At 42.5% G+C, this 569,536-nt stretch overlaps 2 protein-coding genes and 4 long non-coding RNA genes across 6 annotated transcripts in view; 2 read left to right on the forward strand and 4 right to left on the reverse strand.

The window, feature by feature from the left end:
- The first annotated feature begins 69,256 nt into the window (after positions 1-69,256).
- Positions 69,257-77,365, forward strand: LOC117518779. The gene is made up of 4 exons (XR_004563075.1): positions 69,257-69,506; positions 70,380-70,391; positions 71,213-71,224; positions 77,353-77,365. It is a non-coding gene; the product is annotated as an uncharacterized LOC117518779 (long non-coding RNA).
- An 80,498-nt stretch (positions 77,366-157,863) lies between these two features.
- LOC117518778 lies at positions 157,864-158,193 on the reverse strand. Its single transcript, XR_004563074.1, has 2 exons — positions 158,137-158,193; positions 157,864-158,038 (listed from the first exon to the last, which is right to left on the reverse strand). It is a non-coding gene; the product is annotated as an uncharacterized LOC117518778 (long non-coding RNA).
- Positions 158,194-183,303: 25,110 nt separating this feature from the next.
- Positions 183,304-183,633, reverse strand: LOC117519518. Its single transcript, XR_004563321.1, has 2 exons — positions 183,577-183,633; positions 183,304-183,478 (listed from the first exon to the last, which is right to left on the reverse strand). It is a non-coding gene; the product is annotated as an uncharacterized LOC117519518 (long non-coding RNA).
- A 15,385-nt stretch (positions 183,634-199,018) lies between these two features.
- On the reverse strand, positions 199,019-481,554 carry LOC117518106 (adhesion G-protein coupled receptor D2). The gene is given in 29 exon segments (XM_034179168.1): positions 199,019-199,044; positions 199,241-199,463; positions 225,819-225,872; positions 281,764-281,805; positions 386,620-386,740; positions 389,027-389,142; positions 390,049-390,182; positions 390,357-390,510; positions 391,501-391,603; positions 396,535-396,638; positions 397,002-397,128; positions 400,314-400,366; positions 407,012-407,123; positions 409,955-410,048; positions 415,834-415,974; positions 423,818-423,929; positions 424,027-424,326; positions 430,524-430,597; positions 432,334-432,534; positions 443,432-443,651; positions 460,984-461,123; positions 463,036-463,145; positions 463,264-463,336; positions 464,943-464,978; positions 464,981-465,218; positions 467,778-467,986; positions 469,007-469,037; positions 481,223-481,259; positions 481,366-481,554. Coding segments are annotated over 28 exon segments (3,384 nt in total). The 5' UTR covers position 481,259; positions 481,366-481,554.
- A 24,912-nt stretch (positions 481,555-506,466) lies between these two features.
- kif14 (kinesin family member 14) overlaps positions 506,467-569,536 on the reverse strand; it is an 83,769-nt gene continuing 20,699 nt past the window's right edge. Inside the window, exons 9-29 of the mRNA XM_034180008.1 lie at positions 559,835-559,953; positions 559,299-559,471; positions 556,877-557,024; positions 553,941-554,004; positions 551,754-551,938; positions 543,809-543,911; positions 543,203-543,360; positions 542,873-543,020; positions 540,358-540,504; positions 538,278-538,410; positions 537,308-537,401; positions 536,025-536,166; positions 535,238-535,341; positions 531,844-531,944; positions 529,630-529,860; positions 528,274-528,458; positions 523,832-523,981; positions 520,975-521,097; positions 520,742-520,816; positions 509,776-509,929; positions 506,467-507,509 (exon numbers count right to left, since the gene is read on the reverse strand). Coding sequence (XP_034035899.1) covers positions 507,142-507,509; positions 509,776-509,929; positions 520,742-520,816; positions 520,975-521,097; positions 523,832-523,981; positions 528,274-528,458; positions 529,630-529,860; positions 531,844-531,944; positions 535,238-535,341; positions 536,025-536,166; positions 537,308-537,401; positions 538,278-538,410; positions 540,358-540,504; positions 542,873-543,020; positions 543,203-543,360; positions 543,809-543,911; positions 551,754-551,938; positions 553,941-554,004; positions 556,877-557,024; positions 559,299-559,471; positions 559,835-559,953 — 3,105 coding nt within the window. The 3' untranslated portion in view covers positions 506,467-507,141. The remainder of the gene's footprint in view (positions 507,510-509,775; positions 509,930-520,741; positions 520,817-520,974; positions 521,098-523,831; positions 523,982-528,273; positions 528,459-529,629; positions 529,861-531,843; positions 531,945-535,237; positions 535,342-536,024; positions 536,167-537,307; positions 537,402-538,277; positions 538,411-540,357; positions 540,505-542,872; positions 543,021-543,202; positions 543,361-543,808; positions 543,912-551,753; positions 551,939-553,940; positions 554,005-556,876; positions 557,025-559,298; positions 559,472-559,834; positions 559,954-569,536) is intronic.
- LOC117518781 lies at positions 528,604-542,361 on the forward strand. The gene is made up of 3 exons (XR_004563076.1): positions 528,604-528,615; positions 534,767-534,771; positions 542,288-542,361. It is a non-coding gene; the product is annotated as an uncharacterized LOC117518781 (long non-coding RNA).

Consider the following 569,536-nt stretch of genomic DNA (forward strand, 5'->3'; position numbering starts at 1 on the left):
TTACTCCATCAAAGGGCCCCTCCCTATTAAACACCCCTGATTTTTTTTCGGCACATTGCATGCAGTGAAATTGTGAATTCCTGAGAGAATAGAGTAAAATGAAACAAAATAGCCCTACCTCCTTACCAAGACAAAACATAAGCAATTACGAAGTTCGCAATTCGTGTCCAGGACTCATAGTCCTCCTCTGCCGAAGTCTCTTCATCATCTTCTCTTTCCTCCACAACAGACTCAGGGAGGACGATGTCTGATTCAGGTATTGCAATACTTGGGTCTTCTTGCAGGTTTGCCATGAATTCCTCATCCACTGCGATGCCATCCATGGCAAATCCCTCAAATGGGTCACCATCAGAATCAGACTGAGCCCCAAACACATCATCCTTTAAGCCATCCACAGCACTTGAGATGCCACACCTAGAATGATTTGCGTATCACCTCAGAGGTTATTGCTTGCCATGACTCCTTGATCCATTTGAATACATCCTTCGATGGGCACTTGCTATTCCCATAGGAAGTTTTGTCAATTGGTCTGCTGAACAGCCATTCATCATACAACTCTTGCATGCGGGTTTTGAATGGACGGTTCTAACTCACATCAGCGAATTGCATGTTATGGTTTAGAACCCTGGAACAGTAGGAACTGGACCCCAGAATGCAGATAGCCAGACGAGGAGGAATACAGTGCGAAACAAGGTGTTTATTTACAGAAGTCAGAAAGAAAACAAGGTGATATTAAACAATACCAAAAAAAATCCAAAATCCTTCCCAGACAAAAAGGGGGGTGATGTTTTTTCACATCACCTCCCATTTGACACCAAGGTGAACAAAAACTCAATAGTTATGTGAAAGACAGAGAGACCAACAAACATGATTACAAAAAACAACTGACAGTGAGGGAAAGGAATTAGAAGGATATGACTTCAGTGAAGCTGGAACCAGTGGAGGACAAAGTGATCAGAAAGGGTGACCAATAGAGCTTCTTCTTTCAGACAGATGGGTGGAAAAACGATCGACCAGCAACCAGCCACAATCAAAAGTGACGCTTAAGTAACAAACGGAATTAATGACTAACAGGGTGTGACTGGAACACAGGAGGCACTTGGGAAACAAATCAATCAGTATACAAGATAACAAATAAGGAGAACTTATAGCGGCTGTAGGAGAACTTTTTCCCCAGCGCTCAGTGCGGGGCACACTGCAGGAGAACTTTAGGCGGCTTGGTTCTGTCGGCTATGCTGTGTGGAAGCACTTTAAAATTAAAATGGCCATATAAGTTCTGTGCCTTTCTCCATGTCCGCGGCAGCAGTCAGTGACAGACTTGCAAAAACAAAACAAACAAACAAACAAAAAAACGTGTTAACGTGCGATAAAAAAGTTGTTCAGTTTTATCAAGTCAAACTCAGGTCTGGGATGCACTTTTGCAGTGCATCACCCCATGTACCACACCACAGAACTGCATCTGCATGCTGCATCATGCACATAAAAACATATCACATGGCCACAATGTCGTAGCTGAGGCTCCCTCACAATGCAAGTGATGAACCACAGCTAAGTCTCCCAAACTAACTGCTCATTTGACACAAAGTCAACGCACACGCACAGAAAAATTCAAATCAGTTTTGACTGGTTTATGAGATATGTGACATTTTGGTTGTATGCGATTTTCTATGTGTAAATGTAATAACTCGTTGAGTTTTGGTCCAATCTGAGCCAAAATTGGTGGAATGTTTGACTGTTATCCATGGAAAAAGTAATTGCATTTTGAGAAAAACAAATTAAAAGCAAGATCACAGGCCAAGGTCAAATTTTGGGTCCAAAGATGGCATTTTTAGAATAGCTACTGCTTAAAGATAGATCTATGATTTCTACTAAAACTAATACGAAGTCATATAGTATGCCCTTTCTCTTGCTCACAGAATCTTTGACCTTTGGTTACCGTGAAAGGTTAAACTTGAGGTTGTAACTGTTTAACTCAAACCATTTGGAGCCAATATGGATCACAAATGGTGGAAGGATTGTGTGTCAGTCAAGAATAAAGTTGCTCAGATGTCAAATGTCAAGGCCACACGGAACCATATATTACAGTAACAATGAGAGTTCATTTGCGTGACTCATTATGAATCATGAGGCGCAGCTGTTACACTCTCTGAGTGTACTTGTTTAAACTGTATCTACAAGTTAAGAGTGAAATCAGAATGTGTAAATACAGCAAAACTCGCCTAAACCGTCATCCTATAAACCGGATATTCACACTCACTGGACTAAAGCAAAAGTCCCAATGCAGTATGGTTTTATATGTAATAAACACTGTATAGAACAGATTTTCACTCACATTGGACAAAACGTCCTGTCTGATCGCAATGCATTTTCATTAACAACCTCTTGCATATATCGGACAAAGCAGTCTAGATGTGCCCAGCAACAGAGCTATGAAACGAAGTCCAGCACTGACACTCGCTGACTCAAGGAAAAGCGAATTTGACTGAGAATTTGACTGAGAATGCAAGGGCTGTGATTCGTTACCTTTATGTTTTCACTCCTTCCTCTCCCGTCATATTTTAAAAGTTTTTTCAGTGTGCCCGCCAATTACATTTGATCATGGATCAAATGCGTTTGGCAGAAAAGTCCGCAAGTATGACCAACTTTATAACACGGAGTCAGAAAAAGACACTCAACTGACCCGCAATTCATGGAGGAAAATTCTACGTACCATATCGTTGGTTTGGAGGTTGGGGATGATATAAAGAAGTGGAGCTTGTTGAGGGACAAATCAGTTCAGAAAAAGCCACTGTTCCTGTGGCAAATTGCATAAAGACGTGACGGAGTACTTTAAAGGGGTCCACACACGTCAACGTCATTGCATGGCCACAGAGTTACAGAAGCATAAATCAGGCTTTAGGATTTTAAGGTACCACTCCGCAGCAGACTTAGAAAAATCATTTTGTCCATTTTATACATATAACGGATTTTGTCTGTTTTATACATATAATGGCCCAGTCACACGGCACACGACGATTCCAGAACGAAGGGAAAAAAAAAAAGTCACAATTCGTTGAGAAAAGGTGGACGAAAGAGCTTTATCACTGAACAGCCTGCGAAGCAAGAGTGCAAAAGGGACGAAAGAGGAACTTAAAAAAACCGAAGCTAACGATCTTGACGCTTTAAATGAAACATGCCTGGAGCCACAGCTGGAGCAGTGTGTGTCTGCATCTCTGAGTTCCAGGACTCGGCGCTGGGACAGAGCTCATAGCGCCTGAGTCCTGGAGAACTGCAAACAGAAGCTGTGGAGATCTGTGTGCACGTCAGTGGACCACCTCTCTGGTTCCTCGTCCAGAACAAAAAGGGATCAACAACATCATCATCAGAATCCACACAAAGCCTGGAGTGTTTCAGTGCTGTAACACTACAGTCGGCTTATTTGTGCTGAGAAAAGAAGCTCTGTAAGACTGGCCATCTTTCACAGCAGTTTTGCAACAATATCACATGCTCTCTGCACCAAAGCCAGCTTTCAGCCACTGGTGGTACTGTAAAAAAAAAAAAAGTTCAGGCTGGAAACCAGGCTGGAAACTCTTATCATGTCATCTTTTTGGAACTCATTCAAGATCTGTCACAAGGAAGGACTGAGGCTTAAAACAATTAAGGTCTGAAAAGGAACCTCCATCAGTGAGAACAAAATGATAAATAGGCAGATAAGAAGAAAAATAAGTTTTTTTCCCACATTTAAATTGAAGTCGCTCGCTCTTCATAGTCAACCTGCAGATCCATGTTTTTATTTCACTTCCCAGAATCATTTTAAACTATGTACCTCAGCAAAACCAGTGTTAAACTCTGCAAAATAAATTAAATGAATAATATAAATGAATCATTTGTATTTATAGCAGGTTTTTTTTTTCCTATTGAAGAAAAAGAAAAACATCTTTCATTAAAAGTGGAACAAAGTGTGATTCTGGACATGGAAAAAAGGATTGAGACCCCATCTTTATTCAGAATGACCAAAGCCTGCTGCCGAACAGAAGGATTTTTTTTAAAATCAGTATTACAAGGAAAAAAAAATCTGTGTGATGTCACAGTTACGTGAGTCTTGCCTTATTTCATTTACCATGCTAGCTAACTGTGCAGATGTGAATGAAAATGTGTACAAATTACATATATATAGATATATAAAGTTTAATGTTGTAAAAAAAAAATAAATAAAAAAATAAATTCAACAGGTGTTTACATTCATGTGGTCATATGGGCAAGAACTGTGACAAAGCATAAATTGCAAAGCAATGATTTCCTAAAAATGGAATTGAGAAAATGAAAAAAAATCCCTCTGGTTTGCTTTGGTGTGTGTACAGTGTTTTATTTTCATTTCTTCTCAGCAGTACTTAGATGATGTCGTGAGACACTAAAATCAGAAAGGAATCACATAATTAAATTTCTATTTGTCTGCTGGGATTCAAGCGATTGTTTCTAATGCATTGCTGTATAGGGGTTGTGTTTCGTTTTTTGTAGAATGTTTTTATTTTTTACAGTGCTCTTATCTTTTTGATGTACAGTATGTCACTGGTTACGCTTAATAATGAAGATTTTATTGCATCTCTGGGTGTCCATCTTTGTGTTACATGACGTGAGGTGTCTGCGCCACAATAAATTTGGTTACTGTAGCACATTTTTTGTTTTGTTTCTACAGCGCTTCTACGGTGCCAATTTGGAGCAAATACTCTTTTAAAGATCACAAATTTTATTTATTTATTTATTTTTTTGGGAATGATAACTAAGAAATTGTTGAAACAACTAATTCAAATTTGGTGAACTCTGATGCACAAGACCTGTACCAAAAACAGTGTTTTGCTTATGAAATGCACCATCGACCTGCTGCACGTCTAGGCTTGTTGCAGGGAACAATAATCTTACCATCACACAATAGAAATTAGGAGCAGGTGTGGTGACATTGCCTGCAGTATGAAATTAGCTTGTTAATTTCTTTCATTTCCAAAGTTGTGCTCTGTTTGTGTAAACATTAAGAATATATACACTGACCTGCGACCCTTAATTGGAGTAAGTGGTTGAAGATGAGTGAGTGTGATATACACTGACACAAACATTCTATTTACCCTATAGCTGGCATGATTTTTTTCTTTTTTGGGGGGGGGGGGTGCATTCTTCTCAGCAGTTATAAAATCATGCATATGTGTGGTCATCTATTATGAATCTGTCATCGGGACATTGTACACATGTGCACACAGCTTTCCACCCCCATCGTTAGCCATGAATAGATGACAGACACTCTCAAATGATGATTTATCAAAACAAACAAACAAAAAAGCTCAATTTTACAGGTATAGTAAAATTGAAGGAGTCATTGGAGTGGTGAAGAAGACAACTCAGTTCTCAGTTCTGGAATCAAAAGCAATCACTGAATGAGGAAAAGTAACAGAGGTGATCGAGCAACTTGTGCAAAATCACAGCTGCAATTATTTACAGCATCCAAAAGAAAATATTTGTATACATGTCATTAACAAAAGGGCAGATAAACTGTATTACACACTGAATTATTTACAATGGTTACTGAATGGAAATGTGTACATATTAATATGATATGTGTGAACATAAATGTGATTTAATGATACTAAGAAACACAAGTTATGTGACGCCAGCTGCTTTGTTTTACTTTAAATTCTGTCCTACCTTATTTTTCATTTCCACTGTCAACACATCAGGTCTGACCTGCTCTGAAAAATGTGTTTGAAGATTGCGTGTGGTATGTACGAGTATATTGTCACTGCACTTTCTTCATTCACAAATTTCATCTTATGCATGGGAAAAGGCGTAGGCATGGTTTTTGTGCATACACATCATTTATAAATACACAAGCACAGAGTCTGCACTATTCAACGGTGCCCTGGACAAACACTGATGAGCATACCATTGACAAGTGAGGCTTTCTGCAGAACCTTTACAAAGTATAGTTCTGTTATTCTGAACTTTGACCCATAAAACAATGGGATTCTTTGAGACAATATGCTTAACACACACAGGAAGGTTGGCAACAATCAGGCAATGAGGAAAGGAATTATTGTGCTCACAAGATTTTTACAAAATATGTTTCAGTGACCTTGACTTTTTGCCTGACCCCAAAGTCAATAGGCCTCTTGGGTTCAATATGTCCAGTGATGGGCAAAGTTCTGCTAATCCACTAACCGCTAAATAGCAAAGCTAACTTTTTGTTAGCTGATTAGCTTTTTAGCTAACGTGAAAAACATCAGTGGACCACTTAACTTCCGCTAAATGTAAAAAGATCAATACGCAAGCTTGTTCCTCTCCCGCCGCACTGACTGGCTGCAACATGCAGATTCATCAAAGTCTACTCTCTGTCTGCAAGAGCAGCGCTGCGCTGTGTCACACAATATGTAGCAGTGCACCCTCCCCCCTCTGGTCTTTTGTTGTTGCGCCATCATGTGGCTGCAGCGGCGCCAGCCAACAGCCATGCAGGTAGGCTCAGCCTGGCCCGCCCACTCAGCGCTCTCACTCGAGTCAGCCCTCGGACGTCAGGAGATTTTGTTTTAAGTTGTGTTGAGTGATATTTTTTAAACAAAAATTGGTTGATTGTGATAAAGTATTTTGTTGTCACGTACAATGTTTGTCAAAATTCTATCCTGGGTCTTTTGGATACCTTTGGATCTATGAAGCTTAAATATGAAAAAGTATCGGTGTCGGTATCGATTATCGGCAATACGGGCCTGTATGTTACTTGGTATCGGATCAATACCAAACTTCCCGGTATCGCTCACCTCTACTGTCAGCAGAGAAGACCTGCCTACCAGAGAGAAAGGAAGAGAAGGAAAAAATATCATTTATTTTCACAGCCATACAGTCTTGCAGAGGTGTCACAGGAGTCATACTCTCAAAATTTAACTTTTATACCACCTTGGATTTGGCTGTGGCGACCCCAAGTGCAAACAAGGGAGCAGCCGAAGGGACTTACTTACTATACTACTTGGAATAACACTTGTTTGAACTGTGTCTGTGACACATGAATATTAGCTGTGCTAAGTCATCTTTTACGGTTCTATTTATTCATTTATTTTTTGTATTATAGATAAATAATGCACTGAGCTTTCAGTTAACAATATAGCACATTTCCTCACCATTATTGTGTTTTGAGAGACACAAGAAGCAGTTTACATGTTTTACCTTGTACAATAACTTAATTAGATTTTTAGCTTCTGCTTGCTAATGCCATATTGTGTAAAAAAATGTAACAAATAAAATTTGCTTTTTGCTTCAAAAAGTGGGTAACACCACATTCCAAAAGTAAATGTGAACAAAAGCAATCAGAGATTTCTGACGTCCGCCAATCCGGATCCGGATCACCTCAAAAATTCAGTGGAGTCTTCCATGCCATAATATCTATCTGTGGTACAAATTTTGAGAGAAACCGGAAGTCGATTTGACGTAATCCGGCTAACAGACAGACAGACAAATAAATAAATAAACACCAATGATTTTATTATGTCCTTGGCAGACAAAGTTATTGACCGTGTGACTTAGAAATGTTTTTTTCCACTTTAGAAATATTTTCAACAGAACTAAAGATTCAGTGCAATTTACAGTCTGGAAAATATGGTAATTTACAGAAAGATAAAAATGAAATTATGTCTGTCAATGTTGTATGACAAAAGGGAAATGAATGGTAATGTTTTGAAAGCTGCGCTGACTAGCTACTACAATTGCCAAGAAAGTTTCCTCAAAATTTTGTAAAAATTCATTTACCACTTTTTGTGAAATAGGTTTGTGTTCTATTTACCCTGGAAGATTACATTGTGACTGTAAATGTAAATGTGTTCCAGTTCCCACACACCACCACATGTTGGTGTCTGGGAACCTCTTCTATGCTAAAAGAGACCTCATAGAAGAGGGACACATGGGACAGATGTTACATTAGTGTTTAAATTACCCTTGGTTAGTTGTGTGGTGTAGTCAGTCATTTATATTCGCAACATCTACTGAGTTAGTTATATTAGCTGCATCAGTTGATAACATATTACTTGTATTTCACTCATGAAAATACTTGCACCATAGCAACATCGCCACAGACAGCAGCAGAACAGTACTGTGTGTGCAACTTATTAAAATGGACACAAAAAGACAGAAGTTGTAAAAACAACAGATTACAGCTTTCATTAGTGCTGTTGATGCTCACAGCAGCCAGCTTGAATTCTCAATTTGGGATATGTCGCGATCAAATGAGTTGGAATTCTGACTTCATGGACATTCCATTTCAGCATAACTGCAAAAGTCCAACCTCCAGATGAAATGGAGCACAACAATAGTCTCTACAGACAAACAAACACACAAACTAAGCTCCAAAAAACTCTCAGTATTAAATGGCAAACAGGTTAACAAATACACAATAGAGAAAAATTACACATAATGTTTCTGCTGATTTAAAAGGAAAACTACATTTTATTTGTTTAATTCCAAAATTAAGTGTAAAAAAACAGAGTATGTATTTCATTATTCAACAAAGTCCCAAACTTTTTTTCCTATGTTCAGCATCAGCTCATCAAAATTGACTTTTGAAGGGTTTTGGTTGTATTTTTGCTGCAAGTGTCCTTATTTAGACAATGCACAGAATCAGAAGCCATCGCAGAAATCATATTACTTCAGATAATATATTTCAGGTTGTTGATCACAAGCAAATATTCAGTAAATTATATAAAAAGAAAGGTACAACAAATGGAAACTGTCACATATGTATTAATTAAACAACACATTATTTTGGAAACTTAAATTTGACATTTATATTTGAACTTTGCCACCATCACTGAAATCACCTATAGAAAAGCACAGCTCACTGACCACTACATTTTCCTGATTGCCACAGATGAACTACAAAATGAAGCACACACACACACATATATGAATATACATGATGTCAAAGGATTGTCACAGCTTTTTTCTCAGTCAAAGCAGAGGAGTCCGTAGGTTTTCTGAGGTGCAGGGCTGTGAGGAAAACAGGAAGTTGTGAATTCGAGCTCCACAGGAATATGAAGACTACAACCAACAGGTAAGACAGCCACGTCAGTGGAGGAGCATCCTGGATGGAAGAAAGGAGGAGGAAGTGATGAGGGTTACGTTGGTGGAAGATACGTAATCGCAGCAGATCAAAAGATACCAAAGAAGATGTGACAACACAATGGGGCATCAAAGACTCACAACTGGACGAAGTTGAAATTACAACAATTTCCTTCTTAAAAACAAAAGCTTGTTGTGATCTTTACTACCGCATAGATAGTTTGCTCCAACAGCAGTCTTAAATTTTATTTCACTTCATTACAAAAATATCACTCAGCTAGTAGAAAAAGGTACTTACAAGGCAATTTTGTAAAATGTATCCGTAAGAGATCTTGACATTTCTAAGAGGAGATGTTCCCACCAAGTGTCAATGTTTGATTTGTCACTAACAACACAGACATGGCAACACATATACGAAATAAACCTGTAAAGTCTTGGTGAGACATTCAGCCATTCAGGTGCCTCTTCTTCAATACCAGAATCTTGAGCAGTATAACAAAGATTTGTCAAAAAAAAGGTGATGTTGGATCTTTAAGTGTCAAAATCAAATCCAAATCTTCCTTGAGCCAAGCACCCAACCTGCTACTTTAGCTTCTGCATTGTGTTTTTCCCACACCCAAGGGCACAAACTCACAATCTCTGAAATGGGAGGCAGACACTCTAAACACGAGGCTAAAACACTCTGGTGTCTGTGGCCAGAGTGTCTTTTGGCGTTGGGGAGTGAGGCTTGCTGACTCATATGCAGTGACTCCTGCTGGCCTCCATCACACTACTGCATCAATCTTCTTGACAAACATAATAAAATGAGATACCAACTGCTCATCATCAGTATCATAAAATGTGTGTGAGAAATCATTTGGCTTCTCTCCACCTTCACCTGACTCCGCAGTGACAAAGCTGGACATAATTTTGGATGAGTGGTGGGCACAGCTAACCTACATGTTAACTTGGGTAACTGCTTCAATAACTACTAATCCGCTAACAGAAAGGGTTAAAAGAGGTCATCTGCTTTTTATTGCATGAATTAAGTTTGGTATGGATTTGATTTTTTTTCTTTCTTGCATTAATACCCTGAAAAAAAACAGATCTAAATAGCCAAAATTTTAATATGTTGAAGTTCTTTATTGGGAACATGGAGGTTCCCAATAAAGTTTAGCATAGCAAGCTCAGACGGTAATCGTACATTAATATTAAATGAACAAATTAAATAAACAGTAGTTTACAAACAACCTACAGTTTAATCACAGCAAATAAAGTATTAAACAAATGAGAATATTAAGAAACAGAAATAAACATGGAAAATAATTTTAATAATCTAATGAATGCATTCACCTCCTGCTCCTTCATCTCTTCAATATCTGTTGCCTTCGTGTGGTGTTTCACGTTAGTTTATTTTATTCATGTACAAACTCCAACAGGAACAACATGTTTGATTTTAGGGTTTACAACATTTTTACTGTTAAGCTTTATTAAAAAATAGCTGACAAACTTCACATAACTAAATATAGTGGAAGCTAATTGCAAATGGCTTTTAAAATTATGCCTAATGGTTTTGAAAATCAGCTGAAAAGCTAATTTGCTAAAGGAAGAAGAACTTAGTTTCGCCAAGTAGCTGTTAGCTGATTAGCTGAACTGTGCCACCCTGCTCAGAGTGCCGCTCTCATTGGACCGACATCTCTGCTATTTTGGCAATGTGGGATAGCTGCTCGCCCACAGATTGAGCTCGCCGGACTACTTTCACCACCATGCTAAGCGTGCCGCTCTCGTTGGAGCGACAACATACAGAATGTGTCTCTTCCCAGATAGATCTTTTTCAGTGCAGCTTCTTGTTCTGACTTTAACATGAAGTTAACCCTCAAGTCTTTCATCGCGAACTGTAAATGGTCATCAAAACATTCCAATCGTATCTTTCTAAACTCTTCCACATCAAACGCCATCATTTCAATGTTTACAATGTGCTTGAGCATTAACAGGTGAAGTTGCTCATAAACATTAAGCTTCTTAAATATTTATTACGGCCACTCTTAAAACTTCAGTTATCTTTATAATTTTATTATTGGTAAATTTCAGAATTGATTTAGAGGAGATATACTCATTATCTCATAGGAATATATCACAGTTATCTGGGAACTAGATTTTGCACAGGAATTCATCAAGATCATCGGCTGTGGGTGCGTACTAACACAGAATACCCAGAAACTAGACAGCTGTTCGGCCATAACAAGAGCGTCCAGCTGTTAGCTTGCCATAAGCTAAGTTAGTGGTGCTCGTGAGAGTGTGGAACTGTGCCCACCATTGTTTTGGACATTGCTTCTGGGAGACAGCCTGCACAGCTGGTTTTAATTGTGTGTAGGGTTGGGTATCGAGAACTGGTTCTTTTCGGGTATCGTTAAGAAATGATTCGATCCACTGATATCAATAGTCTTTTTGCTTAACGACTTCCTTATCGGTCCTTCAGAGCGGCCGTTGTTTTTGAGGGTGTTTGTCAGGAAAATGATCATTTTTCTACATTGATTACAGACCCTGCAGCGGGGCTGTAATCAGCCAGTTCTGCAGCGAGACTCCACTTTGAAGCATGAACCAATGAAGCAGTGCTTCAATACGCTGGCTCGTTGGTTCTTTGATTCGCTGCTCTTCAGAAACATTAAGTCCGCTTCTTAACCCCTCTCAAACCCATTCAAATACACACAAAAGTCACTTTTGTGTGTATTAAAGTCACTAACTGGGACTCTTGTCTTGTTGCAGTCAACAAACGAGAATTGTCCTCCGTTCAGTTGGCACAGCTCCAAACGCTGCGAGGCTCTCTGCTGAGACAGAGTCCGCTCAGAATTAATAACTTCAAAAAGAATTGTCGCTTTAAATAAAATGACACCTCTTTACAAACGTTTCAATACAGACAAAAAACTACAATCGACTAAAACGTTTTTTCCTCCCAAAATGAGACATCCTGCATTCTTTATGAATCTGACATGAAGCTGCAAGAGCTCAGCTCATAGGTATGTAAATACATTCATGCCAATAATAATGTGTGAAAGGAAATGCTGTTGACAAAAACTAACAGATTTTATTTCTGTTCATGTCCAGAGATCAAGGATCCACCATGTAGAGTTTATTATGTCCAGAGTTTAAGGATCCAGTAACCAATTTCATATTTATTTACTTTAAGACTCAATAAAATGTTGTTCAATTTCAATTTAATCAGCTTATAAAGCACCAAATTACAACAAAAGCTGTCTCAAGGTGCCTCACACAGAACAGTTCAACATAAAAAAAATAGAAGCTTGAATGTTCGACTGGACTGGGTTGTTTGATGCAAGGACGTTTTGCTTCAAATCGCAGAAGCTTCCTCAGCTAAAATTCTTGCTCTGGTGGTCTGACTTCTGTCTTGACTCTTGTAGAGAAGAATAATCAAGAAGTCACAAAAGCTGGAGTTTTAAACCTAACCAGACCCCTCCTACGGAGAGGCAGACTGCTATAGACTAGTGACTAAACAATAGCTCTAATTAGCACCTATTGTGCTCTAGTTAGCACCCTCCTAATGACAGGGCAGCTGTCCCTCCTAATGATGGGACGGACCCTCTCCTGATGGCTCCCTTGACAACTCTGCTGATGACGTGAATGACTCATTACCATGAACAAAAGACTGAAACTGCTTTGACCTGAGTACCCCATTGTAAACAGGGGATAAAGCATGTCTCAGACCCCCTCCCCGGTTAAGGCTGGGTTTCTTTTTCAATTTAAAGCGAAACGTCCTCACGTCAAGCAACCCAGTCCAGTCAAAGATTCAAGCTTCTCTACTATGGAAACCACCTGGACAACTGAGAGACTACACAGAAATAAAAAATAAAAAAATAAAACAAAAAATTCAAATACCTAATTAAAAACAGAAGTAAAAGAATAAACATAACAAAATAAAAACTATTCATAAGAAAGAGAATAAAAATAGGTTTTAAGTTTTGACTTAAATATGTCCACAGACTCTGACTGCCTCACTGAGGGCCATGTATTGGCCAACCCAGAATGAGATTGCCCACTCAACAACTTCCCCAGCCTTCTGGACATGATGAAGGGACTTGGGCTGTTGTACATGTTTTTCCCCCTTGGGTACCCCTAGAATGGCCAATTTTTAGCTTAAATTTCAAAAGCTACGCTCCCTCGACATTACCACTACACTACAATTTTATCCTAGCTAGAATACAGGCATGTCCCTTGAGACTTGATGCCTCATTTGCAAGAGAGACCTGTGTCACATATACAAATTACTACAGTTCCAAAAACAGTAATTATAACAATGGATAAAATACCACAAATACAACAACATTAAATAAAATATCTAACTAAAACAACAACAGTTTCCTATAGACACCTTCTCTAATTGTTTTAATAAAACTCTAAATTCTCCCAATGTGACCAGACTGGACAACTTCATGTCCTGCTGAAGTGTATTACAGGTGGAAGGGCCTGAGAAGGAAAAAGCCTTTTTCTCCAGCTCTGTGCGCACTGCAGGGGCATTAAAAGAAACAAAGTCCTGGGAGCGAAGGCTGCGATACCTTGTCCTGCGTATAAAATAACATGACAAGTAAAATGGCACCAGATGGAGTATGGAATGGATTTATAAATAAATAACTAAATAAATACCAGTGTGAAAGTATATACAGTGAGGAAAATAAGTATTTGAACACCCTGCGATTTTGCAAGTTCTCCCACTTAGAAATCATGGAGGGGTCTGAAATTTTCATCTTAGGTGCATGTCCACTGTGAGAGACATAATCTAAAAAAAAAATTCCAGAAATCACAATGTATGAATTTTAAATAATTTATTTGTATGTTACTGCTACAAATAAGTATTTGAACACTTGTGAAAATCAGTGTTAATATTTGGTACAGTAGCCTTTGTTTGCAAATACAGAGGTCAAACGTTTCCTGTAGTTCTTGACCATATTTTCACACACTGCAGCAGGGATTTTGGTCCACTCCTCCATACAGATCTTCTCTAAATCGTTCAGGTTTGGGGTTTCAGCTCCCTCCAAAGATGTTCTATTGAGTTCATGTCTGGAGACTGGCCAGGCCACTCCAGGACCTTGAAATGCTTCTTACGGAGCCCCTCCTTAGTTGCCCTGGCTGTGTGTTTGGGGTCACTGTCATGCTGGAAAACCCAGCCATGACCCATCTTCAATGCACTTACTGAGGGAAGGAGGTTGTTTGCCAAAATCTTGCAATACATGACCCCATCCATCTTCCCTTCAATACTGTGCAGTTGTCCTGTCCCCTTTGCAGAAGAGCACCCCCAGAGTATGATGTTTCCACCCCCATGCTTCACGGTTGGGATGGTTTTCTTGGGGTTGTTCTCATCCTTTAAACATGGTAAGTGGAGTTGATTCCAAAAAGCTCTATTCTGGTCTCATCTGACCACATGACCTTCTCCCAGGCCTCCTCTGGATCATCCAGATGGTCACTGGTGAACTTCAAACGGGCCTGGACATGTGCTGGCTTGAGCAGGGGGACCTTACTGCCCTACAGGATTTTAAACCATGACAGCATCATGTGTTACTAATGTAATCTTTGTGAATGTGGTCCCAGCTCTCTTCAGGGCATTGACCAGGTCCTCCTGTGTAGTTCTGAGCTTTCTCAGAATCATCCTTACCCCACAAAGTGAGATCTTGCATGGAATCCCAGACTGAAGGAGATTGACAGTTATCTTGTGTTTCTTCCACTTTTCATAATAAATAATCATAACAGTTGTTGTCTTCTACCAAGCTGCTTGCCTGGTGTCCTGTAGTCCATCCCAGCCTTGTGCAGGTTTACAGTTTTGTCCCTGGTGTCCTTAGACAGCTCTTTGGTCTTGGCTATGGTGGACAGGTTGGAGTGTGATTGATTCAGTGTGTGAACAGGTGTCTTTTATACAGGTAACAAGTTCAAACAGGTGCAATTAATACAAGTAAAGAGTGCAGAATAAGAGGGCTTCTTAAAGAAAAATTAACAGGTCTGTGTGAGCCAGAATTCTTGCTGGTTGGTAGGTGTTCAAATACTTTTTTGCAGCAGTAACATACAAATGAATTATTAAAAAAATCATACGTTGTGATTTCCGGATTTTTTTTTTTTTTAGATTATGTCTCACACAGTGGACATGCACCTAAGATGAAAATTTCAGACCCCTCCATGATTTCTAAGTGGGAGAACTTGCAAAACCATATATATATATATATATATATATATATATATATATATATATATATATATATATATATATATATATATATATATATATATATATATATATATATATATATATATATATCCATCCAGCCTCACAACCGCAGACCACGTGTAACCACACCAGCCCAGGACCTCCACATCCAGCATGTTCACCTCCAAGATCGTCTGAGACCAGCCACTCAGACAGCTGCTGAAACAATCGGTTTGCATAACCAAAGAATTTCTGCACAAACTGTCAGAAACCATCTCAGGGAAGCTCATCTGCATGCCCGTCGTCCTCATCGGGGTCTCGACCTGACTCCAGTTCGTCATCGTAACTGACTTGAGTGGGCAAATGCTCACATTCGCTGGCGTTTGGCACGTTGGAGAGGTGTTCTCTTCACGGATGAATCCGGGTTCACACTGTTCAGGTCAGATGGCAGACAGCGTGTGTGGCGTCGTGTGGGTGAGCGGTTTTCTGATGTCAATGTTGTGGATCGAGTGGCCCATGGTGGCGGTGGAGTTATGGTATGGGCAGGCGTCTGTTATGGATGAAGAACACAGGTGCATTTTATTGATGGCATTTTGAATGCACAGAGATACCGTGACAAGATCCTGAGGCCCATTGTTGTGCCATCCAAGAACATCACCTCATGTTGCAGCAGGATAATGCACGGCCCCATGTTGCAAGGATCTGTACACAATTCTTGGAAGCTGAAAATGTCCCAGTTCTTGCATGGCCGGCATACTCGCTGGACATGTCACCCATTGAGCATGCTTGGGATGCTCTGGACCGGCGTATACGACAGCGTGTACCAGTTCCTGCCAATATCCAGCAACTTCGCACAGCCATTGAAGAGGAGTGGACCAACATTCCACAGGCCACAATTGATGTGTTGCACTGCATGAGGCAAATGGTGGTCACACCAGATACTGACTGGTATCCCCCCCAATAAAACAAAACTGCACCTTTCAGAGTGGCCTTTTATTGTGGGCAGTCTAAGGCACACCTGTGCACTAATCATGGTGTCTAATCAGCATCTTGAGTATGGCACACCTGTGAGGTGGGATGGATTATCTCAGCAAATGAGAAGTGCTCACTATCACAGATTTAGACTGGTTTGTGAACAATATTTGAGGGAAATGGTGGATATTGTGTATGTGGAAAACATTTTAGATCTTTGAGTTCATCTCATACAAAATGGGAGCAAAACCAAAAGTGTTGCGTTTATATTTTGTTGAGTGTATATAGCTAGATATAGATATATAACATATCTTTATTGTTATTTAAACCTTCATTGTGTCACATATTACACTGGGGTGTTTTTTTTTTTTGTTTTTTTTTTGGTCATTTGTACCCACCACCAGCACCACCGACTCCAGAAGAGATCCCACAGCACAGTCTTATCTTACAAATATAGTGGTATTCAGAAAAATAAAAATAGATACATATAATGTTCTCCAAAACACACAAAAAAACAGAGACAGAAAAAGGAAAAGCAGCCAACCAAGGCTTCCATACAAATTCAGGCATCATTCCATGGTTTAAGAAGTGTCTTCCAGAATACATTAGATATCCCATTAGGTCCCACATAATCAAAGAATGGAGTCCATATATCATAATATATACCAATTTTTCATTTCGCCCAGTATGTCAGGTATTCTGAGGGTAACAGATCAAATCTAATCTTATGCCAATCTGGCGGCTTATTTGAGACTGATTTTAATAATATGCTTTGCATGCAACGTATGTTAACATGTACAACAATTTCCTTCTGTAAGTCCCTTTGATTTGTGCGTGTAGCATTTCTAGAAGAAGGCATACCTATTCAAACTCATTGTCTTTATTGAAAACTACATTTAACTTGGAAACTACTTTTACCCAAAAATCCTGAATATAAGCACAGGTCCATATAATGTGTATAACTACAAACCTCCTTATTACACTTAGTAGAGAAGCTTGAATCTTCGACTGGACTGGGTTGCTTGACGCGAGGACGTTTCGCTTCAAATCGCAGAAGCTTCCTCAGCTAAAATTCTTGCTCTGGAAGTCTGACTTCTGTCTGACTCTTGTAGAGAAGAATAAAACAGAAGCCAACAAAAGCTGGAGTTTTAAACCTCATTACACTTAGCACACATACGTATCTGACATTTTTGGGGTCCATTTTAACTTTATAGATTTCACGATATTTGTAAATTAGCACCCCACAATCCCAGCTATAGGGTACTGCAGATACAATAAACTGCTGAAGCGTTGATCACCTAATGACATGAGCTATTGTGCAACTGCTGAGGCGGTGGTGCTAGGTTTTCTCGTGAAGCATTAAGAATGCTGGTCACAGCCGTGTGAACGGCCAACTTGATCCCAGCCGTGCATCGTTGCAATCCTCACTCGGAGCTTGGCTTGCAGTGCCTGGCCTCCTCTCTGTAAATGTGATAAACCTGCTTTCACTCGCCCTGAATTTGTATAAATAATGTATATAGGTTTATCCACAGACTCTAACAAGTGCAGCCTCAAGTGAAAACACTCAGAAATGCATGCTGTGCGCATCCCTGAAGGTGGACATCAGCTCCAAATCAACCAACTAAAAAAAAAAAAGAAAGAAAGAAAATCCACACAGCAAGAAAAAAAAAAACCCCACACACAAATGAATATCTTGCCAACAGCAATGCAAGCACACGTACGCACAGTGTTTTCAATTTCTAAACAACTTTTCCTCTCCGTCACACAAACAGCCTCAAGTTGTGTCTGCCAGTGTTATCTGAAGCTTTTAAACTCTGGATCCACATCACTCGTGTTTACTGAGAGACACTTGTATGTTTCTGGCGTTGTCAAAGAGAAAGACACTGAGGGGAGAAGAAAGGGGGAGGGGAGCTTTTGGAAGTCAATCAATCAATCAATCAACTTTTTTCTTATATAGCGCCAAATCACAACAAACAGTTGTCCCAAGGCACTCCATATTGTAAGGCAAGGCCATACAATAATTATGAAAAACCCCAACGGTCAAAATGACCCCCTATGTGCAAGCACTTGGCCACAGTGGGAAGGAAAAACCCCCCTTTAACAGGAAGAAACCTCCAGCAGAACCAGGCTCAGGGAGGGGCAGTCTTCTGCTGAGACTGGTTGGGGCTGAGGGAAAGAACCAGGAAAAAGACATGCCGAGAAGGGGGGCAGAGATCGATCACTAATGATTAAATGCAGAGTGATGCATACGGAGCAAAAAGAGAAAGAAACAGTGCATCATGGGAACCCCCCCACAGTCTACGTCTAAAGCAACATAACCAAGGGATGGTCCAGGGTCACCCGATCCAGCCCTAACTATAAGCCTTAGCGAAAAGGAAAGTTTTAAGCCTAATCTTAAAAGTAGAGAGGGTATCTGTCTCCCTGATCTGAATTGGGAGCTGGTTCCACAGGAGAGGAGCCTGAAAGCTGAAGGCTCTGCCTCCCATTCTACTCTTACAAACCCTAGGAACCACAAGTAAGCCCGCAGTCTGAGAGCGAAGCGCTCTAATGGGGTAATATGGTACTACGAGGTCCCTAAGATAAGATGGGACCTGACCATTCAAAACCTTATAAGTAAGAAGAAGAATTTTAAATTCTATTCTAGAATTAACAGGAAGCCAATGAAGAGAGGCCAACACGGGTGAGATATGCTCTCTCCTGCTAGTCCCCGTCAGTACTCTAGCTGCAGCATTCTGAACCAACTGAAGGCTTTTTAGGGAACTTTTAGGACAACCTGATAATAATGAATTACAATAGTCCAGCCTAGAGGAAATAAATGCATGAATTAGTTTTTCAGCATCACTCTGAGACAAGACCTTTCTGATTTAGAGATATTGCGTAAATGCAAAAAGGCAGTCCTACATATTTGTTTAATATGCGCTTTGAATGACATATCCTGATCAAAAATGACTCCAAGATTTCTCACAGTATTACTACAGATCAGGGAAATGCCATCCAGAGTAACGATCTGGTTAGACACCATGCTTCTAAGATTTGTGGGGCCAAGTACAATAACTTCAGTTTTATCTGAGTTTAAAAGCAGGAAATTAGAGGTCATCCATGTCTTTATGTCTGTAAGACAATCCTGCAGTTTAGCTAATTGGTGTGTATCCTCTGGCTTCATGGATAGATAAAGCTGGGTATCATCTGCGTAACAATGAAATTTAAGCAATACCGTCTAATAATACTGCCTAAGGGAAGCATGTATAAAGTGAATAAAATTGGTCCCATCTTGGAAGTCCTCCAAGATGGCAAGAAACATGGGACTGAATAAAGGAATATGTGAGTTTGGCATTTAGTCTAGTTTGTGGCAGATCTGCGGGCCAAAGAGGCCCAGCAACAACATGACGGGGCTCAATAAAACAAATACCAACAAAGCATCACATGGTGGTAAAAATCAGTTACGCAGATTATACGAGGTCTGTGAGAGAAGTATCCGACCTTTTTATTTTATGCAAAAATATATGGATTTGATTAATATCTTTTTACATCAGCCAAGCTTGAACCTTCGTGCGCATGCATGAGTTTTCCGCGCCTGTCGGTTGCGTCATCACCTGTGGGCAGGCTTTGAGTGAGCACTGCTCCACCCCTCTCGTTGTTGTTTCATTGTGAGGAAATGGCGGAATGATTTGGGCTTTTTTTCCATCAGAATTTTTTCAGAACTGTTAGAGACAGGCAGCTGGAAACCATTCGAAAAATTTATCTGGCTTTCGGTGAAAAATTTACGGGCTTCACAGAGAATAAGGAGTGTTACTACAGCTTTAAGGACGGCCCACAATGGCGCACGGCCCGCCGCGCTCCAAGCCGCCATCGAGAGGCAGAAACCACCACATCATTTCTAAATGGATCGCTGTGTGGAGCCGGGACCGTCATGTGCAATTTCTCTGGTTATCACAAGAGCTGGACATCAGCCATTTTCCGGCAGATTTCACTTTTAACAAGAGATTTTGTCATGGAAAGCCGCGCGGAGGCTTCGCGCGTCATGACCGATTCGCTGATGAAGCGAGACAAAGGAATATCATATGAACTACATGAGAATTGAGACAATGACTCAAAAACAATAAATGCTATCATCTTGTAACTCATCACATTAAAAGAACATATAATGAAACAAATTCTGTTGCATCTGATGAACTTTGAGCCACCAGATTGCTTGAGAGAGTAACTCTGGTTTGGCTTTATAATATCTTTATAATATCACATCGGTGTGTCTGCCACGTGCTGAGTGGATAGTGAAACCTTAATAAATTACTAAAAATTCAGAATATCTGTGGCTGATGCTCATGTAGTTTGCCTGTCCTCTGAACACTGGACACACTGGACAGACTGGACAGACTGGACAGACTGCGCAATAATATACAATGAAGGTAAAACCAGAATTAAATAACAGATAGAGCGTGTGGCTTGGGATGATGCCAAAACCTTTGATTTTACTGCAAATTAGTCACAACGAACTCAAAGCACTGCTCTGTTATATTTCATAAACCTGTTTTGAGCATTATTCTGGAGTCCAGTTCAAAAGAAAGGCTGTGCTAAATGGGGTCTCAATGTGTCACCAACCAATTTAAAACAGAGGCTTTGAAATATTAAGGATTATTTGCCACCTCTGGTGGAGAAAACATATTAAAACAAAAGTGAATGAATTGTGGACAGCACAGACTCACTGCAGAAATGCTCACACACTGGCACTTTGTTTCGATTTTGTTTTAAAGCGTCCAAGGTTGCTGTTTGGTTAATTTTTCTTTTGTTAGTTTCGGTTTGTTTCGGGTCTTTTATGCGCTCTGCACTCGCAGGCTTTTTCAGTGATGGGAAAAGTCCAGGCTCATTCGTCCACTTTTCTTGATGATTTGTGACTTTGGGACTTCGTTCAGCTAATGCCAGGTGCTGTGTGACCGGGCCCTAAAACAAGATTCGCTTGTTGTTATTTTAGCAGATTATTCTGTCAGCATGTCAAAAATTTGCTGAAGTTGCGGATGACTGGTTTACAAGACGGAAATACAAAACAAACGTTAATTTGAAAAACATTTGAAAACATTCTTAGAATTTTTTGTTTGTTTTTTTACTGTTATTGAAGGGCAACAGTATAACTTGTGGTGGTAATGGCACCAAAGACAGGCTCCTGTCTGTGGAATCAGACTTGCATCAATCAAATGGAACAAAATGTGTAAATGTCAAAGACAAGTAAGAAATAAGAAATTGATACAAAGCAGTATTTTTTGGTGATGGAAGAACAAACTGTTTATGGTGATGTCACGTAAAATGTTAAGGCACACCTTGCCCTCAGATTTTAAGTGAGCCCAACAAGTTATATTTTGCAGTGTGGACTAAAGTTCTGTCATTTGTTGTTTCGCAGTTGTGAATCTTGCGCCGTCTCACGGTCCGTGACTCAGAGAGGTCAGTTTCAGCAGAGTTCCGGTTCAGGGCACAATGTAAACAAACATTGTGAAGTATGGACAACAAAACAACGTCAGGGCACGATAGAAGTTCATCACAGGTGCTACACCTCCTCTAATCGCCCACAAATTCACTGGTAAACGCCATCCACGTCCTCATTAGTCATTGTTTTACATGCGCTGTGAGACGCAGTGCATTCTGGGAAGCGCAGGGGGCCACCAGGGGGATTATGGAACATTAATGTACCGAATTGGTGTTTTGATGAAATAGCTTTCTTTCAGGAGAATGCTGACCTCCTGGTCCACCACGTCGTCCGTCTGCATGGATACCAACTGAGGTAGTCTCGGATCGTGGTCCCCAGTTTTCCTCTCAAGTCTGGAGGAGTTTCTGTAGAGAACTGGGGTCCACCGTGAGCCTCTCGTCCGGGTACCACCCACAGATGAACGGAACAGGCAGAACGGGCCAACCAAGAGTTGGAACAGACCCTCCACTGTGTGACATCCGCACACCCGACGGCCTGGAGTGACCATCTGGCCTGGATTGAGTATGCACATAACAGTCAGGTGTCTTCTGCCACCGGCCTCTCCCCGTTTGAGGTGTGTCTGGGGTAACAGCCCCCATTATTTCCCGTGGTGGAGGGAGAGGTCGGTGTGCCCTCGGTCCAGGCCCACCTGCGGAGGTGCCGTCGGGTGTGGCGCACCGCCCGTTCTGCCTTGTTGAAGGCCCGGACGAGGGCTAAGACCATGCAGACCGCCGGCGGTCCCTGGCCCCTGCATACCAGCCCAGGGCAGGAGGTGTGGTTATCAACCAAGGACATTCCCCTGCAGGTGGACTCCCCCAAACTGATGGACAGGTTCATTGGACCATTCAAGATCGTCAAAATCCTCAGGCCTGCTGCCGTGAAGCTCCAGCTCCTGGCTTCACTGCGGATCACCCTGCTTTCATGTCTCCCGGATTAAACCACACCTCACCTCACCCCTCTGTGCTCCCGGTCCGGCGCCGCCTCCTGCCCGGATCATCGACGGGGAGCCCGCTTGGACTGTGCGCCGGCTCCTGGACGTCCGCCGAATGGGCCGGGGTTCCAGTATTGGTGGACTGGGAGGGGTATGGACCCGAAGAACGCTCCTGGGTAAAGAGGAGCTTCATCCTGGACCCGGCCCTCCTGGCCGATTTCTACCGCCGTCACCCGGACAAGCCTGGTTGGGCGCCAGGAGGCGCCCGTTGGGGGGGGGGGGGGGGGGTCCTGTTGTGTGGGCCGCCAGAAGAGGAGGTACTGCTGGCCCACCACCAGAGGGCGCCCTGCCTGAAGTGCGGGCTTCAGGCACGAGAGGGCGCTGCCGCCACGGACACAGCCGGGGGTGACAGCTGTCACTCATTATCTCATGACAGCTGTCATCCATCTTCACTTCATCATTCCACTCCATAAAAACCGGACGTCATCTCCACCTCGTTGCCGAGATATCTTCTATCTGTGAATGTAATACCTCAGCCGTGATTGTGCGGTGCGCACGTTACTTTTCTATTGTGTGTTGTTCTATTGTGTGCTTCAACATGTTTCAGCGTGCTTCAATGTGCTCTTAACCTACACAAAACTTACCCCTAACTTATTTGACATATGCCCACATATGCCAGCATTTTTTAATACGGCCAGCGTACTCTGGTTAAATCGTCAAGGTGTGACAGGGCCATAAGCCTGTATGACATATGTATCCAGCCAGCATCTATTCAATGTGTTTAAAAACAGGCTATATTTCACTATATCACTAATGCTGCAATTAACAAGCTCAGCTATGCTAGGCACACTGTTCAGCCTAACTACAGCAAGCTAGCTTTTCATCTCCTCTGGTTGGAAATAGGGAAAACACACTACATTCTAATCTAATGACATTTTTCCACAAGTCTGATTGGTTAATCATGTGAGATTTCAGACTGTATAATATCGGGGTAAATATTCAACCGTTTCACGCCGCCTGCTGACCGGTGTTTTGATGAGATGTCATTTCAGTCGACAGGCCAGCTCTCCAAGCAACTGCGCATGCGCAATATTATCGGGACGCGGACCTGTCCATTTATGCTAGGAGACACACAATTCATCAGAACACCAGCTGCGCACGCTGCAACGCAGACAGCGCTGTTATAATGCCGCTGTTAGCTTAGAGCGAGCGAAAGTCGCATATCACCGCAGCCACCGAAATGGGTGAATTTAACCTACCATACGAAGTATTGTTGTAGATTCTGACACAGAATTACCGTTTCACATTTGATGGATTTTCACATTTGATGAATTACTCTGCACCCTGACTGCTGTTGGAGTGATGCTGCCTCACGGTAAGCCTCGCTGACTGAATTACCTACAGAAAAATTAACTGTGCAAATGATGGAATTGGTTTAGAACGGGAATAACCCCTTGTGTCTGATGATTTGTGGCCATTCAGTGCTGTTATAACGGTTGCAAATATCCACTAACGCGTCTCCGGTAAAGCTCAATTTGCGACTGTAAAACCAGCATGAACGTCCGCAAATCATCAGACACAACAAGGTTATTCCCTAATTTTACTTTAATCTCCTACTTTAACGCCTGTGAAGTGGTTGATGCTGGCCAACAACAACACAGGAGAAGATTCCCTCCAACACTCCCAGTTTCATGTCTTCAGCGTAGCTCAGCAGAGGGTGATGTTGTACTGATGGAGCTCAGTGTTGGCAACAGTCTTATGACTTACCATAGGATGTAGCTCAACGTTCGCCATCGGACGGCAACACATTGGTAGCGCAAAGCAGTAGTGTAGCTTCACAAAGCTGACCATCAACTCAACATGTGAGCTGTAATGTGTCACAGCCTATATAAACTTCATGTCTGTGATTTTGTCACTTGCTACTGGTGCATCATGGAGACTGGTTCTACATATTCCTTCATGTTTAATCATATTTCTTCATGCCCAGGGGTCCAGAGGAGGTTGTGCCACCCAGTCAAGCCTCCAACTCTGGCCAGCTGAGGTGAACGAGGCAGTAAGAGGTAGGCGCAGAGGTGACATAGTAGTAGTGGAGCTAACCTTTGCTGGCATTTTAGCATGAACATCAAAGATTTTAAGGATGTTAAAAATTTTTCCATGAACATGACAAACGTCAGCGTTGCTCAGCTGACGTCAACGTAGCTCCCGAAGAGTCTGGCGGACCTCTGTTCTGGTCAACAATCAAATTTTCATTCTCTGTCAGCAAACGCCGAGCTAATTGTCAGAGTGTGAACACAACATTAATGCTGAAGCTGGTGGAAGCTCACTGACACACCCTGGAATTACAAAGAAACACAACTCTTGACAGAGCTAATTAGCCAACTTTATAATCACTTACACCAAATAGTTACTGAGGCACCCACTATTTGGCAGTCTGATGCACAAACTTTAAAAATATAAAGATCAAATTAATGGGAAATTATTGTTCATGGGAACACTCACAATAGTGACACAAAAGCCAGACTATGACATGCAGGTTTGGAGACAGAATGGTCTCAAAGGCCGCTGCTGTTTGAGCTCAAAGCATGCATTATACATCATTGTGCATAAAGAGGAAGCCTACAACATTATGGGGTTTTTTCTGACGATGATTATCCTTTATTAGTCATTTTAAAAAGCGAGTGAGAGAGAGAGAGAGAGAAAAATACAACTTTTAAGCACCTGAACCTCGCTGCCGGCATTCCATTAATTGCCTGCACAATGGCAAGAGCCTTTGAGAGATTTTTCAATTTCAATAAATAAGGAGCATGCATTCAGTCGCGCTCATGTTATAAACCGGCATTTAAATCCTACGAAGCTCACATAAAAAAGGACTCAAGGTTGCATCCGATTGAAAGCCTCCAACTACAGCCACTTCAGAAATCCATTTAGCAAGCGTAAGCGGTTGGGGTGGGAGGGGGGTGGTTAGAACATCTAATTCAAACAGAGTCACCCTGTTAAAACGGTTGCACCAATGTCTTTTAAAAACACACACAAACACATCACTTTCAGGCGCACACATTCGCCTGTGTTTTCCAGACTCCATTGTGAGAAAAACGAACCTGGCACAGACAGAAACAGCGCAATACAAAGAATTAATTTAGCCAGACCTCAGCCAAGTGGCGAAGGTGAATGCTTGACTTCACATGGAACCTGACCTTTGCTTCGACGGTGTCAAAACAAGTTCGTTGCAAGGACAATAATCAAAGGATTCTGTGGCGTTTGCAAAAAACATCGCAACGTGAATATCACCACACTGATTTCAGCGGCAGCAAAAGTACCTGGGGCAACTATAAAATTGACAAAATACAAAACAAACTATTTCAAAAGAATACAAAGGTATAACTATATTCCAGATATGGTATGGAAATACAACAAAAAAGTTGTTCCGTTTTCGTAATTTATTAATTTAACCATCTCTGCTAGTCCATTATTTTAGGTGCCACTAGTCAGCACAACCAAATGTACAGTTTGGCCACAACCAGTAAGTCAAGCCACGTCAGATCTGGGAGCATGTGTTGATATTGCACATTGTTGCATCCACCACACTACAGAAATGCTTTGGGTCATGGACTGCAACTGCCCGGGCAGACAACCGGTCCATCCCCACCTCTCGAAAGTAGCCATCTATCTGCTGCAGCCAGGTAAAATGTGGGTGTACTCTTGTCCTTCTCCAGCCACTGGGGTCTTCAAGAGTGAGGCATCTGTGTACTGGATTACTGAACAGATATATTACTTTGATATTATTATTATAATCTGTGTACTGGATTACTGAACAGATATATTACTTTGATATTATTATTATAATCGGGGTCTCCCTAAGTAACCACTCATTTGACACAAATTCATTCCAGCAGTACCCAAGGATCCTCCAAAGAATCCGGGTACCAAAGACATCCAATTGTGGCCTTAGGTCACTGGTTACCATCCAAGTCTCACAACCATACAGTAAGATATCATAGGTATTAAAGGCACTGCGCTGCGGTGGTTTGAATCATATTTGTCTATAGATTACAGTTTGTTCATGTAAATGGGGAATCTTCTTCACAGACTAAAGTTAATTATGGAGTTCCACAAGGTTCTGTGCTAGGACCAATTTTATTCACTTTATACATGCTTCCCTTAGGCAGTATTATTAGACGGTATTGCTTAAATTTTCATTGTTACGCAGATGATACCCAGCTTTATCTATCCATGAAGCCAGAGGATACACACCAATTAGCTAAACTGCAGGATTGTCTTACAGACATAAAGACATGGATGACCTCTAATTTCCTGCTTTTAAACTCAGATAAAACTGAAGTTATTGTACTTGGCCCCACAAATCTTAGAAGCATGGTGTCCTAACCAGATCGTTACTCTGGATGGCATTTCCCTGATCTCTAGTAATACTGTGAGAAATCTTGGAGTCATTTTTGATCAGGATATGTCATTCAAAGCGCATATTAAACAAATATGTAGGACTGCCTTTTTGCATTTACGCAATATCTCTAAAATCAGAAAGGTCTTGTCTCAGAGTGATGCTGAAAAACTAATTCATGCATTTATTTCCTCTAGGCTGGACTATTGTAATTCATTATTATCAGGTTGTCCTAAAAGTTCCCTAAAAAGCCTTCAGTTGGTTCAGAATGCTGCAGCTAGAGTACTGACGGGGACTAGCAGGAGAGAGCATATCTCACCCGTGTTGGCCTCTCTTCATTGGCTTCCTGTTAATTCTAGAATAGAATTTAAAATTCTTCTTCTTACTTATAAGGTTTTGAATAATCAGGTCCCATCTTATCTTAGGGACCTCGTAGTACCATATTACCCCATTAGAGCGCTTCGCTCTCAGACTGCGGGCTTACTTGTAGTTCCTAGGGTTTGTAAGAGTAGAATGGGAGGCAGAGCCTTCAGCTTTCAGGCTCCTCTCCTGTGGAACCAGCTCCCAATTCAGATCAGGGAGACAGATACCCTCTCTACTTTAAGATTAGGCTTAAAACTTTCCTTTTCGCTAAGGCTTATAGTTACGGCTGGATCGGGTGACCCTGGACCATCCCTTGGTTATGTTGCTTTAGACGTAGACTGGTGGGGGGTTCCCATGATGCACTGTTTCTTTCTCTTTTTGCCTCCGTATGCATCACTCTGCATTTAATCATTAGTGATCGATCTCTGCCCCCCTTCTCGGCATGTCTTTTTCCCTGGTTCTTTCCCTCAGCCCCAACCAGTCTCAGCAGAAGACTGCCCCTCCCTGAGCCTGGTTCTGCTGGAGGTTTCTTCCTGTTAAAAGGGAGTTTTTCCTTCCCACTGTGGCCAAGTGCTTGCTCATAGGGGGTCGTTTTGACCGTTGGGGTTTTTCATAATTATTGTATGGCCTTGCCTTAGCAATATGGAGCGCCTTGGGGCAACTGTTTGTTGTGATTTGGCGCTATATAAGAAAAAAAAAGTTAGTTAAGACAGGAATCATCGGAAGCACTCTGAAGACTTAGACCTTCATCGTCCTGCAAATATTTTGGCATTGCCAAACACTTCTGCCCAGTGACCTCATGATGCGAGAAGTTCTTCTCAGGTATCTCACAGTTTCAAAGACCGAGGAATATGAATGTAACTTCCATTTCATCTCTACAAGTTCAACACTTTTACAACATACACATACAGCTTTGATCCAGGACAATCGCAAACCCAGACTCTCCGATCCCTCACTCAGGTTTTCAAGCAATGCAATCAGGGTACTACTGATTCTGCAAAGATCACAGCATTGTCCTTCAAGTCAAATTCAGTAAACAAAGGCACCTAAACCACTGGTTAACACAACTCTATCCAACAAGTTCTACTTTTGTGAGCATGAACAAATTCTACATCAATCCAGGGGTGCACCCGAAAATGCCTCAAATGGATTTGTGCCCTCTGTGCCACCCATTTTGCACCCACTGTTGCTCCAGTCTGTCATCAGATTTGTCTTTGTTACTATGGTAAAAAAAATTTTAATGGCTTAGCAACAGCTGTGCGTGTGTTCATTCCATCCTGTTCTAATCTACAAAAACCCGTGACTTCTGGGTCATTAAAAATACCTCTGGTAATCACACATGAACGCGTCTCTCTCCACATTCACACATACAATGCACACATGCACACTACCTTACGCAAGAATAAATCACTACAACTATGACTGTTACTTCAAATCTGTAGGACAACAAAATGAAGAAACAATAAAGGATTCAGAATTTTTATTTCAGGTCCCTATTACTTGGGGAGATATGTGAAACAATGGTGTGTTTCATGGTAAAAGCACCAAATTTTGCCCAGACATTGTTACCTCCGCCAAGGAGGTTATGTTTTCGGTCGCGTTTGTTTGTCTGTCTGTCTGTCTGTCAGCAGGATAACTCAAACGTTTTGAACGGATTTTGATGAAATTTTGTGGAGTGGTTGGAAATGACAAGAGGAACAAGTGATTAAATTTTAGTGGTGATCCGGATCACGATCCGGATCCAGTAATTTTTTAAATGATTCTTCACATTGCGGGATAGGGGGAATTTTGACATTCAAGTTTCTAACTCCACAAAAACAAGGCAGAAAGGCTTGAAAAAAATTAGGGTGTAACATAGTCAAATGTTCTATCAAACAACAAAGTTTGGTGATGATCGGATCCGGATTCCAGATCTGGTGATCCAGAATATGCAAAAATATAGGGAAAATAGAAAATGTGTCAGTGTGAGGTGACAAATGAAGCTAGAGATGCACAACTAACACCAAATTGTAGCTGAATCTGTACTGATTCAGGAAGGTGTCATCAGATTTGATGTAGCTTCAAATGTTATGGAGCTAGATCCAGAAGAAAACCGCCATTACCGAAAAATCGTTTTTATACAATAACTTTTGAACTAATAAAGACATAAACGTGATTCCAAGTTCTAGTGGTATGTTTTCATGGTCAAGGATGTCAAATATAAGGAAAGAAAAGTGTATGTATCATAGTTTTGGTTGTAACACTGAATTGTTGAATAGATCACTGTGCCAAGGAGGGAACCTCTTTAGGGTCAGTGACCCTATGGCCTTGTTTAGAGAAGTGTTTCATAAATGTTAAAAAATTCATATATTTGCAGTTTAGTTGAATAATAAATTTAATTTTGTCTAATTTGTTTTTGTCTATAAGCACATGTAATATCAGTATCAGTGCTCAGATGACAGAAGCTTCTGGGAAAGGTGCAAGTTGCAATAAACTGTGATGGCAAGCGCTAAGAATACATGCTATCCAGTCACAGCAGATGAAACTTTTTACTACTGAGCAAACATCATGTTAGACTTTTTCAGAAATACAAACAGTGTGGTACTTTATAGTAAATCTGTGTCAGATAGGCAGTTCTCAAAAACTAAATGTCCATGCTGGAAGGAGACAAGTGAGGGAAGCCACCAAGACACAACTCTGGAAGAACGTTTGGCTTCTGTGAGTGGAAAAACTGGGAATAGTGCAACATTTTTAATTTCATCTTCATTACCTATGCCAAGGAGGTTATGTTTTCGCTCGCGTTTGTTTGTTTGTCTGTCTGTCAGCAGGATAACTCAAAAAGTTTTGAATGGATTTTGATGAAATTTTGTGGAGTGGTTGGAAATGACAAGCGGAACAAGTGATTAAATTTTAGTGGTGATCCGGATGACGAGCCGGATCCAGGAATTTTTTAAAGGATTCTTCACCATTGCGGGATAGAGGGAATTTTGACATTCTAGTTTCTAACTCTACAAAAACAAGGCAGAAAGGCTTGAAAAAAAAAAGGGTGTAACATAGTCAAATGTTCTATCAAACAACAAAGTTTGGTTATGATCGGATCCGGATTCCAGATCTGGTGATCCAGAATATGCAAAAAATATAGGGAAAATAGAAAATGTGTCAGTGTGAGGTGACAAATGAAGCTAGAGATGCACAACTAACACCAAATTGTAGCTGAATCTGTACTGATTCAGTAAGGTGTCATCAGATTTGATGTAGCTTCAAATGTTAAATATCAATATCAGTGCTCAGATGACAGTAGCTTCTGGGAAAGGTGCAACTTGCAATAAACTGTGATGCCAAGCGCTAAGAATCCATGCTATCCAGTCACAGCAGATGAAACTTTTTTTTACTACTGAGCAAACATCGTTAGATTTTTTCAGAAATACAAACTGTGGTACTTTATAGTAAATCTGTGTCAGATAGGCAGTTCTCAAAAACTAAATGTCCATGCTAGAAGGAGAAAGTGAGGGAAGCCACCAAGACACAACTCTGGAAGAACGTTTGGCTTCTGTGAGTGGAAAAACTGGAAATAGTGCAACATTTTTAATTTTCCACGGCGTGTAGATGTTATAGCGTCAGTGACCCCATGGCCTTGGCAGAGGTTTGCACTCTCTGAGTGCTTCTAGTTTGAAACAGACTAAAATATGTTGATGTCATACCAAGCTCTTGTTTTAAATCTTCAGTGGATAACATATTATATATATATATATATATATATATATGAATGACTCTTCATTTGTGTTTGCATGATATATAGTAATAACAACTCGGTCTCATGGCAAGTCGTGATTCAACAGCATGAAATACAAAATATACATGAATCTATTGGTTCGTGAAATTGTGACGAAAAGTGCCTCAAGCACGAATTAATTCTAATTCATTCCGTGATGGCTGCAGGAAATCAAAAGTGAAGCGGGGGGCGGGGGTGGTTACAGTTAGGGTGGGGGGAAGGAGAAGGATTAGGTTATGGTTAAGGTTAGGGTTGGGGGTAGGAGTAGGGTTAGTAATAGTGAGTTAAAAAATACCCCGTCATGAAAATTTGACTAATTTCATGACAGGAGGACGAAAAAAAAACATGAGACAGAGCAATTTTTTTTCCATTTATTATCCTCAGGGGAACATCAATCATGGCATCAAAATCATGAAAAAAATGAATTTTTTTAATGACATTGGAGCTTCCGCAGCTCACCTCCCCACCTCGCAACACATGGCGTGCCTGTGTCTCGCATGCGCCCCCCCCCCCCCAACACATGGCGGGGGAGCACACTTACATGGAATGCTGATATGTTTGTACAGATGGGCAGCGGCCAGCCAGAGCACACACAGCACAGCGAGGCACCTCTCAGCTGATCGCTGGCCAGAGACTCACTGACTTATATCACTTTTGTGACTGGCTGGAGCACAGCCACAGCACACACTGACAGGCTGTCCCAGGTGAAACGGACCATCAGATCATGTGGTCACGCAGCAGGCGATCTGAATGTCAATCAATCAATCAATCAACTTTTTTTTTTATATAGCGCCAGATCACAACAGACAGTTGCCCCAAGGCGCTCTATATTGTAAGGCAAGGCCATACAATAATTATGAAAAACCCCAACGGTCAAAACGACCCCCTGTGAGCAAGCACTTGGCTACAGTGGGAAGGAAAAACTCCCCTTTAACAGGAAGAAACCTCCAGCAGAACCAGGCTCAGGGAGGGGCAGTCTTCTGCTGAGACTGGTTGGGGCTGAGGGAGAGAACCAGGAAAAAAGACATGCTGTGGAGGGGGGCAGAGATCGATCACTAATGATTAAATGCAGAGTGATGCATACAAAGCAAAAAGAGAAAGAAACAGTGCATCATGGGAACCCCCCCACAGTCTACGTCTAAAGCAGCATAACCAAGGGATGGTCCAGGGTCACCTGATCCAGCCCTAACTATAAGCCTTAGCAAAAAGGAAAGTTTTAAGCCTAATCTTAAAAGTAGAGAGGGTATCTGTCTCCCTGATCTGAATTGGGAGCTGGTTCCACAGGAGAGGAGCGTCTGTATGTATGTCCTGTCACGTCTATCTGACAGGACATACGTGTCCTCTAAGCAGTGCATAGCAGGACTGTGACAAGCCGACAGTGCGACAAATATGCCACTTTCAGTCACGTATCACCAAAAATACGCAGTAATAAATGCTGTTTAGTCAGTTATTATGGCGCTTTTTCACCATAATTAAAGACAACAAAAACTTCCTGTACATCTACATCGTCTAATTTCTCTTTTTTTCTGAATATGTTTATCTCCTTGTTTATTTTAGGCATTTAACGCTCTTGTTATAAGACAGTGATTGTAGCACAGTGGTAAAGTTTCTGTCTGTTAATCAGAGCTTTTGGAAATTGCAGATTCGAATCCCGCAAGTTGCATTTATTTTTTATTTAACCAAGGTTATTTAACCGCAGGGTTCTGTATTGGGTCCTCTTTTATTTACTATTTATATCAACCCAGTGATTTTCACAAATTATACACCAATATCTAATCTATCAGTGTCTGGTGATTACAGTAATTATTTATACACCCGGCTGGACATAATAAGATATAATGAGAGCGCACTGTTTCATTCATGTCATTTCATGACTGTACATCTGTGACCATGGGTCATATACGGAGGCACAGAGGGATCATACTTGTATTGTCCACTCGATAAGAGGGATTAAATATTGGACACTGTGGTGTTTTTTTATGGTGTGTAGTTTTTATTTTCTGTTTCTCCACAGCAGCGCACGATGTGGTTCTGCATGATCCAGCTGTTCGCACTGTGTTCCCGCTGCGACGGTTTGCATGCACGCGCACGAACATGCACAAAACCGTCACAATGGGATCGTTCATGCCTGCCCACACCGTGAATCCCTCCCGACGTCAGCTGGATGTTTTCGGGGTTTGCTTATTCAGGCTGTTTCACCATGATTCGCCTACTTATTCATGCTATGTGGGAAGGGGCCTTAAATGGTAAATGGACAGCATTTATACGAGGTCTGTCAATAAAGTATAGGTCCTTTTTATTTTTTTCAAAAACTATATGGATTTCATTCATATGTTTTCACGTCAGACATGCTTCAACCCTCGTGCGCATGCGTGAGTTTATCCACGCCTGTCGGTGACGTCATTCGCCTGTGAGCACGCCTTGTGGGAGGAGTCGTCCAGCCCCTCGTCAGAATTCCTTTGTCTGAGAAGTTGCTGAGAGACTGGCGCTTGGTTTGATCAAAATTTTTTCTAAACCTGTGAGGCACATCGAAGTGGACACGGTTCGAAAAATTAAGCTGGTTTTCAGTGAAAAACAGAGGAAAAACACCTCTGTTGGAAGCCTTAAGGACAAGTTGGAACATGTCCAGCTGTTTAACAATGTCTCAGATACTCACTCCACTGAAAGCCATCAAAAGCCGCCTGGATTTTACAAATGGTTATCAACACAGAGGTGTTTTTCCTGTGCCGCCGCACTGCGCCGGCTGCGTCCCGACGTGCGGACGGGTCCACACGTCTTTCATTAAAAAAATCTCCTTTAACAGTGGAATATCCGGATAAAATACTGAAACCGACTTCTTCTGAAACTTCTCTGTTCTCTCACGACGTCCTGGATCAATAGAGCCTGAAATGTGGAGGTTTTCAGCTTGAAACAGGCTGACGACGGCGCCTGGGAGCGCTGCGCGACGTCCCGCTCCATGGGAAGTCCTTAAAGCGACAGTATCACCTCAAAATCTCTCATCAGCCGTTACAATTTTCACCGAAAACCAGCTTAATTTTTCGAACCGTGTCCACTTCGATGTGCCCCACAGGTTTAGAAAAAATTTTGATCAAACAAAGCGCCAGTCTCTCAGCAACTTCTCAGACAAAGGAATTCCGACGAGGGGCTGGACGGCTCCTCCCACAAGGAGTGCTCACAGGCGAATGACGTCACCGACAGGCGTGGAAAAACTCACGCATGCGCACGAGGGTTCAAGCATGTCTGACGTAAAAACATATGAATGAAATCCATATAGTTTTGAAAAAAATAAAAAGGACCTATACTTTATTGACAGCCCTCGTATAGTGCTTTTCCATCTGCATCAGATGCTCAAAGCGATTTACAAATAATGCCTCACATTCACCCCAATGTGAGGGTGCTGCCATACAAGGTAACTCACTACACACCGGGAGCAACTAGGGGATTAAAGTGTGGTTTTCCAGTCACGCTGGGATTTGAACCGAGGATCTTCTGGTTTCAAGCCCAATGCCTTACCCACTAGACCAACATGAACAAAATACGAACATGAACAAAAATAAAAATTGGTACAAGTAAAACTGCACTTATTGTTCATTAAGTTAATAAAAGCACTTTTAGTTCTCAGGAACACAGATTTGGGTTTAAATCTGATTATTATTCACTTCTATAACTGGGAAATGCAATAACACAGATTTTTACATCCATTGATGGCGTCAGCATTTCTAGGACACTGACAATTTATGTATTGCGCAAAACAATGCACAAACGTTCTTCCCTTCAATATTTGACTTTTAGGCATGTTAAATATTTATCATAGTTTCCTCCAGTTGGATATTTAACACCCATGTAACAGAAGAACCATAACATGCAGATTTAGCAGGCTAATATATTGAGTTTGCATGAAGATAATTTGAAGTAAATTCTTCCCAAAGATCTAAGACTTACCGAGAGTGTTAGCTTTGTGATATAAATGATGATTAAAAAAGATGGTTTGTTGTTTTCAGTCTTTAGTCTCGGATCCAGACATTAAAACATGAAACTTAATATCCACTGTGGCGTCTCAGAGATGTTTCCAAATGATTTTACAAATACACATCAAAACATCATCAATACAAAACATCATGAAATCAGACCACAGACCAAATCTGACGCGGGCCAGGAAAACAAAAATAACTCGGACACGTTCACCATAAGTCACATGACACAACCAACCAATGGGAGGCCAGCATTACACTGCTTTGTCCCAAGCCTTGTGACTGGCTGCCAGGTCCAGTAAACATCAAAACAGCGGACAGGAACAACCCTGACAACATTTTGCTTCAATCGATGTCTGATTTTGCTGAAAATTTCCACATTTCCTCCCAAAAACCAGAATTCCGGAAATTTCTGGGAAACTTTCATAACTGCATATCTGTCCCACTATACAGTTGTATGTAAAAGTTTGGGCACCCCTGATGATTTCCATGATTTTCCTTTATAAATCATTGGTTGTCTGGATCAGCAATTTCAGTTAAATATATCATACAGCAGACAAACACAGTGATATTTGAGAAGTGAAATTAAGTTTATAGGATTTACAGAAAATGTGCAGTAATTCTTTAAACAAAATTAGGCAGGTGCATAAATTTGGGCACCCCAACAGAAAAAAAATGCATCAATATTTAGTAGATCCTCTTTTTTCAGAAATAACAGCCTCTAAACGCTTCCTATAGCTTCCAATGAGAGTCTGGATTCTGGTTGAAGGTATTTTTGAACCATTCTTCTTTACAAAACATCTCAGGTTTGTTGGTTTCTGTGCACAGGCAGCCTGCTTAAAATCACACCACAGATTTTCAATAATATTCAGGTCTGGGGACTGAGATGGCCATTCCAGAACATTGTACTTGTTCCTCTGCATGAATGCCTTAGTAGATTATGAGCAGTGTTTAGGGTCGTTGTCTTGTTGAAAGATCCAGCCCTGGCGCAACTTCAACTTTGTCACTGATTCATGAACATTGTTCTTAAGAATCTGCTGATATTAGCAAGCGTTTTTCTTGGAATGTTGTGTTCTTTTGCAGCCATGCATACCGTTCCTCGTTATGTCCAAATAACTCAATTTTAGTTTCGTCAGTCCACAGCACCTTATTCCACAATGAAGCTGGCTTGTACAAATGTGCTTTAGCATACCTCAAGTGACTCTCTTTGTGGTGTGTACACAGAAAAGACTTCCTCTGCATTACAGCATCATACAACATGTCTTTGTGCAAAGTGCGCTGTATAGTTGAACGATGCACAGAGACACTATCTGCAGTAAGATCATGTTGTAGGTCTTTGGAGCAGGTCTGTGTGTTGACTATGACTGTTCTCACCATCCTTCACTTCAGATTATCTGAGATTTTTCTTGGCCTAGTACTGTGCTTGTGGTCTTCCATTTCCTCACTATGTTCCTCACAGTGGAAACTGACAGCTGAAATCTCTGAGATAGCTTTTTGTATCCTTCCCCTAAACCATGATGTTGAACAATCTTTGTTTTCAGGTCATTTGAGAGTTGTTTAGAGGGTCCCTCATTGCCACTCATTAGAAGAGATGCAAAGAGGGGAAACATTTGCAAATGATCACCTTAAATACCCTTTCTCATAATTGGATTCACCTGTGTAAGGAGGTCAAGGGTCAATGAGCTTACCAAACCAATTTTGTGTTCCAATAATTACTGCTAAATGTATTCAAATCAATATAATGACAAGGGTGCCCAAATTTATGCACCTGCCTAATTTTGTTTAAATAATTATTGCACACTTTCTGTAAATACTAGAAACTTAATTTCACTTCTCAAATAACAGTGTGTTCATCTGCTATATGATATATTTAACTAAAATTTCTGATCTAGACAACAAATGATTTATAAAGAAAAATCATGAAAATTATCAGGGGTGCCCAAACTTTTGCATACAACTGTAAATACTGTATATCATACAGACACAAATGCAGTGTTGTTGTCTATGTTTTCTTTCACACTTAACCCACTCTCACTCATCCTCAACCGCTTATCCGGGACTAGGTCACAGGGCAATACTGAATCCATTCCAAACACAAATACATTGATAAAAACAAACAACAAAGCCTTGGTGTGATGTCTATTTTTTTTAAATAAAACACAGGCTGTACAAAAGTTGGAGGTTTTACCATAAAACACACAATCGTAGTGATATTTTACACATATCTGCCTGCTATATATCATTCACACTAAACTAGACTGATGTAAAGTGGAATATAAATCCACTGACAGCATGAAACTGGACTCTGTAATGGCTACAGATCTCATCATACACAACCAGAACAGGTTTAGTCTCGCGGGTCCTGTAGCAGCCTTGAGCTTTGACCTACTGATGGGGAGCTGAGAAACCAACACAGAACAGAGGAGCTGGACCTGATTACAACACCAGTCCCCCACTCTGACATACACACATACACCGTCACACTTTAATCATGATGCACCTTAATATATGGACATACCTATTGAGGGAAATAAAATTGAGGATAGACATATTGATACATCTGTAAACACTGACATATACATCTGACAGGCAAGTCCATTTTCCCAGACAGTCAATGACTTGAGCAACACAATTTTTTTAAACCAAACACTGAATGATTTGAATCAAGGCCCTGCCTGAGGAGGTGATGTGCAAGCACACTTTACATTCTGGACTTAATATAAATTTTTTACTGCACTGTCTTTAATGTCAGTCTTTGTTACAATGCTTAAATTGTTTGCCAGCAAATTGGTACATAAATACTGCAAAACAAATATACATTTGCATCATAAAACAATGCTGTAACCTTGGGCATCCTGCATTCCTGTACACATGAAAATGAAAAAACAAAACAAACAAACAAACAAAAAATCTTCTATTTCACTTTTGTGTGAATTAATGATTGTTTTAGGGGAATGTAATAACTTGTGTGTGTGTCCACACATATACAGTACATACGAGGGCTGTCAATAAAGTATAGGTCCTTTTTATTTTTTTCAAAAATTATATGGATTTCATTCATATGTTTTTACGTCAGACATGCTTGAACCCTCGTGCGCATGCGTGAGTTTTTCCACGCCTGTCGGTGACGTCATTCGCCTGTGAGCACTCCTTGTGGGAGGAGTCGTCCAGCCCCTCGTCGGAATTCCTTTGTCTGAAAAGTTGCTGAGAGACTGGCGCTTTGTTTGATCAAACTTTTTTCTAAACCTGTGAGACACATCGAAGTGGACATGGTTCGAAAAATTAAGCTGGTTTTCAGTGAAAATTTTAACAGCTGATGAGAGATTTTGAGGTGATACTGTCGCTTTAAGGACTTCCCACGGTGCGAGACGTCGCGCAGCGCTCTCAGGCGCCATCGTCAGCCTGTTTCTAGCTGAAAACCTCCACATTTCAGGCTCTATTGATCCAGGACGTCGTGAGAGAACAGAGAAGTTTCAGAAGAAGTCGGTTTCAGCATTTTATCCAGATATTCCACTGTTAAAGGAGATTTTTTTAATGAAAGACGTGCGGACGGGTCGGCGCGTCGGGACGCAGCCGGCGCGGTGCGGCGGCACAGGAAAAACACCTCCGTGTTGATAACCATTTGTAAAATCCAGGCGGCTTTTGATGGCTTTCAGTGGAGTGAGTATATGAGAAATTGTTTAACAGCTGGACATGTTCCAAATTGTCCTTAAGGCTTCCAACAGAGGTGTTTTTCCTGTGGCGGAGCGTCGCGGCAGCTGCGAGCCGACGCTGTAATCCGCCCGCACGTCTTTCATTAAAAAAATCTCCTTTAACAGTGGAATATCCGGATAAAATGCTGAAACCGACTTCTTCTGAAACTTCTCTGTTCTCTCACGACGTCCTGGATCAATAGAGCCTGAAATGTGGAGGTTTTCAGCTTGAAACAGGCTGACGACGGCGCCTGAGAGTGCTGCGCGACGTCTCGCACCGTGGGAAGTCCTTAAAGCGACAGTATCACCTCAAAATCTCTCATCAGCCGTTAAAATTTTCACTGAAAACCAGCTTAATTTTTCGAACCGTGTCCACTTCGATGTGTCTCACAGGTTTAGAAAAAATTTTGATCAAACAAAGCGCCAGTCTCTCAGCAACTTCTCAGACAAAGGAATTCCGACGAGGGGCTGGATGACTCCTCACACAAGGAGTGCTCACAGGCGAATGACGTCACCGACAGGCGTGGAAAAACTCACGCATGCGCACGAGGGTTCAAGCATGTCTGACGTAAAAACATATGAATGAAATCCATATAGTTTTTGAAAAAAATAAAAAGGACCGTTACTTTATTGACAGACCTCGTATATCTGTAGCTCTGTCAGTCAGTGAGATCAAAATCAAACATCTTAAAACTGAATAAAGAAATTGGAAAGTTTTGTTTCTTTTACTTTTCCTCAGTGCATCCTCCCCCCACCCCCTTTGCCTGTCAGAGGATCACAGACAGTTGCTTGCAGGCCTTCAGATGCAAACAGCTGCAGTCAGAGTGACACTTTGATGGGAAACTGGTTATTTAGTCTGCGTGGCCTCTCTGGGGACAGCAGTACTTTCTATAAGCTACTGATGAGGCTTGAGAGCAGCAGTACTTTGGAAAACGCTGCAGAGTCGAGAAGTGAAAATCATATACTGAAAGAAAAAAAAACATATGATGTCCAGGAATGTTGCTTGAAGAACAATTGAGGTGAAAGCTTTGTCTGTTGGAAGTCAGGTCGGGTCACGTCTAGTAGCATTCATGACTAGCCGCATCAAGAAACCCCCCAAAACCACCCTTGGTTTCAACTTGCAGACACCTGACAGATAGTCAGTCCATCACTATCTCCCTAAAGTCGTCACCTCTCTGCCTTGGGTTCATCCAGGTGCTGGGCACCTCAGTTCTGAGGTACTTGTGTGCTGGATCATGCTCAGGGAAATTATTCAAGTAGCATGTTTCATCTTGGTCTTGGTCATTTCAACAGTACCCAAGGTTCTCCAGAAAGGCTCAATACAAAAGATATCCAGTCATCAACAGCGGGCACGAGTTAGGGTCCAGGACTCACAACCATGCAGCAAGACCAGATGCAACAGCCACCCTATCTCACAAGTGTCAATGCTAGTTTCCACCTGGCACTGTTGTCATGTTTGGCCCAGTGACCACGTCCTTGAAATCATGATGCCACTTGCACCATGTGGGCATGTTGGTGTGGTCAACCTTAGAGCTGGTATGTTGATATTGTCCATTACCAGAAAGTGTTTGCACCTGAGACCACCAAAAACCAGGTCTCAAGACCAGCACTGCCTTGCACTTTACGAGAGCGCAACAGTCAGGCATGTTGTACATAAATGGGTTCACAAAGCAGATGCGCTCTGTTTGCCTGCACATATTGTCACCAATCACCTGCAAGAGTGTAATATTAATATGATGGCATATTATGACCACTGTAGGGAAATAAAAAAGGAGCAGGAGGAAGAAAAAAATAATCATATTTTATGGGATATCTCTCTCTCACTGTATCTCTGTCTCACTGTCACACACACACACACACACACACACACACACACACGCAACAATATATGTGTAATGTAAATGATGTAAGTTAATTCACAACAGCCATTAAACAGTAAAATAGTGAACATTCATGGTCAAAAAAAAAAAAAAAAACCCTAACCTTGCACAGAGTACTTTGATATTTGCTGTCCGGTTGGATCAAATCTGTTAACTTACAGAAATCCTTTCACTTGTATCTTGCTTTCTCAGTACCACAGCATTGTGTGCCTGGCACAGTCCAGCTGAAAGGGAAGGATAGGCACCATCTGATTGGTTGATATGTTTAGACCACAATACACCCATGGTTTATGTAGACCAGTGGTGTCCAAAGTATTCCAGAAAGGGCCAAGAGGGTGCAGGTTTTCTTTGCAGCCAGTGACTCCAGCAGGTGATTTCAGTAATCAACTCATCCCATCTGCTCAAAGTGATGGTAATCACTTTTGGAATATTTTGGACACCACTGATGTAGACAGTAAATCCAACCCTTTTGCAGCCATCACTTGGATTTGCACTCAAACACAATGCAGATGGACTTCTGGCCTCTGCTAACTTGTGTTTGCATTCATCATCAAATTAGGACCTCATGCATGCACACCTTCAGCTGGACACGCTACGCACTATGTACACTCAGTGGTCTCAATCACTGCGACGTTACTCTTGGAAAACCATTTAGAAATTTAAACTACCACATTATCAAAGGCGCTACTCCATGCAAATGTGGAAGAGGCTACTGGTGGGAAACTGAATGTGACATCAGTCACTTTTCCCACATTTTTGCTTATCTGTCCATGTTACATAACAGTATTACACGGATGTGAGTGCAAGTCTAAGAATGGGTAAACAAATCAAAGGTAGAAGGAAAGCAAATGTGTTCACATATATAATCAATGTCTATATACAAACAATTCACATTTCTCCAAATACAACTCTAAGCAGAAACAAAATCAAGATTGGACTATTATGTCTCCAGCACCTGACACAAAACTGTCAGCAATTTGGAGGTATTCTGATAAAGCTCATGTTAACTACCAGTTGACAAGCTCTCTCTCTCTGGGAATGTACCAAAAAATAATCACAGCACAGCTCATCAAACTGAGTGCCTAATGTGAGGTGAGCGATGTAAGGTGAGGTGAGGCCGACTACAGCCTGAGGCTGAACACCAGAGCACCGTGTTGGATCAATACTGGCTCAGCCTCAGACAAGCAAGATTAGGGTGGTAAGTAGCAGAGAGCCTCTTCCTGATAAACCTGGGCTGTCATCTATGAAGTCTGTCTTCAGTGCACTTTTCCCATGCACTAATATTTACAAAGAAACAAATAATTTTTGTACACCATTCCTCTAAAAGATTGAGTAAACTCACATTTATTTTCCACCTCTTACTCAGTGAGGCAGCAGACTGTCATTAGACCAGGCGGGCTCCTTTGCAATATCATCCATCTTCTTCTGGGAATATCCCAACATATTCCCAGGATAGACAACATATGTAAACCCTTCAGGGTGTCCTGGCACTATTCAAGCATCTTCTCTCAACTGGTTGTGCCTTCAAAGTTCAACCTCTAAAGGTAATCTTCCAAGAAACACCTACAATATATCATTGGATCAAACCCCCTCAAGTAGTAACTTTCAATTCTAAGTTCCTCACCCAGCACATAATAGTGAGCCCTGATGTAGATACACTCATTTGTTGGTTGTATCTACAGTTCTTTAGTCGCCACCCAAAGGCCATTACTTAGCATCAGGACTCATCCAGTAATTTAATCGGGCATATCTGTTTACAGGCTTTGCAGCAAGACTGCAATGGCAGTCTGCAGCAATACATACTAGTAGTTTGGCGTTAGTACTTAAGTAGTCACAACCAGTGTGACCAAATCAGAAACACCACTGTAAGTGATAAAAATGTCAGCTGGAATTCAGGAATGAAAGTGGTGAAAAACAAAATGAACTGAAACCCAAAATTACTAGGGGGTCTGGGGTCCCCCCAACACACACGCAGAAAATGTTTGAATTCTAGAAGCTCTGAGATGTAATCTGGGGCCATTCCAGACAATAATTTGCAGTGAGTGCAGCACCCATTTTGGTGAGGAAAAAAACAATATTCCTTATTCAAAATCACTCCTTTAGTAGTATTCTCACAAGAATTTACAAATATATCTTTTTAACATAAAGTAACAGAAACTAATCATACCTGTAAAGTAATGCACAACCACTTTACTTCACCTGTACCACATAAATATACTTCATGCTACTTATTTCTAAATTTTCAGACCCCTCATCTACAGATACGATTGATTTGGCCACCTCTGGTCTTGGCTTTACATCTTTGTAAAGCGGATGGACACCATATGATGGTGTCAAGGATTTGCTAGAACTGGCCAACGTGCAGTTCATCCGTCTGGGCTTTATAACATCCCAATATTTACTGCTAGTGACATGACTTTCCAATGCTTTTACACCACGTGAAGCGTAACTAATGAAATCCTGGCAGAAAATGCACAACACTTTTCCAGGCACATCGATCTTGTGAAAACACTTGCCAAGGACGCAACTGACAGTCTCCTCGCTTCCCGCTAGCTTGGTTTGCTCAACACGATCAAGCCAATCCCACCTGAAATGATTCTTCACTGTAGAGTCAATTTCTCTAAGCTGCGAGTCATCTTTACGGTCCAAAATCCTGTTAGCCATTTTGCTGTATTGCTATTTGGTGTGAAAAACAACAGAGACGACCAATTTACGGCTGGTCATTAACAGCCTGCGGCACAAAGACGCTTGCAACAACGCCATTCATACGTAGTATAAAACCAAGAGTGTGACAGACCCAAATTTTGTGACATCAGAGTCTGGTAACGACCCGAAAGTAATGCAGACATCAGTCTATAATACAGAACTGTGGACACGTCACACGTCGGATTCACAACACATTATAAATATATATATACCCTCTGCATTTTTTCTCAATGGATTGGCACTGATCGCATCTCCCTACAATGTAATATGAATAATGACGGCACAACCACCCTGTAAGTCTACTGTTTAGGGGTTCATTCCCAACCATGAGAACTGTTGACAAAAAACATAAAGGACCAATATAGCGGAGAGTTAGGAATGCATGTTGTTTAAGGGGGGATTCACCGGAACACCTCATCCACACAGATACTCCGATTAGAGAGCGAGGCCGGCCACAATAAGATAATCAATGTGGCTTTAATGATGAACCACACTCCAGTTTCCATATAGCTTCATATTTTATAGATTTGCTACTTACAGTTTGTCTTATGCATTAATTAGCCTGCCTGTCAGTTCACAATTTGCCTGATTGACTTGGTCTGTAATGGCATCTGCAATAAACAAAACACAATATAACTGAGAAGGTGCACTAGTTTAATAAGCACGTTAACCTGAACTAGAAGTAACAGTTAGCAAGTCAGTCAGCATGTTAAACACCAGACAGACACTGCTACACAAACAACGTTAGCTTATATTAGTGGCAAAATTAGCTATTCCATTTGCATATTGAAATAACAAATTAATGATCGTTAAAGGGGCATTATAACTCACCTTTATCACAAACAATCATCACTGTAAAGGGGAACAAGAATGGCGTTCAATATTATAATCCCGAGGACCCCTTAGTTGCCCAACAAGGTGCTTGATGTAAAAAAAACACTAAATTCAGCATTGAACGGTTGCTGCAGGACAACACTGATCTAAAAAATGGCCCAAGTGATTGGTATAAAAGCATAAATCCACCAAAGAGTGGAGATTTTTCATCCCTGTGGAATTTGTAAAAACTCAAATAATGGATGGTCACAGGAGGCTAAAACCCCATCTCTAATGATCCTACTGTGCCACGTATGCTTTCTCATCTCTAACCAGGGAAGACATCTTAATTTTCTGCCAATCCCACCACTGGAGCTACTTCATCAAGATATTTCATACCTCCAACCAACTCATACTGTGCAGAGGTGAACACTCTGGGCATTGGCCAGAGGAATTTTAAGTAAATCACCATAAAACAGGGCAGGTAGATCAGTGGGATCAGTGGGGAAGACCTGGGTTTCATTCCTGATCAGACTACTTGTCTGTGGTCCTTGGACACTTGGACACTTCCTCTGCATTGTCTCAATTCAACCAGCTGTAAATGGGTATCAGCCTTGGCTGTCGAAGTAACCTGCACTGGACTCGTGGTCACAAAGGGACAGATCAAGGAAACGTATGAGGAACTGATTCTATATGTTCATGTTTGTTTTGTCAGGGAAAAGTAATATTCCCATTTGCAAAATGCACACCTTGTCAGCTGATGTCCGCCAAGTCTGTCTGAACATTTTGGCGCGTTCAAAACTTTGAGCGGATATCAGGCGGAGAACTTTGCCGGTGCTTGCAACTTTTTTTTGCTGTTTTGTCCTCTGCATGTCATATATTTTTCCTGCTGTTGTTCTCGGATGAAAGCTGGAAAAGGGGTGAGCTGTGGGTATTCTCTGTGAGAACTGACTGGGGTATGAGCTCACCTCTAGGGAAGGATGACTGGATCGGGCAGAGACAACTGTCCCCGTCTTCTGACCTGCATTCAGACATAAACAGGAAATCGCCTGCAGGAAGGAAATCATAATTTTTATGGCTGTGCCCTGGACAGAGACAGCACTGTGTAAGAACTGTAGATTCAATGTATGCATGAGATTTACTCAAGATGTTTGTGCAGTGAGCTCCAATAACTCATCATGACAGTATCAAACACAACCTGAAATGAATGACAAGGCAGCACAGGAATCACGGAGATGTTGTGTTTAGGATTAAAACTGCGGCCACTGTCTTTTCCTGTCACCAGTGAAAAGCCGTGTTCCTGTTCCAACCCCAGATAAACCCTTTTTGCCCCTGTTTATGTTCTCGGATGAGGATCAAAGCTCTGTGTGCCGGCCTGGAGCTTGTGATCTGTCAGGGTACAGGGATTTATATGGTGCATGCATCCTAAGATACTCATCACATCTGCAAGTCACAGCAATAAATCAGACTGACAGGCTGTGTAGCATTGCATATGTATGCATTGGCTATAAGGCAAAATATTATACTTTTGAATCAAAGGTATTTTGTGTTGTTAAAAGATGAAAGTTGCCCAACACAGACTCTGAAGCCTTGGCTCTCAGTTATTGATGAGTTACGTATTTCATTCATCAGTGCAATACCTTTGAGACGCACACAGAAACACACAGACTTTCACAGATAAAGGGTCTTGATCAATTTTTCTGCTTGCAAAGAAGTTAGTTAAACTGATCTGAGGGGTAGAGGCTGAGAATGGTAGGGGACGCACCCCAGAGCTCTCCAGGAAGTGATTTAATGTCCAAAAAGACATGCTCTTGTTTTTACTCCATCTCTTTCCTGTTGTGTTCTGATAGGGACTTCCTGTCCCCAGTGGGGGTAGATACGGGTGTCATCCATCACTCCCTCCCAGCCATTCCTCACGGAAATGTCATTCTGCTGTCGTGCAATCCCCGCAACCAACTCAGCAAACTCTTTGGACATCACTGCAAATGTCACAGAGTGTGCATGTGCATGCATCCGGGCAGGCTGATGGGGACACATTTTTGACATTCATCTGCAGCTAAAGAGTTAAAAGATGTTATATTGTTAAAAGCAGCAAATATATTAAAAAAGAAAGAAAAGCTCAGAGGTCATGAATGACTTGTTATAGTTATATTTTTATGAATATCTTTATGGGCACTTGGTGTATTTGTGTTCCTGTAAGTAAATGAGAAATCATATGTGCAAAGACATGCTGTGACTGTGGTCAGCCGGCTACAGCCATGGTAACACAAGAATGTTCTCTTCCTGCCCACCTCAGTATCTCTGTGACCACCTCTCTTCCTATCTGCTGAAATACACAGAAAATTTCATTCACTGATAGATTTGTGTTACTATATTTATAACCATGTCTTCATGACCACACTGTCTGAGTAACTTTAAGTTTTACACCTTACCCCATAGGGGTGTGTATCTGTCCCCTATAAAATGATACAACACATACCGTATTTACTCCATCAAAGGGCCCCTCCCTATTAAACACCCCTGATTTTTTTTCGGCACATTGCATGCAGTGAAATTGTGAATTCCTGAGAGAATAGAGTAAAATGAAACAAAATAGCCCTACCTCCTTACCAAGACAAAACATAAGCAATTACGAAGTTCGCAATTCGTGTCCAGGACTCATAGTCCTCCTCTGCCGAAGTCTCTTCATCATCTTCTCTTTCCTCCACAACAGACTCAGGGAGGACGATGTCTGATTCAGGTATTGCAATACTTGGGTCTTCTTGCAGGTTTGCCATGAATTCCTCATCCACTGCGATGCCATCCATGGCAAATCCCTCAAATGGGTCACCATCAGAATCAGACTGAGCCCCAAACACATCATCCTTTAAGCCATCCACAGCACTTGAGATGCCACACCTAGAATGATTTGCGTATCACCTCAGAGGTTATTGCTTGCCATGACTCCTTGATCCATTTGAATACATCCTTCGATGGGCACTTGCTATTCCCATAGGAAGTTTTGTCAATTGGTCTGCTGAACAGCCATTCATCATACAACTCTTGCATGCGGGTTTTGAATGGACGGTTCTAACTCACATCAGCGAATTGCATGTTATGGTTTAGAACCCTGGAACAGTAGGAACTGGACCCCAGAATGCAGATAGCCAGACGAGGAGGAATACAGTGCGAAACAAGGTGTTTATTTACAGAAGTCAGAAAGAAAACAAGGTGATATTAAACAATACCAAAAAAAATCCAAAATCCTTCCCAGACAAAAAGGGGGGTGATGTTTTTTCACATCACCTCCCATTTGACACCAAGGTGAACAAAAACTCAATAGTTATGTGAAAGACAGAGAGACCAACAAACATGATTACAAAAAACAACTGACAGTGAGGGAAAGGAATTAGAAGGATATGACCTTCAGTGAAGCTGGAACCAGTGGAGTGACAAAGTGATCAGAAAGGTGACCAAATAGAGCTTCTTCTTTCAGACAGATGGGTGGAAAAACGATCGACCAGCAACCAGCCACAATCAAAGTGACGCTTAAGTAACAAACGGAATTAATGACTAACAGGTGTGACTGGAACACAGGAGGCACGTGGGAAACAAATCAATCAGTATACAAAGATAACAAATAAGGAGAACTTTAGCGGCTGTAGGAGAACTTTTCCCCAGCGCTCAGTGCGGGGCACACTGCAGGAGAACTTTAGCGGCTTTGGTTCTGTCGGCTATGCTGTGTGGAAGCACTTTAAAATTAAAATGGCCATATAAGTTCTGTGCCTTTCTCCATGTCCGCGGCAGCAGTCAGTGACAGACTTGCAAAAACAAAACAAACAAACAAACAAAAAAACGTGTTAACGTGCGATAAAAAAGTTGTTCATGTTTTATCAAGTCAAATCAGGTCTGGGATGCACTTTTGCAGTGCATCACCCCATGTACCACACCACAGAACTGCATCTGCATGCTGCATCATGCACATAAAAACATATCACATGGCCACAATGTCGTAGCTGAGGCTCCCTCACAATGCAAGTGATGAACCACAGCTAAGTCTCCCAAACTAACTGCTCATTTGACACAAAGTCAACGCACACGCACAGAAAAATTCAAATCAGTTTTGACTGGTTTATGAGATATGTGACATTTTGGTTGTATGCGATTTTCTATGTGTAAATGTAATAACTCGTTGAGTTTTGGTCCAATCTGAGCCAAAATTGGTGGAATGTTTGACTGTTATCCATGGAAAAAGTAATTGCATTTTGAGAAAAACAAATTAAAAGACAAGATCACAGGCCAAGGTCAAATTTTGGGTCCAAAGATGGCATTTTTAGAATAGCTACTGCTTAAAGATAGATCTATGATTTCTACTAAAACTAATACGAAGTCATATAGTATGCCCTTTCTCTTGCTCACAGAATCTTTGACCTTTGGTTACCGTGAAAGGTTAAACTTGAGGTTGTAACTGTTTAACTCAAACCATTTGGAGCCAATATGGATCACAAATGGTGGAAGGATTGTGTGTCAGTCAAGAATAAAGTTGCTCAGATGTCAAATGTCAAGGCCACACGGAACCATATATTACAGTAACAATGAGAGTTCATTTGCGTGACTCATTATGAATCATGAGGCGCAGCTGTTACACTCTCTGAGTGTACTTGTTTAAACTGTATCTACAAGTTAAGAGTGAAATCAGAATGTGTAAATACAGCAAAACTCGCCTAAACCGTCATCCTATAAACCGGATATTCACACTCACTGGACTAAAGCAAAAGTCCCAATGCAGTATGGTTTTATATGTAATAAACACTGTATAGAACAGATTTTCACTCACATTGGACAAAACGTCCTGTCTGATCGCAATGCATTTTCATTAACAACCTCTTGCATATATCGGACAAAGCAGTCTAGATGTGCCCAGCAACAGAGCTATGAAACGAAGTCCAGCACTGACACTCGCTGACTCAAGGAAAAGCGAATTTGACTGAGAATTTGACTGAGAATGCAAGGGCTGTGATTCGTTACCTTTATGTTTTCACTCCTTCCTCTCCCGTCATATTTTAAAAGTTTTTTCAGTGTGCCCGCCAATTACATTTTGATCATGGATCAAATGCGTTTGGCAGAAAAGTCCGCAAGTATGACCAACTTTATAACACGGAGTCAGAAAAAGACACTCAACTGACCCGCAATTCATGGAGGAAAATTCTACGTACCATATCGTTGGTTTGGAGGTTGGGGATGATATAAAGAAGTGGAGCTTGTTGAGGGACAAATCAGTTCAGAAAAAGCCACTGTTCCTGTGGCAAATTGCATAAAGACGTGACGGAGTACTTTAAAGGGGTCACACACACGTCAACGTCATTGCATGGCCACAGAGTTACAGAAGCATAAATCAGGCTTTAGGATTTTAAGGTACCACTCCGCAGCAGACTTAGAAAAATCAGATTTTGTCCATTTTATACATATAACGGATTTTGTCTGTTTTATACATATAATGGCCCAGTCACACGGCACACGACGATTCCAGAACGAAGGGAAAAAGTAAAAAAAGTCACAATTCGTTGAGAAAAGGTGGACGAAAGAGCTTTATCACTGAACAGCCTGCGAAGCAAGAGTGCAAAAGGGACGAAAGAGGAACTTAAAAAAACCGAAGCTAACGATCTTGACGCTTTAAATGAAACATGCCTGGAGCCACAGCTGGAGCAGTGTGTGTCTGCATCTCTGAGTTCCAGGACTCGGCGCTGGGACAGAGCTCATAGCGCCTGAGTCCTGGAGAAACTGCAAACAGAAGCTGTGGAGATCTGTGTGCACGTCAGTGGACCACCTGCTCTGGTTCCTCGTCCAGAACAAAAGAGGGATCAACAACATCATCATCAGAATCCACACTGCCTGATGACACGCTGCGCACTACGTCTTCCTCCAATTTAAAAAAAAGTCCGCTGTGGTCACTGCTGTATCACTGTATTATGTTCTGAGCCATATATATTGATTTATAACAGAAATCTGTCAAAAGGGAGAATAAATATAAATATGTGTAAAGATGACTGAATATATCAGCGCAGAAAATTAGTGCATGTGAACGCGCATTGACGCACGTGCGGTTATTCCACCAGCTGATCACTGATCCACAACGTGAATTCTTCCTTCCAGAACAGCTCTTTATATCATCATTTTGATTCATCTACCTGTTGCCACATGTACAGAAGGACTGGATTGTCATTCCTACACTCATATAAAGCATGTACTTTGTTCATGGGCGATGGACCTTGTGACGTTCGTTTGAGAGGAACAGAGGAAGTTGATACGTGTTCAGATACGTGTTGGCATCAGAATTTTGGCTCTCTGTTGGGACTGTTTACACAGAGACTGCTACCTGCTGCTTTGGACTTGAATTAACAGTCTTTTTCAAGACTTTTTTACTTTTTTACCTTTTTACTTTTTTTTTACTTTTTTACTGTGCTCCAACGCCTAAGGAAGACCTCTAACGGTCAAAACATCGAGACGGAGCACTTTTATCAGCTAACTTTCATCAGCGTTGGCAAGCTAACTAGCTTGCTAACGCTTTCGTTTTTATTTATTTATTTATTTATTTTTTATTGTATTTTTATTTTATTTTATTTTTTTTTCTCTTTTAGCACTGTTGTCGTGCGTTATCTGTGCTGCTCCACAGCGTGTTTCGTTGATTTTTATTTTATTTTAGCACCGTTGTCGTGCGTTGACTGTGCTGCTTCATGGCCTGTTTGGTGCCTTGATTGGGGCACTCCTTCTGCTGAATCACCTTTAAATTATTTACACATTATTCACTTTGTGTGTTTTTAGGAATCCGCAAGGTTGCGTAGCTACTAGCTCTTAGCCGATTTAGCATGGCGGCTTCTCCTGTCTCTCCCGTACTTTTCTGCTCTGGGTGTGAAATGTTTAGTTATTCCTCGGCCTCCTTTAGCAGTAACGGTACTTGTAATAAGTGCAGCTTATTCGTAGCTTTGGAGGCCAGGCTGGGCGAATTGGAGACTCGGCTCCGCACCGTGGAAAATTCTACAGCTAGCCAGGCCCCTGTAGTCGGTGCGGACCAAGGTAGCTTAGCCGCCGCTAGTTCCCCCCTGGCAGATCCCGGGCAGTCGGGAAAGCAGGCTGACTGGGTGACTGTGAGGAGGAAGCGTAGCCCTAAACAGAAACAGAAGCCCCGTGTACACCGTCAACCCGTTCACATCTCTAACCGTTTTTCCCCACTCGACGATACACTCGCCGAGGATCAAACTCTGGTTATTGGCGACTCTGTTTTGAGAAATGTGAAGTTAGCGACACCAGCAACCATTGTCAATTGTCTTCCGGGGGCCAGAGCAGGCGACATCGAAGGACATTTGAAATTGCTGGCTAAGGCTAAGCGTAAATTTGGTAAGATTGTAATTCATGTCGGCAGTAATGACACTCGGTTACGCCAATCGGAGGTCACTAAAATTAACATTGAATCGGTGTGTAACTTTGCAAAAACAATGTCGGACTCTGTTGTTTTCTCTGGGCCCCTCCCCAATCAGACCGGGAGTGACATGTTTAGCCGCATGTTCTCCTTGAATTGCTGGCTGTCTGAGTGGTGTCCAAAAAATGAGGTGGGCTTCATTGATAATTGGCAAAGCTTCTGGGGAAAACCTGGTCTTGTTAGGAGAGACGGCATCCATCCCACTTTAGATGGAGCAGCTCTCATTTCTAGAAATCTGGCCGATTTTCTTGGATCCTCCAAACTGTGACTGTCCAGCGTTGGGACCAGGAGGCAGAGCTGTGGTCTTACACACCTCTCTGCAGCTTCTCTCCCCCTGCCATCCCCTCATTACCCCATCCCCGTAGAGACGGTGCCTGCTCCCAGACTACCAATAACCAGCAAAAATCTATTTAAGCATAAAAATTCAAAGAGAAAAAATAATATAGCACCTTCAATTGCACCACAGACTAAAACAGTTAAATGTGGTCTATTAAACATTAGGTCTCTCTCTTCTAAGTCCCTGTTGGTAAATGATATAATAATTGATCAACGTATTGATTTATTCTGCCTAACAGAAACCTGGTTACAGCAGGATGAATATGTTAGTTTAAATGAGTCAACACCCCCGAGTCACACTAACTGTCAGAATGCTCGTAGCACGGGCCGTGGCGGAGGATTAGCAGCAATCTTCCATTTCAGTTTATTAATTAATCAAAAACCTAGACAGAGCTTTAATTCATTTGAAAGCTTGTCTCTTAGTCTTGTCCATCCAAATTGGAAGTCCCAAAAACCAGTTTTATTTGTTATTATCTATCATCTACCTGGTCGTTACTGTGAGTTTCTCTGTGAATTTTCAGACCTTTTGTCTGACTTAGTGCTTAGCTCAGATAATTATAGCGGCCGATTTTAATATCCACACAGATGCTGAGAATGACAGCCTCAACACTGCATTTAATCTATTATTAGACTCTATCGGCTTTGCTCAAAAAGTAAATGAGTCCACCCACCACTTTAATCATATCTTAGATCTTGTTCTGACTTATGGTATGGAAATAGAAGACTTAACAGTATTCCCTGAAAACTCCCTTCTGTCTGATCATTTTTTTAATAACATTTACATTTACCCTGATGGACTACCCTGCAGTGGGGAATAAGTTTCATTACACTAGAAGTCTTTCAGAAAGCGCTGTAACTAGGTTTAAGGATATGATTCCTTCGTTATGTTCTCTAATGTCATATACCAACACAGAGCAGAGTAGCTACCTAAACTCTGTAAGGGAGTTAGAGTATCTCGTCAATAGTTTTACATCCTCTTTGAAGACAACTTTGGATGCTGTAGCTCCTCTGAAAAAGAGAGCTTTAAATCAGAAGTGTCTGACTCCGTGGTATAACTCACAAACTCGTAGCTTAAAGCAGATAACCCGTAAGTTGGAGAGGAAATGGCGTCTCACTAATTTAGAAGATCTTCACTTAGCCTGGAAAAAGAGTTTGTTGCTCTATAAAAAAGCCCTCCGTAAAGCTAGGACATCTTTCTACTCATCACTAATTGAAGAAAATAAGAATAACCTCAGTTTTCTTTTCAGCACTGTAGCTAGGCTGACAAAGAGTCAGAGCTCTATTGAGCTGAGTATTCCATTAACTTTAACTAGTAATGACTTCATGACTTTCTTTGCTAACAAAATTTTGACTATTAGAGAAAAAATTACTCATAACCATCCCAAAGATGTATCGTTATCTTTGGCTGCTTTCAGTGATGCCGGTATTTGGTTAGACTCTTTCTCTCCGGTTGTTCTGTCTGAGTTATTTTCATTGGTTGCTTCGTCCAAACCATCGGCATGTTTATTGGACCCCATTCCTGCCAGGCTGCTCAAGGAAGTCCTACCATTATTTAATGCTTCAATCTTAAATATGATCAGTCTATCTTTGTTAGTTGGTTATGTACCACAGGCCTTTAAGGTGGCAGTAATTAAACCATTACTTAAAAAGCCATCACTTGACCCAGCTATCTTAGCTAATTATAGGCCAATTTCCAACCTTCCTTTTCTCTCAAAGATTCTTGAGAGGGTAGTTGTAAAACAGTTAACTGATCACCTGCAGAGGAATGGTCTATTTGAAGAGTTTCAGTCAGGTTTTAGAATTCATCATAGTACAGAAACAGCATTAGTGAAGGTTACAAATGATCTTCTTATGGCTTCGGACAGTGGACTTATCTCTGTGCTTGTTCTGTTGGACCTCAGTGCTGCTTTTGATACTGTTGACCATAAAATTTTATTACAGAGATTAGAGCATGTCATAGGTATTAAAGGCACTGCGCTGCGGTGGTTTGAATCATATTTGTCTAATAGATTACAGTTTGTTCATGTAAATGGGGAATCTTCTTCACAGACTAAAGTTAATTATGGAGTTCCACAAGGTTCTGTGCTAGGACCAATTTTATTCACTTTATACATGCTTCCCTTAGGCAGTATTATTAGACGGTATTGCTTAAATTTTCATTGTTACGCAGATGATACCCAGCTTTATCTATCCATGAAGCCAGAGGATACACACCAATTAGCTAAACTGCAGGATTGTCTTACAGACATAAAGACATGGATGACCTCTAATTTCCTGCTTTTAAACTCAGATAAAACTGAAGTTATTGTACTTGGCCCCACAAATCTTAGAAGCATGGTGTCTAACCAGATCGTTACTCTGGATGGCATTTCCCTGATCTCTAGTAATACTGTGAGAAATCTTGGAGTCATTTTTGATCAGGATATGTCATTCAAAGCGCATATCAAACAAATATGTAGGACTGCCTTTTTGCATTTACGCAATATCTCTAAAATCAGAAAGGTCTTGTCTCAGAGTGATGCTGAAAAACTAATTCATGCATTTATTTCCTCTAGGCTGGACTATTGTAATTCATTATTATCAGGTTGTCCTAAAAGTTCCCTAAAAAGCCTTCAGTTGGTTCAGAATGGTGCAGCTAGAGTATTGACGGGGACTAGCAGGAGAGAGCATATCTCACCCGTGTTGGCCTCTCTTCATTGGCTTCCTGTTAATTCTAGAATAGAATTTAAAATTCTTCTTCTTACTTATAAGGTTTTGAATAATCAGGTCCCATTTTATCTTAGGGACCTCGTAGTACCATATTACCCCATTAGAGCGCTTCGTTCTCAGACTGCAGGCTTACTTGTAGTTCCTAGGGTTTGTAAGAGTAGAATGGGAGGCAGAGCCTTCAGCTTTCAGGCTCCTCTCCTGTGGAACCAGCTCCCAATTCAGATCAGGGAGACAGATACCCTCTCTACTTTTAAGATTAGGCTTAAAACTTTCCTTTTCGCTAAGGCTTATAGTTAGGGCTGGATCGGGTGACCCTGGACCATCCCTTGGTTATGCTGCTTTAGACGTAGATTGTGGGGGGGTTCCCATGATGCACTGTTTCTTTCTCTTTTTGCTCCGTATGCATCACTCTGCATTTAATCATTAGTGATCGATCTCTGCCCCCCTTCACGGCATGTCTTTTTCCTGGTTTTTTCCCTCAGCCCCAACCAGTCTCAGCAGAAGACTGCCCCTCCCTGAGCCTGGTTCTGCTGGAGGTTTCTTCCTGTTAAAAGGGAGTTTTTCCTTCCCACTGTTGCCAAGTGCTTGCTCATAGGGGGTCGTTTTGACCGTTGGGGTTTTTCATAATTATTGTATGGCCTTGCCTTACAATATGGAGCACCTTGGGGCAACTGTTTGTTGTGATTTGGCGCTATATAAGAAAAAAGTTGATTGATTGATTGATATTGTTATATTTAATACAAAATAATAAGCGAACGCAGGACCTGCTGCTAATGCTGCATTCAAGTACCGTCGGAAATTACACAACGTTTTTGTTGTTTCAAATTCAGCAGTTGCCTGTGGCAAAATAATTAATTATATCCACACAAAAGATTAATTCTGGCCTATGTAAGGTGCCTGAGCCCATTGAAGCTGCTCCCCACACAGATTAAAAAAAAAAAATCCAAGCAAGCAGGCTGAGTTTGTCCTGTAATTTCCAACAGTACATGAAGCAGCAGCAGCCTCAGCGCTCACAAAACCGGCTTCTGCGCTGTGTGAAAACATTCAGCTGATCCAACGAAGTCAAATTAAACAATAACGTTACAAAAACTAAACAGATTAAAAAAACGTCAAGAACGACAGCAAAACGAAACACAGACGAATTGAGGTTTTCGTTGCCCTTCATTCAAATTTTTCAACAGTTTAAAAATCCTGACGAAGCGCCAGCTGCAGGAACGAAGCTGCACGAAGGTTAAACGATGCCAACGAAAGTCCAGATTTCTTGTTTCGTCAGGGCTTCGTTGCCCTTCGTTGAGTGCCGTATGACTGGGCCATAACAGATGTAACGGACAAAATTTGCTAGTCTACCTGAGTTATATATATTATATGCAAGTTTTACTGTATTTGTAAAAATGGCAGAATGCTCTGTCAAATCTTTATTGTGGATTAAGGCACTATGAGGATAAAAACTTTTTTTAAAACACGGCTTGCGTGTCACTATTTGGTGGTTTCACCAGTGACCCAAACACTTCCTGAAACAGCTGTGATCCTGGTCTCCTTTTAGTGAGAGATTTTATGCTGAGTACATACACACACACACACACACACACACACACACACACACACGCACGCACATTACTCATTCACCTACAGATGGAGGAAATAAGCTGGGCGCTGCCTGTGTCTGCTGAGGATGTGAGGGGCAGTGATGGCACATTAACGATTGGACCCCTGACAGCAGTCGGTATCGGTCTCACTGAACTAAGCCTGCAGCCAATTTTTAATTCAATGAGGATTGTTTCAGAGAAACAATGGCTTTCAGACCCACTGAGGTTTAGGAAAGAGTGAGAAAGGTATGTTAGTCAGCAGTCGGCAGCCGGTGTTTTTATGTTTTGGCCTACAGATGATTCCATGAGTTGAAGGGGGTCGTGGATCAGAAATATCACAGTAGCACAGCTACATCCGCATTTGTTCAGGTAAAAGACAAGACAGGAGAGAAAAGGAAACCCAGGCTTTTTGCAATCATACATCATACATATCTTGGTGACAGGCCGCTGCAAGGCATTTGGGTCCAGACCCAATAGCTACAAGTGCATCCTCTTTTGATACAAATAAATCCATATATTTCACTGTTAATGTTTCAAAGAAGAAAACCACATACAAAGGCAATACCTAAAACACAGTATATTTAAATATTATGCAACAAAAACAGGCAAACACACTCACTCACATACACATAAATCCGTAGAAGTACATAACACATTTACTGTATATTTTCATTTGTAGCTGTATTGTAACTTTTCATTTGGTTTAGTTTTGAACTGAGTGTTGAATAATGGGCCATTGAGTTTAGAATGGTCACTTCATTATCTGGGGTAAATTCATGGATGTTGATGGTACTTCTGCAACATATGTCAGAGATGTCCAAAATCAGCATCTCAGGCCTTACTGTGGATCAATGTGAGCACACCCATAGAATTGTAGGACTTTGGAGATGTTTGAGACGAAACCTTTAAAACTAAAAACTGGTTTTGCACAAAATATGACCCCTTCAGTAATGGTTGTTTGCCTGGGGGTTCCCATCCAGAGCCTAAGGCAGTTGCATGATGTCATGGATGGGGTGAAGCGTGGCACCAGTAATGGTAAAATGGTAAATGGACTGCATTTATATCGTGCTTTTCCATCTGCATCAGACGCTCAAAGCACTTTACAAATAATGCCTCACATTCACCCCGATGTGAGGGTGCTGCCATACAAGGCGCTCACTACACACCGGGAGCAATAAGGGATTAAAGACTTTGCCCAAGGGCCCTTAGTGATTTTCCTGTCAGGCTGGGATTTGAACCGAGGATCTTCTGGTCTCAAACCCAACGCCTTAACCACTAGACCATCACCTCCCCCGCAGTACATGCTCTCAGACTTAGTCAAGAGTGTAATATGAATAATATGAACTATATGAATATGAAATTAATTTTCACATCTACTCCTTGAAATTTAAATCCTGAATAAAAATCCCATGGAACATATCAATGAAAACTATTTTATAACTTATATCATCTTTGAAACAATCAACTTGGAAAAAATGTAAAGTCGTATGAACTGCTGTTGTTAACTATGTAACTTGTTAATGCATCATGTGACATGGGAATTGTTGTGAAAGTGTAGGTACACGGACCCACAACAGGGGGCGTAATGAACGGACAATGGAGAAAGGTGAATAACAAGTTTTACTGTTGTGAAACGAGCACAACTAATACAACAATCAATAATTTGGGGTTTAGGTCGAAATCCGCTGGTGTCGTGTGGGCAGGCTCGAAGGTAGGAGACGTCTGTCCCAGTCGAACCGGAACCACCCAGATCTCCTCTGCCACCGAACCCTGGGAGTACTGGAACCGCCAAGTCCCGAATTCCCAGGTGGCCACTGCCTCCGCTCGTCGGATCCGGTACTGCTGGCGGGAGAGAGCAACAAACACACAGGTGTGGATGCGACAGCACCCAGTAAACGGAGAGGGGAGAAGCCGCCTCCACCTCTTGTCACTATACAGCAGGAAGGTGAGTACTTATCCAAGTAATTAGCTTTCAGTAGTCAGCTGTCCTGAAAAGGTTTAACAAGTTTTATCTGGTTATGCAGAATATGCGTGCAGAGAACGTTACCTCAATCTTAAGGCGATATCTCGGCACTGAGGTGGAGACGCCGTCCTGATGATATACCTCCGTGCTGAGTGGAGTCAGCTGTGTCCAGTAATGGGTGACAGCTGTCACCCTGACTGCTCTCGTAAGGCGGCAGCGCCCTCTGGTGCCTGGAGCCCGCACTCCAGGCAGGGCGCCCTCTGGTGGTGGTGGGCCAGCAGTACCTCCTCTTCAGCGGCCCACACAACAGGAATGTTACTTTAGGGCCCCTTCACACATTGTGTGAATTTGGTCGAATTGCGCATGAAGTGCACATGAAGCGTGCATGAAGCAGGAATGTATGCAATATGTGCAAAATCGTAGCTGCCTCGAACGCCTTGTACACCTGTTGCTACAACTATTTGCGCACACCAGCAACTGAAAGACAGAGTATGCCCTCTGAGAGCCCATCGAACACTCTTGCGCCAGATGTCGGCCAAATTCCAGGTGACACGCACGAACGTCTAACGCCACTCGCATGGCACAGAAAATGTGTGGCCATTCGCACTGTTAACACTACAACAGTCAGCAGACAATCACTGTTGAGCTGGATCTGTAATTTGTCTAAGTGCCCCTCTGGTGCCTGGAGCCCGCACTCCAGGCAGGGCGCCCTCTGGTGGTGGTGGGCCAGCAGTACCTCCTCTTCAGCGGCCCACACAACAGGACCCCCCCCTCAACGGGCGCCTCCTGGCGCACGACCGGGCTTGTCCGGATGGCGACGGTAGAAGTCGGCCAGGAGGGCCGGGTCCAGGATGAAGCCCTTCTTCACCCAGGAGCGTTCTTCGGGGCCGTACCCCTCCCAGTCCACCAGGTACTGAAAACCCCGGCCCATTCGACGGACGTCGAGGAGCCGGCGCACGGTCCAAGCCGGTTCCCCGTCGATGATCCGGGCAGGAGGTGGTGCTGGACCCGGGGTGCAGAGGGGTGAGGTGTGATGGGGTTTTATCCGGGAGACATGAAACACTGGATGAATCCGCAGCGAGGCCGGAAGCTGGAGCCTCACTGCGGCGGGATTGATGACTTTGAGGACTTTGAAGGGACCGATGTATCGTTCTTGGAGTTTGGGGGAGTCCACTTGAAGGGGAATGTCCTTGGTGGACAACCACACTTCCTGCCCAGGACGATACTTGGGGGCCGGGGCCCACCGCCGGTCTGCATGTTTCTTCGCCCTCGTCCGGGCCTTCAACAAAGCAGAGCGGGCGGCACGCCACACCCGACGGCACTTCCGTAGGTGGGCCTGGACCGAGGGCACACCGACCTCTCCCTCGACCACCGGAAACAAGGGGGGCTGATACCCCAAGCACACCTCAAACGGGGAGAGGCCGGTGGCTGATGACACTTGGCTGTTGTGGGCGTACTCGATCCAGGCCAGGTGGGTACTCCAGGCCGTCGGGTGCGCGGCTGTCACACAGCGTAGTGTCTGCTCCAATTCTTGGTTGGCCCGCTCTGCTTGCCCGTTGGTCTGGGGGTGATACCCGGACGAAAGGCTGACCGTGGCCCCCAGTTCCCGGCAGAAGCTCCTCCAAACGTGTGAGGTAAACTGGGGACCGCGATCGGAGACGATGTCTGATGGTATTCCATGCAGACGGACGACGTGGTGGACCAGGAGGTCCGCTGTCTCCTGGGCCGTTGGGAGCTTCGGGAGGGCCACGAAGTGGGCCGCCTTGGAGAAACGGTCCACTATCGTGAAGACGACGGTGTTTCCCTGGGACGGCGGGAGACCCGTGACAAAGTCCAGGCCGATGTGGGACCAGGGGCGATGAGGCACGGGCAGTGGCTGAAGCAGCCCTGAGGTCTTTCTGTGGTCGGCCTTGCCCCTGGCGCAGGTGGTACAGGCCTGGACGTAGTCCCGGACGTCGGCCTCCAGGGATGCCCACCAGAAGCATTGCCGGACGGCTGTCACGGTCCTTTGCACCCCAGGGTGACAGGAGAGCTTAGAACCGTGACAGAAGTCCAGGACTGCAGCCCTAGCTTCTGGTGGGACGTATAGTCTGTTCTTTGGTCCGTTTCCGGGGTCCGGGTCACGGGTCAGGGCCTCCCGGACGGTCTTCTCCACGTCCCAGGTGAGGGCGGCCACGATAGCGGACTCCGGGATGATGGGATCCGGGGGATCCGACGGTTCCGTTTTGACTTCGTCTTCGTGCACCCGGGACAATGCATCCGATCGTTGATTCTTGGTCCCGGGACGGTAGGTAATCCGGAAGTCAAAACGGCCAAAGAACAGTGACCAGCGGGCTTGCCTGGGGTTCAGCCGCTTGGCGGTCCTGATGTACTCCAGGTTCCGATGGTCAGTGAAAACCGTGAATGGCACAGCTGTTCCCTCCAACAGATGTCTCCACTCTTCGAGGGCCTCTTTCACAGCAAGGAGTTCCCGATTGCCGACGTCATAGTTCCGTTCAGCGGGGGTCAACCTGCGGGAAAAATAGGCACACGGGTGAAGGACCTTATCGGTCTTCCCGCTCTGGGAGAGCACCGCTCCTATCCCTGAGTCCGAGGCATCCACTTCAACCACTAACTGGCGGCTAGGATCGGGCTGCACCAGAACTGGTGCAGACGAAAAGCGCCGTTTCAACTCCTTGAACGCGGCTTCGCACCGATCCGACCAGGTGAAGGGGACTTTTGGAGAGGTCAGGGCTGTCAGGGGGCTAACTACCTGACTGTAGCCCTTAATGAACCTCCTGTAGAAATTAGCAAAGCCGAGGAACTGTTGCAGCTTCCTACGGCTTGTGGGTTGGGGCCAATCTCTCACCGCCACAACCTTGGCTGGATCAGGGGCGACGGAGTTGGAGGAGATGATAAACCCCAGGAAGGACAAAGAAGTGCGGTGGAATTCACACTTCTCGCCCTTCACAAACAGGCGGTTCTCCAACAACCGCTGCAGGACCTGACGGACATGCCGGACATGAGTCTCAGGATCCGGGGAAAAGATGAGTATATCGTCCAGATACACGAAGACGAACCGGTGCAGGAAGTCCCGCAAGACATCGTTTACCAACGCTTGGAAAGTCGCGGGAGCATTAGTGAGACCGACCGGCATGACCAGGTACTCAAAATGACCTAACGGGGTGTTAAATGCCGTCTTCCATTCGTCTCCCTTCCGGATCCAAACCAAATGATACGCATTCCTAAGATCAAGCTTGGTGAAGATTTTGGCTCCATGCAAGGGGGTGAACACTGAATCCAACAAGGGCAACGGGTATCGATTGCGAACCGTGATTTCGTTCAACCCCCTATAATCAATGCATGGACGAAGCCCGCCATCCTTTTTACCCACAAAAAAGAAACCAGCACCCATCGGAGAGGTGGAATTCCGGATCAACCCGGCAGCTAATGAGTCCCGGATGTAGGTCTCCATTGATTCACGCTCCGGCCGTGAGAGGTTGTACAGCCTACTGGACGGGAACTCACTGCCTGGAACCAAATCAATGGCACAATCATACGGGCGGTGGGGAGGAAGCGTGACAGCCAGATCCTTGCTGAACACGTCAGCGAGGTCATGGTACTCCGCCGGCACCGCCTTCAGATTGGGCGGGACTCGGACCTCCTCCTTAGCTTGGGAGCCGGGAGGAACCGAGGAACCTAGACACTCCCGATGGCAGGTTTCGCTCCACTGAACCACTACCCCGGACGGCCAATCGATCCGGGGATTGTGCTTTAGCATCCAGGGAAAACCTAAAACCACACGGGAGGTGGCCTGAGTCACAAAGAACTCGATCACCTCCCGGTGGTTACCTGACACCACCAGAGTTACAGGTGGTGTCTTATGCGTGATTGGTGGGAGTAGGGAGCCATCTAGTGCCCGAACCTGCACAGGCGAGGTAAGAGCCACCAGAGGGAGCCCTATCTCCCTGGCCCATCTACTGTCTAGCAGATTCCCCTCAGAGCCCGTGTCCACCAGTGCTGGGGCCTTCAGGGTTGAATCCTCAAACAGGATCGTGAGTGGGAGTCGTGTAGCAATGTGGGTGTGTCCCACGTGAATGTTTCGGCCCACCCCTGGCCCAGTCTCTAGGGGCGGGCGTTGGAGTTTAACCGCTCGGGGCAGTCGCTTGCGAGATGCTCACTCGAGCCACAAACATAACAAACTCCGTAGGCCCGCCTCCTTTGTGCTCCAGGTGCCCTAAATGTTGCCCTGCTCGTGTCCATAGCTTCGTCAGCAGGGGGAGCCATAGGTGCACGGAGCGCAGGAACAGAGGAGCGTGGGGAGGGCGGAGCTCGGTCGGAACCGGAAGGGAGAGGGACGACGCGTGCCTGGCCACGCCCTTCGCCTCGTTCCGGACGGCGTTCCTCTAGCCGGTTGTCGAGTCGTATGACTAGATCGATGAGCCCATCTAAATCCCGCGGTTCGTCCTTCGCCACCAGGTGCTCTTTTAGGACCAGTGACAGTCCATTTACAAAGGCGGCGCGGAGGGCAGTGCTATTCCAGCCGGATCTCGCCGCCGCGATGCGGAAGGCGACTGCATAGGCAGCTGCGCTCCAACGCCCCTGTCTTATTGACAGTAGCGCGGTTGAAGCGGTCTCTCCTCTGTTGGGATGATCGAACACCGTTCTGAGCTCCCGCACAAACCCATCGTATGTATGAAGGAGCCGTGAGTTCTGCTCCCAGAGCGCTGTAGCCCAAGCGCGTGCCTCCCCGCGAAGCAGGTTTATTACATAAGCTACTTTGCTAGCGTCAGTCGCGTACATCACGGGACGCTGTGCGAAGACGAGCGAACACTGCATCAAAAAATCCGCGCACGTCTCCACACAGCCTCCGTACGGTTCTGGAGGGCTTATGTAAGCTTCTGGGGACGGAGGAAGGGACCGTTGAACGACCAGTGGAACGTCGCTATCACGCGCAGGGTCCTCGGGAGGGAGAGCCGCAGCGGCGCCCGGAGGGCGCGCTTCCACTTGTGCGGCGAGAGCCTCCACCCTGCGGTTTAGGAGAACGTGCTGCTCGGTCATTAAATCGATCCGAGTGGTGAAAGCGGTGAGGATCCGCTGCAACTCACCGATTACCCCTCCCGAAGACGCCGACGCGCCCTGTTCTTCCATTGGCCGTTCAACAGCCGGTTGACGCCCCTCGGGATCCATGACGCTGGCCGAGATATCCTGTTGTGAAAGTGTAGGTACACGGACCCACAACAGGGGGCGTAATGAACGGACAATGGAGAAAGGTGAATAACAAGTTTTACTGTTGTGAAACGAGCACAACTAATACAACAATCAATAATTTGGGGTTTAGGTCGAAATCCGCTGGTGTCGTGTGGGCAGGCTCGAAGGTAGGAGACGTCTGTCCCAGTCGAACCGGAACCACCCAGATCTCCTCTGCCACCGAACCCTGGGAGTACTGGAACCGCCAAGTCCCGAATTCCCAGGTGGCCACTGCCTCCGCTCGTCGGATCCGGTACTGCTGGCGGGAGAGAGCAACAAACACACAGGTGTGGATGCGACAGCACCCAGTAAACGGAGAGGGGAGAAGCCGCCTCCACCTCTTGTCACTATACAGCAGGAAGGTGAGTACTTATCCAAGTAATTAGCTTTCAGTAGTCAGCTGTCCTGAAAAGGTTTAACAAGTTTTATCTGGTTATGCAGAATATGCGTGCAGAGAACGTTACCTCAATCTTAAGGCGATATCTCGGCACTGAGGTGGAGACGCCGTCCTGATGATATACCTCCGTGCTGAGTGGAGTCAGCTGTGTCCAGTAATGGGTGACAGCTGTCACCCTGACTGCTCTCGTAAGGCGGCAGCGCCCTCTGGTGCCTGGAGCCCGCACTCCAGGCAGGGCGCCCTCTGGTGGTGGTGGGCCAGCAGTACCTCCTCTTCAGCGGCCCACACAACAGGAATGTTACTTTAGGGCCCCTTCACACATTGTGTGAATTTGGTCGAATTGCGCATGAAGTGCACATGAAGCGTGCATGAAGCAGGAATGTATGCAATATGTGCAAAATCGTAGCTGCCTCGAACGCCTTGTACACCTGTTGCTACAACTATTTGCGCACACCAGCAACTGAAAGACAGAGTATGCCCTCTGAGAGCCCATCGAACACTCTTGCGCCAGATGTCGGCCAAATTCCAGGTGACACGCACGAACGTCTAACGCCACTCGCATGGCACAGAAAATGTGTGGCCATTCGCACTGTTAACACTACAACAGTCAGCAGACAATCACTGTTGAGCTGGATCTGTAATTTGTCTAAGTGCCCCACGAGTGTGGCTTCGCAAACAGACACAGTGACACGTTGGTGTGTGCGCTGAACTGACAGGGGGTGTGGCCACCAACAGGAGTGGCTGTGGAGATCTGTGGTTCTGGACGTCACGGCTGGGGAACACGTACCGTGTTTGCACAGACATGAACTAACAACTGTCCAATGTGACGTGCGTGTGTCTGCTTGCTGTCATTGCGTGGACACACATAAAAACATATATCGCTGTTGCAATGGGCTGCAGCTTGTGCGTGCACGCTGTGCACATTGAGAGACTGCCCCAGGTGATCCAGACTGTCAGATCATAACACGCAATGGGCGATCTGAATGTCACGCCACCCACATGAGCTCTGTTCCACATGATGCAGTGTCTGTCATGTGTGTCGGGCAGGATGCACGCGCGGGGCTGGCTGGACATGCCGCCAGCAGATGTTGACATGATAAGAGCACCCTGCTTCTCATTTCATGACTGTATGTCTGTGACCATGGGTCATCTACAGAAAAACAGACGGATTATATTTGTATTGCCCGCTTGATAAGAGGGATTCAATAAAATGCAGTGTTTTTATATTGTGTGTGGTTTTATTTTTTTTAAATGCGTCCATGTTCTTCTTGATATCAGGCATTTTCCCGCACCTTTCACAGGACAGCAATGGTAGCTCAGTGGTAAAGTTTCTGACTGGCAATCAGAGCTCTTGGAAAGTGCAGGTTTGAATCCCATGAGTGACATGTATTTTTTATTTTTAATTATTTTCACAGCAGCTGCGCGATGTGGTTACACATACTGCAGCTGCTCACACTGTGTTCCCGCATGCACGAACCATCGTAGCGACATCGTGCATGGCTGCCCGTTTGCTCGATGCTTTTCTTGGTTCGCTCATACGAGCTGTTCCACCGTGAGTCACAGGTGGACTGGCAGTAGATTAAAATATCACAAACAACATTTCCTTCAACTTTTAAAAATGTATTCAGTTCCCAATATGCAACAAAACTGTTCTCATTCTGCTGAATCTTTAGGGCTCATCTTAAAACACAATCATTTTGTATCTATATATCAATAGCCAACATGGCCTCTATGTGTGTGTATGCATGCATGTATGCATACACACATACGAGGGCTGTCAATAAAGTATAGGTCCTTCTTATTTTTTTCAAAAACTATATGGATTTCATTCATATGTTTTTACGTCAGACATGCTTGAACCCTCGTGCGCATGCGTGAGTTTTTCCACGCCTGTCGGTGACGTCATTCGCCTGTGAGCACTCCTTGTGGGAGGAGTCGTCCAGCCCCTTGTCGGAATTCCTTTGTCTGAGAAGTTGCTGAGAGACTGGCGCTTTGTTTGATCAAAATTTTTTCTAAACCTGTGAGACACATCGAAGTGGACATGGTTCGAAAAATTAAGCTGGTTTTCAGTGAAAATTTTAACGGCTGATGAGAGATTTTGAGGTGATACTGTCGCTTTAAGGACTTCCCATGGAGCGAGACGTCGCACATCGCTCCCAGGCGCCGTCGTCAGCCTGTTTCTAGCTGAAAACCTCCACATTTCAGGCTCTATTGATCCAGGACGTCGTGAGAGAACAGAGAAGTTTCAGAAGAAGTCGGTTTCAGCATTTTATCCAGATATTCCACTGTTAAAGGAGATTTTTTTTAATGAAAGACGTGCGGACGGGTCGGCACGTCGGGACGCAGCCGGCGCGGTGTGGCGGCACAGGAAAAACACCTCCGTGTTGATAACCATTTGTAAAATCCAGGCGGCTTTTGATGGCTTTCAGTGGAGTGAGTATATGAGAAATTGTTTAACAACAGCAAAAAATAAAAAAAACATGATCCAAATATATACTACATGAATTAGAATAAGTTCCATTATAGTTGAATAAGTCAAATGGCAATGAAAATATAAGTTATTAATATCAACTAGCGCGTTGTCTGTGGGGATCCACGGGCTCTAGATTGGATAGTGTTTATAAAATAAGTAGCTGGCATTTTTCAAGGGTGGTAATAAATTATGCAAAGTTTCTATATTGAGTTAGAATGTTGTGTGAGTCCAGAATGTTTTTAGACCTCAACAGCTTTTAGAGGAAGAACCTAACCCTTTGATTTCCTGTTAATTACATATTTTTTACATTAATTTACTGTCTTAATGCATTTATAAATTGTTTAGGTTCTTGTTATCATCTACACACTATTATTATTATCATTACTATTAACATTAACATTATTAGTATTATTATCAGTATTATTGTTATTCTTATTTTGTTATTACTTCTATTTTTTCATTTGATTTTTAAATGGACAATGTATTTTTAATATATTTACAATTATATTATGTACTTACATTGAAATTACTGAATAAAATCACGAACGCATGCACGAATACACATAGAGTACACAGACAGTACTTGGCTATTATAATATAGATTAACAAGTCTGCTTTAAAAAAACACCTGTTGTGTAAGGTTTGACGCATTTATATTGCAAACAAAGTAGTCCATGATACTAGAAAAGAAGTTATAAATATAACTGTTATACAGGGTGAACACAAAAACATTCCTTGGTTTCAAATATTTAGAATATCAAAAGTCACATGAATAATTGTACAATTTTGAAGAAGAAGAATCTGCAAAACTTGATGATTTTCTGCAACTGTTGATACCAAAATTGTAAAATTATTATTAATTATTTAATTTTCACTGATGCTGCACTTTGTGTCAAATCATAGTCATATTGTATATCATATTGATATGAAAATTCAGTAAGGTATATCTTCTTGTCATGGTTTGGCCCTGTTCAAGGCTTTGATTCCTTCTTTCTTTACATCCCCTTCGGCTCCTGCTTTGTTTTATTAGTGGATTATTTTCATCATGTGTTTATTCTGTGTTCCATTTTGCTTTATTACTTGATCTCTTTGTCACTTTGTATTTCTTTGCCAGTTTGTTTTCATCATGAGTTTATCACATTTATTGTATATGCTTAGTCACATGTTATTTTTTTTAACTTTGGTGTTGAACAGAAAATGCCATGAATAACAAATGGAACATAATCTGATGAGCAGTTATCAGTTATCTTGTATTATTTATTGCATTATTCTGTATTTTCTGGGTTTTGGTTATTTGCAGTTCAATCCATAGTCGTTGTGCCTTCATCAGTTGTTGTATTCTCTTGTCTGCCAGTATCTGTTTCATCCTAGTTTGGTTTAATTCAAAGGTCCTTGTTTTTTCTCTCTTTAGACTTGCCACCATATTTCTTATTTCTGCCCCTTTTGGTTTCACTCACGCATTATTGTTTGTCTAGAACGCATCAGATTATTCAGTTAGTTTTTCTGTCACCTACTTATCTTGCTTAGTACCGGCTTGTTTTGCCCTCCTGCACTTTCTTGCCTTTCTTCCCTCTTCTTTGTTCACTAAACCGCACCTCCTTCCACACACCTGCTCCACATCAACCTGATTAGTTTGCTCCTCTTTAAAACCCTCACAGTTCCACAGCTCACTGCCTGATTGTTGACTTTGTTCACTTTCTAGCCTCTCGTTCTTGTCCAGTTTGTTCGTGTGTGTTTTGACCTTGCTTTGTTGCTCCGACCTCAGCCTTGCCGTATCCTGAACTCTGCCTGTATTTTGACTCTGCCTTTGTTTTGCCTGCTATATACCTCGACGCTGTGTGAATGAACCCTGCCTGGTTTATGGACCACGTCCCAGCCTGTACCATGTCTGATACATCTGCTTCCATGTCTGACTACCTGTGTACTGAACCCAATGCCTGGTTTCAAGATAAAGCCTATTATTCAACTAAACCAACCATGCCTGTGAGTCTGCATTGGTCTCCCACTGCTTCCGGTTTCAGCCCACCACCAGCCCTGATACTTCTATTATACATTCCAGATCTAAGGTGGAACTCTACTAGTGTTTACTAAGGTACACCTAAATATCTTTAAAGAAAAAAAAGAGAGAGAGAGTAAAGCCACTTAGGTGCCTGGTCTTGAGAACCAGGAATGGTAGGTTGAAAAGCTTTTTTATCCCATGGGAACTCTCCCTACCCACCTAAGCAGCTCAAGAATATGGACAGCATGTATATAAGTGACATTTACATGACAATTTATATGACAATATTGAAATACGATAATTTGGCCATATTGTACAGCCCTACTGTCAACTAGCTGAAAACTTTGAATATTAATTTACATCTACATTTAAAAAAATGCTTAAAGTGGCAGGGGGTTAAGAGGGCTGTAATTGGGGGGTCAGCTGAAAAGCAAAAAAATAAAAATGCCTAAAAGGTGGGGAGTATGGAGGGCAGAGCTCCCCCAGAAGCTGAAAGGTTTTAGTCATGGTCATGCTCCCAAGAACAATTTTACTGAAAAAAGTCTGAAGGACCTAAAGGACATGGTTAGATGGTGAGCAGCTTTTGCAGGCATGTGAGAGGCAAATAAAGAAAAATGCTTAAAAAGACAGGAGGTCTGGGGAAAGGTTTTTGCCATGCTAATGTTCCCCTGAAGCATTTACTCAAAATAAAGTCTGAAGGACCTAAATGACATGGTGAGATGTTGACGAGCTTTGCTCGTTCATGTCAGCGACATATGCATATTACTTTATTGTCAGATCAGAGAGCCGAAATTTGTCTTACATACTGTATTCAGTAGCTCCATTACAACACAATACATACACAATACAAAACAACACAAATAAGACAGATATTTCACAAACAAACAATCCATACAACAAAAATTTCCTCGCATTGTGGTTTTGATAATGTTGTTATGGATTAAGCTCCTTATTTAATTTAAGTATCGACTGATGCACAAAAGAATGTTTCAGTCTGACCTTATTATACCATGGAACACTGTATCAACGTCCAGATGGAAAAAGGACATATTCACTGCTTGGAACATGGTTAGTCTCAGAGATGATGTTTTTGCCAGCCTTATTGTGTTGTTGTGATAAGAGGTCTCATACAGACCCTCTAAAGGCTGACCAACAATTTTTGAACAGATTTTTAACAAGTGTTTCAGTCCAGATTTTACAGAAGCAGACAGGCAGCTGTACCACACAACATTACAATACTACAGTACACTGAGAATAACAGAAGTATAAAACAGTAGGAGTATCTGTCATGTAGCTCCAAACGATCTTAAACGGCGGAGAAAATACATCCTCTGTTTGGTTTTCTTACAGATGTAGGCAATATGATGTTTGCAAAATAGAGTGGCATCTATCATTAGGCCAAGATATTTATATGACTCCATTAGATGATTATGGGGTTTACCCTTATTGGTCATGTGACTTTTGATATTATACATATTTCAAACCAAGGAGTGGTTTTGTGTTCACCCTATATTTAATAAAAAAAATTCCTTGTGACTCAATAAATCATTATGTAAACTGTGTTATAAACAGGAGTTGTGTTTGGGTCAGTTTGCATATTGAACAGGCTGTGGCACTGAAAATGCTGTGGCCACTTTGGTTCATATCATCACAAAACATCTTGATAAACCACATAACTATGCAAGAGCACTCTTTCTAGACTATTCTTCTGCTTTCAACACAATACAACCCAATATTCTACTTTCTACTACTGTCACAAGGAATTTTTTTTATTAAATATAGGGTGAACACAAAACCACTCCTTGGTTTGAAATATGTATAATATCAAAAGTCACATGACCAATAAGGGTAAACCCCATAATCATCTAATGGAGTCATATAAATATCTTGGCCTAATGATAGATGCCACTCTATTTTGCAAACATCATATTGCCTACATCTGTAAGAAAACCAAACAGAGGATGTATTTTCTCCGCCGTTTAAGATCGTTTGGAACTACATGACAGATACTCCTACTGTTTTATACTTCTGTTATTCTCAGTGTACTGTAGTATTATAATGTTGTGTGGTACAGCTGCCTGTCTGCTTCTGTAAAATCTGGACTGAAACACTTGTTAAAAATCTGTTCAAAAATTGTTGGTCAGCCTTTAGAGGGTCTGTATGAGACCTCTTATCACAACAACACAATAAGGCTGGCAAAAACATCATCTCTGAGACTAACCATGTTCCAAGCAGTGAATATGTCCTTTTTCCATCTGGACGTTGATACAGTGTTCCATGGTATAATAAGGTCAGACTGAAACATTCTTTTGTGCATCAGTCGATACTTAAATTAAATAAGGAGCTTAATCCATAACAACATTATCAAAACCACAATGCGAGGAAATTTTGTTGTATGGATTGTTTGTTTGTGAAATATCTGTCTTATTTGTGTTGTTTTGTATTGTGTATGTATTGTGTTGTAATGGAGCTACTGAATACAGTATGTAAGACAAATTTCAGATCTCTGATCTGACAATAAAGTAATATGCATATGTCGCTGACATGAACGAGCAAAGCTCGTCAACATCTCACCATGTCATTTAGGTCCTTCAGACTTTATTTTAGCATGGCAAAAACCTTTCCCCAGACCTCCTGTCTTTTTAAGCATTTTTCTTTATTTGCCTCTCACATGCCTGCAAAAGCTGCTCACCATCTAACCATGTCCTTTAGGTCCTTCAGACTTTTTTCAGTAAAATTGTTCTTGGGAGCATGACCATGACTAAAACCTTTCAGCTTCTGGGGGAGCTCTGCCCCCCATACTCCCCACCTTTTAGGCATTTTTATTTTTTGCTTTTCAGCTGACCCCCCAATTACAGCCTTCTTAACCCCCTGCCACTTTAAGCATTTTTTAAATGTAGATGTAAATTAATATTCAAAGTTTTCAGCTAGTTGACAGTAGGGCTGTACAATATGGCCAAATTATCGTATTTCAATATTGTCATATAAATTGTCATGTAAATGTCACTTATATACATGCTGTCCATATTCTTGAGCTGCTTAGGTGGGTAGGGAGAGTTCCCATGGGATAAAAAAGCTTTTCAACCTACCATCCCTGGTTCTCAAGACCAGGCACCTAAATGGCTTTTACTCTCTCTCTTTTTTTTTTCTTTAAAGATATTTAGGTGTACCTTAGTAAACACTAGTAGAGTTCCACCTTAGATCTGGAATGTATAATAGAAGTATCAGGGCTGGTGGTGGGCTGAAACCGGAAGCAGTGGGAGACCAATGCAGACTCACAGGCATGGTTGGTTTAGTTGAATAATAGGCTTTATCTTGAAACCAGGCATTGGGTTCAGTACACAGGTAGTCAGACATGGAAGCAGATGTATCAGACATGGTACAGGTTGGGACATGGTCCATAAACCAGGCAGGGTTCATTCACACAGCGTCGAGGTATATGGCAGACAAAACAAAGGCAGAGTCAAAATACAGGCAGAGTTCAGGATACGGCAAGGCTGAGGTCGGAGCAACAAAGCAAGGTCAAAACACACACGAACAAACTGGACAAGAACGAGAGGCTAGAAAGTGAACAAAGTCAACAATCAGGCAGTGAGCTGTGGAACTGTGAGGGTTTTAAAGAGGAGCAAACTAATCAGGTTGATGTGGAGCAGGTGTGTGGAAGGAGGTGCGGTTTAGTGAACAAAGAAGAGGGAAGAAAGGCAAGAAAGTGCAGGAGGGCAAAACAAGCCGGTGCTAAGCAAGATAAGTAGGTGACAGAAAAACTAACTGAATAATCTGATGTGTTCTAGACAAACAATAATGCGTGAGTGAAACCAAAAGGGGCAGAAGTAAGAAGTACGGTGGCAAGTCTAAAGAGAGAAAAAACAAGGACCTTTGAATTAAACCAAACTAGGATGAAACAGATACTGGCAGACAAGAGAATACAACAACTGATGAAGGCACAACGACTATGGATTGAACTGCAAATAACCAAAACCCAGAAAATACAGAATAATGCAATAAATAATACAAGATAACTGATAACTGCTCATCAGATTATGTTCCATTTGTTATTCATGGCATTTTCTGTTCAACACCAAAGTTAAAAAAAATAATAACATGTGACTAAGCATATACAATAAATGTGATAAACTCATGATGAAAACAAACTGGCAGGACAACACTAGAATGGAACTGAATCATGACAAAGAAATACAAAGTGACAAAGACATCAAGTAATAACGCAAAATGGAACACAGAATAAACACATGATGAAAATAATCCACTAATAAAACAAAGCAGGAGCCGAAGGGGATGTAAAGAAAGAAGGAATCAAAGCCTTGAACAGGGCCAAACCATGACAAGAAGATATACCTTACTGAATTTTCATATCAATATGATATACAATATGACTATGATTTGACACAAAGTGCAGCATCAGTGAAAATTAAACATTCTTAAACAAAACAGTAATAATACCCACTCATTTTGCACTGATCATGAGGTTAGGATACTGTGCCCTCCAAAAGTATTGGAACACTTGGAATTTCACACATTTTAATTTGTTTATGCCATTTTAAATACAAGAAACACAAAAAAATAAAGAATAAAAATTTCTAAATTATCTTCCTCAAACTCAAACTGAAAGCAAATCACTAAAACTTGATAAAACCTGTAAATAATTATCAGTTTTACTGCCAGTTTTCTTTAGACAAGTCAGGGGATGGAAACATGAACATTTCCAAGTCAGTGAATATGTCTTGGACTTTAAAGTCTTTTTCACTTCCTGATGAAGGCTTCTCGCCACACCCAACGGCACCTCCTCAGATGGGCCTGGACCGAGGGCACCCCGACCTCTCCCTCCACAAGCGGAAACAATGGGGGCTGGTACCCCAAACATACTTCAAACGGGGAGAGGCCGGTGGCAGATGAAACCTGGCTGTTGTGTGCGTACTCGATCCAGGCCAGATGGTTGCTCCAGGCCGTCGGGTGCGCTGAGGTCACGCAGCGAAGGGCCTGTTCCAGTTCCTGGTTGGCCCGCTCTACCTGTCCGTTAGTCTGGGGATGGTACCCGGACGAGAGGCTCACGGTGGCCCCCAGTTCCCTACAGAAACTCCTCCAGACTTGCGAGGAGAACTGGGGACCACGGTCAGAGACGACATCGGATGGAATCCCATGCAGACGTACGACGTGGTGGACCAGGAGGTCTGCAGTCTCCTGGGCTGTCGGGAGCTTCGGGAGGGCCACGAAGTGGGCCGCCTTGGAGAACTGGTCCACTATCGTGAGGATGGTTGTCATGCCCTGGGACGGCGGTAGGCCCGTGACGAAGTCCAGGCCGATGTGGGACCAGGGGCAGTGTGGCACAGGTAACGGCTGGAGGTGTCCCTGTGCCCGTTGGAGGTCTGCCTTTCCCCTGGCGCAGGTGGTGCAGGCCTGGACGTACTGCCGGATGTCGGTTTCCATAGACGCCCACCAGAAGCGCTGCCGGATCACTGCCATGGTTCTTCGCACCCCAGGATGACAGGAGAGCTTGGACCCGTGACAGAAGTCCAGGAGTGCAGCTCTGGCTTCTGGTGGGACGTAAAGTCTGTTCTTTGGGCCGGTCCCCGGGTCCGGGTTCCGTGCCAGGGCCTCCCGGACGGTCTTCTCCACGTCCCAGGTGAGGGCTGCCACGATAGTGGACTCGTGGATGATGGGTTCTGACAGGGCGTCAGATCGCTGGTTTTTGGTTCCCGGGCGGTAGGTAATCCGGAAGTCAAAACGCCCGAAGAACAGTGACCAGCGGGCTTGCCTGGGGTTCAGACTCTTCGCGGTCCGGATGTACTCCAGGTACCGATGGTCTGTGAAAACCGTGAAGGGCACCGTAGCTCCCTCCAACAGGTGTCTCCACTCCTCAAGAGCCTCTTTCACCGCTAGGAGTTCCCGATTGCCGACGTCATAGTTCCGCTCTGCCGGGGTCAACCTACAGGAAAAATAGGCACAAGGATGGAGAACCTTATCGGACTCTCCGCTCTGGGACAACACAGCTCCTATCCTTGAGTCAGAGGCATCCACTTTGACAACAAACTGGCGATTGGGATCGGGCTGCACCAGAACGGGTGCAGACGAGAACCGACGTTTCAACTCCTTAAACGCGGCTTCGCACCGATCCGACCAGGTGAAGGGGACTTTAGTTGAGGTCAGGGCCGTCAGGGGGCTAACTACCTGGCTATAGCGCTTAATAAACTTCCTGTAGAAATTTGCAAAGCTGAGGAACTGTTGCAGCTTCCTACGGCTTGTCGGTTGGGGCCAATCTCTCACCGCCGCTACCTTGGCCGGATCGGGTGCGACGGAGTTGGAGGAGATGATGAACCCCAGGAAGGACAAAGAAGTACGGTGGAACTCGCACTTCTCACCCTTCACAAACAGCCGGTTCTCCAACAACCGCTGCAGGACCTGACGTACATGCTACACATGAGTCTCAGGATCCGGGGAGAAGATGAGGATGTCGTCCAGATATACGAAGACAAACCGGCGCAGGAAGTCCCACAAGACGTCATTAACCAATGCCTGGAACGTCGCTGGCGCATTGGTGAGGCCGAACGGCATGACCAGGTACTCAAAGTGACCTAACGGGGTGTTAAATGCCGTCTTCCACTCGTCTCCCTTCCGGATCCGAACCAGGCGATACGCATTCCTAAGATCTAGTTTAGTGAAGATTTGGGCTCCATGCAAGGGCGTGAACACAGAATCTAGCAGAGGCAGTGGGTATCGATTGCGAACCGTGACTTCGTTCAGCCCTCTGTAGTCTATGCATGGATAGAGTCCGCCGTCCTTTTTGCCCACGAAAAAGAAACCTGCACCCATCGGGGAGGTGGAGTTCCGGATCAACCCGGCAGCTAAGGAGTCCCGGATGTAGGTCTCCAGTGATTCGCACTCAGGACGACAGAGGTTGTACAACCTGCTGGACAGGTACTCAGCGCCTGGGATCAAATCAATGGCACAATCATAGGGACGGTGCGGGGGAAGAGTGAGTGCCAGATCTTTGCTGAAGACGTCAGCAAGATCATGGTACTCCTCAGGCACCGCCGACAGATTGGGGGGGACTTTAACCTCCTCATTAGCTGTCACACCGGGTGGAACCAAGGATCCTAAACATTCCCGGTGGCAGGTGTCGCTCCACTGCGTCACTACCCCAGACGGCGAATCAATCCGGGGATTGTGCTTTAACATCCATGGAAATCCCAAAATCACTCGGGAGGTAGAAGGTGTTACATAGAACACAATCTCCTCCCTGTGATTTCCAGACACCACCAAAGTCACAGGTGGTGTCTGGTGTGTGATTAATGGGAGAAGGGTGCCATCTAGTGCCCGTACTTTCATTGGGGAAGGTAGAGCCACTAGAGGGAGCCCTACCTCCCTGGCCCATCTGCTGTCCAGCAAATTCCCTTCAGACCCCGTGTCCACCAGTGCTGGAGCGTGAAGGGTAAGATCCCCACAAAGGATCGTCACTGGGATGCGTGCGGATCTACGGGCTCTCCCCGCGTGGATGTTATGGCCCACCCTTAACCCAGTCTCTAAGGGCGGGCGTTGAAGTTTAACCGCTTGGGGCAGTTTCTTTGTATGTGCTCATTAGAGCCACAGAAAAAACATTCTCCGCGAGCCAGCCTCCGTTGCCTGTCATGTGATTTTACTTTAGCCCTGCTCGTGTCCATAGCTTCGTCAGCAGGGGGAGCTGTTGCTCCACGGAGCTCTCCAACTGTGGAGCGTGGGGACGGCGGCACCCTTTCAGACCCGGAAGGAAGAGGGACGGCTCGCGCCCGGCCACGCCCTTCGCCCCGCTCCCAACGGTGTTCTTCTAACCGGTTGTCTAATCGTATGACCAGGTCGACAAGCCCGTCAAAATCCCGCGGCTCATCCTTAGCCAGCAGGTGCTCCTTCAGGACCGGAGACAGTCCGTTTACGAAGGCGGCGCGGAGTGCAACGTTATTCCAGCCGGACCTCGCAGCCGCAATGCGGAAGTCGACTGCATACTCGGCTGCACTCCGACATCCCTGTCTCATTGACAGCAGCACGGTCGAAGCAGTCTCGCCTCTATTGGGATTATCAAACACCTGTTTAAACTCCCTCACAAACCCAGTATATGTTGTTAGGAGCTGTGAATTTTGCTCCCAGAGCACCGTAGCCCAGGCGCGTGCCTCTCCTCAAAGCAAATTAATGACATAAGCCACCCGGCTGGCATCTGATGCGTACATGACGGGACATTGTGCAAAGACGAGCGAACACTGCATTAAGAAGCCCACGTACGTCTCGACGCAACCTCCGTACGGTTCCGGAGGGCTTATGTATGCTTCAGGGTACGGGGGGGTTCGTTGAATCACCACTGGAATGTCTGTATCTAGTGCTCGGTCAGCTGGAGGAGGTGCTGCAGCAGCGCCCTGAGTGCGCGCTTCCACCTGGGCGGTGAGAGCCTCCATCCTCCGATTGAGTATGACGTTCTGCTCGGTTACTAAGTCCAACCGAGCAGTGAAGGCAGTTAAGATGTGCTGCAGTTCACTCAACACGCCTCCTGCCGACGCCTGTGCACCCTGTGTTTCCATTGGCGGTTCAATCAATGGTTGACGCCCCTCGGGATCCATGACGCTGGCCGAGAAATCCTGTTGTGAAAGTGTAGGGACACGGACCCACAACAGGGGGCGCAAATGAACGGACAATGGAATAAGCCAAAATATAACAATTTAATGTTGTGAATGTGCACAACAGAGCAACAGACAACACAATTGAGATCAACAGTCAATAAGTCACGGTGACGTGTGGGCAGGCTCGAGGATAGAAGACGCCCGTCCAGAAAAGAGCCGGATCCCACACGCTTTCCACTGCTACTGGATCTGAAGCACCCCGGAGCCACCAAGCGCTGGGTCCCCAGGTGGCCACTGCCTCCGGCTGTCAGATCGGGGTACTGCTGGCAGGAAGAACAGACAGGTGATGGTGGGTGCGGTGAACACCCAGCAAACAGTCAGAAAGGGTGGGAAACACCTCCACCTCTCAATCACAGTCACACAGGAACAAAAACGTGCAGCGCCTGAAGGACTACTTATCCGAGGAGCGAAGACGTCATCTCCTCCCAGCTTCCAGCTGCTGACCAGTCAAACAGGTATGTCTGCAAATGTTCAGAAAGTTGTATGACACCAAAACCACAGCTGAGTGTTTACCTGATCGGTAGACGGTTTCTCGGCAGTGAGGTGAAGATGCTGCCCGGCTTTTATGGAGATGTGGTTGATGATGATGAGTGACAGCTGGTGCTTGTTGATGAGTGACGGCTGTCACTCCTGGTTGCTCCGGCGCCCTCTCATGCCTGAAGCCCACACTTCAGGCAGGGCGCCCTCTGGTGGTGGGCCAGCAGTACCTCCTCTTCAGCGGCCCACACAACAAAAGCAGCAAGAATGGTGACAAAGGTCAGTTTCAGTTTGTACAGGGGTCAAAAGTTAAAGATGTTCCATTAATTTTGGTCCAACTGTATTTGTGCTGAATTTGATGTTTGTATCGCCATTTGAAGGATTGTTTCAGTTATCTGCTGCATTAATAAGCCACAGAGCATGAACCAGCTGCTGTCTTTCTACACGCTTTACTTTTTCTTGTTCCCCCTTTTTAATATTATTATATTTAAATAAATATTGGAGGAGTGGGGTATAATTAGTTATACCTAACAGCTAACGCTAGCTTATCTAGCCGGCTGTAGCAACGTTCATCATAGCTTACAAAATAGTTGGTTCTTTTGTGTTTGATAACCCACATTAATTCATACTTTTGCCCACATTTATTTTATATGTATTTGTTAATACCGTTATTGTAGGTTTAACTACACTATTATACTTTATACAATAATTACCGTTTTTGTTTATCGTGTTACCTTGCTGGGTACAGTTGGCTTATTAAATCGTAAATGGTAAATGGACTGCATTTATATAGCGCTTTTCCATCTGTATCAGATGCTCAAAGCGCTTTACAATTATGCCTCACATTCACCCCGATGTCAGGGTGCTGCCATACAAGGTGCTCACTACACACCGGGAGCAATAGGGGATTAAAGGCCTTGCCCAAGGGCCCTTAGTTATTTTCCAGTCAGGCGGGGATTTGAACCCATGATCTTCTGGACTCAAGCACCTTAACCACTAGACTATCACCTCCCCCAGCCTTATTAATGGCTAATTTAGCTCTTCTACTATAACTAGCTTATTTTCGCTATTTACAATTTTATTTTACATGGTGTAGATTTTTAATGATTCATCAGTTTATGTGTTCCTTTAAAGATATCAACATATAGTACCTAAGTTCTTAGGTTTCCATTTGATAGCATAATGATTATACTTTTTATTTTCCTATAGTATGCAAACAGAGTTACTTTAGGTAGATAGCAGTACACTCACACACTCATAGCTTCTGCTTCTATAACAAAATACCAGATTTATAGCTTAGCCTACTAACTATATTTAATTTTACTACTAGTCTACATACTAAATTACTTATACTACAATCTTCTCCTGTGATGTCTTATCCTTCTTATGTCTTATTATTTATTATATACCTTTTTCTTGAACTGCTTGGGTGGGTAGGGAGAGTTCCCATGGGATAAAAAACCTTTTTAACCTACCATCCCTGGTTCTCAAGACCAGGCACCTAAGTGGCTCTACTCTACTCTTTTCTACTCTCCTATTTACTCTTCCTTTTTAGATATATAGATATACCTTTATATACTAGCATAGTTCCACCTTAGAATTGGAATATAATATATAGCATATACCTTACTGAATTTGCATGTGTACATAAGGCAACCCGAATTAAAGAAGAAATGCTGCTTTTAAAACCTGGACCTCATTTCTGGCATAAAACACAGTTGTTTCCTCACCAATATAAGTTTGGTGTGATTAGAAGTCTATAGTTCAAACGAGGGGTGTTGAGGCAAACATTTTTCTTCTTCTACTAAGGTGGATTAAAACTTTTTGTGGTACACAGCACAAACTACTAGACAGGAGGAACCTAGCAGTCAATGTGACTCACTGATTTCAAAATGCAGCTCTTTCAACCAGACGTGTGGTGCCGTGACATGTCAATTATCTGTGTCCAATCAGATTTCAGCGGAGTCCAGTGAAACCCCGGCCTCCGCTCTAGCTCCACCCATGCCAGGAAGTGTTCAACATTGGACATTTCCTGTTTCACTGTGACTGAGAATTCAGCACTTCCTGTTTGAGTGTGAGCTTGCCACTGAGTTCCCGCGAGATTCCATGGGATCTCGCCTGTCGCTCCAGGAACTGTTTGACATTTGAACATTTCCTGTTTTACTGTGGATTTGAATTTTGGCACTTCCTGTTTAGGATGCCCAGTACCACGAGTCAGCTTTGCGCCGCTGCGTGACACTTCGCTCATATTATCTTATCTTATATCAAGAATCTAGCATCCAGTATAAAATTTAGTGCTGTGCAAACAGTGCCATTATTGAGATAAAAAATGGACAATTTTTTAGACTGTCTGAGAGGTTGACTTCTTTGTGCTGAAGCTCCATCAGACTGCACAATCTATATTTCTGTTACGATAGAGTATGAGTAGATTGTGTTGAGACAAATAGGTATGTCTGACACTTATGTAGTCATAAAAAATGCAATGCACATATTTTATATAGCATTGCATATGCATTTCCATTTCTACCACTACATGACCAAACTCATTCTCAAAATGATGTACATCTATTCATGTGTGTTTGCACACAATCATTTGCATTCCTCACAGCTGAGTACATCTGTGCTAATGGAGTCAATTCATGCAGAACAGCAGGTCTTAATGAAAATCCTTTGGCTGGTGATCAGTGCTATTGATCAGCTTGAGCTCCAGCTCTAAACTGGGCTAATTGATCAAATACCACTGGTTGCTACAGATTAATCCAACATGACTTGTTTGCCCTCCCCAATATACCCTCCACATGCTGTGGCTGCTTGCTTGAAAGGTTTAATGTTTGAACTGGTTACAAACTTCATATGACAGTCTGTTTAGATTGCTGAAAAGAGAGGGGAGCTGGCAATTCTACAGTGTGTGTGTGTGTGTGTGTGTGTGTGTGTGTGTGTGTGTGTGTGTGTGTGTGTGTGTGTGTGGTGTGTGTGTGTGTGTGGGGGGGGGGGGGGGCTGCACCCAACAACCTTGACAGGTGCACCACTCTCACGTAGTGATTAGCCACCTGTGCATCACTTTTTACCAAAATTGGAGCAACTTAACTTTTGACCCCTGTACAAATCGAAATGACCTTTGTCACTGTTCTTTGCTGTTTTTACCCCATAACTCCGGAACATTCATTCACAGATAGTCCAAACTATAGCTTTTGGAATCTTTGTGATCAAACAAATATATGGAATACCTTTCAATATGATTGGAGCATTTTTAAATTTTGACCCCTGTGTAATGCTTTCAATTGAACCCCTTCTTGGCCGCCTATTGAAAGTTTATTGGGTCCCCGGCATTTTTAAAAGAGTAATGTCTAAGGAGTATGTGTGCCAAATTTGGTGGTTGCATCACCATTTGAAGGATCCCTCAGTAAATATTCACTTATCTGCTGCACTAACAGACGTGAGGGAGGATGCCGTTTATTGTGATACAGATTGTAGAGAAAGCCAAGAAGCTGAAGCCAAGGTACAGGGTGAGCGTTCCCCCTTAGGCGACCGTGAGCGATAATTACAGCCAGTATGCATGTGATATGCTGAACAACAGAGGACATTTGGACACTAAATACAAGGTGAGTTTTTCCTTGTTTGCTTCTTTTTATGGTGACTCATTAGTGCCAAAAAGCACTCATGCTCTGTAGTTCCAGCCGCTTGATCCGGCCCTCGAGGTTTTTTTTTTCTGGAGGATACTTCTGGCATTATGTACATATTTTTTGTGGATTTTAATCAAATACTATTGCAGAGATGTGAGGCTGGTTTTGTCATAGTTCTAAATGACATGTAAATGTTTCTGGGAAATGTACAATTCCCCTTTACATTTCCCAACCTCAAAATGTTGCTGTATTGTTCAGAAAAAACAAATCTGCTCACCCTCATCACATTTTTCTGACGTCAAGGATGATAAACTAATGTTTTTTGTTGTTTTTTATGGGGCCTAATTGATGTAAATAAAGTCCAAGACATATTCAGTGCCAGTTTTACCATCAGAGAGCCTCGTCCACAACGACCACAAAAAACCCCAAGCTGTCACTGATGTTAAAGGGGGCAAAACACTGTATTAAGAACGGGAGTACGTAAACTTTTGATCAGGGTCATTTGTATAGTTTCTGTTGTCATTATGATTTAAAAAGTGTAAACACAGTTATCTGACAATAAATGGCTTCACCCAATCACTAACCATGAGTGAAAACAAAGGTTTTGTGTTATCATTCATATTCTCTGAAAAATGGTCAAAAAAAAAAACAGATTCTGCCGGGGTATGTTGGCGATAGAGCACAAGTGTAGTATATTTATCAGAGAAATTCTGAATAAAGTTACAGGAAATGTTTCATTACATATTTTTTTTCTTCAAACCAGCTAATCCATCCTGACATCACATGTGTGACTGTTACTTTTATGATGGCAAAGATTACATTTTAAATATACCTTAAGAAATTGTGATCATTACTACTTACAGTATAATAACATTTATTAAATTTCAGTTACAAAGTGCTTGTGTTCTATATTCTATATGTACATCTGGCGAGTCCCAAAAGGAACACAGTGATGACACCCAGAGTACCCATGTCAGGAAGCACTGAAGTACAAGAGTCAAAACAGGAAGCGTGACACACATTCACATATGCCCATTACCCTCTAAGGTAATGACTGACAGATCGGATAACCAATGATAGCTTGTGGGCCATATTTGTCTTTTTGTGTGGATGGAGTAGGTGGGATGAATTGTCCAGCTGGCCTGCATGTTAGACCTCCCTATCACGTGTGAATGGTTCTCCAAAGAGAGCTTTAGCTAACACTGAAATATCAACGGGGTAAAAGGGTCAAATGAGGTGACTTTACCAAAGCATGGCTTGGATTTATTTTCTTTTTAACAAAAAGCAGCAGTGATGTTGGTGGCCAACAGACCTATAATGAAACTGACAAACAGGCCCATTTCAATCTACAACTTTAAAACCTCACACATGGTGAGTGAGATATAGCGAGAAGGAAGAAGTATGCTTCAGCTACATTCATACAAAATCCTTTCTGCAGGGTTGTGTGGTGGTACGATTGTTAATTGAGTTTTCTGAGTCTTTTTCTTTGACTTCATATACTTCTGTGCAGAATCGGTGTCCGATTCACTGGCCCTATTCACTCTGCTGCCCACGTTCAACAACCAGACTAGCTTTAGTTTGCAAACAAATCATATTTGCTACATTTCTATGCAGAAATCATGTATCTCTCATCGCAATTGCGCCTGCTCATAATTACCATCAGCCACCCAGCATCCACTCAGCATGCTGCAGGTGGCAGACATTTATACATAAGCAAAACAAAACTGCTTTTTCCTGACATGGTAAAGATTTTAATGTGTTTATAATCATTATATGCCTTTTTTAATTTTGAAAGAAACAAGATTATAGTATTTACTCTATGTTTTTGAGTTATTTTGTTCGCAAAACTAGAGGAGTTGGAACGTCACGATCCCTATCTGTCTGTCCTTGTCCTCTGGCTCCCCCTTGTGAATGTTCCTAGTGTTGATATTGTCTGGGATCCCTGTGGGCTTTCATATCTGTGTGCTGTCTTTATACCCCCCTCACACTAGAGGCCTGAATGAGCCCAGGAACCGTTCACTGCGCAGCTCTTGCGTGAGTCTGTATCATGTGATCGCTGCATTGCTTATGCTTGAGGCTTTATCATCTGATCGCTGCGCTGCTCGTAGCTTGAGGCTGTATCATCTTGATTACTGTGTCCGCTTTCTGCTACAGAGCTGATTTCCTGGAGAGAGTAAAACAAAGAGAGAGAGAGAGAGAGAGAGAGAGAGAGAGAGAGAAGAGAGAGAGAGAGAGAGAGAGAGAGAGAGAGAGAGACACTGAATGTCTGTCCCTCTAGACTGCGCCTGAAAGTTTGGCTTTTTTCGCATTCGGCCTGATTCAGCTTCATTCATGCTCAGTGTGATGGGGGCTTTGCTTGTACGTCTTTGGTGTTTATTTAAATGTTCTGCAGTTTAGTTCCTGAGTTATTGTTGTCTGTTTTGTTTCTGTGTTTCATTCCTGTGTTTATTTTATCATGGTTTTGTTTCTGTATTTATTGTAGTTAGTTCTTCCTGTTCTATTATGATGGTCATGGTTTCCTTGTGTGTTTTGTTGACTTGCTTCCTGTCTCTCCCCAGTTGTTGTCAGTTAATGTTTACCCTCACCTGTGTCTCGTGTGTGATTTACCTCAGTGTGTATTTATACCCCTTGTGTTCCTCCTGTTTATTGTCTAAATATTGTGTACTTTGTGTTGTGGGCTGGGGTGTTTGGCTGGCTTGGTTTTTGTTTTCTGTTTCTCCCACCAGGTGGTATGCATTCAGGACTGAGTGGCTGAGCATCAGGACCTCACCCTGAACACCTGAGGCTTGTTATCACGTGCAGGTCATCAGGACTCACAGCTGTGGTGTATTTTGTCTTGATCAGAGATTGCTGCATTTAAACCTTGAATGCACAGTGTGTGATTGCCAGAGACTCGACCTTGTGAGCAGACGTGTGAGATCGACGTCAGGAGAACAATCTCACCATCATGGACGCAGAGACTGCTCCAGGTTTGACGCCACAGTCTGTGAAGGAGGATTGGGTGAGGTCTCACGCTCTTCAGCACACTTCCTGAGGTAATTCGGTTTTTTGGTGACTTTTGTGAAGTAATGACAGTGGATTTGGTGTCCCTCACACCTTGTGTTAGTGAGCTGTCACGTTATGCTAATTGTCTAATCAGCTTCTGCTGCAGTGGAGATTTGAACTGAGTTGTTCCGTGCCTGCAGGGTAAGAAGCTGATGTATAGATTTAAGCCAGGAAGTGTTTGCTGATTGCGTGCACCTTTGAGTTGTGTCTCTCTGTGTGGAGTTGGACTCACCTCATGTTTTCTTTCTTCACAGACTCGGTTTGTCGCGGCCACCTGGGGGGTGTCGGCAGGGTCCCTGGGTCCGAACTGCTGTTAAGAGCGCGCTGTGTTTCCACCTCACCAGACCGCGGACTTTTTTGGTTGTTTAGCACTGTATCACCCCACTGTTATGTTTATTAAATTCTGTTACCTTTTGAACCGTGCTCTGCTTATTTTTTTGCTGGCTCCTTTCAAACGCTGGGTCGGTGTTCCGACAGCGTCCGAAACATAACAGTAGTCTCTGGCCATTTAACAATGGACCAGCGGAAGCAGAGACGGTATTTTTGCCGGGAAGGCTGCAGCAGATGTTGGAGCTGATCCGGGATCAGTTGTGGGTGTGCTCCGCCCGGGTTGTGCGCGTTGGTGCGCACATGGCGGAGTTTACAGCTTGGGTCGCGTCGCACCCCGCTGTTACGCCGACGCCTGTTGTAGCAGCCCCCGGTGGTATTTAGTTTTGCACATTAAGCTGTTTGGTATAACCTGCTGTCGTTTGCAGCAGTGTGTATTGGTTTTTACTCTTGTTACCACAGGGATTTTCTTATTTGGCACTTTGGCTCCCTCTGTTGGTGACAGAGTCACATTACCGTCTAGGTTCAAAGGATGGAAAAGACGTTTTTCCATTCTTTGCACTTGACGATGTAGGCCAATGTTAGTTTTTTTAATTGGTCTATTATCCGTTTCTTGTTTTAGTATGAAGTGTTTTTATCAGGGGTTAATTGTTGTTTTTGGTGGGTTTTTAAGCACTGTCAGTGGTCTGGTGGCGTGAAAATACAGGCTGTCTGGAGCATAGTTGACCCAGGTGACTTTATGTTAGTCTGTTAGTCTTTCTTTTTTTATTTCTTTTGGTTTCACCTCCCAGGGTTTGATGGGACGGTCCCTCTAGGGGGTGATGGGGGGTAATTGGGTTGTTTTTTGTTTTTTCTTTTTTTTGTTTTTGTTGTTCCCTCTCTTCTCCTCTGGCTCCAGCCGTGTGAGCCGTACGTTGTCGGCGTTGCTGGAGTGGTGCAGTTTGGTTATGCTGGGCGTTTCCCAGGTAACCTCTGCACCCGGGAGAGGGGGGGGGGGGGGGTTTGGGGTGTTTTTTTTTTTGTTAGTTCCCTTTGCAACCTCCAGCCTTGGCGCGCCTCTGTGACGTTTGCCATTGGCGTTGCTGGGGTGGTGCAGTTCGGTTATGCTGGGCGTTTCCCAGGTAACCTCTGCACCCGGGTGGGGGGGGTTTAGGGTTTTTTTTGTTACTTCCCTGTTCCACCTCCGGCTTCAGCGCGCCTTTGAGCCATACGCCATCGGCGTGGCTGAGGTTTGGGGCAGTGGAATGTACCCGCACCTGGTGGCTGGTTTAAAAGTCGGAGGGGTGGCGACGTCTTGTGCCGTATGCCATTACTGCTGTTCCACTCCTCCCAGTTGACTTTTGGGGTATAGTCGTGGTTGGTGACACTGGACGTACTTCCAGTTTCCACTGCACCGAGGGGGTGGGGTTGGGATTGTTGTTTTGTTTTTTTGTTTTTTTTTTTCCCCCCAGTTTCCACCCTCAGGGTGTGACTGTGGTGTCCTCTGGGGAGGAAAGGACTGTGGGTCCATCTAGCCGTAGACGGCCGGGGCTGGGTCTGTTAGTCATGAGGGGGGGCGTCTCCTGGGGTTTGATGGAACGGTCCTCTGGGAGGCGCTGGGAGTCCCCGTGGGTGACTTTGGATCCCAGAGGGACCTCGGCTGTGGTTATTACTCCTGGAGCTGGCGGGATGTCCGCTGGGGGGTGTTGGTCCCTACATGTCGTCCGGGGGGTGTTAGCATTCTTTTTTGTTTGTAAGCTTAAGTTTGGGTTGTGTTTTTTCTTTTCTCCTCTTCCCGGGGTTTGATGGGACGGTTCTCTGGGGAGGGGGGGTTGGTATGGTTGTTTGTGGTTTGTCTTTTTTTGTTTATGACTAAGCAGACTTAACACATAGTCGGAAGAAGGCTGAGTGCACAGGTTTAAAGAACTCCTGGCCAAACTTATGCAAAGTGAACAACGAAAGCAAGAGTCGACAGGAATGAACGCAAAGGTGGAGACTCTAACAGGTTTGCTAAACGAAACAGAGGGCAAGGACCATTCAGAGTCAACAAGGATGTCTCTGCACTGGAGTGTCAGCTGCGGAGCAGTCTGCTGTAGACAGGCTCAGGATGGGAAAGGATGGGCTCCAGGATGAGAGTGATGGTCTCGGCACAGAGTTCCCTGTTGACAGAGAAGAGGCGGCTGGGGAGCGTGCGTTATCCAGCTGAGGGAAGAGCTGGAGAGGCTCAACATTGAGATGATCAATGACTGCATGAAGAAATTAACATTGCAGGTGGAGCAGCTGATGATGGAGCTGTCATCAGAGCACAGTACGCACAGCTCCTGGAGACGGGCCTTTCCCAGCTGGATCGTCAGCACAAGGAGCCGAAACTGAAGCTGCAGGAGGGTGTTTTTGTTCCCAGCCAACAGTCCAGCCATGGTCCCTGGAGGGGGGCTTTGTTTTTCTGTCCCAGGTTCCGTGTGGTCGCCGGGAGGCTTCCTGTGAGGGTGGGGTACTGTTGTGGGCTGGGGTGTTTGGCTGGCTTGGTTTTTGTTTTCTGTTTCTCCCACCAGGTGGTATGCATTCAGGACTGAGGGCTGAGCATCAGGACCTCACCCTGAACACCTGAGGCTTGTTATCACGTGCAGGTCATCAGGACTCACAGCTGTGGTGTATTTTGTCTTGATCAGAGATTGCTGCATTTAAACCTTGAATGCACAGCGTGTGATTGCCAGAGACTCGACCTTGTGAGCACACGTGTGAGATCGACGTCAGAGAACAATCTCACCATCACGGACGAAGAGACCACTCCAGGTTTGATGCCACAGTCCTGTGAAGGAGGATTGGGTGAGGTCTCACGCTCTTCAGCACACTTCCTGAGGTAATTCGTTTTTTTTGGTGACTTTTGTGAAGTAATGACAGTGGATTTGGTGTCCCTCACACCTTGTGTTAGTGAGCTGTCACGTTATGCTAATTGTCTAATCAGCTTCTGCTGCAGTGGAGATTTGAACTGAGTTGTTCCATGCCTGCAGGGTAAGAAGCTGATGTATAGATTTAAGCCAGGAAGTGTTTGCTGATTGCGTGCACCTTTGAGTTGTGTCTCTCTGTGTGGAGTTGGACTCACCTCATGTTTTCTTTCTTCACAGACTCGGTTTTTTCGCGGCCACCTGGGGGGTGCCGGCGGGGTCCCTGCGTCCGAACTGCTGTGGCTCCGGACCGTTTGCGCTGTTAAGAGTGCGCCGTGTTTCCACCTCACCAGACCGCGGACTTTTTTGGTTGTTTAGCACTGTATCACCCCACTGTTATGTTTATTAAATTCTGTTACCTTTTGAACCATGCTCTGCTTATTTTTTTGCTGGCTCCTTTCAAACGCTGGGTCGGTGTTCCGACCGCGTCCGAAACATAACACTTTGTTCATTTCTTTTTGCTGATGTTTCTAGTGTTTTCTCGCGTTTGACTTGTTCCCAAACATGTTCTGTTCAGCGATGGCGGCCATGCCCCTTCAGTCTCCAGCGCCTTCTCCAGAGTTGGCAGTGGAGACCACAACTTCAGGGTCTGCATGGCTGTCTCCTCTTCCAAAGACTGCCTCCTGTGTCACTGCATCTTGGACAGTTATTCTTTTGTGTCATTTCTCATGCTGATGTGTTGTTGTTTTCCATGCCTTTTGTGCCTTTCTGGTAAGTGGTGTGGTTCCATGTGTCTTTGTCCTTGTCACGCTCCTTGTGATCTTTTTGTTGGGTTATCTGTCCCTTGTTGCCATCACTGTTGTTGTTGTTCAATTGCTCCATTTGTTTTATTTCCCCAAGCTCCTTTCTCTTATGTCTGTCTACTGTCCCCAGTTCTGCTGTCCTCTCAGTCCTCTCTGTTTCCTCTGTAGTTTCCTGGTTGTTTTTCCATTGTCAGTGTCCCACGTAAAAGTCTGTTAGTGTATGTCCATTGGTTTCCCCGCAGTCAGTCCTCTGTTTTGTCTGTCCTGTGTCACCGTCACTGTTGCTCCTCTGACCTCCTGTCTCCCTGCTGTTGTCTGTGTTGTAATTCACCCTGTCATCTCTGTTGTAGGTCAAATGTTTGTCTGTCCCCTGTTGGCCTCATGGGCACCCTCCTGAGGCCAACAGGGGACAGCCATGATGCCGACATGCGTGTGCCCCATGTCGGCATCATGGCTAGCCCCCGGATGTTGTGCTCCCCCCCCCATTTCCTTGCCTGTCCTGCTTGTTTTGGTGTGTGTTGGTGGTCCTTTTGTTTTCCTGTGTGTCCTGGTTGTCCTAGGGATGGGTATCGATAAGATTTTATCGATATCGATACCATTATCGATTCCACTTATCGAGCCAATTCCTTACTGATTCCCTTATCGATACCTCTTGTGAATTTTTTTGTGTACTAAAAGTAGGCTTTACAGGTTTTCTATGTCAGCAGGTCAAAGAGCTTTTTCTTATCGTGCACCCGCTCTGTGGAACAGTCTTCCTGCGACCGTGAAGGCAGTCGGAGTCCGTAGACATTTCTAAGTCAAGACTTAAAGCCTATTTTATTCTCTTTCTTATGAATGGTTTTTATTTTTTATCTGTTTTATTCTTTTACTTCTATTTTATTATGTATTTGAATTTTTACATTTTATTTATTTAATTTTTTATGTTGAACTGTTCTATGTGAGGCGCCTTGAAAACAGCTTTGTTGTGATTAGGCGCTTTATAAGGCGATTAAACTGAAATTGAATTGAAATTGAACAACATTTTATTGAGTCTTAAAGTAAATAAATATGAAATTGGTCACTGAATCCTTAAACTTTGGACATAATAAACTCTACATGGTGGATCCTTGATGTCTGGACATAAATAGAAATAAACAAAATCTGTAGTTATTGTCAAAAGCATTTCCTTCCAGACATTATTGTCATGGCTGTCTTTCCATACATCTGAGCTGAGCTCTTGTAGCTGACTGTGCTGCACATCAGGATGTAATTTATAAAGAATGCAGAATGTCTCATTTTGGGAGGAAGAAAAAAAAGTTTTAGTCGATTGCAGTTTCTTGTCTGTATTACAACATTTGTAAGAGTTGTCATTTTATTTAAAGTGGCAATTCGTGTTGAAGTTATTAATTCCGACCAGACTCTGTCTTGGCAGAGAGTGACGCAGCATTTGAAGCTGTGCCAACGGAACGGAGGACGATTCTCGTTTCTTGAATGCAACAAGAGACCCAGTTAGTGACTTTAATCCACACAAAAATGACTCATGGTTGACATATTTTAATGGCTTTGAGAGGGGTTAAGAAACAGACTTGCCATTTTTGAAGAGCAGCGAATCAAAGAACCAACGAGTTAGTGGATCTAAGCATTGCTTCATTAGTTCACGCTTCAAAGTCGTGTCGCGCTGCAGAACTGGTAGATTACAGAGCTGCTGCAGGGTCTGTAATCAATGTAGAGGAATGATCATTTTCCCGACAAAACCCTCAAAAACAACGGCTGTTCTGAAGGACCGATAAGGGAATCATTAAGCAAAACGGTTATTGATATCGGTGGATTGAATCATTTCTTAACGGTACTCAAAAAGAACCGGTTCTTGATACCCAACCCTAGTGTTGTCTGATTTCCTTATGTTTCATTCCTGTTCTGTCAGGTTTTTTTTTTATGTATTTATTATAGGTAGCTCATTTTAAGTTGGTGTCTCTCTCCCCAGCTGTTGTCAATTAGTGTTTACCTTCACCTGTGTCTCATGTGTGTGATTATACCCTCAGTGCCTAAATGTTGTGTACTTTGTTGCTTTCTTCTCACTGATGTTTCTAGTCTTTCCTCACGTGTGACTTGTTACCAAACCTGTTCTTCCCTTGTGTATATTTGAGACTGCCTGCATCTTATTGGACACTGTTGTTCATTACTGATTTGCTTTTGTGCCTTGAACTCTTGCTCTGTTTATAGATCACCCGCCTGCCTATGCTCTCTTGGATACTGTCACTTGTTTTGACTGATAGCCTGTGTACTGACTTTTGACCTCTCCCACGTAAGTCATTAATGACTGATTTTGAACTTGCTGGTGTTATCTTTGCGTTGGGGTCTGACTCATCATCCACCCATGACAATGCATTTGTTCTTTTATCTATCTAGCCTCCCTCACCTCCCAACAGTTCACTAACAATGAGAAACTACTGGTCACACACACACACACACACACACACACACACACACACACACACACACACACACACACACACACACACACAACACACCTTCAAGTATTTTGCAGGTTCACATTTATGGACTAAAAACATGCTTCCGCTCAATATCCTTTGGTGTGAACTTAAATGCATACACTCAGGTATTGAGTTTTCAGGCTGTGCTGAGGTTCCACAGAGCTGAAAGAGAAACAGATGCTGTGAACTTGACAATGAGAGAGAGGGTCAATAAGACAGTGAGAGAACGAAAGAGACGGACCACCCAACAGCCAAGGGAACCAAATCCTGGTGACGTCATCTTAAATCACGTTGGAGGTAGGACAGTTGGAGGTTGTTGAGCAGTAACTGTTCATCAAGGAGGAAAGAAGGAAGGGGGGAGTGGTAGGCAAAAAAAAATTCCACTTCTCAACTCACTGAATTTAGACTAAATTATTTTCCCAATTTTCCCAAATTATTTTTGATTTAGCTCCTTATATTAAGCTACAGCATCTTATATATTTAATTATGAATTATGGATGGGAATATGCTAGTTCTCTTCCGCTGCTCTGCTACATACATGTGCCATAACCTCACTTTCCATATCATTTACCAAACTCCTTCTTCCTTCTCGGTAGTCTATTGGAGCCGATGATAACTTTGTATCGAAGTGTCGGCAATGGGAGCGCATGTGGCTCTGCAGTCCAAAACCTGAAGCGCAGAGTCGCCCACGGGGTTGGACATTAGTGGTCAGTTGTCCAAGGATTGGGTGGGATGATGCAGACCTTGTGACGTCTCTCGCTTGCAGCCTCGAATCGGTGTTGTCTCTCTTCTTAAAAGACTTTCACTCCACTGTAGATCAGTGATCTCCAGGTTCCTCTGTCTGCAGCTGGTGTTTCGTGGTCACAAGGTTCAAGTTCGCACCACTTGAGGTTGAGGTTCCAGGGTGTCTTTGAACCTCAGCTTTGGGTCTTCCAGTCTTCTTATGCTCTCTCTCAGTTCAATGACAACAGTAGTTTTGGTATGCAATGGTCTTGCATTCTGATGACGTGCCGGTCCAGCATAGTTGGGCTTGGCTCAGCATTGCCTCAATGCTCTTTGACTCTGTGCCCAAGAACCTCCAGCTTGGAAACTCTGTCGACTCTATGCTCTCAAGAACTCCAGCTTGGAAACTCTGTTCCTGCCAGAGGAGGCACATGCTTGCATGGGGCAACCTTGTGTGGTATAAAGTCCATGTTTCGCATCCATACAGGAGTGTCAACAGGATGACAGGCTTGTAGATCTTCAGCTTGCTGGTCAGCCAAACACCCTTCTGCTGGAGTGCCTTTAATCTGAGATAACCTAGTGCTTGACTTGCTTTCTCAATGTTGGAGGTGATTTCTTTGTACAGTGAACCATCTGAAGAGATTGTGCTGTCCAAGTTCCTAAAGTTCTCAACACATTTCAGTTCTACTCTGTCGAAGGTGATGGCTGGTTTGGGCTTGGTGGTGTCTGGGGCTGGTTGAAGCAAGACCCCTGTCTTCTCCGTGCTGATGGTCAGGCCGAAGAGTCTGGACACCTTGGAAAAGCGGTCAACGAGATGGTTGGTGATGGTTTTCCTTGTGTGTGTGCCTTGTGTGTGTTCTATGAATGTTGGGTCAAAATCCATACAACACTGCCATCTACTGGATGCTAACAAAAAACATTAATTAGCGGTTAGCGGATTAGCAAAACTGTGCCCACCACTGTACTATGGTTACATCACGCAAGTCTGCCGGTATGTTTTCCTAATCCCATGTGTTCATGAGGATATTGTGGAAGGTGTTGAAGGCGTTGGTCCCAAGTGACTTGAACATCTCAGCAGGTATGCCATCCCGTCCTGGTTCTTTGCTGCAGCTCATTTGTTTGATGGCAGGCCACACCTCATCTTCACTGGGCGGGAGGTCGAGAATCTTCCTGTGTGGGTTGTTCATGGATCTGGGGTAGTGATGTTTGATCAACAGTTGATGAGCGGTTGAAGAGTTGGCTGATTTTTTCCTGCCATCCTGCATTGAGTCCTTCCTTGTCTTTGATGATAGTGGAACCAGCTGCATAGAACAGAGAAGCAGAGGCTCTTTTTGAGGGCCCATAGGTGGTCTTGATGGTGTCGTACATCTGCTTGGTTCTCTTTGTGTCGGTGTATCTTTGTATGTCCGTCTGCCTTCTCTTCCCACCAGGGTCTGGCATAGTGCAAAGTTCTCACTGTGCTTTGGCCTGGTATTCCTTGAATCTATCATGTTGTGAGATGTAGTTGGGGTGATTCTGCCAATCAATGTAGGCAGCTCTCTTCTCATTCAAAACGCTTGGATGGCTTTGTTGTTTTCATCAAACCAGTCTTGATGGGTCTTTTCTTGGGGCCAAGAACTGACCTGACTGACTCAGTGACTGCCTCTTTGAATATGGTCTATTTTCTTCATGTTCTCCAGTGAGAGGCCCAGTTACTTAAAGTCTTTCATCGAGGTGGTCCTGGAATTCCTGTTGGTGTGTGCTGAGCTTTGTAATGTTCAAAGGCCTGTCTGATGATCTTAGGACACTTATGGTGGTGAGGCACAAAGGGGATGTTGAGTTTGGCTCATACAAGACGGTGTGTCTCTCCAGCAGTCCACTCTGTGCATTGCTTTGGTGAAAAGGACATCCTTGCTATCTTTCTGGTGGGTGATGGACAAAGTCGATGAGACGCCATTGTTGGCTCGAGAGTGTATCTATATATTGTTCTATTATTTGCTAGTCTGAAGGCAGTGCCGGTGATGAAACAGTTCATGTTCTGTACATTTACTCAGAAGAAGGAGTCCATTATTGTTCATCTTGCCTACACCATGCTTCCTGATCACTCCCCTCCACTGGTCACTTGGGACAATGAAATCGCCCGACAGATTGAGCTTGTCCGGGCAGGTGTAGTGCATAGAAGAGGTGTCCAGGTCGGCGTAGAACTGCTCCTTCACATCTCTGTGGATGTCAGGGTGGGGGCGTAGGCGTCAATGATGGTCATGAAGCACTTGTTGCTGATGGGAAGGCAGATCTTCATCAGTTGTTCATTGACACCAGTCTGGAGGTCCTGATGGCAAGTCCAATGCCATGAATACGATTTCATTTTGAAGCTTTCTTTCCAGAAGAAGGTGTAACCGCTGGATTCGGTTACTGAACCTACATCTACCAGTCTTATCTCGTTTAAGGCAGCAATGTTGATGTTGTAATTAAACATTTCATTAGCTACAAGGGCTGTTCTTCTCTGTGGTCTCAAGACATTGTCGTTATCTCGAAGGGTAATGTATATTCCATGTCCCTAGAATGAGTTTCTTCTTTTGAACACAGTGGGCAAGTCTGCCAGCCAGGGTATGCTGGTCAAACAATATAGGGCAAGCAATTTTAGGCCACCTTTTCTTGACCCAATCCCTTACTATGGTAAGCACTGCTACTCTAAAGAGGCTGCTCAGTTGCCAGAGATGTTTGCCAAAGTCCTTCTTTGCACCATTCAAAGGACAGCGTCCAAAGGTCCAAGTTCTTGACTATGAGTTCCAGGGGCTACCTGTCACTTTCCGCCCTTCACCTATCACTATAGGCCTTTTTGTAGGGGGGAAATGGTGGAATTGGGACAAGGGGGATGGCACTTCACAGACAACCTGTGTGTGAAGTTGATTTAAGTGGGAGAATCATTGCATGCATACTTGAATATCTTAAGTCTCTCAACAGAAGAGACCTTGATCCAGCGGCACGGAGAACCATTATGACTGGAGACCTCCCTGCTGCAGTGGATGACCAGAAAGCCTTCTGTGTTCCACAATGCTTGCTGTAACCACCTTCCCTGCCATTGGACCCACAATTGGTCTCTTCTGCCTAGTCCACCGGAGCCAGTCTTCGCATGACCCTCCAAATTGGGCAGTGTATTTAAGCTCTAAATTTTCCAGTTCTCTCTGCTTGTCAGCTTCAAGCCCTAACCTGATATTCAACTGTGAACACTTTTTTTTAAGAACAGTAAATTATCTTTTAAAGACTTGTAGTTATTGAACAAAGTTTCTTATACGAGACTGGAACAAATCTGATTTAACCTTTACAAGCAGGAGGGTGTGTGTTCTTATCCTCACAAGACAGTATTAGATCTTCTGGCTACTTGCACAATCACAGGTCAGGTGTGGAAGCATATGGAATTACCTTGGGTCCTGGATGACAACCACCCAGGCAGACAACCGGCCCATGCCCACTACTAGAAAGTGATCATCTATCTGCTGCACCCAGATGAAGTATGGGCATCCCCTTGCCCTTCTCCAGCCACTGGGGTCCTCAATTCCGAGACACCTGCATGCTGGGTCATACCCAAAGACGTACACCGCATGGCCAAAATTCTGGAGCCGACGTTCCATCACAATGGAAGTGATACTCCTCATCTGAGTGTTTCTAACTAACCATTCATTTGGTCCGAAGTGAATCCAACTGTACCCAAGCATTCTTCAAAGAGGTGAAGTACCAAAGACATCTAGTTGTTGCCTTAGGTCCAAGTCTCACAACTATACTATAAAACAGGAAGCACCAGGACCCAAAACTATTAGACCTTCATCACACACATATGATCCTAATATCAGCAACAGAAAGCCACAGGAGTAGAGAGTAAATAAACTTGTGGATCACTTTGAATAAGCAGGTAAAATGGAAAAACCTTGAAAGACAAAGTGATTACTAACATTTTCGCTTTCAATTACAATCCCAACACTGATGCACCTTTGTGCAAGGTATTTCCATTTGTGTTTCACCCTGTGGACTCTGAAGCAAATAGAAAAGATATTTACTTATACTGAACTATTTAAAACGGCCAAAAATCACAAAGGAAAACTATCAGCTAATTGAACCATTTAAAGTTGTCCTGCTCAGTTTAAAAATCATCTTTTTCAAAAATATTCTTGCAATAACACAGTTAATCCTTATCACAGTACCTTATAAAGACAGATGTTTTTCCACATTTTATATAACAAATTTTTTAATGTTATCAGTGATTATGCCTGAATTCAGTGTGACGTTATACAGATGTTAGCCACCAGGGGGACAAGCGCATACTAATCAGACAGAGTCAGATGACAAAGTGGGGTTAGTGAACGTGAGAGTGAACAGAGAGAGGCTGTATTTTGTTTTGTTTGATGTATGATGTTTATATTAAAATGACAGGTCTCTACTAATAGAGTAATTACATATTTTAAATGATGTCTTAACCTGTTTTAATTTGAATGGTACAAAGGCCTTCATTATTTGGTCATATAATCCATTTTCCTTGAAAAAAGGGTTATAGTATCAAACACAATCAAACTGGACACATATTAAGTGTTATGAACCACAAGACAAATAGATTTGCTTCAGACGACTGTGTTAAGATGACAGTCAGCCTCCAGAACCCTGATGTCAATCTGTTTTTGTCAAAGGTCAAATGCTGCTGGTTGACCCCCTGAACCATTACCAAAAACTCAATGTCCCCCTGGAGCAGATCACACACCGGTCGAGAGCATTTGAAAGGCATCGGTTACCTTTCTGTGCTGATGAATGCCTTTACTAGAAGTTGGCTCAAAGGATTTCTGGTCTTTCTGGAGCACAAGAATTGGGCAGCTGGCCTGAAGAAACACACACACACAGGTTTGCCAGTATTACTGACAATAACCGTTCAGGTCCAACGAAACAGTAACCAAAAACAGACATTATCAAGTATCAAGTGAGCCTAAAGATCATTTACTCATATTATATAATTAAACGTGTACTCATACAAGTGCATATTTTTTTCAAATGCAACTTAAACCATGTTAAACGAAAACGCTTCAACCTCCAAACTAAGTGAAAAAACTATAGACACCTGACTTCAACACTACATGTGTTTATGGACATTAAAATTCTGTGTATGTATGTTTTTAAATTGGGATCCCAGCATTATTTCATGAGAAACTGACAACAACTAAAGACCAAAAAAAAAAAAAAAAAGCTTCATCAAAATATTGCTGTGTGTGCGTGGGGGATAAGGGGTGGGTGCACGCGCACAAAATTTAACAGCTTCTTTCTTGGCCCATTCGGGGTTTTCACGTATCCCATAATCCCTTATGTGCGAGAGAGTCGCTGCAGTCAGAACAACATAGAGAATCTACACGATGACAGTTGTAAATGAATATTATTGTTGTGAAAGTGTCGTGACACGGACCCACAACAGGGGGCGTTAATGAACGGACAATGGATAAGCCAAAAAGTAACAATTTAATGTTGTGAATCACACAACGAGGTACAGACAATAACAATACAGTGACGGTCAATCATACACCAGGTGACGTGTGGGCAGGCTCGACGATAGAAGACGCCTGGCGAGAGAAAAGCCGGATCCATACAGCTTCCACCGCCAACGGAGCTGAAGAACACCGGAGCCGCCAAGCCCTGCGCCCCAGGTGGCCGCTGTCTTCAGCAGTCAGACCCGGTACTGCTGGCAGAGAACAGAGACAGTCCAGATGAGTGTGAGGTCGCACACTCAGTAATCCCACAGTCTGTATTCAGTAAGGAGGGAGAACCTCCACCTCCAATCACACACTCGTGCAGCTCCTGTCTAACCACTTATCTGGATGGGGTGTGAAGCGAAGCCGTCGCTGATCACACCAAACGCCAATCCCACAGATAAGGACACACCACAGGAAAACGGCTGCAAAGAAGTTCAGATTATTACTCAATGTTTTGAGTCAGCAGAGAAAATTACTGATTGGTAGTTGATTTCTCGGCGGGTGAGGTGGAGTTGCAGTCCGGCCTTTATGGTGGTGGTGATGAGTAGTGGATGGAGTGACAGCTGGTACGGATGATGAGTGACAGCTGTCACTCCTGGTCGCTCCGACGCCCTCTCGGGCTTGAAGCCCGCACTTCAAGCAGGGCGCCATCTTGTGGTGGTGGGCCAGCAGTACCTCCTCTTCAGCGGCCCACACAACAGGACCCCCCCTCAACGGGCGCATCCTGGCTCCCGACCAGGCTTGTCCGGGTGACGGGTGTAGAAGTCGGCCAGGAGGGCCGGGTCCAGGATGAAGCTCCTCTTCACCCAGGAGCGCTCTTCGGGGCCATAACCCTCCCAGTCCACCAGATACTGGAACCCCGGCCCTTTCGACGGACGTCCAGGAGCCGGCGTACCGTCCACGCGGGCTCCCCGTCAATGATCCGGGCAGGAGGCGGCGCTGGTCCCGGGGCACACAGTGGTGAGGTATGGCAGGGCTTGAGTCTTGACACATGAAACACGGGGTGTATCCGCAGTGAAGCTGCCAGCTTCGGACTGAGGACTTTGAGTATGGGAAATGGTCCGATATACCTGTCCTTTAGTTTGTGGGATTCCACCTGCAGGGGGATGTCCTTAGTGGATAGCCAGACCTCCTGCCCGGGCTGGTATGCAGGGGCCGGGGAACGCCGGCGGTCGGCATGGGCCTTAGCCCTCGTCCAGGCTCTGAGCAGGGCAGAGCAGGCGGTACGCCACACCCGACGGCACTTCCTCAGATGGGCCTGGACCGAGGGCACCCCGACCTCTTCCCTCCACCAGTGGAAAACAATGGGGGCTGGTACCCCAAACACACCTCAAACGGGAGAGGCTGGTGGCAGATGAGACTTGGCTATTGTGAGCGTACTCGATCCAGGCCAGATGGTCACTCCAGGCCGTCGGGTGCGTGGAGGTCACGCAGCGGAGGGCCTGCTCCAGTTCCTGGTTAGTCCGCTCTGCCTGCCCGTTCGTCTGGGGGTGGTACCCAGACGAGAGACTGACGGTGGCCCCCAGTTCCCTGCAGAAACTCCTCCAAACCTGGGAGGAGAACTGAGGACCACGATACGAGACAATGTCTGATGGAATCCCATGCAGACTCACGACGTGGTGGACCAGGAGGTCTGCAGTCTCCTGGGCCGTCGGGAGCTTCGGGAGGGCCACAAAGTGGGCCGCCTTGGAGAACCGGTCCACTATCGTTAAGATGGTGGTGTTGCCCTGGGACGGCGGGAGGCCCGTGACAAAGTCCAGGCCGATATGAGACCAGGGGCGACGAGGCACAGGCAGAGGCTGGAGGAGGCCTTGGGCCTTGTGATGGTCAGCTTTGCCCCTGGCACAGGTGGTGCAGGACTGGACATACTCCCGGACGTCGGCTTCCATAGACGCCCACCAGAAGCGCTGCCGGACCACTGCCACGGTCCTTCACACCCCTGGGTGACAGGAGAGCTTGGAACCGTGACAGAAGTCAAGGACCACAGCCCTGGCCTGTGGTGGGACGTACAGTTTGTTCTTCGGACCTGTCCCCGGGTCCGGGCTCCGTGTCAGGGCCTCCCGGACGGTCTTCTCCACGACCCAGGTAAGGGCGGCCACGACAGTGGACTCAGGGATGATGGTTTCAGGGGGGTCTGACAGCTCGGTCTTGACCTCCTCTTCGTGCACCCGGGACAGGGCGTCAGATCGTTGGTTCTTTGTCCCGGGGCGGTAGGTGATCCGGAAGTCAAAACGCCCGAAGAACAGCGACCAGCGGGCTTGCCTGGGGTTCAGACGCTTTGCGGTCCGGATGTACTCCAGGTTCGATGGTCCGTGAAAACCATAAATGGTACCGATGCTCCCTCCAACAGGTGTCTCCACTCCTCAAGAGCCTCCTTCACCGCAAGAAGTTTCCGATTGCCGACGTCATAGTTCCGTTCAGCTGGGGTCAACCTGCGGGAAAAGTAGGCACATGGATGGAGAACCTTGTCGGACTCCTCCCCGCTCTGGGACAGCACGGCTCCTATCCCTGAGTCAGAGGGCATCCACTTCAACAACAAACTGGCGCTTGGGATCTGGCTGCACCAGAACCGGTGCAGTCGAGAACCAGCGTTTCAACACTCCCTAAACGTGGCTTCGCACCGATCCGACCAGGTGAAGGGTGTCTTTGTGGAGTCAGGGCTGTCAGGGGGCTAACTACCTGACTGTAGCCCTTGATGAACCTCCGGTAGAAATTGCAAAACCGAGGAACTGTTGTAGTTTCCTACGGTTCGTTGGTTGGGGCCAATCTCTCACCGCCGCAACCTTGGCCGGCTCAGGGGCGACGGCACGGTTGAGGAGATGATGAACCCCAAGAAGGACAAAGAAGTGCGGTGGAACTCACTCTTCTCGCCCTTCACAAACAGCCGGTTCTCCAACAACCACTGTGGACCTGACGTACATGCTTGACATGGGTCTCAGGATCCAGAGGAAAAGATGAGTATCGTCTAGATATACGACGACAAACCGATGCAGGAAGTCCCGCAAGACGTCCTTAACCAATGCTTGGAACGTCGCGGGCGCATTGGTGAGGCCGAACGGCATGACCAGGTACTCAAATGACCCTAACCGGGGGTGTTAAATGCAGTCTTCCACGTCTCCCTCCCGGATCCGAACCAGGTGATAAGCATTCCTAATATCCAATTCGTTGAAAATTTGGGCTCCATGCAGGGGCGTGAACACTGAATCCAACAGAGGTAACGGGTACGGTTGCGAACCGTGATCTCGTTCAGGCCCTCTGTAATCAATGTATGGACGGAGTCCGCCGTCCTTCTTGCCCACAAAAAAGAAACCAGCACCCCATCGGGGAGGTGGGAGTTCCGGATCAACCCGGCAGCTAACGAGTCCCGGATGTAGGTCTCCATTGATTCGCGCTCCGGACGTGAGAGGTTGTACAGCCTGCTGGACGGGTACTCCAGCGCCCGGTATCAAATCAATGGCACAATCGTACGACGGTGCGGGGGGCAGCGTGAGTGCCAGATCCTTGCTGAAGACGTCAGCAAGGTCGTGGTACTCAGCCGGCACCGACGTCAGATTGGGGGGGGACTGAAACCTCCTCCTTAGCAGTCACACCGGGTGGAACCGAGGATACTAAACACTCCCGGTGGCAGGTTTCGCTCCACTGAACCACAACCCCAGACGCCCAATCAATCCGGGGATTGTGTTTTAACACCCATGGAAAACCCAAAATCACTCGGGAGGTAGAAGGTGTTACATAAAACACAATCTCCTCCCTATGATTCCCAGACACCACCAATGTCACTGGCTGTGTCTGGTGTGTGATTAGTGGAAGAAGGGTGCCATCTAGCGCCCGCACCGACAATGGTGACGGTAAGGCCACTAGAGGGAGCCCAACCTCCTTTGCCCATCTGCTATCCAGCAGATTCCCCTCCGACCCCGTGTCCACCAGTGCTGGGGCGTGAAGGTTAGATCCCCACTCAGGATCGTGACTGGGATTCGTGCAGATCGTCGGGGTTTCCCCACGTGGGTGTTGTGACCCACCCTTAGCCCAGTCTCTAAGGACGAGTGCTGCTGTTTTGACCGTTTGGGGCATTCTCTCTGTATGTGCTCAGTAGAGCTGCAGAGAAAACACTCTCCACGGATCAGCCTCCTTTGTCTCTGATCTGATCGTTTTTTGGCCCTGCTCGTTTCCATAGCAACGTCAGCAGGGGGAGCTGTTGTCACGTGGAGAGCCCTGGCAGTGGAGCGTGGGGACGTCGGCTTCCTTTCGGACCCGGGAGGAAGAGGGACGGCTTGTGCCTGGCCACGCCCCTCGTCTCGTTCCCGTCGGTGTTCCGTTAATCGGTTGTCTAACCGTATAACCAGGTCGATAAGCCCATCTAAATCCCGCGGCTCGTCCTTCGCCACCAGGTGCTCCTTAAGGACCAGAGACAGTCCGTTTACAAGGCGGCACAGAGCGCAACAGCATTCCAGCCGGCTCGCCCTGCCGCGATGCGGAAGTCGACTGCATACTTCGCTGCGCTCCGACGCCCCTGCCGTATCGACAGCAGCACACTTGAAGCGGTCTCGCCTCTATGAGGGTGGTCGAACACCTGTCGGAACTCCCTCACAAACTCAGTATAAACCATTAGGAGCCGTGAATTCTGCTCCCAAAGCGCCGTAGCCCAGGCGCGTGCCTCTCCCTCGAAGCAAATTGATCACATAAGCACCCGGCTGGCGTCTGATGCGTACATGACGGGACGCTGTGAAAAGACGAGCGAGCACTGCATCAAGAAGTCCGCGCACGTCTCCACACAGCCTCCGTACGGTTTCCGGAGGATTTATGTATGCTTCAGGGGAAGGTGGGGGGGTTCGTTGAATGACCAGCGGAATGTCTGTTTCTGGCACACGGTCAGCAGGAGGAGGTGCTGCAGCAGCGCCCTGAGCACGCGCTTCCACCTGGGCGGTGAGAGCCTCCATCCTACGATTGAGAACACTGCTCTGCTCGGTAACTAAGTCCAACCGAGCGTAAAGGCGGTTAAGATGTGCTGCAGCTCACCCAACACGCCTCCTGCTGGCACCTGTGCACCTCGCTCTTCCATGGCTGTTCAAGCGATGGTTGACGCCCCTCAAGGATCCATGACGCTGGGCCGAGAAATCCTGTTGTGAAAGTGTCGTGACATGGACCCACAACAGGGGGCGTTAATGAACGGACAATGGATAAGCCAAAAAGTAACAATTTAATGTTGTGAATCACACAACGAGGTACAGACAATAACAATACAGTGACTGTCAATCATACACCAGGTGACGTGTGGGCAGGCTCGACGATAGAAGACGCCTGGCGAGAGAAAAGCCGGATCCACACAGCTTCCACCGCCAACGGAGCTGAAGAACACCGGAGCCGCCAAGTCCTGCGCCCCAGGTGGCCGCTGTCTTCAGCAGTCAGACCCAGTACTGCTGGCAGAGAACAGAGACAGTCCAGATGAGTGAGAGGTCGCACACTCAGTAATCCCACAGTCTGTATTCAGTAAGGAGGGAGAACCTCCACCTCCAATCACACACTCATGCAGCTCCTGTCTAACCACTTATCTGGATGGGGTGTGAAGCGAAGCCGTCGCTGATCACACCAAATGCCAATCCCACAGATAAGGACACACCACAGGAAAACGGCTGCAAAGAAGTTCAGATTATTACTCAATATTTTGAGTCAGCAGAGAAAATTACCTGATTGGTAGTTGATTTCTCGGCGGTGAGGTGGAGTTGCAGTCCGGCCTTTATGGTGGTGGTGATGAGTAGTGGATGAGTGACAGCTGGTACGGATGATGAGTGACAGCTGTCACTCCTGGTCGCTCCGACGCCCTCTCGTGCTTGAAGCTTGCACTTCAAGCAGGGCGCCATCTTGTGGTGGTGGGCCAGCAGTACCTCCTCTTCAGCGGCCCACACAACAATTATACTACAAAAATGTAATTTTTTATGCTTTTCGTCACGTAAATAAGAGACTGCTGCATGATACCCTGAAAACTGCTAAAACAATTATAACAAATAATCTGTGTCTGTTACGTTTAATCTGCGTGGACTTTAATAAGCGCAAACCAAATTTCAGACATATTATATATATTAGTCTGGAACAAAGAGGACAAACAGTGTTGTAAAGAACAATAATCAAGACGTTAAAGAGCAAACTTAACTTTCTCCCAGAACGACATGATTGTAGCTCACAGCAGCTCCCATTGAAAATAACAGAGAGACAGCCTGTGATTCTCGCATGTTTACATAAAACAAACGCAATAACGTCTATAAACCCAGAGAATATATTCACAAGAGGTTTTAGGCACAATATAAAAATAGTTTTATGTTGCGATGTTAATGGTGTTGTCCGTGTGCAGCGGTTTAAAATACAGCGTGATCAGAGCGTCTCAGTGCAGTTCTCAATGTTACTGAGATCTCGCAGCGTGGTGACCTGTCCGAGATTTTGCAGGATTTGAAACCTGAAAAGCCTCAATGGCCCACCATGACTAGTGTCCTGTAAACTGATCCATATGTAGTTGGGCTGTCATAACAACAACAAACAAACAACGCAAGTAGAGGTACAACCCCAATTCCAATGAATTTGGGACGTTGTGTAAAATGTAAATAATAACAGAATACAATGATTTGCAAATCCTCATCAACCTATATTCAATTGAATACATCACAAACACAAGATATTTAATGTTCAAACTGATAAACTTTATTGTTTTTGTGCAAATATTTGCTCATTTTGAAATGGATGCCTGCAACATGTTTCAAAAAAGTTGGGACAGTGATATGTTTACCATCACATACCATCTCATACCATACATCACCTTTCCTTCTAACAACACTCAATAAGCTTTTGGGAACTGAGGAAACTAACTGTGAATGTCATGATTGGGTATAAAAAAAACATCCCCAAAAGGCTCAGCCGTTCACAGGAAAAGATGGGGTGAGGATCACCACTTTGTGAACAACTGTGTGAAAAAATTAGTCCAACTGTTTAAGAACAATGTTTCTCATTGTTCAATTGCAAGGAATTTAGGGATTCCATCATCTACAGTCCATAATATAATCAGAAGATTCAGAGAATCTGGAGAACTTTCTACATGTAAGCGGCAAGGCCAAAAACCAACAATGAATACCCGTGATCTTCAATCCCTCAGGCAGCACTGCATTAAAAACCAACATCATTGTGTAAAGGATCTTACTGCGTGGACTCAGGAACACTTCAGAAAACCATTGTCAGTGAACACAGTTTGTCGCTACATCTACATGTGCAAAGCAAAGCCATACATCAACACATCCAAAATGGTGCCAACTTCTCTGGGCCCAAGCTCATTTGAAATTAATAGAAGCAAAGTGGAAAAGTGTGATGTGGTCTGATGAGTCCACATTTCAAATTATTTTTGGAAATCATGAATGTCGTGTCCTCCGGACAAAAGAGAAAAAAAAACCCATCCAGAATGTTACCAGCTCAAAGCTCAAAAGCCAGCATCTGTGATGGTATGGGGGTGTGTTCATGTCCATGGCATGGACAACTTACACATCTGTGATGGCAACATCAATGCTGAAAGGTACATCCAGGTTTTGGAGCAACACATGCTGCCATCCAAGCAACGTCTTTTTCAGGGACGTCCGTCCCTGCTTATTCAGCAAGACAATGCATTTATGCACATGTTACAACAGCGTGGCTTCACAGTAAAAGGACTGGCCTGCCTGCAGTCCAGACCTGTCGCTCACTGAAAATGTGTGGCGCATTATGAAACGCAAAATACGACAATGGAGACCCTGGACTGTAGAACAACTGAAGTCAGGGTTGTAGCTAGGATAAAATTTTAGCGTAGTGGTAATGTCGAGGGAGGATGGTGAGGAAGGGGGGCAGCTTTTGAAAATTTAAGCTAAAAATTGGCCATTCTAGGGGTACCCAAAGGGTAAAAGTCAGGTACGACAGCCCAGGTCCCTTCATCGTTTCCAGAAGGCTGGGGAAGTTTGTTGAGTGGGCAATCTCATTCTGGGTTTGCCAGTACATGGCTCTCAGTGAGGCAGTCCGAGTCCGTGGACATTTTTAAGTCAAGACCTAAAACCTACTTTTATTCTCTTTCTTATGAGTAGTTTTTATTTTATGTTTTATTCTTTTACTTCTGTTTTTTAATTAGGTATTTAAAATTTTTTATGTTGAACTGTTCTGTGTGAGGCACCTTGAGACGGCGTTTTGTTGTAATTTGGTGCTTTATAAGCTGATTAAATTGAAATTGAACAACATTTTATTGTCTTAAAGTAAATAAATATGAAATTGGTTACTGGATCTTTAAACTCTGGAAATAATAACTCTACATGGTGGATCCTTGATCTCTGGACATAAATAGAAATAAAATCTGTTAGTTTTTGTCAAAGCATTTCCTTTCAGGCATTATTATTGGCATGAATGTCTTTCCATATCTGAGCTGAGCTCTTACAGCTCGCTGCGCTGCACATCAGGTTCCTAACGAATGCAGGACGTCTCATTTTGGGGGAAAAAACATTTTTAGTCGATTGTAGGTTATTGTCTGTATTGCAATGTTTGTAGTCATTTTATTTAAAGCGGCAATTCGTTTTGAAGTTATTAATTCTGACCGGACTCTGTCTCAGCAGAGAGTCGCGCAGTGTTTGAAGCTGTGCCAACGGAACGGAGGATGATGCTTGTTTGTTGACTGCAACAAGACAAGCGTCCCAGTTAGTGATTTTAATCCACGCAAAAGTGACTCATGATATTTTAATGGCTTTGAGAGGGATTAAGAAGCGAACTTACCGCTTTTGAAGAGCAGCGAATCAAAGAGCCATGAGCCATTGAATCGAAGCATTGCTTCATTGATTCACGCTTCAAACTGGAGTCGCACTGCAGAAACGGTTGATTACAGACCCGTTACGCTGTACTGAAAATAAGCATAACAGTCCAAAATTATAGCGTAATGGGCCTTAACGCAAGTTTGTACTAGCTAGAACCCTGTGAAGTCATACATCAAGCAAGAATGGGAAAGAATTCCATCTACAAAGCCTCAACAATTAGTGTCCTCATTTCCCAAATGCTTATTGAGTGTTGTTAGAAGGAAAGGTGATGTAACACAGTGGTAAACATACCACTGTCCCAGCTTTTTTGAAACGTGTTGCAGACATCCATTTCAAAATGAGCAAATATTTGCACAAAAACAATAAAGTTTATCAGTTTGAACATTAAATATCTTGTCTTTGTGGCGTATTCAACTGAATATAGGTTGAAGAGGATTTGCAAATCATATTCTGTTTTTATTTACATTTTACACAACATCCCAACTTCATTGGAATTGGGGCTGTAATATGAAACGTATATATTTGAAATAAATAAGATATGACAACATTTATCAAGCCAAACATTTCATCTGAAAACTCACATCAGCTTTGAGTATATGGTTTCCTGTTTATTTGCACAGATTAGAGGTGACTTTAAGTGTGAAGCAGGTGCTTCACCAACCAAAGTGTCTATGAGTTCAAACCCTGATTCTGATAGAATGATGATGTGTCTTTAAAGCAATAGTTTGTAGGATTTGGTGTCATCTAGTGGTGAACTTGCAGACTGTATTACACCACTGCTAGTTATGATACTGTTTCCTTTCACATTTTTACCTGAGGCCATCAAATATGGTCATCGGGCATTGCGAAAGCTTTGAGACCGTCTGTCTGTGCTCAGCATAAGTTCTGTCTTGTTATTGCCACAGTTTTCAAATTTACAGGGGACATTCTTGTGACACAGACCTTGGAAAAGTTCAAAGATGGCTAACCTTGATCTATTTTAAGAGACATTTTAAGAGGTTAAAAAGTCACATTCTGTTTCAGTCTGTTCAGTTTTGTTTTTGAGTGGCAGGTGTGACAGCCAATCGGAGTAGAGCTGCACCGTGATGTCAGTGGCCGTTGTCTCCAAAATTGCTTCAGTTTGTGTGTTTATATACATGTTTGTAATTTTATTTATGTATTTATGTAAAAGCTAGCTTGAAACTAGAAGCACTCAGAGAGTGCAAACCTCTGCCAAGGCCATGGGGTCACTGATGCCATAACATCTACACGCCATGGAATCACTGAACCTAAAAAAGTCTAACATGATGTTTGCTCAGTAGTAAAAAAAAGTTTCATCTGCTGTGACTGGATAGCATTGTATCTTTAGTGCTTGGCATCACAGTTTATTGCAACTTGCACCTTTCCCAGAAGCTACTGTCATCTGAGCACTGATATTGATATTGCATGTGCTTATAGACAAAAACAAATGAGACAAAATTCAATTTGTTATTCAACTAAACTGCAAAGATATGAATTTTTTAATATTTATGATGAAACACTTTTCTAAATAAATAAATAACAGTAAATTCGCCCTATTGATGTATCCCATAATCCCTTGCGTGCCAGAGAGTTGCTGCAGTCAAACAACATATAGAGAATCAACACAATGACAGTTGCAGCGATTAAAGTGCAGCGTCATCGGAGCGTCTCAATGCAGTTCTCAATGTTACTGAAATCTCGCAGCGCGGCAACCTCTCTGAGGCTTTGCGGGATTTGAAATGTCAATAGGGTGAATTCTGAAATAGAACTATTTTTTGTGTTGCATGTGCTACATAATGAAGTGCACCTTCTATATATTCTGTGAAGTTCACCGAAGCAGAATATATGCGACAGTAAGGTGCTGATGTCAGCCTCTGGGTTTTCTGGATCCTAGGCGTGATTCATCAACACCTGGGAGTGGGTTTTGCACCTTGTGTACTTGGTTCAGTGATGTGCACTGAACCAGAACTTAACCACTGCTGAGTATACTGCTGACTCATCACTTTGCTTTTGCTAAGTGAAGTAATCTGGATAGTGATATTCATTGCCACTAAATATAATAATGCCAAATGATAGTCCTTCATCTAATAAATTCATTGTGCTCCCCAGCCCTGTATAGTTTGTCATGAGGGATTTCCTCTTTGCAGTGTGTTGTATTTGACATCGTTTACTAACAAGGTCATAGGGTCACTGACCCTAAAGAGATTCCCTCCTTGGCACAGTGATCTATTCAACAATTCAGTGTTACAACCAAAACTATGATACATACACTTTTCTTTCCTTTATATTTGACATCCTTGACCATGAAAACATACCACTAGAACTTGGAATCACTTTTATGTCTTTATTAGTTCAAAAGTTATTGTATAAAAACGATTTTTCGATTTTTCTTCTGGATCTAGCTCCATAACATTTGAAGCTACATCAAATCTGATGACACCTTCCTGAATCAGTACAGATTCAGCTACAATTTGGTGTTAGTTGTGCATCTCTAGCTTCATTTGTCACCTCACACTGACACATTTTCTATTTTCCCTATATTTTTGCATATTCTGGATCACCAGATCCGGAATCCGGAGCTGATCATCACCAAACTTTGTTGTTTGATAGAACATTTGACTATGTTACACTCAGTGGTGTCAAAAGTACACACATTTGTTACTTAAGTAGAAGTATAGATACTGCAGTTTAAAAACACTCTGGTAAAAGTTGAAGTATCAACTTGACCTCTTTACTCAAGTAAAAGTGAAAAAGTATGTGCTCCAAAACCTACTTAAAGTATAAAAGTATAAAGTAACCTTAAAAAAAAAAAAAAAAAAAAAAAAAAAAAGGTAGATGCCACTATATGAATTGAAAGCTTCATTTAAAAACTGATTCGTTCTACATGTGGCACAAGACCCAAAACCCAAAATTACCCCCCAACACCACCTGCACGAAAATGTTTTGATTCTAGAAGCTCTGAAATGCAATCTGGGACTATTCCAGACAATAAACTGCAGTGAGTGCAGCATCCATTTAGTGAGGAAAAAAAAAACTTTCCTTATTCAGATTCATTCCAGTAGTATTCTCCTCTTACTAGGATGCAGCAGTTTTCTAGTTTGGCAGAAAGTTCTGGAGTAAATCACTGAAGAAATTAACACATTGAAAATACGGTTTGACCGAAACAAACTGTCATTAATTAAGCAAAAGAAAGAAAGAATAAACGAAACAATAGGTCGAAGCATTGCTTCAATCTGTGAACCACTGCTTCGATTGGTTCAAAATCCATTCCTTTATCTTCATTGATCCATGTTTCTGATATAGCAATTATGTTAAATATTTTTTTTAAATTGACTTAAATATTCTTTAATGTTGTTAAAGTTTGCATACAGACTTCTGCTGTTGAAATGGATTATTGATAATTTGTTATCTGTTTTAATGATCCGATTAAACTGTTCATCTGTATAATAGCAACAACTGTCATTAATATTTGAGAAGAAATTATTGTCCGGGTCTATATCGTGCTCCAAGTCCAGTACATTGTGGTCTGTGTATTTAAATGTTCTCAGTTCTAGTTTCCATGATCAGCAATCCTGTGAGTTATATCCTTCTTGTCTCCAGATGTAGATGATGTAGTAGATGAATAGGTTCCTCTGGTCTGTGTCATGGTGTTGTGATGTGTTTGTGTCCTCATACCTTATTGGTCGTATTTGTCCAGTTCCTCGATGTTCCTGATTACCATAACCTTCGCTTGTTCTGGTGTTCCATTCAATTTGATGAATGTTTTGCAGTTGGATGTCCATGTCTGTTGAATTTTTCCCTGCTTTTTTAAGAGACGAGCTTTCCTGGCGATGTCTGCGTTTCTTTGGTCAGATGTTCATTGATGAATACGTTTGTTCCTTTGAGTTTCCGTCCCTGTTTTAACAATGCCATTTTATGTTTTCTGTTGACAAACCTCATTATAACTGCTCGCTTGTCTTCATCCTCTCTCCTGGGCAGGGGGTGGCACGCTTCAATGTTATTACAGTCCATTTGAATACCTTTAGATTGCAGGAAGTCAGCCACCTGTTGTTCCACTGAGCTGGCCTCCTGCTCACTGGCCTCCCCTCCGCAGTCTTCTGACACCGCCCGTGCGTAGGATCGAGGTTTAATATGAATTCCTGTAATAACGTCGTTCATCCTTGTGTACTGTTCCAACTCCGCAACATGGTTCTCCAGGTACACCAGATGCCGGTCTTTCTCGGCATTCTGGATCCGGAGAGCCTTCACTTCTTCCACCAGCTCCATAATGGATTTCTGCTGCATTTTAACAACAGAGATTTCCTCAGACAAAAAGTCCAGGGACTTCTTAATATCGTCTCCCTCCTCCGCCGTCAGTGCCTTCTTCGGACCCATGGTCAGATAACTCCGCGCTGGCACCTCGGTAAAGCCGCGCCGGTGGATGTGCGCTGGCACCTCGAGCTTCCGGTGGATGTGCGCTGACGCCTCAGCGCACATCCACCGGCGCTGAAGCCAAGAGTAACGAGGCTGTTTGTTTTAAAAATGTAAGGAATAGAAAGTACAGATACTTGTGTGAAAATGTAATAAGTAGAAGTCAGAAGTAGGCAGAAAAATAAGTAATGGAGTAAAGTATAGATACCTAAAAAGTGTACTTAAGTACAGTAACGAAGTATTTGTACTTCGTTACTTGACACCTCTGGTTACACTCTAACTTTTTCAAGCCTTTCTGCCTTGTTTTTGTGGAGTTAGAAACTAGAATGTCAAAATTCCCCCTATCCCGCAATGGTGAAGAATCCTTTAAAAAATTCCTGGATCCAGATCGTGATCCGGATCACAACTAAAATTTAATCACTTGTTCCTCTTGTCATTTCCAACCACTCCACAAAATTTCAGCAAAATCCGTTCACTTTTTGAATTATCCTGCTGACAAACTACACAGACAAACAAACAAACACGACCGAAAACATAACGTCCTTGGCGGAGGTAATAAACACTTCTAAAGCTGAAAATGGCCTTTTTGAAACTAATAACATCTCTGAACTTCTTGTCAAGACATTTCGCGGACATTAGCATGGTGACATCACAGGTTGGTAGCCAGCTGCAAAACTCTATTTCATTTGTGTGTAACTATACACTCTTTGTCATATATTATGTAAAAGCTAGCAGTAAATAAACACTTCTAAAACTAAGACATTTTGCAGATGTTAAAATGCATGCTATCTTCCGCTAACTCAAAGCCAGCTTCCTATGGAGCTAAATTTGTCTCACTAATACCTGCAAATCCACAGAGGGTGATTTACAAATATTTCTTGATATGCACAACTTCCCCTCTTAAAACATAAATATTGTTTTTGATTGATTGATTGATTGATTTATAGAGGGGCTTTATTGAATATTTACAAATTGTATAGGATCTTAATTAATTAAACAACTGCTAATTTTAAAGTACACAATGCTCATACAGCCAAAGGTATTTTAGCATTGCATTATATTTACTTCTATGTTGACAAGGATTCATAATCCCTTGCCTTCTCTTGTGATAAGCAAAATGTATGATCCCACAGTATATTTCATAAAAATGAAGGTTTCACCATATGAAATATTCCTTCCATTGAAAAAATGTAATTATATTCATTATTATCACTTTACCGGGGCGTTGCTGGGCCGATATCATAGATTTACGTCGATGGTATCTGGCTATACCCGCCCGCTGTGTGTAAACAAATGAGGTCATAGCGAGCGCGCAGCCCAAGAACTGTACGCAGAGGGGAAAAAAAAAACTCCACAGAGGAAAAGATGAAAAGGCGAGAAGTGTGTTTTGGTCCCAATATGGATATTCCAGATGATTTTCTCATGGATAGTACGAGCAGCTAAAGCAGCCAGCTTGATGAGGACGCACTGCTGAATTTGAACAGCAGCGCCAGGCGACAAGGCAGAAGTTAAGTGAGCCCTCGTCTAACTGGGGCGAATAGCTGTCATTTTGGGCAACTGGGCATGGATGGGGGCCTCTGAAAATGCATACCACCCTCCAAAAGCATGTTATTGTATTATTATTTGTTTTATATAATGGCTAAAATAGATCCATGCCATTAGATATTATATTAATTTATACAACAGAAAAGGAACTTACATTTTGGTGTCACTGCACCAAAATACGTGCAATATACGAGGTCTTTTAGAAAAGTATCTGACCTTTTTATTTTTTTCAAAAACCATATGGATTTGAATCACGTGTGATTGCATCAGCCAAGCTTGAACCTTCGTGCGCATTTTTTTGGCACATTGAGACAGACGTGCGGAGGAATTCCGCGCATCGCGGTGGAGCCGCATGGCGCAAAGCAACGCCATGATGAAGCCTTCCAGGACATGTTGGGGCATGTCCAGCTCATGCACAATCACAATCAGATAATCACACGACTGAAAAGCAACCGACAGCCGTCTGAAATCCACCTTTAAGCCGTCCTGTGAGACTAACACCGAGGTGGTTTTGTGCCGCGCCATGAGCGGCACGGTGGCGCGTCCCTCCGCTTCTTTTTCCATGAAAAAAACTCCTGTAACGGTGGAATGTGCCAATAAAGTGCTGATGTCCACATCTTCTGTCTTTTTGTGAAAGTCAGACGAGGTCCCGGATCAACAAAGCCTTCACGTTGGAAATTATCTGGTTGTTCCAGTGGGGTGTCAGCCTGTCGATGGGGGCTGGGAGCGCGCCATGCTCTCAACAGTTGTGGGCGGTCTTTAAACCGTCTGGATCACTCCTTAATCTGTATAATCCCCATAAAATCGTCCCTGAAAGCCATATTAATTTTCCGAATGGTGTCCACCTGGAGGTCTCTCACAGTTTCTGGAAAAAAATTGATGCAGCAAAGCTCCAAATCATTCAGACATTTATTGGCAATAAAAAAATGACGAGAGGGGTGGACCACTGCTTACACAAAGCCTACTCACAGGCGAATGACGCAACCCACAGGCGTGAAAAAACTCACGCATGCGCACGAAGGTTCAAGCTTGGCTGATGCAATCACACGTGATTCAAATCCATATGGTTTTTCAAAAAAATAAAAAGGTCGGATACTTTTCTAACAGACCTTGTATATATATATACACTCAACAAAATATAAATGCAACACTTTTGGTTTTGCTCCCATTTTGTATGAGATGAACTCAAAGATCTAAAACTTTTTCCACATACATAATATCACCATTTCCCTCAAATATTATTCACAAATCAGTCTAAATCTGTGATAGTGAGCACTTCTCCTTTGCTGAGATAATCCATCCCACCTCACAGGTGTGCCATATCAAGATGCTGATTAGACACCATGATTAGTGCACAGGTGTGCCTTAGACTGCCCACAATAAAAGGCCACTCTGAAAGGTGCAGTTTTGTCACACAGCACAATGCCACAGATGTCGCAAGATCTGAGGGAGCGTGCAATTGGCATGCTGACAGCAGGAATGTCAACCAGAGCTGTTGCTCGTGTATTGAATGTTCATGTCTCTACCATAAACCGTCTCCAAAGTCGTTTCAGAGAATTTGGCAGTACATCCAACCAGCCTCACAACTGCAGACCACGTGTAGCCCAGGACCTCCACATCCAGCATGTTCACCTCCAAGATCGTCTGAGACCAGCCACTCGGACAGCTGCTGAAACAATCGGTTTGCATAACCAAAGAATTTCTGCACAAACTGTCAGAAACCGTCTCAGGGAAGCTCATCTGCATGCTCTACGTCCTCATCGGGGTCTCGACCTGACTCCAGTTCGTCGTCGTAACCGACTTGAGTGGGCAAATGCTCATATTTGCTGGCGTTTGGCACGTTGGAGAGGTGTTCTCTTCACGGATGATGCGAAGGAGATGTGTTGCACTGCATGAGGCAAATGGTGGTCACACAAGATACTGACTGGTATCTCCCCCCAATAAAACAAAACTGCACCTTTCAGAGTGGCCTTTTATTGTGGGCAGTCTAAGGCACACCTGTGCACTAATCATGGTGTCTAATCAGCATCTTGGTATGGCACACCTGTGAGGTGGGATGGATTATATCAGCAAAGGAGAAGTGCTCACTATCACAGATTTCGACTGGTTTGTGAACAATATTTGAGGGAAATGGTGATATCGTGTATGTGGAAAAAGTTTTAGATCTTTGAGTTCATCTCATACAAAATGGGAGCAAAACCAAAAGTGTTGCATTTATATTTTTGTTGAGTATATATATAGTCTCAACTAAATTAAATTATCTTGCACAGATGTGCTTTGAGTTGGGGGAACATTTATTTATTAGTTGGAAAGCCTGCTCATAATTGAACTGAGTTATTTTTTTAGTGTAGTTGGGAATCAAACTAACAACCCTTTGTAAAAGGGCACTATGCTCCGGAACCTGATTTACAGTCCCTACATACTCATCAAACCACAAAATTAAACCATAAATATGTTGCTATTTGTAGGTGTTAGTTACTCTGAAAGGTAAGAACCCTGGTTCAGAGCAAAAAATAATAAACTCAAATACAGAACAAGGAGAGAACATACGTGTCTGCCACAAGTAAAGAAACAGCAACAAATAGAATAAAAAAAGACCTGGGTAAGTTTTTTTTTTTATCTGGCCTGTGAGATGCAATAATTCTTTACCAATTATACACACAAAATTAGGACAGAATTACAAAGGATGGCCCAAACGTGGAGGATTATTAACTGTAGCCAATTATGGCAGAAATGAACATGGAAAGATAAGTGTAGCTAATGATACCTTATTCATCTCCTCCTCACATGCTTTCTACATTTAACTGCCACTGTCATCTGGAGCTACTTGCAGTGAGTGAGCAGGTACTGAGCAGGTGGAGTGTTCTTCAAGGACACTTCAAAAGGCCAGGGGCTTCATTTTAATCATGTGGCCACATGATTAAAGAAGCATATGCCACCAAGAAGAACAGCTTTATGAAAACAAACATGATAGCAGCCACATGCTCAAATTTAATATAAAAACCCTTGCAATAGGTTATATTCTGTATTTACTGTACATTTTAGATGTCAGTTGAGGTCACTTTTTCAGGAAATAGGATGGAATGAACTGATTTAAAGCACAGACAAAACATTTAAACTGAGCATACACTGCATAAAGGCAGTACGGTGGCTTAGTGGTGACAGCACTGTAGACTCACAGTGAGAGGTTTCAGGTTTGCTTCTGACCTGCTCCTGCGTGGAGTTTGCATGTTCTCCCATGCTTCTTCCACCCACAAAAAACACATGCAGGTTACCTGAACTGGTGACTGTAAATTGACAGTGACGTGAGTGAGAATGTGCATGAGTGTGTCTGTCGATGTGTGTCATCCCTGCGATAGACTGGAAGCTCGTCCAGGATGTACATCACATCTCGCCCAATGACACACATACTAGCATTTGATTCCCCACACCCCCACCCCTTTTACTGGTCTGTCAACACAAAATCAGTTCCCACAAAGGTGAACATGTGAGCGATATTTTTTATTTAATAGTGATAATAATTTCTTTGTAATACCACGTTCACACCGGGCGCGACGAGATGCCACGCGATGGACACGCCACCATCGTCCGGTGTGTCGCTCTGCTTTCGCTGCAAAAATTCGCCCCAGTTCGTCATCAAATAGGAAGAGATTCCATTCCGCTCGCCGGCTCCAACTGTCAGTCAAGTTAACATGACGGACTTTGATCACACGGAGCGAGTTGCTGTGCTCTTAATTGTTGTGGAAAGCTGACAAACGTCGCCAGTGGTGCCGTCCCTGGGTTCACAACATCCTCATGAGACGTTCCCAAGTCGGGGAGTATCATTATTTGCAGCAGGAGCTGTGTCTGGATGATGGCCGCTTTCAGCGGTCCTTCCGCCTCTGCAGGACCCAGTTTGAGGACCTCCTGTCCTGTTCACGCACGCACATGTAAACAATTAAAACAACAAAAAAAAAACTCCGCTCTTCCCCCCAAAACTCTGTCATAATTGTGTTTATAAACCAGTCACCATTTGTTTTATTATACATCTGTGTAGTTAATAGATAAAATAATCTTCACAGACGATTCGCTCACGCGCGCACTTGAAGAAAAAAACTGTCCGTTGCCGCTGCTGCGGGGCTGCTGCGGGACTGCTGCTCGCTCTTCCCCCAAAAACTGTCATAATTGTGTTTATAAACCAGTCACCATTTGTTTTATGATACATCTGTGTAGTTAACAAATAAAATAATCTTCACAGACGATTCGCTTGCGCGCACGTAAAAAGAAAAAAAAAAACTGTCCGCTGCCTGCTGCAGGGCTGCTGCTCGCTCTTCCCCCAAAAACTCTGTCATAATTGTGAAATAAAAGACAAAAGGGACATACGTCCTGCTCACAGGCTGGCTACCAGAAACAGGACATGTTCACATCCAACTCAATCAAACTCCAGACATCTCCACGTCACTACATATCCAGTCACTGATTGGTCATCACAGCGTGACAAGATGAAAAAGTTCAGATTTTTCAACTTGGGGAGGAGGGCAACGCGACACGACACGATATCACACCACAAACGCGCCAATCACTCAAAATTGCTTCACTTGTATCACTTCATTCACGTCCATCGTGTCGCGTTGCGTGGCTTGGCACCATAACGCCTCCTTCCATAGGGATTACATAGCTGTTGTATGGCTGGGGGGCCTGGCTGCCTTTTTGTTTCTGTCTTTTGTTTTTCCTTCCAGGTGGCTTGCATTTGGGACTGAGTGGCTGTGTTGCTGAGGTTATCAGGACCTCACCCTGATCACCTGCGGCTCGTCAGGACTCACAGCTGAGGTGCATCTATATGGATTGGAACATGGTGGCATTTAAGACTGGAGTATACAGTGTGTATTTGCCAGAGACTCGACCTTGTGACCAGACGGGTGAGATCGTCGTCTCGGGAGCCATCTCATCATCAGTGGATGCAGAGAACGTCCAGGGTTTGATGCACGGTCTGTGAAAGAGGAGGGGGTGAGGTCTCACGCTCGTCAGCACACTTCCTGAGGTACGTTAGATTTTGTGACTAACATTTATACAGTCAGTAAATGTGGTGTCCCTCACACCTTTATTATATTGAGCTGTATGTTAGTCATGTATCGGCTTCCACTGCAGTGGAGTTTTGTGAACTGGATGTTCCATGCCTGCAGGTTGGGAAGCTGATTAGTAATCAAGCCAGGAAGTGTTTGCTGTTTGTACACCTTTAAGTGTTCTCTCTGTGTGTAGAGTGTGGACTCACATAATGGTTCCTTCTTTCACAGACTCGGTTTGTTGCGGCCACCTGGGGGGTGTCGGCGGGGTCCTTGGGTCCGAACAGCTTCTGGCTCCGGACCGTTAGCGCTGCTGGGAGCGCACCACGCCAGACCGCACTTTCTTTTGTTATTTTTTGTATCACTGTTATGTATTAAATTCAGTTAGCCTTTGTACCGTGCTCTGCTTATTTCATACTGGGTCCTTCAAACGCTGGTCGGTTCTCCGAGCTGCGTCCGACACATAACAATAGCAACCTGTCGCTGCTGTTGCTCGCATTGCGCCTGGTGTGAACACGGCTTAAGTGTACTGGCCAGTAAAATACCACACAAACACAGTTGCAAATAATCATGGAAAATGATAGTAAACCACAATTACTCATACTTGAAGTTGCATTTTTTTTAAATACCTTTTGAGTGTCTGCGACTTATACTCTTATGTGACTTACAGCATATATTGAAAAATCACACGTAAATAGAACCCAGTTTTCATACAGATTACCCTTAAAGATGAAATACTTCACACATTTCATTTATTTAGGAATACATATCATGTTTTCATAATTTTCAATGCTTTTGTGATGCAATAAATAAAACTAAAGCTTTTACACAGTACTGTATATATGGAAAGGGAAAGAGTGAAATAAAGATTTGGTGGCAACAAGTTTGTGTGGGTCACCTCAGGGAACTCTTATGGATGACTGCTTCTAGCATTTATGCACTTTGACGTGTGCAGAATCCTTTCATTACAAGAAAACCTGTCACTTCTATATATCAATGCGTACCTGATGTATCTTTTTTTGTATCTAATTTAAAATTCTTGTTCTTACTTATAAGGTTTTGAATAATCAGGTCCCATCTTATCTTAGGGACCTCATAGTACCATATCACCCCAATAGAGCGCTTCGCTCTCAGACTGCAGGCTTACTTGTAGTTCCTAGGGTTTGTAAGAGTAGAATGGGAGGCAGAGCCTTCAGCTTTCAGGCTCCTCTCCTGTGGAACCAGCTCCCAATTCAGATCAGGGAGACAGACACCCTCTCTACTTTTAAGATTAGGCTTAAAACTTTCCTTTTTGCTAAAGCTTATAGTTAGGGCTGGATCAGGTGACCCTGAACCATCCCTTAGTTATGCTGCTATAGACTTAGACTGCTGGGGGGTTCCCATAATGCACTGAGTGTTTCTTTCTCTTTTTGCTCTGTATGCACCACTCTGCATTTAATCATTAGTGATTGATCTCTGCTCCCCTCCACAGCATGTCTTTTTCCTGGTTCTCTCCCTCAGCCCCAACCAGTCCCAGCAGAAGACTGCCCCTCCCTGAGCCTGGTTCTGCTGGAGGTTTCTTCCTGTTAAAAGGGAGTTTTTCCTTCCCACTGTCGCCAAGTGCTTGCTCACAGGGGGTCGTTTTGACCGTTGGGGTTTTTCCGTAATTATTGTATGGCCTTGCCTTACAATATAAAGCGCCTTGGGGCAACTGTTTGTTGTGATTTGGTGCTATATAAATAAAATTGATTTGATTTGATGTATCTGTCTCTTATAGGAAGTTAAAAGCAAACCACTCTGATTGGTTTATTTCATGCTTTGCTCAAAACACCCCAAACATTCATTGACTAAATACAACCAATTTGTGACCTGCAACCTATTTTCTCCTCAGATTAGACTGGTCAACACGACTTCTCTTGCATGGAGTTTTTCAACTGATTTTGGGTCATTTGGGGGCGCTGAAACCAAATCTGATGTTAGTTTTTGCCAATCACATCACATGTTTGAGATCTGAAAACAGATTTCTCGTATCAAGTATTGAAGCACAAGCTGCAGTCTCACACAGCTCTTCGGTGCCATAAACAATATGTTGACATTTCGCGAACCTGGTTTAAAACTATGCTTTTGAAGCTGCTTTTGTGCATGATTAGTGGCATCAAACTCGTGAGTGCATGAGCAACGTTTGTGTAATCCATCAATACAGAACATGCAGATTGCAAAAAAAAAAAAAACAAACACACAATGTGATAGAGGAAATATGAGCTCTGATTTGGATTCATCACCCCAAAATTACCCTAAATCAGTTCTCCAAATCCATGCAAGAATAGAATTGTTTTTGTTGACCAGTGTTATTCATTCATTCATTTTCTGAACCCGTTTACTCCCAGCAGTCATTGGGCAAGAGGTGGGGTATACCCTGGACAGAGTTTAAAGTGGGGTTTGGGAAGTGGAGAAACCATAAAATCAAGTTTAGCAGTGCAGCTGGGATAAACGACAGCCCTCAAAATAACTCCCAAATTGCTTTCCACTGTGAGCTCTGATGGACTTGTTTTAGTTGTGGGCAGGCTGTGTGATCAGCTGACTTAGAACAGACAAAAGAACAACCAACAGCAGTTAATTAAACTTGGTGATAGTTGATTTGGAGTTGCTCTATGAGGGATGATTGCAACGTTTTGAGCCTGGCCGAGAAAAAGTAGGGCATGGCTCTCCATATTTTACATTCCGAGCAACCAACATTGTTCAACACTGCACCCAGTGAGTCAAAGCTTCACATACATTACATCCAGAAGGTATTCACAAGACTTCATTTTTTTCTACATTTTGTTATGTTACAGCCTTATTCCACAATTAAGTAAATTCATTTTTTTCCCCTGAAGATTCTACTCACAACACCCCATAATGAGAACATGAAAGGAGTTAGGTTTTTTTGAAAATTTATTAGAAATAGAAAAACTAAGATCACGTACATAAGTATTCACACCTTTTGCTCAGTTCTTTGTTGATGCACCTTTGACAGCAATTACAGCCTCACGTCTTCTTGAATATGATGCCACAATCATGGCGCACCTTTGTTTGGGCAATTTTGTCCATTCCTCTTTGCAGCACCTCTCAAGCTCCATCAGGTTAGATGGGGAGCGTCGGTGCACAGCCATTTTCAGATCTCTCCAGAGAAGTTCAATCAGATTCAGGTCTGGGCTCTGGCTGGGCCACTCAAGGACATTCACAGAGTTGGATTCGGATCCAGATTCTGGATCAAGGTTCACTTTATATAGGCTTTGAAGGATTACTTTTATCAGGATTACATCAACACTACTGAATGGAAGACTCCACTGAATTTAGGAGGTGATCCAGATCCGATTTTGGATCAAGATTCACTATATATTGGCTTTGAAGGATTACGTCAAAATTACTTCACAGATTATCACCAAATTTTCACCAAAGATAGATAATAGGGCACGGAAGACTAAATTATGTTTTGGAGGTGATTCGGATCTGAATCCAGACTCTAGATCAAGATTTCACTTTCTATACACTTTGAAGGATTACGTCAAAACTACTGAATGGAAGACTCCACTGAATTTTGGAGGTGATCCGGTGTCGCAGTCCGCCCCTAAAAATTGGTCCGCCCTGCCTCCACTGCTCATGCATCATTTCAGAGCTCAGCAGCCTGTCTGATACAGAATCTCTTCACCCAAAGCGATCAAATTGATTAATGTGATTATTAACCCTCAGATCACAATGTAAAACCTCTTAAATCATTCTAAAGTCAGTTTTCAGCAGAAACAAGGTCATTTTAAACAGAAATAAGGCAATACTCCATGAGGCTTTGAAATGACCGATGTACAGTGAATGCATCAGCTAGCAGCTTGTGTAGCTACAGAGCTCTGATCGCTTCCTTCGTCTTTTATGCTGAAATAATGCTGAATTTATGTGGAGATGATTGTTGTACAAAAGCTTCAGATATCTGTTGCTGAGACAGATGATGACTGGAGTGCAGTTTTAAGCAGAATGACGTGATAATGTGAACCGCGGCTAATGACACGTGCGCAGTGAAGGCAGGGCAGACCGATTTTTAGGGGGGGCCGTTCGGATGGCGATCCAGATTCTGGATCAAGATTCACTATATATAGGCTTTGAAGGATTACGTCAAAACTACTTCACGGATTTTCACCAAACAGTCAGATTCTGTGGAGACTTTCAAGTCCAGACTTATTAGTCTAGACACTTATTTCCCTTTCCTATGGCTAGCATACTGGTACAGTTTTGTTTTACTCTTTTAATTCATTTTATTAGGAAACGGAGCGCACCGCGGCCTCAACTTTACCTAAATTCTGGGTCTTTTAGTGAAACTTTGGGCTAGTGGCTGGCAATCACCTTAGTATTTCTCTGTTTTTCTTGTTGAATAATGCTGACAAATTATACAGTATTTCTTGTCTTTCTGATGCCTGACTCTGTTTTTTCTCTCTGTTTAAGGTGCAGCTCCATCCAGAGATGGGAGCTGTATTTGTGCTGATGACCCTTCTGTCCTGTGCACCAACAGCATTTCCTGTATATTTGTTTTGTGAATTGTTCTGTAATTTATGTCTTTTGCATGGCCCAAGCAGAGGGTCACCCCTTTGAGTTTGGTCTGCTTGAGGTTTCTTCCTCAGAGGGAGTTTTCCTTACCACATTTGCTCTGGGGGTTAGTAAGGTTAGAGCTTACTTGTGTGAAGCACCTTGAGGCAACTTTGTTGTGATTTGGCGCTATATAAATAAATGAAAAATTCACTAAATTCACTTTATATCGGCTTTGAAGGATTACGTCAAAAGTACTTCACTGATTCTCACCAAATTTTCACCACAGATAGATAGGCCATGGAAGACTCCAATAAATTTTGGAGGTGATCCAAATCCGAATCCAGATTCTAGATCAAGATTTCACTTTATATACTGAATGGAAGACTCCACTGACTTTTGAAGGTGATCCGGATCTGAATTCTGGATCAAGATTAACTATATATAGGCTTTGAAGGATTACGTCAAAACTACTTCACGGGTTGTCACCACATTTGCACATTAGGGCATGGGCGACTCCACTGAAATTTGGAGGTTATCCTGATCCCAATTCTGGATCAAGATTTCACTTTATATATGCTTTGAAGGATTACTTTAAAACTATTTCACAGATTTTCACCAAATTTGCACCACAGATAGATATTAGGGAATGGAAGACTCCACGGAATTTTGGAGGTGAGCCGGATCCAGATTGGTGGACGTCAGAAATCTGTTTTTGATCTTGTTTTTAATAAATTTGAAAAAATGTCAAAAAAAAATTCAGATTGTCATTATGGGGTATTGTGTGTAGAATTCTGAGGAAACAATTAATTTAATCCATTTTAGAATATGGCTGTAACATGTTAAATGTGGAAAAAGTGCAGCACTCTGAATAATTTTTGTATTCACAGTGCTTGTATATATACTTAAAGCTCAAACAGTATAGTTTGAATACAGCACACAGAATGGCGGTGACACAGTGATGTAATGGTTTGCACTGTTGCCTCACAGCAAGAAGGTTATGGGATTGCTTCCCAGCTGGGACCTTTATGTGTGGAGTTTGTATGTTCTCCCCATGTGTACGTGGGTTCCCTCTGGTTGGTCTGGCTTCCTCCAACTTCCAAAGACAAGCAGGTTAGGTGGATTGGAAACTTCAAATTTATGGTTGGTGTGAGTGAGAGTGCGGTTGTGTTTTTTTGTCAATATGTGGCCCTGCGATAGACTGGCATCCTCTCCAGGGTGTACCTCGCCTCTCGCCCTATGACTCCTGTGATAGGTTCCAGCCCCCCAGTGACCCGTAATTGGACTATGTGGGTACAGAAAATGACTCAATGAATGAACACAAAATGGTCAGGACGGTACTACAAACTACGGTTAAATTATGTTAGCCTACACAGCTAACATCTTCAAATAGATCTGGATGGATCTTTCAGCTCCTTTGGTCTGAAATGCAATGGCACTTTGCAAATGGTTTTTATAAATCAATTATTACTCCTCATCCACTGAAGTCCTATTATTTACTTGTTAGCAAGTCAAAGTGGAACTGTTTTTTTTTTTTTTTGCGGCGGCGGTAGTTGTTTTTCCAAGCTTGCAATTTCACGGCAGTTGTGCAAAAGCTATAAAAGGTGCTGTAACACCATTCCAGACTGTTCCAACTTACTTTCTCCCCTGATCCTGAATAAGCTGCTCGTGTATCGCACAACCAACACACAAACAGAAATATAAACACTCGCATGCACACATATGACAAATCGGAAGAGGCCAATTCACCTAATCTGCATGTCTTCAGAGGTGGGAGGAAGCCGGAACACCAAGAGGAAACTCACGCAAGCACTGGGAGAACATACAAACTCAACACAGAAAGCCCTAGAATGGATTCAAACCCTGGACCTTCTTGCTGTTAGACAACAATGCTACTACTCTGCCCGAGGTCAGATTATGTTCCTTGTAAATAGCAATGGAGTTGGACACACCCCAAATAGATGTCAGACATTTGTTTTCAAGAACAACCCCCCCACACACACACCACACCACACACACACATACAATGCCAATAGATTAGATACCACAACATGCTCATGTAGTTTACCTAGCACTGTCACTTCACGACGAAGAAACTTAATCTTTACATGTTTCATGTCCACTGCAGGGCAACAATCTGTATGATAATCCCACAGTGTATACACACAGATATATGGACACAATCTCAGGAGGTATATCACTGCCATCAACCCATCTGCCCCATCTGTCTGCCTGCCCGGCTCACTCCTATCAGGCCTGTCACGACTGCTCTCCAAAAGGCCTCCCGCGTCTGGATTAATCTCCCAGTTTGACTGCTGATCTGAAGGTGGGTCGGACACCATCTACAACCACCAAAACTAATTTCATTTTGTCACAGCATGACACACACACACACACACACATATCCCCACTGCAAAATATCTTCATCTGTCTCTGTCTCATCTACATGGAAGAGGGCAGGAGGGTGGGTGAGTAGTCCGAAGGAGAAAGGTCAGATTGCTGAAGGAGTTCATCATTCTGAGGTGTCAGCACCACTCTGTAGGAGAGCAGATAAAAGAAAAGACAAGAAGCAAAGGGTGGAGGGAGATGAACAAACACAAAAAAATGGGGGGCGAGTCTGCTGTCTGTCTGGATATTGGTTTTCAGCCAGAAAGTTCTTTCGTGGCCTATGGAGTTGGCAGGGATCCACTCGGTAAAAATCCATCATCACGTTGTTTGTTTTTCACCATCATGCTTCGTTGTCAACCGTATCTTAATTATAACAAAACACACATACATTCTGTCCCTCACAAATGAAGGCAGAGTGTAATCACCACTCTTGCACGCGTCTGGCGAGAGGTAACCGGTTTTTAACAGCATCAAACCCACTGCAGTTTGTTTGGGACCATCTGTCTGGTTCATTGTGTTTGTGTGTTCTGGTGCTTTAGAAGCCCACAGAGTGACAGCTGATGTATGGAATCTTACAAAGTCCTGAGACAGGCCCTTGGGATCCTGCCACACTGCTTTCTCTCTAACTTCTATTTCTTCCACTTTTTTTCTTCTGTTTCATCCTCTCATGTTCCTTATCTTCTACTTTTTATTTTTTTATGGCTGCACTGGGTATTTTCTTAAATCACTGGATGGCAGTCTTCGTCTTGGGATGGCACAATGCCAGTGCTTCAAAGGAAGTATGTGCATGTGTGTAAGTACACTGGGGCAAACCTTCAGTCCTAGTCAGTATTACTAATGCTCATGTACTTTAAGTACAGAATTTAAAATATCTTCAATTTTGCATAATCAGTCACAGATTGCTTCATGGTAGAGTGAAAAATAGAAGGACTGTCATTAAAAAAAAGAAAAAAACATGACATTTTAATTAGTTTGCCAAAAGGCACATGGGAGGCTTGGTCCACCAAGTGATCACTTTTCTTGTATGAAAATCCTTCATTATGCAGAATTCCCAAACAGTCTAGACCAGGGGTGGCCAAGTTCGGTCCTCGAGAGCTACCTTCCTGACACTCTTAGTTGTCTCCCTGCTCCAACACATCTGAATCCAATGAAAGACTTGTTAGCAGACTTTTAATGAGCCTTTCATTGGATTCAGCTGTGTTGGAGCAGGGAGACAACTAAGAGTGTCAGGAAGGTAGCTCTCGAGGACTGAACTTGGCCACCCCTGGTCTAGACTTACTCAGTAATCATATGCACATCTGCCATAATTTTGCATAATGAATGTTTTCTTAAAGAAATGGTAATATAATACTAGCATGTGAGAAATGTTTGTTTGTTCCATTAGTCCTCCGTGGTGCTTGGGGCAAGTTCCACCAAACCTGATGCGTGCATGTACGCTGAAGCCAGAACTGCCCTTAAGTGGTTTGTTAAGGCAAAGGTCAAGGTAATTGGGATCAAAGGTGAAAATTTATATATTAATAGCCAAGTGGCTTCTGTGTGCCTGTGTGCATGCATTTGAATGGATCAGGGAGAAACTGGGGAGAGGTGACATTTGCCGTTTGGTATTGATAGGACTAATATTTTGGAGAAATTAGGGATATCAGCTAACAGCAGTGAACAATGGACGTTGTGCTGCAGTGCATCATGGCAGCTTGGGGTTTTAAATGATGTTACTGTGGTTCATGTTAGTTTAACAGTGCTGTCAGTGTTATTGATTTATTGTGTTTTTGTAGTTAAGTTGGTTTTGTCAGTTTAGTTAAGTGACGCGTTGCTGTTACATGAGTAGGAAATTGGCCTGTGTATGTGCGTGTGTGTGTTGTGTGTGTGTACCTTCGAACACAGAAAAACTGGGGAGAGCTGACATTTGCTGTTTGGTATCTATGCATTAAAAGCCAAGTGGCCTCTGTGTACGTGTATGCGTGCGTGTATGAGTTTGATCATGGGGAAACTGTGGAGAGCTGACAATTTCCGCTTGGTATACTCATGTATTTTGGATCAAGGATGAACGCCGCCAAAATGCAATGTTGATAGGACAAATATTTTTGGAGGAACTGGGATATTAGCTCACAATTGTGAACAAATGACATTAAATTCTGGACTCACACGTCATTCCAGCAGTGGGTGGTAAATCATCTATATATTAAAAGTGAAGTGGCTTCTGTGTACATGTATGCATACCTGATTTACATAACATAACATAACATAATTACATTAAAAATACATGGATGACAAAAGAAAGTGAAAACACTTTTCTCCATTGTGGTCCACATAAAAATAAAATGACAAAATAGAAGTCATAATAAAATAATAATAACAATAATAATAATAATAATAATAATAATAAATAAATAAATAAATAATAGTGTGTATCGGCCAAGAGTTGAACCTTTGATTGAAGAAGAACAATGCAGTTCCGTCCTGGTCGTGGAACAACCGACCAGCTCTTCACTCTCACAAGGATCCTGGAGGGTGCCTGGGAGTATGCCCATCCAGTCTACATGTGTTTTGTGGACTTGAAGAAGGCGTATTATTGGGTACCCTGGGAGATACTGTGGGAGTTGCTACAGGAGTATGGAGTGAGGGGGTCCCTTCTCAGGGCCATCCAATCTCTGTACTCGCAAAGGGAGAGCTGTGTTCGGGAGCTCGGCAGTAAGTCAAACTCGTTTCTGGTGGAGGATGGCCTCCGCCAGGGCTGCGCCTTGTCACCAATCCTGTTTGTGATATTCATGGACAGGATATCGAGGCGTAGTCGGGGGAGGAGCGTTTCCGAGACCGTGGGCTCATCACTGCTTTTTGCAGATGATGTGGTCCTGTTGGCTTCATCGGCCAATGACCTCCAACACTCACTGGATTGGTTCGCAGCTGAGTGTGAAGCAGCTGGGAGGAGGATGAGCACCTCTAAATTTGAGGCCTTGGTTCTCAGCAGGAAACTTATGGATTGCCTACTACAGGTGAAGGAGTTCAAGTACCTTGGGGTCTTGTTCACAAGTGAGGGGACGATGGAGCGTGAGATTGGCCGGAGAATCAGCGCAGCAGGGGACAGTGCTGCATTCGCTCTATTGTACTGTTGTGACGAAAAGGGAGCTGAGCCTAAAGGTGACGCTCCGATCTACTGGTCAATCTTCGTTCCTACTCTCACCTATGGTCATTAGGGTTGAGTCATGACTGAAAGAACTAGATCACGGGTACAAGTGGCCGAAATGGGCTTCCTCGGGAGGATGGCTGGTGTCTCCCTTAGAGATAGGGTGAGAAGTTTGGTCATCTGTGGGGAGCTCGGAGTAGAGTCGCTGCTCCTTCACACTGAAAGGAGCCAGCAGAGGTGGTTTGGACATCTGGTAAGGATGCCTCCTGAGCGCCTCCCTCCAGGTACGTCCATCTGGGAGGAGGCCCCGGGAAGACCCAGGACTAGGTGGAGAGATTATATCTCCACACTGGCCTGGAAACATCTCGGGATTCCCCAGTCAGAGGTGGTCAATGTGGCATGGGAAAGGGAAGTCTGGGGTCCCCTGCTGGAGCTGCTGCCCCTGCGACCTGAACCCAGAAAAGCAACTGAAGATGAGTGAAAGATAATAGTGTATATGATAACAAGAACCTAAACAATTTATAAATCAATTTATAAATAAATGGATCTCCACGGGCAAGGAGCTAGTAGTGGTTTAATTGTTTATTTGATCCCCTGCTCCATCCAGGTGCTTTGTTTGATTTCCACCAAACTTGAGATGTGGATGATGGCCAACCCCAGAATTTCTGTAAAAGGTCTTTTTTTGGCAAAGGTCAACATCACTGGAGTCAAAGGTAAAATTTGTGTGTGTGTGGGGGGGGGTTCATCATGCCAATTTGCAACAAACAATGTAAAAATGTATGGAGGTGGTTTCTGAAATTGTCCAGGTGAGGACAAATTTGACAAAAATCCATCACTGGGGTCAAGATTATCAAAATCAACTGTCAAAGTCAAAGTTTAGGTTTTTTTACTCCAGTTTGCACTGAACTTGGTGAACATATGGGGTTCTAGAATTACCTAGTAAGGTCAAATTTACCAAAGGTCAATCACTCAGGTCAATGTCAACTGGTACGCTTGTTGGCCTGCTCATCCCAGGTTATTTTGCCGATTTCTACCAAACTTGGTTTGGTAGAAATACTGGCCTCAAAACTGCCATTAAAAAATTAATTTTGGCAAAGCTCAAGGTCAAGAAATTATATTTATTCAATTATTTATTTTTTTAATGGGCTGCTGTACAAATTTAATATTATTTATCCAGCACACAGTCAGGTGATTAAGCACAGCAACACAAACTGTGTTAATTGTCATAACAGGAACCGCAAAGAAATGTATAAATCTGCTCTAACAGTTTAAACTTTTGCCTGAATAAGATAACATGTTCATGCTGTGACATGAACTCAGATCAGCATTTTTTTATTTATTTACAGAATTTCTGAATAGTAAAGGTTACCACAGATTGAATGTAATTGCTGAAAAATCCTGCAATACCTTTACTGATGTATGATGTAGAAAAAATTCATAGTTTATGCCTATGCAAATATTTGTGCACACAATTATCAATTATCCATTGTCCACAGAAATAACAAGCGTCTGAAACCCTGAAGAGGTGCACTGGAGTTCACTGCACTGAGATCATGTCAGGAAGCGTTCACTCCATTCTTCCCAGGGTACCCCTGGCCTCTCTAACTTCCAGTCATGGGTTGAAAGAAGCCAGATGCAGGCAGGATAATCACCATCTAATAAGAGGCTATACTTAAAGCAGGATGGCTTTCACCCACGACAAGCTAGACAAGCATGTGCACACACGTGTACTGTACATACACACAGTCGAAGAATTATGGTGCACGATAACACATACATCAAAAGAACCGATCATTCATAATCACAATGACTGTCAAAGACACACTCACACATACACATAAGAAATGCAGACAGGCATGTGAGAGAGATCCTTTTTCCTTTTCTCTGATTTCAATCAATCCAACATCTCAGAAAAATGTTAGCATATGGCCAAAAATATCAATCATTTCACAATATATCATTTAAGAATTTAAAGAAAAACTCAACAACAATCTCTAGGATTGGATGTTTTCTAACCTTATGAAAGACAATGAAGTGAAATATCTGTCATCTTAACTTAAGAGTTTCATCAGCCCACATTTCATTCTCAAAGGAGTTCCCCGAGTAAAGACAAAATACGAAAATTTCATGGACTGAAGTAAGTTTTTTTAATCAGTGATGATGTGCTTTCCTTTTGTTTTTTGTCCTCATTAAGTATAATCAGTATATTCCCTGCTCTCGTTTGATCTTTTAAACACAGCTGATAAATTTTAAAGTGCATGATGAAACAATATCCCCCAAACACTGAAGGACTCGTCTTATATTTCACCTAAAAATAAAAAACTGACAATTTGACATGAACCAGTATTGTCTATCTTCATCTGGAAATAAAATCATATATTGCAAATATGGCAATAATAAAGTTAATCTGACAAAGCAAACCTTTGTCTGACAAACAAACACTGGAGGACACTTAGAAATCTGGTTTTAAAGTATCTCCCTCAGACTGTGATGTCATAAAGTGAGTGTGATAAAAGCAGAAGGAGATTTTGCTCTAATGATGCAGAGATTATCCCCACTCAGGGCTGCATTTTCCACCTGGCACCTGTTATATGTAGTTTCTGCTCAACACGGTTGTGGAGTTCATTCATAGTGCCCATGCCCTCTAAAATACTGAGTGTTAGTGCACAGGCGTGTTGCTTGTGAAACTAAGTGTGGTCAGGTGGATTATAGCAATCCATCTGTGTGGGGACTGAAAAGTGATTGTGCCATAGACCATCAAAAACCTGGTCTAAAGTCCAGCACAGACTTTTTCAGCTATTTAAAGGACACAATATTCGTGACACAGAGTGCACACACACACCGTGAATCTGCCTCTGTAAGGTGTAGCTGAATTTTGCTTTGTATAAATAGTAGAAAAACTCAGAGCTTTACTTCAGGTTTTTGGTGGTCTATAGCGGAATATGTTTCTGCTGCCTCTTCATAGCAATGCAACAACACTCCTCTGCCATACAGTGAGGCAAAAAAGTATTTATTCAGCCCCTGATTGTGCACGTTCTCTGACTCAGAAAGATGAGAGAGGTCTGTAATTTTCAACATAGGTACACTTCAACTATGATAGACAAAATGAGAAAAAAAAAATCCAGAAAATCAAATTGTAGGATTTTTAAAGAACTTAATTGTAAATTATGGTGGAAAATAAGTATTTGGTCACCCACAAACAAGCAAGATTTCTGGCTCTCATAGACTTGTAACTTCTTCTTTAAGAAGCTTTTCTGTCCTCCACTCGTTACCTGTATTAATGGCACATGTTTGAACTTGTTATCTGTATAACAGACACCTGTCGACAGCCTCAAACAGTCAGACTCCAAACTCAATCATGGCCAAGACCAAAGAGCTGTTGAAGGACACCAGGAAGAACATTGTAGACCTGCACCAGGCTGGGAAGAGTGAATCTACAATAGGCAAGCAGGTTGGTGTGAATAAATCAACTGTGGGAGCAATTGTAAGAAAATGGAAGACATACAAGACCATTGATAATCTCCCTTGATCTGGGGCTCCATGCAAGATCTCATCCCATGGGGTCAAAATGATCATGAGAATGGTGAACAAAAATCCCAGAACTACATGGAGGAACCTGACGAATGACCTGCAGAGAACTGAGACCAAAGTAACAAAGGCTACACACTATGTAGAGAGGGACTCAAATCCTGCAGTGCCAGGCATGTCCCCCTGCTTAAGCCAGTACATGTGCAGGCCTTTCTGAAGTTTGCCAGAAAGCATATGGATGATCCAGAAGAGGACTGTGAGAAAATCATGTGGTCAGATGAAACCAAAATAGAACTTTCTGGTCAAAACTCAACTCACTGTGTTTGGAGGAAGAAGAATGCTGAGTTGCATTCCAAGAACACCATATCTACTGTGACACATGGGGGTGGAAACATCATGCTTTGGGGCTGTTTTTCTGCAAAGGGGACAGGACGACTGATCCATGTTAAGGGAAGAATGAATAGGGTCATGTATCATGGGATTTTAAGCCAAAACCTCCTTCCATCAGCAAGAGCATTTAAGATGCAATGTGGCTGAGTCTTCCAGCATGACAGTGATCCCAAACACACCGCTCAGGCAACGAAGGAGTGGCTCCGTAAAAAGCATTTCAAGGTCCTGGAGTGGCCTAGCCAGTCTCCAGACCTCAACCCCACAGAAACATTGTTGAGGGAGTTGAAAGTCCATGTTGCCCAGCGACAGCCCCAAAACATCACTGCTCTAGAGGAGATCTGCATGGAGGAATGGGCCAAAATACCAGCTACAGTGTGTGCAAACCGGGTGAAGACTTACAGGAAACATTTGACCTCTGTCATTGCCAACAAAGATTATGTTCCAAATTATTGAGTTGAACTTTTGTTATTGACCAAATGCTTATTTTCCACCATAATTTACAAATAAATTCTTTAAAAATCCTACAATGTGATTTCCTGGATTTTTTTTTCTCATTTTGTCTCTCATAGCTGAAGTGTACCTATGTTGAAAATTACAGACCTCTCTCATCTTTCTGAGTCAGAGAACTTGCACAATCAGGGGCTGACTAAATACTTTTTTTACCCAAATGTACGTTACGACCAACACACACATAGATGTGAGTAAGTACACTTAAAGCAACAGTATGTAATATTTAGAGGTCTTTATTAGCATAAATGGAATATAGCATTCACAACCATTTGTTCATTGGTATATAATTACCTGTAACAACTCAATGTGTTTTATGAGCATAAGGCACCTTGACACTTGCACAAATTTGATCCCCGCACTGCCGCCCAATTCGTTGTCCTTGTCTTGCATGACACCACACATTGTTATGCTTGATTCTATGATATATAAAATAATTTTTTCGTACCCGATGACGCATTTACTCTCAGAACTTAGCTGATGAAACCATTCTCTTGTCGCTCCCAGTTTGCCTCATGCACGTCATGTGGTGGAGAAATCACTCAACAAAAATATAAACGCAACACTTTTGGTTTTGCTCCCATTTTGTATGAGATGAACTCAAAGATCTAAAACTTTTTCCACATACACAATATCACCATTTCCCTCAAATATTGTTCACAAACCAGTCCAAATCTGTGATAGTGAGCACTTCTCCTTGCTGAGATAATCCATCCCACCTCACAGGTGTGCCATATCAAGATGCTGATTAGACACCATGATTAGTGCACAGGTGTGCCTTAGACTGCCCACAATAAAAGGCCACTCTGAAAGGCGCAGTTTTATCACACAGCACAATGCCACAGATGTCGCAAGATTTGAGGGAGCGTGCAATTGGCATGCTGACAGCAGGAATGTCAACCAGAGCTGTTGCTCGTGTATTGAATGTTCATGTCTCTACCATAAGCCGTCTCCAAAGGCGTTTCAGAGAATTTGGCAGTACATCCAACCAGCCTCACAACTGCAGACCACGTGTAACCACACCAGCCCAGGACCTCCACATCCAGCATGTTCACCTCCAAGATCGTCTGAGACCAGCCACTCGGACAGCTGCTGGAACAATCGGTTTGCATAACCAAAGAATTTCTGCACAAACTGTCAGAAACCGTCTCAGGGAAGCTCATCTGCATGCTCGTCGTCGTCATCGGGGTCTCGACCTGACTCCAGTTCGTTGTCGTAACGGACTTGAGTGGGCAAATGCTCACATTCGCTGGTGTTTGGCACATTGGAGAGGTGTTCTCTTCACGGATGATGCGAAGGAGATGTGTTGCACTGCATGAGGCAAATGGTGGTCACACCAGATACTGACTGGTATCCCCCCCAATAAAACAAAACTGCACCTTTCAGAGTGGCCTTTTATTGTGGGCAGTCTAAGGCACACCTGTGCACTAATCATGGTGTCTAATCAGCATCTTGATATGGCACACCTGTGAGGTGGGATGGATTATCACAGCAAAGGAGAAGTGCTCACTATCACAGATTTAGACTGGTTTGTGAACAATATTTGAGGGAAATGGTGATATTGTGTATGTGGAAAAAGTTTTAGATCTTTGAGTTCATCTCATACAAAATGGGAGCAAAACCAAAAGTGTTGCGTTTATATTTTTGTTGAGTATATAACGGGTTAAAGCAATAAATTTTCATTTGACTGAAATTTTTTCTTGGCAAAAATCAATGCCAGCAATTCCCTAAAATGTGGCGTAGTGGGGGCACACACTCTTTTTTCCTCAATAAATACAATAAACACATTATACAGCATACAAATCTATTCTAAATAGTGTCTAAGGAGAGACAGACACAGCATAAAAAGAATGCAAAACTTGAACATAAAGGTAAATAAAAGGGTCAAAGGGAGTCGAAGCATTGAGTCGAATCATTGCTTCTTTGGTTCAAAGCACAGCTTGGGGGAGGTCTGCCAATGTTCTCACAAAGACAGGGAGGAGAAGGACCGTGGCTCACGGCAAGCAGTAAACAGAGTGGAGAGGAAGGAAAATCCACACAGTCCCTTCCTCCGCATTGCTGCTGCTTTGATTAGCACAGAATGGGATGTTGCTTTGACAGTCTGCCCCAAAACACGCATGACACTACGTGCGCACATGTATGCATGGTTAAATTTTCCAAATGACAAAATTCTGTCATGGTGACGGTGAACTTTAACCCATGATATACAGTGTGGGGATCAAATTCGTGCAAGTGTCAAGGTGCCTTTAAGATGAATCTTTCATATCTACATGGGAACGAGCCCCCTCATGGAGGCTTCCATGTTGCATCATCATGACAATACAGTAGCCCAAAAGCAACAAACTCATTTTGATCCTCACAATATGTTCAGAAGACTGAAGAAAAAATCAAGAATCTTCAAATCTTCAACACCTCCCTGGAGTCATGCCATGTTCCAGTCTGTTTCAAGTCCTCCATCATAGTTCCAGTCCCCAAGAAACCACGCGTCACTGGACTTAATGACTACAGGCCTATGGCTCTCATGTCTGTAGTCATGAAGACCTTCGAACGCCTGGTTTTATCCCACCTGAAGTCCATCACCGACCCCCTCCTGGACCCCTGCAGTTTGCCTACAGAGCCAACAGGTCTGTAGATGACGCCATAAACCTGGCCCTGCATTCCATCCTGCAGCACCTGGACTCCCCAGGAACCTACGCTAGGATCCTGTTTGTGGACTTCTCTGCATTCAACACCATCCTTCCGGCTTTGCTCCAGGACAAGCTTTCTCTGCTCCATGGGCCCGACTCCACCTGCAGGTGGATCACAGACTTCCTGACGGACCAGAGTCAATGTGTGAGGCTGGGAAAGAATGTTTCGAATATTCGGGCTCTCAGCACAGGATCTCCACAGGGCTGTGTCCTTTCCCTTCTGCTCTTCTCCCTGTACACTAACTGCTGCACCTCCAGCCACGACTCCGTAAAGCTCATGAAGTTTGCGGATGACACCACCCTCATCGGACTCATTTCGGATGGGGATGAGTCTGCCTACAGGAGGGAGGTGGACCGGCTGGTGACCTGGTGCAGCAGCAACAACTTGGAGCTCAACGCCCAGAAAACAGTGGAGATGATCGTGGACTTCAGAAAAGCCACAGCCCCCCCGCCCTCCCTCGCCCTCACCAACAGCCCCATCAACACTGTGGACTGTCACCGCTTCCTCAGCACCACCATCACCCAGGACCTCAAGTGGGAGTCAACCATCAGCTCCCTCATCAAGAAGGCCCAGCAGAGGATGTACTTCCTGCAGCAGCTGAAGAAGGCCAAGCTGCCTGTCCAGCTGATGGTGCAGTTCTACATGGCCATCATCGAGTCCATCCTCTGCTCCTCCATCACAGTGTGGTACGTCGGGGCCACAGCCAGGGACAGACACAGACTGCAGCGCATTGTGGCCTCTGCTGAGAAGGTGATCAGCTGTAGCCTTCCATCTCTCCACAACCTGCACGTCTCCAGGACTCTGGGCCGAGCAGGTCGAATCACAGCTGACCCTTCTCACCCTGCACACGGTCTATTCGAACCACTCCCCTCGGGCAGGAGGCTACGGTCCATCCGGACCAGAACCTCCCGCCATAAGAACAGTTTCTTCCCCTCTGCCGTTAGACTCATGAACACCTCATACCTCAGTCACCTTAACCTTAACTCTGTCACTTTATCATTTTATCACGGGTCACTTTAGACAAATGTACTTTGGTTTTTAATTGCACTCCTCCCACTGCACTGTTGTTCTGTTTTTCTGTTGCACACAGGCTTTCATATTTCATATTTTATCTTATATTTTATCTTATTTTAGCACATATTTTATATTTTATTTTATCTTAGCATTTTATATTGCTTTCTGCTTAATGTTGCACCATTATATCATAGCAAATTTCTAGTCTGTGAATCCTGTTCATTGGCAATGGCAATAAACTTCTTCTGATTCTGATTCTGAAGAAGAACTGTTCCCCTATACACTGTCTACTGGTTGCTAGTGCAGACTAACAAATTCAAAAATCCTCATGTTTGTAAAATGAAGAATCATATTATCACAAAAGAAGCTAAGGGTGGGTGAATCCCCTTCAACAATGAACATGCACTATTGCGGACAGTGAGAGCAGAATGCAATCTGCAACCTCACCACTAGATGAGACTAAATCCTACTGGAGCTTTAAACAACATAGGCGCACGACACATAAATGATAAATGCACTGGTTATAAACTAGCAATGACACTTGCACTTGTAAGATAGGGCCCTTAGATTAAAGATACTGTGGGGAAAAAAGTGTGGCAGGCATTACCACAACAAATAGAAATGTGTTTCAACCTGGATTTTAGTCTTTTTAGTTCTGGAAAAAATACAGTTTGGTATACTGAAATACTGTAAAACCATGAAATGCAAAAAAAAAAAAAAAAAAGTGCATCCTGCAAATTCTCTCTTCCAAACATACATCACTTGCAATAATGAAATTGAAACAAACAAATGTCAAACACATTTGCAATCCCGACTTTCCTTGCACACAGCACAAACACAATTCAAACACACACACACACATACACCCACTCCAAAATATCCAGTATCCTGGTCCTACACTATCAGCAGCATCAGAAGGCAAACCTACATTCTACCCTTCTTCTTGTCACCAGCTGCAGCCTCTCTCTGCTTGAGCTCACCCGGTGGAAGGCAATAGGTTTAGCAGGCGAGGAGGCGAGGCAGATTTATGGCAGTGGAGGTGACCTCTGGGGCCGTAACACGGTGATGGGTGAGTGGCTCTCAACGGTAAGCTACTGGCACTTGACAAAGTGCCCGAAGCAGAATGAATTTACTTCTCTTTTCCTCAATCATCAAGCAGCCACTGCCCTGACCCCCATCCTGACTGCTATAACAAGATCTCCCATCTCACAAGGGCCTGAAAAATTTACTGTCACATCTACTTTTCAATGAGCTCAAGTGAGCACTTCTTTCACCTTCAGCGGAGCAGGTGGCAATGTGGTGGTGGGCTAACCTGCCCCAGCATGTGTGTGTGTGTGTGTGTGTGTGTGTGTGTGTGTGTGTGTGTGTGTGTGTGTGTGAGGGACAGAGATTTCAGAGGAATCTGTGTGTACACACACTTGGGGTCACTTTTTGCTCAGTCGCACACACACACACACAGACACACACACACACACACACACACACAAACAAGAGGAGAGCGGGGCTGGCAGGTAGGGACACAAAGGGCATGGCTATGACAAAGTCAGCAGACAACTCTGCCGTTTATATTAGAAGTCAATCTTCCTTATCACATCTCTTATCCGTGCACACTGTGGGCATTAAGAAGTGTCTGTGTTTGGCTGCTTTCATCAGCTTGATGGCAGTAGAGTTGAACTTAATGATCCTGATATTTTTTGATATGCAGTCAATAAATCTCAGTGCGCACACACACACTGAAATTTCACCTTTCTTGCACTCTCGTTGGTGAAGTAAAATCACGGACGTGACCGAAAGTAAAGTGGATCTAATGAAAGGGGCATCTCAGCATTTTATCAAGCAGTGCAACAGATAAAAAGATGTTGTTTTAAGTGTTTAATAAAAGAATACTTATCAAAAGCAATGCAGATGCAGACCCAATTAATATAAGTCTTGTAAATTATCTCACTGTACCGACATTTACTTCATTCTGTGTTGTTATGACACAAAATTTCCCAGAGCGCAAGTAGCAGTTTTTAACTAGTTTGGGAGGCCAGGTGATTTATATACCAAAAATAGAATGTGTATTATACTATTATTAATAATAATAACTATTTGCATAGGGCTTTCACAGGAATAAATACAGTCAAGAAAAGAAACTCCAATAATAAAAGTAATAAAAGGACATGATAATGCACAAAATTCCCAAATTAAACAACTGATTAAAAAAATAAAATGGACTCGTGTTTTTATTGTAGTGTTTTCCAAGGCTGTGGGTCAGCATTCCTGGTTCACCTGCATCAACTAACATCCAATATGTTGTCTGTCACATGTTTATTTTTGGAATTTTAAAGTCCTTATACATATATATATTACATAACATAAACTGAGGGCTTATATGAATCCACTGTTCACTTCTCCATCCACCTACATCTGACATTTTCTGTTGTTAAACCTATATCAAATAATATCCATTATGTTGTCCATCACGGCACGGTATGGTGACTTTGTGGTTAGCACTGTTGCCTCACAGCATAAATGTTGTGGGATTGCTTCCCACTTGGTCCTTTCTGTGTGGAGTTCTCCGCGTGTTCGTGTAGGTTCCCTCTGAGTCTTCCACGTGCTCCCCACTTCTAAACACATGCAGGTTAGGTGAATTGGAAACTTTAAATTGACCATAGGTGTGTTTGTCTATATGTGGCGCTGCTACAGACTGGCGGCCTGTCCAGGGTGTACCCCGCCTCTTGCCCTATGACTGCTGGGATAAGTGACCCTTGATTGGAGTAAGAGGATGTACAAAATGAATGAATGAATGTTGTCCATCACACATTTATTTGTCCAGCTTGCTTATTTTTTGAATCCTTATGTTAAGTAACCACACATCCTGTGGTGTGCACATCTGTTCCAGTAAGTTCCTAACTTGCCCCCAGGGAAACACTGTGTTAAAAGTGAGTTCCACATACACACCCATACACACATATACAAAAAGATGTGGCTCCTACTATGGTGCAATTTATATGTTTGTTTCCTTCTCAAGAGTCATTTTTTGGCACATGTGACTTATACTCTGCTGCGATATATACACTGGAAAATATGGCGTATGCATGCACATACCTTGAACTGTAGACCAGAAGCAACATAAGGGACACATACAGTGAGGCAAACAAGTATTTGATCCAGTCAACTTTGCAAGTTTTCCCACCTACAAAGAATGGAGAGGTCTGTAATTTTTATTGTTGGTACACTTGTAAGAGACAGAACCTAGAAAAAAATCAGAAAATCACATTGTATGATATTTAAATAATTAATCTGCATTTTATTGCAAGAAATAGGTACTTGATCAACTATCAACCAGCAGGAATTCTGTCTCTCACAGACCTGTTAGCTTTTCATTAAGAAGCTCTCCTATTCTGCACTCTTTACCTGTATTAATTGCACCTGTTTGATCTCGTTACCTGAATAAAAGACTCCTGTCCACACACTCAATCAACATACCTGCCAACCATCCCGGACTGGGCGGGACAGTCCCGGAATTTGACCCCCGTGTCTCGCATTGGTGTGTGCAAGACACCTATCAGTCCCGTGTTTGTGAGCTGAGTGTGACAGATCAATTTCACCACCTTTCTCACTGTGCGGTAGCATTACTCAGCTGGCTGCAGCAGGCTGTGCTGTCAAAGCACTCTCAGCCAATGAGGACAGAGTATTAAAACTGTTCGTTCGCAGACGACGGCCACAACATTTGTGTCTCAATCACGTTAAACTTAACGCTATCTTATTTCAACAGTTTGCTTTTGCAATTGTTAGACGAAGTTACAAAATTCAAAGCAAAGATCAGCACAGAGCACTCTGGAATCTCAAAGCATGCTTCGATGTTTTGAATCAAAGCGTTTCATCGGATGAATTAAAAACAAGAAGGCGATTTTGAACTAAATAAGCTACAAAACTGAGCTATGGATTGATAACAAGGGATATCAAGTGCAGAAATGGCATATTTCAAAGCAAAGATTGCAGCTGAAGCACTCTGGAATGCTCGAAGATTTGACCAAAGCTTTGAATTGGAGCTTGTCTCACAGGCTGAATTCAAAATGAGAAGCGTGTGTTTTGCAACAGCTTCATCAAACGGTGAGTTTGACGAAGGTGTTGCGAACCGAGCAAAGCTGTTACACAACCGAGCAAAGCTGTTACACAACATTTCAAGTCAGAATAAACTGACTGTAATTAACCAAAAAAGATTCCTTATAAAACAGTGACTTAAAACATGTTTGAACAATCAACTGTACATTCACTGCTAAACTTTACTGTGATTAAATCAAACTAAAAAACTAGGGTTAGGACCACTAATGAAAATCATTAGTCACTGACTAGTCTGCAACTAAATTTGACATCGAATAAATTAAGCAAATTTTAATCTTCATGGTGAAACTCAAATGTAAGCACAAATATAAGCACAAAATCACAAATACAAAAAAAAAAAAAAAAACAGCATTAGCATGCACACAATACCTGCATTCATTTACTAGGCATAGACAAAAACAAAATGAGTCTCTAAAATTTAATGCCCCCGGACCCTCCTATTTACACTTTGCACCCTTGGCCACATGTGGGTGTCCCACATTCGTAAAGTCAAATGTTGGCAGGTATGAATCAATCATACTCCAACCTATCCACTGTGGCTAAGACCAAAGAGCTGTCTAAGGACATGTTGGACAATATGTCTCATGACCCTGTCCTCGGTCTACTTGATAAATTCATATCTCCTCTGGGACGCCATGATGCATACTGTTATGTGCTTACAATGCTACACAGACAAAACACAGTTTTGATTTGACACATACCGATATACAACAGGAGCAGATACCACATATAAATGTCAAATGCAGAATTTTTCAACCAATCACATAACTCTACTGATCCAAGGGCAGGGCAGATATGGTCAGATGAGACCAAAATAGAACTTTTTGGTATCAACTCCACTTACCATGTTTGGCGGATAAGAACAATCCCAAGAACACCATCCCAACCGTGAAGCATGGTGGTGGAAACATCATTTTTGGGGGTGCTTTTCTGCAAAGGGGACAGGACGACTGCACCGTATTGAAAGGAGGATGGATGGGTTCATGTGTCGCGAGATTTTGGCAAACAACCTCCTTCCCTCAGTAAGAGCACTGAAGATGGGTCGTGGCTGGGTCTTCCAGCATGACAATAACCCCAAACACACAGCCAGGGCAACTAAGGAGTGGCTCCATAAGAAGCATTTCAAGGTCCTGGAGTGGCCTAGCCAGTCTCCAAATCTCAACTCAATACAAAATCTTTGGAAGGAGCTAAAACGTGACCTGAAAGATCTGGAGATCTGTATTGAGGAGTGGACCAAAATTCCTGCTGCAGTGTGCAAACTTGGTTAAGAATACAGGAAATGTCTGACCGCTGTAATTGCAAACCAAGGTTGTTGTACCAAATATTAAGGTCTGTTTTTCTACTGTATCAAATACTTATTTCATGCAATAAAGTGCAACTTAATTATTTAAAAATCATACAATGTGATTTTCTGTGTGTCTTTGGTGTGTTTTGGTTGTTTGCATCACAATTTCAAGCATGTTCAAAATTTTGTCTTCTTGGGTCACTTGTTAGTGTCCAAGTCTCATAACCATACAGTAAAAGAGGAAACCACAGAGACTTGGATCTTTGTTCTCTTGCAAAGCATCAACTCATCATCACCAAACACCTTTGTCCAGTGACCTCATGACTCCATAAGGTTTTCCCTGTGTGAATCTATCTACAAATTTGGCACTTTCATCACATACAGATATACATTTAATGGCTGAGCCCAAGAACTAACTGAAATCCTTGATTTTAGTCTTGATCCAGAACATATGCAAACCCAGACACTCCAATTCTTCACTCAGCTTCTCAAGTGCTGACAAAAGGACATCCACTGATTTCCCCATAGATGACAGCATCGTCCACAAAGTCAGTAAACGTTTTCTCAAAGACAACTAAGCCGCTGGTGTCCACAGCCATGGAAATGAACAGCTCATTAGCTATTCTTCTATAATCAGAGTTATTCAGAACACACATTCACAACATGGTGAAGTCTTGAAAAAGGACCAGTGAGACAACAGGCATGGGAAGTGAATAGTGTAATTGGGCAAAACAAAGTCCCATTCTGGTCAACAATTTTCAACAGAGACTAAAAACACCTGCAAGAGAAACATGGTATTTCAATAATCTATTTCTGTTGGACAACACATAGAAAATTCCTTTGGGCAAATCTTTCTAAACTGAAGAGAACAAGAGGTGCTGACAAATGGTACAATGTTGATGTAACTGACAACACAACCTCCAAAAACTAAACATTAAAGGAATTATTTTTCTGTATTGCTGGTAGTCTGTGACCGTATAACTGCTTTTAAAGATTATTTATGTTACCTTTGCCCATCTTTTATTACATAACTCCATTTCTGAAAAAGGCCAACACATCAAAATGATTGTGTATATGCATTGACAATCAATACAGTATATTCAAGATAGAAAGTTAGTTATGCCAACATTTCATTTTGTCTTTAAAATGTCATAACTAATTCAACCTTGTTTCTTTTATTGCTTTTGCACACTCTAGCACAATGGGGTAATGTTATCATGATGAGGCAATAAAAATCAATGATTAAACATGTGTAAATTTCCAAATACGATGCATTAAATTTTATTGCCCATCTATCTGGTGTGGTCATCACATCAGGCCTAGGGTGCAGACACACTGTGGTTTCCATGTGAAAATAAAGAAGAGCATTAAAAGATATTCAATAAGCCACTCTGAAATTGATTAGGCTATAAAACCTATTAAGACCCCAACCTGCTCCTGTCCCAAACAGAATCTGTGGCTGTGCAGGACGAGGAGGAGGATTGATTAAATAAAAGAGAGGGAGATGAACTGAAGGAATGATAGAGAAGAATGACTGAGAAATAGAGTGATGGTAGAAAGGTATTGAAAATGAAAAACCTACAGGGAAAAAGACGGTAGATGATTTTCCTCTACTGACACAGTCACTGGCCCCGTTTAGTACATCCACAAAAAATCCAGCTGCTATCTGATTATTGCCCTTCATCTGATTATTAAGTGGTCAAGTAAATAGCAAAATCCAATATGCTTCATCCGATCACGACCGTTATCTGATTATGAGAAATCCGATTAACATACCCGGATTTCTCCCCAATACTCAGATTTCTTCAGTACATGTATAGCATTAATCAGATTTATTTTGTTGTTTTACATCTGCACATGTGTGAAAGCAGTTGCCACTTACATTTCCAAAGGTCCAGCAGGAAGACCTGCTGGACCTTCAGGCCTCACAACATCCTTCATCAGATCACAAAGTTCAGAGAGTTCGTTGTGTGCCCAAAAAAAATTTGACAGAACACCCAAGCATCCTTGAATGGCCCTGAGTGTTGTTTCAACGTTCTACACAACAAATTTCTTGGCGATCTATGCTGTTTTTACACAAATATATGAAAGTTAAGTTTCCTAAAACCATGATGTCATCCTTCAGGTGCGAGGACATCAACTCTGCGAACCTCCTCGCTTAGAGAGAGAGACAGACAGACAGACAGACAGAGAGAGAGAGACAGAGGGAGATAGACAGACAGAAGGAGAGAGAAAGAGCGAGAGAGGGGGACCAAAGAGAGTCCAAAATTGTTCTCAGTCAACTTAGAAAAAGTTAGATGCAGTCTGCGATGCCATGCACTGATGTCATGTACTTCCAAAAGTAAATAAATAAATAAAAATAACAAATTGCATATTTCCTCAGTCCAGTGAAAACTCACATCAGAAATGTATCCAGTTTAATATACTAAAACTAAAACTTACTGTTGGAACAAGGAGGTTTCTAGACATCAATTGTCATTGTATCAGGGTCGTTTTGACTGTTGGGGTTTTTCCGTAATTATTGTATGGCTTTGCCTTACAATATAAAGCGCCTTGGGGCAACTGTTTGTTGTGATTTGGCACTATATAAATAAAATTGATTTGATTTGATTGTAAACCAGATATTAAAGAGGAGTCACAATATCATTGTCACTGAACTGTGCAGAAAAAAAGAGAAAAGTATCCCAGTGAACTCGTTATCATGTCTTTGCATGACTACATTTGTATTTTCCACCACTTTCCACATTTTAGTGTTTTTTAGTTCTTTTTTCTTGTTCAGTGAGAGAAATGTAGTCTGTTGATTTTTAAAAAGTGTATCAAAGTCAGGCTGAATGTCTGAGGTGGAGATGTGAAGCACAGCCGACAGATGATCATCCGTGAGAGAGGACCTTGACCTGGATTTATTAAAGTTCATCAAAGGATATTTTAGAGGAGTGGTGCACATTGACTGGATTAATCATTTATGAGAGCAAATAAAAAAAACACACTTCAAAATAAATGCAATGTGGTTTTAGTTCAGTCATAAAGGCCCGGTCACACGGCGACAGCTGAACAAACGAGAAAACATCAAAAAGAAACAATCGGGAAAAGGTGGATAAATGATCCCTCACCTTTCCCATCACTGAAAAGCCTGCACATCAGGACCGCATGAGTGTGAAAATGAAAATTTCACGATCATGGGACTGAAAGCAGGTATAAAACCAAACTGTCTCCGGCGCTGAATCCGTGGCCACATCCACCATCAACATCGCTGTCCCCACGGACAGTTCCCCATGGATCACGCTAACGCGCCATGCCAGGCTGTGTGGCATGCATTATACAATGGCGCAGTGCCATGCAGTGTGGCGTGCATTACGCGATGGCGCTGTGCCAGGCTATGTGGTGTGCATTACGCAATGGCGCAGTGCCAGGCTGTGTGGCCTGGGGCCATAGCTCCATGCGAGGCTCTACTATTACGTGATGGCACCGTGCCAGGCTGTGTTGTGTGGTGTTCATTACGCGATGGCGCTGTGCCAGGTTGTGTGGCTGTGTGGCGTGCACTACACAATGGCACTGTGCCAAGCTGTGTGGTGGGGGGCCATCGCTCTGTGCCAGGCTCTGCTACTATGCGATGGGCCATGCCAGGCTGTGTGGTGATCGCTCCGTGCCAGGCTCTGCTATTTCGCAAAGGCACAGTGGCAGGCTATGTGACTGTGTGGCGTGCACTTCCCGATGGCGCCATGCCAGGCCGTGTGCCGTTCATTATACGATGATGCAGTACCAGGCTGTGTGGTATGGGGTGATCGCTACATGCCAGGCTCTGCTATACTCCGGAGGACACGCACATGCAGCCACAAACGGCTTGGGGGTGGACGAAGGTCACTCGCAACATGGACTTGATAGAATAGTAAATATTCTATTCTCTAATTTCCAGGTATTTGTGGGCCGGTCCGAGGCAGCCAAAGGGCCAGAAGCGGCCTGCGGACCGTAAAATGCCCAGGTGTGCCTGAGAGCAAGCAAATAGGCGACAGTGGCAAAGAAAAACTCCTTCCGATAATTTAATCAATCAATCAATCAATCAATTTTTTTTATATAGCGCCAAATCACAACAAACAGTTGCCCCAAGGCGCTTTATATTGTAAGGCAAGGCCATACAATAATTATGTAAAACCCCAACGGTCAAAACGACCCCCTGTGAGCAAGCACTTGGCTACAGTGGGAAGGAAAAACTCCCTTTTAACAGGAAGAAACCTCCAGCAGAACCAGGCTCAGGGAGGGGCAGTCTTCTGCTGGGACTGGTTGGGGCTGAGGGAGAGAACCAGGAAAAAGACATGCTGTGGAGGGGAGCAGAGATCGATCACTAATGATTAAATGCAGAGTGGTGCATACAGAGCAAAAAGAGAAAGAAACAGTGCATCATGGGAACCCCCCAGCAGTCTACGTCTATAGCAGCATAACTAAGGGATGGTTCAGGGTCACCTGATCCAGCCCTAACTATAAGCTTTAGCAAAAAGGAAAGTTTTAAGCCTAATCTTAAAAGTAGAGAGGGTGTCTGTCTCCCTGATCTGAATTGGGAGCTGGTTCCACAGGAGAGGAGCCTGAAAGCTGAAGGCTCTGCCTCCCATTCTACTCTTACAAACCCTAGGAACTACAAGTAAGCCTGCAGTCTGAGAGCGAAGCGCTCTATTGGGGTGATATGGTACTACGAGGTCCCTAAGATAAGATGGGACCTGATTATTCAAAACCTTATAAGTAAGAAGAAGAATTTTAAATTCTATTCTAGAATTAACAGGAAGCCAATGAAGAGAGGCCAATATGGGTGAGATATGCTCTCTCCTTCCAGTCCCCGTCAGTACTCTAGCTGCAGCATTTTGAATTAACTGAAGGCTTTTTAGGGAACTTTTAGGACAACCTGATAATAATGAATTACAATAGTCCAGCCTAGAGGAAATAAATGCATGAATTAGTTTTTCAGCATCACTCTGAGACAAGACCTTTCTAATTTTAGAGATATTGCGTAAATGCAAAAAAGCAGTCCTACATATTTGTTTAATATGTGCTTTGAATGACATATCCTGATCAAAAATGACTCCAAGATTTCTCACAGTATTACTAGAGGTCAGGGTAATGCCATCCAGAGTAAGGATCTGGTTAGACACCATGTTTCTAAGATTTGTGGGGCCAAGTACAATAACTTCAGTTTTATCTGAGTTTAAAAGCAGGAAATTAGAGGTCATCCATGTCTTTATGTCTGTAAGACAATCCTGCAGTTTAGCTAATTGGTGTGTGTCCTCTGGCTTCATGGATAGATAAAGCTGGGTATCATCTGCGTAACAATGAAAATTTAAGCAATACCGTCTAATAATACTGCCTACGGGAAGCATATATAAAGTGAATAAAATTGGTCCTAGCACAGAACCTTGTGGAACTCCATAATTAACTTTAGTCTGTGAAGAAGATTCCCCATTTAAATGAACAAATTGTAATCTATTAGACAAATATGATTCAAACCACCGCAGCGCAGTGCCTTTAATACCTATGGCATGCTCTAATCTCTGTAATAAAATTTTATGGTCAACAGTATCAAAAGCAGCACTGAGGTCTAACAGAACAAGCACAGAGATGAGTCCACTGTCCGAGGCCATAAGAAGATCATTTGTAACCTTCACTAATGCTGTTTCTGTACTATGATGAATTCTAAAACCTGACTGAAACTCTTCAAATAGACCATTCCTCTGCAGATGATCAGTTAGCTGTTTTACAACTACCCTTTCAAGAATTTTTGAGAGAAAAGGAAGGTTGGAGATTGGCCTATAATTAGCTAAGATAGCTGGGTCAAGTGATGGCTTTTTAAGTAATGGTTTAATTACTGCCACCTTAAAAGCCTGTGGTACATAGCCAACTAACAAAGATAGATTGATCATATTTAAGATTGAAGCATTAAATAATGGTAGGGCTTCCTTGAGCAGCCTGGTAGGAATGGGGTCTAATAAACATGTTGATGGTTTGGATGAAGTAACTAATGAAAATAACTCAGACAGAACAATCGGAGAGAAAGAGTCTAACCAAATACCGGCATCACTGAAAGCAGCCAAAGATAACGATACGTCTTTGGGATGGTTATGAGTAATTTTTTCTCTAATAGTTAAAATTTTGTTAGCAAAGAAAGTCATGAAGTCATTACTAGTTAAAGTTAATGGAATACTCAGCTCAATAGAGCTCTGACTCTTTGTCAGCCTGGCTACAGTGCTGAAAAGAAACCTGGGGTTGTTCTTATTTTCTTCAATTAGTGATGAGTAGAAAGATGTCCTAGCTTTACGGAGGGCTTTTTTATAGAGCAACAGACTCTTTTTCCAGGCTAAGTGAAGATCTTCTAAATTAGTGAGACGCCATTTCCTCTCCAACTTACGGGTTATCTGCTTTAAGCTACGAGTTTGTGAGTTATACCACGGAGTCAGACACTTCTGATTTAAAGCTCTCTTTTTCAGAGGAGCTACAGCATCCAAAGTTGTCTTCAATGAGGATGTAAAACTATTGACGAGATACTCTATCTCCCTTACAGAGTTTAGGTAGCTACTCTGCACTGTGTTGTTATATGGCATTAGAGAACATAAAGAAGGAATCATATCCTTAAACCTAGTTACAGCGCTTTCTGAAAGACTTCTAGTGTAATGAAACTTATTCCCTACTGCTGGGTAGTCCATCAGAGTAAATGTAAATGTTATTAAGAAATGATCAGACAGAAGGGAGTTTTCAGGGAATACTGTTAAGTCTTCTATTTCCATACCATAAGTCAGAACAAGATCTAAGATATGATTAAAGTGGTGGGTGGACTCATTTACTTTTTGAGCAAAGCCAATAGAGTTTAATAATAGATTAAATGCAGTGTTGAGGCTGTCATTCTCAGCATCTGTGTGGATGTTAAAATCGCCCACTATAATTATCTTATCTGAGCTAAGCACTAAGTCAGACAAAAGGTCTGAAAATTCACAGAGAAACTCACAGTAACGACCAGGTGGACGATAGATAATAACAAATAAAACTGGTTTTTGGGACTTCCAATTTGGATGGACAAGACTAAGAGACAAGCTTTCAAATGAATTAAAGCTCTGTCTGGGTTTTTGATTAATTAATAAGCTGGAATGGAAGATTGCTGCTAATCCTCCGCCCCGGCCCGTGCTACGAGCATTCTGACAGTTAGTGTGACTCGGGGGTGTTGACTCATTTAAACTAACAAATTCATCCTGCTGTAACCAGGTTTCTGTTAGGCAGAATAAATCAATATGTTGATCAATTATTATATCATTTACCAACAGGGACTTAGAAGAGAGAGACCTAATGTTTAATAGACCACATTTAACTGTTTTAGTCTGTGGTGCAGTTGAAGGTGCTATATTATTTTTTCTTTTTGAATTTTTATGCTTAAATAGATTTTTGCTGGTTATTGGTAGTCTGGGAGCAGGCACCGTCTCTACGGGGATGGGGTAATGAGGGGATGGCAGGGGGAGAGAAGCTGCAGAGAGGTGTGTAAGACTACAACTCTGCCTCCTGGTCCCAACCCTGGATAGTCACGGTTTGGAGGATTTAAGAAAATTGGCCAGATTTCTAGAAATGAGAGCTGCTCCATCCAAAGTGGGATGGATGCCGTCTCTCCTAACAAGACCAGGTTTTCCCCAGAAGCTTTGCCAATTATCTATGAAGCCCACCTCATTTTTTGGACACCACTCAGACAGCCAGCAATTCAAGGAGAACATGCGGCTAAACATGTCACTCCCGGTCTGATTGGGGAGGGGCCCAGAGAAAACTACAGAGTCCGACATTGTTTTTGCAAAGTTACACACCGATTTAATGTTAATTTTAGTGACCTCCGATTGGCGTAACCGGGTGTCATTACTGCCGACGTGAATTACAACCTTACCAAATTTACGCTTAGCCTTAGCCAGCAGTTTCAAATTTCCTTCAATGTCGCCTGCTCTGGCCCCCGGAAGACAATTGACTATGGTTGCTGGTGTCGCTAACTTCACATTTCTCAAAACAGAGTCGCCAATAACCAGAGTAAGGAAGAAACCTCAAGCAGACCAGACTCAAAGGGGTGACCCTCTGCTTGGGCCATGCTACCAACACAGCTGACAATACAAATATACAGGAAATTGTTGTCTTTTGTTTCTATCTGCACCTGCATGAATGACTTAACAGTTAATGTACTGCAGTCAGCAATGCAGTACATTAAACAGTTTAAGTAGAATACTGAAACAAACATGCACTGCCAAACCCAGTTGGAACTTGTCCCATGTCATGACAAGTTTCGTGACTCTTTTTACCTTGGCTACAACTTATATGTACCCAATGATTTGGCACAAGTTCTTCAACAAATGCCCCAAACTAACACAACACCAAATGTTCAAGGAGAATGGGGCACAGGTGTATTGGCAGTGAGATGTTTCAAGCAGATTTTGGCACTCAGAGTAGTTTCCTGAAAGCAAAGGCAAGATTTCTTTGTCAAAACAGCTCTTGTGAAAGTTTAAAAATTAAAATCGATCAAATCAACAATCTTGGCAAACTGGGACCAACATAACTATGTCAATGTGAGAGAAAGATGTGCTACCTCCAAAAAACATACAAACCACATGACAACACCTGGTGATTTATTCCTTGGTAAGCTATGTGGGCAATCCACCCGTTCAGGTTTTCTCACTATTTTAGAAGGGAAAAAAACACACAAGAAAATTCCAGCGGGCAAATAGCAGTGCTGTTGGCTCGGCAAACAGCGTTTTTCTTTTAACTTTCAATTTTCCTAAGCATCCTTGCTTCACAGCCTCTAGGGCTATTGCCTTTCTCAATCTGTCCCTGGAGAGGCAGGAGTTATGGTCCCTGTCGATTGAGGAGAAAGGGATGTTATTCCCTTGTCACCTCCTGGTTGCGCCGCCATCCTCCCTGCCCTGATCTATGGCCTGACCCCCCCCCCCTACCCCCTTTCATCCTCCCTCTTTTCCACTTTGCTCCATGGTAAGCGGTTGTCTATGCCGTTGCCATGGGCTGTTGAGATGAGAACGATGGAAAAATGTTCTGGGGGAGGGAGCAGAGGCGATGTTATTGGTTTTGAAGTGGTGGTGGTGGTGGCCGCAACCGTGCATTAATATTGAATGTTTTAGTATCATGGTTAAATGCTTGCAGACAAATCTGTGTATGTATCTGTGTTAAGTGCTCATTTTCTCATGCAGTGCAGTGACAGCAGTGCAGGGCTTCTGACTGCAAGGTTAGGTTTCCTGATTATTAAAGTTAATCTGGGTCAATGAAAGAAATCAGTCACTACCACTAATTTAGTCTGCTTGAGCAAGGCATTCATACAGGCAAATCCTGTAGTTCTGAACTATAACTGACTATTTCTGTGTTCAGAATTGAACTTTTTCAAGCAAATCGCTGTTTAAGGCAGATTTACATAATGCAGACTTGTTGACAGTAGTTGACAGTATGGGGGAGTAAACCTTGGGACAACATGGCCGAGGGGAGGTCTCCTCCCTCAGGGCAAATGCACCTCCTTGAGTGGCATTCTTGATAAGGGAGCAGTACCGGGGTTAAATATAAAAGGCAGTAAGGTGACTGTCTGTGTCTGTGTGTGATCAGAGGGTAGGTCGATGCTATCTCGGATAAAATAAGTCAAACTTTCACGAAACTGAATTAATCAAATATTTGCTACTAAAATTTAAAATTCTCAATGAAGTAATCAGGGAGTAGTCTTCAACATTTATTTGTGCTCTTTTTGTTTTGTTTTTTTGTTTTTTTGCACTCCTCCAGGTTACTCAGGCTCATGACAGAAGATCATCTGTTTCCACCTCATGGATGGTACTCAGATTTTTATGCACATTTTTATGGGTTGCCACCATATGCTGTTTCTGACACAACTCCAGGGAACTTCATTTATTAACCATTCATACAAAAAAATTGTGCTGAAACGATGTGTTTAAGCATTTCAAGGCAAAGTATGGAGTTTACCAATTTGTGCTTATGAATATACACAGAACTCTGAGCATGCGTACACACAGCATCTATACTGAACAAAAATACAAATGCAACACTTTTGTTTTTGCGCCCATTTTTCATGACCTGAACTCAAAGATCTATATAATTTTCTATATACGCAAAAGACCTATTTCTCTCAATATTGTTCACAAATCTATCTAAATCTGTGTTAGTGTGCACTTCTCCTTTTCCGAGATAATCCATCCACCACACTTCCATCCACCTTAAACCATGTAAGTCGCAATGTACCAGGAGCTGGTGTCTTAAAGCTGTGTGTAGAAATTAGGGGTAGGGTTATTTGCAGAATTGCAATAGAACACTCATAATCACTTAATCAACAGTGTGTAATTACCTGCAAAAACAAATCAGTGTTTTCAAGCTTAGAGTGAGCCCTTCATATTCACCATGTTGCACCACCACGTGGATACATTCGCCCAAAACGGAAATACTTACTCTGCCTTTCACCATTTGCAGTGCAGCAGAAAGACTGAAGACAAAAAAGAATAATCATTGGTTGGACTATCACACGTGTTACTTATCAGAAGAGAAGGCAATGAAGCAAGAATCCTCCTCACCAAGGAAGTGAAAACGTGAAGGGAAACAAAATTGTGACCGGTGACAGCAAAATGTAATCTGCAACCTCGCCACCAGATGACATTAAATCCTACACACTGTAGCCTTATAGGTAGTGACAGATGACACTTGGCCTGTTTTATTTCATGGCGTGGTCAATACACAACCATGACTAATTAAGTGACTAAATACAGTACAACCCTTTGCACCCTGTGTTCTACTTTCCATTCAGATTATTCCCTGTGCAAATAGAAAAGTGAAGTTGGACACTCCCCACATGCATGTGCAATGCATTTCCACCCACATATCATAAAACACAGGGGGCCAAAGTGTCTCAGGATTGGGGGTGTCATCCAAACTACTGTAGTGTCTGTGAGTAGACACCATTTAAAGATATCTCTAGCTCTGAAATCTCTTTGAAGAATTGTTACTAGATATTTCTGGGGGTATGTTTAAATGTTGAGAAGGACTATTAGGATTCAATAAACTGCAACAGTGTCAATAATTATCAGCACAGAACCCCCCTGACACACATCTAAGAGAAGACTGCCACATGTCTGGCTGCTCATCTCTATAGTGGGGAAAGCTCAGCTGATTTCACATAGTATATTTTAGATAAATACACACTGAGGTTCTCTCTGGGTGAAAGAATAAATAAATAAATAAGCAGATAAATCCATGAATAACCCAGACGAATGGGAGCCAGTGCAGCTTGGCCATCCATCATATACGCTATTACCGCACACTCAGTGGCACCTGCAGTATGTATAATGTAGTCAACCTCCATAAGAAGATACAAATTCAAATTCAAACTCTTTTCCACCTCAATTTATTATATCTGACAACAGCACTCCTTGTACCTTGTTTCTTTGAATTATGAATGGATCCCCTTCAACGGGCTTATAGCTGTGCATGATCGTGTGGTATTATTATGCAGAACAGTCATGGAAAACAAATTTGAGAAGCCTGGCATTACTTTAAAAGCGGCTCCGCACATATGCATAAACTGTTGTGTTTAAAGGCGCTTAAGAACAACCAAATGGCCTCAATATTTCATGTTTTGATTTGTTTCATTGAACTTGACAAATGTGAAATGCAACAATGCAGCCCCAATGCAAAGAAACACAGTTGTGAGATGATTTCAAATGATGTAAAAGTGTTTATTACATATTTCTCACACAACAGTGTGAAACATATCAGCTTTAACTGACAAGTAAAACAAAAGCTTTATTGTTCCCACACAAATGCTTTTTTGTTCCTAATTCAGCAGTAGATCTTGTAACCACAAATATTACATGTCACTCACAAACCAAGAGGGATGTCAGGAAAGAGGAAAATAAAAGGAAACCTAGTAAAACAAAGCCTGTAAGTTAATAAATCAGATGTGAGGAAGAGAGAGTGAGGGAAACCAAGTAGGGGAAAGGAATAAGAATGTAAATACATGGCAAACTGATAGCACATTTTAACCACGGTGTGTTTGTTTGGGTATTTATACTGTGAAGCTACAATCAACTCCTCAAAGCTTCAGCCCACATGACAGGAGCCGATTTTCAGGGCCACGGGTTCACTAAACAGCCAAACCAACCAGCCACATCTCAGTTCCCATACAAACACTTAAAAACACACACAAGCTCCTAAGTCATGTTCATGTATTTGTCAGTCACATCAAAATGTGGAAAAAGGATGACGGAAAACACGCTAAATTTAATTTTGCAGGGGAAAGAGTGTGCAAGAGACATTTACAAGGAAGTGATTTCTCTCTCGCTTTTTCTTTTTTTGGCTGAACTTTCCAGCCCTGTTTGGTTTGAGCAGATGCAGAATTAGTACGCATCACTTTTCATCAGTGAGATGTTGAACACAAGCTTCCACTCAGAGGCCAAATTCTGCTTTGTGTTCCAAACACAAAGACGTGCACATACCTCACCTCTGATTCCTGTGAATCTGCCGGAGTAATTAGCAAAGTGATGTCAAGTCCCACAGCATCCGATTCTTCATAGGTAGATAAATATCAATCAGCATTTATTTATACAGCCCTTTACAGCAGCCAAAAGGTGACCAAAGTGCTTTACAGTAAAATCAAGTAATGAAATTCAGGGGAATAAAAGAACAGAATTTAAAAGGCACATACAAGCAAAAAATATCACAACAACACTAGGTTTTAAAAGCCATTTGAAATAAAGAAGTATTGAGCTTTGAATTAAAAAGTGTTAGGTCATTCATAATGCATAAATCAGGGGGTAACTTGTTTCCCAGTTTGGGATCAGCTACTGCAAAAGCATGATCACCCCAAAGTAGGGATGCAGTTGCACGATCCACATTTTTTCACTTCCGATCCAATCCCGAAACCTGAATTTGGATACTTGCCGATACCGATGCTATTCTGATACTAGAGCTATGTTTGCTTTAATATTATTATCATTATTGTTGATTTTATACGAGGATATTTTGTATGCCCAGTTATAGAGCTTCATGAAGTGGTATAGAAAAGGATTTTCTTAAAAAGAAGACCTGAAAGTTCACTTACAATTTGCCAGAAGGTACATGTGGGATGCAAGCCTACACAGTAAATTCACCAGTGTACAACTAACACTGACAGTGTTAAATTAACACTGCCAGTGTACATATGGTCCTACTCTGGCCAGAGTGGGACCATACACAGGTAATTTTGCTGAGTAAAATTTACTCTGCTGGGATAGCATTTGATCCCAGTCTAAAAAGAGTTAATTACACTCTATCATAGAGTGAATCAGCTCAACAGTTGTAGCAGACTGAACGGTCCGCCCCCTAAACACTGGTCCACCTTGTCTCCACTGTGCATGTGTCAACCCATCATCTTGGCTTTTATATTTGTAATTAATTTATATCAAGCTGTAGACATTTGGTTTCAGATTTAGTTTAAGGAAGATAGTTTTTATTTGTTGTATTTTTTTGTATTTGAAATGGCATAAACAAATTAAGATGTGTGAAATACCAAGTGTTCCAATACTTTTGGAGGGCACTGTATATCAATCAGGCTGCTAAATCCTTCATTTTCTACAACTGATAACGGTTGGTCATCAAGTACAATGAAGGCGAGTAACGTCTTGGTCATCGCTTTAGCTTTCACGTTGTCTGGTGGAAGTTTACCTTGTTTTTGGAATGACCAGATTTGATTCCTACTGGTTCCATTTGTCTTTCTGCCCCAGCAAACAAATCCTTATGCTCTTTGATACAGTGCTTTTTCAGATGTTTGATAAATTTCTCTGTATTGTAAATGCAACAGCGCTTCCACCTCTCGGTACAACGGCTTTGCAAACACTGCATGTTGCTGTCTTACTTTCCCAAACATTGCATGTTGCTGTCTTGCTTTGCAGTGTTTCTAGTATAAAGTATTTACGCACAGCGGACATGCTGTGATGAAAAGTTGGTTAGCCACAGTGCTTCTCAATGCTTGACTGCTCGCTGGCTGCAAACTGCAGAAGGGATTTCCTAATGGAGGCGTGCCTTATTACTTCGTGTCTCATTGAGACAAACGCCATTCAAGAAATCCCTTCCGCAGTTTGCAGACAGCTAGCAACGCAGCAAGCAGGGAATCACTTGTGGAGAAATTTCGGCAGAAAACACACACAGAGATATGGCTCCTGGATCAGAAATCTCCGCAGGCTGGATCGGAAATTTGTGATCCGTGAATTATGTTGGTATCGGAACCCGATACTGATACTGGATCAGATCGGCCACATCCCTATCCCAAAGGAACCTCTAAACAAAGTTGATCAGATGATCGCAATGCCCTTCCGTAACTGCAGAGAATTCTAACTTCAGACAAGTAAGATGGGACAAGAGCATTAACGGCTTTCAAAACAAATGGACCAATCTTAAAATTCATTCTAAAATGAACTGCAAGCCAGTGGAGTGAGTAAAGTACAGGAGTAATATGCTCATGTCTGGAAGTTTTCATTGAAAGACAAGGAGCAGTATTTTGCACAAGCTGGAGGAGCACAAAGGAGGACTGTTTAACACCAGCATAAAGTGCATTGCAGTATGAAGTCTGCAGCTGAAGAAAGCATCAATGGCCTTCTCAAGATGTCTATTGAGGAAAGGCGATACTTTAGCCAGAATATGAAGAATGAAAAAACTTGTTGAACAAACCTCAAATAGTTGTCAAATATCAGCCCCAAATTGTTTACAGCAGACTTTAAATAATTAGTCAGAACACCAAAGTTTGATGCTACAACATTTGGCATGCAGGAATGTCCAAACACAATAATGACTGATTAATTGTTGACAGACAGACAGACAGATACACATCTGGTACATCTCCAATTAGTCAGGTAAAATGTGGGTGCCTCTTGGCTTTTTCAGCTGCCAGGGTCCTCAGCACATGCATGCTGGGCCATACATTCTGTTTCTAACTCTGCTTATGTCCAAAGAAATGCGCTACATGGTCACAGTGTGATAGCTGCTATTCCCACACAATGCAAGTGTAGTCCTGATTTTATTCTCCCTAAGGAACTGTTCATCTGACACAAAGTTATTACAGTGGTACTCAAGAATCCACCAAACACAGACATAGTACCAAACACATTTAGTTGTCATGTTAGGTCACTTGTTAGCATCCAAGTCTTGCAACCATACAATGAGACAGGCAGCACCAGGACCCAAATACTTGAACCTTCATGTCGAGCGACCTCCTGATTCCCAGCTGTCTCAAGGACCCCAGATATGCGAATGTCACTGCTAAGATACAGTTAAAGGTAGTCTAAATTAAGGGCCCTGTCCCACTGGCATTTAGGAGGATTTGCGTATGGATTGCGCACAAAATTGGTTCATATTCGCTTAACATCCGCAATATGCATGAAACATGCTTGTATGAGTCGGGTGACACCCGCACATGGCCACAGTTATCTGCAGAGGCACGTTTTTCCGTTGCCAGGATTTTTGAGCTGCACAAAATTTTGGCTGCGGATGACATCCGCCATACATACTCCATACATACTCAATACATACACAATACATACTCAATCTATGCGCTGTATATTCGCCGTCATCTGATGATATCCACAACTGACAGGGATTTGTGGCTTAGCAGCAGACTAGGACAGTGTGTAAAATGGATATTTTGCATGTCCATAATGTCCACATCACGGACTAAAACAAGTTGTAGCGACTGCATACAGATTGGCCACAAATAAAGCATTTTTATTATGTCTGCTTTGCATCTGATTTGCGGTGGATGTAAATCAGATGCGCTGTGTTCACAGCTGGACGCCGTTCTTTGTTCTACCGGCTGCCACGCGCTTTGTGCTGGATGCTGCCTATATAAAATAATTATTTTGTGGCAGATTAATCATTTTATTCTGCAAATTACCTGTTAAAAATGGCTCTAATCACCTCCTGAATCAAAGCTGTGGCTGGAGCTGCTCGCGCGCACGTGAGCCATCTGAAAAGGTAATTATTTGACTTGTTTACATTGTCAAGGCTTGATAAAACAGTTGCGTTTTTTCCGTCTTGTCTGCAGCTGTTACAGTATTTATTTCTATGTTTATAACAGATTTAACTTCTTATCATAATCGTTCAGTCGAGCTGCGCTCTGATGTGATCCGCTGACGTCACCACTCGCCCTGTTCACTGCTTCTTTACTCCAACTTATCCAAGGCCAGCAAATGCTCCAGAGGCTGTATTGTTGGTGTGAATAGTGATGCTGAAAGGAGCAAGTGCGCTTCATTTATGTCCACAATGCAGATGCTGTGCACGCGCAACATGTGTGCGATGCATTCATAATATACCCGTAACACTGCCGTGATAATCTCAATGCGTCGGATCCGTTTCCTCACTACATGCGTTATACAACCATGATTGTTCATCATATATTCACTATATATTATTAATATATCCATAATTCATACAGGGACATTTGTCATTTTTAGCCATTTTTGTTGTGGACGACAACGAATGCCCGTAATTTGTGTACTCAATTCATGCACAATTAATCCTCTTCTCAGTGGGACCGGGCCCTAAATTTAAAATAGTAATATAGCAATCAACAATCATTTTCTGCAATTTTACATGTTATTGCTGTATTTCCATCAATTTGATGGGATGGTTACCTTCTTGCTGATCCTTTATGGTCTGTAACACTGTGTGACACACAATGAGAATGAATGCAGGGACGAGCATCAATGTTCTTGCTTGTGTGGGGCAAGTTTTAAATAAAATGTATTTATAAATGAACTGCATTTCTATAGCACTTTTCCATGTGAAGCACACTTGGAGCAACTTGGGGATTAAGGACCTTGCCCAAGGGCCCTCAGTTTGAATTGAGGATGCTCTGGTCTCAAACCCACAGCTTTAACATCACTGCAATCACCTCCTGCATCAGTTATTCTTTCATTAAAAAGAATAACACAAATAGTGCATATTGCACTTTATTCATGTGGCGTATCTGCCAAAGCAGACATTTAGAAAAAAAAAATTCAACAGCATATACCAATGTGCAATTGTTACAAACATGATGTCATTGCACAAGGGAATATTTCTTATTTATTTTCAGAGTAGGGGATCCTGTGGTATATCAATGATCCAGGCTAAACACTCATGACAAGTGATGGTGTGTCGGTGGAGAAAGGTGAGAGTGGGGTCAACCTCATGGTGGTGTCAGCGATGGATCTGTATGTAATCTGCAGGAGATGCATACAATAAACCGACACACCGCTTTATCTACATGGCCCCAAATTGCGAGAGATGCTGAGGAACACATGTTCAGAAAAGAGGAAGGGGAAGGGGTGTCAGATGTCAGCAGTATGTAGGCGTATGGTTTGTACAAGCTGTGTTATGTAAACTGGAAATGACACCAGAAATCAGGATTGCCGGGGTATAACTAGTGAGGACTACATATTATTAAATAATATTGTACTACAATTTAGTGACTAGGAAAGAGTGACAGAGGAAATGTGGAACCCAGTTAAAGGTAGGTGTGCAGGCACTCAGGATTGGCAATGGAAATTTTATGTCTGCAGTTCAGTGAAATGGATGTGACTAGAAAGCTGGTGGAGGTAGAGACTTTTTGGATATCATGAGCTGGTATTGTGGCAGTGTGGAATGAAAAAAAAAATCACATAGACATTTCAACCGACAGAACTGTAATTCTTCGTCTTTCAGCTGCTCCCATTAGGGGACGCCACAGCAGATCAATCGTTTCCATCACATCCTGTCCTCTGTATCTTCTTCTATCACACCAACCGCCTGCATATCCTCCCTGAGCACATCCATAATCCTCCTCTTTGGTCTCCCTCTTCTCCTCCTGCCTGGTGGCTCCATCCTCAGCATCCTTCTCCCTATATACCCTGGGTCCCTCCTCTGCACATGACCAAACCATCTTAATCTCAACTCTCTGACTTTGTCTCCAAACCGTCCCACCTGACCTGTCCCTCTGATATGTGTATTCCTAATCCTGTCCATTCTCATCACTCCCAAAGAGAATCTCAACATCTTCAGCTCTGCCAACTTTTTGTTAGTACCATCATCTTTAAGCCGTCCAACATAGCTGGTATCACTACTGTCTTGTAAACTTTCCCCTTCACTCTTGCAAATTTTCTTCAGTCACAACTCCTGCCACCTTTCTCCACTACTCCACCCTGCCTGCACTCTCTTCATCACCTCTCTACAACACTCTCCATTACTTTGGACAGTTGACCCAAGTATTTAAATTCATCTACTTTCACCACTTCCATTCCTTGTAACTGCACTATTCCACTAGGCTCCCTCTCAGTCACACAAAGCTACTCAGTCTTGCTTCGGCCCGGTTTCATTCCCCTGCTCTCCAGAGCATATCTACACCATTCCAGGCTAGACTCAACTTGCTCTCTACTCTCTCTACAGATCACAATGTCATCTGCAAACATCACAGTCCATGTTGACTCCTGCTTGATCTCATATCAACCTGTCCATCACCACTGTGAACAAGAAAGGACTCAGAGCTGACCCTTGGTGTAATCTCACCTCCACCCTGAATGGGCATTCATACTGCGCATTTCACCGCTGTCACACAATTCTTGTACATATCCTGCACGACCCTCACATACTTCTCTGCCGCTTGAGACTTCCTCATACAATACCACAACTGCTCTTTTGGCACCCTGTCATAAGCTTTCTCTAAATCAAGAAACACAAGTAACTCCTTCTGGCATTCTCTATACTTCTCCATCAGTACTCTCAGAGCAAACATTGCATCATAGTGCTCTTTCCCAGCATGAATCCATGAATATTGCTGCTCACTGACCATCAGCTGTTTTCTAAGCGTGGGTGGGTTCTCTCCGGGTGCTCCGGCTTCCTCCCACATTCAACAGACATGCAGGTTAGGTGGATTGGAAACTTTAAATTGTTCATAGGTGTGCATGCGGGTGTGAATGTATTTGTTTGTCTATATGTGGCCCTGTGACAGACTGGTGTCCTGTCCAGGGTGTACCCCACCTTGCGCTCTATGACAGTTGGGATAGGCTCCAGACCCCGTGACCCTTAACTGGACTAAGCGGTTGAAGATGAGTTTGAGTGTTGATTATCATCTCATCTTGGCATGCTAAACCTTTTGGGGAACCTTGATGTTGATACATCAACATTTTAAAATTTCAGCTCCAAAACACCAAGTCATACAAAATATTTAGCCATTACTGGTAGCTTCAGCTGTGTTTTAGCAGTGTATCAGTTTATCACAGTTAAGCTTTCAGTTAGTGGCTTAGAGATGATGGAATTAAACCTTTAGCTTAGCTGTGATGATGCCTGGTTGCCACGCTTGACAATAAAGTCTGTCTTTGCATCAAACCTGTGTTGCGAGTCAAACACCGTTCCTCTGTACTTTTCTGTGGAGAGATTGGACTTTCTCCCCATGTATAATAATCAATTTTGGTTTATTACTCCACCAAAAATCAATAATCAATTCCCTCATTTTTGAGATGTTAATTTTGAGGAAGAAATCATTACACCATTTAATAAACACAAGTATGGCACAACTATAGCCTGATTCTGAACCACAAAGAAAAAACAATAAAGTGATGGCAATTTTATAAGATACTGTAGCTACAGTCTCAAGAAATCCTGCAGATGTGTGTATACACAATAAAAAGCAATGGGTACAGGACAAGTATCTAAGTTCAGTTCATATTTGAGATCTCAGTGCTTGGCTTTATCAGCAACATCTGCAGGATTCTGACACTTAGAATTTCGTGTTGATTTGATTACTACATAAATAAGTTGAAATGAATCATAATTAAAATGCAAGTCTTTCAATCAGAATATTTCCAATATCTCAAGTCAGTATTATCAAGTGAGATTGTTTGGTGTTTAATGTGAATATTCATGTTTAGTAAAGATTTCATTCATGTTGTTAATTCCCATAATCCAGAAGAATTACAAGTAGTTTCTCTGTGGTTTTATTAATATTAAAAATAAATAAATAAATACTGACATCATCAGCAAATCAGTATTGAATTAGTACCAATTAAAGTAAAATGCTTGTATTATTTTTATTTTATAGCTACATGAGAAATTAATTCCTACAGTCCAGCTCAGTGCTGGTATGAAGCAAAGGAAAGCAGACACAAATGTGTAATGGATTTTTAAATTTAAAATGTGAACCACAATTGCGAGGAGATGACATGAAGAAACATCGGTGACCAAGTATGTTATTCCTGATTAAAAGGGCTCGCAACCTTCAACTCAGCCATTGTGTGGGGCCATCTCATCAGGAATGCAATGCTCATACACACACACAGACACCCACACAACCCCTAACCTTTCAATTCAAACCCTCCTGTTCATTTCACCCCGTTCCTCTTTCTTTGCTTATGCACTTGTCCTTCCCTTGTACTCTGAGTAACTATGAACAGCAACTAGCTTACACATAACTCAATGTCTGCCTTGGACATTTGTCCCACAAGTTTTGAGTTCACAAAAAGATGAACAACATATAAAAGAATCAAAGCTAGAAGTACCCCATCATCAAAACACACACATGCACTGGTCTACCAAAAAAGCTTGACCTTGTCTGTACAAGACGCCACTGTCACTTACAAGATACAGCGGTTGTTGCTAGAAGAACACAACACATTTTTTTTGTTGGAGGGAATGGAATCTGTATAGTGTGTTTTGCATAAATCAGAAAATGTAATAAAATATTAATTAATTAAAAAAAATAAGCTACCACTCCACAAACAAAAAATATTTTGTTCCACTAATTCTGGTCTTGATATGGAAACGTGGTTAGATTCTAAAATTTAGTACTGTGCAAAGGAGTGGTTTTCTAAATGTGTGTTTCAAATTTGTCTTTATTAGTATTTCAGACTGATGCTTCTAGCCATTAATTTAAAAATTTTAATGTTGTCAAAAATGTGTAATAAATTCAGGAAAGTTTTTTTTTTTTTTTTTTAATCTTGTCAGATTTGTTTAAAAAACATCTGATTATTTGATAGGTTTACCACCAAATGCATTAACCAACAAAGTTAACAAACAGGGGATACTAATAAATAAAGAATAATGACATAATAAATGTGAGCTCACGAGATAATTCATCTAAAATAATTCAGTTTTAAGGGTAGTCACAAAATACATTTATTTTGCTTTGAAAGGTTGGCAAACTTTATCAGAAATGATTTTATATTTAGCAACATGTTTGCTATTTTTGTGGCACCTTTGGAATTTTTTTTGAGAATACCAAAGCTTGCTGCACTTCCTAAAATGTTTCATTGTACGTGTCTCGTACAAACTATGTTTCTCAGACAACTTTACACAGTTCGCTACTGTTTCATCCTGCCCTTCACATCAATGCCAAGCTTTTAAAAAAATGTCCATTATTAAAAACTAATCTTCAATCATTGCTCATGTAGTGCTGCATGATAGTTTGGGGCAAAGGATGATTAGTTGCAGTGTACTGAGCGTGTGAGTGTCCGTGTCTGCCGCTCCTAAATAATGATATGCATGCAGTAGTGGTAGTTTGTATTGTATGTGTACAAAGGCAGTCAGAGCACTTAATCACACTGAGCCTAGCGGATTTACATATTGTAACATTGAGTCAGGATCAGATTGGTGGGCAGTAAATGGGCTGAATAATATCATCTGAGAACCAATTATTTATGTGATTGTGTGATGTCAAAAAGACTGTTTTTGCCGTCGCGTCACTTTTTCTGGCAGCTCCGAAGGTTCAGTCATGTATATGTGACGTAAGGACTGATTTAACTACTGCACGCTGAGTGAAGGAAAGACAGTAAGAGCGTCGCGGGCCATGCAAATCACTCGCAAAGGAAACACTGTAAATCACACCTTGAGAGGTGCACAGAGAAGCAGCAAGGCACAATAACACACAGCAGATGTACTATTCAAATGTGAATGTCATTATTTTACATGTCATAAACTGTGTAAATCCTCATCATACTGTCACAGGTAAACGCTAATGTCATGTCCCATTTTCTCACTCATGCTGACATTTAATACATTTTTTATGTACAGTACTGTTCACAATTTTGAGAAGTACCTTCACAAATAATGACAATAAACTTATATTATGAATTACATTTATCATTTAATGATCAAATTATCATTTATGAATTATAATTTTTCGCTTTTAGAATCCAGTTTCTGGACTGTAACAAAACTTACATCGTTTAGTTAAAGTGATATGCTGCAATTTATAAGAGAATAAGACTGCATTTGGTTTTTAGTGTTTTTACAGTTGTTGTATATATTATATATATCACCAGGAAGTACACTTACAAAGATTTCTGTTTTCAATTATTTTATTAAAATTGGGGTTTCAACGCTCACTTGACAGTGAACAACTGATGGAGAGGGGTAAAAATACATTTTGAGAAAAGAAACTCTGGTTATTGCTTGTCATAGATGATATGTAATAACTGAATATAATATTGTTAAAACTAGAAAAATGTCATCAGTCATTTCTCATATATACTGATTTTTTGAGTGGTCAGACGGAAGTCACTCCTTTGTAAAAGGCACATGACAGCCCACCTGGAGTTTGCCAAAAGGCATCTGAAGAACTCTCAGACCATGAGAAAGAAAATTCTTTGGTCTGATTAGACAAAGATTGAACTCTTTGGCGTGAATGCCAGGCGTCATGTTTGGAGGAACCAAGCACCATCCTTACAGTGAAACATGGTGGTGGCAGCATCATGCTGTGGGGATGTTTTCAATGGCAAGAACTGGGAGACTAGTCAGGATTGAGGGAAAGATGAATGCAGCAATGTACAGAGACAAAGACACTAAGGCGCACAGCCAAGATATCAATGAGTGGCTTCAGGACAACTCTGTGAATGTCCTTGAGTGGCCCAGCCAGAGACCAGACCTGAATCCGATTGAACATCTCTGGAGAGATCTGAAAATGGCTGTGCACCGACACACCCCAACCAACCTGATGGAGCTTGAGAGGTGCTCTAAAGAGGAATGGGCAAAACTGCCCCAAGATAGGTGCTCCAAGCTTGTGGTATCATATTCAAGAAGACTTGAGGCTGTAATTGCTGCCAAAGGTGCATCAACAATTATTGAGCAAAGGGTGTGAATATTTATGTACAGGTGACTTTTTTTTGGGGGGGGGGGTCTTTTTAATAAATTTGCAATAAACTTTTTCATATTGTCATTATGGGGTGTTGTGTTTAGAATTTGAAAAAATAATTTAATCTATTTTGGAATAAGGCTGTAATATAACAAAATGTGGAAAAAGTTAAGCACTGTAAATACTTTCTGATGCACTGTAATTTGTGTTTTCTATTGAATGTCTTTCATTGCATGTTTTTACAATTTGTGATTTGTGAAATGTTGCATTTAGTAGGAAACAGAGTAAGTATCACTCCTATAACCCGCTTTAAATTATAAACCAATGAAGGACTGATCCCTTCATCTACTTTTAAAGTGCTGTCTCCAATTATCTTCACAACCAAAAGATTCTTAACTCGTGTGGGTGTATAACGGGTCAGGCAGCTCAAGTGAAGCCAGGGTGTCGTTTAATGTTCGCCTTTTATAGAAGATTCTGATGTCTGACTTCACTTAGCAGGACAGCTATTCACTCTCCCTCACAGTAATGCCTTACAGATATGCCAGCAGAGGAATATATTACAAACTACATAATATTTTTTAGCTTAATGTGGATTAAATTGTCAAATCGTTCATCATGAATAAACAAACAACATCTAAATAATACAATACATGAACTGAAAATAGCCTGTCATAATCTTAATGTTTAAAAAACATTTTAAGTACCACTACAGTACCAGAATGCAAGAACTGCTGCATTTGAAATTAAAAAGTGTGAAAAAGCAGAGCGCGTGCCTTCATAATGCTGAAAGTTGCATGCGTTTGATTTAATTAAGCGCAGCTTACTTATTCCACCACATCGACATGTTCGCAATAGTTGTTCATTTCACTGAAATGATCAGTGGAAAAAGCTTAGCTACAGTTTCGGTGCTCATCTGCACAGTGCAAATTAAAATCCTTCGACAAGAATCGACCACTTCTGAACGGATAGTTACAAAAAGGCAAGGTTTACAGATGCTGCACTCTTCAAAAGAAAATGTTCCATTAAAGAAGCGGTGCTAACAAACAAAAATATTTCATATATTCAGATTTCATCTTTCATTTTAATTTGAAAAAGAAGTCACTATGGGTGGCCTTACTTGTTCATTTTAATCAGCAGTGTATTGGTTGTGCTTTTTGAGCAGCAAGGCCAAAGAAAATACTGAATTATCTAAACTTATACCTTACCATTATGTGCATTTGCAAACATGGTAGATTCAAATCTACTGATGAACAGAGAAAACAAGGGGGAAAAAAACTGAAGAGAAATACAGCCAGGTCAATAAACAGCTGGACAGTGACATCTTTTTTTTTATATATTTTGACTCTGTACACCACAATGGAACTGAACTGAAACAATCAAGATATGCTTAAAATGTAAATTTTCAGCATTAATTCAAATGGTTTAACAACAATACTGCATTAACCATTTAAAAATTATACCCATTATTTTATACAATCCTCACACTCTCAGAAACAGTCACCAATTGCGCACACAAGTTAACCCTTTACCTACTGAGGCAATACATGGACGATTGGTTATAATTTTTTATTATAGCAATAAAATTAAGAAATAATGTTCATGTTTGTGTGCTTTGGTACCCTTTTCCAAGAGTACTGAATTTCAATTTATATTACACGTGATTAACTATTTATACACATTTGTAAGTTTTAGCATTTAAAATGAGGAAAAAACACAAACACAAACTTGATTTTTTTTCAGTTTTTTAGTGAAAAATGATTGTTATATAAAGGAAGTTTGGATTTCACATTTTTAACAGGAAGCTGTACGTGTTTACAATCAAATAATAATTTTGTGTGTCTAGAACTCAGAACAGTGCAGAAACAGTGCAAAAAGTAAACATTTTACAAGGCGAAAAATATGCAAAAAGTAACCAATTTTAAAGTGCAGAACCAAACAATATGAATAACAACAAAGTGCAAACTATATATAAATATGTCAATTATTATCTGTATTATTAAAATGTGCAATAAACACTCATTTTGTGCAAAATTATACAATATGAATAAAACAATAAAGTGTCAAACTATATACAAATATATAACAAAGAATCAAAATTAGATCTAAACTACATCAGTCCATTGTCAGTGTGGTACTGTTTGTAACAGTTTCTGTCTGGCTGAAGACAGAGGCCAATTTTACAATGTTTGCACATCCAGCAGGTTGACCTCTTGCAAACATTGCAAGAACGCCACCCCTTTGTGGATAACTGGCAAGTGGGTTTCCACTGCTTGTTGGCACTGGGCAGTGGCTTATGGCTGATGGAGCCATCACACCCACACAAACACGCACACACACCTTCACAGATGACAATAACACCCTACCTTTTCCTCAGAAATTACTACATTTATGTTTGTTGTCTGTCTCTGTACTTTTCTGTCACTTTTGCGCTCTTTTTCATACTTTTCCCTGGTTTTAAAAGTCACCGAACACACTTTACTGTAATACGAGGTCTGTGATGAAAAAAGCGGTCCTTTTTATTTTTTTTCAAAAAATAAATGGATTTCATTCATATGTTTTTACGTCAGACATGCTTGAACCCTCGTGTGCATGCGTGAGTTTTTCACGCGTGTCGGTGAGTCATTCGCCTGTGGGCAGGCCTTGAGTGAGGAGTACTCCACCCCGCCCGTCGGAATCTCTTTGCCTGAATAGCCGCTGCGGATGGCGTGCGTTGCTTTATCAACATTTTTTCTGGACCTGTGAGGGATATCCTAAACTCTGTAAGGGAGTTAGAGTATCTTGTCAATAGTTTTACATCCTCATTGAAGACAACTTTGGATGCTGTAGCTCCTCTGAAAAAGAGAGCTTTAAATCAGAAGTGTCTGACTCCGTGGTATAACTCACAAACTCGTAGCTTAAAGCAGATAACCCGTAAGTTGGAGAGGAAATGGCGTCTCACTAATTTAGAAGATCTTCACTTAGCCTGGAAAAAGAGTTTGTTGCTCTATAAGAAAGCCCTTCGTGAAGCTAGGACATCTTTCTACTCATCACTAATTGAAGAAAATAAGAACAACCCCAGGGTTTCTTTCAGCACTGTAGCCAGGCTGACAAAGAGTCAGAGCTCTATTGAGCTGAGTATTCCATTAACTTTAACTAGTAATGACTTCATGACTTTCTTTGCTAACAAAAATTTTGACTATTAGAGAAAAAATTTACTCATAACCATCCAAAGATGTATCGTTATCTTTGGCTGCTTTCAGTGATGCCGGGTATTTGGTTAGACTCTTTCTCTCCGATTGTTCTGTCTGAGTTATTTTCATTAGTTACTTCATCCAAACCATCAACATGCTTATTAGACCCCATTCCTGCCAGGCTGTTCAAGGAAGTCCTACCATTATTTAATGCTTCAATCTTAAATATGATCAATCTATCTTTGTTAGTTGGTTATGTACCACAGGCCTTTAAGGTGGCAGTAATTAAACCATTACTTAAAAAGCCATCACTTGACCCAGCTATCTTAGCTAATTATAGGCCAATCTCCAACCTTCCTTTTCTCTCAAAGATTCTTGAGAGGGTAGTTGTAAAACAGCTAACTGATCACCTGCAGAGGAATGGTCTATTTGAAGAGTTTCAGTCAGGTTTTAGAATTCATCATAGTACAGAAACAGCATTAGTGAAGGTTACAAATGATCTTCTTATGGCTTCGGACAGTGGACTTATCTCTGTGCTTGTTCTGTTGGACCTCAGTGCTGCTTTTGATACTGTTGACCATAAAATTTTATTACAGAGATTAGAGCATGTCATAGGTATTAAAGGCATTGCGCTGCGGTGGTTTGAATCATATTTGTCTAATAGATTACAGTTTGTTCATGTAAATGGGGAATCTTCTTCACAGACTAAAGTTAATTATGGAGTTCCACAAGGTTCTGTGCTAGGACCAATTTTATTCACTTTATACATGCTTCCCTTGGGCAGTATTATTAGACGGTATTGCTTAAATTTTCATTGTTACGCAGATGATACCCAGCTTTATCTATCCATGAAGCCAGAGGATACGCACCAATTAGCTAAACTGCAGGATTGTCTTACAGACATAAAGACATGGATGACCTCTAATTTCCTGCTTTTAAACTCAGATAAAACTGAAGTTATTGTACTTGGCCCCACAAATCTTAGAAGCATGGTGTCTAACCAGATCGTTACTCTGGATGGCATTTCCCTGATCTCTAGTAATACTGTGAGAAATCTTGGAGTTATTTTTGATCAGGATATGTCATTCAAAGCGCATATTAAACAAATATGTAGGACTGCCTTTTTGCATTTACGCAATATCTCTAAAATCAGAAAGGTCTTGTCTCAGAGTGATGCTGAAAAACTAATTCATGCATTTGTTTCCTCTAGGCTGGACTATTGTAATTCATTATTATCAGGTTGTCCTAAAAGTTCCCTAAAAAGCCTTCAGTTGGTTCAGAATGCTGCAGCTAGAGTACTGACGGGGACTAGCAGGAGAGAGCATATCTCACCCGTGTTGGCCTCCCTTCATTGGCTTCCTGTTAATGCTAGAATAGAATTTAAAATTCTTCTTCTTACGTATAAGGTTTTGAATAATCAGGTCCCATCTTACTTAGGGACCAATAGTACCATATTACCCCCATTAGAGCGCTTCGCTCTCAGACTGCGGGCTTACTTGTAGTTCCTAGGGTTGTAAGAGTAGAATGGGAGGCAGAGCCTTCCAGCTTTCAGGCTCCTCTCCTGTGGAACCAGCTCCCAATTCGATCAGGAGACAGATACCCTCTCTACTTTTAAGATTAGGCTTAAAACTTTCCTTTTCGCTAAGGCTTATAGTTAGGGCTGGATCGGGTGACCCTGGACCATCCCTTGGTTATTTTGCTTTAGACGTAGACTGTGTTTCATAATTATTGTATGGCCTTGCCTTGCAATGTGGAGCGCCTTGGGGCAACTGTTTGTTGTGATTTGGCGCTATACAAGAAAAAAGTTGATTGATTGATTGATTGATATCCGAGTGGACACTATTGGAGAAATTAAGCTGGTTTTCGGTGAAAAGTTTAACGGCTGATGAGAGATTATGGGGTGTTTCTGTCGCTGTAAGGACTTCCCACGGAGCGGGACGTCGCGCAGCGTTTCCAGGCGCCGTCGTCGGCCTGTTTCGACCTGAAAACATCCTAATTTAAGGCTTAATTCACCCAGGACGTCGTGAGGAGAACAGAGAAGATTCAGAAGGGCCGGCATGAGGACTTATAGCGGACATTCCACTGTTAAGGACATTTTGTAATGAAAGCGTGCGCGCAAATTCGCCGAGTGGTCACGGAAACGACTCAGCGAAGCTGTGTGCCGCTGCGACAGGAAAAACACCTCCGTGTTGAAAACCATTTGTAAAATTCAGGCGGCTTTTAATGGCTTTCAACAAGTGAGTAACTGAGAAATTGTTTAACAGCTTGGGCATGTTCCAACTTGCCCGTTAAGGTTTACAACAGAGGTGTTTTCCTGTCGCGACCCCCCGCGGTCGGGTCCGGCCCGACATGCGACTCTGCCCGCACGTTCTTTCATTACAAAATGTCCGTTAACAATGGAATGTCCGAATAAACTCCTCATGCCGACTTCTTCTTCAAGTTCTCTGTTCTCTGATGACTTCCTGGGTCAACAGAGCCTGAAATGTGGATGTTTCAACTTGAAACGGCGAGACGCTGCCCGCCTCGAAGCGCAGATCGCCATCAGGCGCCGTGGGCCGTCCTTAAAGCGACACTACCAGACCAAAATCTCTCATCAGCCGTTAAAATTTTTTACCGAAAACCAGCTGAATTTATCGAATGGTGTCCACTCAGTTGTGCCTTACAGTTTTGAAAAAATTTGATCAAACAAAGCAGCAGTCTCTGAGCCATTCATAAACAATGAAAAAACAACGAGAGGGTGGACGACTCCTCACTCAAAGACTGCCCACAGGCGGAATGACGTAACTGACAGGCGTGAAAAAACTCTCGCATGCCCACGAGGGTTCAAGTATGTCTGATGTGATCACACGACCCCCTGTGAGCAGCACTTGGCGACAGTGGGAAGGAAAAACTCCCTTTTAAACAGGAAAAAACCTCCAGCAGAACCAGGCTCAGGGAGGGGCAGTCTTCGTGCTTGGGACTGGTGGGGGCTGAGGGAGAGAACCAGGAAAAAGACATGCTGTGGAGGGGAGCAGAGATAAATCACTAATGATTAAATGCAGAGTGGTGCATACAGAGCAAAAAGTGTGGTTTTTTTTTTTTGCAATCTTGCATGTTCTGCTATTGATGGATTACACAAACGTGCTCATGCACTCACGAGTTTGATGCCACTAATCATGCACAAAGCAGCTTCAAAAGCATAGTTTTAAAGCAGGTTCACGAAATGTCAACATATTGTTTATGGCACCGAAGAGCTGTGTGAGACTGCAGCTTGTGCTTCATACTTGATACGAGAAATCTGTTTTCAGATCTCAAACATGTGATGTGATTGGCAAAAACTAACATCAGATTTGGTTTCAGCGCCCCAAATGACCCAAAATCAGTTGAAAAACTCCATGCAAGAGAGTCGTGTTGACCAGTCTAATCTGAGGAGAAAATAGGTTGCAGGTCACAAATTGGTTGTATTTAGTCAATGAATGTTTGGGGTTTTTGAGCAAAGCATGAAATAAACCAATCAGAGTGGTTTGCTTTTAACTTCCTATAAGAGACAGATACATCAAATCAAATCAAATCAATTTTATTTATATAGCACCAACTCACAACAACAGTTGCCCCAAGGCGCTTTATATTGTAAGGCAAAGCCATACAATAATTACGGAAAAAAACCCCACGGTCAAAACGACCCCCTGTGAGCACGCACTGGCGACAGTGGGAAGGAAAACTCCCTTTTAACAGGAAGAAACCTCCAGCAGAACCAGGCTCAGGGAGGGGCAGTCTTCTGCTGGGACTGGTTGGGGCTGAGGGGACAGAACCAGGAAAAAGACATGCTGTGGAGGGGAGCAGAGATAAATCATAATGATTAAATGCAGAGTGGTGCATACAGAGCAAAAAGAGGAAAGAAACACTCAGTGCATTATGGGAACCCCCCAGCAGTCTAAGTCTATAGCAGCATAACTAAGGGATGGTTCAGGGTCACCGGATCCAGCCCTAACTATAAGCTTTAGCAAAAAGGAAAGTTTTAAGCCTAATCTTAAAAGTAAAGAGGGTGTCTGTCTCCCTGATCCGAATTGGGAGCTGGTTCCACAGGAGAGGAGCCTGAAAGCTGAAGGCTCTGCCTCCCATTCTACTCTTAAAAACCCTAGGAACTACAAGTAAGCCTGCAGTCTGAGAGCGAAGCACTCTATTGGGGTGATATGGTACTAAGAGGTCCCTAAGATAAGATGGGACCTGATTATTCAAAACCTATATGTAAGAAGAATTTTAAATTCTATTCTAGAATTAACAGGAAGCCAATGAAGAGAGGCCAATATGGGTGAGATATGCTCTCTCTTTCTAGTCCCCCATTAGTACTCTAGCTGCAGCATTTTGTGGGGGCCAAGTACAATAACTTCAGTTTTATCTGAGTTTAAAAGCAGGAAATTAGAGGTCATCCATGTCTTTATGTCTGTAAGACAATCCTGCAGTTTAGCTAATTGGTGTGGTCCTCTGGCTTCATGGATAGATAAAGCTGGGTATCCATCTGCGTAACAATGAAATTTAAGCAATGCTGGTCTAATAATACTGCCTAAGGGAAGCATGTATAAAGTGAATAAAATTGGTCCTAGCACTTGTGGAACTCCCATAATTAACCTTAGTCTGTGAAGAAGATTCCCCATTTACACGAACAAATTGTAATCTATTAGATAAATATGATTCAACCACCGCAGCGCAGTGCCTTTAATACCTATGGCATGCTCTAATCTCTATAATAAAATTTTATGGTCAACAGTATCAAAGCTGCACTGAGGTCTAACAGAACAAGCACAGAGATGAGTCCACTGGTCTGATGGCCATAAGAAGATCATTTGTAACCTTCACTAATGCTGTTTCTGTACTATATATATGCAACATATAGCATACTGTTGGAAAGCACGGGTTCTTGGCTTGCTGTCAGTGTTGAAATTTTTCAGACTGGGGGCTTACATGAGAACTTACGGTAATGAGAATCAGCGACGCACTAGTGTGAAACTTCCGTGGTTTTCCTCTGCGTGATGACGTCACAAGCTTACGTTTACCGTAATACACCATATAGCATTGGAAAGCCCTTGGCTTAACAATGCACTTTGAATCATTGGATTGGACAAACTATGGCGGAGTTACAATAAAAAAATACGAATAGGAAAATTTGGCGTGGGAGCCATCGCCCTAGATAAAGGGTTAATACAAATCATCACTTCAAAAAAAAAAAAATAGTTATATATATTTTCTCCAATTACTTTTGGCCTTTGAAAATGGAGGCAGAATATATTAAAATACTTGAAATTCCAAATGTTTTTGTTCAGCAGTAAACTTCAATGGTCTCAGATGGGGCTCAGCCAGAAGAAGAAAAAGTTCCACTTCCTTGACTGGTCATTTGAGGCTGGCTCCAAACAGAGCATAATTCCATAAGAGTCCATGTTAAATGTCGGACTTTTAGAGAAGAACTAGACCTGCTTACAACCTTATGTAGGTTTATGGCTCTTAGTATCTGGTACACATATCTATGATTCATTAGTGTTAGCATCCTTGCAGTAGCAGAATTTATTGTTAGTTTTACAGTTTAGTAAAGCAAAGGTGTACCAATGTTTTTTCTTTTAAGTTGAGAAGTTGATTGGTCACAGGGTTGGCATTGCACAACTTTTGTAAACATACACAATGGAGCTGTTGTGGCATTGATGCATCCTCAAATCAAGTTGACAATCAATGGGCAGCCAAGCGATGTGTCCACAGATTGATCTAATGACTTGGTCACAATAAAAAAACCTTGGTATCACGATGCTGCTGCAGTACCAAGGCCATAGCAATGAAACTGCTAATATTTTTAGTGACACCAGCTACACATAAGCGCTATTCATATGCACCAATGCTTGCTTTAATTAGGGAATACCCTGTTGTGTCTGATTATTTGTGAACATTCATGTGGGATTTTACGGTCACAAACTGAGGTGTGCACAGTTTATTATTCTGTAATGAATTCGGTCGGCGATTCGTTGTGAAAAGGGTGTGGTCAGCTCGTCAAAGCTTACCATCGCAACAGCGTTGTCATGCCAAACTGGAAATTCTGTGAGCAGACCTGCAGATTTCGTCATCTCATCAGGTGCACTGAGTTAAATCCATGGTAAATCCATCATCAATCCAGTTAAATTCCATTAAGCTCCGGTCACATGGCACTAACGGACACTGAAGCCCAAAACAAACAAGAAATCTGAACTTAAGTTGACTTTTGGAGACATCATTTAACTGCCATCCAGCTTCGTTCCTGTAGCTGGCGCATCATCAGAATTTCAAACTGTTGAAAAATATGAATGAATCCCGACAACAACTTCAATTCATCCATATTCTGTTTTGCTTTCTGTCTTGACAGTTCCTCATCGTTTGCATAGTTCCCATACCATCAGTGTTCCGTTTGATTGTCGTCCAACTTTCATCCAACCTCCAAAGTCCGACGTCTTGCATGAACATTGATGATATCTGAAGGATCAATAACTAAAGCTTAATGAGCTGAACATGCCTCGTCCATGTGTGAGATGAAAAGCAACATTATCATACAGAAACAATAGCGACAAGAACGTTTAATCAAATAGTTTAACTATTTACGCACATTCGCATGCCCGTCTGTGGCTAGAGAGGCTGTCCGTGCCCACATGAACAGCTATGCGCCACAGATGGCTGTGCGCACGTTCGCATGCTGTCTGTGGCTGGAATGCTCACCGCACGACGTTTTTGTGAAGACAGACGTGTTTCTCAAGACAACTCTCACACCTGCAGTACTATTGGAGTGTGCACATTGGCTGCAGAAATGATCACAGGCTGGCACTCGGTCTGATACCTGCTGTCAAGTCACATCATCATAAATGTTTTGTTTTGATTTTGTTTTAAAACATCAAGGTTGCTGTTCCCTTCATTTTTCTTTTGGTTAGTTTCGGTTTTGTTTCCCCTCCTTTATGCACTCTAGATTCACAGGCTTTTCAGTGATGGGAGAAGTGCAGGTCATTTGTCCACTTTTTCTCGACGATTTGTGACTTTGTGAATTTTTCTTTCGATCAGCGATCGTCGTGTGCTGTGTGACTGGGCCTTTAAATCCACACATTTCGGGATCGTCGTCGCTGCACTACTTTCTGCCTCAGGTGACAGCGTCATTGTTGACACCTGTGCAGCAACGCAGTCAGGGGCGGAGTAACACATCAAATGTGAAACAGTTTTAGTATTTGCCACCATCCACGTGATATTTTATGCTCTGAAATCTCACATGATTAACCAATCAGATTTGCGGAAAAAATGTAATTGGATTAGAATATGTATTACCTTTCAAGAATTTGTGCAAAAATAGTTGTTTTTTTCTTTACCATAGCATAACACTGTGGCTGACAGCTGAAAGCAAAAAACAGCATCTGTGCATGACAGAACTCACCTCTCGTCCTCTCCTTCTCATTGTCCAGAGCCAGTGCATTGCTACTAATGTATGAAGGGTTTGCCGCCTCCTCCTCATGGCCTGTTGTTGCTCCAAGTGGTAAACTGACAGGACGAGAGCTGGTGACTGAGCTGGATGGACGGGTACTAGCACCATTCTGCAGAAGATTGAACTCATGGTTAGTACAATACAGTAGCAGAATAACAATCAAAATATACAAGAAATGCATGTCTCCAGACTAATTTTTTTGTAAAGGTGTTAGTTGATGTGAACATCAAAACTTTGATCACTGAAAGAAGCCATAAAAGATAATATTATGGACAGAATAAATCAGTTACAGATAATGCTTGATGAGTATTGTATAAATGAACACCAACTGAATATGACTCCCACAGCTCCTTGTCTCACAAAATCTAGATAACAGTACAATAAAAATGGCAATCTCTAAAAATTAATTTGTTTGCTCAGCTCTGAAAGAGGCTAGAGGTTCTTCAAAAGGCTTCTACGCCCGTGATATTGTAAACTGCACTTTTATAAATGAGGCCTCACAAGTTCACCTTGAACCTGTCACTCTGGCTGCTTTCCTGTATGGTTGATGTCCTGATTCGTGCTAGGGACACATATGTAAAAGTAGACCAACATCTCAAGAAACAAATACTGTACACATGCTCAAACACGTCATTACCTAGCAGTGTGACTAAGAGTTCAGCTATGAATAAGACAACTGAGGACTTTTTCTTTTCACCCAATGTAGTCTTTTACATCATACCCAGCTTATACATAGGTACAGCGAATGCCATGTTGAGTGGAAGCAGACTCTCACTTTTTTCCCAGTGATGATGTTCCTCAGGGATCTGTTTTGGCTCCTTTACTGTTCAATGTCTGCATGGACTGAGTGATAGATAGTGTTGTAGAAACTACTGACCAAGGTGCTTTTGTTGGCAAGAACAGGTTTGCTGACCTTGATTTCATGAATGATGCTTTGATTCTTGTGGATACCCTGATTGCGACACTTGAAAAGCTGAGTGATGAAACAGTGTGTCTGGGCTTGCGATTGTACTACATTAAGATGCAGATCTAGGCTTTAAATGACTTCCTGGACTCAACCATCAAAAATGTGTTGGTATGCGTTGAAAAGTATCAAACTCAGAGAGACATTTACTTATATCGACCATGACATTCATGTGTCTGGGTCTGTAGTCTTTGAAATTAAGGGATACCTGGGAATACAGTAGTGTTCAGAATAATAGTAGTGCTATGTGACTAAAAAGATTAATCCAGATTTTGAGTATATTTCTTATTGTTACATGGGAAACAAGGTACCAGTAGATTCAGTAGATTCTCACAAATCCAACAAGACCAAGCATTCATGATATGCACACTCTTAAGGCTATGAAATTGGGCTATTGGTAAAAAAGTAGAAAAGGGGGTGTTTACAATAATAGTAGTGTGGCATTCAGTCAGTGACTATGTTTACATGCCCTTAATATTCGGGTTAAGGTCAATATTCCAGTTTCTGAATCATTAGGAATAACCCGTTTACATGCTTAAGCAGACAGAGTTACTCCTGTATACATGGTCATTGGTATCATTTGGAATATACCCATCTAAACAGCGACGCACGTCTTCCACCAGTGCTTGATTTGGTCTGGCATTCGTGCAAATCCTGCTTTGTGTAATCCTGCTTTGTGTAAAACCCCCCACTTCACACTTTTCTCAAACAGGCATTAACATATTTCTCACTTTTCTCTCCTGCGGGCTGCCTCCGCATCAAAGCAGTGAGCGCAGTCTCTGGACCTGTTGCGCAGCTCCGCACAGCAGAGATGGGGGCGGTGTGAGTGGCCCACCGCGGCGTTTACCAAGCCCGCATACACGGTAAGCGCATCGGAGGCAGTGAGAGCAATCGCGGTGATATGCCGACCGGTGCCAGCGACCGGCCCGCCTAATAAGGACGCAGAACACAATGCACTGTTTATCTCTGCTTCTGTGGTGTCCGGTGGGCTGCGCGCGCCGCATACAAGTAGTTGCCATACTCAAAAGACCAAGATTCCTTGCGGATAGGACATGCGCAGAACACAAAATAATGTTCCTTTCTATGGGGATATCCCGATCCGCATTTATATGACCTGATATTCGGGTTAGAAAAAGAGTAACCCAGGGGTCTTATTCGGGTTTTTAAAAAACGGAATATGAGCATATTTGGGTTTTTGCGCAACCGGGTTATTGCTAATATTCCGGTTATGAAAGGGTTATTGGCTGCATGTAAATGTAGTCACTGAGTTCGTCAATTTTGTGGAACAAACAGGTGTGACTCAGATGTCCCCTATGTAAGGATGAAGCCAGCACCTGTTGAACATGTTTTTCTCTTTGAAAGCCTGAGGAAAATGGGACGTTCAAGACATTGTTCAGAAGAACAGTGTAGTTTGATAAAAAAAAAAAGTTGATTGGAGAGGGGAAAACTTATACACAGGTGCAAAAAATTATAGGCTGTTCATCTACAATGCTCCAAAGCTTTAAAATGGACAAAAAAAACAGAGACACGTGGAAGAAAACAGAAAACAACCATCAAAATGGATAGCGGAATAACCAGAATGGCAAAGGCTCACCCATTGATCAGCTCCAGGATGATCAAAGACAGTCTGGATTTACCTGTAAGTGCTGTGACAGTTAGAAGACGCCTGTGTGAAGCTAATTTATTTGCAAGAATCCCCCGCAAAGTCCCTCTGTTAAATAAAAGACATGTGCAGAAGAGGTTACAATTTACCAAAGAACACATCAACTGGCCTAAAGAGAAATGGAGGAATAGTTTGTGGACTGATAAGAGTAAAATTGTTCTTTTTGGGTCCAAGGGCCGCAGACAGTTTGTGAGATGACCCCCAAACTCTGAATTCAAGCCACAGTTCACAGTGAAGACAGTGAAGCATGGTGGTGCAAGCATCATGATATGGGCATGTTTCTCCTACTATGGTGTTGGGCCTATGTATCGCATACCAGGTATCATGGATCAGTTTGGATATGTCAGAATACTGAAGAGGTCATGTTGCCTTATGCTGAAGAGGACATGCCCTTGAAATGGATGTTTCAACAAGACAATGACCCCAAGCACACTAGTAACCAAGCAAAATCTTGGTTCCAAACCAACAAAAGTAATGCCTCGCAGATGTGAAGAAATCATGAAAAACTGTGGTTATACAACTAAATACTAGTTTAGTTCACAGGATTGCTAAAAAAAAGCAGTTTAAACATAATAGTTTTGAGTTTGTAGCATCAACAGCAGCTGCTACTATTATTGTGAACACCCCCTTTTCTACTTTTTTTTATTAATAGCCCAATTTCATAGCCTTAAGAGTGTGCATATCATGAATTCTTGGTCTTGTTGGATTTGTGAGACTCTACTGAATCTACTGGCACCTTGTTTCCCATGTAACAATAAGAAATATACTCAAAACCTGGATTAATCTTTTTAGTCACATAGCACTACTATTATTCTGAACACTACTGTACATTACAGAGTCTTCAAGTCAATGGACAATGTCTGGTGATGCCACTATTTTGCAAGAGAACAAAGGTTCAAGTCTTTATGGTCCTGGTGTTTTATGTCTTACTGTATGACTGCGAGACTTGCAAGCTAACCAGTCACCTAAGATGACAACTAGAAGTCTGATAATAGTTTTTTTTTTGGCTGATCTTTGAGTAAGTAATTCCCTTCTGCTGCTTCTTTGTTTTTCACTTGGGGTCACCACAGCAAATCCGAGGTGAATATGCAGGGTGAATTAGCACAAGTTTCCTGACACAGCTCCACATTACATGGAAAAATGTGGCAGGGTTAGGGTGTGAACCAGGAACCTTCTGCACTGAAAGCAAGCACACTAGCCACTTGGCTGATCTTTGAGTACTGCTGGAATAACTTTGTCTGAAATTAAGACTAAGATGGGGAGATTCCTTTGCATTGTGGTGGAAAGTCATCTACAACATTTTAGACATGTGCTGTGTTCCTCTGGACATGATACCATGCAGCTGCCTCACTGGTGACGAAACCAGTGATTGGCGAAGACCCCAAAAATGCCATGTTTCATCGAGCTGCAACAGAATGATGGTTACTTTCGAGAGGTGGGAAAGGACAAGTTGCCTGCCTGGATCATTGCCATCTAGGACCAAAGGTTTCCACAGTGTGGTGCATGGCAACATTGCATGCTCCAAGACCTGACCTGGGACTCCATCATTTGGACTGGCTAATGGAAATTCAAAAGCATGTTTCATCAAAAACTAATGTAAATGGCAAAGGCAGCCCTAACCCTGAAGATTGCAGGAGAATTCTGTGATTTTGGTGATCGCCATGAGTTATCAGGAACATTTCCTTTGCATTCAGCAGTCAAGTGAACTAAGCATAGACATCAACGGGCAAAACACAACCCATTGACTGAAACAGTAGCCCCTGATAAATATGAATAGAAATAATTAATTTAGTGTGAAACTGAAGAAGAGGCAAGTCCTACACAGGCCCAGAGGCTTGCTGGTGCTGATCTCCAGTGTGAAGGGGATGAGGGTCTGTGTCTCCCCCTGGACTCTCCTTGGACAGAATGCCAGTCCAGCACAGGTTACTTCGCCGGCCAAAGCCAGTCCCATTTTATAGATGGGTCAAGGCAGATTAAATACTTTATCCAAGAACACAGGCAGGGAGCATGAGCGCAATTAAAACCCAGGTCTACATATTTGCAGGCCAGCTCCTTACCCTGAGCTACCTGCTCTACTGTGTGAAACTGTCTCACTCACTCACTCATGCCCATCACTGTTGGAGCCTATTCTAGCAGTGATAGGCATGAGGCAGGATTACGCCCTGCAGCATGCCAGTCTGTTGCAGGGCCACATATAGACAACAATCACATTCACAGCCGCACACACACCTACGGAAATTTTAAAGTTTCCAATTCACCTAGCCTGCATGTCTTCCGATGTGGGAGGAAACCGAAGCACCAGCAGAGAACCCACAAACACGAGGAGAACATGCAAACTCCACAAAGAAAGGCCACAGGCGGGAATCGATCCCATGACCTTCTCGATGTGAGGCATCCTTGCTAACCACTAATCCACCATGCTGCCCTGAAATTGCTTTCTTTAAGATATAAAATAAACAAAAAAATCACTTGTAGCTTTTTAATAAACAGTTCAAGAAAAACTTGCAATTCTGCAGTTATTTTGTGAGTACACACTGAGCAAATACAGAAACATCAGGTTTTTCCCTATGTTAGAATCAAATGTTTGTTGATTTAAATGCCTTCCAACATACTGTTAAAACATGAATGATGAAAAAACTAATAAGTTTTCAATTTACAGCCATATTTCATCAGCATCAGGGGCATGGAAGTCAAAGTATTGTGAAGGCTTGGGGGTGTTTTATGTGTGGTTCCTGCAAACTGACAGCTTTATTTCACTGAGCAGTCTGGGTATGTGTGTATAAGACAGAGGTGAGGGTGGGTCAGGATGTTCTCATATCAAACAGATAAGGTATACAGTTCATAAAGGCATCCCCAAAAACTGCTTGCCCACTGAGAGAGCCACGATAAGGGAAGCGGCTAAAGAAGTAATCCAACACACAAAGCGCTTCCACCTCTCGGTACAACGGCTTTGCAAACACTGCATGTTGCTGTTTACTTTCCCAAACATTGCATGTTGCTGTCTTGCTTTGCAGTGTTTCTAGTATAAAGTATTTACGCACAGCGGACATGCTGTGATGAAAAGTTGGTTAGCCACAGTGCTTCTCAATGCTTGACTGCTCGCTGGCTGCAAACTGCAGAAGGGATTTCCTAATGGAGGCGTGCCTTATTACTTCGTGTCTCATTGAGACAAACGCCATTCAAGAAATCCCTTCCGCAGTTTGCAGACAGCTAGCAACGCAGCAAGCAGGGAATCACTTGTGGAGAAATTTCGGCAGAAAACACACACAGAGATATGGCTCCTGGATCAGAAATCTCCGCAGGCTGGATCGGAAATTTGTGATCCGTGAATTATGTTGGTATCGGAACCCGATACTGATACTGGATCAGATCGGCCACATCCCTATCCCAAAGGAACCTCTAAACAAAGTTGATCAGATGATCGCAATGCCCTTCCGTAACTGCAGAGAATTCTAACTTCAGACAAGTAAGATGGGACAAGAGCATTAACGGCTTTCAAAACAAATGGACCAATCTTAAAATTCATTCTAAAATGAACTGCAAGCCAGTGGAGTGAGTAAAGTACAGGAGTAATATGCTCATGTCTGGAAGTTTTCATTGAAAGACAAGGAGCAGTATTTTGCACAAGCTGGAGGAGCACAAAGGAGGACTGTTTAACACCAGCATAAAGTGCATTGCAGTATGAAGTCTGCAGCTGAAGAAAGCATCAATGGCCTTCTCAAGATGTCTATTGAGGAAAGGCGATACTTTAGCCAGAATATGAAGAATGAAAAAACTTGTTGAACAAACCTCAAATAGTTGTCAAATATCAGCCCCAAATTGTTTACAGCAGACTTTAAATAATTAGTCAGAACACCAAAGTTTGATGCTACAACATTTGGCATGCAGGAATGTCCAAACACAATATGACTGATTAATTGTTGACAGACAGACAGACAGATACACATCTGGTACATCTCCAATTAGTCAGGTAAAATGTGGGTGCCTCTTGGCTTTTTCAGCTGCCAGGGTCCTCAGCACATGCATGCTGGGCCATACATTCTGTTTCTAACTCTGCTTATGTCCAAAGAAATGCGCTACATGGTCACAGTGTGATAGCTGCTATTCCCACACAATGCAAGTGTAGTCCTGATTTTATTCTCCCTAAGGAACTGTTCATCTGACACAAAGTTATTACAGTGGTACTCAAGAATCCACCAAACACAGACATAGTACCAAACACATTTAGTTGTCATGTTAGGTCACTTGTTAGCATCCAAGTCTTGCAACCATACAATGAGACAGGCAGCACCAGGACCCAAATACTTGAACCTTCATGTCGAGCGACCTCCTGATTCCCAGCTGTCTCAAGGACCCCAGATATGCGAATGTCACTGCTAAGATACAGTTAAAGGTAGTCTAAATTAAGGGCCCTGTCCCACTGGCATTTAGGAGGATTTGCGTATGGATTGCGCACAAAATTGGTTCATATTCGCTTAACATCCGCAATATGCATGAAACATGCTTGTATGAGTCGGGTGACACCCGCACATGGCCACAGTTATCTGCAGAGGCACGTTTTTCCGTTGCCAGGATTTTTGAGCTGCACAAAATTTTGGCTGCGGATGACATCCGCCATACATACTCCATACATACTCAATACATACACATACTCAATCTATGCGCTGTATATTCGCCGTCATCTGATGATATCCACAACTGACAGGGATTTGTGGCTTAGCAGCAGACTAGGACAGTGTGTAAAATGGATATTTTGCATGTCCATAATGTCCACATCACGGACTAAAACAAGTTGTAGCGACTGCATACAGATTGGCCACAAATAAAGCATTTTTATTATGTCTGCTTTGCATCTGATTTGCGGTGGATGTAAATCAGATGCGCTGTGTTCACAGCTGGACGCCGTTCTTTGTTCTACCGGCTGCCACGCGCTTTGTGCTGGATGCTGCCTATATAAAATAATTATTTTGTGGCAGATTAATCATTTTATTCTGCAAATTACCTGTTAAAAATGGCTCTAATCACCTCCTGAATCAAAGCTGTGGCTGGAGCTGCTCGCGCGCACGTGAGCCATCTGAAAAGGTAATTATTTGACTTGTTTACATTGTCAAGGCTTGATAAAACAGTTGCTTTTTTCCGTCTTGTCTGCAGCTGTTACAGTATTTATTTCTATGTTTATAACAGATTTAACTTTTATCATAATCGTTCAGTCGAGCTGCGCTCTGATGTGATCCGCTGACGTCACCACTCGCCCTGTTCACTGCTTCTTTACTCCAACTTATCCAAGGCCAGCAAATGCTCCAGAGGCTGTATTGTTGGTGTGAATAGTGATGCTGAAAGGAGCAAGTGCGCTTCATTTATGTCCACAATGCAGATGCTGTGCACGCGCAACATGTGTGCGATGCATTCATAATATACCCGTAATACTGCCGTGATAATCTCAATGCGTCGGATCCGTTTCCTCACTACATGCGTTATACAACCATGATTGTTCATCATATATTCACTATATATTATTAATATATCCATAATTCATACAGGGACATTTGTCATTTTTAGCCATTTTTGTTGTGGACGACAACGAATGCCCGTAATTTGTGTACTCAATTCATGCACAATTAATCCTCTTCTCAGTGGGACCGGGCCCTAAATTTAAAATAGTAATATAGCAATCAACAATCATTTTCTGCAATTTTACATGTTATTGCTGTATTTCCATCAATTTGATGGGATGGTTACCTTCTTGCTGATCCTTTATGGTCTGTAACACTGTGTGACACACAATGAGAATGAATGCAGGGACGAGCATCAATGTTCTTGCTTGTGTGGGGCAAGTTTTAAATAAAATGTATTTATAAATGAACTGCATTTCTATAGCACTTTTCCATGTGAAGCACACTTGGAGCAACTTGGGGATTAAGGACCTTGCCCAAGGGCCCTCAGTTTGAATTGAGGATGCTCTGGTCTCAAACCCACAGCTTTAACATCACTGCAATCACCTCCTGCATCAGTTATTCTTTCATTAAAAAGAATAACACAAATAGTGCATATTGCACTTTATTCATGTGGCGTATCTGCCAAAGCAGACATTTAGAAAAATAAATTCAACAGCATATACCAATGTGCAATTGTTACAAACATGATGTCATTGCACAAGGGAATATTTCTTATTTATTTTCAGAGTAGGGGATCCTGTGGTATATCAATGATCCAGGCTAAACACTCATGACAAGTGATGGTGTGTCGGTGGAGAAAGGTGAGAGTGGGGTCAACCTCATGGTGGTGTCAGCGATGGATCTGTATGTAATCTGCAGGAGATGCATACAATAAACCGACACACCGCTTTATCTACATGGCCCCAAATTGCGAGAGATGCTGAGGAACACATGTTCAGAAAAGAGGAAGGGGAAGGGGTGTCAGATGTCAGCAGTATGTAGGCGTATGGTTTGTACAAGCTGTGTTATGTAAACTGGAAATGACACCAGAAATCAGGATTGCCGGGGTATAACTAGTGAGGACTACATATTATTAAATAATATTGTACTACAATTTAGTGACTAGGAAAGAGTGACAGAGGAAATGTGGAACCCAGTTAAAGGTAGGTGTGCAGGCACTCAGGATTGGCAATGGAAATTTTATGTCTGCAGTTCAGTGAAATGGATGTGACTAGAAAGCTGGTGGAGGTAGAGACTTTTTGGATATCATGAGCTGGTATTGTGGCAGTGTGGAATGAAAAAAAAAATCACATAGACATTTCAACCGACAGAACTGTAATTCTTCGTCTTTCAGCTGCTCCCATTAGGGGACGCCACAGCAGATCAATCGTTTCCATCACATCCTGTCCTCTGTATCTTCTTCTATCACACCAACCGCCTGCATATCCTCCCTGAGCACATCCATAATCCTCCTCTTTGGTCTCCCTCTTCTCCTCCTGCCTGGTGGCTCCATCCTCAGCATCCTTCTCCCTATATACCCTGGGTCCCTCCTCTGCACATGACCAAACCATCTTAATCTCAACTCTCTGACTTTGTCTCCAAACCGTCCCACCTGACCTGTCCCTCTGATATGTGTATTCCTAATCCTGTCCATTCTCATCACTCCCAAAGAGAATCTCAACATCTTCAGCTCTGCCAACTTTTTGTTAGTACCATCATCTTTAAGCCGTCCAACATAGCTGGTATCACTACTGTCTTGTAAACTTTCCCCTTCACTCTTGCAAATTTTCTTCAGTCACAACTCCTGCCACCTTTCTCCACTACTCCACCCTGCCTGCACTCTCTTCTTCACCTCTCTACAACACTCTCCATTACTTTGGACAGTTGACCCAAGTATTTAAATTCATCTACTTTCACCACTTCCATTCCTTGTAACTGCACTATTCCACTAGGCTCCCTCTCAGTCACACAAAGCTACTCAGTCTTGCTTCGGCCCGGTTTCATTCCCCTGCTCTCCAGAGCATATCTACACCACTCCAGGCTAGACTCAACTTGCTCTCTACTCTCTCTACAGATCACAATGTCATCTGCAAACATCACAGTCCATGTTGACTCCTGCTTGATCTCATATCAACCTGTCCATCACCACTGTGAACAAGAAAGGACTCAGAGCTGACCCTTGGTGTAATCTCACCTCCACCCTGAATGGGCATTCATACTGCGCATTTCACCGCTGTCACACAATTCTTGTACATATCCTGCACGACCCTCACATACTTCTCTGCCGCTTGAGACTTCCTCATACAATACCACAACTGCTCTTTTGGCACCCTGTCATAAGCTTTCTCTAAATCAAGAAACACAAGTAACTCCTTCTGGCATTCTCTATACTTCTCCATCAGTACTCTCAGAGCAAACATTGCATCATAGTGCTCTTTCCCAGCATGAATCCATGAATATTGCTGCTCACTGACCATCAGCTGTTTTCTAAGCGTGGGTGGGTTCTCTCCGGGTGCTCCGGCTTCCTCCCACATTCAACAGACATGCAGGTTAGGTGGATTGGAAACTTTAAATTGTTCATAGGTGTGCATGCGGGTGTGAATGTATTTGTTTGTCTATATGTGGCCCTGTGACAGACTGGTGTCCTGTCCAGGGTGTACCCCACCTTGCGCTCTATGACAGTTGGGATAGGCTCCAGACCCCGTGACCCTTAACTGGACTAAGCGGTTGAAGATGAGTTTGAGTGTTGATTATCATCTCATCTTGGCATGCTAAACCTTTTGGGGAACCTTGATGTTGATACATCAACATTTTAAAATTTCAGCTCCAAAACACCAAGTCATACAAAATATTTAGCCATTACTGGTAGCTTCAGCTGTGTTTTAGCAGTGTATCAGTTTATCACAGTTAAGCTTTCAGTTAGTGGCTTAGAGATGATGGAATTAAACCTTTAGCTTAGCTGTGATGATGCCTGGTTGCCACGCTTGACAATAAAGTCTGTCTTTGCATCAAACCTGTGTTGCGAGTCAAACACCGTTCCTCTGTACTTTTCTGTGGAGAGATTGGACTTTCTCCCCATGTATAATAATCAATTTTGGTTTATTACTCCACCAAAAATCAATAATCAATTCCCTCATTTTTGAGATGTTAATTTTGAGGAAGAAATCATTACACCATTTAATAAACACAAGTATGGCACAACTATAGCCTGATTCTGAACCACAAAAAAAACAATAAAGTGATGGCAATTTTATAAGATACTGTAGCTACAGTCTCAAGAAATCCTGCAGATGTGTGTATACACAATAAAAAGCAATGGGTACAGGACAAGTATCTAAGTTCAGTTCATATTTGAGATCTCAGTGCTTGGCTTTATCAGCAACATCTGCAGGATTCTGACACTTAGAATTTCGTGTTGATTTGATTACTACATAAATAAGTTGAAATGAATCATAATTAAAATGCAAGTCTTTCAATCAGAATATTTCCAATATCTCAAGTCAGTATTATCAAGTGAGATTGTTTGGTGTTTAATGTGAATATTCATGTTTAGTAAAGATTTCATTCATGTTGTTAATTCCCATAATCCAGAAGAATTACAAGTAGTTTCTCTGTGGTTTTATTAATATTAAAAATAAATAAATAAATACTGACATCATCAGCAAATCAGTATTGAATTAGTACCAATTAAAGTAAAAATGCTTGTATTATTTTTATTTTATAGCTACATGAGAAATTAATTCCTACAGTCCAGCTCAGTGCTGGTATGAAGCAAAGGAAAGCAGACACAAATGTGTAATGGATTTTTAAATTTAAAATGTGAACCACAATTGCGAGGAGATGACATGAAGAAACATCGGTGACCAAGTATGTTATTCCTGATTAAAAGGGCTCGCAACCTTCAACTCAGCCATTGTGTGGGGCCATCTCATCAGGAATGCAATGCTCATACACACACACAGACACCCACACAACCCCTAACCTTTCAATTCAACCCTCCTGTTCATTTCACCCCGTTCCTCTTTCTTTGCTTATGCACTTGTCCTTCCCTTGTACTCTGAGTAACTATGAACAGCAACTAGCTTACACATAACTCAATGTCTGCCTTGGACATTTGTCCCACAAGTTTTGAGTTCACAAAAAGATGAACAACATATAAAAGAATCAAAGCTAGAAGTACCCCATCATCAAAACACACACATGCACTGGTCTACCAAAAAAGCTTGACCTTGTCTGTACAAGACGCCACTGTCACTTACAAGATACAGCGGTTGTTGCTAGAAAGAACACAAACACATTTTTTTGTTGGAGGGAATGGAATCTGTATAGTGTGTTTTGCATAAAATCAGAAAATGTAATAAAATATTAATTAATTAAAAAAAATAAGCTACCACTCCACAAACAAAAAATATTTTGTTCCACTAATTCTGGTCTTGATATGGAAACGTGGTTAGATTCTAAAATTTAGTACTGTGCAAAGGAGTGGTTTTCTAAATGTGTGTTTCAAATTTTGTCTTTATTAGTATTTCAGACTGATGCTTCTAGCCATTAATTTAAAAATTTTAATGTTGTCAAAAATGTGTAATAAATTCAGGAAAGTTTTTTTTTTTTTTTTTAATCTTGTCAGATTTGTTTAAAAAACATCTGATTATTTGATAGGTTTACCACCAAATGCATTAACCAACAAAGTTAACAAACAGGGGATACTAATAAATAAAGAATAATGACATAATAAATGTGAGCTCACGAGATAATTCATCTAAAATAATTCAGTTTTTAAGGGTAGTCACAAAATACATTTATTTTGCTTTGAAAGGTTGGCAAACTTTATCAGAAATGATTTTATATTTAGCAACATGTTTGCTATTTTTGTGGCACCTTTGGGAATTTTTTTGAGAATACCAAAGCTTGCTGCACTTCCTAAAATGTTTCATTGTACGTGTCTCGTACAAACTATGTTTCTCAGACAACTTTACACAGTTCGCTACTGTTTCATCCTGCCCTTCACATCAATGCCAAGCTTTTAAAAAAATGTCCATTATTAAAAACTAATCTTCAATCATTGCTCATGTAGTGCTGCATGATAGTTTGGGGCAAAGGATGATTAGTTGCAGTGTACTGAGCGTGTGAGTGTCCGTGTCTGCCGCTCCTAAATAATGATATGCATGCAGTAGTGGTAGTTTGTATTGTATGTGTACAAAGGCAGTCAGAGCACTTAATCACACTGAGCCTAGCGGATTTACATATTGTAACATTGAGTCAGGATCAGATTGGTGGGGCAGTAAATGGGCTGAATAATATCATCTGAGAACCAATTATTTATGTGATTGTGTGATGTCAAAAAGACTGTTTTTGCCGTCGCGTCACTTTTTCTGGCAGCTCCGAAGGTTCAGTCATGTATATGTGACGTAAGGACTGATTTAACTACTGCACGCTGAGTGAAGGAAAGACAGTAAGAGCGTCGCGGGCCATGCAAATCACTCGCAAAGGAAACACTGTAAATCACACCTTGAGAGGTGCACAGAGAAGCAGCAAGGCACAATAACACACAGCAGATGTACTATTCAAATGTGAATGTCATTATTTTACATGTCATAAACTGTGTAAATCCTCATCATACTGTCACAGGTAAACGCTAATGTCATGTCCCATTTTTCTCACTCATGCTGACATTTAATACATTTTTTATGTACAGTACTGTTCACAATTTTGAGAAGTACCTTCACAAATAATGACAATAAACTTATATTTATGAATTAACATTTATCATTTATAATGATCAAATTATCATTTATGAATTATAATTTTTCGCTTTTAGAATCCAGTTTCTGGACTGTAACAAAACTACATCGTTTAGTTAAAGTGATATGCTGCAATTTATAAGAGAATAAGACTGCATTTGGTTTTTAGTGTTTTACAGTGTTGTATATATATATATCACCAGGAAGTACACTTACAAAGATTTTCTGTTTTCATTATTTTATTAAAATTGGGGTTTCAACGCTCACTTGACAGTGAACAACTGATGGAGAGGGGTAAAAATACATTTTGAGAAAAGAAACTCTGGTTATTGCTTGTCATAGAATGATATGTAATAACTGAATATAAATATTGTTAAAAACTAGAAAAATGTCATCAGTCATTTCTCATATTATACTGATTTTTTGAGTGGTCAGACGGAAGTCACTCCTTTGTAAAAGGCACATGACAGCCCACCTGGAGTTTGCCAAAAGGCATCTGAAGAACTCTCAGACCATGAGAAAGAAAATTCTTTGGTCTGATTAGACAAAGATTGAACTCTTTGGCGTGAATGCCAGGCGTCATGTTTGGAGGAAACCAAGCACCATCCTTACAGTGAAACATGGTGGTGGCAGCATCATGCTGTGGGGATGTTTTCAATGGCAAGAACTGGGAGACTAGTCAGGATTGAGGGAAAGATGAATGCAGCAATGTACAGAGACAAAGACACTAAGCGCACAGCCAAGATATCAAATGAGTGGCTTCAGGACAACTCTGTGAATGTCCTTGAGTGGCCCAGCCAGAGACCAGACCTGAATCCGATTGAACATCTCTGGAGAGATCTGAAAATGGCTGTGCACCGACACACCCCAACCAACCTGATGGAGCTTGAGAGGTGCTCTAAAGAGGAATGGGCAAAACTGCCCCAAGATAGGTGCTCCAAGCTTGTGGTATCATATTCAAGAAGACTTGAGGCTGTAATTGCTGCCAAAGGTGCATCAACAAATTATTGAGCAAAGGGTGTGAATATTTATGTACAGGTGACTTTTTTTGGGGGGGGGGGTCTTTTTAATAAATTTGCAATAAACTTTTTCATATTGTCATTATGGGGTGTTGTGTTTAGAATTTTGAAAAAAATAATTTAATCTATTTTGGAATAAGGCTGTAATATAACAAAATGTGGAAAAAGTTAAGCACTGTAAATACTTTCTGATGCACTGTAATTTGTGTTTTCTATTGAATGTCTTTCATTGCATGTTTTTACAATTTGTGATTTTGTGAAATGTTGCATTTAGTAGGAAAACAGAGTAAGTATCACTACTATAACCCGCTTTAAATTATATAAACCAATGAAGGACTGATCCCTTCATCTACTTTTAAAGTGCTGTCTCCAATTATCTTCACAACCAAAAGATTCTTAACTCTGTTGGGTGTATAACGGGTCAGGCAGCTCAAGTGAAGCCAGGGTGTCTGTTTAATGTTCCGACTTTTATAGAAGATTTCTGATGTCTGACTTCACTTAGCAGGACAGCTATTCACTCTCCCTCACAGTAATGCCTTACAGATATGCCAGCAGAGGAATATATTACAAACTACATAATATTTTTTACTTATGTGGATTAAAATTGTCAAATCGTTCCATCATGAATAAACAAACAACATCTAAATAAATACAATACATGAACTGAAAATAGCCTGTTCATAATCTTAATGTTTAAAAAACATTTTAAGTACCACTACAGTACCAGAATGCAAGAACTGCTGCATTTGAAATTAAAAAGTGTGAAAAAGCAGAGCGCGTGCCTTCATAATGCTGAAAGTTGCATGCGTTTGATTTAATTAAGCGCAGCTTACTTATTCCACCACATCGACATGTTCGCAATAGTTGTTCATTTCACTGAAATGATCAGTGGAAAAAGCTTAGCTACAGTTTCGGTGCTCATCTGCACAGTGCAAATTAAAATCCTTCGACAAGAATCGACCACTTCTGAACGGATAGTTACAAAAGGCAAGGTTACAGATGCTGCACTCTTCAAAGAAAAATGTTCCATTAAAGAAGCGGTGCATAACAAACAAAAATATTTCATATATTCGATTCATCTTTCATTTTAATTTGAAAAGAAGTCCTTGGGGGCCTTACTTGTTCATTTTAATCAGCAGTGTATTGGTTGTGCTTTTTGAGCAGCAAGGCCAAAGAAAATACTGATTATCTCAACTTATACCTACCATTATGTGCATATTGCAAACATGGTAGATTCAAATTAGCTGATGACAGAGGAAAACAAGGGGGGGAAAAAAACTGAAGAGAAATACAGCCAGGTCAATAAACAGCTGGACAGTGACATCTTTTTTTTATATATTTTGACTCTGTACACCACAATGGAACTGAACTGAAACAATCAAGATATGCTTAAAATGTAAATTTTCAGCATTAATTCAAATGGTTTAACAACAATACTGCATTAACCATTTAAAAATTATACCCATTATTTTATACAATCCTCACACTCTCAGAAACAGTCACCAATTGCGCACACAAGTTAACCCTTTACCTACTGAGGCAATACATGGACGATTGGTTATAATTTTTTATTATAGCAATAAAATTAAGAAATAATGTTCTATGTTTGTGTGCTTTGGTACCCTTTTCCAAGAGTACCTGAATTTCAATTATATTACACGTGATTAACTATTTATACACATTTGTAAGTTTTAGCATTTAAAATGAGAAAAAACACAAAAACAAACTTGATTTTTTTCAGTTTTTTAGTGAAAAATGATTGTTATATAAAGGAAGTTTGGATTTCACATTTTTAACAGGAAGCTGTACGTGTTTACAATCAAAATAATTAATTTTGTGTGTCTAGAACTCAGAAACAGTGCAGAAACAGTGCAAAAGTAAACATTTTACAAGGCGAAAATATGCAAAAAGTAACCAATTTTAAAGTGCAGAACCAAACAATATGAATAACAACAAAGTGCAAAACTATATATAAATATGTCAATTATTATCTGTATTATTAAAATGTGCAATAAATCACTCATTTTGTGCAAAATTATACAATATGAATAAAACAATAAGTGTCAAACTATATACAAATATATAACCAAGAATCAAAATTAGATCTAAACTACATCAGTCCATTGTCAGTGTGGTACTGTTTGTAACAGTTTCTGTCTGGCTGAAGACAGAGGCCAATTTTACAATGTTTGCACATCCAGCAGGTTGACCTCTTGCAAACATTGCAAGAACGCCACCCCTTTGTGGATAACTGGCAAGTGGGGTTTCCACTGCTTGTTGGCACTGGGCAGTGGCTTATGGCTGATGGAGCCATCACACCCACACAAACACGCACACACACCTTCACAGATGACAATAACACCCTACCTTTCCTCAGAAATTACTACTTTATGTTTGTTGTCTGTCTCTGTACTTTTCTGTCACTTTTGCGCTCTTTTTCATACTTTTCCCTGGTTTTAAAAGTCACCGAACACACTTTACTGTAATACGAGGTCTGTGATGAAAAAAGCGGTCCTTTTTTATTTTTTTCAAAAATAAATGGATTTCATTCATATGTTTTTACGTCAGACATGCTTGAACCCTCGTGTGCATGCGTGAGTTTTTTCACGCGTGTCGGTGACGTCATTCGCCTGTGGGCAGGCCTTGAGTGAGGAGTACTCCACCCCGCCCGTCGGAATCTCTTTGCCTGAATAGCCGCTGCGGATGGCGTGCGTTGCTTTATCAACATTTTTCTGGACCTGTGAGGGATATCCTAAACTCTGTAAGGGAGTTAGAGTATCTTGTCAATAGTTTTACAGCCTCATTGAAGACAACTTTGGATGCTGTAGCTCCTCTGAAAAAGAGAGCTTTAAATCAGAAGTGTCTGACATCCGTGGTATAACTCACAAACTCGTAGCTTAAAGCAGATAACCCGTAAGTTGGAGAGGAAATGGCGTCTCACTAATTTAGAAGATCTTCACTTAGCCTGGAAAAAGAGTTGTTGCTCTATAAGAAAGCCCTTCGTGAAGCTAGGACATCTTTCTACTCATCACTAATTGAAGAAAATAAGAACAACCCCAGGTTTCTTTTCAGCACTGTAGCCAGGCTGACAAAGAGTCAGAGCTCTATTGAGCTGAGTATTCCATTAACTTTAACTAGTAATGACTTCATGACTTTCTTTGCTAACAAAATTTTGACTATTAGAGAAAAAATTACTCATAACCATCCCAAAGATGTATCGTTATCTTTGGCTGCTTTCAGTGATGCCGGTATTTGGTTAGACTCTTTCTCTCCGATTGTTCTGTCTGAGTTATTTTCATTAGTTACTTCATCCAAACCATCAACATGCTTATTAGACCCCATTCCTGCCAGGCTGTTCAAGGAAGTCCTACCATTATTTAATGCTTCAATCTTAAATATGATCAATCTATCTTTGTTAGTTGGTTATGTACCACAGGCCTTAAGGTGGCAGTAATTAAACCATTACTTAAAAAGCCATCACTTGACCCAGCTATCTTAGCTAATTATAGGCCAATCTCCAACCTTCCTTTTCTCTCAAAGATTCTTGAGAGGGTAGTTGTAAAACAGCTAACTGATCACCTGCAGAGGATATGGTCTATTTGAAGAGTTTCAGTCAGGTTTAGAATTCATCATAGTACAGAAACAGCATTAGTGAAGGTTACAAATGATCTTCTTATGGCTTCGGACAGTGGACTTATCTCTGTGCTTGTTCTGTTGGACCTCAGTGCTGCTTTTGATACTGTTGACCATAAAATTTTATTACAGAGATTAGAGCATGTCATAGGTATTAAAGGCATTGCGCTGCGGTGGTTTGAATCATATTTGTCTAATAGATTACAGTTTGTTCATGTAAATGGGGAATCTTCTTCACAGACTAAAGTTAATTATGGAGTTCCACAAGGTTCTGTGCTAGGACCAATTTTATTCACTTTATACATGCTTCCCTTGGGCAGTATTATTAGACGGTATTGCTTAAATTTTCATTGTTACGCAGATGATACCCAGCTTTATCTATCCATGAAGCCAGAGGATACGCACCAATTAGCTAAACTGCAGGATTGTCTTACAGACATAAAGACATGGATGACCTCTAATTTCCTGCTTTTAAACTCAGATAAAACTGAAGTTATTGTACTTGGCCCCACAAATCTTAGAAGCATGGTGTCTAACCAGATCGTTACTCTGGATGGCATTTCCCTGATCTCTAGTAATACTGTGAGAAATCTTGGAGTTATTTTTGATCAGGATATGTCATTCAAAGCGCATATTAAACAAATATGTAGGACTGCCTTTTTGCATTTACGCAATATCTCTAAAATCAGAAAGGTCTTGTCTCAGAGTGATGCTGAAAAACTAATTCATGCATTTGTTTCCTCTAGGCTGGACTATTGTAATTCATTATTATCAGGTTGTCCTAAAAGTTCCCTAAAAAGCCTTCAGTTGGTTCAGAATGCTGCAGCTAGAGTACTGACGGGGACTAGCAGGAGAGAGCATATCTCACCCGTGTTGGCCTCCCTTCATTGGCTTCCTGTTAATGCTAGAATAGAATTTAAAATTCTTCTTCTTACTTATAAGGTTTTGAATAATCAGGTCCCATCTTATCTTAGGGACCTCATAGTACCATATTACCCCATTAGAGCGCTTCGCTCTCAGACTGCGGGCTTACTTGTAGTTCCTAGGGTTTGTAAGAGTAGAATGGGAGGCAGAGCCTTCAGCTTTCAGGCTCCTCTCCTGTGGAACCAGCTCCCAATTCAGATCAGGAGACAGATACCCTCTCTACTTTTAAGATTAGGCTTAAACTTTCCTTTTCGCTAAGGCTTATAGTTAGGGCTGGATCGGGTGACCCTGGACCATCCCTTGGTTATTTTGCTTTAGACGTAGACTGTGTTTCATAATTATTGTATGGCCTTGCCTTGCAATGTGGAGCGCCTTGGGGCAACTGTTTGTTGTGATTTGGCGCTATACAAGAAAAAAGTTGATTGATTGATTGATTGATATCCGAGTGGACACTATTGGAGAAATTAAGCTGGTTTTCGGTGAAAAGTTTAACAGCTGATGAGAGATTATGGGGTGTTTCTGTCGCTGTAAGGACTTCCCACGGAGCGGGACGTCGCGCAGCGTTTCCAGGCGCCGTCGTCGGCCTGTTTCGACCTGAAAACATCCTAATTTAAGGCTTAATTCACCCAGGACGTCGTGAGAGAACAGAGAAGATTCAGAAGAGGCCGGCATGAGGACTTTATGCGGACATTCCACTGTTTAAGGACATTTTGTAATGAAAGACGTGCGCGCAAATTCGCCGAGTGGTCACGGAAACGACTCAGCGAATCTGTGTGCGCTGCGACAGGAAAAACACCTCCGTGTTGAAAACCATTTGTAAAATTCAGGCGGCTTTTAATGGCTTTCAACAAGTGAGTAACTGAGAAATTGTTTAACAGCTTGGGCATGTTCCAACTTGCCCGTTAAGGTTTACAACAGAGGTGTTTTTCCTGTCGCGACCCCCCGCGGTCGGGTCCGGCCCGACATGCGACTCTGCCCGCACGTTCTTTCATTACAAAATGTCCGTTAACAATGGAATGTCCGAATAAACTCCTCATGCCGACTTCTTCTTCAAGTTCTCTGTTCTCTGATGACTTCCTGGGTCAACAGAGCCTGAAATGTGGATGTTTTCAACTTGAAACGGCGAGACGCTGCCGCCTCGAAGCGCAGATCGCCATCAGGCGCCGTGGGCCGTCCTTAAAGCGACACTACCAGACCAAAATCTCTCATCAGCCGTTAAAATTTTTACCGAAAACCAGCTGAATTTATCGAATGGTGTCCACTCAGTTGTGCCTTACAGTTTTGAAAAAATTTTGATCAAACAAAGCAGCAGTCTCTGAGCCATTCATAAACAATGAAAAAACAACGAGAGGGTGGACGACTCCTCACTCAAAGACTGCCCACAGGCGAATGACGTAACTGACAGGCGTGAAAAAACTCTCGGCATGCCCACGAGGTTCAAGTATGTCTGATGTGATCACACGACCCCCTGTGAGCAAGCACTTGGCGACAGTGGGAAGGAAAAACTCCCTTTTAACAGGAAAAAACCTCCAGCAGAACCAGGCTCAGGGAGGGGCAGTCTTCTGCTGGGACTGGTTGGGGCTGAGGGATGAGAACCCGGAAAAAGACATGCTGTGGGAGGGAGCAGAGATAAATCACTAATGATTAAATGCAGAGTGGTGCATACGAGCAAAAAGTGTGTTGTTTTTTTTTTGCAATCTGCATGTTCTGTATGATGGATTACACAAACGTTGCTCATGCACTCACGAGTTTGATGCCACTAATCATGCCACAAAGCAGCTTCAAAAGCAATAGTTTTAAAGCAGGTTCACAGAAATGTCAACATATTGTTTATGGCACCGACGAGCTGTGTGAGACTGCAGCTTGTGCTTCAATACTTGATACGAGAAATCTGTTTTCAGATCTCAAACATGTGATGTGATTGGCAAAAAACTAACATCAGATTTGGTTTCCAGCGCCCCCAAATGACCCAAAATCAGTTGAAAAACTCCATGCAAGAGAAGTCGTGTTGACCAGTCTAATCTGAGAGAAAATAGTTGCAGGTCACAAATTGGTTGTATTTAGTCAATGATGTTTGGGGTGTTTTGAGCAAAGCATGAAATAAACCAATCAAGTGGTTTGCTTTTAACTTCCTATAGAGAACAGATACATCAAATCAATCAAATCAATTTTATTTATATAGCACCCAATCACAACAAACAGTTGCCCCAAGGCGCTTTAGATTGTAAGGCAAAGCATACAATAGTTACGGAAAACCCCCACGGTCAAAACGGCCCCCTGTGAGCACGCACTTGGCGACAGTGGGAAGGAAAAACTCCCTTTTAACAGGAAGGAACCTCCAGCAGAACCAGGCTCAGGGAGGGGCAGTCTTCTGCTGGGACTGGTTGGGGCTGAGGGAGAGAACCAGGAAAAAGACATGCTGTGGAGGGGAGCAGAGATAAATCACTAATGATTAAATGCAGAGTGTGCATACAGAGCAAAAAGAGAAGAAACACTCATTGGTGGCATTATGGGAACCCCCCAGCAGTCTAAGTCTATAGCAGCATAACTAAGGGATGGTTCAGGGTCACCTGATCCAGCCCTAACTATAAGCTTTAGCAAAAGGAAAGTTTTAAGCCTAATCTTAAAAGTAAAGAGGGTGTCTGTCTCCCTGATCCGAATGGGAGCTGGTTCCACAGGAGAGGAGCCTGAAAGCTGAAGGCTCTGCCTCCCATTCTACTCTTAAAAAACCCTAGGAACTACAAGTAAGCCTGCAGTCTGAGAGCGAAGCACTCTATTGGGGTGATATGGTACTAAGAGGTCCCTAAGATAAGATGGGACCTGATTATTCAAAACCTTATATGTAAGAAGAATTTTAAATTCTATTCTAGAATTAACAGGAAGCCAATGAAGAGAGGCCAATATGGGTGAGATATGCTCTCTCTTTCTAGTCCCCATTAGTACTCTAGCTGCAGCATTTTGTGGGGCCAAGTACAATAACTTCAGTTTTATCTGAGTTTAAAAGCAGGAAATTAGAGGTCATCCATGTCTTTATGTCTGTAAGACAATCCTGCAGTTTAGCTAATTGGTGTGTGTCCTCTGGCTTCATGGATAGATAAAGCTGGGTATCATCTGCGTAACAATGAAAATTTAAGCAATGCTGTCTAATAATACTGCCTAAGGGAAGCATGTATAAAGTGAATAAAATTGGTCCTAGCACTTGTGGAACTCCATAATTAACCTTAGTCTGTGAAGAAGATTCCCCATTTACACGAACAAATTGTAATCTATTAGATAAATATGATTCAAACCACCGCAGCGCAGTGCCTTTAATACCTATGGCATGCTCTAATCTCTATAATAAAATTTTATGGTCAACAGTATCAAAAGCTGCACTGAGGTCTAACAGAACAAGCACAGAGATGAGTCCACTGTCTGAGGCCATAAGAAGATCATTTGTAACCTTCACTAATGCTGTTTCTGTACTATATATATGCAACATATAGCATACTGTTGGAAAGCACGGGTTCTTGGCTTGCTGTCAGTGTTGAAATTTTTCAGACTGGGGGCTTACATGAGAACTTACGGTAATGAGAATCAGCGACGCACTAGTGTGAAACTTCCGTGGTTTTCCTCTGCGTGATGACGTCACAAGCTTACGTTTACCGTAATACACCATATAGCATTGGAAAGCCCTTGGCTTAACAATGCACTTTGAATCATTTGGATTGGACAAACTATGGCGGAGTTACAATAAAAAAATACGAATATGGAAAATTTGGCGTGGGCGCCATCGCCCTAGATAAAGGGTTAATACAAATCATCACTTCAAAAAAAAAAAAATAGTTATATATATTTTCTCCAATTACTTTTGGCCTTTGAAAATGGAGGCAGAATATATTAAAATACTTGAAATTCCAAAATGTTTTTGTTCAGCAGTAAACTTCAATGGTCTCAGATGGGGCTCAGCCAGAAGAAGAAAAAGTTCCACTTCCTTGACTGGTCATTTGAGGCTGGCTCCAAAACAGAGCATAATTCCATAAGAGTCCATGTTAAATGTCGGACTTTTAGAGAAGAACTAGACCTGCTTACAACCTTATGTAGGTTTATGTGCTCTTAGTATCTGGTACACATAATCTATGATTCATTAGTGTTAGCATCCTTGCAGTAGCAGAATTTATTGTTAGTTTTACAGTTTAGTAAAGCAAAGGTGTACCAATGTTTTTTCTTTTAAGTTGAAGAAGTTGATTGGTCACAGTGTTGGCATTGCACAACTTTTTGTAAACATACACAATGGAGCTGTTGTGGCATTGATGCATCCTCAAAATCAAGTTGACAATCAATGGGCAGCCAAGCGATGTGTCCACAGATTGATCTAATGAATTGGTCACAATAAAAAAAACCTTGGTATCACTGATGCTGCAGTACCAAGGCCATAGCAATGAAACTGCTAATATTTTTAGTGACACCAGCTACACATAAGCGCTATTCATATGCACCAATGCTTGCTTTAATTAGGGAATAACCCTGTTGTGTCTGATTATTTGTGAACATTCATGTGGGATTTTACGGTCACAAACTGAGGTGTGCACAGTTTATTCTTCTGTAATGAATTCGGTCGGCGATTCGTTGTGAAAGGGTGTGGTCAGCTCGTCAAAGCTTACCATCGCAACAGCGTTGTCATGCCAAACTGGAAATTCTGTGAGCAGACCTGCAGATTTCGTCATCTCATCAGGTGCACTGAGTTAAATCCATGGTAAATCCATCAATCAATCCAGTTAAATCCATTAAGCTCCGGTCACATGGCACTAACGGACACTGAAGCCAAAACAAAACAAGAAATCTGAACTTAAGTTGACTTTTGGAGACATCATTTAACTGCCATCCAGCTTCGTTCCTGTAGCTGGCGCATCATCAGAATTTTCAAACTGTTGAAAAATATGAATGAATCCCGACAACAACTTCAATTCATCCATATTCTGTTTTGCTTTCTGTCTTGACAGTTCCTCATCGTTTGCATAGTTCCCATACCATCAGTGTTCCGTTTGATTGTCGTCCAACTTCATCCAACCTCCAAAGTCCGACGTCTTGCATGAACATTGATGATATCTGAACGGATCAATAACTAAAGCTTAATGAGCTGAACATGCCTCGTCCATGTGTGAGATGAAAAGCAACATTATCATACAGAAACAATAGCGACAAGAACGTTTAATCAAATAGTTTAACTATTTACGCACATTCGCATGCCGTCTGTGGCTAGAGAGGCTGTCCGTGCACACATGAACAGCTATGCGCCACAGATGGCTGTGCGCACGTTCGCATGCTGTCTGTGGCTGGAATGCTCACACGCACACGTTTTTGTGAAGACAGACGTGTTCTCAAGACAACTCTCACACCTGCAGTTACTATGGAGTGTGCACATTGGCTGCAGAAATGATCACAGGCTGGCACTCGGTCTGATACCTGCTGTCAAGTCACATCATCATAAATGTTTTGTTTTGATTTTGTTTAAAACATCAAGGTTGCTGTTCCCTTCATTTTTCTTTTGTTAGTTTCGGTTTTGTTTCCCTCCTTTATGCACTCTAGATTCACAGGCTTTTCAGTGATGGGAGAAGTGCAGGCTCATTTGTCCACTTTTTCTCGACGATTTGTGACTTTGTGAATTTTTTCTTCGATCAGCGATCGTCGTGTGCTGTGTGACTGGGCCTTTAAATCCACACATTTCGGGATCGTCGTCGCTGCACTACTTTCTGCCTCAGGTGACAGCGTCATTGTTGACACCTGTGCAGCAACGCAGTCAGGGGCGGAGTAACACATCAAATGTGAAACAGTTTTAGTATTTGCCACCATCCACGTGATATTTTATGCTCTGAAATCTCACATGATTAACCAATCAGATTTGCGGAAAAAATGTAATTGGATTAGAATATGTATTACCTTTCAAGAATTTGTGCAAAAATAGTTGTTTTTTCTTTACCATAGCATAACACTGTGGCTGACAGCTGAAAGCAAAAAAACAGCATCTGTGCATGACAGAACTCACCTCTCGTCCTCTCCTTCTCATTGTCCAGAGCCAGTGCATTGCTACTAATGTATGAAGGGTTTGCCGCCTCCTCCTCATGGCCTGTTGTTGCTCCAAGTGGTAAACTGACAGGACGAGAGCTGGTGACTGAGCTGGATGGACGGGTACTAGCACCATTCTGCAGAAGATTGAACTCATGGTTAGTACAATACAGGTAGCAGATAACAATCAAAATATACAAGAAATGCATGTCTCCAGACTAATTTTTTGTAAAGGTGTTAGTTGATGTGAACATCAAAACTTTGATCACTGAAAGAAAGCCATAAAAGATAATATTATGGACAGAATAAATCAGTTACAGATAATGCTTGATGAGTATTGTATAAATGAACACCAACTGAATATGACTCCCACAGCTCCTTGTCTCACAAATCTAGATAACAGTACAATAAAAATGGCAATCTCTAAAAATTAATTTGTTTGCTCAGCTCTGAAAGAGGCTAGAGGTTCTTCAAAAGGCTTCTACGCCGTGATATTGTAAACTGCACTTTTATAAATGAGGCCTCACAAGTTCACCTTGAACCTGTCCACTCTGGCTGCTTTCCTGTATGGTTGATGTCCTGATTCGTGCTAGGGACACATTGTAAAAGTAGACCAACATCTCAGAAACAAATACTGTACACATGCTCAAACACGTCATTACCTAGCAGTGTGACTAAGAGTTCAGCTATGAATAAGACAACTGAGGACTTTTTCTTTTCACCCAATGTAGTCTTTTACATCATACCCAGCTTATACATAGGTACAGCGAATGCCATGTTGAGTGGAAGCAGACTCTCACTTTTTTCCCAGTGATGATGTTCCTCAGGGATCTGTTTTGGCTCCTTTACTGTTCAATGTCTGCATGGACTGAGTGATAGATAGTGTTGTAGAAACTACTGACCAAGGTGCTTTTGTTGGCAAGAACAGGTTTGCTGACCTTGATTTCATGAATGATGCTTTGATTCTTGTGGATACCCTGATTGCGACACTTGAAAAGCTGAGTGATGAAACAGTGTGTCTGGGCTTGCGATTGTACTACATTAAGATGCAGATCTAGGCTTTAAATGACTTCCTGGACTCACCATCAAAATGTGTTGGTATGCGTTGAAAAGTATCAAACTCAGAGAGACATTTACTTATATCGACCATGACATTCATGTGTCTGGGTCTGTAGTCTTTGAAATTAAGGGATACCTGGGAATACAGTAGTGTTCAGAATAATAGTAGTGCTATGTGACTAAAAAGATTAATCCAGATTTTGAGTATATTTCTTATTGTTACATGGGAAACAAGGTACCAGTAGATTCAGTAGATTCTCACAAATCCAACAAGACCAAGCATTCATGATATGCACACTCTTAAGGCTATGAAATTGGGCTATTGGTAAAAAAGTAGAAAAGGGGGTGTTTACAATAATAGTAGTGTGGCATTCAGTCAGTGACTATGTTTACATGCCCTTAATATTCGGGTTAAGGTCAATATTCCAGTTTCTGAATCATTAGGAATAACCCGTTTACATGCTTAAGCAGACAGAGTTACTCCTGTATACATGGTCATTGGTATCATTGGAATATACCCATCTAAACAGCGACGCACGTCTTCCACCAGTGCTTGATTTGGTCTGGCATTCGTGCAAATCCTGCTTTGTGTAATCCTGCTTTGTGTAAAACCCCCCACTTCACACTTTTCTCAAACAGGCATTAACATATTTCTCACTTTTCTCTCCTGCGGGCTGCCTCCGCATCAAAGCAGTGAGCGCAGTCTCTGGACCTGTTGCGCAGCTCCGCACAGCAGAGATGGGGGCGGTGTGAGTGGCCCACCGCGGCGTTTACCAAGCCCGCATACACGGTAAGCGCATCGGAGGCAGTGAGAGCAATCGCGGTGATATGCCGACCGGTGCCAGCGACCGGCCCGCCTAATAAGGACGCAGAACACAATGCACTGTTTATCTCTGCTTCTGTGGTGTCCGGTGGGCTGCGCGCGCCGCATACAAGTAGTTGCCATACTCAAAAGACCAAGATTCCTTGCGGATAGGACATGCGCAGAACACAAAATAATGTTCCTTCTATGGGGATATCCCGATCCGCATTTATATGACCTGATATTCGGGTTAGAAAAAGAGTAACCCAGGGGTCTTATTCGGGTTTTTAAAAAACGGAATATGAGCATATTTGGGTTTTTGCGCAACCGGGTTATTGCTAATATTCCGGTTATGAAAGGGTTATTGGCTGCATGTAAATGTAGTCACTGAGTTCGTCAATTTTGTGGAACAAACAGGTGTGACTCAGATGTCCCCTATGTAAGGATGAAGCCAGCACCTGTTGAACATGTTTTTCTCTTTGAAAGCCTGAGGAAAATGGGACGTTCAAGACATTGTTCAGAAGAACAGTGTAGTTTGATAAAAAAAAAAAAAGTTGATTGGAGAGGGGAAAACTTATACACAGGTGCAAAAAATTATAGGCTGTTCATCTACAATGATCTCCAAAGCTTTAAAATGGACAAAAAAAACAGAGACACGTGGAAGAAAACAGAAAACAACCATCAAAATGGATAGCGGAATAACCAGAATGGCAAAGGCTCACCCATTGATCAGCTCCAGGATGATCAAAGACAGTCTGGATTTACCTGTAAGTGCTGTGACAGTTAGAAGACGCCTGTGTGAAGCTAATTTATTTGCAAGAATCCCCCGCAAAGTCCCTCTGTTAAATAAAAGACATGTGCAGAAGAGGTTACAATTTACCAAAGAACACATCAACTGGCCTAAAGAGAAATGGAGGAATAGTTTGTGGACTGATAAGAGTAAAATTGTTCTTTTTGGGTCCAAGGGCCGCAGACAGTTTGTGAGATGACCCCCAAACTCTGAATTCAAGCCACAGTTCACAGTGAAGACAGTGAAGCATGGTGGTGCAAGCATCATGATATGGGCATGTTTCTCCTACTATGGTGTTGGGCCTATGTATCGCATACCAGGTATCATGGATCAGTTTGGATATGTCAGAATACTTGAAGAGGTCATGTTGCCTTATGCTGAAGAGGACATGCCCTTGAAATGGATGTTTCAACAAGACAATGACCCCAAGCACACTAGTAACCAAGCAAAATCTTGGTTCCAAACCAACAAAAGTAATGCCTCGCAGATGTGAAGAAATCATGAAAAACTGTGGTTATACAACTAAATACTAGTTTAGTTCACAGGATTGCTAAAAAAAAGCAGTTTAAACATAATAGTTTTGAGTTTGTAGCATCAACAGCAGCTGCTACTATTATTGTGAACACCCCCTTTTCTACTTTTTTTTATTAATAGCCCAATTTCATAGCCTTAAGAGTGTGCATATCATGAATTCTTGGTCTTGTTGGATTTGTGAGACTCTACTGAATCTACTGGCACCTTGTTTCCCATGTAACAATAAGAAATATACTCAAAACCTGGATTAATCTTTTTAGTCACATAGCACTACTATTATTCTGAACACTACTGTACATTACAGAGTCTTCAAGTCAATGGACAATGTCTGGTGATGCCACTATTTTGCAAGAGAACAAAGGTTCAAGTCTTTATGGTCCTGGTGTTTTATGTCTTACTGTATGACTGCGAGACTTGCAAGCTAACCAGTCACCTAAGATGACAACTAGAAGTCTGATAATAGTTTTTTTTTTGGCTGATCTTTGAGTAAGTAATTCCCTTCTGCTGCTTCTTTGTTTTTCACTTGGGGTCACCACAGCAAATCCGAGGTGAATATGCAGGGTGAATTAGCACAAGTTTCCTGACACAGCTCCACATTACATGGAAAAATGTGGCAGGGTTAGGGTGTGAACCAGGAACCTTCTGCACTGAAAGCAAGCACACTAGCCACTTGGCTGATCTTTGAGTACTGCTGGAATAACTTTGTCTGAAATGTAAGACTAAGATGGGGAGATTCCTTTGCATTGTGGTGGAAAGTCATCTACAACATTTTAGACATGTGCTGTGTTCCTCTGGACATGATACGACATGCAGCTGCCTCACTGGTGACGAAACCAGTGATTGGCGAAGACCCCAAAAATGCCATGTTTCATCGAGCTGCAACAGAATGATGGTTACTTTCGAGAGGTGGGAAAGGACAAGTTGCCTGCCTGGATCATTGCCATCTAGGACCAAAGGTCGTTCCACAGTGTGGTGCATATGGCAACATTGCATGCTCCAAGACCTGACCTGGGACTCCATCATTTGGACTGGCTAATGGAAATTCACAAAGCATGTTTCATCAAAAACTAATGTAAATGGCAAAGGCAGCCCTAACCCTGAAGATTGCAGGAGAATTCTGTGATTTTGGTGATCGCCATGAGTTATCAGGAACATTTCCTTTGCATTCAGCAGTCAAGTGAACTAAGCATAGACATCAACGGGCAAAACACAACCCATTGACTGAAACAGTAGCCCCTGATAAATATGAATAGAAATAATTAATTTAGTGTGAAACTGAAGAAGAGGCAAGTCCTACACAGGCCCAGAGGCTTGCTGGTGCTGATCTCCAGTGTGAAGGGGATGAGGGTCTGTGTCTCCCCCTGGACTCTCCTTGGACAGAATGCCAGTCCAGCACAGGTTACTTCGCCGGCCAAAGCCAGTCCCATTTTATAGATGGGTCAAGGCAGATTAAATACTTTATCCAAGAACACAGGCAGGGAGCATGAGCGCAATTAAAAACCCAGGTCTACATATTTGCAGGCCAGCTCCTTACCCACTGAGCTACCTGCTCTACTGTGTGAAACTGTCTCACTCACTCACTCATGCCCACTCACTGTTGGAGCCTATTCTAGCAGTGATAGGGCATGAGGCAGGATACGCCCTGCAGCATGCCAGTCTGTTGCAGGGCCACATATAGACAAACAATCACATTCACAGCCGCACACACACCTACGGAAATTTTAAAGTTTCCAATTCACCTAGCCTGCATGTCTTCCGATGTGGGAGGAAACCGAAGCACCAGCAGAGAACCCACAAACACGAGGAGAACATGCAAACTCCACAAAGAAAGGCCACAGGCGGGAATCGATCCCATGACCTTCTCGATGTGAGGCATCCTTGCTAACCACTAATCCACCATGCTGCCCTGAAATTGCTTTCTTTAAGATATAAAAATAATAACAAAAAAATCACTTGTAGCTTTTTAATAAACAGTTCAAGAAAAACTTGCAATTCTGCAGTTATTTTTGTGAGTACACACTGAGCAAATACAGAAACATCAGGTTTTTCCCTATGTTAGAATCAAATGTTTGTTGATTTAAATGCCTTCCAACATACTGTTAAAACATGAATGATGAAAAAAACTAATAAGTTTTCAATTTACAGCCATATTTCATCAGCATCAGGGGCATGGAAGTCAAGAGTATTGTGAAGGCTTGGGGGTGTTTTATGTGTGGTTCCTGCAAACTGACAGCTTTATTTCACTGAGCAGTCTGGGTATGTGTGTATAAGACAGAGGTGAGGGTGGGTCAGGATGTTCTCATATCAAACAGATAAGGTATACAGTTCATAAAGGCATCCCCAAAAACTGCTTGCCCACTGAGAGAGCCACGATAAGGGAAGCGGCTAAAGAAGTAATCCAACACACACACACACACACACACACACACACACACACACACACACACACACATATGTATATACAGTTGTGCTCAAAGGTTTACATACCCTGGCAGAATTTTTTTTATTTTATGGCCATTTTTCAGAGAATATCAATGATAACACAAAACTTTTTTTAAACTCATGGTTAGTGGTTGGGTGAAGCCATTTATTGTCAAACAACTGCGTTTACTCGTTTTAATTCATACTGGCAACAGAAATGACCCAAATGTCCCTGATCAAATTTTTACATACCCTGGTGACATTGTGACATTCATATTCTCTGAAAAGTGGCCCAAAATATCATATATGTATGTATACAGTGCATCCAGAAAGTCTTAGCGGGGCTTCATTTTTTCCACATTTTGTAATGTTACACCCATGGTGACAATAAGACAAAGTTTTTTTTTCAAAATTCATATATATATATATATATATATATATATATATATATATATATATATATATATATATATATATATATATATATATATATATATATATATATATATATTAAAACATAAATAAGAATTCTTAGGCAGCAATTACAGCTGCAAGTCTTCTTTAATACAACTTCAATTCCAATGAAGCTGTGATGTTGTGTAAAATGTAAATAAAAACATAATACAGTGATTTGCAAATCCTCTTCAACCTATATTCAATTGAATACACCACAAAGACAAGATATTTAATGTTCAAACTAATAAACTTGATTGTTTTGTGCAAATATTTGCTCATTTTGAAATGGATGGTTGACAGATGATTTGGTTTGGACACAAATGCAAGACTCACAAACACAGCTCTGGTTGACAAACATTCGTGGTGTGACAAGCAGTGGTCGGTACACGGGTAGACAGTCCAGAAAACACAGCAGCAGTATCATTAACATCAGGCTTAATCGTGGTCGGAACAAATGGGCAGGTGGTTGAAAACACTTTGAGGCAGGCAGGACTATGGAACACGAACGAGAGCTGGAAAGAAGGCACAGGGCGCATCAATCTGGCAAAGAAACAAAGCAGAATGAGCAGTATATATGCACCCCAGCGACGAGCGCCAATTTGAACACAGGTGAGCATGGAAAGCACTGGAAAGGGGGGCGTGACCAGGGAGAGAGAGAGACAGACACGCCCACCTTTAAAAGAGACAGAGAGACCCAAACAGAAAAGCATCCAACAAGGAGATAAACAAAAAAGAAGACAGCCTACACACAAAAACAGACTATAACCAAGAAATAAAAGCAGATCAAACACACCCCCTGACAGTACCCCCCCGCCACGGCCGGCCCCGGACGGCCCAGGTGAACCAGGGTGAGCGGCATGAAAGTCGTGAACAAGCACAGGATCCAAAATAAAGCGAGAGGGAACCCACGAGCGCTCCTCGGGACCATAGCCCACCCAATCGACCAGATACTGAAACCCACGACCGCACCGGCGAGAGGCCAGGAGCCGACGCACGGAGAAGACCGGGCCACCATCCACACACCGGGCGGATGGCGGGGGAACGGCAGGAGGGCATAAAGCACTTGACCGAACAGGCTTGACGTTACTGACGTGGAAAGTAGGGTGGGCGCGCATGGACCGAGGAAGACGAAGACGGACCGAAACGGGATTAATGACCCTGGAGACCGGAAAGGGACTGACAAACCGGGGAGCCAGCTTCTTAGGCACGCCCCGAAGTGACAAGTGCCGCATAGAGAGCCACACCCACTGCCTAGGGACGCAGGAAAGGGCAGCGGACCTCCGGCGGTCAGCGGCCGTCTTATAAGCTTCTACAGAACGGGATAAAATCATCCGAGCACGCTCCCAGGTTCGCCGGCAACGAAGAATCAAACTGAGAGCCGAGGGAACTGATGAGTTAAGGTCAACCGAGGGAAAAAACGCCGGCTGGTGTCCAAAAACAACATGGAAGGGGGAATAACCGGTGGAAGAAGAGGGCAAACTGTTATGGGCAAGTTCGACCCACGGAAGTTGGTCAGACCAAGATGCAGGATGCTGCGATGCAAGCACCCTCAGACCTTTCTCCAGGTCCTGATTTATACGTTCTGCCTGCCCATTGGCCTGTGGATGGTAACCCGAAGTCAAACTGGAAGTTACTCCGAGGAGACGGCAAAACTCTCTCCAGAATCGGGATATAAACTGCGGGCCCCGGTCGGAGACTATATCCTGTGGTAAGCCGTGTAGTTTAAAGACCTGGTTTAGCATAACCACAGCTGTTTCCCTGGCCGACGGTAGTTTCCGTAGAGGAATAAAATGAACTATCTTGGAGAGTCTGTCGACTACAGTTAAAACCACAGTGTGGCCCTTGGAGGGTGGGAAGCCAGTTACAAAGTCCACGGCAATATGAGACCACGGACGAGACAGAATTGGCAACGGTAACAGTGACCATGCAGGTGGTTGATTTGAGGATTTATGCATAGCGCATACCTGGCAGGCAGATACATATTCAGAGACGTCCTTTACTAGGCCTGGCCACCAAAATCTTTGCCGCACCACGAACAAGGTCTTTTTAATGCCAGGATGACAGAACATCCGACTATCGTGACACCAATGGATGGTCTCACTCCTGAGGTCTGGAGGAACAAAAAGTTTTCCCCGCGGACACCCGACAGGAACTGGCGCATCCCTGATTGGCGATTTAATTCTACTCTCGATGTCCCAGGTTAAGGCAGACACAAAACATGAAGCGGGTAATATCGTTCCTGGAGCTACAGGCGTGTCTACAGGCTCTCCCAGGCGACATAGGGCGTCTGGTTTCCCGTTCTTGGTACCCGGGCGGTAGGACAGAGTAAAGTTGAAACGACTAAAAAATATTGCCCATCGGGCCTGGCGGGCATTGAGCCGTTTGGCTGAACAGAGGTATTCCAGGTTTTTGTGATCAGTGTAAAGGACAAAAGGGAATTGTGCCCCCTCCAGCCAGTGCCGCCACTCCTCCAAAGCCACTTTAACCGCTAACAGCTCGCGGTCGCCGATGCCATAATTGTGTTCTGTGGGGGTCAATTTCTTTGACAAAAAGGCACAAGGGTGTAGCCTGTTGTCCGTGGGGTTCCTCTGGGACAGAACAGCCACCACACCTACATTGGAGGCATCAACTTCTACCACGAACTGTCGTGCGGGGTCAGGGAGGAGTAGCACGGGGGCCGCGGTAAAGCAATCTTTTAGGACTCTGAACGCCTCGTCACATTCCTTCGACCAGACAAACGGGCGGATGGACGAGGTGATAGCATGCAGGGGAGCAGCCACTGAACTGAATCCTCGAATAAATTTCCGACAAAAATTAGCAAACCCTAAGAAACGTTGCACCTCCTTACGGGAGGTGGGTACTGCCCACTCCTGTACTGCCACCACCTTTGCAGGATCCATCTTAATCTCCCCTGCGGAAATGACAAAACCTAAAAAGGAGACCGTGGACTCATGAAATTCGCACTTTTCTGCCTTCACAAACAGCCCGTTTTGCAGTAAAGTTTGTAACACCTGGCGAACGTGGCGAGTATGAGCAGTCAGATCAGGGGAGAAAATGAGGATATCATCCAGGTAGACAAAAACAAATCTATTCAGGAAGTCACGTAGCACATCATTTACTAAGTTTTGGAACGCTGCGGGCACGTTCGTGAGACCAAATGGCATTACAAGGTATTCGTAGTTACCAGAGGGAGTGTTGAAGGCCGTCTTCCATTCATCACCTTGCTTAATTCTTACCAAATGGTATGCGTTACGCAAGTTGAGCTTAGTAAAGACCCTGGCACCTTCCAACAATTCAAACGCGGAAGAGATTAATGGCAATGGGTAGCGATTCTTCACTGTGACCTCATTCAAACCATGGTAATCGATGCAGGGACGGAGTGTTCCCTCCTTCTTTCCTACAAAGAAGAATCCCGCCCCTGCTGGAGAAGAGGATGAGCGTATTAACCCGGCTGCTAAGGACTCCTCTATGTACTCGTTCATAGCGTGGCGTTCAGGTGCGGACAAGGAGTATAGCTTTCCCCGAGGAGGAGTTGCCCCAGGGAGAAGTTCTATGGCACAGTCATAACTGCGATGCGGTGGTAATGATTTAGCTTTTCCTTTGCTAAAAACAGCTGCGAGATCATGGTAACACATGGGGATCCCAGTCAGATCCGGGTTGATTTCCTGCGAACTACAGACAGACTTAGGCAAACATACATTGCTACAAGACGGACTCCAGGATATAATTTCGCCCTTCGTCCAATCAAAATTTGGTCCATGGCGTTGAAGCCAGGGGTTCCCCAGAATGATCGGGTGAGTCATATTATCCATCACATGAAAGCTAATTGATTCAGAGTGAGAGTGGGAGATTAGCAGTTTGACAGACTGAGTGCGGTGAGTGATTTCACCAAGCACATGAACATCCACGGCACGTACCACCAGGGGGCGCGGTAGCTTATACGTCTTAAGGTGAAGGTGCCTGACAAGAGAGGACAGGATCAAATTGGCATCAGAACCTGAATCTACAAAAGCAGATATGTCTATGGTGGTATGGTCAGATGTTAATTTAGCTGGGATTATATTTTGAGTAGAAACAGAGGAAATGGAATTTAGACTCACCCGTACCTCGGATCTTGGCCGCACGATGGCACCCCTGGCCTGACAATTAGAAATCAAATGTCCTGAATGTTCACAGTAGTAGCAGAGGCCGTCCTCACGGCGGCGCTGTCGCTCTGTTTGTGACAGACGCATTCTCCCCAGCTGCATTGGCTCCTCAGAACTGTGTGGTGGGGGCTCAGGCCGAGATTGAGTGGAGGAAGAGGAGTAACGGGCTGGAGGCGTGTCCATCCGGTGGTCGGGATTACAGTTTGCTCGCAGAGGACGGTCCTGCAGACAGCGGTCAGTGCGGATGGCCAGTGCTATCAATTCATCAAGATCATCCGGCAGGTCGGTGGCTATTAACAGATCCTGGATCTCTGCAGACAAACCCTGGAAAAACACATCGAGGAGGGCCGCCGGGTTCCATTCACTCTTTGCTGCGAGCACGCGAAAGTCGATTGCGTAGTCTGTTACCCAGCGGCTGCCCTGCCTCAGCCTCATGAGGGAGCGCGCAGCCTCACGTCCCAGAGCAGTGTGCTGAAAAACCTGTTTGAGAGCCTTGGTAAACGCCGGGAGAGAAGCACAGGCGGGAGATTGTTGGCTCCATTCCACTGTTGCCCAGGCAGCCGCTCGGCCGGAAAGGTGAGTGATCATATATGCTATCTTCGTTCTGTCTGTCGGGAACATGGGTGACATCAGCTCGAAGTGGAGCTCACACTGTGTAATAAATGGTCTGACATCGCTGGATTCTCCAGAGAAACGTTCCGGTTGCGACAGTTGGTTGCAAACTACTGGAGCAGATGTGGGAATCGGAGCAGCTGCTGACGGCCCCGGTGAAGGTGGGCTGGAGGCCCCGGTGGCCACGTCCGATGAAGCCTGAGGACTGAGTTGCACCAGGAGCTGATTCATCTGCACGCTGACAGTGGACATGAAAGTGTCCTGGCGTTTAGCAAGTTAGCTAATTCCAGAACTCAGCTTAGCGAGCTGGTCTTCCTGCTGCGCGAGTTGCTGGCTGTGGTGTCGTACCGCCAGCTGAAAGGGGACTGAGCCTGCTGTGTCCATCGTTGGCCAGATTGATCTGACAGAAGGTTTGGTTTGGACACAAATGCAAGACTCACAAACACAACTCTGGTTGACAAACTTTAGTGGTGTGACAAGCAGTGGTCGGTACACGGGTAGACAGTCCAGAAAACACAGCAGCAGTATCATTAACATCAGGCTTAATCGTGGTCGGAACAAATGGGCAGGTGGTTGAAAACACTTTGAGGCAGGCAGGACTATGGAACACGAACGAGAGCTGGAAAGAAGGCACAGGGCGCATCAATCTGGCAAAGAAACAAAGCAGAATGAGCAGTATATATGCACCCCAGCGACGAGCTGCAAATTGAACACAGGTGAGCATGGAAAGCACTGGAAAGGGGGGCGTGACCAGGGAGAGAGAGAGACAGACACGCCCACCTTTAAAAGAGACAGAGAGACCCAAACAGAAAAGCATCCAACAAGGAGATAAACAAAAAAGAAGACAGCCTACACACAAAAACAGACTACAACCAAGAAATAAAAGCAGATCAAACACACGCCCTGAAAACACGATCAATAAGCATTTGGGAACTGAGGACACTAATTGTTGAAGTTTTGTAGGTGGAATTCTTTCCCATTCTTGCTTGATGTGTTGTGTGGGCCGCCAGAAGAGGAGGTACTGAGAGAGGGTGCTGCCACCACGGACACAGCCGGGAGTGACAGCTGTCACTCATTCTTCATCATCTCACTCCATAAAACCCAGACGTCATCTCCACCTAATCGCCGAGATATCGTACTTCTATGGAGGTAATATCCTCAGCCATTTGTGTTTACCTTATAATCTGTACATTGTGAGTGTTTGCAGGGGTACCGCTCCCTTGTTTTGTGGAAGCTGAGTGAGTGCAGGACGGCACTCTTTTCCTCTGAGGGATCACTGCAAACTCATCAGCATATTGAGTGAGAGGTGGAGGTGGCATTCCCACCGTTGTTGTTACTGGGTGTACACACACCCACACTTGACTGTCTTTGTTCTTTGCCGGCAGTACCAGATCCGACAGTCGGGGACGGTGATCACCTGGGAATTCGGGACTTGGCGGCTCCAGTATTCACCACGTTCGGTGGCGGCGGAAATCGTGTGGTTCCGGCTCTTCTCAGGACAGACGTCTTCTATCCTCGAGCCTGCCCACACGTCACCTTTGTGGATTGACTGTTATCATATTCTGAGATTGTCTGTGTATTCGTTGTGCACCTTCACAACATTAAATTGTTACTTTTTGGCTCATCTATTGACCGTTCATTTGCGCCCCCTGTTGTGGGTCCGTGTCACTACACTTTCACAACAGGATATCTCGGCCAGCGTCATGGATCCCGAGGGGCGTCATCCATCTGTTGGACAGCCAATGGAAGAACAGGGTGCACAGGCGTCTGCAGGAGGCGTGCTCGGTGAGTTTCAGCAAATCCTCACCGCCTTTACCACTCGGCTGGATTTGATGTCGGAGCAAAACATCATCCTTAATCGCAGGATGGAGGCTCTCACCACACAGGTGGAAGCACGCAATCAGAGCGCTGCTGCGGCTCCCCCTCCTGCCGACCCGGTGCCGGGTATTAACATTCCACTGGTCGTTCAACAAACCCCCCCCCACCATCCCCTGAAGCATACATAAGTCCCCCTGAGCCGTACGGGGATTGTGTGGAGACGTGCGCGGACTTTCTGATGCAGTGTTCGCTCGTCTTTGCACAACGACCCGTGATGTACGCGTCTGACGCCAGCAAGGTGGCTTATGTTATTGCTTTGCTTCGGGGTAAGGCACGCGCCTGGGCTACGGCGCTCTGGGAACAGAACTCACGGTTGTTATCAGCATACACTGGGTTTGTGGGGGAGTTCAGAACAGTGTTTGATCACCCTAACAGAGGAGAGACCGCTTCAACAATGCTGCTGTCAATGCGACAGGGGCGCCGGTGCGCAGCCGAATATGCAGTCGACTTCCGCATCGCGGCTGCGAGGTCTGGCTGGAATAACGTTGCGCTCCGCGCCGCCTTCATGAACAGACTGTCATCGGTCCTGAAGGAGCATCTGGTAGCTAAGGAGGAACCGCCGGATTTAGATGGGCTTATCGATCTCGTTATACGGTTAGACAATCGGTTGGAGGAACGCCGTCGGGAGCGAGGCGAAGGACGTGGCCGGATACGCGCCGTCCCTCTCCCTTCCGGGTTCGAAAAGGGGCCGCCCTCCCCACGCTCCACAGCCGCAGCGCTCCGTGGGGCAACAGCTCCCCCAGCTGACGTTGTTAGGGAAACGCACAGGGCCAAAATGAGGAGGATGGTCTGCGGGGAGTGTTTTCTCTGCAGCTCAAAGGAGCACATACAGAAAAACTGCCCCAAACGGCCACAACAACAACCACCCTCAGAGACTGGGCTAAGGGGGGGTCAAAACATTCACGTGGGACACACACATATTGCCACACGACTCCCAGTTACAATCCTGAGCGGGGATTTAACCCTTCAAGCCCCAGCACTGGTGGACACGGGGTCAGAAGGGAATCTGGAAACCATCGGGAGGAGATTGAGTTTTTTGTAACTCCTTCTACCTCCCGCGTGATTTTGGGCTTCCCATGGATGTTGAAGCACAATCCCCGGATTGATTGGCCGTCTGGGGTGGTGGTTCAGTGGAGCGAAACCTGCCATCGGGTGTGTTTAGGATCCTCGGTTCCTCCCGGTTTACAGGCTAAGGAGGAGGTCAAAGTCCCTCCCAATCTGACGGCAGTGCCGGTTGAGTACCACGATCTTGCTGATGTCTTTAGCAAGGATCTGGCACTCATCCTTCCCCCGCACCGTCCGTACGATTGTGCCATTGATTTGGTTCCAGGCACTGAGTTCCCGTCCAGCAGGCTGTACAACCTCTCACGACCTGAGCGCGAATCAATGGAGACCTACATCCGGGACTCATTAGCTGCCGGGCTGATCCGGAACTCCACCTCCCCGATGGGGGCAGGTTTCTTTTTTGTGGGCAAGAAAGATGGCGGACTCCGTCCATGCATTGATTACAGGGGGCTGAATGAGATTATGGTTCGCAACCGATACCCGTTGCCGTTGTTGGATTCCGTGTTCACCCCCCTGCATGGAGCCAAAATCTTTACTAAGCTGGATCTTAGAAATGCGTATCACCTGGTTCGGATCCGGAAGGGAGACGAATGAAAGACGGCATTTAACACCCCGTTAGGTCACTTTGAGTACCTAGTCATGCCGTTCGGCCTCACCAACGCCCCCGCGACCTTCCAAGCCTTGGTTAACGACGTCTTGCGGGACTTCCTGCACCGATTCGTCTTCGTATATCTGGACGATATTCTCATCTTTTCTCCGGATCCTGAGACCCATGTCCAGCATGTACGTCAGGTCTTGCAGCGGTTGTTAGAGAACCGACTGTTTGTGAAGGGCGAGAAGTGCGAGTTTCACCGCACGTCTTTGTCCTTCCTGGGGTTTATCATCTCCTCTAACTCCGTCGCCCCTGATCTGGCCAAGGTTGCGGCGGTGAGAGATTGGCCCCAACCAACAAGCCGTAGGAAGCTGCAACAGTTCCTCTGCTTCGCTAATTTCTATAGGAGGTTCATTAAGGGCTACAGTCAGGTAGTTAGCCCCCTGACAGCCCTGACCTCTCCAAAAGTCCCCTTCACCTGGTCGGATCGGTGCGAAGCCGCGTTCAAGGAGTTGAAACGACGGTTCTCTACTGCGCCAGTTTTGGTGCAGCCCAACGCTAGCCGCCAGTTCGTGGTTGAAGTGGACGCCTCTGACTCAGGGATAGGAGCCGTGCTATCCCAGAGCGGAGAGACTGATAAGGTTCTTCACCCGTGTGCCTACTTTTCACGCAGGATGACCCCAGCTGAACGGAACTATGACGTCGGCAATCGAGAACTCCTTGCGGTGAAAGAGGCTCTTGAGGAGTGGAGACACCTGTTGGAAGGAGCGTCTGTGCCGTTCACGGTTTTCACTGACCATCGGAACCTGGAGTATATCAGGACCGCCAAGCGGCTGAACCCCAGGCAAGCCCGCTGGTCACTGTTCTTCGGCCGTTTTGACTTCCGGATCACCTATCGCCCCGGGACCAAGAACCAGAGGTCGGATGCCTTGTCCCGGGTACACGAAGAGGAGGTCAAAACTGCACTGTCGGATCCACCGGAGCCCATCCTGCCTGAGTCCACTATCGTGGCCACCCTCACCTGGGACGTGGAGAAGATCGTCCGGGAGGCCCTGGCACGAAGCCCGGACCCGGGAACTGGACCAAGAAACAAACTATACGTCCCACCAGAGGCCAGGGCTGCGGTCCTTGACTTCTGTCATGGTTCCAAGCTCTCCTGTCATCCAGCGGTGCGAAGGACCGTGGCAGTTGTCCGGCAGCGCTTCTGGTGGGCGTCTATGGAGGCCGACGTCCGGGAGTACATCCAGGCCTGTACCACCTGTGCCAGGGGCAAGGCTGACCATAGGAAGTCCCAAGGTCAGCTCCAACCGCTTCCTGTGCCTCATCGCCCCTGGTCCCACATCGGCCTGGATTTTGTCACGGGTCTCCCACCGTCCCAGGGCAACACCACCATCCTCACGATAGTGGACCGATTCTCCAAGGCGGCCCACTTCGTGGCCCCCCCAAAGCTCCCTACGGCCCAGGAGACAGCGAACCTCCTGGTCCACCACGTCGTCCGTCTGCATTGGATTCCCACTGACATAGTCTCGGATTGTGGCCCCCAGTTTTCCTCTCACATCTGGAGGAGTTTCTGCAGGGAACTGGGGGCCACCGTGAGCCTCTCGTCCGGGTACCATCCACAGACGAACGGACAGGCAGAACCAGGAGCTGGAACAGACCCTCCGCTGTGTAACATCCGCGCACCCGACGGCCTGGAGTAACCATCTGGCCTGGATCGAGTATGCGCATAACAGCCAGGTGTCTTCTGCCACCGGCCTCTCCCCATTTGAGGTGTGTTTGGGGTACCAGCCCCCATTATTTCCCGTGGTGGAGGGAGAGGTCGGTGTGCCCTCGGTCCGGGCCCACCTTCGGAGGTGCCGTCGGGTGTGGCGCACTGCCCGTTCTGCCTTGTTGAAGGCCCGGACGAGGGCCAAGACCCATGCAGACCGCCGGCGGTCCCCGGCCCCTGCATACCAGCCCGGGCAGGAGGTGTGGTTGTCGACGACGGACGTCCCACTTCAAGTACAGTCACCAAAACTGATGGACAGGTTCATCGGCCCATTTCGCATCCTCAAGGTCCTCAGCCCTGCCGCAGTGAAGCTCCAGCTCCCAGCTTCACTGCGGATCCACCCGGTGTTCCACGTCTCCAAACTCAAACCGTACCACACCTCACCCCTCTGTGCTCCCGGTCCGGCGCCGCCTCCTGCCCGGATCATTGACGGGGAGCCGGCTTGGACAGTGCGCCGGCTCCTGGACGTCCGTCGAATGGGCCGGGGGTTCCAATATCTGGTGGACTGGGAGGGGTATGGACCCAAAGAACGCTCCTGGGTGAAGAGGAGCTTCATCCTGGATCCGGCCCTCCTGGCCGATTTCTACCACCGACACCCCGATAAACCTGGTCGGGCGCCAGGAGGCGCCCGTTGAGGGGGGGGTCCTGTTGTGTGGGCCGCCAGAAGAGGAGGTACTGCTGGCCCACCACCAGAGGGCGCCCTGCCTGAAGTGCGGGCTTCAGGCACGAGAGGGCGCTGCCGCCACGGACACAGCCGGGAGTGACAGCTGTCACTCATTCTTCATCATCTCACTCCATAAAACCCAGATGTCATCTCCACCTCATCGCCGAGATATCGTACTTCTATGGAGGTAATATCCTCAGCCATTTGTGTTTACCTTATAATCTGTACATTGTGAGTGTTTGCAGGCGTACCGGTCCCTTGTTTTGTGGAAGCTGAGTGAGTGCAGGACGGCACTCTTTTCCTCTGAGGGATCACTGCAAACTCATCAGCATATTGAGTGAGAGGTGGAGGTGGCATTCCCACCGTTGTTGTTACTGGGTGTACACACACCCACACTTGACTGTCTTTGTTCTTTGCCGGCAGTACCAGATCCGACAGTCGGGGACGGTGATCACCTGGGAATTCGGGACTTGGCGGCTCCAGTATTCACCACGTTCGGTGGCGGCGGAAATCGTGTGGTTCCGGCTCTTCTCAGGACAGACGTCTTCTATCCTCGAGCCTGCCCACACGTCACCTTTGTGGATTGACTGTTATCATATTCTGAGATTGTCTGTGTATTCGTTGTGCACCTTCACAACATTAAATTGTTACTTTTTGGCTCATCTATTGACCGTTCATTTGCGCCCCCTGTTGTGGGTCCGTGTCACTACACTTTCACAACATGATGTACGACTTCAGCTGTTCAACAGTGTGGGGTCCCAGTTGTCATATTTTGCACTTCATAATGCACCACACATTTTCAATGGGAGACAGGTCTGGACTAAAGGCAGGCCAGTCTAGTACCCACACTCTTTTACTACGAAGCCACGCTGTTGTAACACATGCAGAATGTGGCTTGGGATTGTGTATTCAATCGAATATAGGTTGAAGAGGATTTAGAAATCATTGTATTCTGTTTTTATTTACATTTCACACAACTTCCCAACTTCACTGGAATTGGGGTTGTATGATGCCACAAGCTTGGTGCACCTATCTTTGGGCAGTTTTGTCCATTCCTCTTTGCAGCACCTCTCAAGCTCCATCAGGTTGGAAGGGGAGCGTCAGTGCGCAGCCACTTTCAGATCTCTCCAGAGATGTTCAATCGAATTCAGGTCTGGGCTCTGGCTGGGCCACTCAGGGACATTCACAGATTTGTCCTGAAGCCACTCGTTTGATATCTTGGCTGTGTGCTTAGGGTCACTGTCCTGGTGAAAGATGAACCACTGCCCCCAGTCTGAGGTCAAGAGCGCTCTGGAGCAGGTTTTAATCCAGGATGTCTGTGTACATTGCTGCATCCATCTTTCCCACAATCCTGACTATTCTCCCAGTTCCTGCCGCTGAATAACATCCCCACAGCATGATGCTGCCACCACCATGCTTCACTGTAGGGATGGTGCCTGGTTTCCTCCAAATATGACACCTGGGATTCATGCCAATGAGTTCAATCTTTGACTCATCAGACCACAGAATTTTGTTTCTCATGGTCTGAGAGTCTTTCAGGTGCCTTTTGGCAAACTCCAAGTGGACTGTCATGTGCCTTTTACAAAGGAATGGCTTCCGTCTGAACATTCTACCATACAGGCCTCATTGGTGGATTTGTGCAAAGATGGTTATCCTCCTGGAAGGTTCTCCTCTCTCCACAGAGGAATGCTGGAGCTCCGATAGAGTGACCATCAGGTTCTTGGTTCCCAATTGCTCAGTTTAGACGGGTAACCAGCTCTTGGAAGATTCCTGGTGGATCCAAACTTCTTCCATTTAGGGATGATGGAGGCCACTGTGCTCATTGGGGCCTTCAATGCAGCAGAAATGTTTCTGTACCGTTCTCCAGATTTCTGTCTCGACACAATCCTGTCTCAGATGTCTACAGACAATTCCTTTCCTTGAATGGAAACTACAGATGATACTTGCATTGTACAGTATACTGCATTTCGCTGGATGGAAAACAGGGCCTAATGGCCCAGTCACACAGCAACAATTTCTGAAAAAAGGGGAAAAAAAACACAAAGTCAAGAAAAGGTCAACGAATGAGCTTTTGACTTTTCCCATCACCGAATAGCCTGCCAATCAATAGCGCAAAAGGGACGAAAGAGGAACAAAATGAGACCAATCCCCATGCTTTAAACGAAACGCGCCTGGAGCCACCCAGCAGTGTGTCTGCATCTCTTGAGTTCCAGGACTCGGCGCTGGGACGGAGCTCAGCTCCAAACAGAAGGGCGTGATCCGACCCACTGTGGAGATCTGTGCGCACGTTGGTGGGTCCACCACCTGCTCTGGTTCCTCATCCAGAAAAAAAGAGGGAATGACACGGGAATGTACACTGCTGCTGGAACTTTTTTCACACATGATAGCTCAAAGTCACGCTTCTCTAAATTACTTAAATTGAGATGTTAAATCTCTCATAAACATACTTTTACAACTGCACACAAGATGGAAAGAATATGCAACTGTTTTACCAAGCCATGACAACGTAAACATGACAAATAATTACCTTTTTAGACAGCTCCAAAGGTTTTCTCCAGCTAGTTCGGCTGGAGTGCTCCTCTGTGATTCATGAAGATTTGTGCCATTTTCAGCAGACAACTTGTAGAGAAAAATGATTAATCCACCACAAAATAATTATTTTATATATGCAGTGTCAAGCACAGAGTGCGTGGCTATCAGTGGAACAAAGCACAGCATCCAGCTGGGAACACAGCAGGTGGGATCATTGCGATGACGTGCGTGCAAGTGCGCAGTTCAAAGTCGTGCAATATGTCGTGATCAAGGATCATTTCTTCAAAACTTTTGAACTGTAAGACGCTGAAAAGGGCAGCATGCTCTTCTCTCAGCAGAGGCTGGAGGACAGCAAGCTCTTCAGAGCTCATGGACAGAATGCTGCAGCTCCAGCAAGACTTTTTGTGCAGCAACTCTCTCCTTGTGCACGCAGCACTGGCCAACGCCACGTTCACGGGCTGCTGTGCACCGGTGGAGAGGCCGGCAAATTCTTCCTGGCCAGCCAGCACCATGGCATGACCAGTACCACATCACATGCAGCAGCAGAAGCCTCACACCGTACACACGCCAGCACCGCCACGGAGGAGCTGCAACTCCTCCACTGCAGTGCTCAAAAACTGGCTTTTGTACTGTGTGAAAACATTCAGCTGGTTGACCGAAGTCAAACTAAATGCTAACGTTACAAAAAGTAAGCAAATGATAAAAAAAAACTTCAAGAACTACAGCAAAACGAAATACAGACAAATTGAGGTTTTTGGAGGCAATCGTTCAAATTTTTCAACAGTTTAAAAATCCTGATGAAGCACCAGCTGCAAGGACGAAGCTGCGCGAAGGTTAAAGGATGCCACCGAAAGTCAAAGAAACTCCAGATTCTTGTTTCGTTTGGACTTCGCTGCCCTTCTTTAAGTGCCGTGTGACTGGGCAGTAACAACCTACTTCACACCATTTTCTACATGCATAGACTCTTAAAAATATTTACTTTTATGTCATAAATCACCTCAGAAAACATTATTAACAGCAACAGAAACCATGCAGCCAGTTTTCCACACAAAAAAAAGATTTATTTATTTATTTATTTGAAGTGTTAAATTCTGGATATGAGTAGTATTGAAAGTTGTGAAGAGACTCATTGGGTTAACTATTCAATTGTTGTAAATATTACAACATATAAACTGTTCTATCGCCGACAAGAGCCATTCATCATCAAATGACCCCATACGCAGTAACACCGCCAAAACCTCTTTATCCCTCACCAGGGGAGACACGAAACCCAATCCTATGTTTTACAACAAGGGGATATATAGGGGCATGTGCGGTCATCTAGAGCCAAATCAATCAATCAATCAATTTTTTTTATATAGCGCCAAATCACAACAAACAGTTGCCCCAAGGCGCTTTATATTGTAAGGCAAGGCCATACAATAATTATGTAAAACCCCAACGGTCAAAACGACCCCCTGTGAGCAAGCACTTGGCTACAGTGGGAAGGAAAAACTCCCTTTTAACAGGAAGAAACCTCCAGCAGAACCAGGCTCAGGGAGGGGCAGTCTTCTGCTGGGACTGGTTGGGGCTGAGGGAGAGAACCAGGAAAAAGACATGCTGTGGAGGGGAGCAGAGATCGATCACTAATGATTAAATGCAGAGTGGTGCATACAGAGCAAAAAGAAAAAGAAACAGTGCATCATGGGAACCCCCCAGCAGTCTACGTCTATAGCAGCATAACTAAGGGATGGTTCAGGGTTACCTGATCCAGCCCTAACTATAAGCTTTAGCAAAAAGGAAAGTTTTAAGCCTAATCTTAAAAGTAGAGAGGGTGTCTGTCTCCCTGATCTGAATTGGGAGCTGGTTCCACAGGAGAGGAGCCTGAAAGCTGAAGGCTCTGCCTCCCATTCTACTCTTACAAACCCTAGGAACTACAAGTAAGCCTGCAGTCTGAGAGCGAAGCGCTCTATTGGGGTAATATGGTACTACGAGGTCCCTAAGATAAGATGGGACCTGATTATTCAAAACCTTATAAGTAAGAAGAAGAATTTTAAATTCTATTCTAGAATTAACAGGAAGCCAATGAAGAGAGGCCAATATGGGTAAGATATGCTCTCTCCTTCTAGTCCCCGTCAGTACTCTAGCTGCAGCATTTTGAATTAACTGAAGGCTTTTTAGGGAACTTTTAGGACAACCTGATAATAATGAATTACAATAGTCCAGCCTAGAGGAAATAAATGCATGAATTAGTTTTTCAGCATCACTCTGAGACAAGACCTTTCTGATTTTAGAGATATTGCGTAAATGCAAAAAAGCAGTCCTACATATTTGTTTAATATGCACTTTGAATGACATATCCTGATCAAAAATGACTCCAAGATTTCTCACAGTATTACTAGAGGTCAGGGTAATGCCATCCAGAGTAAGGATCTGGTTAGACACCATGTTTCTAAGATTTGTGGGGCCAAGTACAATAACTTCAGTTTTATCTGAGTTTAAAAGCAGGAAATTAGAGGTCATCCATGTCTTTATGTCTGTAAGACAATCCTGCAGTTTAGCTAATTGGTGTGTGTCCTCTGGCTTCATGGATAGATAAAGCTGGGTATCATCTGCGTAACAATGAAAATTTAAGCAATACCGTCTAATAATACTGCCTAAGGGAAGCATGTATAAAGTGAATAAAATTGGTCCTAGCACAGAACCTTGTGGAACTCCATAATTAACTTTAGTCTGTGAAGAAGATTCCCCATTTACATGAACAAATTGTAATCTATTAGACAAATATGATTCAAACCACCGCAGCGCAGTGCCTTTAATACCTATGGCATGCTCTAATCTCTGTAATAAAATTTTATGGTCAACAGTATCAAAAGCAGCACTGAGATCTAACAGAACAAGCACAGAGATGAGTCCACTGTCCGAGGCCATAAGAAGATCATTTGTAACCTTCACTAATGCTGTTTCTGTACTATGATGAATTCTAAAACCTGACTGAAACTCTTCAAATAGACCATTCCTCTGCAGATGATCAGTTAGCTGTTTTACAACTACCCTTTCAAGAATTTTTGAGAGAAAAGGAAGGTTGGAGATTGGCCTATAATTAGCTAAGATAGCTGGGTCAAGTGATGGCTTTTTAAGTAATGGTTTAATTACTGCCACCTTAAAAGCCTGTGGTACATAGCCAACTAACAAAGATAGATTGATCATATTTAAGATCGAAGCATTAAATAATGGTAGGGCTTCCTTGAGCAGCCTGGTAGGAATGGGGTCTAATAAACATGTTGATGGTTTGGATGAAGTAACTAATGAGAATAACTCAGACAGAACAATCGGAGAGAAAGAGTCTAACCAAATACCGGCATCACTGAAAGCAGCCAAAGATAACGATACGTCTTTGGGATGGTTATGAGTAATTTTTTCTCTAATAGTTAAAATTTTGTTAGCAAAGAAAGTCATGAAGTCATTACTAGTTAAAGTTAATGGAATACTCAGCTCAATAGAGCTCTGACTCTTTGTCAGCCTGGCTACAGTGCTGAAAAGAAACCTGGGGTTGTTCTTATTTTCTTCAATTAGTGATGAGTAGAAAGATGTCCTAGCTTTACGAAGGGCTTTTTTATAGAGCAACAGACTCTTTTTCCAGGCTAAGTGAAGATCTTCTAAATTAGTGAGACGCCATTTCCTCTCCAACTTACGGGTTATCTGCTTTAAGCTACGAGTTTGTGAGTTATACCACGGAGTCAGACACTTCTGATTTAAAGCTCTCTTTTTCAGAGGAGCTACAGCATCCAAAGTTGTCTTCAATGAGGATGTAAAACTATTGACGAGATACTCTATCTCCCTTACAGAGTTTAGGTAGCTACTCTGCACTGTGTTGGTATATGGCATTAGAGAACATAAAGAAGGAATCATATCCTTAAACCTAGTTACAGCGCTTTCTGAAAGACTTCTAGTGTAATGAAACTTATTCCCCACTGCTGGGTAGTCCATCAGAGTAAATGTAAATGTTATTAAGAAATGATCAGACAGAAGGGAGTTATCAGGGAATACTGTTAAGTCTTCTATTTCCATACCATAAGTCAGAACAAGATCTAAGATATGATTAAAGTGGTGGGTGGACTCATTTACTTTTTGAGCAAAGCCAATAGAGTCTAATAATAGATTAAATGCAGTGTTGAGGCTGTCATTCTCAGCATCTGTGTGGATGTTAAAATCGCCCACTATAATTATCTTATCTGAGCTAAGCACTAAGTCAGACAAAAGGTCTGAAAATTCACAGAGAAACTCACAGTAACGACCAGGTGGACGATAGATAATAACAAATAAAACTGGTTTTTGGGACTTCCAATTTGGATGGACAAGACTAAGAGACAAGCTTTCAAATGAATTAAAGCTCTGTCTGGGTTTTGGATTAATTAATAAGCTGGAATGGAAGATTGCTGCTAATCCTCCACCCCGGCCCGTGCTACGAGCATTCTGACAGTTAGTGTGACTCGGGGGTGTTGACTCATTTAAACTAACATATTCATCCTGCTGTAACCAGGTTTCTGTTAGGCAGAATAAATCAATATGTTGATCAATTATTATATCATTTACCAACAGGGACTTAGAAGAGAGAGACCTAATGTTTAATAGACCACATTTAACTGTTTTAGTCTGTGGTGCAGTTGAAGGTGCTATATTATTTTTTCTTTTTGAATTTTTATGCTTAAATAGATTTTTGCTGGTTATTGGTAGTCTGGGAGCAGGCACCGTCTCTACGGGGATGGGGTAATGAGGGGATGGCAGGGGGAGAGAAGCTGCAGAGAGGTGTGTAAGACTACAACTCTGCTTCCTGGTCCCAACCCTGGATAGTCACGGTTTGGAGGATTTAAGAAAATTGGCCAGATTTCTAGAAATGAGAGCTGCTCCATCCAAAGTGGGATGGCTGCCGTCTCTCCTAACAAGACCAGGTTTTCCCCAGAAGCTTTGCCAATTATCTATGAAGCCCACCTCATTTTTTGGACACCACTCAGACAGCCAGCAATTCAAGGAGAACATGCGGCTAAACATGTCACTCCCGGTCTGATTGGGGAGGGGCCCAGAGAAAACTACAGAGTCCGACATTGTTTTTGCAAAGTTACACACCGATTCAATGTTAATTTTAGTGACCTCCGATTGGCGTAACCGGGTGTCATTACTGCCGACGTGAATTACAATCTTACCAAATTTACGCTTAGCCTTAGCCAGCAGTTTCAAATTTCCTTCAATGTCGCCTGCTCTGGCCCCCGGAAGACAATTGACTATGGTTGCTGGTGTCGCTAACTTCACATTTCTCAAAACAGAGTCGCCAATAACCAGAGTTTGATCCTCGGCGGGTGTATCGTCGAGTGGGGAAAAACGGTTAAAGATGTGAACGGGTTGGCGGTGTACACGGGGCTTCTGTTTAGGGCTACGCTTCCTCCTCACAGTCACCCAGTCGGCCTGCTTTCCCGGCTGCTCGGGATCTGCCAGGGGGGAACTAACGGCGGCTAAGCTACCTTGGTCCGCACCGACTACAGGGGCCTTGCTAGCTGTAGAATTTTCCACGGTGCGGAGCCGAGTCTCCAATTCGCCCAGCCTGGCCTCCAAAGCTACGAATAAGCTACACTTATTACAAGTACCATTACTGCTAAAGGAGGCCGAGGAATAACTAAACATTTCACACCCAGAGCAGAAAAGTGCGGGAGAGACAGGAGAAGCCGCCATGCTAAATCGGCTAAGAGCTAGTAGCTACGCTAAGCTAGCGGATTCCTAAAAACACGCAAAGCGAATAATGTGTAAATAATTTAGAGGTGATTCAGCAGAAGGAGTGCTTTAGTTAAGGCACGTAAAGATTACACTGGGAAACAAATCGTAATCTAGATAACTAGATCAATCTAACTGCGCAGATCAAACAGCTAACAGATACAGAAAAACACCGCTGTGCTCCGGAACAAGAAGTGATACAATACCGCAGTGAGAGCCGACCACCAGTAGAGTCAAGTAAAAAAGTAAAAAAAAAAAAAATAAAAAATAAAAAGGTAAAAAAGTAAAAAAGTAAAAAAGTCTTGAAAAAGACTATTAGTTCAAAGTCCAAAGCAGCAGGTAGCAGTCTCTGTGTAAACAGTCCCAACAGAGAGCCAAAATTAACAGATACAGCAAAACACCGCTGTGCTCCGGAACAGGAAGTGATACAAATGTCTCCTATCTAACCAAAGGACAGGTAGATACAGTATTTCAAGGAGGATTTATAGCACAAAATAGCATTAGCTAAAAACCGTCAGACACGGTGATGGCTAAAAACGCATTTTGGTGGCAGACCTCGGCAAGATTGGAAAATTGCCAGTATGAGAGAGGAAAGCAGTAAAAATGATGGTACATTGGGGGAGCGAGGGGTTCAGTGATAACATGAGCAACCAATATATCAGACTGCACCTGATGGTGAGGAGCCCCCAGGGTGCCCCCCAAACCACACGCATCAATTTATCCATTTATTTATTTCTTCCTGCTGTTACCGTGTCCATCTCAGACGTGGGACACTCTCGTGTTCTAAAAATCAATCTGCCAACAGAAACAGTCTCACTCTGTCTTCAATGACCTGAATGGGATTGGGTGGACATGATGAGCGTGGTCAGGCTGCAGAGAGTTAATGCGATCATCCATAAGAGACGAGCTGCATGGTGAGTGTCTCTGTGTGCGTGTATCACAGACTATTAAGTACTTTTAAAGAGCTCCGGCTACAACCTTTCTGCAGACAAACTCACACGTGCATGCACATGTGCAGCATCCCACCGCTGCAGCATGGCTGCAGCATCCGACCAGGTATAAATACTGGCTTGACACTTTAATGTCAGGGGACGGCGTGTCCTGGATTAGATACTTCTAACCCACAGCGGAGCTTGACATTGCTGGGATGAAGGTGCTGTAGTGGGCTGAGAAGGGAGGGCAGCTATTATGGCAGGTCTATGTTTGATGTATAAGGGCATCTAACACAGACTGTCCAAGCGCGAGAGGCTCCAAGATGCTTTGTGGCCAGTTTTCATTGGCATTGCTGTGGTTGTCACCCCCCCCAACATCCACCACCACCACCACCACCCCACTCAACAAAAAGCCAAGCGCTTTACTAAAAATTGATTGGTGTACATCGGAGACACATAGAAACACTTTGCTCACATGAAAATAGAGAATTACATACTGAAAAATTAAGTGCTTTTCTCCGCTCCTTGATCCTGTTGACCGTGCTCCGAACCTGAAAGAAGGAGAGAGAGAAAGAGATAAGTCTATCTCTGCCACAGCACTCAGTGAAACACACAATGAATCAGAACAAAGAATCCTTCACGGCCACCTCCAGCTGACACCCAAAACATAAAAAACTAAATAAAAAATAAACACAGGAAATTACATTTCATTATTTTTCAAGAACAGAGCATTGCTTTGTGGGCAGTGAAAAGTGGCACTCAGGGAGGTGTGTGTGTGTGTGTGTGTGTGTGTGTGTGTGTGTGTGTGTGTGTGTGTGTGTGTGTGTGTGTGTGTGTGTGTGTGTGTGTGTGTGTGTGTGTGAGGGTGTTCCACTATGTCCCAGTGGCTAATGGGACTTGAAAGTGACACATCGAGCTGGCAAACTAAGGAGACGACTTCCAGCTATCATCTGTCAACACACAGCGCCGGGACCAACAAATGGAGCTATTGGAGGAGAAGGGGCCGCCCTAGCAGAACAGATTACATTTTTACACTCCGGACGAAACAGTGCACAGCACACCTTCATTTAACACATACAACACCAAAAGCAGAAGCCTTATGATACTGATTGTGCACGGAACAAACCAAATTGGGGGACAATACTGAAAATGGAAAAAACAAACCAGTGATCCGTTAATTTTTTCTAATTCGTTGTAGACAGTATGAACCCAAGATACTTCATGCTTTGTATGGTCAACTTCATTTAATTTGCTCATATATCCATCCTACATTTCAGACCTATAATAATTAATTTAATTAATTTCACCAGAAAAACCAAAAAATATCTTGGGTTCATACAGTCTGCAATGAAATAGAAGTCAAAGTAAATGCCAGGAAGGCTGTAGTTTTTGATTTTTGTTTGGTTTGTTTTGATATAGGATTTTTCTGATTTGGGGTTGCAAATACTGTATGTATAAACCTATGTACTCATATATACCGATACCTACATTTGTTATACATATTGGTAAGAATGAAATTTTCATCTTAGGTGCATGTCCACTGTGAGAGACATAATCTAAAAAAAAAAAATCCGTAAATCACAATGTATGATTTTTTTAAAATAATTTATTTGTATGTTACTGCTGCAAATAAGGATTTGAACACCTACCAACCAGCAAGAATTCTGGCTCACACAGACCTGTTAATTTTTCTTTAAGAAGTCCTCTTATTCTGCACTCTTTACCTGTATTAACTGCACCTGTTTGAACTTGTTACCTGTATAAAAGACACCTGTTCACACACTCAATCAATCACACTCCAACCTGTTCACCATAGCCAAGACTAAAGAGCTGTCTAAGGACACCAGGAACAAAACTGTAGACCTACACAAGGCTGGGATAGACTACAGGACAACAGGCAAGCAGCTTGGTAGAAGACAACAACTGTTATGATTATTTATTAGAAAGTGGAAGAAACACAAGATGACTGTCAATCTCCCTCGGTCTGCGATTCCATGCAAGATCTCACTTTGTGGGGTAAGGATGATTCTGAGAAAGCTCAGAACTACACAGGAGGACCTGGTCAATGACCTGAAGAGAGCTGGGACCACAGTCACAAAGATTACATTAGTAACACATGATGCTGTCATGGTTTAAAATCCTGTAGGGCAGGAAAGTCCCCCTGCTCAAGCCAACACATGTCCAGGCCCGTTTGAAGTTCATCAGTGACCATCTGGATGATCCAGAGGAGGCAAGGGAGAAGGTCATGTGGTCAGATGAGACCAAAATCGAGCTTTTTGGAATCAACTCCACTTACCATGTTTAGAGGATAAGAACAACCCCAAGAAAACCATCCCAACTGTGAAGCATGGGGGTGGAAACATCATACTCTGGGGGTGCTCTTCTGCAAAGGGACTGCACCGTATTGAAGGGAGGATGGATGGGGTCATGTATTGCGAGATTTTGGCAAACAACCTCCTTCTCTCAGTAAGAGCATTGAAGATGGGTCATGGCTGGGTCTTCCAGCATGACAATGACCCCAAACACATAGCCAGGGCAACTAAGGAGGGGCTCCATAAGAAGCATTTCAAATTCCCGGAGTGGCCTGGCCAGTCTCCAGACCTGAACTCAACAGAAAATCTTTGGAGGGAGCTGAAACTCCAAATCTGCTGCAGTGTGTGAAAACTTGGTCAAGAACTACAGGAAATGTTTAACCTCTGTAATTGCAAACAAAGGGTACTGTAACAAATATTAACATTGATTTTCACAGGTGTTCAAATACTTATTTGCAGCAGTAACATACAAATAAATTATTAAAAAATCATACATTGTGATTTCTGGAATTATTTTTTAAGATTATGTCTCTCACAGTGGACATTTACCTAAGTTGAAAATTTCAGACATCTCCATGATTTCTAAGTGGGAGAACTTGCAAAATCGCAGGGTGTTCAAATACTTATTTTCCTCACTGTATATATATATAAGGTCTATTAGATAATAAACCGACCCTTTTATTTTTTTATTTTAACTATATGGATTTGAAAGTAAAAAATGTTCAATGGGACTAACGTTTCGATGTGAGAGTCACATCTTCCTCAGATTCCTTAACGTTAGTCCCGTTGAACATTTTTTACTTTCAGCACCTTATTAAATTTTCTGGCACTTATTCCTGTGTTGCACCAGTTATTTTTCTTTTTTACAAATTAGTCCTACTTGGCTGCAACAGATTTTTTTGTGCTATACAGAAGCACGGTAAAATCTGTTTTTGCTCTACAAGATATTTAATGTTCAAACTGATAAACTTTGTTTTTGTGCACATATTTGCTCATTTTGAAATGGATGCCTGCAACACGGTTCAAAAAAGCTGGGACAGTGGTATGTTTACCACTGTGTTACATCACCTTTCCTTCTAACAACACTCAATAAGCGTTTGGGAACTGAGGACAGTAATTGCTGAAGCTTTGTAGGTGGAATTCTTTCCCATTCTTGCTTGATGAATGACTTCAGTTGTTCAACAGTCCAGGGTCTCCGTATTTTGCGCCTCATAATGTGCCACACATTTTCAATGGGCAACAGGTCTGGACTGCAGGCAGGCCAGTCTAGTACCCACACTCTTTTACTACGAAGCCACGCTGTTGTAACAAGTGCAGAATGTGGCTTGGCATTGTCTTGCTGAAATAAGCAGGGACGTCCCTGAAAAAGATGTTGCTTGGATGGCAGCATGTGTTGCTCCAAAACCTGGATGTACATTTCAGCACTGATGGCACCAGATATGTAAGTTGTCCATGCCATGGGCACTAACACACCACCATACCATCACAGATGCTGGATTTTGAACTTTGTGCTGGTAACAATCTGGATGGTCTTTTTCCACTTTTGTCTGGAGGACACGACATCCATGAATTCCAAAAACAATTTGAAATGTGGACTCATCAGACCACAACAAACCTTGCGTCTGTCCATTTCAAATAAGCTCAGGCCCAGAGAAGGTGGCGGCGTTTCTGGATGTTGTTGATTTATGGCTTTCGCTTTGCATGGTAGAGTTTTAACTTGCACTTGTAGATGTAACGACGAACTGTGTTAACTGACAATGGTTTTCTGAAGTGTTCCTGAGCCCACGCTGTAAGATACTTAAGACAATGATGTTGTTTTTTAATGCAGTGTCGCCTGAAGGATCAAAGGTCACAAGCATTCAATGTTGATTTTCGGCCTTGCTCCTTACGTGTAGAAAGTTCTCCAGATTCTCTGAATCTTCTGATTATATAATGGACTGTAGATAATGGAATCCCTAAATTCCTTGCAATTGAACATTGAGAAACATTGTACTGAAACTGTTGGACTATTTTTTCGCTCAGTTGTTCACAAAGTGGTGATCCTTGCCCCATCTTTGCTTGTGAATGGCTGAGCCTTTTGGAGATGCTCCTTTTATAGCCAATCATGACACTCACCTGTTTCCAATTAACCTGTTCACCTGTGGAATGTTCCAAACAGGTATTCTTTGAGCATTCACCAACTTTCCCAGTCTTTTGTTGTCCCTGTCCCATCTTTTCTGAAATGTGTTGCAGACATCCATTTCAAAATGAGCAAATATTTGCACAAAAACAAAAAAGTCTATCAGTTTGAACATTAAATATTGCCTTTGTGGTGTATTCAATGGAATATAGGTTGAAGAGGATTTGCAAATCATTGTATTCTGTTTTTATTTACATTTCACACAACATCCTAACTTCATTGGAATTGGGGTTGTATATACCCACATCCAATGACATGCAGGTTATGTTGGGAAAGTGTCGGTACACGGACCCACAACAGGGGGCGCAAAGGAACGGACAATGGAGTAGGTCAAATAACAACACTTTACTGTTGTGAATGTGCACAACAAATACAACAGATTACAACAATAGATCAGAATCAATCCACAAAGGTGTCGTGTGGGCAGGCTCGAAGATAGGAGACACCTGTCCAAAGCAGAACCGGAACCACACGATTTCCTCCGCCACCAGACCCCGGGAATACTGGAGCCGCCAAGTCCCGAACTCCCAGGTGGCCACTGCCTCCGCGTGTCGGACCTGGTACTGCTGGCGAGGAACAAAAACACAATTAAAGGTGGGCGCGTTTGCACCCAGTAATCCACACGGCAGGAAAGCTACCTCCACCTCTCGTTGGAAAAAAGGTCTGTTATCACTCACAAAAGTCACAAAAGGTCACTGTCAAGCAGTCAGCTGAGAATATTACCTTCCAGGTAGAACGATATCTCGGCAAAGAGGTGGAGACGTCGTCCTGCTGATGTACCCCTGCTGATTGGTAACAGCTGTTGCAGGTGATGCGTGACAGCTGTCACCCTAGCTGCTCCTGTGAGGCGGCTGCGCCCTCTGGTGCCTGGAGCCCGCACTCCAGGCAGGGTGCCCTCTGGTGGTGGGCCAGCAGTACCTCCTCTTCTGGCGGCCCACACAACAGGACCCCCCCCTCAACGGGCGCCTCCTGGCGCCCGACCAGGCTTGTCCGGGTGGCGGCGGTAGAAATCGGCCAGGAGGGCCGGGTCCAGGATGAAGCTCCTCTTCACCCAGGAGCGTTCTTCGGGGCCGTACCCCTCCCAGTCCACCAAATACTGGAAGCCCCGGCCCATCCTACGGACATCCAAAAGCCGGCGTACAGTCCAAGCCGGCTCGCCATCGATGATCCGGGCAGGAGGCGGCGCCGGACCCGGAGTACAGAGGGGTGAGGAGTGATGAGGTTTAATCCGGGACACATGAAACACAGGATGGATCCACAGTGAGGCCGGCAGCCGAAGCCTCACTGCGGCTGGACTGATGACCTTCAGGATCTTGAATGGGCCGATGTAACGGTCCTGTAACTTGGGGGAGTCCACTTGGAGGGGGATGTCCTTTGTGGATAACCACACCTCCTGCCCAGGCCGATACGCAGGGGCCGGGGTCCGCCGACGGTCTGCATGGGCTTTTGCCCTCGTCCGGGCCTTTAGCAAAGCAGAACGGGCGGCACGCCACACCCGACGCAGGTGGGCCTGGACCGAGGGTACACCGACCTCTCCCTCAACCACCGGAAACAACGGGGGCTGATACCCCAGACATACCTCAAAAGGGGAGAGGCCGGTGGCTGAAGACACCTGGCTGTTATGGGCATACTCGATCCAGGCCAAATGGGTACTCCAGGCCGCCGGGTGTGCGGCAGTCACGCAGCGCAAGGCCTGCTCCACCTCCTGGTTTACCCGTTCTGCTTGCCCGTTGGTCTGAGGGTGGTACCCGGACGAGAGACTTACCGTGGCCCCCAGTTCCCGGCAGAAGCTCCTCCAGACTTGCGAGGAGAACTGGGGACCGCGATCGGAGACGATGTCTGTTGGAATCCCATGCAGCCGGACGACGTGGTGGACCAGGAGGTCCGCTGTCTCCTGGGCTGTTGGGAGCTTCGGGAGGGCCACGAAGTGGGCCGCCTTGGAGAATCGGTCCACTATCGTGAGGATGGTGGTGTTACCCTGGGACGGCGGGAGGCCCGTGACAAAATCCAGGCCGATGTGGGACCAGGGGCGATGAGGCACGGGCAGCGGCTGGAGTAAACCTGATGCCCGGCGATGGTCAGCCTTGCCCCTGGCGCAGGTGGTGCAGGCCTGGATATAATCCCGGACGTCGGCCTCTAGGGACGCCCACCAGAAGCGCTGCCGGACAACTGCCACGGTTCTTCGCACCCCTGGATGACAGGAGAGATTGGAGCCGTGACAGAAGTCCAGGACTGCAGCCCTAGCTTCTGGTGGGACGTATAGTTTGTTCTTCGGCCCAGTTCCGGGGTCCGGGCTTCGTGCCAGGGCCTCCCGGACGGTTCTCTCTACGTCCCAGGTGAGGGTGGCCACGATAGTGGACTCCGGGATGATGGGTTCCGGTGGATCTGACAACTCCGCTTTGACTTCATCTTCATGTACCCGGGACAAGGCATCCGATCTCTGGTTCTTGGTCCCGGGATGGTAGGTGATCCGGAAGTCAAAACGGCCGAAGAACAGTGACCAGCGGGCTTGCCTGGGGTTCAGCCGCTTGGCGGTCCTGATATACTCCAGGTTCCGGTGGTCAGTGAAAACCGTGAATGGCACGGACGTTCCCTCCAACAGATGTCTCCACTCTTCAAGAGCCTCTTACACCGCAAGGAGTTCTCGATTGCCGACGTCATAGTTCCGTTCGGCCGGGGTCAACCTGCGGGAAAAATAGGCACACGGGTGAAGGACCTTATCGGTCTTCCCGCTCTGGGAAAGCACGGCTCCTATCCCTGAGTCCGAGGCATCCACTTCAACCACTAACTGGCGACTAGGATCGGGCTGCACCAGAACGGGTGCAGACGAGAAGCGCCGTTTCAACTCCTTGAACGCGGCATCGCAACGATCCGACCAGGTGAAGGGGACTTTTGGTGAGGTCAGGGCTGTCAGGGGGCTAACTACCTGACTGTAGCCCTTAATGAACCTCCTGTAGAAATTTGCAAAGCCGAGGAACTGTTGCAGCTTCCTACGGCTAGTGGGTTGGGGCCAGTCTCTCACCGCTGCAACCTTGGCCGGATCAGGAGCGACGGAGTTGGGGGAGATGATAAACCCCAGGAAGGACAAAGATGTGCGGTGAAACTCACACTTCTCGCCCTTCACAAACAGGCGGTTCTCCAACAACCGCTGCAGGACCTGACGTACATGCCGGACATGAGTCTCAGGATCCGGAGAAAAGATGAGTATATCGTCCAGATATACGAAGACGAATCGGTGCAGGAAATCCCGCAAGACATCATTAACCAATGCTTGGAACGTCGCGGGGGCGTTTGTGAGGCCGAACGGCATGACCAGGTACTCAAAGTGACCTAATGGGGTGTTGAATGCCGTCTTCCATTCGTCTCCCTTCCGGATCCGAACCAGGTGATACGCATTTCTAAGATCCAGCTTAGTAAAGATTTTGGCTCCATGCAGGGGGGTGAACACGGAATCTAATAATGGCAACGGGTATCGGTTGCGAACCGTAATCTCATTCAGCCCCCTGTAATCAATACATGGACGAAGTCCGCCATCTTTCTTGCCCACAAAAAAGAAACCTGCCCCCATCGGGGAGGTGGAGTTCCGGATCAGCCAGGCAGCTAATGAGTCCCGGATGTAGGTCTCCATTGATTCGCGCTCAGGTCGTGAGAGGTTGTACAGCCTGCTGGACGGGAACTCAGCGCCTGGAACCAAATCAATGGCACAATCGTACGGACGGTGCAGGGGAAGGGTGAGTGCCAGATCCTTGCTGAAGACATCAGAAAGATCGTGGTACTCAACCGGCACTGCCGTCAGATTGGGAGGGACTTTGACCTCCTCCTTAGCCTGGGAACCGGGAGGAACCGAGGATCCTAAACACACCCGATGGCAGGTTTCGCTCCACTGAACCACCACCCCAGACGGCCAATCGATCCGGGGATTGTGCTTTAACATCCATGGGATGCCCAAAATCACGCGGGAGGTAGAAGAAGTTACAAAAAACTCAATCTCCTCCCGGTGGTTTCCAGACACCACCAGAGTTACTGGTTGTGTCTTGTGTGTGAGTAAAGGGAGGAGGGTGCCATCTAGTGCCCGCACCTGCAATGGCGAAGGAAGCGCCACCAGAGGGAGCCCTACCTCCTTTGCCCATCTGCTGTCTAGCAGATTCCCTTCTGACCCCGTGTCCACCAGTGCTCGGGCTTGAAGGGTTAAATCCCCGCTCAGGATTGTGACTGGGAGTCGTGTGGCAATTTGTGTGTGTCTCACTTGAATGTCTTGACCCCCCTTAGCCCAGTCTCTAAGGGTGAGTGTTGACGTTTTGGCCGTTTGGGGCAGTCTCTCTGTGTGTGCTCTGTTGAGCTGCAGAGAAAACACTCTCCACGGATCAGCCTCCCCATTTTGGCCCTGTGCGTTTCCCTAACAACGTCACCAGGGGGAGCTGTTGCCCCACAAAGCGCTGCGGCTGTGGAGTGTGGGGAGGGCGGCCCCTTTTCGAACCCGAAGGGAGAGGGGCGGCGCGTATCCGGTCACGTCCTTCGCCTCGCTCCCGACGGCGTTCCTCTAACCGATTGTCTAATCGTATAACGAGATCAATAAGCCCGTCTAAATCCCGCGGTTCGTCCTTGGCCACCAGGAGCTCCTTCAGGACCAACGACAGTCCGTTTACGAAGGCGGCGCGGAGGGCAGTGTTATTCCAGCTGGACCTCGCAGCCGCGATGCGGAAGTCGACTGCATAAACAGCTGCGCTCCGGCGCCCCTGTCTCATTGACAACAGCACGGCTGAAGCGGTCTCTCCTCTATTTGGGTGATCGAACACTGTTCTGAACTCCCTCACAAACCCATCATATATCAGAAGGAGCCGTGAATTTTGCTCCCAAAGCGCTGTAGCCCAAGCGCGTGCCTTGCCGCGAAGCAGATTAATGACATAAGCTATCTTACTAGCATCAGTCGCGTACATGACGGGACGTTGTGCGAAGACGAGCGAACACTGCATAAGAAAGTCCGCGCACGTCTCCACACAACCCCCGTACGGCTCTGGAGGGCTTATGTATGCTTCCGGGGAAGGTGGGAGGGGTCGTTGAACGACCTGTGGAACGTCACTGTTACGCACAGGATCGACAGGAGGGAGAGCCGCAGCAGCGCCCAGAGGGCGCGCTTCCACCTGCGCGGCGAGAGCCTCCACCCTGCGGTTACGGAGGACGTTCTGCTCGGTCATTAAATCCAACCGAGCCGTGAAAGCGGTGAGGATCCGCTGCAACTCACCGATCATTCCTCCTGCGGACGCCTGTGCGCCCTGTTCTTCCATTGGCCGTTCAACAGCCGGTTTGACGCCCCTCGGGATCCATGACGCTGGCCGAGATATCCTGTTGGGAAAGTGTCGGTACACGGACCCACAACAGGGGCGCAAAGGAACGGACAATGGAGTAGGTCAAATAACAACACTTTACTGTTGTGAATGTGCACAACAAATACAACAGATTACAACAATAGATCAGAATCAATCCACAAAGGTGTCGTGTGGGCAGGCTCGAAGATAGGAGACACCTGTCCAAAGCAGAACCGGAACCACACGATTTCCTCCGCCACCAGACCCCGGGAATACTGGAGCCGCCAAGTCCCGAACTCCCAGGTGGCCACTGCCTCCGCGTGTCGGACCTGGTACTGCTGGCGAGGAACAAAAACACAATTAAAGGTGGGCGCGTTTGCACCCAGTAATCCACACGGCAGGAAAGCTACCTCCACCTCTCATTGGAAAAAAGGTCTGTTATCACTCACAAAAGTCACAAAAGGTTACTGTCAAGCAGTCAGCTGAGAATATTACCTTCCAGGTAGAACGATATCTCGGCAAAGAGGTGGAGACGTCGTCCTGCTGATGTACCCCTGCTGACTGGTAACAGCTGTTGCAGGTGATGCGTGACAGCTGTCACCCTAGCTGCTCCTGTGAGGCGGCTGCGCCCTCTGGTGCCTGGAGCCCGCACTCCAGGCAGGGCGCCCTCTGGTGGTGGGCCAGCAGTACCTCCTCTTCTGGCGGCCCACACAACAGGTTAGGTGGATTGTCCGTAGGTATGTGTGGGTGTGAATGTGTTTGTTTTTCTATATGTGGCCCTGTGACAGATTGGTGTCCTGTCCAGGGTGTACGCCCCTCATGACTGCTAGGATAGGCTCCAGCCCCCCGCAACTCTTAATTGGAGTAAGCGGTTGAAGATGACTGAGTGAGTGTATATTTGTGTATGTAATACATATGTAAGGGCCCCTTCACACATAGTACGAATGTGGTTGACTTGCGCATGAAGCAGGAATCGTATGCAATACATGTAAAATCGTAGCTGCCTCTAATGCCTCGTACACCAGTTGCTACAACTATTTGCGCACACCAGTGGCTGAAACACAGAGTGTGCACTGTGAGAGGCCATCGAACCCTCTTGCGGCAGTGGTCGGCCAAATTCCAGCTGACACACACGAACATCTAACACTGCTCGCTTGGCACTTAGAAAATGTGTGGCCATTCACACTATTAACACGACAACAATCAGCAGTCAATCACTGTTGGGATGGATGTGAAATTTGTCTAAAGCCCCTTTCACATTGGCGTATTCATAGAGCTGCGTATTGCAACATTGTGTTTCATTTAAATACACCCGAAATGCGGGCGTACTCAGCCTTTTCCCATGTTCGTTTCATACTTGCAGCTGCGCGTGGTCGGATGTACCTTGCCGCTATTTAAACCCAGTTCACTCCTGCCGGCTGTGCAGAACACATCACAGTGGACTGTATCATGAGGTTTTTACAGTTGCATTACTGCCACAATCAGGGTGTTTGATGAGATCATACTTGTATTGCCAGCTTGATAAGAGGGATTCAATCAAATGTGGTGTTTTATATGGTGTGTGGTTGTATTTTTTTTAATACGTCAATGTCCTTCTTCATTTCAGGCATTTTTCCACACCTTTTACAGGACAGCGATGGTAGCTCAGTGGTAAAGTTTCTGGCTGGTTATCAGAGCTTTTTGAAAGTCACACAGCTGCTCGCACTGTGTTCCCGTGTACACGAAACCGTCGCACCGGGATCATGCATGCTTGCCCATCAGCTCAATATTTTCATGGTTCGCTTGTATGAGCTGTTCTGCCGTGAGTCGCCCTGATTTGTACTTATTCGATACTATCCACATATAGATAGATAGATAGATAGATAGATAGATAGATAGATAGATAGATAGATAGATAGATAGATAGATAGATAGATAGATAGATAGATAGATAGATAGATAGATAGATAGATAGATAGATAGATAGATAGATAGATAGATAGATAGATAGATAGATAGATAGATAGATAGATAGATAGATAGATATTTTTCAAGAAATTAAGTGGTGGGGTGAAAATCAGGCTTTTAAATTTGTAACTGAATAACATCTTTAATTAAACATAAAAAAGTCAGATTAGATTTTTGTTGATATTGAAATGTTTAAAACATTTAAAAACTGATTTTCCGTTGCAAGACGGATCAAGAAAAACATCAAGAACAACAATTTTTTTTAATTACTGGTTCTTTAAAATTTTGTATTGTACTTTTTTGAAAAAGAAAGTCATTTGTTAGACAGTGTTACAAGGCTCAAATTAATGTAAATACAAAGAGGTTATCTGCCAGGTAAATAAAATCAATCAGTAGTTGTGTTAATTGGGCAGAAATTACATAAAAGTCCCCGGAGTGTATTAGTGCATGTCGACAGCACTCGCTGTAAATTTGTAGCAGGTGGGCGCTCATCACCATCGCCCGTCCCTGCCCAGCCCACCACGTTAGTGAATATGCATTACAGCTTATGGCTTCATTAATTCGCTATGTTATACATTATGACCCCACTGTGAACAGACACACACACACAATATGTCTATAAAGAGAGCATGTTGCATAGATATCACTGTTTAAGAGCCACGTAATGATAAAAGCCTGAGCCAAGTGACAGGCCAAAATCAACAGCGTCATGTTTCCAAAGCACTTCTATTAATTCTGACATTTGCAGAAGGCCTTCGACACGCTACAGATGTTAGCGTGATAACGTCTTAATGTTGCTTAATGGGGAGAAAGAAGACCCAGGGATTTCATGGATATCAAAAGCAGCCGGCGTGCTGAGGCAATTACATGACACAACTTAATTAATCATTGACAATGAAGGGAAGGGCACTGTTTTAGTTAATCGTTATGTGTTTAAGGAGGATTTTCATGCACTCAAGGTTTTGTAGTGAAGTAAAGCGTGGTTTCTCATGTAAATCTGCATTAAGTATTACCATATAAAAGCACAGCGCACCCAACACCTGCCAACATCCTTGGAACTGATGGAAATAAAAGGTCATCAAAGCGTAGGATTACAAGGTGACCAACAAGGATAAGCTAATTGCAATGAATAATGGGAAGCTATTGTCTGGTAATTAGCAATTAAAACGCTGCATTTTGAGTGTAATAGAAGTAGTCTTTCTTCCGTACTATTATTTGCAATTATGAAGGCTGAAAGCCAGCCTAATATTTTTAAGGAATTTTCTGATTTTGAGGCATTGGTTAATTGAGCATATCAAAGCAAAATTTTATTGCCCAGAATTTCATCAAACAAGTGAACATCAAATAGCAACTTTGTAAAGTTTTGTTTTTTTCTCGTTTCCATCAGTGTGGTTTCGCAGTGGAGACTGTTTATCTCTTTATCGCTGTGGTCTGTCTACAGACTGTCATTCACATTGATTTCCAAAACATGTACCTGATTTTAATATAAAACCCGACCACTTCACCCTTTCTGCCCTTATTGCTACCACCTCTTTGCTGGCAGTCAGGTTCAAGCAGCGGTTCTTCCACACCGCCCTGTGAAAGCAGGTGGTGGACTGATGTGTGATAATTTAATCAAAAGAGAGGTTAGCAACCCCAGAGATCAAGGCTAGTTAGCGTAAATTAATACAGTCAGAACAGGAGCCCCCTGACTTGGTTTGGCCTCTGCTTTCCACTCAGATTACAGGGAAGAAAAAATAGAGAGAAGAAAAAAAAACATTCCCATCATTTCGTGTGGGTGTGTGTGTCTGCGCATGTGTGTGGGTGCATAATTTTGTAATTTTTCTATTAAGCAAGTATTTCCTTTAAGGTGTCACAGAGGATGAAACCTGAGGTAACCACTGCTTCCAGTGGAGGACAACATAATTACAGAAGAATATGGAGAAGTTAATCTAATGAAAAATAGAAGGAAGGTGGTGGTGGGGGTGGGGGCTGGGAGGTTTCAAAGGTTAACAAAGAAGTGTGGACTTTTTGAAAACCGAATCATATACACGAGCTGCTCACAAAGAGAGAAGAAACCCAACGGTCAAGGACAACACGAGAGTAAGAAAACAAATTTTCAAGCACTAAAACAGGCACTTAAGCTAGAATTCAATTTATTTATTAATTTATATAGCGCCAACTTCACGACAACGTCGCCCCAAGGCGCTTCACACAATTCACAACAACACAAATGAATCAAAAATCAAAATTAAAAGCAAGAAAAGCACAATAAAAAGATTAAAACACAGAAGAATAAAAGGAAATTACAAAGAAACAACTAATTCAATTATGATAAGACAGTCTAAAAAAAGTGGTGTCTTCAGTCTTGATTTAAAAGTCTCCACCGTGTCAGACTGCCAAATAACAGCAGGTAGATCGTTCCAAAGAGTCGGACCACGGTAGGAGAAGGCGCTATACCCCACATGTTGTGGGCTGGGGTGTTGACTGGCTTGGTTTTTGTTTTCTGTTTCTCCCACCAGGTGGTATGCATTCAGGACTGAGTGGCTGAGCATTAGGACCTCACCCTGAACACCTGAGGCTTGTTTTCACGTGCAGGTCATCAGGACTCACAGCTGTGGTGTATTCTGTCTTGATCAGAGATTGCTGCATTTAAACCTTGAATGCACAGTGTGTGATTGCCAGAGACTCGACCTTGTGAGCAGACGTGTGAGATCGACGTCAGGAGAACAATCTCACCATCACGACGAAGAGACCGCTCCAGTTTGACGCCACAGTCTGTGAAGGAGGATTGGGTGAGGTCTCACGCTCTTCAGCACACTTCCTGAGGTAATTGGTTTTGGTGACTTTTATGAAGTAATGACAGTGGATTTTGGTGTCCCTCACACCTTGTTGTATCGGAGCTGTCACGTTATGCTAATTGTCTAATCAGCTTCTGCTGCAGTGGAGATTTGAACTGAGTTGTTCCGTGCCTGCAGGGTGAGGAGCTGATGTATAGATTTAAGCCAGGAAGTGTTTGCTGATTGCGTGCACCTTTGAGTTGTGTCTCTCTGTGTGGAGTTGGACTCACCTCCATGTTTTCTTTCTTCACAGACTTGGTTTGTCGCGGCCACCTGGGGGGTGTCGGTGGGGTCCCTGGGTCCGAACTGCTGTGGCTTCCGGACCGTTTTCGCTGTTGAGAGCGCGCTGGTTTCCACCTCACCAGACCGCGGACTTTTTAGTTGTTTTAGCACTTCATTCACTGTTATGTTTATTAAATTCTGTTACCTTTTGAACCGTGCTCTGCTTATTTTATGCTGGGTCCTTTCAAACGCTGGGTCGGTGCTCCGACCGTGTCCGAAACATAACACACAGACTTCTTGTTCATCCACGGAATACACAGAAGCCCTGCGCCCTGCGAACGCAAGGGCCTCGCAGGTACGTAGGGCTTAACCAAATCCGCCAGGTAAGAAGGTGCCAGTCCATGAACAATTTTATAAACCAACAATAAACTTAAAATCCGATCTGGCAGAAACCGGTAGCCAATGAAGGGATGCCAGAATGGGAGAGTAATGTGGTCAAACCTTCTACTTTGTGTCAAAAGTCTGGCAGCAGCATTCTGTACCAACTGAAGTCCTCGAATGCTAGACTGCGGCAGGCCAGAAAATAAAACATTACAATAATCCAGTATGGAAGAAAATAACACATATATCCAAAGTCTCAGCATCAGCCATAGACAGGATTGGGACGAATCCTTGCCACATTTCGCAGATGAAGAAGGCAGTCCTCGTAATGTCTCTAATGTGGGGACCAAAGACAATGTAGGATCAAAAAGTACTCCAAGTTTCCTCCCTTTGTCCGTATGATGCACAACACACAAACTAAAATTAAGCACCAACTGGTCAAAATGATGCCGATGTCTGGCTGGACCAAGAACCATCATTTCAGTCTTATCAGAATTCAAGAGTAGAAATTACTAGACAACCAACTTCTCACAGATATAAGGCAATCTTCGAAGGCTTTTATATGGGCAAGATTACCAGCAGTTACCGGCATGTACAATTTGAGTATCATCAGCATAACAATGAAAGGCAATCCCGTAATGCTGCAGAATATGCCCAAGGGGCGTTATATAAAGTAAGAAAAGCAATGCAAGAATGCAAGGCACATTTATTTTAAAGTGCAAAAGGTCAACCGATCCTGCAATTGTCAGTGTCTTGTCTATGACTCAGGGGCAGCCCTTCAGTCTTATGAGAAGACAAACCTAAAGAAGGAAATTAAAGTGACAAAACTACAAGATTTAAAAAAAAAGCAGATCCTACATGTTCCAAGTGCAGGCTTGGATTATCTACAGTGGACTCAGGTGTGACAAAAAAGGGATAAATATAAGAGCCTGAGAAAGAGGAAAGCAATGAGAGGAAGAAAAAACACTGACCAGATCTTACTTGGCAGCTTTTTACACAGGTGACAACAACCTCCAACATGAAATAGCAGTAAAAATGAGATGATACTATATGCAAGGTGGGATGTACAAAGAGGTGTACTTATGTTATATATATTTATTATTGAATACATTATTTCATATTGTTTTAAAAATCTTTTTTTTTTTTATCAATTATCACTCACTCAGCTTTCAACTGCTTATCCGGGATTAGGTCGCGAGAGCAACAGCGCCAGCGGTGGGAATCCAGACTTTCCTTTCCCAAGCCACACACTGACCACCACTGACTGGGGATCCTGAGGCGTTCCCAGGCCATGTGTGGAGATATAATCTCTTTCACCTACTCCTAGGCCTTTCCCAGGGCCTCCTCCCAGTATGGACGTGCCTGGACACACCTCCCGTATGGGAGGTGCCCAAACTACCACAGCTGGCTCCTTTCAATGTAAAGGAGCAGCGGCTCCACTCCGAGCTCCCCACTGATGACCGAGCTTCTCATCCTATCTCCAAGGGAGACACCAGCCACCATCCTAAGGAAACTCATTTCGGCCTCTTGTATCCGCAATCTAGTTCTTTCGGTCATGACCTAACTTCATGACCATAGATGAACGAAGGACTGACCAGTAGATCGAGAGCTTCACTACTGCCTCAGCTCCCTTTTCGTCACAACAGTATGGTAGAGCAAATGCAATACCGCCCCTGCTGCACCGATTCTCCAGCAATCTCACGTTCCATTGTCCCTCATTTGTGAACAAGACCCCGAGGTACTTGAACTCTTTCATTTGAGGCAAGACTTGCATTCCCTACTGGGAGTAGGCAGTCCATTGGTTTCCTGCTGAGAACCACGGCCTCAGATTTAGAGGTGCTGATCCTCAACCCAGCTGCTTCACACTCGGCTGCGAACTGATCCAGTAAGTGTTGGAGGTCCACAGGCTGATGAAGCCAACAGGACCACATCATCTGTAAAAGCAGTGATAAGACTGTGAGCCCACCAAAACTGGAAACCCTCCTCTCCCCACTACACCTTGATATCCTGTCCATGAACATCACAAATAGGATTGGTGACAAGGCCACAGCCCTGGCTCTGCCCTGACTATAGAGGGTGCTCTGGTCTGATGCAGGAGTTCTTCAAAGTGTTATATCCTCAGTTGAGGTCAACAGAGTCCCATCTTTACTGTTAGACAGCTTGGATGGTTCCCCATTTTTCCCCTCCTGAGGTGCCTCACGGCACCTTGGTGTCGATGGAAAGTCCTTCTCCATGTTTGCTCAGAACTCCTCCCACACCCGCTGCTTTGCCTCCCCCCCACAGCAACTCCCCACTGCAGCTTCAGCAATTGGAAGCTTTGAAACATAAACCATTCTGGTTCAATGCCTCCAACCTCCACAGAGATGCTAGAAAAGCTCTGCCGGATGGTGTGAGTTAAGATCTGTTGGACAGTGGGCTCCTCCAAATGTTTGCAGTTCACCTGCACCATCCATTTGGGCTTACTAGGTCTGTCCAAAGTCCCTCCCCCACCCTCTGATCAAACTCACCACCAGATTGGTGATCAGTTGATAGCTCCGCCCCTCTCTTCACACGAAAGCCCAGAACCTGCGGCCTCAGATCAGATGATACGATCACAAAATCGATCATTGATCTTCGGCCTCGGGTGCTCTGGTACTACGTACACTTATGAGCATCCTTATGTTTGAACATGGTGTTTTGTTATGGACAATTCATGACTAGCACAGACGACCAATAAAAAGGACCATCCAGATTAGGTCGGGGAGGCCGTTCCTCCCAATCACACCTCTGCAATGTGTCTTCTGTCATGTGCCCACATGTGCGATGAAGTCCCCCAGCAGAAACAACGGAGTCCCCCACCGGAGCCCATACAGGCCTCCATTCAGGGACTCTAAGAAGGCCCGAATACTCCAACTGCTGTTTAGGTTTATACGCACAAACAACCAGAGATTTACCCCCACCATCCGAAGGAGCAGGGATGTTGACCCTCTCATCTACCGGCGTGAACTCCAATGTAGCGGCACTAAGCTGGGGACTCATGAGTATGCCAATACCCGCCTGGTGCCTAACACCCTGGGCAACTCCAGAGAGAATAAGGTCCAACCCCTATCAAAGAGAGTGGTTCCGGAGCCAAGGATGTGTGTGGAGGCAAGGCCCACCAGATCAAACTGGTATCGCTCCACCTCCTGCACAAGCTCCTGCCCTTCCCCCACAGCGAGGTGACATTCCACACCCTCAGAACTAGCCCAGCAGCTGTTGACATCTCTGGTCCTGGACGTCACAGCTGCAGAACACGTACCGTGTTGATGGACATGCGGCATATCTGTGCTTGCTGTCCTCACGTGGAAAAAACATATGAACATATATCGCTTTTTGCAATGGGCTGAAGAGCGCACCACAAGACAGGCTGTCCCAGCTGAAATGTTCTGTGAGCAGCGCACCGCAAGAATATATGACAAGTCAACAGTGCCAACAAATACACCACTTTCAGTCACATATCAGCAGAAATACCCCATAACAAATGCTGTTTTGGTGAGTTATCACAGTGCCTTTTTTCTCTTTTTTTAAACAATGCCTTTCTGTCCTTGTTGATTTTAGTCATTTCACACTCCTGCTATAAGTGATTTGTAGTGCAGTGTTACAGCTGCTCACACTGTGTTCCCGCTGCGACGGTTTTATGCACGCAAATGCCACAACACTGTCACGGGATCATTCACGCTCTGCTCGTCGGCTTCAATGTTTCGTGGGTCGCCTCATACGAGCTGTTTCACCATGATTCATCCTGATTTGTACTTATTTGTATTATGTGTGAAGCGGCCCTAATCAAAAAAGGTTTAAAATAAAGGTTTAGAAATTAATTCCCAAAATTTTCATGATAAAGGATGTACATCATCGTGCTATGTGCAAGCCATACCCAAAAGCTGAAGTCAATCTGACAAATAGAGAAATAAGCAAGGCACATACTCGCATTCACACAGTCGCTTCCTGCTTTATGGACAGATACAGTGGGGTAAAAAAGTATTTAGTCAATCCCTGATTGTGCAAGTTCTCCGACTTAGAAAGATGAGAGAGGTCTGTAATTTTTTATCATAGGTACACTTCACTATGACAGACAAAATGAGAAAAAAAAAATCCAGGAAATCACACTGTAGGATTTTTAAATAAGTTATTTGTAACTTATGGTAGAAAATAAGCATTTGGTCAATAACAAAAGTTTCAGGCTCAATAATTTGTAACATAATCTTTGTTGGCAATGACAGAGGTCAAAACGTGGTCCTGTAAGTCTTCACCAGGTTTTGCCACACACTGTAGCTGGTATTTGGCCCATTCCTCATGCAATTCCTCTAGAGCAGTGATGTTTTAGGGGGCCAGTTGCTGGGCAACACGGACTTTCAACTCCCTCAACAAATTTTCTATGGGGTTGAGGTCTGGAGAACTGGCTTGGCCACTCCAGGACCTTGAAATGCTTTTTACGGGTCACTCCTTCATTGCTGGAGCGGTGTGTTTGGGATCACTGTCATGCTGGAAGACCCAGCCACGTTGCATCTTCAATGCTCTCACGATGGAAGGAGGTTTTCGCTTATAAATGTCACAAAAATATGGCCACGTTCATTCTTCCCTTAACACGGATCAGTTGTCCTGTCCCCTTTGCAGAAAAACAGCCCCAAAGCATGATGTTTCCACCCCCAGTGCTTCACAGAAGGTATGGTGTTATGGGATTGCAACTCAGCATCCCATAACAGCAGGATATGAGTCAAGATGCGGCCGGTGTGGTCTTTGGAGATGCCGGTGTAGCTGCAGTCCTTGTCACTTATGTTCTGCTTTCAAGTCACCTCCTGCTATATGGTCACTAGCCAAAAGCCGTCCTCGAAAGTGCTCAGCGGGTGGACACTCCTGTTACTTTCTGGGAATTTACACTGGTCCCCCAGTCCAGTCAGCGATACAAAGTTAACAGGCGCATTAGCACCATTAGCAGCTAGCTCCGGAGAGGCGGCCCACGACGGGGTCACGCTGAAGCTTACTTGCCCAGCAGTTCCTGCGGCCCTCACCAACAGTGGAGCTACAGAACGAACTACTACCGCTTACAGCTAGCATCAGAGAGGCGGCCCCTCGACAGGGTCGCGCCGAAGGCTACGTGCCCAGCAGTCCTGCGGCCCCCACCTCCAGCGGAGCTAACAGGAGGGTTAGCACCGCCAACATGCTAGCATCAGAGAGGCGGCCCACGACGGGGTCACGCCGAAGGCTACGTGCCTAGCAGTTCCAGTGGCCCTCACACCAGCGGAGCTAACAGACAGACACCTACTACCGCTTACAGCTAGCATCGGAGAGGTGGTCCTCGACGGGGTCGCGCCGAAGGCTACGTGCCCAGCAGTCATGCGGCCCCCACCTCCAGCGGAGCTAACAGGAGGGTTAGAACCACCAACAGCTAGCACCGGAGAGGCGGCCCTCGCGGGGTCGCGCAGAAGGCTACGTACCTAGGCAGTCCAGAGTGCCCCCACCACCAGCGGAGCTAACAGGAGAGTTAGCACCGCCAACAGCTAGCATCGGAGAGGCGGCCTACGATGGGGTCACATCGAAGACTACGTGCCCAGCTGTCCAGCGGCCCTCACCAACCAGCGGAGATAACAGGAAGAGTTATCTTTGCTAACAGCTAGCTCCGGAGAGGCGGCCCTTAACGGGGTCGCGTCGAAGGCTACGTGCCCAGCAGTCCAGTGGCCCCCACCACCAGCGGAGCTAACAGGAGGGTTAGCACCGCCAACAGCTTAGCATCGGAAGAGGCGGCCTACGGCGGAGGACGCACTGAAGGCTACGTGTCCCCTAGTCTATCAGTCTTTTCAATCACTGCTATGGCCGGAGCTTGCAGCGAAGGCCGACGGGTTACACTCGGACTAACCTCTTCTTTCCCGGCAGTATCCCTTTCCGCACACACTATTCTATTTCAGCAGTGGGTGACTGATCTTTAACATAGTAAGTCATACAAATCGAAGCATATTTCAATGTCGCTGGTAGGCAATACAACTGCTTCTAGGACTACTGTTATTTATCTTATTTATTGGAAATGTTGAAATTATCCCAGGTCCTGACTCAAAATGTATTTATCCCACTTTTTATGTATTTTTTAAGTATTATGTCCAACTTTTATACACTTACTAGTGCTGGAATGTACACATCTATCACAGAATGTACACCTTCAAACCTATCATTTCCTACAACCACTCTGTTGCACCACCGTGCCCCCCTCATAAAACTGGACTCTGCTCCTGCACTTCCCTTTTTTTATAGTACAGAACCAGGTCCCAAACCAAAGAAGGGTAAACGAGTTTGTCATTCCAGGAAAAATCCCAAAACTTTATACCAGCTTTGTAGAAGCAAAGGTCTCAAAATCTGTCGTCTAAATATACGCAGCCTTGCACCAAAAATAGATGAAATTAAAAATTATACTAGCACAAACTAAAGCCCATGTAATGGCAATCGTGAATCCTGGCTAACACCAGAAAATTCCTGATTCTTTTCTCTCCACTGAAAAACTATAGTTTATATCGGAAAGACCGGTATTGGTAAATGTGGAGGTGGAGTGGCGCTCTATGTAAGTCAAAATTATGCGCACTCCATATCAAAAATGGAAACTGCTTCGGAGTCACTGCAGCTAGTTATAAATTTTACAAATCAACACACAATTACAATTCTAGTAACGTATAAACCTCCGAATGTAAATCCGAACCTATATGTGTCTCAACTCTCTGATATATTAAAATGAGTGAATACAAAGGAATTGATTGTACTTGGAGACCTAAATCTGGACTGGAATGACAGCTCATCTAAACCATTAAAGCTCTTGCAACCAAACTTGGACTTAGTTAATCAAAAACACAACTAGAATTGGGAAAAACACGCAGCTCTGTGCTTGATCTCATCTTTACTTCTCAACCCTACCAAATTCGCTCTCTCTGGTATAGTAGAAACTGCTATTTCTGATCATTTCCTTACATATGTAATCAGGAAAAAAGCCAAGAATATAAAAGGTCATGCTAGTCATCCAACTGTGACCAAAGTACTAATTTACCATGATTAAACGAAGAGATTGACAATATCGACCTGGTCAAATGAAAATGCAACTTAGAAACCCTGATCAATCTTATAATAACTTTCATGAGAAAATCAAACTGTAATTACAAAAATATATAACTGTCGAAATGATAAAACAAAGCAAATAAATTACCTTGGATTAACTCCCAAATAATTAACTTCTTAAACAAAAAGCTACATCTTTAAAACAATATAGAAAAACCAAACGCCGTAAATATCAATTCCACAAATTAGAAATAAATGCACGGCTGAATTATACAAATCCAAAATGACAATATTTTCAAAACTTAATTGTTCAAGCTGGCTCAAATCCAAAAATGCTATGGCAAGTACTTAACAACATAACAGGAAACAATAAAAAGAATAACTTCAATAAAATTCAAATTAATATCGATGGTAACCTTGTCACTGAACACGAAAGGATTGCAAGTGCTTTCAATGATTATTTTATATCCTCTGTAAAGGAGTTTATCCTCTGTCTTCACATCTCCTGATGTTACAACAGTGCAGACAGGTCTTCAACAAAGGACAGGCTACAGGCTACAGATTTCCGTAAAGCATTTGATACAGTAAATCATCTCATTTTACTAAGTAAACTTCAGTCCATTAAGCTGTCCCAAAGTGTGCTTGACATGATTACATCCTATTTGAGTGGCAGGTCTCAAATAGTCAAAATTGGTCAAAACTAAATCTCGTCCTCTTAAATACATATCGGTGTACCACAAGGGAGTACTCTTGGTCCATTACTGTTTTCTTCTTTATATTAATGATCTTCCACTTATATGCAATTATTCTAATGTTGATTCTATGCAGATGACGCTGTATTCTTTTACTCCAACTCAAACCCCAATTTTGTAAATGCTAAATTGTCATCTGATCTCAAAACACTCCAAAATTGGCTAACGGATCACCACCTTAGTATTAAACATGAAAAAGACAGAATGTATGTATTTTCATTCCCCCAGGAAGCAACTCCAAATGTGCAACACAATCATGTTCTCCGATACAAACTGCACATAACAACAACCTATAAATATCTTGGTGTGCTCTTGGATTCTCATCTTAATTACAAAGAACATGTCAACTCTCTCACCAAGAAACTGCAACAAAAAACTGTATGTCTACAACAAAATCAGACCATATTTGACAACCTCTGTTTCTCATACGTACCTCCATACTGTAGTCCTCTCCTCTATCTCCTATTGTTTGCCTATATGGTCTCTCACCACAAATGATGTTCTTGATCCTGTGGCTCAACTGTACAACCAGAGCTTTTAAAATTCACTGTCAACTTCCAGGTTGGACCCACCATGTATAGCTCTGTCCAGATCAAATGCTCTGACCTTCAACAACTATATAAGTAGTATGGCTATTAGAGTCTATTTTCAGTTAAAAAAACTTCAACCTGCCACCAGCTCTGTTGGCTCTAGTACCAACTACAAACTCTCAAAGAAGCACCAGATCAACATCGGCGGAACAGCTCCAAGTCCCTTCTTATAAAAACACTTATGGACAAAGATCATTCTTCTACATCTATACTAAGGTGTGGAATGATATCCCTCTGGGCACTAGAACTATCAGCTCAGAGATACTATTTAAAAAACTTACGAGACGATTATTGAATAGTTATTGTGTAACCACTGATCTACCTTTCTCACTTGTCTGATCTTTTTATCTTTTTATTTATGTATTTATGATTTTATGAAGTGTGCTGTACATGTTAGGTTTATTGTCCACATGATTGAATTAATTGATTGTTTGTGTGTAGGGTTACGTGTAAAACAGGAACCTGCTGTAAAAACAGTTTTAACTGAGTCAGGCCTGGGGTAATGTGCATTGTGCTTTTAACCTTTTTCCTGTATAATAAATGAAATGACAATTCGTCTTCCTCCAAACATGAGTTGAGTTTTTACCAAAAGTTCCATTCTGGTTTCATTGGATCACTCTTCCTAGCTTGGGGCACATCTACAATTTTCTTCCTGGTGTCCTTCACAGCTCTTTGGTCTTGGCCATGGTTGAGTTTGGAGTCTGACTGTTTGAGGCTGTGGACTGTTGTCTTTTTTTACAGATAATGAGTTCCAACAGATGCCATTAATACAGGTAACAGGTGCATGACTGCTTCTTAAAGAAGTTACAGGTCTGTGAGAGCCAGAAATCTTGCTTGTTTGTAGGTGACCAAATATTTTTTCCACCTTAATTTAAAAATAAATTATTTCAAAATCCTACAATGTGATTTTCTGCATTTTTTTTTCTCATTTTGTCTCTCATAGCTGAAGTGTACCTATGATGAAAATTACAGACCTCTCTCATCTTTCTAAGTAGGACAACTTGCACAATCAGGGGCTTGTTATGTGTCGACGCGGGTTGAGGAGCGGACCTGCGTCTGACGGAACCCAGCGCTAAAATAACCAGAAAGCGGTTCCAATAACAAAACACTTTATTTTTCCACCCTCTGGTGCATAACAAAGTGTATGAACAAAAGATGCGTCAGTCTGGTGGAGTGAAGGCTGGCACGCTCTCCAGCGCCTAAAAGGATCGAAGCCTGGCGCTTCTGGACTCACTTTACCGCCAAACACCCCCCAGGTGGACACGACAAACCGACTCTCTGCGAAGGATAGAAAAGGTGAGGTAAGTCAGCAGCTACAATCAATATCCTTCAAAAGGCACACACTATCAGCAACACATTCAGGTCTGTATTTAAGCTTTATGTAAATGAGCAGCTTCTCACAACAGGAGGATTACCACTCCGCACGCCACGGCAGTGAGAAGCGAGCTACACAATTCTCATCACAATTCAAATCTACTGCGTAACAAAATACCAAGTTACTATCAACAATTAGTCAAACAATTCATCACCTCAGATGTGTGCTGACAGCATGTGTCCCTCACCCTTCTTCCTTCACAGGCACGATGTGTCAAACCCAGGCGCGGTCCTCAGCGTCTCACAAACGAACATCACAAGGTCGAGTTCCCGGCAATTCTGCTTGAATCACACATGGCTTAAATGCAGAACGCCATCTCATTATCTGCTTCAGCTGAAAGTCTTTAAGGTTGCACGTGAGCACCATCCACAGGTGCTGCACATAACGTTGATGAGGGTGAAGGACTCTTCAGCCAGCACCTTCTCCACAGACAAATCAGTTTTCATACCACCTGGAGAGCAAAGAAAAGAAAAGAACACCAAATGTCCAGCCACACCCCCCCAATACACAACAGGGCTGACTAAATACTTTTTTGCCCCACTGTACAGTAGTGTTCAGAAATAGTAGTGCTATGTGACTAAAAAGATTAATCCAGGTTTTGAGTATATTCTTATTGTTACATGGGAAACAAGGTACCAGTAGATTCAGTAGATTCTCACAAATCCAACAAGACCAAGCATTCATGATATGTACACTCTTAAGGCTATGAAATTGGGCTATTAGTAAAAAAAAAAAGCAGAAAAGGGGTGTTCACAATAATAGTAGCATCTGCTGTTGACGCTACAAACTCAAAACTATTGTGTTCAAACAGCTTTTTTTTAGCAATCCTGTGTATCACTAAACAAGTATTTAGTTGTATAACCACAGTTTTGCATGATTTCTTCACATCTGTGAGGCATTAATTTTGTTGGTTTGGAACCAAGATTTTGCTCGTTTACTAGTGTGCTTGGGGTCATTGTCTTGTTGAAACACCCCTTTCAAGGGCATGTCATCTTCAGCATAAGGCAACATGACCTCTTCAAGTATTTTGACATATCCAAACTGATCCATGATACCTGGTATGCGATACATAGGCCCAAACCATAGTAGGAGAAACATGCCCATATCATGATGCTTGCACCACCATGCTTCACTGTCTTTACTGTGAACTGTGGCTTGAATTCAGAGTTTGGGGGTCGTCTCACAACTGTCTGTGGCCCTTGGACCCAAAAAGAACAATTTTAATCTCATCAGTCAACAAAATATTCCTCCATTTCTCTTTAGGCAGTTGATGTGTTCTTTGGCAAATTGTAACCTCTTCTGCACGTCTTTTATTTAACAGAGGGACTTTGCGGGGATTCTTGCAAATAAATTAGCTTCACACAGGCATCTTCTAACTGTCACAGCACTTACGGGTAACTCCAGCCTATCTTTGATCATCCTGGAGCTGATCAATGGGTGAGCCTTTGCCATTCTGGTTATTCTTCTATCCATTTTGATGGTTTTTTCCGTTTTCTTCCACGCGTCTCTGGCTTTTTGTCCATTTTAAAGCATTGGAGATCATTGTAGATGAACAGCCTATAATTTTATGCACCTGCGTATAAGTTTTCCCCTCTCCAATCAACTTTTTAATCAAACTACACTGTTCTTCTGAACAATGTCTGAATGTCCCATTTTCCTCAGGCTTTCAAAGAGAAAAGCATGTTCAACAGGTGCTGGCTTCATCCTTAAATAGGGGACACCTGATTCACACCTGTTTGTTCCACAAAATTGACAACTCACTGACTGAATGCCACACTACTATTACTGTGAACACCCCCTTTTCTACTTTTTTTTTACTAATAGCCCAATTTCATAGCCTTAAAAGTGTGCATATCATGAATGCTTGTCTTGTTGGATTTGTGAGAATCTACCGAATCTACTGGTACTTTGGTTGTAGACAGTATGAACCCAAGATACTTCATGCTTTGTATGGTCAACTTCATTTAATTTGCTCATATATCCATCCTACATTTCAGACCTATAATAATTAATTTAATTAATTTCCCCAAAAAAAACCAAAAAATATCTTGGGTTCATACAGTCTGCAATGAATAGAAGTCAAAGTAAATGCCAGGAAGGCTGTAGTTTTTGATTTTTGTTTGGTTTGTTTTGATATAGGATTTGATTTGGGGTTGCAAATACTGTATGTATAAACCTATGTACTCATATATACCGTATACCTACATTTGTTATACATATTGGTAAGAATGAAATTTCATCTTAGTGCATGTCCACTGTGAGAGACATAATCTAAAAAAAAAAAATCCGTAAATCACAATGTATATTTTTTAAAATAATTTATTGTATGTTACTGCTGCAAATAGGATTTGACACCTACCACCAGCAAGAATTCTGGCTCACACAGACCTGTTATTTTTCTTTAAGAAGTCCCTTATTCTGCCACTCTTTACCTGTATTAACGCACCTGTTTGAACTTGTTACCTGTATAAAAGACACCTGTTCACACACTCAATCAATCACACTCCAACCTGTTCACCATAGCCAAGACTAAAGAGCTGTCTAAGGACACCAGGAACAAACTGTAGACCTACACAAGGCTGGGATAGACTACAGGACAACAGGCAAGCAGCTTGGTAGGACAAACAACTGTTATGATTATTATTAGAAAGTGGAAGAAACACAAGATGACTGTCAATCTCCCTCGGTCTGCGATTCCATGCAAATCTCACTTTGTGGGGTAAGGATGATTCTGAGAAAGCTCAGAACTACACAGGGACCTGGTCAATGACCTGAAGAGAGCTGGGACCACAGTCACAAAGATTACATTAGTACACATGATGCTGTCATGGTTTAAAATCCTGTAGGGCAGGAAAGTCCCCCTGCTCAAGCCAACACAGTCCAGGCCCGTTTGAAGTTCATCAGTGACCATCTGGATGATCCAGAGGAGGCAAGGGAGAAGGTCATGTGTCAGATGAGACCAAAATCGAGCTTTTGGAATCACTCCACTTACCAGTTTAGGGATAAGACAACCCCAAGAAAACCATCCCAACTGTGAAGCAGGGGGGGAAACATCATACTCTGGGGTGCTCTTCTGCAAAGGGACTGCACCGTATTGAAGGGAGTATGGATGGGGTCATGTATTGCGAGATTTTGGCAAACAACCTCCTTCTCTCAGTAAGAGCATTGAAGATGATGGGTCTGGGTCTTCCAGCATGACAATGACCCCAAACACATAGCCGGGCAACTAAGGAGGGGCTCCATAAGAAGCATTTCAAATTCCCGGAGTGCCTGGCCAGTCTCCAGACCTGAACTCAACAAAAATCTTTGGAGGGAGCTGAAACTCCAAATCTGCTGCAGTGTGTAAAACTTGGTCAAGAACTACAGGAAATGTTTAACCTCTGTAATTGCAAACAAAGGGTACTGTAACAATATTAACATTGATTTTCACAGGTGTTCAAATACTTATTTGCAGCAGTAACATACAAATAAATTATTAAAAATCATACATTGTGATTTCTGGAATTATTTTTTAAGATTATGTCTCTCACAGTGGACATTTACCTAAGTTGAAAATTTCAGACATCTCCATGATTTCTAAGTTGGAGAACTTGCAAAATCGCAGGGTGTTCAATACTTATTTTCCTCACTGTATATATATATAAGGTCTATTATAATAAAACCGACCCTTTATTTTTATTTAACTATATGGATTTGAAAGTAAAAAATGTTCAATGGGACTAACGTTTCGATGTGAGAGTCACATCTTCCTCAGATTCCTTAACGTTAGTCCCGTTGAACATTTTTTTACTTTCAGCACCTTATTAAATTTCTGGCACTTATTCCTGTGTTGCACCAGTTATTTTTCTTTTTTACAAATTAGTCCTACTTGGCTGCAACAGATTTTTTTGTGCTATACAGAAGCACGGTAAAATCTGTTTTTGCTCTACAAGATATTTAATGTTCAAACTGATAAACTTTGTTTTTGTGCACATATTTGCTCATTTTGAATGGATGCCTGCAACACGGTTCAAAAAAGCTGGGACAGTGGTATGTTACCACTGTGTTACATCACCTTTCCTTCTAACAACACTCAATAAGCGTTTGGAACTGAGGACAGTAATTGCTGAAGCTTTGTAGGTGGAATTCTTTCCCATTCTTGCTTGATGAATGACTTCAGTTGTTCAACAGTCCAGGGTCTCCGTATTTTGCGCCTCATAATGTGCCACACATTTTCAATGGGCAACAGGTCTGGACGCAGGCAGGCCAGTCTAGTACCCACACTCTTTTACTACGAGCCACGCTGTTGTAACAAGTGCAGAATGTGGCTTGGCATTGTCTTGCTGAAATAAGCAGGGACGTCCCTGAAAAAGATGTTGCTTGGATGGCAGCATGTGTTGCTTCCAAAACCTGGATGTACATTTTCAGCACTGATGGCACCAATATGTAAGTTGTCCCATGCAGGGCACTAACACACCACCATACCATCACAGATGCTGGATTTTGAACTTTGGCTGGTAACAATCTGGATGGTCTTTTTCCACTTTTGTCGGAGGACACGACATCCATGAATTCCAAAAACAATTTGAAATGTGGACTCATCAGACCACAACAAACCTTGCGTCTGTCCATTTCAAATAAGCTCAGGCCCAGAGAAGGTGGCGGCGTTTCTGGATGTTGTTGATTTATGGCTTTCGCTTTGCATGGTAGAGTTTTAACTTGCACTTAGATGTACGACGAACGTGTTAACTGACAATGGTTTTGCTGAAGTGTTCCTGAGCCCACGCTGTAAGATACTTAAGACAATGATGTTGTTTTTTAATGCAGTGTCGCCTGAAGGATCAAAGGTCACAAGCATTCAATGTTGATTTTCGGCCTTGCTCCTTACGTGTAGAAAGTTCTCCAGATTCTCTGAATCTTCTGATTATATAATGGACTGTAGATAATGGAATCCCTAAATTCCTTGCAATTGAACATTGAGAAACATTGTACTGAAACTGTTGGACTATTTTTTTCGCTCAGTTTTCACAAAGTGGTGATCCTTGCCCCATCTTTGCTTGTGAATGGCTGAGCCTTTTGGAGATGCTCCTTTTATAGCCAATCATGACACTCACTGTTTCCAATTAACCTGTTCACCTGTGGAATGTTCCAAACAGGTATTCTTTGAGCATTCACCAACTTTCCCAGTCTTTTGTTGTCCCTGTCCCATCTTTTCTGAAAGTGTTGCAGACATCCATTTCAAAATGAGCAAATATTTGCACAAAAACAAAAAAGTCTATCAGTTTGAACATTAAATATTGCCTTTGTGGTGTATTCAATGGAATATAGGTTGAAGAGGATTTGCAAATCATTGTATTCTGTTTTTATTTACATTTCACACAACATCCTAACTTCATTGGAATTGGGGTTGTAATACCCACATCCAATGACATGCAGGTTATGTTGGGAAAGTGTCGGTACACGGACCCACAACAGGGGGCGCAAAGGAACGGACAATGGAGTAGGTCAAATAACAACACTTTACTGTGTGAATGTGCACAACAAATACAACAGATTACAACAATAGATCAGAATCAATCCACAAAGGTGTCGTGTGGGCAGGCTCGAAGATAGGAGACACCTGTCCAAAGCAGAACCGGAACCACACGATTTCCTCCGCCACCAGACCCCGGGAATACTGGAGCCGCCAAGTCCCGAACTCCCAGGTGGCCACTGCCTCCGCGTGTCGGACCTGGTACTGCTGGCGAGGAACAAAAACACAATTAAAGGTGGGCGCGTTTGCACCCAGTAATCCACACGGCAGGAAAGCTACCTCCACCTCTCGTTGGAAAAAAGGTCTGTTATCACTCACAAAAGTCACAAAAGGTCACTGTCAAGCAGTCAGCTGAGAATATTACCTTCCAGGTAGAACGATATCTCGGCAAAGAGGTGGAGACGTCGTCCTGCTGATGTACCCCTGCTGATTGGTAACAGCTGTTGCAGGTGATGCGTGACAGCTGTCACCCTAGCTGCTCCTGTGAGGCGGCTGCGCCCTCTGGTGCCTGGAGCCCGCACTCCAGGCAGGGTGCCCTCTGGTGGTGGGCCAGCAGTACCTCCTCTTCTGGCGGCCCACACAACAGGACCCCCCCCTCAACGGGCGCCTCCTGGCGCCCGACCAGGCTTGTCCGGGTGGCGGCGGTAGAAATCGGCCAGGAGGCCGGGTCCAGGATGAAGCTCCTCTTCACCCAGGAGCGTTCTTCGGGGCCGTACCCCTCCCAGTCCACCAAATACTGGAAGCCCCGGCCCATCCTACGGACATCCAAAAGCCGGCGTACAGTCCAAGCCGGCTCGCCATCGATGATCCGGGCAGGAGGCGGCGCCGGACCCGGAGTACAGAGGGTAGGAGTGGGAGGTTAGTTTAATCCGGGACCATGAAACACAGGATGGATCCACAGTGAGGCCGGCAGCCGAAGCCTCACTGCGGCTGGACTGATGACCTTCAGGATCTTGAATGGGCCGATGTAACGGTCCTGTAACTTGGGGGAGTCCACTTGGAGGGGGATGTCCTTTGTGGATAACCACACCTCCTGCCCAGGCCGATACGCAGGGGCCGGGGTCCGCCGACGGTCTGCATGGGCTTTTGCCCTCGTCCGGGCCTTTAGCAAAGCAGAACGGGTGGCACGCCACACCCGACGCAGGTGGGCCTGGACCGAGGGTACACCGACCTCTCCTCTCAACCACCGGAAACAACGGGGCTGATACCCCAGACATACCTCAAAAGGGGAGAGGCCGTGGCTGAAGACACCTGGCTGTTATGGGCATACTCGATCCAGGCCAAATGGGTACTCCAGGCCGCCGGTGTCGGCAGTCACGCAGCGCAAGGCCTGCTGCCACCTCCTGTTTACCCGTTCTGCTTGCCCGTTGGTCTGAGGGTGGTACCGGACGATGAGACTTACCGTGGCCCCAGTTCCCGGCAGAAGCTCCTCCAGACTTGCGAGGAGAACTGGGGACCGCGATCGGAGACGATGTCTGTTGGAATCCCATGCAGCCGGACGACGTGGTGGACCAGGAGGTCCGCTGTCTCCTGGGCTGTGGGAGCTTCGGGAGGGACACGACAGTGGCCGCCTTGGAGAATCGGTCACTATCGTGAGGATGGGTGGTGTTACCCTGGGACGGCGGGAGGCCCGTGACAAAATCCAGGCCGATGTGGGACCAGGGGCGATGAGGCAACGGGCAGCGGCTGGAGTAAACTGATGCCGGCGATGGTCAGCCTTGCCCCCTGCGCAGGTGGTGCAGGCACTGGATATAATCCCGGACGTCGCGCCTCTAGGGACGCCCACCAGAAGCGCTGCCGGACAACTGCCACGGTTCTTCGCACCCCCTGGATGACAGGAGAGATTGGAGCCGTGACAGAAGTCCAGGACTGCAGCCCTAGCTTCTGGTGGGACGTATAGTTGTTCTTCGGCCCCAGTTCCGGGGGTCCGGCTTCGTGCCAGGGCCTCCGGACGGTCTCTCTACGTCCAGGTGAGGGTGGCCACGATAGTGGACTCCGGGATGATGGGTTCCGGTGGATCTGACAACTCCGCTTTGACTCATCTCTCATGTACCCGGGACAAGGCATACGATCTCTGGTTCTTGGTCCCCGGGATGGTAGGTGATCCGGAAGTCAAAACGGCCGGAAGAACAGTGACCAGCGGGCTTGCCTGGGGTTCAGCCGCTTGGCGGATCCTGATATACTCCAGGTTCCGGTGGTCAGTGAAACCGTGAATGGCACCGGACGTTCCCTCCAACAGATGTCTCCACTCTTTCAAGAGCCTCTTACACCGCAAGGAGTTTCTCGATTGCCGACGTCATAGTTCCGTTCGGCCGGGGTCAACCTGCGGGGAAAAATAGGCACACGGGTGAAGGACCTTATCGGTCTTCCCGCTCTGGGAAAGCACGGCTCCTATCCCTGAGGTCCGAGGCATCCACTTCAACCACTAACTGGCGACTAGGATCGGGCTTGCACCAGACGGTGTTGCAGACGAGAAGCGCCGTTTCAACTCCTGAACGCGGCATCGCAACGATCCGACCAGGTGAAGGGGACTTTTGGTGAGGTCAGGGCTGTCAGGGGGCTAACTACCTGACTGTAGCCCTTAATGAACCATCCTGTAGAAATTTGCAAAGCCGAGGAACTGTTGCAGCTTCCTACGGCTAGTGGGTTGGGGCCAGTCTCTCACCGCTGCAACCTTGGCCGGATCAGGAGCGACGGAGTTGGGGGAGATGATAAACCCCAGGAAGGACAAAGATGTGCGGTGATGAAACTCACACTTCTCGCCCTTCACAAACAGGCGGTTCTCCAACAACCGCTGCAGGACCTGACGTACATGCGGACATGAGTCTCAGGATCCGGAGAAAAAGATGAGTATATCGTCCAGATATACGAAGACGAATCGGTTGCAGGAAATCCCGCAAGACATCATTAACCAATGCTTGGAACGTCGCGGGGGCGTTTGTGAGGCCCGAACGGCTATGACCAGGTACTCAAAGTGACCTAATGGGGTGTTGAATGCCGTCTTCCATTCGTCTCCCTTCCGGATCCGAACCAGGTGATACGCATTCTAAGATCCAGCTTAGTAAAGATTTTGGCTCCATGCAGGGGGGTGAACACGGAATCTAATAATGGCAACGGGTATCGGTTGCGAACCGTAATCTCATTCAGCCCCCTGTAATCAATACATGGACGAAGTCCGCCATCTTTCTTGCCCACAAAAAAGAAACCTGCCCCCATCGGGGAGGTGGAGTTCCGGATCAGCCAGGCAGCTAATGAGTCCCGGATGTAGGTCTCCATTGATTCGCGCTCAGGTCGTGAGAGGTTGTACAGCCTGCTGGACTGGAACTCAGCGCCTGGAACCAAATCAATGGCACAATCGTACGGACGGTGCAGGGGAAGGGTGAGTGCCAGATCCTTGCTGAAGACATCAGAAAGATCGTGGTACTCAACCGGCACTGCCGTCAGATTGGGAGGGACTTTGACCTCCTCCTTAGCCTGGGAACCGGGAGGAACCGAGGATCCTAAACACACCCGATGGCAGGTTTCGCTCCACTGAACCACCACCCCAGACGGCCAATCGATCCGGGGATTGTGCTTTAACATCCATGGGATGCCCAAAATCACGCGGGAGGTAGAAGAAGTTACAAAAAACTCAATCTCCTCCCGGTGGTTTCCAGACACCACCAGAGTTACTGGTTGTGTCTTGTGTGTGAGTAAAGGGAGGAGGGTGCCATCTAGTGCCCGCACCTGCAATGGCGAAGGAAGCGCCACCAGAGGGAGCCCTACCTCCTTTGCCCATCTGCTGTCTAGCAGATTCCCTTCTGACCCCGTGTCCACCAGTGCTCGGGCTTGAAGGGTTAAATCCCCGCTCAGGATTGTGACTGGGAGTCGTGTGGCAATTTGTGTGTGTCTCACTTGAATGTCTTGACCCCCCCTTAGCCCAGTCTCTAAGGGTGAGTGTTGACGTTTTGGCCGTTTGGGGCAGTCTCTCTGTGTGTGCTCTGTTGAGCTGCAGAGAAAACACTCTCCACGGATCAGCCTCCCCATTTTGGCCCTGTGCATTTCCCTAACAACGTCACCAGGGGGAGCTGTTGCCCCACAAAGCGCTGCGGCTGTGGAGTGTGGGGAGGGCGGCCCCTTTTCGAACCCGGAAGGGAGAGGGGCGGCGCGTATCCGGTCACGTCCTTCGCCTCGCTCCCGACGGCGTTCCTCTAACCGATTGTCTAATCGTATAACGAGATCAATAAGCCCGTCTAAATCCCGCGGTTCGTCCTTGGCCACCAGGAGCTCCTTCAGGACCAACGACAGTCCGTTTACGAAGGCGGCGCGGAGGGCAGTGTTATTCCAGCTGGACCTCGCAGCCGCGATGCGGAAGTCGACTGCATAAACAGCTGCGCTCCGGCGCCCCTGTCTCATTGACAACAGCACGGCTGAAGCGGTCTCTCCTCTATTTGGGTGATCGAACACTGTTCTGAACTCCCTCACAAACCCATCATATATCAGAAGGAGCCGTGAATTTTGCTCCCAAAGCGCTGTAGCCCAAGCGCGTGCCTTGCCGCGAAGCAGATTAATGACATAAGCTATCTTACTAGCATCAGTCGCGTACATGACGGGATGTTGTGCGAAGACGAGCGAACACTGCATAAGAAAGTCCGCGCACGTCTCCACACAACCCCCGTACGGCTCTGGAGGGCTTATGTATGCTTCCGGGGAAGGTGGGAGGGGTCGTTGAACGACCTGTGGAACGTCACTGTTACGCACAGGATCGACAGGAGGGAGAGCCGCAGCAGCGCCCAGAGGGCGCGCTTCCACCTGCGCGGCGAGAGCCTCCACCCTGCGGTTACGGAGGACGTTCTGCTCGGTCATTAAATCCAACCGAGCCGTGAAAGCGGTGAGGATCCGCTGCAACTCACCGATCATTCCTCCTGCGGACGCCTGTGCGCCCTGTTCTTCCATTGGCCGTTCAACAGCCGGTTGACGCCCCTCGGGATCCATGACGCTGGCCGAGATATCCTGTTGGGAAAGTGTCGGTACACGGACCCACAACAGGGGGCGCAAAGGAACGGACAATGGAGTAGGTCAAATAACAACACTTTACTGTTGTGAATGTGCACAACAAATACAACAGATTACAACAATAGATCAGAATCAATCCACAAAGGTGTCGTGTGGGCAGGCTCGAAGATAGGAGACACCTGTCCAAAGCAGAACCGGAACCACACGATTTCCTCCGCCACCAGACCCCCGGGAATACTGGAGCCGCCAAGTCCCGAACTCCCAGGTGGCCACTGCCTCCGCGTGTCGGGACCTGGTACTGCTGGCGAGGAACAAAAACACAATTAAAGGTGGGCGCGTTTGCACCCAGTAATCCACACGGCAGGAAAGCTACCTCCACCTCTCATTGGAAAAAAGGTCTGTTATCACTCACAAAAGTCACAAAAGGTTACTGTCAAGCAGTCAGCTGAGAATATTACCTTCCAGGTAGAACGATATCTCGGCAAAGAGGTGGAGACGTCGTCCTGCTGATGTACCCCTGCTGACTGGTAACAGCTGTTGCAGGTGATGCGTGACAGCTGTCACCCTAGCTGCTCCTGTGAGGCGGCTGCGCCCTCTGGTGCCTGGAGCCCGCACTCCAGGCAGGGCGCCCTCTGGTGGTGGGCCAGCAGTACCTCCTCTTCTGGCGGCCCACACAACAGGTTAGGTGGATTGTCCGTAGGTATGTGTGGGTGTGAATGTGTTTGTTTTTCTATATGTGGCCCTGTGACAGATTGGTGTCCTGTCCAGGGTGTACCCCGCCCCATGCTCTATGACTGCTAGGATAGGCTCCAGCCCCCCGCAACTCTTAATTGGAGTAAGCGGTTGAAGATGACTGAGTGAGTGTATATTTGTGTATGTAATACATATGTAAGGGCCCCTTCACACATAGTACGAATGTGGTTGACTTGCGCATGAAGCAGGAATCGTATGCAATACATGTAAAATCGTAGCTGCCTCTAATGCCTCGTACACCAGTTGCTACAACTATTTGCGCACACCAGTGGCTGAAACACAGAGTGTGCACTGTGAGAGGCCATCGAACCCTCTTGCGGCAGTGGTCGGCCAAATTCCAGCTGACACACACGAACATCTAACACTGCTCGCTTGGCACTTAGAAAATGTGTGGCCATTCACACTATTAACACGACAACAATCAGCAGTCAATCACTGTTGGGATGGATGTGAAATTTGTCTAAAGCCCCTTTCACATTGGCGTATTCATAGAGCTGCGTATTGCAACATTGTGTTTCATTTAAATACACCCGAAATGCGGGCGTACTCAGCCTTTTCCCATGTTCGTTTCATACTTGCAGCTGCGCGTGGTCGGATGTACCTTGCCGCTATTTAAACCCAGTTCACTCCTGCCGGCTGTGCAGAACACATCACAGTGGACTGTATCATGAGGTTTTTACAGTTGCATTACTGCCACAATCAGGGTGTTTGATGAGATCATACTTGTATTGCCAGCTTGATAAGAGGGATTCAATCAATGTGGTGTTTATATGGTGTGTGGTTGTATTTTTTTAATACGTCAATGTCCTTCTTCATTTCAGGCATTTTTCCACACCTTTTACAGGACAGCGATGGTAGCTCAGTGGTAAAGTTTCTGGCTGGTTATCAGAGCTTTTTGAAAGTCACACAGCTGCTCGCACTGTGTTCCCGTGTACACGAAACCGTCGCACCGGGATCATGCATGCTTGCCCATCAGCTCAATATTTTCATGGTTCGCTTGTATGAGCTGTTCTGCCGTGAGTCGCCCTGATTTGTACTTATTCGATACTATCCACATATAGATAGATAGATAGATAGATAGATAGATAGATAGATAGATAGATATAGATAGATAGATAGATAGATAGATAGATAGATAGATAGATAGATAGATAGATAGATAGATAGATAGATAGATAGATAGATAGATAGATAGATAGATAGATAGATAGATAGATAGATAGATAGATAGATAGATAGATATTTTTCAAGAAATTAAGTGGTGGGGTGAAAATCAGGCTTTTAAATTTGTAACTGAATAACATCTTTAATTAAACATAAAAAAGTCAGATTAGATTTTTGTTGATATTGAAATGTTTAAAACATTTAAAAACTGATTTTCCGTTGCAAGACGGATCAAGAAAAACATCAAGAACAACAATTTTTTTTAATTACTGGTTCTTTAAAATTTTGTATTGTACTTTTTGAAAAAGAAAGTCATTTGTTAGACAGTGTTACAAGGCTCAAATTAATGTAAATACAAAGAGGTTATCTGCCAGGTAAATAAAATCAATCAGTAGTTGTGTTAATTGGGCAGAAATTACATAAAAGTCCCCGGAGTGTATTAGTGCATGTCGACAGCACTCGCTGTAAATTTGTAGCAGGTGGGCGCTCATCACCATCGCCCGTCCCTGCCCAGCCCACCACGTTAGTGAATATGCATTACAGCTTATGGCTTCATTAATTCGCTATGTTATACATTATGACCCCACTGTGAACAGACACACACACACAATATGTCTATAAAGAGAGCATGTTGCATAGATATCACTGTTTAAGAGCCACGTAATGATAAAAGCCTGAGCCAAGTGACAGGCCAAAATCAACAGCGTCATGTTTCCAAAGCACTTCTATTAATTCTGACATTTGCAGAAGGCCTTCGACACGCTACAGATGTTAGCGTGATAACGTCTTAATGTTGCTTAATGGGGAGAAAGAAGACCCAGGGATTTCATGGATATCAAAAGCAGCCGGCGTGCTGAGGCAATTACATGACACAACTTAATTAATCATTTGACAATGAAGGGAAGGGCACTGTTTTAGTTAATCGTTATGTGTTTAAGGAGGATTTTCATGCACTCAAGGTTTTGTAGTGAAGTAAAGCGTGGTTTCTCATGTAAATCTGCATTAAGTATTACCATATAAAAGCACAGCGCACCCAACACCTGCCAACATCCTTGGAACTGATGGAAATAAAAGGTCATCAAAGCGTAGGATTACAAGGTGACCAACAAGGATAAGCTAATTGCAATGAATAATGGGAAGCTATTGTCTGGTAATTAGCAATTAAAACGCTGCATTTTGAGTGTAATAGAAGTAGTCTTTCTTCCGTACTATTATTTGCAATTATGAAGGCTGAAAGCCAGCCTAATATTTTTAAGGAATTTTCTGATTTTGAGGCATTGGTTAATTGAGCATATCAAAGCAAAATTTTATTGCCCAGAATTTCATCAAACAAGTGAACATCAAATAGCAACTTTGTAAAGTTTTGTTTTTTTCTCGTTTCCATCAGTGTGGTTTCGCAGTGGAGACTGTTTATCTCTTTATCGCTGTGGTCTGTCTACAGACTGTCATTCACATTGATTTCCAAAACATGTACCTGATTTTAATATAAAACCCGACCACTTCACCCTTTCTGCCCTTATTGCTACCACCTCTTTGCTGGCAGTCAGGTTCAAGCAGCGGTTCTTCCACACCGCCCTGTGAAAGCAGGTGGTGGACTGATGTGTGATAATTTAATCAAAAGAGAGGTTAGCAACCCCAGAGATCAAGGCTAGTTAGCGTAAATTAATACAGTCAGAACAGGAGCCCCCTGACTTGGTTTGGCCTCTGCTTTCCACTCAGATTACAGGGAAGAAAAAATAGAGAGAAGAAAAAAAACATTCCCATCATTTCGTGTGGGTGTGTGTGTCTGCGCATGTGTGTGGGTGCATAATTTTGTAATTTTTCTATTAAGCAAGTATTTCCTTTAAGGTGTCACAGAGGATGAAACCTGAGGTAACCACTGCTTCCAGTGGAGGACAACATAATTACAGAAGAATATGGAGAAGTTAATCTAATGAAAAATAGAAGGAAGGTGGTGGTGGGGGGTGGGGGCTGGGAGGTTTCAAAGGTTAACAAAGAAGTGTGGACTTTTTGAAAACCGAATCATATACACGAGCTGCTCACAAAGAGAGAAGAAACCCAACGGTCAAGGACAACACGAGAGTAAGAAAACAAATTTTCAAGCACTAAAACAGGCACTTAAGCTAGAATTCAATTTATTTATTAATTTATATAGCGCCAACTCACGACAACGTCGCCCCAAGGCGCTTCACACAATTCACAACAACACAAATGAATCAAAAATCAAAATTAAAAGCAAGAAAAGCACAATAAAAAGATAAAACACAGAAGAATAAAAGGAAATTACAAAGAAACAAACTAATTCAATTAATGATAAGACAGTCTAAAAAAAGTGGGTCTTCAGTCTTGATTTAAAAGTCTCCACCGTGTCAGACTGCCAAATAACAGCAGGTAGATCGTTCCAAAGAGTCGGACCACGGTAGGAGAAGGCGCTATACCCCACATGTTGTGGGCTGGGGTGTTTGACTGGCTTGGTTTTTGTTTTCTGTTTCTCCCACCAGGTGGTATGCATTCAGGACTGAGTGGCTGAGCATTAGGACCTCACCCTGAACACCTGAGGCTTGTTTTCACGTGCAGGTCATCAGGACTCACAGCTGTGGTGTATTCTGTCTTGATCAGAGATTGCTGCATTTAAACCTTGAATGCACAGTGTGTGATTGCCAGAGACTCGACCTTGTGAGCAGACGTGTGAGATCGACGTCAGGAGAACAATCTCACCATCACGACGCAGAGACCGCTCCAGGTTTGACGCCACAGTCTGTGAAGGAGGATTGGGTGAGGTCTCACGCTCTTCAGCACACTTCCTGAGGTAATTTGGTTTTGGTGACTTTTATGAAGTAATGACAGTGGATTTGGTGTCCCTCACACCTTGTTGTATCGAGCTGTCACGTTATGCTAATTGTCTAATCAGCTTCTGCTGCAGTGGAGATTTGAACTGAGTTGTTCCGTGCCTGCAGGGTGAGGAGCTGATGTATAGATTTAAGCCAGGAAGTGTTTGCTGATTGCGTGCACCTTTGAGTTGTGTCTCTCTGTGTGGAGTTGGACTCACCTCCATGTTTTCTTTCTTCACAGACTTGGTTTGTCGCGGCCACCTGGGGGGTGTCGGTGGGGTCCCTGGGTCCGAACTGCTGTGGCTCCGGACCGTTTTCGCTGTTGAGAGCGCGCTGTGTTTCCACCTCACCAGACCGCGGACTTTTTAGTTGTTTAGCACTTCATTCACTGTTATGTTTATTAAATTCTGTTACCTTTTGAACCGTGCTCTGCTTATTTTATGCTGGGTCCTTTCAAACGCTGGGTCGGTGCTCCGACCGTGTCCGAAACATAACACCACAGACTTCTTGTTCATCCACGGAATACACAGAAGCCCTGCGCCCTGCGAACGCAAGGGCCTCGCAGGTACGTAGGGCTTAACCAAATCCGCCAGGTAAGAAGGTGCCAGTCCATGAACAATTTTATAAACCAACAATAAAACTTTAAAATCCGATCTGGCAGAAACCGGTAGCCAATGAAGGGATGCCAGAATGGGAGTAATGTGGTCAAACCTTCTACTTTGTGTCAAAAGTCTGGCAGCAGCATTCTGTACCAACTGAAGTCCTCGAATGCTAGACTGCGGCAGGCCAGAAAATAAAACATTACAATAATCCAGTATGGAAGAAATAAACACATATATCAAAGTCTCAGCATCAGCCATAGACAGGATGGGACGAATCCTTGCCACATTTTCGCAGATGAAAGAAGGCAGTCCTCGTAATGTCTCTAATGTGGGGACCAAAAGACAATGTAGGATCAAAAAGTACTCCAAGTTTCCTCCCTTTGTCCGTATGATGCACAACACACAAACTAAAATTAAGCACCAACTGGTCAAAATGATGCCGATGTCTGGCTGGACCAAGAACCATCATTTCAGTCTTATCAGAATTCAAGAGTAGGAAATTACTAGACAACCAACTTCTCACAGATATAAGGCAATCTTCGAAGGCTTTTATATGGGCAAGATTACCAGCAGTTACCGGCATGTACAATTGAGTATCATCAGCATAACAATGAAAGGCAATCCCGTAATGCTGCAGAATATGCCCAAGGGGCGTTATATAAAGTAAGAAAAGCAATGCAAGAATGCAAGGCACATTTATTTTAAAGTGCAAAAGGTCAACCGATCCTGCATTGTCAGTGTCTTGTCTATGACTCAGGGGCAGCCCTTCAGTCTTATGAGAAGACAAACCTAAAGAAAGGAATTAAAGTGACAAAACTACAAGATTTAAAAAAAAAGCAGATCCTACATGTTCCAAGTGCAGGCTTGGATTATCTACAGTGGACTCAGGTGTGACAAAAAAGGGATAAATATAAGAGCCTGAAGAAAGAGAAAGCAATGAGAGGAAGAAAAAACACTGACCAGATCTTACTTGGCAGCTTTTACACAGTGACAACAACCTCCAACATGAAATAGCAGTAAAAATGAGATGATACTATATGCAAGGTGGGATGTACAAAGAGGTGTACTTATGTTATATTATATTATTATTTGAATACATTATTTCATATTGTTTTAAAAAATCTTTTTTTTTTATCAATTATCACTCACTCAGCTTCAACTGCTTATCCGGGATTAGGTCGCGAGAGCAACAGCGCCAGCGGGGGAATCCAGACTTTCCTTTCCCAAGCCACACTGACCACCACTGACTGGGGATCCTGAGGCGTTCCCAGGCCAGTGTGGAGATATAATCTCTTCACCTACTCCTAGGCCTTTCCCAGGGCCTCCTCCCAGATGGACGTGCCTGGAACACCTCCCGAGGGAGGTGCCCAAACTACCACAGCTGGCTCCTTTCAATGTAAAGGAGCAGCGGCTCCACTCCGAGCTCCCCACTGATGACCGAGCTTCTCATCCTATCTCCAAGGGAGACACCAGCCACCATCCTAAGGAAACTCATTTCGGCCTCTTGTATCCGCAATCTAGTTCTTTCGGTCATGACCTAACCTTCATGACCATAGATGAACGAAGACTGACCAGTAGATCGAGAGCTTCACCTACTGCCTCAGCTCCCTTTTCGTCACAACAGTATGGTAGAGCAAATGCAATACCGCCCCTGCTGCAACGATTCTCCAGACAATCTCACGTTCCATTGTCCCCTCATTTGTGAACAAGACCCCGAGGTACTTGAACTCTTTCATTTGAGGCAAGACTGCATTCCCTACTGGGAGTAGGCAGTCCATTGGTTTCCTGCTGAGAACCACGGCCTCAGATTTAGAGGTGCTGATCCTCAACCCAGCTGCTTCACACTCGGCTGCGAACTGATCCAGTAAGTGTTGGAGGTCACAGGCTGATGAAGCCAACAGGACCACATCATCTGTAAAAAGCAGTGATAACACTGTGAGCCCACCAAACTGGAAACCCTCCTCTCCCCACTACACCTTGATATCCTGTCCATGAACATCACAAATAGGATTGGTGACAAGGCACAGCCCTGGCTCTGCCCTGACTATAGAGGGTGCTCTGGTCTGATGCAGGAGTTCTTCAAAGTGTTATATCCTCAGTTGAGGTCAACAGAGTCCCATCTTTACTGTAGACAGCTTGGATGGTTCCCCATTTTCCCCTCCTGAGGTGCCTCACGGCACCTTGGTGTCGATGGAAAGTCCTTCTCCATGTTTGCTCAGAACTCCTCCCACACCCGCTGCTTTGCCTCCCCCACAGCAACTCCCCACTGCAGCTTCAGCAATGGAAGCTTTGAACATAAACCATTCTGGTTCAATGCCTCCAACCTCCACAGAGATGCTAGAAAAGCTCTGCCGGAGGTGCGAGTTAAAGATCTGTTGGACAGTGGGCTCCTCCAAATGTTTGCAGTTCACCTGCACCATCCATTTGGGCTTACTAGGTCTGTCCAAAGTCCTCCCCCACCCTCTGATCAAACTCACCACCAGATGGTGATCAGTTGATAGCTCCGCCCCTCTCTTCACACGAAAGCCCAGAACCTGCGGCCTCAGATCAGATGATACGATCACAAAATCGATCATTGATCTTCGGCCTCGGGTGCTCTGGTACTACGTACACTTATGAGCATCCTTATGTTTGAACATGGTGTTTGTTATGGACAATTCATGACTAGCACAGACGACCAATAAAAAGGACCATCCAGATTTAGGTCGGGGAGGCCGTTCCTCCCAATCACACCTCTGCAAGTGTCTCTGTCATTGCCCACATGTGCGATGAAGTCCCCCAGCAGAACAACGGAGTCCCCCACCGGAGCCCCATACAGGCCTCCATTCAGGGACTCTAAGAAGGCCGAATACTCCAAACTGCTGTTAGGTTTATACGCACAAACAACAGAGATTTACCCCCACCATCCGAAGGAGCAGGGATGTGACCCTCTCATCTACCGGCGTGAACTCCAATGTAGCGGCACTAAGCTGGGGACTCATGAGTATGCCAATACCCGCCTGGTGCCTAACACCCTGGGCAACTCCAGAGAAGAATAAGGTCCAACCCCTATCAAAGAGAGTGGTTCCGGAGCCAAGGATGTGTGTGGAGGCAAGGCCCACCAGATCAAACTGGTATCGCTCCACCTCCTGCACAAGCTCCTGCCCCTTCCCCCACAGCGAGGTGACATTCCACACCCTCAGAACTAGCCCAGCAGCTGTTGACATCTCTGGTCCTGGACGTCACAGCTGCAGAACACGTACCGTGTTGATGGACATGCGCATATCTGTGCTTGCTGTCCTCACGTGGAAAAACATATGAACATATATCGCTTTTGCAATGGGCTGAAGAGCGCACACAATGACAGGCTGTCCCAGCTGAAATGTTCTGTGAGCAGCGCACCGCAAGAATATATGACAAGTCAACAGTGCAACAAATACACCACTTTCAGTCACATATCAGCAGAAATACCCCATAACAAATGCTGTTTGGTGAGTTATCACAGTGCCTTTTTCTCTTTTTTTAAACAATGCCTTTCTGTCCTTGTTGATTTTAGTCATTTCACACTCCTGCTATAAGTGATTGTAGTGCAGTGTTACAGCTGCTCACACTGTGTTCCCGCTGCGACGGTTTTATGCACGCAAATGCACAACACTGTCACGGGATCATTCACGCCTGCTCGTCGGCTCAATGTTTTCGTGGGTCGCTCATACGAGCTGTTTCACCATGATTCATCCTGATTTGTACTTATTTGTATTATGTGTGAAGCGGCCCTAATCAAAAAAGGTTTAAAAATAAAGGTTTAGAAAATTAATTCCCAAAATTTTCATGATAAAGGATGTACATCATCGTGCTATGTGCAAGCCATACCCAAAAGCTGAAGTCAATCTGACAAATAGAGAAATAAGCAAGGCACATACTCGCATTCACACAGTCGCTTCCTGCTTTATGGACAGATACAGTGGGGTAAAAAAGTATTTAGTCAATCCCTGATTGTGCAAGTTCTCCGACTTAGAAAGATGAGAGAGGTCTGTAATTTTTTATCATAGGTACACTTCAACTATGACAGACAAAATGAGAAAAAAAAATCCAGGAAATCACACTGTAGGATTTTTAAATAATTTATTTGTAAATTATGGTAGAAAATAAGCATTTGGTCAATAACAAAAGTTCAGCTCAATAATTTGTAACATAATCTTTGTTGGCAATGACAGAGGTCAAACGTGTCCTGTAAGTCTTCACCAGGTTTGCACACACTGTAGCTGGTATTTTGGCCCATTCCTCCATGCAGATTTCCTCTAGAGCAGTGATGTTTTGGGGCAGTTGCTGGGCAACACGGACTTTCAACTCCCTCAACAAATTTTCTATGGGGTTGAGGTCTGGAGACTGGCTTGGCCACTCCAGGACCTTGAAATGCTTTTTACGGAGTCACTCCTTCATTGCTGGAGCGGTGTGTTTGGGATCACTGTCATGCTGGAAGACCCAGCCACGTTGCATCTTCAATGCTCTCACTGATGGAAGGAGGTTTTCGCTTAAAATGTCACAAAATATGGCCACGTTCATTCTTCCCTTAACACGGATCAGTTGTCCTGTCCCCTTTGCAGAAAAACAGCCCCAAAGCATGATGTTTCCACCCCCATGCTTCACAGAAGGTATGGTGTTATGGGATGCAACTCAGCATCCCATAACAGCAGGATTGAGTCAAGATGGCGGCCGGTGTGGTCTTTGGAGATGCCGGTGTAGCTGCAGTCCTTGTCACTTATGTTCTGCTTTCAAGTACCTCCTGCTATATGGTCACTAGCCAAAAGCCGTCCTCGAAAGTGCTCAGCGGGTGGACACTCCTGTTACTTTCTGGGAATTTACACTGGTCCCCCAGTCCAGTCAGCGATACAAAGTTAACAGGCGCATTAGCACCATTAGCAGCTAGCTCCGGAGAGGCGGCCCACGACGGGGTCACGCTGAAGCTTACGTGCCCAGCAGTCCTGCGGCCCTCACCACCAGTGGAGCTAACAGACGAACTACTACCGCTTACAGCTAGCATCAGAGAGGCGGCCCTCGACAGGGTCGCGCCGAAGGCTACGTGCCCAGCAGTCCTGCGGCCCCCACCTCCAGCGGAGCTAACAGGAGGGTTAGCACCGCCAACAGCTAGCATCAGAGAGGCGGCCCACGACGGGGTCACGCCGAAGGCTACGTGCCTAGCAGTCCAGTGGCCCTCACCACCAGCGGAGCTAACAGACGACCTACTACCGCTTACAGCTAGCATCGGAGAGGTGGTCCTCGACGGGGTCGCGCCGAAGGCTACGTGCCCAGCAGTCATGCGGCCCCCACCTCCAGCGGAGCTAACAGGAGGGTTAGAACCACCAACAGCTAGCACCGGAGAGGCGGCCCTCGACGGGGTCGCGCAGAAGGCTACGTACCTAGCAGTCCAGAGGCCCCCACCACCAGCGGAGCTAACAGGAGAGTTAGCACCGCCAACAGCTAGCATCGGAGAGGCGGCCTACGATGGGGTCACATCGAAGACTACGTGCCCAGCTGTCCAGCGGCCCTCACCAACAGCGGAGATAACAGGAGAGTTAGCTTTGCTAACAGCTAGCTCCGGAGAGGCGGCCCTTAACGGGGTCGCGTCGAAGGCTACGTGCCCAGCAGTCCAGTGGCCCCCACCACCAGCGGAGCTAACAGGAGGGTTAGCACCGCCAACAGCTAGCATCGGAGAGGCGGCCTACGGCGAGGACGCACTGAAGGCTACGTGTCCCCTAGTCTATCAGTCTTTTCAATCACTGCTATGGCCCGGAGCTTGCAGCGAAGGCCGACGGGTTACACTCGGACTAACCTCTTCTTTCCCGGCAGTATCCCTTTCCGCACACACTATTCTATTTCAGCAGTGGGTGACTGATCTTTAACATAGTAAGTCATACAAATCGAAGCATATTTCAATGTCGCTGGTAGGCAATACAACTGCTTCTAGACTACTGTTATTTATCTTATTTATTGGAAATGTTGAAATTATCCCAGGTCCTGACTCAAATGTATTTATCCCACTTTTTATGTATTTTTTAAGTTATTATGTCAACTTTTATACACTTACTAGTGCTGGAATGTACACATCTATCACAGAATGTACACCTTCAAACCTATCATTTCCTACACCCACTCTGTTGCACCACCGTGCCCCCCTCATAAAACTGGACTCTGCTCCTGCACTTCCCTTTTTTATAGTACAGAACCAGGTCCCAAACCAAAGAAGGGTAAACGAGTTTGTCATTCCAGGAAAAATCCCAAAACTTTATACCAGCTTTGTAGAAGCAAAGGTCTCAAAATCTGTCGTCTAAATATACGCAGCCTTGCACCAAAAATAGATGAAATTAAAATTATACTAGCACAAACTAAAGCCCATGTAATGGCAATCAGTGAATCCTGGCTAACACCAGAAATTCCTGATTCTTTTCTCTCCACTGAAAACTATAGTTTATATCGGAAAGACCGTATTGGTAAATGTGGAGGTGGAGTGGCGCTCTATGTAAGTCAAAATTATGCGCACTCCATATCAAAAATGGAAACTGCTTCGGAGTCACTGCAGCTAGTTATAAATTTTACAAATCAACACACAATTACAATTCTAGTAACGTATAAACCTCCGAATGTAAATCCGAACCTATATGTGTCTCAACTCTCTGATATATTAAAATGAGTGAATACAAAGGAATTGATTGTACTTGGAGACCTAAATCTGGACTGGAATGACAGCTCATCTAAACCATTAAAAGCTCTTGCAACCAAACTTGGACTTAGTTAATCAAAAACACAACTAGAATTGGAAAAACACGCAGCTCTGTGCTTGATCTCATCTTTACTTCTCAACCCTCCAAATTCGCTCTCTCTGGTATAGTAGAAACTGCTATTTCTGATCATTTCCTTACATATGTAATCAGGAAAAAAGCCAAGAATATAAAAGGTCATGCTAGTCATCCAACTGTGACCAAAGTACTAATTTACCATGATTAAACGAAGAGATTGACAATATCGACTGGTCAAATGAAATGCAACTTAGAAACCCTGATCAAATCTTAATTAACTTTCATGAGAAAATCAAACTGTAATTACAAAATATATAACTGTCCGAATGATAAAACAAAGGCAAAATAAATTACCTTGGATTAACTCCCAAATAATTTAACTTCTTAAACAAAAAGCTACATCTTTAAAACAATATAGAAAAACCAAAACGCCGTAAATATCAATTCCACCAAATTAGAAATAAATGCACGGCTGAATTATACAAATCCAAAATGACATATTTTCAAAACTTAATTGTTCAAGCTGGCTCAAATCCAAAAATGCTATGGCAAGTACTTAACAACATAACAGGAAACAATAAAAAGAATAACTTAAATAAAATTCAAATTAATATCGATGGTAACCTTGTCACTGAACACGAAAGGATTGCAAGTGCTTTCAATGATTATTTTATATCCTCTGTAAAGGAGTTATCCTCTGTCTTCACATCTCCTGATGTTACAACAGTGCAGACAGGTCTTCAAACAAAGGACAGGCTACAGGCTACAGATTTCCGTAAAGCATTTGATACAGTAAATCATCTCATTTTACTAAGTAAACTTCAGTCCATTAAGCTGTCCCAAAGTGTGCTTGACATGATTACATCCTATTTGAGTGGCAGGTCTCAAATAGTCAAAATTGGTCAAACTAAATCTCGTCCTCTTAAATACAATATCGGTGTACCACAAGGGAGTACTCTTGGTCCATTACTGTTTCTTCTTTATATTAATGATCTTCCACTTATATGCAATTATTCTAATGTTTTATTCTATGCAGATGACGCTGTATTCTTTTACTCCAACTCAAACCCCAATTTTGTAAATGCTAAATTGTCATCTGATCTCAAAACACTCCAAAATTGGCTAACGGATCACCACCTTAGTATTAACATGAAAAAGACAGAATGTATGTATTTTCATTCCCCCAGGAAGCAACTCCAAATGTGCAACACAATCATGTTCTCCGATTACAAACTGCACATAACAACAACCTATAAATATCTTGGTGTGCTCTTGGATTCTCATCTTAATTACAAAGAACATGTCAACTCTCTCACCAAGAAACTGCAACAAAAACTGTATGTCTACAACAAAATCAGACCATATTTGACAACCTCTGTTTCTCATACGTACCTCCATACTGTAGTCCTCTCCTCTATCTCCTATTGTTTGCCTATATGGTCTCTCACCACAAATGATGTTCTTGATCCTGTGGCTCAACTGTACAACAGAGCTTTTAAAATTCACTGTCAACTTCCAGGTTGGACCCACCATTGTATAGCTCTGTCCAGATCAAATGCTCTGACCTTCAACAACTATATAAGTAGTATGGCTATTAGAGTCTATTTTCAGTTAAAAAACTTCAACCTGCCACCAGCTCTGTTGGCTCTAGTACCAACTACAAACTCTCAAAGAAGCACCAGATCAACATCGGCGGAACAGCTCCAAGTCCCTTCTTATAAAAACACTTATGGACAAAGATCATTCTTCTACATCTATACTAAGGTGTGGAATGATATCCCTCTGGGCACTAGAACTATCAGCTCAGAGATACTATTTAAAAAAACTTACAGAGACGATTTATTGAATAGTTATTTGTGTAACCACTGATCTACCTTTCTCACTTGTCTGATCTTTTTATCTTTTTATTTATGTATTTATGATTTTATGAATGTGTGCTGTACATGTTAGGTTTATTGTCCACATGATTGAATTAAATGATTGTTTGTGTGTAGGTTTACGTGTAAAACAGGAACCTGCTGTAAAACAGTTTTAACTGAGTCAGGCCTGGGGTAATGTGCAATTGTGCTTTTAACCTTTTTCCTGTATAATAAATGAAATGACAATTCGTCTTCCTCCAAACATGAGTTGAGTTTTTACCAAAAAGTTCCATTCTGGTTTCATTGGATCACTCTTCCTAGCTTGGGGCACATCTACAATTTTCTTCCTGGTGTCCTTCAACAGCTCTTTGGTCTTGGCCATGGTTGAGTTTGGAGTCTGACTGTTTGAGGCTGTGGACTGTTGTCTTTTTTTTACAGATAATGAGTTCCAACAGATGCCATTAATACAGGTAACAGGTGCATGACTGCTTCTTAAAGAAGTTACAGGTCTGTGAGAGCCAGAAATCTTGCTTGTTTGTAGGTGACCAAATACTTATTTTCCACCTTAATTTAAAAATAAATTATTTCAAAATCCTACAATGTGATTTTCTGCATTTTTTTTTCTCATTTTGTCTCTCATAGCTGAAGTGTACCTATGATGAAAATTACAGACCTCTCTCATCTTTCTAAGTAGGACAACTTGCACAATCAGGGGCTTGTTATGTGTCGACGCGGGTTGAGGAGCGGACCTGCGTCTGACGGAACCCAGCGCTAAAATAACCAGAAAGCGGTTCCAATAACAAAACACTTTATTTTTCCACCCTCTGGTGCATAACAAAGTGTATGAACAAAAGATGCGTCAGTCTGGTGGAGTGAAGGCTGGCACGCTCTCCAGCGCCTAAAAGGATCGAAGCCTGGCGCTTCTGGACTCACTTTACCGCCAAACACCCCCCAGGTGGACACGACAAACCGACTCTCTGCGAAGGATAGAAAAGGTGAGGTAAGTCAGCAGCTACAATCAATATCCTTCAAAAGGCACACACTATCAGCAACACATTCAGGTCTGTATTTAAGCTTTATGTAAATGAGCAGCTTCTCACAACAGGTGGAGGATTACCACTCCGCACGCCACGGCAGTGAGAAGCGAGCTACACAATTCTCATCACAATTCAAATCTACTGCGTAACAAAATACCAAGTTACTATCAACAATTAGTCAAACAATTCATCACCTCAGATGTGTGCTGACAGCATGTGTCCCTCACCCTTCTTCCTTCACAGGCACGATGTGTCAAACCCAGGCGCGGTCCTCAGCGTCTCACAAACGAACATCACAAGGTCGAGTTCCCGGCAATTCTGCTTGAATCACACATGGCTTAAATGCAGAACGCCATCTCATTATCTGCTTCAGCTGAAAGTCTTTAAGGTTGCACGTGAGCACCATCCACAGGTGCTGCACATAACGTTGATGAGGGTGAAGGACTCTTCAGCCAGCACCTTCTCCACAGACAAATCAGTTTTCATACCACCTGGAGAGCAAAGAAAAGAAAAGAACACCAAAATGTCCAGCCACACCCCCCCAATACACAACAGGGCTGACTAAATACTTTTTTGCCCCACTGTACAGTAGTGTTCAGAATAATAGTAGTGCTATGTGACTAAAAAGATTAATCCAGGTTTTGAGTATATTTCTTATTGTTACATGGGAAACAAGGTACCAGTAGATTCAGTAGATTCTCACAAATCCAACAAGACCAAGCATTCATGATATGTACACTCTTAAGGCTATGAAATTGGGCTATTAGTAAAAAAAAAAAGCAGAAAAGGGGGTGTTCACAATAATAGTAGCATCTGCTGTTGACGCTACAAACTCAAAACTATTGTGTTCAAACAGCTTTTTTTTAGCAATCCTGTGTATCACTAAACAAGTATTTAGTTGTATAACCACAGTTTTGCATGATTTCTTCACATCTGTGAGGCATTAATTTTGTTGGTTTGGAACCAAGATTTTGCTCGTTTACTAGTGTGCTTGGGGTCATTGTCTTGTTGAAACACCCCTTTCAAGGGCATGTCATCTTCAGCATAAGGCAACATGACCTCTTCAAGTATTTTGACATATCCAAACTGATCCATGATACCTGGTATGCGATACATAGGCCCAACACCATAGTAGGAGAAACATGCCCATATCATGATGCTTGCACCACCATGCTTCACTGTCTTTACTGTGAACTGTGGCTTGAATTCAGAGTTTGGGGGTCGTCTCACAAACTGTCTGTGGCCCTTGGACCCAAAAAGAACAATTTTAATCTCATCAGTCAACAAAATATTCCTCCATTTCTCTTTAGGCCAGTTGATGTGTTCTTTGGCAAATTGTAACCTCTTCTGCACGTCTTTTATTTAACAGAGGGACTTTGCGGGGGATTCTTGCAAATAAATTAGCTTCACACAGGCATCTTCTAACTGTCACAGCACTTACGGGTAACTCCAGCCTATCTTTGATCATCCTGGAGCTGATCAATGGGTGAGCCTTTGCCATTCTGGTTATTCTTCTATCCATTTTGATGGTTGTTTTCCGTTTTCTTCCACGCGTCTCTGGCTTTTTGTCCATTTTAAAGCATTGGAGATCATTGTAGATGAACAGCCTATAATTTTATGCACCTGCGTATAAGTTTTCCCCTCTCCAATCAACTTTTTAATCAAACTACACTGTTCTTCTGAACAATGTCTTGAATGTCCCATTTTCCTCAGGCTTTCAAAGAGAAAAGCATGTTCAACAGGTGCTGGCTTCATCCTTAAATAGGGGACACCTGATTCACACCTGTTTGTTCCACAAAATTGACAAACTCACTGACTGAATGCCACACTACTATTACTGTGAACACCCCCTTTTCTACTTTTTTTTTACTAATAGCCCAATTTCATAGCCTTAAAAGTGTGCATATCATGAATGCTTGGTCTTGTTGGATTTGTGAGAATCTACCGAATCTACTGGTACTTTGTTTCCCATGTAACAATATACTCAAAACATGGATTAATCTTTTTAGTCAAATAGCACTACTATTAATCTGAACACTACTGTATGTCCAAATAACTCAATTTTAGTTTCATCAGTCCACAGCACCTTATTCTAAAATGAAGCTGGCTTGTCCAAAAGTGCCTTAGCATACCGCAAGCAACTGTTTGTGGCATGTACGCAGAAAAGGCTTCCTTTGCATGAGAGCATCATACAACATCTCCTTGTGCAAAGTGCGTTGTATAGTGATGCACAGATTTATAAAGTAAAATCATGAAAATTATCAGGGGTGCCCAAACCTTTGCATACAATTGTAAATACTGAAGAATACACAGATAATGACTTCAAACCTGCAATCAAACACACCATTGTTTCACTGTTACTTCCGTATTTTCAAACTCGGAAAAATTCAAAGGTCAGTGTGAGGACCTCATGAGAGCATGTCACTTTGCGCAGCAAAAACAAAATCAACTTGTCAGATCATGGTATAACAGATAAATATACCCCTCTCAACTTTACGTTCAGTCCACAATTTATCAACCCTGAAAGTAATGCTTTGCGATTTATGCAAAGCATTATAAATGTAAATGGGGAATCTTCTTCACAGACTAAAGTTAATTATGGAGTTCCACAAGGTTCTGTGCTAGGACCAATTTTATTCACTTTATACATGCTTCCCTTAGGCAGTATTATTAGACGGTATTGCTTAAATTTTCATTGTTACACAGATGATACCCAGCTTTATCTATCCATGAAGCCAGAGGACACACACCAATTAGCTAAACTGCAGGATTGTCTTACAGACATAAAGACATGGATGACCTCTAATTTCCTGCTTTTAAACTCAGATAAAACTGAAGTTATTGTACTTGGCCCCACAAATCTTAGAAACATGGTGTCTAACCAGATTCTTACTCTGGATGGCATTACCCTGACCTCTAGTAATACTGTGAGAAATCTTGGAGTCATTTTTGATCAGGATATGTCATTCAAAGCGCATATTAAACAAATATGTAGGACTGCTTTTTTGCATTTACGCAATATCTCTAAAATCAGAAAGGTCTTGTCTCAGAGTGATGCTGAAAAACTAATTCATGCATTTATTTCCTCTAGGCTGGACTATTGTAATTCATTATTATCAGGTTGTCCTAAAAGTTCCCTAAAAAGCCTTCAGTTAATTCAAAATGCTGCAGCTAGAGTACTGACGGGGACTAGAAGGAGAGAGCATATCTCACCCATATTGGCCTCTCTTCATTGGCTTCCTGTTAATTCTAGAATAGAATTTAAAATTCTTCTTCTTACTTATAAGGTTTTGAATAATCAGGTCCCATCTTATCTTAGGGACCTCGTAGTACCATATCACCCCAATAGAGCGCTTCGCTCTCAGACTGCAGGCTTACTTGTAGTTCCTAGGGTTTGTAAGAGTAGAATGGGAGGCAGAGCCTTCAGCTTTCAGGCTCCTCTCCTGTGGAACCAGCTCCCAATTCAGATCAGGGAGACAGACACCCTCTCTACTTTTAAGATTAGGCTTAAAACTTTCCTTTTTGCTAAAGCTTATAGTTAGGGCTGGATCAGGTGACCCTGAACCATCCCTTAGTTATGCTGCTATAGACGTAGACTGCTGGGGGGTTCCCATGATGCACTGTTTCTTTCTCTTTTTGCTCTGTATGCACCACTCTGCATTTAATCATTAGTGATCGATCTCTGCTCCCCTCCACAGCATGTCTTTTTCCTGGTTCTCTCCCTCAGCCCCAACCAGTCCCAGCAGAAGACTGCCCCTCCCTGAGCCTGGTTCTGCTGGAGGTTTCTTCCTGTTAAAAGGGAGTTTTTCCTTCCCACTGTAGCCAAGTGCTTGCTCACAGGGGGTCGTTTTGACCGTTGGGGTTTTACATAATTATTGTATGGCCTTGCCTTACAATATAAAGCGCCTTGGGGCAACTGTTTGTTGTGATTTGGCGCTATATAAAAAAATTGATTGATTGATTGATTATGCTAACATAACATCATAATAACAACTGGCTTCTTCTTCTGGACTTCTTCTATGCTGCTTTATTCTGCTATACGAGGTCTGTGAGAAAAGTATCCGACCTTTTTATTTTATGCAAAAATATATGGATTTGATTCATATGTTTTTACGTCAGCCAAGCTTGAACCTTCGTGCGCATGCGTGAGTTTTTCCACGCCTGTTGGTTGCGTCATTCGCCTGTGGGCAGGCTTTGAGTGAGCACTGGTCCACCCCTCTCGTCGTTGTTTCATTGTGAGGAAATGGCGGAATGATTTGGGCATTTTTTTCCATCAGAATTTTTTCAGAAACTGTTGCGCCCACAATGGCGCACGGCTCGCCGCGCTCCGAGCCGCCATCGAGAGGCAGAAACCACCACATCATTTCTAAATGGATGGCTGTGTGGAGCCGGGACCGTTGTGTGCAATTTCTCTGGTTATCACAAGAGCTGGACATCAGCCATTTTCCGTCTGATTTCACTTTTAACAAGAGATTTTGTCATGGAAAGCCGCGCGGAGGCTTTGCGCGTCACGACCGATTCGCTGATGAAGTGAGACAAAGGAACACCTCCGTTTCGGAGTGTTAGAGGACAAGTTGGGACAAGCCTATCTCGGCTTTCAGTGCTTACCAGTCGAGTGAGTATAAGAGAAATTGTTGAGAGCTGGGCTTTCTGCCTCTTGATGGCGGCTCGGAGCGCGGCGAGCCGTGCGCCATTGTGGGCCGTCCTTAAAGCTGTAGTAACCCTCCTTATTCTCTGTGAAGCCCGTAAAATTTTCACCGAAAGCCAGATAAATTTTTCGAATGGTTTCCAGCTGCCTGTCTCTAACAGTTTCTGAAAAAATTCTGATGGAAAAAAATCCCAAAGCATTCCTCCATTTCCTCGCAATGAAACAACGACGAGAGGGGTGGACCAGTGCTCACTCAAAGCCTGCCCACAGGCGAATGACGCAACCGACAGGCGTGGAAAAACTCACGCATGCGCACGAAGGTTCAAGCTTGGCTGACGTAAAAACATATGAATCAAATCCATATATTTTTTGCATAAAATAAAAAGGTCGGATACTTTTCTCACAGACCTCGTATGTGGTGCTGCCCCTAGTGGTGAACAAGGACAAACAGAGGCAGCAGGTCCCTAGTTTTTCACAAAATATGTATTAGAAGGTAAGCAATGCCAATTTTGGCTTCTTGTAATTTATCATGAAAAATGTCTATGTTAAACAAAGAACTGGACCATACTGCATCATGTTGCCCCAAATCGAATCATTTCATAAGAAAAAATATAATTCTGAACCACATCATAACCACTGCATCAGGATATGTATCATATCATTTTAGAAGGTAGACATGCACACCTTGAGTGATTTTCATACTACAATTCTACTCAATTAAAGCGCATCTGTCTCACCCCACCCCCGCCGACACACACACACACACACACACACACACACACACACACACACACACACACACACACAAACATACACAGACAGACAGTGTATCCAAACAGCAATTACAAAATGATAGGTCCTTATGGTGTCACTACATATTGTTGTTCTCTTTTTGGTCCTACTATCAAGACTTCTTGGTTGTCCTACAAATCCCTTGCCAGCAGCTTTGTCAGGATGTTAAATGGAGGGCCGTGAGTTAAAAAATTTAAAGAGGCAGTGAAATATTAGCCAATGTGGGTGAGGAATGAGTGGCTGAGAACAGCAGCGTGTCAGTGTTTAATGGTCGGACTCAGATGCATATAAGTTAGTCCAAGCATGAAGGGCAGTAGGACGCTCGCGTGGAAACGATGCCCCCTCCCCTCATTCCCATCGCTTGTCCCATCCACTCATGTATATATACACACACACACACACACACACACACACACACACACACACACACACACACACACACACACTATACCCCACCCACCCAGTTTTTAAGCAGGGAGCCCATCAGAAAATTGTCATTTCTCTCATTCACTCCGACAGCCTTGAAACACAATGCAGACTTACCTCTGTGTTGTACACCCCATATATCAGGAAGATGAAAAGGCCCTGCAAACACAGACAAAGAGCGAGAGACAGAAAGAAAGAAGAGAGAGAGAGAGAGAGAGAGAGAGACAGAAAAGGGGAGGACAAAGTTGATATAGTTGTTTTCTCTCTTATTGTCTTGTTTAAAAAAAATAATGAGTGGAAGAGCACTTGCAGGGCGTTTTACGTCGACCTCTGTCCGGGCTGGGCAGGGATGAAATGGAAAGCAGTGAAAAGTAATATTCTTTGACCCTGCTGCCAATTTTGTCCTAACTGGTATCACATACAATTAAACAACACTTGCAATCCAGCCTTGGTCTACCATGGCCTATGCAAAAATGTATATTTGTAAGCTGGATTGGATTGGATGTAAGATGGATTGTAAGTGTATATATGTATATTTTTTATGATCAGAAAAATAATAGTATATTTTTCATTACAACTGGAGCATTTTTAAATTTTGACCACTGTATAATTTGTCCTTGACACCTTCCTGGCTGTAGCTACCACCCTGGAATTGCTATTATATTCATTTTTTGTTGATAATGGGTACAACTAAAGCTGGAATGTACAAGTACTGATTAGTCCCCATTGGTGATACCAAAAAACTGCTTGGACCATGTACTGTAAAAACAGTGAGAGAGTGAGAAAGAGAGAGAGAGAGAAACTTTTCAACACTGAGCCATGTCCGTAAGGCTCATTTTGCATTTGTTTCGTCTACAATGTGCCTCCCCTTCCTCATGCCAGCCCCCATAAAGCCATCAAAGGCTCAAACCCAAGGTTCCCCACAGCTTTTGTCGAAAAAAAAATCTCAAGTGCCTGTTTTCAGTCTCCTTTTAGACATAAACACATATATATTCACAAAACATGCATACACTCACCGAAGGCAAGCCTGCACATTAACAAAGACACAACACCATGCCCTCACAAACTGTGAGTAGATTCTGAAGACATAAACGCAGGTTAAGAACAAATACAACTTCGCAGGCACATACATGAAGAGAGCAATTCAGGCCAGATGAGATTATCAAGGAAAACCATTCGACAAAAGCAGAAAAAGACACACAAAAAAGACATAAAAGAAGATTTTTCATGAGCACAAAACTCCACAGCTAATACTGAGGTCAGAAGATTATCATGCCCTTGGAAGAATAAAAGCTGCACTTTTTGTTACAGAAAAACTTATTTTTCAGTGCAATCTATTGTGGCATCTCTTGAATGGACAAGCGTGCATATGCCTTTGAGGACATAATGTGGTTCTATTCCCTCAATGGAAACGCTGGGAACCGCATTCAGACCACTGATGCACTACAAAATAATAAGGCAGGTAGAATTCTATAAATTTCAAGGCTTAAAGATACAGGAGATTACTTGATGAGATATCCTTTCACTGATCTCCATCTATGGAGCACAAAAACAACTTTTGAAAGTCCAGCTGTTCTTATACACCCTCATGTATCTGTTTCTTCATTTTCACATGGGTTTAAGGGCACATTCAGAGGCCAAGCAGGGAGAGTCTAGTCAATCCATCTATCAAACGTGAGATTGCAGTGTCCAGTTTTTGCCAGAGGGAGACCTTGGTGCATTCTGAGTGACAGGCCAACAATGGACAACAACAGTGTCCTCTAGCCCAGGTGTCTGCCCATTCTCCTCTTCCTGTATACTCTTCAGTACTCCGGAGCATTTACGCTTTCATACCTACATGGTAGCATGGAAGTATATGGCTGACTGGCAACAGTCAGCCATATACTTCCATGCTACAGGCAGTCAATGGTAACAGGCAGTCAATAACACACTGCCGTTGTAGCTGTTTAACTTTCGGCTGCCCCTGGTCAGGGTCTCCATGGAAGATCCAGCACACATCTGCATTGGGATCTGGTGTAAGTTTTTCTGCCAGATGCTCTTGCAAACATCTCTGGTCTCACACCCAATTAATAATTGAGGACCTATTCTGCTTCACTTCAAAGACCTCATGGGATCAGCTGCACACAATGTAGCATCACTACAATGGTAATCAACGGCATACTCTATCAATATCTCATAATGGCGTGAGACCAGATATACCACATTCTAACAAGTTCATCTCAAAATAATGTTAATTTTCACACAAAATTAGACATTTTCATGTGCATTAGCTTGTGAGTTATTGTGTTAACAATCTTCAGGAACTCACTCATTTATTTGTTGACATTCTTGTGGCAACTGTTGGGGCAACTGTTGTTTGTGATTTGGCGCTATATAAATAAAATTGAATTGAAATTGAACTGAATTGATGGTCTCGTGGTTAAGCGTTGGGCTTGAGACCAGAGGATCCTCAGTTCAAAACCCAGCTAGACAAGAAAATCACTAAAGGCACTTCCGAAAGGTCATTAATTCCCTAGTTGCTCCTGGGGTGTGGTGAGCGCCTTGTATGGCAGCACCCTGACATTGGTGTGTAAGTGTGTATGTGTGAATGTGAGGCATAATTTTAAATCACTTTGAGCTTCTGATGCAGATGGAAAAGCGCTATATAAATGCAGTCCATTTACCATATCCTATCTTTTGAATAAACCAGGTCGGGTTTTTGGGGGGAGGGGGGCGTGGACTTTGTTGCTATATGTGTGTTCCTTTCACTACAGTAAAGTACCGTGCACAAACTACGAAGTGTTCAAACTAGGCATGTGGAAATGAATTGATACAAATCGGTATCTAGATACAAACATGCGTGATGCAAGTGTATCGATTCATTCAGTTTGCATCGATTCAATTAACAGGTGAAATCGTGATCGTATCGCTCGCTGCGTGCTTGCATCAATTTTTTTTCTGAGGCACATTGAATGTACCATCCCTGCTTTGCGTTTTGTTTTGTGACTCACTTTAAGTCACTCATTGAGAGTGATGTTGTCTTACTGTTTACTGTACTGATTAAGTTCTGACAGTGTGATGAAACAGGTTCCACATACAGTTGTATGTAAAACTTTGGGCACCCCTGATAATTTTCATGATTTTCCTTTATAAATCATTGGTTGTTTGGATCAGTAATTTCAGTTGAATATATCATATAGTAGACAAACACAGAGATATTTGAGAAGTGAAATGAAGTTTCTAGTATTTACAGAAAGTGTGCAATAATTATTTAAACAAAATTGGACAGGTGCATAAATTTGGGCACCCTTGCCATTTTATTGATCTGAATACATTTAGCACTAATTATTGGAAAACAACTCAGCCACATGGGATGTGCAGCCAGTACATTCTGAGTGCCGGTCCCAAGCCCGGATAAATGAGGAGGGTTGCATCAGGAAGGGCATCTGGCGTAAAACAAGCCAACCCAACTATGCAGACTCAGAATCGAATTCCCATACCGGATCGGTCGCGGCTCGGGTTAACAACGTCCGCCACCGGTGCTATTGCCCAACAGGGTGCCGGTGGAAATTGGGCTACTGCTGGGCGAAGACAACGAAGAAGAGGAGGAAAACGTTGCCACGAACAGCGGGAGAAGAAGAAAACTAGAAGGGTGGAAATGAGAGTGGGGACTTTGAATGTTGGTAGTACATTGAATGTTGGTAGTGTGGTGAATACTTACTTTAAGAAAAGGAAGGAGCACAGGGTAACATTTAAGAGTGGAGGAAGGTGCACACAGGTGGACTACATTCTTTACAGGAGATGCAAGCTAAAAGAAATCACAGACTGTAAGGTGGTAGCAGGAGAGAGTGTCACTAGACAACATAGGATGGTTGTTTGTAGGATGACTTTAGAGGTAAAGAAGAAGAAGCAGAGAGTGAGAGCTCAACAAAGGATCAGATGGTGGAAGCTGAAGGAGGAAGACTGTTGTGTGAAATTTAGTGAGCAGATGAGAGAAGCACTGGTTGGAGGGGAAGCAATTTTGGACAACTGGAAAAGTACTGCAGATGTGGTGAGAGAGACAACTAGGGCAGTACTGGGTATGACATCTGGACAGTGGAAGGAAGACAAGGAGACTTGGTGGTGGAATGAAGAGGTCCAGGAAAGCATAAGGAGAAAGAGGTTGGCGAAAAAGTTTTGGGATAGTCGGAGAGATGAAGAAAGTAGACAGGAGTACAAGGAGATGCGGCGTAAGGCGAAAAGAGAAGTGGCAAAAGCAAAGGAAAAGGCATATTGCGAGCTGTACAAGAAGTTGAATAGTAAGGAAGGAGAAAAGGACTTGTACCGATTGGCCAGACAAAGGGATTGAGCTGGAAAAGATGTGCAGCAGGTTAGGGTGGTAAAAGATGCACATGGTAATGTGCTGACAAGTGAGGAGTGTGTGCTGAGAAGGTGGAGGGAATATTTTGAAGAGCTGATGAATAAAGAAAATGAGCGAGAGAAAAGGCTGGATGATGTGGTGAGAGTTAATCAGTAAGTACAAGAGATTAGCAAGGAAGAAGTGAGGGCTGCTATGAAGAGGATGAAGAGTGGAAAGGCAGTTGCTCCAGATGACATTCCAGTGGAGGCATGGAAATGTCTAGGAGAGATGGCAGTAGAGTTTCTAACCAGATTGTTTAATAAAATCTTGGAAAGTGAGAGGATGCCTGAGGAGTGGAGACGAAGTGTGCTGGTTCCTATTTTCAAGAACAAGGGTGATGTGTAGAGCTGCACTAACTACAGAGGCATAAAGCTGATCAGCCACAGCATGAAGTTATGGGAAAGAGTAGTAGAAGCTAGGCTTAGAAAACAGGTGAAGATCTGTGAGCAGCAATATGGTTTCATGCCGAGAAAGAGCACTACAGATGCAATGTTTGCTCTGAGAATACTGTTGGTAAAGTACAGAGAAGGACAGAAAGAGTTACAATGTGTATTTGTGGACTTAGAAAAAGCTTATGAAAGGGTGCCAAGAGAAGAGTTGTGGTATTGTATGAGGAAGTCTGGAATGGCAGAGAAGTATGTTAGGGTAGTGCAGAACATGTACAAGAATAGTGTTACAGCGGTGAGATGCGCAGTCGGAATGACTGACTCATTCAAGGTGGAGGTGGAATTACACCAAGGATCAGCTCTGAGTCCTTTCTTGTTTGCAGTGGTGATGGACAGGTTGACGGATGAGATCAGACAGGAGTCCCCATGGACTATGATGTTTGCAGATGACATTGTGATCTGTAGTGAGAGTAGAGAGCAAGTTGCTCTCTACTCTCAGTCTAGTCTGAGTCTAGTCTAGTCTGGAGAAGAGGAGATATGCTTTGGAGAGAAGGGGAGAGAAGGGGAATGAAAGTCAGTGGAAGCAAGACTGAGTACATGTGTGTGAATGAGAGGGAGCCCAGTGGAATAGTGCAGTTACAAGGAGTAGAAGTGGTGAAAGTAGATGAGTTTAAATACTTGGGGTCAATTGTTCAAAGTAATGGAGAGTGTGGTAGAGAGGTGAAGAAGAGAGTGCAGGCAGGGTGGAGTGGGTGGAGAAAGGTGGCAGGAGTGATTTGTGACCAAAGAATATCAGCAAGAGTGAAGGGGAAAGTTTACAAGACAGTAGTGAGACCAGCTATGTTGTACGGCTTAGAGACAGTGGCACTAACAAAAAGACAGGAGGCAGAGCTGGAGGTGGCAGAGCTGAAGATGTTGAGATTCTCTTTGGGAGTGACAAGAATGGACAAGATTAGGAATGAACATATCAGAGGGACAGCTCAGGTGGGACGGTTTGGAGACAAAGTCAAAGAGAGGCGAGATTGAGATGGTTGGGACATGTGCAGAGGAGGGACCCAGGGTATATAGGGAGAAGGATGCTGAGGATGGAGCCACCAGGCAGGAGGAGAAGAGGGAGACCTAAGAAGAGGTTCATGGATGTGCTGAGAAAGGACATGCAGGTGGTTGGTGTGACAGAGGAAGATACAGAGAACAGGGTGAGATGGAAACGATTGATCTGCTGTGGCGACCCCTAACGGGAACAGGCGAAAGACAAAGAAGAAGAAGAATTATTGGAAAACAAAATTGGTTTGGTAAGCTCACTGACCCTTGACCTCCTTACACAGGTGAATCCAATCATGATAAAGGGTATTTAAGGTGGCCATTTGCAAATGTTTCCCCTCTTTGCATCTCTTCTAATGAGTGGCAAAATGGGAGCCTCTGAAAACAAAGATTGTTCAACATCATGGTTTAGGGGAAGGATACAAAAAGCTATCTCAGAGATTTCAGCTGTCAGTTTCCAGGAACAGAGTGAGGAAATGGAAGCCCGCAGGCACAATACTAGTTAAGGCCCGAAGTGGCAGGCCAAGAAAAATCTCAGAAAAGCTGAAGCGAAGGATGGTGAGAACAGTCATAGTCAACCCAAAGACCTGCTCCAAAGATCTACAACAGTCGGTTGAGGTATGCTAAAGCTCATTTGGACAAGTCAGCTTCATTTTGAAATAAGGTGCTGTGGACTGATGAAACTAAAATTGAGTTATTTGGACATAACAAGGGGCGGTATGCATGGCTGACAAAGTACACAGCATTCTAAGAAAAACACTTGCTACCTACAGTAAAATGTGGAGGTGGTTCCATCATGCTGTGGGGCTATGTGGCCAGTGCAGGTACTGGGAATCTCGTTAAGGGCCCCTTCACACATACTGCAAAGTTTGGTTGAAGTGCGCATGTACTGCGCATGACATAGGAATCGTGTGCAAACCGTGTAAAATCGTCCCTGCCTCTAACCCTTCATATACCTGTTGCTACACCTATTACAACTATTTGCGCACACCAGCAACTGAAAGACAGAGTGTGCGCTGTGCGAACCTATCGAACCCTCTCACGGCAGGTGTCAGCCAAATTCCAGCTGACACGCATGAACATCTAACACCGCTCATTTGGAAAACAGTCTGCAGACAACCATTGTCATGCTGGCAGTGAAATTTATCTAGGTTCCACACGACTGTGGAGTTGCCGAGATGTGGCATGCTGTCGCTACCCCCACAACACGTGTGTGTGTGTTGTGAGCTCCCCCCACCAAAAAAAATGTGCATGCGTGTGGTTCGCATGCCCTCCCACAGGCAAGGGGCATCTCATCTGATCACAGAGTGACGCCTTGGTCTGTGCTTTGAACGGACAGGGGCGTGGCGGCTGCTGAAATCTCTGGTCCTGGACATCAGAGCTGCAGAACATGCACCGTGTTTTGATGGACACGCGCGTGTGTATGCTTGCTGTACTCACATCAAAAAATCTAAAAACATATATCGCTTCTGTGACGGGCTGGAGAGCGCACATACTGACAGGCTGTTTCAGCTGAACTGGTCCGTCAGTTTATGTGGACATGCAGCAGGTGATCTGAACGTCATGTCTGTCTAACAGGACAGTGAGCTGCATGCCGCAGAACCATATGACAGGCCAACAGTACGATAAATATGCCACTTTCACGTTTAACGTTTCTGTCTGTTAATCAGGACGAGCGGGTTCAAATCACGTGAGTTGTTTTTTTTTTGTGTGTGTGTGGTTTTTTTAACCAGGGTTGTTTAACCACGGGGTTCTGTATTGCGTCCCCATTTATGTATTATTTATATCAACCCAGGGATATTCACTAATTATACAGCTGTTTTTTATTTAATTTTCCTCCACATCAGCAGCAGGATGTGGTGCAGCTTGTCCCATGGAACACAATGCGAGCAGCTTCAGCAGCTCACTCTGTTCTTGCTCGCCAGACACCATCGCACCGGTGTCATGCACCCCTGCCCATCGGCGCAATGTTTCGTGTTGCGCTCATATGACTCTACCGCCGTGTGTCGCCCTGGAGTTGTACACAAATTGACCAAATTTGCAATATGTGTGAAGAAGCCCTAAAGTTGAGGGTCACATGGATTCTAGTCAATATCAGCAGACTCTTGAGAACAATGTTCATGAATCAGTGACAAAGTTGAAGTTGTGCCAGGGCTGGATCTTTCAACAAGACAATGACCGTAAACACTGCTCAAAATCTACTAAAGCCCCTTTCATATTGGCATATTCATAGAGCTGCTCATTGCGGCGTTTCATTTAAATACGCCCGAAATGCGCGCATACTCAGCCTTTTTCAGTGTTGGTTCATACTTGCAGCTGCATGAGTTCGCTTTTTAATGTGTGAACACAGTCGCGTGTACCATGCTGCTATTAAACCAGTTCAGTGCTATTTTCTGCCTCTGTGGAAGTGCGCTCTGTTCTCTACTGCAGGTGTCATGTGGCTCAAAAACAGTCATTTAACATTATTATATATTTTTTTTTTGTCTTGGTGGATCACTTTCTTTATGTCCAAATGCTGCTGAGTCTGGCTGTGGTAAAGGCTGCCCTGAACGAAACGCTGTGACTCGTTAAACTTTTAAACCTCCGGTTTCTCCGATCAGGTCTGCTGATTTGATCAGACCTGATCGATCAGGTCGTCTGATGATTGCACCGACATGCAGCGAGTGCGCTTTTATTTTAAAGAGTCACAGATCTGATTAGACACACACAGAGAGAGAGTGAGGGAGAGAGCGCACGCGAGAGAGCGCTTTTATTTTAAAGTCACAGTGACAGGTCTGGTCAGACACAGAGAGAGAGAGAGAGAGAGAGTGTATGAGGGAGAGTGCGCACGTGAAAGAGAGCGCTTTTATGAAACGACAACAGTCAGCTTTGCGACACGGTGAACAGTCCTCATATAATGAGTCCAGTATGATAAAGTGAAGCAATGATCTTGCAGTATTTATAGCTCCAGAAGAACAATGGAGCCCAGCGGGAGGTGTGAAACGGCGTACAGTACCGTGTTGCAGCATGGGAGGGCTCACAGTTTCGGACAGTAGCGGACAGTAGCATGGCGCTGCGTGTACTCGCGTGAAGGCTCCGTGCTGAGCTGTACACCGAAGAAAATTAAACATGTTTAATTTCTTCCATCCTACACGTGTAGTAGCCCTCAACATACTGCTGCGTACTGAGGAAAAACTCCACTTAAAGTGGGCGTAGAGCTGCTCATTGCAGGGTAGACGATACACTGCAATGAGCAGCTCTACGAATACACCAATGTGAAAGGGTTTTAAGGCATTCGTGCAGAGGAACAAGTACAACATTCTGGAATGGCCATCTCAGTCCCCAGACCTGAATATTACTGAAAATCTGTGGTGTAATTTTAAGTGGGCTGTCCATGCTCGGAAACCAACAAATTTGACTGAACTGACAGAATCCAGACTCTCATTGGAAGCTATCCAAAGAGTTTAGAGGCTGTTATGTCTGCAAAAGGAGGATCTACTAAATATTGATGTATTTTTTATGTTGGGGTGCCCAAATTTATGCACCTGCCTAATTTTGTTTAAAGAATTATTGCACACTTTCTGAAAATCCTATAAACTTCATTTCACTTCTCAAATATCACTGTGTTTGTCTGCTATATCATATATTTAACTGAAATTGCTGATCCAAACAACCCATGATTTATAAAGGAAAATCATGGAAATTATCAGGGGTGCCCAAACTTTTACATACAACTGTATGAGGGAACCGATTCCTGTTCCTTAATGTTGAATCTGGTAAATTTGCTGCTTATAAGAAGTAAAACAAATCCTCTGCCTCTAGTAGAATCAGAAGAATACCATAGTACCATACTGAATTGCAGCTTCTTATTTCCTATTAAAATTTTTGTTATAATTTCTTTGCATCATGTTGAATCGCATCATATCGCACCAATTTTCATCATATCACATTGTGAAGAATTGAGTCGCCATCAAATACATATCAAATTACATTGAATCGGGAACGTGGTGAATCGTATTGCATTGTATTGTCATGTATCGCTATATGTATCGCATCACCGGTAGTGCATCGAGATGCGTATTGAATCGTTGTCAGTGATGAGATTCACATGCCAAGTTCAAACATATTTCTGTCACATTTTTGCACACACACACACACACACACACGCAAATAAACTCACATGTGACACCAGACTGTGGGTACTTACAACTGCTGCACATACCCCGTTGAATTGCATTAGAATTGAAATTTTCACCTCATTGCTGCAATTTGATTATCATGTTTATGATCATTCTTCTCATTTGTAATTAATCTTCTGCTGGGAAAGGAACAAAGTGGGGAACATCCTGTGTGCATTAATAAAAATGAGCTATTAGAATATAACTGAGTTAAAAATAAGTGGCAGCATAGCAATAATGACGAATTGTTTAAAATGCTAATGCATTAATATTCCCACTATAAACAAACAGAACAGGAAAGTGGGGGCACTTTATTTAAATAAAAGTGCGTTTCTAAACTCAGATCTGTTTCTTTTGAACTAAGCAGCAAAAGCTATAAATTTATGCAAAGCATCAGCACAGTCTATTTCAAAGTATTGCTATACTTCAAACAGCTTAGTAGAAATTAATTAGCAGCCAGCTAATTAGGGAACAACTGTATGTTTAAAAAGTTAAAGCCAACAAACACTGTTTGACAATAAATATGATGATTCCAGAGAGCTGCACTGTTCTGTAAATCAACACAAGAAAAAAACCCATCTGTTTCAATTATCTGATTTGTCGCTTCTTATCTGATGTTGAAACGTTGGCAGCAGAAGCAGGAAAAGAAAATCAGTCAGAGATCACTGCAGTAACAACTGCTCTGAGCCAGGTCAGTTCATTCAGGATGCTGCAGCTCTGACCCACATCCTCTTTACTACAAGCTATTAGTGATGTTGGCAACCTGCTTTTTGGAACTTAAACAAACCCAAATGCTGCCGTCCTTGTACTTTGCTCTTTCTAAGAGCACCTTCTTAATACATTTAACCAGCTCCATCAACTGCGGTGACATTTACATTAAAGGCTGCATGTCAGTGTCAGAGTGTACAATATGTCTGCCTAATTGCGTCTACGTATAAAATAAAAAATGCAAAACTTACTTTTAAAAGCTTTCTTTGCTCTAATTTCATCATGATCTTATACAAATGAAAAGATAATGTAGCTCTGGAATTATCATGTGAAAGGCATCCTCAATTCAGGTTTTCAGTTACTGGTTTTAATTTTATTTTCATTCTGTACTATAGTATTACCTGTGAGCATGAAGATGGTGAAGGCTACGGGAACATGACATTTGATCCCAGTGGTCTTGACCTTCACTAAATGATTGACCTCTGGCTGACCTTGCTAGGACAGTTCTGGAATCCACCTATATGTGTAAGCATTTGGTGCAAATCATGTTGAAAATCAAATTCTTTGATTATTCCCCATATGATTTCTTTAATGGCAATTTCAAGGTCAACCTTCATTGACATATCACGTGTAGTAGAAGTCAGCAAAAGGATCTGGGAGGAGTATGTCAACAAACAGACAGGCAGACATGCCCTTGACCCCAATGGTTGACCTTCGTCAAATTTGACCTTGCTAGCCAAATCCAGATCCACCTTCATATGTGTGCCAGGATTGGTGCAAATCAGAGTGGAAAAACTTTGACCTTTGACTCCAATAACGATTCCAATGATTGACATTTGAAAATGTTACTTTGCCTTGGCAAATCCAGAACCCGCTTACATATATTTTCTACTTTTTTTTACTAATAGCTTAATTTCATAGCCTTAAGAGTGTGCATATCATGAATGCTTGGTCTTGTTGGATTTGTGAGAATCTACTGAATCTACTGGTACCTTGTTTCCCATGTAACAGTAAGAAATATACTCAAAACCTGGATTAATCTTTTTAGTCACATAGCACTACTATTATTCTGAACACTACTGTACGGTAGATCAGGAATTCTTTCTACACTTTAAATTTACTAGAGGGTAACTGAAGTGCAAAATAAATGAGAATTAATAAGCAAATTGTGCAAATCAATGGAATTTTAGTGAATCTGCATTTCCTTGATTGTTATAAATCTGTGTATTCTGCTCAACAAAAATGACGTGAAGTGCATTGTGTGGCAATGCCAAATTCAGAATGAGAATACTGGGGACCTTATAATGATAATGCAGAGAAATTGGAAGTCATTTTCACTCGGCATCACTGACAACATTCAGGCCAATGAAATGGTTGAAAATTTGCTTTGACATGCAAATTAGGAATATAATGCAATGCTAAATTACTCTCGGCTATATGAGCATTGTGTACTTTATAATTTGCAGTTGTTTAATTCATTCTTAAGATCCTATTGTCCATCCATCCATCCATCCATTTTCTTCCGCTTTATCCGGAGTCGGGTCGCGGGGGCAGCAGCTCAAGCAAAGCAGCCCAGACCTCCCGATCCACACATACCTCCCCCACCTCCTCCGGGGGAATCCCAAGGCGTTCCCAAGCCAGCCGAGAGATGTAGTCCCTCCAGCGTGTCCTGGGTCTTCCCCAATGGGACGTGCCCAGAACACCTCTCCAGCGAGGCGTCCAGGGGAGCATCCGGAAGAGATGCCCGAGCCACCTCAACTGACTCCTTTCGATGTGGAGGAGCAGCGGCTCGACTCCGAGCTCCTCCCGAGTGATCCTATTGTCTTACGTACAATTTGCACATGTTTAATAAAGCCCCTTTATCAATCAAAAACAATATTTACGTTTTAAGAGCGGAAGTTGTGCAAGTCAAGGAGTATTCATAGATCACCTTCTGTGCAGTTGCAGGTACTAATGAGAGAAATGTAACTCCCTCAGAAGTTAGCTTTGAGTTAGCGGAAGTTAGCGTGCATGCTAACATCTGAAAAATATCTTGTAAATGACTTCAGAGGTGTTACCATGTTGCAAAAACTGCGTTTTCAGTTTTAGAAGTGTTTATTTCTCTCTAGCTTTTACATAATATATTACAAAGTGGATATATTTACACACAAACAACATGGAATTTTGCAGTAGCTACCAGCCTGTGATGTCACCATGCTAACAGCCACGAAATGGCTTGTAAAAAAGTTCAGAGGGGTTATTAAGTTCCAAAAACAGCGTTGTCAGTATTAGAAGTGTTTATTTCTCACGAGCATTTACATAATATATGACAAAGAGGATTATATTTACACACAAACAAAACAGTGTTTTGCAGCTAACTACAAGCCTGTGATGTAACCATGCTAACATCTGCGACTTGTAAATAAGTTCAGAGGTGTTATTAGGTTCCAAAAACAGTGTTTCAATTTTAGATGTGTTTATTTCTCGTTATGTTTTATATATGTAGATAAACACACAAAAAACAATTTTGGAGAGAACAGCCACTAATGTTACAGTGAAGCTTTAAGATGCATTTACACATAGGCAAGACACGTTACGAATGTCATATTTGTGTCATTCTTGGCACATTCCTCACATTCTTAATGTGACTTAACATACCTGAATAGGTTTCTTAATAGTGTGTGTTCGTGCGTGATATTCGTGATTTTCGTGGAGCATGTTTTTGGCTGTCAAAAAAAATCTTCCACGCATGTCACGCACCACCCTCATTTCGCCTCATGTCGTGGAGGTCGCAACTGAGCGTGTTGATCCTAAATGGACTGTGACAGTGTTCTTCTCTGACGTGCGCATAATTAAACCCTATTGCACTGCATTCAGTTTCATTGCTGCAGTATGCTGAAGGAGGACAGTGACGCCACGTCAGCTGAAAAGTCTCGTTCCAATGCTCCTTAGCGTGCTCCTGCAGGTGTTCCACCTGCTGCATGTGCCTGATGTGTGGGAAAACAAGCGAGACGAGAGCAGCGTGACGGTTGGATGAATATGGGTGTGTGTGGAGACAATTCGCCTCATTCACAATGTGACCGAACTTAACAATGCGCTGTTACGCGCGATAGCACGCAACAGCATGCAACAACGCGGAATATTATTCTTGACAGTGCATAATGGTTCCTGATAATTCTCCAGCAACACGTGCCATTAATCGTAAGGTGCGGTAATAGGTTGCAGCAGTTCCTGAGGACACCTGATGCCTCTGCCCCGAATCATCACATTTGTGATCAGCAGCCAAGAATTTGTACTTCGTGGCATTCATGACGTGCTGTCGTTATGTGTAAACGCAGCATTACTCTGATTGGCTCTCATGCCCGCCACTCAAACACAATACTGAACAGATTGAAAGAAAATGTGACCTTTTCATCTCTTAAAATACCTCTTAAAATAAGTCAAGGTTAGCCATCTTTGAACTTGTAACATAAATTTGGATCCAATACACACATTCAAAAGCCACTTGGTGCAAATTAAAGATATTTGATCAACATGTGGAGTTGATAATAAGCACATTTTATGTCATTTGGGTCTATGTTTGATTGATTTGTTACATTATATCATTTTTTTCCCCATCTGCATATAGAGTAATGGTAAATGCCACACTGGCAGAACCATTTATGAACATTAATACACATATATGCAATTTATTCTTGCAAGACAGAAGGTATGTAGTGCATGAGTGAATGTGGTGTGCGTATGTGACCCCCATCCGCCCTTCCCGATCACCCTACAAGATCCTACTCAAAACCGAGTGACAACTTCTATCAGGAGGGACCAGCCACCAAAACAACACGAAGACAGACAAAAACGAAAGACAAGTGGTGAAAGCAATAACTGTGAAGTGAGACACCGAAGAGACAGTGCCCCAACATAAAACATGCCGGAACAAACCACCACACATGAACAAGCAGTGACAGTGACAGTCTGTTGTCTAGTTAGTGAGCATTCATTCCCTAATCTAGGACACCAGAGTCTTGATCCCCTTGAGAGCACCCAAAACCAAAGTGTGGTGTCGGCCACGAACACATGACCAGCCACACACTACATTATAACAAAAAACTCAGTTTTATTATCAATTATATGAAAATAAAAGGATTCTTATTAAACAGGTTTAATTAAACAGAGACTCAGACAACATTAAACTTAATATTTAGAATATTTAAAACAGCCAATCTCACTACCCCACCTCCTGAACACAGTTTATTTAAATTTGAATTCACTGCAAATATTAAAGGTCACTAAGTGAGAGGTCTGTACGGGGAAATATCAGACCGTGGTGTTGACAGTATGGACCAAGCGTCAGAGAGATCCGTGCAAAAAACACAGAGGTCTGATATCCCCGTACAGACTGAGCAAGTGAGGTTAATATATATAGATAGATAGATAGATAGATAGATAGATAGATAGATATAGGGCAGCACAGTGGTTTAGTGGTCAGCACTGTTGCCTCACAGCGAGAAGGTCGTGGGTTCAATTCCTGTGGCCTTTTTGTGTGAAGTTTGCATGTTCTCCCCGTGTTTGCGTGGGTTTTCTCCGGGTGCTCCGGTTTCCTCCCACATCCAAAGACATGCGGGTTAGGTGGATTGGAATCTTTAAATTGTCCGTAGGTGTGTCTGTGTTTGTGTGTCTATTTGTGGCCCTGCGACAGACTGCCGTCCATGTACCCACCTCGCGCTCTATGATTGCTGGGATAGGCTCCAGCCCCCACGACCCATATATATATATATATATATATATATATATATATATATATATATATATATATATATATACATATAGAAGAATTTACTAACAGATGGTCCAGTCGTTAGCTGGTAAGCTTTCAATCTGTGTTTTTTACAATGCTGTTTAGATATTTATGGAGTATGTTCATATCCGACTTGCTTTTTCTAATCGTGTTTTTAACTTCCTGGTTTGTAACGAAAATATGCGTTGCGGACCAATCTGATTTAATGTGTGTTTTTTACAATGCTGTTTAGATATTTATGGAGTATGTTCATGTCAGACTTGGTTTTTCTAATCGTGTTTTTAGCTTTCTGGTTTGTAACTAATGGAATACGCGTTTCTGACCTATTGTCATGGTAACTGGTCGGATATGGGAAAATATTGGACCGTAAATCAGCCAATCATAGCGTGCATAGCGTCACAGCCATACAATAAAATATTTGATTCAGCGTATGTACTTACTGAAATGTTGACATGTAGAAATTCTGGGAAATTGGTCGCTTTTAGCAACAACAACAACAAACAACAGATTTCAGTTAACATCTCTTCAGTGTTGTCAAGTTAAACTCAGTCGCACTGACAGCATGCCTTCCACAGTAAAGGAAATTTGATGGGATGCTTGCATTAACCGTTTCACTGTGAAATGGTGCGATTAACATGAACTATATGATGTTGTTTAAATTTGCTACTAGTAATATCAGGAAGCCACACTTGGTATTATTTGCAAACAAACATGAACACGTTTAAATGACTGCTGTTCTCAAAAGTCGTTGCCCTGCAGTGTGTTTGTTTTCTCACTTTATTGCAGTTGCAGAGGGTGCCATCTTGGAAGTACTAATGTTACAATGTCAAAATAAAGGTTTTGAAAATGAATCCCCAAAATTTTCATAATAAAGCATGCACATCATCGTGCCATGCACAAGCCATATCCAAAAGCTGAGGGCGATCTGAAAAACAGTCAGGAAGATATGAGATCCAATACCACACACAGATGTTTCTTGCTTCATACATAGATACTTGTTTTTAATACTTGCACAAGTCATTGGTCAACACTGTTTAAATACTTAGACTTACGGTGATGCAACAGAGGTACAGTGATGTCACACAGGAACAGTTCAGTGCCTCGCGATGGAAATAGAGGATTGACACAAATAGGACAAGTGCAGGTATATATCAGTGGTGTAGTCTACGTGATACGCCAGTATATGCCGTATAACCACTAAGAAAGCCCCGGAATTTCCATGTACCCACTACAAATTGCCCTGTGATACATAACAGGCCGGTGTAAATAAAATGAGCGTTCAGCACTCACTTGCTGTAACTGCTATTTTTCCATGTTCTTTCAAAGACGGCCAGCGGCCAGTCACCACTGCCGGGGTGTGCGCTGTGTGTCTCACTCACTGCTTGTCCTTTTTTTATTGGGTCACAGTAGAACGTGGAAGAGGGGCAAGACAGCAAGCGAACACCAAGCCGCACAAGGGAGAGAGCAATGAGAACCATGCCTCATGGCAAGTCTCTGATTTATACTTCGGAAAATTAAAAGAAAACAAGCCACAGTTTTTGACTGTTTTAAAAAGCATCCCTCTGCTTCAGAAGCCACTGATGAAGTCTCTATATCGAGTGAAGAAGACGAGCCTGACACTGCCAGCATTTCTGATAAGTAGGCAATAAATGCTGGCTGGTTTGCTTTGTTAGTAGCTGCTAACTACTAGTAATGCTGAGATATTTGAGCTAGTAGAAACAAACCAGAGTTGCCAACTGCTCAGTAAGAAAAGTAGCTATTGGCTGTCCTAAAAGTCGCCAGAAGTCACTAAATGACATCATCATCTAATTCACAAATTATTTGCATAGTATGATGTTGTCACAGATGCTGTGGAAGGAAAAAACGTGGGAAAGATCATTGACTACATTATAAACCTTTTAATATTGTTTGGTAAATTCCATAGTCATAAATGTAGCATTGTGATCAAAGGAATTTACCCAGACTTCTGGCAGAATTTGAACAATATATAAGCAGTATTAAGTGTTGGGAAGGTGTCGTAGCACAGACCCACAACAGGGGGCGCAAATGAACGGACAATGAATAAGCCAAAAAAGTAACAATTTAATGTTGTGACAACACACAACTAAATACACAAAATTTGTAAAGTCAATTAACACCAGGTGACGTGTGGGCAGGCTCGAAGATAGAAGACCCCCGACGAGAGAGAAGCCGCGTCCCACACGGCTTCCACCACCAACGGTCTGAAGAACACCGGAGCTGCCAAGTCCCGAGTCCCCAGGTGGCCTCTGTCTTCGGCTGTCGACCCTGGTACTGCTGGTGTTGTGAAAGTGTAGGAACACGGACCCACAACAGGGGGCGCAATGAACGGACAATGGAGGAAGATAAATAACAAGGTTTACTATTGTGAAACAAGCACAATAAGTACAACAATCACAATTTGGGGTCGAATTTGCTGGTGTCGTGTGGGCAGGCTCGAAGGTAGGAGACGCCCGTCTCAGTCGAACCGGAACCACCCCGATCTCCTCTGCCACCGAACCCTGGAAATACTGGAACCGCCAAGTCCCGAATTCCCAGGTGGCCACTGCCTCCGCTCGTCGGATCCGGTACTGCTGGCAGGAGAGAGCAACAACACACAGGTGTGATGCGACAGCACCCAGTAACGAAGAGGGGAGAAGCCGCCTCCACCTCTTGTCAATGCACAACAGGAAGGTGAGTACTTATCCAAGCAATATAGCTTTTAGCAGTCAACAATCCTGAAAAGGTTTAACAAATGATTAGCTGGTTAATCAGAATAAGAATGCAGAGATACTACCTCAGTCTTAGGCGATATCTCGGCACTGAGGTGGAGACGCCGTCCTCCTGATATACCTTGGTGCCGAGTAGAAACAGCTGTGTCCAATAATGGGTGACAGCTGTCACCCTGGCTGCTCATCTCAGGTGGCGACGCCCTCTGGTGCCTGGAGCCCGCACTCCAGGCAGGGCGCCCTCTGGTGGTGGTGGGCCAGCAGTACCTCCTCTTCAGCGGCCCACACAACAGGACCCCCCCCTCAACGGGCGCCTCCTGGCACACGACCGGGCTTGTCCGGATGGCGACGGTAGAAGTCGGCCAGGAGGGCCGGGTCCAGGATGAAGCTCCTCTTCACCCAGGAGCGTTCTTCGGGGCCGTACCCCTCCCAGTCCACCAGGTACTGAAGACCCCGACCCATTCGACGGACATCGAGGAGCCGACGCACGGTCCAAGCTGGTTCCCCGTCGATGATCCGGGCAGGAGGTGGTGCCGGACCCGGGGTGCAGAGGGGTGAGGTGTGATGGGGCTTTATCCGGGAGACGTGGAATACTGGGTGAATCCGCAGCGAGGCCGGCAACTGAAGCCTCACTGCGGCGGGATTGATGATTTTGAGGACCTTGAAGGGGCCGATGTATCGGTCTTGGAGCTTGGGGGAGTCCACTTGAAGGGGAATGTCCTTGGTGGACAACCATACCTCCTGCCCAGGACGATACGTGGGAGCCGGGGCCCGCCGCCGGTCTGCATGTGTCTTCGCTCTCGTCCGGGCCTTCAACAAGGCAGAGCGGGCGGCACGCCACACCCGACGGCACCTCCGTAGGTGGGCCTGGACCGAGGGCACACCGACCTCTCCCTCGACCACCGGAAACAAGGGGGGCTGATACCCCAAGCACACCTCAAACGGGGAGAGGCCGGTGGCTGATGACACTTGGCTGTTGTGAGCGTACTCGATCCAGGCCAGGTGGGTACTCCAGGCCGTCGGGTGCGCAGCTGTCACACAGCGTAGTGTCTGCTCCAAGTCCTGGTTCGCCCGCTCTGCTTGCCCGTTGGTCTGGGGATGATACCCAGACGAGAGGCTGACCGTGGCCCCCAGTTCCCGGCAGAAGCTCCTCCAGACGTGTGAGGTGAACTGGGGACCGCGATCGGAGACGATGTCTGATGGTATACCATGCAGACGGACGACGTGGTGGACCAGGAGGTCCGCTGTCTCCTGGGCCGTTGGAAGCTTCGGGAGGGCCACGAAGTGGGCCGCCTTGGAGAAACGGTCCACTATCGTGAGGACGACGGTGTTTCCCTGGGACGGCGGGAGACCCGTGACGAAGTCCAGGCCGATGTGGGACCAGGGGCGATGAGGCACGGGCAGTGGCTGTAGCTGCCCTGAGGTCTTCTGGTGGTTGGCCTTGCCCCTGGCGCAGGTGGTACAGGCCTGGACGTAATCCCGGACATCGGCCTCCAGGGATGCCCACCAGAAGCATTGCCGGACGACTGTCACGGTCCTTCGCACCCCCGGGTGACAGGAGAGCTTAGAACCGTGACAGAAGTCTAGGACTGCGGCCCTGGCCTCTGGTGGGACGTATAGTTTGTTCTTTGGTCCGTTTCCGGGGTCCGGGACACGGGTCAGGGCCTCCCGGACGGTCTTCTCCACGTCCCAGGTGAGGGCGGCCACGATAGCGGACTCCGGGATGATGGGATCCGGGGGATCCGACGGTTCCGTTTTGACCTCATCTTCGTGCACCCGGGACAATGCATCCGATCTCTGGTTCTTGGTCCCGGGGCGGTAGGTAATCCGGAAGTCAAAACGGCCAAAGAACAGTGACCAGCGGGCTTGCCTGGGGTTCAGACGCTTAGCGGTCCTGATGTACTCCAGGTTCCGATGGTCAGTGAAAACCGTGAATGGCACGGCTGTTCCCTCCAACAGATGTCTCCACTCTTCGAGGGCCTCTTTCACAGCAAGGAGTTCCCGATTGCCGACGTCATAGTTCCGTTCAGCGGGGGTCAACCTGCGGGAAAAATAGGCACACGGGTGAAGGACCTTATCGGTCTTCCCGCTCTGGGAGAGCACCGCTCCTATCCCTGAGTCCGAGGCATCCACTTCAACCACTAACTGGCGGCTAGGATCGGGCTGCACCAGAACTGGTGCAGACGAGAAGCGCCGTTTCAACTCCTTGAACGCGGCCTCGCACCGGTCCGACCAGGTGAAGGGAACTTTTGGAGAGGTCAGGGCTGTCAGGGGGCTAACTACCTGACTGTAGCCCTTGATGAACCTCCTATAGAAATTAGCAAAGCCGAGGAACTGTTGCAGCTTCCTACGGCTTGTGGGTTGGGGCCAGTCTCTCACCGCCGCAACCTTGGCCGGGTCCGGGGCGACGGAGTTAGAGGAGATGATAAACCCCAGGAAGGACAAAGAAGTGCGGTGGAACTCACACTTCTCGCCCTTCACAAACAGACGGTTCTCCAACAACCGCTGCAGGACCTGATGGACATGCTGGACATGAGTCTCAGGATCCGGAGAAAAGATGAGTATATCGTCTAGATATACGAAGACGAACCGGTGCAGGAAGTCCCGCAAGACATCGTTTACCAACGCTTGGAAGGTCGCGGGAGCATTAGTGAGACCGAACGGCATGACCAGGTACTCAAAATGACCCAAGGGGGTGTTAAATGCCGTCTTCCATTCGTCTCCCTTCCGAATCCGAACCAAATGGTACGCGTTCCTAAGATCCAGCTTGGTGAAGATTCTGGCTCCATGCAAGGGGGTGAACACTGAATCCAACAAGGGCAACGGGTATCGGTTGCGAACCGTGATCTCGTTCAACCCCCTGTAATCAATGCATGGACGAAGTCCGCCATCTTTTTTACCCACAAAAAAGAAACCAGCGCCCATCGGTGAGGTGGAATTCCGGATCAACCCGGCGGCTAATGAGTCCCGGATGTAGGTCTCCATTGATTCGCGTTCCGGCCGTGAGAGGTTGTACAGCCTACTGGACGGGAACTCACTGCCTGGAACCAAATCAATGGCACAATCGTACGGGCGGTGGGGAGGAAGCGTGAGAGCCAGATCCTTGCTGAACACGTCCGCAAGGTCATGGTACTCCGCTGGCACCGCCTTCAGATTGGGCGGGACTCGGACCTCCTCCTTAGCTTGGGAGCCGGGAGGAACCGAGGAACCGAGACACTCCCGATGGCAGGTTTCGCTCCACTGAACCACCACCCCGGACAGCCAATCAATCCGGGGATTGTGCTTAAGCATCCATGGAAACCCTAAAACCACACGGGAGGTGGCCTGAGTCACGAAGAACTCGATCACCTCCCGGTGGTTGCCTGACACTACCAGAGTTACTGGAGGTGTCTTGTGTGTGATTGCTGGGAGTAGGGAGCCATCTAGTGCTCGAACCTGCACAGGCGAGGTAAGAGCCACCAGAGGGAGCCCTATCTCCCTGGCCCATCTACTGTCAAGCAGATTCCCCTCAGAGCCCGTGTCCACCAGTGCTGGGGCCTTCAGGGTCGAATCCTCAAACAGGATCGTGACTGGGAGTCGTGTAGCAATGTGGGTGTGTCCCACGTGAATGTTTTGGCCCACCCCTGGCCCAGTCTCTAGGGGCGGGCGTTGGAGTTTAACCGCTCGGGGCATTCGTTTGCCATATGCTCACTCGAGCCACAAACGTAACAAGCTCCGTGGGCCCGCCTCCTTTGTGCTCCAGGTGCCCTAAATGTTGCCCTGCTCGTGTCCATAGCTTCGTCAGCAGGGGGAGCCGTAAGCGCACGGAGCGCCGGAACAGAGGAGCGTGGGGACGGCGGAACTCGATCGGACCCGGAAGGGAGAGGGACGACCCGTGCCTGGCCACGCCCTTCGCCTCGTTCCCGACGGCGTTCTTCTAACCGGTTGTCAAGCCGTATGACTAGATCAATGAGCCCATCTAGATCCCGCGGTTCGTCCTTAGCCACCAGGTGCTCTTTTAGGACCAGAGACAGTCCGTTTACAAAGGCAGCGCGGAGGGCAGTGCTATTCCAGCCGGATCTCACAGCCGCGATGCGGAAGGCGACTGCATAGGCAGCTGCGCTCCGACGTCCCTGTCGTATGGACAGTAATGCGGTTGAAGCGGACTCTCCTCTGTTGGGATGATCGAACACCGTTCTGAGCTCCCGTACAAACCCATCGTATGACTGAAGGAGCCGTGAGTTCTGCTCCCAGAGCGCTGTAGCCCAAGCGCGTGCCTCCCCGCGAAGCAGATTTATCACATAAGCTACCCTGCTAGCATCAGTTGCGTACATCACGGGACGCTGAGCGAAGACGAGCGAACATTGCATAAGAAAGTCCGCGCACGTCTCCACACAGCCTCCGTACGGTTCTGGAGGGCTTACGTAGGCTTCAGGGGACGGAGGAAGGGACCGTTGAACGACCAGAGGAACGTTGCTTTCGCGCGCAGGGTCCTCAGGAGGGAGAGCCGCAGCGGCGCCCGAAGGGCGCGCCTCCACTTGTGCGGCGAGAGCCTCCACCCTGCGGTTTAGGAGTACGTGCTGCTCGGTCATTAAGTCGATCCGAGAGGTGAAAGCGGTGAGGATCCGCTGCAACTCACCGATTACCCCTCCCGAAGCCTCCGCCGCGCCTTGGTCTTCCATTGGCCGTTCAACAGCCGGTTGACGCCCCTCGGGGTCCATGACGCTGGCCGAGATATCCTGTTGTGAAAGTGTAGGAACACGGACCCACAACAGGGGGCGCAATGAACGGACAATGGAGGAAGATAAATAACAAGGTTTACTATTGTGAAACAAGCACAATAAGTACAACAATCACAATTTGGGGTCGAATTTGCTGGTGTCGTGTGGGCAGGCTCGAAGGTAGGAGACGCCCGTCTCAGTCGAACCGGAACCACCCCGATCTCCTCTGCCACCGAACCCTGGAAATACTGGAACCGCCAAGTCCCGAATTCCCAGGTGGCCACTGCCTCCGCTCGTCGGATCCGGTACTGCTGGCAGGAGAGAGCAACAACACACAGGTGTGATGCGACAGCACCCAGTAACGAAGAGGGGAGAAGCCGCCTCCACCTCTTGTCAATGCACAACAGGAAGGTGAGTACTTATCCAAGCAATATAGCTTTTAGCAGTCAACAATCCTGAAAAGGTTTAACAAATGATTAGCTGGTTAATCAGAATAAGAATGCAGAGATACTACCTCAGTCTTAGGCGATATCTCGGCACTGAGGTGGAGACGCCGTCCTCCTGATATACCTTGGTGCCGAGTAGAAACAGCTGTGTCCAATAATGGGTGACAGCTGTCACCCTGGCTGCTCATCTCAGGTGGCGACGCCCTCTGGTGCCTGGAGCCCGCACTCCAGGCAGGGCGCCCTCTGGTGGTGGTGGGCCAGCAGTACCTCCTCTTCAGCGGCCCACACAACAGCTGGCAGAAAACAAAGACAAGATGAATGAGTGTGAGTCCGCACACTCAGTAATCCACAGTCTGCACTCAGTTAGGAGGGAGCACCTCCACCTCCAATCACACACTCGTGCAGCTCCTGTTTAAACCACTTATCGGGTTTGGGGTGTGAGGCGAAGCCGTCGCTGTCACACCAAACGCCAATCCCACAGATAAGGACGAACACCACAGGATAACGGCTGCAAAAGAAGTTCAGATTATCACTCAACGATATGAGTCAGCAGAGAAAATTACCTCTTCGGTAGTCGATTTCTCGGCGAGGAGGTGGAGTTGCAGTCCGGCCTTTATGGTGATGATGATGATGATGAATGAGTGACAGCTGGTGCTGAGGATGAGTGACAGCTGTCACTTCTTCTGGGTCTGGCGCCCTCTCGTGCTTGGAGCCCGCACTCCAAGCAGGGCGCCCTCTGGTGGTGGTGGGCCAGCAGTACCTCCTCTTCAGCGGCCCACATAACAATTAAGCTTATAGACTCTCCCAAATGTCATAAAACTGCCATGCTCGATAAGGAATTTTTTGAAGAGAATTAACGTTAAAGAATGCCTTTACTTTTGTTATTGTACAATTTTTTTCTATCTCTTTCTATTTATAATGATAATACTGTGAGTGTTATTGTGGCCTCGTCTTTTGTTTGTTTGCTGTTCGTTTTACTGTTAATGTATTTGTTGAAAAAAAAAAACATTGTGACAGACAAAAAAAAAAGTGAGTAAAAACACAATAATACTGAACTACAAAATAAACTTGATTGTTGGTTTGTTTGTTTATTTTGCAATTAAAATTGGCTATCACTTCTCAAAACAACATTCAGGGATCCTGAAAGTCTGGAGACTAATTAGTCACCGTGCAGCAAATGACATAAGGAAAAGCTCCAGACAGAAAGAGGATATGGAGTATTATTATCACTTTACCAGGGCACTGCTAGGCCGGTATCGTAGATTTACGTCGACGCTATGTACCCGCCCACTGTGCGTAAACAAATGATGTCATAGCGTGCACAGCCCAAGAACTGTCCGCAGACGGGGAAAAAAAAAATTGTCCGCAGAGGAAAAGATGAAAAGGCGAGAAGTGTGTTTTGGTCCCAATATGGATATTCTGGATGATTTTCTCATGGATAGTACGACAATGAACAGCAGCTAAAGCAGCCAGCTTGATGAGGACGCACTGCTGAATTTGGAGAGCTGCGCGCGCAACAACCGACATGACAAAAGTTAAGTGAGCCAACTTTTTATGTACGCGTTACGTGTTGTGTATCTCAGTAAAAAGTGATAATAATGCAAATAACATGCTGTTGTCGTGCGGTCCAAAATTACAGATATTCGCCCTCATCTAACTCGGGCGAATATCTGTAATTTTGGGCAACTGGGCGTGAACGTCGGGTCTCTGAAAATGCATCCCGTCCTCCAAAAGCATGTTATTGAATTATTGTAAAGATGTTTCAAACTGGTAGAACTGTTTGCGGCACAGATATTGAGCACATGGATATTAAATTTTATGTTGAATTGTTTCATGTAAGGCGCCTTGAGACGGCTTTCGCTGTGATTTGGCGCATTATAAGCTAATTAAATTAAATTGAATTGAATCTTGCGAATGCCAAACCTCTTACAAACTGAGGTGATATTAGAAATGAACACCAGAGATAAAAAAAATTCCCTGAGATATGCTTCAAGATGACATATGACAGATATCAGTATCCAAAAGTATATAGATTGTATATGGCTTTATTATTGGGGCACTTTTTTTGGACCTGTACATAAACAAGAGCAAACCAAGATTTCTGACGTTCTCAAGTCTTGATCCAGAATCCGGATCTAGTACACTAGCAATAAAGTTCAAAACTGGTTTTCTACCATCCTGTTAACATGTTCTACTGTAAGGGCCCCTTCACACATAACACGATTGAAGCCAACTGGCGCACAAAGGAGGAATTTCATGCCACTCTTGAAAAATCTAAGCTAACTCAAATGCCTCATACAGCTGTCACCACAACCATTCGTGCACACAAGCGGCCGAAAGACAGCGAATGCCCTGCGAGTGCCCATTCGACACCTCTCTTGGCAGGTGTCGCCCAAATTCCAGGCGCCACACACGAACATCTAACACCGCTCACCAGGCACTTAGAAAAGGTGTGGTTGTTCGTGCTCCCGGCACAATAGCAGACAGCAGGCGGCCACATTCAAGCTGTCTGTGAAAAGTGTCTAAGTGCTACATGGGAAATGGTGTAACCTAGCAACACACATATGGTGTGCCAGAGTGTTGGCTCCCCCCTAAACACGTGTGGCGTGCGTGTGTATTGCACGTGTGTATGTGTTCCCCCACGCAACACATGTGGTGTGCGTGTCTTTTGCGCCCCACCGCACCCCCAACAAATGTGGCATATGGGGGGGGGGGGGGGCACACTTGTGTATGTATGTACAGACATGGTCACATGGGGCATCTGAGCGCACACAGCAGGGCACATCTCAGCTGATGTCTGGCCAGTCACACACTGACAGCTGGAAATGACGGCTCAGTGCACACAACGTGTTACATTAAAAACACAGAGACCACAGCCAGGACTGGTATATAAGTAATTACTACAATAAATACACAATTACATAACAAATAACTAAAACCATTGATCACAGAACACAGAAAGACAGAGTGACATTTTGTTCTGTGCGCTGCACAAACAGGTGGGCGTGGCCCCAAACAGCAGCAGGTGTTGAGATCTCTGGGTCTTCGAGTCCCAAATGGAGAACACGTACCATGTTTTGAAAGACATGACCTTACAACTCTACATCGTGAGTTGAGTGCATGTGCCTGTTGTCCTCACGTGGAAATACATAAAAATATATCACTTTTCCCATGGGCTAGAATGGCTGCTCAGCGCGCACACCGGCAGGCTGCGCCATGTGAAAAGGACCGTCTGATCATGTGAACACACAGCTGGCGATCTGAGTGTCATGTCACCCACATGAGCTCTGGTCCACATGACACGGTGTCTCTCCTTCAGCGCGCCGCTTGCTGGACACGTGCGCGGGGCCGGCTGGACACACTGGGCCAGCAGATGTGGACATGATAAGAGCGCACTTCTTCATTCATGTTATTTCATGACTGTACGTCAGTGACCATGGGTCATCTACAGAGGAACAGAAGATTGATACTTCAATATGGATTCAATGGATTCAATAAATTGCTGTGTTTTTTAATGATGTGTGGTTTTTATTTTTTTTCCCCACGGCAGTGACGTCCAAGAACAAAGGGGGGCATGTCCACCTGTGGCCTACAGCCATGAGGTGTGTGTCACTGCGGGATTTCCCCACATTGTAATGATTAAAACACATATCCCATTTGCAACGCGGTCACCAGCGGATCACTGCACAGTGAACATGGACATGCTGGCTGATGCGTTCATGACACAAGAGTCGGCTCTTCATTAGACGGGAGCCAACTCTTCTCGAGACGGGGGCCCGGCTCATGTCTTCATGAGAGGAGTGCAACAAGTAATTCATGTAAAACATAAAAAGGAGAACAGTAATCCACATCACTTCATTACTTCCTGGTGTACGTCTAGGCGGAGGCCAAGTCTGCTCTTTATAACAGGAATTAAGTATTATAAATTGTGGTGTTTAATAGGGCTGTCACGATTAGGAATTTCTGGAGACGATTAACTGTCAGACAAATAATTGCGATTGATGAATATATTGTCTATTTTTTTTTTCTTTTTTTCCCCTTGTTTATATTCTACTATTGTAGTATAATTACACAACTCTGGAAGAATGTTTGGCTTCTGTGAGTGGAGAAACGGAATGGTGCAACATTTTTATTTTTATCTTCATTTTACATACAGTCCCAACTTTTTCTGAATTGTGGTTGTTTCTGTTGCATTTCTGAAATTGTTTCTCCTCATCAGTCACTTTTTGTGCTTAAACACTGCATTAAGCTCAAGATTGAACAAATAAATATATTTGGAAAGTAACAGCTGTTAAAGTTCAGAGTTCTCACCTGCTTTTTGTGATCTGTGCATCTGAACATCACCACAGCTTCTCCATGTCAAGGTTTTTTTTTTTTTTTTTGTGGCTCAGTTCATTCATATATTCTCATTTTTTAAATATGTTTTTAAAGCTATTTGACCGTTTATTTCATCTCATGATCTCATAAATTCAGCATACGACGCGCACATGGTGTGAACAGGACCGTAACGGCAGAATCACACCTTTAGAGAAAGTTCAGAGAGAAGTAAAAGCAGCTTTACATTGTGGTTTTGTTAACATGTTCACTCTGGTTAAAATCCTCTCTCTGTTCCGTGCTCGATGCGCATTGATGGTTCTCAGACTGTAACGTGTCGCGCCTGCATTCAGGAATCTCCCTCACGCACCCCCTCCCTCGCAGTCTGCAGCCTGTTGACTCCGCGTGCGCGCACACACACACACACACACACACCGACAGCTCCGCATTTTAGACGGCTTTTGAAGAAGACGGCCACTGTTTTAATCGGCCGTCTTACCCAAACGGCAGGATGGATCGTTCTCCAGCCTCCATGTTATTGTCCCGCCTTAAGACGAGAGCGAGGCTGCAGTTTTATGCTTTGTGGATAAAATAAATCATTCACGGTAATCGCGAATATGAAAAATAATCGCGAATATGAAAAATAATCACGATTGATGAATATTGTAATAATTGTGACAGCCCTAGTGTTTAATTAATTTGTTGCTCCGCTGCTGTGTGTGCGACTTTCCACGTGCTCGCACTGTGTTTGTGCGTGCAACACGAGCATGCACAAAACCATCGCAGCAGTATCATGCACGCCTATCCGACCGTGCGTTCCTCCCAACAGCAGGTGGAATGTTCCGCGGTTCCCCATTTCATTTTTGGTTCACAGATTTTCTTGCGGTTTCTGCGTCTTTCGTGTTGTGTGTGAAGGGGCCCTAGAGTTGGTGATTTTTAAATGGGAATCTATGGGGAGGGAGGGAGTGGCTCGCTTTTGGAACAGCCATTCCAGCAACTGCAGACTTTGGCACTCCTAGATTGGATACATTTTTCAACACTGGAAGCTGATGCCTGGCATCGCCCCCTATGTTCAGCAGTTACACAAACTGCCACAGCAAACATGGCTGTATAATATGTATGGTACCTCAACCATAACATGCTACAACATGCACCCAACATATCAATCAATCAATCAATTTTTTTATATAGCGCCAAATCACAACAAACAGTTGCCCCAAGGCGCTTTATATTGTAAGGCAAGGCCATACAATAATTATGTAAAACCCCAACGGTCAAAACGACCCCCTGTGAGCAAGCACTTGGCTACAGTGGGAAGGAAAAACTCCCTTTTAACAGGAAGAAACCTCCAGCAGAACCAGGCTCAGGGAGGGGCAGTCTTCTGCTGGGACTGGTTGGGGCTGAGGGAGAGAACCAGGAAAAAGACATGCTGTGGAGGGGAGTAGAGATCGATCACTAATGATTAAATGCAGAGTGGTGCATACAGAGCAAAAAGAGAAAGAAACAGTGCATCATGGGAACCCCCCAGCAGTCTACGTCTACAGCAGCATAACTAAGGGATGGTTCAGGGTCACCTGATCCAGCCCTAACTATAAGCTTTAGCAAAAAGGAAAGTTTTAAGCCTAATCTTAAAAGTAGAGAGGGTGTCTGTCTCCCTGATCTGAATTGGGAGCTGGTTCCACAGGAGAGGAGCCTGAAAGCTGAAGGCTCTGCCTCCCATTCTACTCTTACAAACCCTAGGAACTACAAGTAAGCCTGCAGTCTGAGAGCGAAGCGCTCTATTGGGGTGATATGGTACTACGAGGTCCCTAAGATAAGATGGGACCTGATTATTCAAAACCTTATAAGTAAGAAGAAGAATTTTAAATTCTATTCTAGAATTAACAGGAAGCCAATGAAGAGAGGCCAATATGGGTGAGATATGCTCTCTCCTTCTAGTCCCCGTCAGTACTCTAGCTGCAGCATTTTGAATTAACTGAAGGCTTTTTAGGGAACTTTTAGGACAACCTGATAATAATGAATTACAATAGTCCAGCCTAGAGGAAATAAATGCATGAATTAGTTTTTCAGCATCACTCTGAGACAAGACCTTTCTGATTTTAGAGATATTGCGTAAATGCAAAAAAGCAGTCCTACATATTTGTTTAATATGCACTTTGAATGACATATCCTGATCAAAAATGACTCCAAGATTTCTCACAGTATTACTAGAGGTCAGGGTAATGCCATGCAGAGTAAGGATCTGGTTAGACACCATGTTTCTAAGATTTGTGGGGCCAAGTACAATAACTTCAGTTTTATCTGAGTTTAAAAGCAGGAAATTAGAGGTCATCCATGTCTTTATGTCTGTAAGACAATCCTGCAGTTTAGCTAATTGGTGTGTGTCCTCTGGCTTCATGGATAGATAAAGCTGGGTATCATCTGCATAACAATGAAAATTTAAGCAATACCGTCTAATAATACTGCCTAAGGGAAGCATGTATAAAGTGAATAAAATTGGTCCTAGCACAGAACCTTGAGGAACTCCATAATTAACTTTAGTCTGTGAAGAAGATTCCCCATTTACATGAACAAATTGTAATCTATTAGACAAATATGATTCAAACCACCGCAGCGCAGTGCCTTTAATACCTATGGCATGCTCTAATCTCTGTAATAAAATTTTATGGTCAACAGTATCAAAAGCAGCACTGAGGTCTAACAGAACAAGCACAGAGATGAGTCCACTGTCCGAGGCCATAAGAAGATCATTTGTAACCTTCACTAATGCTGTTTCTGTACTATGATGAATTCTAAAACCTGACTGAAACTCTTCAAATAGACCATTCCTCTGCAGATGATCAGTTAGCTGTTTTACAACTACCCTTTCAAGAATTTTTGAGAGAAAAGGAAGGTTGGAGATTGGCCTATAATTAGCTAAGATAGCTGGGTCAAGTGATGGCTTTTTAAGTAATGGTTTAATTACTGCCACCTTAAAAGCCTGTGGTACATAGCCAACTAACAAAGATAGATTGATCATATTTAAGATTAAAGCATTAAATAATGGTAGGGCTTCCTTGAGCAGCCTGGTAGGAATGGGGTCTAATAAACATGTTGATGGTTTGGATGAAGTAACTAATGAAAATAACTCAGACAGAACAATCGGAGAGAAAGAGTCTAACCAAATACCGGCATCACTGAAAGCAGCCAAAGATAACGATACGTCTTTGGGATGGTTATGAGTAATTTTTTCTCTAATAGTTAACAAAGAAAGTCATGAAGTCATTACTAGTTAAAGTTAATGGAATACTCAGCTCAATAGAGCTCTGACTCTTTGTCAGCCTGGCTACAGTGCTGAAAAGAAACCTGGGGTTGTTCTTATTTTCTTCAATTAGTGATGAGTAGAAAGATGTCCTAGCTTTACGCAGGGCTTTTTTATAGAGCAACACACTCTTTTTCCAGGCTAAGTGAAGGGAATACTGTTAAGTCTTCTATTTCCATACCATAAGTCAGAACAAGATCTAAGATATGATTAAAGTGGTGGGTGGACTCATTTACCTTTTGAGCAAAGCCAATAGAGTCTAATAATAGATTAAATGCAGTGTTGAGGCTGTCATTCTCAGCATCTGTGTGGATGTTAAAAATCGCCCACTATAATTATCTTATCTGAGCTAAGCACTAAGTCAGACAAAAGGTCTGAAAATTCACAGAGAAACTCACAGTAACGACCAGGTGGACGATAGATAATAACAAATAAAACTGTTTTTTGGGACTTCCAATTTGGATGGACAAGACTAAGAGTCAAGCTTTCAAATGAATTAAAGCTCTGTCTGGGTTTTTGATTAATTAATAAGCTGGAATGGAAGATTGCTGCTAATCCTCCGCCCCGGCCCGTGCTACGAGCATTCTGACAGTTAGTGTGACTCGGGGGTGTTGACTCATTTAAACTAACATATTCATCCTGCTGTAACCAGGTTTCTGTAAGGCAGAATAAATCAATATGTTGATCAATTATTATATCATTTACCAACAGGGACTTAGAAGAGAGAGACCCAATGTGTAATAGACCACATTTAACTGTTTTAGTCTGTGGTGCAGTTGAAGGTGCTATATTATTTTTTCTTTTTGAATTTTTATGCTTAAATAGATTTTTGCTGGTTATTGGTAGTCTGGGAGCAGGCACCGTCTCTACGGGGATGGGGTAATGAGGGGATGGCAGGGGGAGAGAAGCTGCAGAGAGGTGTGCAAGACTACAACTCTGCTTCCTGGTCCCAACCCTGGATAGTCACGGTTTGGAGGATTTAAGAAAATTGGCCAGATTTCTAGAAATGAGAGCTGCTCCATCCAAAGTGGGATGGATGCCGTCTCTCCTAACAAGACCAGGTACATATAAATACATACTTGTCTGTATTTAAATATTTATTTATTTTGGGGTGACAAGGAATACAAATTTACTTTTAATACCTCTGGAGCATTACACCTTTTAGTTGATATTGCAGTGAATGCACTGCAATACATAAACAAGCCTCCCCCACCACCCAACTACCACCTCACTCCCGCCTTTTTGCACACAACCAGCTGGCCACGTGTAAGTTAGAGAGTGCAGCACTGTCACATAAAAATCTCACAAAACAGCAAGTTTATGACATTGTCCTTGGGAAGTGAAATTTCAATGTACAGATATGAAATCTATGATTAAAGGGGAGGCAGTGTCTTGTGTCTTGGCAAGAACAGGTATAGAGAAGGAGAAAGATTGGCAGGGCAGCTTTTTCTTTCCACACGATCATCCTGGAACATATCACTGCTGTCAGTGAGCTATTCCCTTTTTGATGGGGTTGGGGGATTCAGAGTTGACATGGCCATCATGTTGTGAGTGACGTTCATGACGTTTTATGACACACAATATGTATATTTCAAAATAACAAAATTAGTTGATGTATCATTCAAGCAATTAGGTTGTCTTCAATGAGTATTTAACAATCTACCGACAGTAAAGGGCCTTTCACACCAAGTGTGTCGGACGAGCATGCTGATGCTTTCGCTTGTGTTGGATGCAGCAACAATGCATCTGGATGTGTAGAGGGGGTGGAGATTTCTACATCACTAACTGGCTATTTGAGGGTCCAGTGAACAACCCTGACAAACAGCATCATGGATTTGTGACAGAAAAAAAACAAAATCAGTCTGCCAGTCTTAACCACAATAATAAGAAGAACGAGTGATGGGCATCACCCTCCTGGGAGAAGGTTTTTTTTTTTTTTTGCGACTATTCTGAGTGAAGCCAGTTCAGGCCAGAGACCCGGTCAGAGGCAGAGCCAGGAGCCAGTGTGATCGAACATACACACTCAAATTGAATTTCTTTGCTTTTTGACATATATGTTAAATGGACTGCATTTATATAGTGCTTTTCCATCTGCATCAGATGCTCAAAGCTTTACAAATAATGCCTCACATTCACCCGATGTCAGGGTGCTGCCATACAAGGCGCTCACTACACACCAGGAGCAATAGGGGATTAAAGACTTTGCCCAAGGATTTTCCAGTCAGGCTGGGATTTGAACCGAGGATTTTCTGGTCTCAAGCCCAACACCTTAACCACTAGACCATCATATATATAAACACCTCCGTTGGAAGCCTTAAGGACAAGTTGGAACATGTACAGCTGTTAAACAATTTCTCAGATACTCACTCTACTGAAAGCCATCAAAAGCCGCCTGGTTTTTACAAATGGTTATCAACACGAAGGTGTTTTTCCTGTGGCGGCGCAGCTGCCTGCCGACGCGCCAATCTGTCCGCGCGTCTTTCATTACAAAATCTCCTTTAAACAGTGGAATGTCCGGATAAACTGCTGATCCCGACCTCTTCTGAAAGTTCTCTGTTCTCTCACGACATCCTGGGTCAACAGAGGCTTAAATTTGGAGGTTTTCAGCTTGAAACAGGCTGACGACGGTGCCTCGGAGCGCTGCGCGATGTCCCACTCCATGGGAAGTCCTTAAAGCGACAGTAACACTTCATAATCTCTCATCAGCCGTTAAAATTTTCACCGAAAACCAGCTGAATTTCTCGAATGGTGTCCACTTCGATGTGCCTCACAGGTTCTGAAAAAATTTTGATAAAGCAAAGCGCCAGTCTCTCAGGAAGAAGTCAGACAAAGGAATTCCGACGGGAGGGGTGGACCACTCCTCACTCAAAGCCTGCCCACAGGCGAATAACGTAACCAACAGGCGTGAAAAAACTCTTGCATGCCCACGAGGGTTCAAGGTTGTCTGATGTAATCGCACGTGATTCAAATCCATATAGTTTTTGAAAAAAATAAAAAGGTCCGTTACTTTTCTCACAGACCTCGTGTGTGTGTATATATATATATATATATATATATATATATATATATATATACGAGGTCTATTAGAAAAGTATCCAACCTTATTATTTTTTTCAAAAACCATATGGATTTGAATCACGTGTGATTACATCAGACATGCTTGAACCCTCGTGGGCATGCGAGAGTTTTTTCACGCCTGTCGGTTACGTCATTCGCCTGTGGGCAGTCTTTGAGTGAGGAGTGGCCCACCCTCTCGTCGATTTTTTCATTGTTTAGGAATGGCTCAGAGACTGCTGCTTTGTTTGATCAAAATTTTTTCAAAACTGTAAGGCACAACTGAGTGGACACCATTCGATAAATTCAGCTGGTTTTCGATAAAAATTTTAACGGCTGATGAGAGATTTTGGTCTGGTAGTGTCGCCGTAAGGACGGCCCACGGCGCCTGACGGCGATCTGCGCTCCGAGGCGGCAGCGTCTCGCCGTTTCAAGTTGAAAACTTCCACATTTCAGGCTCTGTTGACCCAGTAAGACGTCAGAGAACAGAGAACTTTCAGAAGAAGTCAGCATGAGGAGTTTATTCAGACATTACATTGTTAACTGACATTTTGTAATGAAAGAACGTGCGGGCAGAGTCGCATGTCGGGCCAGACCCGACCGCGGGGGGTCGCGACAGGAAAAACACCTCCGTTGGAAACCTTAACGGGCAAGTTGGAACATGCCCAAGCTGTTAAACAATTTCTCAGTTACTCACTTGTTGAAAGCCATCAAAAGCCGCCTGAATTTTACAAATGGTTTTCAACACGGAGGTGTTTTTCCTGTCGCGGCGCACACAGATTTGCCGAGTCGTCACGGAAACGACTCGGCGAATTTGCGCGCACGTCTTTCATTACAAAATGTCCTTAAACAGTGGAATGTCCGCATAAAGTCCTCATGCCGGCCTCTTCTGAATCTTCTCTGTTCTCTCACGACGTCCTGGGTGAATTAAGCCTTAAATTAGGATGTTTTCAGGTCGAAACAGGCCGACGACGGCACCTGGAAGCGCTGCGCGATGTCCCGCTCCGTGGGAAGTCCTTACACCGACAGAAACACCCCATAATCTCTCATCAGCCGTTAAACTTATCACCGAAAACCAGCTTAATTTCTCGAATAGTGTCCACTCGGATATTCCTCACAGGTCCAGAAAAAATGTTGATAAAGCAACGCGCGCCGTCTCGAGCAGCGTGTGAAACAAAGGAATTCAGCCGAGAGGGCGGGACCACATCTCACTCAAGGCCTGCCCACAGGGAAATGATGTCACCGACACGCGTGAAAAAACTCACGCATGCGCACGAGGGTTCAAGCATGATTGGTGTAATCGCACGTCATTCAAATCCATATAGTTAAAAAAAATAAATAAAAGTGTCAGTTTCTTATCTAATAGACCTCGTATATATGCAAATGTGTCTGAGGTGAGTGACTAATTGAAAATAAAACATTTTATCTCCTAAGTTCTATCCCCTAATGGTAACTCAGCCTTTAGCTGCAGAATGAATGTTTTTATTTGTAAGTTGTTCAATCTATTTTTACTTTTTCCCAAATAAATCTACACAATAGTTTCATAATTGTTACTGCTCTGACTACAAGAAGAGTTTAAACTTTAAATAACTGTTTGAGTTAATTTTTTCCACCCTTAAAGAAACAAGCACAGCACTGTTTCGTCTATTTTTTTAGATCTTAAGAAATATATTTCTTCACTTTTCCCACATCTCTGCTCTTCAAAATGTGAGGAAAGTGTCTCCAAAAACTTCACCAACAGGTTGAAGCTGCAGAGGAGACCTTCATCTGGTTAAATGTCCTGAGAGTCCAGCTCACCTGTCGTCTCTGAAAACTCACACCTGCTGCTGTGCTTCTAAATAAAACAAAGGCTCTTTAAAGAGCAACTATTTTATTATTTGAAAAAGCTGTTTCCTTTTGTAGTTTAAAATTCAATGAATGAATCATGAAATATGTCCATGAAGTCAAAGCTCAGTCAGTAAGACACTTGCACAGGTAGAAGAAGCCCCACCCCTATTGTGCACAATTTCAAAGCATTCACAATAACAAGAATTATCAAATTCATATTTTAGTAATTACTCTGTCCTTATTACAACATTAAAAGCAAGCACATAGTCAACGAGGATGTAATTAGTAAGCCCCATTGGCGGCTCCCTTCCGTTTTTCACCGGGGTAGCCACAGCAGATTCGAGGTGCATCGACATGTTGAGCTGGCACACCTTTTATGCTGGATGCCCTTCCTGATGCAACTCCACATTACATGGAGAAAGGTGACAGGGGTGGGGTTTGAACCGGGAACCTTCTGCACTAAAAACAAGCGCACTAACCACTTGGTCACCACCCCTGCTAAATGTTGAAATTACTAAATTAAAAAATGATTTTATCATGAGGTTTATGTCACATTGAGAAATCCTAATTAACAGACACACTGCAGTCACTGTTACATCATCTCCTGGTGTGCTTATAATAAATGTATGTATTTATTTATGGTGTCTTTTTGCCTGGTTGAAATGCAGATGAATGAATCTACCAAACTTAAAAATGTACATATTAAATTTCATGTTATTTTATTTGTCTAAAAATAAATGTTCACGGTTCATTATCATGTTAATCAAGAAATGACCTCATCTGAAACAACAATGGGCAAGTTACAGCTTTAATTTATAGATGAACAAAGATTTCTAAAGAATCTTTTTTTTTACTTAAAACTATTTTAATTACAAGTTTTTTAATGTAAGAAACATTTCTTTTTTTTTTTACTTCAAAATGTACAGTAATCAAAAATTATTGTTGAGGAGAAAAAAACATTTGTAAGGATTTTCTTCAGAAAACTGCAGCGTATGAATTAACAGTTCTGTTGTTCCTCTGGCACACATTTCTGCACTCTGTTGTCTTCTGTGTTTGACCTGATGCCTCAATTCTACTGGACACGTGAAGCTACGTCACAGCACGCAGAGGTAGGGTGACCAGATGTTTCACTTTGTGCCACAAATTGAGATGGTTCCGGCACTGTTAGTGACAGTCAGGCTTCAGTTTTGAAATGAGCGTTTAAAACACGCATTTTTAAAAAACACATTTCAAAATTGAAGGTATAAAAATTAAGTAATAGGTATACTATTCCACCTTTTTATTCAACTGACATGGTTTATATATTTACATATTTCTTATTTTATTCTATTTTATTTTATTTACTCTATTCTGGAAGTGTCCTCTTCTTGTACTGGAAGGTAGATGCTCTCTCTAATTTCGTTATATGCCCAGTTGCACAATGACAAGAAATAAAGTGACTTCTTAGATAATTGGCAAAGCTTCTGGGGAAAACCTGGTCTTGTTAGGAGAGACAGCATCCATCCCACTTTGGATGGAGCAGCTCTCATTTCTAGAAATCTGGCCAATTTTCTTAAATCCTCCAAACCGTGACTATCCAGGGTTGGGACCAGGAAGCAGAGCTGTAGTCTTACACACCTCTCTGCAGCTTCTCTCCCCCTGCCATCCCCTCATTACCCCATCCCCGTCGAGACGGTGCCTGCTCCCAGACCACCAACAACCAGTAAAAATCTATTTAAGCATAAAAATTCAAAAAGAAAAATAATATAGCACCTTCAACTGCACCACAGACTAAAACAGTTAAATGTGGTCTATTAAACATTAGGTCTCTCTATTCTAAGTCCCTGTTAGTAAATGATATAATAATTGATCAACATATTGATTTATTCTGCCTTACAGAAACCTGGTTACAGCAGGATGAATATGTTAGTTTAAATGAGTCAACACCCCCGAGTCACACTAACTGTCAGAATGCTCGTAGCACGGGCCGAGGGGGAGGATTAGCAGCAATCTTCCACTCCAGCTTAATTAATCAAAAACCGAGACAGAGCTTTAATTCATTTTAAAGCTTGACTCTTAGTCTTGTCCATTCAAATTGGAAGTCCCAAAAACCAGTTTTATTTGTTGTTATCTATTGTCCACCTGGTCATTACCGTGAGTTTCTCTGTGAATTTTCAGACCTTTTGTCTGACTTAGTGCTTAGCTCAGATAAGATAATTACAGTTATTTTAACATCCACACAGATGCTGAGAATGACAGCCTCAACACTGCATTTAATCTATTATTAGACTCAGTTGGCTTTGCTCAAAATGTAAATGAGTCCACCCACCACTTTAATCATACTTTAGATCTTGTTTTGACTTATGGTATGGAAATTGAAGACTTAACAGTATTCCCTGAAAACCCCCTTCTGTCTGATCATTTCTTAATAATATTTACATTTACTTTAATGGACTACCCAGCAGTGGGGAATAAGTTTCATTACAGTAGAGGTCTTTCGGAAAGCGCTGTAACTAGGTTTAAGGATATGATTCCTTCTTTGTTATGTTCTTCAATGCCATATACCAACACAGTGCTGAGTAGCTACCTAAACTCTGTGAGTGAGATAGATTATCTCGTCAATAGTTTTACATCCTCACTGAGCACAACTTTGGATGCTGTAGCTGCTCTGAAAAAGAGAGCCTTAAATCAGAAGTGCCTGACTCCGTGGTATAACTCACAAACTCGCAGCTTAAAGCAGATAACCCGTAAGTTGGAGAGGAAATGGCGTCTCACTAATTTAGAAGATCTTCACTTAGCCTGGAAAAAGAGTCTGTTGCTCTATAAAAAAAAAGCCCTCCGTAAAGCTAGGACATCTTACTACTCATCACTAATTGAAGAAAATAAGAACAACCCCAGCTTTCTTTTCAGCACTGTAGCCAGGCTGACAAAGAGTCAGAGCTCTACTGAGCCGAGTATTCCTTTAACTTTAACTAGTAATGACTTAATGACTTTCTTTGCTAATAAAATTTTAACTATTAGAGAAAAAATTACTCATAACCATCCCAAAGACGTATCGTTATCTTTGGCTGCTTTCAGTGATGCCGGTATTTGGTTAGACTCTTTCTCTCTGATTGTTCTGTCTGAGTTATTTTCATTAGTTACATCATCCAAACCATCAACATGTCTATTAGACCCCATTCCTACCAGGCTGCTCAAGGAAGCCCTACCATTATTTAATGCTTCCATCTTAAATATGATCAATCTATCTTTATTAGTTGGCTATGTACCACAGGCTTTTAAGGTGGCAGTAATTAAACCATTACTTAAAAAGCCATCACTTGACCCAGCTATCTTAGCTAACTATAGGCCAATCTCCAACCTTCCTTTTCTCTCAAAAATTCTTGAAAGGGTAGTTGTAAAACAGCTAACTGATCATCTGCAGAGGAATGGTCTATTTGAAGAGTTTCAGTAAGGTTTCAGAATTCATCATAGTACAGAAACAGCATTAGTGAAGGTTACAAATGATCTTCTTATGGCCTCAGACAGTGGACTCATCTCTGTGCTTGTCCTGTTAGACCTCAGTGCTGCTTTTGATACTGTTGACCATAAAATTTTATTACAGAGATTAGAGCATGCCATAGGTATTAAGGGCACTGCGCTGCAGTGGTTTGAATCATATTTATCTAATAGATTACAATTTGTTCATGTAAATGGGGAGTCTTCTTCACAGACTAAGGTTAATTATGGAGTTCCACAAGGTTCTGTGCTAGGACCAATTTTATTCACTTTATACATGCTTCCCTTAGGCAGTATTATTAGAAAGCATTGCTTACATTTTCATTGTTACGCAGATGATACCCAGCTTTATCTATCCATGAAGCCAGAGGACACACACCAATTACTTAAACTGCAGGAATGTCTTACAGACATAAAGACATGGATGACCTCTAATTTCCTGCTTTTAAATTCAAATAAAACTGAAGTTATTGTACTTGGCCCCACAAATCTTAGAAACATGGTGTCTAACCAGATCCTTACTCTGGATGGCATTACCCTGACCTCTAGTCATACTGTGAGAAATCTTGGAGTCATTTTTGATCAGGATATGTCCTTCAATGCGCATATTAAACAAATATGTAGGACTGCTTTTTTGCATTTGTGCAATATCTCTAAAATTAGAAAGGTCTTGTCTCAGAGTGATGCTGAAAAACTAATTCATGCATTTATTTCCTCTAGGCTGGACTATTGTAATTCATTATTATCAGGTTGTCCTAAAAGTTCCCTGAAAAGCCTTCAGTTAATTCAAAATGCTGCAGCTAGAGTACTGACAGGGACTAGAAGGAGAGAGCATATTTCACCCATATTGGCCTCTCTTCATTGGCTTCCTGTTAATTCTAGAATAGAATTTAAAATTCTTCTTCTTACTTATAAGGTTTTGAATAATCAGGTCCCATCTTATCTTAGGGACCTCATAGTACCATATCACCCCAATAGAGCACTTCGCTCTCAGACTGCAGGCTTACTTGTAGTTCCTAGGGTTTGTAAGAGTAGAATGGGAGGCAGAGCCTTCAGCTTTCAAGCTCCTCTCCTGTGGAACCAGCTCCCAATTCAGATTAGGGAGACAGACACCCTCTCTACTTTTAAGATTAGGCTTAAAACTTTCCTTTTTGCTAAAACTTATAGTTAGGGCTGGATCAGGTGACCCTGAACCATCCCTTAGTTATGCTGCTATAGACTTAGACTGCTGGGGGGTTCCCATGATGCACTGAGTGTTTCTTTCTCTTTTTGCTCTGTATGCACCACTCTGCATTTAATCATTAGTGATTGATCTCTGCTCTCTTCCACAGCATGTCTTTTTCCTGATTCTCTTCCCTCAGCCCCAACCAGTCCCAGCAGAAGACTAATTATTGTATGGCTTTTGCCTTACAATATAAAGCGCCTTGGGGCAACTGTTGTTGTGATTTGGCGATATATAAATAAAATTGATTTGATTCTTCTTCTTCTGGTCTTCTTCTATTCTGCACAATCTGCTACTGTAGGTAGTGCTGCCCCCAGTGGTGGACAAAAGGTGACGAGAGGCAGTGCTCATGGTCTGCACAACATCACAAAAAACATGAAGAAGATTGCTGCTCTTTTATAAAATACAATATATATTTGAAGGGAATCAATGCCAGTTTTGACTTATTCTAATTTATCATGAAGAATAACTTTAAAATAATAAAACACAAACAATTTAAATTTACATTGAACAAAGAATTGTATTGGACTGTATTGTATAGCACAGACCAAATCATCTACGATTTGTATTACAGCTCATGTATCGAGATACACATAGGATTGTTTAATAAAGGGACAGATACACACCCCTAATATGTTCATTTTTTATTTATTCATTTTTGTAATTCCTTGTTTTTTATAGAACACGGTCACTCGCAGCAACACAATGTCCATAATAAACAAAGATTTCTTTCTTTATTTGTTTTGATCATAGCTTTTGCAGTGTTTGCATTCATTTCCACAACAAATGTATTTCTTGATATAAAAGTCATTTTTGTTCTTAAAGTAAAATGGTTTTATTCATTTACAATTCATTAATAAAAAAAAAAAAAAAACTCAGGTGTGTCGTTAACTGTGGCTGCATCCTTTCAAGAAAAGGTTTATATTAGTTGTTTGTTTTTACTGTTTATGTCAGTTTGTCTGCAGAGGGATCTGGTTGGGATTTCATGTAAACATCCTCAACATTTTTGCATTTAGAAACTCCCCTCCCTGAAACAAACTTTAGGCCTGAAATAACTCATTTTGAATGTGAGTGACATTCGTAACAGCATGTCTTAGAGACCTAAAAATAAATTTATTTTACATGCTATCACCTCAGGGTCCATGAAGTATCTTTGGATCCAAAGTAAAAATATCCTGACCAATTTATTTATTTATTTATTGTTCCAGATCAAGAACACAGTTATTTAATGTTGTGTATATGACACAATGCAAGTACATTAACATCTATCCAAAGTTTATGTTTGATAACTGAACATCTCTGCATTGCTCTGCAAAGTAAAAAACTTCAATCTTCAATCTAAGCTGCTCTTTAAAGTTTTTCCACTTTATTATTATTATATTATTATTATTATTATTTATTATTATTTTTACAAAATAAAGTAAACAAATGAAAAAAATTACATGACTGATCAATTCCACCTCATGTAGCATTGTAGTATCATAAAACTCAGAGACATCAGTGAAAGACTGGTGGCTGTGTTTTAGTTGTTGAAAACAGGTTCATTGTTATATATACATACTACATATATCTTCATCCGCTTATCCTGGATAGGGTTGCAGGACGATTCATTATTATTTTTATAATTACATGCGGAAATGTCTTCAAGTGCAGACTTTTGCCCGGGGCAGATTTAGAGCCCCTGCCCTTCTGGCTACGGACTTGCACAGTGTCTGTTTGCTGGAGGAAAACACAGACACAGTGTCAAAACGTGAGAAGCGCTACATGACTGGCAGGTAAGAAGCGTATCACATGCAGCAGAAGTCAGCAGCTCACCAAACCATAGATTCTACACACAGGAATTTAAGGCACTGTCATTGGTCAATGTCTAAAACTATTTGTACTGGTCTAGCCTAATATCAAATAATAAAGCAGTTATGCTTTTCACAGATGGCATTGTTGGATAAGGCTACCTGCTTTCTAAGCCCGTCGTCCAAACTTCAGTGTCACATGATGCCAAAAAGGAGAGATATTTCAGCAATCTGGATCAGGCATCAAAAACCTCAGCATAAATTCAAACACACAGACACTTTTCACAAATACAACTATATGCATATCCACTTGGCAGAAAAGGGGAAGGAAAAAAAAATCTGCCCTTGCACCTGGTAATCATTACCGAAATGAGAGACAGGAGAGGTTACACTGTGATGGGGAAAAAAGAAATTCACACTTCTGCACTGGAACTTGCTAATGTCTCTGACCCCTCGATGCGTAAACAGTTTAATTAACATGTATACATAACTTTCACTTTAACAGCTCACGGCATGTCAAATCAAAGTGTCTGTCAGAGCTCTGGAACGGGGAGTTGAAACTCTGCAGGTCTTGGATTCAAACCCACCTCTGTGTAACAGTTGCAGCTGGCCAGACGCACTGGCACGAAGACATTCAGACAGGTAGACCGGCAGACTGCTGCTGCATCAGTCTGATAAGGTTGACACCTCTTTAAAAAAAACCTCTTTATGAAGACAAAAACAAAAATGAGAAAACAATTAAAATGAGCACTTTTTTAAAGTTTGTATATCAGTTTAACAGGTTTTAAAAATGACAATATCCAAACGTCAATGAAAGGCATCAGAAGGCTGATGCTCTGCACACCACTATATATATATATATATATATATATATATATATATATATATATATATATATATATATATTTGAGGAAAATAAGTATTTGAACACCCTGCGATTTTGCAAGTTCTCCCACTTATAAGTCATGGAGGGGTCTTAAATTTTCATCTTAGGTGCATGTCCACTGTGAGAGACATAATCTAAAAAAAAAAATCCGAAATCACAATGTATGATTTTTTAATAATTTATTTGTATGTTACTGCTGCAAATAAGTATTTGAACACCTGTGAAAATCAATGTTAATATTTGGTACAGTAACCTTTGTTTGCAATTACAGAGGTCAAACGTTTCCTGTAGTTTTTCACCAGGTTTTCACACACTGCAGCAGGGATTTTGGTCCACTCCCCCATACAGATCTTCTCTAAATCTTTCAGGTTTGGAGTTTCAGCTCCCTACAAAGATTTTCTATTGAGTTCAGATCTGGAGACTGGCCAGGCCACTCCAGGACCTTGAAATGCTTCTTACGGAGCCCCTCCTTAGTTGCCCTGGCTGTGTGTTTGGGGTCATTGTCATGCTGGAAGACCCAGCCATGACCCATCTTCAATGCTCTTACTGAGGGAAGGAGGTTGTTTGCCAAAATCTCGCAATACATGACCCCATCCATCCTCCCTTCAATACGGTGCAGTCGTCCTGTCCCCTTTGCAGAAGAGCACCCCCAGAGTATGATGTTTCCACCCCATGCTTCACACTGGGATGGTTTTCTTGGGGTTGTTCTCATCCTCTAAACATGGTAAGTGGAGTTGATTCCAAAAAGCTCTATTCTGGTCTCATCTGACCACATGACCTTCTCCCATGCCTCCTCTGGATCATCCAGATGGTCACTGGTGAACTTCAAACGGGCCTCGACATGTGCTGGCTTGAGCAGGGGGACCTTGCTGCCCTGCAGGAATTTAAACCATGACAGCATCATGTGTTACTAATGTAATCTTTGTGACTGTGGTCCCAGCTCTCTTCAGGTCACTGACCAGGTCCTCCTGTGTTGTTCTGAGCTTTGTCAGAATCGTCCTTAACCCACAAAGTGACATCTTGCATGGAATCCCAGACCGAGGGAGATTGACAGTCATCTTGCGTTTCTTCCACTTTCTAATAAATAATCATAACAGTTGTTGTTTTCTTCCAAGCTGCTTGCCTGTTGTCCTGTAGTCCATCCCAGCCTTGTGCAGGTCTACAGTTTTGTCCCTGGTGTCCTTAGACAGCTCTTTGGTCTTGGCTATGGTGGACAGGTTGGAGTGTGATTGACTGAGTGTATGAACAGGTGTCTTTTTATACCGGTAACGAGTTCAAACAGGTGCAATTAATACAGGTAAAGAGTGCAGAATAAGAGGGCTTCTTAAAGAAAAATTAACAGGTCTGTGTGAGCCAGAATTCTTGCTGGTTGGTTGGGGATCAAATACTTATTTGCAGCAGTAACATACAAATAAATTATTAAAAAAATCATACATTGTGATTTCTGGATTTTCTTTTTTTTTAGATTATGTCTCTCACAGTGGACATGCACCTAAGATGAAAATTTCAGACCCCTCCATGATTTCTAAGTGGGAGAACTTGCAAAATCGGAGGGTGTTCAATTACTTATTTTCCTCACTGTGTATATATATATATATATATATATATATATATATATATATATATATATATATATATATATATATATATATATATATATATATATATATATATATATATATATATATATATATATATCAGTGCTCGCAAAATCACTAGTCCGACGTCCCGGGGCTATGTACTTTTTCACTCGAGCTACTAAAATTTTACACCCCCTGCCCGACGGGCTACCTAAAAATATACCCGATATCTTGGCTGGCTGAGGATGATAGGAGATGGCGCCGTCCTTCTGTGTGTTATGTGCGCAGCCAGGCACCCGCTCGCTCTCCCGCCCGCTTTCTCTCACGCGCACACACGAGCCAGCCGCATGTGCACGAAGCACCGAGTACGATGAAGTGAGAAGAATAGGAAGCAAAACAGTTGCTGGTTTAGTCTGCAGTCACCACGCTACTATTCAGAATTGAAGCATCGCAAACACTCGCCAATATAGATGTCTTTTGATGGTAGGTTAATAAAGTAAAAAAAAAAAAAAAGAAAAAAGAAACGCACGTGCGAAACAATTATATTTATTTATTTAATTCATTTGTTCTTTTTTTGAACACAGATGGATTTACGTCGATATTTTAGTTCTGTGCAGCCAAAAAACACAGGTCAGAATGAAGAGGGGGCAGAGAGAGAGGGACAGTCCAGCACAGATGAGCAGGCAACCACACAGGACCAGGCCAAGTCAGCGTCAGAGCAGCCAGCCTCCACAGGAACAGAGCGACAAGCCAGCCCAAAAAGAAAGAGTTCTGAAAAATCAGACTATGAAGCAAAAAGAAAGCGCACATTTGTGGTTTCATGGACTAAGGAATTCCCTTGGCTGGAATATGATAAGGTGAACAAAACAATGTTCTGTCAAGTGTGTCGTCAATTCCCTACAATTTCTGACTCCAACAATGCTTTTGTACTTGGTACTAGTAATTTAAGGAAAGACCCCATCAGAACCCATGACAACTCCCTGTCACATAAGAAGTGCATTAGTGCCCAGTCTGCAGCTTTATTCCCAGAAGAGACACCAATTGCAAAAACCATACAACACATGAACAAAGCACAGCAGGATATAATGACTAGACTTTTTAGAACAGCATTTTATGTTGCAAAAAGTGAATTGCCAATGGCAAAATTTGGCAGTCTTTGCAAACTTCAAAAAGCAAATGGCATAGATGTAGGTTCTACTTACCACAATGACCATGCCTGCAGAGATTTTATTAGGGCTATAGCAAAAACCTCTAGAGACCAGATTCAAAAAGATATCAAAGACAGCAGGTTTTTGTCTGTGCTCGCGGATGGGAGCACAGATGCTGGGGTTATTGAACAGGAGCTGGTTCATGTTAGATATGTAAAGGGAAATGGTGACATATCTACCTACATGGTGAAATGCCAACCAGTCAGAAGCTCAAATGCTGCAGGGGTTCTAGAAGCCATTGATGAAGCTGTGGACCATGTAGGCATCAGGGCAGACACTTGGGAAAAAAAAAGTGGTCTGTGCCAATTTTGATGGTGCTGCTGTAATGATTGGAGACAAAACTGGAGTAGCTGGGCGGCTCAAAGAAAGGGCACCTCACATCATTACTATACATTGTGTGGCACATAAATTAGAGCTGGCAGTGCTGGACAGTATTAAAGGATGCGAGTACCTAGCAAAATTTGAAGACACACTCAAAAGCATCTTTAAGATGTATTATTATTCGCCAAAAAAGAGAAGGGAACTGACTGAAATAAGTGAAATACTCAATGAAAAACTGGCACATTTTAGTGGCCTAAAAAGCACCCGGTGGCTGCCAAGCAGGCTGAGATGTCTAAAGGCTGTGGAAAAAAACTACACTCAAACAGTTACCCATTTAGAAAACATGTCAGGAGGAAGTGGTGTTACACCAGAAGATGCTGCAAAAGCAAAGGGGATTGTGCAGGAGATGAAAAGTGAGAGATTTGTTAGATTTCTGCATTTTATGTTAGATTACAGCACAATCCTTTCCAAATGCAGCACTGAAATGCAGCATGACAAACTGAGCATTATGCGAACAAATCAGTTAGTTGAGAGCACAACATCACACCTAATCAGCCTTAAAACCAAGCCAGGTGAATTTCAAAGATCCCTGGACACCAAACTCACAGTAAATGATGATGAGAGTATTTCTTACAGTGGAACAAAACTCACAAAAAGCCAGCGACCTGTTAGGGGGGGATGTGAAAACAAGGACAAAAGTGCCATTAGTACACTGTTCTTGAAGATTATTGACAACACAGTTAAGTACATGGACAACCGATTTAAAAATCTTTCTCAAAAACCCTTGTCTTGTTTCCACGTTTTTGACCCTTCTACTCTTCCCAGCTCAAGACTAGAGCTGTCAACTTTTGGGGATGAAGAGGTGGACTGTCTTGTCAAACATTTTGATACTTTGCTAAATGAGGAGGAAAAAGTCAAAATTCCAGAAGAATGGATGGATCTAAAAATGTGGCTTTCAGCACACCGTGGTAGCAAACTAGACACCTTGTACAAAGATCTCTTATCTGAGAATCCTGAAAACCTGTCCCATGTGTTGTTGTTAGTGAAGTTAATGCTGACACTAAGTCCATCAACAGCCATTTGTGAGAGAGGATTTTCCTGCACGAACCGTGTGAAAACAGTATACCGCACAAGTCTCCAGGCTGAAACACTGAATGACCTTATGCACATCTCCATAAATGGGGAATCAGTGGAATCCTTTTGTCCTGAGACAGCAATTCATTTCTGGGTGTTGAGCACAAAGGGCACAAGACATATTGTACACAAAACAGGAAAGACAGTGAGCAGAGAAGAGGAGACTGTGGCACAAGAGGAAATGTCTGAAGATGATGAGACTGTTCCCTCAACAACTGGCATTTTCTAATTTGCCAGAATAATCCATTTTCTTGTTCTTGTTCTGTGTTAATAAAAGTTCCAAAAATGTTAATTAGGTTAAATGTGTTATCACTTGCATTAAAACATTAAAAACAAAAAATGGGCCAGTTCATTTCATTTCGGGCTACCAAAACCTGAAGAGTGCCTGCCCGAAGGGCTACTAGGGATTTTGAAATTTTGCGAGCCCTGTATATATATATATATGTGTGTGTGTGTGTTTGTGTGTGTGTGTGTCAAAGTAGAAACTGCAGTTTGGTAGAATTAATTGTACTACAACCCCAATTCCAGTGAAGTTGGGACGTTGTGTAAAATGTAAATAAAAACAGAATACAATGATTTGCAAATCCTCTTCAACCTATATTCAATTAAATACACCACAAAGACAAGATATTTAATGTTCAAACTAATAAACGTCATTGTTTTTGTGCAAAAATTTGCTCATTTTAAAATAGATGCCTGCAACATATTTAAAAAAAGCTGGGACGGTGGTGTGTTTACCACTGTGTTACATCACCTTTCCTTCTAAAAACACTCAATAAGCGTTTGGGAACTGAGGACACTAATTGGGGAAGCTTTGTAGGTGAATTCTTTGCCATTCTTGCTTGATGTACGACTTCAGTTGTTCAACAGTCCGGGGTCTCCATTGTCATATTTTGTGCTTCATAATGCGCCACACATTTTCAATGGGCAACAGGTCTGGACTGCAGGCAGGCCAGTCTCGTACCTGCACTCTTTTACTACAAAGCCACGCTGTTGTAACACGTGCAGAATGTGGCTTGGCATTGTCTTGCTGAAATAAGCAGGGACGTCCCTGAAAAAGATGTTGCATGGATGGCAGCATATGTTGCTCCAAAGCCTGGATGTACATTTGAGCATTGATGGTGCCATCACAGATGTGTAAGTTGCCCATGTCATGTGCACCAACACCCCCATACCATCACAGATGCTGGCTTTTGAACTTTGTGCTGGTAACAATCTGGATGGTCTTTTTCCTCTTTTTCCGGAGGACACGACATCCATTATTTCCAAAAACAATTTGAAATGTGGACTCATTAGACCACAGCACACTTTTCCACTTTACAATTGTCCATTTCAAATGAGCTCGGGCCCAGAGAAGGCAGCGGCGTTTCTGGATGTTGTTGATGTATGGCTTTCGCTTTGCATGGTAGATTTTAACTTGCACTTGTAGATGTAGCGACGAACTGTGTTAACTGACAATGGTTTTCTGAAGTATTCCTGAGCCCATGTGGTAAGATCCTTTACACAATGATGTCAGTTTTTAATGCAGTGCTGCCTGAGGGATCGAAGGTCATGGGCATTCAATGTTGCTTTTCGGCCTTGCCGCTTACATGTAGAAAGTTCTCCAAATTCTCTGAATCTTCTGATTATATTATGGACTGTAGATGATGGAATCCCTAAATTCCTTGCTACTGAATGTTTAGAAACTGTTCTTAAACTGTTGGACTTTTTTTTCACGCAGCTGTTCACAAAGTGGTGATCCTAGCCCCATCTTTGCTTGTGAACAGCAGAGCATTTTGGGGATGCTCCTTTTATACCAATCATGACACTCACCTGTTTCCAATTAGCCTGTTCACCTGTGGAATGTTCCAAACAGGTGTTCTTTGAGCATTGTTGATGTAACACAGTGGTAAACATACCACTGTCACAGCATTTTTGAAATGTGTTTCAAGCATCCATTTCAAAATGAGCAAATATTTGCGCAAAAACAATAAAGTTTATCAGTTTGAACATTAAATATTATGTCTTTGTGGTGTATTCATTTGAATGTAGGTTGAAGAGGATTTGCAAATCATTGTATTCTGTTTTTATTTACATTTTACACAATGTCCCAACTTCATCGGAATTGAGGTTGTAGTCGAGACTCTGATCGGAGACTCTCCAAGTAGAGACTCCGATTCTACCAAGCCATTCATTATCATGACAAGATGATATCTTGATATAGAATGACAGGAATATCTTACTGTGGAAATTAGAAACACATCTGTCATATCAACTTCACAATAGAGCCACACAATGCTGAAGTGATCACAGTAATAAAGTAAGAACTCGTAATCAATGGAAACTCTCTCCGATCGGAGACTTTACTGCGATTCTGCCAACAGATTCTCTGATCACAGTCTCTAGTAGTAGAATCTCAGATTCTACCAAATCACAGTTTCTACTTTGACTTATGCATATGTACGAGTAATGCATATGTACATCAAGTAACTTCTATGTGACTTTATCACAGTCACATCAATCAATTACAAACATTTTGCTGATCAATATATGCTTTAGTTCATCCATCTACGCTTCTTGGTTGTTGAGATAAACAAAAAAGGTGTTTGTCAGACCATGATCCTTTATCTTAAACTTTGACCAAACTTCTTCAAAATCTAATCACCTCTAGATATCTATTCAAGTCTCATATTCCCATCAAGTGAAGAAAAGTTATCTAGCTATCGTGGATTTATATTGTCCAATGACACAAGCGCACCATTGAAAACAATACCCTGCTTCAACAGCTCACAGGGTAATCAAAGCCCTATTTTCCACCCAGTGGAAGATGCACGGTGTAGAACACAGAGGAGACATGAACGTAATCACACGATTTAAAAAATGTGATGTGCCATATATTTGAATAAAGTGATAAAGTTCTGTGTGACAAAAGCTGAAGTATTAATTTTCAAAATGTGACAAGGGGCTTAGGCTTCTTACTTCTTCTTACGTCACATATACATTCACACACATCCAGTTGGCTAGGATGTCACACTAGTGAGGTGTCCTGCAAGCAAGCCAACCTCCACACAGTGTCCTGCTATAGAGGAAAACAGAGTGCACATGTACAAACAGTCACACGTGCGTGCACACACACATACAGTGCAGCACCAGTACAGCGGTGTGATGGCTCAGGAGAGGAGGGAAAGTTATTAGCTTAGCCCTGAACCACCTACTTAATATAGGGGCCGGCGGTGATCGCTAACAGAGCCTGGCAGAGGTGACAGCTTTTGGCCCTGCTTGAGGAAATCCAATTGAAAAGCAGCCAAGAGGAACAACAAGACCGAAACAGATGTTGCTCGCTACCACTGGCGCGAGCTGGGTACACACAGACCCGGCGGCAACAAACCATGATGGCAAACGTGACACACAAACACACACAGAGTAGAGAGTGTGCAGCGTGCGCGCACACACACACACACACACACACACACACACACACACACACACACACACACACACACACACACCACACACACGCACAAAGTGTAGAGCCTCAGCAAAGTGTATAACAACTGTGTGTTTGAAATAACAAGACCAGAAAAATCAGCACGCTTATTACTCCATACACAACAGCAAGACAGTAAATTAAGATTTGTAACGTCATTTCAAATATACAGTTGTATAGTTTACATACGCTGGCAGAATTTTTGTTTTTTTATTTTTTGGCCATTTTTCAGAGAATATGAATGATACCACAAAACTTTGTTTTCACTCATGGTTAGTGGTTGGGTGAAGCCATTTATTGTTAAACAACTATGTTACTCTTTTAAATCATAATGACAACAGAAACTACCCAAATGATCCTGATCAAAAGTTTACATCCCCCTGTTCTTTATACAGTGTACGAGGTCTGTTAGAAAACTATCCGACCTTTTTATTTTTTGCAAAAACCATATGGATTTGAATCACATGTGATTGCATCAGCCAAGCTTGAACCTTCGTGCGCATGCGTGAGTTTTTTCATGCCTGTTGATTGCGTCATTTGCCTGTGAGCAGGCTTTGTGTGAGCAGTGGTCCACCCCTCTCATCGGATCTTTATTGCGAATAAAATGTCTGAATGATTTGGAGCTTTGCTGCATCAATTTTTTCCAGAAACTGTGAGAGACCTCGGAAAATTCAGATGGCTTTCAGGGACGATTTTATGGGGATTACACAGATTAAGGAGTGCTCCAGCCGGTGTAAAGACCGCACACAGCGTCTGAGAGCGCGGCGCACTCCGAGCGCCGATCGACAGGTTCAAACCCCGCTGAAACAACCAGATCATTTCCATCGTGAAGGCTTTGTTGATCCGGGACGTCGTCTGACTTACACAAAAATGAAAGGAGACGTGGACATCAGCACTTTTTAGGCACATTCCACTGTTACAGGAGTTTTTGTCATGGAAAGAGAAGCGGAGGGATGCGCCACGGAGCCGCTCATGGCGCGGACAAAACCACCTCCGTGTTGGTCTCACAGGACGGCTTTCAGATGGCTTTCAGATGGCTTTCAGATGGCTTTCAGACGGCTGTTGGTGGCTTTTCAGTCGTGTGACTATCCGAGAAATTGTGGATGACCTGGACATGCCAGAACATGTCCTGTGAGGCTTCATCACGGCGTTGCTTTGCACCATGCGGCTCCGTCCCGACGCGCGCATTTCTCCGCACGTCTGTCTCAATGTGCCGAAAAAGTGCTGATGTCCACGTCTTCTGCAATTTCTGTGGGAGTCAGACGATGTCCCGGATCAACACAGCGTTCAGTTTGGAAATGAACGGCACATTCCACTGTTACAGGAGTTTTTGTCATGGAAAGAGGAGCAGAGAAATGTGCGCGTTGGGACGGAGCCGCATGGCGCAAAGCAACGCCGTGATGAAGCCTCACAGGACATGTTCTGGCATGTCCAGGTCATCCACAATTTCTTGGATAGTCACACGACTGAAAAGCCACCGACAGCCGTCTCAAAGCCATCTCAAAGCCATCTCAAAGCCGTCCTGTGAGACCAACATGGAGGTGCTTTTGTCCACGCCATGAGTGGCTCCGTGGCGCATCCCTCCGCTTCTCTTTCCATGACAAAAACTCCTGTAACAGTGGAATGTGCTGAAAAAGTACTGATGTTCACATCTTCTGCCATTTCTGTGGAAGTCAGACGACGTCCCGGATCAACAAAGCCTTCACTTTGGAAATGATCTGGTTGTTTCAGCGGGGTTTGAGCCTGTCGATCGGTGCTCGGGGTGCGCCGCGCTCTCAGCCGCTGTGGGTGGTCTTTAAACTGGCTCAAGCACTTCTTAATCTGTGTAATCCCCATAAAATCGTCCCTGAAAGCCATCTGAATTTTCCGAATGGTGTCCACCTGGAGGTCTCTCACAGTTTGTGGAAAAATTTGATGCAGCAAAGCTCCAAATTGTTCAGACATTTTATTCGCAATAAAAATCCAACGAGAGGGGTGGACCACTGCTCACACAAAGCCTGCTCACGGGCGAATGACGCAACTGACAGGCGTGAAAAAACTCACGCATGCGCACGAAGGTTCAAGCTTGGCTGATGCAATCACACGTGATTCAAATCCATATGGTTTTTGCAAAAAATAAAAAGGTCGGATAGTTTTCTAACAGACCTCGTATTGCCCAATTTAACATAAATGACAGCTTGGAGCCTTTTGTGGTAGTTTGTGGACGAGGCTCTCTGATGGTAAAGCTGCCACTGAATATTTATATCAGTTATGAAGAAATACAAACAATATGGCACTCTATGGTAAATCTGCATGGAGTACATAGTTCTCAAAAACTGACTGTGCAAGAAGGAGAAGAGTGAAGAAAGCCACCAAGACACCCAGATAACCAAGAAGAAGTTACAAGCATGTAGCTGTGATTGGACAAATTGTGCATAGTGGAAATTCTACATTTTGTATCACCAGTTATACAGCTTCATGATGAAGTGGTATAGCAGAGGATTTTCTTAAAAAGAAGATATGAAAGTGCAGCTACAAATTGCCAGAAGATACATCTGAGATGCAAGCCTGGATCTGAGCTGTATTGGTGAAAGAATATCATTCTCTGCTCTCCTCCACTATGAAGCTAAGAGTAATGGCTTTCATCCATTACTCCATCACCTCCCCTAAGAGAGGTGCTGGTCTAGTGGTTAAGCATTGGGCTTGAGACCAGAGGATCCTCGGTTCAAATCCCAGCCTGACCGGAAAATCACTAAGGGCCCTTGGGCAAGGTCCTTAATCCTGAGTTGCTCCCGGTGTGTAGTGGGCACATTGCATGGCAGCAGCCTCACATCCGGGTGAAAAAACGACAAAAAAAAAAAACAAAAAAAAATGATGCCCACCTCTTCCACAATTTCTCAGATAGTCACACGTCTGAAAAGCCACCGAAAGCCGACTGAATAATCCAAAGGGTTTCCACCTGGCTGTCGCCCAGTTTCTGGCAAAATTTGATGCAGTCGCGCTGCTCCAGTCGTTCCGCCATTTTCCTTGCAAAGAAAATCCGACGAGAGACTCCACCCATCCTCACACAAAGGCTGCTTGCCAGCAAATGACGCAATCAACAGGCGTGAAAAAACTCACGCATGCGCACAAAGGTTCAAGGTTGGCTGATGCAATCACATGTGATTTAAATCCATATGGTTTTTGAAAAAAATATGCCAGAACATGTCCTGTGAGGCTTCATCACGGCATTGCTTTGCGCCATGCAGCTCCGTCCCGACGCGCGGAATTCCTCCGCTCCTCTTTCCATGACAAAAACTCCTGTAACAGTGGAATGTGCCGTTAATTTCCAAACTGAACGGGACGTCCTCTGACTAGCACAGGAATTGCGGCAGACGTGGACATCAGCACTTTTTTGGCACATTGAGACAGACAAGCGGAGGAATTCTGCGCGTCGCGGTGGACCCGCATGGCGCAAAGCAATGCCGTGATGAAGCCTGAAAGCCATCTCAAAGCCGTCCTGTGAGACCAACACGGAGGTGGTTTTGTGCCGCGCCATGAACGGCTCCGTGGCACATCCGTCCGCTTTTCTTTCCATGAAAAAAACTCCTGTAACAGTGGAATGTGCCGAAAAAGTGCTGATGTCCACGTCTTCTGCTATTTTGTGAAAGTCAGACGACATCCCGGATCAACAAAGCCTTCACGTTGGAAATGATCTGGTTGTTTCAGTGGGGTGTGAGCCTGTTGATCGGCGCTCGGAGTGCGGCGCGCTCTCAGCAGCTGTGGGCGGTCTTTAAACCAGCTGGAGCACGCCTTAATCTGTGTAATCCCCATAAAATCGTCCCTGAAATCCATTTGAATTTTCCGAATGGTTACCACCTGGAGGTCTCTCACAGTTTCTGGAAAAAATTGATGCAGCAAAGCTCCAAATCGTTCAGACATTTATTCGCAATAAAAATCCGACGAGGGGTGGACCACTGCTCACACAAAGCCTGCTCACAGGCGAATGATGCAACCGACAGGCGTGAAAAAACTCACGCATGTGCACGAAGGTTCAAGCTTGGATGATGCAATCACACGTGATTCAAATCCATATGGTTTTTGAAAAAAACAAAAAGGTCGGATACTTTTCTAACAGACCTCGTATATATACAGTGGTGGGCACACTTCCGATAATCCGATAACAGATAATTATCGAAGATAATGTTTTCATTATCGGATTATCTTTTTAGATAAATTTAAAAACCATCATCGGACTAATTATCTTCCGATGAATTGCCGTCCAGTAACTTTTAGACCGATAACGTATAAACTAAGCTGAATGGCGAAAAACATTTTTTAAACTATTAAAGCAGTTGAAACCTACATGTTGAAAGTTTCCTAATAGGTATGTTGTTCTACCATCTGTAAGCAAAGGAGAACTGGAGACCAAAAAAAAAAAATAATTTCTTTTAACACCATACTGATATAATCGCAATATCACCAAGTCATCCAGAGGCATACATTTTTAACTTAAGGTTCAAATTTTAACCTACTCATTTTGGACAAGTTATTTAAAATTACTGTCATGTCTGAAGCTTTATAAAGTGAAAATATCAGATAAATGTTTTCGTTTTAAAGTAATGTGCTAATTTTTAAGGGTTTGGGAGCACATGCTGTGCCAGGCAGCAATGCATTATGGGTAGCATAGGGTAATCTCAGACGTTCACAACAGGACAAATGCATTTCAGACACTCTGTTCAGGCTCCACGGATAACAGCATTAAACTCTAGTGCCTAAAACTCTCGTGAATATATTATCTGGGTTTATAGACGTTAGTGTATTTGTGTTTGCTAAATTCCACGCATCTTAAAAGTTAAATGTAGCAGACACGGATTATCTGGAATTTTGTTTGGCAAGTTTTCAAGGCTGCTACTGCCATCTACTGGCCAGTAGTGTTCATGGCAGTATTCGCCCCAAGAAGTACTAAGCGTCTGGGTACCAGTAGATGGCAGTGTTCTATTTATTTTATATCAGATGGTGGTCAAATCAACTTTTTGGCTTTTTTTTTTTTCTACAAATTAAGTTTAAAAACAAACCAACAACAACAACAACAAAAAACATTACAAGACAGCTCTGCGGTTGGATGCATGAAGCTCTTCAGCAGCAGGAGGTGGTTGTGAGATGTTAAAGCTTGTTACTCCACTACACGATGCAGGATGCGCGATTAACCTGAAACTCGGTCCAAAAAATTCTCGCATGAAATAAAATCATCTGAAAAATGGCCAAAACACGCACAGTGTAAAGCCAACATTTATGTGTCAAGATAAGGCTTTTCAGAACTGACCAATTGTTAACCTTGTCCTTTGTTTTATCTGTTTTCATTATTTATTATTGCATTTTAACCTGTGAAGTGGTTTGTGACTTATGTCTGTGAAAGGCACTATATAAATAACTTTACTTACTTACTTACTAATATTGAGTGCACATTTTACAACATCATAAAAGTTTTAAAACATGCACACATCATCAAACGTGTGCACGGCATTAATAAAACATGCGCACATTTTCTCCACATGCAACACATTTTCCGATGACACTTCCAGGGCTAAGTAAAAATGCCTGTTTTTACAAATAAAAATTGAATATTTTACAAAAGCACATTTATCTTTAAACCAACACACGACACATGTCACATTAACGTGTTGGTTTGCTTAATGAATGACTGAACCAATCAGTGTTTAGCAGAGGCACTTTTACCCAGAATGCTTTGCGGTCTGTGTTTGTTACAAAACCTCAGAATTAGTGCCTTATTCAACATTAAAAGATATATGTTATATTTTAACTTTGTACAAATGACAGAACTGACATTAATGGAGTTATTCTATGAGTATTTTCACAAAACCATAAGTTAGTATGACTTTATTTTTCAAGACCTCTGTCTGAGTGTTGTAATTGATAGAGAGCTGGTCTTATGGCTGCTTTCTAGGTGCCTCTGTGCTGGAAGCGCTGTAATAAACAAGCGTTGCCAGCAGGGGCAGATTGTTAAAAGAAAAACGATGATTATGATTAGTAGAGAGTAAGATAACTTTTCAGTTATCTTATTATCTGTTATCGAAGTAAATTTTTTGGTTATCTGTGCCTACCACTGTATATATATATACATATATATATATATACATATATATATATATATATATATATATATATATACATATATATATATATATATATATACATATATATATATATATATATGAAAATTAGCTAAACTATTCTCCCCTGAGAACACATCAACCCATTCATTCATCCAACCAACCAGACAACATCTATCTATCCATCCAGCTATTCCTCCCCTTTGTTGTTAACAACTCAGGCAGGACATCTCAACAAAAGTCCAACAACATACCCTCAAATCATTACAGCACCTTGGTCCAATATGAATCGAGTTTGGAAAGGCTGACCATATCTGTGTCATAATAACATTTTTTTTCTATTGCTGCTACTGGAAAGAGCAAATAATAAGTGGTGGGAGAGGGAGCGAGAAACGAGGGAGGGAGGAGAGGAAAAATGGGATAAAATCAATTGTGACATAGCTTTATTGCCAGTCGATGACAAATGACTGCACATTTGCCATTGCTCTGGCACTGTGTCAGTGTGTCATATTGATTTTACATCAGATGGACAAATGTTATTGATGAAGCACCCCTTCAACAGACAAGATTTCTATGTTACTGTTGTGTGGGCCGCTGAAGAGGAGGTACTGCTGGCCCACCACCACCAGATGGCGCCCTGCTTGGAGTGCGGGCTCCAAGCACGAGAGGGCGTCGGACCTACTGGGAGTGACAGCTGTCACACATCATCAACACCAGCTGTCACTCATCAACCACATCCTCCATAAAAGCCAGACTGCAACTCCACCTCCCTTTTTCTGAGACTGAATATTTTTCTGTGTGCAGCCGTTTTCCTGTGGTGACAGTCTGACCTGGATTGGCGGATAGTGTGAGCGCGACGTCTTCGCCTCTCACTCCTTCCAGGGAAGTGACTGACAGGAGCTGCACGGGTGATTCTGTGTCTGGAGGTGGAGGTTTTCCCTCCTGGAGGAATTAAGCTCTGTAAGATTGCTGGGTGTATATACACACACCCACCATTAACTGTTTTTGTTTCTGCCAGCAGTACCGGGTCTGACTGCTGAAGACAGTGGCCACCTGGGGCGCAGGGCTTGGCGGCTCCGGTGTTCTTCAGATCCGTTGGAGGTGGAAACTGTGTGGGATCCGGCTCTTCTCTTGCCAGACGTCTTCTATCTTCGAGCCTGCCCACACGTCACCTTGTGTATGATTGAGGATCCACATTCTCTGTCATCGTCTGTCTTTCATTGTGCGATTCACAACATTAAATTGTTACTTTCTGGCTTATCCATTGTCCGTTCATTAACGCCCCCTGTTGTGGGTCCGTGTCACGACACCTTCCCAACAGGATTTCTCGGCAGGCGTCATGGATCCCGAGGGGCGTCAACCAGAGCTTGGACAGCCAATGGAAGAGCAAGGTGCACAGGCGCCAGCAGGAGGCGTGTTAGGTGAGCTGCAGCAAATTCTAACCGCTTTCACTGCTTGGTTGGATTTGGTAACCGAGCAGAATGTTATTCTCAATCGGAGGATGGAGGCTCTCACCGCCAGGGTGGAGGCGCGCGATCAAAGCGCTGCTGCAGCACCTCCTCCTGCTGGTCCCATGCCCGACACAGACGTTCCACTGGTCGTTCAACGACCCCCCCCCCCACCGTCCCCTGAGGCATACATAAGCCCTCCGGAGCCGTACGGAGGTTGTGTCGAGACATGCGCAGACTTCCTAATGCAGTGTTCGCTCGTCTTTGCACAGCGTCCCGTCATGTACACGTCAGACGCTAGCCGGGTGGCTTATGTCATCAATTTGCTTCGAGGAGAGGCACGCGCCTGGGCTACAGCGCTCTGGGAGCAGAACGCCCAGCTCCTAACGTCATACGCTGGGTTTGTAAGGGAGTTCAAACAGGTTTTTGATCATCCCAACAGAGGCGAGACCGCTTCGAGCGTGCTACTGTCAATGAGACAGGGGCGCCGGAGTGCAGCCGAGTATGCAGTCGACTTCCGCATCGCGGCTGCGAGGTCCGGCTGGAATAACGTTGCACTCCGCGCCACCTTCATAAACGGACTGTCTCTGGTCCTGAAGGAGCATCTGCTGGCTAAGGAGGAACAGCGGGATTTTAATGGACTTGTCGACCTGGTTATACGCTTAGACAACCGCTTAGAGGAACACCGTCGGGAGCAGGGCGGGGGGCGTGGCCAGACACAAGCCATCCCTTTTCCTTCCGGGTCCGAAAGGGTGCCGTCGTCCCCACGCTCCACAGCCAGAGGGCTCCGTGTGGCAACAGCTCCCCCTGCTGACGAAGCTATGGTCACGAGCAGGGCCAAAGTGAAATCAAATGACAGACAAAGGAGGCTGACCCGCGGGGAGTGTTTTTTCTGTGGCTCTAGTGATCATATACAGAGGAACTGCCCCAAACGGTCAAACTACAACGCCCGTCCTTAGATACTGGGCTAAGGGTGGGCCATAACACGCACACGGGGAAGCCCCGTAAATCCGCACGAATCCCAGTCACGATCCTAAGTGAGGATTTGACCCTTCACACCCCAGCACTAATAGACACGGGGTCGGAAGGGAATCTGCTGGACAGCAGATGGGCAAAGGAAGTAGGGCTCCCTCTGGTGGCTCTGCCTTCACCTTTGAAGGTAGGGGCACTATATGGCACCCTTCTTCCATTAATCACACACCAGACACAGCCCGTGACATTGGTTGTGTCTGGGAATCACAGGGAGGAGATTGTGTTTTATGTAACACCTTCTACCTCCCGAGTGATTTTAGGGTTTCCATGGATGGTGAAGCACAATCCCCAGATTGATTGGCCGTCTGGGGTTGTGACGCAGTGGAGCGAAACCTGCCACCGGGAATGTTTAGGATCCTCGGCTCCACCCGGTGTGACAGCTAATGAGGAGGTCAAAGTCCCCCCCAATCTGACGGCGGTGCCGGAGGAGTACCACGATCTTGCTGACGTCTTCAGCAAAGATCTGGCACTCACTCTTCCCCCGCACCGACCGTACGATTGCGCCATCGATTTGATCCCGGGTGCTGAGTACCCATCCAGCAGGCTGTACAACCTCTCACATCCGGAACACAAATCAATGGAGACCTACATCCGGGACTCATTAGCTGCCGGGCTGATCCGGAACTCCACCTCCCCAATGGGTGCTGGTTTCTTTTTTGTGGGCAAGAAAGACGGCGGACTCCGTCCATGCATTGATTACAGGGGGCTGAACGAGATCACGGTTCGCAACTGATACCCTCTGCCCCTGTTAGATTCAGTGTTCACGCCCCTGCATGGAGCCCAAATTTTCACAAAACTGGATCTTAGAAATGCCTACCACCTGGTTCGGATCCGGAAGGGAGACGAATGGAAGATGACATTTAACACCCCCTTAGGTCACTTTGAGTACCTGGTCATGCCATTCGGCCTCACAAACGCCCCAGCGACGTTCCAAGCATTGGTTAATGACGTCTTGCGGGACTTCCTGCATCGGTTTGTCTTCGTATATCTAGACGATATACTCATCTTTTCTCCGGACCCTGAGACTCATGTCCAGCATGTACGTCAGGTCCTGCAGCGGTTGTTGTTGAACCGGCTGTTTGTGAAGGGCGAGAAGTGCGAGTTCCACCATACTTCTTTGTCCTTCCTGAGGTTCATCATCTCCTCCAACTCCGTCGCCCCTGACCCGGCCAAGGTTGCAGCGGTGAGAGATTGGCCCCAACCAACAAGCCGTAGGAAACTACAACAGTTCCTCGGCTTTGCAAACTTCTATCGGAGGTTCATTAAGGGCTACAGTCAGGTGGTTAGCCCCCTGACTGCCCTGACCTCCACTAAAGTCCCCTTCACCTGGTCGGATCAGTGCGAAGCCGCGTTTAGGGAGTTGAAACGCCGGTTCTCGACTGCGCCAGTTCTGGTGCAGCCTGATCCTAATCGCCAGTTCATAGTTGAAGTGGATGCCTGTGACTCAGGGATAGGAGCCGTGCTGTCCCAGAGCAGGGAGTCCGATAAGGTACTCCACCCTTGTGCCTATTTTTCCCGCAGGTTGACCCCAGGTGAAAGGAATTATGACGTCGGAAACCGGGAACTCCTGGAGGTGAAGAAGGCTCTTGAGGAGTGGAGACACCTGTTGGAGGGAGCGACGGTGCCCTTCACGGTTTTCACGGACCATCGGAACCTGGAGTACATCAGGACCGCCAAGCGGCTGAACCCCAGGCAAGCCCGTTGGTCACTGTTCTTCGGGCGCTTTGACTTCCAGATCACATATCGCCCCGGGACCAAGAACCAACGATCGGATGCCCTGTCCCGGGTGCACGAAGAGGAGGTCAAGGCCGAGTTGTCGGACCCAACAGAGACCATCATCCCCGAGTCCACTGTCGTGGCCACCCTCACCTGGGATGTGGAGAAGACCGCCCAGGAGGCCCTGGCACGGAACCTGGACCCGGGGACCGGCCCGAGGAACAAACTGTACGTCCCACCAGAGGCCAGAGCTGCGGTTTTGGACTTCTGTCACGGTTCCAAGCTCTCCTGTCATCCAGGGGTGCACAGAACCGTGGCAGTGGTCCAGCAGCGCTTCTGGTGGGCGTCTATGGAAGCCAACGTCCGGGATTACGTCCAGGCCTGTACCACCTGTGCCAGGGGCAAGGCTGACCACAAACGGACTTCGGGCCTCCTCCAGCCTCTACCGGTGCCTCACCGCCCCTGGTCCCACATTGGCCTGGACTTCATCACGGGCCTCCCGCCGTCCCAGGGCAACACCACCATCCTCACGATAGTGGACTGGTTCTCCAAGGCGGCCCACTTCGTGGCCCTCCCGAAGAACGCTCCTGGGTGAAGAGGAGCTTCATCCTGGACCCGGCCGTCCTGGCCGACTTCTACGCCCGGCACCCGGACAAGCCTGGTCGGGCGCCAGGAGGTGCCCGTTGAGGGGGGGGTCCTGTTGTGTGGGCCGCTGAAGAGGAGGTACTGCTGGCCCACCACCACCAGATGGCGCCCTGCTTGGAGTGCGGGCTCCAAGCACGAGAGGGCGTCGGACCTACTGGGAGTGACAGCTGTCACACATCATCAACACCAGCTGTCACTCATCAACCACATCCTCCATAAAAGCCGGACTGCAACTCCACCTCCCCGCCAAGAAATCAGCTACCATTCAGGTAACCTTCTCTGCTGTGATTTTTCTGAGACTGAATATTGTTCTGTGTGCAGCCGTTTTCCTGTGGTGACAGTCTGAAGCTGGATTGGCGGATAGTGTGAGCGCGACGTCTTCGCCTCTCACTCCTTCCAGGGAAGTGACTGACAGGAGCTGCACGGGTGATTCTGTGTCTGGAGGTGGAGGTTTTCCCTCCTGGAGGAATTAAGCTCTGTAAGATTGCTGGGTGTATATAAACACACCCACCATTAACTGTTTTTGTTTCTGCCAGCAGTACCGGGTCTGACTGCTGAAGACGGTGGCCACCTGGGGCGCAGGGCTTGGCGGCTCCGGTGTTCTTCAGATCCGTTGGCGGTGGAAACTGTGTGGGATCCGGCTCTTCTCTTGCCAGACGTCTTCTATCTTCGAGCCTGCCCACAAGTCACCTTGTGTATGATTGACGATCCACATTCTCTGTCATTGTCTGTCTTTCGTTGTGCGATTCACAACATTAAATTGTTACTTTTTGGCTTATCCATTGTCCGTTCATTAACGCCCCCTGTTGTGGGTCCGTGTCATGACACCTTCCCAACAGTTACTTGTTTTAATGTTTAAATAAAGCAGAATGACAGGGAGTGAACAATGATGGGCTTGTGAACCAACTCTTTCCATTTGCTAATCCACATGAATTTCATTTTAACATTAACAAAATTCTGAGGCGTTTACAGAAACTGGGCCTGTTGGGGTAACGACACCCTGAAACTGATCACACTGTGCACATGTGGTAAAGAGAGCAAAGAGAAGGAGAAAGAATGAACTGTAAACAAACTAGCTTTTAAACAAGACAATTTGGAGTTTGCGTGTCTTGGGCGCCAAGCAAAACACAGCCATGGAAAACTGATACAAACGTTTAACACATGGGTCAAAGAAGGAGTCTTTGAACTAGTGAAGCAAAGAGAGCTGCCGGTGCCACAGAGCTGTTTAATTAACAATATGTAGGTATCGAGCAGGACTTTCTGGGGCAGCCGCTTGTCAAACTGTGTGTGAGCCCGCTGTCAATCTCTCACACAGGCTGTTTGGTAATTGCAGAGTTTTCCACTAACAGAAAAGAGGGAAAGAATGTGGGAAGAGCATGAATCCTGGGAAACAACAGCTGGACACTAGGGTTGAAGAACTGCACGCATGCTGAGCATAAACTACACGTATGTAACCCTGGTCCTATCTTGCTGCTGTTTTCAGATACTTTTGCGGGTGTGTTCCAGGTTTTAAGGGGAAGTTCCATTTTCTTAAAAGTTCGCATCCCTTTCTTGTCCACTACTCAAGTATTCTTTGTGAAGAACATTTGACAGAAAACAACAGGATTTCCCGCCCTCAAACACAAAAAACCCTGCAGTTTTGTTGGAACACATGAACTGAATCCAGCGGGTTTTTTTGGAAGAATTTCACCCCCATTCCATCACATTCTGACAGAAACTCGGTTTAATATTTCTCTATGCAAGTGTTCCGAGCCTGTAGAAACAAATATGAAGAGCCATGTTTTTTATATTAGGTGCTTCTGTCAAAGAACAACTGATAGTTTGCCCTTGGTGTATTCTGTTTGTACTCATGTTTGTTGTCTCCAGTTATTCATATGCATAAATTTCCAGGCATGAACACAAATTCGAAATCACCTATACATATGCAGAAATGTTTACAGAACACCTAAAATTACACTGCTGACAAGTCTGTGGTGCAGTGCCCTTGACAGAAAAAAAAGACAAATGGATGCAATATGCAAAAGTCTCTGAAGAAGTTGCTATTGGTTACAAAAGAGGAAACGAATCTCTCAAAAATCGCTGTGGAATTCTTTTGTTCTCCCCAGCTGAGGTCAGATAAGCTGACGTTAATGTCATCTGCCATCATATGAAAGTGTATGTGTGTGTGTGTGCGCGCGCACGTGGAGACTGCAACTTTTAATTTATGCGAGTATATACACACACATACATGCACACACACACACACAGGCTCCATCACTGTGTGAACCTTTTTGTGTAAACAAGTAATGAATGTTTTCCATTCCTGTAATGGTTAGAATATTTTCAGTTGACAGATGGAACATTCCATCTCTCAAAAGGCAGTGGATTCATTCAACAGAGCAAAACGTATGAACCAAAATGAACAATAAATGGAGCCAAATTGCATGATAAATAATGTAAATCATACAATTGACCATTTCTATACACAGTGGGACAAAAATAAATAAATAAAAAAATCAATGCCACATGATACACAATCCATAAATCAAATAACAAGACTCTATTAAGGTGTTGTATAACAAACCATATATCACAACGTGTGATCTATAATTAGCCTGTCTGATTCTTGAGCTCATGCACCTGTGTTGCTTGTCCCTCTGTAACTCACTTACTCTCACTCATCTTCAACCGCTTACTCATTTTCAACCACTTACGCCCCAGCAGTCATGGGGCGTGAGGCGGGGTACACCCTAGAGAGTACGCCAGTCTGTCGCAGGGCCACAAATAGACAAACAAGCAGATTCACACCTGCACACATACCTATGGACAATTTAGACTTTCCAATCCACCTAACCTGCATGTCTTTGGATGAGGGAGGAAGCCACAGCACCTGCAGGGAACCCACATAAACACGGGAGAACATGCAAACTCCACACTGAAAGGTTGGAATCAATGCCATGACCTTCTTTCTGAGCCACCGTGCTGCCCCCTCTGTAACTCCCAATTTCCTATTCACTCCACTGTACTATTAAAAAGAGGCAAAAGCAGCGCAAAATGATAACACTTTTGCATGTATTATATGTTGTGGTAGTACATTTTTTGTGAGCCACTGATCCATCCATCCATTTTCTAAGGTTGCTCCAGTTAAGGGTCACAGGGGAGCTGCAATTATCCCAGCGTTCAGTGGGTGAGAGGTGTGGTACACCCTGGAAAGGCCGACAGTCTGTCAGGACTGTGAATCAGTGATACTTGAATTAACAAACTGGTCAACCTCTGTGCATATAATTGAGAAATATGAGTTTTATTTTAAAATAACAACAAAATGCATATTACAACCCCAATTCCAATGAAGTTGGAACACTGTGTAAAATGTAAATAAAAACAGAATACAATGATTTGCAAATCCTCTTTAACCGATATTCAATTGAATAGACCACAAAGACAAGATATTTAATGTTCAAACTGATAGACTTTTTTGTTTTTGTGCAATTATCTGCTCATATTGAAATGGATGCCTGCAACACATTTCAAAAAAGTTGGGACGGGGCAACAAAAGGACTGGGAAAGTTGATGAATGCTCAAAGAACACCTGTTTGGAACATTCCACAGGTGAACAGGTTAATTGGAAACAGGTGAGTATCATGATTGGGTATAAAAGGAGCATCCCCAAAAGGCTCAGCCGTTCACGAGCAAAGATGGGGCGAGCATCACCACTTTGTGAACAACTGTGGGAAAAAATAGTCCAACAGTTTAGGAACAATGTTTCTCAATGTTCAATTGCAAGGAATTTAGGGATTCCATCATCTACAGTCCATAATATAATCAGAAGATTCAGAGAATCCGGAGAACTTTCTACACGTAAGCGGCAAGACCGAAAATCAGCATTGAATGCCCGTGACCTTCGATCCCTCAGGCGGCACTGCATTAAAAACCAACATCGTTGTGGAAAGGATCTTACCGCGTGGGCTCAGGAACACTTCAGAAATCCATTGTCAGTTAACACAGTTTGTCGCTACATCTACAAGTGCAAGTTAAAACAGTACCATGCAAAGTGAAAGCCATACATCAACAACATCCAGAAATGTCACAACCTATTCTGTGCCCGAGCTCATTTGAAATGGACAGGCACAAAGTCAAAAAGTGTGCGGTGGCCTGATAAGTCCACATTTCAAATTGTTTTTGGAAATCATGGACGTCGTGTCCTCTGGACAAAAGAGGTTGTACAACCCCAATTCCAATGAAGTTGGGACGTTGTGTAAAATGTAAATAAAAACAGAATGCAATGATTTGCAAATCCTCTTCAAGCTATATTCAATTGAATACACCACAAAGACAAGATATATAATGTTCAAACTGATAAACTTTATTGTTTATGTGCAAATATTTGCTCATTTTGAAATGGATGCCTGCAACACGTTTCAAAAAAGCTGGGACAGTGGTATGTTTACCACTGTGTTTCATCACCTTTCCTTCTAACAATACTCAATAAGCGTTTGGGAACTGAGGACACTAATTGTTGATGCTTTGTAGGTGGAATTCTTTCCCATTCTTGATTGATGTACGACTTCAGTTGTTCAACAGTCCGAGGTCTCCATTGTCATATTTTGTGCTTCATAATGCGCCACATTATCAGTGGGTGAGAGGTCTGGACTGCAGGCAGGCCAGTCCAGTACCTGCACTCTTTTACTACAAAGCCACGCTGCTGTAACACGTGCAGAATATGGCTTGGCATTATCTTGCTGAAATAACCAGGGATGTCCCTGAAAAAGATGTTGCTTGGATGGCAGCATGTGTTGCTCCAAAACCTGGATGTACCTTTCAGCATTGATGGTGCCATCACACGTGTAAGTTGCCCATGTCATGTGCACTAACACACCCCCATACCATCACAGATGCTGGCTTTTGAACTTTGCGCTGGTAACAATCTGGATGGTCTTTTTCCTCTTTTTCCGGAGAACACGACATCCATGATTTCCAAAAACAATTTGAAATGTGGACTCATCAGACCACAGCACACTTTTCCACTTTGCGTGTGTCCATTTCAAATGAGCTCGGGCCCAGAGAAGGCGGCGGCGTTTCTGGATGTTGTTGATGTATGGTTTTCACTTTGCATGGTTGAGTTTTAACTTACACTTGTAGATGTAGCGACAAACTGTGTTAACTGACAATGGTTTTCTGAAGTGTTTCTGAGCCCACACGGTAAGATCCTTTACACAATGATGTTGGTTTTTAATGCAGTGCTGCCTGAGGGATCGAAGGTCACGGGCATTCAATTTTGGTTTTAGGCCTTGCCGCTTACATGTAGAAAGCTCTCCAGATTCTCTGAATTTTTTGATTTTATTATGGACTGTAGATGATGGATTCCCTAAATTCCTTGCAATTGAATGTTGAGAAACATTGTTCTTAAACTGTTGGACTATTTTTTCATGCAGTTATTCACAGAGTGGCGATCCTCGCCCCATCTTTGCTTGTGAACATTTGGGGATGCTCCTTTTATACCCAATCTTGAGTGTCCTCAGTTCCCAAACACTGATTGAGTGTTGTTAGAAGGAAAGGTGATGTAACACAGTGGTAAACATACCACTGTCCCAGCTTTTTTGAAACGTGTTGCAGGCATCCATTTCACAATGAGCAAATATTTGCACAAAAACATGTTGTGTGGGCCGCCAGAAGAGGAGGTATTGCTGGCTCACCACCAGAGGGCGCCCTGCCTGAAGTGCGGGCTTCAGGCACGAGAGGGTGCTGCCGCCACAGACACAGCCGGGGGTGACAGCTGTCACTCATTATCTCCTGACAGCTGTCACTCATTCATGCTTCATCATCTCACTCCATAAAACCTGGACGTCATCTCCACCTCATCGCCGAGATATCGTCAAACCGTTCAGGTAGTATTCTCAGCCTTGAAAGGGAACTGTGTATCAGTCTGAACTCTTTTTTGCAGCCGCTTTCCTGTGGTGTTCCGTGTCTGTGTGACCGGCGTTCGGTGTGTCCAGCAATGGCTCCGCTGCACACCTCTACCAGATAAGTGGGTAGACAGGAGCTGCACGAGTGTGTGTTAGAGGTGGAGGTGGCATTTCCACCGTTGTTGCTACTGGGTGTGCACACACCCATATCTTATTGTCTCTGCTCCCTGCCAGCAGTACCAGATCCGACCTTCGAAGACGGTGGCCACCTGGGGACTCGGGACTTGGCGGCTCCAGTATTCTCCGGGTTCGGTGGCGGAGGAAATCGTGTGGTTCCGGTTCATCTCAGGACAGACGTCTTCTATCCTCGAGCCTGCCCACACGTCACCCTTGTGATTGACTGTCTGTTAAATTTCACATTCCTCTGTGTTGTGCTCATTCACAACAGTAAAGTGTTCATATTTGACTCTTTCATTGTCCGTTCATTTGCGCCCCCTGTTGTGGGTCCGTATCACTACACTTTCCCCAACAAAAACAAAAACGTTTCTCAGTTTGAACATTAATATGTTGTCTCTGTAGTTTATTCAATTGAATATAGGTTGAAGAGGATTTGCAAATCATTGTATTCTGCTTTTATTTACATTTTACACAATGTCCCAACTTCACTGGAATTGGGGTTGTCTTTCCCCTTGAAGATGTCAGTTCAACCGTACTGGCAACAGTGGCAAGAAAAAACAAACTCCCTCAGGTGTTTTGATTGTAGGAACAAACGTCAGACCAGACTCAGTGGGGTGACCATCTACTTTGGCCATGCTACCAAAAATAACAAATTAAGCAAAGCAAAACAAAGACTTGTCAATCAATCAGAAACAGAAATGTTGCAGCTCAGCAACCATTTACACATCAGAGTCCAGTGGTCACAAAGACTGGCAGTTTGAAAGACATCCAAATCTCAATAATTGGACTGCAACTGGTAACTGGTAAGTCAGTGACTGATGCCATATCAGTCACTAAAGGAAACATCCCCCCCCATTTTCATCCACATGATGCATTCTTAATGCCTTGACAAGGTCTACAGTTTTACAGTTCCCCTGTACACTGTACATGTCTCAGTGTTGGAAGGATCTCAGAATCAGATGCATAGCTGATACATGGGCAGAAGGATTTATGAAGCTCCAAGATGACCCAACATTACACAGCAGAGAAATCCCAAAAGTTGTTTTTAAAGTTTAACTTATCCCATAAAACAAACTTTTAAATATATAGTCACACCGATTAACCTAAAATGAAAATGAAATTCCATTACAGTTAACAATGTACTCATAGCACTTGAAACACAGAACTGAAATAACCTTGAAAATGAATGGCAGACTCTTTAAGGCATGATGTGCAACATTATTTATCCACAGCTCACTGGATAAATGACTGAGTATTCTCAGATTTCATAGAACCAAATCCATACAACATGTATAAATGGCAATAACAAAAAAATAAAATAAAAATGCAGAACTGACAAGAAGGCACTCGACAAACATTTGTCCATGTCACATTGTGTGTGTGTGTGTGTGTGTGTGTGTGTGTGTGTGTGTGTGTGTGTGTGTGTGTGTGTGTGTGTGTGTGTGTGTGTGTGTGTGTGTGTGTGTGTGTGTGTGTGTGTGTGGTGTGTGTGAAAGAGAGAGTATTAAAGTGCTCAAATGTGAATTTTTGTTTATCTGTCTGTGCAGTGTGAGTAATATGATGTGGCGTGTGCAGCTGTGTGCCTTTTTGTCGTCTTCTGTATGAGGCTATACCTTTGTGTATCTCTGTCCATACACGTGTGTGTGTGTGTGTGTATACACGTGCACACATGGGTGTAGGTGTTTCAGCGGCATGAAGGTGGCAGGGCAAATCCATCATTATAAACCGGCAAGCTCGGCGACTGTCACATGCAATCACACTTCACTACGGTTCGCAGGACTTCAAAGTGAAAACGAATGGTAGTTCATCGACATGAAGACTTCATATATCTTCGTTTTTCTTCTGCTTTCTCTCTCCTATTTTTTGGAAGACACTTGTCTCTTTTCTCTTCACCCTCCTTTGTTGTGTAGGTTACTTGTGTTTGTGTCACTGTCTGAAAAGCATGGCAGCACAAATGTGGCCTTTTTAGACTGACACAGTGACAAAGGTCACGTTTACGTCTGTGTTGCGACCTTCCTCTCAACCTAGGAGCACCCCATTTTGAATTCTCTTTGAATGGGACAAGCATGCTCACAGCTCCTGCACCATACTCCTGAGAATATTATTCCAGGATTCACTTGCAACATCAGAGCCAAGAGGATTATTTTGCTCATCTATTCTTATTTGGAGAGGTGTTTCAAACTATGTGCACTGAAAGACCATGAATGAAAGCTCGTCAGACATGTAGTCCGTGAATGTTGACCTAATTGGTACCATTTAAGAGGGCTAAGCAGTACTTACAATCCAACCTCAGGATACCATGGCCCACACAAAAATGTTTGATGACCTTCCCAATGTGGCAGCTACAGAAGGATTCATTCATGGCAATCCCTCAGTGGCGAGGAAGATGGTCTCTCGGTTGATTCCCAGATGGGATGCTATGGGAAGCTTTTGCCGGTCAGGATCTTGCTCTTGCTGCTTCCTCTTTCTCCTGTTCTCCTCTCTGTTGTTCATCCACATTTTATTGAAGACTTCCACTCCCGTATAGATCATTGCTCACCAGGTGGCCTGGCCCCTCACTTGTTCTCGAAGGTCTTCCAGTCGATGAAGCAGTTCTTGAAGTTCTGATTCGGGAAGTCAGTGTAGAGTTTCTTCTGCCCACTTCTGACCATTTTCCTTCAGTCAGCCGAGAGTAGGCAATCTGCTTGGTGAAGTCAGTTGTCATCCATCCTAATGACATGACCCACTCACCGAAGCTGGTTATTGATGACACACTCATTGCTCTGGTTGGCTTCAGCCAGAACGCTGATGTTGGTGCTGTAGTCATCCCACGTGATGCTCCTGGTGTGTAGCGAGTACTTTGTATGGCAGCACCCTCATATCGGGGTGAATGTGAGGCATTATTTGTATAGAGTTTTGAGCATCTGATCCAGACGGAAATGTGCTATATTAAATGCAGTCCATTTACTCAGCGCATCTCTCCCCACCAATCTGCTATACAATCTCTCGCGTCCGGAGAAGGAATCAATGGAGCGGTACATCAAGGAGTCCGCGAGTCTTATATGTCCCTTATCCTGTAGGTAAGAAGGACGGGACCCTGCGCCCGTGCATCGATTTTCGGGGGTTGAACGCCAACACACAGTCTGTAATCGGTACCCGCTTCCCCTCCTTGATTCGGCATTCAACTCCTGTACAGTTGAGCAGTGTTTACCAAATTAGACCTCTACAACGCCTACCACCTGGTCCAAGTCAAGGAGGGTGATGAGTGGAAGGCCGCGTTCAACACCCTGATAGGGCATTTTGAATATTTGGTTATGCCCTTTGGCCTCACCAACGCTCCCGCCACATTTCAAGCACTCGTGAATGACGTACTCCGTGATTTCCTCAACCGGTTCTTGTTTGTTTATCTTGATGACAATCTGACCTTTTCACACAGCTTAGCAGAACACACTGACCGCGTCCATCTGGTTCTCCAGAATTTGCTGGAGAATCGTGTCTTTGTCAAAGCAGAAAAATGTGATTTCCACCTGGACACCGTCTCCTTCCTCGCCTTTGTATTTTCCCAGAACCAAATCAAACCAGACCCCACCAAAGTAAACACAGTCACTCAATGGGCCACACCCACCTCGGTCAAACAACTCTAACAGTTTCTTGGCTTTGCCAATTTCTACAACCAGTTCATAAGAAACTTCAGTCAGGTCACAGCCCCTCTCACTAGGCTCGTTCATCCAAAACACCCTTTACATGGCCCCCTGCTGCTGAACATGCCTTCCAGAGTCTTAAGCATCATTTCTCCTCAGCTCCTACCCTCTTCCAGCCAGACCTGGACAGCCAGTTCATCATGGAGCTCGATGCCTCTGACATCAGGATTGGGGCCAACCTGTCCTTTTGAGGTGAGGGTGACAACCACCTCCATCCCTGTGCCTTCTTTTCCTGGCACCTGTCTACCAGGGAACTCCTGGTGATCAAGGAGGCATTGGAGGAGTGGAGGCATTGGGTGGAAGGCACTGCAGTTCCGTTTATTGTGTGGACCGATCAGAAGATATTAGCTTAAATCCAGCCAGGCCAAATGGTTGCTATTCTTTGGAAGGTTCAATTTCACATTATCTACCGTGAACTGTCCAAGAACATTAAACCAGATGCTCCTTCCCGTTATTTCATCCCAAAGATCAACCATCAGAACCGGACCAGATCCTGCCCACCAACCTTGTAGTGGGCAGCCTCACCTGGGACATTGAGAGAGTTGTCTGGGAGCCTCAATGCCAGCATCCTGATCCCAGAGACGGACCTCCCGGATGGCTATTCCTTCCACCAGCCATTTATTCCAAGGTTCTTCAATTCTGTCATTCGACAAAGATCTCGTGCCACCCTGAAACCCGTAGGACACTAGACCTGGTCTCACACCATTTTTGGTGGCCCACCAGACAAATGTGAGGGACTTTCTCCAAGCCTGCACCATCTGTGCCAGGGGCAAGCCTTCACACTAGTCACCAGCCGGTCTCCTCTGATCGCTGGCCACTTCCAGTAGCCCCTGGTCTCACATCTGTCTGGACTTCATCACCAGACTTCCTCCAACAGCCACACCACCATAATCACCATCGTGGACCACTTCTCCAAGGCAGCACACTTGGTGGCCCTGTCTAAAGTGCCATCCACCCAGGAACCACCTCCTAGTCCACCATGTTTTCCATCGGCATGGCATTCCTTTGGACATGGTCTCAGACCAAGGACCCCACTTCACCTCGCAAGTTTGGAGGACCTTCTGTGCTGCACTCGGGGCCTTGGTAAGTCTCTCATCCAGGCTCACCAGACCAACGGCCAGACAGATCGGGTGAAAAAAGAACTTGGGGCCACCCTCCGGTGCCTCACGTCTTCCCATCCGGATTTGTGGAGCACTCAGCTGCCGTGGACGGAATATGCCCATAACACCAAATCAGCACTGCAACCAGGCCCTCCCCGTTTGAGTGCTCCCTGGGATATGAGCCTCCCTTACTTCCAGCACAGGAAGAGGATCTGGCAGTACTGTTAGTGCAGGCCCACCTGCGGCGCTGTCGTCGAGTGTGGAAGATGGCCCGTTCCACCCTCCTTGGATGGAGGGACCGGGCTCAACACCATACAGATCGGCATCGCACCCGGGTCCCCAGTACCAGCCGGGCCATGATGTGTGGTTATCGGCCAGACAGACCACTCAAGGCAGAGGCACACAAGTTGGCTCCTCAGTTCATCCATCCCTTTGTGGTGGACAGGATGGTCAACTTAGCAGCTGTTTGGCTCCGTCAGAGGATCCATCCTACTTTCCATGTTTCAGGCCTCAAGGCAGTACACTCCAGCCCTCTGTGCCCTCCGGATGAACCCCCTCCTCCTGCCTGGCTCATGGATTGCCCTCTGGCCTGGACTGTGTGGAGAAGCCTGGATATGCATCGTCGGAGATGGAGATTCCAGTATCTGGTTGACTGGGAGGGTTATGGACCTGAGGAATGCTCTGGGTGTCACGGGGCATCATCTTGCCCCCCTCCCTGCTTTGTGACTTTTATCATGTCCACCCCGGCAGGCCTGGTGGCTCACCGGGGAAGCTCCCATTGAGGAGCAGGGGTACTGTTGTGCTGCCTTGGGGTTTTGCTCTGCTCTCCATCCCCTCCCTTTCTTTATTTTCTCTTCCCCTCCCTTTCTGTTTCCTCTAGGCGCTGCATCACGGAGCTGATTACCTCACCTGTCATCAATCAACCCACCTGCTTTTAAGCCCTGGTTCAGTCACTCCACCTTCGCCAGAAACTCAGTGTTCATTCAGTGGTACCTGGCCTCTCTGTCTGCAGTGTTAGTTTAGCACTCCAAATTTCTGTGCTCCGTTCTGACTCATCCTGTTTTTTTCTGTCTTCCTCAGTGTTCCTGTCCCCGTCAGCTCCGTGTGCAGCCACTTGGTCCTGGTTCCCTGCCACCTCCGTTATTCTGGCCCAGCCCATGTCTCTTGCCTCCGGTGTCATCTTGCATATTTCCAGTTTCTGTAAACTCCTTTGCACAAGAAATGGTAATCCTGTTTTTCACCTCGGCTCCCAGCATTTTGGGTCTTAATTCAGTTCAGCTGGCTCAATCGCAACAATATAGTATGTGGAATATGCGCCTTTTAGTGTTTGTTTGTTCTGTCATTACTTTTCATATGTTTTACTAAAAAATATTTTAACATGCAGTGCGATAGTGGTTTTATTTCTTAATAACGAATGTGAATGAAGTTAAAGACATATTTAGTTATTTGGCAATGTTAATGGAAGGTCTGTGAATAAAACTGCTGTTATTTCCTTAATGGTAATAGTTGATATTTGTGATATTAGGTGTCAAACTTGTGTACATTATGCATGCAAAACTGCGCCTCCTCTATAAAAGAGGTAGAGTCTAACAAAAAAACAATCACATTTATTCACCAGAGCTGATTTACAGTGTAATTGTTGATATCACAGTTAAAAATTAGACAACATGAACATAAAAGGTCTGCACGCACACAGTGGCGCTCGTGTGCAGGAACATTTGCTCACTAGAATGTATGTGCAAAAGAGGCTTATGTGGTAGGATGCTGTAATTGAATGTGGCAAGTGTTAAATGTGATAATCATCAAATTTGTAACTACTAGAAGTCAAACGAGCCATAATAATGCCATCACTACAGCTCTCTCGCACAAAGGCCGGGCTCGCCTTTAACCTGCTAATGACTCTGAAATGACACTGTGCTTTCTGATCCTCTGGAGATGAAGCTGTAGCTCTTTTCCACCTCTCCTTCTCTCTCTTTCTCTCTCATGCACTGCCCTGGCCTGGGCCCTGCCCTCCCTCTCTGAGCCGTTTGATTGGCACAGGCTTTCACTTAATGAGGGATAATTACTAAGCAAAACAAGTGGGAGAGCACATCTGCTCAGTGTAAAAAGACGTCCAGGCCTGGTGCAATCTGTCAGACCAAGCTTTCAGGTTATATGTGTGAACGCTTTGCCCACCACCAGTGGCCTCCCAGGCTAACACAAAGCCTCCCTGCACGCCATCCAGACAAGAAGCAGATGAACAGGAATCAGCATGTGGCAGTAAACACTCAGTGGGAAGAGTGTGTGTTTCTGTGTGTTAACGTGTGTAGGAAATGTCCCAGGGTGTCTGTCGGGGACGAGCCTGGCAGGAAGGGCAAGAGGGCAGCGGAGACGACAACATCCCAATCAGCATACTACTGACAAAGCTGTTGTTGCCACTGTTTACTTTCACACATTGCTATAACACTAACACACAGGTAGCCTTCCACAAACACTACATAAATTGCCCCGTGATGGTTTTACATTAGTATTAATGCTCTCTTAATGACCAGTCTGTGTTTACAGACAGATGTCATAATTACAATGAAAGAACATCATAATCAAGTTGTTTTGGGCCATTTAATAACGAGTATCTGCCGATACCAAGTCTTGATCCCATAACTGTGCTTTCCTAGATGTTACACTTGCATAGAACACATTGTAAGTGCATTAAAACTAATCCAGTGTATACGACAGCTCAACAGCTCTGCAATACATTAAGAAAAACTACCTTAAAGCCAAGCTGCCCCTTCACAGTTTTATATGATTTAATTTTTTTTTTATATAATAATGTGAACAAATAGATTTTTTTATTTGGCTAAACAATTCCTCTTAGTGCAGCATTTTAGTCATGAAAGCAGAACACCCAGAGTAAACACATTCATCCTCATAACTGTAATACCAAAAACAATTTTCTTCTTCTTTTTCTTCTTCTTCTTCTTATTAGCTGTAGTATCAGTATGAAAAATTATTTTTAAATATGTCTGAAAAAGTGTGTGGGGGGGGGGGGGGCTGTATCGCACCTGTTAGCAAAAGGAAAACATAGACAGGTTATGTTTATACATGTGTAAAATGGAAAACTACTTGACTGGCTGTTAAGAGTACTAAATGCGCTATCCATCAAAAACAGACTTGGACCATATTTGAAGCAAGGCAGAACATAAATATGCTTTTGAAAATTGCACCCCAGTGTTGCAATGCATACTGAGAGAGTGACAGCTGTTACATCCATCTCCACTGCTCTTGTGAAGCGGAGACAGGCAGAATGGAAGCTTATCTTCATGACGTGCTTAATTTCTGCCATATCAATTAGAAGAAAAAAAAACAGATTCCAATTACCGCAATCAGAATGGAACATTCATACTAAATGACAATGCTCCAGATACTGTTGCACTTGTGTTTAAAATGGAATAAATGACAATCTGAGTAGTTTATGGCATGTTTTGCCCAAAAGAGACCCATGTCTCATAGGCACTGCAGTCTTGGTCCATGAACCAGTCATGAATTTTGACCTAATCAGTACCACTTAAGGGGAAAAAAAATGACATTTAGAATCCAGCCTCAGTGTATCATGGCCTACAAAAAATGTATGATAGCCATCCCAGGGTGGTAGCTGTAGCCAGGTAGGGGTCAATGAAGAATTACACAGTGGTCAAACTTTATAAATATTCCAATCATGTTGAAAACTATATCACATTATTTGTCTGATCATAACAATTCCAAAAAGGTATAGTTTGGACTATCTATGATGGAATGTTCTGGAGTTATGGGGTAAAAACAGCAAAAATGGTGACAAAGCTCAGTTTCAGTTTGTACAGGGGTCAAAAGTTAGAGCTGCTCCAATTTCAGCAAAAAATGATGCAAATTATTGGTTGAAATAAAACGCTCAATAAATGGAATAGTTTTGACTGTGTTGAATGCTTTGTTTCCAAAGTAAAGGTCAAACAAGGTCAACATCCATTGAATTCTATGACATGTGACATATGTTACCCTGTAACATGATAACTAAGCATGACAGATGGTGCATACTATTCCTTTTTAGAACTCTATTAACACAAACAATAATTTGCATATTTTAATATTGTATCATTTTAATAGAGTCATTTTGTGGAAGGTGACAGTGTCTGTTTGCACAAGCATTTAACACCAGTGTGTCCACAATTTAATTGCATCACCAATACCAGACCATGTGCTACCAGATCATTAATACAGCTCAACAATGCCACTATATCCACCTCCAGCACCTACCCAAAAAATAAATTAATAAAATTACTTCTTGCCTGTAACTGTGAGCATCTCACAAACCAGAGGATGTCACAATGATCCAGTGAGCAAGAAGGTGGTTTTACAAAATAAATTATTTTGTTGACCCATAATGGTACTCTAAAACTGAAACATGAAAACTGACTTTGCAGCAGTAATACTTCTTTGCAGAAGGATTGGATCTGTATTGAACTATCCAAAGTTATATTAAATGGGCATCTCATGGGTGCAGGTTTTGTTCAGTGTATCTATTACTAAAATTGTATTTGTTTTAACTGACATTATTTAAATTTAGTACATTTTAAACTGACACTCATTTATACAAACCATTTTAGAAAATAACACTCAACACATGTCTTTGGACTGTTGGAGGAAACAGAAGTGGGCACTGTTACAACGTGTAAACTAAAGCTAAAAAGGCCTCGACCAGCTGCTGGATTCAAACCCACAACACAAAGACACGAAGCACGCTGAGTGACGAGGTCTAACTTAATGAAAAAACACAATGAAGCTTTTGAATTCAGCGATTTAAAAAAAAAAAAAAACTTGTTCAATGAAATGCATTCTTGATCAAAGTTTTTAGCAGCTTGTATTTCTTTCTCTTAAACTGGCCTGTGCCAAGTATGTGTTTGATTTAACTCAGCTGTCATTTCATAAATCAGTCTGTAAAACAGTCAACCAATTTCATTGTTTAGTGAAACTATTTGAAATGAAAAGCGACAGATAGCGCTGTGAGTTTGCTTGAATCTTCACACAGAGAAAAATTTGCTGGAAACCACACACAAGTATTGCAGTTATGGCAAAAGCAAATCATTTTTTAACAAATCACTTCATATTTTGAATTATTCACTGATTTTACCTTACCTAACATAGAGTTCTCTATATTCACTCTTTATACTGCAAAAAAAGTCATTCGAATTGTTCATAATGTTGAGTTTCGGGATGCATTATTTTTAACATCTAAAATACTAATACTCCCGTCACACATAGCCAGAATCAGGCAGAATGGCGTCAGAATGACAAACTGGCGCACATCTGAAAAATGTCAGATTTCAGTTCCAAAATGTTCTGACAGCTATCTGCGAAAGTCCACATAGTTGGTCAATACAGGATCCGAAACAATTTGAGCACATACGAGGGAACCTCGAGATGGATCTGGCACGGCAAAGCCTGTCGGTATAACCTGCACATGCCACATAGAATAATGTCCACCCCGGAGCGCAAAGGAACTGTTGAAATATATGTGACACACTTCATCATGATAATAATTATGAATTATTATCATGTACAGTGAAAGTGAACAGTGGCTATCAAACTGAAAGCACTGTGCAGCCGCAAATATGAACAGGCTGTTATATCCACAATAGACCTTAAATTACAGATATTTGTCCATTCCTTCCCATGGGCGATGTAAATAATGTGAATTATTATCTCCATCATAACTGTATATAACACAGGCAGCTGCGCCTCTTTGTGGTGCGCAGTAAAGCGTCATTGCATGTGTCAGGCTTGGAGCTGAATGGATCTCATGCTGTAATAAATGATCAACTTCTAACTCTGTAGGAGATATGACATGGAACTGTTGTGCCAGGCTGTGTCAGCATTAATAAACATGAATCTCACCTCCAACAGCGGCCCAGGAGTGTTTCACAGCACGGATGTACTCGTAGATGTGGATCTGGGACCACAGCCTGTGGTTAAAATCCTCTCACCCAAAATAAAAAAATAAATCCATGTGATAATCAAACCATTGCAGTTTCCAGAGTTGTGTTGTGCTCCTCAAGTGAGCAAAAAAGAAAAAAGAAATTCCCTGGAAAGGCTCCATCTGATGCAGGGGACAGCATTGCACACTGCCAGCAAACTTTCAGCGAAGCTGTCTAGTGGTACATGTGTGCATGTGCACCCCGCGTGCGCGCTTAGTGGCTCATGCAGCGTTGTGCATACACACACAACATACACACTGACAACACCAATGACTGATCCTGGCCCTGCACCCCAGGGTGCTGGACTAACCTTAGGATGCCACACCTGTTGCACCATTGACTGGAGGTCCTGGCCTGCAGCCTACTGGTGCTGGACACAGATGCCTATGTATTAGAGACCCAAAATGGACTGTAAAGAAACTTTTATACAATCTGTTAAATCCTTGTAACTGTTAGAATGGCCTAAGCAGTGGGTCACCTGTCCTGGTCTGATCTGCTTGAGGTTTCTACCTCATTGTCACCAGAGGATGTTTTTCCCTACCACTGTCCCTGTGTGCTTGCTCAGGGATGTTGGTAGGGTTAGACCTTACTCATGTGAAGCGCCTTGAGGGAGCTTTGTTATTGCTGATTTGGCGCTATACTAATAAAATAAATTGAACTGAAATTGAAATGACATAATAAGCATTTGTGGTTCTTCCTGCTCATTCTCAAGCATATTTCTTTTGTTTATTTTTTTAACCGATGCTATGTGTTGTATTTGGTCCTTTAGTTTTCATGTCTACGTATTTCACATTGTGTCTGTTCGAGATAAACAACTAAATAAAATAAAGCACAAAGTGGCCCAAGTATAAATTGCCACTGATATCTGACAGCCTTTTAACTTCAGTGCCCCCTCCTTTGCCCTTTTCCACCACCTCTCAGCCACCCACCCATGAGATGTACAACAGGGTTTTGCTTTCTTGCCCTGAGCTGACCCAGTTCTTGCTAATTACCTGCAAAGTACACATCAAAGCTGCGTAAATCTGCAGATCTGCTGCAGCGTGGCCGAGTAACCAGAACCATCCAAACCTAGTCACCATCAGCCATCACAAATGTGTGTTTGTGCATTCACAAGTGAAATTGTGTCAGCCCGTACAAAAGGCAAGGCGGTGAACTTATAAATAGAAAGGTTTTTGTTTCGACGTGTGTAACTGGGGATGTCAGAGTTGTTACTGACGGCTGTGGGCTGGATGAGGTGGAAGAAGGGACGTTGAGCGATGAGCTCATGAGGTTGGAGTGAGCTGAAGAGAATAGGCAGGTTTTACCATGCAAATACGCACAAACATGCACAGAACTCAAACTGCGTCTATGTGTGGATGAAAACACACTTGTAGGCTAATCTCTGTACACGCAGTCTTGTTCCATTGCACATGCTCAGGTATGGCTGGGTAGGGGTTAAAGGGGATGGTTTGCTTTCTTATGACACAGGTTATTACCAAATTGAGCTGGCAGGCAATTCTAAGGCAAATAAATGCCAGCAGGTTTAACACAGGGAGAGGTCTTAGGGGTGGCCGCGTGAGCAATGACAGGAATTCTCTTGCCTCTTTTGACAGGAAGCCTATTATTCTCTCCACTTTATTTTCCCAGACCAGGGTGGTTTTTAAAAAAACTGAATTCTCTGATAGTATTTCATACCCCCCAAAAAAACCCTTCCCAATCTGAATTAGCACAACTCCTGGGTCCCTTTTGGCCTGACTCTTCCCTCATATACTTAATATTTACAGTAGAAGAGAATAAAGGTTGATTTTTTTAACAGTTTTATTTCACTGACTCCTATTCAGTTAATTGGAAATGCACCTAGTTGACCATTTTTACAAGGGCTTTTTCACACAAAAACCTTGATATTAATATCTTGAATTAAGCTATGATCTGTAAGAAAAAAGATCCTTCAGCTCAGCTCGGAGGACATACATCGTTGCAAAATGTGTAATGGAGATGTTAATGCAGTTCAGACACACACACACACACACACACACACACACACACACACACACACACACACACACACACACACACACAGACAGACAGACAGACAGACAGACAGACAGACAGACAGACAGACAGACAGACAGACAGATAGATAGATAGATAGATAGATAGATAGATAGATAGATAGATAGATAGATAGATAGATAGATAGATAGATAGATAGATAGATAGATAGATAGATAGCAAAAGATAAAAAGAAACAAAATGGGAAAATAAGTCAAAGTTGAGACAAAACACACTATAAATATACTACTTTAAAAAGCTGTGCTACATCCTCGTAATAGGTGCCATCTTAGTGAAGCATGATGGGAGTCAGCGCTGACCTTGGTATCCTTTTGAAAATTGTTTTAATGCCTTGGCTGGTAATTGAGGATGCAACGCAAACAGTGGACTCTTTTTCAAAGGGAATCTTATTTTTTCAAGCAATATGAATGCAAACATTAATGTCATGCATTTATTTGTTTGTTTTTTTCAGCCCCACCTCATAATTATCCCACACACTAATTAAAATATGGATTTATAAATAAATTTCCATGATTTTATCTATGACTACATTAACTAAAAAGTTTATTTTCTTTCATTCTTTCAGCAAAAGGAAAAAAGAGAACAATAAGCATTAATTGAAATATACTGATTAAATTGTGTGTTTTAAAGTCTGTGCTGAGTGTGAAGAATACCTTCTATCTGCTGTACATTTTTATTATTAAAAGCCATAGTGGTATTTATGGTTTTAAATCGAGAAACTCATACCGTGTCAAACGTCTCACTGCCCCACTTTGTCCGCTGGGAGAGACGGCCGTTGTTTAAGATTGCGTGTGATGTGAGACATGGCCGAGTCTGAATGAAGGTGTCGAGGGAACGTGGTTCCTGCTTTCTCAAACAATCCAAAATGAAAAACATTTCCCTCCATAATGTGACTGATGAGAGCTTTGCTGCATTTGTGCACGCTCCAGTCCGTGTCCTCGTATGTTAATGTATCTGTGTAGTATGTGAGTGACTTACAGGAAATACACAATCCTGTAATGTACACAAGTAAATGTGGTATTTTTTGTTTTTATTTGTTACGTCGGCAAAATATTAAATTTACATTTAAATTTTAAGATGAAATAAATGTTTCAGAGAATTTTACCTATTTCATTAAAGAAAGATTTTTGTAATTTTATTGCCCAACAAGAAACAGTGGATGATTATTTGAAAAAAATAATGAATCAATCAATCAAGATCATGTTGTTATTAGCTTTTTGGGGTTTTTTTTATGTCTGTATTTGCTGGAAAATATATATTTATCATGCCCAAGATTGTTGCAGTTCCCTCTAGTATATGCACTATTAAAATGGTTTTAAATACAAAATATGTTTACATTTTTTCCTCATTCTGTAACAGTTAATACATTCCAAATCATTACCCTTAGATTATAAAATACTTCACGATTGACAAGTAGGTGCAAAAACTACATCCCTGTATTGTTGAGCTCATCCTCAGCATCCCACACAATTAAGTTAAATTGTGGGAAGAAGACACAAAATATTTTTTTATTTTATATTTACTTATTTGCTATAGATAATTTGAAAGTTGCCACTGAATATAAAGTGTGTATAACCTCAAATCAACAATTTATTTTTTAGACTTTTTAATTTATTCTTTCACTATGTTTCTGCACACAAAGAACTGAAATGCTATATTTACTTAACTAGCTGCCTATGTCAACCTGAACAACCAAAAGCAAGCTGGAAAAAAAAAAACGGTCCAGTTAACTCTATATTATATTATCCATTTAAAGAACCACATTTTGTGGGACCAGTTGACATACTAACTAGATTAAATAAATACAGCATTTAATTTTTTTTAGAATGTGTTATTTACTCATGCCTTTACATCAAGAGTTAGTTCTGCTGAACTTGAATAGCTCTGTTCAGTGATTCTGTCAGCTGCAAACCAAAATGAATCACACTGTCTCAGAAGACAGATTTAGTGTCCTGCTGTGTTCTACTAAAGTGTTTGAAAGGACTTGTCAAAAATGACTCTATGTGGGAATTGTTCTTTTAGAAAACACATTAATAAAATAATGATTATCAGATAATTATCAGCTTGTTTACTGTGGAGTCAGTAAAAATCATCCTCAGTTACAACATGGTAAAGCAAAAAAAATAAATAAATAAATTGGGAGGTCCAGTTTGTGCAGGTATTGATGGGAGAAGTGGATGCCCAACTAAGAACCTAGATACAAATTCAGCTCTGTTTTGTTTGTTTGTTTGTTTATTTATGTATTCATGGGGGGGGGGGGGGACTTCAAAGTTGTGACAGGTGATTAAACACTAAGCATACATTCACAAAGACAGTTACTAATGACAGCATATCATGAAAGGCATCAGATGCATGCTGTGCACACTAAGATATCAGTTTATATTATGAATGAATTATGAATATACTGCAAAGATGCAATATATGCAGTGAATAAGTAACTATATGTTACTTCATGTCATGACTGCCTTGTGACTTCATCATGAAGTCTGTTACACAATCACAAATCTCTAGCCACATTGGTAACTACGATATTAAGGTACAGTTGTTCTTCGGGTTACATGGCGCTAGACCTTGACCTTTGACCATTGTGTTCCAAAAGTTCATCTAGAGACAAGAACCCAAGTAATATTCCCACCAATTTTGCTGAAAATCCCTTATATAAATATTTTTTAGTTATTGTTCACACACACATACACACACACACACACTCAGTTTCATTCATTAATTGATTTATTTTAAAGGATAAATGCATACAATTATGACCAGACTCATAATTGTTTTTTGTGTTTTCTCCTTACCAAGTCAACAATCATTTACATGAGTGATTGCCAATACAACACAAGCACAGCCTAGTCTGGATTTGTCTTTATTTTATCAAAGCAGTTCAGTGGAGAAAGTTGCCGTGTTATGACTTTACAGAGTTTTTAAATTATCTGTTGTGAGAATAAAGTGATGCACCCATTTTGAAACATGCTTGAACCACACTCAATCACACCAGACAAAGGAGAGGCCGTGTTGTGCACAGAGACTCCATGCTGAAATGTAATTTATTATGCTTTATTTTCTTCAAATACAAGCCCAGAGATGTTTACTTCTGCTTTTACAAATGCCTCAAAGCTGCAAAAAGACTCAAAAGAGCATTAAAGAACAATTTCCCCCACTTACAGTAAATGGGAAAGTTTTCACTTTTTCCATGCTCCTTTTAAGGCCTAAACATTTTGTCAAAATGCTGCTGGTGAAAATTACTCTGCCTCTTCCACAAATATTTTCTCATTTTGTAACAAACATTTGGTTCTAAAAACAATTAAAATGAAGTAAGAAGACCACAGATATGTGGCATTACCATAAGGGCAGCAATTACCATAATTATTATTATTTTCAGGAGTATCCAGTCTACATTACTGATATGCGTTTCTAAAAATCATATTCAGATGATGTAGATAAGCACAGTCGGTCCAAACCTGGAATTGCTTTCATGTATGCTGAAGTGTCACTGGAAAACAAGCTGCCAACACATCAAGGTCAGACAGCATGCTAAATGTGGCAATTTCAATTACATCTGTGATCATTTTGGAATAACTGAGTGTGCAAGCTTTATGCAGGCTTTATGTCTAGTGGTATACGCATCAATGGGATGTTATTCCAATTATGCCAGATCAACCCATTTTTGAAAAGTTCAATTAATGAAAAATATTGAAAACACTAGCTCTAATGGAATAAAAATGTTCTATTTGCTCAACCTCAAAAGAGGTTTATTTGCTATTCCATGGCCTCCAAACCACTTTGTCGAAGAATTTGTGTGTGTGTGTGCTGGTACTGACTGCTTGTAACGTTGCTCAAACAATACGGGAAATTTTAAAATGAGAAAATATTAAGGAAGCCCATAAAAAGGTCTTAATGTGAGTACAGCCAAAGCTAGTATTGAATCTGTGTGAACATTTCATGAGTGAGGTCCTCTGATATGTGTACTGTAGGTTGAGTGGAGGTTTTCACCAAACTCACACCTTAACCAAATAGAATACATCTTTCAATGTTAAAGCCATGCTTGTATTAAAGCCGATATTTTGCAGAAATGTTTAGAATTAACTTAAAATTATCCTGTAAAATATGAATCTGACTTTCCAAGAGATTATATTTGAGTGAAAATCACGAGGTGTGTGTGTGTGGTGGGGGGGGGGAGCATCCAACTCTTTCACCCACTAATAGTTTAAATATGTGCACAAAATATAGCTTGTATAGCTCTGGGAAACATACATCATATTTTTGTTATCAGAAAAATCTGGGGAAAAAAGGTGCCTACTACTTAAAAAAAGATAAGACTGAATAAAATTATTGAAGTAAAGATATTACTACCGATTAAAGAAAATAAAGCATCTTACAATGTGTTAAATGTGTGTAAAAGTTAATTATACTGGACCAGTGTTTCTTCAAAAAGAGGGGATTATACTGGCCTCTGGAGGTATGTGCAAAAACTTTCAAAAAATAAAACAAATGAAAATAATTCCAAGAATGCTTAAAAACTACATGTTTACCAATAATAGCTTGCATTTATTACTATGATGATTATTGTTATCATTACTATTATTATTATTATTATTATTATTATTACAGTACTAGTAAAATCAATTTGATAGTATTTCTTGAGTAATAAAAATACGTATATTTTTTTATTTAGCTTTCAATAAACATAACTAATAAGATACAAAACTCCTGTTGTTGAGAAACATATCATCCCAAAGCTATTCCACTAACAGGTGGGAAATAAGGAAACGTTGCAATAGAAATAAATGTTTCATCTCAGATTTTATTGATATTCTGCCAATGACATATCAAAGGTGCCTGACACGACTGATAAAATTTAAATGAAGTGACAGACATCAGTGGTGACATTTCAGCTGCTCCTGTCTCGGGACGGGGTCACCACAGCAGATACAGCCAGATCTGCATTGGTAATTGGCACAAGTTTTACGTCGGATGCCCTTCCAAAGTGTCAGATATCAGTAATGTAATTAAAATGCTCCTGTTAGTAAAGCTGTGCTTTATTCTTTTAGTAAAATTAGAAATAGTGGCTCTGCAAATTTAACTGTCAAGTCATTGAGCAACTGTGAAGAAAAACAATTACGTCCCATTGCACAGCTGCTGCAAAAAAGTAACTTACACAATAAATTGGCCATAAGCCATAATCAACACCACTGATATCAATACTGTGGAGATAGTCTGATTTCATACTCCACTCACCAAACGTGTGTGTTTATGTCTGTTCTGAGTGGGATTCATTGTTTTCAATGAATAAATTCACAGGCATAAATGTGTGACCTTTTAAGTTCTGTTCAACTTTTGCATCATGTAAACAAAATAAATACAAAGTTCCTATTCCACTTAATTTTCCTTTTTGTAATCTGGGAAATCATGATGGTTTGGTATGATTCTCAACATTACAGTAATCCCCACATGTTGCTCGAGAAATCAAACAAGATTCTTTTGGAACATTTTAAAAATACAATACTATAATGTGCAACAAAAATAAACTGATAATGTCTTTTAGTTGCAATAAGCTGAAGGTTTAATGTTTTGGGATGCAATAGCATCACAAAAATAGCTGGTTTATTTAACAATATAGATTTAAAAAATATATATACATTAATGCTTCTGGGAAAAAAAGGATGGCAGGTCAGTGGTGAGCAATATTTTACTGAAATGATCAGCTACAGAAGTGATAGACAACAAATGTGTTTCTTTTTCTAAAGTCCGGAACCCTGAGCTTACTGATCTAAAGCGATGTTGAATGCATGTAAAATCTCATTACCACTCACCAGAATGTTCATTTCATAAGAAAAGCAAAAACTTTGTTGCCATCAGTTCCCTGACATAAAAGACCTTAATGTGAGATAAATAAGATAAACCCTTTCATTGATGTCTATGTATTTCCACACAGATCACAAGGCACAGCGTTGCCCTCCGCAGGCAGCACACTGACATAACAGAAACAGAAACAATACATGTCTGACAACTATCATCAATGTAAAGTTACAAAACCAAAACCGCAGACAGTCACTCTGAACAACTCACGGAAGATGAGTGCTACCCTAACATTTTCTTTCCGACTCCCTAACTTCCTTCACCTCTCCACTTAAGTTCCCGCCTCTCTCCTTTTTTGTAACCCTCCCCGCTTCGGCAGCTCAAAGTTATTGATAGTTTGAAGTTATGGGCTAATAATAAGATGGACACTGCATGGCCAGGAGCCTATTATACCCAGGTAATGGATAGTGCGCGGCTTTGAATGACATTGCCCAGAGATTGGATGACAGAGGGTGGAGCGATTTATGGGATAACCAAAGAGCCACCCCCCATCACCCCAACACCCCCCTTCCCACACACACACACACACACACACACACACACACACACACACACACACACACACACACACACACACACACACACACACACACACACACACTACACCTCATGCTATTTATATGATAAGGAAGCAGATGAAGCATGGCTGTATTTATGGTAAGGATGATTGTAAAAGAAGTACCAGCAAGTTTGAAGTTGGGGCCAGTTTTTACTTCACACAGATGCAGGCATGGCGACAAGCACATAACCAATCACATCAAATGTGGATGGACAAGGCCACTGCATTTGGTCGTCATGATGAGTGATAAGCAAAATATGTAAAGAGGTAGGAGGTTCTTCATCCATTTTTGGGTTTAAGAAGAATTTTGCAGTATAGTGCCATCGAAAGCTGTGGTGTTGAACTGCAGACTGTATCTTCAGTTTGTCACACAGTAATATAACTACTACTAAGCATGCCAATGCATGGAAGGTTGTGTCATAAAACCGCAGCCTCTGAGCTCATTTTGAGATCACATGGATGGGAATTTGGCTAGCTCTGTGAGGACTGTCCATGTGCCTGGAGATTCACAGCCCATGCGTTCATTCACAGTGATTGGAAACAAACACCACAACTATGGGTGGTGCTATCATAGAAAGTGTCATGGTGTGGCCTGGGTGACTGTAGATTGTTGAGCATGTCTTTCTGATTTGTGACTGCTTTCTTTGGATCATAATTCAATGGTTGGGCCCTAATGTGTTCATTCATCTGGTTTTCCTTCCCAGAGTGTGGAATGATTTGATGTCTCTTACTCTTAGCACACACCTGTCTTCTGTTAGTCATCACACACCTGTTGCTCATTACTTATTCATTGTTACTCAGTTTATCATTTGATGTCTGTCTTTGTCAACATGTTTGTTCTCATCAGTGAGGCTGTTTGTCAAATCTTTGCCAAGTTAAAGTGCTGTCAAGTCTCAACAATCAGTGCTTTCACAATACCAAGCCTTCACATCATCCCAAGCCAAGTCCTCACATCTTGTCACATCAAATTAAGCCTTCACAGGACGTGGTGGCATAATGGTTTACATGTTGGACTGAGATGCCAGCGATCCGGGTTCAATTCTCGATTGCAGCCACGCTCCCAACTGGCACTTTCAACAGGAGTGCGCGGGAGAAGTGAGAGACATTTGTTGTGAGCCCTTCTGAAAACAAGCTTTGGGCTTTCATTGGCTACCCAAGTTAAATAAGAACCTCTACCTCTCTTCACATCACTCAACAGGAGTCCAAACCATGTCATATTTCCCCATCACGTCCATATCTCCAAGTTCTAGCAAGTCTCTTTACTATAGTAAGTCGATGCCCTGCTACTTCCTCACACCAAACCTCCTCATTCTGTCAGGTCTCAGTACCACCACTTCCTCTCTCCAAATCATTTCCCCTTTATAATAAATAAAGTCATTCATTACTTACTCACTGTGTGTGATCCTGCACCTCGGCTCATTTTCTGGCTAAACCATGACACAAAAGAAGTAAGTCCCTTCAGCTTCTCCCTTTTTTCCACTCGGGGTTGCCACAGCAGATCCAAAATAGATCTGCATGTTGATTTGGCACAGGTTTTTATGCTGGATGCCCCTTCTAACACAACTCCACATTACATGGAGAATGGGCAGATGTGGGCTTGAACCAGGAACCTTCTGCTCTGGAAACAACTGCACGAACCTCTTGGCCACCACCCCTGCTAAACTGTGACAAAACTGTTCTGACCTCAAGAAGTAAAAGTACCACTGAGAGCATCTTGCACATTGTACGAGGTCTGTTAGAAAAGTATCCGACCTTTTTATTTTTTGCAAAAACTATATGGATTTGAATCATGTGTGATTGCATCAGCCAAGCTTGAACCTTCGTGCGCATTTGTGAATTTTTTCACGCCTGTCGGTTGCATCATTCGCCTGTGAGCACGCCTTGTGGGAGGAGTGGTCCAGCCCCCTCGGCGGATTTTCATTGTCAGGAAATTGGCTGATCGACTGCCGCTTTGCTTCATCAACATTTTTTCAGAAAGTGTGAGAGACAGCCAAGAGGAAACCATTTGGAAAATTCAGATGGCTTTCGGTGAAGCTCTTATGGGGATCACACAGATTAAAGACAATTACAACTGGATTAAAGATGGCCCACAGCGGCAGATGGCGCCGCGCACCGAGCGGCGATCGACAGGCTCAAATGACCAGATCATTTCCAAAGTGAACGCTTTGTTGATCCGGGCCGTCGTCTGACTACCAGAGAAATGGCAAGACAGCTGGACATAGCACTTTTTCGGCACATTCCACTGTTACAGGAGTTTTTGTAAAAAAAAAAATTTTGTGAAAAAATTTGGATAACAGACCTCGTATTTCTGTGTGGTGTGGTAACTGCACAGTTTGTGACAGGAAGGCCCTCCAGCAGGTGGTCAATGAATCATCAATGCCCTGTTACCAACAATATAGAACATATACAACAAGTGCTGCCTGAAAAGGACACACAATATAGAAAAACACCCATCCCACCCATACAATTGACTCTTTTCACTTTTGCCATCAAGAAGATTCAGCTGTCTCAGATCCAGAACCACCCCATTTTAAAAACACCTTTTTTCCTAGTGGTATAAGACACTTAAGCTCTCAACTCTGATCCCCAAATCTTCCCCATTAACATTAACTCTGCTCTTCCCTCAATCACTCTGCACTGCTGTTACCACTACTACATTTACAGTTTGTACTATTGCATGGTTTATGCTACCTGCATTCAGCATGTATTGAACACTTCTTGATTTTATAATTCTAATCATTTTGTCAAGATTTTATTGGCACCTTATTTATTTCATCATTTATTTATCTTTTTTATTTTTTAGCTTAGTCATTTCACTGGTGTACTTATTTATTTCTCAGGATTGCACTTGTTTCAGGACCACATAGTACTTGTACATGCTCCATGCACTGTATAATGATGACAAATTGAAATGAACTGAATTGCATAAGAAGAAGAAAATCCTATCGTTTTTTTTTTCCAACTTCTGCGCTAGTTACTCATCAAAGTAGATTTGTTTTTGTTTTGTTTTTTGTCTTTCATTGTCTCTCAAACTCTCATAATTAATCCTCAAGCCTACATTACCGTCTTTCTCGTCTTTTCACCAATGATCAATTAATGTGTGTTCACATCACAGCAGCAGTTGTCTTCATCATTTCAACAACTATCTGGTAAGGTTGTAGTTAAGCAGCCCCCAAAAGCAGCAGTTATGCCATTCGCTCTTGACCATGACTGTAATCACATTAACTAGAGCATCAGTAGCCGTATGAAGTAGAAACCAGCCTTTAAGCTGCTTATGCTTGGTAGGTATTGTGCTCCAAGCAGAACGACATGTCTACCAGTTACCCTACTGCCTTCACTCCTGATGTCAGGTGCCTTAGTCAGCACATAGAGCGGAGTGCAGCTGCAGCAATCTTTCATCAAGAATTTTCCTTACAAATCAAAATCAAAAGCACAGATTAACAAAAACACTGCAGCATTTGCATCCTGTAGGTATTCATACACAGAGTTTGCTTTTCAAAAGTCTGTTTTGAGCTCCCCTGAGAGAAATACCAGAAACTGTAAAGACACATCAGACAATGTTGTCAAGCCAGCAGTGGAAGAGGAGGAGTGAGGGTGGGCAATGAAAAAGGCTTGTCACCATTATCTGTTTTATTGATTTAACAGTAAAAGCCTTAACGCTTTAGCTTTATGTTGCTGTGCCCGAGCCCATTGAAAATATAACAGCAAATAAAAATGCGATGTCCCAAATAAAAAAATAAAAAAATTGAGTATCTATTTATTTATTCCCCATCTCCTGCCTACTGCCTCACTTTTTGCATGTGTTATTTTTAGGGTTTCACACCACATTTCATCATGTTTATGAGCAACCATTATGTTCGGATGGTGTTTGTTTGCGCTCCTCCCACAGGGAACTGAAGGAAATGACTGTTGTTGCACCTCCTGTAATGCAAGTCCTAAGTAACTGATGAAGAGCATTGTATTGGCACCAATGAAACTGACAACCCTGCTCGGGTTTTCAAATCAGTAAGTGCAGAATGTTATAAAGGAAAAGCAAGTTTAATATATACACACACACACACACACAAAGTTAGAAATCTTTCATAACCCTTTGAAAAATATTTTACACTTCACAGACAAACTTAGCTGGCTTTATTTGCCATGTGAACTGTCATTAAAACATAACTAAATTAGCAATAAAAATAAAGTGAACTAGTGCGTTGCCCATGGGGATCCATGGGCTCTAGACTGGGTAGTGTTTATAAAATAGGTAGCTGACATTTTTCAAGGGTGGTAATAAATTATGCAAAGTTTGTATAATGTGTTGGAATGGCGTGTGAGTCCAGAATGTTTTTAGACCATAAGACCTTAGACCTCTATAGATTTTAGAGGAAGAGCTCAATCCTTTTAATTCATATGAATTATGTAATTTTTTAATGTTACTTTACTGTCTTAATGTATTTATAAATTGTTTAGGTTCTTGTTATATACACACTATTATTATTATTATTATTATTATTATTATTATTTTATTTTATAAATAAATTACTTCTCTTTTGTAATGGACCACAATGGAAATGGTTCACTTTGCATCATCTGTGTATTTTACCATATTTAAAATTATATTATGTACTTACATTGAACTTACTAAATAAAAGCACGCACACACACATACAGACGCCACTTCGCTTTTGGCGTGTGAGTCCAGAATGTACATTGTTCAGTGTTGTTCCCTAATATCTGTAGTTTCTCCAAAAATATTAGTCCTTCCAACGTTCCATTTTGGCGGCATTCATCCTTGAGCCAAAATACATAAAGATACCAAACAGCAAATGTCAGTTTGTCCGTGACTAAAGTTATACACACCCATACACACACATACATAGACGCTACTTCTCTTTTAATCAAGCTACGCAGAAGAACGAAAACTGAACCAGAACTTTTTGTCTTTTCTGTATCCTGCCCCAAGCAGGTGCTTTTATTTTTACACACCCACAAACAGAGACAGTGGCGGAAGACATCAAATGCAGTACACTTCCTACTCATGGTAACAACAACATGACACAACTAAACTGACTAAACCAAATGAACTAAACTCCAAAACCCCGAACTTCTATGGTGCATAGCAGCACAACATCCATTGTTCACTGCTGTTACCCAATATCGCTCATTTCTACAAAAATATTAGTCCTACCAACTTTCCATTTTCAGACTTCATCCTTGACCCAAAATACTTAAGTATACCAAATAGCAAATGTCAGCTCTGCCCAGTTTCTCCGTGATCAAAGCCCTACCAAAGCATGCACACATACACGCACACAGAGGCCGCTTGGTAATTATAATATAGATACTAAAGACCACTGTTCCGATATCACAAAAATTATTAATTTGCAATGTATTGTGTTGCTTTGTGATGTATCCATGTTTTTTATGAAAAAAACAAAGATGCTTAAATATGACTATTCTGGTTTACATCTAATATTTGCAATAATATTGTATACGTACATCCTTTTATACTAAAGAGAAAACTTGCGTCATCATTGAGGCTGTCCAACCAATGAAAAAAAGTGAGAAAGAGAGAGGGAGAGAGAGAGAGAGAGAGAGAGAGAGAGAGAGAGAATGTTTGACTGAGTGAACTACACCAGTCACACCATAACACAGAGTATTGTTCTAAAGAAGTCAGTAAAACAATCCAAACAAACAGCCCACAGGGTCTGGATGACTGCCACTTTAAACGTCTCTTCTCCTTCCACATGGCCCAGACAGCAGTGGGGTCAAAAGGGCGTGTCATTGCAGCAGCTTGGAGCCTGGCAGGGATCCTCTTGTGTTTTATGTTGTTGAAGGTTCTTATTATGCTGCTGCAGCTGGTTAGTAACCAGCAACCTCCTGCAGCCACATTAAATGCCCCACAGTGCAGAGACACGTACACACAAATAGTGGCGTTGGTATTTTATACCAAATGTTGTTTTCAAAAATATTATGGGACAGTAGTAGTTGCATGCATCATTGTCTTCCTCCTATCTTTGTGATTTTTATTCTTTATAAGATATATTTCAGACTGCAGCAAGTGAATTGCAGCTGAAGAAATTTCCAAGTCAGGTTTTTGGGGGAGCTGTGAGGCCATTCACGTTTCTGCATTAATGAAAAGAAATGTTTCATTTTTGCAGCAGTGGCATCATTGCTACATGTACAATACTGCTAAAGATTTAGGAACCCAATAATTTTTATAACTAGAAGCACTCGGACAGCGCAAACCTCCGCCAAGGCCATAGGGTCACTGACATCACATGGAATACCCTTTGGCAAAGAGACTTATTCTACATCGTTTCATGCATCTACCATCATGTTTCAGATTCAGTGGTTAACCCTCTGGGGTCCAAGGGCATTTTTTTGGACAGTTCACTCGCCTGGCATAAATGTTTTATTATTGCTGTTAACAGCTCTCCCTGCATCCCATAATCAAGTTTTATGTCTCTTTTTTTCAGGACAACCTGTACTTTCAAAATATATAAGCTATAGTTGTGTTTTATAAGTGTAATAAAGGTTTACAATCAGAAATAAGAAAGGTAAAAGTAAAGCAGAGAAATAATTTTCCACACACATTTATTCAAAACACACAGCAAACTATAATAAACTAGTAACACATCACTGCTAAAAACAATCTTTGGTGTGTCAAGTGAGATGAATCTGCCCTACGATTGGACTTTGGAAAACCATGTGATGGTGAACCAATTCTGATTGGACACTCACATTGCTCACGTCATCATACAGCTTCTATGAGGAGTACAAAGATGGTGGACGGTGGCTCGAAAGTCCGCGGAGTTAACTTTTCAGCCAAAAAAAAAAGTAAGTTTCTATCTCATATCATTAAAAAGTTATTTAGAATTTAGTAAAGCTTGGTCTCAGCCGTCGTATACGACGGCGTCGGCCCCAGAGGATTAAACCCTTAGAGCTTCAGCAAATGTATTTATAAAGAGAAACTATATGAACTACACAAGTTTTTTATTTTCTCCTAACAAGTTTATTCAATGAGGAGAAACAAATGCTAAATTATTGTTGTGTCATAACGTAATTTTTGTTCAGCCTTTGTGACCTGTCTTCATGAAGTCAGATGCAAAAATGTTGAAATTGGCCCTATCCTGCAATGATAAAGAATCCTTAAAAAAAATTACTGGATCAGGATCGTGTTCCGGATCATTACCAAAATTTAATGACTTCTAAGTTAGGCCAAGATACACCCCTGGTAAAAATTTCATGGAAATCCGTTGAGGATTTTTTGAGTAATCCTGCTAACAAACCAACCAACCAAAAAACCAACAAACAAACGGATGCGACCGAAAACATAGCCTCCTTGGCGGAGGTAAAAATGTTGTGTTTATGGGGTTTTCTTTCTATTCATCCATCTATCCATTTTCTTCCGCTTATCTTAGGTTGGGTCGCGGGGCCAGCAGCTCAAGCAAAGCCTCCCAGACCTCCCGATCCACACACACCTCCCCCAGCTCCTCTGGGGGAACCCAGAGGCATTCCCAAGCCAGCTGAGAGATGTAGTCCCTCCAGCGGGATCTGGGTCTTCCCCGGGACCTCCTCCCGATGGGACATGCCCGGAACACCTCTCCAGCGAGGCGTCCAGGAAGCATCCGGAAAAGATGACTGAGCCACCTCAGCTGGCTCCTGTCGATGTGGAGGAGCAGCGGCTTGACTCCGAGCTCCTCCCGAGTGACAGAGCTCCTCACCCTATCTCTAAGGGAGTGCCCAGCCACGATGCGGAGGAAACTCATCTCGGCCGCTTGTACTCGCGATCTTGTTCTTTCGGTCATGAGCCAAATCTCATGACCATAGGTGAGGGTCGGAACGTAGATCGATCGGTAAATCGAGAGCTTTGTCCGCCTGCTCAGCTCTCTCTTCACCACGATGGTCCGATACATCGACCGCATCACTGCAGATGCTGCACCGATCTCATGCTCCATCCGTCCCTCATTCATGAACAAGACCCCAAGATACTTAAACTCCTCCACCTGAGGCAAGGACATCCCACCGACCTGAAGAGGGCAAGGCACCTTTTTCCGGTCAAGAACCATGGCCTCGGATTTGGAGGTGCTCATCTTCATCCCGGACGCTTCACACTCGGCTGCAAACCACCCCAGTGCACACTGAAGGTCCTGGTTTGACGAGGCCAACAGGACCACATCATCCGCAAACAGCAGAGATGAGATTCTGTGGTTCCCAACCCAGACCCCCTCTACACCCTGGCTGCGCCTAGAAATTCTGTCCATAAAGGTAATGAACAGAACCGGTGACAAAGGGCAGCCCTGGTGGAGGCCAATGTGCACTGGAAACAGGTTTGACTTACTTCCGGCAATGCAAACCAAGCTCCTGCTGCAGTTGTACAGCGACCGGATAGCCCTTAGCAAAGGACCCCGGACCCCGTACTCCTGGAGCACCCCCCACAGGGCGCCTCAAGGGACACGGTCAAACGCCTTCTCCAGATCCACAAAGCACATGTGGACTGGTTGGGCAAACTCCAATGAACCCTCGAGCACCCGATGGAGGGTGTAGAGCTGGTCCAGTGTGCCGCGACCAGGAGGAAAAACCACACTGCTCCTCCTGAATCTGAGGTTCAACTATCGGTCGAATTCTCCTCTCCAGCACCCTGAAATAGACCTTACCGGGGAGACTGAGGAGTGTGATCCCCTGTAGTTGGAACACACCCTCCGGTCCCCCTTCTTAAACAGAGGGACCACCACCCCGGTCTGCCAATCCAGGGGTACTGTCCCCGACTGCCACGCGATGTTGCAGAGACGTGTCAACCAGGACAGTCCCACAACATCCAGAGACTTAAGGTACTCAGGATGGATTTCGTCCACCCCAGGAGCCTTGCCACCAAGGAGCTTTCTGACCATCTCGGTGACTTCGGCCTGGGTGATGGACGAGTCCGCCTCTGACTCCCCAGTCTCTGCTTCCTCTTCGGAAGACGTGACGATGGGATTGAGGAGATCCTCAAAGTATTTCTTCCACCGCCCAACAACATCCTTTCTATTTTATTTTTATTTTCTTTCTATTCCAGTAAAAATATAATGTGATGTTCCCTCTCCTTAGCTGATGATTTTTTTTTTTTTGGTCTAGGTTTGATATCTCAACCATCCCTCAGAACTTAAGCAAATATTTTGTTTGTCCTGAGTCAAGATAATTAGAGGATCATTATGAAAACAAAAGACCACATGCAAAGTTGAAGACCTTCCCCTGTTTTTGTTTTGGTATCCATTTCATTTATGTATAAATTACAGCTTTGGAGGAGTCATATTAACAACATACCATCATGTTTCTTCTTTACTGCATCTTTCAGTGTCCCAAATCAAGGTATTTTCAAGTTCAAACTCAAAACGTAATGTGACGTATTTGTCATCATGATGGAGGAATCTTATTTCTAAGATTTTGCAATGTAATGACAGGGTGATGGATGAACCCAATCCTAAAGCTCCTGCAATGCTTTGAGGCAGAAGCTAAAAAGTGGTGACAGACGTATTTATAATTTTTAATCAACATTCAGTATTTACTAGCTTTCGATATGCGAGACCATCGGACACAGTTCACACCAGCAACTGCCACTCCATCGATACACTGACCACTGGGGCAAGCAGACCAAAAGTATGACTCCCCCTACCAAGATCTGACTAACTCCAACTGTGTGGAACTCAAAGACTACTGCCACTGCAATGCTTGGAAATCTCACTCGATAGCATTATAAGATGGTCATCCTTGCTGAACGAAAGCATATTCCAGATGCCCACCTGCATGAGCCAGTTTATGTTTGGAGTTGAGACTTGAAATAGAAAAAATCCTCAGTATCAAAGCTGTTGCCATGCTCCACAGAGAGGACCCTAGGTGGTCTCCAATCATTTGTTTTATCCAGGGTTGAGGATCCAAATATGAGGTCAATGGACAGCTGCATTTTGTGATGCCAATACCTATGCAGGAGAATGAAGGTCCAAGTATTCAGGGTCCTGGTGCTTCAAGTCTTACTGTTTGGTTGTGAGAATGGGACTCCATCTAGTATCCTAAGGTGATGACTGGGTATCTTTGGGACTAGATCTCCCATGGAAACCTTGAATACCACTGGAATGACTTTGCATTAAACAAATGGCTAGTTTGGGAGACTCAAGATGGCATATACTGCTTTCTTTGTGAGGGAATGTTAGCCACAACATTTTGGCTATGGCATATTTCTCTGACCAGGATTCAGTGCACAGGTGTCTCAGTGCTGAGGACACTAGTAACTGGAAAAGGCCAATGGGACGCTCACATTTCACCTAACTTCAGCAGACTGATGCTACTTTTGAGAGGCGGGAATGGACTGGCTGTCTGTCCGGGTGGCTGCAATCTAGGACCAAATGTGGCTCCATAGAGTTGTGGATGTGACAATGCACAACACCAACACTTGCTCACAGGCCTGACCTGACCTACTGCATACACAAAATGAACATGACCTAGTGATTTACTTATTAAAAACATTTAGCCAATGTGTCAAACCAGGCTGGTGTACAGACAAGTGAATAAAACCAATTACAGTAAAAAAAAACTTCTGTATTAATTACTGCTGTCAGCAGTTTTAAGAAAATACATAATTAGATATGAGGCGGAAACAGAAACTATTTATGGTAACTAAGGGGCCTTGCTTAATAATCAGACTGCACTTAAAGCCTCTATTGATTTTCTCGTTAAATATACAGCTCAATTAAAGATGCAACTGATTAAAGATGACTAATAAAATTGCAGTAGTAGATCCGGACAAGCTGGGGAATGCTTGGCCGATTGACGCTCACATGATTTCCTCCTCTCCGACTCACTCTTCAATGCAGCACAGTGGGAAATGAAGATGCATAGGAATTAATGCTTTTCCATGTGAAAAGCAATACTTTTAAAATTACATGAGCATGTCTAAGTGGAGCTGTGAGGGTCCACTCATGAACTGCCTGTGGCAAAAATCATTATAATTTGACTGTACACTTTTTACAATATCTATTTAAAAAGTATATGTTTAATTTTAAGACAAACCTGCCACGCAAATTGTCAGGTTTTCGTATGAGAAGCCAAAAAAGTTTTGCTTTTATTTGGCACATTTATTTTTCCACAGCACATTTTTAAAATGGCTGCATACACCCATCACACAATGTAGACATCATAAACCAAAACATTTAAACAGTATCAATTAAACTGCCTTGCTAAATCCAGGGTAAGGTGTCATGGTCTGCCTCTTAGTCCAGTCATTTTATGAAAAAAAAAGGGGTCAACCCGGAACAATTTGCAACAGAAATGATTTTGGTGGCATTTGAACCCTGAAACTGTTTTATAAAACACACTAAAAGTCTAGAAAGATAAAAAATCAGGAACACTCCCAAAATCCAAGATGGCCGTCCGAAAACATGCAAAATTTAGTCTTTCCAAAATAACAAAAAATATCAATATTTAAGCACATAAATGTATTGATGTTAAATATAAACTTGGGTATTGTGGACATTTTGACACCAAAATTAGGTCTCTATCTGTAACGGTTCCTGAGATACAGCCTATATGTAGTTTACATACACTCAAGGATGGCAATTTGGTTTGTGTCCTATTACGTTAAAAATATTGCAGTTAAGGCCCATAAATATATTGAAGTTGAATATAAACTTGTGCATTCTGGACATTTTGGCACCAAAAAAATAGCTGTAGCTATTACAGTTTTTGAGATATGGTATAAAAATACATCTATACTCAACAAAAATTGATGAAATTGAGCATTGTTATGTTGAAAACTAAGTACCATTTCTGAAATGTTCATCTAAAGAAGGTAATAATAATCTTTTTGAGTCAATATTTCACTGGAATATGAATAGAGAAGTTACTCATATATTATGTATAATAGAGTGGATGTCAATGCACAACCAGGGCACACTGGTGACACCACTGCTGTGTGGACAACCTGGAGAAAGCCTCAATTCTCTCGGATACAGGCGCTTTTGTGATAAGGTTGCAACAAAGACAACTCATGTGCAGCCACAGTGTTTGCCACCTTCTTCGGTAGCTGCCATGTTTCATAGTCTGAGAGTTTACGTGCAAGTTCAGGAATGGAAAGGTGAAGATGAAGGTGACAGCATGCCATTGCAAGAATGGGGATGGAAAGTTTCTGATAGTCAGGTTGTCCCAATCATGAATGACTTTCAAGCAGCACCAGATTCTCTTCTGTATGCTGTGAGATGTAACTGCAGTACTGACTGTAGTACATTGCGATGTACATGTCGCAAACTTAACTTAGTTTGCTCAGCAGCATGTGGCAACTGCAGAGGTACAGGGTGTACAAATGCAGGCCAACTCAATGATAACAAGGATGATGAGACTGAAATTTGAACAAGTAAAATTTCAAGTGTCATGATGTACACAATACTGATTTCACCTGAACTTTTATTTTTATCATGCTTCATTGGTTTTACTGTAAAATTAGTGTGTGATTACATCTGTCATTAAAAAAGTTAGTGCAGCTGACAAGCACTAAGAATATTATTATTACATTCTTTAAATGAACATTTAATGAGGTGGGCTTCATAGATAATTGGCAAAGCTTCTGGGGAAAACCTGGTCTTGTTAGGAGAGACGGCATCCATCCCACTTTGGATGGAGCAGCTCTCATTTCTAGAAATCTGGCCAATTTTCTTAAATCCTCCAAACCGTGACTATCCAGGGTTGGGACCAGGAAGCAGAGTTGTAGTCTTACACACCTCTCTGCAGCTTCTCTCCCCCTGCCATCCCCTCATTACCCCATCCCCGTAGAGACGGTGTCTGCTCCCAGACCACCAATAACCAGCAAAAATCTATTTAAGCATAAAAATTCAAAAAGAAAAAATAATATAGCACCTTCAACTGCACCACAGACTAAAACAGTTAAATGTGGTCTATTAAACATTAGGTCTCTCTCTTCTAAGTCCCTGTTGGTAAATGATATAATAATTGATCAACATATTGATTTATTCTGCCTTACAGAAACCTGGTTACAGCAGGATGAATATGTTAGTTTAAATGAGTCAACACCCCCGAGTCACACTAACTGCCAGAATGCTCGTAGCACGGGCCGGGGCGGAGGATTAGCAGCAATCTTCCATTCCAGCTTATTAATTAATCAAAAACCCAGACAGAGCTTTAATTCATTTGAAAGCTTGACTCTTAGTCTTGTCCATCCAAATTGGAAGTCCCAAAAACCAGTTTTATTTGTTATTATCTATCGTCCACCTGGTCGTTACTGTGAGTTTCTCTGTGAATTTTCAGACCTTTTGTCTGACTTAGTGCTTAGCTCAGATAAGATAATTATAGTGGGCGATTTTAACATCCACACAGATGCTGAGAATGACAGCCTCAACACTGCATTTAATCTATTATTAGACTCTATTGGCTTTGCTCAAAAAGTAAATGAGTCCACCCACCACTTTAATCATATCTTAGATCTTGTTCTGACTTATGGTATGGAAATAGAAGACTTAACAGTATTCCCTGAAAACTCCCTTCTGTCTGATCATTTCTTAATAACATTTACATTTACTCTGATGGACTACCCAACAGTGGGGAATAAGTTTCATTACACTAGAAGTCTTTCAGAAAGCGCTATAACTAGGTTTAAGGATATGATTCCTTCTTTATGTTCTCTAATGCCATATACCAACACAGTGCAGAGTAGCTACCTAAACTCTGTAAGTGAGATAGAGTATCTCGTCAATAGTTTTACATCCTCATTGAAGACAACTTTGGATGCTGTAGCTCCTCTGAAAAAGAGAGCTTTAAATCAGAAGTGCCTGACTCCGTGGTATAACTCACAAACTCGTAGCTTAAAGCAGATAACCCGTAAGTTGGAGAGGAAATGGCGTCTCACTAATTTAGAAGATCTTCACTTAGCCTGGAAAAAGAGTCTGTTGCTCTATAAAAAAGCCCTCCGTAAAAGTAGGACATCTTTCTACTCATCACTAATTGAAGAAAATAAGAACAACCCCAGGTTTCTTTTCAGCACTGTAGCCAGGCTGACAAAGAGTCAGAGCTCTATTGAGCTGAGTATTCCATTAACTTTAACTAGTAATGACTTCATGACTTTCTTTGCTAACAAAATTTTAACTATTAGAGAAAAAATTACTCATAACCATCCCAAAGACGTATCGTTATCTTTGGTTGCTTTCAGTGATGCCGGTATTTGGTTAGACTCTTTCTCTCCGATTGTTCTGTCTGAGTTATTTTCATTAGTTACTTCATCCAAACCATCAACATGTTTATTAGACCCCATTCCTACCAGGCTTCTCAAGGAAGCCCTACCATTATTTAATGCTTCGATCTTAAATATGATCAATCTATCTTTGTTAGTTGGCTATGTACCACAGGCTTTTAAGGTGGCAGTAATTAAACCATTACTTAAAAAGCCATCACTTGACCCAGCTATCTTAGCTAATTATAGGCCAATCTCCAACCTTCCTTTTCTCTCAAAAATTCTTGAAAGGGTAGTTGTAAAACAGCTAACTGATCATCTGCAGAGGAATGGTCTATTTGAAGAGTTTCAGTCAGGTTTTAGAATTCATCATAGTACAGAAACAGCATTAGTGAAGGTTACAAATGATCTTCTTATGGCCTCGGACAGTGGACTCATCTCTGTGCTTGTTCTGTTAGACCTCAGTGCTGCTTTTGATACTGTTGACCATAAAATTTTATTACAGAGATTAGAGCATGCCATAGGCATTAAAGGCACTGCGCTGCGGTGGTTTGAATCATATTTGTCTAATAGATTACAATTTGTTCATGTAAATGGGGAATCTTCTTCACAGACTAAAGTTAATTATGGAGTTCCACAAGGTTCTGTGCTAGGACCAATTTTATTCACTTTATACATGCTTCCCTTAGGTAGTATTATTAGACGGTATTGCTTAAATTTTCATTGTTACGCAGATGATACCCAGCTTTATCTATCCATGAAGCCAGAGGACACACACCAATTAGCTAAACTGCAGGATTGTTTTACAGACATAAAGACATGGATGACCTCTAATTTCCTGCTTTTAAACTCAGATAAAACTGAAGTTATTGTACTTGGCCCCACAAATCTTAGAAACATGGTGTCTAACCAGATCCTTACTCTGGATGGCATTACCCTGACCTCTAGTAATACTGTGAGAAATCTTGGAGTCATTTTTGATCAGGATATGTCATTCAAAGCGCATATTAAACAAATATGTAGGACTGCTTTTTTGCATTTACGCAATATCTCTAAAATCAGAAAGGTCTTGTCTCAGAGTGATGCTGAAAAACTAATTCATGCATTTATTTCCTCTAGGCTGGACTATTGTAATTCATTATTATCAGGTTGTCCTAAAAGTTCCCTAAAAAGCCTTCAGTTAATTCAAAATGCTGCAGCTAGAGTACTGACGGGGACTAGAAGGAGAGAGCATATCTCACCCATATTGGCCTCTCTTCATTGGCTTCCTGTTAATTCTAGAATAGAATTTAAAATTCTTCTTCTTACTTATAAGGTTTTGAATAATCAGGTCCCATCTTATCTTAGGGACCTCGTAGTACCATATCACCCCAATAGAGCACTTCGCTCTCAGACTGCAGGCTTACTTGTAGTTCCTAGGGTTTGTAAGAGTAGAATGGGAGGCAGAGCCTTCAGCTTTCAGGCTCCTCTCCTGTGGAACCAGCTCCCAATTCAGATCAGGGAGACAGACACCCTTTCTACTTTTAAGATTAGGCTTAAAACTTTCCTTTTTGCTAAAGCTTATAGTTAGGGCTGGATCAGGTGACCCTGAACCATCCCTTAGTTATGCTGCTATAGACGTAGACTGCTGGGGGGTTCCCATGATGCACGGTTTCTTTCTCTTTTTGCTCTGTATGCAACACTCTGCATTTAATCATTAGTGATCGATCTCTGCTCCCCTCCACAGCATGTCTTTTTCCTGGTTCTCTCCCTCAGCCCCAACCAGTCCCAGCAGAGGACTGCCCCTCCCTGAGCCTGGTTCTGCTGGAGGTTTCTTCCTGTTAAAAGGGAGTTTTTCCTTCCCACTGTAGCCAAGTGCTTGCTCACAGGGGGTCATTTTGACTGTTGGGGTTTTACATAATTATTGTATGGCCTTGCCTTACAATATAAAGCGCCTTGGGGCAACTGTTTGTTGTGATTTGGCGCTATATAAAAAAATTGATTGATTGATTGATTTCAGAACAGTTACTTGGTTTCAACATAACAATTTCACCATTTTTAGCCAAGTGTAGATGGCTTATGTGCTGTATCTCAAAAACTGTAAGAGCTACAGCCATTCTTTTGGTGCTAAAATGTCCACAATACACAAGTTTATATTCAACTTCAATACATTTCTGGGCCTTAACTGCAATATTTTTAAGGTAATAGGACACAAACCAAATTGCTGTCCTTGAGTGTATGTAAAACTACAAATAGACTGTATCTCAAGAACCGTTACAGATAGAGACTTAATTTTGGTGTCAAAATGTCCACAATACCCAAGTTTATATTTAACATCAATACATTTATGTGCTTAAATATAGATATTTCTTGAGTTATTTGGGAAAGACCACATTTTAGCATGTTTTCGGGTGGCCATCTTGGATTTTGGGAGTGTTGACGATTTTTTATCTTTCTAGACTTTTAGTATTCACGGTTCAAATGCCACAAAATCATTTCTGTTGCAATTTGTTCTGGGTCAAACCATAAAATGACTGGACTATCTTTCCTTTCCTTTTTTTAACCTTGTGTGTAGTTTGTTAGTTTTCCCCCAGATGGCGCACTCCAGAGCCGAGGAACACGTGCTGCTCATCACCGCCACACACCTGACGGGCCTGAGCAGCTCATCAGCAGCGGGTTACTTAAACCCAGGCTTTCAGCTTATTCACTGCTGGGTTCTTGGTTTTCCATGCCATGAAGCCAGATTCTTACATCGCATCCTGCATGAGATCCCATGACCTTGACCTCGTCTTTCCTGCCGCTTCCATGTGCTCAGACATCTGAGCTCTCCGCAGCTTGTTTCAAGGTAACCTGGCCAACTCTAATTCCCGTATTAGAGCTTGTTGATTTCTCTGGTGCTTCCAGACACTCTCCTGCATGGCTTCCATGTTACATATTCTCCTGGCTCCATGACTATCTGCACCACGTCACTGTGGAACTTTCCAGCTCTACGCTACAGAGCGTGTAGCTCTGCCACACTTCAGTTAAGTTCCTTCATGTTCTGTGAGATCCTGCTCTCACACTGTTCCTGTCAGTGACTGTGCTTGACTAAGAACTGGCACCAAGAACTATTTACAAGAACTGTTTTCCTAGAACACTATGAACTCTGATATTGAACAACCGTTTCTAAAGTCAAGTCCTGCTTAATTGGAACTGTGTCCAGACAAGCAGCACCTGACCTCTGAAGATACTCAAACTGTGAACGATTCCTGAACAGTAAACCTTATTTCCTAGACTGTGAATATTATTTCCAGAACAGTGAACATTCCTGTTTTAAGCCTACAGTGAACTGCTTGTTGTTAAAGGATTCAGTGTTACGAGTGCAAGCCCTCACCTCTGTTCTTCTCCATTCTCCTAGTTTCCGTCCTCGGCTCTTTGCGCCCATCTGGCTCTGGATCCAGTTCCCATATACCCCAGGATTCCTGCTTGTTCTCAGACACCCAAGTCTGTCTGTGCACTGCAGCTCCCAGATGTTCCACTGCTACACTGCTCTTTTAGGGTTTTAAAAAAGCTTAAAGCCTTAAGGCCATAAAACATACTTCTAATCATTTAATTTTCCATGTAGGTTCAATAGGTGAGAGCTCTATTTTCATGCACAGTGACATTACTGTCTCCCGTGCAGCTCGTGTGAATGCGTACCTGTAGGGAGTTGAGGATGATGAAGATGTAGGCCATGACAATGGAGAAAGGCACTAAGACGCCACACAGCCACGTCAGTCCAAGAATAGGTAGCAACACCAACACCGCTTTCACTGCAGCTCTGCACTCACGAACAAGCACATAAAAATATTACGTGTACACATGTATGCACTAAAACGCACATATCTGTAATTGTGGATAAACATGCACACCACCAAAAACCCCTCTGGTCAGCTGAATAACATCAACACATTAAATACAGTGACTGTAACTAGGTCCTAAAAAGTTCTCTGTCCTGACATTCATTCTGGGTTTGGTTCTTTTTGGACAAGCTCGAGCAGCTTTGGCACATCAGTTGTTCCATACACAACACTGAGCGGCTTGGAAGGCTCATGGAGTGACAACTTCCCACCTTAAATCCACCTTAATTCTGTTTAGAGTGGAATTAACTTCCCACTCAGGTGACCGCCAAAACTGCACCAGCTGTGTGTGCTTGTATATGTGTGTGTGTGTGTGCGCGTGTCTCTGAGACATGGCGGGCAGCAGGCCCTAATTCATTCAGCGGAGGAATTTGTTTGGGTTTCTGACACGGCTGCCACCCAGAGGTGCCAAACGGTTCAAGGCCTGCTTTGAAAACATGCATAGAGTGTCTATTGTGAGCCCTGGTGGGCTGAGGTAGTGAAAAACATTTACACTTGACCTGATTTTTAACTAATAGGCTCAAACACAAGTCTACTGGGAGGACTTGACTGGATCACACACGGTGGAGTTTAATGCACTCACCACATAGCTGAAGCATTAAAGGGAAGGACAGAGAAGTGATGATGAAGCTCAATAAAATGCAGACACGCAACTGTGGTCACAGTGCAAAAGATACAACATATAGCTATATTATTTTATTTTTAAAATTAATGCATGTTATTTCTAGATGATAAAACCTTAAAGCTACAGTGTGTAGGATTTAAGTGTGTTTAGGAGCAGAAATGTAATTATAGCATTCATAACCATCTGTTCATTGGTGCATAAATTACCTGAAACAATGAACTGATATATTTTCATAAGCTTAGAATGAGAACTTTCTATCAACATGGGTGCGGGTCCCCTCTTGGAAGTTGCCACGTTGCAGTACCATATTGATACCATATTGACACAGTAGCCCAAAAGGTACATGCATACTTTGACTTTCACATTTTGTAGCACAGAAAAAACTGAAAAAAAAAGAGAACTGGAATCTGCAGTTGCCCTTTTATTCACTGTCTACTGGTTGCTAGCGGAGGGTAACAAGTTTAAGAACCCACATTTTTGTGAAATGGAGGATCATACATATTTCTTCTCACAAGGAAATGCAGAGAAGCATGAATCACCATCATCAAAGCAGTGAAAACATGAAAGGAACCAAAATCATGATGGTATAATGCAATCGACTGCCTCATCACTAGATAACACTAAATCATACACACTGAAACTTTAAAGGAAGCAATATGTTGTCTTTATGATATTATGCAATCACTATCAATTCCAAGGGTTTCAAACCATATTTTTATTTTTTATTATTATTTTTTATTTCCAAGCAGTTTCATTACATTTTGAATTTTGGTTTCCACATGAAAATTATTGCCACTGAACTAAACAATCCAGGACTCCTGCAGGGGACCAGGAATGAATGCAGAAACTCTCCTGAGTATTGGAAGGTTTCAAACCCTCTTAGCTAAGAAGGCGTGGCCCGCCCACTCAGGAACTGCTGAGACAGTTCTTATGAGCCAGTCCAGTGAGGACTCAGTGCAGGTTACCCAAAATGTCCCCTGCTCAAGTCCAGACTCACTAAACTGAGGTGTTTCCTCTTCAGGGGTCATCCCATCTAGCGGGTTTACCAGAGCAGCCCTAATGTGCTCTGCCTCAGCAATAGTGACAGGTCTTTGCTGGTCATCACCAGGATAGATAACAACCTGCAAGTCTCCCCCCATCGCCAGAGACATGGGACCTCTTGTACGTTTCTTGGCGGGCTCACTGGCGTGGACTCAACAGCCCGCTTTTGGTTATGCTCAGCGGGCATGACAGCTTTACCAGGGGTACTCTGTGAGGTACCAGCTCCCGCCTCCTGCATCATATATCTTAAGCTGAATTTTGGTGACTGGACAGACAATGCAACAACACTAAAATACAGCTAAACAATAGAATTTTTCAAAACGATGCGTGCATGTGTGCATTAAGTACTTAATGTGAGTAGCATTAATGTATTCCAATCATATTTGATGAAGTACTGTTATTTCAAATGATGAATCCAATATAATATCTTACAGCTGCTTTGTATTTGAAACCCAGAGAAAACAGCTTCTCTGCTCCAAGGCCATGGATGGACTCTTTTTTTTAAAAGAATGGATAAATGGCGCCCCCCTGTGGATAATACCTCATATGCTCGTAAGCTTGTGCCACAGGGCTGGTGGTCATGGCCAACATGAAGGACCTCCTCTTGGCAGTCGAGATGGTGATGACCACCACCCTGGTCAGTACCATGATGTTCACCTGGAAAAATGCAGATTAGAGGAACAAAAGGGGACAAAGAGGAAGAAAAGAGTAAAGAAAATTATATGTGGAATTATATGTGGGAGTCCCCTTGGCCTTACTCCCTTGCTGCAGTCTTCAACACTGAGGTGCCTATGTGCAGGATCATGCCCAAAGAAATATGCCACATGGTCAAAATGTCATAGGTATCCTTCCTTCCTTCAAAATGGAAGTGATGCTCCTCATCAGAGTCTCCATCAGTAATCCTATGTTTGACACAAAGTCATTCTAGTTGTATTGTAGGAACCTCCAAAGAGACCTAAATACCAAAGACATCCAGTCATAACCTTAGGTTGCTGGTTTGCTTCTAAGTCTTGTGATCACGCAGTAAGACAGGAAGCACAAGACTTGGACCGTTGTACTCCTGCAAAGGTATCAACATCCCCAAAAGATGGAGGATGATCAAGGGACATGAATGTCACTGCTGACAAATGTGGCTCTCTCTGGACGTTCAAGACTTTCACCTCCAACACATAAATGCCCTTTGTATTGCTGAGTCCAGCAAGTCATTGAGAGAACCTGGATCTTAGTCTTAATCCCATACTGTATTAGCATGGTACTGGATATTTCACATTGATCTCTGACCAGTACAAACAAAATTCAAACCACTTCTTCTCATCCACAGGCCAAATGTACATGCCATGTTTGAACAAAATTGGAGTGGGTCTTGTAAAGATATCTTGCTAACATGCATGCACACAAATAACATGAAGCTAGAGATCAGAAGAAATCACACGAGATTATGCCTCCAGTGGTTACCCTAAAATTACATTAAAATTCAATTGTCAGAAATTAAAATAGATTTGGACCATTTCATTTGAAGCATGACAGGAAAAATTAGATGACAGGATTAGAACATTTTCTGACCATGATGATAAAGATGACAGGTCCAACAAAGCCCCAGATGATGCCGTTCTGGACACTGAGCCAACAGTAGCCATCAGCTGAGTATTTTCCTGAGGCTGAAGCCAGCGTAATGGTGACAATCAGCACCGGCAGACCTGGAGTGAAGAAAGAAAACAGGGGAATTTGAAGTTTTTTGTTTTGTTTTTAAGTACAAACACAACAAATAATTTGTTGCAGTTGTGTGCCATTTTTGCTACATCTGTCAACACATTAAAAATTAACAGCAGGTGTGTGAACAGAGTGATTTGGCTTCTGTCAGGTCACGATACCCCAGCCGATGAGATAGTAATACTTCATATGTCGATTCTCATTCAGGTTGACAGCAACCACCTTACTCCAAAGCAAAAGACCCTCAACGAGCATCCAGCTGAACGCCGCCATGAAAAAGAGATGGAGTAGGGCCGCCACGATTGTACACGCCACCTACAAGTGGACATGAGAGCAGATACATGTCATGTTTCCTATTTCAGACAATCGCCAGACAATCTGGACAAACCTAAAATGTAATCAGCTCCTCTACTCTCCGGTGGATACCTATGTAACCAGTATCAAGTGTATACCATGTTGGGGATAATGAGTTAAAATATTCACAAAAAAAAACAAAACAATTCCTTCATCCTCAATAATTTACAAGTAGATCCAAGAAACAGTCCAGAATGTTATCAGTCCATCTATTCCCCAGGGGATGCAACCAGTATCAAGCGGACATCCTCATATGGTGAAAATGAGTGAACATATTCACAAGAAAAAAAAAATTTTCTTCCTCAATCATATGCAGGTATATCAATGAAACAACCCAGAAATGTAATCAGCACATCTAATCCCTACAGGATAGCTATAGCATACTGTATCAAGTGTCAACCATATCTTGCCTACTCCAGACAGGTTTACTATACAGTACCATACTGTTTGCATTTCTGAATGATTGATACAAGTGAAGTCTAAGACATATTCCATGTCTTGGATGTGTAGCCATCCATTCGTCTGTAATGGTGATGATTTGCATTAACAGCTGCAGCTGGTGACAAAATTCTATTGTACCTGTATTAAATGTCCACCAGGTGGAGATAATGCTCCATTTCAAGAGCTGTGGGACACAACAAACCTGTTGCTTACAGCAATAGATATATCATACATATTCTGAAATGGGCCCATCTGCATAATGAGTACTTTAAGCACTTTAAGTATATTTCCATGTTGATACATTTCTACTTTTACTTCAATAACATTTTCAATACGACTTTTATTTGTAGCACAAATGATTCTACACTGCACTGTTATTGCGTTTACATCAGTAACAGATCTGAGTACTTCTTCTACCACTCATGCAAAGTCATATGATGTAAGAAACGATCACTGACAGCACAGCATCAAATTTACTAATAAATAAAGGGACACATAACCATCATCTACCTTGTTATGAATGGCTGAACCACTGCACAACAGAATGACTTGAGCACAGATGAGAGCAACGAACAAGTTCTTATGGATGGAGGTCCTGTCAGATTTGGGAATGCTGTGTAAACACAGAAACATAATGTACTATGTTTAACAGATCATATTTAAAATTGTTCTTATAGCGGTGGCAGCACTTCAAAAACAACTACAAGGTGCATTCGGAGAGATGGTGTTTTAAACTTGGGTTTGTACTATTGGTCTTAGGCACATCATGAGGTAGATTGAGATTAAAGGCAACATGAGTGTCACCAGCACGTGTGAGCAGCATCTGTGTGATGTCATAACTTTGCTCCCTAAAATACTCACAAAGAGATCATACAGAAACCTAAGTCACAATGTCAAACAAAGAGAAAAAAGGAAGGATCTGACTTGACATGTAACCAAATCTTTCTTCAATTTACAAAATTTTGTCATATTTATCTGTTCATATTCATGTGTTTTGAATAATTGTGTACACAGACAAACACAGGGTCGACCACACAACCTCCACCCATATACCACCCACCGAGTCCAACCTCCTCCAAGAAGTGGGGGCAATGATAGATTAAAAAAATAAATAATCACATGTTATAATAGAGAGTTTACAATTTACAGTAAATATATTTACTAGATATAGCTGTCATGTTGATTGAACTGATTTATTTTTTAACTCCGCCAACGAAGTTGGAGGAGGTTATGATTCGCCGCTGTTTGTTTGTCTGTTTGTGAACAGCCTGGATTCCACAATAATTCATATATCATTATGACATTTTTACTGAAGATTCATATCCTGATAGGTACAGTAGTGTTCAGAATAATAGTAGTGCTATGTGACTAAAAAGATTAATCCAGGTTTTGTGTATATTTCTTATTGTTACATGGGAAACAAGGTACCAGTAGATTCAGTAGATTCTCACAAATCCAACAAGACCAAGCATTCACGATATGCACACTCTTAAGGCTATGAAATTGGGCTATTAGTAAAAAAGTAGAAAAGGGGGTGTTCACAATAATAGTAGTGTGGCATTCAGTCAGTGAGTTCGTCGGTTTTGTGGAACAAACAGGTGTGAATCAGGTGTCTCCTATTTAAGGATGAAGCCAGCACCTGTTGAACATGCTTTTCTCTTTGAAAGCCTGAGGAAAATGGGACGTTCAAGACATTGTTCAGAAGAACAGCGTAGTTTGATTAAAAAGTTGATTGGAGAGGAGAAAACTTATACGCAGGTGCAAAAACTTATAGGCTGTTCATCTACAATGATCTCCAATGCTTTAAAATGGACAAAAAGCCAGAGACGCGTGGAAGTAAACAGAAAACAACCATCAAAATGGATAGAAGAATAACCAGAATGGCAAAGGCTCACCCATTAATCAGCTCCAGGATGATCACAGACAGTGGGGATGAAAATTTACAGGGTGATTCCATAATTTTTTCCTCAGAATTGAGTGATTCCATATTTTTTTCCTCTGCTTGGTCTAAAAAAGTAACCGTTACTGACTGCCACAATCTTTTTTCTTGATTTCTTATAGTGTTTCTTAAAGCCAGAAAGTTGCCATTTGAAATGACTTTAGTTTTGTGTCATGTCTGTGATCTGCTTTTTTTCTACAAAATTAAACAACTGAATGAACATCCTCTGAGGCCGGTGATTCCATAATTTTTGCCAGGGGTTGTACTATTATTGTGAACACTCCCTTTTCTGCTTTTTTTTTACTAATAGCCCAATTTCATAGCCTTAAGAGTGTGCATATCATGAATGCTTGGTCTTGTTGGATTTGTGAGAATCTACTGAATCCACTGGTACCTTGTTTCCCATGTAACAATAAGAAATATACTCAAAACCTGGATTAATCTTTTTAGTCACATAGCAGTACTATTATTCTGAACTCCACTGTAAGAAGAGATTCAATTTTCAAGGTCATAGGTGAAAGGTCAAAGTCAGGAAAAAGCTTGGAAAATTGCAAAAAACCCTATCCTTTAACCATGAACAAATTTTCAAAAATTCATAACTGTGTCAAAAAGATCAGATTTCTTTCATATTTGACAGTGTTATGTAGGATGGTATCCTTTATCAACTGAAAAAGTTTGATCCAGAGCTGATCCAGATTACAGATTTTGTGGTCATTTATATTTAACACTGAAAACCCCAGTTAATGTATATTTTACATTATATCTTAATCAAACATGCCCCAATCACTCTCATATTTGTAAATGAGGTGCAGACTGGCACTCACTATCGCCTGACAAAGTCTGATCTGGATATGATTCAGATGGTGGATTTTGTGGATATTTGGATTTAATTTTGAAAAGCCCATTTGGTGTACATTTTGCATTATATCTCAGTCAAAAGTACCTCAATCACTCTCATTTTTCTGTTATGGATTTACCTGCACCACCGAAATTGGATGGACGTTCCAATTTTATCCCTGTTTGTCTATCTTCCAGTTATCAGTTAGAAACCAAGTGCCAAAAAGCAATGGCAAATTGTGAAAAGCAGAGATAACCAATGTTCTGTGATAATTATTTGAAAAATAATTCAGAAACTGAAAAAGTTGAAAAAGAAAAAAACTGACAACACCACAAAAAACTACATACTACTGACATGTGAAAAGCCACTTCTAACAGGACTCTAGCCTTGAAAATTATTTCCAAGGTAAAATTTTGTGTAACTGGAAACTAGTGTTGGCAGAGGTTTGCACTCTCGTTTCTTTGTAGTATATTTTATACACACACACACACACACACACACACACACACACACATATATATATATATATATATATATATATATATATATATTCCTCCCTCTCTGTTCTTGGTTTTCAGTTCAAGTGTGTCTAAGATGCTTTTCTTTTGCTGCACATTTCTGCACTTTCTACATATTCTGCTTATTTTACAGTATTACTGAGTTAATTCCTGACACAAGTCTAGTTTGTGCATGTATACAAAACCAGTAGCTTGGCTGTTTCCATTTCAGGTGGATACTTAACATAAATTAAACAGATGGCTGAAACTGGTTTACAGAGGGAAATGACCTGAACAGCCTCCCATTAGATCCTGATGGGTTCATTCTAGTGAGACTCATTTTATATCTGCAATGCTGCTTGTGGCCTCACATATCCGTGGATCTGTGTTCCTTTGCCTATAAATGCGTTGAAGTGCGCAGATGAACATACAGTATGTACCAGGGTGTGCGTAAAAAGCCTGGCTGCATCCTCTCCCTGACATAAATCATTGCAGCAGCTCCTCTCCAGCTGATTGGGATCCCTCAGTGACCCTAATGTTAATTAATGGCTGCAGAATGCCGCCATAAACCTTCAGAGGGGGCTCACATGTAGACAACAGTCATTACTGGATTAGCCTGAGTCAATACTCATAGCTGCTTTAAGAGCACCCGCAGCTTTTCTCTCCCTTTACTGCCAGAACAAGCCCCATGTAGATATGACAGTTTAATACTGCTTTTTCATCAGTAAACAAACTGAAAGGATATACAGGTTTATTCAGCAGATGTTTCATGATGCAGCTCATCATAAGACCCTTCAGCTGTTCCCTTGTTTTTAATCGGGTCACCACAGCAGATCCAAGGTGGATCTGCATATTGATTTGAAACCCGTTTTACACCAGATGCCCTTCCTGACGCAACTCCACATTACATGGAGAAATGTGGTTGGGGTGGGGTTTAAACCAGGAACTTTCCACACTGAAAGCAAGTGCACTAACCATTTGGCTACCACCCCTTTTATGATGCAGCTCATATTTTGACTAAATTGTTAATTTTATAGGTTTATTTGCACAAATACAAATTTAACACATACAGCAGACTTTAGGCCCTTTGATGCTGATCAAAAGTGCACGGTCTACATCCTGCTAAATACTGCCACTTCAATTTTATTGTTTTTTTAATCCAATACAGCTGTAACATCATGGCTTATAATGTTTACCATGCCCTCCATCTCTTACTTCATCCACATGTAGTGTGCCAAGTATTTTCGAATGTCATCTGATGTTTTCTGCACATCATGTGACCCATAATAGTTGAAAAAGTACTTTTATCGCAGTTGTCTCAATAACACTTAATAATCCATTGAAAAACCACCTCCTCCAAGCATAACTTTTTTTGTGATATGTGAATTTTTTCAAAATACATGCGTTTCCATTAAGCCCACTTTCAATTTGCGACTTCAATTTGGACAGTGATGCAGACCCACCTAATGACACTAAGTTGCTTTGTTGTTCTGTCACATTTCACAATTGTGTGCTTGAATTTTGTGAAATGTAGCATTACGTCCGTATATGAGTTTATGATTTGCTTCTGTCTTTCAGCAGGGCTGGTTTCTTAAAAAACAAAAGAAGATATTTTCGATAATATTCTGTACTAAAAAAATCTGTCCAATAAGTCCAGTAAATATAGGGGAAAATCTAGCTGTTTATTCAATTATTTTCTCTTTCTGCAAATATCTTTTTTGGTAGGATTTCAAAAGGCAATGTACCTACTGTATCTCCTTAAAAACTGGAAGGCATCCATGTGTACTGTATGTTCCATGACAAATTTCACAATGATTTACTGGGTTTCTGTATGGACAGAGACCCACATGTGGTGCACTGCTGGGAGCCTTATGCACTCCACTTTAGTGCTGCTCTACTATATGTATGTATTCAAAACACAGGAGTTTAGATGCAAAACCCTCCAAAACCACAAATTTTGAGTTGAAGCCAAAATGCACTTAGCTGCTTAGGTAACTATCAGTGTGAATTTTAATATCCTATTTTAAATTGCATTCTCTCCATTTAAAAACTGACTTACAGGGTTTGGCATCTGCAGTCTTCAAATGCACCAAGTGCCCATTTTACAACAGTACATGTACTGTGGCTGAGCTGCAGTAACAGCCTTATGCACGTTTACTGTACGTAAACATGCACTATCCCCACAAACACAAATGAATTCAGCACACAAAGATTAAGACACAGCAATGTCTGTTGTATTGATAAATGTGATGTTGTGATCAGTTACTCACTCCAGCACGGTGAACAACATCAATGTGACCACCAGCGCACACAGTGAAACACTACAGCCAATAAACGTCAGTTTGGTCAGAATAAGTTCTTCCTCTGGACTCCACTGTACAAAGGATGGAAAGATGTGAATGAGATAAGAACACTTTCACTTCCATGTTATCTTTGATTTTTGTGAATTTGGGATAAACACTTTTTTCCTGAGGTTCATCACCACTGCTGCATGCTTTGACAGAATATGAATACTAAGAGTGCCCCCTGCTGGCTAATATGTTTTATTGCAAAGCTCAGCCCACATACTGCCTGGTTCAGATTTCAAAGACTGCAGGCATGATTTCACATAAATATGTTTACGAACTGCTTCAACACAAAATGCAAATACAAAGTTTCAAATGTGATCATTTTCATACATACATACATGTTGCGTAATTTGATTCAGCGTGTGTGGAATAAACATCGTAGGGCCTACCTTCGACTCCATGTAATTAATCAACACTGCAAAGTTAGTGGTGTGGTTACAAAGGCAGGAAGTGACATCGGAGTCTGCAAAGGTCACAGTGCAACCATCACTGAGCCAGCTACTGGCATGATTATGTCTATAAAGAACCAAAAACACAGACAGTCAATACACTTATTTACACATTTCATTCAAACAAGTAGAATTCAACATAGGTCGCATCAGGTTTAGGAGCATGAACTGGTGCTGTACATCACCCCTTGCAAACAACTTGGTGGTGATGAACCCACCATCACCACCACATGAAAACACCCATCTATCTGCTGGAGCCAGGTGATATTTGGGCATCCCCTTGGCCTTTTACAGTTGGTAGACTGCTCAACACTTGGGAACCTGATCAAACCCAGAGAAAAGCACCACATGGGCAAAATGTCATAGCTGATGTTCCCTCACAATTCAAGTTGTAAGTCTCGTCTGAGTCTCTCTGTAAGTAACCACTTATTTGATAATAAGTCATTCCATTGGTACCCAAGGATCCTTCAAAGGCACCCCGTACCAAAGACGTCAATTCACTGCCTGAGTTCACTGGTTATCATACAAGCCTCACAACTATTCAGTACTTCAGTGTTTCCCGTAATCCCCCTGGCGGTCCCCTGCGCTTCCCAGAATGCACCACAGCGCCAGCAGAGTTCCACCGTCTCACAGCGCACGTAAACAATGGCAAAGCGAGGTTGTGGATGGCATTGACTTAGCGAGTTCATGGGCGATTATGATGATGATATGCTCTCCCAAGTAGAGAGGGTTATCTGGAGGAAGTGTAGCACTTGTGATGGACTTCCGCTGTGCCCCGATGTTGTCTTATTGTCCATACTTCATGAGATATGTTTACACTGTGAGTGCTGAGCTACTGACACTGGAACTCCGCTGAAACCGACCTCTTGCATGAGTCAGGGACAGCAAGACAGCGAGAGATTCACAGCTGTGAAACAGCGAATACTGTAAGAGTGTGAGAAACTGATGCCGGTATACGATAATGGGTAATACAATTTTCGGCAATATTTTCAACTTTCAACTGTTGAGTTGTTGGTGATGAAATGTTCGCTGACCTCAACTTCGTGGAAGATGTGATCTTTGTGGAATCAACAGATTTGATATGGTTGACCCAGGAACTGACAGGTACCCAGAATGCAGACACAACCTGAAGACAGAATGTTTTACAGTTTATTTTGGTGAGATGTAGGCAGGCTTGGCTGAAATGGTCGAACAGCAGAGGGCAGAAACAGCTGAGGAAAAATAGACGTCTGGAAAAATAACACCTAAAATACAAACCATGAAAAATCTTCTCAGAGATAAGGCCAATAGTCTGTACCACAATGGAGACTGAACGATCTGACAGCATCTGGATGTCTGAGCTGTGGTTAAATACTGCAGTGGCTTGATTGGAGATAGGCTGCAGGTGAGCAGACTCAGCAGCTGTAGAGGATCAGATGGGCAGGCCGGAGGAGGGAACCCAGAGTCCACACCCAGCAACACAAGCACAGACTGAGACAAACATGACACATCAGGGAGGGAAAACAACAAGACACACAAGGAAAGGGGAAGGCAAAGCCTAAGATACCTTGATTGCAGCACTTTAGAAGGCTAGTACAATAAAATCTTCCCAGGCTTCTGTCAATGTCCAGTGCCAGGGGCCCTGAGGGAAGTTGGACACTTTCTAATAGCTGAGTCCAGAAAGTCTGGATCTTACGGCCCAGTCACACGGCGATAGCTGAACAAAGAAAAAAAAAGTCACAAAGTCACAAATCGTTGAGAAAAGTGGATGAATGAGCCTGCACTTCTCCCATCACCGAAAAGCCTGTGAGTTCAGAGCGCATAAAAGAATGAAACAAAACCGAACTAACAAAAGAAAAACGAAGCGAACAAGCGACATAGGCACTTTAAAGAAAATCAAAAGGAATCATTCATGATGACGTGACTTGACAACGAGTATCAGACTGAGCTCCAGCCTGTGACCATTTCTGCAGCCACCCTGTGCTCTGCACAGCACCTGCAGGCATGAGATCTGGTTGTCTTGACAACAGGTTTGTCAGGTTTGCACGTTGCAGCCGCCTGTGGCTGGAATGTCCGTGTGTGCATGCACGTTGCAGCCGCCTGTGGCGGACACACGTTGAAGCCACAGATGGGTGCAACTTGCATGTGCGCATGCACGTTCCAGCCAGAGATGGATGGGATGTGCATAAATAGTTAAAGTAGTTGATAAAACATTCTTGCCGCTATTGTTTCTATATGATAACGTTGCTTTTCGTCTCACACATGGACAAGTCACGTTCAGCTCATCTGAGTTTTAGTTATTGATCTGTTCTGATATCGTCAATGTTTGTGCCAGATGTCGGACTTGGGAGGTTGGACAAAGATGGACGACAATCAAACGGAACGGTGACAGTACGGGAACTATGTAAACGATGAGGAACCGTCAAGACAGAGAGCAAAACAGAATACGGACGAATTGAAGTTGTTGTCGAGATTCGTTCACATTTTTCAACAGTTTGAAATTTCGGACAAACTGCGAGGAACGAAGCTGGAGAACGATCAAACGATGTCTCCGAAAGATCCAGATTTCTTGCTTCATTTTGGCTTCGGTGTCCTTCCTTAGTGCCGTGTGACCCGGGCTAATGTCTTGAGTAAGGACAATCACAAACTCCTTATACGTCTTCTAAAGTGCTGCAATCAAGGTATCTATTGATTCCACAAAGATCACATCTTTCGTAAAGTTGAGGTCAGCAAACGCTTCCTCGCCAACAAAGCCACCAAAATGACTTGACTCCACAAACCTACTCAACACCTAGGCCGCGCACTGAAGAGTTGAAAGTTCAAAACATTGCTTAAAATTGTATTATCCATCACCATATACCAGCATCAGTTTGGCACACACAGTATGAAATAAATTGTAATCATGTTTTGTTTTTCTGACAATCCCTTTGCCAGCCCTAATTCATGTCACAGTAAAATAGAGCTTAGTTTCACGGGTTTGGATGGTACACTTTAGTTTTTGTATAGAGACACAAGAGGTACTGTGCCTTCCGTGTTGGTCAAAATGCATGGGAAAGTGTAAGAAATGTTCATCAAATTGACCATAACACTGGCAAAAGAAAAAGGAAATCCTTCCTTAAGGCTGCTCACAGAAAGCCTGTTTATTCATGGCTCCTTATTTTCCATGCCCACACAGTGATAAAATTTCAAAAGTGATTTGCGATGAAAGTGTTATGAAGTGACATAATATTCTATATGGTCTATAAATATAAACGTATCGGTGGTCCAACTTACGTTAAGTTGAAATTCCAAAAGGCACAAACAGGAGTAGCTTGATGCGAACACTCCTAGAAATAGAAACAACTTGCTGTTCTCCATGTCTGTTTTACAATTTAAGAAACATAGTACATAAATACTGCTGTAAATCAAATAAACCATTCAACTCCACATTCATTCAGTGATACACCAAGTCATGGCAGCTTTTTATGGAAATAGGAGAGAACAATGAACTGAACCAAGAGCAGAACGAACTAAATAAACTGCTCCAAGGAGTCGGGCGTTATGATGAATACAGTCAACTCAATCTTGTTTTTGCCACAGCGAGTGGATGCCCTCCTGATGTACAAATTTGGGGTCGACCGATATGGATTTTTAAGGGCCGATACCAACATCGATTATCGGCAGGGGTAAGAGGCCGATACTGATATTTGAGGCCGATATTTCCTGGCAGTATAAAGTGTCAAAAAGGTGTCAAAATTTAGTATAACGCACTCTGAACACAAAACATTCTTTAAATGTTTTGCAGCATATGTTTAATTGTCAGAACCTTTCAACATGACCCTCACACAAAAATAACATTATTAGGAAGTTGAACAAATGAACAAATAAATAAATAAATACAGCTAACACAGCTGCTCTCTGCATACTGCTACCTTCTTCTATGCCAGTCTGTGAAACAGTAGGCTTCAGCACTGACAGGCTGAACTTCTCTAACAAATCAAGTAGTGTTGTGGGTGGGACATGTTACAAACCAGAAAGCAGCAATAAACCATTGTTACATTCTGAGTGTGCATGTTCAGCGGTGCATAAATGTCACAGGACTAAGTGTGAACTCCCAACTCTGTTGCCGGTGTGGGGTGTAACGCATTCAATGCATATTTATTCAAAACATGTCCAAGGAGTGGCTCGCCATGCAGGCTAAGGAGGACCTGATGCCCTCTACTGCGTGGATACCCGATGGGATGGAATGGACCAGTCACATGAGCACAATACTCAGCCGCTTAAAAATCTTTTTTTTTTTTTTTTTTTTCGGTGGATCGTTAATGACATTTATTTTCACCGCAAGCAGAAAGCTGAATGACAGATTACTCTGAACACTGATCATGAATAAATGGAGCACTGTGATGCTAAAAAAGATTTTTCAGCTTTTAAAATAAATGATTGTTTTCCGTTTTGTCAATGCGGGGACAAAGCCACTGCAGGGCAGGAAACGCACCTGGAGCACCGTATTACAACGACGGACTTCTTCAAAAATGTTGCATTTATTCACAAACAGTTTCCACAATAAGGCATTAAAGTATTAGCAAAAGAAGGACGTCTTATTTGGACACCAGTGTGTCTGCGATGATGCATCCGGATGAACAGAGGCAACAACAAGTCAGATTAAAAGACTTTTTATGCTTCGTAATGTGAAGAAGGCCTTGTCTGCAGCACACAAACATCTGTTTTTGTTAATTAAAAAGAAATAAAATACAGAATGTAACAGCTTTCTTCCTGTTTGTGGGGATTTGTTTTGGATTGAAATAACAGGTTCTAACAGAAACATTAAAAAGCCTGTCAATTTCGAGTCAGGTTTGGACAAGAATATGCGGCTCAAACTCCACTTGAATAGCTTCCAGATCCAAGACCAATGGCCCTCTGATACAAATACTTTGTTTTACAATAAATTCACAAGATATCTGAGAGCTGCTGGGGACAGACAAGGACAAGCTGAGTGACTCCGACACCTCCGAGTGCAGGGATAAAGTCTGATCAAGTTCACCTGCGTACAGTCCGCCCTTTACTCTTTCTAATCACCCCAAAAATATTGAGTTGATGGGTTTTTTGTTGGGATTTTGGAGCAGTACTAAGGAATGTTTTTGATGAATGAATGGAACATTGTTCCATTCATTCATCAAAACGCTTATTGAGTGTTGTTAGAAGGAAAGGTGATTTAACACAGTGGTAAACATACCACTGTCCCAGCTTTTATGAAACGTATTATAGGCATCCATTTCAAAATGAGCAAAAATTTGCACAAAAACAAAAAAGTCTATCAGTTTGAACATTAAACATCTTGTCTTTGTGGTGTATTCAATTGAATATAGGTTGAAGAGGATTTGCAAATCATTGTATTGTTTTTATTTACATTTCACATTTATTTACATTTCCAACTTCATTGGAATTGGGGTTGTATGTTATGTGTACACAGTAAAATCACCAGTGTAAAACTAACACTGAGAGTGTTAAATTAACATTGCCAGTGTACATATGGTCCCACTCTATGTGTCTGTGACTGTGTAGGTCATAAATAAATGTTAAAAATACATTAATATTTGATGGACATAGTATTTGCTCCCTTCTTCAAAACTGTCTCATGGTGTTAAATTGTCTGCTGATGAAGCTACTGTGTCAGAGTGCAAAAGTAAATTTACGCACAGTAGCTTTAATCCAGTGAGGCAGAGAGTTGCGTCATGTAAAATTTTTATGTCATCTCGACAGTTTTTTTTTCTTTCAACATTTTTGAGTGAGATTGCATTACTTTAAAAAAAGCAAAACAATATGACCCCTTTAATTATGGTTTATTTGAACAAGAGCTGAACCTGGACTGATTTCATTATCAAACCTGCTCCTTAGTGTCAGGATTGGTATTTTTGACATGTTTTGTGAGGTGTTTTAGTCTTTTATTTCCTGTTCGGGGTTTTTGTCACTGCTTTATCTTGTCATTCACGTTGGTGCTTCGTGTTCGGCGTTCCCTCTTGTTTTCCCAGCTCTGGAACTTTCTCTCATCTCCTCCTCATCACTGCATGTATTTAAGCCTCTCTTTTCCCTCTCCTCTCCACCAGATCATTGTGCTTTATTGCCTTCTCTTCCAGCCTGTTCTCAGAGTGTTTTTGTCTAGTGTAGCCCTGTTGTGTTTTTTGACTCTCTGCAGGGCAGGAAACACACCTGGAGCACCGTATTACAACGACGGACTTCTTCAAAAATGTTGCATTTATTCACAAACAGTTTCCACAATAAGGCATTAAAGTATTAGCAAAAGAAGGACGTCTTATTTGGACACCAGTGTGTCTGCGATGATGCATCCGGATGAACAGAGGCAACAACAAGTCAGATTAAAAGAATTTTTATGCTTCGTAATGTGAAGAAGGCCTTGTCTGCAGCACACAAACATCTGTTTTTGTTAATTAAAAAGAAATAAAATACAGAATCTAACAGCTTTCTTCCTGTTTGTGGGGATTTGTTTTGGATTGAAATAACAATCCTGTTTTCCCAGCTCTGGAACTTTCTCTCATCTCCTCCTCATCACTGCATGTATTTAAGCCTCTCTTTTCCCTCTCCTCTCCACCAGATCATTGTGCTTTATTGCCTTCTCTTCCAGCCTGTTCTCAGAGTGTTTTTGTCTAGTGTAGCCCTGTTGTGTTTTTTGACTCTCTGCCTGTTTTCTGGACCATGCCTTTCACCTCATGTTTTGGTTTCTGTTGCTGATTGTTGGCTGCCTTCTTGTGTACTGGACTCTGCAAGTATCCTCAGTAAAACCTTTTGAACATCAATCACCTGTGTCTGAACTCAACATTTGTATATATTATATATAACGTTTCATTGACTTTACACCGACTGCACATCGTGTTGCCGGTGTACACACCTTATGCTCAACAATAGTTCCACTTACACAAAGCGTATGGCAGCGTATCACTTACGAGCACATGGTGACTGCACTACAAATCGACAGTTACATAAATTTGATCCCCACACTAGTAAACCCATTGTAAACTGCGTGCTGCGGGCTGCATGCAAAGAATATTTTGAAATGTTCAAAACATCTGGCATGCATTAATTTCATAAACTATTCATTAACATTGCACCTATTCAAAAACGCTGAGTGTCACTGCGTGTCATTGCATGCAGGGCATGTGAACGATTATGACGAGATAAACTTTACAGATACATTATCTAACTCAGGGGTTCTCAATCCGATCCTCAGGGACCCCTAAACCTGCACATTTTCCATCTCTCCCTGCTTTGCCACAAGCTAATTTGCTAATTCAGGTGCACAGCCACTCAACTCCTAACCGACACCTGAATTAGCTCTCAGCTTGTGGAAGAGCAGGGAGAGATGGAAAATGTGCAGGTTTAGGGGTCCTCGAGGACTGGATTGAGAACCCCTGATCTAACTCATAAGAAGGAATGAAAATGCAACTGTTTTACCAATCCATTACAATATCCATATTATAAATAATTACCTTTGAGACAAGATTCCACATGTGTTCTCCACTACATGACGCGGACGAGACAACCGACAGCTGTAGATAATTTCTCTGTCTTTCTGGGAGCCATGTTCTGAGAGCAAATGCATCATCGGCTACAAAATCATTATTTTATATAGCGTGGCGTCCAGCGGAACAAAGCAGGCCCCACTGTCACGATGAATTGCGCAGCAGTGCGGGGATCAAATTCGTGCAAGTGTCAAGGTGCCTGAAGGATCAACATTGCAGTCATGCTGAAACAAACTCCTACTGGGGTTGGTAATGTTAGACCTTACTTGTGTGAAGCACCTTGAGGCAACTTTGCTGTGATTCAGCGCTATATTAATGAAAATAAATTGAAACTGAAATTACTGACAAGAACTCTCCTGGCCAAGGCCGTGGTCATGGACATGGGCGTACCCAGGTCCTTCTCCTTTGTTCATTTTTTCTTCTCCTGGCTCTGCTGGTACACAACTAGTGCAGTGTCAAATCCATGAGATCATGCTGATGTTGGAGGACAGCTAGTAGGTATTCTCACTGCCTTGCTGGATCCTGCATGTCTGTTCACCATAGAGTCTGAAGAGTACTGAGGGGTTCCTCCTGCCAAACCCTATTTTTTATACCAATTGCTGTCAACACTCCATTATACATAGCTGACACATTCAGTAAGTTCTATGGTCGCTGGGAACAGATAAAATAAGTTTCACATAGGTTCACAGCACGTTCCTCATAGGTTATAAATACGTTTTGAGTACGCTAAACATTATCTTGCCATATTTCAACTTATAAGTCACTTACAAGTAAAGCTAGGCTTACACTGTGCGAGTTTTGGTCCTTTTTCAGCTGATTTTTCACTTGTGCGAGAATTTTTTGCATCACGCCGAGTTTCAGCTTAATCGTGCGTCCTGCATCGTGTAGTATACATGGAGTAACGAGCTACGTTTAACCTCTCACGACCACCTCCTGATTGGCAATCGTATGGTCGGATGAAAATAAAACCTGTTTGATATTCTGGTTGACCCTCGTGAGGGTATCGCGCTGTTGAAGCAGCGCTACAAGTGTCAACGAGCTGATGTGCAAATACCGGAGAGAGCATAAACAGTGATCATCTCTTTGGGAGAGCAGCTTCTGTTTCTCCCCCCCCCCCTTCAACCCAAGTAAAATCTTGTATTGTTTTTTTTGTTGTTGTTGTTTTTTGTTAAAACTTTGATGTCTCCCATCGAGAGTTTCTTTGTAAAAATAAGAAAAGTAAATGAAGTTTGAAAAAAAAAGAAAATAAAAAAGCTTCTGTTTACGTTTCGCTTCCAGAAAGACGAGTCCAACATGTGGATTTGAATGTACAATGTGAGTAGACAGATTGCATCAGAGCATTGGGCCGTATAGTGTGAGAACATAAATCATGTGCTCTGAACTTTTACACCCTGCAGTTTTGTCTTACAGTTTGAGCTGGAGCCGAGTACAACAACTGAAAATATTATAGTGTCTGCCCAGCATTACATCTCACGTATGTGGGATGTATGAGCCATATGCTGGCATACTTATTAGACGTATGCCAGCATTTTTAATATGCTTGGCATATTACCCTGGCTAAATTGTCAAGATGTGACAGGGGTTTTAAAGAATAAAACCTGAATGAAAACTTTCTGAATCATACTTTTTCATATTTTCCTGTTTCACTAAGTGCAGCCTCAAGATGATCATTTAAGATTATTAAGTTGCTCGCTGCTTTAACAAGCACACATGATCATGTGACCATCTGTAACCAGTTAACAGCTTGTACAGTTTATAAATGCTCCATGAAAACTGTAACTTTTGTTTTCAAGTGACAATGAGTGAACCTCAAACTCCTCTCCCTCTACTGTCTCACACACACCCCCTCCCCAATCCCATCTACTCTTACCCCTCCCTTCTCCTTGATTCAAACACCGTCTCTGTGTTTTCTCCTGTTGAAGAAACACAGAGCTTTTTGGAAACACAAAGCCTTTTGTCTGTAAAATATACCATTCATTTATGAATGTAACAGCAGCTACAGACAGAGGAGGAACTATGGATTATTTAATGAAGGATTTTCATGTTTCAAGTTTTTTGTTTTAGTCAGACAGACAGAAATGCTGCTTTCAGTTGTGTCCTGCACCTCTGAGTGAAGCTGCAGTGCACAGTGTGTGAAGGCGGAATTGGCAACCAGTGAGTCGCTACATCCAGCACTGCAAATATAAACTGGCATATCAGCATATCAGCCGGTATAAATGGCCGATACCAACATCCACAAAAATGCTGAATCTCTGCACTGATAATCAGCCAGACAGATAATTGGTCAAGCCCTAGTCCATAGAAAATGGAGTACAGGTGACTCAGAACCAAAGACCTTCTTGTTAGAAGTGAGCATGCTAACCATCTGAACCACTGTGCTGCCAGTATACTTAATTTTAACACTTGCAGTTGAGTACAAAACACTTCTATCATTATAACTGCACCAATAGACTGTACCAATTTAGATGAAGATAGGGTGTAGTGGACGGCCACTGGGATGGTGTGGGCCTTGGAGGTATCACGCATGGTTGCTGATATGACAGCAGAAGCCAAATAACTCGATGGAGCTCTGAAAATAAGACAACGTTTACACTTACAACAGCTTAACCCGTTATAATTTATACATATAGAAAAACTTCACATAGAAGGTACCTTTTATTCACTGATCACTTTTAGTTTTGTTTTTCTAAAATCAATTGCAAATCACAATTTGTAGTCAAAAATTCATAAATACTGGGGTTGGAACAAGTAGTCGAAGTAGTCGACTATGACTAGGAAGTACTCAACTTGTCAACCAATTTTTCTTTTACTCGACTCTTTGGGTAATTCAGATTTTCCTGCATAGCTATCAAAAAGGGAGACAAGCATTCTTGAAGGCATTCCTTCACTGAGAACAGAGATCAAGCAGTGACCAACACAGCCTAACATCCACCACCAGCCAGCACTCTCTTCACTAAAGCCCCTTTCACAGCGGGACAATGTAGAGTTGTGTAATGTGGCATACCGACTACACTGAGCATATGCAGCCCTACGCTGAGTTTATGCAGCCCAACATGGCAATACAATGAGGGACGCAAAAGGGTCTGCGATATGGACGCAAAAACTTAAACTTTTAATTTTTTCACAGATTTTCCGAGTAGTTCACCGGACGCAGTGCCCCATGCAAATCTCAACACTCTGCTACTTTGTGTAAGTCTATGCAACACTGTGCTACTGTACACCATGCCTCCGCAATTGTACACAACCCTACATTAGAGCAAAAAAATCTGTTTTGTTTAGTTTTTTATCAGTACATACCTGCATTGCTAGATTTTAATCATCCCACTGAACTTTGCTGGCAGTGAGGCTTCAAAACCACGGAAGAGAAGAAGAGGTGGGTCAAGCTTCCACGTCCACCATCGGTGTTCACGGGCACTCACGCAATAATCTGCCGGCTTTAACCTCCTCATGGACAGATCTCCAGCAAGAGGATATGTCCACATCCACTATAACTCTTCATGGAGGGATCACCAGCGAGAAGACATGTCCATGTCCAAATAACTCCTCACAGACAGATTGCGCATGACCGCCAACTGCAGCTCTGCCTTTTCCTCCAAAAGTTCTCTCACGATTGTGGCATCTTAAATAAAGTCCATTAACTCCTGGAAATAATGTATTCTGAATTTTTCCAATGTATTAAATCCATCTGCGTGTCCACGCACTCTCTGGAGCCAAGCTTCTCCCCCTGTGTGCATTCCTGCCAATCTCCCCCCTGCGAGCAACTTTTTCCCCCCTTGCATGCAACTACGTAGCCATTCCTGCATACTAGATACACTGCACAATGCAACTCTACGCAGGCCCAGTGTGAAAGGGGCTTTAAGTGGTTTGAATAAATATGTTGCATCTAGTTGAACTGTGACAATTGTTTCCATGTAGTTCATTGTGCTAAGGCCATGTTTTCAACTATTTAGAGTTTCATTGTTTACATTTGACCTTATTAATTTATTGTTTAATTGTTAACTAGTCAATTAATGAAACTCAAGCCTACTAAATACAGTATTACTTGTTGGTCACCTGATCTGTCATTCTGCAAAAAAAAAATCAAGTGACAAATGTTGCAGTTTTTGTCATATGTGCACTGATAACACTGGTTTGTTTTTGTTTTTTTGTACCTAAATGTCTACACAGCCAAATTTCAGAAGTCACCAAGATCAAAACGTAATGTGAAAAGCAATAAAACTCTTCTTTGTTTCGATGCTGTAGGTGTAAGCAGTACAATTTGAATATCCAAACTTTAACACAAAATATACGATGCATCCGTATTCCAAAATGGATGAAATTCATTTTTTTCCTCAAGATTTTACACACTATACCCCATAATGACAATGAGAAAAATGTTTTGGGTTTTTTGTTGTTTTTGTTTTTTAACAAACAAACAAACAAAAAACTAAGAAGTCACATGTACATAAGTGTTCACAGCTTTTGCCATGGGACTCAAAACTGAGCTCAGTTTCATCTTGTTTCCACTTATCATCCTTGAGATGTTTCTACAGCTTAATTGGAGTCCACCTGGGGTAAATTCAGTTGATTGGACATGATTTGGAAAGGCACACACCTATCTACATATAAGGTCTTACCTTTGACAGTGCATGTCAGAGCACAAACCAAGCATGCAAAGATATTGTCTGTAGACCTTCAAGACAGGAGTGTCTCGAGGCACAAATCTGGGGAAGGGTACAGAAACATTTCTGCTGCTTTGAAGGTCCCACTGAGCACAGTGGCCTCCATCATCATCTGTAAATGGAAAAAGTTTGGCTCCACCAGGACTCTTCCTAGAGCTGGCTGCCCGTCTAAACAGAGCAATTGGGTGAGAAGGGCCTTAGTCAAGGAGGTGACCAAAAACCCGATGGTCACTCTGTCAGAGCTTAATTAGACTGCTTAATTAGAGCTGAGTTTCGATTTGTGCCAATCACAGCTAATGTAACTAGTTTGTCTGCTTCGGTTTCATTCAGGAAATGGCACTGATCACTTTCGTTTTCACTCATTTTATATAGATAAATATATTTAAAAAAAAACAGAAATAACGGAATATTAATTTAGACTTTTATGAAAAACAGTCATAAAATGGAAGACTAACACCCATGAAAGGGCGTGAATACTTATGTACAAATGATTTCTTATTTTTTTTATTATAGTAAATTTGCACAAAAAAAAAACAACTTTTTTTCATGTTGTCATTATGGGGTGTTGTGTGCAAAATTTTGAGGGAAAAAAATGAATTTACTAAATTCTGGAATAAGGCTGTAATATAACATAATGTGGCATAAGTGAAGTGCTATGAATACTTTCCGGATGCACGGGACATTTAAACTATGCAATCAGGTGATGTAATCTGAATTGAAATGGTAAGATTTAACGAACCTTGTTGCTTTGGGTTGAGGCTCCCCTTCCACTGCAGGCAAAATCTCATTCAGACGGCTGTAGTGAGTGTGAATAAGCATCACTTCATCATATCCTAAACAGAAGAAAAAAGGGAAGCAGAACAACTTAACTTTTAGCTTCATTTAAATACTTTGTTGATGATCATTATCATTTTGTTTTGTGTGCTCTGTGGTGATAAAGCAGATGGTCATCCCACTGTCCTGTCTGCCCGAGGTCTCGTCCTGTTAAAAGGGAGCACTTGCTAATATGTGGGTAAAGTCTAGACTTTGTGTATTCACAGTAAAATCCTCAATTTAACTCAGTGTAAAAATCAACACTGTTTCTGAGTTTATGTAATTCTCACTGGTCCCATTTACCTTTTCAAAGGTGTGAAGGCATCACCTCTTTATACTTGTTAATAGTATCACTTATGAATGTGCATTTTCAATATTACAGGTTACTTTAATGCTGTAATTGTTTAGCGAGTGTTTATAGGAACAGTGGCTTCAGGTTGGGTTTGAACCTGCAAACCTTTTATTGTGAAGCAACCGCACTATCACAGCACAGAGTTAAAAATTACACCTTCTGAAAGTTAAATGGCACTTGTACAGTATGATCAACTAAAACACTATTACGTAAAGTTATAACAGATTTAGCGTTAAAATTAGCTTTTTAGAGATTAAATCAACTCTGAAATATTTAACTGAGATTTTTACAACTCAGTTATTGTTGTGTAGCAATTTGAGATGATTGATGGGATTTGGTGAAATAGAAATAATCTGAATTACTGTATTAGCATAGTCATACTTTATTGATACCGACTGTCAATAGGTTATACCTCCCCAATGCATACACATGCCTCAAACAGAAGAGCACTAAGTTGAGTGCAAACCTCTATCAAGAAGCAATCAAATTAATCATATGGATATGGACCCACACCATATTCCATGTCTTCAACCATATGTCTTTTTCTTTTTTTGTATGTTTTATTTGTTTGGAGGGCAGCACGGTGCCTTAGCGGTTAGCACTGGTGCCTCACAGCGAGAAGGTCATGGGTTCAATTCCCACCTGTGGCCTTTCTGTGTGGAATTTGCATGTTCTCCCCGTGTTTACGTGGATTTCCTCTCCAAGTGCCCCTTTTTCCTCCCACGTCCAAAGACGTGTGGGTTAGGTTGATTGGAATCTTTAAATTGTCCATAGGTATGCGAGTGGGTGTGAATGTGTTTGTTTGTCTGTTTGTGGCCCTGTGACAAAGTGGCGTCCTGTCCTAGGTGTACTCCGCCTTGCGCCCTTAATTGGACTGAGCGGTTGAAGATGAGTGTGTGTGTGTGTGTTTGTTTGGAGGCCAGGATGATGGGTTATATAAGTGGTGGAGCACTTTGGTGTGGTACCTGTGAATGGTCGGTTTTGTTGCTGGTTTTCTTCAGACGGGCTGGGGGATGGATGCCTAGACATTTCCGTGTCGCTGGGTGTGTCTTGAACTTTATTTGCATCAACTGGTGGCCAAGTGGTTAGTGCACTTGTTTTCAGTATGGAAGGTTCTTGGTTCACACCCCATCCCTGCCACATTCTTCCAGTTAATGTCAGTAAGGGCAAAACCTGTGCCAATTCAACATTCAGATCCACCTCGGATTTGCTGTGGCAACCCCAAGTGCAAACAAGGGAGCAGCCAAAGGGACTTACCTTTTTTGTTTCATTTTGGAAAACGTAGGTTAACACCAAATGATACGACAGATTTGACCAACATAACTCACAAACTCAAGTTTAATGTTAAGTTTATTAAAAGGTATAGTGCCACTGTTTTTTTTTAAGATTTAAGTTTATTCGCTAGCATTTAGATAAGGGATTCAGAATATTGATATTGCCAGCATGATCAAAATTCATGCTGTCTGGAAACAATTTAGAATTTCAACCCCTGAGGGGGATAAATTCAAGGGATCAGATGCTATGACCAACATTTGGTAGATTTGGAAGTGATTTACAAGAAATCTTATGGATGTTAGCATAAAATGGGTCACAGGTAATCTCAAAACCTAAAGCCCAGGTTACACATAGACGGTTTTGTCGGCGGGTAGTACATAGACCGAAGTTCGCGGTAGTTCCGTCTGTTTTCGCGGTGGAAAGGGGCGGAGCATTTCATCGGCGTTTTGAGCGCCATACTAGCCGCAAATACGCGGATAAAACGCCGCTAAATCCGCCGAATAAAGCGGAGTTTTGACGCAGTAGCATCCGGCACACGTCAGGCAACGGGGGTTAATACTCAGTTCTATCCTTTACAATTGCAGGTTCAGACGTGCGTGAGAACAGCGGTGTTCTGCTGCCGCCGATAACGCCCTGTGTGCCGCTGGATTTATCCAGGCAAATCCTGCGTTACTCCAGGAACTTTTGCTTATAGTATAATAGACTGAAGCAGCTGTCAGTGCAGGGGGAGGGAGTGACAGGGAACACATCTCTCATCCTTTTCTTTTCTCTCCTTTTCCCCTCCTCAACGTGTTGCTCATTTCCACCACAGGGCTACCCTCTGCTTCTGAACCAGACCTCTTGGTAAGTCCTTGCCACTGCCAATTTTATTTTAGGAAGTATACTGGAGCGTCTCTGCAAAAATACCTGCATGCAGCGCGCTAGCGTTTTTATACTGACCGCTGCCTATCAGCCGTTTGGAACGCCGTTAACCGGGAGGTGGCGTTTAGAACAGCGTACTGTCCGCTAGCGCAGCCGTTTTGTCTGCCTCTGTCGCCGGTTAAAACGCCTTTGAGGACGCCGATGTGGGCTCTATCGCCGTTTTACACGCCGTTGGTTAGGGATACAACGCCGGCCGCCAATTACAGCGGTGTAAACTGTGGCACTACAGGAAGGGGCGGGATGACACAGCGATTAAAAAGTATCAAACGCCGTTGTTCGCATTGTCTCCGTCGTCAGGCCACTTCTCCGGGAGCGCTCCCGGAATTATTCGACATGTTGAATAATTTTTTCGACGATTCCCGGTGAAGCCGGAACCAAACCACGCCCCCGTGCGCCGGCGTTAACTACGGCATTTGATACCTAAAATGGCCCAGAGGGGGCAAAATCTCTGCCGGGACGCTTCCGGGAGAGTTTACCGTCTATGTGTAAACGGGGCTTAACACATGCACATATGTGCTTCCTCCTGTAGTTAGTCTGCATGATAGCGATGCAGGAAAACAATATTCACTGTGGACATTCCCCCCAGATAAATACGTCCTCTTCATGAAAATGAGCTGTAATTTTGCAACATGTTACAAAACATTATAATGTTTGGATTTCAATAGAAACAAAATTTTCTCAGTTTTGTGAAATTTGAAAGGCCCTATAGCTTTAAACCTAAAATGTAAAAAAAACAAAACAAAACACATAATACAAAGATGAGATAGTACTGCATATTTTTTCCACCATCTCAGCTGAGATTTGTATCTCTTGAGGACAGGGTAGCTGAGCAGTTAGTAGTGTCTTGCTCAAGGATGCTTTGACAAATAGTCAAAGCAGTCAGGGACTGATACCAAGGAAAACATGACACACTGCACTCTTGAAATGCCACTTGGTGGTGATTACATGAACTAATGTACATAATCAAGGTTTTCCACATATTCCAGATTATGAAATGAATGTTATGATGGACATAAAATGAGAGCCCTTTTGTTCGTCTGTCATGGATAATGTGCAGGTTTTCACAGACGTACATGTGTACATACATATGGACATACATATACAGTTGTGCTCAAAAGTTGACATACCCTGCAATTATTTTTGTTTTTTGGCCATTTTTCAGAGAATGTGAATGATAACACAAAAACTTTTTTTACTCATGGTTAGTGATTGGGTGAAGCCATTTATTGTCAAACAACTGTTGACTCTTTTTAAATCATAATGACAACAGAAACTACCCAAATGACTCTGATCAAAAGTTACATACCCCTGTTCTTAATACCATGTATTGTCCCCTTTAACATCAGTGACAGCTTGGAATTTTTTTGTGGTCATTGTGGACGAGGCTCTCTGATGGTAAAGCTGCCACTGAATATGTTTTGGACTTTATTTACATCAGTTATGAAGAAATACAAACAGTATGGCACTTCACCCAACCACTAACCATGAGTAAAAAATAGTTTTTGTGTTATCATTCATATTCTCTGAAAAATGGCCAAAAAACTAAAGTTCTGCCAGAGTACATAAACTTTTGAGCACAACTGTATACATACATATCTATATAGATAGATAGATAGATAGATAGATGGAAAAGTTTGGGCACCCCTGATGATTTCCATGATTTTCCTTTATAAATCATTGGTTGTTTGGATCAGCAATTTCAGTAAAATACATCACATAGCAGAACAACACAGTGATATTTAAAAGTGAAATTAAGTTTATAGGATTTACAGAAAGTGTGCAATAATTCTTTAAACAAAATTAGGCAGGTGCATAAATTTGGACACCTCAACAGAAAAAAAAAAAACATTTAGTAGATCCTCCTTTTCCAGAAATAACGGCCTCTAAATGCTTCCTATAGCTTCCAATGAGAGTCTGGATTCTGAATGAAGGTATTTTGGACCATTCTTCTTTACAAATCATCTCAGGTTTGTTGGTTTCCAAGCCTGGACAGCCCACTTAAAATCACACCACAGATTTTCAATAATATTCAGGTCTGGGGACCTAGATGGCCATTCAGAACATTGTACTTGTTTCTCTGCATGAATGCCTTAGTAGATTTTGAGCAGTGTTTAGGGTTGTTATCTTGTTGAAAGATCGAGCCCTGGCGCAACTTCAACTTTGTCAATGATTCATGAACATTGTTCTCAAGAATCTGCTGATATTGACTGGAATCCATGTGACCCTCAACTTTAACAAGATTCCCAGTACCTGCACTGGCCACACAGCCTCACAGCATGATGGAACCACCTCATAATTTTTCCGTAGGTAGCAAGTGTTTTTCTTGGAATGCTGTGTTCGTTTTCAGCCATGCATACTGCCCCTTGTTATGTCCAAGTAACTCAATTTTAGTTTCAACATTCCACAGCACCTTATTCCAAAATGAAGCTAGCTTGTCCAAATGTGCTTTAGCATACATCAAGCGACTCTGTTTGTGGCGTGTACACAGAAAAGGCTTCCTCTGCATTACAGCATCATACAACATCTCTTTGTGCAAAGTGCGCTGTATAGTTGAACGATGCACAGAGACACTATCTGCAGCAAGATCATGTTGTAGGTCTTTGGAGCAGGTCTGTGGGTTGACTATGACTGTTCTCACCATCCTTCGCTTCAGCTTATCTGAGATTTTTCTTGGCCTGCCACTTCGGGCCTGAACTAGTACTGTGCTTGTGGTCTTCCATTTCCTAACTATGTTGAAATCTCTGAGATAGCTTTTTGTATCCTTCCCCTAAACCATGATGTAGAACAATCTTTGTTTTCAGGTCACTTGAGAGGTGTTTAGAGGCTCCCATGTTGCAAATGGCCATCTTAAATACCCTTTATCATGATTGGATTCACCTGTGTAAGGAGGTCAAGGGTCAGTGAGCTTACCAAACCAATTTTGTGTTCCAGTAATTAGTGCTAAATATATTCAAATCAATAAAATGACAAGGGTTCCCAAATTTATGCACCTGCCTAATTTTGTTTAAATAATTATTGCACACTTTCTGTAAATACTAGAAACTTCATTTCACTTCTCAAATATCAGTGTGTTCGTCTGCTATATGACACATTTAACTGAAATTTCTGATCCAGACAACCAATGATTTATAAAGGAAAATCATGAAAATTATCAAGGGTGCCCAAACTTTAGACAGACAGACAGACAGACAGATAGATAGATAGATGCATTCTAGACACAAATATAGATATATTTCATTTATGTGTGTATTTCCTACCCAGTGAGTGTACCCTCTGGAGCTCAGAGTTCGGTATGAGCAGCACATCCTGACTGCTGCTGCTGTGAGAGCCGAGAGCAGAAGGCTTGAAGATTTGATTCTGGGTCACTTCAGACAGTTTTTGCCATACCATGTACACAACTGGACACAAACACAACAGACACATTATCAATACCCATTTATTATTCTCTTATTCACAGATTTTATTCTATTTGTTACAATTAAAATATACTTAAATTTGCTTATAATGTGTACTTTTCTGGACAGCATGGTGTCTTAGTGGTTAGCACTGTTGCTTCACAGCAAGAAGGTCATGGGATTGATTCCCACCTTTGGCCTTTCTGTGTGGAGTTTAGATGTTCTCCCCATGTTTGTGTGGGTTCCCTCAGGGTGCTCCAGCTTCCTCCCACATCAGGTGAATTGCAAACTTTAAATTATCCACAGGTGTGCGTGCAGGTGTGAATGTGTTTGTCTGTCTATATGTGGCCCTGCGACAGACTGGCGTCCTGTCCAGGGTATACCCTGCCTCACGCCGTATGACTGCTGAGATAGACTCCAGTCCCCTCGCAACCCTTAAATGGAGGAAGAGGTTGAAGATGAGTGAGTGAGTCAGTAAGTGAGGGTGCATTTGTTTGTCCATTCATGACCTATTAATGTAGTTTTCCAGTTTTTTTATTTTAAGTAATTTATTAGTGCAGACATACTATAATAAAACTTATATATAATAGATGTTGACACAACAGAAACTAAGCCCCATAAATCAGGAAAAGCAGTATGTGATTATAAGTTGAATTGCTGGACAATAAATTAACATCACCATAAAAAAAAACAGAAATAATCATCTCTATGATCACTGTTACTATAAGTCTCCATCAACTGTCTTGTGTAGATCAATCAATCAATCAACCAACATTTATTTATAAAGCCTTTTTGTTGGGAAAGTGTCAGTACACGGACCCACAACAGGGGGCGCGAATGAACGGACAATGAAGAAAGTCAAATAACAAAGCTTTACTGTTGTGAACACGCACAACAAACACAACAAATTACAATTTTGGTCACAAGTCGAATTCCAACGGTGTCGTGTGGGCAGGCTCGACGATAGGAGACGTCTGTCCAAGTCGAACCGGAACCACCCGATTTCCTCTGCCACCGAACCCCAGGAATACTGGAGCCGCCAAGTCCCAAACTCCCAGGTGATCACTGCCTCCGCTCGTCGGATCCGGTACTGCTGGCGAGGAACAGAAACAGTCAGATTTGGGTGCGGCTGCACCCAACAACACGTGGGGTGGAAAACACCACCTCCACCTCTACTCAGAAACAACGCTGTAATGTGGGAATAAGAGTACTTATCCAAATACGTCCTTTTCAGTCTTCAGTCGTTTTACACACAAGCAACAATGGATTCATCCGTATGGCTGGCTGAGTTCGTTACCTCCTTGGTAGAGCGATATCTCGGCAATGAGGTGGAGATGCCGTCCTGCTGATATACCTCCCTGTTGATTGATATCAGCTGTCTCAGGTGATGGGTGACAGCTGTCACCCTGGCTGCTCCTGTGAGGCGGCAGCGCCCTCCGGTGCCTGGAGCCCGCACTCCAGGCAGGGCGCCCTCTGGTGGTGGTGGGCCAGCAGTACCTCCTCTTCAGCGGCCCACACAACAGGACCCCCCCCTCAACGGGCGCCTCCTGGCGCACGACCAGGCTTGTCCGGGTGGCGACGGTAGAAGTCGGCCAGGAGGGCCGGGTCCAGGATGAATCTCTTCTTCACCCAGGAGCGTTCTTCGGGGCCGTACCCTTCCCAGTCCACCAGATACTGAAAACCCCGGCCCATCCGTCGGACGTCTAGGAGCCGGCGCACAGTCCAAGCCGGCTCGCCGTCGATGATCCGGGCAGGAGGTGGTGCCGGACCCGGAGTGCAGAGGGGTGAGGTGTGATGAGGTTTGATTCTGGAAACATGGAATACTGGATGAATCCGCAGTGAGGCCGGAAGCTGAAGCCTCACTGCGGCGGGATTGATGACCTTGAGAATTTTAAACGGACCAATGTATCGTTCCTGTAGTTTCGGGGAGTCCACTTGTAGGGGAATGTCCTTGGTGGACAACCACACTTCCTGCCCAGGACGATACGTGGGAGCCGGGGTCCGCCGCCGGTCTGCATGGGTCTTCGCCCTCGTCCGGGCCTTCAACAAAGCAGAACGGGCGGCACGCCACACCCGACGGCACTTCCGTAGGTGGGCCTGGACCGAGGGCACACTGACCTCTCCCTCAACCACCGGAAACAACGGGGGCTGATACCCCAAACACACCTCAAAAGGGGAGAGGCCGGTGGCTGATGATACTTGACTGTTGTGGGCGTACTCGATCCAGGCCAGGTGGGTACTCCAGGCCGTCGGGTGCGCGGCTGTCACACAACGTAGGGTCTGCTCCATCTCTTGGTTGGCCCGTTCTGCTTGCCCGTTGGTCTGGGGGTGATACCCGGACGAGAGACTGACCGTGGCCCCCAGTTCCCGGCAGAAGCTCCTCCAGACGTGCGAGGAGAACTGGGGACCGCGATCGGAGACGATGTCTGATGGTATCCCATGCAGACGGACGACGTGGTGGACCAGGAGGTCCGCTGTCTCCTGGGCCGTTGGTAGCTTCGGGAGGGCCACGAAGTGGGCCGCCTTGGAGAATCGGTCCACTATCGTGAGGATGACGGTGTTTCCCTGGGACGGCGGAAGGCCCGTGACAAAATCCAGGCCGATGTGAGACCAGGGGCGATGAGGCACGGGCAGCGGCTGTAGCAATCCCGATGTCTTGCGGTGGTCGGCCTTGCCCCTGGCGCAGGTGGTACAGGCCTGGATGTAACCCCGGACGTCGGTCTCCAGGGACGCCCACCAGAAGCGCTGCCGGACGACTGCCACGGTTCTTCGCACCCCAGGATGACAGGAGAGCTTAGAACTGTGACAGAAGTCCAGAACCGCAGCCCTAGCTTCTGGTGGGACGTAGAGTCTATTCTTCGGCCCGGTTCCGGGGTCCGGGTTTCGTGCCAGGGCCTCCCGGACGGTCTTCTCCACGTCCCAGGTGAGGGTGGCCACGATAGTGGACTCCGGGATGATGGGATCCGGGGGATCCGACGACTCCGTTCTGACTTCGTCTTCATGTACCCGGGACAAAGCGTCTGATTTTTGGTTTTTGGTCCCGGGACGGTAGGTGATCCGGAAGTCAAAACGGCCGAAGAACAGTGACCAGCGGGCTTGCCTGGGATTCAGCCGCTTGGCGGTCCTGATATACTCCAGGTTCCGGTGGTCAGTGAAAACCGTGAATGGCACGGACGTTCCCTCCAACAGATGTCTCCACTCCTCAAGAGCCTCTTTCACCGCAAGGAGTTCTCGATTGCTGACGTCATAGTTCCGTTCGGCCGGGGTCAACCTGCGGGAAAAATAGGCACACGGGTGAAGGACCTTATCGGTCTTCCCACTCTGGGATAGCACGGCTCCTATCCCTGAGTCCGAGGCGTCCACTTCAACCACTAACTGGCGACTAGGATCGGGCTGCACCAGAACGGGTGCAGACGAGAAACGCCGTTTCAACTCCATGAACGCGGCATCGCAACGATCCGACCAGGTGAAGGGAACTTTTGGCGAGGTCAGGGCTGTCAGGGGGCTAACTACCTGACTGTAGCCCTTAATGAACCTCCTGTAGAAATTTGCAAAGCCGAGGAACTGTTGCAGCTTCCTACGGCTTGTGGGTTGGGGCCAGTCTCTCACCGCCGCAACCTTGGCCGGATCAGGAGCGACGGAGTTGGAGGAGATGATGAACCCCAGGAAGGACAAAGACGTGCGGTGGAACTCACACTTCTCGCCCTTCACAAACAGCCGGTTCTCCAACAACCGCTGCAGGACCTGATGTAAATGCTTAACATGGGTCTCAGGGTCCGGAGAAAAGATGAGTATATCGTCCAGATATACGAAGACGAACCGGTGCAGGAAATCCCGCAAGACATCATTAACCAACGCTTGGAAAGTCGCGGGAGCGTTTGTGAGAACGAACGGCATGACCAGGTACTCAAAGTGACCTAAGGGGGTGTTAAATGCCGTCTTCCACTCGTCTCCCTTCCGGATCCGAACCAGGTGATACGCATTTCTAAGATCGAGCTTGGTGAAGATTCGGGCTCCATGCAGGGGTGTGAACACCGAATCCAACAGGGGCAACGGGTATCGGTTGCGAACCGTGATCTCGTTCAGTCCCCTATAATCAATGCATGGACGAAGACCGCCGTCTTTTTTACCCACAAAAAAGAAACCTGCACCCATCGGGGAGGTGGAATTCCGGATCAACCCGGCGGCTAACGAGTCCCGGATGTAGGTCTCCATTGATTCGCGCTCAGGCCGTGAGAGGTTGTACAGCCTGCTGGACGGGAACTCATCACTGCCCGGAACCAAATCAATGGCACAATCATAAGGACGGTGGGGGGGAAGGGTGAGCGCCAGATCCTTGCTGAACACGTCGACAAGGTCGTGGTACTCCACCGGCACCATCCCCAGATTGGGCGGGACTCTGACCTCCTCCTTAGCCTGGGAGCCGGGAGGAACCGAGGAACCTAAACACACCCGATGGCAGGTCTCGCTCCACTGAACCACTACCCCGGACGGCCAATTGACCCAGGGATTGTGTTTCAACATCCAGGGAAACCCCAAAATCACTCGGGAGGTAGCAGGAGTCACAAAAAACTCGATCTCCTCCCGGTGATTTCCGGACACCACCAGGGTTACAGGTGGTGTCTTATGCGTGATTGGAGGGAGTAGGGAGCCATCTAGTGCTCGCACCTGCACAGGCAAGGTAAGCGCCACCAGAGGGAGCCCTATCTCCCTGGCCCATCTGCTGTCCAACAGATTCCCTTCAGAGCCCGTGTCCACCAGTGCTGGGGCTTTCAGGGTTGATTCCTCATAAAGGATCGTAACTGGGAGTCGTGTGGCAATGTGGGTGTGTCCCACGTGAATGTCTCGGCCCACCCTTAGCCCAGTCTCTAGGGGCGGGCGTTGGTGTTTAACCGCTCGGGGCAGTCTCTCACTTGGTGCTCTGTCGAGCCACGATCAAAACATACTCCGCGGGCCTGCCTCCTCTGTGCATCTGGTGCCCTAAAGCAGGGGGAGCTGTAGCCACACGGAGCGCCGGAGCCGTGGAGCGTGGGGAAGGCGGGATGCGGTCGGAACCGGAAGGGAGAGGGACGGCGCGTGCCCGGCCACGCCCTTCGTCTCGTTCCCGACGACGTTCTTCTAACCGATTGTCTAATCGTATGACCAGATCGATAAGCCCATCTAAATCCCGTGGTTCGTCCTTAGCCACCAGGTGCTCCTTAAGAACCAATGACAGTCCGTTTACAAAGGCGGCGCGGAGGGCAGTGCTATTCCAGCCGGACCTCGCAGCCGCGATGCGGAAGTCGACTGCATAGGCAGCTGCGCTCCGACGCCCCTGTCTCATTGACAGTAGCACTGTTGAAGCGGTTTCTCCTCTATTGGGGTGATCGAACACGGTTCTGAACTCCCTCACAAACCCATCATATGTCTGAAGGAGCCGTGAGTTCTGCTCCCAGAGTGCTGTAGCCCAAGCGCGTGCCTCACCGCGAAGCAGGTTTATTACATAAGCTACCTTGCTAGCATCGGTCGCGTACATAACAGGACGCTGTGCGAAGACGAGCGAACACTGCATAAGAAAATCCGCGCACGTCTCCACACAGCCTCCGTACGGTTCTGGGGGGCTTATGTATGCTTCCGGGGAAGGTGGGAGGGGTCGTTGAACAACCAGTGGAACGTCTATGTTACGTACAGGGTCTACGGGAGGGAGAGCCGCAGCGGTGCCCGGAGGGCGCGCTTCCACCTGCGTGGCGAGAGCCTCCACCCTGCGGTTCAGGAGGACGTTCTGCTCGGTCATCAAATCTAACCGAGTCGTGAAAGCGGTGAGGATCCGCTGCAACTCACCGATTACCCCTCCTGCGGACGCCTGCGCGTCCTGTTCTTCCATTGGCCGTTCAACAGCCGGTTGACGCCCCTCGGGATCCATGACGATGGCCGAGATATCCTGTTGGGAAAGTGTCAGTACACGGACCCACAACAGGGGGCGCAAATGAACGGACAATGAAGAAAGTCAAATAACAAAGCTTTACTGTTGTGAACACGCACAACAAACACAACAAATTACAATTTTGGTCACAAGTCGAATTCCAACGGTGTCGTGTGGGCAGGCTCGACGATAGGAGACGTCTGTCCAAGTCGAACCGGAACCACCCGATTTCCTCTGCCACCGAACCCCGGGAATACTGGAGCCACCAAGTCCCGAACTCCCAGGTGATCACTGCCTCCGCTCGTCGGATCCGGTACTGCTGGCGAGGAACAGAAACAGTCAGATTTGGGTGCGGCTGCACCCAACAACACGTGGGGTGGAAAACACCACCTCCACCTCTACTCAGAAACAACGCTGTAATGTGGGAATAAGAGTACTTATCCAAATACGTCCTTTTCAGTCTTCAGTCGTTTTACACACAAGCAACAATGGATTCATCCGTATGGCTGGCTGAGTTCGTTACCTCCTTGGTAGAGCGATATCTCGGCAATGAGGTGGAGATGCCGTCCTGCTGATATACCTCCCTGTTGATTGATATCAGCTGTCTCAGGTGATGGGTGACAGCTGTCACCCTGGCTGCTCCTGTGAGGCGGCAGCGCCCTCCGGTGCCTGGAGCCCGCACTCCAGGCAGGGCGCCCTCTGGTGGTGGGCCAGCAGTACCTCCTCTTCAGCGGCCCACACAACACTTTTACAGCAGCCAGAAGGTGTCCAAAGTGCTTTACGATAAAATCAAAGAACAAGAATTCACAAAGATAAAACAAACATACAACAGAGTTAAAGAGGCACATGAAAACAAAATATGTCACAGCACCACTAGGTATTAAAAGTCAGTTTAAATAAATAAGTCTTTAGCTTTGACATTAAAAGTGCTGGGTCAGAAATAGTGTGTAATTCAGGAGGTAACTTGTTCCACAGTCTGGGTTGAGCTACCGCAAAAACACGATCACGCCGAAGTTTGTATTTTGACCTCAGAACATCTAAGTAAAGCTGACCAGACGCCCGTAATGTCCTACTGTAAGTGCAGAGATTTAAAATTTCTGACAAATAGGATGGTGCAACACCATAATAGGTTTAAAAAGAAACATTAAAATCTTAAAATTAATTCTAAAATTAAGTGGAAGTCATTGGAGTGAGTACAGTACAGGCATAATATGCTCACGTCTGGAAGTGTTCATTAAAAGATGAGCTGCAGAATTTTGCACAAGTTGGAGGTGTGCAAGAGAAGACTGGTTAATACCCATGTAAAGTGCATGACAGCAATCAAGTCTGGAGCTGATGAAAGCATGAATGGTTGTCTCAAGATCACATCTGATGAGAAAAGGCTTTACTTTACCCTTAAGATAAAGCTGGAAAAAACAAAATTTACTTAAGGCAGAGAAACGGCTTCTAGTTTACAACAAGGCAGACACTAACAGTTGTTGTCCAACAGCCCAAATGACTGGTTGGTCCCCCTACAGCTTTTACTCCCCATCCATTATGCAAGCTGGTGACATGAAAATATCAAATTTGAGCTGTATGATCATATGAATTAACTTGCAAGCAACAGTGGCCTCAGTGGCCATCAGAACCATGTGATTAGCAACAATGCTTCATAAATTGTATGCAAATAAAAGGCCTACTTTACATGTTCCTGCTAGTAAATGCCCAGGCATGCTCCACCGTGCCAACATTGTCATAGTATTTAAATTAATATATAAAAGAATACAGCCCAAAGTAGCTGGTTCACTGGTCCTCAACTGTAACCAAGATTTCAGAACTGATCATGCCACTTTTACAGAGTTTCTGTTTGTATTTTTGCAGACACATTCACTCATAATCTCAACAACCTATGACTCAAGAGATTCTCATTCACATACTTTTGTGAATTATGCCTAATTTCCTCACCTATGTTTTTGGTAGAAAGAGTGAAGCCTCTGCCCTCAGACGACAGCATGTGTGCAAGAGCTTCAGTGAGGCTGTCAATGCTTGTCACAATAGTGAATGGCCCCACACTGACCTGTAGATGAAACACAGAATTCAGGGAATTTTATTCTTACAGAAAACATTTGTCCATGCAAACCATAAATACCATGTAACCAAACATCACGCCTCACCCCATCCTCTGTCTGGCCAATCCACTTTGCAGCTGTGTGGGGCTCCAACATCAAACTAGCCAGCTTCAGATAGTTGGTAGCCACGGACACCATGACCTCTGCTGTGTCAACTCCGGCAGTGTAAATGACAGGCAGTGTAGTCAGGACCAGATTTATGATCTGGGTCAGATGGAGGACATCACTGGAGGTAAAGGAGTCTGAGCTCTCAGACTCCATTATCTGCAGGACACCTTCGGTCAGATGCTGAAGCTCACTGAGGTCTCCATCCCAAGAAGAGCTGATGTTAAATTCAGCTAGCAGCTGAGGAAGAAGATTCCCACATAAATATATAAGGTGACTGCAATGTAAAGTCCCTGTGTTTATAATGATTCTTGCTTAATTTGAATATGAATGTACTGTTTGTTGCTGCACTAGTGAGGTCCTTCTTGATTTTTTTTTATATAAATCAATTAATTTGTCCATCACCAAATCATAACACAAGTCACTTCAAGGTGCCCAAGGTGTCCCAAGGTGTCCAAAAAATGTCATCATGTACTCAAAGTAAGATGCTAAAGTGTGCTTGTGGCCTTTCATAAGGCATCGTATGATGAGACACATTTCTAAACCACCACCCATCATTCTATTCAAGCTTGTACGAGGTGACAGCACATTGTAACACTGGCCAGGTATCGCTGGATGGAATCTGGTGTGAAAACAGCTGAGTTTCATCATCAGTGTACACAGACAACAGAGACAGTATACCTTCCTCTGAGGCACACAAGGAGACTCAAATGTGCTTCAAGTACTCATGTCAAAACGATGTTCCACGTCAGTGAAGAAAACATGTATGCTTTCAAAAGACTGACAAAATGACCAAAACCTATGTATACAAATGTGCAGTAGTGTTTACTTGTACATTATAATGCGTTTCAACTGAAGAATTGAATTCCTGTAGCAAGATTCATTTAGCAAGATGTATAAAAATAAATTTAAATAAAAAAAAAATTCCTACCTACCGATCCTGTGTTCCCCACGGCACAACCCAAAACAAGCAATTTTTTTTTGTTGTGGGTTTTTTAGTTTGTTTGTTTGTTTCTATTTTTGGCTAACTTTAGGGCCCCTTCACACATAGTGCTAATTTGGTCGATTTGCGCATAAAGTGCGCATGAAGCAGGAATCGTGTGCAAAACGTGTAAAATCGTAGCTGCCTCTTAAACCTGTTGCTACAAGTATTTGCGCACACCAGCGGCTTAAAGACAGAGTGTGCCCTGTGCGAACCCATTGAACCCTCTCACGACAGGTGTCGGGAAATTCCAGGTAACACACAGGATCATCTAACAGCGCTCGCATGGCACTTAGAAAATGTGTGGTCATTCGTACTATCATCACAAAAACAGTCAGCAGGCAATCACTGTCGAGCTGGATGTGAAATATGTCTAAGTTCCCCACAAGTGTGGCTTTGCAAACACACACACTGACATGTTGGTGTGTGCGCTGAACTGACAGGAGGTGTGGCCGCTGACAGAAGCAGCTGTGGGGAGCTGTGGATTTGGACTAGAGGCTGACATTTTTTTGGGAATCCCACGGATCACGGGATTCCTGTGGGATTCCCACGGGATGGGAGTCAACTTTGCTATTTATCACGTGATTGGGACGGTACGGGATTAAAAGTTCACGGGAGCAGACGGGAGTGGGAACCAAGGTTTTAGGCAGCGAGCCGGCCTACCGTCATTTGGGTGGTCAATTTTTGAAAAAGACGTTGAAAAAATAGTGGGCGGCTTTGCTTAAAGCCGTTTAAAATTAGGACTGGGTCCAATCCCTATAGCCATCTGTGTGTGTGTGTGTGTGTGTGTGTGTGTGTGTGTGTGTGTGTGTGTGTGTGTGTGTGTGTGTGTGAGTGAGTCGGCTCGCTGCAAGGGGGAAGAGGGGAGGGGTGGAGGGGTCTGAGCGGCTTCATTCAGTGCAGAGTGAGAGAGCGTGCGCTGAGCACAGAGTGAAGCAAAACACAGACACACTCATCTTCAACCGCTTAGTCCAATTAAGGGTCGCGGGGGGCTGGAGCCTATCCCAGCAGTCATAGAGCATGAAGCGGGGTACACCCAGGACAAGACGCCAGTCTGTCACAGGGCCACAAACAGACAAACAAACACATTCACACCCACTCGCACACCTACGGACAATTTAAAGTTTCCAATCCACCTAATTCGCATGTCTTTGGATGCAGGAGGAAACCGGAGCACCCGGAGGAAACCCACGCAAACACGGGGAGAACATACAAACTCCACAGGCGGGAATTTAACCCATAACCATCTCACTGTGAGGCAACAGCTCTAACCACTAAGCCACCGTGCTGAGTGAAGCAACACGTTAAAAATGTGGCGCTGCCTTTTTTGTCCCTGGACTGTTCTGAAGGTACGTCCTGTTCACACTGTGTGCGCATGTCGGTGACAGCAAAACTTAAATTATGAGATGAAATAAACTGGTCAAAATTCCTGTAAAATGAGAATATATGGATGAACAGAATAAAAATCACACACACGTGTATTTAAAAAAGGCCTGATGTGGAGAAACTCTGCAGAGATGTTCAGAAGCAGAAATCACATGAAGCAGCTGAGAACTCTGAACTTTAACAGGCTGTTATTTTCCAAAGATATTTATTTTAGATGATGTTTTATGTTTAAGCACAAAATGTGACTGAGGAGGAGAAAAAACAGGAAATGAACTCAAGTCAGAATAAAAATACAAGCTGGAGATTTTTGTTATTTTTTAAAGTTATTAGGCTGCAGCTCTGTGTTTCATTTATTTCAAAGTAAGTTACCTCTTATTATTTTAAAAATCATGAGAGTCAAATCAGTCTGCACTGTTCAGTTTTTCCTGCACATTTGTGTATTTTTTCCTTCTTCATAAGACTTTGGTGTTATATTATTATAGCAGTTCTGTAATTTTAGAAATGCAACAGAAACAACCACAAATCAGAAAAAAGTTGGGGCTGTATGTAAAATGAAGATAAAAATAAAAATGTTGCACTATTCCCAGTTTCTCCACTCACCCACAGAAGGCACAAATTCTTCCAAAGTTGTGTCTTGGTGGCTTCCCTCACTTGTCTCCTTCCTGCATGGACATTTTTTTTTGAAAACTGCCTACCTGACACAGATTTACCATAAAGTACCACACTGTTTGTATTTCTGAATGATTGATAAAAATGAAATCTAAGAAATATTCAGTGACTTGGAAATGTTCATGTATTCATCCCCTGACATTTTTCAAGAAAACTGGCTGTAAAAATTATTAATTAATTCTTACATTTAGAATAAATTGCCCCGTCCCAACCTTTTTTTTTTCTTGGAAAATGCTGCAGGCCTTAAATGTATGAATGGATATATATTAACAAAAAAGAAATAAAAATAAAGCTGACCACACAAAACATGAAATATGTTGGTTTCATACAGACAGCAGTTACAGAAATAGAAGTCAAAGTAAATGTCAGGATCATTACATGTACCCCACCGCCACATTTTGAAAAACTAGAAGACCACAGGCCATGCATTATTTATGTTTTGTGTCTTTTACTGAAGTTTTTTTTTTTTTTTTGGATTAAGGCAAAAAGAGCCTTCCTGTATTACCACAGATATAACTGTTTCTGTTGCCACATCTTCTGAAATAAAATTGCAGAACACTAAAGCCTAAAAACTAAAAGAAGGAAAAAATGGGAGCGGTACAGGAGCGGGAGTCATTCTAAATGGGAGCGGGATGGGAGTGGGAGTCATTTTACCAGGAGTGGGACGGGACAGGAATTTTTTTTTTTACTCTGGCCCGGGATTGGGATGGGACAGGAATTTTTCTGTGGGAGTGGGACGGGACAGAAATGAAAATCTACTCCCATGTCACCCTCTAATCTGGACGTCCCAGACGGACAACACGTACTGTGTTTGGACGGACATGAACTAACAACTGCCCACTGCGACGCCTGTGTGTCTGCTTGCTGTCCTTACGTGGACCTAAATAAAAACATATATTGCTGTGGTGACAGGCTGCAGCAAGCGAGCGCGCACATGGTGCGGACATTGACAGGCTGCTCCCAGGTTGAAACAGACCATCAGATCATAACACGCAGATCTGACTGTCACACCACCCCCATGAGCTCTGTTCCACATGACGCGGTGTCAGTCCTGCGGTGCGGCGTCCACAAGACACGCATATCGAGCAGGACACGCATTCGGGCCAGCTGGACACACACCAGCAGATGTGGACATGAGAAGAGCGAACTGATTTTCATTCATGTCATTTCATGACTGTACGTCCGTGACCATGGGTCATCTACAGAGGAACAGACGGATCATATTTGTATTGCCCGCTTGATAAGAGGGATTCAATATAATGGAGTGTTTTTATATGTTGTGCGGTTTTATTTTTTTTAAATACGTCCATATCCTTCCTGATATGAGGCAGCTTTTACAGGACAGCGACTGTAGCTCAGTGGTAAAGTTTCTGACTGGCAATCAGAGTATTTGGCATGTGTTCAATTCCCGTGGGTGGCATGTAATTTTTTGTTTTTTTTATTTTCACAGCAGCTGCACAATGTGTAACCAGCATTTTTTTGCTTATAAAAAGAAACCTCAAGCAGACTAGATTCAGCGGGGTGACCATCTGCTTTGGCCATACTAACAGTAACAAAACAAAGCACAGAGAATTGTCACACACACACAGAGACAGACGTGTTGGAGTTAAGCACACACACACACATATATACACTCAACAAAAATATAAATGCAACACTTTTGGTTTTGCTCCCATTTTGTATGAGATAAACTCAAAGATCTAAAACTTTTTCCACATACACAATATCACCATTTCCCTCAAATATTGTTCACAAACCTGTGATAGTGAGCACTTCTCCTTTGCTGAGATAATCCATCCCACCTCACAGGTGTACCATATCAAGATGCTGATTAGACACCATGATTAGTGCACAGGTGTGCCTTAGACTGTCCACAATAAAAGGCCACTCTGAAAGGTGCAGTTTTGTTTTATTGGGGGGGGATACCAGTCAGTATCTGGTGTGACCACCATTTGCCTCATGCAGTGCAACACATCTCCTTCGCATAGAGTTGATCAGGTTATCAATTGTGGCCTGTGGAATGTTGGTCCACTCCTCTTCAAAGGCTGTGCGAAGTTGCTGGATATTGGCAGGAACTGGTACATGCTGTCATATACGCTGGTCCAGAGCATCCCAAACATGCGCAATGGGTGACATGTCCGGTGAGTATGCCGGCCATGCAAGAACTGGGACATTTTCAGCTTCCAAGAATTGTGTACAGATCCTTGCAACATTGGGCCGTGCATTATCCTGCTGCAACATGAGGTGATGTTCTTGGATGGCACAACAATGGGCCTCAGGATCTCATCACGGTATCTCTGTGCATTCAAAATGCCATCAATAAAATGCACCTGTGTTCTTCGTCCATAACAGACGCCTGCCCATACCATAACCCCACCGCCACCATGGGCCACTCGATCCACAACATTGACATCAGAAAACCGCTCACCCACACGACGCCACACACGCTGTCTGCCATCTGCCCTGAACAGTGTGATCCGGGATTCATCTGTGAAGAGAACACCTCTCCAACGTGCCAAACGCCAGCGAATGTGAGCATTTGCCCACTCAAGTCGGTTATGACGACGAACTGGAGTCAGGTCGAGACCCCGATGAGGACGACGAGCATGCAGATGAGCTTCCCTGAGACGGTTTCTGACAGTTTGTGCAGAAATTCTTTGGTTATGCAAACCGATTGTTTCAGCAGCTGTCCGAGTGGCTGGTCTCAGACGATCTTGGAGGTGAACATACTGGATGTGGAGGTCCTAGGCTGGTGTGGTTACACGTGGTCTGCGGTTGTGAGGCTGGTTGGATGTACTGCCAAATTCTCTGAAACGCCTTTATAGACGGCTTATGGTAGAGAAATGAACATTCAAGACACAAGCAACAGCTCTGGTTGACATTCCTGCTGTCAGCATGCCAATTGCACGCTCCCTCAAATCTTGCGACATCTGTGACATTGTGTTGTGTGATTAAACTGCACCTTTCAGAGTGGCCTTTTATTGTGGGCAGTCTAAGGCACACCTGTGCACTAATCATGGTGTCTAATCAGCATCTTGATATGGCACACCTGTGAGGTGGGATGGATTATCTCAGCAAAGGAGAAGTGCTCACTATCACAGATTTAGACTGGTTTGTGAAAAATAATTGAGGGAAATGGTGATATTGTGTATGTGGAAAAAGTTTTAGATCTTTGAGTTCATCTCATACAAAATGGGAGCAAAACCAAAAGTGTTGCATTTATATTTTTGTTGAGTGTATATATATATATATATATATATATATATATATATATATATATATATATATATGTGTGTGTGTGTGTGTGTATGTATAAGTTGAGAGAGAGAGAGAGAGCGAGATACCAGATCAGTCACTGATTCTTTTCTAGACCTGAATGGATTGTGTGACTTCAACTCACAGATTTCATCAGATGCTCCTTGTCTGGTCTGCCCACAAATGTTTTATTTGGTAAAATGAATGTATCCAGGACTTCTGCAATCAGTGATAGACAGCATTTACAATTCATAAGCTATACAAATACAGAACATACTACATGATATTTGCATTGGATATACGAGGTCTGTCCATAAAGTATAGGTCCTTTTTATTTTTTTCAAACACTATATGGATTTCATTCATATGTTTTTACGTCAGACATGCTTGAACCCTCGTGCGCATGCGTGAGTTTTTCCACGCCTGTCGGTGACGTCATTCGCCTGTGAGCACTCCTTGTGGGAGGAGTCATCCAGCCCCTCGTCGGAATTCCTTTGTCTGAGAAGTTGCTGAGAGACTGGCGCTTTGTTTGATCAAAATTTTTTCTAAACCTGTGAGACACATCGAAGTGGACACGGTTCGAAAAATTAAGCTGGTTTTCGGTGAAAATTTTAACGGCTGATGAGAGATTTTGAGGTGATACTGTCGCTTTAAGGACTTCCCACAGTGCGAGACGTTGTGCAGGCGCCATCGTCAGCCTGTTTCAAGCTGAAAACCTCCACATTTCAGGCTCTATTGATCCAGGACGTCATGAGAGAACAGAGAAGTTTCAGAAGAAGTCGGTTTCAGCATTTTATCCGGATATTCCACTGTTAAAGGAGATTTTTTTAATGAAAGACGTGCGGGCGGATTGCAGCGTCGGCTCACAGCCGCCGCGACGCTCCGCCACAGGAAAAACACCTCCGTTGGAAGCCTTAAGGACAAGTTGGAACATGTTCAGCTGTTAAACAATTTCTCATATACTCACTCCACTGAAAGCCATCAAAAGCCGCCTGGATTTTACAAATGGTTATCAACACGGAGGTGTTTTTCCTGTACCGCCGCACCGCGCCGGCTGCATCCCGACGCGCGGACCCGTCCGCACGTCTTTCATTAAAAAAAAATCTCCTTTAACAGTGGAATATTCGGATAAAATGCTGAAACCGACTTCTTCTGAAACTTCTCTGTTCTCTCACGATGTCCTGGATCAATAGAGCCTGAAATGTGGAGGTTTTCAGCTTGAAACAGGCTGACGACGGCACCTGGGAGTGCTGCACGACGTCTCGCTCCGTGGGAAGTCCTTAAAGCGACAGAATCACCTCAAAATCTCTCATCAGCCGTTAAAATTTTCACCGAAAACCAGCTTAATTTTTCGAACCGTGTCCACTTCGATGTGTCTCACAGGTTTAGAAAAAATTTTGATCAAACAAAGCACCAGTCTCTCAGCAACTTCTCAGACAAAGGAATTCCGACGAGGGGCTGGACGACTCCTCCCACAAGGAGTGCTCACAGGTGAATGACGTCACCGACAGGCGTGGAAAAACTCACGCATGCGCACGAGGGTTCAAGCATGTCTGATGTAAAAACATATGAATGAAATCCATATAGTTTTTGAAAAAAATAAAAAGGACCTATACTTTATGGACAGCCCTCGTATATATAAAACCATGCCCTACATATTCTGGATCAGGCTCAAAACGTCTTAATTGCCTATGATAGAGCTTCACCTTTGCAGTCATTATACTGCTCCGGCTCCAGAGGAGGTGTAGAGAGAAGCAGTTCTCTGAGACTGGCAATTTTTTATTTAGTTATTTAAACGACACATCACCTTTGTGTACCTGGGATATTTTTGGATCCAAATTCAAATTCAAGGCATGCTGACTGATATTAGCATGCTGAAAAAATTCCAATACACAAATTTAAGCAAGCGAAATATGTGATTGTCATAATGACTAACTGATGACCGTCATAATTACCTGCACCTTTCTTAAACTGACAGACTGCCCCTCTGAGTGAGCCGCAGCCGTCCTGACTCCAGTTCTTCATAAAAGGGTCAAAGATGACACAATCCTCAGTCTGAGGGTCATGGACCAATTCCAAGGTGATGTTCTGATCCTGGAAATCATTTTCTTCCAGGATAGAATGGAAGACGTGGGTTGTTAACACACTGATGTTACCTAGCAAAAAAAAAAAAAATTGGTTATTTTTTTATGTTAAATTAATTAAAATGAAATGCACACATCAGATCAAGCACTGACCGACACCTCCAACACAGATCAAAAATCCAAGGAAAGGGTCTCATCATCATCATCATCACTCATCATGGTTGTATGCACATAAGGCCACATCCTCTCTGTAGGCTTCTCTGTCTTTGGCTGCTGTTCTCTCTGCTTCCAGTGTCTACCACCAGATCATTTTTGGTATCCTGACTGCTGTGTTAACCTCTGGCTCACCTGTAGTCACTGGTTTTGTCCAATCCAATTCCATCGATGTCTTCTTATCTCATCACTGACTGGGTTGACCTGTGTCCTATCCATTATCTGGTTGATCCTTAAAATCCTTCTCAAACATTGGAAATGAAAAGCGTCTATGTGCTTCTTGTCTTTCTTTGTGATTTTTCATATATCACAGCTACTTAAGAGTACTGACTGAAATGGTGTCTTAAACAGGCGGATTTTAGTCAACCTCATATTCCATATTTTCCAGAAAAAGCTGTAATTTGTATCAAGGTGTAACTGGCTTAGAAGCCTTTGCTTGAGCCTTAAAAATGATAAGGTATGACAAAAAGACACAATCGTTAGGGGTGTGCATCTCTCCTTTACGATGAAGGAATAATAATTTGTATTATGAAATGATTCATGTCGATGTGATTCAGTGTGATATGATGCAATCCAATCCAGGAACACAGGCAGTATCAGAAATTGCAGCACAGAAGACCAGGAGAAAAAGCTAGCTGTTGTTAGCATAACATAAATAACATAGCCTCATTTTCCCATTCTGAACTGGTATGACAGTATTAACAGATTCTGAAATGAATGCGTGAACCTCCTGCCAACATTTGAACTTTCACAAGAGTTTTAAGACACAGAGGAAAGAGTGAAACAAGCTTAACTCAAGTGAATTACAATGTTAAAAATCAAGCCATCGAGTGGACCATACGGTGCATCCAAAAAGTATTCACAGCGCTTCACTATTCTACATTTTGTTGTTTACAACCTTATTCCAAAATGGAGTAAATTCATTTTTTCCATTAGCATTCTACTCACAACACCCCACAATGACAACATGATAAAATGTTTTTGTTTTGTTTTTTTATTTTTGCAAATTTATTAAAAATTAAAACACTAAGAAATGACATGTACATAACACCTGTTGCTCAATTCTTTGGGCAGCAATTACAGCCTCAAGTCTTCTTGAATATGATGCCACAAGCTTGGTGCACCTATCTTTGGGCAGTTTTGTCCATTCCTCTTTGTAGCACCTCTCCAGCTCCATCAGGTTGGATGGGGAAGATCTGTGCACAGCCATTTTCAGATTTCACCAGAAATGTTTAATCGGATTCTGATCTGGGCTCTGGCTGGGCCACTCAAGCACAGTCATAGAGTTGTGCTGAAGCCACTCCGTTGATATCTTGGCTGTGTGCTTAGGGTCATTGTCATGCTGAAAGATGAACTATCACCCCAGTCTGAGGTCAAGAGTGTTCTGGAGCAGGTTTTCATCCAGGATGTCTCTGTACATTGCTGCATTCATCTTTCCCTCAATCCTGACTAGTCTCCCAGTTCCTGCTGCTGAAAATCATCCCCACAGCATGATGCTGCACCACCATGCTTCACTGTAGGGATGGTGCCTGGTTTCCTATAAACATAACGCCTGGCATTCACGCCAAAGAATTCAATCTTTTGCCGCGTTCACACCGGGCGCGATCAGACACTACAACTTCGCAGGGGTTGCATGGCGACGGACGCGCCTCCTTCACCCGGTGTGTTGCTCTGCTTTTGCTGCAAAAATTCGCCCCGGTGTGTCATCAAATAGGAGGAGCTTCCATTCCACTCGCCGGCTCCGGTTGTCAGTCAAGTTAACATTACGGACCTTGATCACATGAAGCGAGTTGTTGTGGAAAACTCCCAATACAGAGGGTATCATTATTTTCTGCAGTAGCTGCGACTGGATGACGGCTGCTTTCAGCGGTCCTTCCACCTCTGCGGGACCCAATTTGAGGACCTCCTGTCCCGTTCACGCACGCACATGTAAACAATTTAAAAAAAAAGAAACTCCGCTGCTTGCTGCAGGGCTGCACCTCACTCTTCCCCCCCAAAAACTCTGTCATAATTGTGTTTAGAAACCAGTCACCATTTGTTTTATTATACATCTGTGTAGTTAATTAATAAAATATTCTCCACAGACGATTTGCTCGCGCGTACATGTAAAAAAAAAAAGAAACTCCGCTCCCCGCTGCTGCAGGGCTGCTGCTCGCTCCAAAAACTCCGTCATAATTGTGAAATAAAGGACAAAAGAGACATAAGTCCTGCTCACAGGCTGCTATCAGATACAGGACATGTTCACATCTTCAGTCAAACTCCAAACATCTCCACGTCACTACATATTCAGTCCCTGATTGGTCATCGCGGTGCGACGAGACGAAAAAGTTCAGATTTTTCAACTTGGGGAGGAGTGCAACGCAACGTGATGCAACACAATATCGCACCAGAAACATGTCAATCGCTCAAAATCGTTTCACTCGCATCGCTTCACTCGCGTCCATCGTGTCGCGCTGCGTGACTTGGTGCCAAAACGCGTCCTTACATAGGGATTACATGGCAACCTGTCGCTGCCGTCGCTCGCGTCGCGCCCGGTGTGAACGCAGCATTTGTGTCATCAGAACAGAGAATTTTGTCTCTCGTGGCCTGAGAGACCTTCCGGTCCCTTTTGGCAAACTCCAGGCGGGCTCTCATGTGCCTTTTCCTAAGGAGTAGCTTCTGTCTGGCCACTCTACTATACAGGCCTGATTGGTGGATTGCTGCAGAGATGATTGCCCTTCTGGAAAGTTCTCCTCTCTCCACAGAAGAATGCTGGAGCTCTGACAGAGTGACCATCGGGTTCTTGGTCACCTCCTGACTAAGGCCCTTCTCCCCCGATCCCTGAGTTTAGATGGGCAGCCAGCTCTAGGAAGAGCACTGGTGGATCTGAATTTCTTTCATTTACAGATGATGGAGGCCACTGTGCTCATTGGGACCTTCAAAGCAGCAGAAATATTTCTGTACCCTTCCCCAGAATTGTGCCTCAGGACAATCCTGTCTCAGAGGTATACAGACAATTCCTTTGCCTTCATGCTTGGTTTGTGCTCTCACATGCACTGTTAATTAATTTGCAGACTCTGTTGAAAACGAATACACATGGACAGCGAAGGGAGGGGGGAGGGCCAGCAGCGATGTTTAATGACAGTTCTGTGGCAAATGTACAACCAAGCTGTAGGGTGGGCTCCATAGAGAAGAACCCCCAACCTCCCACTCACTCAAAAAAAAAAAAAAAACAGCGAAAAAGTGACCAGAGCTGCATAGTGCTTCTTTAAAATGTATTTTTAATTAGTATTAGTATTAATCTGACATGATCTACTGGTCCTTACAATTGGGCACCGCAGTCTCGTTTGAGGGTGGGCTCTAAAGGGGTAAAATATGACGCATATGACATAATTTCTCTACTTCCGGGGGACAAAACACAGCATTGTCAATGGGTTTTGGGCAAATTACATGTAAACAAAGTGAAAATGCAACGAAAAAGTGATGATGTGTGGGAAAGAGGACATGTGTTGCGGTTTGTTTATGACCCGGAGCTCAAATGTGTCAAGTCAGTTTTGTAGGCGAGAGAATGGAGTTACTCTGTCTAGCTGTGTAGGCTAACACCTACAGACACGACGTCTCCCATCTACCTCGTCTTTTCTTCTCCACTGGGAACCGGAAAAAAAAAAACACTTTTCATGACTGCTTCGATGACTGCAGCTGAAACAAAACAGTTCGGTGCCCTATTATCTACAGTAAACCTTTACAGAAGACAGTTTGAAGTTTTTTTCTAAACAGAATGTTAATTCAGAGATGATATTTGGCTGTTCTCACTAAAATGAGACAGGTGTGTTTTGATTAAAAGCTCTGACTGGTGCAACTTACAGCACAGTGAGCAATAAGTGTGCCTGAGCAGATAATGGGATTTGTGTGTTGGTCAAGGACACCAGTAAAAATGGATGCTGTTGTTAGCAATATGGCAGTTCAGTAATAGCAGTTTCATGTCCCATTTATGTCTTAACTGGTTTGATGAGAAAGAGGATGCGATGAAATAAAGAGCCTGACAGGGCAGTAAGGCCAGACTAATGGTCAGAATCCAGTGAGTGAAGGACAGCAGTGTGTTCATCAAAGTCTGATTTGTCCCTGTAACTTGTTCTTGAATAACCTGTTTACACAAATGAGAAAACAAGACTAGTGTGACATAAAAAAAAAATATTTTAAAGAAAATCAGCAAAAGAATGCAAGTGTAACATCTCTGCAAGTACCAGAAATGGGAGTGAGGAATTTGGACTCTTATTGCTCACTGGAGACAATGATGTCAGTACGGGAGAAGTCTGTTTTGAAGGGTGGGATTCCCAGTGATGTGAGCCTTAAAATATTTCCAACAATCATGTTGAAGCTTCAGTTAACGTTTTGCAATATATGACTAAGCCACCTTATCTGTGAACAGGAAAGCGAAAAAGAATGAGACGAGAAGAAAGCTGCACAGGCAGGGCTGGTGGTCAAGTGGTTTGTGTGCTTGGGTTCAGGGCGGAAGGGTCCCAGTTCAAACCCCACCCCTGCCACATTTCTCCATGTAATGTGGAGTTGAATAAAACTGATATAAAACTTGTGCCAAATCAATATGCAGATCCCCCTTGGATCTGCTGTGGCGACTTTGAGTGAAAAATTACTATTAAAGCACTGGCATATAATCATGTCTTTCTATGTCTCCAATAAACTGTCTTTCTAGTACAATAAAATGGTCTTACTCTCTCATTTTCACACTTTGAGTGCCTTGAAGTTTGAAATTGTTTTTAGAGTTATTTGATGTCCGGGTGCAAGAATAGTGATGAAATATGGCACCATGCTTTTAGACCACAGCAAGCCTGCTCAAATCTAGCATATATGTCTATAATTCACATAGATTGCCAAGATACTCGTATTTTACTCTCTCACTCATCTTCAACCACTTAGGGTCACAGGGAGCTGGAGCCGATTCCAGCATAGGGTGTGATCACCAAGAAATTTGCTCTTTAGAATACTGAAACAAGACACAAGGGACGTTAAAGTACCCTTGTGTGTCCTTGCAAATTTTTGACACACAATGGGCTGTCAGAACTTTGTGATCTGATGAAGGATGTTATGAGCCCCGACGAATCAATAAGTGTATCCCGCTGTACCTCTGGAAATGTGAGTGACAATTGCTTTTACACATACGTACATGTAAAAGAACAAAATATATCAGATTAAAAGTATACATGTACTGACAAAATTAGTCTCTTGGGGAGAAATCTAGGTGTGTTAATCCAATTTCTCATAATCAGACAATGATCGTTATCAGTTAAACATATCGGAAGAGCAAATACACTATGCGTGTGCTCATAAATTTATTGGTGTGTCAAAATGGCTGTTGTGATGCGCAAATGGCTAGTAATGCTGTTCACTCACAGCGCTGTGAAGGGGCAGCTGAGTGGGTAAGTCTGCTCTTGCCAGTACATAGCCTCTCCATCAGCAAGCCCTAGGTAGTGCCTCTTCATGGTGACACACAGAAACTGAGTACCTCGGGGTCTCAGGCTAAACTACAAGGGACTCAGAGGAGGTTTGGCCCCAAGACCCATGGCATGCAAGACCCACCGCCTGAGGACATAACTTGCTGCTGTTGGAACCAAACCCCCAGCTATGGGTTAAATAGCTCCACTGCCTTGTGGGTCTCTCGGGAGAGAGGTAAGGCTAAGGGAGTAACCCCAACAGAAAATCAGGAGTGGAGCCATTAAGGCGACTGACATTGGGAATCCACATGTCTCCTGGCAGCTCCTGCAGCCAAGCTGATACCAAATGTATTGCCCTGCATTCCTTTGGACCACATCAGTAAGGCCGAGAGGGGGGGTCCTGACGACTGGGCATCCCAGGATCTCTATACACTCTGCCCAGGCCTGCGCACTGGAGAGGTCACTCCAGTGCCGCTGCCTCAGCGCCAAGACCAACACAGGGGACAGCAGTTACGAGTTATAAGTCCATAGCTGATTGGTGCAAGCTCGGACGCTACGGGCTGTCTCTGACCGTGGGAGGGATCTCTGCGTCCCACTGGTCAGCCATCACCCGTCCCAAGCTGGGCAGCCCCCAGCCAGTAAGGTGCTGACCCGCCACAGTCTGCCTGCTTCAATGGGTGCTTGGAGCTTAGGGCTACGCCGACAAGCAGACTGAAAACCCTGCACCAGGCAAAAAAACAAAAAGGCCAGCCTTACAACTGGCAAGCTGGAATGTACAGCCGATCCAGGATCGGGCTCTTTAGTCATAGCAGGCGCTGCACCCCAACTACCGACTGACCCACGGCGCAGGTCCATTGTCTCCCGAGACAGACGGATGCCAGATAAATTTAGTGGAAAATAGAACTCAAAATCTGTGAATGGTAAACAGATTCCCATAATAACTGTTTTTACAAATGAATCTTCTTTGCACACAAATTACATAAAATGCCAGCCATTTTGTATTTTCATAAAGATCAAATTATTCATAATGTAAAGTGTTGCCCCTAAATATGATACTATAGTGTGACAGTCTTGCTCAATTCATCATAATGAAATAAAAACAAGACTTGTATGCCATGGATTGTTGTTGGTGAAAATCATAATTTACACCTAAACAGGTGACGGTATCTCACTTTGAGCTCAATTTTAGGGTATAATATACCTAACCCTCATCAGACACTGATCTTTGAATTCCTGAGTAAATTCTACATTAGAATCAATCATCAGGATGTATGGCACTTCCGACATAAATAAAACCCCCTGTGCTCCTGGACTAATATGGAGAGTCCTTCAAGCTGAGAAAAAGCTCCAACTGGTGTTTCTTTCTCCTTGATATGAGGGTGGAATGGGGAGGAGTTAGGCTTGGGAGAGTGCCAAAAGACAGAAGTGACGTTTTGGTATGGAGATGCTGACCGGTAGTGCCAATAAATGATTTAAAGAACCTTTATGTCACACATAGAACACACAACAGAGACGCAAACTGTAAATGTTTAAAATCATAATTACCCTTCTAACAGAACAAGAAGGCAATTTTGGAAAATTTGTGAAAACCCACGGAAAAGAAAACTGTACAGCTCACAACAAACATCACATTCAGTTAAGAGGCTGGACAACTAAATAATCTACATTAAAATCATTTTATTTTGCTTTGCATGAGCCATGTAAACTTGCTCAATTTATCCCAGTGCAGCACATGAACAAATTCCTCATGGGAGCTACAGTCCTTGCGGAAAGTATTTTTCACATGGTCATTAAGGGGTATTGTGTGTAGAATTTTGAGGGAAAAAAAACATCCATTTTGGAATAAGGCTGTAACATAACAAGAGGCTGTAACATAAAATAATGTGAATATTTTCCAGATGCACTGTATAGGACCAGATCACTCAGACAATGTTCAAGACAGTCAGAAATTGAGGCTGAAAACAAGACTATGAATGGCAAATGTTAATTTTCTGGTGGGGTTATGGTAGAAGTCCTGACATAACTGGGCCTGATCTGATCAGTCTGGGTTTACTACTGGGCCAGATTAGTAGTGGCATTTATTTTTCTCAACTTAAGAGTGTAAGATGGGTGGAGTTCACAACATCACGCCAGCTCAGATCTTGGCGTGTTGCTGAAAAATCTGAAGTCCAAATTACTTTCACATGTTTTGTGTGTTGTTTTTCTATATGAAAACCCCACCCATCTAACTCCAGAGTTTGTCGATTAAGTTTGTTTTGACTTACGATTCTTCAGCTTCTTCTTCCCATGTTGCATCCTGACTAATGTACCTTGACCTGGTCTGTCTCTCTACAAGCCCTTAAGGACAGGTTCAATTTCATGGCAGCACCACTCCTCTTGACACCAGCGCATAGGAAATAGGTGACACATCCTTTTCCATGGTGTAAATTTCACTGCTGTGCAGTACTCAATCCCAGATGTGCAGCTCTGTGATGCTCCCTGACAATGACTCATCCTTCTTAAACAAACCCCAGAGATATCCTGATCCTGCACAGTGATGAGCTGCCATTAGGCCCCATGCTCTGGTACGCATGAAGTCCATCACCCCTGGACACTACAACACCATCACCAAACAGCATCCAGCTTCTGGCATTCTGGCTCCTAGAAGTGCAGACTGAATGCCAAGAGCCGTCATGCTCAACGGCTTCATGCTAAGGGCCCATAAACAAGATGGACCAGAACAGCCAGCTGCGCAAGATTTCCCTGGATCAGGTCTGCCCAGAGCTGGAACTCATTAATGTATGACTGGATGAAATAAGAAAAAATGGTGGAAAATCTAACACAGTTTAGTTTAAAAGCAGAGACATATACAAATGATCATTCAGCCTAAGAAGGGGAAGCATTCTTCCTGTCAGTGAACTTCAGAAAGGTCTCCAAGGAACCTTTTTCACCACATCCAGAGAGAGGAAATAGCATTACCGTCAACATGTAATCTCACAAAATGACAAAATGTCATTTTGTGACTGAATTCAAACAATGAGAAAAACACTAGTGCAATCTCTGTGGATAAATCCACTCAAATTGAGTCAAAATTCCTAAAAATAAAATATATATATGAGTAAATGTGTTATATCAAATTAAAAGTATACAAAATCTCAAAATGGTGTTAGTATAATTACACAGCCAATAAATTAAAATATAATCTGTTGAATCTTTGTTTATTATTATTATTATTACTGGGAAAGTGTTGAGAAACATTCTAAGGTCCATCTAATTGTTGCAGTTCATAATTGGTAAATGCTATCATTGTATTGCAGCATTGTTTCCTTACTTTTATTAAAGTTACTGTCTTTATATAGAATTGGATTGACGCTAGGTTGGACTTAGGTGCAATGACAAGGAATTGGCATCAGTGTCTCCATTGTAAGCAACATATTTATAATGTGCTTAAAAATTACACTTGTAGCAGCTGAGCACCAGAGCGAGGAGAGTGCCTTAAAGCAGTGATTCACAATGGATTAAATTTTTCAAGTGTCTTAAAAACTCACAAGCATCACATAACACTATGCTAACTGACGAACATTAGCATTACAACTTGGTAGCATCACATAACACAATGCTAATGAGCTAACTATGAAAACTTGCTAGCATCACAAATATGATGCTAACAGGCCAGCATTAGCATGAAAACACTCTAGCATCACATAAGGGGATGGCATCACATGCTTTGCTAACAGGCTAAAGTCAACATGAGCTGAGTGCCTTTATTACGAGCAACAGGATTACAATGTACTTCAATTAACTGACTTCGTTGTACAACCACAATTCCAGTGAAGTTGGGACGTTGTGGAAAATGTAAATTAAAAACAAAATACAAAGATTTGCAAATCCTCTTCAACCTATATTCAATTGAATACACCACAAAGACAAGATATTTAATAGTGCAAGATATTTAATGTTCAACTGATAGACATTTTTGTTTTTGTGCAAATATTTGCTCATTTTGAAATGGATACCTGCAACACATTTCAAAAAAGTTGGATGGGGCAGAACTTTCTACACGTAAGCGGCAAGGCTGAAAACCAACATTGAATGCCCGTGACCTTCAATCTCTCAGGCGGCACTGCATTAAAAACCAACATCATTGTGTGAAGGATCTTACTGCGTGGCCTCAGGATCACTTCAGAAAACCATTGTCAGTTAACACAGTTCGTCGCAACATCTACAAGTGCAAGTTAAAACTTTACCATGCAAAGCGAAAGCCATACATCAACAACATACAGGAACGCCGCCGCCTTCTCTGGGCCTGAGCTCATTTGAAATAGACAGACGCAAAGTGAAAAAGTGTCCTGTGGTCTGATGAGTCCACATTTCAAGTTGTTTTTTGAAATCAAGGACGTTGTGTCCTCCGGACAAAAGAGGAAAAAGACCATCCAGATTGTTACCAGTGCAAAGTTCAAAAGCCAGCATCTGTGATGGTATGGGGGTGTGTTAGTGCACATGACATGGACAACTTACACATCTGTGATGGCACAATCAATGCTGAAAGGTACATCCAGGTTTTGGAGCAACACATGCTGGCCATCCAAGCAACGTCTTTTTCAGGGACGTCCCTGCTTATTTCAGCAAGACAATAACAAGCCACATTCTGCACGTGTTACAACAGCGTGGCTTCATAGTAATAGAGTGTGGGTACTAGACTGGCCTGCCTACAGTCCAGACCTGTCGCCCATTGAAAATGAGTGGCGCATTATGAAGCGCAAAATATCACAATGGAGACCCTGGACTGTTGACCAACTGAAGTTGTACATCAAGCAAGAATGAGAAAGAATTCCACCTAAACGCTTCAACAATTAGTGTCCTCAGTTCCCAAACACTTATTGATTGTTGTTAGAAGGAAAGGTGATGTAACACAGTGGTAAACATACCACTGTCCCAGCTTTTTTGAAACGTGTTGCAGGCATCCATTTCAAAATGAGCAAATACAGTATTTGCGCTAAAACAATAAAGTTTATCAGTTTGAACATTAATATCTTGTCTTTGTGGTGTATTCAACTGAATATAGGTTGAAGGGGATTTGCAAATAATTGTATTCTGTTTTTATTACATTTACACAATGTCCCAACTTCATTAGAATTGGTGTTGTAATTTTTCTTAGAAAATCTCACTGCACATCTTCAGGTAATTTTACATGTTGCATGAAAAAATGACAACCTAACTGTGTGGCTTGAATTGCTATTTTTAAATGTGTTTTTAAGTTAACAAGCAGACTGAAAATGCATTTCATAGCAGAAACGTTATACAAAAAGAGAAGGTCTTCATCAGTAATATAAATGTGCTGAACCTACGTGTCGTGACTTTCTTGGCAATCCAGACAGGGTAAGAGATGTTCAGTGACAATAAAAATCGGGTTAGCTGTTGGTTCTCTGCAGATGTGGAGACAGTGGCTAACGACCCTGAGCGCTGGTTACATAAGTGGACCCGCGTCGTGCCAAGGCAGCCGATCTGGTACATACTCATAGTACAGCTCATCACGTGTAAGCAGAGGTCTGGATTCCACTGTGAAGGCTGTTCAAAAGAAATAAAAGAAGAAGAAAGGAAAACATCAGTGGAGCGGCCTGAGTACAACCCTACCAAAACAGATTTTAGTCTAATAACTGTTGATTTTCACAACAGACGTGTCAGAATCTGGCAACGCTGACTGTGAAGTGATTATGGGAGAAAACTGGAGCAGAACAGACTACTTGTTGCATCAGACTATAAAGGGATATAAAAAAATTTTTGCTTACTTTCATACCCACAAGTAGGCCCTTTCCCTGTCTGTCAACCTGAGTTTTTACTCATTTTTTTGAAAAGCAAACAGCCAGTTTTTATGAAACCTGGAAGTACTGTTTTAAAAAAAAAAAAAAATAAATCAAAGAAAGCATCAAAGTTTGGCAATGATCCTGTAAAAAAGAGTTTACTGCCAAATTATGACGAGCATTACCATAATTTTTTAGCAATAATTGGAAAATGAATGTAATGATTTAAAAAGGCATGGCAGATTTGACAGTGGCTGAGAGGGACCCACAACTCACAAATGGAAAAACAAAAAAATATTCAAATACAAAAAAAACTACCTACATCAATTCAACAAAGGTAGCAGATGTATCAATTTATTTGATAATGTTTCTGCTGCAAATTCAGACAGCACATGCAAAGACAGAAACACTTGGAAAAGTTTCACTTCACAGTGAAGTTCTCACAACACAAACAGAATTTTCTACCCAGAGGACTTGTTTCATGTGATGCAGGCTAGATTTGATTATGTTCTGTGTTTGCAAGCTTTTACCCAATTTGTTTGTTTTTTTTTTGCAATAACTACCTATAGTTGAATTGATGCATATTTTAATTCATTTATTTATTACATTTGTAAGTGATTTCTGCTTATGCTGGTGTTGGCTTAATTGGAAGTGTTGTGGCACCTCTCAGCCACTGTACATATCGATCCAAATACAATTAGCGTCAGATTACCCGGTTCAGTATTTTACAGTATAAACTGATGTGTATGGTTCCAATGGTTCCAACAGAAATGGAAACTAACTCACCTGTTACAATGCAACGGTTGTGAAACCAAACCTGAAACATATCAAGAAGCACATGTAATTCAAGACTGAAAATGACATAAAATAAAACAGTTTATTATATGGCTGTGATGCCACACACGCTCTAATTGGCTGATTTCCAGTCTAATATTTTCCCATATCAGACCAGTTACCATGACAATTGGTCTGGAACACGTATCACTTTCTTCACAAACCAAAAAGCTAAAGACACGATTACAAAAACCAAGTCGGACATGAACATACTCCATAAATTTCTAAACAGCACTGAAAAAAAAAAAAAAAAACAGATCAAAAGTTTACCAGCTGACGACCGGACCATCTGTTAGCAAGTTCTTCATGGAGGTGACGTGAACAGATCTGACAACGAACCATCAGCCGCTTTCATATTCGGGGCGATACTGTAAGTTTGCATTGTTTCATATATATATATATATATATATATATATATATATATATACATACGAGGTCTGTGAGAAAAGTATCCGACCTTTGTATTTTTTTCAAAAACCATATGGATTTGAATCACGTGTGATTGCATCAGCCAAGCTTGAACCTTCGTGCGCATGCGTGAGCTTTTTCACGCCTGTCGGTTGCGTCATTCGCCTGTGAGCAGGCTTTGTGTGAGCAGTGGTCCACCCCCTATCATCGTTTTTTTTATTGCGAATAAATGTCTGAACGATTTGGAGCTTTGCTGCATCAATTTTTTTCCAGAAACTGTGAGAGACCTCCAGGTGGACACTGTTCGGAAAATTAATATGGCTTTGAGGGACGATTTTATGGGGATTACACAGATTAAGGAGTGATCCAGACGGTTTAAAGACCGCCCACAACTGCTGAGAGCGTGCTGCGCTCCGAGCGCCGATCGACAGGCTCACACCCCGCTGAAACAACCAGATCATTTCCAACGTGAAGGCTTTGTTGATCCGGGACGTTGTCTGACTTTCACAAAAAGGCAGAAGGCGTGGACATCAGCACTTTTTTCGGCACATTCCACTGTTACAGGAGTTTTTTTCATGGAAAGAGAAGCGGAGGGACGCGCCACGGAGCTGTTCATTACACGGCACAAAACCACCTCCGTGTTGGTCTCACAGGACGGCTTTCAGGTGGATTTCAGATGGCCGTCGAGTGCTTTTCAGTCGTGTGATTATCCGAGAAATTGAGCATGAGCTGGACATGCCCCAACATGTCCTGTGAGGCTTCATCATGGCGTTGCTTTGTGCCATGCGGCTCCACCGTGACGCGCGGAACTCCGCTCCTCTTTCCATGACAAAATCTCCTGTAACAGTGGAATGTGCCGTTCATTTCTAAACTGGACGCTGTCTTGATCCGTATGTCGTCTGACTAGCACAGGAATTGTGAAAAGACGTGGACATCAGCACTTTTTTGGCACATTGAGACAGATTGTGCAGAGGAAGTCCCGCGCGTCGTGGTGGAGCCGCATGGCGCAAAGCAACGCCGTGATGAAGCCTCACAGGACATGTTGGGGCATGTTCAGCTCAGACATTTATTCGCAATAAAAAAACGACAAGAGGGGTGGACCAGTGCTCACACAAAGCCTGCTCACAGGCGATTGACGCAACCGACAGGCGTGAAAAAACTCACGCATGTGCACGAAGGTTCAAGCTTGGCTGATGCAATCACACGTGATTCAAATCCATATGGTTTTTGAAAAAAATAAAAAGGTCAGATACTTTTCTCACAGACCTCGTATATATACAAACCCCCAATTCCAATGAAGTTGGTACGTTGTGTAAAATGTAAATAGAAACAGAATACAATAATTTGCAAATCCTCTTCAACCTATATTCAACTGAATACAGCACAAAGACAAGATATTTAATGTTCAAACTGATAAACTTTATTGTTTTTTTATACAAATATTTGCTCATTTTGAAATGGATGCCTGCAACACATTTCAAAAAAGCTGGGACAGTGGTATGTTTACCACTGTGTTACATCACCTTTACTTCTAACAACACTCAATAAGCATTTGGGAACTGAGGACACTAATTGTTGAAGCTTTGTATGTGGAATTCGTTCCCATTGTTGCTTGATGTATGACTTCAGTTGTCAACAGTCTCTGCTGTTGTATTTTGCGCTTCATAATGCGCCACACGTTTTCAATGGGCGACAGGTCTGGACTGCAGGCAGACCAGTCTAGTACCCATACTCTTTTAATACGAAGCCACGCTGCTGTACCACGTGCAGAATGTGGCTTAGCATTGTCTTGCTGAAATAAGCAGGGATGTCCCTGAAAAAGACATTGCTTGGATGGCAGCATGTGTTGCTCCAAAACCTGGATGTACCTTCAGCATTGATGGTGCCATCACAGATGTGTAAGTTGCCCATGCATGGGCAGTAACACACCCCCACACCATCAAAGATGCTGGCTTTTGAACTTTGCACTGGTAACAATCTGGATGTTCTTTTTCCTCTTTTGTCTGGAGGACATGACATCCATGATTTCCAAAAACAATTTGAAACGTGGACTCATCAGACCACAGCACACTTCTCCACTTTGTGTCTGTCCATTTCAAATGAGCTCGGGCCCAGAGAAGATGGCAGCGTTTCTGGATGTTGTTGATGTATGGCTTTTGCTTGCATGGTAGAGTTTTAACTTGCACTTGCAGATGTAGCGACGAACTGTGTTAACTGACAATGGTTTTCTGAAGTGATCCTAAGAGCCCATTCATTGGAATTGGGGATATAAATATATATATATAGTAGCCATGATTTTCCTTTATAAATCATAAATCATTTGTTGTCTGGATCAGAAATTTCAGTTAAATATATCATATGGCAGATGAACACACTGATATTTGAGAAGTGAAATGAGGTTTCTAGTATTTACAGAAAGTGTGGCAATAATTATTTAAACAAAATTAGGCAGGTGCATAAATTTGGGGCACCCTTGTCATTTTATTGATTTCAATACATTTAGCACTAATTATTGGAACATAAAATTGGTTTGGTAAGCTCACTGACCCTTGTCCTCCTTACACAGGAGAATTCAATCATGAGAAAGGGTATTTAAGGTGGCCATTTGCAAATGTTTCCCCTCTATGCATCTCTTCTAATGAATGGCAACATGGGAGCCTCTAACAACTCTCAAATAAAAACAAAGACTGTTCAAATCATGACTGAGGGGGAAGGATACAAAAACTATCTCAGAGATTTCAGCCATCAGTTTCCTCCACTGTGAGGAACATAGTGAGGAAATGGAAGGACCACAGGCACAGTACTAATTAAGGCCCAAAGTGGGCAGGCCAAGAAAAATCTCAGGTTAGCTGAAGGGAAGGATGGTGAGAACAGTCATAGTCAACATACAGATTGAGGATGTTTTGTAAATGGTCCAAAATACATTCAACCATGAATCCAGACTCTCATTGGAAGGTATAGGAAGTGTTTAGAGGCTGTTAACAACTTCTGCAAAAGGAGGATTAGGGATAGGTATCGAGAACCGGTTCCTTTTGGGTATCGTTAAGAGATGATTCAATCCACCGGCATCAATAACCTTTTTGCTTAAACGATTCCGTTTCAGTCCTTCAGAGTGGCCATTGCTTTTGGGGGTGTTTGTCAGGAAAAATGATCATTTACTCTACATTGATTACAGACCCTGCAGCGGGTCTGTAATCAACTTTTCTGCAGCGAGGCTTTGCTTTGAACATTAAACCAATCGAAGCAGTGATTCGCAGATCGGAGCAGTGCTTCAATGCTTCGATCTGGTGCTTCATTGATTCATTGTTTTATTTCGCTTTATCTTATTTTCCCCACTAAAGCCCTAAAGATATTATATAATATTTTATAACTTAAAACAAGACCAATGCTAACGCATTAGCATGTCTACAGTGTTTTCAATGTTAAAGTTAGCATTGTGTGTGCATTGTTTTCTGTATAATAATGGCTCAGCGTTCATTGTCATAAAAGAGTCAAATTGTATTTTTTATTTTTATTCAGATATTAAATATCAACAACAATAAGAATAGTAATAATAACTCATAACTAATAATGCTACAAATTTAATAATGCAGCAATTTTTGAGAAAGAGACAAAAAGATCCTGATGAAACAAAACAACAGAAAAGATAAAACTAACTAACAATGTGTGCATTTGTTTTTGTATAATAATGGCTCAGCGTTCATTGTCATAAAAGAGTCAAATTGTATTTTTTTACTTTTATTCAGATATTAAATATCAACAACAATAATAATAGTAATAATAACTCATAATAACTAATAATGCTACAATAATTTAATAATGCTACAATTTAGAGAAAGAGACAAAAAACCTGATGAAACAAAACAGAAAAGATAAAACCAACTAACATGTAAATACATAAATAATATATAGAAATAAATAACTATTTTCCTGTGAACACCTAGTGACTCTTACATCTCCACTTCATCCCTGTTTTATTTAAGTTTAATGACAACTTGTTTCTTTCAAACCATATTTTCAATTTCTTAATTTCTTCAGTGATTTCCTCCAGAACTATCTGCCAAACTAGAAAACTGCTGCATCCTAGTAAGGGAAAATACTGGAATGAATATATAGGAAAGTTGGGTTTTTTTCTCACCAAAATGGATGCTGCACTCACTGCAGTTTATTGTCTAGAATAGTCCCAGATTGTATTTCAGAGCTACTAGAATTCAAACATTTTCGTGTAGGTGGTGTTGGGGGGTAATTTTGGATTTCAACCTTTTTTGTTTTTCGTCAATCATGAGTCAAGTTTGTGCGGATTAAAGTCACTAACTGGGACTCCTGTCTTGTTGGGAGAAAGAAACGAGAATTGCCCTCCGTTCTGTTCACACAGCTCCAAACACTGTGCGGCTCTCTGCCGAGTCAAGTTAGAACGATAGAGTCCAGTCGGAATTAATAAATTCAAAGCGAAATGCTGTTTAAATCAAATGACACCTCTTTCCAAATGTTGTAATACAAACAAACTGCAATCGATCAAAATGTTTTTTTCCTCCCAAAATAAGTCATCCTGCGCTGATGTGCAGCAGGTATAGAGAGACATTCATGCAAAAATGTCTGAAAGGAAATGCTTTTGACAAAAACTTCAGACTTTATTTATTTTTTTTATGTCCAGAGATCAAGGATCCTGTGACCAATTTAAAATGTTGTTGACATAGAAAACCTGTAAAGCCTACTTTTAGTACACAGAAAATTCACAAGAGGTATCGATAAGGGAATTAATAAGGAATCGGATTAATAAGCGGAATCAATATCCATATCGAAAAAATCTTATCAATACCCATACCTAAGAAGGATCTACTAAATATTGATGTATTTTTTTCTGTTGGAGTGCCCAAATTTATGCATCTGCCTAATTTTGTTTAAAGAATTATTGCATAATTTCTGGAAATCCTATAAACTTAATTTCACTTTTCAAATATCACTGTGTTTGTCTGTTACATGATATATTTAACTGAAACTGCTTATCCAAACAACCAATGATTTACAAAGGAAAATCATAGAAATCATCAGGAAATCATCAGGATGAAAGAAATCATAAAGGATGAACACTCTTAAAAGGGGAGTTGATAGGACATATATTTTTGGAGAAATTAGCAATTTTAGCTAACCAGTAAACAATGGATGTTGTGCTGCAATGCACCTTGGGATTTGGGGGTTTTAAATGTTGTTATTGTGGTTCAAGTTAGTTTAACAGTGTGTTAGTATTATTGATTTATTGTGTTTTGTAGTTCAATTGGTTTAGTCAGTTTAGTTTCTTGTTGTTACCATGAGTGAGTTAAGCGTCTCCACTACCTTAAATGAAGCCAATGTTATTTGAATAGGACTAAACTCAGTAAACATTCATTGATATACCTTTTCGAAAACCAAATGCTACATTATGTTTATTACCTCTACAAAAGTGATTATTTTCATTCACATCTATTTGTTGGTTTGTTGATTTGTTAGCAGGATTATCCAAAACTACCTACACTATTTTCCTGAGATTTGGTGGAAAATGTTTCCTTATTTGCACTGCCACATATTGTAACGTACGACTGATCCTTTGTGGTTCTCATGGATCAGGCATGAGCAGGAAAGGTTAGGCTACTGTATGTCCTTGGTGGAAGAGTGCACTTTACTGAGCACTCCTTCAGTTAACTGTTAGCTTAAAGAACCAGTGCTCTTACGTTGGATGTGAATACTTTATCAGTGATTGATGTGCTTATCTGGAGACCATGTAAATCTGGCTGTCATCACAGTTGACCCATAGTTGCTTTTGTATCTTAGATTCTTGGACATTTCTTGCTATCAGGTGCTTTCCAAGTAAATAACAGTGTTTGTGATTGAGAGTGTTTGTGAGTGACTTCATTATCAATGTTTACCATGACACAGACAGCGGTACACACTGCCCCCCCAATCGCTCAGACATTACATCATCCCCACAGTACCCCCCCCCCAACCCGAAACATGTTCTCACGGTTGTGTTTGATTAGCAAGATGGATTATGGGAATTCACAGCACATACCCATTTATTTGGTTGCATCTACTCAAATCACAGAGTTGACAAGATAATTTATTGTGCAGTCGTGCCCACAAATGTTTGGACAGTGACACAATTTTCCTCTGTATACCACCCCAGTTGAGCTAAAAGGACACAATCACAATGTGCTTGTTGTGTCAACTTTAAGCTTAATTACAACAGTTACTGCATTCAAAATTTAGCAAATGGCCTCTAAAAATGGACTGATTGTGGATAAAAATGGATGTAGTTTATATTACCAGAATTCTGATTTTAATTTCAACACTAAGAGAGTGCTGTAAAACAGTTCTGATATAAAAGTGTAATTGCTTGGGCTTTAACTGTGAAAGTACCACAATCAAAGTCTTTAGGTTGAGTTGAAAACGCAACCTTCTGTACAACAAAATCCCCAGTGTTAATATTCAATGAGCATAGTGTTAACATTAACCATCATTCCTGGGTTTACAGAGTTAATGGCCAAAAACAGGAGGTTCTCTGGTCTTCACAATTTCAGAGCTGAATGTGTAGCAGTAAAAATAAATGAATAAATTATGTTCATGATATTTTGCTGACTCACTCACTCCCTGACTGACTCATTAATCCCGTGCTTGCCCTGATGCCCTACGTATGAAAACGCATTTTCAACACTGTCGAGTGGATTAACACTGTTCAGATTTAAAACTTTGTGTTGGCACTTAATTGTGGAAATATTACAAAGACCTCATATTAAACCCACAGCCTTTTAGTAAGGGAACAATCTGCACTCTCATAGCACCACAGTTGAAAATTTACAGCAGGTGTTAAGCAAAGACTCAACTCAAAGAGAGTTAAATTTACACTTTGAGATTAAACAAAACTAAAAGAAGGAAAAAATGGGAGCGGTACAGGAGCGGGAGTCATTCTAAATGGGAGCGGGATGGGAGTGGGAGTCATTTTACCAGGAGTGGGACGGGACAGGAATTTTTTTTTTTACTCTGGCCCGGGATTGGGATGGGACAGGAATTTTTGGGAGTGGGACGGGACAGAAATGAAAATCTACTCCCATGTCACCCTCTAATCTGGACGTCCCAGACGGACAACACGTACTGTGTTTGGACGGACATGAACTAACAACTGCCCACTGCGACGCCTGTGTGTCTGCTTGCTGTCCTTACGTGGACCTAAATAAAAACATATATTGCTGTGGTGACAGGCTGCAGCAAGCGAGCGCGCACATGGTGCGGACATTGACAGGCTGCTCCCAGGTTGAAACAGACCATCAGATCATAACACGCAGATCTGACTGTCACACCACCCCCATGAGCTCTGTTCCACATGACGCGGTGTCAGTCCTGCGGTGCGGCGTCCACAAGACACGCATATCGAGCAGGACACGCATTCGGGCCAGCTGGACACACACCAGCATGTGGACATGAGAAGAGCGAACTGATTTTCATTCATGTCATTTCATGACTGTACGTCCGTGACCATGGGTCATCTACAGAGGAACAGACGGATCATATTTGTATTGCCCGCTTGATAAGAGGGATTCAATATAATGGAGTGTTTTTATATGTTGTGCGGTTTTATTTTTTTTAAATACGTCCATATCCTTCCTGATATGAGGCAGCTTTTACAGGACAGCGACTGTAGCTCAGTGGTAAAGTTTCTGACTGGCAATCAGAGTATTTGGCATGTGTTCAATTCCTGTGGGTGGCATGTAATTTTTTGTTTTTTTATTTTCACAGCAGCTGCACAATGTGTAACCAGCATTTTTTGCTTATAAAAAGAAACCTCAAGCAGACTAGATTCAGCGGGGTGACCATCTGCTTTGGCCATACTAACAGTAACAAAACAAAGCACAGAGAATTGTCACACACACACAGAGACAGACGTGTTGGAGTTAAGCACACACACACATATATACACTCAACAAAAATATAAATGCAACACTTTTGGTTTTGCTCCCATTTTGTATGAGATAAACTCAAAGATCTAAAACTTTTTCCACATACACAATATCACCATTTCCCTCAAATATTGTTCACAAACCTGTGATAGTGAGCACTTCTCCTTTGCTGAGATAATCCATCCCACCTCACAGGTGTACCATATCAAGATGCTGATTAGACACCATGATTAGTGCACAGGTGTGCCTTAGACTGTCCACAATAAAAGGCCACTCTGAAAGGTGCAGTTTTGTTTTATTGGGGGGGGATACCAGTCAGTATCTGGTGTGACCACCATTTGCCTCATGCAGTGCAACACATCTCCTTCGCATAGAGTTGATCAGGTTATCAATTGTGGCCTGTGGAATGTTGGTCCACTCCTCTTCAAAGGCTGTGCGAAGTTGCTGGATATTGGCAGGAACTGGTACATGCTGTCATATACGCTGGTCCAGAGCATCCCAAACATGCGCAATGGGTGACATGTCCGGTGAGTATGCCGGCCATGCAAGAACTGGGACATTTTCAGCTTCCAAGAATTGTGTACAGATCCTTGCAACATTGGGCCGTGCATTATCCTGCTGCAACATGAGGTGATGTTCTTGGATGGCACAACAATGGGCCTCAGGATCTCATCACGGTATCTCTGTGCATTCAAAATGCCATCAATAAAATGCACCTGTGTTCTTCGTCCATAACAGACGCATGCCCATACCATAACCCCACCGCCACCATGGGCCACTCGATCCACAACATTGACATCAGAAAACCGCTCACCCACACGACGCCACACACGCTGTCTGCCATCTGCCCTGAACAGTGTGATCCGGGATTCATCTGTGAAGAGAACACCTCTCCAACGTGCCAACGCCAGCGAATGTGAGCATTTGCCCACTCAAGTCGGTTATGACGACGAACTGGAGTCAGGTCGAGACCCCGATGAGGACGACGAGCATGCAGATGAGCTTCCCTGAGACGGTTTCTGACAGTTTGTGCAGAAATTCTTTGGTTATGCAAACCGATTGTTTCAGCAGCTGTCCGAGTGGCTGGTCTCAGACGATCTTGGAGGTGAACATGCTGGATGTGGAGGTCCTAGGCTGGTGTGGTTACACGTGGTCTGCGGTTGTGAGGCTGGTTGGATGTACTGCCAAATTCTCTGAAACGCCTTTATAGACGGCTTATGGTAGAGAAATGAACATTCAAGACACAAGCAACAGCTCTGGTTGACATTCCTGCTGTCAGCATGCCAATTGCACGCTCCCTCAAATCTTGCGACATCTGTGACATTGTGTTGTGTGATTAAACTGCACCTTTCAGAGTGGCCTTTTATTGTGGGCAGTCTAAGGCACACCTGTGCACTAATCATGGTGTCTAATCAGCATCTTGATATGGCACACCTGTGAGGTGGGATGGATTATCTCAGCAAAGGAGAAGTGCTCACTATCACAGATTTAGACTGGTTTGTGAAAAATAATTGAGGGAAATGGTGATATTGTGTATGTGGAAAAAGTTTTAGATCTTTGAGTTCATCTCATACAAAATGGGAGCAAAACCAAAAGTGTTGCATTTATATTTTTGTTGAGTGTATATATATATATATATATATATATATATATATATATATGTGTGTGTGTGTGTGTGTGTATGTATAAGTTGAGAGAGAGAGAGAGAGCGAGATACCAGATCAGTCACTGATTCTTTTCTAGACCTGAATGGATTGTGTGACTTCAACGCAACGATTCATCAGATGCTCCTTGTCTGGTCTGGCCCACAAATGTTTTATTGTGGTAAAAGAATGTATCCAGGACTTCTGCAATCAGTGATAGACAGCATTACAATTCATAAGCTATACAAATACAGAACATACTACATGATATTTGCATGGATATACGAGGTCTGTCCCATAAAGTATAGGTCCGTTTTATTTTTTTCAAACAACTATATGGATGTTCATTCAGATGTTTTTACGTCAGACATGCTTGAACCCTCGTGCGCATGCGTGAGTTTTTCACGCCTGTCGGTGACGTCATTCGCCTGTGGAGCACTCCTTGTGGAGGGAGGTCATCCAGCCCCTTCGTCGGAATTCCTTTGTCTGAGAAGTTGCTGAGAGACTGGCGCTTTGTTGATCAAAATTGTTTTCTAAACCTGTGAGACACATCGAAGTGGACACGGTTCGAAAAATTAGCTGGTTTTCCGGTGAAAATTTTAACGGCTGATGAGAGATTTTGAGGTGATAACTGTCGCTTTAAGGACTTCCCACGGTGCGAGACTTGTGCAGCGCTCTCATGCGCCATCGTCAGCCTGTTTCAAGCTGAAAACCCTCCACATTTCAGGCTCTATTGATCCAGGACGTCATGAGAGAACAGAGAAGTTTCAGAAGAAGTCGGTTTCAGCATTTTAATCCGGATATTCCCTGTTAAAGGAGATTTTTTTAATGAAAGACGTGCGGGCGGATTGCAAGCGTCGGCTCACAGCCGCCGCGAACGCTCCGCCACAGGAAAAACACCTCCGTTGGAAGCCTTAAGGACAAGTTGGAACATGTTCAGCTGTTAAACAATTTCTCATATACTCACTCCACTGAAAAGCCATTCAAAGCCGCCTGGATTTTACAAATGGTTATCAACACGGAGGTGTTTTTCCTGTACCGCCCGCACCGCCGCGCCGGCTGCATCCCGACGCGCGGACCCGTCCGCACGTCTTATCATTAAAAAAAAATCTCCTTTAACAGTGGAATATTCGGATAAAATGGCTGAAAACCGACTTCTTCTGAAACTTCTCTGTTCTCGTCACGATGTCCTGGATCAATAGAGCCTGAAATGTGGAGGTTTTCAGCTTGAAACAGGCTGACGACGGCACCTGGAGTGCTGCACGAGTCTCGCTCCGTGGGGAAGTCCTTAAAGCGACAGAATCACCTCAAAAATTCTCTTCATCAGCCGTTAAAATTTTCACCGAAAACCAGCTTAATTTTTCGACCGTGTCCACTTCGATGTGTCTCACAGGTTTAGAAAAATTTTGATCAAACAAAGCACCAGTCTCTCAGCAACTTCTCAGACAAAGGAATTTCCGACGAGGGGCTGGACGACTCCTCCCACAAGGTAGTGCTCACAGGTGAATGACGTCACCGACAGCGTGGAAAAACTCACGCATTCGCACGAGGGTTCAAGCATGTCTGATGTAAAAACATATGAATGAAATCCATATAGTGTTTTGAAAAAAATAAAAATTACCTATACTTTATGGACAGCCCTCGTATATATAAACCATGCCCTACATATCTGGATCAGGCTCAAAACGTCTTAATTGCCTATGATAGAGCTTCAACCGTTGCAGTCATTATACTGCTCCCGGCTCCAGAGGAGGTGTAGAGAGAAGCAGTTCTCTGAGACTGGCAATTTTTTTATTTAGTTATTTAAAGACACATCACCTTTGTGTACCTGGGATATTTTTTGGATCCAAATTCAAATTGCAAAGGCATGCTGACTGATTATTAGCATGCTGAAAAATTCCATACACAAATTTAAGAAGCGAAATATGTGATTGTCATAATGACTAAACTGATGACCGTCATAATTACCTGCACCTTTCTTAAAACTTGACAGACTGCCCCTCTGAGTGAGCCGCAGCCGTTCCTGACTCCAGTTCTTCATAAAAGGGTCAAGATGACACAATCCTCAGTCTGAGGGTCATGGACCAATTCCAAGGGTGATGTTCTGATCCTGAAATCATTTTCTTCCAGGATAGAATGGAAAGACGTGGGTTGTGTAACACACTGATGTTACCTAGCAAAAAAAAAAAAATTGGTTATTTTTTTATGTTAAATTAATTAAAATGAAATGCACACATCAGATCAAGCACTGACCGACACCTCCAACACAGATCAAAAATCCAAGGAAAGGGTCTCATCATCATCATCATCACTCATCATGGTTGTATGCACATAAGGCCACATCCTCTCTGTAGGCTTCTCTGTCCTTGGCTGCTGTCTCTCTGCTTCCAGTGTCTACCACCAGATCATTTTGGTATCCTGACTGCTGTGTTAACCTCTGGCTCACCTGTAGTCCCTGGTTTTGTCCAATCCAATTCCATCGATGTCTTCTTATCTCATCACTGACTGGGTTGACCTGTGTCCTATCCATTATCTGGTTGATCTTAAAATCCTTCTCAAACATTGGAAATGAAAAGCGTCTATGTGCTTCTTGTCTTTCTTTGTGATTTTTCATATATCACAGCTACTTAAGAGTACTGACTGAAATGGGGTCTTAACAGGCGGATTTTAGTCAACCTCATATTCCATATTTTTCCAGAAAAAGCTGTAATTTGTATCAAGGTGTACCTGGCTTAGAAGCCTTTGCTTGAGCCTTAAAAATGATAAGGTATGACAAAAAGACACAATCGTAGGGGTGTGCATCTCTCCTTACGATGAAGGAATAATAATTTGTATTATGAAATGATTCATGTCGATGTGATTCAGTGTGATATGATGCAATCCAATCCAGGAACACAGGCAGTATCAGAAATTGCAGCACAGAAGACCAGGAGAAAAAGCTAGCTGTTGTTAGCATAACATAAATACATAGCCTCATTTCCCATTCTGAACTGGTATGACAGTATTAACAGATTCTGAAATGAATGCGTGAAACCTCCTGCCAACATTTGAACTTTCACAAGAGTTTTAAGACCAGAGGAAAGAGTGAAACAAGCTTAACTCAATGTGAATTACAATGGTAAAATCAAGCCATCGAGTGGACCATACGGTGCATCAAAAAAAAGTATTCACAGCGCTTCACTATCTACATTTTGTTGTTGTACAACTTATTCCAAATGGAGTAAATTCATTTTTTTCCATTAGCATTCTACTCACAACACCCCACAATTGACAACATGATAAAATTTTTTGTTTTGTTTTTTTATTTTTGCAAATTTATTAAAATTAAACACTAAGAAATGACATGTTACATAACACCTGTTGCTCATTCTTTGGGCAGCAATTACAGCCTCAAGTCTTCTTGAATATGATGCCACAGCTTGGTGCACCTATCTTTGGGCAGTTTTGTCCATTCCTCTTTGTAGCACCTCTCCAGCTCCATCAGGTTGGATGGGGAAGATCTGTGCACAGCCATTTTCAGATTTCACCAGAAATGTTTAATCGGATTCTGATCTGGGCTCTGGCTGGGCCACTCAAGCACAGTCATAGAGTTGTGCTGAAGCCACTCCGTTGATATCTTGGCTGTGTGCTTAGGGTCATTGTCATGCTGAAAGATGAACTATCACCCCAGTCTGAGGTCAAGAGTGTTCTGGAGCAGGTTTTCATCCAGGATGTCTCTGTACATTGCTGCATTCATCTTTCCCTCAATCCTGACTAGTCTCCCAGTTCCTGCTGCTGAAAATCATCCCCACAGCATGATGCTGCACCACCATGCTTCACTGTAGGGATGGTGCCTGGTTTCCTATAAACATAACGCCTGGCATTCACGCCAAAGAATTCAATCTTTTGCCGCGTTCACACCGGGCGCGATCAGACACTACAACTTCGCAGGGGTTGCATGGCGACGGACGCGCCTCCTTCACCCGGTGTGTTGCTCTGCTTTTGCTGCAAAAATCTGCCCCGGTGTGTCATCAAATAGGAGGAGCTTCCATTCCACTCGCCGGCTCCGGTTGTCAGTCAAGTTAACATTACGGACCTTGATCACATGAAGCGAAGTTGTTGGTGGAAAACTCCCAATACAGAGGGTATCATTATTTTCTGCAGTAGCTGCGACTGGGGCGGCTGCTTTCAGCGTCCTTCCACCTCTGGCGGGACCCAATTTGAGGACCTCCTGTCCCGTTCACGCACGCACATGTAAACAATTAAAAAAAAAAAAGAAACTCCGCTGCTTGCTGCAGGGCTGCACCTCACTCTTTCCCCCCCCAAAAACTCTGTCATAATTGTGTTTAGAACCAGTCACCATTTGTTTTATTATACATCTGTGTAGTTAATTAATAAAATATTCTCCACAGACGATTTGCTCGCGCGTACATTGTAAAAAAAAAAAGAAACTCCGCTCCCCGCTGCTGCAGGCTGCTGCTCGCATCCAAAAACTCCGTCATAATTGTGAAATAAAGGACAAAAGAGACATAAGTCCTCTCACAGGCTGCTATCAGATACAGGACATGTTCACATCTTCAGTCAAACTCCAAACATCTCCACGTCACTACATATTCAGTCCCTGATTGGTCATCGCGGTGCGACGAGACGAAAAAGTTCAGATTTTCAACTTGGGGAGGAGTGCAACGCAACGTGATGCAACACAATATCGCACCAGAAACATGTCAATCGCTCAAAATCGTTCACTCGCATCGCTTCACTCGCGTCCATCGTGTCGCGCTGCGTGACTTGGTGCCAAAACGCGTCCTTACATAGGGATTACTGGCAACCTGTCGCTGCCCGGTCGCTCGCGTCGCGCCCGGTGTGAACGCAGCATTTGTGTCATCAGAAACAGAGAATTTGTCTCTCGTGGCCTGAGAGACCTTCCGGTCCCTTTGGCAAACTCCAGGCGGGCTCTCATGTGCCTTTTCCTAAGGAGTAGCTTCTGTCTGGCCCACTCTACTATACAGGCCTGATTGGGGATTGCTGCAGAGATGATTGCCCTTCTGGAAAGTTCTCCTCTCTCCACAGAAGAATGCTGAGAGCTCTGACAGAGTGACCATCGGTTCTTGGTCACCTCCGACTAAGGCCCTTCTCTCCCCCGATCCCTGAGTTTAGATGGGCAGCCAGCTCTAGGAAGAGCACTGGTGGATCTGAATTTCTTTCATTTACAGATGATGGAGGCCACTGTGCTCATTGGGACCTTCAAAGCAGCAGAAATATTTCTGTACCCTTCCCCAGAATTGTGCCTCAGGACAATCCTGTCTCAGAGGTATACAGACAATTCCTTGCCTTCATGCTTGGTTTGTGCTCTCACATGCACTGTTAATTAATTTGCAGGACTCTGTTGAAAACGAATACACATGGACAGCGAAGGGAGGGGGGAGGGCCAGCAGCGATGTTTAATGACAGTTCTGTGGCAAATGTACAACCAAGCTGTAGGGTGGGCTCCATAGAGAAGAACCCCCAACCTCCCACTCACTCAAAAAAAAAAAAAAAAACAGCGAAAAAGTGACCAGAGCTGCATAGTGCTTCTTTAAAATGTATTTTTAATTAGTATTAGTATTAATCTGACATGATCTCTGGTCCTTACAATTGGGCACCGGCAGTCTCGTTTGAGGGTGGGCTCTAAAGGGGTAAAATATGACGCATATGACATAATTTCTCTACTTCCGGGGACAAAACACAGCATTGTCAATGGGTTTGGGCAAATTACATGTAAACAAAGTGAAAATGCAACGAAAAAGTGATGGTGTTGGGAAAGAGGACATTGGTTTGCGGTTGTGGTTTATGACCCGGAGCTCAAATGTGTCAAGTCAGTTTTGTAGGCGAGAGAATGGAGTTACTCTGTCTAGCTGGTAGGCTAACACCTACAGACACGACGTCTCCCATCTACCTCGTCTTTTCTTCTCCACTGGGAACCGGAAAAAAAAAAAACCTTTTCCATGACTGCTTCGATGACTGCAGCTGAAACAAAACAGTTCGGTGCCCTATTATCTACAGTAAACCTTTACAGAAGACAGTTTGAAGTTTTTTTCTAAACAGAATGTTAATTCAGAGATGATATTTGGCTGTTCTCACTAAAATGAGACAGGTGTGTTTTGATTAAAAGCTCTGACTGGTGCAACTTACAGCACAGTGAGCAATAGTGTGCCTGAGCAGATAATGGGATTTGTGTGTTGGTCAAGGACAACCAGTAAAAATGGATGCTGTTGTTAGCAATATGGCAGGTCAGTATAGCAGTTTCATGTCCCATTTATGTCTTAACTGGTTTGATGAGAAAGAGGATGCGATGAATAAGAGCCTGACAGGGCAGTAAGGCCAGACTATGGTCAGAATCCAGTGAGTGAAGGACAGCAGTGTGTTCAGCAAAGTCTGATTTGTCCCTGTAACTTGTTCTTGAATAACCTGTTTAAACAAATGAGAAAACAAGACTAGTGTGACATAAAAAAAAAATATTTTAAAGAAATCAGCAAAGAATGCAAGTGTAACATCTCTGCAAGTACCAGAAATGGGAGTGAGGAATTTGGACTCTTATTGCTCACTGGAGACAATGATGTCAGTACGGGAGAAGTCTGTTTGAAGGGTGGGATTCCCAGTGATGTGAGCCTTAAAATATTTCAACAATCATGTTGAAGCTTCAGTTAACGTTTTGCAATATATGACTAAGCCACCTATCTGTGAACAGGAAAGCGAAAAAGAATGAGACGAGAAGAAAGCTGCACAGGCAGGGCTGGTGGTCAAGTGGTTTGTGTGCTTGGGTTCAGGGCGGAAGGGTCCCAGTTCAAACCCCACCCCTGCCACATTTCTCCATGTAATGTGGAGTTGAATAAAACTGATATAAAACTTGTGCCAAATCAATATGCAGATCCCCCTTGGATCTGCTGTGGCGACTTTGAGTGAAAAATTACTATTAAAGCTCTGGCATATAATCATGTCTTTCTATGTCTCCAATAAACTGTCTTTCTAGTACAATAAAATGGTCTTACTCTCTCATTTTCACACTTTGAGTGCCTTGAAGTTTGAAATTGTTTTTAGAGTTATTTGATGTCCGGGTGCAAGAATAGTGATGAAATATGGCACCATGCTTTTAGACCACAGCAAGCCTGCTCAAATCTAGCATATATGTCTATAATTCACATAGATTGCCAAGATACTCGTATTTTACTCTCTCACTCATCTTCAACCACTTAGGGTCACAGGGAGCTGGAGCCGATTCCAGCATAGGGTGTGATCACCAAGAAATTTGCTCTTTAGAATACTGAAACAAGACACAAGGGACGTTAAAGTACCCTTGTGTGTCCTTGCAAATTTTTGACACACAATGGGCTGTCAGAACTTTGTGATCTGATGAAGGATGTTATGAGCCCCGACGAATCAATAAGTGTATCCCGCTGTACCTCTGGAAATGTGAGTGACAATTGCTTTTACACATACGTACATGTAAAAGAACAAAATATATCAGATTAAAAGTATACATGTACTGACAAAATTAGTCTCTTGGGGAGAAATCTAGGTGTGTTAATCCAATTTCTCATAATCAGACAATGATCGTTATCAGTTAAAACATATCGGAAGAGCAAATACACTATGCGTGTGCTCATAAATTTATTGGTGTGTCAAAATGGCTGTTGTGATGCGCAAATGGCTAGTAATGCTGTTCACTCACAGCGCTGTGAAAGGGGCAGCTGAGTGGGTAAGTCTGCTCTTGCCAGTACATAGCCTCTCCATCAGCAAGCCCTAGGTAGTGCCTCTTCATGGTGACACACAGAAACTGAGTACCTCGGGGTCTCAGGCTAAACTACAAGGGACTCAGAGGAGGTTTGGCCCCAAGACCCATGGCATGCAAGACCCACCGCCTGAGGACATAACTTGCTGCTGTTGGAACCAAACCCCCAGCTATGGGTTAAATAGCTCCACTGCCTTGTGGGTCTCTCGGGAGAGAGCAAGGCTAAGGGAGTAAACCCCAACAGAAAATCAGGAGTGGAGCCATTAAGGCGACTGACATTGGGAATCCACATGTCTCCTGGCAGCTCCTGCAGCCAAGCTGATACCAAATGTATTGCCCTGCATTCCTTTGGACCACATCAGTAAGGCCGAGAGGGGGGTCCTGACGACTGGGCATCCCAGGATCTCCATACACTCTGCCCAGGCCTGCGCACTGGAGAGGTCACTCCAGTGCCGCTGCCTCAGCGCCAAGACCAACACAGGGGACAGCAGTTACGAGTTATAAGTCCATAGCTGATTGGTGCAAGCTCGGACGCTACGGGCTGTCTCTGACCGTGGGAGGGATCTCTGCGTCCCACTGGTCAGCCATCACCCGTCCCAAGCTGGGCAGCCCCCAGCCAGTAAGGTGCTGACCCGCCACAGTCTGCCTGCTTCAATGGGTGCTTGGAGCTTAGGGCTACGCCGACAAGCAGACTGAAAACCCTGCACCAGGCAAAAAAACAAAAAGGCCAGCCTTACAACTGGCAAGCTGGAATGTACAGCCGATCCAGGATCGGGCTCTTTAGTCATAGCAGGCGCTGCACCCCAACTACCGACTGACCCACGGCGCAGGTCCATTGTCTCCCGAGACAGACGGATGCCAGATAAATTTAGTGGAAAATAGAACTCAAAATCTGTGAATGGTAAACAGATTCCCATAATAACTGTTTTTACAAATGAATCTTCTTTGCACACAAATTACATAAAATGCCAGCCATTTTGTATTTTCATAAAGATCAAATTATTCATAATGTAAAGTGTTGCCCCTAAATATGATACTATAGTGTGACAGTCTTGCTCAATTCATCATAATGAAATAAAAACAAGACTTGTATGCCATGGATTGTTGTTTGGTGAAAATCATAATTTACACCTAAACAGGTGACGGTATCTCACTTTGAGCTCAATTTTAGGGTATAATTACTACCTAAACCCTCATCAGACACTGATCTTTGAATTCCTGAGTAAATTCTACATTAGAATCAATCATCAGGATGTATGGCACTTCCGACATAAATAAAACCCCCTGTGCTCCTGGACTAATATGGAGAGTCCTTCAAGCTGAGAAAAAGCTCCAACTGGTGTTTCTTTCTCCTTGATATGAGGGTGGAATGGGGAGGAGTTAGGCTTGGGAGAGTGCCAAAAGACAGAAGTGACGTTTTGGTATGGAGATGCTGACCGGTAGTGCCAATAAATGATTTAAAGAACCTTTATGTCACACATAGAACACACAACAGAGACGCAAACTGTAAATGTTTAAAATCATAATTACCCTTCTAACAGAACAAGAAGGCAATTTTGGAAAATTTGTGAAAACCCACTGGAAAAGAAAAACTGTACAGCTCACAACAAACATCACATTCAGTTAAGAGGCTGGACAACTAAATAATCTACATTAAAATCATTTTATTTTGCTTTGCATGAGCCATGTAAACTTGCTCAATTTATCCCAGTGCAGCACATGAACAAATTCCTCATGGGAGCTACAGTCCTTGCGGAAAGTATTTTTCACATGGTCATTAAGGGGTATTGTGTGTAGAATTTTGAGGGAAAAAAAACATCCATTTTGGAATAAGGCTGTAACATAACAAGAGGCTGTAACATAAAATAATGTGAATATTTTCCAGATGCACTGTATAGGACCAGATCACTCAGACAATGTTCAAGACAGTCAGAAATTGAGGCTGAAAACAAGACTATGAATGGCAAATGTTAATTTTCTGGTGGGGTTATGGTAGAAGTCCTGACATAACTGGGCCTGATCTGATCAGTCTGGGTTTACTACTGGGCCAGATTAGTAGTGGCATTTATTTTTCTCAACTTAAGAGTGTAAGATGGGTGGAGTTCACAACATCACGCCAGCTCAGATCTTGGCGTGTTGCTGAAAAATCTGAAGTCCAAAATTACTTTCACATGTTTTGTGTGTTGTTTTTCTATATGAAAACCCCACCCATCTAACTCCAGAGTTTGTCGATTAAGTTTGTTTTGACTTACGATTCTTCAGCTTCTTCTTCCCATGTTGCATCCTGACTAATGTACCTTGACCTGGTCTGTCTCTCTACAAGCCCTTAAGGACAGGTTCAAATTTCATGGCAGCACCACTCCTCTTGAACACCAGCGCATAGGAAATAGGTGAACACTCCTTTTCCATGGTGTAAATTTCACTGCTGTGCAGTACTCAATCCCAGATGTGCAGCTCTGTGATGCTCCCTGACAATGACTCATCCTTCTTAAACAAACCCCCAGAGATATCCTGATCCTGCACAGTGATGAGCTGCCATTAGGCCCCATGCTCTGGTACGCATGAAGTCCATCACCCCTGGACACTACAACACCATCACCAAACAGCATCCAGCTTCTGGCATTCTGGCTCCTAGAAGTGCAGACTGAATGCCAAGAGCCGTCATGCTCAACGGCTTCATGCTAAGGCCCATAAACAAGATGGACCAGAACAGCCAGCTGCGCAAGATTTCCCTGGATCAGGTCTGCCCAGAGCTGGAACTCATTAATGTATGACTGGATGAAATAAGAAAAAATGGTGGAAAATCTAACACAGTTTAGTTTAAAGCAGAGACATATACAAATGATCATCCAGCCTAAGAAGGGGAAGCATTCTTCCTGTCAGTGAACTTCAGAAAGGTCTCCAAGGAACCTTTTTCACCACATCCAGAGAGAGGAAATAGCATTACCGTCAACATGTAATCTCACAAAATGACAAAATGTCATTTTGTGACTGAATTCAAACAATGAGAAAAACACTAGTGCAATCTCTGTGGATAAATCCACTCAAATTGAGTCAAAATTCCTAAAAATAAAATATATATATGAGTAAATGTGTTATATCAAATTAAAAGTATACAAAATCTCAAAATGGTGTTAGTATAATTACACAGCCAATAAATTAAAATATAATCTGTTGAATCTTTGTTTATTATTATTATTATTACTGGGAAAGTGTTGAGAAACATTCTAAGGTCCATCTAAATTGTTGCAGTTCATAATTGGTAAATGCTATCATTGTATTGCAGCATTGTTTCCTTACTTTTATTAAAGTTACTGTCTTTATATAGAATTGGATTGACGCTAGGTTGGACTTAGGTGCAATGACAAGGAATTGGCATCAGTGTCTCCATTGTAAGCAACATATTTATAATGTGCTTAAAAATTACACTTGTAGCAGCTGAGCACCAGAGCGAGGAGAGTGCCTTAAAGCAGTGATTCACAATGGATTAAATTTTTCAAGTGTCTTAAAAACTCACAAGCATCACATAACACTATGCTAACTGACGAACATTAGCATTACAACTTGGTAGCATCACATAACACAATGCTAATGAGCTAACTATGAAAACTTGCTAGCATCACAAAATATGATGCTAACAGGCCAGCATTAGCATGAAAACACTCTAGCATCACATAAGGGGATGGCATCACATGCTTTGCTAACAGGCTAAAGTCAACATGAGCTGAGTGCCTTTATTACGAGCAACAGGATTTACAATGTACTTCAATTAACTGACTTCGTTGTACAACCACAATTCCAGTGAAGTTGGGACGTTGTGGAAAATGTAAATTAAAAACAAAATACAAAGATTTGCAAATCCTCTTCAACCTATATTCAATTGAATACACCACAAAGACAAGATATTTAATAGTGCAAGATATTTAATGTTCAAACTGATAGACATTTTTGTTTTTGTGCAAATATTTGCTCATTTTGAAATGGATACCTGCAACACATTTCAAAAAAGTTGGGATGGGGCAGAACTTTCTACACGTAAGCGGCAAGGCTGAAAACCAACATTGAATGCCCGTGACCTTCAATCTCTCAGGCGGCACTGCATTAAAAACCAACATCATTGTGTGAAGGATCTTACTGCGTGGCCTCAGGATCACTTCAGAAAACCATTGTCAGTTAACACAGTTCGTCGCAACATCTACAAGTGCAAGTTAAAACTTTACCATGCAAAGCGAAAGCCATACATCAACAACATACAGGAACGCCGCCGCCTTCTCTGGGCCTGAGCTCATTTGAAATAGACAGACGCAAAGTGAAAAAGTGTCCTGTGGTCTGATGAGTCCACATTTCAAGTTGTTTTTTGAAATCAAGGACGTTGTGTCCTCCGGACAAAAGAGGAAAAAGACCATCCAGATTGTTACCAGTGCAAAGTTCAAAAGCCAGCATCTGTGATGGTATGGGGGTGTGTTAGTGCACATGACATGGACAACTTACACATCTGTGATGGCACAATCAATGCTGAAAGGTACATCCAGGTTTTGGAGCAACACATGCTGCCATCCAAGCAACGTCTTTTTCAGGGACGTCCCTGCTTATTTCAGCAAGACAATAACAAGCCACATTCTGCACGTGTTACAACAGCGTGGCTTCATAGTAATAGAGTGTGGGTACTAGACTGGCCTGCCTACAGTCCAGACCTGTCGCCCATTGAAAATGAGTGGCGCATTATGAAGCGCAAAATATCACAATGGAGACCCTGGACTGTTGAACAACTGAAGTTGTACATCAAGCAAGAATGAGAAAGAATTCCACCTAAACGCTTCAACAATTAGTGTCCTCAGTTCCCAAACACTTATTGATTGTTGTTAGAAGGAAAGGTGATGTAACACAGTGGTAAACATACCACTGTCCCAGCTTTTTTGAAACGTGTTGCAGGCATCCATTTCAAAATGAGCAAATACAGTATTTGCGCTAAAACAATAAAGTTTATCAGTTTGAACATTAAATATCTTGTCTTTGTGGTGTATTCAACTGAATATAGGTTGAAGGGGATTTGCAAATAATTGTATTCTGTTTTTATTTACATTTTACACAATGTCCCAACTTCATTAGAATTGGTGTTGTAATTTTTCTTAGAAAATCTCACTGCACATCTTCAGGTAATTTTACATGTTGCATGAAAAAATGACAACCTAACTGTGTGGCTTGAATTGCTATTTTTAAATGTGTTTTTAAGTTAACAAGCAGACTGAAAATGCATTTCATAGCAGAAACGTTATACAAAAAGAGAAGGTCTTCATCAGTAATATAAATGTGCTGAACCTACGTGTCGTGACTTTCTTGGCAATCCAGACAGGGTAAGAGATGTTCAGTGACAATAAAAATCGGGTTAGCTGTTGGTTCTCTGCAGATGTGGAGACAGTGGCTAACGACCCTGAGCGCTGGTTACATAAGTGGACCGCGTCGTGCCAAGGCAGCCGATCTGGTACATACTCATAGTACAGCTCATCACGTGTAAGCAGAGGTCTGGATTCCACTGTGAAGGCTGTTCAAAAGAAATAAAAGAAGAAGAAAGGAAAACATCAGTGGAGCGGCCTGAGTACAACCCTACCAAAACAGATTTTAGTCTAATAACTGTTGATTTTCACAACAGACGTGTCAGAATCTGGCAACGCTGACTGTGAAGTGATTATGGGAGAAAACTGGAGCAGAACAGACTACTTGTTGCATCAGACTATAAAGGGATATAAAAAAATTTTTGCTTACTTTCATACCCACAAGTAGGCCCTTTCCCTGTCTGTCAACCTGAGTTTTTACTCATTTTTTTGAAAAGCAAACAGCCAGTTTTTATGAAACCTGGAAGTACTGTTTTAAAAAAAAAAAAAAAAAATCAAAGAAAGCATCAAAGTTTGGCAATGATCCTGTAAAAAAGAGTTTACTGCCAAATTATGACAAGCATTACCATAATTTTTTAGCAATAATTGGAAAATGAATGTAATGATTTAAAAAGGCATGGCAGATTTGACAGTGGCTGAGAGGGACCCACAACTCACAAATGGAAAAACAAAAAAATATTCAAATACAAAAAAAACTACCTACATCAATTCAACAAAAGGTAGCAGATGTATCAATTTAATTTGATAATGTTTCTGCTGCAAATTCAGACAGCACATGCAAAGACAGAAACACTTGGAAAAGTTTCACTTCACAGTGAAGTTCTCACAACACAAACAGAATTTTCTACCCAGAGGACTTGTTTCATGTGATGCAGGCTAGATTTGATTATGTTCTGTGTTTGCAAGCTTTTACCCAATTTGTTTGTTTTTTTTTGCAATAACTACCTATAGTTGAATTGATGCATATTTTAATTCATTTATTTATTACATTTGTAAGTGATTTCTGCTTATGCTGGTGTTGGCTTAATTTGGAAGTGTTGTGGCACCTCTCAGCCACTGTACATTTCGATCCAAATACAATTAGCGTCAGATTACCCGGTTCAGTATTTTACAGTATAAACTGATGTGTATGGTTCCAATGGTTCCAACAGAAATGGAAACTAACTCACCTGTTACAATGCAACGGTTGTGAAACCAAACCTGAAACATATCAAGAAGCACATGTAATTCAAGACTGAAAATGACATAAAATAAAACAGTTTATTATATGGCTGTGATGCCACACACGCTCTAATTGGCTGATTTCCAGTCTAATATTTTCCCATATCAGACCAGTTACCATGACAATTGGTCTGGAACACGTATCACTTTCTTCACAAACCAAAAAGCTAAAGACACGATTACAAAAACCAAGTCGGACATGAACATACTCCATAAATTTCTAAACAGCACTGAAAAAAAAAAAAAAAACAGATCAAAAGTTTACCAGCTGACGACCGGACCATCTGTTAGCAAGTTCTTCATGGAGGTGACGTGAACAGATCTGACAACGAACCATCAGCCGCTTTCATATTCGGGGCGATACTGTAAGTTTGCATTGTTTCATATATATATATATATATATATATATATATATATATACGAGGTCTGTGAGAAAAGTATCCGACCTTTGTATTTTTTTCAAAAACCATATGGATTTGAATCACGTGTGATTGCATCAGCCAAGCTTGAACCTTCGTGCGCATGCGTGAGCTTTTTCACGCCTGTCGGTTGCGTCATTCGCCTGTGAGCAGGCTTTGTGTGAGCAGTGGTCCACCCCTATCATCGTTTTTTTATTGCGAATAAATGTCTGAACGATTTGGAGCTTTGCTGCATCAATTTTTTTCCAGAAACTGTGAGAGACCTCCAGGTGGACACTGTTCGGAAAATTAATATGGCTTTGAGGGACGATTTTATGGGGATTACACAGATTAAGGAGTGATCCAGACGGTTTAAAGACCGCCCACAACTGCTGAGAGCGTGCTGCGCTCCGAGCGCCGATCGACAGGCTCACACCCCGCTGAAACAACCAGATCATTTCCAACGTGAAGGCTTTGTTGATCCGGGACGTTGTCTGACTTTCACAAAAAGGCAGAAGGCGTGGACATCAGCACTTTTTCGGCACATTCCACTGTTACAGGAGTTTTTTTCATGGAAAGAGAAGCGGAGGGACGCGCCACGGAGCTGTTCATTACACGGCACAAAACCACCTCCGTGTTGGTCTCACAGGACGGCTTTCAGGTGGATTTCAGATGGCCGTCGAGTGCTTTTCAGTCGTGTGATTATCCGAGAAATTGAGCATGAGCTGGACATGCCCCAACATGTCCTGTGAGGCTTCATCATGGCGTTGCTTTGTGCCATGCGGCTCCACCGTGACGCGCGGAACTCCGCTCCTCTTTCCATGACAAAATCTCCTGTAACAGTGGAATGTGCCGTTCATTTCTAAACTGGACGCTGTCTTGATCCGTATGTCGTCTGACTAGCACAGGAATTGTGAAAAGACGTGGACATCAGCACTTTTTTGGCACATTGAGACAGTTGTGCAGAGGAGTCCCGCGCGTCGTGGTGGAGCCGCATGGCGCAAAGCAACGCCGTGATGAAGCCTCACAGGACATGTTGGGGCATGTTCAGCTCAGACATTTATTCGCAATAAAAAAACGACAAGAGGGGTGGACCAGTGCTCACACAAAGCCTGCTCACAGGCGATTGACGCAACCGACAGGCGTGAAAAAACTCACGCATGTGCACGAAGGTTCAAGCTTGGCTGATGCAATCACACGTGATTCAAATCCATATGGTTTTTGAAAAAAATAAAAAGGTCAGATACTTTTCTCACAGACCTCGTATATATACAAACCCCAATTCCAATGAAGTTGGTACGTTGTGTAAAATGTAAATAGAAACAGAATACAATAATTTGCAAATCCTCTTCAACCTATATTCAACTGAATACAGCACAAAGACAAGATATTTAATGTTCAAACTGATAAACTTTATTGTTTTTTTATACAAATATTTGCTCATTTTGAAATGGATGCCTGCAACACATTTCAAAAAAGCTGGGACAGTGGTATGTTTACCACTGTGTTACATCACCTTTACTTCTAACAACACTCAATAAGCATTTGGGAACTGAGGACACTAATTGTTGAAGCTTTGTATGTGGAATTCGTTCCCATTGTTGCTTGATGTATGACTTCAGTTGTTCAACAGTCTCTGCTGTTGTATTTTGCGCTTCATAATGCGCCACACGTTTTCAATGGGCGACAGGTCTGGACTGCAGGCAGACCAGTCTAGTACCCATACTCTTTTAATACGAAGCCACGCTGCTGTACCACGTGCAGAATGTGGCTTAGCATTGTCTTGCTGAAATAAGCAGGGATGTCCCTGAAAAAGACATTGCTTGGATGGCAGCATGTGTTGCTCCAAAACCTGGATGTACCTTTCAGCATTGATGGTGCCATCACAGATGTGTAAGTTGCCCATGCCATGGGCAGTAACACACCCCCACACCATCAAAGATGCTGGCTTTTGAACTTTGCACTGGTAACAATCTGGATGTTCTTTTTCCTCTTTTGTCTGGAGGACATGACATCCATGATTTCCAAAAACAATTTGAAACGTGGACTCATCAGACCACAGCACACTTCTCCACTTTGTGTCTGTCCATTTCAAATGAGCTCGGGCCCAGAGAAGATGGCAGCGTTTCTGGATGTTGTTGATGTATGGCTTTTGCTTTGCATGGTAGAGTTTTAACTTGCACTTGCAGATGTAGCGACGAACTGTGTTAACTGACAATGGTTTTCTGAAGTGATCCTAAGCCCATTCATTGGAATTGGGGATATAAATATATATATATAGTAGCCATGATTTTCCTTTATAAATCATAAATCATTTGTTGTCTGGATCAGAAATTTCAGTTAAATATATCATATGGCAGATGAACACACTGATATTTGAGAAGTGAAATGAGGTTTCTAGTATTTACAGAAAGTGTGCAATAATTATTTAAACAAAATTAGGCAGGTGCATAAATTTGGGCACCCTTGTCATTTTATTGATTTCAATACATTTAGCACTAATTATTGGAACATAAAATTGGTTTGGTAAGCTCACTGACCCTTGTCCTCCTTACACAGGAGAATTCAATCATGAGAAAGGGTATTTAAGGTGGCCATTTGCAAATGTTTCCCCTCTATGCATCTCTTCTAATGAATGGCAACATGGGAGCCTCTAAACAACTCTCAAATAAAAACAAAGACTGTTCAACATCATGACTGAGGGGAAGGATACAAAAACTATCTCAGAGATTTCAGCCATCAGTTTCCACTGTGAGGAACATAGTGAGGAAATGGAAGACCACAGGCACAGTACTAATTAAGGCCCAAAGTGGCAGGCCAAGAAAAATCTCAGGTTAGCTGAAGGGAAGGATGGTGAGAACAGTCATAGTCAACATACAGATCTGAGATGTTTTGTAAATGGTCCAAAATACCTTCAACCAGAATCCAGACTCTCATTGGAAGGTATAGGAAGTGTTTAGAGGCTGTTAACAACTTCTGCAAAAGGAGGATTAGGGATAGGTATCGAGAACCGGTTCCTTTTGGGTATCGTTAAGAGATGATTCAATCCACCGGCATCAATAACCTTTTTGCTTAACGATTCCGTTATCAGTCCTTCAGAGTGGCCATTGCTTTTGGGGGTGTTTGTCAGGAAAATGATCATTTCTCTACATTGATTACAGACCCTGCAGCGGGTCTGTAATCAACTTTTCTGCAGCGAGGCTTTGCTTTGAACATTAAACCAATCGAAGCAGTGATTCGCAGATCGGAGCAGTGCTTCAATGCTTCGATCTGGTGCTTCATTGATTCATTGTTTTATTTCGCTTTATCTTAATTTTCCCCACTAAAGCCCTAAAGATATTATATAATATTTTATAACTTAAAAACAAGACCAATGCTAACGCATTAGCATGTCTACAGTGTTTTCAATGTTAAAGTTAGCATTGTGTGTGCATTTGTTTTCTGTATAATAATGGCTCAGCGTTCATTGTCATAAAAGAGTCAAATTGTATTTTTTTATTTTTATTCAGATATTAAATATCAACAACAATAATAATAGTAATAATAACTCATAACTAATAATGCTACAAATTTAATAATGCAGCAATTTTTGAGAAAGAGACAAAAAGATCCTGATGAAACAAAACAACAGAAAAGATAAAACTAACTAACAATGTGTGCATTTGTTTTCTGTATAATAATGGCTCAGCGTTCATTGTCATAAAAGAGTCAAATTGTATTTTTTTACTTTTATTCAGATATTAAATATCAACAACAATAATAATAGTAATAATAACTCATAATAACTAATAATGCTACAATAATTTAATAATGCTACAATTTTAGAGAAAGAGACAAAAAGAACCTGATGAAACAAAACAGAAAAGATAAAACCAACTAACAATGTAAATACATAAATAATATATAGAAATAAATAACTATTTTCCTGTGAACACCTAGTGACTCTTACATCTCCACTTCATCCCTGTTTTATTTAAGTTTAATGACAACTTGTTTCTTTCAAACCATATTTTCAATTTCTTAATTTCTTCAGTGATTTCCTCCAGAACTATCTGCCAAACTAGAAAACTGCTGCATCCTAGTAAGGGAAGAATACTACTGGAATGAATATGAATAAGGAAAGTTGGGTTTTTTTCTCACCAAAATGGATGCTGCACTCACTGCAGTTTATTGTCTAGAATAGTCCCAGATTGTATTTCAGAGCTACTAGAATTCAAACATTTTCGTGTAGGTGGTGTTGGGGGGTAATTTTGGATTTCAACCTTTTTTGTTTTTCGTCAATCATGAGTCAAGTTTGTGCGGATTAAAGTCACTAACTGGGACTCCTGTCTTGTTGGGAGAAAGAAACGAGAATTGCCCTCCGTTCTGTTCACACAGCTCCAAACACTGTGCGGCTCTCTGCCGAGTCAAGTTAGAACGATAGAGTCCAGTCGGAATTAATAAATTCAAAGCGAAATGCTGTTTAAATCAAATGACACCTCTTTCCAAATGTTGTAATACAAACAAACTGCAATCGATCAAAATGTTTTTTTCCTCCCAAAATAAGTCATCCTGCGCTGATGTGCAGCAGGTATAGAGAGACATTCATGCAAAAATGTCTGAAAGGAAATGCTTTTGACAAAAACTTCAGACTTTATTTATTTTTATTTATGTCCAGAGATCAAGGATCCTGTGACCAATTTAAAATGTTGTTGACATAGAAAACCTGTCAAGCCTACTTTTAGTACACAGAAAATTCACAAGAGGTATCGATAAGGGAATTAATAAGGAATCGGATTAATAAGCGGAATCAATATCCATATCGAAAAAATCTTATCAATACCCATACCTAAGAAGGATCTACTAAATATTGATGTATTTTTTTCTGTTGGAGTGCCCAAATTTATGCATCTGCCTAATTTTGTTTAAAGAATTATTGCATAATTTCTGGAAATCCTATAAACTTAATTTCACTTTTCAAATATCACTGTGTTTGTCTGTTACATGATATATTTAACTGAAACTGCTTATCCAAACAACCAATGATTTACAAAGGAAAATCATAGAAATCATCAGGAAATCATCAGGATGAAAGAAATCATAAAGGATGAACACTCTTAAAAAGGGGAGTTGATAGGACATATATTTTTGGAGAAATTAGCAATTTTAGCTAACCAGTAAACAATGGATGTTGTGCTGCAATGCACCTTGGGATTTGGGGGTTTTAAATGTTGTTATTGTGGTTCAAGTTAGTTTAACAGTGTTGTTAGTATTATTGATTTATTGTGTTTTGTAGTTCAATTGGTTTAGTCAGTTTAGTTTCTTGTTGTTACCATGAGTGAGTTAAGCGTCTCCACTACCTTAAATGAAGCCAATGTTATTTGAATAGGACTAAACTCAGTAAACATTCATTGATATACCTTTTCGAAAACCAAATGCTACATTATGTTATTACCTCTACAAAAGTGATTATTTTCATTCACATCTATTTGTTGGTTTGTTGATTTGTTAGCAGGATTATCCAAAACTACCTACACTATTTTCCTGAGATTTGGTGGAAAATATGTTTCCTTATTTGCACTGCCACATATTGTAACGTACGACTGATCCTTTGTGGTTCTCATGGATCAGGCATGAGCAGGAAAGGTTAGGCTACTGTATGTCCTTGGTGGAAGAGTGCACTTTACTGAGCACTCCTTCAGTTAACTGTTAGCTTAAAGAACCAGTGCTCTTACGTTGGATGTGAATACTTTATCAGTGATTGATGTGCTTATCTGGAGACCATGTAAATCTGGCTGTCATCACAGTTGACCCATAGTTGCTTTTGTAGCTTAGATTCTTGGACATTTCTTGCTATCAGGTGCTTTCCAAGTAAATAACAGTGTTTGTGATTGAGAGTGTTTGTGAGTGACTTCATTATCAATGTTTACCATGACACAGACAGCGGTACACACTGCCCCCCCAATCGCTCAGACATTACATCATCCCCACAGTACTCCCCCCCCCAACCCGAAACATGTTCTCACGGTTGTGTTTGATTAGCAAGATGGATTATGGGAATTCACAGCACATACCCATTTATTTGGTTGCAATCTACTCAAATCACAGAGTTGACAAGATAATTTATTGTGCAGTCGTGCCCACAAATGTTTGGACAGTGACACAATTTTCCTCTGTATACCACCCCAGTTGAGCTAAAAGGACACAATCACAATGTGCTTGTTGTGTCAACTTTAAGCTTAATTACAACAGTTACTGCATTCAAAATTTAGCAAATGGCCTCTAAAAATGGACTGATTGTGGATAAAAATGGATGTAGTTTGATATTACCAGAATTCTGATTTTAATTTCAACACTAAAGAGAGTGCTGTAAAACAGTTCTGATATAAAAGTGTAATTGCTTGGGCTTTAACTGTGAAAGTACCACAATCAAAGTCTTTAGGTTGAGTTGAAAACGCAACCTTCTGTACAACAAAATCCCCAGTGTTAATATTCAATGAGCATAGTGTTAACATTAACCATCATTCCTGGGTTTACAGAGTTAATGGCCAAAAACAGGAGGTTCTCTGGTCTTCACAATTTCAGAGCTGAATGTGTAGCAGTAAAAATAAATGAATAAATTATGTTCATGATATTTTGCTGACTCACTCACTCCCTGACTGACTCATTAATCCCGTGCTTGCCCTGATGCCCTACGTATGAAAACGCATTTTCAACACTGTCGAGTGGATTAACACTGTTCAGATTTAAAACTTTGTGTTGGCACTTAATTGTGGAAATATTACAAAGACCTCATATTAAACCCACAGCCTTTTAGTAAGGGAACAATCTGCACTCTCATAGCACCACAGTTGAAAATTTACAGCAGGTGTTAAGCAAAGACTCAACTCAAAGAGAGTTAAATTTACACTTTGAGATTAAACAACACCCCAACACCCCAAGTTCTCCCTATCAAAAGCAAACATTAATTGTACTTACTTGAGCAAGGAAATGTAAACTCTGGTTCCTGTGCTGTGTTCAAAGCTTTGTGTTTGTTGTTTGCCTCGAAGACAGTTAAATTAATCAAAATAAATGATCCAGGGGCACTTCCGGGGGGCTGTAGCTCCCCCTGTGTAGCCCCCCCAAAAATAATGGCTCATTTATTATTTTCATTTAATTTCATCCCATGTTTTAAGGCCTTGCCCACACTGAAACTGGACTTTCCCTATATGATCTTTTTCTTTGTCATTTTTAAAAAGTGTTCCATTCAAGAAATACAGGTGAACTCTGTTAACTCGTGTTTGCGTTAACTCACGTTTTGGCTTAACTTGTAGTCGATTTGTGGATGCTGAAAATTTAGACTACTGTATAAAAGTCAACATTTTCATCAAATTTGACAGTTTTTGGGAGGGGCGGGCACAAGTATAAATTGCGGCCCAATCTGAACCAAATCAGATCATTCATTCATTGTCATAGCGTCCACGTCGTCTCCAGCAAGTTCTATGAAGATTTTTAAGCAAGTAAGTTGTGGTTGTTAAAGCAAGCAAGTTTTCAAGTGCGCAAGTGGCCATCATGTCCGGTCACAGGAAGGAGCTAAAGAGGAAAGTCACATCTAGATCTGTAAATAAAAAAACTTCAAAACGTCCAGAATGGTCCACACTGGCAAAGCCCTCATCGCTGAAGTGCAACAGCCCAAGGAAGAAGAAGAAGATCCCAAACCCACTCCACATGAAGGAATCATCACCATTCAGGAAGGAATCATGCTTCAAATGGTCAAAACTATTATAATATGGCAAGGTAAGCTGACTTTATGTTTCTTTGATCATCTTCATTAACGTGCGAGTTCAGCTATGTCACAAGTCAATTTTGTGGACCCTAACTTGTGTGAGTTTTGTATCTTAGATTCTTGGACATTTCTTGCTATCAGGTCATCACCTGCTTTCCGTGTAAATAACGGGGTTTACCTGTATCTCTGTTCTCACAGATCCAGTGAAACTGCTTCAAAATGCTGTAGTACATATGCTTAAATTTTCATTGGTACGCAGATGATACCCAGCTTTATCTATCCATGAAGCCAGAGGACACACACCAATTAGCTAAACTGCAGGATTGTCTTACAGACATAAAGACATGGATGACCTCTAATTTCCTGCTTTTAAACTCAGATAAAACTGAAGTTATTGTACTTGGCCCCACAAATCTTAGAAACATGGTGTCTAACCAGATCCTTACTCTGGATGGCACTACCCTGACCTCTAGTAATACTGTGAGAAATCTTGGAGTCATTTTTGATCAGGATATGTCATTCAAAGCCCATATTAAACAAATATGTAGGACTGCTTTTTTGCATTTACGTAATATCTCTAAAATTAGAAAGGTCTTGTCTCAGAGTGATGCTGAAAAACTAATTCATGCATTTATTTCCTCTAGGCTGGACTATTGCAATTCATTATTATCAGGTTGTCCTAAAAGTTCCCTGAAAAGCCTTCAGTTAATTCAAAATGCTGTAGCTAGAGTACTGACGGGGACTAGAAGGAGAGAGCATATCTCACCCATATTGGCCTCTCTTCATTGGCTTCCTGTTAATTCTAGAATAGAATTTAAAATTCTTCTTCTTACTTAGAAGGTTTTGAATAATCAGGTCCCATCTTATCTTAGGGACCTCATAGTACCATATCACCCCAATAGAGCGCTTCACTCTCAGACTGCAGGCTTACTTGTAGTTCCTAGGGTTTGTAAGAGTAGAATGGGAGGCAGAGCCTTCAGCTTTCAGGCTCCTCTCCTGTGGAACCAGCTCCCAATTCAGATCAGGGAGACAGACACCCTCTCTACTTTTAAGATTAGGCTTAAAACTTTCCTTTTTGCTAAAGCTTATAGTTAGGGCTGGATCAGGTGACCCTGAACCATCCCTTAGTTATGCTGCTATAGATGTAGACTGCTGGGGGGTTCCCATGATGCACTGAGTGTTTCTTTCTCTTTTTGCTCTGTATGCACCACTCTGCATTTAATCATTAGTGATTGATCTCTGCTCCCCTCCACAGCATGTCTTTTTCCTGGTTCTCTCCCTCAGCCCCAACCAGTCCCAGCAGAAGACTGCCCCTCCCTGAGCCTGGTTCTGCTGGAGGTTTCTTCCTGTTAAAAGGGAGTTTTTCCTTCCCACTGTAGCCAAGTGCTTGCTCACAGGGGTCGTTTTGACCATTGGGGTTTTTACATAATTATTGTATGGCCTTGCCTTACAATATAAAGCGCCTTGGGGCAACTGTTTGTTGTGATTTGGCGCTATATAAATAAAATTGATTGATTGATTGATTGATTGAGGCCTGTAAGTGGCGCTGTAATGCTTCCACAAAAAATGGAGAAGAAGATGCAGAGCTAATCAGTGTAGCAATGGAAGCTACAACTTTACAAAGTGGCACACAGAGTAAATAAATTCTTTTAATCTGAACTACTGGGTGGATTCCTCATCACAGCTGAAAACTGTTATCCCCAAGACGTCCTTGTTTTGGAAGATGACACCTGGAAATGCATTAATTCCTTACCATGGAATTCATTACTTATGAATAAATTAAGAGTTTTTAAAGAATTCCCTCAGTGTTTGTCTGCTCTGGGTTCATCTCTCAGCCTGAGCTGGAGGACGCAGATGCTTTGTCCCACCACCAACAAGAAGAAAAAAGAACTTATGTTAAATTACACTGTTAACAACACCAACAACACTATGTCCTTCATTATGAGCCACTGACGTTACAGATTCAGAGTTATGACATCAACTTTTCAGAATAGTTCTCCACAGTAAGATGCAAATCTGGCTTTTACAGATTTATGTGATTTGATAAATACTAGTGCAGTGCCCATAGGAAGTTTTTTTGTTACTTTTTTTAGGGGGGGACAAATATCATTTGCACTGCAAAATAATAAAGAACAGGATTCACTTTGGTGTTGGCATATCAAATTAAAATGATGTTGAACAAAGAAATATATTAGTTAATAGATTTGCTTGCTGTCATTTGATGAACTTCACACTGTTCAAGGTTATTATCATTAACTATCTAATTTGGTAAGATTTAGCGATAGAGTAAAGTAACGTTCCTTAGTGTGTTTTGTAAAGATAACCACAAACTAATTCCATGCTTTCTTAAATTCAAATGAAACACAATATGAGTTATTGTGTTATTAGTTATTATTTGTTATTATCGCATTTTATCGATATTTATACCATTATCTATTCCGCTTATCAATCAGATTCCTTATCGATTCCCTTATCAACACCTCCTGTGAATTTTCTGTATGCTACAAATAGGCTTTACAGGTTTTCTATGTCAACAACATTTTAAAGTCTTAAAATAGTCGACGTAGTCGTGACTAGTTGACTTGTCGTGGCAGCCCTACTAGTCAGCCGCTACTATGTAGTAAGTAAAGTGAGATGCTTGCTACCTGACCTGAGTACCATGTGAACTGTGAAAATAAGGGCTCCAGTGAATGGGTCATGATCTAATATATAAGGCTGTCTGTGTCCGTGTGTGTGTGTGTGTGTGTGCATGTATGCTTTCATCCTAAGGGCCCCTTAATTGGATTGCTTAATTACACACATGCACGCACAGTCAGCTTTATAATCTATCTAATATATAAAGCTGACACACACACACACACACACAGTCAGCTTTATATAACACACACACACACACACACAGTCAGCTTTATAATCTATCTAATATATAAAGCTGACTGTGTGTGTGTGTGTGTGTGTGTGTGTGTGTGTGTGTGTGTGTGTGTGTGTGTGTGTGTGTGTGTGTGTGTGTGTGTGTGTGTGTGTGTGTGTGTGTGTGTGTGTGTGTGTGTGTTTTCGCTATGCAGAGTCACAGTAAGTAAGCAATCAACACCAAACTTGCTATGGTGACTGGGGGCACCAAGGACAGCACGGTGGATTAGTGGTTCACACTGCTGCCTCACAGCAAGAAAGTCATGGGTTTGATTCCCTCCTGTGGCCTTTCTGTATGGAATTTGCATGTTCTCCCAGTGTTTGTGTGGGTTTCTTCCAGATGCTCCAGTTTCCTCCCACATTTAAAGACATGCAGGTTCGGTAAACTGGAAACTTTCTAATTGTCCAGCTCTCCCCTGCAAAAGAGATCTCAATCTCAATGGGACTAACCTGGTTAGCTAAATAAAGGTTTAAAAGGGGGGGGGGGGGCACTGGGGCCCTTATGTTGAAAGCGTACGTACACGCAACACACGAACCCGAACGGGCCAGCATGCGAGTAAAAGCACGTGTTTTTTTCAATTAAAATGTACCTGTTGTGTACGGCACGCCAGAGCACTGCAGTCATATGACATGCTGTCACCTTTTATCATCATTTACTCATGAATGTCACAAATTTGTTATATGAAAATGAATGATGACAACATACACACAATGCAGTACAACTTACTACACCTTAACTAAAGTGACAGGAAATATACAACGACATGGCTCAAATTCAACTCTATTTTCGTGTGTAGAAAAAGTAACTCAGCTATTAACTTTAATAAAGTGGGAAGTGACGCGCATGCGCACTATAAAATTAGGACACCTGGCTGCACACAGGTTAAAAACTGAAAACTGAACATTCTATAATAATACTGCAAACGCAGTTACACAGGAAGAGTGTGGTTTTAACAACATTTCATTAAAACAACTAAACAAAAAAACATACAACCATGCTGGCTGTTTATAAATGCGAGTTTTACTTAAAAAAAAAAAAAAAAAAAATCCGTGTGACATTTTTTTCCCAAAAAATATCTAAGAGCTCGATAAAAGAAATGAGACATACTTACAAATAGCCCTAAACAGGACAACAATAACCGCCACATCCTGAAAAGAATAATCTGTATTAGCTTGACGCGATCGAGTTCCACAACTTACAATATTCAATTTATTTTTTACTGTCAATAATAAGAAAAAAAAGCGAGTCGCTGACCTGAATCGATTGTCTTGAGGTTTTTTCTTTTTTTTTTTTTAAGTGAGTCTTCTCATTCCAACGGCGACATGTCCGTTCGAAGTTGCTTCCAGTGAAGCTTTTTACTCCACAAAACACAAAGACTACGAAAGTTTTAGGTCCAGAGAAAAGTAGCCCCTGATGCGGACTTCTTCCAGCAGGGAGCAGAACGCGGCCAAGATCGAGACGGATCCAGGACCGTGTTGCCAGATCTCACAATAGAAACAAGCAATTATCCCAGTCTCTCTCTCTCTCTCTCTGTGTGTGTGTGTGTGTGTGTGTGTGTGTGTGTGTGTGTGTGTGTGTGTGTGTGTGTGTGTGTGTGTGTGTGTGTGTGTGTGTGTGTGTGATGTAATTTAATATTACTTTATTTTTCTGATTTCTCGCCAAAATTTATTAATGGGGGCTGGGGGGGGGGGGGGACACACAGTACTTGACCAGAATATATATATATATATATATATAAACATGATAACATGTACTTGGCTGTCAAGGGGATCATCAGTGTGCAAAATATGAAAGAATTTGAACAAACTGTTTTAATTTAATTACTGAAAGTCTGTGCATTTCCAAATATGGTTTCCTTTAAATCTCCATTTTCAACTCCATTTTTCTCCATTTGGGTTTTGCATCTGAGCTCTTTATACATATATATATACGTATATATATACGTATATATATGTGTGTGTGTGTGTATGAATTTGGGTGATCACCTTTTTGTTTGCTACATTTACACTTCATCAGACACACTGCAAATATGGTAATGGATAAAAGCAAAAATACTAAACATCTGAGCTGTGGCACAGCAGTGCTAACCACCGAGTATGTGTTGTTCACTGCTAAATTAAAACTGTTTGTGGGATTGTTTTTGAAAGCATCTTCATCTCACACCATGTACAGTTGGATAATAACAAAACATCCCAAGTCTGAGGAGCAATATGAGCTGATCTAGTTCATTGGGGATGGCGGATGGATCACCGCCATCCCCAGACTCCGGATGTTTTGTTTTTATACCTTAGACAATTACTATATTTTTTTTCGACAATGATATGTTAAACAAGATTATTCATCTTTAAAACATTTTATTTTGGGAGTAGACGACAAATTCTGATGGTCCGTTTCAACCTGGGGGCAGCCTGTCAATGGGTTGCAGTGAGCACGTGCGCATGCTGCAGCCCATTGACAGCCCATTGCAGCCTGTTGCCACAGCGATATATGTTTTTATTTATATCCAGGTGATGACAGCAAGCAGACGCACAGGCATCACAGTGGGCAGTTGTTAGTCCATGTCTGTCCAAACACAGTACCTGTTGTCCAGCTGGGATGTCCAGAACGACAGATCTCCACAGCTGCTTCTGTCGGCGGCCACACCTTCTGTCAGTTCAGTGTACAGACCAAAGCCACACTGGTGAAGCACTTAGACAAATTTCACTGCCAGCACAACAGTGACTGTCTGCTGCTGTCGTGTTAATAGTGCAAATGGCCACACATTTTCTAAGTGCCAAACGAGTGGTGTTAGATGTTCGTGCGTGTCACCTGGAATTTGGCCGACACCTGCTGTGAGAGGGTTCGATGGGCTTGCACAGCACATACTCTGTCTTTCAGCCACTGGTGTGCACAAATAGTTGTAGCAACAGGTGTATGAGGCATTAGAAGCAGCTACAATTATACACGTTTTGCATACGATTCCTGCTTCAGGTGCACTTTATGCACAAATCAACCAAATTCGCACTATGTGTGAAGGGCCCTTATGGACAACTAACACAGGTGCATTTTATTGATGCCATTTTGAATGCACAGAGATACTGTGACGAGATCCTGAGGTCCACTGTTGTGTCATTCAACCACGACCATCACCTGATGCTGCAGCATGATAATGCACAGCTCCATGCTGCGAGGATCTGTGCACAATTCCTGGAAGCTGAAAACATCCCAGTTATTGTATAGCCAGCATACTCACAGGACATGTCACCCACTGAGCATGTTTGGGATGCTCTGGATCGGCGTATACGACAGCGTGTTCTATTTTCTGCCAATATCCAGCAACTTCACACAGCCATTGAAGAGGAGTGGACCAACACTCCACAGGCCACAATCAATAACCTGATCAACTCTATGGGAAGGAGATGTGTTGCACTGCATGAGGCAGATGGTGGTCACACCAGATACTGACTGGTTTTCTGACCCACCCCCCAACCCAAAAAAAGCAAAACTGCACATTTCATAGCGGCCTTTTATTGTGGCCAGCCTAAGGCACATATGTGCAATAAACAATCATGCTGTCTAACCAGCATCTCGATATGCCACACCTGTGAGGTAGGATGGATTATCTCACCAAAGAAGAAGTGCTCACTAACACAGACTTAGACAGATTTGTGAACAATATTTGAGAGAGATAGGTCTTTTGTGTATATAGAAAATGTTTTAGATCTTTGAGTTCAGCTTGTGAAAAATGGGAACAAAAACAAAAGTGTAAATTCTGTAATCAGCATTGTAAACTTTGGTGTGTATTTCATTTGAATCCTAGATGACTGTTGGTGAGATAAGTTGTGCAGTGTGACAGGCCAGCTTAAGCAATGTGTTTCCACAGAGCCTAGGATCTGCCTGGAGGTATGAGCACAAATTGCACAGGCTACTGCTTTCTGAAACATTAAGACGACACTATATTTTTGTGAAACAACCACCACCGTTACTAGCACAGGGAATAAGTTGCTTTGTTCTTTCATTTAAAACAGTAAGTGCAGTTAACCTGGATAAATACAGACTTAATAAAATTGTGTAAGCCTATGAATATTGAAAATGTACAGATTATACAATTCAGTATTTTAATTTGTAATTTATAAAAAAAAATTGTGCTATTAACGACTAATAAACACATGCCAGATGACCTTATTGATTAATTAGCAGTAATAAGTGGAGTAATCACCTGTAATTAAACTGAGATATGTCCTCTTCAGTCTTACATCATAATTAAAGCAGGAATGAAATTGGGGTGCAGTGTGTCAACACCACCCCATGTTAGAAAAACAGTGGAAAAGGTGCTAGAAACGAGAGGGGGTCCCCGGCCTAACCTCCGTATTTACATTAATTCAAGGCATCTCTTGATCTTATACTTTGATGCGCTTACCTACTTAAGAGTGCTCTTGACTGAGTTCAATGTTGTCAAGAGGTTTTTCTTCACCGAAGAAAGAATTCTGCTGTCATCCACTTTAATTGTCTTCCAGACCTTTTTGGTGTTGCTCAGCCCAGCAGTACATGCTTCTTTTTCAGAAATGCACCATATCGACTGATCTGGCCACTCCTGCAGTTTTCAGTTTGATAGTGTGGCAGACATTTAAAGCGTAATGGACATAATTCACCATACCATGTGTGTTTCCTGTTTGGTATGTGGCAACTGGATGGTAGAGTGTGTCCCTTGCTTGCATGTTGATTTTTCCTGTCTCGGGCCCTGCGTGGGTAACTGGCAATGTGTATTCCTGCTTCGCATATGCAGCCCGGTCTCACATTGTTTTTCGTGCCCCATCACGAAAAGTGCCCGCTTTTCGTGACACGTTTTTTTATTTTCCCATTTATAATCTTTCCCTTCTCCTAACTCTAACCATAACCACAGTGTAAGTGTGTACCTTCCCAAAATGTTTACGATGACCCCCCAGATCTCCTCTTTCACCCCACATTTTGTGCCCCCCATCACTTTTGTACCCCCTGTCACAAATCCATAGATGAATGTACTTTTCGTAACCCAGCCCCATGGAATGCCATGAGACTGGGTTGTGCATATGACAGCTGTCTCGGCCCCCTGTGGTGCTTTTCCTGTTAGAACATCTGTTAGATTCATGGGCGAGGCCAAGCTGTTATAAAAAGTCTGTCACTTGTGTGAAAGGGGAGAAATAAAGTGACACGCCAATGCGTTGTCAAAATGGAAAATTGTTGCTCCTTCTTTCAGCTATCGCAATTTCCACAATAGGTTTATTTTGTTTTTCAGCCTAATAATGCCTCCTTCATTTACATGCAGATACAACACTTGAACTCAACACTTGAAATCAACTCCAGACCTTTGAATTGCTTAATTTGCCACAGAATAATAAGAAAACCTGGCCATGAACCTGGTTGTCTTTAAATGGTCCAATTACATATAATTTCCAAAAAATTAAAGGACTGTGATTAAAAAAAAAAAAAAAAGGCTGTAATTCTGAAAAGCTCCACCACTGCAAGGACATTTTTAAAGCTTCATTTTGACTCTATTGTGGTGATAGTGTACTATAAACTGTATACAGTCTATGGGAGTACTGGGGAAAAAGTACAAACATTCTGCTTGTCCAAACAGTTATGTGTTAAGTGTTGCTAAGTATTGTGTGTCCATTTTTTAAAGAAAAAATAAACTAGGACCAAAAACATGAACACAAATATAATTTAGCTCTCGTGTGGAGGTTTTTCCAAGTAAATTACCTGGTACCCTCTCACCAGAGTGGCCTGCAGATGGTGAATGGCTGTGATCACTGGGTTCTGAGGACAAGTGGACATCAAGTGTGCTTGAAGAGGATCATATGACCCAGAGGGGTATAGAAGAAGTCATATTTGGATTGCAGGGCCGGACAATTATAAAGATTCCAATTCACCAAACCTGCATGTCTTTAAATGTGGGAGGAAACTGGAGTACCCGGAGGAAACCCACGCAAACAGAGGGAGAACATGCAAACTCCACACAGAAATGCCACAGGTGGGAATCAATCCAATGACCATCTTGCTGTGAGGCAACAGTGCTAACCACTAATCCACCGGGCGGTGTTTTGCCATTGTAGAAGTAGATGTGTTCAGTCAATGTTTTTTTTTTTTATTCAGATGAAAACATGAAATGACAGCTGACATTCATCTGGAATACAACACAAAAATGTGTGTTGCTGTGTTAGAGCAATAAACAAGTACTGTCATTACAAACAGCCACGTGTGTGTGTGTGTGTGTGTGTGTGTGTGTGTGTGTGTGTGTGTGTGTGTGTGTGTGTGTGTGTGTGTGTGTGTGTGTGTGTGTGTGTGTGTGTGTGTGTGTGTGTGTGTGTGGTGAATGATCTTTGACTTGCAATGGATTCAGACACCACTACAGTTCTGATGCAGTTAGATCTCAGTGCTGTGTTTGATACCGTGGATCATCATATTCTACTTGATAGGCTGGAGAATCATTTTGGGAGTGCCCTTGCATGGTTGACATCATACCTGACCAGTCGTTCTCACTGTGTTTTGTACAATAACACTACCTCTAACCTTCGTGACATGAAATTTGGGGTTCCACAGGGGTCCGTCTTAGGTCCCCTGCTTTTCTCCCTTTATATAACACCCCTTGGGCACATATTGCGGTGTTTTGGGGTTACCTTTCACTGCTATGCTGATGATACTCAGTTATACATGCTGATAACTGCTGGTAATTTGATCCACATAAAATCCTTAAAAGATTGCCTTGCATCGGTGAGAAGCTGGATGTTTCGCAACTTCCGACTTTTAAACTCTGATAAGACTGAAATGATGGTTCTTGGTCCAGTGAGACATCGGCATCAATTTGACCAGTTAACACTTGGCCTAGGCTCGTGTGTCATAGATCACACTGACAAAGTGAGGAACCTTGGGGTAAATTCTGATTTGACCTCCACATTAGAGATATCACAAGGAGTGCTTTCTTCCACCTACGGAATATAGAGAATATTCGCCCCATCCTGTCTATGGCTGATGCTGAGACCCTGATCCATGCATTTATCTCTTCTAGACTGGACTACTGCATTATTCTTTTTTCTGGTTTACCGCAGTCCAGCATTAGGGATCTCCAATTGCAGCCAGACTTTTGACACGAAGCAGAAAGTTTGACCACATTACACCCATTTTGGCATCCCTTCACTGGCTTCCTGTTCCACTGAGATCAGATTTTAAAGTTCTGCTACCTGTCAATAAAATTGTTCATGGACTGGCACCTCCCTACCTAGCTGATCTAATTAAAATTTACGTACCGGCCCGAGCTTTCATTCTCAGGTTGCAGGACTACTTTGTGTCCCTAGGGTGAATAAGAAGTCTGCGGGTCATAGAGCTTTCTCTTATCATGCCCCTGTTCTGTGGAATGATCTCCCTACATCAATAAAGCAGTCAGATTCTGTGGAGACTTTCAATCCAGACTTAAGATGCACTTATTCTCCATTTTGTATGGCTAGCATACTGGCATAGTATGTTACTATGCTTTTTACTGTTTTAATTCATGTTATTAGGAAACAGAGCCTGCCGCGGCCTCAACTTTACCTAAATTCTGGGTCTTTTTCTGAAGCTTAGGGCTAGTGGCTGTCGATCACCTTAGTATTTCCTGTTTTTCTTGTTGTTTAATGCTGGCAAATTATACTGTATTTCTTGTTTTTCTGATGCCTGATTCTGTTTTTTTCTCTCTCTCTCTCTCTCTGTTTAAGGTGAAGCTCCATCCAGAGATGGTCACCCCTTTGAGTCTGGTCTGCTTGAGGTTTCTTCCTCAGAGGGAGTTTTTCCTTACCACTGCTGCTCTGGGGGTTAGTAAGGTTAGACCTTACTTGTGTGAATCACCTTGAGGCAACTCTGTTGTGATTTGGTGCTATATAAATGAAAGTAAATTGAAATTGAATTGAATTGTGTGAAGCACCTTGAGGCCACCTTGTTGTGATTTGGCGCTATATAAATGAAAATAAATTTAAATAAATTGAATGTTTTTAACCTAGATCTGGAACTCTAACTTTGAAGGCTTTTTAATCTTTTTGTGATGACAAAATGTTGAATAAAGACTTTTAACAAAGAAGAAAAAAACAGACTACATTCTGTGGAAAACCTTGGACTGTGAATCAACACTGTACTCACCATAACTAATTATCTACAAAGTGATTTGATGTCATTCACCAGCTGTAAACTGAATGCTAAATCTACTAATATATTGTCTTTATCTGTAATGCCTTATTTGTATTAGTACCATAGCTTGTGGGTCAGTAATATTTTCTGCTGTGGAATATCATCAAAACTGAGGTGAGTTAATATTTTTATCTTCTTCTTTTTCTTTCGGCTGTTCCCGTTAGAGGTCGCCACAGCAGATCGTTTTCATCTCACCCTGTTCTCTGTATCTTCCTCTGTCACACCAACCACCTGCATGGCCTCCCTCAGCACATCCATAAACCTCCTCTTTGGCCTCCCTCTTCTCCTCCTGCCTGGTAGCTCCATCCTCAGCATCCTTCTCCCTATATACCCTGGGTCCTTCCTGGCGAAACACTATGTATAGTGGGGCAAAAGTATTTAGTCAGCCCCTGATTGTGCAAGTTCTCCTACTTAGAAAGATGAGAGAGGTCCGTAATTTTCATCATAGGTACACCTCAACGATGAGACAAAATGAGAAAAAAAAAATCCTGGAAATCACATTGTAGGATTTTTAAAGAATTTATTTGTAAATTATGGTGGAAAATAAGTATTTGGTCACCCACAAACAAGCATGATTTCTGGCTCTCACAGACTTGTAACATCTCCTTTAAAAGCTCTTCTGTACTCCACTTGTTACCTGTATTAATGGCATCTGTTGGAACTCATCTGTATAAAAGACACCTATCCACAGCCGCAAACAGTCAGACTCCAAACTCAACCATGGCCAAGACCAAAGAGCTGTTGAAGGACACCAGGAAGAAAACTGTAGCCCTGCACCAGGCTGGGAAGAGTGAATCTACAATCGGCAAGCAGGTTGGTGTGAATAAATCAACTGTGGGAGCAACTGTGAAAAAAATGGAAGACATACAAGAACATTGATAATCTCCCTTGATCTAGGGCTCCACGCAAGATCTCATCACGAGGGGTCAAAATGATCATGAGAACGATGAACAAAAATCCCAGAACTACACAGAGGGACCTGACAAATGACCTGCAGAGAGCTGGGACCAAAGTAACAAAGGCTACACACTATGCAGAGAGGGACTCAAATCCTGCAGTGCCAGGCATGTCCCCCTGCTTAAGCCAGTACATGTCCAGGCCCATCTGAAGTTTGCCAGAGAGCATATGGATGATCCAGAAGAGGACTGGGAGAATATCATGTGGTAAGATGAAACCAAAATAGAACTTTTTGGTAAAAACTCAGCTCGTCGTGTTTGGAGGAAGAAAAATCCTGAGTTGCATTCCAAGAACACCATATCTACTGTTAAGCATGGGGGTGGAAACATCATGCTTTGGGGCTGTTTTTCTGCAAAGGGGACAGGACGACTGATCCGTGTTAACGGGGCCATGTATTGTGAGATTTTAAGCCAAAACCTCCTTCCATCAGTGAGCGCACTGAAGATGCAACATTGCTGGGTTTTCCAGCATGACAGTGATCCCAAACACACCACTCGGGCAATGAAGGAGTGGCTCCGTAAAAAGCATTTCAAGGTCACTGAGTGGTATAGCCAGTCTCCAGACCTAAACCCCATAGAAAATTTGTGGAGGGAGTTGAAACTCTGTGTTGCCCAGTGACAGCCCCAAAACATCACTGCTCTAGAGGAGATCTGCATGGAGGAATGGGCCAAAATACCAGCTACAGTGTGTGCAAACCTGCTGAAGACTTATAGGAAATGTTTGACCTCTGTCATTGCCAACAAAGGTTATGTTACAAAGTACTGAGTTGAATGTTTGTTTTTGACCAAATTCTTATTTTCCACCATAATTTACAAATAAATTCTTTAAAAAATCCTACAATGTGATTTCCTGGATTTTTTTTTTCTTAATTTGTCTCTCATAGTTGAAGTGATGAAAATTACAGACCTTTCTCATCTTTCTAAGTAGGAGAACTTGCACAATCAGGGGCTGACTAAATACTTTTTTACCCCACTGTATTGTACAGTATGTACTGCTTTTAATGGAAGTTTTAAAAAAAACTAAGTTAAGACCAACAACAGAGGAGAAAAAATTTACACAACACAACACATTTTGAGGTTAAATTCTGAATATTTTCAGTAAATTAGTATTGGCACACCACACAAATAAGGATAAATTTATTTGCCCCCCTATGAAATTTTTTTAAAGGAAAAGAAAACCCACTGATAAATACAGCTGGGAAGATCGACTGTGCTATAAACTAATGATTGATGCGTATCAATGAAAATAAGGAGCTCTTACAACTGAAATATCTGCCTCCAAAAGTCGGCATGTAAGCAGAATTCACTCAACATCAACGATTTCATAGATGCCGCAATTAACACAATTTTAACCAATCAGAAAAAAACCTGGATCACTTGTGGAACTGCTGTGATGTAGCATGGACACAGAAAGAGTAAACAAAGTGGAGAGCAGGCAGCACAAGAGAGGTTTCACAGACGTGGTTCTCTCTCCAGGATCAGATTTTTTTCCATTTTAATTTTGTTTGATATTTGCGCAAATGATGGCATCTTGTAAAACCTCACTCTGTTCAGATGTGAAAGCACTGTACACAGTGTTGCCATCCTGTGCCATCTCGTCCGTGAAATTTTATATGCATTCATATAAAATGTCAGCTTTTGTCATAAATTGGTGCTGTTGTTTGTCTAAACTGAAATGACTGGACTAATGTCATACGGGACAGTGATCCAACACAAATATGAGTACATATCGGCACGCTGCCACATTTTTGTTCATATTTGGAAGAAAAAGGTAAATTAACCAATTCTATTCATGCATCTAAACTTTCTGAGTAGAATGCCATTGCTTGCTTCAAATGGCTGACTCGATGTTTGCCTCACATACGTAGAGCTGGCTGAGGATGCTAGACTGAGTGGTTCCCAAATATATGAATACCCTATCAGCAGCGCTCATATCAGCCTGATTCAGGACCTGGTTCGGAAAAGCTACTATCATCCAGGTCTATTACCCAACTTAGGGGAGGTGATGGTCTAGTGGTTAAGGCATTGGGCTTGAGACCAGAAGATCCTCGGTTCAAATCCCAGCCTGACTGGAAAATCACTCAGGGCCCTTGGGCAAGGTCTTCAATCCCCTATTGCTCCCGGTGTGTAGTGGGTGCCTTGTATGGCAGCACCCTCACATCGGGGAAATGTGAGGCATTATTTGTAAAGCACTTTGAGTGTCTGATGCAGATGGAAAAGCGCTATATAAATGCAGTCCATTTATCATTTATTTTCCACCCTACCAGATGAGGAGATAGAAGAATTCTTCCAACTACTACAAAATACTTCAGACAACACGTCAGATTAAGACGTAGTGGTGATCATGGGTGACTTTAATGCCAAAGTAGGAACTGATTGGAAAACCTGGAAAGGTACCATGGAGAAATTTGGATATGGATCAGAAAATGAATACGAGCATAGACTACTGTAGTTTTGCTCTAGTAATAACTTAAAGATGGTATGTGCATGTAGAATTGGATTTAATCAGTTTGTACCACTTAGGATAAAGAGAGTTAGGTTACAATTATAAATCATATGTCTCCCGCAGGCCTGGGGCAGGGGGATGGACTTCCCTTGAATGCCCACGGGGGCCAATAAGAGAAGGATTTTGCGAAATAAGGTCTGCCTCTGTTACGCATATGTAATCCTGTATAAAAACTGCTTGTATCCATTGTCCGGTGTTCTGTAAGAGCGGATCTTGTCTGTAAGAGAGGTTCTTGCAGGGCCCAGGCCTGATTATTTTTGCTGTGACTTTGATTAAATTTAAAAGTGCGGAATAGTTCAAGTTTGTGCTTTGTAAGGGGCAGTATTACAGAAAGAACTGGGGGAAGAATTAACAACTATTTCACAGTCAACAGAAGATGGCAAAGCAACGTCACCATGTGCTGGTTGCAGTGGTGTCAAAAGTACACACATTTGTTACTTAAGTAGAAGTATAGATACTGCAGTTTAAAAACACTCTGGTAAAAGTTGAAGTATCAACTTGACCTCTTTACTCAAGTAAAAGTGAAAAAGTATATGCTCCAAAACCTACTTAAAGTATAAAAGTATAAAGTAACCTTAAAAAAAAAAAAAAAGTAGATGCCACTATATGAATTGAAAGCTTAATTTAAAACGGATTCGTTCTACATGTGGCCCAAGACCCAAAACCCAAAATTACCCCCCAACACCACCTGCACAAAAATGTTTCAATTCTAGAAGCTCTGAAATACAATCTGGGACTATTCCAGACAATAAACTGCAGTGAGTGCAGCATCCATTTAGTGAGGAAAAAAACAAAAAAACCCACAACTTTCCTTATTCAAATTCATTCCAGTAGTATTCTGCTCTTACTAGGATGCAGCAGTTTTCTAGTTTGGCAGATAGTTCTGGAGGAAATCACTGAAGAAATTAACAAATTGAAAATATGGTTTGACCGAAACAAATTGTCATTAAACTTAAATAAGACACGGATGAAATGGAGGAGTAAGAGTCACTAGGTGTCCACAGAAAACAATTATTTATTTCTATATGTATGTATTTATTTATGTATGTTCATTGTTAGTTGCTTTTATATTTTCTGTTGTGTTTCTATTCAGGTTCTTTTTGTCTCTTTCTCTAAAATTGTATATAATAATCATTAGATTATTAATATATAAACAAAAATAAATGTAAGAAATATTACAATTTGAAAACAAATGCACCCGAACGTGATGAGACCTGCAACTGCTTAATGCTAAGTTTTAACATTGAAAATGCCATAGACATGCTAACGCGTTAGCGTCGTTCCCGTTTTTAAGTTATAAAATACATCAACTGTTTCAGAAGACCATAACAGGTCGGTTTAACATAGAAAAGGTAAATAATACTCACAGAAGTATGCTCTTTAGGGTTTTAGCGGGGGGAAATTAAGCGAAAGAAAGAATAAACGAAGCAATAGGTCGAAGCATTGCTTCAATCTGCGAACCACTGCTTCGATTAGTTCAAGGTTCAAAGCAAAGCCGCGCTGCAGAAAAGTTGATTACAGGCGCACATGACGTGAAATATATATATGTATATAACTACTATATATATATAAACATTAAACTGAAGCCAAGAGTAACGAGGCTGTTTGTTTTAAAAATGTAAGGAATAGAAAGTACAGATACTTGTGTGAAAATGTAATGAGTAGAAGTCAGAAGTAGGCAGAAAAATAAGTAATGGAGTAAAGTATAGATACCTAAAAAGTGTACTTAAGTACAGTAACGAAGTATTTGTACTTCGTTACTTGACACCTCTGGCTGGTTGTTTCCAAAAGCAGATGTGGGCTCAGACCATCAACCGTGTTATCCAGTATCAAACTGAAGTTAAAGAAAGTAGATTCTTGACAAAGAACCTGGAAATTTGACGTAGAGGAACTAAACGATGACCAAGTCATGCGAGCATTCAAAGAAACGTTGCGGGAGAAGACATCGAGGATAGCGGGTACCAACAGCGTAGAGGACTTGTGGAAAGAAATTCAAACTGTCTATACGGAAACTGCAGAGAAGCACCTCGGGTTCAGATGACAGTGCAAATTGGTGCCCTGGATATCACATGAAGTGTTAGCACTCTGTGACAGGAGGAAGATTTTGACGAATAACCAATATGAAAATGAAGAGACACAGAAAGAATATAACAAGTTGACACGAGAAATCAGAAAGAAGGTAAGGATATGCAAAAATCAATGTACCACAGTGGAAAAGAGTTCAAAATATCACAACTCAAAGAAGATCTTCACAGCAACTGATGAACTTACACAGAGCTTTGTACCAAACATGACAAGTGATAAAAACAAAGATGGCATCATATTGGATAGTTCAGACCAAGTACTGGACCACTGCCCACCAGTACTGATATATGGTGCTGAATGCTGGGTATTGAAGAAAGATGATGAAATAAGACTACAAACCCTGGAAATGAACTGCTTCTTAAGAATGCTGAATGTAACCAGAAGAGATAGAATCAGAAATGAAGTTGTGAGACAAAGAGTGGGCTCAACTGAAACAGTGGTTGATGTTATACGTAAGAAGAGGATAAAGTGGCTTGGTGATGTTAAAAGAATGAAGCAGGAAAGACTACCGACAAGAGTCCTGCACTGCTATATCCCTAGATGAAGAAGCAGAGGACAGCAGGCAAAGACATGGATGGATAATATACAGGAAGACCTTAAGATACATGGCATAAGCATGGAAGAAGCTGTGCAACTAACTCGGGACAGAACGACGTGGAAAAATCCAGTGGCAACACCACTGTCATCTGAGGATTGACGGAATGGCAGTAGAAGACGTGTGTGTGTGTGTGTGTGTGTGTATTTGATCTTTTTGTGTCTCTTTGTGACCATATGACTTAACAAAGAAGAAAAGAACTGACTGTGGAAAACCTTTAACTGTGTACGACACCTGGAGCTTGACACTAGTGACCATAATTAATTATCTACAAAGTAATTTGTTGTCATTCATCTGCTGTAAGTTGAACTCTAAAACTTCTGTTATATTGTCTTATTAACTGTAGTCTTGATCTTTGTTTATATTAGCACCATAGCTTGTTGGTCAGTAATATTTTCTGCTGCTGAATACAGTCAAAACTGAGATGATTTAAATTTTTTGTTTTTTTTTTAATTGGGAGTGCACTGGCTCTGATCAAATTGCTTCAGCTTTCTTGATTTAAGACAACCAAACTGGAGACTCCAAGATCATTGTTTGTACCATGCTATGATCATCATTGTTCTTTCCCTGTGTGCTTCATGTGTCCTGCAGATCAACAATAACAATCAGTGCTGCGAGCATCCAGACAAGTTGTGGTTCACCAGTCTACAAGTCCGGTTTGGTTCAGATGATGTCAGAACACCAGCTGACCGCAAGCACCATCAAGAAGCAGACCTATGACAGGAAGTCTCTTCTCCGCCTCCAGATTGTCAATGACATCCAGCAAAATAAGACTGAACGTTTGGATGTCTGCTCGTCTCCATGAAGGAGATGATGTTGAAAAGAAGAAAGGAACCTGCGCAGCATCCTGAAAAATTGACACCAGAAAAATTTGAAGAAGGTGAAAGAGCTCAAGATTGACACAGAGAAGAGGCTAGAGGGCGCTGTAAAGTTGTTCTTCCAGAAGGCCATCTCAGAGCCACTATGTGCTACAGCCTAATGGAGGTAAGATGTGATTATTTTATGGATGTTTGTTGATGTTGAAATGAGGGGTGGTGGCGGACATGTGGTTCAGTGCATTTGTTTCCATTGAGGAAGGTTCCTGGTTCAAAGCCACCCCTGCCCATTGTCCATGTAATGTGGAGTTGTGTCAGGAAGGGCGTCATAAAACTTGTGCCAGATGAAAACCAGGGAGATGCCTGAGATGAAATGAAGGCCCATGTTTTTATGGTTGTGATGTTTCCTGTCCCACTGTATATTTGTGAGACTTAGACACAACCTGTGACCAAACATTCTAGGCAGGTGATCTCCAGGAGAGGTGCCAACTGTGACATTTGGCCATCTTACATGCTTCTCTGGACATGAGTCAACATGCAGGTGCCTCAGTATTGAGGACCAAGGCAGAAAAATTCACGTGGATGACCACATATCACATCATGTGGTTGATGTGGTGACATGTGGTAACCAGCACTGATCAGTGGCGGCGCCAAGGGGGGGCCTGGGGGGGGGGCTTAAACTCCCCCAATACTGAGCCAAGCCCCTCCCTCAGCCCCCCCAATAATTCTGCCAATAATGTGAAAAGTGACTGACATATTTGTGGATCTCAACTGCAGTTTTGCGCTGAGAATGTCTCAGTATTGCGTAACTGAGCAAAGTGATGAATGTGTGTGTTCAGTGAGCCACCAATGCTGAATCACCCTTCACAAACAGCATTTTCAGTTTTGCAAATAAACATTTATTTGTAAAAACCCACTCACAAGTTTAAAATCAGAAATTTGTGTTTGTGGATCACAAAGCACGTGTACAAATCAAAGGATATTTGTAAATCACCCTCTGTGCATTTGCAAGTATTAATGAGACAAATTTACCTCCATACTCCAAAAATTTAGGTTTCCTAAATATTTATTATGGCCACTCTTAAAACTTCACTTATCTTTATAATTTTATTACTGGTAAATTTTAGAATTGATTTAGATGAGATATACTTATTATCTCACAGGAATATATCACAATTATCTGGGAACTACTTTTTGCGCAGGAATTCATCAAGCACGTCGGCCGCAGCGGCGCACTAACACAGAATATACAGAAGCTGTATATCGTTTGTTCGGCCAAAACCTCTGTGTTAAATTGGCAATAAATATTTGATATAGACAATTTTTGTAAGGTTGATTCCATGCATTGTCTTGAGCACCATTTCAATGAATTCAGTTTGTATACCTATGTGCAAGTTTACTGAACTTGCAATCAGTGTAAGTGATGTGTGTGTGCATTGATACCACATTTAGAGGAGCACGGGTGACTAAAACATATACAGTAGTGTTCAGAATAATAGTAGTGCTATGTGACTAAAAAGATTCATCCAGGTGTTGAGTACATTTCTTATTGTTACATGGGAAACAAGGTACCAGTAGATTCTTACAAATCCAACAAGACCAAGCATTCATGATATGCACACTCTTAAGGCTATGAAACTGGGCTATTAGTAAAAAAAAAGTAGAAAAGGGGGTGTTCACAATAATAGTAGTGTGGCATTCAGTCAGTGAGTTTGTCAGTTTTGTGGAACAAACAGGTGTGAATCAGGTGTCCCCTATGTAAGGATGAAGCCAGCACCTGTTGAACATGCTTTTCTCTTTGAAAGCCTGAGGAAAAGACATTGTTCAGAAGAACAGCGTAGTTTGATTAAAAAGTTAATTGGAGAGGGGAAAACTTATATGCAGGTGCAAAAAATTATAGGCTGTTCATCTACAGTGATCTCCAATGTTTTAAAATGGACCAAAAAAAAAAAAAAAAAAAAAACAGATGCGTGGAAGAAAACAGAAAACAACCATCAAAATAGATAGAAGAATAACCAGAATGGCAAAGGCTCACCCACTGATCAGCGAAAGGATGATCAAAGACAGTCTGGAGTTACCTGTAAGTGCTGTGACAGTTAGAAGACGCCTGTGTGAAGCTAATTTATTTGCAAGAATCCCCCCAAAGTCCCTCTGTTAAATAAGAGACGTGCAGAAGAGGTTACAATTTGCCAAAGAACACATCAACTGGCCTAAAGAGAAATGGAGGAATATTTTGTGGACTGATGAGAGTAAAATTGTTCTTTTTGGGTCCAAGGGCCGCAGACAGTTTGTGAGACGACCCCCAAACTCTGAATTCAAGCTACAGTTCACAGTGAACACAGTGAAGCATGGTGGTGCAAGCATCATGATATGGGCATGTTTCTCCTACTATGGTGTTGGGCCTATATATCGCATTTCAGGTATCATGGATCAGTTTGGATATGTCAAAATACTTGAAGAGGTCATGTTGCCTTGTGCTGAAGAGGACATGCCCTTGAAATGGGTGTTTCAACAATACAATGACCCCAAGCACACTAGTAAATGAGAAAAATCTTGGTTCCAAACCAACAAAATTAATGCCGCGCAGATGTGAAGAAATCATGAAAAACTGTGGTTATACAACTAAATACTAGTTTAGTGATTCACAGGATTGCTAAAAAAGCAGTTTGAACATAATAGTTTTGAGTTTGTAGCGTCAACAGCAAATGCTACTATTATTGTGAACACCCCCTTTTCTACTTTTTTTTACTACTAGCCCAATTTCATAGCCTTAAGAGTGTGCATATCATGAATGCTTGGTTTTGTTGGATTTGTGAGAATCTACTGGTACCTTGTTTCCCATGTAACAATAAGAAATATACTCAAAACCTGGATTAATCTTTTTACTCACATAGCACTACTATTATTCTGAACACTACTGTACGTTGGTATTTATAAAGCAATTTACTATATATTGTTCATTTCAAGGACATTTTGTGGAGCCCCCCCAACAAAAATGTCCTGGCGCCGCCACTGGCACTGATGTGAATGATACGTCCATGAGCCACTGAATGTTTATGATCAGTTTGAGTAAATGAAGGAACAATTTTTGTTTGACAAGTGATTTTCTTTGTGAATATTTCTGTCAGTGTTAAATGTTACATTGTGATGTTCAAATGAAATAAGTCCATTTGTTTCATTTCCTCAGGTGGAAGTCTCTGCTGCAGATACACAGGGTTCCGTCAGCTTCCGCAAGCGACTCCTGGCACTCTGCAAAAAAGAATTTGAAAAGGACCAGAACAACAACAAGGCTATTCTCAAAAAGCAAGAGCAGCTGAAGACCGCCAAAAATGTAGGAAATGTTTCATTTTATTTTTCACTTTTCTTTCATAAAGTAATTAAATGACACCAAACTGAATGTATAAATGCTTGTATTGGCCCTCAGGATAAGGAGTGGGAGATCTTTGCTCTGGAGCTGGAGGAGGCCAAGGGGACGGTTCATCGTGAGTCTCTTGGAAACATCAGGTTTATTGGAGAGCTGTTGAAGCTGCAGATGCTCTCAGAGACCATCATCCACAGCTGCTTAGGAACACTACTAAGTAGGGGAGATGAAGATTATCTGGAAAGTCTCTGCTGCTTGTTCTCCACAGTTGGGAAGGTCCTGGATGTTCAGAGGAACAAGGTAGTGCAGCATGATGTCATTGTTGATGGAATCATTTATTTATTCAAACTTAACTGAGTTCAACATTTATCTGTCTACAAAAACAAACAAACAAACAAACAAACAAAAAAACACTTTATTTCTCTTGCAGCTGCAAATGGACAAATATTTCAGCTACATTAGCGGAATTGTCCAGAAGAGGCAGACCTCCACAAGCCTTTTACTTTTGCAGAAGTTATCATTTCCTTCTACTTATTTCACTGTTTGAATGTGTGACAAAGTGGATCCGACTTCTTGTGAATCAGTGTTAAGTGCAGTCACAGTGTGAACATCATTAACTGTGGAGACAAATGCTGAGAATGTGTGCATAGTCAGAATGGAGCTACACTGTGTGCACTGATCACATGACAAACTACCACAGAGATGTTAAATGAGCTCCTTAATCTTGACTCCACAGAATATGTGGGTGCCTCGCAGAAAAGAAAATGGTTCACAGACTATCAACCAAGTCCATAAGGAGGCAGAGATGGAAGAGCAACAGGAGCAGCTCCAGAGCCAGCAGCTCCTGTCAAAGAGAGAAGACGACGGACGAAGCAGGTAGGAAAAGAGTATTTGGTGTCAAGACCCATGCTCTTCAAGTGTGCAGGTAGTAAGGAGAGATGGTTGGAGCTTTACCAATTTCCAGAACATGAACTTCACCAACCTCAGATGGTCCAGCCACAGACGTGAGGTCAGTCAGGACAGAGACAGACGATATCATGATGATAGAGACAGGTTTGGAAGCTCTTACCACCAGGATGGAAGGCGTAATAAGAAGAACAGCTGGCAGGGAAGCAGGAAAGCACAAGTGGAGCCAGCAAGAGAATGGCAACACGTCCCAGCATTCACAGAGTCCAGGAAAAGTGACTGCAGGGACAAAGGATGCTGGGACAATGGTCCAGACAGGGGGCTCACAGGTACAGAATCCACACTATTAAACTGAATCTTTATAGTGGCTAAAGTAGAGGAACGAGATGCTCTGAGGACAAGCTGATGGTGTGAGTGCATTCAGCATCACTTAAGAAGAAAGATTAAGAAGAAAGAGTTTATTTGGATTTGTCTCTTTTTTCTTCTTGCAGTAAAACGTGAGAGCATCCCAAGTCCTCCTCCTAAACCCACCATGACAAAAGAGCAGGTGGAGAAGAAGCCAGTTGCCATTGTTGAAGAATACCTCAATGTGAATGACATGAAGGTACAACAAGCGTGGCACCATGCACACTCGCATGGAACACAGGTGTTTGGAAATGTTGGAATATGACACCACTCTAATGACCCACTTCCCTTTTTCTTCCTCTGCTGTTATAGGAGGCATTACAATGTGTGGCAGAGCTCAACAGCGCCTCCCTGCTCCACGTGTTTGTACGAAGTGGCGTGGAGTTAACACTGGATCGTGATGCCGTTGCCTGGGAGCAAATGGGCCTGTTGCTCAGCCAACTTATCAAAACAGGAACTCTGTCTAAGGAGCAGTACTACAAAGGGTGAGAACCTGAAAAGAAATGCTTCACCCACAGTTGTGGAGAATATATTTAATTTTAATACACAGGGAATTCACAGTTTGGGAATTCACCCAAATGCAAAAAAAATAATTTTGCTCCTGGTATCAAATCTTTTGATCTTCAGGAAGCTTAAATCAGCGTGATTGTGTTTATCTATTTGTGTTTTTAGGCTGCAAGAGATCCTGGAGACAGCAGAAGACATGGCAGTAGATGTTCCATACATCTGGCTCTACCTGGAACAAATAATTGTCCCCATGCTCCACCAGGGAAGTGTCCAGATAGGAGAACTGTTCAGGTGAGGTCAAGTGCTGGAGCTTCATCTTGTCAAATGATGAACTGCTCATAAAATGAAGTTTATAGATCTGTGTTTATATAACATAACTTAAGTTTCACCCCCTAAAATAACTAGTTTAAGGGTTTAAGGGATTCCATGCAGTTTTCTAGGAAAGTCAATCCATCCAGGATAAGACTGGGCATATCCTCTGGGTCAGTTCGGTGTAAAAAAAATTAAGCATCAGGTTTCACTGAGCTGACTCTGAGCTACCCAAGCTGAGTATGAGTTAAGTCAAGTTCATTTGGATTTGACTGAATTCCCGAAAACCAGTACAAGTTTAACTGACCTTTCCCAACTTGTACTGATCTACGGTGCATCCGGAAACTATTCACAGCCATTCATTTTTTTCACATTTTGTTATCGTCGTTACAAAATGGAGTAAATTCATTTTCCCACACAATTCTACTCACAACACCCCATAATGAAAAAAACTTTTTTCAGTTGCTCTGTACGGGAATGGTACGTGGAATACAAATCTTAACTTCTCACACTCGTGTCAGTCACATAACCCACGTTTGTTAAATTTTTATTTATGTTTTTAAAGACCCCAGAAAAAGTTGGAGCGCTGTGGAAGGAGGCCAGACTGAACTGGAGAGAATTCCTGTCTGAAGATCAAAACGTCATCATGTTTGTGACTGAACAGGTCTGTAGGAGCAGAAAAATCCTCTTTAGGTCAAACTGCTGATCATCCTGACACTGTTTGAAAGAATGTGTTTCCAAATTTCAAAGCAAAAACTCATATTTTGGTGAAGATTCATTTCAGTTTTGTTCTCTAACTTTTCAGAAAATGGAGTTCACGGCATGAGGAGGCGTCATCTCCACACTGACGTATGTGACGATATTGTTGAAGCTCTTCTCTGTTGTTGGTTCTTTTTGTGGAGTTGAGTCTAATTCCTAATTTTTAAAATGTTTTTCAGGTGAACTTGGATGATCAGCAGGCTGTTGGAACCAGACCTGTGAGATCGAGGCTGACTTTAGAGATGCTGCCCCTGGTGGCGAAGTATGAACTCTGCAGTCCCCTCATGACATTTATTTTCAGACCCAATGCCCAACTGCACTTTTGTTTTTTTATGCAAATGACGTATTTATTGTTATTATTAAAATGCATTAAATGAAAGACTTGAATTTATCACCTGTTTTCTGTCTCCACACACGTCCCCTGGGTGTTGGGTGATGTCAGTTCATGTAGGACATTTTGCCTGTGCAAACATGTGCACTGTATTGTTCTTCCCGATCTAAAATAAAACTTAAAAAAAAAAAAAAAAGAGAAACATGAACATGTACATTTTTGAACCTCAGGGAGTGAACATTACATTTTCTTTAAGTGTTACAATCAGAGAATAAATTAGGCTTTTTTTCTTAATATATACAACCTGGTTTTCCTAACAGGCTCGAAGGTGGTCTTGTCTTTGATTAACATACGCAGTCATCTCCCCCATCCTATAAATATCTAGCGTTATATCCCACCATCCTGACAAGGTGGGAATATCTGTTGATAACCATTCTTTGTTCGATTTTTTACCCACTACCAGCAAGATATTTAACAAATTAATGTCTTTTTTCTCCAGTCTTGGGCATGGGCGCAATTTGGTGGGGGATAGGGGGGGACATGTCCACCCCACCTTTTCAACCAGGGGTGACAGAATATGGTATGCCCCCCTCCACCTTCTGACATATATGTGTGTACTTGAAATATGCTATGCCAGTCTTATGTGCAAAACCATGTCAGATAGTATCTTTGTTTCTGCAAGTTTGTTTTTAGCAGCATTGACTTGTTTACAACACCTGTTTCTTGTTTGTCATATTCTGAATTTTCTGGGACTGCATTTGCCCAGATTTGAAACCAAAAATTGTTGCCTCTAGGGACTAGTGTCTCCACATAAGTATCAATGGACCATATGCTAATTTACTAAATTCTGAAAGTTAGAAAAGGAAATCAGAAAAGCTATCTGGGACCTCAGAAAGCCCATCTGCAATTATTGCTTGATCTCCAAAATCAGTCTATGCAAGCGAAATTATATTCAGTATGAGTGCTGTCATTAGTGCCACTTCGAAAATTAAATTCATGATAAGTAGTTTATCCTAAACTTATGATCTGTTGTTTTTTCAAACTTATGCAAAAACAAATCTTGAGAAAAAAAATACAGTATGCGATAGTTAATAATAATTAAGAGCCTGTTCTTTCATATTTATGAATACATTTCACCACATTGCAGTTGTTTTTTTAATGAAAACTAAACCTATTATTCTTTTTGAGTTCTACACATGTGGTGATACCTTATTTACACCAGGATGTTAATAAAATCAATGCTGGCTATTCTCAGAATAAAGTACTTATATCCACAGTTTCAAATTGCCTAAGTCAAATGGTGTCCACTTTATGGTCTTCTCAAAACAATAAAATGACTGTTCTGGATGCTCAGAATGCATGAGCTTATCTAGAAACCGTTGGCTTCTGGGGGCCTAAAGCGGCCCCCGCACCCCCGGCCTATGGGCTTTGGCCCTGTGGGCCTCGCACTTTGTCCTCCCCAATTTCTAGTTCTAAATTGCACCCTTGGTCTTGTGGTAAACATCCAAAATATATAGTTTTCATTTCAAAGGGAAATACACAGTTAAAAATGTCTTGTAGCGCTCGTCAGTTCAGTACTGTCTAATTAGTGGGCAGTCCCATAGGATGTAAAAGTGGTTTGCACGTTGTTCTCCACATTCTCTCCAACATGTTGGTGGCATTCTATCATAATGCGTTTTATGGCATGGAGTGTTAAAATATCTTATTATGGTTTTCCATTCATATTCTTTCCACCTCTGTGAGCTTGTACATTTCCACTGGAGTTTCCAAACTGTAGTCCCTTCCTCCTCAGATATAGTGATCCCTCCTTCCTTTTCCCACATTGTCTTCACATGTTCAGTCGTATGAGACTTATGATTCATCAAGTATTTATACAAAACAGAAATAAGCTTTTTAGTACATTTTCCATCATATGCCTTTATAAACGGTATTAATAAATCTGCATTAACCTCTGATAGCATAGTCATATTCGCGTCAATATAATGACGTATCTTTATGTATCGATAAAAGTCTTGTTTTTTTTCCAAAAAATGTGTATGTTTTAGTATGTAAAACTAATAACTTGACCATCCTTTATAAATTGGCCCAAAGTGGTTATACCTTTAGAGTTCCAAAATTTGAATCCTGAATCCAATTTGTTCGTCAAAAACTCTGAATCACAACCATACCATTTTAAAACTGTAATATCTTTCTTCAAATTGTATTCTTTAACTACTTGTTGCCAAACAGAAAGAGAGCAATGAACCCAAGTGTTGTCTGCAGTATCAATATATTTTTGAATTATGTACATCAGCGAGAGTAGCTTGTACAGGAACAGAAAAAAACTTCTGTATTTTTCCAGTGGGAATTGTATGATACGTCACACCATTTCACCACTGCCTTCATGTGTGCTGTCTGGTAGTATTCCCTAAGAGATGGCAGACCCCACCCTTCCTTCTCTTTTGACAATTGCAGTGTCTTGAAATAGACTCTGGGGTTTTTCCGCTCCCATATATACCTCGATATCATCTTATCCCATTCATTAAATTGGATTTGATCAATTTGTATTGGTAAAGTCTGAAACAAATACAGTATAGTAGTCTTGGTAAGACAATCATTTTAATAGACTCCATTCTTGATTTTTTTTTTTTTTTTTTTAGATTGGGGGGGATTAGATGAGATTTATTGTCATTGTCATTACACGAGTGCAACAACAACAAAATTACGTTTACACTCTAATTACCTCAGACAAGATACAGCAGTTAATCCACAATTATTGTTTCCCGTAATAATGGCACACATCAGAATTAAAGGCAACACATATACATTTGACACTGTTTATGTGCAATAAACTTGAAGCAGTCCGTCATCCGAATTGAGACAAAGTGGGTGAAGGCTGCAGCAAGAGGGGCCCGTGCCGCCTAGTATAAACTGAAATAATCTTTTTAAATCTTCGTTTATCTTTCTATTTAATGGAATATAGTTCAATTTAGATAATTTCATTTGATCTTTTGTTATATTAATACCCAAGTATTTTAGGGATTCGGCCTGCCATACTGTACCATAGAGTATCTTGTCATTACTTCTACCGGGGGTTATAATTATACGCAAGTGTCTGAGTTTTGTTTTCATTTATCTTGTATCCAGAGAGCTGGCCATACTGGTCAAATAATCTCATGAGTTTAGGAAGGGAGTCTGTTGGGAATACTAAATAAAACTAAAATGTCATCCGCATAACAAGCCAACTTGTGCTCCCTCTCTCCAACATTAACACCTTTAATATGTGGATTTTGTCTTATTGATTGGGCCAAAGGTTCTATTTTTTCACACAATTGTTCACAAAGTGGTGATTCTCCCCCCATCTTTGCTCGTGAACAGCTGAGCCTTTTGGGGATTTTCCTTTCCTCCTCATGACACTAACCTGTTTCCAATTAGGTGTTCTTTGAGCATTCAACTTTCCCAGTCTTTTGTTGCTCTGTCCCAACTTTTTTGAAACATGTTGCAGGCATCCATTTTAAAATGAGCAAATATGCGTATTTGCACAAAATCAATAAAGTTGATCAGTTTGAACATTAAATATCTTGTCTTTGTGGTGTATTCAGTTGAATATAGGTTGAAGAGGATTTACAAATCATGCTATTCCGTTTTTATTTACATTTTACACAGCGTTCCAACTTCATTGGAATTGGGTTGTAAATAACCTAATTTTTTTTTCTCTCAGTAACATCAGAAAAAATGCATTTCACTTAAAAATACACATGCACCCCTGAGTGTTTCTCAATTGTCTATACAGTGCCCTCCAAAAGTAATGGAACACTTGGTATTTCACACATTTTAATGTGTTTGTCATTTCAAATACAAAATAAAAAATAAACATTTCTAAAATTATTTTCCTTAAACTGAAACCAAATCTGTACAACTTGATATAAATTAATTAAAAATATCAAAGCCAAGGTGATGGGTTGCATAAGTAATGGAAGGCTTTGGTATAATACCCGCAAATAATCAGTTTTATTACCAGTTTTCTTCAGACAAGTCAGGGGATGGATACATGAACATTTACAGCGACCTTCGTGGTTGTTTGTGAATTAATGTTCAATAAAGTATTAAGAAAATTTGTAAACTTTCAAACACTTTTTTCCAACAATAGTACTTTTCAGTCTTAGGTTTTGTAATTCATGGTTCTGTTTTCCTGTGCGTGTTTGCAGGGACTTTTTTTTGTTTTTAAGATACAGATCTGGCAACATATCTTCAAGGCCCATGATGGAGGTTTGATTTGTGCAGCACCTGTTACACAAAATAATGATATAGAAAACTTTAATATATACAAAGACATTTTTCATGACCTTGGGGTTACAAAAGCAAGTTGAAGAAGCTTTTCTCCAACTGCCTCCACTATGTTTATAGCACACAGGCAGAACACACTGAAAACAAGACTTGAATTTGAAGGAAACGGAAACCTCTGTTGCAGAAAAGCAACCGTTTCACCTCAGATGAAAGGGGAAGAAAAAAAAAGCAGTAATAATCTGTAGTACAATTCAGTGGAGAAAGAGAGACGATAATATTAACAATACACATAGTAAATGTGTATATAAATTTATTATATACATGCCACAATGTCATGTTAACATATAGTAAAAGCTTTAAAGAACACGTTTAAGTATGTGATTAAAAATGTCTGAAAATACAAGTTTAATTCATTCACTCAACACTGCTGAAAAGTTATAGTTCATCAAGGGAGGTCTGATCGAGCGGAACTGAACATTTTCCTCGTCTGTGATTGTGTGTACACCACAATAATGTTTGTGGTAAAACTCTACAATCTGTGACTGATATCTCAGCAACTCTTTCAAAGGATCAGAAAAAAAGACATAAAATCAAACACATTCTTAACACCACATATGACTTCAGAAGTGACCAAACAAAATAAATAAAAATCTTGCAACAATTTAGAAGTAGAAAGTAAACTGAATGGAGTGCTTCCTCTTATTATTTTAATTTAATATTTAAAAATTGACCCTTAAAATGTACAGATTACCATTTTAAGCGCCTTGGGGCAACTGTTTGTTGTGATTTGGCGCTATATAAAAAATTGATTGATTGATTGATTGATTGATTTCAATGAACACAGCAGATATTTAATTTTAGTTTTTTTTTTTTATATATATGAAAGTGGCTGTGACATTAATGAAATGTTAACAGAATGTGATGCCACACAACTACAAGTGTACAAAAAAAAACCCCTCTCATCTCACACATTATGACACCAGGAAGACCACATCAAAATGTGTGTGTGTAGCCAGATACAGTAAATACTTTCTAAAGTTAAATGCGTAAACATGTATCACACCCAGTGTGGACTAGACAGCATACCTGCAGGAAGAGTCTTACACACAATCTTACTCCCAACCCTGTCTGTCAAAGTGCCGTAGGGGGCACCACTCTCTTTGGTTGCGTTATCGGTGCTCCTGTCAGAACCGGCAGAGCCTCTGCCCTCTCCTGGCCCCTCCTGGCTCCAGGCAGAAGACAGGGACTGCAGCGCAATGTGGAGCTCGTCTCGTGCAGCCATGACATTGTGATGCTGAAGGTTAGAGGATGCAGCCAAAGTCAACACACCTTCCTCGGAGACATCAGTAACCAGATCATCAGCAGCCTGAACAGAGGAGGTAATCGGCTCTCTGACGCCGCTGAGATCACAATCTTTGCCTTTACCTGGTCGGAGTGGGTGAGGGAGGTAATTAGGCAGAGTTTTGGTTGAGATGCTAGCCACTATGGTAAGAACATCACATACATTACTCTCAAAATCTACAGCAGCCATCTTAAAAAAATGTCTTCCACAAATCAGAAACACTTATTCTGATCTTAAATTGTTTTTCACTGCATGTGTTTTTTTAAAGCAAGAATATTGATTATTTTTTGTTGAAAATGGGACAAAAATGTAGTCTGGATAACTGGCTATTTTTATTTTTATTATTTTTGTAGCAATTTTTTGCTCACTGTCTATGAATCTGAGGACCCTATCTGTCCCACAACAGTCTCAAGCACATAACAGACAAATTTGCTGCGTGTCAACTCTGCATGACTATTTACACAGTATAAAATCAGAATGAAAACTAGGCCTCAGTGCACAAAGTGGTTATGACCTTGTTTTGGACATGAACCAATCAGAGTGTCATTCCACGTTCCCTTTAGAAGTGTGCCAGCATCTGGCGTTTTGCTATTCAGATGGTGAACTTAATAGTGACATGCTTGATTTTGTGGTGAGCAAAGGCATCTGCACACTAAGTAGCCAAGGAGAAGCAGCAGGCAAAAGAGACATGGACAACATAAAAAACACCCACAAAATGCTGGAAGACATGCCAAACATAATGACTGCTCTTAAACTTGGATTAAGCACTTAGCGCATCCACTGCTTTGTGCAAAAATTTACTGTCCGTACTACAACCCCAATTCAAATGAAGTTGGGACATTGTGTAAAATGTACATAAAAACAGAATACAATGATTTGCAAATCCTCTTCAACCTATATTGAATTGAATACACCACAAAGACAAGATATTTAATGTTCAAACTGATGAACTTTATTGTTTTTGTGCAAATATTTGCTCATTTTGAAATGGATGCCTGCAACACATTTCAAAAAAGTTGGGACAGTGGTATGTTTACCACTGTGTTACATCACTTTTCCTTCTAACAACAATCAATAAGCATTTGGGAACTTAGGACACTCATGACTGGGGACAAAAGGAGCATCCCCAAAAGGCTCAGCCATTCAAAAGCAAAGATGGGGTGAGGATCACCACTTTGTGAACAACTGCGTGAAAAAATAGTCCAACATTTTAAGAACAATGTTTCTCAACGTTGAATTGCAAGGAATTTAGGGATTCCATCATCTAATCAGAAAATTCAGAGAATCTGGAGAACTTTCTACACGTAAGCAGCAAGGCCAAAAACCAACATCGCATGCCCGTGACCTTCGATCCCTCAGGCAGCACTACATTAAAATTGTGTAAAGGATCTTACCACGTGGGCTCAGGAACACTTCAGAAAAACACTGTCAGTTAACAGTTTATCGGTACATCTACAAATGCAAGTTAAAACTCTACCATGCAAAGTGAAAGTCATACATCAACAACATCCAGAAATGCTGCCGCCTTCTCTGGGCCCGAGCTCATTTGAAATGGAAAAGTTGAAGTTGAAAAGTGTGCTGTGGTCTGATGAGTCCACGTTTCAAATTGTTTTTGGAAATCATGGACGTTGTGTCCTCTGGACAAAAGAGGAAAAAGACCATCCAGATTGTTACCAGCGCAAAGTTTAAAAGCCAGCATCTGTGATGGTATGGGGGTGTGTTAGTGCCCATGGCATGGACAGCTTACACATCTGTCAATAAAGTTCATCAGTTTGAACATTAAATATCTTGTCTTTGTGGTATATTCTGTTGAATATAGGTTGAAGACAATTTGCAAATCATTGTATTCTGTTTTTATTCACATTTTACACAACGTCCCAACTTCATTGGAACTGGGGTTGTACGGAATGTCTTCACTGACTACTACTGGTCCTCAGGAGATTCCACAAACCACATAGTGATTCTTTGCCTGCAGCACTTTTAATTGTATGATAAAAACTGTAGACTCTAACTCAAACTGAAAATATTGTGTGCACTGCTAAGGTTGGTGTGTGTGTGAGTGGAGGCTGTAAGGCTTTTTTGCATCAAAGTACAGGTTACTATACATCATAATGATGTATTTTTAGTAGACTACATTTTCATTTCAAACAACCCCTTTGGAAAACTGAACCTCCCACCTTGGTGTTCCCTGCTTACAAAGCCAGGAAGAAAGTAAACTATCATTTTAAAAAAAGCCACAAACCAACAGATGTGTTTTACTATCAATGTTCAGTTTTGCTGTATTTGTACACGAGGGGAAAAAAGTGTGCGAGCTAAACACTTTGGCAGTGTGCATGTCAGACTCTTCACCTTGCACCACAGTGGACAATGAGGAGTGCAACTGTCTGATGGCCTGGTTCAACTGGAACAACTTGGTCACTGTATTCCTGAGTCTCTGCAAATGGGAAGCCAATGACTCCTCTTGTTGCTCCTCCTCCTCCAATGATGATAAATCAGAGTCTCTCTGTTATTCAAAAAGATGAACACACAAATCTGATGCCACTCAACAAGTACTTACTACACCAACTCTTGCACTTCCTCGATCAACAAGTTTTTTTTTTTTAAATCAGCCAGATCAGATATTTCTATAAAAATAGTCCTTCCATGGACCACAAAGAAAGCATAACACCATAATTCACTGCAGCACAAGAATAAAATTTGACTCAGTCAGATGCAGCAGAAACGTGAAGACCTGCACAAAACATTTGTTGAAATATCTATGTACACGTAGATGTGTACATACAGTTGTGTTCTTTTTAACTTTCCAGTATGCAATCAAGCAGTTCAACAAGAGGCATGAATTTTGATTAATTTTCCTTCCTCCATTCTATTGGAACAAAGTAAATTCTTAAATATAGCAAGGTTAGCTAACGTTCCTCACATGACTGCAATTTGACCATTATCTCATGCAAGCACCTCATGAGTCAGAGGGGAGGAGACTTCTTCAAAGTTCTGTGATTTACTCCAGGTATATAAAGGCACTTTCGTGTGTCTGGTTCCTCTAACTATAATTTGTGTTTGATGACAAAGCACGGTGGTTGAGTAACCACCCCCCGTGTACGTAAAGTATGTGTCAGTGATCGTTCTTAAATCAAAATCACTGCTGTTTTGTGTGACGGAGATCATAGCAAACAAACCGCCTGTTAGCTGTTCTGCTTCAGCCAACACATTTATTACATGAACGACTGCCAAGGGGCGACTGCAGAGAGATAAGCCCACAGAGCTTTGAGCTTTAAAGGAGCAATAAAATCAGAGTGGCATCTTTTAGGGGAAGTGTTGTAGCAGTGGACATCAATCTGATCAGGATTTAAACTCATGTGGAGCTAGATGATCAGTTTTAGCATTCTTGTATCTACAGAAGGTTTCATCAGCAAATTACTCTATTTCAGCAGAAAGAAAAATGCAAAAGATACAAACAACAGTTGATACCATGATTCAACAAATTCTTAAGATTTGATATTTTTTGGCAAGCAAACAAAGCTTTTTAAAACTGAAGCAGTCTCTTGGATGAGTGGCAGAACAGTTTGAAGACTAAAACGGGTGCACATAACTGGTACTTATCGTGCTCATGTGTGCTGAAAAAAATATCATTAATGCACAGCAGACAGCACACAGAGGGAAACATTTTTCTACAATCAGTCATTTCTTTTCTCCTATGAAGTGCTTCCCTTGTGTTTTCTACGATGCATTATTTATTTTTTAGCATGCACAAGCACACCGAGTACCAGTTATGTGCATGCCTGCTAATAAAAGTCCAGTTTCTATCAACTGACATCTTCTACCAGGTAACTTGCAAACCTTCACTGACAAAGTGTTAAGGAAAAGGCAGAACAAAGTAAAGGTACCTTAACATTGCGCGCATATAACCCCCGCACTGCTCCACAATTCATCATACCAATGCGACCCGCTCGATGCTGCGATTTGTACTGCTGGACACTGCATTATAGAAAATAATTATTTGGTACCAGATTAATCATTTGCGCTCAGAGTTTGACTGATGAAACCATCTCTAATCAAGGTCGGAATCACAGAGGAATTTCCTACAGCTGCAGCCCCCCCCCCCCACCCTTGTGTGCTTCATGACATGGAGAAGGCATTTGGAATAGTCTAAAAGGTAATTATTTGTAATATTTATATTTTAATGGCTTGGTAAAACAGTTGCATTTTCATTCCTTCTTATGCACCGGGGTTGCACTGGGGCTGGATCTTTCAACAAGACAATGACCCTAAAAACTGCTCAAAATCTCCTAAGGCATTCATGCAGAGGAACAAGTACAACATTCTGGAATGGCCATCTCAGTCCCCAGACCTGAATACTATTGAAAATTTGTGGCGTGATTTTAAGCAGGCCGTCCATGCTTGGAAGCCAATAAACCTGAGATGATTTGTAAAGAAGAATGGTTCCAAAATACCTTCCACCAGAATCCAGACTCTCATTGGAAGCTATACGAAGCATTTAGAGGCTGTTATTTCTGCAAAAGGAGGATCTACTAAATATTGATTTATGCAACTGCCTAATTTTGTTTAAAGAATTATTGCACACTTTCAATAAATACTAGAAACTTCATTTCACTTCTCAAATATCACTGTGTTTATATGCTATATGATATATTTAACAGAAATTGCTGATCCAAACAATCAATGATTTATAAAGGAAAATCATGGAAATCATCAGGAGTGCCCAAACCTTTACACACAACTGTATATACACACACACACATTATAGATAGATATAGATAGATATAGATAGATATAGATAGAGATAGATAGAGATAGATAGAGATAGATAGAGATAGATAGAGATAGATAGATAGATAGATAGATAGATAGATAGATAGATAGATAGATAGATAGATAGATAGATAGGGGTGCGTGTGTGTGTTACAAGAATTAGCAGCATCAGTTAGCTCAATCAAATCATCGTGTCGTTGTCCCTTGTGTGCACACGCAACTGGGTCGGCGCTTGTGCACGCATGTACTACCAAAACAAAAAAAAAAAAAAAGACTGTGTACATCCTCAGTGCAGCGAAAAAAATAAATACAAAAAATCACATCAGAAATTAGTCCAGTTTTTCATTCTTTCTTCCTGCTAACAATCTCCAGACAGCACAGTGGATTTGTTTTGTGTGTGTGTGTGTGTGTGTGTGTGTGTGTGTGTGTGTGTGTGTGTGTGTGTGTGTGTGTGTGTGTGTGTGAGACAAGAATTAGCAGCGTCAGTTAGCTCAATCAAATCATGTGTCGGTAGAGTCATTGTCCTCCTCACACACATACACACACGCAACCTGGTCGGCATTTGTGTGCGCGTGTACTACAAAAAAAAGACTGTGTACATCCTCAGTGCAGAAAGTGAGAAGAAAGAAGGAGAGAGAAAAAAAAAAAATCACATCAGAAATTAGTCCAGCTTTTCATTCCAACTTCCTGCCAACAGCCTCCAGACAGCACAGTGGATTTGTTTTGTGTGTGCGTTGTGTGTGGTGTGCGCACGCGTGCATGTGTGCGCAATTGCACGAGGACGTGCGCACGTGTGCAGAGTGCAATGGTACCAAACGTATGGATTTGCACTCTCAATGCAATGCAACACAAATGGGATGAATTAATCCATGTCATGTGACATACAAAGCACCAATCAAATGACAAGGATCCACTCAGCCGTTACATAATAGTCAATGAACAAATATTTCCAAAACACAACCAAACAATGGCACACAACACACAAACCTGAAAACAATAACAAAAATCCGTGAACCTAAAGGCCCCCTGACACTTGTATGACTTTGATCCCCGCACTTGCACGCACACTGTCGTGACGATCCCACCCGCTGTATTCCCAGCTGGACACCGTGCTTTGTTCCATTGGCTGCCACACGCTGTGCGCTGGACTCTGTGCCTGTAAAATAATTATTTTGTAGCGGATTAATCAATTTCTCTGAATTGGCTGTTGAAAATGGCTGTAATCACTTCCTGAATCACAGAGGAGCACTCCAGCTGCAGATGTACTCATGCGCGCCTGCTGAATGACATGGAGAAAGTATTTGGAGCCGTCTAAAAAGGTAATTATTTGTCATCTTTATTTTGTAATGGCTTGGTAAACCAGTTGCAAGTTCTTTCATTCTTGTGTGCAGCTGTAAAAGTATGTTTATGATAGATTTAACATCTCATTATAATCGTTCAGATGAGTTACGCTCTGATGCGGTGCTCTGATGCAACCACTCAGTGTTCACTTCTTTACTCGACAAGCTGCACATAGTGTTGGCGAGTAAATCGCACAATGTTGCATGACATTTACGCGTGAAACATTTAACATTTCAAAATTCTCTTTGCGCAATTGCACGCGCCGACGTCCCTCTCACGTTCAGTCTACACCCGTTAATGACAAGTTTACTCTGCTGCACAATAGGACGTGCAAGTGTGTGCATCAAAATCATGCAAGTGTCAGGGGACCTTTAGTCTTCAAACTATAGCAAGCAATTTTATTTCACTTGTAATGCCTTTTAAAGCTAACCAAGGTACCAAATACTTTAATATTGTCAGGGCAGTTATTCCAAATGTTAACTCCTTTTACAACCCCTGACAAAAATTATGGAATCACCGGCCTCGGATGATGTTCATTCAGTTGTTTAATTTTGTAGAAAAAAAGCAGATCACAGACATGACACAAAACTAAAGTCATTTCAAATGGCAACTTTCTGGCTTTAAGAAACACTGTAAGAAATCAAGAAAAAAAAAAACTGTGGCAGTCAGTAACGGTTACTTTTTTAGACCAAGCAGAGGGAAAAAAATATGGACTCACTCAATTCTGAGGAATAAATTATGGAATCACCCTGTAAATTTTCATACCCAAAACTAACACCTGCATCAAATCAGATCTGCTCGTTAGTCTGCATCTAAAAAGGAGTGATCACACCTTGGAGAGCTGTTGCACCAAGTGGACTGACATGAATCATGGCTCCAACACGAGAGATGTCAACTGAAACAAAGGAGAGGATTATCAAACTCTTAAAAGAGGGTAAATCATCACGCAATGTTGCAAAAGATGTTGGTTGTTCACTGTCAGCTGTGTCTAAACTCTGGACCAAATACAAACAACATGGGAAGGTTGTTAAAGGCCAACATACTGGTAGACCAAGGAAGACATCAAAGTGTCAAGACAGAAAACTTAAAGCAATATGTCTCAAAAATCGAAAATGCACATCAAAACAAATGCGGAACAAATAGGAGGAAACTGGAGTCAACGTCTGTGACCAAACTGTAAGAAACCGCCTAAAGGAAATGGGATTTACGTACAGAAAAGCTAAACGAAAGCCATCATTAACACCTAAACAGAAAAAAACAAGGTTACAATGGGCTAAGGAAAAGCAATCGTGGACTGTGGATGACTGGATGAAAGTCATATTCAGTTATGAATCTCAAATCTGCATTGGGCAAGGTGATGATGCTGGAACTTTTGTTTGGTGCCGTTCCAATGAGATTTATAAAGATGACTGCCTGAAGAGAACATGTAAATTTCCACAGTCATTGATGATATGGGGATGCATGTCAGGTAAAGGCACTGGGGAGATGGCTGTCATTACATCATCAATAAATGCACAAGTTTACGTTGATATTTTGGACACTTTTCTTATCCCATCAATTGAAAGGATGTTTAGGGATGATGAAATCATTTTTCAAGATGATAATGCATCTTGCCATAGAGCAAAAACTGTGAAAACATTCCTTGCAAAAAGACACATAGGGTCAATGTCATGGCCTGCAAACAGTCCGGATCTTAATCCAGTTGAAAATCTTTGGTGGAAGTTGAAGAAAATGGTCCATGACAAGGCTCCAACCTGCAAAGCTGATCTGGCAACAGCAATCAGAGAAAGTTGGAGTCAGATTGATGAAGAGTACTGTTTGTCACTCATTAAGTTCATGCCTCAGAGACTGCAAGCTGTTATAAAAGCCAGAGGTGGTGCAACAAAATACTAGTGATGTGTTGGAGTGTACTTTTGTTTTTCATGATTCCATAATTTCTTCCTCAGAATTGAGTGATTTCATATTTTTTTTCCCTCTGCTTGGTCTAAAAAAGTAACCGTTACTGACTGCCACAATTTTTTTTCCTGATTTCTTAAAGCCAGAAAGTTGCCATTTGAAATGACTTTAGTTTTGTGTCATGTCTGTGATCTGCTTTTTTTCTACAAAATTAAACAACTGAATGAACATCCTCCGAGGCCGGTGATTCCATAATTATTGCCAGGGGTTGTATACCCTCATCACACATAGCCAGAATCACGTGGAATGGCGTCAGAATGGCAAATTGCGCACATCCGAAAAGTGTTGGGTTTCAGTTCCAAAACGTTCTGACAGCTATCTGCGAGAGTCCACATAGTTGGTCAAAATCGGCCAGCAGCCCCGAGTGTGATGCACATGTTCAAAGGCCTCTGGGCGCCATGGAGATGGGACACCTATCTGACGGTGGTCCACGTGCAGTCTGAGGAGCATCTGACCGCAATTTACATATTCTGATGGTGGCAAAACGGGATCTGAAACAATCTGAGCGGATATGAAGGAACCTCGAGATGGATCTAGAATGGCAAAGTCTGCTGGTATGACCTGCACGTGTCACGTATAATAATTTTAGAATATATAAACATGCAAATAATAGATTCATTGGCTCACAATACGATCTGCTAAAAATAATTCTTATGGCCTTCTTTAGCAACAAAAATATTGGCTTAGTATTTGTTTTATATGTATTGCCCCAAACCTCAATACAACAGCTCATACAGTAGTGTTCAGAATAATAGTGCTATGTGACTAAAAATATTAATCCAGGTTTTGAGTATATTTCTTATTGTTACATGGGAAGCAAGGTACCAATAGATTCAGTAGATTCTCACAAATCCAACAAGACCAAGCATTCCCAAGCATAGCCAAGTGCTTGCTCACAGGGGGTCGTTTTGACCGTTGGGGTTTTACATAATTATTGTATGGCCTTGCCTTACAATATAAAGCGCCTTGGAGCAACTGTTTGTTGTGATTTGGCGCTATATAAAAAAATTGATTGATTGATTCATGATATGCACACTCTTAAGGCTATGAAATTGGGTACTAATAAAAAAAAGTAGAAAACGGGGAGTTCACAATATAGTAGTGTGGCATTCAGTCAGTGAGTTCGTCAATTTTGTGGAACAAACAGGTGTGAATCAGGTGTCCCCTATGTAAGGATGAAGCCAGCACCTGTTGAACATGCTTTCCTCTTTGAAAGCCTGAGGAAAAGACATTGTTCAGAAGAACAGTGTAGTTTGATTAAAAAGTTGATTGGAGAGGGGAAAACGTATATACAGGTGCAAAAATTATAGGCTGTTCATCTACAATGATCTCCAATGCTTTAAAATGGACAAAAAAAACAGAGACGCGTGGAAGAAAACGGAAAACAACCATCAAAATGGATAGAAGAATAACCAGAATGGCAAAGGCTCACCCACTGATCAGCTCCAGGATGATCAAAGACAGTCTGGAGTTACCTGTAAGTGCTGTGACAGTTAGAAGACGCCTGTGTGAAGCTAATTTATTTGCAAGAATCCCCCGCAAAGTCCCTCTGTTAAATAAAAGACGTGCAGAAGAGGTTACAATTTGCCAAAGAACACATCAACTGGCCTAAAGAGAAATGGAGGAATATTTTGTGGACTGATGAGAGTAAAACTGTTCTTTTTGGGTCCAAGGGCCGCAGACAGTTTGTGAGACGACCCCCAAACTCTGAATTCAAGCTACAGTTCACAGTGAAGACAGTGAAGCATGGTGGTGCAAGCATCATGATATGGGCATGTTTCTCCTACTATGGTGTCAGGCGTATATATTGCATACCAGGTATCATGGATCAGTTTGGATATGTCAAAATACTTGAAGAGGTCATGTTGCTTTATGCTGAAGAGGACATGCCCTTGAAATGGGTGTTTCAACAAGACAATGACCCCACGCACACTAGTAAATGAGAAAAATCTTGGTTCCAAACCGACAAAATTAATGCCGCGCAGATGTGAAGAAATCATGAAAAACTGTGATTATACAACTAAATACTAGTTTAGTGATTCACAGGATTGCTAAAAAAGCAGTTTGAACATAACAGTTTTGATTTTGTAGCGTCAACAGCAGATGATACTATTATTGTGAACACCCCCTTTTCTATTTTTTTTTTTTTAATAATATCCCAATTTCATAGCCTTAAGAATGTGCATATCATGAATGCTTGGTCTTGTTGGATTTGTGAGAATATACTGAATCTACTGATACCTTGTTTCCCATGTAACAATAAGAAATATACTCAAAACCTGGATTAATCTTTTTAGTCACATAGCACTACTATTATTCTGAACACTACTCTATATGGAATAGACAGTGAATGATAAAAAATAGTTAAGGAGTGTTGGGAAATGAAATCTTGTGCTTTCTGCAAGATTGCAATGGCTTTTGACAATTGATTTAACAAAATTAATATGTTTTCCAGCTCAGCTTATCATCATTAACAACACCAAGAAATTTAGTATCAGTTACAATTTCAATATCATTTAATGATAAATTTCTGCAGAAATTCCTGGACCTGTTTCCAAATATGACACACCTAGTTTTACCAAAGAGAAGCGATAATTAGTTTGAACAGTTTGATTTTTTTTTTTTTTGCCTCCTTGCTCTCGGCCGAGACGGTCGCATTTTTCTCTTCTCCCTCCCTCCTTATCTTTCCTGCTTCTGTGGCGTGTTGTCTGTGAGGCTGCCAGCTTTGCTCTTCTGGAAACAGCAAAAATGGATCTGTTAAAGTGGTCTCTGAACGCAATTGACACTGTTTTTCTACAAGACACTAGGGAGCGGAGGACCCGACCTGTCCTGTCGGGACACATGTGATGGGTTACGTGATGGACAGTTGGAGGAAATGGCAGGTCATGTGCCTTTACACGCTGCCTGTGGAGGACGTCGAAGATGTGTATATATTTGGCATGGTGGTGACCGGGTTCCTGCTGTGTGGAGCAGGCATAGCGCTGGTTTACCGGAAAATTAAGAAAGTGGAAGCGGCAATAATTGGCCCGTCCAGGCTGCCCCACATGATTGATTCGATTGGAAGGACAGTGTCAGCTCAGTCGGCGGGTGTTAACCGCGCGTTGGATACCATCTCGGGAAGAATGGCTGCACTGGAAAACCGCACTGATCGTCAGTAATGACCACATCTCCTCTCCTAATTCAGATGTATTGGAAGCCACTCTGTCTCAGACTGTGGAATCTTTCAGGCGTCTGCTAATCTGGATTTTCATTCGGCTTCCCAAAACACAGCTGCACTTCAAGGTCGCTGTGATAAAAACCTCCTGGAGAAGAACAATGCTCATGCCTCACTCCCCTGGTCTTCCCCCGCCCTCAGCTTCTCCAGCTCTGATGTTGACTGTGGACAGTGGACTGTTCGGGGCTGGGCCTCTCCTCCCTCCAGAATGGACGAACAAGGCCGTTGATGGCGCCTAAAGGTGGCCTCCGGGTGTTCTGTCTGATAACTGGACTCTTACAAATCTCAGTCGTGGTCTCTCGCCCTGTTGTTGTGTGTGTTCATTGTGCTGATGGGTTTTTTCCTGCATTGCTGCTGCATGATTCAATGCAGCAGCAATGAAGGTTTATCTTTCCCAAGTTTTACCTTGTGTGTGCTTTTTATATGTGTTCATGTACCGGGCCGGCTTATGTGTGTTGTGTGTTATGTGTGTGTCGTCTGTCGTCATGAGGCCGGTCATGGTTTGCTCAGCCCTGCTGTTGACCTAAGGCAGGATATACATCTGGAGCTGGTCCCCGGGCGCCTAAAGGCGACTTCTGCTCCTAACTGGCAATTAGGATGGGTTAAATGCAGTAAACACATTTCATTGTGTAGGGAACATGTTCCTTTGTGCATATGACAATAAAATTCTTTTGAATCATTTAAATCCTTGAATCAAACCATTGCTTAAACTTCTATAACTCCTTCTCCATCATGTCCAAGGTCTGTCCCAAATGATCCCCACTACAAAACATCGTCATATCATCAGCAAACAAAATACAACTGACGGATCTGGAAACTAAACATATATCATTAATATATAAAAGAAACAACAACGGCCCCAGAACTGAACCCTGGGGCACCCCACAAGTAATTTTCAGAAATTCTGAGTTTTTCCTACCGATATGGACACACTGATACCTACTGTATAAATATCTAGTTATTCAATCATGTGCCAATCCCCTGATACCATACCTCTGTAGTTTATCCAACAGCACAGTATGATGTATAGCATCAAATGCTTTCTGTAAATAAAAAAACCCTACAGTATATTGCTTATTTTCAATTGCATTTGAAAATAAGCAATGCAAAAGTAGTGCAATTTTTCCTGAATCCATATTGAGGTTCACTAAGTATATGATGTTTAGTTATTAAATCATTTAACCTTTTTACAAATACCTTTTCCAAATTTTTTGAAAATTGTGGTAAGAGTGAGATTGGCCTATAATTTGAAAAGACATGTTTGTCACCAGATTTAAACAGCTGTATCACTTAACACAGCTAATAAGCAAGGTACCTTAACACTTAAAGTTGGTTATAATGGATCCCAACCCTTTTTCTTTGCAGCCCCCAACTTTCTTTGGAGCCTCCCCCCAACCAACAAACAACAAGTTGATTCATCACAATTTTTCTTTCTGTCTTGTCTCTGGGATATCAAAAGAAAACTACCTTTTTAAAATCAGTTTTGACTGTCAAGTCAATATGTCATTATGACTTCAAAAAACTACGGGCACCCCCCACCCCAGTCCCAGGTTGGGAACTATGGGTAATGACAATTTTAAGACCGCAACAAGAATGTTGAGTTAAAAACAGCAAATTATGTGTAGTTGTGTAACATAGCTAGAAATTAAATTAAATCAAAGCATGAGTGTGTGTTTGGGGGGGTCATCCATTCGTCATTTAGCAGAAAATATGGTCTCTAGATTTCATATTAGAAATCTCCCAAGTCTCACATGTCAAAGACTGTTCATGTAGAAATTCTCCAGCATAACCAAATCTTAGCCTTGAATCAGCTTGTTTGAGACTTCTATCTAAAAGCACATTTTTTGCAAGATGAGAAAAACATTTGTTTTTACAAGGCATTACCTCACTATCAATGAGGTATAGTTGGCTAAGATATTTAATAAAGGGTGTACTCCTATAAACAGACTTTGATGAGCTGTGCAGAAAGCAGAAGCCATGTTATGATGTTACCATGACCTCTAGACTGTGGTTAGCGGCATGGCTGAAACTCACTGGAATGTGGCACTGCATGTAGCGCTGCAGAGCAAGTGCTAAATCAAGCATCTTGGATTTTATGCTCTGTAGAACCTGCAGGAAGAAGCACCAGATATCACAAAATAACCCTCATTACTTACACCATTCCATAAGTATATTTACATTATTGGCTTTCCTGTTTTGTAAATTATGTTAAATGCTGTGACAACACACGGACAAAAATAAACATGGTTTGTAAATTTTCAGCTTACTGGGTTTCTGGGATAGGCCAGCTGAGCATCTCTCAACATTTCCCTGGTGACTGCTAGACCCTCCTCCAAAAGACACAGGACTCCTTTATTGAACCCCTTCAGCAGAGGTACCAATATTGGTGGCTGAAAAATCAATCATGTTAATAAAAAACAAACAAAGAAACAAACAAAAAACAACCCCAAACATTTTATTTGTTGAAATATTCATAGCATTTCTGATCACTGTAAAACAGTTTTTACCACTACACTTCCTGTAGAGTAACCATAAAGTGTATTTGCTTTTTGGCGTGCAATTAATACGCGGACATTGTCTATTTCACTATGAACTCAATGTCCCCACTTTAAACGGTGCACGTCTCGCTCAGTTTCATAAGCATGGAACTGCAACAGACTCACAGCTCCACGCTCAATGTTTAAAAACACACATTGCTTCAAATACACATCAAGTCCGTTTCTGCTGATATTACCTTCCTCCCAGCAAATCAGATAGCAATTTCAACAAAAAATAAACAAGTTTTTCCTTGTCATTATCTGTTTAAAGTGTAGGTGACACAATATGTAATGTTTTTTTGAGTATTTAAGACTGTGCACCACTAAAACCAAGAACTTCCTGGCGAAGACACTGGAGAAGAAGGAGGAAGTGTCAGCAGCACCGGATCCATTATCTTAATAGTCCCATTAATTTATGGATTTTTACAGGCTACTGACAGCCCTGTTTCCACCAAGTGGTCCAGGTCAGCGCTGCAGAGTGTTTTCGGTGTCAGAAAGGTTAACTCTCGCCAGCAGAAACCTTTTGATCGGCAAGTGGATGACTTATACTGATGAGTGCACACACACACGGTGTCTGCAGCTTCTCCACTCGACACGGAGGCAAAACTGAGTATTTACACATTATTTTATTGTTTTGTGAATCATCATGTGGATCATGGCACAACCTGTGTCGTGCAGGAGAGTAAACTCATTAACGGGTGTAAACTGAATGTGAGAGGGGCGCCGGCACGTGCAATTGCGCAAAGAGAATTTTGAAATGTTCAAAAAATCTTTCACGCATAAATCATCATGAGGGACTGTGAGTCTTTTAACTTGCAGGCCAAAGCGGCCCGCTGTAATACAACAGGATCAATTCGCAGCAGAGACTCGATCCATCGGCCACAGACACAATTAACGGATTACACCTGCAGTTGACCGTGCCACACACGGATGGGTACAGCAGAGACTCTACCCATCATGGACTTTTCATCAGCCAGGACAACAAATTAAGTTATTTTCAGATGATCTCACTGAAACAGACAGGTAAGACTATATTATTTGCTCCTTGGGTGAATGGTTTTAATATTTAATAATGTGTTACGCTACTAACGTACAGTACATAACTGTATTCAAGAAGGAACCAATATTTATTTTTAAAAAAGCTGATATTTTCAGTCCCTTGTGACATTTTTCAGATTTGAAATGTATGTACCCGTCTCTTAAAAATAAAATCAAATAAAAAATAAAAAAAAAACCCACACTTCCTCATCAGTTTTTTCTAATGTCACAGATAGTGAAACTATTTTTTTTTTCTTTAAAATCAGTTGATTACGACCAAAGAGCAGCCAAAAAAAAAAGCTCATCATCTCCACCTGCATACTGAAATTGCCTTCATTATTTTTTTTTATATATAATCACCATTCAGTGTTCTGAACTCTGACAATATTGGCACTGTTGTCATACTGAAGGTTTTCCTCCCAGATTTAAGTAAGGCTCAAAACCACAAGACTGTGTCCTCCACAGTTTCTTCAAAATCACCTTCAGACTGGACAAAAAAAAAAAAGAAGCTCCACACTAGAAGAAAGAAAAAAAAAAAAAAACGTCCGAAAACAGCTCGACCTCCACCGTGTTTACAACTGATTTGGGCTTGAATGAGCAGGTGCCGTTCCAGTGATGACGCAGCAACAATATGGCCGCGGCTGAAGGCTGACATAGAGCGCAGGCTGCAGACAGCTGTTGTTTATCCTTCACCTGTGCACTTATTGACTTTTATTGTTCAAGATTTTTTAAAATATCAAGATTTCATCATTTGCAGTGATTATTTGTGCACATTTTTTGGTGTCACCTACTCTTTAAGGCTCATTTTGAACAGGCAATGCACAGACACGGAGCCACAGAAAAGTGTCCAAAGATCCGAGCGCCTGCTTGTTAAAGGTCTACTTTTAAAGACATGTTTTTACAAGCAACAACAACAATTAATTAATTATTTCCTACAGTAAAAACATCATTCGGTCTCTATTACTCTAACAGTGGAATTGATGAGACTGACAAAAAAAAAAAAAAAAAAAAAAAAACCACACAGATCAAAATACACATTTGCAGATACTTTTGCGCACACAGATTGCTATACGCATTTGTGGATCCATTTACACACACACACACACACACACACACACACACGCACACACACACACACACGCACACAAAAATGCGCATTTGCAAATACTTTTGCTACAATAATGGCCCCATACAGGTCCTCCAACCTGAGAGTTTGAGGGTTCTACACAGACCATGTCACCATTGTTGTTTGGTTAAGTGGTTTGTATGGTCTATGTGTCATGGAAAACTGGAATTACTTAACAAGTACATTCTATTGACTGTGTGGAACATAACATTGTCATGTTCATCACATTTTTAAATGCAGATTATTTTGTGACACTGCACTTCATCCAGTCATATATATGTCCTTATTCAACCATGTCCTGCCTAAACTCCTTGCTGGAGATCCACACAGCTGATACTCTGTTCTCTCGTACTGTGTAGTGGGGGCACGATTATATTGAACCACTGGGCCGCATGGACGTTGTGGTATTAGTGGGTATGTTACCTTGCCTGTGGCACCCAGCTCCAAAGAATGTTGCAGCGGTGTGTTAGTCAATGCAGCCAGGTGGCCAAGTGTAGCCACTGTTGAATTTAGGCACTGACTACTCTTCTTCTTAGCCTCTGTCACCATTGATGTAATTTCAGATTCACATCCCTGGAAGGGAGAGAATTTATTTTTATTTCAGTCAGGGAAATACATTTATTCTGCCAACAAAATGGTCAACAGATTGGAAGTTCTACAAATAAAATACAGTACATCCAGAAAGCATTCACATCGCTTCACTTTTTCCACATTTTATGTTATAGCCTTATTCCAAAATGGATGAAATTAATTTTTTTCCTCAAAATTGTACAAACAATATTCTATATTATTAGAATATTCCATATTCTAATCCAATTACATTTTTTTCCGCAAATCTGATTGTTTAATCGTGTGAGATTTCAGACCGTATAATATCGGGGTAACGGTGGCAAAATATTTGACCTTTTCACATTTGGATGTATTACTTCTGTCGTCCACGCGCGGAGGACACAACTGCGCACTCATGCGCAGTATTTTCAGGACGCGGAACTGTCAATTTATGCAACGAAATGCACAATTTGACAGAACACCGGCCGCGCGTGTTGTTAGCAGTGTTTGGAAGCTCATAATTGAGCTCAGGTGCATCCTGTTTCCACTGATCATCCTTGAGATGTTTCTACAGCTTAACTGGAGTCCACCTGGGGTAAATTCAGCTGATTGGAAAATGATTTGGAAAGGCACACACCTGTCTACATATAAGGTCCCACAATTGACAGTGCATGTCAGAGCACAAACCAAACATGAAATCAAAGGAATTGTCTGTAGACCTCTGAGACAGGATTGTCTTGAGACACAACTCTGGGGAAGGATACAGAAACATTTCTGCTGCTTTAAAGGTCCCAATGAGCACAGTGGCCTCTGTCATCCATAAATGGAAGAAGTTTGATAACCACCTCTGCAGTAATCCTCCAATCAGGCCTGTATAGTAGAGTGGTCAGATGGAAGCCACTCCTTAATAAAAGCCCACCTGCAGTTTGCCAAAAGGCACCTGAAGCACTGTCATACTATGAGAAGCAAAATTCTCTGGTCTGATGGAACAAAGATTGAACTCTTTGGTGTGAATGTCAGGTATCATGTTTGGAGGAAACCAGGCACCATTAGGGGTGCACGATATATACAACTGTTTTACGGTATGAATTTGGCCGACGGTAGAGATTTCGACTCCACCAACCACCGATCGCGGTAATGCTTGTTGATGACATCATCACATCTTCCTCGGTGACTCTCAACGGCTGCAAAAGGCTGCTGTCAGTGCTTTGGTCACAGGCTCCATCTCCACCTCGGTAGATTAAACCTTCTCTTTGTAAAAGTGTAAAATTATAAACTATTTTAACCCTCTGGAGTCGCCTGACTTAATTTGCTCATGTAAAAGTCACATGACCGAATGAAGCAATTGTCCCATTAAATTCACCATACAGTCTCAATGTTTCAACGTGTTTTAAAAGTGCATGCTTCAAGCTTTATACGAGTTTATAAATTATGTCAGTAGGCCTACTATAACCTGAATTATGATTAATAATTACCACAATGTTTATTTCACATTTCCTCATTGAACTGCGTTGACAGCTCCCTCTAGCCCAGGAGAGCGGGGGAGGGTAACACGTCTTCCGCTCCACACTGCTCAGAGTGCCGCTCTCATTGAAGCGACATCTCTGCTATTTTGGCATTGTGGGATAGCTGCTTGCCCACAGATTGAGCTCGCCAGACTACTTTCGCGAAACTGCTCAGCGTGCCGCTCTCTTTGGAGCAACAACACACAGAATGTGTCTCTTTGTCCCAGATAGATCTCTTTCAGTGCAGCTTCTTGTTCTGACTTTAACACGAAGTTAACACCCAAGCCTTTCATCGCCAACTGTAAATGGTCATCAAAACATTCCAATCGTATCTTTCTGAACTCTTCCGCATCAAACTCCATCGTGTCAATGTTTACAATGCTCATAAACTTTAAGTTTCTTAAATATTTATTATGGCCACTCTTAAAACTTCAATTATCTTTATAATTTTATTACTGATACATTTTAGAATTGATTTAGATGAGATATACTCATTATCTCACAGGAATATATTGCAATTATCTGGGAACTATTTTTTGCGCAGGAATTCATCAAGCACATCGGCCACGGGCGCGTACTAACACAGAATCCCCAGAAACTGTGGAAAGTTGTTCGGCCAGTTGTTCGGTCTTCTGCTGTATCATTGGTGGAATGCCACGACTTCAGCCAATCAGGATCATCAACCCACGTGGTGGCGTCTGAGGTATTTCTGGACAAAACTCCACCAAACGCAGACAAACTCACACTGCCTCCTGCTGGACAGAAGCAGGAATGGCGAAATGTACAAAAATGCACAAAAATACATTAACAAGTCAGAAAATCAGGTGCTTAAAATTAATTATATCTGTTTTTTTGTTGTTTTTTTAATTAGTTTTGCCGAAGTAATTCGACAATGCTCTGTTGGTCTGTCTGTTTGTTTGCTTATATGTTTGTCTGTTTGTTTGTTAGTTTGTTCACCTTAAATTTGGAGCATTTTTCATCTGATTGACTTGAAATTTGGTCAGAACATGTAGACTACCTGTGTGTATAAGCCTATGGTTTTTGGAGTGGTTCCAATAATATTTACCACTGTTAATTGGGTCAAAATTCACAAATTGTGGGAACATTTATACGAAGTCACCTGGTGGTAAACACCGGAATGACAGCTTTCTGTTATATGATCGCGACGCCTGGTGGCAAAAACCAGAGGTGCAGGCAGAGAGCTCTGATGTGAAGCGGTTCTCTTTGCTTATTAGTCAAACCCAGTCATCTGTGTGAAACTTCACACCATCTTACATCTGCAGACAACAAGCAGTATTTTGTTAATAATCACCATTTACATTTGTCATTACATCAGGCTTCCGTTCAGGGAAAATACTTGTGAAGTTTGATTGGTTTGGTGGTGGGCCGTCAAGAAAAAGCCAAATAGTCTGCCAGTCATAACAACATTATTAAGAGTAAAAGCAGAGAAGCTTTTTCAGCAACTGTTCAGGTTGTCTCCTACGTTGTCCCCAGGGACAGGTGCTGATCCTCCCCGTGCACGCTGCTGTGACTTGGCTCTAGACGGAGCACCCTGCTCCGCTCAACGAATTTGCGGCTCATTTCAGCGTCTTTTTTCGACTATGTGTTGTGAAGATTTATGGACTTTTCCTGCCAAGCGTATTTGATCCATGATTGAAATCTTTTAAAATATGACGTGTGAGGAGGAAAAACGGAAAAGTGACAAAGAGCCTTTGTGTATGGGAAGCCATGAGTGCTACAAATACATCACATTCAGTCACGTATCATCAAGTTGAATCCACCTACTGGTAAAAACCAAATACAGCACAAAGACCTTTCAACAAGACTTGTCAGTGAATCACTGCTGTTTCATTTATTTGTTTGTTTATTTTAATCAATTTAGTTTTGCAAAGGGACTATCTGACCCATTCAGAAACACTTCCATTATAACTTTTACACTTAGGTTTATATCATGATATATACAGTTATCGTGAAGGGATTCAATTCATATTGTGATATGAATTTTACTTCATATCGTCCAGCCCTCTCTACAGTCTTTACAGTGAAGCATGGTGGTGGCAGCATCATGCTGTGGAGACGTTTTTCCATTAGCAGGAACTGGGAGACTAATCAGGGTTGAGGGAAAGATGAATGCAGCAATGTACAGAGACATCCTGGATGAAAACCTGCCCCAGAGCGCTCTTGACGTCAGACTGCCGTGAGGATTCATCTCAGTTTTTTATTTTTAATAAATGTACAAAAATTTCAAAAAACTTTTTTTTCATGTTGCCATTATTATTTTTAAAAAATTTACAATAACAATAAAAAAAAAACCCAACCTTATTTCATTTTGTTGGTATGGGGTGTTGTGAGTAGAACTTTGGGGGGGGGGGGGGGGGGAGAGAATTCAAAATGTGGAAAAAGTGAAGTGCTGTGAATACTTTCCGGATGCACTGGACAGCAAACTGTGAAAAATATGGAGTGAGAGATGGAAAGTAATATTAAGGTTCTGTGGCTGATAAGGAATTTTACATTTATTTTCCATATATTTATGCTGTGTTTGGGGCTCAAGGTTGAGAATTCCCCCTGCTTGGCCATTTTCATAGACAGAGCTGAAACAGCTCACAGCTAAATCCTGTCAATCACTGCTGTGCATTTTGATGACCCACCCTTACATCCAAACTATGTTAAATTGAAACTAATTCCAGGCTTTGATATTGATGTTTGCCTACAAGCAGGTCATATGCTCAAAGTATCCAAAGAAACCACAATGTGATGCTACTGCGAGGGCAGTAAGCAGCGGCATCTCAGTGTGCCATTTTAGTGGATTACCTGAATGAGGAGCTGAAAGAATCCTGCCATCTTTTTGACTTGGCTCTTGAGTTCGTCAGCGATGGTATACAGTGAGGATGAAGCTTTAACACTAGCCAACCACTGCATGGTAACAAACACAGCACTCTCTATGGCTGTCGTAGCCTTGACCAGATGAGTCTGAGCCACCAAATTACACACAAACACTAAAAAAAGGAAAAGAAAAAGAAAGAAGAGAAATTCACAATAAAATCAAATGGCAGGCTCATACCAATACCCTGTAATAAAATTAGGCCTAGATTGCAGCAAAAAAAGTGATGTGAAAGCTGTGAGAATCCATTATATAAATTCTGTGAATAATTTGTAATGCTGATATTATTTTAAAACTGTGCCAATGCATCTGAATCAAATTGGCATTCTAACCTAAAACAGTTTTTAACATGACTATTTTAAGAGCATTGCCAGACATTTAATACGCAAACTCTCAGGGTATTCTTCTTTGTAAGGTGATGCGTCAAGCCAGACAGCCTTCAACATTTTGTCAATTTTGCGTAAAAGACAGCATCTTAAGTAGTGTCACAATTCGGTGTACATCCCATCTGTGAAATTTGACATTAATTCATATAAACCGTCAAGTTTTGTAATTAGGTGGTCACATTATCTGCCTAAACTCCATGGTTTGATGTTGTACAAAGACAGTGATTCAGTACAAATGTGGATCGGTAAGCTTTTGCATAGGTTCATATTTTGGAAGAAATAAGTTAAGCAACTCCATTTATTCTTCCAAGCTTTCTGGATGGAATAATGCCATCCTTTCACTTCAACTGGCTGGTTCAGTGCTGCTGAGGACCTCAGACAGAGCCAGAGGAGAGGATCAGAAGCAGCACGAATTGTGTTCATCTTTATATCTACTGAAAGGTAAGTGTTTATTGTAATTAGCATGACAGACCTACTGTAACTAAATAACGTTTGACTTTGTGATCAACAGTTTTATGATCATTTAGTCTGTAAGATATATAGTGCCATGTGGAAAACAAACCACAGAAAACTGAATGAATAAATAAAGTTCTTGGTAACATATTGACTTTTCTTTTTCTTTTTAGTCATCGAATTCACTTTCCAAAAAGTTACAGACAGTTGCCATCATACAAGGCAAAGAAAACTCATTAATAATTATTATTATAATTTCAGTGGCAGTAGGCACAATTTTACTATCATAAATGACAAGCAAAAATATCTATCTATCAATACAGTGTGTGTGTGTATATATATATATATATATATATATATATATATATATATAATAATAATGAACAATTTCTGTTGATTGACTAATTAATTGATTGATTGATGTTTTCAGCTCAAGCTGAATCTCACCGTTCTCCTGGCTGTCATCGTCCAGGCTGTCGTACTGCTCTGATATGGCCTGTATTGCAGTGTATACCAGGTACAAATTCGAGGCCAACCTGTCCGCCACGCTCTCATCTGTCACACTACAACCACGGAGACGGGCCACTGACTGACCAATCAGTTCTTTGCAGATACCGGGCAGGGCTGTGTCGGTGGTACACAAACTGGTGGAGTGTGGTGCAGCTACACCCATCAAACCTGGGACAACAAATGGACACAACAAACAGCAAACGTACAATTTCCACTCCCAGACACTTGGTCACAATTATCAATGTGTCAGTGGTGACCAAATAAATGTTGAAGAACTCATCATAAACAAGAGTCATCAGGAGATAACATATCCCCCCGGTCCCCACAAATCAGTAATACAAAGTGTCAGGGATCACCCACGTACACCCTTGTGCTAAATATGAATGAAATTGGTCAACTAGTTCTTGAGATATCACGCTAACAAGCGAAAAAGGATGGACAGGCAGACGGACGGGCTGATCGCTATATCCCGCATATTTCATACCGGAGGGGGGATTAAAAAGGACAAAAAAAAAAAAAAAAAACAACAACAAGAAGCACGAGTTGTCTTATGGGCTACTAGATCCCTGTACTTAGCAGCAACAACCACTGTGAACAAAAAACTGAGCAGCAGAAGGAATACAGCTAGGCCCACATCTATTTGAACCTTTTTGTATTAAACAACTCTAAAAATGGAAAGACTGTACAGGGGTCAAAATACATTTTTTTAACCTACTTGCACTGGTGCTAGTAACAAAAAAGTTACTTGCACCAAAAAAGTTACTTGCACAACCAAAAGTCAGTCTTATATCAACCTTAAAACTCCTCCTCTGATGTGTCAGGCTCTTCCTCTGGGGAGAGTTTGGGCGACGGCAGACAGTTTTTTTTTTTTTTTTACGTGCGCGTGCGAACAAATTGTCCGTGAAGATTATTAGTGACTGGTTTATAACACAATTATGACAGAGTTTGAGGGGATAGAGAGCCAGGAACTACAAAGCCCTGGAAGTGTCATCGCAAAATGTTTTGCATGTGGAGAGAATGTGCGCATGTTTTATCATATTGTGTGCACGTTTTATTATATTGTGCGCTCATTTTGTTATATTGTGCGCTCATTTTATTATATTGTGCGCACGTTTTATTATATTGTGCACGTTTTGTTATATTGTGCGCACGTTTTATTATATTGTGCGCACGTTTTAAGCATCGTTTGAGTAAAACAAGGGCATGATCTACTTAAACGTGGCCACAATTTGTAAAACGTGCACTCAATTATTCAATATTGTCGTGACACATAAATGTTGGCTAGCAAACAAACCAGGAGACAGTGTAATACATTTCCCCATTACAAATGGATCTGGTCAGGGTATATCATCATGGTTTGGGCGCACAAGGACATACAGAGAACTCTAGCTGGTCAGCATGGCATCATCTGGAGTTTAAGCACATTAAAAAGGATGCTGAGGGCAAAGCGTCTCCCCGTCATCAGGATGACAATTTAGATCATATTATGAAGTTCATTTTGAACGAAAGGAAAATGTGCGCATGTTTTATTAATTCGAGGGCTCAATTAAAGGAAAACGTGCGCACAAATGATCATGGCCAGAAAAAAATATCACTTTAAGTGACCTCTCCCGGGTTCCATAAAGGAACCGCAGCGGCAGCTAGTTTTTTTTTTTTTTTTTTTACATGTGCGCGCTGCTGGTGACGTCTGTCAGCTTTCCACAACAAATAGAGCACAGCAACTCGCTCAGTGTGTGAGAGTCATAAAACACAGGGAAGACAAAGACAACACACTGGAAATTGTTTTTTTCTTTATTTATTCCTTTACTGGTTCATTCTACTTGGGCTTATAGTTGATAAAACTTGGATAAAGTTACTTGCACCAGTCCAAGTGCAGTATAAAATTACACGTGCACCGCTCGAATAACACGTGCACAAACTAGCACATGCATATACTATTTCGAGCCCTGCTGTATAAGAATAAGACTGCAACATAACAAAATGTGGAAAAAAATAAAGCCCTGTGAATACTTTCTGGATGCACTGTAGATAGTCACACGCAGATTTCACACTCAAACACTGACTGAATTCGAGAAAAAAAACCCTTAAATGAATTCAGCCAGTAAATGGGTATGTAGGTATTGAGAGTATATTGCATTTTTAATACATTACCACCAGATTGTGAAGAGCTGTTGTGGAGGCTCTGAATGGGATGGACCCTAATCTCATAAAGACGACCTGAGATTCTCCTGCTCTTCAACAGGCTTCTGCTCCTAAAAACAAACAAGTGTCTCACTAACACTTCACACTTCATAGGCAGTTCAAGCATTCAGTTAATTTTCTCATTTGATGTTACTAATGAAAGTAATTATGGTTTTTAAAGATGTTCCAATGCTGTGTGAATAATAACTGCATTTGGGTGTAAAGTGTATGAATTATTTAATAAAACACAGGTTTGAGTTAAAAGATGCTAAACATTTTATGAATGCTGACAAATATTTGTGCTTCCAGTTGAAAATGTGCAAAAAATGTTTGCACAACCCTGACCTTGTGTAGAAAAGTAAAACACAACTGAAACACCGTACACCAAATGGAGAAAGGATTTTCATACCAGACACTTATCGAGCCAACAGTCTCATGAGTTCTGAGCAATCTGAAAATTTGGGGAAATTTAGACAGAAACCCATGAAGATGAAAATAAAAGTGTTGTTTATGGTACATTCCAATAAAAATTTTAAATCACTCAGGCTGCTAAAAGTTTATCAGATAATACTGAATGAGGAGTCAGTGTGTCTGGACTTCCAGCTTTTTCAATAACTTCTTGGATTCAGCCATTACAATTCCATGTAGTCAAAGTGTCAAACTTGCTGAAAGATTCACTCATCTCAGCAGTGATATTCCTTTGAGAGACATCTAAGAAGAGCTTATGGAGTTGTGAGGTCCCTGGACAAAGGTGTCTGGCAGTGGTGACTTCTTTGCAGTAGAAGGAAGACCCCAGTCCGTAGGGTCTGTGTGCTTCTGGTCTTATTGTGTGATTATGAGACATGGAAGCTACGTAGGTGTCTTCGGAGGATCCTTGAGTGCCACTGGAATGACTTTGTGTCAAAAGAATGATTGCAGAGATTCAGATGACTACTATTGTCATCGAGAGGGAACATCAGCTACAACATTTTGGCCATATGATGCTTTTCCCTGTGCATGATCCAGCATGTAGGGGCATCTGTGTTGAGGACCCTGGCAACTGAAAAAGGCCAAGGTAATGCCCACATATCACCTGGCTGTCACACATAGATGGCTACTTTCAGGGGGTGGAGATGGACCAGGGCCCGTTGCCACTGACAGAACAGCCCCCCTAAAAATTGGTCCGCCCTGCCTTCACTGCGCATGCGTCATTAGCCGCGATTCATGGATTATCACCTCGTTTCTGCTTAAAACTGCACGCCAGCCATCATCTATCTCAGCGACAGATATATGAAGCTTTTGTACAACAATCATTTCCAAATAAATTTAGTATTATTTGATAAAAGACGGAGGAAGTGATCACAGCGCCGCGTCTACACGAGCGCGTCGGTCATTTCAAAGCGTCACAGAGTATTGCCTCGTTTCTGCTTAAAACTAATTTTAGAATGATTTAAGAGGCTTTACCTTGTCATCTGATAGTTAATAATCCCATTAATCTATTTGATCGCTTTGGGTGAAGAGACCGTCTGAGACGAGCGGCTGAGCTCCGAAATGACGCACGCGGAGTGGAGCCAGGGCGGACCAATTTTTAGGGGCGGACCGTTCGGTCTGCGACACTGGTTTCATAAAGCAGTCTGATCTTGTTCAGTCAACTAAACTCACTTAATCAATGAATCTTTTGATGTTAGTTGTTGCACAAGGTGCTTAGCCTGCTAAAGTTTTGCGTTATCTGACTAAAGCTTTTAGCCTGATACAGAGGAGACTAATCTTATTTTAGTCAACAAAACTTGAGTGTCTTACCTCAAAAAACGGTGGCTATCATGTACCACCACTTGATGGCACACTCAAGAGCACCCCACGTCACTTGAATTCCTCCAAAAGGAGAGCTTTCTCTGCTTTTGGTTATGGTTGTAGCAGACAACTGTCATGATGTGTTTGTGACAGCTCTCACATTAGCCACCAGGTGTCACTGTTATGCTGAGCAGCGTTGTGTGAACAAAAAGGCTCAATGGATGTGTAGAAGAACTGCTAGGCTAAGAGCTAAGCATGTTGTTCTGCAGTTCATATGTGCCCGTAAATGTTCATAAAGCCAGTTAATGAAACAAAGGCTGGATAGCTCATGACAACAACCAAGCTGGAAGTAAACAAAACTCTTGCGCATTGGAGGTGTTCCTTGGCAACGGCGCTCATAAGGCCGCTATGCCCCTGAAAATTGTCAGCTAACATAAGAAGACAGCTAATTTCCAAGTTTAGCCGTCAATATGAAACGGTGATTAGATGGATAATGTTGGGTGACTACCATAGTTGATTAAGTAAGTTTAATAGACTAAAAGGTTAGACTGCCTTATGAAACTACGCCCAGTTTTCAGTAGTATGTGCCACTCAGGACGGTTTCATAGAGTGGTGGATGTGGTGATGCACTGGCACCAGCGCATGCTCCTTGATCTGACCAAACAAGAATCACAACTCTTTCCATTTCTGAAGAATGTTAAGATTCATTGCACAGAATTAGTACTCACTTTTAACGCAGACTGTGCTTCTCTCACCAGTTCTGAACATTAAAGTAATCACAGCACAATGTTTCTTGAGTGCATGTTAAAGCCATGTCAAAGCATAAAATGACTTCAACAGGGAAATAAACTTCAGTTATTCAATACCTGCGAGAGGGAGGGATAGCAGTACCAAGTTACGGCTAAAGCCGTAAGTGGTAGTCATGCACGCAAACCAACAGAGCCCGTTCCCTGGTTTGCTTGCCTGAGTGTGTTGCTTGTCAGGCCCCACTCGAACCACTATAAACAAGCTTGACGGGAAAAACATTATGAGGGGAAAGTTTGTAGAGCTCCATATGCAGCATAGGTGGTGTGTGCATACGGCACACACATTCTAGGCTACTGGCCCACAGAAACACAGGGAGCCATTGTTTGCTTCCCTTTCTAAACCCATTGGCCTGGTCTAAATGAAACTTAAGTTGTTAAAATGAAGAAAAAGAATTATAAGTGAAACATTCAGTAGTTAGCAAATTAATGTGACCTTCTGATGAGAGGAAAAAAGGAGGAGGTGAATGGTGAAATATATGCCAGGCTGTAAATCACATCAGTGGAAATATAAACAGGAGGACTAAGTAAAAATAAGCAAAATGTCCCAAAACGACTTTCCACATTCCATCCAAATATGCGTCAACTTTCCACATTCACACATTGTTCACATTAAAAGAGTGCAAGAGGTGACGAGTTGAGAAAATGATGTTGGCTGTCAGTCGATAACAGACTGTAGGTACCTCTGAACACTTTAGCACACTGTAAGGAATAATTTCCATGAAATCTAAAGTTAATATAAGACCTTAAAGGGATTGATGGCTAGGAGTGTGGAAGAGCGGGATAATTACCGTCGCCGTGAGAAGGAGGCGGTGGAAGCAGAAGAAGCCGATATATCTTGTTCCCACTCATCATCAGGGTCATAAAACACATCATCTTTAGTGTTGGAATCCCCCTGTGGAAGGCAAAGTACTGCTGACTATCCAATTTCATTTACTCAAGATCACAAGAAACACACACCAGAGTGATGCAGCATTCGTCCAACAGGTGTAAATAACACATTTTGAAAGGAAATATGTCAATAGCACAGTGGCTTATGCTAGATTTAATATGAAGAATAGGATCTGTAGTGTGAAACTCGATGAAAGTCTATGACTCCCCCTAGACCGACTGCCCATCTGGCTCAAGTTACTACCCCAGCCATTTACACATTTACAACAGGGTGGAGTGGGACAATGCAGACTAAATTTCTTGTTCAAGGACAGACAGATAGTGTGAGCAGCAATTAAAGCCAAGTCTACATATTGGCTGCCCAAAACCTTAACCTTTTAAAGGCAAAATAATAAAATAAAATAAACATACAGGGTTCTTATGGGTTTTAAAGCATTTTGATTCTAGATCATAGGTTTATTCATTTTAAATTTGAAAAAAATGACAATGAAAAATTATATTGAATGCATCAACACAAGTTTAGGTTTTAGGTTCTAAACCCAGTGCTCACAAATGGGCACATTAACTCAATGTCTTGTTTACAATGAACACCTACAGCACCACTCCAGATTTGTGTGTGTTTCTTAATATATTCACCCCCCCCCCCCCCCCCCCCAAAAAAAAAATCACAACTAAAGTGAGCCAAACCTGCTCAAGTTCCCTCATGGCAGCGATGTTGTTCTGAAACTTGTTCAAGCTCCAGAACGTGGAGATCCCCAGCTTGGTATTTCGAACCCGCACCTGTTGTGCACCTCCTCGTGCAAGGTTCTCCTCATCGGGGCTTTCATGTCTACAATAGAGCAATGTGGAGCAGTAAAATCACAATCAGATTTCACGCATTGTGTAGACTGAAAATTTTTCAAAATGTTATTGCTTTTAAAAAAATAAGAATAATCTTTTCATTTCTCTAATCTTGTGTTTTCTGTCTTTCTGGATAGACCAGTATGCTTGTATGGCTGATGTTTTATTTTCTCTGGCAGACTTCTAAGAAATCCTTGTGACAATCCCATTTTCTTGACCACCATGTGCCACATTTACTACATCCATATGGACTGACACCTCAGCCCCACACCAGTTTCCACAGTCATGTGGTTTCAAAGCAGTTGAATGTTTCTTTAAAAGTGGTTGAAGTGCTAATCCTGCCACTAACCCAATGGAGATGTGACAGGATTAGCATTCTGACAACCATAAAACAACTAAACTTAACACTACTGTGATACCCTGGGCCATGTCCTTTGGAAAATACTTATGTAGGCTGAAGACTAAAGGAACAAAGATACTGTAATTAAACCTGATATGCAGAATGCCAGGTCTAGTCTGTTTGTAAGAGTAGAATGGGAGGCAGAGCCTTCAGCTTTCAGGCTCCTCTCCTGTGGAACCAGCTCCCAATTCAGATCAGGGAGACAGACACCCTCTCTACTTTTAAGATTAGGCTTAAAACTTTCCTTTTTGCTAAAGCTTATAGTTAGGGCTGGATCAGGTGACCCTGAACCATCCCTTAGTTATGCTGCTATAGACGTAGACTGCTGGGGGGTTCCCATGATGCACTGTTTCTTTCTCTTTTTGCTCTGTATGCACCACTCTGCATTTAATCATTAGTGATCGATCTCTGCTCCCCTCCACAGCATGTCTTTTTCCTGGTTCTCTCCCTCAGCCCCAACCAGTCCCAGCAGAAGACTGCCCCTCCCTGAGCCTGGTTCTGCTGGAGGTTTCTTCCTGTTAAAAGGGAGTTTTTCCTTCCCACTGTAGCCAAGTGCTTGCTCACAGGGGGTCGTTTTGACCGTTGGGGTTTTACATAATTATTGTATGGCCTTGCCTTACAATATAAAGCGCCTTGGGGCAACTGTTTGTTGTGATTTGGCGCTATATAAAAAAATTGATTGATTGATTGATTGATAGTCATACTCGTCAGTACTGATGAAATTTTATACCTGCTGAAGACCGTATTTTTCCTTAGATTCGCACTGATCTTATTGGCTTCCTCAATCATCAAGGACAGCTTCATGGCATCCCACTGTGGAGAGGCTGCAACACATCAACAAATACCAACTCCGTATCACACAACAGCTTTGAGTCAAAAATTCTCTGATGCAATTCACAGGGAATCTTACACACAGCACTGCACAGGATAATTTATCAACCTTCTGAATTTGCACTGATTTACACCATACTGCAGAGATTTGTTTAAAAGGTACTGATTTAGAAGTAGTACTGCAGTGAGACTTGAATTATTTTAATAATTAGTTTTTAAATTCAATGTCACAACTAAATTAATGTGTAAAAGTCCAACGTCCAAACAGCGGTACAAAAATATGTTTTTTTCTAGGTATAGGGCGGAGGAAGGGTAATGAGGGTTAGGGTGTTTTTGTTTTTTGCTTCGGCTTGTAAATATATAGTATTTTGTATGTAAGTAGGTATGTGTAGGTGTATATTTATGTTTGTGTATATATATATATATATATATATATATATATATATATATATATATATATATATATATATATCGGTTTAGGTGTGTAGGAATCTATGTGTATATGTGGCAAAGGGTATTACTGGTTGTGGGGAAGAAGGGGTAGGGATAAATAAGCTGATGCTTCACCCTACCCCTTTTCGGACATGTTGGGTACACAGTAGGAACTTTTTTTGTTGTTGTCTTTACTGATCTATCTTGTAATTGTTGTTGTATCAAATGTTCGAAATAAACAGTTTTCTGAAACTTCTGCATGCCACTGTACATATTTCTTTTTAATCTGAAGTTAACCATGACAACTGAGAACAGATTGTGTTCTCTAAAATTTAAATGACTCACTCAGAATGACTTTAAACCCTGAGTTTTTGTAATACAAATTGGCATCATATTTTCCAACTTCATGTGACCAACACTGACTTGAAACCTCTTACCATTTCTGGAAATGTCGTTTTCCCTTAAAGCCTTCTTTTTCTGCATCTCCTCCAGCTGTTTGCTGATCTTCTTCTTCTCTGCCTCTAAGGCCTCTACAATTTTCGCTTGACAGACACGGCGTTCCTCCATTGCCTGGAATGAACCAGGGCAGGATGAAGCATTAAAGGACATGCTCAACTATATTAAAAATGGGGCTGCACAATTAACTGCAAGCATGACATCAGTCTGTGCGATTATATAATTATCAATAGGCTGCGATTTAAACAAATAAATGATTGAAGTAATAAATTATATGCTGCACCGAGTGTGTACTGCTGTGGTCTGTAAGACAGACCACTACTAAAATACATTGTTTTCCTCCACTGGATATTATAAACTTTTATATATTTGAAGAATCTGAAATGTTTCACAGAGTTCTGCATTTTTTTTTCTATGTCAAGGAGGAAGGATCACAGCAACTTCTCTCAAGGACACACATTGGTATAAAATCATTTTTGTGTGGACACAAGAGTTAAGCACAATTGAAATAAAGTCTAAAATGTGATTATGTTTGAACTATGGCGTTTTAGCACTGCAACAGCAAGCTCATTAAAGCTCATTACTCAGTCTTGCTCACAATTACAACCCCAATTCCAATGAAGTTGGGACATTGTGTAAAATGTAAATAAAAACAGAATACAATGATTTGCAAATCCTCTTCAACCTATATTCAATTGAATACACCACAAAGACAAGATATTTAATGTTCAAACTGATAAACTTTATTGTTTTTGTGCAAATATTTGCTCATTTTGAAATTGATGCCTGCAACACATTTAAAAAAAGTTGAAACGGGGCAACAAAAGACTGGGAAAGTTGATGAATGCTCAAAGAACACCTAATTGGAAACAGCTTTCGCTTTGCATGATAGAGTTTTAACTTGCACTTGTAGATGTAGCGACGAACTCCGTTAACTGACAATGGTTTTCTGAAGTGTTTCTGAGCCCACGTGGTAAGATCTTTACACAATGATGTCGGTTTGTAATGCAGTGCCACCTGAGGGATCGAAGGTCACAGGCATTCAATGTTGGCTTTCGGCCTTGCCGCTTACGTGTAGAAAATTCTCCAGATTTTCTGAATCATCTGATTATATTATGGACTGTAGATTATGGAATCCCTAAATTCCTTGCAATTGAACATTGAGAAACATTGTTCTTAAACTGTTTGATTATTTTTTTCATGCAGTTGTTCACAAAGTGGTGATCCTCGCCCCATCTTTGCTTGTGAACGGCCGTTCATGGCGCACAACAAAAAAACACCTCCGTTTTTGGACAGACCTCGTATCATGTTAATTTCTGAATTACAGCCATTTATAGCAGCATGCAGTTTCTTCAATCACAGCCACAGGAGCCTTTAGACACCCATGACAATCCATGAGCATTTATTGCTTGTGGCATAAAAAAAAAAAAAAAATAATAATAATAATAATGATAATAATTGGGGAAGGGGGGGCATCCAACCAATTATATTTATCAAATCATATTTATCAAATCTCTCACAGTGATCTTCCAAAATAACAATCATGATGATAACGACAAAACAAATTGTGAAAGATGGTGTCATAACTTAAAATAATCTCTTTCCTGGAAGCAGATTTCATAGAATAATTGCAGCAAGTGATTAAAATAACATTTTAAAGATTATAGTGGCCCTGTGACAGACTGGCGTCCTGTTCAAGGTGTACACCGTCTCACGCCCTATCACTGCTGGGAAAGGCTCCAGCCTCTCGTGACCTTTTATTGGTTGAAGATGAGTGACTGACTGAGATTATAGTTCTTTTTCCTCTTTATATGTAATCCTGTAGTTTAACGAAAAGTGCAAATCAGTATTAAATAATCAAGACAAACACAAAAACATGAAACCTCTTCAGTGTTGCTACAAAACTCTACAATGTTGAGGAACACTCACAGAATAATAAAGCAGTGTGCAATTTTCTGTGTGACAAAACAAAAATGTTTACAGACATTTGAAATGATATTTCTTCCTTCTTCCCCAGATTGTCCAGGGGAACCCAACAGACACAGGTTTTGTTTCTCTAACCTGGGCCTCCATGTGCAGCTGGAGGCGTTTCTTGTGGGTGTCCACTTCAAGCTCCAGCTCCATCTTGGCCACCTTCAGCTCAGCCATCTGGCTGGCCACCCTCTGCTGGTCAAGCTCCTGCAGACGCTTCCTCTCGTTCTCCTCATTCTAAATGAAAGGCATTAGTCAGTGCTGTTTGTACACACCGGCTGGGGACGAGGAGACACAAACTACTGCATGACAAATACAACCTATGTGGTTTAAGGCTCCTACTATAATAGAGAAGATTAAGCAGATACACAGTCATAAATTTTTGATTTGTGATAAGAGACAAAACCAAACACTTTCCAATGAGTAAAAGCAGTCAGACAGCACCTGATAAGTCAGTCTAACTCAAACATTTTGAAGCACCCATGTCAAGTGGAAGCAGTTTCATTCTGTGCTTTTTCCTGCACCATTGTAACAGTGTATTGCTGCCAACTATAGTGCCATATTGTCAAACTGCACTTGGTTCATCCTTGAGTCCTTGTTCACAGAACCCACATTTAAAGAGTAGTGTTTGTAAATACGTACGATGACCACTTACTACAGTTGCAATGATTCATCAATTATTAATCAAATATTAAATTAATCAACACCTATTTTGATAGTCCATTAATTGTTTTGAGTCCTTTTTTATTGTAAGTATTCAAATTCTCTGATTTCAGGTTTTACAGTGCATCCAGAAATTATTGACAGCACTTCACTTTTTCCACATTTAGTTATGTTACAGCCTTATTCCAAAATGGAGGAAATTCATTTTTTCCCTTCAATATTCTACTCAACACCGTGGGGTGGTGACTCATTTTGTGATGGAAGCACAAAAAAGCGTGAGACTGTGCTGCTATTAGACAATGCCAGAACAGTTTAACACTTCAGCGATTACTTTCTTTTTCTACAATTACCCCACCAGTGTGGAGGCATGTACTGGCATATTCGAAGGGAACAGAGTTAATCAAGAGAGTATAGTGCGGTGCAATTTCCCACACTTTTTTCTCCCCTCCCTTCCTTCATCTCCACATTAATACAGCATACATCAGATTCCATTAATGCTCCACACCCAAACAGTTGGTGGCAGTAATACACCATGCTGATTTGCAAACCACCAATAAACTCAAAAGAAGAAGAACCTCCTCCTATCGTAGTCTCCCACTGAAACGGAGCCACTCGCTTTTGTGTCTGTTTGGAGTATTTTATTACAAACACCTGGAATAATATGACTTCTTGTGCAGTGAAATGTTCTAAAAGATCATCTAAGACATTCCTGTTGCAGTATTGATGCTGAGTGAATCTCATCTTATTTAATATTGTATCTTACCAGTGCTAGCACTTTTAGCAAATGTCAGTAGGTCCACTTCATGCAGGATTACTGAGGAAATACACCACAGAGAACTTTTAGTGTCCAAACCAAAGCCAACCGCTATGAGAACCACCTCGCTCTCCCTAAAAATATGAATTAATAAACCACAGCCAGCCCTGGTGCCTGATGTTGCGAGCCGACACCAGACAGTTTGGGCCATTTTGACGCTGTTATGCCGCAATGACGTAATGACCTGGAAGGGCTCACCAGACACATTTGGGGGGGGAAGATGAGGAAAATCTTAAATATTATCATCATTATTTAATAGGGTTTGCTATACAGTTAAATCAATATGGGCTTACATTTATTTTATATTAAAAAGATAAATACTATTAACTAGTTTTACTATAAGAATAGCGAAAGCTGACTATTTTTTTTTTCTCTCATTTGTGGCACCTCCTGGATGAACAATGTCCTTTGCAATTGCCTATATTGTCGACGGGCTGGGCCGGCTGTGGGCTGTAACATAACAAAATCTAGAAAAACTGATGTGCTGTTACTACTTTCCTGATGAACTACAAATGTGAAATTTCTCTTGATTTATTATACTAGCTTATTTACTCCTATCTGGCAGTAAAACGAATATCTTTGGGCTGTGGACACAACAAGACATTTGAAGGCAACACCCTTTTCTGACATTCCATGGATCTAACACTCGATTAATTGAGAAAACAAGTGACTGATTATGAAAACAATCAGTCAAGTAATCAATGTACTTATTTTACATAACAGTTTTACAATGCAGCCAGGACCTGGAATGATGGAAAATCTTAGTAGCGAAAAAATTTTCAATGTGATGGGCACCATATTGTGAAACTGTTCAACATTTTAGAAATACATCTGACTGTTAACATCATCGCTTAAAGTACTTTCACTGCTGGAAATGCTGATAGAATCCAGTTTTCCAAAATTCGCAATAAATTACTTGACGCCACCAGAAGACGGAGATTAATAATTAAAGACAGTCTGTCAACTTTGTAGACCACATCATGATCTTACTGGATGAATTTAAATACAAACAAACTAAAAAAACCTGGCTGACTAAGAAAAAGCTGACTATCTTTGCATGAAAATAAATAAATAAATCAATAAATAAATCAAACAGAAAGAAGAAATTGTTGAGATATTTATGTGTACCAGCTCTTGTTCCAGGGCTCGGATCCTGTCCTCATAAAGTGTCTTCTGTTCACATAGCTCCTTCTGTGCCAGATCTTTAACCATCTGGATCCCATGCATCATTTCCTCTTTTGCCTTCATGTGGGCTTCTTCAATCTCTGCCTCTAGCCTAGGATGCAAAAATATGGACTTACAAAAAATTTCTCAAAAAAAAACAAAAAAAAAAAAAACTGGAAACATTTATTTTTACTTGTCACAAGTGTGCATGCACAGCAGAGTGGTGCAATAAAAGAACTTTCCTGCCATTTGTAAGGCAACAGATTATTAACACCAATGGTCATTTGTACTCACTGTGCTCTTTGAGCAGCAAGCATCTCATTCTTGGCAAATTCAAAGTCTTTCTGACCATTGCCTGAACCTGTCCAGCAAGACACCCGCTTCCCAGACTGCACCTCTGCCGGATGGTTGAATCGGAAGTAGTGGTCTCCACCCAAAATCACCCTGTCACCCTGAGGGCAACCCACACAGAGAGGGGATCTGATAAAAGCTTTGATTAAACAAATGCTGAACAAACCAAGCAGACAGAATAGTTTAAACTGCAAATTATACATTTTGGGGTGAGGCAGAAACAGTGTGCAATTTAATAAAAGGGTTAGATAAGCAGGCTTGTGAACAAAGAGTCAGAGGTTCCCGAACATGCGAGGGGAATCACAAAGGTGCCCTGGAGCCAGGTCCCAAATCCCCAAGGTGCTCCTGGTTTGCAGTCGAGTGCCTTGCATGGCAGCACCCTGACATCAGAGAGTGTGTATGAGAAATTGAGGCGTCACTCTAAAGTACTTTGAGCATCTGCATCAGTTAGAAAAGTGCTACACACTGTAAATGCAGTCCATTCACCGTTTCATTTTGACCACTTTGTTTAAGTTGAAAGGGGTTAGGATTAATTTTTGCTCTACTTACATGGTGCAGTACAGTGGATTCAGAGATAATGTTTCCATTCACAAACGTCTTGGCGTTTTCCATGGGGATTATGTTAACAACGCCCTTGATGTTGGATATAACACTAAAACAAACAAAATAATTAAATTTAATTAAATGTAATGGGATGATTTCTTTATTAAAATGAAGATATGATCATAAAACATTGTTAAAACTGTCACATAAGAAGTTAAATTAACAGAAGCATGCAAAACATTTAGCAACTGGAGTCATACTAATCAAAATAATATATATTTAATGTGAACTTGGCAAAAAAAAATTGTAAGCATAACAGTCTACAGTGTTTTAATTCAAAATCAAATCAAATCAATTTTATTTATATAGCGCCAAATCACAACAAACAGTTGCCCCAAGGTGCTTTATATTGTAAGGCAAAGCCATAGAATAATTACGGAAAAACCCCAACGGTCAAAACGACCCCCTGTGAGCAAGCACTTGGCAACAGTGGGAAGGAAAAACTCCCTTTTAACAGGAAGAAACCTCCAGCAGAACCAGGCTCAGGGAGGGGCAGTCTCCTGCTAGGACTGGTTGGGGCTGAGGGAGAGAACCAGGAAAAAGACATGCTGTGGAGGGGAGCAGAGATCAATCACTAATGATTAAATGCAGAGTGGTGCATACAGAGCAAAAAGAGAAAGAAACACTCAGTGCATCATGGGAACACCCCAGCAGTCTAAGTCTATAGCAGCATAACTAAGGGATGGTTCAGGGTCACCTGATCCAGCCCTAACTATAAGCTTTAGCAAAAAGGAAAGTTTTAAGCCTAATCTTAAAAGTAGAGAGGGTGTCTGTCTCCCTGATCCGAATTGGGAGCTGGTTCCACAGGAGAGGAGCCTGAAAGCTGAAGGCTCTGCCTCCCATTCTACTCTTACAAACCCTAGGAACTACAAGTAAGCCTGCAGTCTGAGAGCGAAGCGCTCTATTGGGGTGATATGGTACTATGAGGTCCCTAAGATAAGATGGGACCTGATTATTCAAAAGGTCAATATGGGTGAGATATGCTCTCTCCTTCTAGTCCCTGTCAGCACTCTAGCTGCAGCATTTTGAATTAACTGAAGGCTTTTCAGGGAACTTTTAGGACAACCTGATAATAATGAATTACAATAGTCCAGCCTAGAGGAAATAAATGCATGAATTAGTTTTTCAGCATCACTCTGAGACAAGACCTTTCAATTTTAGAATTCAAAATAGCGTTTAGCATTTAAACATGAATAATTATAACTGTCCTACTGAAAATACTACAGATTTAATTTTCATGTTTCCTGTGGCTCACTGTAGTGATGGAGCACTGCTGAAGAAGCACACTGATCTCTGGAATAATTTGAAGCTTGTTCCTGCAACACTATTTCGCTGAGCAGCTACGCATCACACAGGCGGGTGACACATTCCAACTGAACCTTCACGGTACGAAGCTGAATCATGACACTCATTCACTCATCTTCAACTGCTTACTCCAATTAAAGGACATGTCTCACTTTAACGTCCCAGTTAGCAAGACAACATAAAAGTACTCATGATTTTAAGTGTCTCCGCACACGTGCCAATACAGTGTCTTGCAAAAGTATTCATCCCCTTGGTACTTCATGTATTTTAATTTGTTTATGGCATTTCAAATACAAAAAGTAAATCAGGCTTCTCAACATAAAGATTTCTAAAATTATCTTCCCTTAGACTCAAACTGAAAGTAAATCTCTACAATGTGACCTAAATTCATTAAAAATATATAGAGCAGGGTTTTATTAAAAAGAAGACCTGAAAGTTCAGCTATAATTTGCCAGAAGGTATATCTGAGATGCAAGCCTAGATTTAATGTTTTGGTGAAAGAAAATCCTCCTCTGTACCACTTCATCATGAATCTGCATAACTGGGGAAACAAAATGCAAAATATGCACAATGCACAATTTCTCCAGTAACAGCCACAGAAGCCTGTAACTTCTTCTGGGTGTCTTGGTGGCTTTCCTCACTCTTGTCCTTCTTGCACAGTCACTCATTTTGAGAACTGTCTAATCCACACAGATTTACCATAGAGTGTCATACTGTTTGTATTTCTTCATAATTGAGTAAATACAGTTCAAGACATATTCAGTGACTTTGAAATGTTCATGTATCCATCCCCTGACTTGTCTGAAGAAAACTGGCAATTAAACTGATCATTTACAGGCATTATACCAAAGGGGCTGATTACTTATGCAACCCATTATCTTGGCTTTTATATTTTTAATTAATTTATATCACGTTGTAGAGATTTACTTTCAGTTTGAGTCTAAGGAAGACAACTTTAGAAATTTTTATACTGAGAAGCCTGATTTATTTTTTGTATTCATAATGCCATAATCAAATTAAAATGCATGAAATACCAAGGGACTGAATACTTTTGCAACCCACTGTAATTAGTGATTGCTGATGTATTTTATTCCTCTCACTCTGAGTGTTAGCAGGTGCATTTCCAGAAAACGTCTCCCTCAGCAATTCTCGGCATTTTTCAGTGTGTGACGTACTTATTAGCAAAACAGAAACATCCCAATGACTGACAGAAAGAAAACGAACCTGCTCCATCCGAAAACGAAGCTTCTGAGCTGCCGCTCGAAAGTAATGACTCGGATTTACAGAGAGGAGACGACACACTTCACCCCGAAACTCTTAACTTTTTCAGAGTGTCAGATTTTGAAGCCTGAACTGTGGTGACACGTTGTTTGTGTGGATGCTGGTTACTGAAGCTGATGTGGACGTCTGGACATCTGACACTGTTTTTAAACAGACTTCCTAGACACAGAGATGGATTTGTTACATTGGAAAAAGTCAGAATACATTATTTCCAGGAATTAATGGACAGTAGGTGCCACAATTGAGGCAGAGCTGCAGTCGGCAACCTCACATGCATGCACCATTGATCGTGTGGAGTTTACATTTGGAAATTAATCCATAACACAACAGTCTGGCATTTTCAGGATTTTTACCCCTTGTGTGTTTTGTGGCTACATTTCTTTTTTTTTTTACTTTGAGAGAGTGAATTTGGAGCTGGAATGTGTGTATGTATGTGTGCTGCGAAGCTTACTGTGTGTGTATGTGCACGCTGTGCAGCTGACGAGACACTTGTTTTCCCCTGGCAGTACATGTATTTTTTGGGGGGGGATTTTATTGATAATAACACCCATAATTAATCGTGCACAAAACTGATCCTGCTGCAAAGATGGTTATTGACAGGCTGCGTTTATGACTCATGACCGTGCAGGTGCACATCAACCTTCTTGGAGCCGCAGCTTTGACCGTGACTACATCAAAATTAACAGTTATCACTTAAAAACAAGTCATCATAACACAACATCAACTTATGTCAACTTTGGAATTAATCTGTGCCTCCATTCTTAACATTAGCAGCTACATTCCACTGAAGCACACGCTGGAACGCTTCTAGTAGCAACGTCACTTGTCGGAAACACCCGAGTACTCACGAGCAGTGTTGCCACAGTTACTTTGAAAAAGTAATCCAATTACTGATTACTCCTTGAAAAAGTAACTTAGTTACTTTACTGATTACTCAATTGTAAAAGTAACTAAGTTAGATTACTAGTTACTTTTTTTAGTTACTTTCCCCAGCTGCCGACAACAACCCACGTCAACATGACAATGAAACCTGTTTTGCCAAAACTCACTTTATAGTCACCCTTTCTTGACTTCAATGAAAATAAATACTTGTTTTATAAAAAGTAAAATAAAGACCTCTTTCTTGACCTCATATTTAACTGTTGACAGCACTGTAACAGTAAAACTTGCAATTTCAAACCTACATTGTTTATAAATGTAACTATTAAATTCTAACATTTTTCTAACATTTAAATTCTTTCTAAACATTTTACTTGTCGAAATTATTATTATTTTAAGCAATATTAGTAGTTGTAGTAAAAAACGGCTTCAAAACTGGACCTTTAATCTAGGGGTGTTGTGGGGGAGGGGGGCACATCCTTGCCCCACGCCCCCATTCCATCTGGATTCGCCCCTGCTTTGGCATTTGAGCACAAAGAATGGATAACATTTATTTATGCAGAAAACAGGACCAGATTTACAGGTAAGAAAGTTTTATTGCGTTTTCACATCATGGGGTCCTCAGAAAGAGAGTTTAGGTGCATTTGAGTGGAAAATAGTGTTAGTTGTTGACGCGTCGTGGAGTATCAGCTGTTTTTAACGAGACGATACGGAGCGGCTCAGCTCAGAATTCTAAATAAAGGAGGGAAAAAAAGTATAAAAATGTCTTTGTAAAGCTCAGTGCAGGTGCGCTGATCACCGCGCTTTAAGAGGTGAGGACGAGTCAAGCAGCTGCAAAAAACCGTGGATGAAAAGCTCACAGCTCACTGAAAGTGGGCAGTTCAGTCGAACTCCGACCCCCTGACCACGGACTAAGTTTAATGCTGCTATCGACCCACAATGCAAAAATAATAGTAACGCACAGTGACGTGGAGAAGTAACTTTATAATCTGATTACTGATTTGGAAAGATTAACGCGTTAGATTACTCGTTACTAAACAAAGTGGTCAGATTAGAGTAACGCGTTACTAATTAACGCGTTACCGGCATCACTGCTCACGAGTACTTTGTTTTTGGACGTCTCCGTAGCTGTTTGTGGCGAATGCCGTATACTTTGAAACAGGTCAGAGAAGTGCACAAAATAATCCCGGTGGATCATCGGATGGTCACTAGGTCACTAACAGCCTAAATCTAAATTGCTACGATTTTGGTGCGACATGTCCTTTAAGGGTCACAGGGGGATTGGAGTCCATCCCAGCAGTTATAGGGTGTGAGGCGGGGTACACCCTGGACAGGACACCTGTATGTCACAGGGCCACATACAGACAACCACATTCATACATATGGACAATTTAAAGTTTCCAATCCACCTAACCTGCATGTCTTTGGATGTGGAAGGAAGCTGGAGCACCCGTAGGGAACCCGTAGGGAACATGGGAGAACATGCAAACCCCACAGGTGGGAGTCGATCCTGTGACCTACTTGATGTGAGGCTCCATGTAAAAAAAAAAGAAAAAGAAAAAAAGACAAGTGTCTAGAAAGTACCTACTTTACATTTTTTGCTTGGATATTATGACATTACAAATATTTTTGTGCTGTAATATGGAAACTTTGTCAGTTTTATAGCCAAAAAAAAAAAAAAATCATAACCAAGAGCAGCCATATTTGTTTTTGGCATTGGGGTTTCCCCATTTTGTCACCGGGGAATCTCTGGACATTTCTTGATTCCCTACAAAGGGAACAGCTGGAGCTGTATTTGAACACAGTGTCCTCTACAAAACCAGGTGTCGACTGGAACCTAACACTACATTCTTTATCCTTCAGGATAACATATGTGGTGTAATTTTTTGCCAAAGACAGATGGTGTGCTAATAACAAACTTATAATGATGATATGCAAATACCAGAATATGGTTTTGTTTTGCAGTACAGATAACCATTAACAGGTGTTTAGAGGGAAATACAGTGAGGAAAATAAGTATTTGAACACCCTGCGATTTTGCAAGTTCTCCCACTTAGAAATCATGGAGGAGTCTGAAATTTTCATCTTCGATGCACGTCCACTGTGAGAGATATAATCTAAAACAAAAAAAACAAACAAACAAACAAAAAAAAAATCCGGAAATCACAATGCATGATTTTTTAAATAATTTATTTGTATGTTACTGCTGCAAATAAGTATTTGAACACCTGTGAAAATCAGTGTTAATATTTGGTACAGTAGCCTTTGTTTGCAATTACAGAGGTCAAATGTTTCCTGTAGTTTTTCACCAGGTTTGCACACACTGCAGCAGGGATTTTGATCCACTCCTCTATACAGATCTTCTCTAGATCTTTCAGGTTTGGAGTTTCAGATGCCTCCAAAGATTTTCTATTGAGTTTAGGTCTGGAGACTGGCCAGGCCACTCCAGGACCTTGAAATGCTTCTTACGGAGCCCCACCTTAGTTGCCCTGGCTGTGTGTTTGGGGTCGTTGTCATGCTGGAAGACCCAGCTATGACCCATCTTCAATGCTCTTACTGAGGGAAGGAGGTTGTTTGCCAAAATCTCGCAATACATGACCCCATCCATCCTCCCTTCAATACAGTGCAGTTGTCCTGTCCCCTCTGCAGAAGAGCACCCCCAGAGTATGATGTTTCCACCCCCATGCTTCACGGTTGGGATGGTTTTCTTGGGGTTGTTCTCATCCTCTAAACATGGTAAATGGAGTTTATTCCAAAAAGCTCTATTCTGGTCTCATCTGACCACATGACCTTTTCCCATGCCTCCTCTGGATCATTCAGATGGTCACTAGTGAACTTCAAACGGGCCTGGACATGTGCTGGCTTGAGCAGGGGGACCTTGCTGCCCTGCAGGATTTTAAACATGACAGCATCATGTGTTACTAATGTAATCTTTGTGACTGTGGTCCCAGCTCTCTTCAGGTCATTGACCAGGTCCTCCTGTGTGGTTCTGAGCATTCTCAGAATCATCCTTACCCCACAAAGTGAGATCTTGCATGGAAAGCCAGACTGAGGGAGATTGACAGTCATCTTGTGTTTCTTCCACTTTCTAATAAATAATCATAACAGTTGTTGTCTTCTACCAAGCTGCTTGCCTGTTGTCCTGTAGTCCATTCCAGCCTTGTGCAGGTCTACAGTTTTGTCCCTGGTGTCCTTAGACAGCTCTTTGGTCTTGGCTATGGTGGACAGGATGGAGTGTGATTGATTGAGTGTGTGAACAGGTGTCTTTTATACAGGTAACAAGTTCAAACAGGTGCATTTAATACAGGTAAAGAGTGCAGAATAAGATGGCTTCTTAAAGAAAAATGAACAGGTCTGTGTGATCAGAATTCTTGCTGGTTGGTAGGTGATCAAATACTTATTTGCAGCAGTAATATACAAATAAATTCTAATAAAAAATGTAAAAAAAAAATCATACAATGTGATTTCCGGATTTTTTTTTTTTTTTTTAGATTATATGTCTCACAGTAGACATGCACCTAAGATGAAAATTTCAGACCCCTCCATGATTTCTAAGTGGGAGAACTTGCAAAATCGCAGGGTGTTCAAATACTTATTTTCCTCACTGTAAGTTGTGGGCAAAATGTATGATTTCTCTAAAAGGAATCTATAAGGCCAGAATTTGGATTTAATGGTGTAATTTCAGTAAAACAATTTTTTAAGAAAATGAATATTGGATTAAAACCATACATACTGCTAGAAAATGATGATACTTTGGGTTTTAAAGGATTGTTTAATTTCTGTGATTCAGGGCCTGATGACCCAGAGCTGAACTCACAGGCCTGGTGATTTTCCATGAAGTGGTCTCCTCACACCTGCATATTGCTGGAAAAATTATGTCATTAACAGCTGTTTTTATTGGTGTAAGATTTGCTAATTTTGGAAGGTCCCCCACTTGGGATGGAGACACTGACCCCTGAACTCTATAAAAATGATTGTCATCTTTTATGTATTCAAAGCACTCCTGGTGTTTTCTGTGTTGCAGGGACCCTGTGATACTGCTTCCTTTAGCTAGCAAAATAAAAACTGTTGCATTAGGACTTGATTCTCTCTAACTTTTCTGGACACTTTTAATAACATATTTTAAACAACTGATCACAGCTAAAACACTTAAGAGTCTCATTTGGTGATTTTGTGCAAAGTCTTTACTACACATAACATATTAATTTAAATTAAGTTCAAATTTTCCATCATGGTCCTTATTTATATCTCCACACTGGCCTGGGAATTCCTCGGGATCCCCAAGTCAGAGGTGGTCAATGTGGCCTGGGAAAGGGAAGTTTGGGGTCCCCTGCTGGAGCTGTTGCCCCCGCGACCCGAACCCGGAAAAGCAGTTGAAGATGAGTGAGTGGTTCCGATGTTTCTACATCATAACAATAATGCTCACCAGTGCTGGTCAGCAATGAGGACTCCTGTCAGCTGGACGTCATGAGAGCCCTTAGACTTGAATTTGCCTACTGTGGTTCGACCTTCCTTGATCATGTAGAGAAGCATCTCAGAAAGCTGTGGGTCCTCGTTTAGGTTCACCAGGTTTGGAAGACGGTTGTCCACTTTGAATGTGATACCTGCTTTCTAAAAACAACAGAGAAAAAAAAACAAAAACAAAAAACAGAAAACTAGGTTCCTCCCTGTATATAGTATATACTAAATAATTCCATTTTCTTGTAGTCTTTCAAACGTTTTCTGCAAAAATCTGTAACATAAACCAATGTTACTGATGGAACAGAGAAATATTTATTCCAGCTGTTTTTTCCAAACTCACATTACAAGCAAAGGTGCAATGGACACACACACACACACACAGTGAGGAAAATAAGTATTTGAACACCCTGCGATTTTGCAAGTTCTCCCACTTAGAAAACATGGAGGGGTCTGAAATTTTCATCTTAGGTGCATGTCCACTGTGAGAGACATAATCTAAAAAAAAATATCCGGAAATCACAATGTATGCTTTTTTTAATAATTTATTGTATGTTACTGCTGCAAATAAGCATTTGATCCCCTACCAACCAGCAAGAATTCTGGCTCACACAGACCTGTTAATTTTTCTTTAAGAAGCCCTCTTATTCTGCACTCTTTACCTGTATTAACTGCACCTGTTTGAACTTCTTACCTGTATAAAAGACACCTGTTCACACACTCAATCAATCACACTCCAACCTGTCCACCATAGCCAAGACCAAAGAGCTGTCTAAGGACACCAGGGACAAAACTGTAGACCTGCACAAGGCTGGGATGGACTACAGGACAACAAGCAAGCAGCTTGGTAGAAGACAACAACTGTTATGATTATTTATTAGAAAGTGGAAGAAATACAAGATGACTGTCAATCTCCCTCGGTCTGGGATTCCATGCAAGATCTCACTTTATGGGGTAAGGATGATTCTGAGAAAGCTCAGAACTACACAGGAGGACCTGGTCAATGACCTGAAGAGAGCTGGGACCACAGTCACAAAGATTACATTAGTAACACATGATGCTGTCATGGTTTAAAATCCTGCAGGGCAGCGAGGTCCCCCTGCTCAAGCCAGCACATGTCCAGGCCCGTTTGAAGTTCACCAGTGACCATCTGGATGATCCAGAGGAGGCATGGGAGAACGTCATGTGGTCAGATGAGACCAGAATAGAGCTTTTTGGAATCAACTCCACTTACCATGTTTAAAGGATGAGAACAACCCCAAGAAAACCATCCCAACCGTGAAGCATGGGGGTGGAAACATCATACTCTGGGGGTGCTCTTCTGCAAAAGGGACAGGACGACTGCACCGTATTGAAGGGAGGATGGATGGGGTCATGTATTGCGAGATTTTGGCAAACAACCGCCATCCCTCAGTAAGCGCATTAAAGATGGGTCATGGCTGGGTCTTCCAGCATGACAATGACCCCAAACACACAGCCAGGGCAACTAAGGGGGGCTCCCTAAGAAGCATTTCAATATCCTGGAGTGGCCTGGACAGTCCTGACCTGAACTCAATAGAAAATCTTTGGAGGGAGCTGAAACTCCAAACCTGAAAGATTTGGAGAAGATCTGTATGGAGGAGTGGACCAAAATCCCTGGTGCAGTGTGTGCAAACCTGGTGAAAAACTACAGGAAACGTTTGACCTCTGTAATTGCAAACAAAGGCTACTGTACCAAATATTAACATTGATTTTCACAGGTGTTCAAATACTTATTTGTAGCAGTAACATACAAATAAATTATTAAAAAAAAATCATACATTGTGATTTCCAGATTTTTTTTTTTTTTTTTTTTAGATTATGTCTCTCACAGTGGACATGCACCTAAGATGAAAATTTCAGACCCCTCCATGATTTCTAAGTGGGAGAACTTGCAAAATCGCAGGGTGTTCAAATGCTTATTTTCTTCAGTGTATATACACACACACACACACATATATATATATACATATACATATATATACATATACATATATATATACATATACATATATACACATATACATATACATATATACATACATATATATATATATACATATACACACACACACACACACACACACACATACATATATATATATATATATAAACAGTCATGCTCAGCACAGGTTACCTGCAACTCTTTGGTCTCTTCACGTTTGCGTATTTCTGCTTGTTCAAGCTTCTCTCTCCAAGCCCTGCCAAAAAAAATACAGAAATAAACAAATAAAATTCAATGTTCCTCTGTTCCTAATTTATGTTTCATGCACTTCTGGACTTTGACAGCGATAACATAAAATGGAAAGGAGAAACTACACAAAATTAATATAAATGTAAAGAATATGCAGCAAAAACAATGCCTACTTAAGGAGGCACACACCAGACAATGATGTAATATGATCATATGTTAACCCATGACAGCAGAGTATCACAGAAGACCCATGTAGCACATATGAGGACAACTCTCCACTCCTTAGAGAAAAGGAGGCTTTTATATTATTATTTATTTCAAGCATGTTCAAACATTTACATTTCACAGTACTGAAATGTAAATTGAACAGTTCATGCATGAGCTGGCAGGAGACTATACGTAGATACCAGTCATTCCAGGGGGTGTACAGTAGTGTTCAGAATAATAGTAGTGCTATGTGACTAAAAAGATTAATCCAGGTTTTGAGTATATTTCTTATTGTTACATGGGAAACAAGGTACCAGTAGATTTAGTAGATTCTCACAAATCCAACAAGACCAAGCATTCATGATATGCACACTCTTAAGGCTATGAAATTGGGCTATTAGTAAAGAAAAAAAAAAAAAAAAAAAAAAGCAGAAAAGGGGGTGTTCACAATAATAGTAGTGTGGCATTCAGTCAGTGAGTTTGTCAATTTTGTGGAACAAACAGGTGTGAATCAGGTGTCCCCTATTTAAAGATGAAGCCAGCACCTGTTGAACATGCTTTTCTCTTTGAAAGCCTGAGGAAAATGGGACGTTCAAGACCTTGTTCAGAAGAACAGCATAGTTTGATAAAAAGTTGATTGGAGAGGGGAAAACTTATTCGCAGGTGCAAAAAACTATAGGCTGCTCATCTACAATGATCTCCATTGCTTTAAAATGGAAAAAAAAAAAACAGACGCGTGGAAGAAAATGGAAAACAACCATCAAAATGGATAGAAGAATAACCAGAATGGCAAAGGCTCATCCATTGATCAGCTCCAGGATGATCAAAGACAGTCTGGAGTTACCTGTAAGTGCTGTGACAATTAGAAGACGCCTGTGTGAAGCTAATTTATTTGCAAGAATCCCCCGCAAAGTCCCTCTGTTAAATAAAAGACGTGCAGAAGAGGTTACAATTTGCCAAAGAACACATCAACTGGCCTAAAGAGAAATGGAGGAATATTTTGTGGACTGATGAATAAAAAGAATAAAAAAATAATTTTTCTTTTTGGGTCCAAGGGCCGCAGACAGTTTGTGAGACGACCCCCAAGCTCTGAATTCAAGCCACAGTTCACAGTGAAAACAGTGAAGCATGGTGGTGCAAGCATCATGATATGGGCATGTTTCTCCTACGATGGTGTTGGGCCTATATATCGCATACAGGTATCATGGATCAGTTTGGATATGTCAAAATACTTGAAGAGGTCATGTTGCCTTATGCTGAAGAGGACATGCTCTTGAAATGGGTGTTTCAACAAGACAATGACCCCAAGCACACTAGTAAACAGGCAAAATCTTGGTTCCAAACCAACAAAATTAATGCCTCGCAGATGTGAAGAAATCATGAAAAACTGTGGTTATACAACTAAATACTAGTTTAGTGATTCACAGGATTGCTAAAAAAGCAGTTTGAACATAATAGTTTTGAGTTTGTAGCGTCAACAGCAGATGCTACTCTTATTGTTAACACCCCCTTTTCTACTTTTTTTTTTTTACTAATAGCCCAATTTCATAGCCTTAAGAGTGCGCATATCATGAATGCTTGGTCTTGTTGGATTTGTGACAATCTACTGGTACCTTGTTTCCCATGTAACAATAAGAAATATACTCAAAACCTGGATTAATCTTTTTAGTCACATAGCACTACTATTATTCTGAACACTACTGTACATATTTCTTACAGCCAGCCTGCTCCCATTCATGGTCTCAAGAGTGGGATCATCCATGTACACCTCACCTCAATTAGTCATACGGAACGCTGATGCTTCTGATATGCATACTGCAGAGGGTGGACCTACAACACTGCGACATTTGGAAACCGGTGAGTGTGCCATGCATACAGATCTGCATCATCATGTGGAAATGCAGAGTGTTTCTCCTTTGCCTGTATTTAACAACTTGCTATAAACTATAATGAAATACAGCACAGGTCATACTGCAGAAGTTGTGAGCATGCTCAAACCCATGCAATACGGCACCATCATGACCAACAAATGGAACAAAATCCCATCAATTACAATGTATACACTCTGATATGGCATGAGTTTCTGTACACACCTGCTGTAACAAATTCCAATCGTATCATTGTGTAATTTTCAGCCAGGTTTAGTGGTAAGAAAAAGTGCATCAATTACATGTTCAACAAGGCCCAAAACATCCCATCTTGTATGAAAACATTTGAAATAAATAACATCTAAAAAGCTGATCACTTCGAATTGCGACTCTCAAGTGATCGACTATTTTTGTTCTGTGTTCTTAGGAGAGGCTTGAATTTCCAACTTGTACAAATCGATCAAATTTGATTTGCCCATTTTTTTAAAAATTTACATTATCACATTCAACAAGATAAACATGGACCATTTAAATATAAGAAAGTATGCTATGGTGTTAAATTAAAAAATTCCATTAATAATAAGTGACATGAATGCAAACAAAATACCTACATATGTAAGGAATACGGTGGGTTAGATTACATGCTAAATACTACCCCCCCCCCCCTTTTTTTAAATGTGCAACCTAATGACAAATTTCACTTTAATCCTCTCAAAAATCAAACTGATAATTTCTAAACTGCCAGGTCAAATTAATAAAGAAAAAGAATAAAAACAAAAACGCTACTCTCGGTAACACACTGACCGGTTAGCCTCCATCATTTCTCTCTCTTGCTGGTAGAGTTTATTCTTTAAAGTGGTGATCTCCTGCTGGAAGAGTCGGACCCTCTCTGGTTCGATACCCTGAGAGCTCATCTGGGCTGCTCGCAGCTTTTCCACCTCTGCCTTGAGCTCTAAAATGAAAAAGTCCAAAAGGTTATTAGTGTAGACAAAATATTAGACACTAAATTAAACAAACACCACTAAATCAGTAGCTTCATAAAATAAGAATATGACCATAAGATTCCTCAGACATGATTTGCTGTATTTCAAAAACTGACTTTAACAGAAGCTACAAAACACTTGGAATGAATGAGCTTCTCAGTGAGGTGGCTTATTAAAGTCAATTTATTGGGCAACACAGACCTGATGTGTGAATATTCCAGTTATACAGAGCAACCAGTTCACACTGACAGCTAACGCGTCAGAAAACGTCAGCAACAGCGCCCCTTAGTGTTTAAAATGTCAAACAGCAGTCAGATCATCTTATGAAAAATAATACTTGCATGACAGTTAGCTGCCATGTGCAGCTGACAGTGCATAAATATGGCCTGGAGGCAAGGTTAGGGCCAGGCCTTAAACTGAACAGAATAGTGCACAGGCTAGTTATGGATGGAGAGACAGGAGGGGTACAGGGAGGAGAAGGAGACTAAAAACATGAGACATAGATAAGAAGACAGACACACAGACACGCACGCACGCACGCACACGCACACACACACACACACACACACACACACACACACCGAAGACTGAGATTAACCAATCACACAACAGGGAAAGAGCCATACAGAAATCATAGTGGATGCTGATCCATAACACTATTCACATACATAACAGTAACATGATCACAAAATGTTGCACATTACTGTAATACCAGCACTATTGCTTTAAAAAAATAAATAAATAAATAAACACTTGCTACACACATGTAACTTTGACACTGTCCCAAAAGTTACCTTTCTTTGCCAGCATGGAAATGAAAATCCTGAACATTTTTCTCTTTATAATCAGGCAATTGGACAGGGACCATTTTTTTCACCTCTCTACACCAAAATGGGGTTGAAATTAGATAATCAAGAATATACTTGTGTCAGAAAGGGCATCCGGCATAAAACTTGTGCCAAATCAACATGCGGGTCTACCTCAGATTTGCTCTGGCGACCTCGAGTGCAAACAATGGAGCAGCCAAAGAGACTTACTTTTATGCTTGTCGTGCAGACTTGCACACAGTCCCTTCATTTTCAGAGTAATTGAACAAAGTACTGTAAATGTAAGAATTTTTTTTTACGCAAATCATATTTTAAGGTGGGGTGAGAAGCTCGGTCATCTATGAGGAGCTCGGAGTAGAGCTGCGGCTCCTTTGCAGTGATAGTCGCCAGCTGAGGTGGTTTGGGCATCTGGTAAGAATGCCCCCTGGGCACCTCCCTAGGGAGGTGTTCCAGGCACATCCATCTGGAAGGAGACCCCGGGGAAGACCCAGGACTAGGTGGAGAGATTATATCTCCACACTGGCCTGGGAATACCTCGGTATTCCCCAAGCCAGCAGGTGGGGTCCCCTGCTGGAGCTGTTGCCCCTGCAGCCTAATCTCAGATAAGCAGTTGAAGATGAGATGATAACTCACGTTTTTTTTTTTGTTTTGTCTGCCACTTTCCTTTAAACAAGTTGGGGGAAAGATACATGAACACTTCCAAGCTGCTGATGTTTATTGGATTTCATTTGCATCATTCATTAAGAAATCCAAACAGTGTGATGCTCTACAGCAAATCTGTTTGGAGTAGGCAGGTCTCAGAAACTGTCTCTAGTTAGAGAAGACATCAAGACAAACTCTGAAGGAGTTATAGATTTTTTTTTTGTCTGTGACTGGCTGAACCACATGGTACAACTTATGCGTATTACACCATGAGTCACAGCTTCATGATGGGTGAAACAGAGAAGGATTTGCATCCAAGAAAACAGAACAAGTGCAGCATCAAGTTTCTCATGTGCCTTTTGGCAATTCACAGCTGAAATTTCACATCTTGTTCAGAAAATCCATGTCACCCACCAAAACGTTTATCAAAGGACACAATGGCCTATTTTACATGTACAGCAACAAAAAAGTTTCAGATTTTAATAATTTCCCCTCAGACTGAAAACTTCCTGTCAGAACCTGGATAATCTTGTAGACCCTGTATGTCATGTTCAAAGTCAAGTCAACCACCTCGCTGTCAGGATCTGCATCACATCTGAGCCAAGTGACTGCTGAAGCCAAAAATCTGTGTAACAGCTGCTACTTGCTGGCTTCAAGAAATGCATTTGCCTTCATTTACCTCACAAAAGGTGACTCAAATTAAAATGAGTCCAGAGTCATATCAAATTCATCTTGTATGTAGGCTTAGTGACTATGATATTTAGAGCATCTGACCTCTGATCAGCTTGGCACTGGTGTCCTCATTGACCTTGGCCACATTGATAATCATGCGAGCCTGTTGGGCGTAGCGCAGGGTACTCAGGCTTTCCTCTACGCTGCTGTCTGCAGGGCTCAATGTGGCAATCATGGCCGTCTTAGAGTTGCCACCAAGGCTCTCTCTCAATAACCTGCATTTAAAAAAGAAATATTAGTCAAAGGAGCTGGTCATCAATTTGGGAATTCTAGAATACAGAAATTTCAGACAATGGCCTGGCACTTCCAGCATAATCAGTAAAACTAAATACGTACAAGAGATATAGTGCAGAAACAAACCAACTACTTTTTGTTAATTATGTCATTGTTTTGTCACTGGAGACAATTTTTGTGCCCCCAGATTACTTTAAAATAAACAGTGAAAATCTGTACACAAATTTCCTTCTTCCAATAAGTTCATACACAAAGTACAATTTTGGTGTACTATATTGAACTGCAGCCAATTTTTGCACATATTTCATAATAGCTGCACATGTACAAGCATGCTGCTCTCTCACCATGTGAGGACAGACTCTCTGTAAGGTATGAAGACCTTCGTCCTGGTCAGTGCCTGTTCCGACAGGGCAGAGATGACCTTTCCAAGGGTGAGCAGGGACTTGTTGATGCTAGCACCTTCCTACAGTGACACAAGATTCACAGAAAGTAGCCTTGTTTTTGACAAAACAAACATAGCTTGAATGTACACGATATCTTTGACTTTTCAAAAATTAAGGGTTGATGCAAATTTCAACATCAGGATCTAACAGAAACTGTACCTTTGTGACATTTTCTAGAAGTCAATGTCAACTTTATTTATATAGCACATTTACAATGCCAATGGCCCCCCAAAGTGCTTTACAGTAAAATAGGCACAACAATAAAAATAATAAAAAGCAATAAAAACAACAATAATACAGTGAAATAAAACAGATAAAGGACCCAATAAAAGTGGTTTTACTCAGCCAAAGGCCAAGGTGAACAAGTGAGACTTGAGAAGTGTTTTAAAACTGGAAAGGCTATTCACAGTCCGCACCATGAAAGGTAGCACTTTCCACAAAATGGGAGCCTCAACTGCAAAAACTCAAATTCAAATGTATTAATTTATATAGTGCCAATTCACGATAAAATCGTCTCAAGGTGCTTCACACAAAAAACAATTAAAAATTTAAAACACAATAAAAAACGACTATAAAAGAAAGACAACCATAAAAGAATACAAGAATAAAAATACTTCATAATACTAATGATAAAACAGAGAAAACAAATGAGTCTTTAAACGACTTAAAACTCTCCACAGTATCCGACTGCCGAATGTGTGCTGGGAGATCGTTCCACAGAGCTGGGGCACGGTAGGAGAAAGCTCTGTGACCGGCAGACTTTTTATTCACCCTGGGAACACACAGAAGTCCTGCACCCTGAGAACGCAGGGCCCGAGCTGGTACATAAGGGCTTACCAGGTCAGCCAGATAGGGAGGTGCAAGTCCATGAACGATTTTATAAACTAATAACAGTACTTTAAAATCTGATCTTGCAGGAACAGGAAGCCAGTGCAGGGATGCCATAACGGGTTTAATTTGGTCAAACTTTCTGCTTTGTGTCAAAAGCCTGGCAGCAGCGTTTTGAACTAGTTGAAGACCCCTAATCCTGGACTGCGGTAAACCAGAAAATAGAGCATTACAATAGTCCAATCTAGAAGAGACAAATGCATGAATCAAAGTCTCAGCATCAGCCATAGACAGGATGGGACGAATCTTCGCTATATTTTATAAATGGAAGAAAGCAGTCCTCGTAATGTCTCTAATGTGGAGATCAAAGGACAACGTAGGATTAAAAATTACTCCAAGGTTCCTCACTTTATCCGTATGATGTATAACACACGGACCTAAGCTAAGTGCTAGCTGATCATATTTATGCCGATACCTTGCTGGACCAAGAACGATAACTTCAGTCTTATCAGAATTTAAAAGTAGGAAGTTATTAGACATCCAACTTCTTACTGATGCAAGGTAATCTTCCAAAGATTTTATATGAGTGAGATTACCAGCAGTTATTGGCATATACAATTGAGTGTCATCAGCATAGCAATGAAAGGAAATCCCAAAGCGCCGCAGTATATTCCCAAGAGATGCTACATAAAGGGAAAAAAGCAGGGGGCCTAAAAAGGATCCCTGAGGAACCCCAAACTTCATGTCCCTACAATCAGAGGAGATGCCATTACACAATACGTAGTAAGAGCGACTGGACAGGTATGACGTCAACCAGGCAAGAGCAGTTCCAGTAATCCCAAAGTGATTTTCCAGCCTATTGAGTAAAATATGATGATCCACAGTATCAAACGCAGCACTAAGATTCAGCAGCACCAAGACTGTAGTGGTATCTGAGTCCATTGCTCGCAAAAAGTCATTCACTACTTTAGTAAGTGCTGTCTCTGTGGAGTGATATTTTCTAAAAGCAGACTGCAGTGGCTCAAAAAGATTATTCTCAGTGAGGTAGTCCACAAGCTGTCGCGAAACCACTTTTTCCAGGATTTTAGAACAAAATGATAAATTAGATATCGGTCTATAATTCTTCAATACACTAGGGTCGAGATTGGATTTCTTAAGTAATGGTTTGATCACTGCAGACTTGAAACATTTAGGAACAGATCCAGAAGTTAATGAGAGATTTATAATTTCCAGCTCAGTCGGTCCAAGAATGGGCCACAGGTCCTTAAATAGTTTTGTTGGTATAGCATCAAGTAAACAAGATGTACTTTTTGTAGACGTCATGAGCTTTGTCAGCGCGCCAAGTGAGATACCATCAAAATCTGTAAATCTGGGGTAACACCTCAGTGGGCGCATCCACCTCCATAGCAGTATGCAGTGGTTGGACCAAAGCCTGCTGAGATATGCTCAACCTAATATCCTCAATTTTCTTCTCAAAATAGTCCAAGAAATCCTGTGCTGAAAAGGGAAAGTGAATAACAGGTGGCTGTCCATGAATGAGAAATGCCACAGTTTCAAACAAAACCTTTGCGTTATGCTTGTTTTTATTGATCAAATCAGAATAATAGACACACTTTGTAGCCAGTAGTGCATGCTTATTATCTAAGACAGCATCATGCCATGCAAAGTGGAACACCTCTCGTTTGGAACTACGCCATTTCCGTTCCAACACTCTAGCCTTCTGCCTAAGGTCATGCAAATAACTGTTGAACCAAGGTGTCTGTGCCTTGGGAAGGCATGACCTTAATAGAGGAGGCGCAGTCTTATCGAGTGTGGTTTTTAGCACTAAATTCAGGCTATCCGCAAGGCTGTCTACCGAGTGAAAATTCATCAAGCTTGAAGTCAAGATTTCTGGTAGTCTCACTTTGAGTTCAGTCAAAGTTGAAGGTTTAATACGTCGCCGCAATAATAGGCAAGGTTGTTGCTCCACTAAACGCGGCAGCGTAAAGGTAAACCTAATAAGCGAGTGGTCAGAGACCGCAGATGCAAGAGGCAGGATGTCGATATTTGTGATAGCAAGGCCACGTGCAAGAACCAAATCCAGAGTATTACCACTGATATGCATTGAACCATGAATGAACTGCTGAAATCCTAGTGCTTCCCTGATTTCCATAAATGATTTACCAAGGGGATCAGAGGGCTTATTTATATGAATGTTAAAGTCACCAATAATCAAAATATTGTCTACACTAGTTGAAAGACAAGAGATGAACGCGCCAAATTCATCTAAAAAAATCAGAATATGGGCCAGGAGGCCTATAGACAGTGACAATATAACATAGCTGATTTCCAGTTTTATGACCTTGACAGCTCGACCTCCCTTAGTTTTTAGGAAGGATCGAGGAACGTACAGAAGCATCTGATTCACCGACCTATGGGGTGTGGAAGGCTGTGACGTGACTTGTAGCACAGCAAGATATAATGCATTACCAGTATGTTAGGTTTACTCCATCAGTAACCAGTATCAACCCCATTTCTCCATCCAACAAATTAAATTACACTTTCCAAACTACACGACTTAAAAAAAAAAAAGCATCTTTGTGAAGGCACTGCTGAAGAAATTTTGAATGTAATTCTGATAGTCTCTTGGTCAGAGTCTTTTGTGGTTGGACAAAGAGATGGTTGACCTTTGACAAGATACTTTATTGTCATCCATGCATTACAGCACAATGAAATTCTTACTTTGTGCACTCCACTCAATGAACATGGGGTTAGGGGTAAAAAGACTTCAATAGCAAAAATAATAAATATATATTGTATTTAAAAAAAAAAGTCTGTCAATGACAAGCATGAGGATTTCTCTGCTCCAGATGGCACTGGAGGGAGTGGTAGTGGCTGAAGTCAAATGACTAATCTCACTGCCTGTAAGAATAAGTTGTCCCTTAGCCTGAAGGTCCTGGCAGCCACACTCTGGTACCGCTTGCCAGATTTCATCAGGCTGAAGAATTTGTGAATGGGATGGGTGGGCTCATGTATGACATTCCTGGCTCATTTAAGCACCCTCATGTCATACAGGTCCAGCAGTGATAGCAGATCCACACTGACCTGCTGGGCAAGCCCCACCACTTTCTGCAAGCCCCTCCTGTCCTGTTCTGCACTGTTACCACACCACACAGCTATGCAGCAGGTGCTAACCTGCTGGTTGGTCTTGGTATTACAGTACTTATCTTGAAACCTGTCAGTACCATCACAAGTATAAAATTTAAATAGTATGTAAGTTATCATAATTTTATCATGTGAAACTGTTCAACCTTGAGAGATGAATGTGCTCTCCAAGTGCCCATCCAGCAATTTATGTGTAGACAAATTTCTATTTGCTGCAGCTGTATCTGAATGAATAATTATAACCTCCGCCAACAGGGTTGGGCAGAGGTTATGGTTTCACCCAATGGTTTGTCTGTTTGTGAACAGCCTGTAACCCACAATTTTTCATATATTATGACAATTAAAAAAAAACTTGGAAAATTGGACAAATCACTATCCTTTAACATTGAAGAAAATTCAAAAATTCATAACTCTTTCAAAATAGATCAAATTTCTTTCATATTTGTCACCAGTTTTGCAGGATGGTATCCTTTATCGACTGACAAGGTTTCATCTGGCTCTGATTTGGATTACAGATTTTATGGCCATTTAAATTTAACATTTAAAACCCCATTAAATGTATATTTTACATTACATCTTAAACAAACATGCCCCAATCACTCTCATATTTCAAAGTGAGTGACAGTTGCCTGACAAAGTTTAAACCAGATCTGATCTGGATTGTGGACATTTGACAAGTGACAAAGCGACAAAGTTTTTTTTATTCGGCACACAAAATATTCAAATAGAAAAAAAATGAACAATTCCACAAACAAACGCAGACAAAACTAGTGAGTCCGAAAGGGTGTGGGCTGAAGCAAAGCTTATTAGCGCCCACCCCTGCTAGTACAAGTCCAACAATTCTAATCAGTCATATTTACATAAATACAAATTCACTACTACATGTCGACACACAGACATACTATTCACTTATAATTATATTTATATAGTACCAGATCACAAGAAAGTCGAATCAAGGCACTTTACGCCAGTAAGGACTAACCTTACCAACCCCCAGAGCAAGCACTAGGCAACTGTGGTGAGGAAAAACTCCCTATAAGGAAGAAACCTCAAGCAGACCAGGCTCTTGGGGGTGACCCTCTGCTTGGGCTGTGCCATATATACCTATATACATACGTATATACTTTACAAACATAAATATATACATACATATACACAGTCACTTATATACATATAAACCTACCCATATCTATATATCTACATACGCATATACATACCCACACATTCAAATATACAATAAGTCCCACTTATAAATTGAACATTCCATATAAATCAAATTATATTTGCTTCTTTATGATACTTAGACATAATGTTCTTTTTGAGTAGTTTCTTAAATCTTACTAAGGTACTACTCATTCTAACCTCTGTTGAACATTTGTTCCATTTCCTCACCCCAACCACAGACACACAAAAACCCTTTACATTTGTTCTTACTGGTGGTTTCATAAAAATTGCACAACCTCTTCAACTATATCTGGATTCCCTCAATCGGAACAGACTCTGGACATGTCTCGGTAAGGCTTGGTTTTTCGCTCGAAATAAATTGTAATTGAATTGTAATGTAATCGACCAAATCTATGAATTTTAATAAATTTAAAGACAAATAGAGAATGAGTTGGTTCACGATATTGTTAATTGCAGATGATTCGTATGGCTCGTTTTTGCAAAAGGAATATTGGATTGGTATTTGATATGTAAGTGTTTTCCCATGACTCAACACAATATGTCATATATGGTACCATCAGAGAATGATATAAAGTACGTAACCCTTCTTGCGGCAGTAGGTCTTTGGCTTTATACAAAATGGCTATAGTTTTTGACAATTTTGATTTCACATAATTTATATGTGGTTTCCAGCTAAGTTTATTATCAATTATAACACCTAAAAATTTATTCTCTGTTACTAACTCAATTTCCTTATTGTTTATAGTTAAATTTTTACATTTGGGTGCCTGTTTATTTCCAAATATAATACATTTAGTTTTCCCAAGGTTGAGTGACAACTTATTAGCGTCAAACCAAACCTTAAATTTTTCCAGTTCTTTCTCCACTATGTCCAGAAGCTGTTCAAGATTTTCACCGCTACAGAACACAGTTGTATCATCCGCAAAAAGGACACATCTCAGTGAACTCGACACCCAACTTATATCATTTATATAGATTATAAACAACAAAGGACCCAGCACTGAGCCCTGCGGCACCCCACATGTGACATCCCTGAGTTCAGAATTTGTATTATTGAATTGAACATACTGAAATCTGCCTTGTAAATAACTAGCTATCCATTCATATGCCAGACCTCTGATTCCATATTTCTGCAGTTTAATTAATAGTATTCCATGGTTAATTGTGTCAAACGCTTTCTGTAAATCAAAAAAAAACAACAAAAAAAAAAACACCTATTGTGTATTGTTTATTGTCAACTGCAGTTGCTATACTTTCCACAAAGTCCATCAAAGCATGTGATGCAGTTCGAGACCTTCTGAATCCATATTGTTCTTCACAAATGATGTTATGCTTCAGTAAATAAGCAAATATTTTTTCCAAAATTTTGGAAAATTGTGGCAGGAGTGATATAGGTCTATAATTAGAAAATGTGTGTTTGTCACCAGTTTTAAACAGAGGAATTACTTTGGCTATTTTCATTTGAGAAGGAAATTTACCAGTACTTAGTGACATATTGCAAATATAATTGAACAGTTTTACTATACAATCAATAACTTTTTTTAATAAAGCCAAATTATTAAAATCAGTCGATTTCTTACTTTTTGAACCATGAACCAGATCAAATATTTCCCTTTCATGAGTACCACCAATGAACATTGAAACAGATTTGTTAAACGTTGAATTATTTACCCAGACGTTATTAGTTGATGAGTCAATTTTACTGGCAATATTTTTACCCACATTAACGAAGTATTCATTAAAGTGTTCAGCAATAGACTCGTCGTTATCAATCGTGATGTAGTTGTTACTCTGAAAAAATGAAGGATAATCTCTAGTTACTCTATTCTTTTTTTACTATTTCATTTAATATGTTCCATGTGTTTTTGATGTTATTTCTATTTTTGACAAGTAACTCATAATATATTTTTTTACTGAGTCTCATGATATTGATTAACTTATTCTTATATGTTTTATACTTACTTTCAGCTTCCTTAGTTCGCAGTTTTATGAACTGTTTATATAGTACGTTTTTCTTTTTACATGCCCTCTGAAGCCCCTTAGTTATCCATGGTTTGTTGCTATATTGATTTCTATATATTTTGTCAACAAATGGACAGTGTTTATTATACAAACTGGAAAAAAATGGAAATGAAAGCATCATATGACCTGTCAACATCATCAACAAAAACATCTGACCTATTCTGACTTGATAAATCCTCCCTTAAATTATCAATTGTTTCAGGTGTTACTTTTCTACTCATGAATTTGATATTGCTTTGATACATACAACAACCCTCCAATGCAAAGACTGAGAAAACTGGCAAGTGATCACTGATATCACTGACCAGTAGTCCCCCACTAAGATTACCGGATATAACGTTAGTTAAAATATTGTCAATGAGAGTTGTTGAGTCCATAGTTATTCTGCTACGATGAATGATGGTTGGAAACAGTCCTAAACAGTACAAGGTGTTTATAAATGAGGTAATTTGTGGATGATTGTGAGGGTTTAAAAAATCTATATTGAAATCTCCACAGACAAATAAATGCTTATTTCTGTTGATTTTGTTGTACATTCCTAAGATAATGTCTTCAAAGTTGTCAATATTTGACCCAGGAGCTCTGTAAATGCAACTAACAACTATGTTTTTGGAGTTTATAGATGTAATTTCTATGGTAACACATTCCATGATGTTGTCCACTGTAAATGACATGTTGTTAATGAGTTTACAGTTATAATCTGACCTTACAAACAATGCAACGCCTCCGACCCTTCTCGTCTGCCTATTAACCAGGAACAATTCATAACCATCAAGATATACCAGATCTTTATTATCCTCAATTAACCATGTTTCTGAAATTGCAATAACTGAAAAACGTTTTTTGGATGTTCTCATTAATAGTGGACAGATTACGAGAAAGACTTCTGCTGTTGAAATGTATAATTGAATCTTCATCATTGATTTTATAATTTTTGAATTGTTCTTCTGTAAAATATTTGCACTGTCTCACAATATTCTCACTGAAAAAGGTATCAGGATCATTTTCAGATTCGAAGGGGTGGTTAGCAGAGCTATTATAATTAAATGTATCTAGACAGAGCTCCTGGGCAGAAATAAACGGATCATTATCCTTAGTCATTATGTCTCTCTTTTCTCCGGGTGTAGATGATGTGGATGAGTGGGTTGCTCCAGTCTGCATCATGGTGCTGTGATGTGTTTGAGTCCTCATACCTATTGTTCATATTTGTCCAGCTCCTCGATGTTCCTTATTGCCATAACCTTTGCTTGTTCTGGTGATCCGTTCAGTTTGATGAATATTTTACAGTTTGAAGTCCATGTATGCTGGATTTTTCCCTGTTTCTTTAAGAAGCGTGCTTTCCTGGCGATGTCGGCATTCCGTTTGGTGAGATGTTCATTGATGAATACATTTGTCCCTTTCAGTTTTCTTCCTTGTTTTAACAGTGCTGTTTTGTGTTTTCTGTTGATGAATCTCATGATGACGGTTCGTTTATCACCATCATTTCTCCGGGGCAGAGGGTGGCACGCTTCAATGTTATTTAAATCCATTTCTATACCTTTAGATAGGAGGAAATCAACAACCTGTTTTTCCACAGAGCTGACCTCCTGTTCACTGGGATCCCCTCCGCTCTCATCTGTTACCACCCGTGCGTAGGACCGTGGTTTGATGTGAAGACCTGTGATGATGACATCGTTAATTCTGGTGTACTGCTCCAATTCAGCCACTCTATTTTCCAGCTGCACCAGATGCCGGTCTTTCTCGGCGCTCTGGAGCCGTAATGCCTTCACCTCCTCCACCAGATCCATGATTGATTTCTGTTGCTGCTTCACAACAGAAATCTCCTCTGATAGAAAGTCCAGAGATTTTTTAATATCGTCACCTTCCTCCGCTGTCAGAACCTTCTTAGGCCCCATGGTCGGCTTATGGGCAGCTTGACGATCGCCGATGTTAACAGCCTGCGTTGTTTGTCACTGGGATGGATCTGCACTGCACTGGTGCCGCGCGGCCTCGGTGTTTCCGCGCTGATGGATCCACGGTGGCTGCACGAGGCCTCGGGGAAGCGGCACTCGTGACGCGCGGCTTTAATGACGCAGCGCGCGGCCTCAGTGAATTCACCACGTTGGGCGGGCCTCAGACGTTGTTGCTGTCCAGTCGCGGGGCTAAGTTGCCGGTTGAGGTGGTATTCCCACTGTCCGGGTTGGCAAACACCGGCGTGGCAGATGGCAACTACAAACACCACCTCAGAAAACTCGGGTACAAACTTTTTGCAGCTCGCTCTGATGACACGCAGCTCTGAGAGAGTGACGACACGCAGCTCTCTAGAATTTAATATTGAAAAACCCATTTGGTGTACATTTTCCATTATATCACAAACAAAAGTGTTTCAATCACTCTCATTTTTCTGTTTTGGATTTACCTACACCACCCAAATTGGATGGAGGT

This window comes from Thalassophryne amazonica, chromosome 10 (assembly GCF_902500255.1).
Source record: "Thalassophryne amazonica chromosome 10, fThaAma1.1, whole genome shotgun sequence".
NCBI classification, from domain to species: domain Eukaryota; kingdom Metazoa; phylum Chordata; class Actinopteri; order Batrachoidiformes; family Batrachoididae; genus Thalassophryne; species Thalassophryne amazonica.